At 44.8% G+C, this 430,562-nt stretch overlaps 2 protein-coding genes across 6 annotated transcripts; both read left to right on the top strand.

The window, feature by feature from the left end:
• The first annotated feature begins 26,258 nt into the window (after positions 1–26,258).
• Positions 26,259–309,517, top strand: EVA1A (eva-1 homolog A, regulator of programmed cell death). 4 transcript variants are annotated; one of them, XM_075923396.2, is made up of 8 exons: positions 26,259–26,511; positions 119,515–119,729; positions 135,048–135,171; positions 151,628–151,780; positions 177,390–177,533; positions 290,847–291,011; positions 295,911–296,081; positions 308,082–309,517. In XM_075923396.2, the coding sequence occupies exons 1-8, from the start codon at positions 26,412–26,414 to the stop codon at positions 308,450–308,452; spliced, it is 1,443 nt and encodes a 480-aa protein (XP_075779511.2). In that variant the 5' UTR covers positions 26,259–26,411; the 3' UTR covers positions 308,453–309,517. The 4 variants fall into 4 exon arrangements, with proteins under 4 accessions (XP_075779511.2, XP_089633153.1, XP_089633152.1 ...); XM_089777027.1 differs by lacking the exons at positions 26,259–26,511; positions 119,515–119,729; positions 135,048–135,171; positions 151,628–151,780; positions 177,390–177,533 and adding an exon at positions 231,140–231,383; XM_089777026.1 differs by lacking the exons at positions 26,259–26,511; positions 119,515–119,729; positions 135,048–135,171; positions 151,628–151,780; positions 177,390–177,533 and adding an exon at positions 253,217–254,033.
• Positions 309,518–361,050: 51,533 nt separating this feature from the next.
• Positions 361,051–383,725, top strand: SPATS1 (spermatogenesis associated serine rich 1). Of its 2 annotated transcripts, none has more exons than XM_006118543.5 (7): positions 361,051–361,246; positions 362,114–362,270; positions 362,367–362,482; positions 364,447–364,608; positions 371,736–371,856; positions 375,305–375,367; positions 383,290–383,725. In XM_006118543.5, exons 1-7 carry the CDS (start codon positions 361,162–361,164, stop codon positions 383,438–383,440), a joined length of 855 nt encoding a protein of 284 aa, XP_006118605.3. In that variant the 5' UTR covers positions 361,051–361,161; the 3' UTR covers positions 383,441–383,725. The 2 variants fall into 2 exon arrangements, with proteins under 2 accessions (XP_006118605.3, XP_025038139.1); XM_025182354.3 differs by having other exon boundaries at positions 361,053–361,243.
• The last annotated feature ends 46,837 nt before the right edge of the window (positions 383,726–430,562 follow it).

Below are 430,562 nucleotides of genomic sequence, written 5' to 3'. Positions count from 1 at the left end.
TTCGCAGGCACCAGGCCTCAGGCCCCCCACCCCGAAACGCTCCTGTGGTATAGGGCTGGGAACCCCGAGGCCTCGTCTCTGCCTCAACTGTCCCCACCCCACACTTCAGCGAAGGTTGCTTAGTCCAACTGGGGTGACTCTATTGTCCTCCTTAGGGAGGTCAGCTCCCCGAGAGCTGACGGGAAAAGGGGATCCAGAAAATTATAGTCCTGCTCATTTGACCTCAGTCATATGCAAGGTTTAGGAATAATTTTACAAGAGAAAGTAGTTAAGGACATCGAGGTGAACCATTCTCAGAATAAAATACCACATGGTTTTACAAAGGGTAAATGACACAGATCAACCTAATCTCCTTCTTTGAGCAGATTTTTTAGACAAAGCAAGTATAGTAGATCTAATATACCCGGGTGTCAGTAAGGCTCTGATACAGTTCCACATGGGAAATGATTAATTAAATTGGAGAAGATGGGAATTAATATGACAACTGAAAGGTGGATAAGGGAATTGGTTCAAGGGGAGACTGCAATAGGTTATAATGAAAGGTGAACTGTCAGGCTGGAGGGAGATTACTAGTGGCGTTCCTTAGGGGTCAGTCTTGGGACCAATCTTATTTAATATTTTTATTACTGCTCTTGGCACAAAAAGTGAGAGTGTGCTAATAAAAGTTACAGGTGACACAAAGAAGTGAGGGATATATCCAATATGGAACAATGCTGGCATATGATACAAGGAACTCTGTCTAGATGATCTTATAAATTGGAATAATAGAAATGGGATGAAATTTAATAGTGCAAAGTGCAAGCACATGCATGTAGGGACTAACAACACACATTTCAGCTTATCGAATTTCAGCTTGTGGACTTATTGTTCGGAATCAACAAAGGAGGAGAAAGACCTAGATGTAGTGTTTGATCAAAGGATGACTAGCTGCCAATGTGATGTGGTTGTGAAAAATTGTAATGCCCAGTCTTAGGATTCATAAGGAGGTATTTCCAGTAGAGAGAGGGGAGGGAGAGTGCTAGTACAGGAAGCCCTCACCATTTGCAGTGGATGTGTTCCTGGCACCACCACGAATGGCAAAATTCATGAATGCTGGCCAGGAGACACCTATGAACAAATGGAACCTCGAATAGTAATTCCTCAAATTGCGAGGGTCTACATTGTAAAAGGCACTGATGAGACCTTACTTTAGATACCATGTGCAGTTCTGATATCCCATGTTTTAGAAATATGAATGCAAACTGGAACAGGTGCAGACAAGGGCTACTAGGATGATCCAAGGAATGGAAAACCTACCATATGAGAGGACAGTCAAATAGCTTGGCTTGTTTAGCCTAACCAAAAGATGGCTGAGAGGAGTATGATTGCTTTCTAAGGGTACGTCTAGACTGCAAGCCTCTTTCGAAAAAGCCTCTTTTGAAAAAGAGCATCTAGACTACAACTAGTACTTTTGAAAAAGCAAGCCGCTTTTTTGAAAGAGAGCACGCAGGCAATCTGGATGCTCTTTTTCGAAAAATCACAGTTTGCATTACATAGCGTCTTTTTTCAAAATAAGACATTGTTCCTCATAAAACAAGGTTTTCCACGGTCGAAAAAACTGCTGCATTCTTTCAATTTACTTTTGAAGAATGCAGCAGCAGTCTAGATGCAGGGGAAGTGTGCAGGGCGCACTAGGATGCGGTAGTTTGAACCAAAGCCCTTGCAGTAACGTTAGTTCAAACCAAAGGAGTAACGTTAGTTCTAACCAAGGGCTTTGGTTTGAACTACCGCGTCCCGGCGCGCACTCCCTGGTTCGAATCAGCTGTGATTCGGACTAGCACGCAGGGCAAGATCTTGCTAATGAAGCGTGGGATATTTAAATCCCTGCTTCATTTGCAATTTCTGTTGCCTACATTTGCATCCCTTAGTGCGAACTAGGGAGCAAATGTAGACGTACCCTCAGTTACTACAGATAATTCTTTCTCGGGTATCTGATGGGAGGGTCTTGCCCACATGCTCAGGGCTTGACTGATTGCCATATTTGGGATTAGAAAGGAATTCTCCCCCTGGGCTAGATTTGCAGAGACCATGGAGTTTTTTGCCTTCTTCTGCAACATGGGGCACAGTTCACTAGTAGATTTCAAATAGTGTAAATGGTGAATTCTTTGTAGCTTGAAGTCTTTAAACTAGTGGTCCCCAAACTTTTGAGCATCCTGTCTCCTCAGGTCTGAGAGGGGGAAATGCAGACAAGAGTAAGGGGACCACAGCTGGGGCTGGAGGCAGGAGCGGAGCCGCAACTGGGTTTCAAATCGGTGGAGGCTGACAGCTGGGCTGAGGCTGGCAGTTGGGCTAGGTCGCAGGGAAGGGGAAGGTTGTAGCTGGAGGTGGGGCCAAAGCAACAGTTGAGCCTGCCTCATCCACCTATGTCCCCCTAGTTTGGGGACCTCTGCTTTAAACTATTATTTGAGGACTTCAGTAACTCATCCAGAGGTTAAAGATGTGGGTGGGTAAGGTTCTGTAGCCTGCTGTGTGCAGACGGTCAGATTAAATTATCATGATGGTCCTTATGACCTTAAAGTCTATGAGACTAGATATTTCCTGTGGACCTAGAACTGTCAATACCGGGGGTTAGGATTATTCACACCTCAGAGCAATGTAATTGTACAGGCCTAATTTCCAAGAGTAAACCAGGCCTTAGGCTCTGGCTCAGTGGTTTTCAATTTGTGGTTCACAGGCCGTTGGGGGTGCAAACAAGGGTTCCCTGTGATGTGCATGCCCATGAATTTCAGTCCCGCCCACCCCCTCAGCAGAGCCATACATCTGTGGCCATGTGGCAGGTAGCTGCCTCACCTCAGGAGCAGCTGGGGAGCCAACACATGGCCTGCAAGATGGTGCTGGAACTGGAGTATTAAAAATAGCACCGCGGCCCCAGCTCCAGTCCCAGCACAAGGGGCAGCTGCCCGCCATGCGGCCCAGCCCCTGGGAGCAGCTGGGTCCGTGGCTGCATGGCAGCTGCTGGGGCTGGGACCACAGTACTAAAAATAGCACTTCTACCCTGGCTCAAGTCCTGGTGCACAGGGTGTGCTGTCCCGAGCTCCCTGAGGAGTGGAGATGGGCTGCTTCCCCTTCAACTCTCAACCCCACGGGAAGTGAGGAGGAGGCAGCAGCGCACTGGTATCTGGGCTTGGCCTTCAGCTAGCAACTGAGCTGCGTTTTTTTTCCCTGGAAGGTGCAAGGGTCAGTCTGGTGCTATGCGCGAGGGCAACCTCTTGATGCGTGCTGGGGCCACCCTCCTCTCTGCCTTCCCTTGTCTCCCAGTCACTGCCCATCTCTTTGCCCCTCCCCGCAGTCCCACCTTCCTTTCTCCCGGTCCATTTTTCCCACCCTTCTGGTCTCCGCCCTGCCTCCCGCCCTCCCCTTCCAACCACCATTTCCTAACCCCTCACTAGAGTTGGCGGCTTGGTGGAAGCAGCCTTGGTCTTTCAGCCCTGTCTCCAGCACCCAGAGTCAGTTCCGAGGGGGGAATGGATCCCCAGGCCCCGTGAATCCACCAGCCCATTGGGGGAAGTGGGAGATGCCAACAAGCCCCAGTCTTCCAGTGCAGCCTTTTGTTTCCTTGGCCAGAAGTTTGTGTGCCAAGGCCCGTCCACCCTCTCAGCTGTTCAAGTATCTAAAAGGCTATCACAGGAAGGAGGGAGAAAAATTGTTCTCCTTGGCCTCTGAGGATAGGACAAGAAGCAATGGGCTTAAACTGCAGCAAGGGAGGTGTAGGTTGGACATTAGGAAAAACTTCCTAACTGTCAGGGTGGTTAAACACTGGAATAAATTGCCTAGGGAGGTTGTGGAATCTTTGTCAGTGGAGATATTGAAGAGCAGGTTAGACAGACATCTGTCAGGGATGATCTAGACAGTGTTTGGTCCTGCCATGAGGCAGGGGACTGGACTCAATGACTTCTTGAGGTCCCTTCCAGTTCTAGGATTCTGTGCTCCATGTGCTGGGACGGAGACAGGGCCACGGTGCTATTTTTAGTACCACAGTCCTGGTCCCAGCTGCCATATGGCCCAAGCTACTCCCAGGGCTGAGTCGCGTGGTGGGTGGCTGCCCTGTGCACTGGCACTGGAGCTGGGGCCAGGATACTACAATTAGTGGTGGCCCATCCCCAGAACCAGGGAGCTAGAGGGGGTTGAGAGATGCAGGTGTCAGGAAGACAGAAGGTGAGGGAAGGGGCAGGGGAAAGATGGGGGTGAGGAGAGGAAGGGGCTTGTGCTGAGGAGAGAGGAGGGGGAAGAAAGGGGAAGGCACCAAGGGGCAGGGTGGAGGAGAGACAAATGCCATGGGGTCAAGAAGAGACAATGAAGGGAAAGGGCAGGAGGAGGGCCATGGAAAGGTATCAGTGGGGTTGGAGAAGTGAGGGGACTGGGTGATTCTGGGAGAGGAAAGGAAGAGGAGATGGGCGATGGGGACAAGAGGAATGAAGAGGAGAGGGGAGGAGTGAGTGCCATGGAAAGAGGGATTGAAAGGAGGGGTGAGAATGAGGAAGGTAAGGGATGGAACAAGTCGTGTAAGGGCACAGAGGGGCAAGGGTAAGTGGGGTAGAAGGTGATGAGGGAATGGGTACCAGATAGGAAGAGGGCAAGGGGACAGGTGTTGGGAAGGCAGGGGTAGTGAGGAAAGGGGGAGGCACCTGGAGGGTGTATGGGGTCAGGGAAGGTGCAGGTGCCAGTGGGATTGTGGGGGTGAAGCAGAAGGGGAAACATGGGGAGTAGAGGGGAGGGATGGGCACCAGAGGGGAGAGGCAGGGCAGGTGGGTAGAGGAAAGTGTCAGGAGGGGGCATGGGGAGGGGAGCTAAAGGAGGGGTGGGCACAGTGGGGAAGGGAAGGGCAGTTGCAGGGGTCAGAGAGGATGGGGAGGGAAGCAGGTCCCAGGAGAACTGAGGGGAGTTAGCAGGGCAGGAATCAGGACAGCAGAAGAGGGTGAGGGGTGGGGGGCAGCAGCAGGCACCAGGGGAGCAGATGGGACTAGGGAAGGGAGGGAGATATGGCAGCAGAGGGGAAAAGGGAGAGGTTTATAACTTGGGTGCCACAGTGGCACGCATCCAAACAAGTGCACATGACCTCAATATTGGTACACAAGACTAAACTCACTCCACTCATGGATGGAAAACCTTAGAGGGAACACTGGTACAGACTATAATTAAGATTTCCAAAAGAGTCTGCACCTACACTCAACATTTTTAAGGGGCTGTCAAGGCTCTTTCCCCACTCTGGCATGATAAATGCAGACGTGGGGGCCTCCAAAAGTACCCCAAAACCTTCTCTTTCCAGGCTTTGGTAAAAAACTTCCCCACAAAATCTTAATAACCTAGTTTTTGGGGATAAAAACTCCACTGCCACCACCCAAGTAATGATAAGAAAATCAGGGGGGAGATCACTTAGGAAATCTCACCCCTAAATTACAACCCAGGACACAACCATTAACCAATACCAGGTTAATAAAAAGGAAAGAGAAAGAACTTTTATTATCACCACAATATTCCTGTTGCAAGCATAATGACTAGATGGAAAAGTCACAAAGTAACATACTCATGGAGGGGAACCCCACCATGGGCCAGGAGCTTAGTTACAAAGGAGAGCAAAACCCATTTTTAAATGCACAGACATCAGATCCCATTTCCCAAACCATAAACCAATAAAACCTAATGGATTTATCTAAACTTTACCCTACTTACTGATAGTGAATTCTTTTCTTAGGGGGAGACATTCTGTCTGTCCCCCTCAGTAGCTGGAGAGAAACTGCCCAGACCAAAGGAGGGAAAACCCCCCAAAATTCCTTTGTCCCAGTTTGAAATTCCTACCTGAATTCCTATTGGCCATCTCTACCTGGCTTAGGCATAGCTAACCCCTTACTCCCCAGGCTGCTGGCTAACCCTCATGATCATGGCAGGGGACCATAAATGAAAAAAGGTTGAATCCCACTGTGCTAGCTGATCTCCAGAGAGCACTGTTGAGTTAGATTACAGCCATGTCATGGGAGTGCTTGACCAGTTTATGATCACTGATATACCACAACAGACAACAGCAATGTGCTCTTAGTGTGGACAAAGCTACACTGGCAAAGTTGTACTGAGTAGCAGGTTAGTAACCTCCTCCGCTCAGAAAAAGAAACTGTACGGCTGCGTCTAGACTGGCAAGTTTTTCCGCAAAACTGGCCGCTTTTGCGGAAAAACTTGCCAGCTGTCTACACTGGCCGCCTGATTTTGCGCAAAAGCACTGATGTTCTAATGTCCAAAATCAGTGCTTCTTGCGCAAATGCTTTGATGTTCCCGTTCAGGCAAAAGCCCTTTTCCGGAAATGCTTTTCCACAAAGGGCCAGTGTAGACAGCTGAAAACTGTTTTGTGGAAAAAAGCCACGATGGCAAAAATGGCGATCAGGGCTTTCTTGCACAAAACCGCATCTAGATTGGCACAGACACTTTTCTGCAAAAAGTGCTTTTGCGCAAAAGCATCCGTGCCAATCTAGACGCTCTTTTCTGCAAATGCTTTAAACGGAAAAACTTTTCTGTTAAAAGCATTTGCGGAAAATCATGCTAGTCTAGACATAGCCTACCTGTAAAAGTAAGGTATAACTGTACATACTAAAGGGCTGTGTCTAGACTGGCAAGTTTTTCCGGAAAATCAGCCGCTTTTCCGGAAAAATTTGGCAGCTGTCTACACTGGCCGCTTGAATTTCCGGAAAAGCACTGACGATCTCATGTAAGATTGTCAGTGCTTTTGCGGAAATACTATGCTGCTCCTGTTTGGGCAAAAGTCTTTTTCCGAAAGACTTTTGCGCAAAAGGGCCAGTGTAGACAGCACAGTACTGTTTTCCGCAAAAAAGCCCCGATCGCGAAAATGGCAATCGGGGCTTTTTTGCAGAAAAGCACGTCTAGATTGGCCACGGACGCTTTTCCGCAAAAAGTGCTTTTTCAGAAAAGCGTCCTGCCAATCTAGATGCACTTTTCCGAAAATGCTTTTAACGGAAAACTTTTCTGTTAAAAGCATTTCCGGAAAATCATGACAGTCTAGACGTAGCCAAGATGTTAATGGTTAACCGGTAAGCCTCATCCTGACCAGATAAGGCTTACTGGTTACGGTTAACTGGTGGGGGTGAAGGAGCCCCTCACTCGCCTAGGGCAGGGGGCTGCTCCTGCCCTGCAGGGCACACCATGGGTGGGAAGGTGCTCCTCCATTCTTCCCCTGAGTAGCTCCTGTCTGTGGCCGGGAAGGCACTCCAGCCCCTCTGCAGCAGGTATGTGGGTCCACTCCAGCCCACCCTCTCCTGTTTAATTGGTTAAACATTAAGTTTAACCAATTAAGTAATTAAAAGTGATTTTATATCCCTAGCATATACACCAAGCATATTCACAGCTGTATCAGAGACAAATCGCACACCTGATCAACCTAGCTCTGTGGTATAGATATAGTAGTCTAACACTGCAAATTATACAGTCAGAAGATGATTCCAGGTTTTGCTAGGAGCTCACCTTCTGAAGCTTTTTCAGGGGTCTTTTTTAGGAGTGTTGGAGATCCTCCTATGCAGGCCTGATTGACACGTGTTGCAATTAGGGATGTGAAGGACTAGTCAACTACCCGATAAGCAAATGCTTGTCGGTGTCGGAAAGTCAACAGGCTAGTCAACTAGTCACTTCCCCCCACTTGCTGCCTCTACCAGAAAGAGGCACCAAGGTGTATGTGTGGGGGTGATGAATATGGGTGCTTCAAAATGGCAGCACTGCATGGAGCCTGGGGCCAGACTCTGAGCTCCACGTGGCGCTGCCACTTTGAAACTTCGCAGAGAGCTCAAGGCTACGAGGGGACTGCTTGAGTCCCCTGCTGGCTCCTTGCTCCCTGAAGTGCTTTTGCTTTTGAAGAGTAGCAATTGCCTTGGGGCTGTTGCTACACTTAAAAGTCAGAGGCACTCTTATCGACAATTGAATAGTCGATGCAAATTGCATCAACTATTCAATTAGCCAAATAATCAAAATTTTACATCTCTAGTTGCAATCAGATATTGTTTAAAAATTAATATTCTGGTTACTTTTAAACATACAAGGGAAAACTAATGCAATGGGTCTGGGCATGCCATTACATCCCCTAACTTAGTATTGCTGTTGTTTATTTCCTCCCTTTGGGATTAACTTTATTAGTATTGAATCTAACCCTGTATCTCACATCCCCTGCTGTTTTAAGCACTTCAAGAAACAGATTGTGTCACCTGCTCCGGCTCCTATATATAATTTCAGCAGTGCTGCAACAGAATACAGGAGAATTCACCTGGCACAAGCACAGCACAGGGCTGCTATTGTTTTCCTTTCAGTCCCTGTGTAGGGGCTTTGAGATGGGGCAGGTCCGTAGCACATGGCACTACAGGAATTCTGGGAAATACCACAGACATTATGAGCAGACTGCCATAAATTACAACTCTGCATATGAGTTAGAATGTCCAGGAGCTGCTCCATATTACTGTTCTGAATCCCTGGAAGAGTCCATAATTAGGAGAGCACAAAGGTAGTCAAAACCTCCCCTGTGGCTTAAGGAGAGGTTTTGACTCCTTGGCTACATCTAGTCTGGCATGATTTTCCGGAAATGCTTTTAATGGAAAAGTTTCCTGTTAAAAGCATTTTCGGAAAAGAGCGTCTAGATTGGCACGGATGCTTTTCCGCAAAAGCACTTTTTGCAGAAAAGCGTCCGTGGCCAATCTAGACGCACTTTTATGCAAAAAAGCCCTGATCGCCATTTTCACGATCGGGGCTTTTTTGCGCAAAACAAAAGGGACTTTGCCCGAACGGGAGCAGCATAGTATTTCCGCAAAAAGCACTGATTTCTTACAGTAGGAAGTCAGTGCTTTTGCGGAAATTCAAGCGGCCAGTGTAGACAGCTGTCAAGTTTTTCCGGAAAAGCGGCTGATTTTCCTGAAAAACTGGCCAGTCTAGACACAGCTCTTGTGGGGAGAAATTATTTGTAAAGAATGAGAGCCCATACCACCTGGCAGTTAGGCTCTGTCCTCCCATGTGTTTGCTAATCCCTCCAGTTTGGGTGTTGTCTGCAAATCTGACCACAGTTAGATGGAAGAAACACAATAAAGAAAGATGTGAACAGCTACACAAACTAAAGAGATTAATTTCTTTGATGGGCTTAGTTGTCAAAAAGCCTCTAAAAGTATCCTGGACTTGACTACAATTAGAAGACTGAAGGATCCTTTACCATTGTGATAGAAACCTCTTCATGCACCTGCCTGGAAAGGCTCTGCATCCTGCCAGTTATGCATGGGCCATAGTTTAAGAATAATTGCTTTTATTCCTCCTGCTGAAATAGAATTTAATCAACTATTCCATTCTTGTGAGGGAAAGTTAGAAAGCATCTCAGAGTAATTAAATGCTGAGGATTAATGTTGGCTACATTGATCTGTGCATCTGGTAGCAATATTTATTGACTTTTAACATGGCTGTTTTAGTTAAATTTCCTTAAGTGTCACTAAGAGTCTGCACACCACTAATATAAAGTGGCTACGCAGGCTCTGCAGCATATAAACCTGAGCTCTTAGGTGAATGAAGGCTTATAAATAATACACCTTACATTATATTTTGCAAGAAGTTTCTCCGGAACATATCTGAACTCATCAGCAAATCGGATCTACTATGGTGCCCATGATGCTTTAGTGATATTGTTTATTGATGGTAGCTGATGTTGTGGTCTGCTGGAGTCATCATATTAGCATGAGTTATTGCTGGTTTGTGAGATTGAGATATTTCAGCTGTTTGGATCCTGACTTGTTATTAGGGTAGGGTATGGGGGACAAAGTCAGACACTATTTGGCATTTTCTGATTGCATACAGCTGGATTAATCACATTCTGAATTATACTATTCTGAAGAGCTGGGTGCCAGCAGGGGGCACTCTAACCTTGAAAATAAAGTCCTATAAACAAGAACTAGTTATTTTACCAAAAAATCCAAAACCAACAATGACCAAACAAAAACAACAACAACAACAACAAAAACCATAAAAATAAGTGGTGGTGTAGCACTTTAGAGACTAAAAAAATACAGATAGTATCATGAGCTTTCATGGGCACAACCCACTTCTTCACAGTAAGAGATTATGCCACACACTCTCAAAGAATGTGAGGAGCCACCTAATCAGCATACTATACAGCAAACAGAAGAAAGTTCTGAACACTAGAGACGCTCATAAAAAAAATGAGCTTCCACACAAACTTCCTCATGACTGGGCTTTACAAAAAACCAACAAGCCACCTATAATGTTCTCATCATCTAAAGAAGTGGGCTGTGCCCACAAAAGCTCATGATACTATCTATATTTTTTGCTAGTCTCTAAGGTACTACAGGGCCATTTTTTTTTAAGTTTTTTTTTAAGTTACAGACTAACATGGCTATCCCTCTGATTAGTTATTTTACTTTCAGCAAAGATAATCCAAATAAACACACTAATCAAGGAGGCCAGAAAACAGGCAAAAATGGTTGCCTACGTTTTGTGGATGAATATTTTAGCCATTTAACATTGGCTCTTTCAACATAAAAACAATTTATTAAGTTCTTGTTCCACAATTGCTGAGCATATTCCTAACAGCATCATAGCTCCCTCACCCCATCATTAAATTCTATCACTTATTAATTATCATCCCATGCCAATGCATGACTAGTCCTTACAATATACATTCAAACACTCAGCCCTTTCCGCTTCCCTTTTCATGGCTGTTCAAGCTTTGAGAGGGAAGGGGAGTGCACCAGCTATATGACCACTCCCCATGTGACTCCTGCCCACAAGCCCACACGCTCTCTCCATTCCCTTCCTTTCCCATTCCATTATGTGGCTGGGAGGGCTCTGTCCCAGCAGTGTATCCTGTCCCAGGCAGGCATCATCGTGGCAGGTGCCTGGGACTTGGGTGAGTGCTGTAGCCCCCTCCTCTCTTCACCCCATCCCATCCCATCCCATCATCTGGTGAGTGTCTCCTCTCCCTGGCAGGCAACATGACTGAAGCAGCCACAGGCAGCATGGCTGGAAGAGAAAAGGCTCGACCCCACCGGTTCCTGGCCCATTGCCCCTCCCTCCTCTGCAGTGGGGTGGAGAAGGGCGGACACATGACCATTGTACCGTGTAATCTTTGCCATCCATGTGTGGATTTTTTTCATCTATGTGAGAAATGCATTTTTATATGCACCAAGGCATGTGCAAATGTGCACCACCAGTAGAAACAAAAAACAGAGCTCTGCTCTGCTAATCATCTGGGAGGCATTTGAATCTCTCCTGAGCGGCCACACAAGTACATAGCTTACAAGGGACCGCTGCACGTGACCCTTTGTGCTCCCTGATGTGTCACCCTTTTCAGACCTCCATCCCCCTGAAGTGTGAGGCTCCCTGAACTGTGTGGCCTGGGATGGTTGCCTCAGTCTGTCCTAAGGATGGGATAGTTCTTGAACCCGTTCTGGGCACCACCAAAAATTATACAATGCTGGCACCTCTGCCTCCAGTGTTTGTGTCATTTACAAACTTTATCAGTGACGATTTTGTGTTTTCTTCCAGGTCACTGATAGAAGGATGAAATAGAGCACTGAAAGAGCCCACTAGAAATATACCTGTTCAATGATACCCTGGAATTATGGTTGTGAGATGAGAAAAAATAACCCAGGGGTTAGGGCACTAGTCTGGGATTTAGGAATCTAGCTCTACCAGACTTCTTTTGGCGCCTCAGGAAAGTCACCTTGGCTCTCTGAGTTTCAGTTCCCCTTCTGTAATGTGGGGAGTATGTCATGAGGTGATTGGCTTGTTGCAGAGGGAATGGGTTCATTAGCAGTCTCTCATTCAGGCCTCCTAGGGAGCACTAGGTTGGTATAGAAAGCCAGGCAGGACTTAGGGGAGAGGAGAAGGAGAAAGCTGGTGAGAGGATCTCTGAGAGCAGGAGTTAGCTGTTTCTGGGGTGGGGAAAAACTGAAACTGGTTAGAGCTGGGAAGTATGTTCCTATGCTAGCTCACAGGTAAAGAGGAAGAAGTAGCTCAGACTGAACTCAAGTAGAAAGAGGCTGAGCCAGGAGGAGTGCAGCAGGGATAAGGCTTGCAGGTAGTGAGCTCTGGGGAATGGAGCACTGGGAGCTTGCTTGTGGGAATCTAGATGTGCCTTCAGGTGTGGGCTATGGTAGAATAACTCTAGAATGTATAGTGAGTTTAAGAATGATGAAACCACAATCTTCATTCTTGGGTAGCTGGCTGAGAACTGAGTACAATGGAATGGAAGATCTGCTCTTTAACTGGGTTTATATTGGTGGCATTTATGAATTAATTCACATGAGAATGTACTAACAATACCTAGAGGTGGGCCTTGAAGTAAACAGGTGACTGGTTCTGTCTGTAGAGAAAGGATGGGCAAATTCAATCATCCTTACGCATAACAAGGGAGAAACGGGGGCAGGATTTGCCTGTCTTGCTGTGATTAGCTGCTGAGCTTGTAATGTGGGAATACCACTCTTCTTTTGTGAGGCTAAATACATATGGCTACGTCTAGACTGGCATGATTTTCCGGAAATGCTTTTAACGGAAAAGTTTTCCGTTAAAAGCATTTGCGGAACAGAGCGTCTAGATTGGCAAGGATGCTTTTGCGCAAAAGCACTTTTTGCGGAAAAGCGTCCATGCCAATCTAGACGCGCTTTCCGCAAAAAAGCCCCAATCGCCATTTTCGCGATTGGGGCTTTTTTGCGCAAAACAAATCTGAGCTGTCTACACTGGCCCTTACAGTGTGGGGACTACATAGAAAAGGAGGGGCTATAGTGAAGGGATGTCAATGGTTAACCAGTAAGCCTCACCCATTAAGGGTGAGGCTTACTGGTTCTAGTTAACCAGCAGGGGCTGGAGTGGCTGCCTGACCCCCACGGGTAGGGGCTGCTCCAGCTCTGGAGGTCTCACTGCAGGCAAGGCTTGCTCTGGCTGCCCAGAGCAGCCTTTGTCTGTGGTAGGGAAGGCACTCGAGCTTGGCTGGAGCGGGTGAGGGGACTGCTTCAGCCCATTTGGGCTGGAGTGCTCTCTCCCCACCCCACACTTACCCACCCTTTAATAAATTAAATGTAAATGTTTAACCGGTTAACCAATTAAATGGGATTTTACATCCTACCGTAGCCCCCTTAGTACACCTGGAAGGATGATATACAGGAAAAATACTATGTTAGCAGCCTAAAATTTGAAGGACTCTGACTCCACCTAGCCACCCCAAGGCCAAAATGTGGCTTCCTCAACTCAGCTTCTCTAGGCATGGATGAGTGTGTGTGGCAAGTCCTCCTCTGGGTCTAGGGCTCCTGGAATTCTTTGGAACAGAATCACAGGAGAAAGCAGTAAGTAAAATACCTAATTGTTGTTGTTTTTGTTGTCTCCATTCAGAAAGAGACCCTTATACATTCTGGTTGTGTCTACATTGGTGCAATCTTGCGCCAAAGCATCCACTTTTGCGCAAAAGCATGCTGCCTGTCTACACTGGCGGGGAGTTCTTGCGCAAGAACCCTGACGTTCTAATGTGTGAAATCAGTGCTTCTTGCGCAAGAACTATGATGCTCCTGCTCAGGAATAAGCCCTCTTGAGCAACTGTTCTTGCGCAAGAGGCCAGTGTAGACAGGCAATGTGAATTTCTTGCGCAAGAAAGCCCTATGGTTAAAATAGCCATCAGAGCTTTCTTGTACAAGAGAGTGTCTACACTGGCACGGATGCTCTTGCGCAAAAGCACATCTCTTGCGCAAAGGCACATGCCAATGTAGATGCTCTCTTGCGCAAATACTTTAACGCAAGAACTCTTGCATTAAAGAGTATTTGTGCAAGATCATGCCAATGTAGACGTAGCCCCTGAGTATAGAAGAAGTGAGTTTTCCCAGAATATATGGCCAATGTCCATCACTTGATTGCTCTCTACTCCTGATTGTGAATCATCTGCTTATTATAATTTGAGACTGAATTCCAAACCAATGGAGTGGAGCCAGATCCTGGGAGTGCTTACTCAACTTCTACTCAGACCCTACTCAGAAAACACCCACTGGCTTTTCTTAAAGGGGGAATGAATATTGGCTACATTAGGATGTTGGGCTTTGGGCCATGGAAAATGTGTTCTTTCAATAACTTTTCCTCAAGCGAAGGTTAGTCTTAAAATTACTTGACAGCAGAAAGTGACAATGTTGTGTTTAATTAAAATTAAAAAAACCCCACATTGTGTTTACAACCAAATGTTAGAAATAAGCTAGATCAACAATGAGGTCACTTTCTGACATTAGTTACTTAACAAGAGCAGTCAGATAGAAACAGATCACGTCTCCCAAGGATGCTTCATTAGAATAATGACTGTAAAGCCCTAATCAGGCGCACATTCTGTTAATGCTCCCTTCTCAGAGTTGAAACACATGGGAGAGGGGAAGGTTTTTTCAAAAAATGGAACATTGGCACCTTGTAAATATTCCTCATGCCTTACAAACAGGATTCTGTGGACCATGATACCTTCCTTCTTAGCTTCTCAGAACATGTAGCAAACAGTTAAACCTTGTAGCCCTTTGCAGGGAAGAAAAGTACCCTGATAGATCAAGTGATGCAGTTGATCTACTAGCCATGCAGCAAGTTGGTGAGAGAACTGACATAGAATTCCTGCTCCCGAGTCTCCCCTGCCTTGCAGTTTCATTTTCCCCTATTCTGTATTAAGTTTGCATTGCCCTCAAGCCACCTTAGCCAGACACTAAAGGATTCATTCTCAAGTGGGGCAGAGTTCCTTTAGCTCCACCAATCGGTCACTGGTGCAGGAGTGTGGTTGAGGGAAATGAGGGCATGGCTGAGGTGCTCTGTTATCATCCTATGTGTCCCAAATATCTCCAGGTGCGGTAATAGCTCTTTGGGATAGTTGGCAACTACAGAATCCTAGAGCAGGCTCTTCCAAATGGAATCAGAATGTAGTGGATTTATTAAGCTCCCTAAAATGACCGGCCAGCAAAGCAGCTCTTTCTGAAAGATACAGTTCAATCAAATGCATGTAATTGGGCTCAAAGCAATGGGAAGTAGGTGAAATTTTATGGCCTTTGCAGTACCAGCAGTCAAATGATGATCTAATAGTTCCTTCTGTTCATAAGGCCTGTGAATCTATACATTAAATCAGGGGCAGGCAGGATGCAGTTTGCCAGGGTTGGCTCCTGGTGGGCCGCCAGATGCTTTATCTGCATGTCTGCAGATACAGTTGCTTGCAGCTCCTCTTGGCTGCGGTTTGTTGTTCCCACCCACTGTAAGTTGTGGGAAGTGGGTAGGGTTGCCAGATGATTTAACAGAAAATAATGAACATTTCCCCCCCCCCCCAAAAAAAACACCGGGAAAAAATTCTGTTAAGGAGAAAAAAAAGGGGGAGACCAAAGTTGTTGGGGGGAGGGGGGGAGGGAAGGACCCTGACAGCAATTAAGCAAAAAACCCACCAAAAACAGCATGGCCCCTTTAAGAAGAGGCTTTTTTTTTGCCGGCAGCCATCTTGTTTTTCTGTTCCAGCCACAAGACAGCTCCCCTGCAGAACCAGGTAAGCGGGAGTCCAGGGGGACCCGGTTGCTGAGTGTGTTGTAGGGTTGCCAGGTGTCTGGTATTTCCACTTCCTGGCAGGGAAAAAAATCAGAAAATACCAGACATTTTAGGTGTCCGGTATTTTCTGCATTTTTTTTTACCGGATAGGAAGAAAAAATACCTGGACTGCCCGGGTCAACACCGGACACCTGGCAACCCTAGAAGTGGCAAGGGCCAGGCCACCATTTCCCACAGCTCCCATTGCCAGGAATGGCAAACCGCAGTCAATGGGAGCTATGAGTGGCCATACCTGTGGACACTTAAGTAAGTAAAGTGTCTGGTGGCCCAGCATAGGCTAGCCCTGGTGAATCCTATCCGGTCCGTGGGCTGCTTATCGCCCACGCCTGCATTAAAGTGACAGCCCTCAAACAATAACTTTCCTACTTTATTGAGCGGCAAGGGGAAAATATTTTTCTCTAACAACATGGATTTTGCTTTTTCTGGAGATGGATTTTAAAAACAGCAGCTTGTTCAGTCTAGAAATCCCTGTGATTTCAGCAGGTGAGACATGTATGTTTTGTTGAGTTCACTTATGGTTAATCTTGCCATACCATTGATGCTGCTTTTTCTTCCTTTACTTGCAAAATACTGACTGACTGAAGCATTCATTAAATACCCTCACCTTTGCCTGAGGCTCCGGGATACCTGTTGCTGTGGGCACTGCTTTTGTGGCACAAAACCGACTTGTTGATACAAGCGCTCTTTAAAATGCCAGACTTGAAGAACAAGATACTGACACTTATATAACTTTAGGGGGGATTAAAAAAACAGGTGCCAATGACACATGTTGCAGGGAATGGGAGATGTATGAAAAGTAACTTTGACAGTGGTGCATTTTGAAAATACTGATCCTGTATTAAATAAATACAAAAAAATTCCCTCTTTAAAATCCCCTCAAGGAGACTTCAGATAATTAAGAATTTAAGATGCAATTTAGTATTGTGACTTCTCTTTAAGTTTGCATCTTGGCCTTGTTTCAAATAATGAACGTGGCACATAGCACAATTGCTGGTTACAGAAGGGATGATTAATCATAGAATCATAGAATCATAGGACTGGAAGGGACCTCAGGTCATCGAGTCCAGCCCCCCGCCCTCAAGGCAGGATCAAGCTCCGGCTACACCATCCCTGACAGATGTCTATCTAACCTGTTCTTAAATATCTCTAGAGAGGGAGATTCCACCACCTCCAATTTATTCCAATATTTGACCACCCTGACAGTTAGGAATTTTTTCCTAATGTCCAATCTAGACCTCCCCTGCTGCACTTTAAGCCCATTACTCCTTGTCCTGTCCTCAGAAACCAAGAGGAACAAATTTTCGCCTTCCTCCTTGTGACACCCTTTTAGATATTTGAAAACCGCTATCATGTCCCCCCTTAATCTTCTTTTTTCCAAACTAAACAAGCCCAATTCATGAAGCCTGGCTTCATAGGTCATGTTCTCTAGACCTTTAATCATTCTTGTCGCTCTTCTCTGTACCCTTTCCAATTTTTCCACATCTTTCTTGAAATGTGGCGCCCAGAACTGGACACAGTACTCCAGCTGAGGCCTAACTAGTGCAGAGTAGAGTGGCAGAATGACTTCACGAGTTTTGCTTACAACACACCTGTTGATACAACCTAGAATCATATTTGCTTTTTTTGCAACAGCATCACACTGTTGACTCATATTCAACTTGTGGTCCACTATGACCCCTAGATCCCTTTCCGCCATGCTCCTTCCTAGACAGTCCCTTCCCATCTTGTATGTATGGAACTGATTGTTCCTTCCTAAGTGGAGCACTTTGCATTTCTCTTTATTAAACCTCATCCTGTTTACCTCTGACCATTTCTCTAACTTGCTAAGGTCATTTTGAATTATGTCCCTATCCTCCAAAGAAGTCGCAACCCCACCCAGTTTGGTATCATCTGCAAACTTAATAAGCGTACTCTCTATCCCAATATCTACATCATTGATGAAGATATTGAACAGTACGGGTCCCAAAACAGACCCTTGAGGAACTCCACTTGTTATCCCTTTCCAGCAGGATTTAGAACCGTTAACAACAACTCTCTGACTACGGTTATCCAGCCAATTATGCAACCACCTTATCGTGGCCCTATCTAAGTTATATTTGCCTAGTTTATCAATAAGAATATCATGCGAGACCGTATCAAATGCCTTACTAAAGTCTAGGTATATGACATCCACCGCTTCTCCCTTATCCACAAGGCTCGTTATCTTATCAAAGAAAGCTATCAGATTAGTTTGACATGACTTGTTCTTCACAAACCCATGCTGGCTATTCCCTATCACTTTATTACTTTCCAAGTGTTTGCATACGATTTCCTTAATTACCTGCTCCATTATCTTCCCTGGGACAGACGTTAAACTGACCGGTCTATAATTTCCTGGGTTGTTCTTATTCCCCTTTTATAGATGGGCACAATATTTGCCCTTTTCCAGTCTTCTGGAATCTCCCCTGTCTGCCATGATTTTTCAAAGATCATAGCTAAAGGCTCAGATACCTCCTCTATCAGCTCCTTGAGTAGCTGTGTTACCTAGGGATTTATAAACCCTCATAGTCTCTTCAATTATAAAATGTGCAGTGTGCTAAAAATATGTTGATACAGGTTGCACCTCTATACACTGGGGCTCTCTGGTCCGGCAACATCCGTCCAGGATCAGACAGTTCAGATGAACTGTGGGGAAGGGGGCGGGCTGGGAGCCTGCTGTGCTATGGGGGCAAGGGATATCTGGCACACTATAGGGGGGGTAGGGCCGGGAGTCTGGTGCGTGGCCCGCTGGGCTGTGGGGTGGAGGAGGGAGCCAGGAGAAGACGGGGGACAGGAACTGGGAAGTTTGGTGCGCACACACAGCTGGGCTGCCTATAGGGTGGAAGGGTGGGGGCAGGAATGACCTCCCCTGGTCCAGCAAAATCCCTCCTCTGGAACCAGTCAGATTCCAAGGGTGCCAGATCAGGGAGGTTCAACCTGTAGAATTGTTCTACGCGTGTATAGAAGGTAATAAAGCATTAATCCACAAGACAAATGAGTGAAGGACTTCCAGGCGGATGAGAGTTGACTACAGTATCAAAACAAGATGGTTGAATGGAGCTAATGCTACAACTAATGGACTGTGAATCTTTCTTCAGCACAGTCCTCAGGAGATCAGCAGTAGTCAAAATTTGTAGGGAAGAATTCTGAGTTTCTTGGAATTTCTGTGCTTGTGGCTGCCTGTCAGGGTGAATAATAGAAATGAGCGCTTGGGATCATGCACTTCAGGGACCACTGTCAAACTAATTTTATGGACTTTCCCTTTGTTAATAACACTAGTAGAGGCCCAGGAGAAAGAACTCCTGGCTCACTCTGCTCCACACCTACCCTGTTGGGGTTGGTCCTGCTTTGGGCAGGGGGCTGGACTTGATGACCTCCTGAGATCTCTTCCAGCCCTATAACTCTATTCCCGCAATTGGGGGTCCTTCTCTAGCTCAGAGCTCAATACATTAGAAAGACTTATTAAAACCCAATCCAGACCAGTCTGAAAGCTTGAAGAGGGCACACAGTTGAAATGTCCACATGCAGCATCTGATTTCTTTAGATGCTTTTAAAATAGGGGAGATTACAAGAGAGAACTCATTCATTTCAAGAGGCAAGTGTAAACTGAAGACTGGTGGGTGAACTTACAGATACCTTTGCATTTCTTAGTCAATATTTGCTCTCTCTCAGTTTATTACCCTATTCCTCTCTAGGTAGGCAGGAGAGTTCAAAGGCAGAGCATTTCCCCCCATGATTAATGCATCATTAGAGCATGTGGGTTTGCCATGGTAAATTACACTTACCCTCATACCCTTGTCATGGTGTGTGTATGTCTGGGGGAAGGCACAGAAGTAATACATTTATGTTGAAATTGCTCAAAGTCACAGATCCATATTCACTGAAACTAAATTCTACTATTGGCTATGTTTCTTCAAGATCATACTGGCAATAGGGTAGAATTTGCCCCAATATCTTTTTTTTTATTTTGCAATAAATCCCATTTAAACTCAGTGCTAGTGGGTTCAAGGGTGTGCTGCAGGTGTGTAGGAAGTCAAGCTGGGTGGAGCTACTGGTGTTTCATTTTAAGACCTATCTTCCACTGAAGTCAATGGGAGGACTTCCATACACTTCAACAGAAATAGAATGGTGCTTTTCAAGTACAGCTTTCCTGCCGTACTCTTTGCAAAGGGTAGCAGGAAGTGTTTAAAGCAGCAGGATGTAGATGCTGCATTAAGCTATGTGACCTCCTGTCTCTTCCCTTTGCCGTCCCCCAACCCAGAGAAATTCTACCACCAGCTGTGGCTTCCTTTCTTTGACCTCATTACAAATCACTAGCCCTGTATCTGTATTCCATTCATATGGTGCCTCTTTTTAATGAATGTACTTTGGTTTTCTGTCTAAGCTTATGCAACAAGACACTTATTTTAAAAAAAGAAAAGGTTATTTAGAGACAGACAGGTGTGCAGTAGCTGAGTTAATTGAGGTGATAATAAGTGAATCAACCTGTCAGCACAGGCAAAAACACTGCAGTGCAGCTGGTACAGTGCCTCCAAAATGGGGTTTGTGGATGAAGTGAGGAATTTATTTATTATGCCATGCTGTGACACATTGTTTCAGCAAACTTCTGTCCCTTCAGGACTTTTGAATCTTGGACTTTTCACTGATTCTCTGTGAACTGGCAGCAAACTGCCGGAGTTACAGCTGTTTGATAGAAACCTTGTGAATAAAACAATACAGTAAATGGAGAGAGCCATAGGACCAGCAAATCCTGAGTCATGGTTTGGGGGTACATTGGGGGATGCCCCTGGTTCCCTGATCCATCACAAATAGGAATTCCAGCATAAACAAGGGAACTGAATTGGATTTCATGGACCTATTATTGTTTTCATATGAGAAAAACACAAGCAGCCCCTTTTTGGCCCCATTCTTAAGTACTCCTACAAAAGACTTCCATTTCCCAAGAACATACCTGTACATGGAAACAGAACCCTCTGTACAATGTACTGTAGGTGCCACATGTACCTGCCTATTATCAGTACATGTCACGGTGATTACTTGTGTGTGACAGTGCTGCTCCATATCTCTGAAAACTAGTGAGTTGACACTGGTTGACAACATGCACCATTGACTAATGGAGGCCATATTGATGAAGTACATTATCATACAGGCCTCAGGTGTAGAGGCTGTCTGCAAATATTCCTTGGCCAGTTTGAAACTTGTTCAACGGAGAGTCCAAAGGTGATATGGGAGGTCAAATCCTGGCAGTCAAATGGTTGGAACAATGACAAGCAAAATATTCCAAGTATCTTCAGTTAACACTCATCCTCTTACTTGCTGATTAGATCATTCCTGATCCTGACTTTGACAATAGTCTTTTGTAGATAGTTGTGGAAGTCAAAGAGCACTCCAGTGTGAAACCAAGGGAGACCAGGTTTTTCTTGTTTTAGAAAGACATCTAACATCCGTTTAGTGCTTGTATTGTGGAGATGTTCTCTAACTGAGTGAACAAGCATGAGTGGGGACTGCAGTAGATGTCATCTTCTCAAATAAATGTATGTGACTGAATCAGTGGCAAGCCATTTTGTGTACAGTTTGAAGAGGGTGGGTGCAATCATGGAGCTTTGGGATATACTGTTGAATTGTCTTCTCCATGCACTCGTTCTGTCTCACATATGTACTCCAGAACACCCATAATCGAGCATGAGAAGTAGAGCTGCTGGTGAATAGGCCATCTGAGAAAAGGACTGGGAAAAAGCCTGAGGGGAAAAAAAAAAGATTAGTCATCATTTGAGACTAAAATGACACCATTCTTTTAAGTACAAACAAATTGGCATGTACAAATAGGGTATTTATTAGCAGTCCTGGGGGAACACAGCTAGGACTCAAGTAGCAGTCTGATTCCAGCTCTGCCACAAATTTTCCATGTGTCCTTGGGCAAATCCCTTAAGGAAGTCACCACTGAGATTGGGAGCATGCCATCACAACCCACGTGGATATGCTTAATCTAGCCTTAATCTGGGTCATTTGGGCATTGATAGCAATGAACTCAGAGTGGTCAAAAAATTATAGAAGAGTGCTTTGACGCTCCCAGTATGGGTGGTGGAACACTGTGCTAGCTGACTTTTCTACAATCATAGTTATTTTCCCTTAGGGTATTTCTTAGCAGCCCTAAGAAATACTGTTCGTACACTCCAGTTTGTGCTTTGCATTCAGTCTAGTAGTTTACTATACCCCAGGGAATGAAGCAAGTTATCCCAGTCAAAATGTTGCTTTGACCAAGGTGGCTATGCCGGTGCAGATATCTAGCATAGATGCAGCTCTATCATTCTGGGATCTCAGCTCTTCACCCCTCTCCCCGACTGACCTAGTTATGTATGCAAAAGTCTGTGGCATAGGCTTGGCCTTAATAGCAAGAAGAATACAGGCTATGAAGAAAGAACTGTTACTAAACCTGTTTCTCAGGAGCAGAGGCGCTGAGGTCAAGGACCTGATCCATTGCCCACTGGAGTTAGTGGCAGGATTCCCACTGATTGCTGCAGGTGCTGAATCGGGGTCTAAGGCATGTGTGCATTACATGGTAAGGTTTGATTGCAGCACATGTAAGCAGCCTTGCTACTTGGGTACCAATAGCAATTAAATTGAAGCAGCCTGCACTTCAGCACAGACTAGTTCCCAGAGTATATACCTAGGCTTGTATAGTACATGCTGAAGCTCCTTTGGCTGCTGTAGACGCACTACTATTGATGCTCAAACTACCCAGATTAAGGCTAGCTCAGGCATGTCCACATGGGCTGCGATTGCACATGCCCAACTGATGTGGTGACTTCCCGAAGGGACTTACCCAAGGACACATGGCAAATGTGTGATATAGCTGGGAACAGAACCGCACTTGCGACCTAGCCCAGTGCCTTAAGCACAAGACTGCCCTTTGCACTTACCAATGCCCTCCCCCATGCCTGGCATAACGCCATCATATTCAGTGGATGAATGTGTCCCTGAAATTTCATCAGTTTGTTCAGACTCTTCCAGTCTACAATATTATGTGATTAAAGGAATTGTCATCTGAGAAAGGCTTAAACATTAGTTACTTAGTGCAAACAGATGAGGAGATATTTTATATTCTGAAAATATTTCTGAGCATTTTACAGCCTCCCAATTTTCTCCCATTTTGCAGAACTTTCAGAAAAGGGAGGGGCTTGTTCGGAGTGTCAAAACATGCACTTTCATAAGCAAATGTATCCTCAATGTGGCTTTTGCTCTAAGTAGGACCATGTCTAAACAACAATAAGATCATAAAACAGTCACTCAAAAACAACTGTAGTCTTGATTGAAAACTCCTGGGAGTTCACACTTGTTTTGCAAAACTGGGCCAATGTAGAGAAACAAAGTGAGAGAATTTCAAATGACAAACATTTGAAACATTTCAAATATTTTGCATAATTTTCTTTTAGTATAGGAAAATAATGATACTTGTAAAACCCTTTTATTTTTGTTTGTTGTATAAAACTGGATTATATTAAGGGTCTGATATTACAAACATGAGTAGATAGCCCTTATATGATGTAATCCCATCCATTTCAATGGGACTTTTGACAATTGTGAGAATCACTCATAAGATTTAGGGGTTTTGGGCATGAGGCAGTTTTTCTGCAACCCATCCTGCTAGTGTGGCTGTAGTTGTGCTAGTCCTGGTACCACATATTCCAAGTTTGGGAAGCAAAGTATCTTAAACTGGCCTGAGGCATCTTTAGATACATATAACTGTATCCATGCTAGTGCTTGATTTGGTTTAAAAAAAAAATCACCCTTAACAGACATACTGATAAGCCCAGGCCTGTTTTCTCCATTTCAAATCTTGATCTACCCACCTCCTTATTTATAAACATATTTATGTGAGGAAAAAAATCACCTCTCTCCCACAAGTCCTAGCAAGACACGTCTGCCTTTGTAAACCCATTGGCTGCATTTATAAACAAACATATAACATTAGATATTTTTAAAAGATGTCAATTTTCTATTCCATTGCTTGGCGTCTGGAGTTTGTTCTCCAGGATAAATTGGTCTGTTTCACAGTGTCATCCCTGCCCTGAAGTGATGTGTGGAACTGTTATCCCATTGCATAAAGCCATACTTCTGCTATGTCACATAGACGAAAACGGACACTAGGTTATGAAATTGGCCTGCAGGAAACTTTTGGAGCCAGATGTAGGTTGGGATGGTCTTTTTTTCAGTGTTTGTACAGTGCCTGGCACAACAGGGTCTGATTCTGACGGTGAGTGCAAAGGGCGGGATCCTGCTGGCCTCCTGCACCAGGCCTCTCCAAGTAATACCCCAGGCTGTCTTGAACCCCCCAGCTAACATCAATAAGGGGGGCCATCCTGTCCATAGGAAGGTTGAGTTATATGCCACAGGGCCCCCCCCAAAGCATGGAGCCTGGGGCAGCTGCCCCGAACTGTCCTATGGATGGGACAGCTTTGTCAACATAACAGTTTCAGTACATCATACTCCAAAGAAATCCTACAAAGTGGGCAAGCAGTCAGTCCTCTTGGCTGAGATCAAGAGTTGCATCAGTTTAATATATGATTATGCTCTCTCTTGGGTGATTGTATCCTGCCTCTCTGGAGCAAGGCCTCTATTAGGCTTTGTCACCTCCTAAATTTGTCTGATCACATGTATTTCCAGCTCACAAACAAGGCACATAATGTATTTTACTATATCCCCTGGGAAACATATTTGGAGGGATGGCTGGATTTCAAGGTCTCTTAAGGAGGAGTTACAGATTTCCACCAACTAATATCCTTGGGGACCATAAGCAATGAAAGAATAATGCTTTGTCTCTGCTATATTTGAGACAGGTGGCCATTTTCAGTTTGAAACTCTCAGCTGATGCTCCCATATGCCCTAAGGATAAAGGCATTTATGGAGATAAGTTTAAACTGAACTGTCCAGTTGTAAAAAGCTGAGGCCTAGCCTACACTAACATGGGCCATCAGTGTAAGCTACACAACATCAGCTATGTGAATAAAGCAGTTGAAGTTGACATACTAAGATCTACTTACTGCGGTGGTATCTTCACTGCAGTAAGTCAACAGCTAATGCTCTCTCATTGACTCCCTTTTCTGTTCTCCTTCTGCTGCAGTATCGGAATCAACGGGAGAGTGCTCGGTGGTCAATTTATCGTGCCTACTTTCTCTAAATTGATCCCTGCTGAATTGATTGATGCCCTTTGACCTGTAGTGAAGACATGCACTGATACATTGTTTCTTTGGTTTACATTGGCTATGGGAAGTCTTTCCAAACCTACACAGAACCAAAGCCGATATACTAGATGCTAAAAACTCACCCCTTTCCTGGGCTCAACATTATTAACAATAACATAAAAGTCTGCTCGAGACTGCTCTTTATATTAAGCTGCTCTTGAGGGTCTCAACTCAGGGCTTTTGGATCTTTTTGTCACCAGAATCTCTCTCCTTTTTGTTATACCAATGACTTTACAGAACCCACTTAACACCAGCTAATAAGATGAGCAGCTTCAGGCAAATGCTGCCAGAGAGTTTCACTTGCCCAAACATAGGAAACAGCTGGTAAGTTTCTAGAGGTCTTGATATTGCTTATCTATCCTGCCTAGTAAGCAGTATACAATATGGTGATTGGGATGAACTCCGTGTAGAAATAAGTGCTTATTACCTCAGACCTACAAGCTACAGTGATGCCTATCCATCTTAGCAAGAGCAATTGAGATAAATATCTAGAGCAGTGTCTTTCAAACTTTTTTTTCTTGTGAACCAGTTGAAGAAAATTGTCGAGGCTCACAACCCTACATAATTATATCTTTTGACTAGAGGGCAGGCTCTGGGGTGGGGCTGGGGATGAGAGGTTCAGCAGGGAGCTCTGGACTTGGGCACAGGCTTACCTCTGGTGGAACCCATGCAGCGGAGGTGCTAAGGCAGGTTTTCTGCCCATCCTGACACTGTGGTAGGAACTGTGCTCTGGACATGCTGCTGGCTGCTTCCACCTCCTAAGCTGGAGGTGTAAAAGAGGCTCTGTGTGCTGCTCTTGTCTGCAGGCCCTCCCCCGCCAGCTTTCATTGGCTCCTGTGCCCAGACTCTGCTGCTGGTCACTTCTAGGGTGTAACGTGGTCTGCAGGAAGGCTGCTGATGCTCTCCAGTCAGAAGCCTGCCTTAATATCCCCTCTGGTCCCCTGGTCATTTTAAAGCAAAGCGACCTAGTGCCTGGCATTCTGCAACCCAGTACTGGGTTACCATCCATAGTTTGAAAACCACTGATCTATAGCATAATAGGCTTGTAACCCTGTAAAACTGCAGCAAATTTACCAGCATCTGGGATTATCTGCATTAGCCATGGCCAGAGGTTCTGGAAGTGGGTGTTTTGCTGCACTCCCTGGATTGAAGTGGTTGCTATCATTTACAGGGTTTGCAGTTTTGTTCATTGGCATTCAGGACTCCCACTATAGAAAATTACAACAATGCCAATAGCAGTGGATTGGAACAAACTTTGTGCTCAGGGTATCCTGAGGAGTTTGAAGAAGTGGGCTTTAGGACCCTGGGAATTCCGCCAAGGCCCAGGTAGGTCAGTCTCATTAGTCAGTTTCATTCACCCCATTCACTCACTCCCAGGGATGTGTGTGCAGTGAGTGCTTTTGCTTCCTGCCTGGTTGCTGTGATTATTCACAAGCCAGGGGACTAGTAGTGGTCTCTCTGCAATGAGGAGTATCAGGCTGGGTGGAGAAAGAGATTTCTTTTCTCTGAAAGAAAACAAGCAGTTGAGGATATTTAAGGATGAACTGCCCAGATGTGTCTTCCACTTCTACCTTTCTCTTAGGAGTCATGTGCTTGACAGCTCTCAGCAACTTTGCTAAGACTTCCTCAGACTTTTCAGGTAGGAGTGAAACTCTAATCCTTTCCAGTGTATTGATTAGAAGTCAGAGTTAGTAATAAATATTCTTTAAGAACAGCCCAAAAAAAGTGGATCCAAGCCTGTCTGAGAGCAATTCTTTGAAAATATGATGAAACAGTTCTTAAATTAAGAGGATTTCAATTTCAAGTGTTTAAAAATCTTCTTAGCAACCCCAGTTAACATATTTCAGAGATTTTTCTGAATAACTTCAGGAAATGGGGGAAGAAAGGGATTATGTAAACTTTCCTAAGTCTGTGGCATTGGATAGAAATATGTATTTCTGAGAGGGTGGAAAAGGGAAAGGTTACAGAGCTGGAAAGTATCTGGACACAATTTAAAACTAATACATCAGGAGCAAGATATTTGATTATGGTCCAGATTCTGACATCTTTGATTTTATTAAATAGTACTTTTAATCACCTTTAATAGTTAATTGCAATCAATAGGAATACTGAGAGAGCAAGATGCTACTAGCAATGGGTAAATGAATTGGAATCTGACCTTATGTTTCCTTATACAATTCTAAAAAATTACAGGTACTCATTTGTAAAGAAATCTTTATCAGTTTCACATTTTTTTCACAGCATGTATCATGAAACTTTCACAATAGTCACATGTATTGCACTTTAACATGTGAAATACTATATGTTTTATGACTATTTTATGTAGCTGTAATAGTTGCTTTAAAATTAGATTTCTGCTGCTTTTCCCTGTGGCTATGTAGATGTGTCAAAGCAGCCCCAGCCTCTAAAACAATAATGCAGATCTAATTTTGCACGAGATTAGGAATAATCATTCAGCTCATCAGTGATGGGGGCTATATTGACTCCAGAATATCTAATCAAATTGTGAATGCATTTGTGTGTTTTCTTCAAACTAAGATCCATTCAGGATATTCTATTTATAGAGTGTTTTAAAACATTTTAGTGGATGAGGGCTGCCTATTATAGTTTGTTGGTGGAAAAATGTCAGTAATGAGAACTGTGCCATCAAAAGATTTAAACTGAAGTACAGGATAGCAGTTTCAATACATCACAACATTACAACTTGGCTATAGGGAGCCCAATGCATCTGCATGTTGCAGAGGGCTTTGTGTTATAAAGGAGGTGTTTATTGTAGAGTTGGGAACTAGAATATTGTGGGTTTTAAGTCTTTTACTTAAAGTGTATTGAAGGGGCTGACCTGCCTGCGATTCAGTCTTTTTTGGGGGCAGATCAATTCTGTGGCTGCCATTCAAAGCAGATCTGCCTGTGAATGGAAAGAGCTGAGGCACTTCCAATTTATAGTGGTTTGTTCCCTTTAAAGTTTCTATAAGCCCTGAGCTTTCTCTGTATCCATCGTTCAAAGCAAGCTGGTGCAGAGTGGATGTGTGCGGGGTGGGCTGCTTAGGAACAACTGTTGAAACTGCCTTTTATATTTTAGTTCCTGTGCTGATGCTACTGAAATCTAGACACTTTACATCCCAACCAGCCTTACTGGCAAAAGCATAATGATGTACATTGTGATCTTAAGGCACTAGCATAAAGGTCAGTTGGCCCCAGCGGTAAGGGGAAGCACAAAGTCAATGATAGCAGCTCAGTCAGAAAAAAAATCAATAGTATGTGGGGATGCCTGCTTAGAAAGATGCTTCTCCTTTAAAAGAGGGTGTAAGAAAGTCAGTGGTAGCAAAATCATGTCTTACCGGGTACTAACAATACCAAAGCTCTACTGTGATCAGTGAAAAAGGAGGGGATAGGTCAGTGGTCTAAGCATTAGCATGGCAATGTCTAACTTTCATTCAACTACAGATTCAAATCCCACCAATGAAACTCTGTGCTTTGGCATTTCCAAGAAGTCTAATGATTATGGAAGGGTTCAGTGCGGTCCATGGCACCTGTTGTTGTCTTTGTGCAAAGTCTCTCTTCTCTTACCCACTTGCTGTGCTGCAAGCGGTTGGATGCTGTTTTGAAATGTTGAGGGGGTGGGGAGGGCTTTTTGTCACTTGTTTTCTCACACGGAAGACTATGGAATGGGGAGCAAGTCTCACTCTAGGTATGGACAGAGCCTGTCACTTTGTGGGTGCTGCCATAACACTGCTTTGTGTGTGAAGTGCTTTGGCATCCTCTGGGTGAAAAGTACTAGATAAAGCTACAATATTCCTCCTAACAATAGCTAGCACTTCTCTGCCTCCCCACCTGCAATGATTTTACAAAGATAAACACTAATAACGGTTTCATCCTATTGCCACCATCCGTGATGGGCAGCCCTCTTGACACATCACCGAAGTTTGGGCCAAACGTGCTCTCTCTCTATGGAGGGATGCTGGCTCAGAAATGGTATACAATATTTATTCTTGAACATAAGGGGGAGTCCACCTGCTGCACATTTTCTTATCTTATATTGTATTATGAAGGCAAATCAGAGGTATAGATTGTTTGCTACCACCCAGAACAGGGAGTTAAGGATCTCCTGGCAAGAGACATTGGATTCTCCTGCAAAGGGAGCTGAATGTACATTTGGTCTCGCTATTTGAATACCATGGTCGCTGTGGCTGGGAGAGCAGAGCACGCAGACCTCTCTCACTGGTGGGTGGTAAAGAGCTATCCTGGGGGTTCAGAGGCAAAGGTCACCGGGAAAGCAGGGAAACCAGCTCCAGGTCATCCCCCCCTCCAGGTCCTTGTCTGAATTTTCATCAGTCGTAGAGACAAGGGACCTCACCAGAGTGACAGTCCAATATGGTCACAGTGTTTGCCCCCATAGGCTCAATGGCTTTTATTCTATTCCTCCCTCCATTATCTCCTGCTTGCAGCTCTCACCCACAGCAAGTACCAGCCATTGGGGGCCCTAAACACCACAGAAACATTCTCTCCCCTTCCCCATTCTTTATAATACAAAGCAAACAGGGCCCCTTGAGTTGCTCAGGGCCTTAAGCAATTTGCATAGTCCACTGATGCCTAGTGTGGGCTTTGCCCTCACCCCTTGAAAACCTGTGTTGTAGCCGCCTTTGTCCTGGCTGGGCTGGGCTGAATTGGACTCACATTTGAGCCTGTTCATGCTCTAGGATTTATCGCTGTTCTGCAGAGCACCAGGAAGCCTTGGCACACCCTGGTTTCCCACTCTGGGTTTCCATTGCAATTCCAACTGCTGGCCATTTGGGGAAGGAGAGCGCAGGGTGGAGGTTCAGGGTGAGACGCAGGTCTCCTGGGTTGTGGAGCAGCATCCCTGTTGGGAAAACAGGCACTCACACGGTAGTGCTCCCGTGAGGAAAATGGTTATTGAGAGTTCAAATCTGTAGTCCCTGCACAAGCGAAACACACTTTTTGGCAGAGCTTGGTCTGCATTAGCACTGCAAGAGAAGGCCCTGACATATTGTTCATACTGCCATAGGGACTAAAGGCTGCTGCCTTGAGGTGGTTTCCATCATATACAGCAGTGGGGAGCAACCCATGGGTCACGGATGTCTTCCCAGGGGGGTCACAGTGCTTAGAACCGGCCAGCTGCGGGCTGGGCCCAGCAGTTGGCGGCCCCCGCGGTGCAGCGTCTACATCTGGCCTGCCGGGGGCTGAGCCTGGCAGTTGGCAGCCCCCGCAGCGCAGAGGTAGCACATCGAAAAAGGTTGTGCACCACTGATATACAAGGTTTGCAGTTTGGTTCACTGGTTCTCTGCACCCGACTGAGAGCAACGGCCCCAGTGTGCAATGAGAGACAGGTCCTGCCTGAAGAGAAATATAAATGGATAGATGAAGGGAAGGGAAGCAGAGGCCCAAAGAGACTGCGTGACGTGCTCTAGGTCATGTGAGTGATGGTGGCAGAGTTGGGAATAGAATGATGGTCTCTGGACTCCCAGGGCATCATCCTACCCACTAGACCAGTGGTTCTAAACTACTGCTCCATGGACCGGTGGCAGGCCGCGAACCTGTGTCTGCTGGGCTGCAGCATTCTGCAAGGCCATGCCTCTAGCTGCTAATGAGCCCCGCCCACTGGGGAACACAGTTCCCAAGGTGTGTGCCTGGGTGTGCACTAAAAATTCTCCTTCCACCCTCCCACAGTGAGTGGTGCTGTGAGCTGCTGTGGCTAGAGCCAGGCCGACCCTACTGGGGCAACCTCACCACGGCCCTAGTTCCTGCTGCATAGCAGCCATGCAGCCCAGCTGGCAGGGCCCCGTGGCGCGCGGCTGCTCTGGGGGATGGGGCAACTCCGGGCGCAGCCAGCCCACATAGTGGAATGGGGCTGCTCTGGGGTGGCTGGGCCGCATGGCGGAGCAGGGCTTCTCCAGGGGGTGGGGCTCCTCTGGGAGCTGGAGCTACTCCAGGGCTGGTTGGCCCACATGGCACAGTGGGGCTACTCCGGGGGCAGCCGGCCCACATGGCGCAATGGGGCTGCTCTGGGGGCCATGACTACTAGCTCCAGGGGCGGCTGGGCAATGTGGCAGAGCAGGGCCACCTGGCCACATTGAGCCTGGGGGGGCTGGCTTAGGGACCCCTTGGTGGGGTGGCTGGGACTGAGACTTGGTGGGGTGCTTGGGATTGCCACTACCCAGGCGGCTGGGGTGGGGCAAGAGGAAAAGGCAGGAGAAGCCCTCCAAGCTGGAGTCAGCACCCCGCCGCTTTCAGCCCAGCCTCTCCCCGGCTTGGTCTCCCCTTTCTTTTCTTTCCCTCCCTTCTTCCTCTTGGCCACAGCCCCCCTTCTCCTGCCCTGTCTGCTGTACCCCTTTGGAGAGAGGCAAAAATGAGTGAAAACCAGAACTATTCTGTAAAGCATGCCATCTGTTTTGCAATGTATGATTTTGATCTTCCCATCCACACAATGAATGCATACATTACGTGCATACAGACACAATGTAAAATAACGTGACCGCTTACAATTAATTACCCACAATGAATACACGAATAAATTATCACAATGAATTTGGAAATATGCAAACACATTAATTACCATGATAAATATGCAAATGTTTCTGTGCCAGTCCACCAAAAGTTTTTGAATGAGTTTGCCAGTCTGCAGTATAAAAAAGGTTGGGAACCACTGCTCTAGAGTGAGCAATCTGCCTTAGGTTTTCCAAGGACCCTACTGCCAAAGCAACTTGAACGTCATAAAAAGGAGCAAATTAAGTGAGTGGCACATTAGGGGCTCTTGTAATCTGAGACGTCAAAATAAAAATGCCTTTTATGGGAAGTATTTGAACTATGTGAAGAGTTTTGAAGGTTTTTGTTATAGTTTAATCAGCTGCGTGTGTGCAGGGGGTGTCAACTTGGCATTCTGCCTCCGCTCCTGCAAAAAAAGCATGAGCTGCTGTGTTAGTTGATATTAGTGTTTGGCACTAACGTGTGTGATTAGTCACATTGTGTTTCTGTTCAGTGGATCTCAGGCTGAGAATCCTCTGGTCCTAGACAGTCACCAGGGAACCAAACTCTACGCTTTAGCATTTGTAGCCTTTAGTGACGGCCACACGTCGTCATCCCCTTCCAAAAGGAAAAGAGCAACAAACAAACTTCTAAATGGCAGCTTTTCTTACCTGCACATGCAGTATTCTCTCTAGTCTTTCTATGTAATCCGAATACTTTGCACTTCTGGAGCACATCCCAGCTGAGAACATCAAAGGCTTTACAAACATTATTAAACCCTGGGAAGCAGAGCCATATTATTCTCCTTTACCAATGGGCTATCTGAGGGTGGCACAAAGGTTTTGGGGTCTGAAGTTCCATCTGAAGTCTGCAGCAAAGCTAGAACTAAACTGCTGATCTCTTGGACCCCTAGGATTAATGACTAGCCCAGTGAAATCCCTGCTGCACATTTACTTGTTGATTCTGCTCATCTGAGGAAGAGGGTTTTTCCCATGAAAGCTCATGTTACACGTTGTATCTCCCTAAACCAGGACTCTGGTCTGGCAGGACCCTGGATGTTCCTGGACCAGAGAACCCTGGTGTCAAGGAGTCAGGCAACAGGAGGGCTGGCTGCTGGGAGCCCTTAGCAGCCACCCAGCAGGGAAGCCAGGGCTAGGGCTGCAAGGCAGCTTGTCAGGGGAGATGGGGCCATGTGGCAACCCAGCAGGGGGGCTGCACGAACTGGGGAGCCAGGGCCACACAGCAGCCTGGCAGCGGGCTGGAGCCATGCACGCCAGGGAGCTTGAGCTGGAGTTGATCCGGAGCCATGTGGCAAATCGGCAGAGGGGCTATGACAGAGAGGCAGGGGGACCAGGCTGTGGCAGCCTGGTAGGGGAAGGGAGCAGCAGCTTGGCAGAGGAGCTTGGCTGCAGTGGCACAGCAGCCCATTGAGCTGGAACCATCAGCAGGCAGCCCAGCTGAGGCTGTCAGCAGCGTGATCAGCTGGGGCTGGAAGCAGAGCCAGTGGAGGACTAGAAATCTGGCAGCACAGGACCTCCCCTGGTTCGGCAAATTCCCTCATTCAAGACTGGTCAGGTCCTGAGAATGCCAGGCCAGAGAGGTCCAACCAGTACGATATATATATATATATATATATATATTGTTAGTCTGTAAGGTGCCACAGGACTACTCATTGATTCTTGCTATTCTCATAGGCTGTGTCTAGACTGGCCAGTTTTTCCGGAAAATCACCCGCTTTTCCGGAAAAACTTGCCAGCTGTCTACACTGGCCGCTTGAATTTCCGCAAGAACACTGACGATCTCATATAAGATTGTCAGTGTTCTTGCGGAAATACTATGCTGCTCCCGTTCGGGCAAAAGTCCTTTTGTGCAAAACTTTTGCGCCAAAGGGCCAGTGTAGACAGCTCAGATTTGTTTTCCGCAAAAAAGCCCCGATCGCGAAAATGGCGATCAGGGCTTTTTTGTGGAAAAGGGCGTCTAGATTAGCACGGACGCTTTTCCGAAAAAATTGCTTTTGCGGAAAAGTATCCGCGTCAGTCTAGACACTCTGTTCCGAAAACGCTTTTAATGGAAAACTTTTCCATTAAAAACATTTCCGGAAAATCATGCCAATCTAGACGTAGCCATAGACTTTCCAGTCAGAAGAGACTACTGTGATCATCTAGTCCAACATCCTTACACTGCAGGCCCAGAGCCTCACCCAACTGTTCCTGTACTGGACCCCTGGCCTCTGGTTGAGTTACTTGAAATCCTCACATCATGGTTTTCAAGACTTCAAGTTGCTGAGAATCCACTGTTTATTTTAGTTAAAACCTACAAGTTACCATTGCTCCATGCTGTAGAGGAAGGCAAAACTCCCATAGGATCGCTAGGGAAAAATTCCTTCCCATCCCCAAGCGTGGCGATCAGTTGTACCCTGAGCCTGTCCATTAGACCCACTCGCCAGAACTGGGGAAGGAATTCTCTGTAATAACTCAGAGCCTTCCCCGCTTAGTGCCCTGTCACCAGCTGCTGGGGATATTGGCTACAGGCAGTCTAATCTTACCACCCTTTCCACAAACTTATCAAGCTCAGTCTTCCATGCTTGCAGTGACTATTGGTGTCGAAACAAAACACGCTCTGCCCTCCACACCTGTGTATAGGCAACTCACTGAACATTTATATGTGAGTTTGTAATATGTTTGTACTGAGGTTTTAGTGTCAGAATTCGCTAAGTGTTTTCTGTTATTTTAAACAGGGGTTACAGCAGGGGTTTAAGCTACTTTGCTCTGCCTGTTCTCACTTATAACCACTTAAATCCTACTGCTTGTGCTTTAATAAAATCACTTTTATTTACTATCGGGCCCAGTGTATATAATTGTGACCTGGGGGAGCAATCAGTGTATACATTCCCCCTTTCATCATTAAAGGGAGCTTACCTAAATAATTCCTTTGGGGTTCTGATCCCATTTGAGGAGCGGTATCCTGGGAAACTGAGCCCCAAACTTCATTTTCTTTGGACCTGAAGAGTTTCTGTGTCTATACTGCTTCATGGGGGGGCAGTGATCTGAGCTCTGTGCCTTGGCTGGTGGAGACCAGGGAGCTGGCCCAGCAGGACTAAGTGGTGAGAAGCCCCAGAAAGCAGGAAGGAGAGTGGTAGTGGTCAAGTCTAGGGCTCGTTCCAGGCCTGATCCTGTGCTGAGCACTGTGTGGTGACCCGAGGCACAGCCCCCATGGAAGTCAACGTAGATCTGCTCCAGAGCAGATATTGACCAAAGGGCTTCTCGCTGCAGGTGCAGGGTTTAAATCAGCTCTGAGGGTGAGTGGTGGGGTTGCCTTCCGGTCATCCTCCACTTTGGATTTCCTAGTCACCAGTGTATCCTGCCTTCTGTGTGAATTTGATTCTGCACCCATCGCTGTGCCTCACGCCTCCTCTGCACTGGGGGTTTGCCTGCATGTTAGCCATCATCACAGCTGCATCGACACAAGCCCCTGATGCAGATAGGGTTGCCAGATGGTTGAAACAAAAATACTGAACATCCCCCCCCCCCACAAAAAAACCACTGGGAAAAAATTCTGTTGAAGGAAAAAAAAAAGGGGGCGGGGGGAGAGGCCATAGTTGTTGAGCAAATAAATAAATAAATAAAACGGAAGAGTTTTCCGTTAAAAGCATTTGCGGAAAAGAGCATCTAGATTGGTACGGACGCTTTTCCGCAAAAGCACTTTTTGCGGAAAAGCGTCCGTGCCAATCTAGACGCGCTTTTGCACAAAAAAGCCCCGATTGCCATTTTTGCGATCGGGGCTTTTTTGTGCAAAACAAATCTGAGCTGTCTACACTGGCCCTTTTGCGCAAAAGTTTTGCGCAAAAGGGACTTTTGCCTGAACGGGAGCAGCATAGTATTCCCGCAAGAAGCACCGATTTCTTACAGTAGGAAGTCAGTGTTCTTGCGGAAATTCAAGCGGCCAGTGTTGACAGCTGGCAAGTTTTTCCGCAAAATCAGTTGCTTTTGCGGAAAAACTTGCCAGTCTAGACACAGCCATCTAGTTTAATCTTGAAGCCAGATAAATCTTTTGCCCCCACTACTTCCCTTGGAAGGCCGTTCCAGAACTTCACTCCTCTAATGGTTAGAAACCTTCGTCTAATCTCAAGTCTAAACTTCCTACTAGCCAGCTTATATCCATTTGTTCACTCATGGTGCTGGATGGATATGGATGGGATCAAATGTGGTCCTTAGTCGTGACTTAAAATGTAAAAGTTGCTAGCTTTGCCAAGAGCTGCTGTCCATGTACCCCATGGGTGGGTATCTTACAAGTGCTCCTCCAGGACAAAGCTCTTTAGCTCAAACTGTAGCAGTAGATGTTTTTAGCTCTGGAGGCCCCTGGTTCAACCCTGCTGTTGGCTATCACACGTACAGGGGTCAAAGCAATCCTGTGTTTTTGATGAACTTCTCTGGGGCTGGGATTTGTCATCGATTATGCCTCTACAACACCGGCATAATGGGCCCCAATCTGGTGCCCCCACAATAAAATGTTTGTGATAAACACCTCGTCTCGGTCCTGTGTGCTGGCTAACTGCTCTGCAGCTTTTGTGACTATCCTTTGAAGACCTTTCCCCATGTTTAAATGCTGCCAGAGTGTTTTTTAAGCAGGGCTGACTTAAATTGTCAGCTGCCTTTGTCACCTACCTGCTAATTGGCTGGTTGTGTTTGTGCAAGCTGATGGGGGAGGGAGTTTAGCAGTGGCAGGAGAAAAGCCCCAGCTCCCTGCTTGCCTTTAATCAGGCCATAATAAAGGCAATTTGTTTGACAAGTCCATTCACCAAATTATCACTGAAATTGATGGGCTAACAGCTTCTGAATGGCATTTAAGTAGGCTTAGATATTGGGTTTGGAGATGTGAATAGGTTCAATCGCATTGGGGGAGGTCCAACATCCAAGCATGTTGAAGGCCGTGGGCAGCTTCCGGAAGTAGTATGTTACACAAGGGGATGGTAGACAGTTTTGTTCTCACTGTGTCTAACAAAGTTATGTAATTTGGTAAGGAGGGTTTGTATTTCTCTAGCCTTTGCTAGAACGGGCAAAGGGCCATGTTTTAACAACCTCAGCAAAACGAGCTTAGCCCCTTGCCCTCCTTGCTCCACCCTCCCAGTTCTCTAATCTAGAGCTCTACAGTGCTGAAGAACTTCTCCCAGCACCAGTTCTTGGAATCAGGAGAAAAGCAAGGCGAGAAGTCAATTGGGTTGTCCTTAGTATGAAGACCAATGGGCAGAAACATAGTAAAAGGGGTGTCCCCCACCCAAGAAATGCAATTTTTCTGGGTGGAAGTTGGATAACCACCCTGGTGGCCAGTGTGACCAAGAAGACTCCAGTGCGTCCTCCTGAGAAAAGGTGTGTGTGGGGAAAGAGAAACTTGGCCATGGGATAAAGGAGAGAGAGGTGTGAGAGTCCAGGCAACTAGAACCCATTGGGAATCCCCACAGCTAATGGCTCCTCACCCCAGCATAAGGGAAGAAGCTATTGGACCGAGATTCCAAACAATTCTGGGGAACAGCTAATGAGAAAACAGGACAGCAGGGAGGGTCAGAGGGTCAAAATCAGGCACCCAGAAGGAGACACTGAGCAGAGAATGCCAGGCTCCTCCAAGGTGTCTAGGGAGCCAGCGGACATGGCCTTAATGTTTTCAAAGTCATCGGCTAACTGTAGTGAAAACAGTAAATTGAGCCTGTGTGGCTTACTGATCAGTGTGTTTCTTTAGTGTCCCCCTTTGTGCCTGATCCACAGACAACTGTGTCGGCAATGCTTCTAGACAATATTGACCTCTTGTGGTTTGGCAAAATCTCTGGTTCAGCACCAATCAGGTCCTAAGGGTGCTGGATTTAGAGAGATTCAACCTGTGCAGATTTTAATAAAGTAGACGATCCTAGAGGTGATTCTTCCAAGTCATGTTTCAAGCACAGGGAGAAACTTGAAACTTTTGTTGCCCTTCCTGAGCCTGTTTTGTGACAAAATAGAGAACTGTAGATTCCAGAGCTTTGATCATGTGCACTAGATTTGCACAAGCAAATTAAAGTGTGTGTGTGCGCACACGCGCGTGCAAGCGTTTTAGAGTATAATACGTGAAGTTGACCCGAAAGGCTCTTCATGCCAAGACCTGAGTTGGGGGTTGACATGTTTGTCTCCCCTGCCGCAGCTGATGACATTCCTAACACCAAAAGGAGTATAAGGAATGCAGCTCCCCACACTACATTAGGCATGGTGGATGTTGTCATCTGAAACATAAGAAACCCTGAGGGTCCGAATTCACATGCAGTGAGTGGTGGAGTTTAAATAGACTGTACACAGATATTTCAGTCTTGAATAGAATTGGGTTGCTGACATAACTGTGCTTTAGAAGAGAGAAATAGTTCCGTTTTTAAAAAAAAAGTTTGCCAAGATTGATGAAAATAGATAAGGTGTTAAGGAAGCCAATTTGCAGCTGCTCCCATTTCACACATAATCTGCTGCAAGAAAATGACACTGAAGTAGTTCCCTGCTTCTGTATTGTGAAAAGGGACAGATGCCCATGAAAATGAAAAAAATGTTTATGCAGTTATTCAGCTGACTCTACCAGGTGAGTGTTAGTCCCAGATTAAAGATTTGTGAAAGCAGGTATCATAAATCTGCATCCCACAGAACTTCAATGAATTAAAAAGAATCATATAGAAACAGTTTGAAACAACTAAAAATCCTTCTGAATTGGCATCCTCTTGCAGGGTTTGCAACCCAAACACTGCGGTGTTTCATTAAGGAATTTGACTAGAAAGTGACTGTAAACAAAAGCAAAACTGACTCTCTTTTTTTTGTTCATATACAATTCAAAACATAAGTATAAATAGTGGAAAAGTACATTTGGGTTTATAAATTTCCTTTTGAATAACGAAAAATACGGACCATAATTTTCAAACGTGTCTGTCTAAAGTTAGGAAGCTTAATGAAAAAGGAAGGCAATTTAATGAATGCATTCTGCATTATGCTAGGTGTTCTTGAAACAAAAGTTTGGGATTTAAGAAATCCTCTCCCCCACTGTTTAGCTGCTTCTCTCTCAGGAAGGACAGTGCTGGCTCTCTGCTCTGATTCAGAGGCTGGACTGATCTGAGCATGTCTGTCTCAGCTCATTGAGTGAGAATGAGCTCACGTTCATGGTAATTAAAGGATGTACTTCAGCTCCTTCAGCGGGTGCTTAACGCTTGGATGCCTTAGACCTAAGGCATGTTTCTTCATGCCAAGGAGATACAATGATGGTTTGGCAGCTCTGAGTCATTTACACAGGACAAGGCACCTCATATGCATCAAGTAACCACAAATGCAGTCAATGGGTGCCGTTGTCTTTGGCATGGGGTATGGTGGACCACATAGACTACAAGTGCTAGCTTTTAATGCTCCCTTTTGACTCTAGCTGGCTGCTCAGATCAAGACAGTGTTGTAGCCTGGCAGCTCTAATCTGCTGCATTCGCTGTAGGCTGCTAAACTCTGGGCAATCCTGATTTCGGAGTACCCCTAAAAGACTGCTGCTTAGTGAGGAGAGAGAAGCAGTAACAGGAAACTTGGAAATGGCAGAGATGCTCAATGACTTCTTTGTTTCGGTCTTCACCAAGAAGTCTGGAGGTGTGCCTAACGTAGTGAATACAAGCAGAGAGAGGGTAAGTTTAGAAGATAGGATACACAAAGAACAAGTTAAAAATCACTTAGGAAAGTTAGATGTCAGCAAGTCACCAGGTCCTGATGAAATGCATCCCAGGATACTCAAGGAGCTGATAGAGGAGGTATCTGAGCCTTTAGCTATGATTTTTGAAAAATCATGGCAGACAGGGGAGATTCCAGAAGACTGGAAAAGGGCAAATATTGTGCCCATCTATAAAAAGGGGAATAAGAACAATCCAGGAAACTACAGACCGGTCAGTTTAACGTCTGTCCCAGGGAAGATAATGGAGCAGGTAATTAAGGAAATCATATGCAAACCCTTGGAAGGTAATAAAGTGATAGGGAATAGCCAGCATGGGTTTGTGAAGAACAAGTCATGCCAAACTAATCTGATAGCTTTCTTTGATAGGATAACGAGCCTTGTGGATAAGGGAGAAGCAGTGGATGTCATATACCTAGACTTTAGTAAGGCATTTGATACGGTCTTGCATGATATTCTTATTGATAAACTAGGCAAATATAACTTAGATAGGGCCATGATAACGTAGGTGCATAATTGGCTGGATAACCGTAGTCAGAGAGTTGTTGTTAATGGTGCTAAATCCTGCTGGAAAGGGATAACAAGTGGAATTCCGCAAGGGTCTGTTTTGGGACCCGTACTGTTCAATATCTTCATCAATGATGTAGATATTGGGATAGAGAGTACGCTTATTAAGTTTGCAGATGATACCAAACTGGGTGGGGTTGCAACTTCTTTGGAGGATTGGGACATAATTCAAAATGACCTTAGCAAGTTAGAGAAATGGTCAGAGGTAAACAGGATGAGGTTTAATAAAAAGAAATGCAAAGTGCTCCACTTAGGAAGGAACAATCAGTTTCATACATACAAGATGGGAAGCGACTGTCTAGGAAGGAGCATGGCGGAAAGGGATCTAGGGGTCATAGTGGACCACAAGTTGAATATGAGTCAACAGTGTGATGCTGTTGCAAAAAAAGCAAATATGATTCTAGGTTTTATCAACAGGTGTGTTGTAAGCAAAACTCGTGAAGTCATTCTGCCGCTCTACTCTGCGCTAGTTAGGCCTCAGCTGGAGTACTGTGTCCAGTTCTGGGCGCCACATTTCAAGAAAGATGTGGAGAAATTGGAAAGGGTACAGAGAAGAGCGACAAGAATGATTAAAGGTTTAGAGAACATGACCTATGAAGCCAGGCTTCATGAACTGAGCTTGTTTAGTTTGGAAAAAAGAAGATTAAGGGGGGACATGATAGCAGTTTTCAAATATCTAAAAGGGTGTCACAAGGAGGAAGGAGAAAATTTGTTCCTCTTGGTTACTGAGGACAGGACAAGGAGTAATGGGCTTAAAGTGCAGCAAGGGAGGTTTAGATTGGACATTAGGAAAAAATTCCTAACTGTCAGGGTGGTCAAATATTGGAATAAATTGCCAAGGGAGGTGGTGGAATCTCCCTCTCTGGAGATATTTAAGAACAGGTTAGATAGACATCTGTCAGGGATGGTGTAGACGGAGCTTGGTCCTGCCTTGAGGGCGGGGGGCTGGACTCGATGACCTCTCGAGGTCCCTTCCAGTCCTATGATTCTATGACTGATGGGCATACATGTGCCATAGCAGAAATTGTAGGAGTAGCATTGGATTCATGTTAGCAGAATATGTGCCCTTCAAAACCTGCTGAGGGCTGGAAGAGACCTCTGGAGGTCATAGAGTCCAGCCCCCTGCCCAAAGCAGGACCTCTGCTACGAATGGTATAGTTGAGGAACGGGAGGTCAGACCAATCTCAAATGAACTCATATCATTAGGCTGTGCTGCATCTTGTGTTGAGAGAAGAAATAGAATCTGGTTAAAATTGCAATTGCATTTGATACCAGCAGAAGGCCTGGGCAGCTGCTTAGTACAGAATGGATTCTGGGAGTTAGTGAAGCAGGGACCTAGATCCTGAGTCTCCCACATCCTGAGTGTGCACTTTAAACATTAGGCCACAGAATTATTCTCCAGCTTGTGTGAGACTCCTCTGCCTCGAAGGCATTTTAATTTACCCACAGTGGAACAGTTTCAACAGGAGTGACACCCACACCAGAATAAAACTGCTCCGTGAGCTCCATTCAGGTGGTTCATGGATTGTTCCCTCTAAGGTGCGCACCTGGGCAGCTGCACATGAGAAAATGAAGGCCTATCACAGGTGTGGCTCCACCAGTTAGGTGCCGTGATCCTGGACCCTCATATGTAAGGTGGCCTTGGGTGAAATAGGAGGTGGATGGGAGGCAATCACGGAGTGAGGTGAGTGAAATAGGAGATAGGTGAGGGGTGTGGGAATTTAGGATGGGCAGGGCTGTGGCAGCTGAAGAAAGAGGTGACTTTCCTCAGCTCCAGGTCTGTGTCTGTGGGGAGAGATGGTCCTCCAGGCTCAGTGAGTCTGGAGAAGATTGGGAGTGGAAGGAGAAGCCTGAGAAATGGAGACTGTAACAGGATACACAAGGAGAATAGTGCTGGAAGGAATAGCCTGAAGTGGGAAAGAGGCAAGATGTTGATAGGTTGGAGGAGTTGGGGCCGGAGAGTGGTCAATACTAGGATGACTGGGCAAAGAACCTGTGCCCACAAGAATACACTCCTCCCCAGAGCCTGGACTGGAACTCAAGATTGCAAAGTCTCTTAAATTCCTCTGCTCTCAGCAAATATTTGTTAAACCCATTGGCAAAGTGTATGTCTCATCCCCCTCTAATGCTGGGCTGCTATGGCTATGTCTAGACTTCAAGCCTCTTTCGAAAAAGAGTGTCTAGACTACAACCAATACGTTTGAAAAAGCAAGCTGCTTTTTTGAAAGAGAACACCCAGGCAGTCTGGATGCTCTCCTTCAAAAAAGCACAGTTTGCATCACATAGCGCTTTTTTTCGAAAGAGCACTTAAAAATAAAAGGTGTTATTCCTCATAAAAACGAGGTTTTCCGCGGTCGAAAAAATGCCGCGTTGTTTCAATTTACTTTTGAAAGAATGCAGCAGCAGCAGTCTAGATGCAGGGGAGCCACTTTTTTTGGAAAAAAAACAACCCTTGTAGTCTAGAGGATAACAACCTACTGCTGCTATCAGTTACTGCATTAGCTAAATGCTAAAATATGAGAAGTCTGTGTGGTGGAGCGAATGCTGCCAAGCCTGCTGATGATCAGTTCATGTGTCAATATGTCATATAGTGGAATTACTGTTGTTCCAGCTTGTTTTATTTAAAGCCTAAGAAACTACAAAATAAAACAAAACAATCCAGCAGCAAACCTCACTGTTTTAAACGAACATTAGTAAGACTGCAAAGTCAAGCATGCAAAAGTTAGGAAGTGCCAGATTTAAGTTGTCCATGCAATCTTTATTTGCCCAGTTTGGGTGTATGCATTCAGTCTCTAATTATATGATCACATAGTATTTTTTTCCCACAAAACTCCTGCTGTGTTCAGAGCACAGGGTAGACCTCCTCTTGGGGTGAATCAGAGTTATGTAACAAAAGAGGTTGTTGTCTATGGGACCTTTGCTTCATTTGTAGCTGAAGTTGGAAGGTGCATAGTAAAGAAGGCAGGAGATTATATATAGAGAGAAAATGAATGAGAACGAACAGCCCTATGGCTAAGATGTGTGAAGCCTGTCTTGGGGAATTTTGATTCTGTCCCTGCCTCTGGCACCAAATTCCAATGTGATGCTGAATTCAACATCACTTAAAGCAAACTTTATAGATGTGGTCACTAATTGTATGTTCCTCATTTTTTGGGTGTCCAACTTGAGACCTGGGTTCTGATTTACAACAATGCTGAACACTTACAACTAGAAGGTGTATTTTGAATATCAAGATCTATGTAAAGGTAAGTATATAAATGCAAAGTATTCCATTTGAGAAGGAATAATCAGTTGCACATACAAAAAATGGGAAGTGACTGTATAAGAAGGAGTTCTGCAGAAAGGAATCAGGATCATAGTGGACCACAAGCTAAATATGAATCAACAGCATGACACTGCTGCAAAGAAAGCAAACATCATTATGTGGTGCATTAACAAGAGTGCTGTAATCAAGACACAGAGTAATTCTTCTGCTCTACTCTGTACTGATTAGGCCTCAACTAGATATTGTGTCCAGTTCTGGGTTCCACACTTCAGGAAAGATGTGGACAAATTGGAGAAAGTCCAGAGAAGAGCAACAAAAAGGATTAAAGGCCTAGAAAACATGAACTATGACGGAAGACTGAAATGGGTTTGTTTAGTTTGCAAAAGAGAAGACTGAGAGGGGGACACAACATCTTTCAAGTACCTAAAAAGGTTGTTACAAAGAGGAGGGTAAAACATTATTCTCTTTAATCTCTGATGGTAAAACAAGAAGCAATGAGCTTAAATTGTAGCAAGGGAGGTTGAGGTTGGACATTCCTGTCAGGGTGGTGAAGCACTGGAATAAAATTCCCTAGAGAGGTTGTGGAATCTCCATCACTGGACATTTTTAAGAGCAGGTCAGACAAACACCTGCCATTGATGGTCTAGATCGTGCCTGGTCCTTCCATGAGTGCAAGGGACTGCACTCGATGACTTCTCAAGGTTCCTTCCAGTTCTATGATTCTATGTCAAAAGCCTCACTAAAATCAAGATATATCACATCTACTGCCCTTCCCCCACTCACTAGGCAAGTAACCCTGTCAAAGAAAGGAGATTTAAGTTGGTTTGGCATGATTTGTTCTTGGCAAATCTATGCTGGCTGTTCCTTATAACCCTATTATCTTCTAGGTGCAATACATATTAACTTTATATTTGTAACTTTTTTCATTAGGTAAGACATGACTGAATGTAAAAAGAAAAATGTAGTAAGAAGATGCCGGTTTTACAGGCCCATGCTCATTCTTGGCAAGATAAGAGTGTACTTTCCTGAAGCTAGGGTTTAAAGGTCATGATACAAATTAGAAATGAATTTTCAGGAAGGTGTGAGTAATTTATATTCATAGAGCTCTTTCATAAGCGAATGATAGGATTTTTTAAGATGTTTCCCTTTTATATGCCTTCACATGTTTCCTGCTATGAATATACAGTTTTATAAATATTTCTTTTCAAAGTTATAAGGTTTCAAAGCCAACCCCTTTAGCTGTATGTGAATTCACTAAACTACATTTCTTCATATTTTAGAAGATTGTTAATTACTGAATTTTCTTTGTAGATTTTATTTTTCACATCATCCCTTAGAAACATGAGATATTGACTTGATTATTTCTGAAGCACATCTCTCTCCCCCTCTCCCCCATATCATCTTTTGTTTAAATGCTGCTTCTCTTGTGGAAGCTTGTTCACTTCCTGGTTTATATGTTCAAGCCAAATGAAAAATCAAAGCAGTGAAACCTTTATAAAAGTTAATGTAGAGCAGCAAAGTGAATCCCCAGTGAATGATAGTGCATATATGTCTAGGTCCCAAGCTGTGCTCACATTTAGCTTATTGTTAGACTAACAATAAGGAGCAGCACTAGTTCTTGTTCAGTGAAATAACTTTGATGGAATGAATAGTGTGGAGGAAAGTACAGTTGAAGACAAAACTGTATTTGCCAAACCGATCTAGTTTTAGCTATGCTATATCAGAATCCTGACAGCATAGGCCTTATGTTAGCCATAAATGCATAATAGTGGGCCTTTTAAAGAGACTTCTTAGATGCTGTCCGCTCTACAGTGGGAAGTGGCCAAAACCATTTCTGTGAAACGGTTCTGTCCTGCTGTTCTGTTTTGCTATTTTGTCTTCACCCCAGCTCTGGAGTTTCATTTTTTCTCAAGACGTGCTTTGAGATATCGCAATTGTGTGAGTAAAATAGGTCACGTTTCAAATACAGGAACAATATTTTCATCTCAGATTGGTACTATGTTAGCATGAGATTTACTTTTCTTTTTGTAATGACATGTGACCCTTGCTAAATGGTTAGCAGGGGTATAAAGATCTATTCTGATCCATGAGGAGATGATTGCTTAACATCTCCAACAATACATTTTCCTTGCTGAGGAAGTGGAAAACACTTTCTCCTCTTTATTTACATTCTGCTTTTTATAATTGGGGAGGGGTAGCTGGTAGTAGAAGGTTCAAGTTTAAACTGGCCAAAGCGATAAGATTGTTTTCCTTCTCTAGGCTGCATGATAATAATCCTCTTGGCAAATTAAGCCATGACCCTCCTTTTGCAGCAATGGGAACCAGTCTCATTAGAAACAGAGCCAGATTAGTAGAAAGTCCAATCTACCGGACAGATATGCATTCTGACCCCAGCAGGCTTGAGATGCCTTTTGTTCACATAACCTTCCTATGCATTTTCCCATCATCTGTATATTAAGAGCAATGGAGCTGATGGGAATTGTTTTTGCTCAACAGAAGCCTGTTTCTTGGAGGAAGGGAAGTTGCAGACAATGTGCAGAGATTTAAATGTCTCCCTTAATTTACAGTATGTTGAGGATGGGCTGTTTAAGGGGCCTTTTGGAATAAACTGAATTTCTGAGCTCCTTTTTGAATAGTGTAAGGGGACTGTTAGCCCCTTACTGAAACTCTGTGGGAGTTTTTTGGTTTGCCAGCTCCCAGTATCAAAAGGGGAAGGCTCCATGAGACTGACAGACCCCAGAGACAATGGAAAGCAGCCAACACTCCAGCTCAGCCTGATTGACAAGTTGGACAGGCCAGTGAGAAAAGCAAGAGGCCAGGACCTGTCCTCCCTGTGAGCTGGGATTGTTCTGGGTCTCTCTGAGCAAGGAGAGAGCTGAGAGACTGCTAAGAGGAGTGCAAGCTGTGCTGAGGGGCAGTTTTTGCAGCAGCAGAGCCAGACACACACAGCTCAAGGAGCGCAGACCCTGTGTTGAGCAGCAGACTGGCAGTGCTCAGAGAGCCAAAAGGAACAGAGAAGCACCGCAAGGAGATAGAGACTGGCCAAGCAGCACCCTGCAGCTGGATGTGGTGAGCTACTGGGAACTGCAAAGTGTGGGGAGAAGCTCTGGACTGAGAGAGGGGTCTGGCCACTTAGAGCTTGAGGCTGTGTGGTCACTGCCAGAGCAAGTGTGTCCAGCCTGCAGCCCCCTGCAGCACATCCAGGGCCTCTAAGGAAGAGACTGTGAACTGTCCTTACACTCTGCAGACTGCTGTGCTACAGAGCAGGGCTGTGTGCTCTCATTTAACCATTCTCATTTTTTTCTTATTCTTTTCTCTTTAATCAGTTGATGTTTAATAAATTGTATTTGCTTTGAACCTGATGAAATGATCACTGGGCCAAGAAGGCCTGCAGTGTAAAGAGAGCACCTCGGAGTGGGGACACCCTAACTCCTGCCCCTAGTGACTACAAGGTCGGGGATTAAGCCCCAGGAAACCTGGGCCCAGCCTTGTTGGGGTTTCGAGGACTCTGCTACTCAGGAGAGTGGAAGGGGAGCCCTCAGGATCAGGGGAGCCGTGGGGTAAAGGAAGTGGGAGCGGGGACTCAGATCCTTTTGCTGGTCCATTTCACCGGGGTGTATAGAAGCCAGGAAAGCTCCCCACAATAGCGGGACCATTCCCCTGCTTACAATAGGGTTGTGTTAGGGATCGACGGGGTTCCCTTTACAAGGAAATATGGCTCTCCTTGGCTTCCCATTGGAATCTTCTGCCACTTGTTTTTTAGGCAACTGCTTGAATCATAAAAACACCCAATGACACCTGTGTAAGCTCATTAATGTCCAGAATTACCTACTTCCGAGGGAAAAAGAGGGGGGACACACCCACTTTAGGAAGAAAGGGATCAAAGTTGTTCTTCCGCAACATCTAATGAGGAGTTAGGAACATTTCTTGGAGAAATGTTCCTAACACTGAGACCACATGGAGGGAGAATCCTGCTTCATTTCCTCTTGACTAAATTCCATTTCGGATTTTCAAGGAAGACCAGGGCCTACTTTATCACCACTGCCTCTGAGAGCACTCCTCTTCAGCTGTTCTCTGAAATGGCTCTCTGTCCCCACGTGCCAGTAAATCTAACCCTGGCCAGCGTGAAAATGCCACTATCAATTGCTGCCTCCCTTAAGCTGAGGAAAAGAACAGTATCTTGCATGGAGATAAGTTGTCGTCTGTGGCCCTGCAGATCTTTATTTCATCTGGGTTGCTCCAGTTATTGCAACGATTCATTGCTCTTGATTAGTAGCATGGAGGGACCCATGTGACACACCTTTCCCCATGAGAGTAGTCCTGACTGGTGTGGGTGATCCCACGGGAAGCTATGGGAATGCAGGGCTCAGATAGATCCATGAGTGGGATGCTGGGGAGTGGGACAACAATGGAGAGTGGCTCTTTAATTTCTGCTCTAGGTAACGGCATTTACTTACTGTAAATTAGCATATATAAACCCGCGGGTTATACATGTTTTTACAACACCCCCCCACAGTATACATTTCTGCAGGGTATACAAGTTTATTTTTACTCACAAGCAGTTCCCCTGCCTGGAGGCGGGTGGGTTGTGCCTGGCTGTGGTTGCGCGGGGCCTGGGCTTGAATGTGGTGAATGCCACGAGTAGATGAATGCAGAACTCACGGGCTATACACATCCGTGGGTAATCTAAGGGTTTTTTTTACAAAAAAAAGAAAAACCGTGGGTTATACACGGGTGCGGGTTATATTTGCTAAACTATGGTAATAAGGATAAATAATACTGACACTCTGAAGTAGCTTCCTCACCTGTTGCTACTCCTGATGTTGCTGGAACAGTAGATAACTGTTATGTGTTTTCAGATTTCTCCAGAAATTCAGAACAGTATCAGCCCAGAGGTTTCTTTCAATGACAGAAGGGACAGATACACTGTCGTCATTATTTACAGATTCTTTGCTGCAGAGTTCTGTGTTCCCATCCTCTGCGGTGCAGCAGGACTTGTGGCAAGGTCAGTTTAGGTCCCAAATGGGTGATTGTCTTTCTGTGACCTAATTTTTAGAGTTATTTTCCCCCCCCTGGATTTTATCAGAAAAAATTAACATTTTTTCCACAGAATTACTAATATCAATGGATAGTGCTTTATATAGCATGCTTCACACATGGATCACCAGGCACTTAACAAAGATTGGTAAATATCATCATCCTAGTTTTACAGATGGGGAAACTGAGGTACAGAGCAAGTGACGCAAGGTCACATGACTGGACAACAGTAAAGCTTGTGTCCTGACTTCCAGTCTAGTGCTCTCTCCTCTGCATCACATGCTGCCTATATCTTACTGGGATTAGAAGAGGATAAGGCATTCCTAGAGCATCTTTGATCTCAATAGCCCAAAGTACTTTATGAGCATTAATGAATTAAGTGTCCCAATGAGTGAGATGGGGGAGCTGAGAGTGGAGTCTTCATTATAATCTTTTCAAGTGCCTGTTAAGTACTGGTATATCCCCTTTCCTAGAGGGAAGACCGGGTAAAATTTCCTACGGACACAGATCAAAGGCAAAGGGACTTGGAGCTCTATGGTTTCTAAACTAGTTCTCCTCCCTTTACTCCTTCCTCTCCCCACAAAAAACATTAGTTCAGACTCCAAGACACAATTCAAGTCCATTTATTCCTGCTTCCTCCTTATGTTGTGTTTGGCTGGGAATTGCCATCTGGTCACCGCTGTCACTGGCCCATGTCTCCCCCCAGAAGACTGCTTGTTTTGTAGCCAATTTATGAAGCGGCCCCTCAGAATTTGTCTCCCTCTTTAGCTTCATCAGAGTCAATCTGGTTCCCTCAGACACTCTCAAGCTTAACAACATCACCTTAGGAAAGCACTGAGGCCCGACTCTATGGGATTGCTCTAAAGACCATTGAAGTCGGTGGGCAAACTCCCAATCAGTGTTTCCTGTAAGCTGCGGGCTTGTGCAGCTGCTCAGGAGAGATTCAAATGCCACCTGGCTGATTCGCAGAGCACCCAAAGCTAGGTTTTTGTTTCTACTGGTGGTTGCCTGAGTGCACAAAAAAATTTATTCCGCATATTGCTGGAAAAATCCACACAGATGGAAAAGACGAGAGGGAACATTGCTCCCAGTGGCTTTTGCCTTTGTGCTGCAAGGAAATTTCGAGTTATAATATTGGTTACCATGATTCCCATTTTTCTTGCTGTTCCCTGTTTGGAAGCAGACTGCTATTCATTCACACTGAAGAAGCCTACTGATTTGTCTTCCTGGATACTAAAGGAGCCAGCCAGATGTTGGGCTAAGAGGCTGTCATTGGGAAGCAAGGGGCTAATATCATTAGTTGATGGGAGGAAACTTGGAGCCAGTGGGGTGGATAATGGAATCTCCAAATATATTCTATGTGCCAGATGGTCTGGCGTGGCTCTCCCCCTAAAGTGGAAGGAATTGGGGGAGGGGAGATCAGTGACTCGGAAGGACAAAACCTGCTCACAGCTCCTCTGAGACAGAGGTTGCTAGTGCTATGTAGTGGTTCATTGCAGGCCAAGGGTGTTCATCCAAGGCTGCTGTCCCACACCATGCCATCCCCAAGCTAATCTGGGAAGAAGGCAGAGGGTGAGGGGCAGATCTGCAGCAAAGGCCAGTGATGCACTCACAGTATAGGACAGGTGACTCTATGGTACAGAGACTGATAACACTAAGGCCTCATGTACTTAGAGGAAAGGAGTTAGTCACTGAATGTGTATAATGCCATACAGGGAATTATCGTTGTTCGGATAACTCCTTTTCCAGAAAGGTGTAGGAATAAACAGCCCGAAATCTTGTTTTTATGATCAAAATGCATCTCCTTCTTCCATATCCCTTATAGGGTTTTTTTCCATCTTCAAAGCACTGTATGAACATAGACTAATTCACACCGCACCCTTACCTAAGTGACACTGTTAGGAGACAGAGAGGCAAAGGTCAACGTTTTCAAAAGCAACCTCTGATTTTTGGGAGGCTGTTTTTTGGTGGCCAATTTATGACCCACTTAAACGTGAGGAGTTGTCGCTACCGTTCAAACCAGGGGTGCTCAGCAATTTCTGGAAAATGTGGGCCAAAGGCATCTCGAATTAAGTGTCCCAAAATTAAGGCATTTGACATTTATAATGACCCTCAGATATTTTTGGCTTATATGAAGTGGCCAAAGCTACACAGGAGGAATTGGCACAGAGCTGGGACTCAGAGTCAGGAGATTCTAGCTCCTGTTCCTTTTCTTGGACCACGCCTAACTTCCATGCTTGACATAAGCACTGTGTTTGGACCCTCTTCCCCTTCCTGGACTTTCTTCACCATTTTATATGCTTGCTAGAAATGGAGAATAATGAGCAGCTGCCCTGGGCTTTGGCACGATGGCACAAAACCAAAAAGGAGGAAACCAGTAACACAGAGTGGCTAGCGCACCTGGTGGTAGCATGTTGTCATTTTGCTCTAGTGGACATAGATGAGGTTGAGGGCGCATTATGGGCTTTGGGACAAAGTGGTAACTGTATTGACTGGTGCCCAAGGCTAAAATTGTCTGACAAAAAGCCCCTGAAGCAGCTGCGCAGCTGTTGGCTGTGAAATGTTCAGCACACAGACATGATAAACATCCTTACTTAAAAAGGGCCAGTAACTGAGGTGTAGCCAGTAGAGCATTTTATATCCCCTATTGTAGCATAGAAAGTGAGGGGAGAAGGAACTTTTTCCTTGTAGTAGCTTAGTGGGAAAGTTCATGGGCCCAATCTTTAGCTGGTGTAAATCAGCTCAGATCCATTGATGTTTGTGGTGCTACATTGATTTACCCCAGCTGAGATCCTGGCCCCATGGTGTGGTATTAACAGAGATTTCTGTGCATGAGGCTGTAGCAGTGGTGCAAACTTCAGGTTTAATACAGGTAGCTCTGCTTCAGTGCCTTGTAGGGTTAGCTCCTCCCTTCTTGTCTGGCAAGATCATGTAGGCCCTGAGTCTGCAGTCATCATGCAGGCTGATATCAATGTTACCTGAGTAAAGAATGATGATTTTCACCGATTATGACTTCTGTGTGAAAGTGCTATAGAGCAGTCGGTAAACAGCACAAGCGAAATGCAGCATGTCTGGGGCAAAGGCTGGTCTCCATCTAGTGTACAATGAGCTGCAAAGGTAAGATGATGATGTCTTTATAATAAACTCTGAGTGTCAATGGAAAACTCTGGGCACCCTCCTACTAACTCATCCAGCCTGCAGTGGGGCTAGAGCTTGCTGCTGAAATGTAGCAGTGGGTTCACAGTAAGCAGAGGAAGGCGCATAGAGCCTCTTGCATTAGCATGGGGGACCAGAGTAGCAGAGGGTCTCCCCTGGCTGATTCCAATATAAATCAGAATGGCTCTGCCTGTCATGCTTGACAGAGCAATGATGGATGATGTGGGTGCGGGACTTGAGGCCTGGACATTTTAAGAAGGCGCCTGACCTGCTACGGAGTGGGGGTGGGGAAGGCCGAACCACAGTTGATAGATACCTGCTGTTTCTCTGAGAACAAAAGGTCAGGCTCTGCCCTGTTGGGCCCCCGCAGAAAATACAGGCAAAAATGTTTGCACAAATCCCCACCCAAGTACCTTGTGTGGCAGCTGCCAAGGTATCCTCAGTGGGGCTCATAAACATAAAAACTCCCCACACCTACTCCCACTCAGTATCATTCTTGACAAAGAATAGCAGAGATTGGGCTGTGTTGGGAACAAAATCTGTGCACAGGTAGGCAGGCTTCTCTGCAAAGCCATATACAAATATAAATTCTGACCAGTCCCCATAAAAGTTATCAGCGTTTTTCAGATGAGACTCTTCACCAGTGTAGGGAAACTGAGGCACAGGGGCATGTGATATGCCCAAAGCTACACGGTGAATCGTTGTTAGAAAGTGTTGGAAACTGGGGCTGGGAGCAAGGAGAACCTGGGCTCTAAATAGTAGCACCTTCCTCAGGCATGTGTTTATTGTGTCCTGGAAAATCTCATCTATGTACCTCTCTGGCAGAGGTGAAAGTAAGCCACTGCGTCGCCCCGGCAAGAGCACTTGGCTGCAGGAGGAGGCATGGGGAGCTCCCTGCCTAGCTGTAGCCCCAGGCCCCTCTCCGAGATTCATACTGTGACATTGTTTGCTGTTCCCCTTCCGGTTAGGGAGCGAGAGGAAAGCAGATAACATGTGTGCATCCCTCTCCCTCCTGGCTGGGGAAGAGAGGGTAAGGGAGGGGGCAGAAGAGTGAGTGACCCAGGCTGTGTATTTTACTCTTGCTTCCTGAGACAAAGTAGAACAGCAAGCAGCATCCTGGTATGAATCTTGGGGGGACGGGCTTCAGCTCCCCCTGCCCCACCTAAAGAGCATCCTTGCCCCCCACACTCCTCCTACAGACACATACTCCTGCCTGGAGCTCCTCATCATGCACCCCAACCCTTAATTCTGCTCCTCCATACCACATCTCCCTGCTCTGAGCCCCCACACTTCCAGGCTCCTGCCCTGACTCCTGCACCCTCCACATCTCCACTCCCTGCCCTGAGCCCACACCCACCACCACCCTGAGCCCCCCCACTTCACCCCATTCTTAATTTATTACAGGTACTGTTGTATTGCAACGTCCCCCACCCCAGTGCAATACAACAGTACCTGTAAAAAAGTAAGTTACTTTCACCTCTGCTCCGTCTCCCTTAGCTCCTCCAGTTCAGCCTGGTTTTCAAACACTGTACAGGGTCTCTGAGGGCTAGGAACTCCTTACACCAAATGCACTAATGTGCCACCAGCCCATAGGGCAATTACTCATACCATAACCATAAGTTAATAGGCAGTTTAACAAAGCACTTAAATTAAAAAGTGCAGCCCAAGTGCCAAGTTACTGTACTGTGGTAGCACCCAGTGCATGATAGGCACTTTCCAAACACTCACCTTCCTGGAGCCTGTGTAAGTCTAAAAGGACAAAAACACCCACAGTGTTGGGGGAACAGGATCACAAATGCAAAACTCTGTGAGGGAGGGGGGAATGACAGTGGAAATAGAACAGTGAAAACGTGGTTTGTGGACTCTAGAACTTGGAGATAGAAAAGAGCTATTAGATAACTTTACTCTACCACATGGCCCTGACAGTGTATGTGTACAATATATGTGTAGTTCCTGGTAGAATCAAATTTGCTAAGTTCATATGTGCATTCACTATATAGAAGGGCAAATTCTGCCTTTGTGAGGGAAAAAACATACTGAAGAAAGAGAATCACTTAGATACAGTCATGATATGGGGTTTACATTCTAAAATATGACTCAGTAATTGACTACTCAGAGAGGCTTTCTAGCATGAGGAACAAATTAATTCACTGACTCTGTGTAAGTGACTTAATATTATGTTGCAGTTTCCCCATCTGTAAAAGAGGGATAATAATATATCTCATGTATTCCCCTGCCTATAGGGATTCCGTCTGATATGTAAAATACTTCTATTTTGTGCCACAATGCTGCTTCACATAACATCACTTTACCTGTTGTGGGTGTGAATTCAGAGCCCACCTGATTCAGTGCCCATTACTGTGCAGTTTTCTATTCTCTTCAGTTGGCACAATATTGGATGATAAGGTGGCAAAATTGTCACAAACCCAATGTGCCAGTGGGCACAACTTGGGGTGGGCGGTTTCTTGCTCCCAACAGGCTGAGTGGAATTTCGGGAGTGTATCTGCTTGGGGCTGGTATGTGTTGGGAGAGCTATGAAAGGAATTCCATGCACTATCAGTCTGTACTATGTATAGCTGCAAAGCAACTACAGTAGAGTCAAAGCCCATGGGAGTCAATGGAAATATTCAATGGGAATCTTTCCTTTAATTTTAATGGACTTTGGATCAGGGCCTTGGTCCTTCCTCCATAAACAGCACATTCACATGCAATTATTCTTATCAGATTAAACCCTGTGCATATCATTTCTGATGCTAAAAGGGCTAGAAATACTGAATAAAGATAAAATACCACCTTAAGGCCTGATCTAGCAAATCTTTACTTACAGGGGTGGTTGCGGCACATGCTAGTAAGTGTTGGTTATATGAGGAAGAGTTTGCTGGATCAGCAGCTGAATGTTTCACCTTGCTTTGGAGGACTTCTCAAATTGTCTTAAGTGAATAGTATAAAGAAGACAGGGTGAATTGCATTTGTACTCATCCTCTGATGGGCTTTCTAATGACCCAAAAATGACCAGGAAGAAAGATGAGTGTTTATATTGACTTTAAGTGGCCACTGCAGGCTAAGAAGTACAGATTAGTACATACCTGGGAATTCTGGCGCATGGCCACAAGTACTGATTATTCACTGTATTTTGAAAAGGTGTTGGGTTTCTGGATCTGACCTTTTGGCTGGCTAAATAGAAAGATTAGCTGCTAAGGAAGCAATTAGCCGCTCTCTATAATTAATATCTCTTCCTTATTCTCTGGTGTTACTTGACCTGGAACCAGAATTTATTCACATTGCCAGCTTGTTTAATTACCGCCTTTAAAATGAGAGAGAGAGGAGGATCATGGGTCCTAAGAAACCAACATAGTGGAAATGGAAGGAAAATATAGGACGAGGAAAGTATAGGAAGGTAAGGAAATCCATATGGTAGGGAGGAAAAAAAAGAACTAAAGGTTTGAAGCTACCAAATCAAACTCCAGTGAGTAAAACAATGGAAAACGGAATGATAAAACTTTAGATCTGACCTTGGGATAACAAGTCTCTTTTTAAAGCCAGTTTGTCTCTTGGTATGGGGAATATGTTCACTATTCTTCCTAAGCAAATTCTGCCCCATGAATAAGACAACGTCTAGACGTCCCAGAAAATCAACACCATGTCCAAGGAATGCGTGCACTTTTTTGAAGAAAAAAAAAAATTCAAAAACGCAGATGCGCTATTTTGCCATCCCTGTAAACTTTGTTCTATGAGGAATCAGGGATGTGTCAAAAGAGCACTTTTTTCCCTGAAATTTGACACCGTGTAGACATGCCAAATTTCAGAAAAGCCTCTTTCGAAAGTAAATCAGAAAAAGATATGTAACATTGCAGTGTAGACCTCGCCAAACAGGCCTTCTGCACAGGTTGTTTTGAAAGGATGCTATTTCCAGCATTTGTTTTCTGCAGAATTGAAAATGCCATCTGGATCAGGTGCCTTGTGACGGGGTGTGCATACCCCGCACTAGAACAGGAGGGGTGAAAACCTTGTGGGTGGAGGAAGTCCCGCCTCTTCAACCAGGCTGGGCATGCTCCTAGGGCTGGGGCAGCATAAAAGGCAAGAGAGCAGCACAATCTGGGCTGGCCAGCGAAGGGGAAGGACCTCCAGCCAGAGCTCTGGAGCTGCAACAGCCAGTGATCCAGACAGTGGGAACCAAAGTTCCAGGAGACTGCCACTACTCAGCCCCATCAGAGCCCGAGGGAGTAACCACTGCTGGGGAGCCAGGAGACCCAGCTGCTATGTGGGAAGATGCCCCAACAGCACCAGTAAGAAGTGACCCAGGGAGGGTGCAGGAGTGGTTTCAGCCGGATTCCCCGCCAAGGGAGCAGTGGACCGATCTACTGCTCACTGGGCCGTGGATTGGGACCCGGTGGAGCAGATTGGTCCAGGGTCCCCCTACTGGAGCGCTAGCCCCCAATCCTACTGACTCTGGCTATTAGGCCATATTGCTCTGAGACAAGGGCTGCCTATAGACTCTGGCCAGCAGGCCATACTGCCCTGCAGTAAGGGCTACTAAACTGACTCTCTGTGGTGCCTCAAGACTGGGGCTATTTACTGACTTTGGTCAGTCGGCCATACTACTCTGTGACAAGGCCTGCTTACTGACTCTGGGCATTGGGTCATTCTGCCCTGTGAGCAGGGCTGCCGATGGACTCTGTGTTACCCAGACACAAGGGGATGTTTATGGACTAGAGAGATGGCCGACAACCCTGTGGCTGATTGGGCTGCGTCCTCACCCCAGAATAGTCTCACTCCTGTGTCAGGGTGTGCATGCCGCCATGTGCCTAGGCTGATAAGCCTTAGATTGGAACAGTCACACAGATGTACCCAGATGTTACTTTCACTGATAATCCCAGCAATCTTGGGAGAAGCAGGATGCATTTACCCTTCTTTTTTAAAAATCTGAATTGCTTTTCTATCCTCTTGTCTGTCATAGGGTGTCAGTAGCACCCAGCTATAACTGTAATACATCAGGGTGATGTTTGAGTCATTTTCAAAAATGACTCATGATTTTGGGTGCTTCAATTTTGGGATGCTAGCTTGAAGCACTTTGGCAAAAAGATCTGATTTGTAGAAAGAGTTGAAGCTCTGCCCTCTGAAAATCATGCCCTTTCTAAGATATCTTCATCTGAACATCCAAAACCCATGGATTGCTCTTGGAAAAGGTGGACAAGAAGCTTCGCGGGCAGGAGAGATATTCAAGTAATCTATAAAAATTCACGTAGTTATAAAATTCAGTATTATTAACCTTCTCTGCAAAGATTCTGCAAAAGAGCTTCAAAAAGTTATTGTAAATTAGAGGAGGCTACTTCTAGATTCTTGTCCTAGGATGCTGCTGACTTACGACTTTTCAGCAGCTCATTGGTTTGCATCACGTAAGTAATACAAAATGTATCTTGTGACCTCTGAATGCCCGAAGAATGTTGCATTTTCAATTAAGCGAATAGACTTCCGGGGATACTACCCTGCTTCAGAGAATGGACGGGCTTAGCTAATCATGGTTGAGCTGCAGACAGCCCAGAGGAAAACAAGTTGCATAATTGCACAGTTAGATCATCTACAGTAACTCAGTGCTGGGATTATCTCCTTTTCTACCACCCATTCATAAATGCAAACAAAAAGGACAAAATACTTACACTGTGAAATAACATTCCACTTGTGCTCACAGAAAAGATGCTCTACAAAGCTGTCCCCAGGTCCTATGTCCGGAGGGCTACACAAGGTTTACAGACTATCACATAGCCTTCCATGGTAGAAAGACCCTGTTAGAAATTTAATCTGCATACTAGGGTTCAATTATTGGAAGAGTAAAAAATAAATAGGAACATGTTACATCTTGTTGAAATGGGACTGTTCATTGATTGCATTACTAGTGCTACAGATAGACAGCTGCGGAGTCCAGGGAAACTGTCCTCTTTGTGGGTATTCTAGATATTAGAAAAAATGCTGGTTTTATTCAGTGGAAGCAAGGAAAGAGGGTTTCTCAGTTGCTGTTAATACCTCAATTTAGGTCTTTGAATGATTTTTTTTCCTTGTTTATCTGGGCTCAGTGGGAGACGAGTGGTTTTAAATTGACTTACGCCATGCCGTGGAAGAACCAGGTGGCTGCACTAATACTCCCTTAAAGCAAATTTGGCTTAAAGACCACCATTGACCAGTGCAGATTCAGAAGGAGGGAAAAACATGCAGAGAATGTGAAAGTGAACGTTCTATAGCCATGGTATCTGACTAGTTCTGAAGCAATAGCACTGTATTGGCTACTGTTATAGTGAACTAGCCACACTCAACTGGCCAAATAGCCACTAGTGGCTAGTGTGTTGGACACCACAGTATAAGATCATGGATTAGTGCATTGCTGCCTATTATGAAATCAGGCCTCTCTTGGAACTATAGTATTAGGGCTGTTTCCCACTCTGGCACTGAGAGTACAGAAATTGAGGGCCCGCAAAAGTCCTTAAATATCTTGTTTCTATAGGCTCTGCTTACAAAAAACAAAACAAAACAAAAAAACAACTCCCCAGAGTCATGGACGCACTGACTCTGGAAGATAGGCTGCCACCATCAAGTGATTTAAACCCTGAAAAAACAGGAAGAAACACTTAGGCTATGTCTACACTGGCAGCTTCTTGCGCAAGAACAGCCATTCTTATGCAAAATTTTGCCTGCTGTCTACACTGCACGTGCATTCTTCCGCAAGAGGGCAGTGTAGACAGGCAACATGAATTTCTTACGCAAGAAGCTCCTATGGTTAAAATGGCCATCAGAGCTTTCTTGCGCAAGACAGCGTCTGTACTGCTATGGATGCTCTTGCCCAAAAGCACATGCCAGTGTAGATGCGCTCTTGTGGAAGACTTTTTGCACAAGAACTCTTCCACAAAACAGTTCTTGTGCAACAAGCTGCCAGTGTAGACGTAGCCATATATTTCTTTCCTCGGGATAAGAAAGAAAGTCCTCTCATGCATCAGTAACTGGTTACATGACAGTAAACAAAGGTTAGGAATAAAGGGTCAGATTTTATAGAGAAGAGAGGTAAATACTGGGGTTCCCAAGGATCTGTACTAGGATCAGTGCTTTTCATCATATTTGTAAATGTTCTGGAAAAAAGGGGTGAACAGTAAGATGGCAAAACATGCAGATGATAAAAAAAATTACTCAGAATAGTTAAGTCCAAAGCTGAGTGCAAAGAGTTACAAAGGGATTTCACAAAAGTGGATGACTAGGTGACAACGGCAGATGAAATTTAATGTTGATAATTGTGAAGTAAAGCATATTGGAAAATATAATCCCAATTGTACATATAACATAATGAGGCCTAAATTAGCTGTTACCACTCAAGAAAGAGATCTTGAAGTAGTCATGATTAATTCTCTGAAAATATCCACTTGGGCAGTCTAAAAAGCTAACAGTGTTAGGAACCATTAGAAAATGGATAGATAATATGTCAAAAAATACCATAATGCCACTCTATAAATCCACGATACACTCGTACCTTAAATATTACATGCAGTTCTGGTCACCTCATCTCAAAAGTTATATTAGATTGGAATAAGTACCGAGAAGGGTAACAAAATGAGGAGAAATTATGAGAGACAAAAAAAATTGGGACTATTTTGGTTAGAAAAAGATGACTGAGGGAGGAATGTGACAGAGGTCTATAAAATCATGAAGAGGGTAAAGACATTAAATAGGGAAGTGTTATTTACCCCTTCACATAACAAACGAACCAGGAATCACAAATGAAATGAATTGGCAGCAGATTTACAACAGACATGAGGAAGTACTACTTCATAAAACACAGAGTCTGGAACTCATTGCCGGAGGATGTTTTGAAAGCCAAATGTATAACTGTGTTGAAAAGAATTAACCAGGTTCATAGAGGGTATGTCCCTCAACGTCTATTAGCTAAGATGATATGGACACAACCTTATGCTTTGGGTGTCCATGAGCCTCTGACTCCCATGAACTAGGACTGGTTGACAGAGGGTGGATCTTTTGATAATTGGTCTGTTCTGTTCATTCCCTCTGGCTATGTCTAGACTGCAGCACTTTTCTGGGATACTGTAGCCAGACACAAAAACCCCATCAACCCCATCTTGTTTTTCCACGAGCCCCATCTTGTTCCCCCCCCCCCCAGAGAGCAAGAGAAAGGCAGTCAGCCTTTGATGCCCTGGGAACACAGGTTTGCTGCCTGTCCCTGACTCTACCATAAACAGAAACCAGACAGTAAATGGGCTAGCTGACGACTGGGAGGCCTCCCGTCGCCGTGATGGCTAGTATCAGTAATTGACACGCCTGCACTGTCCCAGAGAGGAATCTTCGCCCATCACATACCAGAGGTGCCCATTGTCTGCATTTTCCCAGGTGTGAATTATGCTTTGCACCCTTCGTGGGAAACTTGGCATTCAAAGCCATTTTTCCTAATTGGCCACTTGAGCCCAGGAAGAAGCCTACATGACCCAAGGGGTATAAAAGAGGTTCAGCAGCCCACCCCATTTGAGCTCCAATCATCTATACCTGCTGGCAGGTATTGATTGTCTCCCGAGGTCTGTGGGACGCCCAACCTCGCCCTACTTCTTCCCGAGGGATTGAGAGAAAGACGCTGGCCACGCCAAGTCTGGAACGCAGGGGTGAGAATATATACCTGCTATGTGTATTTTGCATGCATTTAATAAGAGCTCAGAGAACCAAAAAGGTTTCATGGTACCTGTAAGTGACTTATTAGTGTAATTTCTGTCCTGTCCTTTGTAGTGGCTGTGTTATCTGTAACACAGCAGTAGCATTTAACAACCAAGTTTACCCTGTAACAATAAATAGTAACTGTTTAAGCTTTAACCTGACTCCTTCAGTTGCTGTAACAGAACCAAGCACAATTTAAAAAGAACTTCAGCCGGTCATAAGGGACTCACTGCCCTGACCGTCGGCTGACAGATACCGGAAAAGCAATGCCACGTCTAAACAACATGTCTGCTTTTTCGGAATTTTTTTTGAAAAAGTAGATGCACTCATTTGCCATCCCTCTAATGCTTGTTTTACGAGGAAGAAGGGATGTGTTAAAAGAGGACTTTTTCCCCAAAATTTGGCACCATGTAGATGCACCAAATTTCAGAAAAGCCTCTTTTGAAAAAACATTGGAAAAAGATACGCAATTTGCATAGCCTCTGAAGCGCTTAACAGTGGCTAGTGCCAGAAGACAGAATATTGGAATTGGATGGACCATTCTTAGGTTCACCTGGATCATGTTTTCAGGCTTCTTTCAGCAACTACAAACATTAGAAATGTTTTGGTTTTTAAGCAAAGATTGTCCTGTATTTATATAGCATCAGAAGATAAGTTATAAGAATTAGCATGTATCCTGAAGTAGGGAGGAATTTAACAGCTCAGTCATCACGCAGTGAACCTGGTTTTGCTTTATAGCAATATACCACAGAAATGGTTTTGTCTGGAGAGCTGTGATGTCTCTGCAAATGACGTGAGAGTCCTGACTAGTTAAGAGAGGTTTTTTCCAGAGTGCATAGGGCAATATCCAGCTCTTATTTGCAAGTACCCCCTGTTGGAATGGAGAGATCTATTTTAAAGTGAGGGGACTTGGTGCTTGGAATAATTTACCAAAGCATGTGGTAAATCATCTCTCATCTCGAATCTTTAAATCATGATTGGCTATCTTTCAAAAAAAATGATACAATCACAAGTTTTTGGGCTCAATGTAGAATTGCTAGTCAAAATTGTATAGCTGTGTTACGCTGGAGGTCAGACTAGATGATGATGATTTAGTTGGGGTTGTTCCTGCTTTGAACAGGGGGTTTGACTATGTCACCTCCTGATGTCTCTTCCAACTCTAATCTTCTACAAGTCTATGATGATTCTATAATGTCCCCATCTTGACCTTGAAATCTGGGAGTTCGATGGCAGTGATGCACGTGTTGGCTGAGGGCAGGATTTGGCCTTTATTGATGTAAGAACTTTTTAATGGGGGTGGGGCTTGTATGTGTTGAATCTGGGTAGAATTGACTCCAAGCCTTTATTTAACTCAGCCAGCTTAAAAAAGGAAGCTAAAAAGAGTTGAAAGAATTCACTCAGTAAGGAGATGTGGCCATCCATCAGCAGCCCAGCCCTCTGGCCCAGCTGTTTCTCACTGGCCTAGTTGCTTCTCTTCATCAATGGATTTGCTTTGATTGTGCTGCTTGTCAGCATTTGGGAAACCAGAGCTTTGTCTGGGAGTCAGTTTTTTTGCCTGCTGAATTACAGCTAGCTGCAGCTCCCAGCTCTGAGACAGATACAAGTGCTTGTCATATAATCTTCACTATAAATGGATGTTGGGCTGAAATCTGATGGACAAATTTCAGCCCTGGTGTTGTGTGTGTTATATGTGTGTGCGTGTGTATCTCTCTCTCTCTCTCTCTCTCTCTCTCTATTTTTTTTAAAAAAAATGGTTATATGATTGTGCTCTCAAGCTTCTCTGAGTGGAAGTAATCAAAATAGTAGCAAATGTTGAATGACAGTGGTCCCTCTGAAAGAGACATTTACAAGAGGTCATGTTTTTTTTTTTTTGAAAGCTTGCTATTAGCAGCATTCCTCATCTGTGTAGTAATAGTAATATTTATAGTTTGTATTTGTGTAGTTCCTAAAGGCCCTGGACATAGACCAGGAGGTCTCCATGACAATACCAAGAGATTTGGGGTTAATGAGACAAAAAGCCAGTTGTCTTTCATAAAATAATAATTAAAATATGTTGTATTTGGGGGAAAACAAAATAAAATCTGATTTTTTTTACAGAAACATTTTCAGTTCAAAACCTGTGAAAACTTGAACAAAAATTAGAATTTTACACTCAAATTTTTGGGGTCCAAAACCTGGATTTTAATCACAAAAATAGTCTCAGTGGAAAAATTAACAGCACTTCAACCAACTCTAATTAAGAGGTATGACTAGCTTAGTGCTTTGAACAGGAAAAAAAGCAATTCTAAATGCTCACCATTAAGCTTGTCTCTTTCACCAACAGACTCTGGCCCAGTCAAAGATATTACCTCACCTCCTTTGTCTAATATTCTGGGACCAACAAGGCTACAAAGCACTGCAAATACTATTTTTGTTATACAGATTTTCAGAGACGCATACAAGTGTGCTCACTTGTTAGAAAATCTGGGCCTGTGTATTTCTAATATATTGGTTATGTATGTGAGATGGTATCCTCCTGCAAAGGCTGGCTGTGGCAGGCTAAGAACTTTAATGATAACAGGGCACTGCCTTCAGTGGTAAGGGTTAGTGAGTTTGGTACTGAAAGTAAGAGGTTTGTTTGCATAGTGAATAGAGTGGTATTTGTATAGGTGTGTCCATGTAGGTTGGGTTTTTTTTTTTTGCGTATTTGCACAACTTTTGGTTAGCATTATGGGTCTGATTCCAGGGAGCACATTCCAATGTTCAAAATGAGAGGACTGCAAAGGAAAGAGCATACATGTATTTTAAATTTCTTTCACTTTTAATAGTCTTGCGACATAAAGACATTTGTTTGGCGCACAGTTTTTTAAAGCTGAAAGTGATTTTTTTTAATAAAAATCAATACATAAATCTACAAAAGCAAAAAAACAAAACAAAACAAAAGTTTAAGGCTGAAAATAAAACTCACCTTTGCTTGTATGTTCTTAAAATAAAAAATATAAAGCACCAGCTAGCTCAAATTGAGCTTGTGAGTTTAGTCTTCTACTATTCTCTTTTAGGATGAGATTAAATAAACACTCCCAACATTGTGCTATTGGAAAGTCCCATAACCATTACTTTTCCCTGAAATGAGTAATGGAGAAATCACAATGTGCTTTTCATCTTCACACAAACACATGGATCTGTTTTGTTAGTTCCAATATTTTTTTAAAAACATGCTACTTTCTGACATCTGGAAACATTTCAGATGTTCAGGTGAGACTTTGAAGAATTGGGTTCTGTCTTTATACATCATAAGTCACATGGGGTTTTATTAGTCAATATGGATTCCTGAGAATAATGTATTTCCACCATTCTTTAGCTTCCTCATGGTATACAATGAAGACCATATTATGTGCCTGAGAGATTCCTGTCATTCCATAGTGTTAGGTACTTGCTATGTCCTCTGCCTTCTCACTTTCTTTACAATATATAGGAATACTGCATGGCCCAATTTTCCTTACAATACATAGGAATACTGCACAGCCCAAGTATCCCATCAATGTATAGTAATAATGCATGGCCCATTTATGGAGGTATCCAGGCTAATGTCATGTAGGGTATGTCTACCCAGCAGGGAATAAACTTGAATTAAGCTATGCAACTTCAGCTATGTCAATTGCGTAGCTTAAGTTGAATTAGCTTAACTTGGCTTTTGGTGTTGTTTACACAGCAGGCAGTCGAAGGAAGAACACTCTTCCTTCGACTTCCCTTCTCGTGTAATGAGGGTTACAGGAGTCAGAGTAACAAGTCCTTCAGTTCCACATTATTTTGAAATTACAGCTTGTAGTGTAGACGCGCACGATGTTATTCTGAAATGAAGCTGCTGTCTAGACAAACTCATAGTTACCAGCTCCAGTCATTGTTCTTCTGCAATGGAAGAAAGTGGTCTGCAAATTCCTTCTGTAGGGAAATAGCTACTCGTGTTATGCTCACCTCATGGGCAGCTAAGTGCCGCAGGATGCAATGTGGTATGGTATCTTCCCTGCCACCATGATCTAGTTAGCAGATAGGTATTGTAGAAAAAATCCTATAGGAATCTAAGCAATGACCCAAAATATTATGGAGTCAGTGTCCAGTTGTCACCAGATACAATAACCAGCATATCCAGCTGCTGTCCCACAGTGCAACCAGCTACCAACTGCTGACTCTGGCATGTACTGCCCTTGGTCTCTCCAAATGGTGACAGGCTGAATGACTTTGCCTCTTTCCCCTAATCCTGATGGTACTTGGATGAGAGCTGCTGCATGTGTTCTGGAGGGAAACTATGCTCCAGTCCCCAATTCTGTGCCTTTTAAAGACTCGGCCGGTATGGAAAGTATTGCAGATCTGTGCTTTCTGTATGTGTCTTTGCACCTATGTTAGCTGTGATCTCTCTGTGTGCTGGGACAGTTGGGACTAAAGGAAATCGTGGAATTTCTTCTATGCAGCTTTTCCTGGGGTACATGAAAATGAATGTAATGAGTTTTGCACGAACTGCAAAACATTTTCATTCCCTTCCTTACCCCAATTCCTTTCCCTTCCCCCTAACAATGAAACCTTAATTGGCCTGGCAAGTGGAACAGCTTCTTTCTGAGTGAAATCCACACTTGCTGTTTCTGAAAGGAATTTGCTTTGAACTCTGCTCCCCACCCTGTATTGTCTGCACCTCCTACCCTGTGAGAGAAAGGGGGATTGAGAGAGATCAAACATTCATAGGCCCAGGAAACAAATGCTAAGTCCTGTCTGTCATTAGGAGACATTTAACTCACTTGACGTAAAGCTGTCAAGATGACTCTGCAGAGCCAGACTTGAAGAAGCTGAAGTTTGTTTTAACAAGGTAAGGGCCAAATGATTTCTAATGTAGACACCACTGAAGCCAGTGGAGTTGTACCAGATATGAATTAGGCTCTTTATTGCTAATTTCCTTACATGACAGGACTTCAGAAACTTTAAGCAGCAGAAGCCTTGGCAGAGTGACCATTGTGTGCTGGTTCCCTGTGCTATCGGTCACAGTGATGTTGCTACAAGGTAAAGGACCCATGTGTGTTTCTCATTGCCACTTGGGGAGTGTTCGGGCTCTGCTGCCCTCCATACGCTGCTGCTGCTCTCTCCCATGCGCCCCTCCCCAGCCTGCTGGGGAAGTAGCAGAGTTTAATCGGATGGGAACGGTCGGGGTTTCTACTCCGCACTCTGCTCTGCCAGTGGGAAGCCTGGCCTGGTGCTGCAGCTGCCCTGGGTTCCCCGCTGCATGGGTGGTGGGGGTGGGGGAACTAAGCTCTCTATCCCTGCTCCCCTGAGGAACAAGAACATGCTCCCTGGAGGCTTTCCCTGCTGCAGCAAGGGGGGTTGTGGCGCATCTCGACCCCCAGGTCTCCCAGGCCCGTTGATTGGTTTTCCTTGTAAAACAAAAATTGTTCAGTGTTCCTCAGTCTTAAAAAGTTTAAGAAACATTGCACTAAAGGAAGCTGAAATCACTGTCACTGGATGAGGTGGTAGAACCTCTGCACAGGACAGGGCAGCACTTCCCAAAAGATGATAGGCAGAGTTTCCGGAATTTGAATCTGGAACTGCCCTGCCTGCTGACCCCAGACCCTGAGTGGAGTTTTGTGAAGGGGTAAGCGAGACACCTAAGAGTTCACTTGCCTATTGGACACTCAGGATATGTCTAGACTACATGGCTCCATCAACGAAGACATGTAGATGAGTTTACTAGACATAGGAAAATGCTTCATTTACATCAAAATGGCCACCACACTGTGCCGATTAGCTGTTTGGCGGCGCAATGGGGCAATCTGGACGTGCCATGGTTGACAAGGGAAGGCTTTGTTGACCGCTCTGGTATGCCTTGTGAAATGAGGTTTACTGGAGCTGTCGACAAAGACTTCCCTTGTCGACTGCGGTGCGTCCAGACTGCTGATTGGCACAGCGCGGAGGCCATTTTGATGTAAATGAAGTGGTGATTATTTAAATGGCCGCTTCATTTTCCTATGTCTAGTAAACTCATGTACATGGCTCCGTCGACGGAGCCATGTAGTCTGGACATACCCTCACACTGGCAGGTGGGGGAACCAAGTTACTTGACCACTGCCAAAGTTACCATGGGAGAGGGTCTCCTGCAGCATTCCTACAGATGCGCTGCAGCTGTGTTTTCTCAGACTGATGCTGCATGCCCATGCTCCCTGATGCAGTTATCTTTGTTTCAGACACTGACTCAGCCAGTGTGTGTGCATGGGGAAGTATTACCTGTTTAGGTTGAGCAATCTCAGAAATTCCAGACTGAGGCGCAGTATGGTGGCATGTGCTAATTTTAATAGGAACCTCCAGCTGTGTGACCTCATCTCTACAGTGACAACAGCTCTCTCCTACCATACCAAGGTGTTATGAGGCTGAACTCATCAATGAATATGAAGTGCTCAGATACTGCGGTGATGGAGGCTAAGTAGGTAGATCCCCCTTCTTCATAGAAGTGCCTCATCTTATACTGTCTCGTGCTTCACTGGATACATTGCCATGGGACAGCCCCTTCCGGTCCAGCATTCCTTTCTGGCTCCTGAACCAGGGACTACAATAATGTGTTGTGAACCATATCTAACACTGTCTTTGCCCTTCTTTGTGCGCTGTTGTGTAATGCAGAGTGGGTGTAGATTTGCTGCTAGAGACGAATAGTATGGGGTTGTATTATGTTGTACTAGTATTAGGTTGGCAGGACCTGGCTTTTCATCTCAGCTTTCATCCACAAAGGTATTTTTTTCCTCGTGAAATAGAAAATGCATGCTGGCTGCTGGTGGGAAACATGGAGCCGTCCCGCTTTGCCCTCCTCAGGAGGTGGTGCCAGCTATACAGTCTCTTTCCGCTGAAGGATTGATTTGCATGGGGAGGGTCAGGAGGAGTTGGAATGCCAGGGAGAATGGCCGTGTAATCCAAACTTTCTTGTCTTCTGAATAACCCAGCCACAGAGCACAATTGGACTTTCAGTAACGTGGAGGGAATCTTATTAAGAGGTTGTAATGCAGGAAGAAGACTGGCTTTTGTGAGTAGTAAATAAAGGAGTTATTAAAAAGGAAGGCGGTCTGGGCAAAGCTACCAAAAGCCTCATTGATATGTTTCAGGTTTGGATATGGATTAGAGGAGAAATCCACAAGAATCTGCTTTTCAGCTTTTTCTATTGCCAGGGTTTGAATGGGACATTGGATATCCCCAGGGTCCTGAAAGACAGCACACATGAAAACAGAACAGCATTCCTTCAGGGACATGCATTATGGACATGACATCTGTTTTGCATCCAAACATTATTTGACAGCCTAGTTAAAACTGATGTTGTGACAGTAAAAATGCCAAGCATGCAAGTAGAAAGCTCTCTTATCCTTTCAGCTTGGAGTGCAGCCATGCAGTAGGAAAATTAATGTGCACTCTCTGATCTTTCCTCCGCTTACAAATAAATGCCTCCCTCTTCAGACAAGTAGGTTAGCCATCCAGGACTGAGTCTTCATTGGAACTTAAACAAAATGTTAGTGATGGACAAAGCCATTCATGTTTGGCAGCGGTGTCTCTATGGATGAAATAAGGAACATTTTTAGTGGGTAGAACTTTTGCATCTGCTGTTGTCAGGGTAGGTAAGTGCTGCCATTCTTTAAGTATGGGGAAATAGAGGCACAGAGAAATTAAGGCTGGGATTTCCAAGAGCAGCGTTATTTCGGAATAACGGAGGTCATTCCGAAATAACTTTGCAAGCATCTGCACAGCAAGTCCATTATTTTGAAATAATTTTGAAATAATGGGTGGCTTATTCTGGATTCTGTAACCCCCATTCTACGAGGAATAACGACTATTCCAAAATAGATATTTTGGAATAGTGCCTATGTAGACAGGGCAGCTGGAGTTATTTCAAAATAAGGGGCCTCCAGGCTTTCCCATGGGTGCCCTGCTGGTTGCTCTGTCCACACTCTTCAGAACTTTATAGCTCTTTCCCTTGCAGCCCTTAAAGCTTCAGGCAGACAGGAAAGGGCTTGTAGCATGAAGCAGGCCCTACTCGCATCATGTCACACAGCAGGACCCTGCACAGCCTTCTCTGCTGCCATGACCGAGCCCACCTCTCCAACTGAGCCCCCCACAGCTGCCAGGAATCTGTCCGGGGCCAAACAAGGTGTGCGCCTTCGTGGTCTAGTGCAGAGATACTGAACCTCATTGAAGTCTGGGGAGAGGAGGAAAAGCACCAGAATCTCCGCATCAGACTCAGGTATGCAGACATCTACGGCGAGCTTCCAAGTGGAGATGGTGACCTGCTTCTGGAGGAGGGTGGCAGGTCTCATTTGGGTGTCGTGTCACATGAGGGCAGAGGCAAGCCCACTCACACAGCTCCAGAAACATGTTCTTTCACTGCTGATTGCCCCACCAGTTGGAACTGGGGTCCAGATGCCAGAAGCAGCAGTGCACGGTGTGCAGGGGAGGGCAGGTGGGGTCGTGCAGCATAAGTAGTGCCAGCAGAGGGACGAGGAAGTTCCCTACAATGAGCTGGGGGTTGTGTTCCTGCAGGGCCAGGAAGGCATCTGGCAGAAAGCGCTGCAGGAGCTGTAGCACAACCTGTAAGAGCCTTCAACTGCTGTGAGGCAGCTTTGGCTCCATGGCTAGAGAGCTGAGGTGTCCGCAAGGGCAACCACAGCCAGCAGAGAAAAGTCTTTACTGTTCCTCGAGGAGGTAGGCAAAGGTGAAAGAACCTGACACACGGCTGTACAGGGGCGTGGGGAGGAGGGTCTCTTTAAGCTTGAGCCTCAGACAGCTGCAGGTAGCAGCTCTAGGAAGTGACTTCTGTTTTGATGCCCTGCCTTAAAGTGCTTCCTGGTGGCCTTAAATGCGATTCAGTATTCAACGAGTGTAGACGTGCAACGCTATTTCGATTGGTTTTTGCTGTGTTGACACGCTATTACAAAGTAAGCTATTTCGGCGTTTTTCTCCTGGAATATTTTATTCCGAAATAAGCATGCAGTGTAGATATTCTCTAAGGGTACATCTACACAGCAGGGCTAAACTCGAGATAAGCTATGCAACTTGAGCTACACTAATTGCATAGCTTACATCAAAATAGCTTATGTCGACTTTTGGTGCTCTCTATATAGCAGTTATTTTGAGATAGAGCTCTCTTCCCCTGACTTCCCTTACTCTTCATACAATGAGAGTTACAGAAGTTGGAATAAGAAGTCCTCCAGCTCGACATTATTTCGACATTATGCCAAAATAACTGCTTGTGTGTAGATGTTATTTCGGAATAACGTTACTGTGTAGAAATAGCCTAAGTGATTTGACCTATGTCGTTAAGACTTAGGCTGTGTCTACGCTGCCACTTTAGGTGCTAACACATCAGTCATTCGGGGAGTGAAAAAGCACCCACCTGAGCAATAAAAGTTTTAGTGCTAAAAAGTGCCAATTTAGACAGTGCTTGGGCTTCAGGCAATAAAGCTACCAGCCTTCATTCGTCTGTGTTTTTTTTAATTGCCAGGAGAGTGCTCCTCCGAAGAGCGTGACTACACTGCCCATGTTACAGTGCATGTTACTCTTATTGATCAGCTGAGCACATGCCAAAGTATGACTTGCCTTGACTAGTGTTTCTAGAATGTGTAGGACTGAGCTGTATAAGAGATTCTAAAGAGATGCTTCAATCCATGCCAGACAAAGGCATCATAAATCAGTGGCAGAGCTAGGAATACAACCTAGGATTCCTGAATTTCCAGGCCTATGGCCAAGTCACTGACCCACAGGGTGCCCAAATAATGTCTTGAACAGTGGATGTCCAGGGTTTGCCTATACAACAAAGGCTTTGCCAATACAGCTGCCAGCAGTGTCCCCTTCACCCCCTGGAAACAGCCTTGTTTAAACTCAGAAGTTGTACTGCTTTACCTAGTCTCACATACTGAAAGCAGTACAGTCTTCCTAGTGTAAATGCAGTTATTCCAAGATAGCATATTACTATAGAGCCAAAGGAGTAAATGATACCAGTACAGGGCACCTTACAGTTTTATAATTGCATTCACACTAGGGGTTGTACGGATACAAATTCTGTGTGTAGACCAGAACTGGTGCCCCCTGTAACTGAAATATCCAGGCTCAAACAGAAATCAAAGTTCTGTATTTTACTGTCCAACTCTTTGCTTTGTTACAATACAGAAGGATGCTGTCAGTGTGTTTAGGACAAGGATTTGAGCAGTCTTGAAATCATTTCTAGATGGTGAGTTAAGTTGTCCAGGTGACAATAATTGCACTTTTTAAAGTGTGGCCTTTCAACCAAAGGATCCCTAAATGCTTTAGATGTGTGTGCGCTGGCACAATTAAATACTCAAAAGTCAGAAAATACTAAAGATAAGGTTGTGTCTATGTAACCCATTCACTGTGGGTCATCAATGGGGAATCAATCTGGGACTTTCAGCATTGGCCTCTATGACTAGAGCTTTTAGAGTCACTTTGTTGGCTGGTAGAAAGTAGTAGGCTCTTATCTCTTGTGTGGATTGATCTATAGAGGGGAACATAGCACCCTTAGCCACATTGTTATCTATGTGCAACCTGACCTCTGAAACAAACCGTCTTTAACTACATCACGTGCTGTTTCTCAAACTATAATATTAATTGGAGGTAGGTGACTTTTTTCAGTGACTAGTACATTTGCCAAAAATGCATTTTTTTGGGCACCAAAATAATTTTGTTAATTTGGGATGAACATGCTAAACATTTCAGCTGAAAAATAACTGGAAAAATAGGGAATGTTGAAATATTTTGTCTTGAGACTTGACTAGATGTTCAGAATGATTCATTTATCTTTTGTTTTTACATTTATGGGGAAAAAAATTCAGTTGCACTTTTTAAACCTACTGATTTTTCCCCCCCAGATTTTTCAGTACAGTTCAAAAACTACTTGCTTAGCTCTAATAGTAATGCTCTAAACCTTCCTGGTGAGCTAGCTAAGATATACCCACACTTGCAAAAGGAAATGAAAAGTTAATCCACCTAATTCTATTGACACCCTGCTTCTGTATGGAGACACGCACCTCATCTTTTACATCTCTACCACAGCCTTTATTTTGCCCCACACTAGGGGTACCAGCAAACTCAACTCCTCCCTCTTAGGTGTTTAGTGGATATTTAATATCTATGGAGTGGGTCATTAGTTGGGGGGGGGGGGGGGGTCTGGCATCCCTGAAGGGGGCAGACTGTGGTTACACTCCAAGTAAGCACCAGAGTTAGAAACACACTTGAAGCAGTATGTCTGTGTTTATGACCTTCAGACACCCGTTTGTGTGCTTTAACCATGGGATAAGCACAACCTTCCTCCCCTACCTGGCGATTTAAACACGGACAGTGGTCTGGAACAGAAGAGTGCCCGTCTGACAGGGTGTGAGTGGTAGAGGACATTTCATAGCTACCAGGACTCCTAATGGGGGAGAGGGATCAAGGGGGCAACTGCCCCAGGCCCAGGGCTCCCAGTCACTGCCACCACCACCACTGTGGCAGCAGTGGTAGCTGGAGCAGTGGGCCTTTTAAATCACCACTGGAGTCCCACATGGCATGCTCTGGGCAGTGGTAAGGGGTGCTTGGGGCCTGGAGGAAGCTGGTCCTAGCCCTGCCCCTTCAGCTTGAAGCTCCACCCTTTCTTGGGGTGTGGAGCCAGCCCCCCACTCTCCACTGTGCCCAGTGACCTGGCGAGTCTGTCAGCCCCCCTGATGGCTACCTTTTGTTTAGAACTGATTGATGTTTTTTCAGTGGAACAGTTTTCTGGACGCAAATGCAGTTTTGTTGAAAACAAAACATTTTGTGGTAGCAGCTATATTCCAAACAAGACGTCTGAGAGGAAGGAACCTACATGGCTCCGTTTTGCTTTAACATTTTGTTTCAATAATATCTTAATGTCTTTTTTCAATAAGGTAAAATGTTTCATATAGATTTCTATTAAAATATCAATGTTTAGTATATTATAAATAGAGGTATTTTCTATTATAACATGATCACAATGGTTCTTCCTGGCTCAAGAATTTGCAAATGTGTTGATATTATTTAAATGTTCTTACTTTACCGAAACAAAAACGATTCAATAGTTCTGAATCGGAACTTTTGTTCCATGGGAAGTTATGAAATTTGGGCTTTTCATTCTGATTCAGACTGAAAAAATTTGAAATGTCAACATTTCCTATGGAATATAAATTGTGGTTTCCAGCCACTTCTAGTTTCGTTACTTGTATCCTGAGAATAGTTGAAATGTCTTGAAACACATGCTGGTCAAAATCAAGGTCAAAATCAAGGCAAAAGGCTTGACCCACTGAGCATTGGGCTTTCAAATCCAAAAGGTGCTACTGCAGATTCTTAAATCTGGGATAGTCCTTTGAGAATTGCATATAGAGAAGACTGTATATAAGTAAGCGAACCAGGAATAACTGCTGAATTACAAGCACCTGTAAACTGAATGGCAGCCTCCTCTATCCTTGGGTAGTAGCTGTTCTTCGAGCAGATCTTTCATCCTGCCTCCGAGGGAGGCTTGAGTCGGGATGGTTTTAACTGAGCTGCTCTGAAGTGCTCATGTAAATAAGGGTTAAAGCCAGTGTATTTCTCTATTTTTAAGAAAAAGGATCAGCCAGGCAAGCTTGGGCTAAAGATGGCTCTGGCCTCTGAGCCCATACCACCAGTCTCACCTACCTGCTAGAGAAAACACAGAGCCTGGAGATGGTAATTAAAACTGAGAGAGGTGAGTGTGTGAGGAGAAGCTGTTGAAATTTAGGGCAGAAGATTAAGTTCTATTGTGCCACATGACAGATCACTAAGCCAGCCTTAGTGTACTTTCTGTCTGTCTGTATAAATGAATCACAGGTCAGCCCATTTGCTAGCCTGTGGCTATGCTCCTTCATCTACACTGATAGGACTTAATCTGAACGCTCTTCTAATCAGCGCAAGTGTTAAAACCCAGTGTTACAGGAAATGATTGGGAATCACTGGAGTATGCACCCATGTGTCTGCTTGGGATTGTGTTTAGGAATTCATTTGATAAGATCTGCTTGGTTTCCTCAGTGATCCGAACAGCCACCTTTGTATCTTTATTTTACTAGCAAACTAGGAACACCTAGTAAAGGTAAAAGGGAGCACTGTGAGATAGTAGGGACATTGTGGTGTTTGTGAGGCAAGACATGACACGAGCCTTGTGGTGATGGCTTAAATAAGTGGTGGCACCCTCCTGGTATAGTGGGGAATGGAAATACCGATGACCTACATAGCGATTCTTATACTACCACTAAATGAATAATGTGTAAGGCCTGCTCTATACTAGAACAGGAAGGTCAGCTTCAGGTACGGAACTCCAGCTATGTAAAATACGTAGCTAGAGTTGACTTACCTTAAACCAAGCTTTGGCGGCATCCACACAGTGAGAGACCGATAGGAAGAAACACTCCTGTCGGCTTCTATAAATCCTCGCAACTGCAAGGGGGAGGTGGGAACTGCCCTCAGCATGCAATTTACAGGTCTATACTAGACCCACTAAATCGAATTCCAGAAGATCGACCTCCGGAGCGTTGATCTGCCGGTAAGTATAGACGTGCCCTAACACAGATAACATATGCTATAATCAGACTGGGGCCATCTTGGCAGTACCACCATTATAATTAGATGATATTCTACTAGTGAGGCAGCATTAATAATCTGCTATTCAGTAGCCCTGATCATACAGGGATAGTCAAGGATGAGGGACACATTTTACTTTTCCTTGAAAAAACCAGAAGAGAACATCCTTGATTTTAATGTTTTTTTCAGACTCACTGCAGCTTTCAGAAGAGTGATTTGGTTCATGGGCTCCTCTTTCTTGGATTTCTTTCCCCATAACGTGGATTGTTTGGATAAGTCTCATCTTAAGTTGCAAGAACTGTGGGGAAATTGACCTCATGAGCAAGCAGAGTTTAGTTTAAAATTCACTGTATTTCATATACCATCTTTCTGTTTACCTTTGGGTAGTTCCATAGCCCTCAGAATTGTAATATCTTGAGTTGGGATTGGTCCTGCTTTGGGCAGAGGGCTGGATTCAATGACCTCCTGAGGTCTCTTTCAGCCTTAGCATTCTATCCCACAAGATTTAACACCCATCTGAGGTAGGGTAGGACAAATATCCCTATTTTACAGATGGGGAGCTGAGGCAGAGAGAGAGTCTAGATGACTTTCCCAAGGTCATACAACCTATAGCAGAGATGAGAACTGACCCTCCATTTTCCCCCTGTCCTAGGCTGGTGCTCTTACCAGTGCACCAGCCTATCCTTTCACTTTTTAATTTAGTTCACTCTTGTGAAGCAGAAAAAAAAAATAGAGAACATAACGCGGGAGGGAACATTACAGGAGCTTAAAACTACTGCGGAATTTCTATGGCTGGAACAATTTCATCATATGTTTGATCATCTATTTCTGACTCTGGAGAGCAACACACATGCAAGCCAAAAGCAAAAGGCATCTCCTGGAGGACAGCCAAGGTGAGAGAGAAGAGCTGTGCCAGTCCTGTGCTGGGCTTAAACTCTCTAAAGTTTCCCCTGTTTGCTCCCCATAGGATCTTTTGATACTAGGTCTCCCTAGAAGCAAATGGCTAGGCAATAGGTGTGATCTGAGTGCTGCTATTCTATTAAACATGATTGTTTCACTGTTACCTTCCCCTATTTCTCCTGTTTGTTTGTTTGTCTCTCATCACACACTTTAGTTTGTAAAGTCTTTGTAGCTAAGACTCATTCTTTGTTGTATGTGTATGTAACCTTGTACAATGGGGTTGCAGGTTCTACTGTAGTAAGCAGGGCCGGCTCTAAGCACCAGCAGACCAAGCACGTGCATGGGGCGGCACATATGCAGGGGCGGCATTCTGGCCAGCCTTACCGCCCAAAGCGGGCCTGCCTGTGGCTGCCCAAGGCAGAGCGAGCAGTGGGGCATGTGGCAATTCGGATTAGCGGGGCTCCCGGGTGTTGCATGGCCAGCTTCGGGGGAGGGCAGCCCCATCCCGCTCCCCTCTGCAGCCCCCACACTGTCTGCCCTGGCGCACGGTGCGACAACCGCTCCGTAGGACGCAGGCTTCATGGAATGTGCAATGTCCGGTGTTTTCTGGTTTTTCTGGCTGCGCACCAGACGGAAGCCTGGTATGGGTGGGGGGAGTGGCTGGGAGCCCAGCTGGGAGGCGGGGCCACACCTGCCACCGGGAGCCCTCAGTCGGTTGAGTGTGAGGAGGAGGGGAAGCGTCCTTCTCGCTCGTGTGTCGCTGGGAGCCTGCGCGGGACAGGCAGCAAGTGCCTGGGTCAGTCCCACTTCCCGCCGGCCAATTTGCTCACAGCCCCCCCTTCCCAGCCGGCCGGTTCTCCCCCACTTCCCCTCCTGATCTTCCCCGGCCAGCCCCCCTGCACTCCCCCAGCTCTGCTTCCTGCCGGCCCGTTCCTCTTCCTGATGTCCCCCAGCCAGCACTGCTGCACCTCTCCCTGCCCCGCCAGCTCTGCTTCCTGCCCCCCCTTCCTCCCGGCCAGCACTGCTGCCCCCCCCGTCAGCTGTGCTTCCCACCGGCCCGTTACTCTTCCTGATCATAGAATCATAGAATCATAGAATAATAGGACTGGAAGGGACCTCGAGAGGTCATCGAGTCCAGCCCCCCGCCCTCAAGGCAGGATCAAGCTCCGTCTACACCATCCCTGACAGATGTCTATCTAACCTGTTCTTAAATATCTCCAGAGAGGGAGATTCCACCACCTCCCTTGGCAATTTATTCCAATATTTGACCACCCTGACAGTTAGGAATTTTTTCCTAATGTCCAATCTAAACCTCCCCTGCTGCACTTTAAGCCCATTACTCCTTGTCCTGTCCTCAGAAACCAAGAGGAACAAATTTTCTCCTTCCTCCTTGTGACACCCTTTTAGATATTTGAAAACCGCTATCATGTCCCCCCTTAATCTTCTTTTTTCCAAACTAAACAAGCCCAGTTCATGAAGCCTGGCTTCATAGGTCATGTTCTCTAGACCTTTAATCATTCTTGTCGCTCTTCTCTGTACCCTTTCCAATTTCTCCACATCTTTCTTGAAATGTGGCGCCCAGAACTGGACACAGTACTCCAGCTGAGGCCTAACTAGTGCAGAATAGAGCGGCAGAATGACTTCACGAGTTTTGCTTACAACACACCTGTTGATACAACCTAGAATCATATTTGCTTTTTTTGCAACAGCATCACACTGTTGACTCATATTCAACTTGTGGTCCACTATGACCCCTAGATCCCTTTCCGCCATGCTCCTTCCTAGACAGTCGCTTCCCATCTTGTATGTATGGAACTGATTGTTCCTTCCTAAGTGGAGCACTTTGCATTTCTCTTTATTAAACCTCATCCTGTTTACCTCTGACCATTTCTCTAACTTGCTAAGGTCATTTTGAATTATGTCCCTATCCTCCAAAGAAGTCGCAACCCCACCCAGTTTGGTATCATCTGCAAACTTAATAAGAGTACTCTCTATCCCAATATCTACATCATTGATGAAGATATTGAATAGTACGGGTCCCAAAACAGACCCTTGAGGAACTCCACTTGTTATCCCTTTCCAGCAGGATTTAGAACCGTTAACAACAACTCTCTGACTACGGTTATCCAGCCAATTATGCACCCACCTTATCGTGGCCCTATCTAAGTTATATTTGCCTAGTTTATCAATAAGAATATCATGCGAGACCGTATCAAATGCCTTACTAAAGTCTAGGTATATGACATCCACCGCTTCTCCCTTATCCACAAGGCTCGTTATCTTATCAAAGAAAGCTATCAGATTAGTTTGGCATGACTTGTTCTTCACAAACCCATGCTGGCTATTCCCTATCACTTTATTACTTTCCAAGTGTTTGCATACGATTTCCTTAATTACCTGCTCCATTATCTTCCCTGGGACAGACGTTAAACTGACCGGTCTATAATTTCCTGGGTTGTTCTTATTCCCCTTTTTATAGATGGGCACAATATTTGCCCTTTTCCAGTCTTCTGGAATCTCCCCTGTCTGCCATGATTTTTCAAAGATCTTCCCAGCCAGCACCGCTGCACCCTTCTTCCCCCTGACAGCTGTGCTTCCCGCATACCCTTCCTCCCAGCCACCTTCACGGACCCTGATCCCCCCCCCCAGCTGTGCTTCCCGCATCCCCCTTACTCCCGGCCAGCTCCGCCCCCTCCCGGCTGGTCCCTTCTCCCGCAGTATCCCACGGCCAGCCCTGTTCTGCCCGACCTCCCCTCTCCCAACCAGCCCTGCTTCCCGTTGGCCCCCCCATCTCTCCTGGCCAGCCGCATGGCCCCCTCCCCATTAGCTGTTTCCAGGTCCTCCCCCCCCCCTTGCTCCCTTCCTGGCCGGTGTTCTCCCCCCCTCCATGAAGTGTGTCCGGGTGGTTTTTTTGTTTTTGTTTAATGACTACCTGGAAAACCCTAGCAGGTCCTTGGTTTTTTTTTTTTTTGGGGGGGGGGGGGGTGTATTCAGTATTTTTGTTTCAGCCATCTGGCAACCTTGGTCTATGGATAGTTATGAGCCTGAAGGAAGGGGGAGGGGTAATTTGCATGCTGCCTGTGCTGCAGTGTCCCCCACGGGTTCTTGCAGTTATTGAAAGAAAAATGGCCCAGGAGCTGCTTTTCTGAGCAGCATGCGGGGCAGAGGGACGGGCAGGGCAGGCAGGGAGCCTGCTAGAGGCTCCTTGCTGCAACCATGGGCTGCATCCAGTGTCTTGGCAGGCCAGATCTGGCCCATGGGGCTGTATTTTGCCTAGCCCTGGTATAGGTAATGCCTTCACTGAAGTGCTACAAGCATAGACAAGCCCCTTGAGTAGTGCACACATGCCCATAGCAGAATTCATACTCCCTAAATATTCTGGACTGATGCAGGGTTAGGACCTTGTTTTGCAGCTACACTACATGGATGGTTTGGGGGTGAGTCCCAGTGTGGGCCAGGCCTAGGAGTTGCTAACGGAAGCAGCTGCCGTTGACAAGATTGGTGTTCTTTTCAGCTTTGTTTACACTGTATTCTACCAATTTATTACCATGTTATATCATAGAAGCTTTGACTTCTTACTCCAGTTTCTGTAGCATGTTCTGCATCTTGGTAAAGGAAGATTAGAGCAAGAGAAAGCCAAATAATTAGTTACCTCTGCACTAATCTCCAACAGAGCAGCTTATGTTTCAGTAACAGAAACGGACTTAATCCCCTCCTTCTGCAGATGCCCCTTCTAATGGCTCACTTATCTGAAGGAAGCTTCTGAAAAGGCCAGCGCACTCTTGCTATGTCCTGCACTGTGCTGTTACTGGGAGCAGGGGTGGATATGGGGCAGGGCGAGCGGGATGGCTGCCTCGGGCCCCGCGCTTCAAGAAGCCTCGCACATGTGCCACCGCGCATGCGCCGTGTCAAAGGGAGGACCCCGCGAAATTGTGCTGCCCTGGGCCCCACAAAATCATCATCTGCCCCTGACTGGGAGCCTGCCTTGCTCTTGTAACTCTCATGATACAAGTGGTCGTAGTAAGATGACGGCCTAAAACATAAGCCAGTGCAGCACAGGCCCAGCCTGAGGAGCTAAGGCCTAGCTAACAATGGACAAAACATGGCTAACATAAAGCAAAGCTAAGCTGTGGGCAAGAGGCAGACCCCAGCTCACAGAACTTGGCACAAATAGGGCTGAGTGTGCAAAACACTAGTTGGTAATAGGCCCAGGTGCAGAACAATAATTGGTACTGGTCATAAGTGGAAAGCACAGAATATCACTAGCTCATTAAAAAAGATCTTGGTACCCACTCCTCACCTATACAGAACTGGGTTCAAGAAAGGGTTTAAAATAACAGCATGATGGATAGAGATGATCTAATCAAACCACAAGGTACAGGGTGATGGGTGGCATCTAAGGGTGGTAACCTGACAACGTCAGTAGTGAGGTGTGATTTGTTTGTACCTGTATATAAGGTGGTGTCTTGGGGGGACAGCCTTTGTATGACTGGGGGGGCAGTGGAAATTTCCCACTGATTGAGTCATTCCATTGTGGCAAGTACATGTGTGTAGTGGTTCAGCAGAGTCTACTGACAACAGTTACTGTATTTCGCTTAACAATAAACCTGGCCTGACACCTCTGATCCTTATCTGGTTTGTGGTCTTTGGGGGCCCTCTCAGGGTCTGCTGTGGTCATTGGGTCCACATCATTGAGTACACATGCCAGCAACCTTCTGGTTACCATCATCAACGGAACCAGAGACCTGTGAGGACACCACGGCAGTAAATCCACCTAACTACAGTGGTCTCCATAGTGAATCCTGAAATCACAAATAGGGTTGCTCGATGGTTGAAACAAAAATACCAAACATCCCTCTCCCCCACCCCTCAAAAAAAACCACACCAGGAAAAAATTCTGTTGAAGGGGGAAAAAAAGAGGGGGGGAGACCAAAGTTGTTGAGCAAAAAAAAAAATTAAAATAAAACAGCATTAAAACAGCATGTCTCCTTTAAGAGTGAGTGCAGGGATAGAAACAGGGGAGCGGTTGAGCACTAAGACCCAGGGGAAGCATTGCTTCCCCTAGGTCTTTTGGCTGGGAGCCATTTTGTGCCAGCAGCCTTGGGGAACCAGGTAAGCATGGGGGCTGGTGATGTTAGGAGCCAGGGGGGAACTCGGGGTTGGGGGGGGAGGCTGGGTGCTGAGTGTTTGTAGGGTTGCCAGGTGCATGGCATTTTCGCCTCCTGGCCAGAGAAAAGTTCAGAAAATACCGGACAGCTTAGGTGTCCAGTATTTTCTGAATTTTTTACTGGACAAGAGGCGAAAATACTGGACTGTCCGGGTGAATACTGGACACCTGGTAACCCTAACAAACATCTTCATAAGTGAATCATAATATGCTAAGGAGTGGAAACGTGAGGGATGATTTAGATAGGAATCAACCCCAGATTCGGCAGGGGACAAAGGACTTGCCTTGGCTCCCACGTTCCCTTCTCTCCCGTGGCTTGGCTAACATTTTCTTGATCATATTTGTATATCCTCACAGGATCATCTGCTTGATGGTAATACAACGCTGGCGTAACACCAGCCTATTCTAAACACTGTAGAAGAAATTGAGAGTACAACTTAGCCACAGATGGTGGGAGCCTCCTTCTCTGAATCTTCCTCCTTTCGCCCTCTTCACCTTGTCAGCTACCAGGGATGGACATATGGTTGGCGAAGCCCAAGAATCCCAGAGATTATGGAGGTTGAGGAGTCCCAGCCATGGGCTATCCTCTGTATTCGAGAGAGGGTAAAAGGAAATTAGTTCTTGTATTGACCCTCCTATTACAATGCCTCAAGTGGGGAATCAAGTTGCTGATGCATCTTTAGGCTTCCAGCAATTCTTGTGCTTTAAAATACCACCCGTTGAATTTGTGCCCTCCCCCCACATCTCAGATCTTTGCTTCCTTGCCTTTGCTGTTAATTTCTGTCTCCCTCTGCAGCTGTGCATTTCACTCTGTAAAACGGTTTGAGAAAGTGATTTGTGTGAAAGATGTTGCACCACATTGTATGGCCCCGTGTATCTTTGGCACAGTCCATCCTGCTATTGCAGTTCCCAATGCACAGGAAAATCCAGTCCCAGTCTTGTTTAGTGATAAGCAGTTTGCGACTAAAGTGCAATTTTCTTCTTCTTACCCCCATATGCTCTGCTGCTGTGTCTTCCTCTTAGCGGAATGTTATAGAATGCAAGTTTCCCCACGAAAGGCATCCGATACGCTTATTACTAGATTGCAGCTGTATGCAACAACTATATTGAAGTTTGTCAGAGAACTCAGGATGGGATCGTTCTGGAGATTTTATGGTCCAGCAACCATTAAATGAAGCTGCCCTTATTATCCCAGCGGTCTAAGTAGCAGCCTTTTTTCCCAGCTATTTTTAGTTGCTTTTGGACTAATTAGCCCAGGTGACTTTTCCACTGCAAGTGGATTAGGAAAATAGAAGCAAACGATGAATAAGTCTTGAATGCCTGTTTTGACAGGCTTACTATTTTTCTCTTTTATCCCAAACCTAGCCCATTTCTTTTCTCTCTGGGTTTCAGAGCTTGTGACAAACGCCCGACGCATCCCTTGGAGGCTCTTCCTCGCTTTAAGATCCCTTTAGATTTTTTATTGTCTTGGTCATTGGTGTTATTTTTTTCTATAAACAGCATCTCCCTCTTCCCCTGGGCACACACACCAATTCTGCAGGAGAATCAGGAACTGAAATATTGGTTCCTTTTTAAAATCAATACAGATTTGTTAGAAAAAATAATTGGGGTGGGGGAAAAGACTTTCATATCTGTACACATGTAAGGCTGTGTTAAGACTACACCCCTCTTTTGACAGAGGGATGTAAATTAGACACTTCAAAATTGCAAATGAAGCTGGGATTTGAATTTCTCATGCTTTATTTGCAAAATCATTTCATGGCGCTTTTTCTAAAAAGTGCTATTTCCTAAGTAAAACCGTGGTCTAGACTCAGTTCTTTCGAAAAGGGCAAGCTTTTTTGGAAGATCCTGTAAACCTCATTTTTGAGGAGTACAGAATCTTTCAACAAAGGGTTTTATTTTCAAAAGATCCCCGTCTAAACTGCCGTTTTTCAATCGAAAAGCCCGTTTAGAAAAAAACTGCATCCACCATTATGCAAATGAAGCACAGGAAATTTAACTTTAAAAACAACAAGTAGTCTCGTGGCATCTTAGGGCATAGCTATACTGCCCGGCAAAATTCAAATTAAGCTACGCAACTTCAGCCACATCAATTGCATAGCTGAAGTTGAAATAACTTAGCTCGTGAAATAAGGGTTACAGGAGTCGGACTAAGATGTCCTCCAGCTTGACATTATTTTGAAATAATGGCTTGCTTGTAGCACACATTTTATTTTGAAATAACATCAGTTACTCTGAAATAATGCTGCTGTGTAGATGTACCCTTAGGGTGTGTCTAGACTACATGCCTCCTCGACGGAGGCATGTAGATTAGATGTACCCTTAGAGACTAACAAAAATATATATAGTATCATGAGCCCTTGTGAGCAAAACCCACTTCAGATGAGCTTGATATTATATAATCACTATAATATATATAAAATTAATATAATTATATATGTATATATAATGATATTAATAATATATACAGTGCTTTATAAGTTAATAGTGCTTTATAAACATTGAATTGTTAATTCTCACAGGTTGGTGGTCATATGCCTATTACCATGTTTCTCAAAGTGGTCCACTGACCCACTCCGAGAAAGCTGCTACCAGGCTGCTCCGGTTTTCTTACCTACTGGCTCCAAAGCCCTGAGCCTTGTGGCTCCCATTGGCTGTGGTTCACCATTGGCTGCGATTTGCCATTTGCAGCCAAGGGGAGCCACAGGAAGCAGCGTGATGGGAAAGTGAGAGTATGTATGCACAAGCAATTTATCACCAGAGCTGGCATGTGTCAACTGACTCCAGCTCACAGGGCTCAGACTGTGGGGCTATAAAACTGCAGTATGAACAGTCAGACTCAGGGACCCTGCAATTAAATGTTTGTGAGCAAATCTTCAATTTTAAGCCTTCCCCTGTATCAGTAAGCTAGGTCTTTAAATGGGTTTATTATGTTTATTGAAGACTATTCTAAATTTCAGGGTTTGGCACGATTTGGGTGGTGACTATGGGCAAATGTGTTGATTGTGGGTTATGATGGAGTGGGAGTAGCTCAGGGCTGGCTCACCACTCTGTCCACCTGCACAGGCCAAATTGGGAGAACATGGATTCGGACTCAGTGATTAATTAGTAAATATGAGGAATCAGCTTCTCAGTGGAGGACTGTTAATGGGAGACAAGGAGAAAGAGGAATGGGGGGCAGAGGGAAGAAATCCAGGATCTAACAGAGGTGAGCCCCCCGTGCCAAGGGGAGGGATATGATTCAGCTTTATTGGTGTTGGGACAGGAATCATAGAATCATAGAATACTAGGACTGGAAGGGACCTCAAGAGGTCATCGAGTCCAGTCCCTGCCCTCACGGCAGGACCAAATACTGTCTAGACCATCCCTGATAGACATTTATCTAACCTACTCTTAAATATCTCCAGAGATGGAAATTCCACAACCACCCTAGACAATTTATTCCAGTGTTTAACCACCGTGACCGCTAGGAACCTTTTCCTAATGTCCAACCTAAACCTCCTTTGCTGCAGTTTAAGCCCATTGCTTCTTGTTTTATCCTCAGAGGCCAGGAAGAACAAGTATTCTCCCTCCTCCTTGTGACACCCTTTTACATACCTGAAAACTGCTTTCATGTCCCCTCTCAATTGTCTCTTTTCCAAACTAAACAAGCCCAATTCGTTCAGTCTTCCTTCATAGGTCATGTTCTCTAGACCTTTAATCATTCTTGTTGCTCTTCTCTGGACCTTCTCCAATTTCTCCACATCTTTCTTGAAATGTGGTGTCCAGAACTGGACACAATACTCCAACAGAGGCCTAATCAGCTCAGAGTAGAGAGGAAGAATGACTTCTCGTGTCTTGCTCACAACACACCTATTAATGCATCCCAGAATCATGTTGGCTTTTTTTGCAACAGCACCACACTGTTGACTTATATTTAGCTTGTGGTCCACTATAACCCCTAGATCTCTTTCTGCCATAGTCCTTCCTAGACAGTCGCTTCCCATTCTGTATGTGTGAAACTGATTGTTCCTTCCTAAGTGGAGCACTTTGTATTTGACCTTATTAAACTTCATCCTGTTTACCTCAGACCATTTCTCCAATTTGTCCAGATCATTTTGAATAAGGTAACCAGAATTTGAAAATGTGCGAGGAAGACACTGAGTTGAGAAAAAAAAACATACTTGTATATGCTTTCTTATTTTTTTAATTTTTGTTTAAATTAATAATTACAACCAATGGAAGAAAGTTGGACTCAATACTCAAGACGTGATTGAAGTTGCTCCTTTAATTGTTTAATATGCAATCCCACTTCTGTAGAAGTTATATGCTCTTTTTCAATACTTTTTATAACTGACTGGAACAAAGTTGCTTGATTGTGAACAAAATACAGAGTTACTTCAGCAGATTCATTCTTAAAAATGTTTTTCAAGATCAGTGGACATTTTTCCAAACTTAGAAAATATTGTTTTAAAGACTTGAACAATTGCAGCACTCGTTCAATGGCTGGCTTTAAAGCTAACTATCTTGTTTTCGAATATCCTAACAGATCTTTATATTCAACTGAGGTTTCTTCGCAAAAAGTCTTTAATGATGTAACTCTTAGAGTGAATCGTTCAAAATGTAAATAAATTTGAGGTATCACAACTTCAACATCGATGGACATTAAGCTTGATGCTGTATTGATAGCATTAGATACCATATGAGCATTGCAACCGATTCTAATAATTGTTTTCCCAAGTAAATGCATAATTTTCTTATGAACATTTTTATCACCTTTGTGATTTTCACTGCCAAAATAATTATTTGTGTTATCGGCACACATCACAATAACTTTATCATTCAAATTATGATTATCCACTATTTTTTTGATATGATTGGATATTATTTCAGATGTCTCACCATCAATTGCTTCCAAATTCAAAACTTTAATTTCAATACCATTTTCAAAACTGAAGTAATGAACTAACACCGGATACAACTTTGTATCTTTGTGGTTTGAAAGCATCTGAAAGAAGTGTAACAAATTTAGCTTCATCTAAATCTTTCTTCAAATTCTCTTGTGTGTAAGTTTGAAAAACGTTGCGAATAATAGCCTCTCCTTTAGTTCTGGCACAATGGATTTTTTTATTATGAAGTTCTCTATTCAGTTTTGATGCACAGTCCATGCTCCGAAAACTTTGATTGTGCATCTAAGTACCTCTAAGTGTACTTTTACTGTATATTAAGACTTTTAACAGGGGTTTAATTGCAGTATAATGATATTTTAAAAAACAGCGGGATATATTTTTTTGTCAAAGATGGCAGAACAAGGAGCAATGGTCTCAAATTGTGGTGGGAGAGGTCCAGGTTGGATATTAGGAAAAACTATTTCACTAGGAGGGTGGTGAAGCACTGGAATAAGTTACCTAGGGAAGTAGTGGAGTCTCCATCCCTAGAGGTGTTTAAGTCTCAGCTTGACAAAGCCCTGGCTGGGTTGATTTAGTTGGAATTGGTCCTGCCTAGAGCAGGGGGCTGGACTTGATGACCTTCTGAGGTCTCTTCCAGTTCTATGTATCTAAGGACAATTTTTTTCAAAGGAGCACAAAAGGAGGACATAATTATTGGGGAGGACAAACCCCTCAAAAGGAGGACTGTCCTCCTCAAAGGAGGACATCTGGTCACCTTATTTTGAAGCAGAAGACACTGTGAACACAACACGCTGAAATGAAATGCATGAGGGCTGCTTACAAAGAGAGATCCAGGGTGAGGGAGTGTTTTACAAGAGTGATCAGAGGTCCCAGCACCATTCTGCTAGGTGCTGCACCAATGCGTAGAACCAATGCGTAGGCCCAATCCTGCAAAGCGATTTATTAGGGTGGAACTTGGTGCCAGTGTAGAGCCTAAGTGACTTCAGGATCCATGTAGGCATGGGAGTCTGTCCATATGGATCAGCTTAGAAGCTAGGATCCAAGGAGAGAAGTGAAATATAAAGGTTATACAGGAGAGGGGGACAAACATTTTAATGTATACCTGTGAAGGCTTTTTCTCTTTTCTGAGGTGTCTGTTCCAATGATATATAAGTGTTGTTCACAGTTGGAGGGAGTTTTGTTATTGATCCCTATGAGAATAAATCCAGCCCATTGGCTCCAATGGAATTACAAGTATGAGTAAGGCTTTGGAGTTTGTGCTTCACAGTCCTGAAGCCTCACTCATCCTAGAAACTCAAAGCAGGGCCCTGCTGGTGTGTCCTGTTAGACCCTCCCCCAGCCTCCCAGCTATTGGAAAGTATAACCGTTTTCCCTTTCCTTGTCTTGTGTCCACAGGCCATTTTTAAGTTTTCTGGATAATGAGCAGCATAGCTTGGTTCAAGGGGATTTCTGGAGAAAGACGATAGTTCAGATACAGAGATTTAATACTGACATAACAGGTAAAGTGTTTTGTATCAATTTGTTGTTCTGGCCCATTCCCAAGTGACATGCCAATCCCTTATACAAAACCTTCTATTGTTTACCAGCAAGGCCATGCACATGTAGCATGCTGCAGTCCTGCTTACCAGAAGCAGCATACAATTCAAAGAGAAATACAATTATAAGGATTAAAGATTAAAACTAATTCTCCGTTGTTCAATGGAGCAGACTGTAAAGGGTTATTAAAGTCTTATGAGCTACTTATAACGAGGAGGATATGATCATTATGCAGTGTGCAAGGGAGCAAGATTTTCAAAGCATTGCAACCTTTAATTTAGAGATTTAATCTACAAGCAATTAATAGAATGTTCTTTCTGTCTTGTGACTACTTTGGTTGAGGAGGGGGAAAGTAAGAGGTAAAAGCCCTGATTCAGGAAAGCATCTCAGTTCAGGAAAACACATGACCATGTGCTTAAGGTTTATAGCTCCGACTGAAGTCAATGGGACTTCAGCACATGCTTAACTATAAGCACATGCTTATTTGCTTTTCTGAATCTGGACCAAAGTTAGGGCCACAGTGATTTCAGGTTTAATTTAAATACATTTGAAATCAAAAGACAATGGTTGACTTGGTTGTTCTGTTGTGGGCAAAAGCTCGTGAGCTGGGTGGTCAAGCAAGGTCTTATTGGTCCAATTGAGCTATAGGACATACATATGAAATTGGAAGGGATAGGCAAGCTGACTCTGAAGCAGTTTTTTTCACTATTAAGGCAGAAATAAATAATAAGGTTGCCTGAGACCTGTCCTTTGCTTGGCACTATAAAAATACTGGACAGCTGGTTCCAGCCTTGAAATAGATAGTCCCAATACTTTGATTGCAAGTAGTTCTTACACAAATAGCCCCATTTGACTACTCAAGCAATCTTGTAGAGACTTGGGCCCTAAATCATATGTAAACTATAACTCAGACAATTCAAATATCCATCCTTCCAGGAGTGCAGTAATTTTGGTTTTGATGTATGTGAGGTCTGTGCTTGGTGGCTGGCAATGGAAGCTGTCACAGAAGTGAGTTTGGAGTAGAGATGAATCAGAGCAGATTTCAAACACCCCACATGTCAGGGGCATTCGGGCTAGGTTTCATTTCTAAGGTTAGAGGCCCGCTACAAAATAGTGAACTGGGTTTAGATTTTGAACCTCCCCAAGTTTCAGAGATGAACCTAGGATTTTGATTCAGCCCTAAATCTGGTTGTGAGAAATGCAAAAAATTAAAAATGAATCATACTTCCTAGATGAAAACAAGGATAGTATGTGACTGTGCCTGATCCTATATGGTAGCACATATGCCTTCAACTTACATACAACCCCCCCAAACAAACAGACACGGTCGGGGGGCTGACAGACTTGCCAGGCCCCTGGGCAAAGTGTGTGTGGGGGACCTGACTCCGTGCTCTCGGAAGGGGTGGGGCCTCAGGTGGAAGGGGTGAAGCCTCGTACAGAAGGGGTTGGGCTACGCACTCCCTGTGCCGCATGGGGGATGTGGAGCCCAAACAGTCGCTTGCACCACTTGCTCCCACGCGGCGGGCTGGCTGAGCGGCGCAGAAGTCAGCCGAGCATCACAGCGGGAGGCAAAGGGGGCGAGGCGGTGATGTTCACGGCCAGGGGGCGGGGCCTGGAGCCGCTGTCATGCTGCACATCACCGCTCTGCCCCCCTTTGCCTCCCGCCATGGCGCTCGGCTGACTTCTGCGCCACTCAGCCGGGCCGCCGTGGGGGAGCAAGCGGTGGTTTGGGCTCCCCCATGGCGGCCTGGCTGAGTGGTGCAGAAGTCAGCCGAGTGCCATGGCAGGAGGCGAAGGGGGGGCGAAGGTGACGTACACGAGTGCTGCATGGGGAGCGCGGGGCACAAATGGCCACTTGCACCACTTGCTCCCCCACGGCGGCCCGGCTGAGCGGTACAGAGGTCAGCCAAGCACCACAGTGGGAAGCGCCGCCCAGAGGGAGCAGCCAGCATTTCAGCAACAGCGCCGCCCAGAGGGAGCAGCCAGCATTTCAGCAACAGCGCCACCCAGAGGGAGCAGCCAGCATTTCAGCAACAGCGCCGCCCAGAGGGAACAGCCAGCATTTCAGCAACAGCGCCACCCAGAGGGAGCAGCCAGCATTTCAGCAACAGCGCCGCCCAGAGGGAACAGCCAACATTTTGGCGTTACAGACTCTCCGACACTGGGCTACTATATATATGATGAGCTTTTTGATATCACTGTTTATAATGGATATCTCTGGCCCTTGGAATGCTTTCCCAAAAAAACCAGCATCAGCTATAGCTAAGAATACCCAGGTAAATCAAGTCCTTCCAGCTCTTTTTAGGCAATGGATATGCTTGGGATACCTAGTCCAACAGCCTCCATCCTCTCCCCTTCCACATGGGAAAAAATGTCATAGCATCCTGATGTCATCAACACTCGGCTGCAAAATGTATATATTGGACATATTTTCATTTGTGGTGTTGTCTTTGGTTGTTAGCTAACCTTCATTTCACTCCTCTCCTAATGCTGTCACCCCATTGATGTTTTCACTCCATCTGAATCCTGTATTTCAACCGGAGGAGAATAAAGCTGGCTGGGAATTTTTCAACTAACTGTTTTCCCACCAAAAATGCTGATTTGTCACAGCTAACTTTGTGTCTGAAACCACATCAGTTTCAATAATCTCCTGACCTGAACATTTTTGGGGGAAAAGAAAAATGTTCCAAATTGCCAAAGCATCCCATTTCAACATTTTCAAACTAGAAAGTTTTAGAATTTGTGATTTTGTTTTCATTGTGGAAGTTTAGTAAATTTAGGTTTTTTTAAAAGCTCAAAATTAAAACAACACTATTTGAAGTGTTCAAGATGAAACTTTTTTCAAGTGTTTAAATTACAGAAGCTTTCAATATTATGACTATTGAGCTTAATTTTGAATGAATTTTTGTTTAATATATTGAAAATTTTCACTGGATGGGAAACTTTCTTTTTTTTTAACCCAACTCTGTCAGGTAATTCTGTTTGACCCCCATGCCTTAATGGATAATACATGGAAAAGTTTTAGCTGTGTTCTACTGCAGGAATTGTTTGATTCAGGCCAGAAACAGCTTTGTTGTTTCTTGGTGTGAGGAAGATATCCTGTGCTCTGAAACCATATCCAAAAAGTTTCCCCCTCCTTCTCTAGTCTGTGGAAGCCCAAGATTTATGTTCTTGATTTATCCTCTCGAAGGGACAGTTCTGCTTGGTAGAACTCAAGGCATCCTACTAATTTCTTGGCATTGTTTTTATCCCTCTGATCTTTCCCCCAGCCTAACCTCCAGGCCCAGGATGAGAGAAGGTGAAGGGAAGATGGAGTTACAATTTGTTTGACATTTGGCTGCTTCATCTTTTGCATATCACTGTGTGGATGACAGGATGTTTCTTGCAGAAAATACCTTGCATGCTAATCTCTGTGCATTAACTGATCACAACATAAATGCTTGTCCATTAATCCACTGCCTTCCTGTATGTCTTTCATCTCCTTGCTTTCCAACATTCTCCTGTTTCACTTTTCCCTCTCCTTTGTCTTTAACTCTTTTTAGTACAACCTACGTCAGGTTGATAGCTCCAGGCTGTGGAAGCAGGGGTAGATACTGTAAGCTGGTGGATAGACAGAGTTAATAAATGTACCACCCAAAGTTGAAAGCTATACTTACTGCAAAGGACTATCTAGATTTGATTTTTCTGACAGATTTCTTTCCATTTCCACTGATAACAATAGCCCTAATGGCTTTTGTGCAGTACATTATCTAAAAGAATACAGCCTACACCCATATGAGTCTAATACTATTGGTTTGCTTTTATCTACTCATTACACTGTCAGATTATATGGTAGTTTTGAAATTTACTAAGAACTAGGTGTTTTATTGTTGTTATAGTTATTTTGCTATTGAGATTTTTATTTAAATTCTCTAGCTGCCTTGACTGTATTTGAAACCTATGCTAGAAATATTATTTAAATTCAGAAAGTTAAAGCTGAAAACCAGAATTTAATCAGAGTACCCATAAATTATTACATTTTAAGAAGGACTTTATGGATGAGAAATCTTTCAGTTACATAACTTAATTACCAAAGCTGTTGCACATAAACTTTCTACCTTATAGTTGTTTTTCTGCAGGTATTTGATTCTGCAGTGAAGCTGAAGTTGTGATGTCACAGATTTCTTGGCAGCTGATTTCTCTTGTCATGAACTTAACTGCAAAAAGGGGGAATATGGGAGGAGAAAACAAAAATTCAAATTTTTCAATTAAATTTCAGATTTTGGTTTTTGGAAACTTTGAAACTGATCCACAAACAATTGAAGAATTTCTAATGAAAGTTTTAGTTCCGTTTTTTTGGGGGGTGGGAGGGGAGGGGCTGGAAAAGGAGTTACTTTCATCAGCCCTAGTAACATTTTTGGTCCAAGTCACCAGAAGTTGAACCCAGCAGTAATAGGTGCTATATTGCCTTACTGATCTGTTCAGCATTCAGTTACTCTAGACTCAAGAATATTTAGAGAGATATTCAACAGCCTCTCCCCGAGTTTTGAATGAGTTACGGACCAAACACTTGGCCGTAACTCGATCTGTTCGTAACTCGGACCCAATTGAGTTACATAGCGACCACGCTGTTCGTAAGTGCGGGTTGTGTTTGTAACTCAGGGACCGCCTTTACAAGTGCTCCATGGGAGCTTTGGTCGTAAGTGCCAACGGTCGTAACTCGACCGTTTGTAACTCAGGGAGCGGCTGTACTTGGTGTGAATAAAGATGACAGATTCAGGATACTCAGTGGCACTAAAAATGGAGCATAAGAACGTCCATACTGGGTCAGACAAAAGGTCCACCTAGCTCAGTATCCTGTCTTCCGACAGTGGCCAATGCCAGGTGCCCTAGAGGGAATGAACAGAACAGGTCACCCTCTCCTGTCACTCTAACAAACAGAGGCTAGGGACACCATGCCTACCCTTCCTGGCATTGATGGACCTATCCTCCATGAATTTATCTAGCTCTTTTTTTAATCCAAATTGTAGCTGCCCTCACCTTTAACATGGAGCAAGAGCCCATGAAATGCTAGAAGCTGGGGTGCAAGGGATGCTGCTGAAACTTCTGGTTTGAAGTGGTTGCCATCATATACAGGATGTAAAGTTGGGTTCAATGATTCTCAGTACCCCTGCTATAAAAATTGTTCCAGCATACCATTTCTCAGCCTTAAGCTGGACGTCCTTCTAAGAGTATGCCTGTGCTGGACTCAGAGGTTGCAGTATGTGTGGACATACTTGAGCTAGCTTTGACTTAGCTAGATCCATTATTGGTAGCAGTGAAGCCTTAGTTAGCTTCGGCATGGGCTAACTGCCTGAGTAAGTGTCCAGGGTCTTGGGCAGGCATGCACAGTCGGCACTGAAGCCTGAGTTGCCACAGCTTCTCTGCTATTGGTACCCAAACTAATTAGGTTATAGCTAGTTTAGGTAAGTCTCCACATGCTGAAATCACACCTTAAACTGCAGTGTAGACCTAGCCTAAGAACTAGGCTACTCTCATTAAGGAACTATCCATGATGGTAAAGGAGGGTACCGGGTAAGGGTGGTAGAACTGGACTCTAGGGCTATGTCTACACTGCAAAAAAACCCTGTGTAGATGGGGCCATTTGTTGAAAAAAAAAAACCCAACCTTTTTTTGCCAGATCCCGTATTCCTCAAAAATCAAAGTTTATAGGGTCTTGCAAAAAAGGGTTTTTCCCAACAAATGGCCGTGTTTACACAGGGCTTTTTAGCGGCAAAATCTCTTCCGCAAAAAGAATTGGAAGAAGATATGCAAATGAGCATTCAATTTGCATATCCTCTTCTGCAAAAAACAAATGCAGTGTAGACATAGCCTAGGAGAAGTGCTCAGACTACTGACCAGTTGCCAGTGAAACCCATGGGTTGGTAAAAGTGTGGGCACTAGTTTTCAATGGGAAATTCATAACAGAAGTTGTAGAAGTGTGGTTATTTTCTTTAATTATGATATTTATTACATTTTTATAGCCATCACTGCTATAGAATGTGTCAGTAAGTATATCACTGCACTTACAAATAAAGCCCCCCCCTCCCACCAAAAAAAAACAACTCAGCAAAGTTTAGTGATCATGTTGCAGTGCTTTATGCGGCTGCATTTCTTCCATGACAGGCTGGGTCTGAAGGTGAAACTTACATTATTTTCAGCTGCAGTTTATAAAATGAGTCTGTGGTCATTTTTATAAAGATAAATGATGTTGTTGGTCAAGGGGTCAGGTTCACAGGAAGGCCTGTTCTTACTTCCCTGGAGTCTGATGCAGGACAGTTTGTTTAGCTGAGAGGCATCTTTGACAGCAAAACTGAGAGGCACTGAAATGCTACCTGTTGCAATGATAAATTGCACTCCACCCTGCATATGCTGGTTTTAATGTAAAAGAAATGCCAGATCTGTCAGCTCATGCTGAAAAGTGACTTGCTAATGGTATAGAAGTACCTTCAGAGGAAGAATATATCACAGGGCTCTATAACCGAGCAGGGAAAAGCTAAACATTGAGTTAATATAGGGACATTGAGGTAAAATGTAATATCTTGTGATATATAGGAGCTCAGACTAGATGAGCCGAATAATCCCTTCTAGCTTTAAACTCTCGGAATCCATTTCCTTAGTTTGTAGCAACATTCTTTTGGCTTGGATACCTAGGTTTGTGAGGAAGTTACTCAATACTAGAACTGGGTTGAAAAAGTGAACAAGTTCAGAGAAAGGTTTCATTGTGAAATTGCAGGGAGTTCTCTTTAATCAGTTCTAGAAGGCAGGAACTGGGCAGATACTGCGTTGAGGGTCAGACTCTGTCAGACAGGGAGGGAGTGGTGTGTGACTGCATTATTTGGCTGAGATGTTAAACTCTGTGGCAAAGTGGTCAGGATAGGGGTAACTGCCTTTCCCAGAGTATTATGGTTGGATCCATGCTCTACCCCTCTCTTTATGTAAGGCCTATGGGCCCTGGTTGTCAGCAGGCAGGAATGAACCTGCAATCTTTGGTGCTAAAAGCTAACTGCCCATTGGCTAAGGCTGTAGAGCAAATTCTCCAATCTCTCTCTCTCTCTGAGCAGTCCCACTGCCTATGAGTTACACTTACTTCCTGTTTTAGACCCTGGGAATCTTACCACGCCCTGCCCCGCCCCCACTTTATTTGATGCATTTAAAGCAGCAAGTTCCCATTCAGTAGTCCTGCAAATTGATTTATTTTGCTGCTCTCAGCAGTCTGTTGACAAAAGAGATCTGAGTGAGAATGGAGCTGTCTGACTTGGTTCTCCCTGTTTTAAAACACAAACGTAAACTGACTTATGAAATTAATTCCCAACCTGAAAACATGCCTAATCCCCAGCGCAGGATATATTAGTTATGTTCAAAAGTGGGTAGCCGTGTTAGTCTGTAACTGGAAAAACTTAAAAAACAACGAATGGTCCTGTCGCACCTTGGAGACTAACAAAAGACATAGATGGTATCATGAGCTTTCATGGGCACAACCCACTTCCTCAGAAGTGATTATGTTTAGTGTTGGACTTGCAGTGTGATTGATTTTGTATTTTACAGTATCGTACTTGCTGTGCCTTTAGTGGGGACTTTGAAACCTAGTGCCTGTTAACTTCACTGGCAATTGAGTGTCTGCAGTTCACAGACAGTTTTACAGCTCTCAGCCTTTGACGATAAATTTGTTGAGGAGGAGACCTGCTAATTTCTTGGCACACTAGTGATGTACAGCACTCACTATACAGGTGACACACAATGCTGCCCGATAGGTAAAATGCGGGTTGGAAATTTGGCAGCAGGGACTTGTTCTCCTTCTCTAAACTTGGGCCAGCTTTTGAGCAGTGGCGTTTGTGAAACCCACACACCTAGTGGATGTGGTTCACTGTCCCATGTAGTGGCACTTGGAGCACTTACAGCGAGAGATAAGGATGAGTGAGCTCTACAGCCTAAGCTGAGCGCCAGCTGACTTTATAGCTCAAGCGGTAGAGGCCGTTACATTTTCATGAAAGCTCAAAGGGTTGGTTGTGCTGCTTGTGCTCATAACAGGCCCTAATATTGGTGCTTGGTTCCTGATTATTATGAATGGGGAATTCAATAGAAGCTTCCATAATTTCCTCATGGCATAAAACAGGGATGAGCAAAAGGGCCTCTGTGAGCTGGAACCGGCCCACCAAGTGGGTGGATCTGGCCCACGAAGGCCCTGTTGCACCTCCAGGCCAATTAAGGCCTGGAAGCGGGGGAGCGTGCAAAGCCTTCCCCCAAGAGCTCACAGGGCAGGGGCAGAGCAGAGAAGGTTTCATGCGCTCCCCTGGCCAATCAGGGCCTGGGGGAGCTGCATGAAGCTTTCTTCACCCTGCCCTGGCCCTATGAGATGCCCGTGGCACGTGCTCCTCACGGGGTGGGAGGAGGCTTCGCGTGCTCCCTCGCCCCCAGACCCTGATTGGCCTGGGGGTGGGGGAGCATGCCAAGCCTCTTCCAGGGCATGGGTGTCTAGTGGGAAGGGGGGGAAAAGGGCTCCACCACCCCCAGACCAATCATGATCTGGGGGTGAGGTAGTCCCTCCCCCTGGTTTAGGCCCAGCCCCTTCCTGTTTAGGTCCCGCCCCTTGTGGGGTGACCCGGGGCCACTTCAAAAATTATTGCCCACCCTGGCATAAAATGATGTATGGAGTAATCAACACAGAGGCTGTTTGCTTGGGTCTGGCCTCTGCTATGTTCATATGAGCTGCTTTTAATCCATATAATAATGTAGTCCATACACAAGCATAATTTCTGCTGACCTCAGTGGGAGTCTGTCCCGAATAAGGAGTTGGAGAGTGATGTGATGTAGTTTTGGTAGGTAACTGGCTAAGAAAGAAATGTGCTGTGAGGATGTAGTTGCTGTCACAGCTGCAAGGCTCCAAACCTTTCAAAGCACAATACTGCAACAGAAATCCCCTTCTTGTAACAACTGCTTTGTGTCAAACCAGCACAAATCGCTTTGGCCAAAACTTTCTAAAGTGTTGTTTCTGAAGGGCCATTCTGTTTGGCCTATTTGTGATCCCTGGACAAGGGGTTAGCATACTATGCGGCTTAATAAATTCCGATGTCAGATTTCCATTGTCTCTTTGTTCTTTGTTGCCAAGGAAGCCAAATATTATTTCTCTCCTTGAAAGAAGCTCCTAATACGATGGAACTGCAGTCATGGGGAGGGGGAGAAATCCCTCTGGAAAAACTAAAATTTCCCCCTCTGCTTTCTGCTTCACTTTGGCCACAGGGATGTAGCTAAGCATGGGCTGACCTCTTCCCTTCCAGACAGAGCCTCCTCTGGGGCAACTGGGTGTGGCACCATTGAAATCCATGGAATCTTTATGCCAGCTGGGGAGCTGACCTCCAAAGTTTAGGCCATGAAGCATCTTCAGGCAGCAGTTCTGTGCCTCTCTTTGCCCCTGTGCTCCTTTCCCCATTTTATTCATCTTTTCATGGCACCCTTCCCTTTGGCATAAAAGTGCCACATGTTTAAAAAAATAACATCTAGATGTACCTATCTTAGCTACTTCTATGGTGCCCATTACTGGAATGTGTGAGTGCCTTATATTCTTTAATGTATTTAGCCTCATAACCCCTTATATAGATACATAAATATTATATCTGTGGGGAACTGTGGCAAAGTTACCCCATAGTTAATCTGTGGGGGTGCATCTACACAGCAGGACTTAACTCGAAACGAGCTATGCAAATTGAGCTACGTCAATTGTGCAGCTTATTTCGAAATAGCTTATTTCAAAATTGGGAGCGTTGACCCAGCCGTTATTTCGAAACAGAGCACTCTTCCTCCCACTTCCCTTACTCCTCGTACAATGAGGGTTACAAGATCGGAGTAAGAAGTCTGTCAGCTTGACAGTATTTCAACATTATTTCAAAATAATTGCCTGCTGTGTAGGCGTGGACTAAGTTATTTTGAAAAAATGTTGCTGTGTAGATGTACCCCACTAGATCCGGCCTGTGAACCACCCTGCTGGCACGTAGCTAGGCGGTTTAAAGCTCAGTCCATGCGTCTCTGCTCTGCAAGCAGGGGGAAGCCCGCCCCCCAGCCCAATCCTCAGCTCCTAGTGGTCAGAAACAACCGACCGATAGGAACTGACCCCAGCCAATTTCTCAGCTCCTATTGGCTGGAAGCAACCAGCCAATAGGAGCTGAGAGATTGGCTTGGCAGATGGGACCAGCGCAAGTCTCTTCCCCCTCCTAGAGCTGAAAGCCACATGGGGTATGTCTACACTACCCCGCTAGTTCGAACTAGCGGGGTAATGTAGGCATACCGCACTTGCAAATGAAGCCCGGGATTTGAATTTCCCGGGCTTCATTTGCATAAGCGGGGAGCCGCCATTTTTAAAACCCCGCTGGTTCGAACCCCGTGCAGCGCGGCTACACGGGGCTCGAACTAGGTAGTTCGAACTAGGATTCCTAATCCGAACTACCGGTACACCTCGTGGAATGAGGTGTACCGGTAGTTCGGATTAGGAATCCTAGTTCGAACTACCTAGTTCGAGCCCCGTGTAGCCGCGCTGCACGGGGTTCGAACCAGCGGGGTTTTAAAAATGGCGACTCCCCGCTTATGCAAATGAAGCCCGGGAAATTCAAATCCCGGGCTTCATTTGCAAGTGCGGTATGCCTACATTACCCTCCTAGTTCGAACTAGGAGGGTAGTGTAAACATACCCATGGAGTTTGCAGATTGCAGTTTTAAGTGATTTGGGGCTGCAGCAGGCAGGGAGCCTACCCTGCCTTTGGGGGTGCTGTAAGGCTGCTGGGTTAGGTAAGCACCTCCCAGCCGGAGCCTGCCTCTGGCACCCCAGCCCTCCTATGCCCCGACTGCCTCCCCAGGTCACCATCCAAACCCTCTTCACCCCTTTGCCCTGGGTCACAACTCCCTCCCAGACCCTGTAGCCCCTCCTACACTCCTCCCCCAGGCCAGAATCCTCTCTTGTACCCATATCCCCTCCCTGATCCTACACCCTTATCCCCTGACCCAGGTCACAACCCCCTCCTTTGCCCAAACTTCCTCTCAGATCTCACACTGTCTCCTGCACCCCAGTTCCTTACCCATGCACCCTTCTGTGCCCAATGTCCATCCTAGACCCTGCACATCTTCCGCAGAAAAGTGTTGCCCTTGACCATTTTCCACAATCTTGGAGTGGCCTCCCCCTGCCAAAAATTATTTCCCACCCCTGACGTACCCTCATAGAGCAGGGCATTAATGAAGTCTCTTAAATCCTAAACTGGCTACTGGACCAATCTTCTATTCTAGTAATCTTCAGTGTTCCACCTAATTCTGTGTACAGAGTGGCTTGAGTGTTTGCCTGTTGTTAGTTTATTGTGTCAAACACCTGCTTCCTAGCATGATTTTATCTATGGATCACTCATTCCCCCATTCTGCTTCCTCTTCATATCATGTACCTCCGTAACATCAGGTATATTTGAAGAGTTTAATTACTGACTCCATTGGGTGTCGTCCTGTAGCCATCCCTCTGAAATGTACAGAGCTGCAGTCTAATAGGCCAAACGGTTGAATAAGAAATGAAATTGATTTGATCTACTGAATGATGGGCCTTCATCCAGACCTGGTTCTGGTGATTATAAGCCCCGTGCATTGGGATACCCATTTACTGTGCCTTGGTGTATACCTATGTTAAGATTCAGTATTTCACTAAGTAAAAAACTCCCTCCACAGAACTGGTCTGGCTCTTAGGAAATGGGGTTCACCCCTATTAAAATAAAAGAAATATTTCAGCCTGACAAACAGCCCCACATTAACTTCCCAGTGAGGAAAGGCTCTGAAGCGGAATGTATATTTAAGAAAAAAAATCGGTAAGTTGGTGTTATGATTCAGTAGGGACCAAAATGAAGTTGCTATTAGCAAAGTCTTTTCCTTGAAGAAGCCACGTGTCTGATGATAGAAAGCACAAGGAGGAGGTAATACACAGAGAGAAATGAAAACGCTCATGTTAGGGTTCAAACCAGGTGTGTTGCTGTCTGTGTGGAGCCCATCCTCCTTCCTCTGAGTCCCAGGCAAGCGTGAGAGGGTCCCCTTTCATGAGCATGCAAATGAGGGCTGTGGCCCAGTGTGCTGAGGCTAACTTCTTTTCTGCTGGAGGTTAGGTAGCACCCTGTCCAGTTGGGTTAGTTTTGCCTAAATTGAATTAAAAATATTAGTATTGGAAAATGGAATTGTATTTCCTGCCACCTGCTTTTTTAACACAACGATAAGCAACCCATCTCCCAGAGAGCAGTTTGCTGTGGACAGGATGCAAAGCCGGCTGACGCTATATGGATATTACGCATAGAAATGCTGGAAAAAACGGCTACAGTTGTGAAGTCAGTCACTATATTAGTAAATGCCAAAATTAAGGATGCCCCTGAAATCTTAATGTAGCCTCTTCCCAAAGACCCATCCTCTCCTCTCTTTGCTCTGCCAGTCTCAATCTCCCGCTCCTCCCTGCTGGCTCAGATTATAGGATGGCTCAGAAGAGGTTGCTGACATCACACAATGGGAACTTGAATTGGGAAGTATGATGTTCCGGCAAGCAGACACTTTAGTGTCTAATCAAGAAGGTTTAACACCTACATATGGGTTACCCTCAGTGCAAGTAAGTTGGCACGGTCAGGTATGCTGTACTATTAAGACATGTGTTGCTGGTATGCATTACTGGAAAGACACATTCAGTACCTGTTGAACGGCCAAGGCTTACCTGGGAACCGCAGCAGCAAAAGGAGCAGAAGATGGGGCTTCCATGCGACCTGTGACAGCAGCATCTGGGGCTAGTACAGCCAAGCTGGAGCCCCATGCAGGCCCTTCCATGCAGCTGTATCTCCTGTCTGGGGTGTATCCCATGTTGGGGTTTTTGTGGGACAGAGTCACTTGGGGTGTCATGTGGGGAGATTGTGTCCCCCTTTTTGCAGGTGCCCCCCTTTGTGTCCCTCCCGAGAGCTGCTGATGTGTACCAGTAAAAGTTAAAATCTACTTGCACTACCGCTTACCCCTTATTATTTTTGTTTTTTTCCTTCCCTTTTTCTTCTCTCTCTCTTATATTTCAAACCTCCTTTTCTGTAACTATTTCCCTACCTTTGCCTCAGTTACTTAGCATCCTCCACTCTCTTTCAGCCAATTCTTGCTGCCAAGGGTGGCTCTCCTGGGAACTATGTGGCCAAGTAGTGACCAAGGGAAGGTACACTTCCATCAGGTCGGATTTCCCTCAGTCTCCTACCTCCACCTCCTCTGTTTTCTCACTTTGTCATTTCTCTCCTTTTCCTCCCCTCTGCTTTTTCTCAGTTGTCTATCTCCTCCTCGTTGTGTGTCTCTCTTGTCATATTCTCTCTCTCCTCATTTTCTTTCCTTTCTTGGGTTCATAAAACTGCCAAGGCCTTGCTATTGCAAGAAGAAACACATTTTTTGCAGGTGAGGGTCATTGGCAGGGCATTACCATGGCTACCATTACGTGTCCAGTAGAGAAAGACAGTTTGTTCCAAAGCTACTTCTTTCGTTCGCTTTATAGTCAGGCCTAACAGGATTACAAATAAATAACCAATTCACCGCAGAAGGGAAAGAGTGAGATTTAAATACCTGTGCAGAGTGCAAAAGTTATAGCTGCTACTTGGATCTTCTCAGAGATATGGAGGGAGGTGATGTACTGGGAAGAATTCACACCAGTCTCCGTTTAGTCTCCGGTGCCTTTTGATTGCATCACAGACCCTTCCTGTGCTGACAGACACTGATCACAATTCAGCAGTTTCCAGCCTGTTCAGAAGAACTTTGCTATTGAGATATTTGGCAGATGTGGGCAGGAAGCTACTTATTCCCTACTTACTCTGCTCAGTATCAAATAACGACAACCTTGAGGTTCCAATAGTAGGGAAAACACTTCAATAAAATAAACGTGGTTGTTAAAATGATCATTAACAGTGATGGAAGAAGCCAACTTTTTAATTAGGGGAACTCTCATGTTGGAACCAGAATTCCTGCTTGTTAGATGAGATGGTGTGGTGACATGTTGCGTAGTCTAAACAATGTTTTATTCTTTCTTTATCTCTTACACAAAGATTAAGGTTTCTAATTTGCTGTCCAGGACAATTTCTGTCCAGGAGTTGTTTCACATGTCTCAGAAAACACACGGAATTCTCAGATTCTTCAAATGAAATCTAGGGAGTTCAAAGGAGTGGAAACATGCCACCCTTGGTCAAGACTCTGTAGCAGCCTTCTGGCATCTTGCTGAAGTCAGCACATTTCTGACAGCTGGAGCAGCAACTCCCATGGAGCTGTGCACTCCGTCAATTACTCTTGGCAATCACCCTAAGCTTTGTTACTCCAAGGGGCCAATTCTTTTTCTACTTGTAGCATCTTTACAATAAGTTCTCCCAGAGAGGAAAAATATCTGTTTGGTGAATAGGGGTTTTCAGCACTCAGCGCCTGATGTGCCAAATTGGCCTTTGTTAAACCTCTATGGGGTTGACTCTAATCTTGATTTGTTTGCAGGAAGTTGTCAGAAGGCAGAGAGTCCTATCTGCCAGTGGTGTGCTCAATTTACTGACACTTTTTAATGTGCCATGTAAAAACCCTCTTTCCATCTGAGTGATTGCATGGCATTTCCCTGTGACTCCCAGAAAGTCATAGGGCTAATGTCCCAGGCCACTTTTAGGCCTGGTGTATAGGCCATATGTTATACTTGTACTGGTATAACTTTGTCAATCCAGTTAAACCAGTGCAATCCTGTACATATGCACTGAAACCAGTTTAGCTTAATGTAGTAACTCACCACAATTATTTGAGGACCGCACTGATGTAACTGATTCAATTCTCAGCTCTCCCACTATGTCGCTCGGAGGCAGGAGTGGGACATTGACTGTCAGGAAGCAAAGCGACACAGCTGAGGGAGCAGAGTGAGCTGGGGCCGCATTGCTCCACTTCCTCTGTCGCTGCCAGTGAATGCATGGAGGCTAGACCTCTGCTGCCAGCACTGGCCTCCTGACCCCGCTAGTCCCATGGATAGGGTGGCCATCAAGATACAGAGAACAGTTTCATTTAGTGCATAGGGGGTCCAGAGCAGGGGGTTGTGTGCTGCCTGACTCCCCACCCTGTTGCCTCCCACAAAGGCAGCAACGTGAGAGGGCAGGCAGAAGCAGTGGGAAACAGGCTTTCAAGCTGGCTCCCTGTGTGTACCATCTCCCATGGAGCCACCTGCCTGCCACACTGCTACCTCTGGATCAGAAGGAGCAGCATGTGGGAGCTGGTACGCGTGAGCACCGGCTCCCGCCTGCCCCCCTGCATGTAAACATGTAACCGCTGAAAAATTCAGCAGTTACCTATTTGCAAAAATAAATGCTTGTTAACATCCCTAACTCACACATGTAATAGAAGAAATGTAATTTTGTTTTAATGTTATGGGTGATTGCAGTGTTTGTGAAAGGTCTTGGACTGCCAGTTCTAGAGTCTAAACCCTAACACAGTGATTTTCCAGATGGTGGTCTACGGAATATTGTTCCGTGGCTAGAGAGCTTTTTGATCACACGGTAACAGCTTTACTCTGCGAGTTCTCAGCAAAAGACTGCTAGTCACACATTACCTTCCTCATGCAATCACTGCAGTTCCCACAGTGTTTGCTGTGAGGAGACTGCAAATGAAAAGAGAAGGAAGGGCAACTGATTTGTGTGATTTCTGAATGGGGGAGGAAGTCTATTAGATGACATCTACGACTGCACCACACAATGTAAAAGTTGGAGGGGCAGATCTTCAACTGTGGTAAAGTGTCATAGCTGCATAGACCTCTAATGTGCGATGTAATTAAGAACCTAGCTGTATTTTAATGAGACATCTATTCAGGGCGTAAGCATGATTCAGGAATGCAGTTAAAACAGATCACATTTACATGACGGGAAGATATAATTCCCTGACACAGTTCAAACGATGTCATAGGCAGAGTCACCAACATGATTGAATTTGTGGTATAGACAGGATCTTGACTATATAAGGGTATGTCTACACTACAAAGTTAATTCAAACTAACAGCCGTTAGTTCGAATTAACTTTAATAGCGTCTATACATGCAAACCGCTAATTCGAATTTAAATCGAACTAGCAGAGCGCTTAATTCGAACTAGGTAAACCTCATTCCACGAGGACTAACGCCTAGTTCGAATTAAGTATTTCGAATTAAGGGCTGTGTAGCCAAAGAATTCGAACTAGTTGGAGGCTAGCCTTTCCCAGCTTGCCCTGCTGGCCACTCTGGGCTAAACCACGGAAACTTTTCTGCCCCCCTCCCAGTCCCGGAGCCCTTAAAGGGGCACGGTCTGTCTACAATACTCATGCCAGTTGCAAGCCTGCCAGCACCCAGCCAGCAGACCTGCACCTGGCACGGCATGAGCCAGCCACCCGCTGCCACCCAGCCCTCCGCCTCTTCCCGGGACCAGGCTGGTGGCTCCCAGGAGCCTGCCTGGGGCCACAAGAGGCGGGCGCCTGCCTGGTCTAGTGCGGAGATCGTGGACCTCATCGAGGTTTGGGGGGGAGGCCTCCAACGTCCACGATCTCCGCACTAGGCACAGGAATGCGGTCGTCTAGGGCAGGATAGCTGCCAGCCTGGCCACCAAAGGCCACATGCCAACCCAGGAGCAGGTTTTCATGAAAATAAAATTGGTCCAGTAAGACCCCTGACCCTGAGCTTAGAATATAAGAACATAAGAATGGCCGTACTGGGTCAGACCAAAGGTCCATCTAGCCCAGTAGCCTGTCTGCCGACAGCGGCCATCACTAAGGACCCCGGAGGTGATGGACCGAAGACAATGACCAAACAATTTGTCTCGTGCCATCCATCTCCAGCCTTCCACAAACAGAGGCCAGGGACACCATTCCTACCCCCTGGCTAATAGCACTCCATGGACCCAACCTCCATGAATTTATCTAACTTCTCTTTAAACTCTGTTATAGTTCTAGCCTTCACAGCCTCCTATGGCAAGGAGTTCCACAGGTTGACTATGTGCTGTATGAAGAATAACTTTCTGCCTCCAGCGCCCACCCTCCTATTGCTCCAGGGCTGTGCTGCATGGCACACCTTCCTGCAGTGCTGGAGAGGCTGGGGCTGTGCAGCATGCCCTCCACCCTCCTCCTGTGCCCTGGGGCTGGGGAGGCTGGGGCCACACTGCATGCTCTCCACCCGATGCTCCACGTCTGGAGAGGCTGGGCCGTGGGGGCCTGAGGTTGGGGAGGCTGTGGCAAGTATGTGCCTGCCCGCTCCCCTCCCTGTAGCAGGGGTGTGTGTGAGCATGGTGTGCTGCCCTGCTTCCCCCTGTGGGGGTAGAGAAGGGGGGCCTTAGCAGAAGGGGCAAGGCTGGAGATGGGGGGCTTGCCTCCCCAGCCCTACCTTCACCAGCTGCCCATAAGCTCGCAGTAAACATCCACTTGCCTCTTCTTTGTCATACTTTCAGTCCCCTTAAAACTCTTTTGTCATTATGTCTAGAAATATTTGGCATTGATTGGGCTGCAGATGTGTCAAGACCTCTGCCTAGCATGATGACCAGTAGTGTCTCATTGTTTCCCTGTTCTCCCTCATCAGTTTGTTGCATCCATTTCTTCTTTCTTGTGTTAAACTGAAGTTGAAAAGTTCCTTTTTCATGGTGCTGTGTTTGCAGAACACTTAGCACAATGGGGTCTATGTCTAGATCCTTAGGCGGTATAATCATTATTAAAAATGGTAGGCAAGCAATATAACAACCCTGAGGTATGCCAGTGTGTAAATATAATGCCTTTGATAAGGGGGCAATTGGGGAAGAAACCATGTACAAATAGCATCTTCTTGTGTCAGTCAGGATGAGTCATGAGAAGTAATTCTTGTGCTCTACTTTGCACTGATTAGGGGTCAGTTGGAGTGCTGTGTCCAGTTCCGGGCACCACATTTCAGGAAAGATGTGGAGAAATTGGAGAATGTCCAGAGAAGGGCAACAAAAATGATTAAAGGTCTAGAGAGCATGACCTATGAGGGAAGACTGACAGATTTGGGTTTGTTAGTCTGGAAAAGAGAAGACAGAGAGGGGACATAAGAACTTTCAAGTACCTAAAAGGTTGCTACAAGGAAGAGGGAGAAAAATTATTCTCCTTAATCTCTGAGGACAGGACAAGCGGCGAGGAGTCCTGTGGAACTTGATAGACTATCTGAAGTGTTGGCGCATAAGCTTTCATGGGCAAAGACCCACTTCATCAGAATGGCTAGCTAACTACAAAAGCAGCTTCTCCTCTCTTGCTATTCACACCTCCAGATCAGCAACTAGAAGTGGGCCTCATCCTCCCTGATTGGATCCACCTTGTCTTCTCTAGCCTGATTTTGGCCTGCATATTTATATCTGCCTCTGGATATTTCCACTAAATGCATCTGACGAAGTGGGTTTTTGCCCATGAAAGCTTATGCTCCAACACTTCATTTAGTCTATAAGGTGCCACAGGACTCCTCGCCGCTTGTCCTGTCCTCAGAGATTAAGGAGAATAATTTTTCTCCCTCTTCCTTGTAGCAACCTTTTAGGTACTTGAAAGTTCTTATTCTTTAGGTACTTGACACCATGTGAGGACAGGACAAGAAGCTTTGGGCTTAAACTGCAGCATGGAAGGTTTAGGTTGGACATTAGGAAAATCTTCCTGACTGTCAGGGTGGTTAAACACTGGAATAAATTGCCTAGGGAAGTAGTGAGATTTTTTAAGAGCAGATGAGACAAACATCTGTCAGGGATGGTCTAGGTGGTGCTTGGCCCTGCCATGAGTTCAAGGGACTGGACTTGATGACCTTTTGAGGTCCCTGCCAGTTCTTGTGTTCTTTGATCTCTATGATTCTGTATTATTCACTGTAAAATATTCTTGCTACATTTTAAACTTAATAAGATATTCTGTGAACTCATGGACATATGCAGAGGAAGATGAATGATTACAGACACCTGACTGCTTTCCCTAATGCATAATGCTACGTAGAATAATTGACTTGGTAACATATAGCTAAATTAGTTTCTGGCAGGCTCTTCAAAGGGTGTTACACCACCTTGCTTTTAGTTTAACATGATGTAAATACGCCAGAAAGGGCAGAAATGTTGTCAGTCTCTTGCCAAAAACACCCAAACATTCTTTTAAGAAAAGTTCAGTATCAATGTGTCTTGGCAGCAGGCTGCATGCAGAGATACATCCTGTCTGAGTTCTTAACTTCTGCTTCAATAGTTGCCGCCAACAGCTGGTGGAAGAATCAGAGCTGCAGGCTTGTTTTCATAATGACCTTAGTTTCCATCGTAAATTAGATCTGCAATGAGGATCTCTGGGGTTTAATTTTTTTGCTATTGAGTGTTGTCACTGATGGGGGTGGGGTAGGGAGTCAGGAGGAGTTTATTTGCATGTTAGAGTGTAAAGCAACATAAGCGTAAATTAAGGGCTTGTCCACACCGGGAAATGTATTGGTAAAATACATGATTATTGTGGTGTAACTCTCTTGTGGACACTCCTTCCATATAGATAAACCCTGATTAGGGGAAACCATTATGCTCCCAGGGCATGTCTATACTAGGAAATTATTTTGAAACAACTAAATTCGAAATAAGAACTCCCAAAATAACAAAATTGAAATAGTGTGTCCCCACTATGGGGGAACCTCAAAATTAGTCTGAGGCAGGCTCCGTTATTGTGGACGCACTATCTCAACTTAGAGCCCCAAGAAGCACTGGAGAGTAATTATTTCGCATTACTCTGGGGAGTAGTTATTTCAAAATAGCAGCAGCAGAGCATCCACACTAAAGCTATTTTGAAATAAGCTTTATTCCCTGAGGGCTCGTCTACACTGGCCCCTTTTCCGGAAGGGGCATGTTAATTTCAACTATCGTAGTAGGGAAATCCGCGGGGGATTTAAATATCCCCCGCGGCATTTAAATAAAAATGTCCGCCGCTTTTTTCCGGCTTTTAGAAAAGCCGGAAAAGAGCGTCTACACTGGCCCCGATCCTCCGGAAAAAGCGCCCTTTTCCGGAGGCTCTTATTCCTACTTCTAAAAGCCGGAAAAAAGCGGCGGACATTTTTATTTAAATGCCGCGGGGGATATTTAAATCCCCCGCGGATTTCCCTACTACGATAGTTGAAATTAACATGCCCCTTCCGGAAAAGGGGCCAGTGTAGACGTAGTCTGAGGCTACATCTACACTGCAGCGCTATTTCAGGATCAACACTGCACCCTTAGCTCGAAATAAGCTATGCAGCTTATTTCAAGTCAATTTCGAAATAGCTTATTTCGAAATTTGATGCTGTCTACACAGCATCAAATTTCAAAATAAAACGCTGTCCTGAAACGTCACTTAATCCTCATGGAACGAGGTTTTCAGGGATGTTGGAATAGCACACCTGTTATTTTGAAAGCTATTTCGAAATAATGGGCTTGCTGTCAAGATGCGGAATAGCTATTTCAGGAAACTGGAAATATTCCAAAATAGCGCTGTTGTCTAGATGTACTCTGAGGAAAGCAGGAGTACAGATTTCAAAATAACCAGCCTGTTATTTCAAAATAATGGGCTTAGTAGTGTGGATGCTCAGCTTATTATTTCGAAATAAGGGGGGTTATTTTGAAATAAGCCAAAGGTGTTACTGCTCCATTTAAAAGAATACTACTATTTCCGCTGTATGAACTGTCTTATTGACTACTTAGGATGCAGTATTGGAGGCTGTCGGGAAGCACTGCCATGATGTATTTGTAAATGATTGTTTTTAAGGAAAGGCACTCTAGAAGCAATCAAAGAGAGAGGGGGCTGCCGAGAACTGGATTAATGAGTACTGTCTGTGTGGGAAGAAAATGAGCATTGTGTAATGGAGAAACCAGTTGTCTCCATAGTTAAAGCTTGAGCTGAGTTTTGCACTAAACCAATGATTGAATTACTTTGCTTTTATGCAAATATAGTGCATCTGCCCCCAAATCACAGCACCCTCTTTTAGAGTACAGAACAATTTTTGAAATAATTTAGAAGTAAATCTGTTAATTAGTTTAGGACTTAAAATTAATTTTAAAACGAGTCCTTTTAAGAAACATAACACCTGGTGTCGCACCTAATTTTAGTTTGGAACTGTCACAGTAACAGAATAACATAGATACTTCAAATTTCCCGTATAGTTTAAACACAATCTTTCAGTGTGTTTCGGCTGAGTTGATTATATATGTGTTTTTTATGAATAATATTTTTCCCTGTTGTTTTTATTAGCTGAATTTTTTCCTTCAGCGGAGGATGAAGAATAATGTTCACAAAGATCTATCCTATTTCAAAGAGGCTGTCACCTACCATTCTTCTCAAGAGGACCAAGTATATAATAATAGTAAAAACAATATAATAGTTAGATCTTATAGAACAATATAATATCTAGACCTTATCTAGCATTTTTCATGAGTAGATCTCAAAGCAAACAAGTGCACCTCTGTCTTTACAGGATAACCTTTGTTCTGAGTTTGTACAGCCCCTTGACACAATGAAGTCCAGCCTCATGACTGGGGCTCCTTCGTATGATGATGATAATAATAATACAATTATTATTATTATTATTATTTTATTAATAATAATAATAATTAATAATAATACAGCTTGTCTTCATTCACCTTGATCTGGTCATAGTTTTTCAGTCCTGATATTTTCCCACTGAAAATCATAGAAATATTCATTTCTAGCAGAGCTCTCCATCTCTCAGATATAACCATTCTTAAATTCTATCTGCACCAGTGACTTTTTTTTTTTTAAAAAGGTAGATGTTGTGCTTGATCACATTCACTTTGGGCATTTAATTCCTCCCGGTGAAATATGTGGGTGGAATTAAATGGTAGAATCCAGAATGAGTGTGTGTGGAATGTTAAAAACCTCAGGAAATGTTTTCAGTCCCCATCAATCATCTTGGGGAAGAGAGGATATTGAGAGAGTGGTCAGTTGGCTGCCTTATGCTACAGTGAATTTAGTACTCTGGAAACATGCCAGACTGGCAGGCCTGAGAAATGACATGCATAGAACAGACACATTGTTGTTTTTTCCCCCTCACTGGCCTGCCAGAGTGTCTGTGTCTTGTTCTGGAAAGACCACCTTCAGCTTGGTCTTTGCCCCATTCAGTTTTTAGCCTCTCTGCTGAGACCACCCAGGTGCGTCAATTATGTGGTATGGTCACATACAGAAGCCATTAGCATCTGGGTTCTCCAGTTTATTTCACATAGGCCACTGAACAGGCATTGCTGATGGCCAGTTACCATCTTCTAGTTCAGGGATTCTCAACCTGGGGTTGTGCCCTATTGCCAGGGGATCCCACAATCCTGCCTTCCCCACATTACTAACTAGCAGAGGATTCAGGCTACAACTCTCCTAAATGGGAGCAGAGGTATGGAGATCCCTGGACTCCAAATATGCAAAAAGTTTATTGTAACCACAAATCTAATACAGAAAGACATAGTCTCAGCTCAACAAATAAACAAACACTCACAACCCTGACAACCTAATGGTCCTAATTTTGCAAAGAGATCATGCAAATGAACCCTTATGCCTGCATGGAATCCCACTGAAGTCAATAGGACTCTGCCAGTGCAAGAGAATCTGCCTGTGCCTTCCTGAGATCAGGCCCTGATGTTAAACAAGAGATGATTAATAGATATAACAAAAAGTAAAGGAGAAAGTAAAGAAACCATTATGAAAAAAGTACTAGATAGTGTACTAGGGATGAACTCAATAGGGCATGATGAGTGGAAGAGAAGAAAGAGGGTTTAGCAAGGACTTAGTTTGGTGTGGCATTGAGAGGCTCAGAAATATGGTCATAGACCAAGAAGTTCTGAGCGTCACCATATACTGGTAAGTAGATGGCTCAGCATTCTCAAAGCATTCTTTCCTATGACTCCGTGACTGTTTGTTGCATCACTAATTACCAATGATACAAGAGTTCTATATGAATGGCTCACATCCTATAGAATAAATGTTTTTAACTCTAGGAGTTCAAAAATAATGAATCTGGTTTAAAAATCCTGATTTTTTTTAAAAAAAATCCTTTTATTTGCCTTTTGGTTTCTGTTCTTTAAGAGTGCACTAAGAGCATATTTTCAAGTTTTTCCCTGCAACTATAAGAGGTGATTTTTTTTTTAAAGCTGATGTTTGTTTGAAAACCCACAATTCCAGAAGGTGACACTTTTTAGAAAGCTATTCAACATGAAATGCTTTGAGACCACCCTCTAGAATTTGGCAGGAGTATTTATTATAAAAAGTATCTATTAAATTCAATAGAATGGTTCAAACTACCTATAGAAAGGCCATCATTTTCTATTATATTATATAGGAGTTTTCAATAAGAAAGTCCAAAGATTACAACAAATACCTCACTCATGGGCAGTGGATAAAAGAGACAGGAGAAGGCATTGCTTTCCCAAACTGCCAGCCATGGCCCCATCTACACTCTGTCCCCTGCTTCAGCTTCGCTCCTGAGTTTCCCCAGATTTCAGCCATGATGAGACTGGGAATGATGGTGTAGTGCCCTTCTGGCTCTCCAGGGCAGTAGACTGCGGACGCCCGCCTGCCCCATGCTCCAGGGCCAGGGAGGCTGGGACTATGGGTAACCCACACACCTACTGGCTATGTCTAGACTGGCATGATTTTCCGCAAATGCTTTTAACGGAAAAGCTTTTCTGTTAAAAGCATTTGCGGAAAAGAGCATCTAGATTGGCACGGACGCTTTTCCGCAAAAGCACTTTTTGCGGAAAAGTGTCCGTGCCAATCTAGACGCGGTTTTGCACAAGAAAGCCCCAATCGCCATTTTCACTATCGGGGCTTTTTTGCGCAAAACAGTTTTTAGCTGTCTACACTGGCCCTTTTGCGCAAAAACATTTCCAGAAAAGGGCTTTTGCCCGAACGGGAACGTCAAAGTATTTGCGCAAGAAGCACTGATTTCGGACAGTAGAACGTCAGTGCTTTTGCGCAAAATCAAGCGGCCAGTGTAGACAGCTGGCAAGTTTTTGCGCAAAAGCAAGTGCTTTTGCTGAAAAACTTGCCAGTCTAGACTCAGGCACTATGTCTACACTGGCGGGTTCTTGCGCCAGAAATATGCAAATGAGGCTAAGCGTGGAACATCGCTGAGCCTCATTTGCATATCTAATGAGCCGCCATTTTGCGGAAGAGGCTCTTGTGCCAGAAGGAGCGTCTACACTGCCCCTTCTTGTGCAAGAAAAACCCTCTTGCACAATGCCCTTATTCCTGAAAATAATCAGCATAGCAGCATTGCACAAGAGGGTTTTTCTTGCCAAGAAGGGGCAGTGTAGACACTCCTTCTGGTGCAAGAGCCTCTTCTGCAAAAATGGCGGCTCATTAGATATGCAAATGAGGCTCAGCGATATTCCACACTTAGCCTCATTTGCATATTTCTGGCACAAGAACCCACCAGTGTAGACATAGCCCTAGTGTGGTTTACTGAGCAATGCAAGTGGTACCTAGACCGCAGCAACAGTTAAGATCAAGAGACCTCTACAGCATGGGCTGGGAGGCAGGTGGCTTTTTGGCTCAGAGGGTAGAGGCTCCTATACGCAGCTCCAGAGATCCCAGGTTCAAATCCACCTGGTGGCGGTTACATATGCACCAACTGTCCTCCCCATGCTCCAGGAATGGAGAGGCTCACAAGGGGGGCTGGGCACCTGCCCCTACTATGGAGGGGTGTGGCTTGAGGGAGGAAGGAGGATCTGAAGACATGCCCCTTCAGTGGGAGGGAGTTGGCTTCCACAGTGGGGCAAGCTTCAGGGGGAAGAGGTGGGGCTGGGGGGGGGTTGCCTCCCCCATCTCCTAGGTTCACCCACTGCCCAGGCCTCATTTTTGATCTGGGCTGGATTCAAGCCAGCAACAAGTGAACCAGTCCCTTCAAGCTTTCTAGCTCCCACCCTATCACAGTCACACTAATCAGCAGGACAGGACCTTACAATTACGGCAGAGCATTTAAAAATGTTGTTAAAGCCTTGACCCTGAAAAGGTTGGCACTGTCTTTACACAAAACACTAGAGTAGCTTTTTCCAAAGTCATTTTTTGTTGTTCTTGTTACATTGGATTCCAGTCAGAATCGATACCTGGCAATACAACAAATCAGACAATAGACAAGAGGAGGTTGATTTTTAGATCAAAGGTTTAATTGTTTCACAGGGTCACTTGCAAAATCTTCCTGTGTCTCTCCCCCCACCCGCTCTTGCATTGTATTTTTAAATAATTATAGGTGGAGGGGAGGTGGGAGAAGTATTTTCTCTTGCTGAATCTTTGCAATGGCAAGTTTTAGTCTGCAGTACCAGTAACAAAGCAAAAGATTATGTGTTGATATTAGGCTATGCTGCCATTTGAGACAGCTGATTTTAATATTTCAAACAAGATTATCAACAAGACTGCCTGGTATAAGGAATATTCACAGACCTCCTTACTCTGGCCTAAAGTCAGATTTTAAGTCCTGTTTGTCACTCTTACGCTACACTATTATGTTCTACCAGCTTAGCACAGTTTCAATGAGATATTTCTGGTACTTTTTATATGGAGATCAATGGTGTGTCAGAAAGTTATAACAGTCTACAAGTACCTACGTAAAAGAATTGTGACAGGAGATGGTTCTTTAATCAAGCAGAAAAAGTTACAACACAATCCAGTGGGGCAGCTCAAGCTAGAAAAAATTAGATCAGAAGACTGGAGACATTTTTAAAGTGAGGGTTTTTAATCATTGGAACAGTTTACCTAGCAATGTGGTGAAGTCTCCATCACTTGCTGTCTTTGTCAATACTGCATATCTTTCTAAATACATGATATAGTTCAAATAGACATTGAAAGTCTGATGCAGCAATTTATTGGGTGAGGTTCTGTGACGTGTTACAGAGGAGGTCATAGTAGATGATCACAGTGGTCCATTCTAGTCTTAAAATCCTGTGGCGTGCACATTAACTTTAGTAGAAGTATCTAAAGTGTATCTGAATGGCACCTTAGAGTTTGTTTTTATATGTAACACGCATTTTTAGAAATACACTATGATAGAGGATTTTTCTTAGCGAAGGGGATGGGTGCGTTCTGATGGTCGATCAGGTGCTGTAGGTTGACAGATGCTCTATAAAATCAGTTGCATCATTTGCTGCACACATGTTTACATCATCAGAATCAGGAACTGCTTTGAAAAACCGAATTGTCACCTCAAGAAGAAATTCCCATAAATCAGCAAACTCTAGTTTCCAATGATGTACACGTGTACTGTGTTCTTGTCCTATCTTTGATTGTGAGGTGGAAAAGGTATTCCATAATTATGTTCTTTTGTAAACCACTCCATCAGATACTCTGGTTTCACAAAAAGGAAGCACTATAGATCTTAAAAGAGAAAAGCATTCAACACTGACAGTGGAACCAAACCTGGGACTGCTGGGGTGTTGTGCATGAGCCTCTCTCTACAGCTTGAGCTAAAAGCCAACCGGCTCTCAGCTAAGGCTGTAGAGCATACTCGTTATTCTCTAGGTAAGTGGTCTAAGTGCCACTATATGGGACAGTGAACCACGCCCAGTAGGCATATGGGTTACATAGGCACGGAGGAAGGGGACCCACAGCAGGGTAATGTTAAGCTATGTCATATCAATTGGTATCTGTAAAATGATACATAACATGCTCTCTGAAATCTTTATTGTCCCTTAGCGAGCGTATGTCATAGGTAGTTAAAACTGGCTTTTACTTGCTAACCGAGCAGCAATTCTCTGAACAGGCAGGTGTGCTTGAGTGAAAATGGTTGGTGTAGAATTTCTTTCTCCGGCCTCTGTTACAACCAGCAGAGCAGTTTGTGTTTGGAGTGTGCTGGTGAGGGAACTTACTAATTTGCTGATTATTTTTTAAAAGTCAGACTCCTGCCCTGAGAAAAATCCCATTCCGTGCTATGATTGAAAGGGACCCCCACCCTCCCCCCCCTTTTTTTTTTTGGTAATTGACTCTTGTTTACGTCTTCATCCTTGGAATGTGAAACCAGCTCTAAAACCCAACAGGAGACCTTTGAACCAACAGAAACATAATACATCATGCCTACAGATTAGTTTATTTTAAGTAAGTTGCAGCCTACAAGGAATGATCCCTCTCCTCTCCCCTCCGCTCCCCTCAAAAATGCCAGAGAACTTCAAGTGAAAGGTGTGGAGGAATCCATTGCACTATTGCTACCCTGAACGGTTACAACAAATCAGGAAATTTAAAATCCAGTATTTTAAAAAATTGGTGTCCTTTTTATTTGCCTTCTGGGTTTTGAGCTTTTAGGGTGAATTCAGGTCTCATTTTTAAGCTTTTCTCTTCCATAACGAGGGCTAGAAATCTGCTTTATTTTTAAAATGAAAGCTGAGATTGTCCTCTAATTACTTGCCTCCAGGTTTAAGTAAAACCTGTGGTTTAGTCAGACATAATAGAATCATAAGAGCTGGCAACACTGTCATCACCATGACAAGCATCGACAAATTAGAAGCAAATTGAACAGAGCTGACAGTGCGCTCCACAGCAGGCCTGTTTTTCATAGAATTGTAGGACTGGAAGGGACCTGGAGAGATCATCTAGACCAGTGGTTTTCAAACTTTTTTCTCATGACCCAGTTGTAGAAAATGGTTGATGCTCACCACCCAACATAATTTGACTAGGGAGTGGGCTCAGAGGTGGGGCTGAGGGTGAGAGCTTTGACATGTAGGAGGGGGACCCAGCTTTGAGGGTGTCAGGGCTAGGGCAGGAGGTGCTTACCTTGAGCAGCTCCCAGGCGGGGGTACAGCAGAGGGGTGCTAAGACAGGCTTCCTGCCTCTCCTGGTACTGGAGACCATACTGTGTCGTAGACACAGCCAGCAGCAGGCAGGGCCGTCCTTAGGATTTATGGTGCCCTAGGCGGGATTATTAAACTGGTGCCCCTATGTCTGACTTGCTCTTAGCAGCACAAACATAAGCTTACAGTATTGGTGCCCCAGAAATACTGGTGCCCTAGGCAACTGCCTATTCTGCCTATGGCTAAGGACAGCCCTGGTTGTAAGGGGTAAATCACACTTCGTTATTCACTTTTTCCACAGGTTTGATGATTTTAAAGACCTTTATTGTGTCCCTCCTTATATATTTTCCAAGCTGAAAAGTTCCAGCCTTTTAAATCTCTCCTCATAGTGAAGCTGTTCCATACCTTTAACCCAGCAGTGGAGAACCTTTTTTGGGTTGGGAGCCACTAACCCACAGAGATATCAGTTGAAGACCACCCACAAGTGAGAAGAAAAAAACCGCCCCACACAGCTTCAACTGATGCTCCACCCACAGCAAAAGCCTCTGGGGCTTGCCCAGCTATGGCTGCTCCTTCTTCCCGTTTCTCAGCTCCCCACTTTGGGAAGGGGTTCTGGTGCTAGCCCAACTCTGGCCACTCCTTGCAACAAAGACAATGGGGTGATCTTCCCTTTCCCTCCCACTCCTGCAAGGGATTTCCCCTCCCCCGCTTCCCTTAGGTCCCACATGTCTTCTTAACTGTAAAGGAGGTGTTGCTGGCAGCCCGGGTCTGGGGCCTACAAGATGCTTCTTGCTGCAGCCACTCTAAGCACAGAAGGCTATGTCTGCACTCACGGCTTTTTGCACAAGAACAGCCATTCTTCCAAGGAGCATCCACACTGCCCGCCTGCTCTTGCGCAAGAAAATTTACAGTAAGGTGTGGTAAGAGAGAGCTTCTTGCGCAAGAGCTATGCTCTTTTCTAACAGGTGTAAGCTCTCTTGCACAAGAGCTCTTGCGCAAGAGGTCAGTGCGGATGCCCAGCAGGGATTTCTTGCGCAAGAAAGCCTGATGGCTAAAATGACCATCAGAGGTTTTTTGCGCAAGAGAGCGTTCACACTACCAAGGATGCTCTTGCACAAAAGCACATCTCCCACGTGGCAGTGTGGACATGTTCTTGCGCAAGAAGCCACCAGCGTAGACATAGCCTAAAAGTTTCCTCCCATGAGCAGAATGAATTTTGTGTTGTGCACCAGTACTGAGTTCATGTGGCTTGTTAGGATGTGCCACTCAAGTTATCAATAAATTTTTTATAAACCTTTACCTTTTCTCTCTGCTGCCACATCTCTTCCCCTTGCTCCATCAGCTCCCCTGGTGCCTGCTGCCCTCCAATTCCTCACCCTCCTCTGCTGTCCTGATTCCTGCCCTCAGCCCTCCTGCCCCCCTCGGCCAGCCCTTCTCTCCCCCTTGTGCCCACTCCTCCAGTAGCCCCACTCTGATCATGTCAGCTACCCCTCCTCATCCCCTCTTCTAACACCTCCTTCTACACACCTGCCCTGCCTCTCTCCTCTGGTGCTGGTCCCTCCCCTGCAGGTATCTGCCCTTCTGCTTCACACCCAGAATCCCCTGGCACCTGCACCTTCCCTTAGCCCTGAACCCTCCTGGTGCCTCCCCCTTTGCTCTCTTTTTCCCTGATGTCCACCCCCTCACCACTCTCTGCCCCCATTCACCTCATGCCCCTCTGTGCCCTCACACATGACTTGCTCCATCCCCACCTTTCTCATGCCCACCCCTTCTTTCAAGCCTTCTCCCAGCACCTCCTCCTCCAGCCCCCAATGCCCTTACCCTCCCCTCTCCCAGCATCACCCTGTCCCCCTCCCACTGACACCTCCCCTCCTGCCCTTTTCCTCATTGTCTGCACTTGGCCTCCTGGCATTTGTCTCCCCTCCATCCTGTGCCTTGGGGCCTTCCCCTTTCTACCCCTTCCCCCTCTGCACAAGCCCCTTCCTCTCCCACCCCTTCCCCCTAGTTTTCTCTTTCCCCTACCTTCTGCTTTCCACTTTGCGGGGCCGGAGTCTGGGCTCGAGCAGCAGCATGCGCCAGCGATGGGGAGCCTCACTGAAAGCTGAAAGCTGCACATGGCAGGGACAGCCCGGTGCCGGGGTGGGAGAACATGCGAGGGGGCCAGCAGGTGGAGACCGGGGACCGCTTCAGGCAGAGCCGGGGGAGAGACCCAACTCCAAATATTGCTGGAGCAGGGCCCCCACCAGCTCTTGTGCTTACCGTCTGTCCCAGCAGAGTGGTGCCCCAGAAATAGTGGTGTCCTACGCAGCTGCGTACTCTGCATATGCCTAAGGATGGCCCTGGCAGCAGGTTTCCAGACAATGGGAGTGTGGAGCTAAGTCTTGGGGAAAAAGCACTGTGTGGAGCCTTATGCACTTTTCCCTCCTCCTCTCCCTTCCCTCCCCCTGTCAGGAGTCAGGCCTGCTGCTGGCCACTTCTGGGGTGCAGCATAGATTGCAGTGCCAGGATGAGCAAGAAGCCCACTTTTGCATCCCCATGGATCACCCTGCATCAACGAGACCCAGTGCCTGACATTCCATGACTCCTAGTTTGAAAACCACTGATCTAGACCATCCCTGACAGGTGCTAGTTTAACGGGCTTTTAGAAATCCCCAGTGATGGAGATTGCACCATCTTCTTGGGCAATTTATTTCAGTGCTTAACCCATCTGACAGGAAATTTTTCCTAATGTCCAATCAATCTACTTTCCCCTTCTACAAGGCTTGTGGTCCCATGCAGATATCCAAAAGATTCCTCAGCATCGTGTGGTGAAAAAGGGGAGAAAGTCTCTTATTCATCTTGGGTACAGCTAGACTGTGAGGATTTATCAGAAAAAGATATGCAAACTGCGCTTCGCATTTTGTTTATCTTTTTCCAATACTTTTGTCGGAAGAGGCTTTTCTGAAATTTGGCCCATCTAGACTAGGAAATTTCGGAAAACCCCCCTCTTTCGAAAGTCCCCTTGTTCCTTGTGTAACGAGGAATACAGGGTCTTCCAAAAGAGTGCGTTTGCTCTTCCGCAAAAAAGCGGAAGAGCAAATGTGTTCCCTGGACCCGATGGAATCTAGTCATACCCATTGTATGCCCACTGTCTTGTTATCCAAGCAACACAAAAGTCCCATAATTCTTGACAAGGGCCATACTTTTATACATTTCAATGAACAATTCATCAGCAACCCCCTCACTATTTGAAGTCTCTTCATGTTGCAATACACAGTGATCAGGCAAAGAGATCATTTCAGTACAGTCCAGACCCTGATGCTAATGCTGAAATCAGTGCTGTTGCTCACATTCCTAATCCCTGAAAGCAGCAAGGTGAGCCACTGGATAAAGAAAAATGTGGATTTTCAAACGTGCTTTCACTAATCGGGGGTAGGTTAAGCAGATGAGGAAGGGGAAGAGAGAGAGCACAGTGACTAAATATGCACACAGCTAGTCCTTTCTGCACTGCTTGGACACACAGAAAGGCAGATGGCTATCTATTCCAGTATCCCGTCTTTGACAATGGCTAGTGACCATGTTTCAGAGAACATGCTTTATTTTTCATTAGCCAGTTACCATCAATGGTAACTGGCTAGTGATGGTTTTCAAACACCTGAGTTTGAATGAACTCATGTTATTCTATTTTGACAATGGAAAAAAGGAGTAATGAGTTATTGTAACAAGTGAGCTGCACTAATTGCGGGGATTGAAAGCCATCCTGATTCTGGATATATGGACATGGGAGACATGTTGAGGAACAGCTGCTTTGAGAGACAAATCAAATATTCATAGGATGAACTGAAGCAAGTGGAATCTTTACTGCATCCAGGTAACACTCCTCTTCTTTGCAAGTGCATGAGAAAGCAGGGTGAAAGCCTAACTCAGTGCTTTGGTTTTAGTATTAATGTGCCTTATCAGATAGACACGCTTTATGAATGCCTACTTCAGGGAGAGCTGCTATCCATCTGACTCCAGTATGCAACAGGACAAAACAGTCACCATGATGCAGGATACTTGTTCTCTGAAGTAGGAGACAGCTTTGAGCAGATCCAGTTCATTTTACACCAATAGAGATTCCATAGACAACGCGCTTTCCTCTCTTCCAATTTAGCTAGATAGCTTATCTCAGCTGTTGTGGACGCATCACAGAAGCCTCTTTATCAAATTTTGCTGCTGGTGCTTGAAAATGAATAGGCTGACTTGAGGAAAGGGGCTATTTGGAGTAAATCTGGAGGTGTTACAACAATATAGTTGTTTTAATAATAACAGTAAAAGGAGGGGGAAAGTATCCAATACTCTATAATCAAAACTAAATGGCAGGGCTGAGCTACATTGTTGTTTTAACCTCAGGGTCCCCGAGGAGGATTATATTTGTCCTGGGCATTTTGTGACCTCTGACCCATTTCAGCATGACTGCCCCTTCTCCACTTGTCTAGCCTGTTCTCTGGTTGAAAGGGGGGGCTTGTGGGAATATTGCACAAAAGAGATCACTATATTTATCCATGTCAGTATAACTGATATTTTTTCATGATTTTTTTAAAAAAATTTAGTTTTGAACATTTTCAAGACTTTTTTTTTCTTCCTCCCTCTGCAAAATTTTTGGTTTTGTTGCTGCCTTGCCCCACCTCCCTTTCCCCTTTAACCTTCATCCAATTACCACTGAAAAGGTTATTGTTTTTCCTTTCTCTGCCCTTTTCTTTAAAGAAAAAAAGGGATGGAGTTGTTTTGGTTTTCTGGACAGTCTGGCTACTGACCTCCTAGTAGGAGCATGGTTTGAATTCTGACCCCAGAAGTGTTAGCACTCAGTTTCTATTTTAGTCACACGGTTTTTCTTCTTGCTGCTACTTGGGATGGCAGAGAGGCAGATGATGGCTGCAGAAGAAAGTGGCTCTTGCTGTGCAAGTCAAGTAACAGATTGGGAATGGTTCCCAGCAGAAGCAGGCAGAAGAGGATAGAACTCACTCCAGTCAGGAATCCTGACAGCATCTCCTCTTTTAGTGGCTGTAAACCTTCATGACTCCTTCAGTTGATTAGAGCAGTGGTGCTCAATCTTTTTTAATTTGCAGCCCCCGGGGCCGGGAAAGCGCTGGTTCACTCCCTTGCCACTCCCCTTGCCCCACCACACACATGTCTAGCGCTGAACTGGGAAAACAAAATGGGTTTGCACATACTGCTGGATTAGAGTAAACCCAAAAAGTTTCAATTTTGACAAATTGGCAATTCCTGATGAAAAAAACGGTTTAGTTTGAAAATGCTCTGCCTAGCTTTCATACTGAGCAGTCACAACTCTTATCCATCTCAGTGGTGGCTGAGGGCAAGGTCACTTCTCTGGGTTGTACCAGAATGGAGCTTGTGTGTGGTAGAAGCAGAAGATGTTGCCCTGGTGTCTCCTCTGTGATAATCCTCTCAGTCACTTTCACTTACTTTAATGAGACTCTATCCCTGGTGCTTGATGGGTTAAATGACCTGTTGTTAGTGCTTTTACTGTGATATGTGATGTTGTCATGTCTCCCTGGGAAAGATTTGGGTGGCTAGAGCAGCTTCTTTCTAGAAAGCCTGAAAACTGCACCTAAGAAAGGAGAAAACAAACTCTTCATGCTAAAAGGGGAGAAACAACTGAAGAAATTAAAATACTGTTTTGAGTGACAGCCCAATTTAGTAATCTCAGGTCTGCCATGGGCACTCTTTGATCTTGGGCAAGTTACTTAATCTCTGTGTTCTTTCCCCAGCCGTGAAATGGGAGATGACAACAAATCTACTGCACTGCAGTGCAGTAAGTTAATTAGCTGGATTTTAGTTAATTAATGGCAGCACGGTGCAACTAAGTGTTATGAGCAGTGACAGGAAGTTAATGGCGCTCGTCATCTTTTCTTTGGCAGGTTATATGTCAAGAGTGCTAAAGAACTACAGTGACCATGCCTGTGATGGAGAATATGTCTCCCTGAGATGTCCTCATAGAACCACCATCAGCATCCAGTCTTCCTTTTATGGCCGCATTGTGCCAAGTCATCAGATGTGTCCCTCCCGATACCTACAGTCCTATGCAACTTTAATTAAGGAAGATGTTGCCTGTTCAGTTGGTACTTCCCTTCAGGTATTGCATGCTAATCTACATTTATTTAATTGTGGGTGTCCTCTTTCCCCAAGCCATGCAGAAGTTGTCCTGTGCTTGATGCCACTTAGAGTATAGATTTGAAAACCATCATGCTGGGTAATATTGGCCACCTAACGACTGGAGCAGGTTCCCAAGTACTGTGGTGGATTTTTCACTGAGGAAAATAAGGTCCAATGTTTTTCTAAAAGATATATGGTAGCTCTAAGTAGAATTGAGGGAAATCTTATGGTGTTATCTCAGAGGTCAGAGTAAATTATCACAGTTCTTCCTTCTGGCTCCATAATCTATGAAATTGTTAATAAATGATTTGTTCTTGCAGTGTACATGGGAACGAATTATTGATATGGATGATACCTCTCACCAGTATCTTCTCTTAAGCATGTGTGACTACCACAAAACCTTTCTGCATTAAATATGATTGGAAAATTCAGATGTTAATACCTCAGCATTGCTTGATGTTGTTGACTTTAATGTGGACTATTCCTGGGTATAACAGGCAAATCAGAGATTTGGATTGCAAGCTTTTGGGACAAAGATGTGCAATTTTATTTGTATTCAGAACCTTGCCTATTTATGTCTGAAAGTCAATTAGAATGATAATAAATCTGATAGCAGAAGCAAGAGGTTTAAAGGAATGATGCATCTATGGTGCAAGGAACCATTTTGTCATCATTTTGGCAAATGTGCAGTGCTCCCCATAGAGCTCCTAATTGAGGCACTCGGGCACTTTTAGATAAATTTAAGGTTTATTTTAAAAAGCTGATCTGAGTGCTTTAGCTCCTACATGTTAGTGGTAATGCTGAAGATAAGAGTCCTGGAGCAGCATGTGCCCTGTAAGAAAACCAAATGCTGACAGATTTGCCGTTGCTCTTGTAACACTAATACTGCATATCAAGTGGCTGGGAGTCTCCTTCCATCATGCCAGAATTTGTAAGAAAGGAAGGTTTTCCCAAGTATGATGGTGTAGTTTGCAACCAGGAGGACAACAGGCAGGCATGCTGTGTGGTCGGGGGGATGTGGTGATTAAAGACAAAGGATTTCGGTTGAGGCTAACCCTATCCTCTCTTTTATTTATTTATTTGTTGCCGAACAGTGCTTTTCAAAGTCTGTTCAACAAGTTATGTTTGCATGCATAATAGACACACATGTATTTAGTCCTTTCTCTTATCTCCGAGGGTATGTCTACACTACAACGTTAATTCGAACGTTGGTCTGCTGGCTGGGTCTGCTGGCTGGGTGCTGGCAGGCTTGCACCTGGAACGGGCACCGTAGCCAGCCCATGCCCCTTTAAGAGGTCCAGGGCCAGGAGGGGGGCAGACGAGTTTCCCTGGTGTTGGCCAGAGTGGCCACCAGGGAAACCTGGGGAGGGCTAGCCTCCCACTAGTTCGAATTAAGGGGCTACACACCCCTTAATTCGAACTAGCTAGTTCGAACTAGGCTTAATCCTCGTGGAATGAGGATTACCTAGTTCGAACTAAGCAGTCTGTTAGTTTGAATTAAATTTGAACTAATGGAGCGCTAGTGTAGCGCCTATGAAAGTTAGTTCGAACTAACGGACGTTAGTTCGAACTAACTTTGTAGTGTAGACATACCCCAAGTGGCATATTTAAGAAACCTCTTCAGCATCTGGAATAGTGGGAGAAGAGGAGCGATGCAATGCTGTTTTCCATGCCATGACTGATTTGCAGGTGTGACATAAAGACAGTCTCAGGTGCTTGACAGGGCTCTCCTGGAATCATAGAAATTCAGGGCTGGAAGGGACCTAGAGAAGTCAAGTCCAGCTCCTTGTACTGAGGTAGAATCAAATAAAACTAGAACATCCCTGACAAATGTTTGTCCAACCTGTTCTTAAAATCCTCCAGTGAAGGCCAAGATCATAACAGGGTTCAAAAAAGAACATTCGTGAAGGATAGGTCCAAATTGACAAATGGTCAGGAGGGGCAGGGATGGTGTCCCTAACCTCTATTTGCCAGAACCTGGGGGAAGAGGGCAACAGGGGATGGATTACTTGAAGATTACCTGTTCTTGGATTGACCACTGTTGGAGGACAGGGTACTGGGCTGAATGGGCCTTTGGTCTGACCCAGCATCGCTATTCTCATGACTCTCCAGGGTCAGCTGACCACTAGTTGAATACCACTGTTTTAGAGGATGAGTTTACAAAGTGACTGAGATTTCATTATTATTTATGATAAGAATGGCCATACTAGGTCAGACCAATGGTCCATCTAGCCCAGTAGCCTGTCTGCCGACAGTGGCCAATGCCAGATGCCCCATAGGGAATCATGCTTGTACACTTAAAAAGCTAGCCTGGGACTAAGGAGTCCTCATGTCAGTTCCCTGCTCTATGAATTACTTCCTGTGTAACCTTGGGCAAGTCATTTAGTGTCTCTGTACCTGTGTTCCCCATCTGAAGAATGTGGGTAAGAGGGATGTAAAAACGCATTTAAAAATGTAACTAAAAATCATAGCAGGTACACGGTTACACATACAGTGTAAAGCTTATTTAAGCTTTATACTGTAGAGTCGACAGTGAAGCCTCCCTGGGAGGCGGACCAGCAAGAGCTGCTGCCAGCCCAATTCCTGGAGAGGCTTCACTGCAGGCTCTGCAGCCAGCTCCCCGGTTGCCAATGTGTAACCTGCAGCAGGGAGTGTGTAGGGGAGCGGCTGGGCCCACCATGGACAGGGCCTGCGCCAGCTCCTCCTGGGTAACTGGAACCAATAAGTCTCGCTTGCTAAGGGTGAGGCTTACCAGTTAACCCTTTATATCCTTAGTGGGTAATAGAACTTTCTTACTTCACGCTAGTTTTGTGAGGAGAAATAAGTTAATGCTTGTGAGGTGTTCCAATGCTATGGTGATGGAGGCCGTAGAAGTACTTTATATCAGCAGCCTCTTCAGACTGTGTTCCTCCCCATCACACAGTGTCTCTCTTGAACCCTTCTCTCATCCTAGTACTCTTGCCATTTTCCATGCTGCTTCCTGTGCCAGGAAAACACAGTCTTCTTCATTTTGTGCTCCAGATAACTTCCATCCATTTCAGACACTAGATGTCTTAACAAACCCACAGGAAGTGCCAACTACCTACTTTTTTAAACTCAGTGGTACAGACAATATAGATGGGGCCATTGTGTTTGCATCCTGTTTGCTTGTAATTAAAAAAAAATCAACCAAACTAGGATCCTTCACAATTAAATCACTGGAGCTAATCAAGCCCTTGGTTGTAGAAATCAGTCATTCTGGAAGAGGTGTTTGGGATGTTATTAATGTCCTTCACAACAAGGGAATCCCTTGTTACCAATGAGTTACATTTAATTCCTGTTTAAAGGATCCCCACTGCCAAGAAAGACAGTTGGGAAGCCTTTTCTGTGACAAAAGTGAAAAGGCTGAGGTTGATTACACTGAGATTTATCACTGTTAATCCAGGCCCCTGGCCTAGTCCTTGGGGTCAAGTGCTAGAATCCTTCGCTATCAGCACTTGTTTTCATTTGAAACAAAGGTTACGCCACATGGAAATGCCTATCCAAAACATTATGTCAATGACCCAGAACTACAGATTTCTGTTGTTTTAACATAGTAAAGTAAGATTTGATGTGAGATTTCCAAATGCGTGAAGACTTTAGGGCAAGCAGAAAGGAGCCTTTCATACTAGGCTTTCCGTCATGAAGTGACTGGGTGCCTACTTGGCTGTTGGGCCAAATGAATGAATGGGGTAGGTGAAAGGATAGATGAAGGGTATGTAGAAAATCAGGCACTATTTCTCTGCCCTCACATTTGTGGTGCATTTTCAAACAGCCATCACGTGTGCTAGAGTTCCCAGTATTTTCATATCAATAGTTTGAAGCTGGCATTGCAGTGCCTGCTGGAGGACAATCAGAAAAGTGTCTGTCATTTTTCTTGAGGCAGCTGTTGCATTTTTTTTAGATATTGATGTGTGAAAAGTGATTATTTGGGCTAACTTTGGATGTACTTGACTCTGGCAGTGGCAGTATAGCAGTGCTATAAGCCAGCCACATCACTGACCTGGATTCTGTTGCTGCTGGAATTCCACACAGATTATTCCTCATAGGGTGATAAGGAATCAGTATACAGGTACCAGTCAGGAATATACTGAGAAACTATGGTGATGGGGGCAGAACAGGAACATACACAATGACTCCTCTTTGGCTGTGCAGGGGACCCATGCAGTTGCAACTATGCGGAGCGGGGGAGAAGTAGAAATAGAATACAACAGCTGTGTCCTACTTAAATACTAATGTCTAAATTGTGCCCAGAAAATGCCTCTGATCACCAATAGATCATTGTGTGCACCAAATAATAATATAATATATGGAGATATACCTATCTCATAGAACTGGAAAGGACCTTGAGAAGTCATCCAGTCCAGTCCCCTGCCTTCACAACAGGACCAGGTACCATCCCTGACAGAGTTGCCCTAGATTCCTAAATGGTCTCCTCAAAGATTGAGCTCACAACCCTGGGTTTAGCAGGCCAATGCTCAAACCACTGAGCTACCCTACCACGCATACTTGTGAATGGAATAGGTATTTTCATGTTTTGCATACATTGGTGCAGTTACCACTTCATAGTAGAGTTGGTTAAAAAAAACAATTCTGTTTGGTTTGGTGGCTGAACAGGAAAAACATTCATTTTGGGTCAACCTGCAATTTTTTTTTTTTTTTTTTTTTTTGCTAAAAGGAAAAAATAATTTCTGATTGATTACAACTGTTTCCCTTTTGCATTTTTTCCCATCAACATTCATGTTTCATGTTATTGTGACTCTCTATGAACTTGCACTCACGTCTCATAGTGGAGGTTACAGTTATAGTAAATTTGTAGGCTCAGTTAATACAAAATTCTCCACCCTATAATTGATGGAGTGACCACTGCTTCTCATAATGGAAGTTCCCCATCAGGGACCTGTGCTGTGATTTGTCACCCAGTGTCTGTTTCCTGATTCTGTTAATGATGGATCACTTCAGCCTCCTTCAGCAATCTCTGATGGGTGGACCAATGGCTCATTTTTGTTCGGAACCATTTTTAGATTAGTTTGGGAGATTTCAGATGAACATAAATGGTGATGGCATTTTGTAAGAGGGACTGTGATGTCCAGGAAAGTGTAGTACCCCTCCCATTCATCACATCATATACACAGATTATTCCTCATGGTAAGTTGTTTTCTGCAAAATCCTCCTATTAACAAGGTCACAGAGGGGGGAAAAAAACCTTTTTCACCAGGAAAATAAAAGGTACTGTAGAGGGGTTGTGTTTCTGCTGCTACACGTTTGTCAAGTAGAAGGCAGGTTAAATTGTGCCCTCAGACACGCATGTTCGGGTTCCACTGAAACCAAGGGTAACTGTACCCCTCCCCACAAACCATGTGCTGCTTGCAGAATACTCTAGGTGAATCATGCTTCTCTCACTTATATAGTAGAAGACAAGTTTTATTGGAGCAAATTCAGTCATGATGTAATTGGGAGTAACCCCACTGAAGTCACTGGAGTTATACATAGCTACACCAACACATTTACCAGTCATCTACCAAACTAGGCCACAAGATTTGCAATTAATAGTAACGAATGACACAACCTTTATTCTGTCTGCATTACCCATTGATACAAAGTGTGGAGGGTGTAGATTCCCTCTCTTGAATGGCCTGGAGTATCAGTTACCTCACTTGGGTTATTCTTACAATTAGGGTTTCAGACTATATTAAATATTGTTGATTTTTATCTTATTTTATACATTGTAAAATAATCATATCATAATATTTTAAAATTGTAATTCAAACAAGAGTTTGAGATTTAAAAGAAAAAATTTGCAAATAATCTGGAACAATGTACAGAAAGAAACCATGGCCACGGATAAAGAGCCCCCTGGACATTAATGCAAATTAGTGAAGGTCATGGAGTCAGAGGATTTTGACAGGAGTTGTGTGGGAAAGCAGAACAAATTACTGGTGGGGACAGAAAAAGGAGGTCTTTATCAAGGAAGTGCTATCATTGTAGGCTAGACATAGGGTACCTATCTGAAGCAATGTCAAGTAACTGCTATAATCAGACTTCTGTATCATGCACCAATTCAATGAACCACGTGATTGGTGGCTCATCATTATTATTACTTATTATTTGTATAGCAATCATGGCTATAGACTCCTATCAATAATCAGAGACCTACTGTAGACATAAAGACACTGTAGACATAAAGCAAAAAGGAAGTCACTGCTCCAAAGATCTTACAATCTAAGTAGATTTACAGATTGCACTTACCATCTAAGTAAATACCAATGTCATGCTGTGCTGGCGTAGAACAGGTATCTGCATGTATCTTTATGTCATATGCTGTCTAAACAAATCAGGATGCAATTAACATGGCCTGGGAGCTAGAGATTAAGTTTGAATGGATCCCTAGGTATTTATTCAGATGTAAAGCACTCAAGAAAGAATAAGTTTGGCAGGTTGAAGGGGGACTGGATTGATAAACATCTACTATAAACACTGACTTACAAATACTGACTTTTATTGTCTTGGCATTAATTAAGGGTGAGGGACTCAATAACAATCTGTATTAAAAGGTGTAATCTTCAAAGGAAGAAGACATATTACAGATGAAAACAGAAATGAGAGTATAACTAGGTGTCATGAGATTACAGGAAGGGAATGTTAAAAATGCACAGCAGCAGAATAATCACTGGCAAGACCCCATTTTGCTCTCAAACACTTTCCCATGGGAGTTAAGGACTCCCCGGAACTTGGAACTCTTACACCTAGACTGGACAAGGCACTAATGCATGTACTCTGAATAACAATCTCACACCAGCTGTAGCAGTTGGGGGGTTGGCTGAGATAGAAATTGGAGACAGAAACGATCCATCACCCGGTGGTATGCAATTGAGTTACTTTGAAGAAGGATTTTAGTCAAGCTAAAGATTTCATGGATAAGGCAATTTAGAGACTAAAAAGACAGATATTATCCCCTGCTTCTGCACAAAAGTAATATCGAACATTTTTGCCACTTACAAATATTAGCCTGTTGTTTACATTGTGGGGAAGCTATACTTACATTCCCAATACAGTGCAGCCTGGACACTGTACATGTGATAAATTGCAACATGTGCTTTTAAGTTGTGTGTGGAAATGTGTGGAAATGGCTGTAACTTCTACAGAGCATGTACTCACTGATGCTCACCTTTGTACAGCAGCTAGCACCATGAGCTGTAGGCACTGCCTTGAAACTTCTTTTAAAACCTTGGAGCATTATCACTCACTGGAGATTTCTGTACCTTCAGATGCTGAAACGGAAACTCTTCACTGAAACAGCACATACAACACTGTAATAGGTTAATGAAGATTATACCAAGAGACAGAATGGCCTGTTGAGCACATGACTGGGACTGATTAGTGCTGGGTTAAATACATATATGGAGATATACCTCTCTCATAGAACTGGAAGGGACCTTGAGAGATCATTGAGTCCAGTCCCTTGCCCTCACAGCAGGATCATCCCTGACAGATTATCCCCAGATCCCTAAACGCGTCTACACACAAAATGCATTTCGAAATAGTGTTTTGCTATTTCGAAATAGCGCATCCACACTGAGTGGACGCTGAACCACATTTAAGGTCGGCCGGAACCAGGTCTGGCAGGGCATCAGGTCAGGAGTTACTTTTTGTGGCTGCTGCCTGAGGCTATCTGAAGCCTGTGCTTAAAGAGCCCCCCCACCCCCAGAGAGCTGGTTCTCAGGTTTCCCTGCTTGCTTGCCTACCTCGATGAGGGACAGTAAAGCATGTTGTCTCCGCGTGCTCCTGTTGCCCTCACTCGGGTCACCACAGCACTCTGCAACATGGAGCCAGGGCTGCCCCTGGGCACTCTGGTGCTTCTCTTGGATGTGTTGCTGTGAGCCGGGCTGCACTTCCTGCAGGCTGCCATCCGAGAGCTCCATCGGGGGGCTGTCAGTATCCAGGCGGCCCTGCGGGAGAGCTTCCACCCTGAGGAGAACTAAGAGCCTCCCTGGTCTGCCTCACAGGGGGTTTGTGCCTCATTCCTCCCTCATGTCCTTCCACTTACCCCTCCCTAACCCCCCTTCCTGATGTCAAATAAAATACAAGTATTTTCATGAACACAAACTCTCTTTATTTAACAAAACTGGAGGGGGAGGAATGAAACTCTGGTAAGACTGGGGAAAGGAGGTGGGAGAGGCTAGGAGAGGGGAGGGGGAAACCTGGGAAGAGGGAGCTGGAAGGGAGAAGTGAGGGGAAGCTCAGGTCTCAGGGTTGGGGGGTCTCGCCAGATCACCTTGATTTTCATGCAGACCTACTCCTGGGTTCACATGTGGCCTTTGGTGGCCAGGCTGGCAGCTATCCTGCCATAGACGGCTGCGTTCCTCTGTCTAGTGCAGAGATCATGGACATTGGGGACATCCCCCCCAAACCTGAATAAGGTCCAGGATCTTCACCCTGGACCAGGAAGGCGCCTGCCTTCTCCAGGCCCTGGCAGGCTCCTGGGGGCTGGCAGACTGCTCCTGGGGAGCGGTGGAGGGCTGGCTGCCAGTGGCTTGCTGGCTCATGTTTTGGGGCCACTGGGTCAGGGGCAGTGACTGCTGGTTCTGGGCTGGCAGGCTTGGAGCTGGCACAGGCACTGTGGCCAGATTCAACCTGTTTAAGGGCTCAGGGGAGGGAGAGGAGTGTTCTTGGTTGAGGCTGGAGTGGCGAAATAGCGGTTTGGCTATGTAGATGCTAGTAAAATTATTTCAAAATAACGGCTGTTATTTCGAAATAACTTTGCTGTGTAGACATGCCCTAATTTAAGAATGCATCTAACTCTTTTGACTGCACTGTCTCAATGCCGTACTAGTTAAAACATCCTTTACCATGGGCTTTCCCTGTTGTTTCATACTTGGCAGGAGTGATGCATGTTCTAGAGTCACCCTTGTGCCTCTCTGATGATGAATGTTATAACTAGAACAGGCCTAGGGTGAAATCCTGGCTCTGTTGAAGTAAATGGGAATATTGCTATTGACTTCAATGGGGTCAGGATGTCATCCTGTGTGTGTGAACTCCCTTGACTGCAATGGAATTAAAACAGGAGTAGGTTTGCCCCCAGGCATTAAACTCAGTGCTGGTGTATGTCAAAAGAATGACGCAAAAGGCAAAGTCATTCTTGGTGAATATCACAAAAAGACTAAAAAATTAATATATACGTAGGGGGTCTGTTTTTAAAGCATTTTCCTTCAGTGACCAAACTGAGTTTTTTAAAAAACTTTTTAAATTTAATAAGGAATACTGCCCCCCACTAACACTCTCCCCCCTTAAAGAACACAATGAAGTTGATTATCAAGTGTGTGTTTTCTTAGCATTCCCTGGAAAGACCTGATTTCGATCTTGCAGCAGCTCTCACATTATGAGTTGGGTCATTGGAGTGAGATTAATCAAAGGCATAAATCACAGTGTTCAGATTAGTGTTTGTTTGCTTAAATTCACTTGGCTTTCCTTCCTTCTTATCTCCCCTAAATCTCATGGCTTCTCAACTCCATCACAGAGCAGAGAATGGAATGGATTTAAACTGCCATGACTTCCCTTGTGGGCTCTGGCTGTCAGCCCTGAGGCTTGATTTACCACTGGAATTCCGTTATAAAATGGCACAAGACAATTAGGGAGTCTTACCTCCCCTTCTGTGCCATAGAGGAATTCCTTTTCCTTCCGTTAGTTTGATTTTATAATACAATGTGACTTTATTTTGTACTAGCTAAAGGCTTGGCTTACTAGATGGTGGTTTATGTCAGAGTCGCGGTTAATTCTGCATGTGAAGTCCTATTTCTATACATGTCCACACTGTTCAAGGGTATTTTTCTCATTGAGCTAATGCACCTTTCCACCTCCTCAGCAGTATTATTTTCATCACAGAGTGTCTGGGAGAAAAAAATCAAGCAGGAAGTTTAATGAGAGAACAAACAAAAAACTTTCTTTGCTCAATGTAATGTGGAGCCATCTATAATTTTGCAAAGGAAATTCATGCCCAGTAGATCAGTAAACAATAAACAAATTGCCTCTCTGGTAAGAAAGTCCCATGACATGTTAGTTGTGTCAGCTGATCAGTCACTGACCTATTTGATAAACCAACACAGCTTTCGAATTCTAAATCACCTTTTTGTCTAGGGCAAATATGGATTTTCACTGGTATATGTGGAAAAGCAAAATTTTTAAGAGGGCATCCATCCTAAAAAATGCATATATCACAGAGTTCAATGATAAATTCCAGTTAAAGAAAATGTAACAAAAGAGCAGGCCTACATTGTTAATGCAAAAGTTTTTAAAATCAAGAATGGGGTTTTGTGGTATGATATTCATTTCTCCTTTTTTATTAAATGCTCTGTAATTTTATTGATGATTTTAGAAGATTGCAGTCATTATCAACATTTTTGTTTAGCAAAGTCCAGGTAGTAGACAGAAAAAGCGAATAATTATTTTGATAAAAAATTGATAATTTTTAACAAAAAATAGCCCATTTTAAACCATACAACATAAAATAACTTCCAAATTTTTAGTTTTTTCATTAAATAATTTATCCCTTTTTGACCAGCTCTACTTAATGTTAAAGTTGCACAGTTAGACATTCAAAGGTACACTCGACCATAACTTTGTGCCTAGCATTCCAGTGCAATCTTGTAACTGCTTGATGAATTTCTCCCATGACCTTTGATACAACAGTGTGTTGCATGCGCTAGTGCTGTATGCTACATTGTATGCCAGACAAAGAGTATCAGGAAGTCATTTAAGTAAAAGATATGCAGTAAGTGGAGATACTGGAGATTAGCGTGTAACAAGGCAAAGGAATACTGAAAATTTGTTGCTATGTAAAGACCATCTACATTCATAATTAGCTTAGCTTTGGTGGTTAATTGCTTCATTCTCTGCCTTGTGCCTAGGAAAAACTGTGTGGATACTGGTTGCACATAGAAGGTGGGGTTTTCAAAAGTGCTCCATGAAAACCTAACTTAGTCTCACTGAAATCAGGGGTAGTTTCCCATAAGTTTCAGTGGGAGTAGTTAGGTCAATGCTGAGTGCTTTTGAAAGTCCTTAGATTCCATAGAACATGACTACTGACTTATATGTGCATTTTAAACTTAGTGAAAAGATCATGCTGCATCAGCTAAACAGAGTTTTCATACCTTAGTTAAATGATAACTTACTGTCCCCAAAACTCTCCTGGGCGTGTTTTCTTGGAGCAGCCTATTTCCTTTCAGCTCCCAGATTTTTCATCATAGATCTCTATATTAAAAAGGTCACAGATAAATTCTTTGTTCACTTTGCCCTCAGAAATGGCTGAATTGTTTTTGTTTAAACTTTAAAATAAATAAAAAAACTTCAAGCAGAGACAAAGCCTGGCAAATGTCAGTCAGAAAGGTGAAAGCTTTCTGAATAACCAAAAATACTGGGGTTTAGCATGAAATCTACTATGTAATCTAAACTGGACCAGCTATTGCCACACCTGTTTATAAATATGGGAGATGGAGAGATGAAGGGGTGTAGAGAGAAAATATATTATTTTTAGCTGAGATTTGTCATAAATGTCATATAGTCATAAATGGAGAATTATTGAGATATAGAGAAAGTTGATCTGAACAGCAGAAGCTGCAGAAAAGAAAGAGTTGGCATGGATGGCCAAGTGGTGGGGTTGTGGATAGGGATAGGAAGCAGACAGTGTGAAAGGAGGGGGTAGGAAGAAGAATGGAGAGAGTTTTGGGAGAATGTTTGAGATACAAGGAGACTTCAGCAAACTGTAAGTGAAAATTAATCAGATTGGGATTGGAATTCATAGCTCTGTTAAACAGGGACTTAATGAGTCCAATGAATTACCTTAGGCTGTAGTCTCAGTCAAAATGCTCTGACAGGTTCATGTGTGTCAGACAAACATTGTAGTAATTTTAGAGCTTTAAGGGGCTCTACAGAAGTATATAAATACCACCTAAGTCATCTAGCTGAACATAAAACTTAATTACTACCCCACTTACTGCTCCCTTTTCTGTTTTAAAGGATCATAGGGATAAAAATAATTAATCTTTTTTAATGAAGCCATTTTCTATCAGGAGACAGAATGTCTTTCTCCTGTGGGCTTTAAGATGGAGTTTTATAAGGGGTGTTATGAATTCAGAAGTGTATGAAGGTAATTCCAAAACCATGAAAAGCAGCAGGACCCATCAGTCTCACAAGCCCTGCGTGAGTATAGCTAAAATGAAGCCAGTGGAAGCGGGGGGGTGAGGGGAGTGAGTCCCATTCAAAATGAAGTTGGCTGAGTAATACACCTACCACTGCTACTGCTAATGATTAGAATGACAATTGCCGTTGCCATACCTTTTCTGTAACTAACAACAACAAAAGGCATTTTAAAGTATGTAGTCAAAATCCTGACCCCCCCCATACCCAGTGAAATCAATGGTCAAATTGCCAATAGCTTTGGTGAGACTGGGATTAGGCCCTGTATATTTAATGGCCTGGTACTCACTGTGGCAACTCTTGTCCTCGCTCCTGAACTATCTTTCTCAGATCTTATCTACATGTAAAGTTGCACCCTTTTAATGAAAGGTGAGTTTTGAGATCTTTTCAGCTAAACCAGAGTAAAAACCTCATTTTTTTTTAACCTGGTTAAGCTAAATTGACATAATCCATTCTTAAAATTTACCCCGGGCTTAACTAAATGGGTGTAAAACCAAACCTGAATTTAACACAATGCAAGTTTGTGTGTAGATGAGGGGTGACATTTTAAAAAGCACTTACGTGACATAGGAGCTCCTCAAAAGTGGCGAGGAGTCCTGTGGCACCTTATAGACTAACCGAAGTGTTGGAGCATAAGCTTTCATGGGCAAAGACCCATTTCGTCAGATGCATGTAGTGGAAATTTCTATAGGCAGGTATAAATATGCAGGCCAGAATCCGGCTAGAGATGACAAGGTGGATCCAATCAGGGAGGATGAGGCCCACTTCTAGTAGCTGATCTGGAGGTGTGAATTCCAAGAGAGGAGAAGCTGCTTTTGTAGTTAGCCAGCCATTCACAGTCTTTGTTTAATCCTGAGTTGATTGTGTCAAACTTGAAGATGAACTGTAGCTCAGCAGTTTCTCTTTGAAGTCTGGTCCTGAAGTTTTTTTGCTGCAGGATGGCTACCTTTAGATCTGCAATAGTGTGTCCAGGGAGATTGAAGTATTCCCCTACAAGTTTTTGTATACAGGCAGTCCCCGGGTTACGTACAAGATAGGGACTGTAGGTTTGTTCTTAAGTTGAATCTGTATGTAAGTCGGAACTGGCGTCCAGATTCAGCCGCTGCTGAAACTGATCAGTTTCAACAGCGGTTGAATCTGGACGCCAGTTCTGACTTACATACAGATTCAACTTAAGAACCCCAGGCATCCCCAAGTCAGCTGCTGCTGAAACTGATCAGCGGCTGATTCCAGGAAGCCCGGGGCAGGGGCTTCCTGTAGTCAGCCACTGGTCAGTTTCAGCAGCGGCTGACTTGGGGACGCCTGGGGCAGAGCAGCTGGGGTGCTGCTGGGTTGGTCCAGTGGCGCCGCCGCTCCTCGGCGCTACTGGACCAACCCAGCAGCACCCAAGCTGCTCTGCCCCAGGCGTCCTGATTCAGCCGCTGCTGAATCTGACCAGCAGTGGCTGAATCAGGACGCCTGGGGCAGAACTGCTGGGGTGCTGCCCGGTCGGTCCAGTAGCGCCCAGAGCGGCGCTACGGGACCAACTGGCAGCGCCCCAGCTGCTGTACCACAGGTGTCCGGAGCAAAGCCACGGAGCACGGGGGCAGCGGGACAGCCCAGACGCGCCGTGGCTGTCCTGCTGCCCTCGGGCTCCATGGCTTTGCTCTGCTTTGCTCCCCGTCCCCCTGGTCTGCAGACCAGGGGAATGGGGGGGGGGGGCAAAGCAGAGCCAAGCCGCGGAGGACGCGGCCAGCTGACAGCCCAGACGCGTCTGGGCTGTCAGCTGACCGCGCGCTCCGCGGCTTGGCTCTGCTTGGCTCTGCTTTGCCCCCCTCCCGTCCCCCGTCCCCATCCCCTTGGTCTGCAGACCAGGGGGGGGGGGGGGCAAAGCAGAGCCAAGCCGCGGAGCGCGCTGCCAGCTGACAGCCCAGACGCGTCTTGGCTCTGCTTGGCTCCGCGGCTTGGCTCTGCTTGGCTCTGCTTTGCCCCCCTCCCGTCCCCCGTCCCCCTGGTCTGCAGACCAGGGGGACGGGGGGGGGGGGGCAAAGCAGAGCAAAGCCCTGTCCGCTGCCCACGTGTTCCGCCGCTTTGCTTCCTCTCCCTGGTCTGCTGGAGACCAGGGAGAGGAACGGCCCTGTTCGTAACTGCGGATCCGACATAAGTCGGATCCGCGTAACTCGGGGACTGCCTGTATTGCCATTCCTAATATCTGATTTGTGTCCATTTATTCTTTTACGTAGGCACTGGACAGTCTGCGTTATGATCTAACTTGGGCTGCCAGCTAGCATTTCAGCAGTGCCATCCATCAGAAACCTTCACTCCCCATGTGGAGCAATGTTGCTCTTCAGTCTGTTTTGTTTGCACTCTCTCAGTCAGGCCTTCAGCTGGTATATATCTGTCAGGCTACTGATGTAAATGAAGCTATGCAGCATTAAGCTAGCTGTGGATCTGGCCCATTGTGAGATTTCTAAGGTGCAAGCAGTACCACAATAAGATGTCTGAGTGGACAACTGATTGAAGGGGGATCATTTGCAAGGAGTTGCATGAATAGCACCTGGAAATATAATCTGAAATTCAAATTTCCAATAGGAGGCAGATATCTGGATTCCTTTTTCTTGGCTAACAAGCACCCTGGTCATTATCTGGTTGCCTTGTAGATGGAACACTGTCATGTGAGAACCTGGGTATGTAAAATGGTTGTGGTGAATTTGTATCTCTTTGTATTACAGTAGTGCCTAGAGCTCCTAACTGAAATCAGTGCTCCATTCAGCTGGGTACTGTACATACACACCTTGTGGGAGACCGTTCCAGCCACCAAGAGCTTGCAATCTATTGAACCCAAATTCATTTTTGGGATAGTGTTGTAGCCTTAGGCTGACCTGGACCATTGTTGTTGGGTTTCTCTATGTGCACTGAACATGGCTGGGAAGAGTCCCTGAAAATTCCAAGGCACTGAGCATTGGCAGTGCAAGCTCATCATGCTGTGTTGGTGAGGCAAACATCAGATGGCTGCTGGGAAGCCTTCTCCATTCAGGGCAGTCTGAGAGCTACTAACGTGCTTCTGTTTTTCTGTTTGTTTTCCGGATGTGCACCCTTGCCTGCGTAGAAAATGCTGGATGAGTGCCAGGACAGACGAAGCTGCCAGTTCCTTGTCAATAGCCGGCTGTTTGGTCTAGATCCATGCCCTGGAACCGGCAAATATCTCATCGTTTGGTACAAGTGCAGGCCAAGTAAGTATCTCTCCAGTGAATCTGGTTGCTTTTGTAAGACCAGAGTTATCCCTGGGTTAAGCCTTTGCAGTGAGGCTTCCTAGCATTCCCTTTTGTAAGGATTTTCGCTACCTTCTGCTTTTATTTTCAACATAACATAAACCATTTGGGTAGAGAGGAGCCCTTTCCCCTGCTGTCTCTGGCATTGCAGCTAGACTTTTTCCTTCTTATTGGCAGTCTGTGTTAAGGATTGTTTTTCCAGGTGCCAGAGAAAGCTTTTGGTGACATTAAGCTTATGTGCTGCCCCAGAAAAAGTTTCATCCTTGGGTGGGCTGCTCCAAATTTGTATCACAGAGGTTTCTACTCTGTGCTGCCTAGTTGGGTGACATGCTAGTAGGCCTACAGGCAAACATGATTCTGGGATGCATTAACAGGAGTGTTGTGAGTAGGACACAAGAACTCATTCTTCCGCTCTTCTCTGCACTGATTAGGCCTCAGTTGGAGTATTGTGTCCAATTCTGGGCACCGCATTTCAAGAAAGATGTGTAGAAATTGGAGAAGGTCCAGAGAAGAGCAACAAAAATGGTTAAAGGGGGACATGATAGCCATTTTCAAGTATCTAAAAGGATGTTAGAGGAGGAGGGAGAAAAATTGTTCTCTTTGGCTTCTGATGATAGAACAGGAAGCAATGGTCTTAAGTTGCAACAAGGGAGGTTTGGGTTGGACATTAGGAAAAACTTCCTGTCAGGGTGGTTAAGTACTAGAATAAATTGCCTAGGGAGGTTGTGGAATATCCATCAGGGGAGATATTTAAGAGCAGGTTGAATAGGCATCTATCAGGGACGATCTAGACAGTGCTTGGTCCTTCTGTGTGGGCAGGGGACTGGTCTTGATGACCTCTCGAGGTCCCTACCAGTTTTAGGATTCTATGATTCTACCTATTAGATGTGAGGCTGCACTTCATAAGCCAGCTGTAACATTAACAAAGCAAACTGACAGTGTGACAACAATCCTTGTGGCCCACACTTTTTCAGAAGTTGTGTGCCTAACGTTAAGCATCCAAATAAATGGCCAGATGGGAATTGTGTGTGCCCAGCATCTCTGAAATAGGGACCACCTTTTTAGGTGTCTAACTTAGGTATCCAAGTGTGAAAATGTTGGCTTATAATTTTATTTTGTGTAGCCCTTTTCATACAAACCAGATCCCAAGCCCGTATGGAGAATTAACTAATACAGACAACAATGATGTTATCACAGCCAATAAGAGAAGAGGGGGAGAGGAAATGTAAAAAGGTCTGGGCAGGATGAAGACAGGTCTGATTTCAGAAGAGATTTTAAATTAAATGGTGAGCCAGTGAGGCAGACAGACAGTAGGAGGCAGTTTCAATCAGCAACAACTGTAGAGAAGGCACTTACTGCAGACAGATCAAGCAAGATCTGTGAGGAATTAAATGAAAAGTGGGTAATAAAGTATCTTTGTGATAGCTGTGGTCTTTGAGCAAAGGAATGGAAGGTCCATCTTTGTATAAGAAATTTCTCTGTGTAAAATAGAAGCGACTAGCATATTGTTCTGACAAGTTTGTATTATGCAGCATGAGCTGTGTTGGTTTGCACTGTGTGTAGCATTCTGAAAAGGAATGTAATGGAAAGGACTTAGGATTTGTATACAGGTTCTGTTTCTAAAAGGGTGTTACAAGGAGGAGGGAGAAAAATTGTTCTCGATCTCTGAGGATAGGACAAGAAGCAATGGGCTTAAATTGCAGTAGGGGAAGTTTAGGTTGGACATGAGGAAAAACTTCCTAATTGTAAGGGTGGTTAAACAACAGAATAAATTGCATAGGGAAGTTGTGGAATCTCCATCACTGGAGATATTTAAGAGCAGTTTTGATAATCATCTGTTAGGGATGATCTAGTTGGTGCTTGGTCCTGCCATGAGGGTAGGGGACTAGACTTGACCTTTCAAGGTCACTTCCAGTTCTAGTGTTCTTTGATTCTGGTGAAGAAAAGAGATTGTGCTGAACTTTTGAGGGTATCATAGAAGTCTGTCTGTACATGAATATTTATAGCTTGGAATACTTCCCCACTCACAGGTAGGACAGGAAATGGCTTGTGTGTGAGAGTTGAATATCTGAAGTGAGGTGGCAAAGAGGAATTTTCCTGAAAGACAGCAGAGCTTTGCTAGACTGCTTGAGTTTATTTCCCCCAAGACATTTTCCAGGCAGCTATAATTTTATTGTTTCTCAGTCATGGAGCAAACTTACCTGGAATCTGGTTGGCTCATAATACCATTTATAACAACACACTGGGAGCTAGGCTTGAACACAGAATGGTAGCAGCATTTTGAGCTGTACATAGAGGCTTCAAGACTTTATCTGTAGAGTCATGGATTAGCCGGGTTGTCACAAGAGCTAGTGTTTTTTGATTGATAGTCATGTTTTTAATTTGCACTTCTTTAACGGCAAAATAAGGTAAGATATGATTTTCTCATAAGTTCAATTACTGAATGGCAGACGCACCGCGAGGAGAGCAGGTCTGTTGTTATTTTAGCCCCTCTGGTGATTGCTATGGCCCTTTAAAAATAAAAAGATGTCAATACAAATACCATAATATTCTAGAGGAACCCAAATGTGCAGCCTTAATAAGTAGGGAGATCCTATGGTTCAGTCCTGGCAGGTGAGGCCCTTTACGGTGGTGGGCATCTATAGGGAGGACTGAGCTCCCTCATCTCTTGTCATTGATGATCAGACTATTGTCCATGGGAAACATAAAGGCCCTAGAGAAGCCTGCCAACTTGTATGTGATCTGTTGTACATGTATCCAAAGCCATAAGCAGTGTGTCAGCCCCACAGCTATTGCCTGCAAATGCTTGGATCCAGTCTGTAGTGTTGGGAAGGCAGGTCTGAAGCATCAAGCGGAGAGGTGTGAGCTTTCCAATGCTAAATGCCATGCTGGAGACCTCCCAGGATTGCCTCAAACAGGCATTTGTACTGAATCTTAATATATATATATATATATATATAATATGTACACCTAGGTAGCCTGCAGGTGAATGCGTGTTACAAGTTCCCCTGTATGCTGCTCTACAGAGGATATAACTTGTTGCAGCCCGTCACTTCATTCTATAGCTCAGACTATAGTAGGTCCTGCTTCTAACTGTGTAAGTCTCTGATTTAGTCCCTGGTGTAATGGCTTTTATTTGTATCTGTATTAACAAATTAAAAGCTTGTCTGTATTCCCCCTCCCCACAAGATAGCTGCCATTGAGCATCTTTGCCAGAACTCTGCAGTGACTTGGGGATGGGCCTCATTGGTTACATGTTGTCTGGGCCCAGACTCAGCCCTTCTGAGGGTATGTCTACACTACCCTCCTAGTTCGAACTAGCGGGGTAATGTAGGCATACCGCACTTGAAAATGAAGCCCGGGATTTGAATTTCCCGGGCTTCATTTGCATAAACTGGGCGCCGCCATTTTTAAATCCCTGCTCGTTCGAACCCCGTGCCGCGCGGCTACACGCGGCACGAACTAGGTAGTTCGGACTAGGCTTCATAGTCCGAACTACCGTTATTCCTCGTGGAATGAGGAGTAACGGTAGTTCGGACTAGGAAGCCTAGTCCGAACTACCTAGTTCGTGCCGCGTGTAGCAGCACGGCACGGGGTTCGAACGAGCAGGGATTTAAAAATGGTGGCACCCAGTTTATGCAAATGAAGCCCGGGAAATTCAAATCCCGGGCTTCATTTGCAAGTGCGGTATGCCTACATTACCCCGCTAGTTCGAACTAGCGGGGTAGTGTAGACATACCCTGAGGGATTAACAAAAGGAGCCATAGACTCCTGCTCCCATACTCCTGGCATGTGAGTTTCAATCCTGCTTTGATTTTTGAACAAGATGGCTGCATGTCGGTTTTGTTTTCCTTCCCTGCAGAACCATTTAAAAAGATCCAGGGATGGGAAATGGAGCAACATGCCCGCCAGACTGCAGGGTTGGGGGAGACAGAGTCATCCAGCCAAAACAGGGGGAGATAAAAAACCTCTCTCAACCCCGAAGCATGAGTCTGCCTTGGATTTCAGCACTCCTCTAGGGAGGCAGGCAGGGGTGTCAGAGACTGACAAGTTATAGTACCTACCCTCTTGGAAAAGAAGGAACTAAAAAGAAATAGTTTAGCTTTGCTCTTCTTCAGCCAGTAGCTGTGAGGTGCAATGTAAGCATCATGGCATGACATTTTTTGACTTGTGTTATGCAGTAGGTCAGACTAGATGATCAGCGTGGTCCTTTCTGGCCTTAAATCCTGAATCTATGATGCAGGGGCCACGTGTCTAAATATACAAGTCCTGAACTCTTGAAGTCTTGGAGAGCTTTGGCTCTGACTTCAGTATGCTGAGGCTCATGTCTTTACAAGTTAAATTTTCTGAGCCCAGGTCCCTGCCCGTTAGACCCAGTTATAGTACACCCACACCCATTAAGACTTACACACTGTTGACATGATTTGCTGCCCACTATGCCCAAGAAGAGGGAAGAGCTTTGGAAAGAATAGTTTCTTTTGGAGCTATAGAATTCCTAGTCACCTTTAACACTGGTGATTGATTTTAGTGCTGGGATAGATTGGTAATTCAGTAGCTATCAACCCTGTCAGAAAAGCATTAGTCTCCCTCATGAGACAGTTTTATTGGTGGCAGGAGAAGTTCATTGTATTGTTCCTTGAATTGCTCTTTGGTGGGTCATGTCTTATAAGCAGCATGGTGCACTGGGGGCTGTTAGAATGGCACACCCCCCTAGCCTTGCTATTGAGGATGTAAAATAGGCCGTTTTCCTCCTGAATTCATCAGCTCATTCTTGCTTATCTGTACTATTTCAAAACTGTTTCGATTGGGCAGGGAGAGGAAATTTATAGGGGTAATAAAGCTCCCAGGCAGTGAGCGTTGTGGTGATGAAAAGGCGTAAATAAAAGAATGTTATAAATGTCAGAGAGCAGGCCTGCGAGCCTGGGACCAGACTGAGCCTTATAAATGAAACTTTAATACTTGCAGTTAGTTCTGATGTAAGTTGTTGATGTGCGGACGTTTTCAGATACTGTCAGATAGCGCCATCCCTGAAACACACTAATCACTCCATTGTCAGGAGCAGGATTAAGAGAGATGCATGAGTTCACTGCCAGTGAATGCAGAAATTGTCAGTTAATGCACACAGCGTGCGTGGGAGATGGTCACAGAAACCCCATATGACCTGAGAGAGAGTAAAAAATAATGGGCCTGATTCTCCTCTTGCCTTCACCTATTGAGTTCAAAGGCGTTTCTCCAGGCTGACACCGGTACAATGGAGAACAAGCCCCAAAATGGGGGCCTAAGCTAGTTCCCATTGATGTGACTAGAAGGACTCCCATTGTCTTGAAGAGCAGTTGGATGAGGTCCCTGGTATCCAGATAGAAACAGCTTTAAAGGCAAATTCTGCATCCTTTTGCAGTTCCCTTGCTCAGTTCTGGCTTGGGTTGTATAAATAATAAACCTGTGACTTCTTGAGACTCTTCCAGTTGTCCCTGGTGTTTGTGTTCTATGGGCTCCATTGGGAGGGGTGGGGGTACCGTGTCTTTTCCAACCATGGCTTTTTAAAGGACTTTGATGAATAACAGTACATGAAAACAACTCATTCTCTCCAAGCTGCTCCTTACAGAGGCAGATGGGTAAATGGATTTCCAGAAGCAGTTGGGAGGTCATAACCTTTGGCCTCTGGTACAATAGACCTAAAATAATTGGCAGATCCCTATGCATTGTGTACAACTGTCATAACTTTATGCACGAAAGATCGAGCTGCGTTGTGGCAGACATTTCAATTGTGACAAATGGCTTTGATTGTTGATGGGAGGTGAGGGGGAAAGTTTGTTTTTACAATTAGTCAAAGTGACATAGGAACTCCTGCTGACTCTGAGAGGAGTACGAATTTTTTCACCGTGATTAACCAGAGCAAACATGTGGAGAAACCAGTGTCAGGATATTTTAGAATGAAAAGCAACCCCTTGCTTTTGAAGCAGTATCAAACTGTGCTAGAGGAAGCCAAGTAGCAGCTGAAAATGGTGCTCCAAGGGCAAAGAGTTCAAGATACGCTGAAAACGTACATTAGAGAGAGTAACCAAAAGAGAAGGAACATTTCTCCTTAAGACCTCCTTGTTTTTTAGATCTCATTTCTGCAAGCCTTCACTTATGTGAGAGTGAGGCTGTGAAGAACTGGGCTGGAGCATGCATTTGGGCCTCACTGGGTAATGAGCAGGACAGAGAAGTGACAGAGGAGTAAGATAACTATTTAAGGAGAATTATGGAGAGAAAGAAAGCAATCTGAATCAATATATTTTGGAATGAATTAAGAGAATGTTAGAAAAGTGTTGGCACAGAACAGTTTGCAGTATTGCCAGGTCCAATGGTTAAAAATCATGAATTATGTCCCCAAAATTATGAGATTCGTTTAAAAATAATGAGATTTTTAGAAAGGTTTTGTTGTTGCTTTCTTTTAATTTGCCCTTTTTTTTTAACCTTGAGAGTGCATGAAGTTTGAGCTTTCAAGCTTTTTCTCTGCAAACATGAGGGCTAGAAACTTGCTTTCATATTTTAGATGAAAGCCAAGATTTTCCCCTAAATCACATTCCTCCAGGAGTTCGAGCATTATGAAACACCAAATGTTGTGAGACTCATGATGAAACTGCATGTGTGGGTAACATAATGTAGAGTTGGAACAAAGAAACCATTAAAGGAAATGATATGTAGAATTGTTCAGATAGCTGTTTAAAATGGATTTTATAAAATGTTGAAGAATGCATAAAAGATTGATTTATATATGGTAATAATTATAATACACATAGTATAAGTACTGGGTCCAATTTTCCCTGACTTATGCCCTAGGCAGCCCCAGTGACTACAGAGTAAATCAATAAAAAAATAAAAAACAACAAATACTCTAGTGGCACCTTAAACACTAACAAAATATGTAGATGGTATCATGAGCTTTCGTGGGCAAAACCCACTTCTTCAGATGACTGGAGTATTGAAAGTCCAGATCCAGAGATAAATATGGGAAGGTGGGGAGATGGGGAGAAGAAGAAGAAAAAAGACAGTGAACAGATTCTTCAGGGGGTAGCCAAGTTAGTCTGTACAGGATAAACTTAAAAAACAACAAATAGTCTACTAGCACTTTAAAGACTAACAAAACATGTAGATGGTATCATCAGCTTTCTTGGGCACAGCCCTGAAGAAGGGTCATCTGAAGAAGTGGGCTGTGCCCATGAAAACTCATTATATCATCTACATGTTTTTGTTAGTCTTTAAAGTGCTACCAGACTATCAGTGAATATATTGTTCAACTTACAAGAGGCTGATAAGAACAATTAGCACCTCCATTGTTTGTTTGGTTGGTTAAGTCATTAGGATGTGGAAGGTAGTGTGCGAGCTGGCCAATGTTTCTGTTCATCCCAATCTGATAACTTCATTTACAAGTTTAATTCTTAAGTTCCAACCCTTCCCCATGAATTTGGCTTTTGGAATTGGCCTGAAACAATACGGTGACTCGGAGATCCATTAATAAGTGTCCAAGCAGATTAAAGTGTCCACTGTTCTCCAGCAAGTTTCTGTGTGGTGCCTTTTCGGATATCTGATTTGTGTCCACTAATTCGTTCCCATAGAGACTGTCCAATTTGGCCAATATACGTGGCAGTGGGGCATTGTTGGCATTCGATGGCATAGATAACATTAATGGATGTGCAATCAAATGAGTCCCTGATGTGGCAGCTGATGATGTTGGGTCCAGTGATGAAATCACTAGTGTAGATGTGTGGGCAGAGTTGGCACTGGGGCTGATTGCCTGGATAGATACAATGGAGGTATGTTATGTGGTTACTGGAAAGAATTTGTTTGAGGTTAGGAGATTTTCTGTAGGTGAAGATTGGCCTTCCCCCCCAAGGCCTGTGAATGTGAGGGGTCATTTTCCAGGATATGTTGTAGGTTGTTGATAATGCGTTGGAGGGGTTTCAGTTGTGGGTTATAGGTGATGACAAATGGAATTCTGTTGTTTTCTCTTTTTGACCTGTCTTGAAGTAGTTCATGTCTGGGTACTTTTTTGGCTCTGTTGATCTGTTTTTTCACTTCTCTGGGTGGGTATTTCAGTTTTAAGAATGCTCTATATAGATCCTGTAGGTGTTTGTCTCTGTCTGTGGGACTGGAGCAAATCCGGTTGTATCTTAGGGCGTGGCTGTAAATAATAGATTGAGAAATGTGTCTGGGATGGAAGCTAGAGGCATGAAGGTAAGTGTATTGGTCTGTAGGCTTCTGGTATAGGGTGGTGGAAATTTGTCCATCTAATTGTATTGTAGTGTCAAGGAAGTGAATCTGTCATGTGGATTGATCCAGGCTGAAGTTAATGGTGGAGTGGAAGTTGTTGAAATCCCTGTGAAATTCTTCAAGGGTCTCTTTCCCATGGGTCCATATTATGAAGAATTCTATGAGATTATATGTAGCATAAGTAGAGTAAGGATAGTACGGGGTGAGAGCTGAGGAAACGTTGTTCAAGGTCAGCCATAAAGACGTTGGTGTATTGTGGGGCCATGTGGGTGCCGATGGCTGTGCTGCTGACTTGAAGATACAAATTGTCTCTGAATCGGAAGTAGTTGTGGGTGAGGACAAAGTCGCAGAGCTCTGTAACCAGGTGTGCAGTGGTGTCATCAGGGATGGTGTTCCTTATAGCCTGTAATCCGCTTTCATGTGGATTGTTGGTGTAAAGAGCTTCTACGTCCATGGTGGCCAGGATGGTGTTTTCAGGAAGATTACTGATGTTTTGTAGTTTCCTCAGGGAGTTGGTGGTGTCTTGAAGATAGTTAGGAGTGCTGGTGGCATAGGGTCTGAAGAGAGAGTCAATATAGCCAGATAATCCTGTTGTAAGTGTGCCAATGCTTGAAATGATGGGTTGTCCAGGATTTCCAGGTTTGTGTATCTTGGGTAGCAGATAGAAAACTCCTAGTTGGGGATTAGAGAGGGTGTTAGTGTAAATTTGGTCCTGAGCAGCATCAGGGAGCTTCATGAACAGTTGTTTTAGGTTTTTTTGGTATTCTTTAGTGGGATCAGAGGAGAGAAGCTTGTAGAATCTGGGGTTGGTGAGTTGTCTGGTTGCTTCCTGTTCATAATCTGTTCTGTTCATAATAACTATAGCACCCCCTTTGTCATCCTCTTTGATTATGATGTTAGAATTGTTTTTGAGGCTGTGTATAGCATTGGATTCTGCATGATTGAGATTATATGTTATATGATGTTGTTTGCTGCCTGTGCACGTTTGCGGAAGCAATCAATGTAGAAGTCAAGATTCTCATTGCGACCATTAATAGGGATCCACATAGAAGACTTCCTCTTGTGGGATTACTTGGGGGAGAGGGGAGACTGCAAGGTCAATGTGTTGTACATTGGTGTGTTGGAAATATTATTTTAGGTGGAGGCGGCAAAAATAGGCTTCCAGATCTCCACAGAACTGAATCATATTTGTGGGGGTGGTGGGGAAGAAGGAAAGTCCTTGATATAGGACAGATTCCTCTGCTAGGCTAAGAGTGTGGTTGGATAGGTTCAAGGATTGGATTAACTTCGATAATTACTCCTCCTAACATCTTTGTGAATAGGGTAAATATGGTCACCATGATTTTACATATATTTTGGATGTGGAAACTAAAGGGCAGAATTCAATTTAATTAAACAAGTTTTATACCAGTTTTTTTTCAACAAGAGTTAAATCAGTATATAATAGAAAAAAATTAGGGCTAGTGAGTCAATTGAAGAGTCAATTGAAGAGTTAGGATAGGAATTTAGTTATCCCTGTCAACCTCAACTGACAATATAGTGACTACATTTCAGTACCATTCTCTTTTTCACCCTTTAGATCACCATATAGCTTTGTTTGTCTGACAGTCCAGTCCAGCCCAGTGCATCTCAGCTGGGCTTTGAAAATTAAATGTAACAGTTAATTTGCAACACTGTCATCCTTTTTGAAGCAGAATGTAAAAAGACAATTGCTTTAGTCTAATGAAAGTGACGGGGGGAAGTCTCCTTTTAAAGGCTGCAAATTGGATGGGTGCATCCCAAGGATAATTTAAAAGGAATCTGACAGGGTCATCCATAAAGAACAATCTTTCTACTTGCCAAGATGAGTTTCAAACCGTCAGGACTTATCGGTGGTTGGGTGAGCAGAATGACTTTTGAAAATGGCAAATTTTTAGCCCAATGGGTAGCTTTATTGTCTCGTTAGATATAATGGTAAGACTTTCAGAGTAAGTCTACGTTGCAATTAAAAACAAACTGCTGACCCACATCAGATGACTTAAGTTTGTGGAGTTCAGGCTAAGGGTCTGTTTAATTATGATTCAGATGTTTGGGCTCAGACTGGAGCCTGGACTATAGGATCCTGACATGTGGGAGGATCCCAGGATTTGTGCTATAGTCTGTGCCCAAACATCTACATCACAGATTAAATAGTTCCTTAGCACAAGCCCTAGAAGCTCAAATCAGCTGGTTCAGGTGGCCGACGCGTGTCTAATTGCAGTGTAGAAATACAGTCAGATGACTTTCTGAACAGGCATCTGGTGAGCACACTTTAGTCTTTAAATCTTCAGTCAATGCAATTAAAAGAAAAGTAAAAACGGAGTCATTTAAAAAAAAATCTTTGTATATTTCAGTGTTTGTGAAATGTCTTAGTATTTAAAATCTAGGTACTTGGTGGAGTCCACAGAACAACAAAAAGCTCACCTCTTAGATGGAGGTGGGGTCCTTGAACTGTATATTTAACTGATTACAGAATGAAAAACAGGGAAGTGCAGGTCACAGGGTCAAAACAAGGGATCCAGTGGGGCACCTGGAGCAAACCCTGGACAAAGGCCACTGCTTCTAGAAAGCATCCACCAGGGAGACAGTGAATGCCTCCCAGAAGAACTCTTACTAGATGCATGCAGGCCTATTTCATCCTGAATTAATGGGCAAAGCCCACTAAGCAACTGAAGGTAAGGGAGGAGCTGCAGGACTGAGGATTTAGCCGAGTATGGAGGATAACAAATGAATACACTGCAATGGGGTGAGGATCCTAGTTAAAAAAATGAGGGAACCCGAAGCACTGAGTAGAATACTCTGGATAGTCTAAATGCTTTGTAACTTCTGATGCCATGTCTTCTCAGCTCCTTGAACTGCAAAATCAATTCAGCAAGTGTACTTCCCAATCAGTCTTCCCTGTAAGTGAGAGATTTCAATGATTCCCAGCTGATTAGCAAAGTGCCTCCAGCAAGTTTTGTTGTTTCTACTAGAGGGCGCCTTCACACATGCTTTGGTGCACATACAAAATTTGTTCCATGCGTGGATGGAAAAGATTAGAGGGATCATTGACCCCAAGGATTGCTCCCAGCACTTTCATAGATGGTCATTTGTTATTTTTTAAACAATGTTATGTAAGTTTTTCAAATGAGTCATTTTTAAAAATAGTTGCAGACCTAACACACCTCTGGAATCAAGAGCCGTCCATCACACTCTGTAAGTGTTAAATGTAGATGGGAGCTTTCAGCACTGAAATCTTTGAGGCTGAGACCATTAATGCTAACTTTTGATCTTCCCAGTCACAATCACTTATAAAATTGTCATTGGCCATATGTGGAAATGTTCATGTTCCATTGACCCCTTCTGAGTAGTTTGCCACAGTCCAATGAATTAACATCCGTGTACACGTTGTCTAAATAACTTGTTCGTTAATCTACAATTTCCAAGGGCCAGTTTTTCCATTAGAAACATTTATTGCTATTTTTCCTCAGTTGTTCAATTTGTGTTACAATCAACTTGCATAAAGATCTTTTGAATTGTGTCTAGAAAAGCCTGCAGCTGTTTCCTCCCCCTGCCAGTCTCTCTCTAGTTATATTTGATCCAGTGTCTCTGAAACACCAGCAATAAAAGGGTACATTATCCTTAGCAAATATCTTAATCATTACAAATCTCAGTTGCCCTACAAATGACTGCTCCGGGGATTAGAGTTGAGTAAGCCATTTGCTGAATGTCACTGCCACCTTTCCTCTGCCACTTAAGTCCATTTAATTTTTCAGGAGGAAACATGAAACCCGTCAGTACGAATGCAGCATTCAGACTGAGTTGTACACAGATTGTAACAGTTTGAGTAGTTTTAGGGCTGGATTAGGAATGGCCCCAGAGCAGGTGCATAAGAGAGAGAAAACATAAGGCACATTCATCCTCATCCACCTATGCAGCCTGTGCCAGTCTAGTCCTTTCCTATATTAATATGAAGCCACTGTGGCCACTTATTGATGGTGTGACCTTTGGCTTGTCACTTCGTCTCTCTGTGCCTCTTTTCTTCTCCGTCCCTCATATCTGTCATAGAATCATAGAATCAGAGAGATGGAAGAGACCTCAGGAGGTCATCAAGTCCAGCCCCCTGCTTAAGGCAGGACCAATCTCAACTAAATCAACCCAGCCAGGGCTTTGTCAAGCCAAGACTTAAAAACCTCTAGGGATGGAGATTCCACCACCTCCCTAGGTAACCCATTCCAGTGCTTCCCCACCCTCCTAGTGAAATAGTTTTTCCTAATATCCAACCTAGACCTTTCCCACTGTAATTTGAGACCATTGCTCCTTGTTCTGCCATCCATCGCTACTGTGAACAGCCTTTCTTCATCCTCTTTGGAACCTCCCTTCAGGAAGTTAAAGGCTGCTATCAAATCCCCCCTCGGTCTTCTCTTCTGCAGACTAAACAAACCCAAATCCCTCAGTCTTTCCTCATAGGTCATGCGCTCCAGCCCCCTAATAATTTTGGTCGCCCTCCGCTGGACCTTCTCCAATGTGTCCACATTCTTTCTATAGTGGGGAGCCTAGAACTGGACACAATATTCCAGATGTGACCTTACCAGAGCTGAATAAAGGGGAATAATCACTTCTCTGGATCTGCTGGCAATGTTCCTCCTAATGCACACTAATACGCCATTCACTTTCTTGACTACAAGGGCACACTGTTGACTCATATCCAGCTTCTCATCCACTGTAATCCCCAGGTCCTTTTCTGCTAAACTGCTACTTAGCCATTCAATCCCCAGCCTGTAACAATGCTTGGGATTCTTCTGTCCCAAGTGCAGGACTCTGCACTTGTCCTTGTTGAACCTCATCAGATTTCTTTTGGCCCAATCCTCTAATCTGTCCAGGTCACTCTGGACCCTATCCCTGCTCTCCAGTGTATTTACTTCTCCCCGTAGCTTAGTGTCATCTGTGAACTTGCTGAGGGTATGTCTACACTACAAAGTTAGTTCGAACTAACGGACGTTAGTTCGAACTAACTTTAATAGGTGCTACACTAGCGCTCCGCTAGTTCGAATTTGAATCGAACTAGCGGAGCGCTTAGTTCGAACTAGGTAAACCTCATTTTACGAGGACTAACGCCTAGTTCGAACTAGCTAGTTCGAACTAAGGGCTGTGTAGCCCTTTAGTTCGAACTAGTGGGAGGCTAGCCCTCCCCAGGTTTCCCTGGTGGCCACTCTGGCCAACACCAGGGAAACTCTATGCCCCCCTCCCGGCCCCGGACCCCTTAAAGGGTCACGGGCTGGCTACGGTGCCCGTGCCAGGTGCAAGCCTGCCAGCACCGAGCTAGCAGACCCTGCACCTGGCACGGCACAGAGCCACCCACCTGATGCCCCCCAGCCCACCCCCTCTTGCCGGGACCAGGCTGGCGGCTCCCGGGAGCTTGCCCTGGACCGCAAGAGGCGGGCACCTTCCTGGGCTAGTGCGGACATCGTGGACCTCGTCCACAATCTCCGCACTAGGCACAGGAAAGTGGCCGTCTAGGGCAGGAGAGCTGCCAGCCTGGCCACCCAGGACCAGGTGTGCATGAAAATCAAGGGGGTCCACTGAGACCCCCGACACTGAGCCCTGAGCTTACAATGGCCGTCCTGGGTCAGACCAAAGGTCCATCTAGCCCAGTAGCCTGTCTGCCGACAGCGGCCAACCCTAGGGACCCTGGAGGGGATGGACCGAAGACAGTGACCAAGCCATTTGTCTCGTGCCATCCCTCTCCAGCCTTCCACAAACTTTGGGCAGGGACACCACTCCTACCCTCTGGCTAATAGGACTCCATGGACCCAACCTCCATCACTTTATCTCAGTTCCCTTTAAACTCTGTTCTAGTTGTAACCTTCACAGCCTCCTGCAGCAAGGAGTTCCACAGGTTAACTATTTGCTTTGTGAAGAAGAACAACTTTCTCTTACTAGTTTGAAGCCTGCTACCCATTCCTTTCCTTTGGTGTCCTCTAGTCCTTCTTTATGGGAACTCAGGAAGAACTTTTCTGAATGCACCCTCTCCACCCAACCCCTGCTTTTAGAGACCTCTATCCTGTCCCCCCTCCGTCTCCTCTTTTCTAAGCTGAACAGTCCCAGTCTCTGTAGCCTTTCTTCATCTGGGACCTGTTCCCAACCCCTGATCATGTTAGTTGCCCTCCCCTCTCCCAGCCTTTCTCTTCCCCTCTCCCACCTCCTTTTCCCAGTCTCCCCCAGTTTTTTTCAATAAAGACAGAGTCAATGTTGGAATAAACGTTATCTTTATTTTGTACATCAATAAGAAGGGGGGCTAGGGAAGGGTAAGTGGAAGGAGGTGAGGGAGGAATGGGGTATGAGCCCCCGATGGGGAGGACTGGGCTGGCTCTGCGGGCTTCTGGGGGTGGAAGCTCTCCTGCAGCCCCCCAATTACTCCCTCTCCCCAGATGGCAGCCTGCGGCAAGTGCAGCCGGGCTGATGGCCGAGTGGTGTGATGTGCCCAGTGTGGGCACTCAGGGCACTCCAAGCCAGAACTTCTTTGCAAGCGGGGCACCCCTTAGAACTGTGTGTCCAGGGTGGTGGTCGGGACCCTTTAAGCGTAGCCCTCGGCTAGCCTGAGACAGCATCTCCATGCTCTAAGTCCTCCTTTTATGCCCTGCCGGCACTGCTTCCGGCCATCCTTAAGCCCTGTTCAGAGTCCACTCAATGTGGACTTACTAGTTCGAACTAGCAAAACGCTAGTTCGAACTAGTTTTTAGTTCTAGATGCGTTAGTTCGAAGTAGCTTAGTTCGAATTAACTAATTCGAACTAAGTTAGTTCGAACTAGCGCTGTAGTGTAGACGTACCCTGAGGGTGTAATCCATCCCCTCATCCAGATCATTAATAAAGATGTTGAACAAAACTGGTCCAAGAACTGATCTTTGGGACATTCCGCTAGAAACCGACCGCCAACTTGACATCGAGCCATTGATCACTACCCGTTGGGCCTGACAGTCTAGCCATCTTTCTATCCATCTTACAGTCCATTTATCCAATCCACGTTCCCTTAACTTGCTGGCAAAAATATTGTGGGAGACCGTATCGAAAGCTTTGCTAAAGTCAAGGTATATCACCTCCACTGACTTTCCCACATCCACAGAGCCAGTTACCTCGTCATAGAAGCTAATCAGATGCTTGAAGTGAAAATAAGGTAGGGATGCAGAGATGGTAGTGTAACATCAGTTTCTGCCATGTACATTGGACAACCTGGAGTGTCTCTACCTCCAGGTAGAGTGATAAGTGAACACAAATCAAAATCAAACCTGATAACGTACAAAAACCAGTGAGGGCACTTTATCCTCCCTAGGCACACAGTTACTGACTTGCAAGTTGCCATTCGGGGGGAAAAAAACCCCACACCTTCAAAAACAGACTGCAACGTGAAACTGCTGAGCTGGAATTCATATGCAATTTGACATGGTCAGAATGGGTCTGAATAGAGACATGGAATGGCTCACTCCTTACAATAAGTAATTTTCCCTCTCACCTTCTCATCACTGTTGGAAGTGAGCCACATCTACTCTGACTGAATTAGCACTGATGTTAACTCCCACCTCTATATCCTACCTTTCTGACACTAGGGAAAGACTCCTGTTCAACTCCAGAAGAGCTGCAGTTGACTGCTGACCACAGCGTGTCCCATTCAAATTCCAGCAAGGTTAATGTCTGGGATGTACAGTTGGGGGATGAGAGATGGCCTAGTGATTAAGGAACAGGAGACTTGGCTCCTTTCCTTGTCCTGCCACAGGCTTTCTGCCTGGTCACAGACAAGCCATTTAACTCCTGTGAGTCAATTTCCTTATCAGTCAGAAGGGAATACTGCTCAACTACAGTACCTCTCACAGGTGTGACGTGGCTATATTAATTAATGTTTGTAAAATGCTTTGATAATTTCAGATGGAAGGGGCTATATCAAATGCAAATGATCTTCATTATCTTAGCAAATATGGTTATTGGGTGGGGATCCTTCTGATCTCTAAGTCCATACCAATCACTGAGTACCAACCAACAGACTGCACTGTAGCCATAAACATATGCTGGAGGGGGAAGGAATCTCTTTGTGGTTGGCTTTTTTCCTGGCTCACTGTCTGCACACTGTTGTAGGCCAGCTGAATAATGAGCTATTCTGTTTCTTTCCAGATGAGTACAAGAGTAAAGTAGCCTGTGAAGATGACAAGCTGAGGCTGAGCTGTAAGAAGAACATGGTGATAGCCATTTACTCCGCCATTTTCGGAAGAACTAAAGGCAGTAGCCTAGAATGCCCGTACCAGAATTTAGGGATGCCTACGATAGGTAAGAAAAGCAATGGGATGTGTACTGTACAATGTTCCACGCTAGTGAATGATCATTTCATGAGTACCTGTGTGGCTTTGCTGGCCTTGCTCATTATTAGGAAAAGTGAGGGGGGTTGGCTCTAGGCTCATAAACTCAGCTCATCTCCTTCCCTGCTTAGAATTCTGCCCCCACTAACCACTTCTCCACCAGGTTTGCGTCACCCTCATCTTTCCACCATCTTGCCTGGTGCCCTTTGATTTGCACGGGCAATGGCACTAATTGCCCTGGCAGAAATAGGCCACAGCTGAGCACGGATTTCTATGCAAACAGAACAGGCTTCTTTTTTTTGTTTTTAAATGTGGCAGTGTTGTCTTCAAATCGTCATTGTCAAGTCCAAGTGGAGTCTCAAGTCACTACAGTTCAAGTCTCAAGTCGAGTCCCTAAAGTCACTTCCGAGTCAAGTCCCAAGTCGAGTCTCAAGTCTTAATTTAAAAAATGTCAAGTCACTTTTGTACAAGCCATCAGTATCGGCATTTGTGGACAATTTTTTCACCAAGTCGATTTAACAAAATTAGCAAGTCTCAAGTCGAGTCTCAAGTTGAGTCACCTAGGCGACTAAGTCAGACTCGAGTTCAAGTTGTGGGACTCGAGTCAACAACTCTGAAATGTAGCCCCATACATAGGGCTTGTTTGTGCCAACTTCATTCCTATTGGTAAGTGCTTAGTCATGTGACTCGACCTGCTGATTTCCTTTTGCTCCACAGTGGAGGTCATGTATATCCAGGAACATGTGGAGCCTGCAGGGGTAGGAAATAGAGCTAGTTGGAAAATTAGGAATTTTTTTTTACCCAGTGAAAAATTATTATTTTTGGAGGAGTGAAAGTATTTTGATTCAGAAATGCAGCTGCGGTGCCTCATAAGTAAGGGCTCTGTGTTTTTCTTTTAAAGAAAAGTTGTAACAGTGTTAATGTTAGTGTATTACATTTTATGGCATTTATATGAAATGCATTTTACATGTAAAGTTATTCAAAGTCAAGGGTGGAATACATTTTGATTAATGTTATTTGTAAAATTCATTTCTTTTAAACAGACTAGTTAAGGTCATTTTTTGTAGACATTTTCCTTTAAAAAGAGTTGAAAGATCATGATTTGGGGGCACTTTCTTGATTCCCATGCTGTCTGTGAAATTGTGATTTGCACAGGACTGTACTCACGAGACCTGTAGTTTGAATAACTCATCTCCCCACCTCCTTCTGTAGGCACGGCTTCCTGGTCAGACCATCTCTTCCATGAATGTACCACCATCTCCCCACTTGGTGAGAGGAGGCCATGCATCACAATAGTCACATGGCCACAGTGTATCATGCGTTATGCAATATGGCTGGAGAGCCTGACCAAGAGAGGAAAATGGAAGAATGAGGCACCTGAACTAGAACTCTATGGAGGCAGTGCAGTGGCACTTCAGAATGAAAACCCGTTTTAGTTTTGACCCCCAAAATACTTTGGCTTTTGGGCATGTGGGTTATCAATGAAAATCATTTTTTTGTGTGCAGAAAGCTGACACTTTTTTTTTTGCAAAAAAACCTTCAATATTTCCCCATCATTAGTTGAAAACCTAAGTTTCTGCAAAAACCAAAAACCAACCAGTTGTGAAATCTTGTTAGTGGATGATTGGTGTGTTGGAGGTCATAGAGGAGGGGAGATTTGAGCACCCTTCTTAATATGCTCTAACAACATTAGGCGGGAAGCTACCGGGGACTTTTCCTAGAGAGGGGTGGAATGGGAAGTGTTGGGGAGAATTGCCAAAAAAATAATTTGTGGGTGTCAAGGTCATCAGGGAGCAACCCATTTCCTCCACAATGGAGGTCAAAATCTTGGCGCCTCTTCTATGTTTGCCATGTTCTTTATCCTGCATATAAAAGGGAGCCAATGGAGGGATCTTGAGACCCCCATGTGCAGAGTGCTTGGCTTAAGGACATGAGTCACAAAGGGCTCAAGGAGGTTCCTTACATCCATAGTCTGACCATCTGAATCGTGTTAAAAATCAGTTGGTGTAAGCTGTGTTTAAAGAGAGTAGAGCTATACAGTAGTTCCATATTCAGTTTGACCAGTTGCAAATGCAAAGTGTGTGTGTGTGTTATCTGCTGTATATTTGAAAGAGTTTGTTTGCCTGTAGAGTGAGCACATAAGTCTGTCTGTCCATCTGTTCGTTCATTTATTCAAGAACTCTTCTTAAATGGTAAGATCTAGGACCATCAAATTTGGTAGGCAGCTTCCTCTTATTATAACTTAAAGTGAGGTAAGAATTTAGTTGTGCAGGGACATGGGCCTGAAACTCCCCCACCCCAATGCATACAAGGACACGTAAAAAGAACTCCTTCCAAACAGTAAGAGCTAGGACTGGCAAATATGCCATCCTCTTATCATAACTTAAAGCAAGGTAAGGGTTTGGTGATGCAGGGTGGGAAAGGGTGGAGGAGGCTGAAGCCAGGGGGAGAGGACAACTCTAGTATGGTAGCTGTCCAGGGGAGGGAGGACAACCCCAGCCCTCTGTCACTGCATTTGGCAATTCATAAAACTGTACAGAAGAGAGGCAGAATCTTCAGACAGGCGAAACTCCCCCCCACGCAGGCATTCTGTAAGGAGAGTGGGGGATGGCTGCAGCTCCCTTTCTGGTTCATATGGGAACATTGCTGGCTGTTCTCCTTCCTCTGGGAGTGAGGGAAGAGTGCACGGTTTGCTATGTTTCTCACTCTGGCTGGGGAGCACAGAGGGTAGATGAATCTGGATCTGCCACAGCCGGGGAACATGCACCCCTCTCCCAGCTGTGCCTGCTGGAGCTGCAGCAGCCATGGAGAGACGCTTCTTACCTGGCCCCAAGCTGCTGTGGTGAGAGAGGGATGGGGTAGTCCTCCCTTCCGGGGCAGCCTGCATACTGAACCCCTCCTCCCCAACCTCAACCCAGAGCAACGATTTAAATGAATAAAAACAAAAATTAATTGAGTTAAGGACGCAAGCAACACTGGATAAAACATCTGAAATTTTTAGCTTCAGTGAAGCTTCATTAACCTAGCTATCATGCTGCTGCAGTGCAGACTTTTGTCAAGTTTAGCAGACTAAATATTTGAGTCTACTTGTTGAGTGTCTTATTCAATATTCTCTTCCCTTCATCATGACCTGAACCACGTATACACTGCAGATGAGTATATTAGCAACAGATGTCACAAACTGCCTGTGGCTAAGTCTAGCTAGAGTTTGTATTTAAAGAGTTTTTTTTTAAATAAAGAAGAAAGTTAAAATGGGGAGAAAATCCTCAAAGAAAGCTGTTCAATTGCATCATGTTATGGTCCATTTATGGTACCTCCAAGTAGCTTCTTTTCTCCTGGGCAATTTACAGTTCATACACTACACATCCATACACTTTGAAAACACACAAAATCTATTCTGTTCTCTAGACCAGTGTTTCTCAACCTTTTTTTTGCTCATGGCCCCCTTCTGAGCCTCGTTTACCTTTGTGGCCCCCCTCATAGCCGCTGTTAGTTGGGGAAAAAAGGTACATAATTTACCTAATGTTCCGTTTTTTCCATGTGGCCCCCTAGAGGTAGGGCATGGCCCCTGGGGAGCCATATAGCCCACGGTTAAGAACCACTGCTCTAGACAATGTGAAATGAGTTTGATGCTCTATGTTTAGTTGTTAGTGGACAAATGTCCATATCACAAACTCTTGCTCTGCAACTTGCATTCATAGCCAACACTCTCAGCAGAGAGCCTCAAATACATATGTAGCGCCCCCTCTCCACCTGGTTACCTTCTTTTAAAGCCAATCTCCTTTCAGGTTCGGATGGATAGGTCTGGGTTCTTCTGGATCCCGCCACCTACTCAATTTTATTCTTTCTGATTGATGTACTTGGCGGTGCCTCCACCCCCCTCACTCCTTCCTAGCAGGGTCACCAGGCCAGCTTGGGAGGAAAATTCTAGCCCAGGATAATCCCCACGTATTTGCCAGATAGTTGGAGACTCCCAGAAAATAACACAAACACATATACTATAATAAACACAATTATATTAAACAGGAGACAAATATAACAGAATAGGGTAAAACACTATTTTTAGGGTCACCGGTGCCCAGCAACTGTGAGGTTAGTGTCCCGTTGGTACGCGTACTTTGTTGGGGCCCTTGATGACTGTTGACCACACAATCCTTCTCTGCAGTGGTTTAGCAGTGGAGCTGACTAGGTCCAGTACAGCCCAAAGGACTCACAAATGGGAGAAGGCAGTAAATCCCTCCACAGTTTAATATGCTGCAGGTAATAAAATCCCCAAACAAATTCCCTGCCTGACTAACTAAAAACTGGTGCACTCACACACTCCATGAATGAGCCTCAGGTTGAGAGATGACTCAGTCTCTGCAAAGGGCTGCTCTCTTCTCACAGGGGTCCTCTTTAAGCAGGAACCAGGCTGCTTCGGTCCCAGAATTTCCCCTCACCGCGAAGGGGTGCAGGGCTCAAGATGCAGACCACACAACTGCACCAAAATTCAAAACTACAGCCTCCCAGCCCAGCCTCCAGACCCACACAGCAGGCAGCAGCCCTGAACTTGCTGCTAGAGCCCAGCTGACCATGCAGTGACTCTCTCACCCAGGGAGCTGGAGAGCCAACTCCGCCTGGCTGGGGAAGCCTCCCAGCAAACTCCACAACTGGGAATCAACAGGGGAGACATAAACCCAGCTGAGGGATCCTGCCTTCAGGTCCCTAGAGGCCAGTTCTCAGGGGGAACCCTGCATGCAGGCCTGGGGCTTACTAGCTCCCACACACTCAGTCCTCCCCTTTTCCTGGCTGGCTCCAGACTCCCCTCAACAATGGTCTCTCCTTCCCCCTGGGAGGGGCATCTCACTCCCCATGGGTTGCCGGGCAGACTCTGGCCCTGGTAGGGAGGGGGAGCCAAGGCAAACTCAGAGTGCCTCTGCCTGAGCTGCCAGCAGACAAAGCCCCGGGAATCCAAGCAATCTCCTTGGGGGTTACACATACATACCCCAAGTGTGCTTGATTGATGTGTCTGGGAAGGGGTGAGGGGGAGATAAGGATAGCCACGTGCTCCTTCAGCCCCTCCCCCCCAACTCCTCACTTCAAAAGAATGTATCAGAACCCACCACGTGTGTTCTGCAATGGCTGGCTGACCGGGTCAGCAGGGATTAATGATACTGCTGGTGATACGCTTAGTCTCTCCCTGTCGTGACTGGGGAAGCCTGACCTGACTTCCTTACCTCTATTTTCTCTATGAAGACCCTATGGGAAATGGCTCTGATGTTGGTGGAAGTGGGGATTGGTCCTGCCTTTGTCAGGGAGCTGGACGTGATGCCCTTGTGAGGTCTCTTCCAGCTCTATGATTCTATGAGGTGAAATGTAACAGTGGTTACAACTCCTACGCTGGCTACAAATGCACAGCACAGTGACAGCCCATGTAAAGCACGTTCCCAGCCCGAATGAATGAAAGGCATGTGCGTCGCTGCCAAAGCCGGATACCCCCCAACTTGCTGCTAGGAATAATAGCCAGAGTGCGCAGATGCACTTTCAGCGCTGGGGAGGGGGTTGCGCTCCCAGTTCTCATCAACAATCACAGGAGCTATGCGGGTAGCTCCCCCAGCCTGCTTTGGAGAATGGACTCCCACCAGGAGTCTGCCTAGCACAGCCGGCAGTGATGTTCCTCCTGAAGTAGACTAAAATGTCATGGTTTGTAAATCAAAGCCCCTGCTAGGCTCTGTAGGGTTTCACAGTCATGCCTCCGTAGATATCATGTGAAAGTCTTTGATTCCTAATGTCAGGAATAAACTGACTTCACAATAAACTATATGCTTCAGATACAAGGGAGACTTCCTTTCTCTTTTAGCCACAGTCTAGTTGCACTCTAAGCAGGAGCGGCCCGAGGCTGGCTGTGGCAGCTGGAGCCCCAGGTGGAAGGCATGATCAGCGCCCCCGCCTGCATGGCTGCCAATGGCCGTGACATCATCATATGTAAATAAGGCGTGGCGATGAATATCGCCATGCCTCATTTGCATACTTAATGAGATGCCATTTTTGCGCAAGGGCCTGAAAATAAGCGGCGCAATGGCTCTTGCACAAAAACCTCCTCTTGTGCAAGAAGGAGCAGTGTAGACTGCTCCTTCTTGAGCAAAAGCCCCTTGCGCAAAAATGGTGGCTCATTAAGTATGCAAATGAGGTGGCGATATTCATCGCTGCACCTCATTTGCATATGTTCTTGCACAAGAGAATGCAATGTAGATGTTGCCCCTGTGTTTACACATCCAGTCATTCTGTTGCTGGCAGGTGTTCATGGAGTAAAACGTACCTTCGGGGCTACACTGTTTATTATACTCATCACCTCTGAAATGCAGATGTTCAAAAGGATGATATTAGTATACATACACTCACATCTTCAAAACATGTTATAATCATTAACCCTCCCAAGGGTCTGTTTTGTAAGTTTTATTATATCCATTTCAGAGATGGGGACATGGAGGCAGAGAGATTAATGCGCTGAACTAACAAAGCACTTAATCACATGCTTAACTTTAAGCAAGAAAGCAATTCTGCTGTCCTCAGTGGGACTTGTTATATATTGAAACTTTAAATACGCATCCATGCTCCCTTCACTTGGGTTAGGGTCTAACACTCGGATTGATTTCAGTGGATGCTAGATGTCTAAATTTCTTTGAAGATTTTGTCCTAAAGATTTATCTAGTATGCCCAAGAATTAGTGTCAGAACAAGGATTAGAACTCAGGAGATCCTAGGTTCCATGCCTGTGCTCAGACCATGGAAAGCCAGGGCAAACACAAAGAAAGAAAAAACTGCAATTCATTCCAGGATGATAGTTTGTCACTATCATTTTCTATGAAGTTGCAGTGGCTGAGAAATGAAATGATCCTTGTGACCAACTGTATAAATTCTTATGAGTGTCTGAATAGGAGAATTTGTAGAGAGAAAATGGGTGAAGTCATATAGCTAGAGGCAGTTCATACAGTGGATGACTCCATCTCTTATCAGCTCCAATGACTTGGGAATAGGGCATTGGATTCTGAAGAGGTATCTTTAAGTTCACTGCAAATTTCCTGGCTTTTGTCGTTTCAAGTCAGGAGTCAGAAGGTAATTTCAGTTTGTAGTTAATTTCCTTTTCTTGGTGTGGACATGTGTGTGAGTTGAACCAGAGCCACCATGGTACATTATGTAAATACCTCTTATATTATTTACCAACTATCTCTTGTGGTTCCTTTACCAATGTCGACTGTAGTGTACAAATATGTATTTAAAATATTTGTGGTGTAAAATTTTATCTCATAATATATGTAAGTTAGATTCAAAATATTTCTGAGCTACATTCTCATTTGCATTAAAGTGCCTTTATGCTTATCATGGAAACATAAATAGGAACATAAATTGAACATATCTTTTTCTCTCCCTTTCATACTGATTTATGCTTCTAGATAGACATAAAGAGGCCTCAGTATAAATGTGAATCTCACCCTATGTATTTAACTTACATTTAATGGAGCAACGATTACATATGAATATAGCTGACTATTACGAAAATGTTTTTGAGCTTGAATTGTTAATATCTAGTTAAAACACAAGTATGTATGTATGAAAGGAAAATATCAATTGGGGTTTAATTCTATTCAATACCTTATTAAAACTGAATGAAAATCTTATCTAAGATGCTAATTTAAATTGAGACAAATTGTTTTTAGAAAACTACTTTTAGACATTGCATAGTTTATCTGTTTTACTTTTTCTTTTAAAAGCTATGTAACTATTTTTTTTTTTTACTCCTCATTTTTTGAGGAGTAACATTAGTTCGGACTAAGGGCTTTAGTCCGAACTAACGCGTCACGGCGCGCACTTCCTGGTTCGAATCAGCTGTGATTCGAACTAGCGCGCCGGCGAGATCATGTTAATGGAGCGCGGGATATTTAAATCCCCGCTTCATTAACTACTTCGATTGTCTCCATTTGCATCCCTAGTTCGAACTAGGGATGCAGTGTAGATATACCCAGGGTGAGGGGAAGGGACAGGGAGGACAGAGGTTCGTGGTTTCCCATAGGCCAGATTTACTTTGCTGGGGTTCTGGAGCTAGTGAATTTTATGGACCACTTCAGGCTCTGGGGTAGGGACAAAAATCATAGATTCCTAGAACTGGAAGGGACCTTGATAGATCATCAACTCCAGTCCCCTGCCTTCACAGCAGGACCAAGCACTGTCTAGATCATCCCTGACAGATGTCTTTCTAACCTGCTCTTAAATATCTCCAGGGATAGAGATTCTACAACCCCCCTAGGCAATTTATTTCAGTGTTTAACCACCCTGACAAGCAGGAAGTTTTTCCTAATGTCCAACCTAAACCTTCCTTGCTGCAGTTTAAGCCCCTTGCTTCTTGTCTTATCCTCAGAGGCCAAGGAGAACATTTTTTCTCCCTCCTCCTTCTAACATCCTTTTAGATACTTGAAAACCATTATCATGGCTCCCCTCTCACTCTTCTCTTTTCCAAACTAAACAAGCTCCGTTCTTTCCATCTTCCCTCATGTTTTCTAGACCTTTAATCACTTTTGTTCTTCTCTGGACCGTCTCCAATTTCTCCACATCTTTCTTGAAATGCGGTGCCCAGAACTGGACACAATACTCCAACTGAGGCCTAATCAGCGCAGAGTAGAGCGGAAGAATGACTTCTCCTGTCTCGCTGACAACACACCTGTTCATGAGGGCTGTGTCTACACAGGGCCACTTATTCCGGAAAAGCAGCCACTTTTCCAGAATAAGCCATGAGCTGTCTACACTAGCCCCTTGAATTTCTGGAAAAGCAGTGACGATTTACTGTAAGAAATCAGCTGCTTTTCCGGAAAAACTATGCTGCTCCCGCTCGGGCAAAAGTCCTTTTTCCAGAAAACTGTTCCGGAAAAGGGCCAGTGTAGACAGCACAGTAGTCTTTTCCGGAAAAAAGCCCTGATCGTGAAAATGACGATCGGGGCTTTTTTCCGGAAAAGCGCGTCTACATTGGCCACGGACGCTTTTCTGGAAAAAGGGCTTTTCCGGAAAAGCATCCTGCCAATGTAGACGCTCTTTTTCTGGAAATACTTATAATGGAAAACTTTCTGCTTTAAGCATTTCCGGAAAAAGGTGCCAGTGTAGACACAGCCGAGAAGTTCAGTGTGTGAAACGGCTGCCAGTGAGTGGGATAGGGGTGGGGTGCAGAATCTGGGAGAGAGATGGGGTGCAGAAGGGGGAGAGGTTGTGAGGTCTGGGTGGGGAGGTAGAGTGCAGAAGCAGGCTGAGAGTAGGGTGTCTGGCCAGTTGGAGGGAACAGGAGCAAGGGAGTGTTCAGTGTCTGGCCAGTAGGGAGGGTGTCGGAGCAAGCTGGGGGTGCGGAGTCTTGGCAAGGGGGTGGAGAGTGAGTGACGGGGATTGGGGTGTGGAGGTGTGGGCATGAGGGGAGACGCTTACCTGACTTCATGCCCCCTTGCAGTGGGGAAAGCGTCACACATCACTTCGCTGCCATGCCCACGGAGGGGCAAGGAGCTCAGCCCCCCCACTCAGCGGGAAGTCCATGCAGTCACGAAGCTGCAGCACCAGCTCTGGCTTCCTGCTCAGAGGGAGGGTGTGTGTGTGTGTGTGTGTGTGTGTGTGTGATATGACCTTTCCCGACAGACCCAGCTTGTGGACGAGAGCAGCGTGAGCGGCTCCATGTCCTGCTCTTCCCCCAGTGGGATAGAGAGGGGTGGAGAGAGAAAGTGCACGGGGCAAACCTGCTAAGCCTGAATGTGCCCCGCCTTCCTGCACCCCAGCTGGGATCAATGCAACCCTCCTGGGGCTGAAGCAGTAGTTCCAAGGCCCTGAGGTCCAGGAGCAGCCCAGCCAGGTTTTGCCTCAGACCCGGCTGCTTCCCCTGCCAGGAGCAGCAGTGGCAGCCGCTGTAACAACAAGTGGCCAGCTGGAGATGGAGGAGGAGGTGGCATGGCTGGACTGGAGCACCCCATGGCAGAGGGAGTCCTGCAGAGAAGGGAGAGGGGTGCGTGGAGTGTGGTGATAGGGCAGCCTCAGGGAGTGGTGGGGCCTGCTGGGACTCAAAAAATGCTACAGACTCTGGAAAGTACATACCACCGGAAGCCCCACTGGCAAAGCACCCAGAGCACCTACATTCCGTGTGTGTGTTGGTGGGGGGGGGATAGGGAAGCCGTTGCTATTGCGCCACACTAGCATGAGCCTGTCCTGGCTGGGGGAAGGGAAATGGCACGGAGCCGGGTGTGGGGGGCCTAATGTTCCCCACACGCCAGATCAGGCAGGGAGGCTTGTGTGCCAGTAAAAATCTTCTTGCATGCCACTTATGGCACGTGTGCCGTAGGCTGCCGACCCCTGATCTCTTTCTAACATGTTCTTAAAAATCTCCAGTGATGGAGATTCCACAACCTCCTTAGGCAATTTATCCCAGTGTTTAACCACCCTGACAACTAGGAAGTTTTTCCTAATGGGTAACCTAAACCTCCCTTGCTGCAATTTAATCTTATTGCTTCTTGTCCTATCATCAGGGGTTAAGGAAAATAATTTTTCAACCTTTGAGATATCTGAAAGCCGCTATCATGTCTCCTCTTAGTCTTCTCTTTTCCAGACTAAACAATCCCAATTCTTTCAATCTTTCCTCATAGGTCATGTTTTCTAGACCTTTAATCACTTTTATTGCTCTTTGGACCTGCTCCAATTTATCCACATCTTTCCTGAAATATGGAGCTCAGAACTGGACACAATACCCCAGCTGGGGTCTAATCAGAGTAGAGTAGAGTAGAGAATTTTTGCAGCCAGGTGATAAGCCCCAGAATGAACAGTTTATAATGGAAATGCTTATATAACTTTAATTTTAGTGGCATTAGCAGGCTGTGCTATCATACACAATATACTATTTGAAGAAATAAAAGTTTTTTTTCAAAGCTTTCAGTAGGTTTGAGTTGTTATTTCATTCATTGATTTTGTAAAAGACAACAATCTCCTTGGTACTTGATATAAGTTAAAAACAAAGAAAACATAGTTTTAAAAATGAAAGGCCAGATTCTGGTCCGACTGATCTTGCATGAGTGTAAGTTGGTAAGAACTCAGTTGCCTTCCATGAACTTACTCAGGATTTACACTCTTGTAATCAGGCTCAGAATCAATATATTCTGATGCAAATATAATTCAGATGCCAATCAAGAACTTGACCAAACAGAAGCTATACAGGGAATTCTCATGATTTGCAGAAATCTAGGTACTGGGGCACTTTCAAGGAGGCGGGGAATGTGTGTCTTGGAGTGTTTGACACCAAATGCCCCCAGCAAGAAGTGACTTGCCAAGACTCTCTTGATTACAGTGGGTATGAGGGAGAGAGGTAATCTATCAGATAAATACATCCTAGACTATTTGGAGCCTTTGCCCTCAGCTCAGCAAAGATATAAACAAGTGCTTAAGAATATCTGTATTCAGTGAATCACTTAAGCGTGTGTTTATGTGATTTGCTGAATGGGGATGGACCAATGAATTTGGGAGCTTTATACAGTGATAGATATGTTAAGCAGCAAGATCATTGTCTTGTTTTAATGGTTAAGCAATTAGCTAATGATGTCACTGATTCTGCCTTTTAGTTTGAATGCCATGTAGCTCAAAACTAACCACCTGATCAGAATTTCTTGGTTCTGTAAGTCTCAGAGGGGTAGCCATGTTAGTCTGTTGCTGAAAAAAACTAAAAAACAAATTGTCTCTAAGGGTGCTGCAGAACTGTTTCTGCTTCTGTAAGACTTCCCAGAGCATGGGTGGGCAAAAGGGCTTCTGCAGGCCAGATGTGGCCTGTCACATGGGTGGATCCAGCCCGCGGAGGCCCTGCTGCTCCACCGCCCCCACGCCAATTAGGGCCTGGGGGCAGAGGAGCGCCCGAAGTCTTCTCTGCTCTGCCCCCGTCCTGGGAGCAGTGCACGGCGCTTCAAAGTGGGGGCAGAGCGGAGAAGGCTTTGCACGCTCCCCCACCCCCAAGCCTTAATTGGTCTGAGGGTGGGGGAGTGCGCAAAGCCTCCTCCTGCCCTGCCAGGAGCACATGGCAAGTTGAAGTACCACGCACTGCTCGCAGGTTGGAGTAGGGAGGAGGGAGAGTGGAGGAGGATTCGGGCACTCCCCCACCCCAGGCCAATGAGGGCCTTGGGAGCGGGGGAGTTGCGTGAAGCTTCCTTCACCCTGCCCTGGCCATGCAAGGAAGGAGCCTGCGGCACTTCAAAGTGCCATGTGCTCCAAACAGGGTGGGAGGAGGCTTCCCATGCTTCCCTGCCTCCAGGAACTGATTGGCCTGGGGGTGGGGGAGCGTGCCAAGCCTCTTCGAGGGCATGGGTGCCTAGTGGGAAGAGGGAGCCCCGCCCCTTCCTGGTTAGGCCCATCCCTTCCCAGTTAGGCCCCACCCCTTCCTGTTTAGGCCCGCCCCTTCCTGTTTAGGCCAACTTGTCCTAGAGCCAAGCACCAGGTTGTCTTCAGATTTTAAATATAGTCCCCAATCCTGCAAAATCTAAAACTCAAGTCTAACTTTACAGACACTAAGTCTTTGCAAGACTGGGGCCTTAGATCTCCAATGCACTTTTTTATATGAATTATGTCTCAAGACGTACAAGCAAAAAAGGGTGGGTTACATTTAATCAAGGATTGAATTTGACTTTAACTTCAAAAATGAAGCCTGAAATTGGTTCTTCACTGGCACATGTATATGTGAGCAAAGCTTCCTTTAAAGACTGCTTTCTCATTTGTGGCTGACCATGTCAAGTTTCCTAAATTTCATGGAGCGTATAATGAACAATTCTCTCCCTTTCAATCACATTTACTTTTCAGCAGCAGCTGGCTTTAGTATCACACCTTTTCAACTCTAAGTTGTAGATTTCTTACTGTAATTACCTCCCAACTGTGTTCAGTAACTGATATTAAATGTTAAGTGCAGTTGCACTTAACACAAAGTTGCCCTTGATTTCATGCACCTTGTATCAACATTTTCCTTTTGTTAATGCCAAGTTCCACACAACCAAATGCACTATCAAGGATGAGACCTCACTTTTTCCAGTCAGACATGGAAGTGCTTTTGTGAAATGGTTTTCATTAACAGTCTCTCTCAGCTATTGCCAGAATTAATCTCTTATTCAGTGCTTCAGGGTTTTTGTGTGGAAGGAGTGGAATTTTTTATTTATTTATTTTGCAGTCTTTACCAGGTCTCAGGAGGGGATTTCTATTGTTTTGGTTTCTGCAGAGACAACATCTTAATTGGTTTATGTCTCTGGAATCTTTTCACTGTCTCCTGATCTTCCCTTCTCTGCCTTCTGTATACCTTCTCAATAGGTATATTCTTTTTTTTTGTTAACTGTTGGTCTTCAGGAATCTCAGCAATTCGGAATTATTTGAGGGTTGGCTTTTTTTCACTCTCACTGTTGTAACTTTTTGGAAGACTTTGTAAACTGCAGCAAGGAAGAGATGCCTTATATGTTTTTCGATTGCACCCATACTGTGGCACCACTATATTCATAGAGCTATGGTAATATACAAATTAGCTTGCTATTATTATTGTTTGCATTACTGTAGTGTCTAAGATTCCTGGGCAGGGGCCTTGCTGTGCAAAGTGCTGTACAAACACAGAACAAAAAGACAGTCCTTGTCCCAAGGAGCTTACAGTCTAAGTGTGGAACAAGAGGCAGCAGGTAGATAGACAGATAGGGAAATATGAGGAGCCCATACTGGTCATCATGAGAGGCTGTAGTAGGCATCAGTCTGCTAGTGGAAAAATTCAAGTGATAGAAATTAAAATCTCTGTGTTAATGGTCTTTAAGTTACACCTACCGGCTACGTCTACACTGGCCCCTTCTTCGGAAGAGGCATGCTAATTTCTAACTTTGGACTAGGGAAATCCGCGGGGGATTTAAATATCCCCCGCGGGATTTAAATAAACATGGCCGCCGCTTTTTTTCCGGCTTGGGGAAAAGCCGGAAAACAGCGTCCAGACTGGCGCGATCCTCCGGAATAAAGCCCTTTTCCGGAGGATCTCTTATTCCTACTTTCAAAGTTAGAAATTAGCATGCCTCTTCCGAAGAAGGGGCCAGTGTAGACGTAGCCACCCTGTGCATCCCTTGCAGCTGTGTGTGGGGCATGTGTAGCTTTACTCACCATAGTGCAAATCAGGCTGTGCTGGCACTATGGTGTGTCAATACACATGTATCTCACGAGCTGTCCTAGCCTTTCCCTACTGCCTCCCACTAACCAGAGCAGTTTCCTGCTGCCAGAGTCTTTCACTGGGATGCAGAAAGACTCCAGCTGCAGGGAACAGCTGGACAATTTCCCCAATGCAAGGAGGGACTCTTGCAGCAGTAAGGTGGCAGGACACTGCATAGCTAAAGACAGCCATGTACACAGGGAGGCAGGGTTTGGGCAAGTAGAATTTAGGAGTGTCTTTATTCAGCTAAGCAGTGCCTCACCATCAACACTGCTGTGGGGGATGAGGTGAATGTACTCTACATGCTGCTGGGTAGATGTGCCCTGACATTGACTCTGAAAGATACACATTCACACTTTAGCAATGTCTTTCATAGCGGGACGTAGAAAATATCAGAGATTTGGTGCGTTTTCGGAACGAGATGTGTCCAGTACCACATGAAGTCATTTTTTACACATGATCACGCCAGATAAGTCTGCAGCCATCGAGGGACTATAAGTAATGTGCTAAGTTTTCTTGGTTTATTTTAATTATTTATTAAAACTGAGTTTCAGTCAAACATTACCATACAACACGGTACATCACTTACTCAGAATCAGGTTAATATTTAAACAGTTTTATGCAAGGGTTGAACATCTCATCAGTAACAACCAAAGCAGGATCTTGAAAAAAAATGTGAGAAACTAAGCGGGAGTGGGAGATGAACACCCCAGTCCTTTCAGAACATCTCACAGAGAAAGCCAGGTTTGAGTCACTTATGAGTAGAATGTGAAGGCAGTGAGACCAGCACCCCAGCAGCAAGATTTCAGTTACTTTCCCCTTCAGATATTTCTCTCTCTCTCTCTGAAGTTTGCTTCTCTCATTTTGGCAGATTTCAGAGCAGGTAACCACAGTGCGGATTCAATCTTCGTCCAACCTTCTTTGCAGGAACCAGATTTCTTTCCTTGTATTCAGCTGCCCCCTGACTACCCCGTCTTACATCCCCACCTCCTCCTTGTGGTCCTGCACATACACAGGTTGGACCTTCTTGGTCCAACACCCTCAGAACCTGACCAGACGCAGATCAGGGATTCTGCTGGACCAGAGGAGATGATTTCTGGCTCCCCTGACACCAGCCCCCTCCAGCCCTGGCCAGCTAGCTTCCACTGCCCTGTCAGCCCCCGCTGCAGCACCCAGCAGCCCTGCCGCCTCCACACACCGGGCTCCTGCTGCAGAGCCTGACTCCTGCTGCCATGCCAGGCAGCCCTGCTAGCTCTGTGTGCCGGACTCCCGCTGCCCTACTATTGCACTTGTTCCCACTGCCCTGCCAGGAAGCCCCACCGACATGCATCAATCTCCTGTTGCCCTGCGTACATATGCGGTCTCCTCATCTCAAAAAAGATATACTGGCATTAGAAAAGGTTCAGAGAAGGGCAACTAAAATGATTAGGGGTTTGGAATGGGTCCCATATGAGGAGAGATTAAAGAGACTGGGACTTTTCAGCTTGGAAAAGAGGCGACTAAGGGGGGGATATAAATCATCTATAAAATCCTGAGTGGTGTGGAGAAAGTGAATAAGGAAAAGTTAGTTACTTGTTTCCATAATATAAGAACTAGGGGCTACCAAATGAAACTAATGGGCAGCAGATTTAAAATAAATAAAAGGAAGTTCTTCACGCAGCGCATAGTCAATCTGTGGAACTCCTTGCCTGAGGAGGTTGTGAAGACTAGGACTATAACAGGGTTTAAAAGAGAACTAGATACATTCATGGAGGTTAAGTCCATAAATGGCTATTAGCCAAATGGGTAAGGAATAGTATCCCTAGGCTCTGTTTGTCAGAGGGTGGATATGGATGGTAGGAAAGAGATAACTTGATCATTACCTCTTTGATTCACTCCCTCTGGGACACCTGGCATTGGCCACTGTCAGTAGATAGGATACTGGGCTGAATGGACCTTTGGTCTGACCCAGTATGGCCATTCTTATGTTCTTATGTTCAGTCTGCAGGGCTCCCAGGCCCTAGCTCTCCACTGGGACTCTCTGGCCCTGGAACACCCATGGTCCAGAAGGATGTTGCCCGACCAGAGAATCCCAGTTAAGAGAGTTTCAACCTGTGTAAATAAAAGCACTCAGGGCACCAGTAAAATCTCAGACGTTATGTGTATTCTGTGCTGCTGAGAAATCCATTTCTCAGTCCTGTAGGATGCCTTCCAATAGAGATTTGTCACTTGTAAATTGGATGTTTCTGAAGGGAATATGCCTTTTGAATCTTTCTTTCCACATTCCCCTTAAGCAGAACAAAGAATTTACTGTCCGTTATGATTCTGGATGGAGACACATTCTTGATTCTCCTCGTGCACAGCAATGAATCAAAATTTTTCATAAAATCTTAGTATTTATTAGATGTCTCCACTCAGCCTCCAGTTTCCAATTCCTCACTCTGATATATGCCTTTGGGAGAAAGGAACTTATGCAGTGTTGCTACTTTCTGAAGTCTTTAATGATAGTTAATCAATGGATCCTCCTGAAAAAAGTTAAACTCTGGGGTTACTCTGGGTTTTGCGGGATACGGTGCAAATGCAATCTGCAGTTAAGCATGGACAAGAACAATAAATCTTTGTTCTTTTAAAAGAAAAATGAAACAAGTACTTTGCTCGCTGTACCAAACGCACAGGTTCAGAGAACATTCCTTTACAAATGGGTGGGAATTTTGTATTTACCTATGAACAATTCAGAGATTTTATATGATTCATGGGTCAAAGGCCTATTGGACGAATTTACAGCCAGGCCTATGAAGATCTATGATTCACACATGCAAGAACAATTATTGCATTGGATCATGAGTAGGGCCCTATCACATTCACAGTTCATTTTGGTCAATTTCATGGTCATAAACAGCATGATTTCAGCTATTTAAATCTGAACTGTCTTGGTATTGTAATTTGTAGGACTCATGACCTGAGAAAGAGTTGTGAGGGGATGGTCACAAGGTCCTAGGATCCTAATTATGAGCAGCAAAACATTTACTGCACACCCTCTTCAATGATCATGTGCTGCAGTGATTTTTTTAAAGCAAAATTTTCAAAACAAAATTATACAGAGAAAATAATCTCTCACCTAAATTATTAATGCTAGTAGAAATTAACCAAAACCCTCACTTTTCATCATTAATGCTGTATCTTTGCTTTTTTTGCATTTCACTACATTTAGATATTTAAATCAGAATGGTAAATATAATTCCTGCAGTATGAGAGAGATTCCAGAGATCTGGAAAAAGGTGCTATATTTGCCCTGCTATAAAAAGGAGAATAAGGACAAACCTAGGAATTATAGACTGGTCAACTTAACTTTGGTACCTAGAAAGATAAGTGTACATCTGCACAGTAGAGTTATTAACATAGTCTGTGTATACACTACAAGCAGTTATTTCAACATAATGCCAAAATAATGTCGAGCTGGCGGACTTCTTACTATGACTCCTGTAACCCTCATTTTACGAGGAGTAAGGGAAGTCGGAGGAAAAGTGCTCTTTCTTGGACTTCCTGCTGTATAGACAGTGCCAAAAGCTGAAATCAGCTATATTGACTTAAGCTACACAATTAGAATAATAGAATAATAGAATACTGTCAAGTATCAGAGGGGTGGACATGTTAGTCTGGATCTGCAATAGTGACCAGGATCTGACGAAGTGGGTCTTTGCCCACGAAAGCTTATGCTCCAATACATCTGTTAGTCTAATAGAATACTGGAACTGGAAGGGACCTTGAGAGATCATCAAGTCCAGTCCTATGCCCTCATGGCAGGACCAAGTATGGTCTGTATCATCCCTGATAAATGTCTGTCTAACCTGCTCTTAAATATCTCCAGTGATGGAGATCCCACAACCTCCCTAGGCAATTTATTCCAGTGTTTAACACCCAGACAGGAAGTTTTTCCTAATGTCCAACCTAAACCTCCCTTGCTGCAGTTTAAGTCCAATGATGTAGCTAAAGTTACGACGCTTATTTCGGCTTTAGCCCCACTGTATAGACGTGCCCTAATGGAGCAGAATCAAACAAAAATGTGTAAGCACCTAAAAGATAGTAAGGTGGTAAGTTAGGGTAAGTCTACACTAGCCCCCTAGATTGATCTAGGGAGGCTATTGAGAGCAACCGGAATTGCAAATCAAGCCCGGGATTTAAATATCCCACACTTGATTTGCATGTTCCCGTCCGGTCGCCATTTTAGAAATTGACTAGCCCGAAGTAAAAGTTTACCACCTAATTCAATTTAGGGGCTTTATTCCAGAATCCCATTTCACTGCCGCGTGTAGACTTGAGGAGTTACTTCAGGCTAGTCAATTTCTAAAATGGTGACCGGCCGGGAACATGCAAATCAAGCACGGGATATTAAAATCCCGGGCTTTATTTGCAATTCTGGTCGCCCTCATTAGCCTCCCTAGATTGATCTAGGGGGCTAGTGTAGACGTACCCTTACAGTCAGTATGAAGAAATCATGTCAAAGCATCCTAATATCCTTTTTTGACATGGTAACGGGACTTGTGCATGGGGGAAGGAAGTAGCAGATGTGACATATCTAGACTTTAATAAGTCTTTTGATGCTGTCTCACATGACCATCTTATAAACAAAAAGCAGAAATATAGCCTAGACCAGGGGTCGGCAACCTTTCAGAAGTGGCATGCGAAGATTTAACTTACTCACTTGTATTTATGGAGCTGTGTGCTGGTTGGAAGAGGGTACAGGGGCAGGCTGGGTAGAGGGGGAGGGAGGAGATCGTGCAGCATGTGGTGGTAGAGCAGCTGCAGTGTGGGGGCAGGGACTCGAAAAATGGTCTGGAAACCATGTGCCACCAGAAGACACCCTGGCTCTCTGCCGGCAAAGCATCCAGAGTGCCTACGTTCTCTGTGGCACGTCTACACTTCAGGCTTCTTGTGCAAGAATGGCTGTTCTTGCGCACAAACTTGTGGAGAGTCTACACTGCACGCGCATTCTTGCGCAAGTAAATTTACAGTAAAGAGTCAGAACAGAGGGCTTCTTGCGCAAGAGTTATTCCTCTCCCCACAAGGAATAAGCCCTCTTGCACAAGAGCTCTTGGGCAAGAAGGCAGTGTGGATGGGCAACGGGGATTTCTTGCGCAAGAGAGCGTCCACACTGCCATGGACGCTCTTGCGCAAAAGCACATTTCTTGTTAAAAATCCCATGGCAATGTGGATGTGCTCTTGCGCAAGAATTTTTGCACAAGAACTCTTGCGCAAAACAGTTCTTGTGCGCAAGAAGCCTGCAGCGTAGACGTAGCCTGTGTGCGTTGGGGTAAGAAGGTTGTTGCTGCTGCACCGTGCTAGCGTGAGCCAGTCCCAGCTGGGGGAAAGGAAAAGGCAATGTGTGGAGTCAGGGTTGGGGAGGTGGGGGCTAGTGTTTCCTGCATGCTGGGTCCAGCGGGGAGGCTCGCGTGCCAGTGAAAATTGGCTAGTGTGCCTTTTATAGCACACGTGCCATAGGTTGCCGATCCTAGGCCTAGACAAACCTACTATAGGGTGAGTGCACAATTGGTTGGAAAACTGTAGGGAGTAGGTATTAATTGTTCGAAAGGACATATCGAGTGAGGTCCTGTATGGAACTTTTCTAAGTTCAGCTCTATTCAATACCTTCATAAATGATGTGGGTAACGGCACTGAGAGTATACTTAGTTTGTACTTACCAAGTTGGGAGTACAGGATTAAAATTCAATATGATCTGGACAAACTGGAGAAGTGATCTCATATAAACAGAATGAAATTCAATAAGAATAAATACAAAATATTACCCTTAGGCAGGATAATCAGTTGCTCAAATACAAAATGGAAACGAGCACTGCAGAAAAGGATTTTGGGATTATAGCGGATCATAAACCAAATATGAGTAAAAAAAGCAAACATTCTGGGATATGTTAGCAGGAATGTTGCAAGCTAGACATAAGAAATAATTTGTCTACTCTACTCAGTACTGATAGGGTCTTAATTGGAGTATTGTGTCCAGTTCTGGGTACCACATTTGGGAAAGACGTGGACTAATCCAGAGAATCATAGAATACTAGAACTGGAAGGGACCTTAAGAGATCATCAAATCCAGTCCCCTGCCTTCATGGCAGGACCAAGCAGCGTCTAGATCATCCCTGTTAGATGTCTATCTAACCTGCTCTTAAATATCTCCAGAGATGGAGATTCCACAACCTCCCTAGGCAATTTATTTCAGTGTTTAACCACCCTACAGGATGTTTTTTCTAATGTCCAACCTAAACCTCCTTTGCTGAAGTTTAAGCCCATTGCTTCTTGTCCTATCATCAGAAACCAAGGAGAACATTTTTTCTCCCCTCTCCTTGTGACACCTTTTTAGATACCTGAAAACTACTATCATGTCCCATAAGAACATAAGAACGGCCATACTGGGTCAGACCAAGGTCCATCTAGCCCAGTAGCCTGTCTGCCGACAGTGGCCAGCACCAGGTGCCCCAGAGAGGGTGGACTGAAGACAATGATCAGCAAATTGTCTCCTGCCATCCTTCTCCAGCCTCTGACAAAGAGAGGCCAAGGACACCACTTCTATCCCCTGGCTAACAGCCTTCTATGGACCTAACCTCCATGAAATTATCTAGCTTCTCTTTAAACTCTGTTATAGTCCTAGCCCTCACAGCCTCCTCTGGCAAGGAGTTCCACAGGATGACTACACGCTGTGTGAAGAAGAACTTTCTTTTATTAGTTCTAAACCTGCTACCCATTAATTTCATTTGGTGCCCTCTAGTTCTTCTATTATGGGAACTAATAAATAACTTTTCTTTATCTGCCCTCTCCACACCACTCATGATTTTATAGACCTCTATCTACTATCTTTTCTATATACTAGAAAAAGTGCAAAGAAAAGCAATGTAAATGATCAGGGGCATGGAACAGCTTCCATATGAGATTGTTCAGATTAGAAAATGGATGAATGAGGAAGATATGATCGAGATCTATAAAATCATGAATTATAAGGAGAAAGTCTTATTTGCCCTCTTCACGTAACGCAATGAAGGGTCATCTTTTGAAATGAATAGGCAATTGTTAAAACAAGCAAAAGAAAGCTTTGTTCATCCAGCACACAGTCAATCTGTGGAACTCATTGCCATGGGATACTGTGAAGGCCAAAAGTATAAATGAGCCTAATTTTTTAAACTATGTCTACACTTGTAAGTTTAAAGCGTATAGCCCTGGCAGTGTGGGTCATGGCACCAGTGCTGGGAGAGAACTCTCCTAGCACTGCAGGTAATCCACCTCCACGAGGGGAGTAGCTAACAGCACTGGGAGTGTGACTTCCAGCACTGGGAGCCTGTTTACACTGGCACTTTACAGCAGGGCCGGCTTTAGGCTGATTCACCCGATTCCCCCGAATTGGGCCCCGCGCCTAAAAGGGCCCCGCGACCTAAAGCAAGAGGGCCCTGTGCCCGAAATCTAGAAGTGTGCTGGTGTGCCGGGCGTGCTGCGGGAGGGGGCATTGGCTCCGAAGGAGCGCGGCGGCTTCTGTGTGCCGCAGGAGGGGTGAGTCGAGTGCAGGGATTTCCCTGCGCCGCTGGAGGGGGAGTCGGCCTCTGGGTTTGGTGGGAAGGTGGGACTCTGCCCTCTAGCTGGTGATTTAAAGGGGCTGTGACATTTTTTGTGGGGGTTTTTTTTTTTTGGGTCAACAAAAAATCCTGGCTGCCAGGGCCCCGTTGAAACGGTTTGAATTGGGCCCTGCACTTCCTAAAGCCGGCCCTGCTTTAAGTGCTGTAACTTGCTGTGCTCTGTGGGGGAGGGGATGTCACAACCCTGAGCGAGAAAGTTACAGCACAGTCAAGTGGCAGTGTAGACAAGCCTTTAGATGAGTTTGTGGAGGATAGGTCCACAAATGGGTGTGAGCAAACCTAGGAGCTGATCCCATGCTCCAGGTGTTTCTATACCTCAAACTACCAGAAGCTGGGTATAGAGGAAGAATCACTCGATAATTGTCCTGCTCTGTTCATTCCCTCTGAAGAATCTGGCACTAGCCACTGTGAGAGGATAGGAGACTGAAGTAGGTGAACCATTGGTTTGACCCACTCTGTATGTGACAGTGTCCCTTGTTGAAACCCTGACTCTTGCTGGGTCTGGTTACATTTTTAGAAATGGATCCTGGTTCGCTAAGGGCAAATAAAAATGTGTAGCAATGAATAACCAAAGTATCTGCTTTAAGTAAATGAGGATGTGACTAATAGAGACTGGCATACATCTGTTATTGTTGCCAAGAGAGACAGTAAAGGAATAATTATGAGAACAAGGAGCTTTAAATAGAGTAAAATACATCAGCTGAAATGAATCTGGTAAGTCCACTGCATGATTGAGGCAGATTCCAGTGTTCACAGTTTTAAACCATTTCTAAGAGTGTGAGAGACTCACATGGGGTAAAACACTTCCCCTTTGCTTTGTGGCATCACTAGTCAAAGATGGCACCTGATTTGGGTTTTTCCAGGCCAGAGATTAGGCTGATAAAGAGAGAGCCAATCCTGAGGGGTATATTTACCTCACAACCCTTTAACACCACATGCAACCGAGAGGATGAATTATCTGGTGAGAGCTCAGATTAAGAGCTGTGAAATGAAATGCTGCAGCAGAGAAGTTTGAGGGGATCATAAAACAGGCACTAAAGCAAAAAATAATTCAGCAACAGTGGATCCCCCTTCCAATCCTGGAGCTATAAAATGATGACAGAAGCAGGCAAAAAACCAAACCAGTCACAACTGCTTGCTGGGTTAAATGACTAAGTCCAGAGCACAAAGGAATGGCTAACAAGCTCGTTTTATATGCAGAGCAATTTCACGTTCAGCAATTTCACTGGAACTAAAATAATAAGCTGCATATCCGCAGTACACAGAAACAATTCAGGACAGCCCTGAAAACCAAGGCTTACACAGTTTGCCTGGTGTAAGTGGGGTCTGTTTGAATTACTAGGCATTGTAGCCACTTAAAGTGCTTTAACACTGTGCTATAAGATTTGATTTGTGTTATCTATGGGTTGGATTACAATTTAACTAGCAAAGTTCCTTGGCAATTGACCTCAGTGGGAGCCGAGTTAGGCCTATGTCTAAACACGTCGAAAAGTCTATGTTGTATTTTTAGATTTTCAAATGTGCCCATTTACACACTACTGCACACATGCATGTGATTTAACAAAACAAATACTAAACAGAACAAGAGAAAAAAATAGAGATTCCCCCAAATGAACACAATACCTTACTCCATCCAAAAGACAAGACTATGCAGCACTTTAAAGACTAACAAGATGGTTCCTGAGGAAGTGGGTCTGGCCCACGAAAGCTCATCACCTAATAAACCATTTTCTTAGTCTTTAAAGTGCTGCATAGTCCTGTCTTTTGTTTCAGCAAGACTAGACTAACACGGCTACATCTCTATTACTCCATCCAAAGTAATGGAATCCACCTGTCCCTTCCGCCCATGTAGGTAAGCATGGGGTATAGATCACAGCTAGAGGATTCTCTGCATCTTGGGGTCTTCAAAGTATTTGAAGGCTTCAATATCTGAGATATAGGTGAGAGGATTATTCTAGGAGGGGTGGGTGAGATTTTGTGGCCTGCACTGTGCAGGGGGTCAGACTAGATGATCATAATGGTCCCTTCTGACCTTAAAGTCTATGAGCTGCTGTGAAAACATACCAACCTTTCATCTCCTATTACAGAAGTGAAGAAAGTAGATTTCCTAATTAGGATCTGAGTAGCTATTCAAGACCTGGGAGCCATGATGAAGTTTGGGCATGGGTTCCACCAGCATAGGTCTGTAATTTGGATTCTGAATATGTTACATGTGCAATGAACAGAATTGTACAGTAGACGTCATCTTGCCATGAAGCTCATTCTGTAAAGCCCACCCTCTAGGGAAAAGATTCACACATTTCCTGATCTTTGGGCTGAAAGACTGTGGAGTCTTCTGAAATGATAAAATCCCATCAGGAGTGTGCATACGTTACAGGTTCTCCCTCACTGCAAATTTGCAATCTGTGGGTACGTCTAGACTACCGCGTTTTGTCGACGGAAGTTTTGTCGACAGATACTGTTGACAAAACTTCCGTCGACAAAGAGCGTCCAGACACATTGAGTTCTGTCGACAAAGCAAGCTGCTTTGTCGACAGAACTCCGTAGTCTGGACGCAACGTTACAGGCAATAACACCTTCTGTCGACAGAGTTCTGTCGACAGAAGGTGTTATGCCTCGTAAAATGAGGTATACCAGCGTCGACAAAACTGCTGAGTTCTGTCGACGTTATGTCGACAGAACTCAGCAGTAGTGTAGACGCTGGTATAGTTTTGTCGACAAAAGTCCACTTTTGTCGACAAAACTAGGTAGTCTAGACACACCCTATGTGTCTGCTGTAGCCCTAAATAAATCAGTAAAAGCCAGCAATGCAGCTCATGATTTTTTAGTTCCATGGGTTCCTTGTACAGTCTCTGGTGTGTTTGTCACACTTCCAGTAAACAGCTAATCTCAGAACTGAGGATCAGTTTGGCTGGTTTGAACCTAGACACTTCTTGTCCTTTGCCTGATCTGGATCTCTTCAAGATCTGAATTTCTGGCTTTTACTGATTTAGAATTGTGCTAAGTGGGATAGCTTACATGAGCAACGCCTCTTCTTGCCAAGATCAGCCCTTGTACCTTTCTGAAAAGACATATTGGAAGTACATAAATGCCATTAGATTGATGAAAACTTCTCACCATGTGGTGTTCTCCAGATAAATCCCCAAAGAAGTCCTATTTAATAAATAGAGGATTTTTGTTATATATGGGTCTTCCACTTTAATAGGCTTTTTAATAAGGGTGAACTCCTGTGCAGATTTCACTGACTCAGGGCCAGAAATAACTTGCTTCATATTTCTGCTATCGAGTTTTTGTCATTTGGAAATCAAGCCTAAAGCATTTGAGGACCATTATGTTACTCTCTGCATGCACTACATCATGCAAATCAACTCGAGGCTTTTGAACATTTTGTACAGTGCGGCTCCTGGGACCACGTGCAAAAGAAAAGATCAGAGTTATCACTTCTAACGCTCTGAACATCCCGAAGGAGACTCTATGATTTATGAGTGCTATAGTCCCATCTATTGTCTACCTGTCTTTTAGATGTGTTATTGACTTCTTCACTGTCAGTTAACAAGGGGCTAATGATGCTAGATTACGACATTTTGACAGGCAGCTGAATGGCCTCCTTACCCACCAGCCCTTTGCAGGGTTTGAGGGAGCTGGCCCTGTTTGGAGGGTCAGATGACTCTTGGAAATTTTTTCATTCAATGTGTAATACAGGGGATTGGAACCTGGATGATTTCTCCTGTTGTGTGTGCATTCGGAATGGTTACCTATCAGTTTCCCTTTCAGAGTGTCAGTCAGCCACGGCGCTCCAGCTCATGACCAGGCGCTGCCATGGGAAAAGAAGCTGCAGCGTGTATGCCAGCACCTATGAATTTGGTGATCCTTGTTACCCAGGCATCCACAAGCACCTCAATGTTATCTACACCTGCGGTAAGCTTCTTCGATGTTCTTTTGGCAGAACATGCTGGTTCAGAGGTGACCTGGACCTGTTGATAGTGGGAGGAAGATACACCAGGGCAGAGTGAGGGCAGCAGTGTCAGCAAACGTGACTGAGTATGCCCAGTGCATGTGAACATGCTTAATTCAAGCCAAGGTGTTATATCTGCGGGGTGTGGGGGCACATGGCCCTTACATGCCCTTTCCATTCATTGCCTTTGTGCTGGTTCATGAACTAAGGGGTTGACCTATTATGCCAGTGCATGGAAGCCTGTCACTCTGGCTTCCAGTAAACAGCTAACATGTTTCCTCACTAAGCTGATTGTGCAGTGGATGGCAACTCTGACTGAGAATGTAGACGAGGAGCATGGCAGCCTCCGTGGACGGTTGAACGCTGTGTTTTCCTGTCAGCGGATTGATGTAAAATGCAGAATTTATGTGAGGATGCACCTGTTCTGAGTGGAGACAGTGACATATTGTTGTCTTTGCTTGAAAAAAGATTTTGGTCTCGGGTAGGGTCTCTGTCTGGTTCTCAGTTTCTATCATCCTAAAAAAAAATATTGCTCCATTAGCACCCATGTAATTAATGCAAAACCCCACCCAAACACCATTCAGAAAATCTAGGGGTATTTGCTATCCAAAGTAATGTGATTAGCTGTCACTGTTACATGTACTGTGTATGGCTGTGTGTGTCATGGCATTATGTATGCATTGTGGTTCTACTTAGCCAGGCATTGGTGTTTCATGGTAGAGCAACTGCTGTTCCTCTCATGTTTCTGTGTCTCAAAGCCACATCAGCTCCATGTTTGTTCAGTGATGGAATTTCACTGATTCATAACATTTGGGAATGATTTGTGTGCGTTTGTGTCTGTGTGGAGGTGGGAGGGCAATTTGCTGAGGGAGGTTATTTGTAAGGCTGTTGCTTCCTTTAGCACTAGTGGACGGGGACATGTTTTTGGAACAAGTTGGCAGAACCAGAGTGGATGCTGGCACTGCTCTGTGATTTTTTTCAGTTGGGGTGTGCCCTGTGACTATCTCAGCTGTCTTAGAGACCAGCTGGGGATAGGCTTGTTATGGTGATGGGCTAGTTTCTGACGTGATGTAACAAACAGAGGCCTGAAGTCCAAATACAAACCAAAATGAACCCAGGAGATTCACTTCCATCTGGAAATCTCTTCCTGATGCCCATGCCACATGGTCAGTGATCCTAACCATTCATTTAAAATACTCATCACCAACCACTTGATGTTTCCTTCCCTTCCTATTTTCATGTTTGTGGATTTATTTGCTTTCTGCATTACTTTATTACTTATTTTTACTGTTCTATGTTTGTGCATTATTAATTTAATTGAGTGGACATCCCACAGAAACTGTATAAGCTTGAGTGCAAGCCTTTTTCTCTTCTTTCCAGTATAAGTAAATATTGTATTAGTATTTGCAAGGAGAGCATGGCTGTTTCCAGTTGACTCATAGATTGTTTTAGCACCTTAAAGCTGAGCTATGTGTGAATAATATGCATTTTGGTGTGTTTACTAGCTTGAGTTGTTAGGAAGATAATATACATGTAGTCCCAGGGTAGTGTTAATTTTTTTATTTGATATTAACTAAATATCATAGGCATTGCTCCTTGTTAATTATCCCTTGTTTTACATTTTTTGTTTTCCATACCTACAAGCTTTTTGTTTGTACTGGTGGTGCATATAAGAAAATTCAATCCACCCAAGGATAGAAAATGTTAGAGGGGAAAATGCTTATTACTACAGTGTTTGCATTTCACAGTTGTGTTTCAGAAACCTTAGGCTACTACTACACACTGTTTCTGGTGGAAATGTATGGCCAGCATCAGCCAATGTACTGTTATTTTGTAAATGATGCTGAATGATTTTGAGACACAATGCTGCCAATTATCAGCTCTGTGGTGCAGTGCATTGCTTTGTGAATTATACAGTCATAGTGGCAGCAACATCACCTTACTTTTCTCCTTATCAGCTGATTAACTATCAGGTGAACCCGAAGTATAATTGTCGTATACAAGAAAATGGCTGTTATTTTAGACTGATGTACCATGAATTTCTCTCACAGTGCTTCACTTTCAAGACTGAAAATTAAAGTGGGTGATAGTAGGTGTACAGGTTATAGGGCATTTCTCCGTTACATATTTCTATGTAGTCTAATTTAAGGGCCTACGATTCTGAGAGTGCCTACGGCCTACAAAGAGTTTAATCCGGTCCTGTGTACGGCAGAAAAGAATCTGGGAGTTACAGTAGATCACAAACTAAATATGAGTCAACAATGCAATATTATTGCTACAAAAGAGTTAACAACATCCTGGGATGTTGTAAGCAATACATGAGAAGCAATTCTTCCACTTTTCTCAGCACTGAGAAGCCCTGTATATTATGACTTCCGAGGGAAGATTGAAAAAACTGACTTTGTTTAGTCTGGAGAAGAGAAGATGTAGGAGTCATATGATAACAGTCTTTCATTGTGTAAAAGGTTGTTATAAAGAGGAGGATGATAAACTGTTTCCTTTAATCACTGAGGACAGGACAAGAAGTAGTGGGCTTAAATTGCAGCAAGGGTGGTTTAGGTTGGACATTAGGAAAAAAAAATCCTAACTTTCAGAGTAATTAAGCACTAGAACAAATTACCTTGTGGAATCTCAATCACTGATTTTTTTTTAAGAACAGGCTAGACAAACACCCGTTGGGCATAGTCTAGATAATATTTAGTCCTGCCTTAGGGCAGGGGGCTGGACTAGATGAGCTATCAAGATCCTTTCCCTTCCTACAATTCTGTGATGCTAGGGCCCAAGAGTATACCTGGCATCTATTCTGAATTGCATGTATGACTCAGGAAAAACTTCAGTTTGACATCACAAGGAGTTTTGCCTGAGAAAATACTGGGTGGGGAAGGACTTCAGGATTTGATTTTTAATAATGATGCACATCATGCTGCTGAGCTGTGTCTGATCCTGCAGACTAACTCTGTCAGTCTTCCTGTGCATCCATTGAATGATTTGGGGGCAGATAGAATTCATGTGCCATACAGAATGGGAAGTGACTGTCTAGGAAGGAATATGGCAGAAAGGGATCTAGGGGTTATAATGGACCACAAGCTGAATATGAGTCAACAGTGTGACGCTGTTGCAAAAACAAGCAAACATGATTCTGAGGTGCATTAACAGGAGTGTTGTGAGCAAGACACGAAAAGTCATTCTTTTGGTCTGTTCTGCACTGATTAGGCCTCAGTTGGAGTACTGTGTCCAGTTCTGGTCACCGCATTTCAAGAAAGATGTGGAGAAATTGGAGAAGGTCCAGATAAAAGCAACGAAAAATGACGGAAGGTCTAGAAGACATGACCTATGAGGGAAAGACTAAAGGAACTGGGCTTGCTTAGTTTAGAAAAGAGAAGACAGAGAGGGGAAATGATAGCGGTTTTCAAGTATCTAAAAGGGTGTTAAAAGGAGGAGTAGAAAAATTATTCTCCTTGGCCTCTGATGATAGGACAAGAAGCAATGAGCTTAAATTGCAGAAAGGGAGGTTTAGGTTGGACATTAGAAAAAAATTCCTCACTGTCAGGGTGGTTAAACACTGGAATAAATTGCCTAGGGATGTTGTAGAATCTCCATCATTGGAGCTATTTAAGAGAAGTTTGGATAGACATCTATCAGGGGTGATCCGGGATGATTTAGATGGTGCTTGATCCTGCTGTGAGGGCAGGGGACTGGACTTAATAATCTCTTGAGGTCTTTTCCAGTTCTAGTATTCTATGATTATATGGAAGTTCAATCTAGCTACTATACTGACTTCAAACCATTCCCCACTTCCATATTTTATTCTTAAATTTCTCTTAGTCATCTAGAGTTATGTTAATTGAATCCAGTTTCAGATTGTAACTTAATAATTACAGGTTTCATCTAACTTGCTGTCTAGTTCCAGTTTTTATCCTTGCTTGAGTGGTTTATTGTAATTATTCCAGCAATCAGGAGGGTCCTGTGTTCTCAGGTCAGCATAATAGGATCATTTCTCAGTCCTTCGAGTATCATGTTATATCTTTTGCATTTTGTATGAAACTCTTATAGGCATAACTTAGCTGCATTGGAAAAGTTATCTTGCATGTAGAAGAAGACTGAAACAAGCAAGTAATTGGCAGTCAGATTAGATAGCGATCTCTCATGTACATTAGGATTCCATTAGCTGAGTCAGGGAACAGATGAAAATCCTCCAGCATAAAAACATTCCAAACCTGAAAGCCGGTAAGACTGAAATATTAAAGTTTGGTTCAGTGCCAGGTTCAGATAATGGTGCAGTGTGGAAGGTGGGTTTTCCAAGTGTGCCACTCCCCACTACTGGATTAAAAAAGAAGAAGAGAAAAGAAAGAAACAAAGGCAAATAAATTCAGGTTCAGGAGAAAATGCATGAGTTTGGGACAGCTTCTCAGCATAGCACCTTTTACCAGACCAAGTCACAAAAGATTTAGTGCAGCTCTTAGTTTAAAATATATCTGTGCTGTTAGTCCATGGCAATAATCAAGGAGATGTGCAAACAAAACTAAAAGTTGTATTTCTGCTTTAAAGGAAATTTAAACATTTCATTGATTATGCTTAGACATGTTGCTCTGTCTTATTCCAAGCAACGTGATGATAATTTATGCTTGAAAGGATTTTTATGCCCTTTCTCTGATGTGTTAGCTGTGGTAGGCTGAGGGGCTTGTGCATATACTCTATTCATGGGTGTGAGGGAAGCACTCTGCAAAGTCTTCTGTTCACTGATGTTCCACAGTATCTTGTTTGGTGTCTACAGGGTTTTTCTTATGGAGGAGGAGATGCTGCTGCTTGTGCTAAACTAGCATTTCACACATGGTAATGCTCTCTGGACCGGGGTTTTTCAGTTATAACATGCACGCACGCATGCACGCACTCACACACTAGTAGCACACAGGTGAGCCTGACTGATTTTCAGCTAGGCATCATTTGACAGTGTTCAGGAAGGCCCAGGGTCATTGGCCAGCATCACAAAACAGTTAAGAGATGTAAGAACAAAGCAGTTCAGCCTCACATGTTTTGTTTCAACATTCAGGCATTTTGACAAAAACACAGGACAATTCTCTATCTAATTTTTTAAAGGTCCCAAAGACAGGCCCGGACCCCTTCAAACACTGCAGAAATTTGGAGCTGTCCCTATCTCCTGGCCTGATCTAAGCAAACAGAATGGACTGGTAATTATATAACAAATGCCACACAGCACAAATCAATCAAGAAGTTAACAGAGAAACAGAAAATTACCAAAAGCATAGGTAAGCATGCTTCTACCAGTAGTCTAATTATGGGTGAACAAAAAAGCTCCACCTGCCTTTATTTTTTCCCTTAGTATGCCCATCTGGCTTTTCATTTATGGCAGTGATGATTGTGCATGGTGCCAGGTCTGAGCTGGCAGCATTGTGAACCTTGGCAAACTGCAAAGCATTCTTGCAAGACAACTCCCGAGCATTCTCTGAAAGATTCCAGGGAGTACTGGGCTAGGTTCAACTGCAGTGAGTCCCCATCCAACTCCTAAGCTGTTGTTAAGCAAAAGTCTTTACGGGGAAGTATATGGCAGGAAACATCAATGTACTGGCACTGAAAGGACTCCAGGGTCCAAAAGGTCTCCAGTGGCCTCCAGTGGTGGGGGAAGGAGGGATTGCTCTGGCTACGTATACACTACAAGTTTTCTCAGCATAAAATATGCTAATGAGGCAAAAATAAGCGGTGTGGATACAAAAACCTCTTTTTTCGCAAGATCGGTATTCCTTCTTTTTTGGGGCATAAGGATCTTGCAGAAAAAGGGGTTTTTGCGCAAAAAGAAAATGTCTACACTACTTGTTTTTGCACAAAAAACCCTAGCGCAAAAATGGATCAGCAGAAAATATGCAAATTAGATCATGACTCATGCAAATGAGTCCCTCATTAGCATATGTTTTGCCGAGAAAACTCGTAGTGTAGATGTAGTCACAGTAATTAGATATCTTCATACAAGACTCTTAATTATTTGTTTACAGTAATAAGGTTCACGTATTTTAGCTCAATAAGAGATGGGAGTGGAGGTCACCTGAGCAGAGATTAGTGGCAGAAAGCTAGGAAAAAGAAGGTTGGTTGGGGGCAGGATCTGAAGCAGGAAGGGACACTGTGGGAAAGCTTCTTCCAAGGATAGGGTGAGGCTTGAATGAAGCTGAAGCGATACTGTTTGGGCACAGCATAGGGCATGGAGGAAGAGAGTGTGTAAGTATGAAAGAGTCATGAAAGAGTTTGAATATAATATGGCAGGCGAGAGAAGAGCTCCAACTGGGGGATGAGGCCTCTGTTCCCTCTAATTTTTTCTATTCATATTTGGAATACATTTCGTTATGTGCACCCAGGCATGTGCAGACGTGCACTGTGAGTAGAAACACACAGTGCTGGCTGTGGATGCTCTGCTCATCAGTTGGGTGGCATTTGAATCTCTCCTGCTTGGCCACCCAAGCACTCAACTTACAGGGAACACTGGATGAGACCAAGTGCATACATCAGTCTGATTTTAACAGGCTTCCCCAAAATCGATTAACCGTGAATGAATCTGCAATACCGGAGGACTAAGTCTGTTGCCCTTCAGTACTTTTGTTGAATTCCAGGTATAATTTCTTAGCTCAGGAGTTGTGACTGTGATGAGTGCTTTAATGCACAAAGAATCTACCATTTAGAAAGCTTGTTCTTCACGAGATAACAAGAAGAAGAGGCGTAAACAAGTGGCTAACACAGGCCAGGGACACCATCCCTGCCCAGCCTGGCTAATGTTTAATCAGTCATTTCTTAGCAGACTGTACCCTCTCTAGTTTTGTTTGGCTGTTCTGATGCTTTTAATATTCCCATATACGTCTACATGACTAATAAACAGCAGTGAACCTAAGTAGTGGAAGGGAAGCTGGGAAAACAAGATGAAAAATGTGAGTGGAAACTGCAAAAAGTAACCAAATTACTGGTTCAAACAGTGGAGCTTCAAGAGAGGCATTTTTCATACATATTCTGCTTTGGAACATTGTAAAATGGACCCTTTGAACTCCCTCTCTCTTCCTTCAGCCACATCTCCTTTCTTTCTATCCCCCAAGGCAATGATTTTTATCTCTGGGTCTCTGTTTCTTTTCATTAAATATTAAAGGGTTTCAGGACCGCTTACTTTAGGTGACACCATTACCTGCTGCTCCACCTCCAAAGCAGAGCTCAGCTGCCTCAAAGCACTTACTTGTCCTAATCGATGTCAGACGCACACTCATTCTGCACCGGTAATAAAGAGTCACTGGGTGCGTCTAGACTGGCAAGATTTTGCGCAAAAGCAGCTGCTTTTGCGCAAAATCTTGCTGCCTGTCTACACTGGCCATGAGTATTTGCGCAAGAACACTGACTTTGTACTGTACAAAATCAGTGGTTCTTGCGCAAATACTCTGACACTCCCGCTCAGGGATAAGCCCTCTTGCACAAGTATTCTTGCGTAAGAGGGCCAGTGTAGACAGCCAAGTTGATTTCTTGTGCAAGAAAGCCCGATGGCTAAAATGGCCATCTTCACTGGCACGGATGCTTTTGCGCAAAAACAAATCTTTTGCGCAAAGGCACATGCCAGTATAGATGCTCTCTTGTGTAAATACTTTTAACGGAAAAACTTTTCTGTTAAAAGTATTTGCGCAAAATCATGCCAGTCTAGACGCAGCCACTGTGTTTAGGCCTCCTAGACTTGACCTTTCCAGAGGCTTCTGTGCATAACACTCAAATCAAGCTAAGAGTGAGTTGTTGCTTCAGCAGGGACAAGCAAGGATGGCAGGGACAAGCAAGGATGGGATAGCGTAGCGAAGTGTGCCTTTTCCTCAGGGGGACCTGCAAAAGAAAAAGTAACAGTACTGGGTGCCCCTTTGTTTACTTTACGGTGGGTGCGACTAGCAGCGTGCCTGTTATAACAAGAAATGATGGGCCACTTTAATAAGAGCTTGCATCTAATTGTGTCTAAACGAGGTTTACAGGATCTGTCAACAATGGATTTCCTTGTCGACTGATTCCCATCTTGACTGCCTCTTTGAGCTAACAAACAGCTGAGCTGGCACAATGCAGCGGCCATTTTTATTCTAATGAAGTGGAGGATATTTAAATCCCCGCTTCATTGACTATGTTGGTATGTCTCATTTACATACCTCTGTCGGCAGAGGCATGTAGTCTAGACATACCCAGAGTGTCAGAGCCTGCTTTTGAACTGGGCTGCGAGGACAAATCTGAGCTCAGCCCTACAGAAATTATTTTCTCTAGCAGTATTTTTTAAGGTCTGTTTTCAGTTTGTTTTGTTTTCCACACAGATAACTCACCAGGTGTTTTGGCCCTTTTATAATAAAAGAACCTGGGGATCTATACAAGCATTTTCCCCAAATTCATAGATTTTAAGGGCAGAAGGGACCATGATGCCTCGCCAGCCTGTCTTCCTGTCTAAAACAAGTCATAGAATTTAACCACGGGGTTCCTGCATCTTGCCCATTGTGTTTTGCGAGGTGCTTTCTATTTAAATGAAATATTGTGGGGATTTTTCAGGCTTTGGCTACACTGATGTCGTCATGTAGGGTACATGTAGCTGCATGCTGCAGTGAGAGGCCTACTGCATCCTTACGGTGCTGTGTAGCTACATTTGGCAGCGAAGGACTCTTGTGGGGGGGAAGCCCCTTCATACAGAGGGTTCAGATACCATCTACACTCACTATGTTTCTGCCTTCCCTTAAACATTGTTTTGCTGAGCTATTCATGCTCAGCTCCTTTAATCTTTCCCCGTAAATCAGCCTGTCCAGCTTCTTAATTGTCTCTTTGTGGCTCTTCTCTGAATCCGCTGCCATTTATCTTTGTCTTTTAACCAATACACTAAACAGGCAGGCAATTTTCTTTCCCTGAGGCTGGCATCGCTTTGCCATTCCTGGGCCTTATCTTAGCAACAGCAGGGATTCTCCCATTGTACAGTGCCACTTGCAGGTGTCTGGGTTGCATTGCACTATGCTTCCAATGGTGGTACAGTTGCAGGTTTTCTACTACATGAGATTTCAATGAACTTCTCTCAGGCAGAGGAATCGACGCAAACACCAGCCTTCTCAGCGAGGTCACAGAACAAAACATTTTTTGAAAACAATATCACGGAGAATGTGGCTCATTTTCCTTTTGCTGGTTTTCTGCTCCCCTCATGCATTACTCACGGATGAATACAGGGAATGCAACTGGCTCTGCATGGGGTGAGCTATGATGCAGGCTGTGTTAAATCCCTCTAGAGCCATAGTGTCCAACCAATTTTGAAGCTATAGCAAGCTAGTCATATTCAACTGTCCAAATAGCCACATGTGGCTAGTGGGTAATGTGTTGGTCATTATGGCTCTAGAACAGGGCTACTCAACATGTGGCCCATGGGCCACATGCAGCCCATGGCTCCTTTATTTGCGGCCCGCGGTGCAGTTTGGATTTACGCGGGCTCAACAGATGGCCTGCGGGGGGATTCTTTCAACATGGCCTCTGCTGGGAACATGCTCCACAGTGGCAAGGTGTCTCCCAGGCGGGGTGAGCATTGAAAGACACAAGTGGACAGGCTGGCTGGAACAGATGGGTACAGGGTGTCACGTTTCTAGCCACCAAGGAGGAAGTGCTGGGAGTGCAGGGGCATTGTGGGAAGTGCTGGCCGCTTAGCCTTGTGGGCAGATTCTGAGAGGTGCTGATTGGCTCACACTGGCCATGTTTGGGTCTGGTGCTGCTGTTTAAGGCTTAATCTTTGTATTCATGCAGGCCAGTGTGAAAGAAGCATATATAAATGTGCATGTATAGGCAACCACACTTAAGTTGCAGGCCTCCGCATGTACTTTGAGTATCATTGTGGCCCCCAGGGCTTCCAAAGTTGAGTAGCCCTGCTCCAGAGGTTCTTTCACTCCTCATTCCTAACTCAGCTCTGGTCTATACTAGGAAATTATTTCAAAACAACCCTCCTTACTTTGAAATAATAAGCAGAACGTCTACACTACCAAGTCCGTTATTTCAAAATAATGGGCTGGTTATTTCGAAATCTGTACTCCTGCTTTCCTTAGGGAATAATGCTTATTTAGAAATAGTTATTTTGAAATAGTGTTAGCGTGGATGCTCTGCTGCTGCTGTTTTGAAATAACTACTCCCTAGAGTAATTCAGAGTAATTACTCCACAGTGCTTCTTGGAGCTCAAAGTTGAGATAGTGTATTCACATTAACAGAGCCTGCCTCGAACTGATTTTGAGGCTCCACTCTAGTGCTATTTTGATTTTGTTATTTTGGGAGGGTATGTCTACACTACCCCGCTAGTTCGAACTAGCGGGGTAATGTATGCATACCGCACTTGCTAATGAAGCCCGGGATTTGAATTTCCCGGGCTTCATTAGCATAAGCGGGGAGCCGCCATTTTTAAATCCCCGCTGCTTCGAACCCCGTGTAGCGCGGCTACACGGGGCTCGAACTAGGTAGTTCGGACTAGGGTCCTATTCCGAACTACCGTTACTCCTCGTTTCGAGGAGTAACGGTAGTTCGGAATAGGACCCTAGTCCGAACTACCTAGTTCGAGCCCCGTGTAGCCGCGCTACACGGGGTTCGAAGCAGCGGGGATTTAAAAATGGCGGCTCCCCGCTTATGCTAATGAAGCCCGGGAAATTCAAATCCCGGGCTTCATTAGCAAGTGCGGTATGCATACATTACCCTCCTAGTTCGAACTAGGAGGGTAGTGTAGACATACCCGGAGTTATTATGTCAAATTTAGTTATTTTGAAATAATTTCCTAGTGTAGACATGCCCTCAGAAAGCCACAAGGGATCAGTTCTTTCTTTAAAACCCATCTGAACAATTGCTTTGCAGGGGAAAAGATCCTGGAAGCTAGTTAATACAAGAGAGTGGTCCCTGGGTATCAGTGCATTAGATGAATATGTGAGGGGATTGAAGTCATAATGAAATACTCAATTGGCAGATGATGACAGGTATACAGCTCCCCCCATTGGCAATGCTTCCTGGTTGGCAGAACCATAGCCATCTGAGAACAACACGAAAGACGCCTTCTTCCAGAGGCCAAGTGTCATGTGCTCAAAGCCCAAACCTGGCCAGGGAACAAGTGTGACAGACCATTTTGCAGATGTGACATGCACTACAGAGTACATAGAGGGACTTGAAATGTAATGTCCTGTATGTGGGCTTCCGTTGTGTAATCCTGAAAGTATTCCTCACATCTCTCAAAAATGTCTCACAAAAAGTGGGAAATGCACTTTCATAAATGCATATAGATACATCTTAAAAAAATTGGCCCAAATATCAGCTTCATAGTCTCATGAGAGGGCAAAAAATAGGCTGTTAAGCTGCCCACCCCCCCAATTCTTTTATTCTAGACAATTTCTGTTGGGGAAAGTATGGCCCAGTACCAGTGGATGGAACATAGACCTGGAGTCTGGAGACTGGAGACCTGGCATCTATTCCCAGCTCTGCCACAGTCCTGCTCCATGACCCTGGTCAAGTCACTTCACCACTTTCAGCCTCTTCCCACCCTTAATTTGCCTGTACTAGTTAGACTATAAGTAGATCAGGGTCAGGACTATCTCTAACAATATGTTTGTATAGTGCATTGTATAATGGAATCCCAGTCTCATCTCTTGGATGCTATTGTAATAATCATAGTAATTTTCCATAACTTATTTTTAAAACAGGCATCAAGAGGGCCTCCAGTTTCTATTTTAGATGCACAGACTAGTATTTAAAATTAGATCTTAGGCACATAGGATTAAATGTTCTGATGACCTAATTTAGGTGCTAATATTTGGAGTTGTGGATTGAGAAACCCACTTTTTTTTTCATATGGCTCTGGGAAACCCCAAGGACTGTGATATAAGACATTCACATACCTCTTATTTTTATTTTATTTTACTAAGCCATGAATCCTTGATTGTGCAACATATTTCATTTCCTGGATTGTATTTCATCTATGGAAAAAGATGTATTGTGGTGGTAGTCACGTTGATGGAAAAAATTAACATTAAATTCTTTCCTTCCTTGTATTAAAAAAAACAAACTCTCAAACTCTCAAGTATTTAGCACAAGATTACACAATAGCGCTCACAAATTTCTTAAAATGTCATACATTGATCAAAGGGCCCAGCTTCCGTTGCAGTAAGGCTCTGCCTGATTTCCCATACAGAAAAAAGGCAAACATTCTCCCTTGTGCCATTAAACATTATTAAAACCTTCTGTGCATGTCTCATGTGTCCGGGAAAAATGGGGGCAGAGAACCGCACAGATCTGTTGCTCCTTTCTGTCAAATGGAGTCAGCTACCCAGTGAAGTGGGGCAGGAATTTGTGTAACGTAAATTTCCAGTCAGTGCAAAATATTTTCCCATCTGTTCTGGTGCTAACAATAAATTGATTCCCCCTTCCTCCTCCTCCTCCTGCTTCATCCCTTAACCACACTTAATGAGAACTGAAAGTGCGTCTGATGGCAAAGCTGCGGAGATGGCAAAGGTACAGAGCTGTGTTTGTATTCTCAGCTTTTCCTTTGGTTCCCGTATAACACTGTCCTGGTGACGATTGTCTGCTGGCAGCATATACACATGTTCCTATTTAATTTGCAGATGCTGGCTTCTAATAACGTGAGAAGCAGGCACCTAAAAGAGCCCAGTGACTGACTGACCTCTCTAATGTTTCCAGCTGGCCAGGAAGCTGCCCCCCACTCTACTTGGTCATGGCTGAGCCATGTGACCACTAGTCTAGATTGCTACAAGTCATTGTACTTAAGAATGAGTCCAGCAACCTTAGTAAAGCTCCCACTGGCCCAGATTATTTCCCATTACTACTCGCTGAGACCACATCACCCTTGTGCTGAACTGGATTCCCATAGCACATAGCTTTGGGTCTGTGTCTTGGGTCTTGCCATTAAGAGCCTGCATTGCATTGGTTTAAATTACCAAACAGAATTTACCGTAAAATCGTGAGTATAATGCACACTTTTTTTTTCTGTTTTTTTAGGGTCATAGCCGGGGTGTGCATTATACATAGGGGGTTATCTTTTCAAGTTTTAAACTCACCCTCGGCAGGTGTGAGCTGGGGGGGGGGGGTGGCAGGTGCGAGCTTGGCGTGCGGGAAGCTGGGCGGGGGGCAGGTTTCCTTCCCGATCCTTCACTCCCGTTCTCCTGTATTATGGGTACGCATTATACATAGGAGTTTGGGCTTTTCATGATTTTAAGAGTCTAAAGTCAGGGTGCACACTATACATAGGTGCACATTATACTTGCGATTTTATGGTACCTGACTGCCCTATAAATAAAATAATAATAAAAAAATTACCCTGTCACCCATGATTGAACTCTTTTTCACAAAACAATCATTCTGTATCTGACCTCCCAAGGGAAACATGCACAATACCTTCCAAAGATGAGCCGGGAGGCTTAAATTCATAACTCTGCTATGCAGTATAAATCATGGGACTTCACAGAGACAGTGGTTTTCTGTCTCATTGCAACAGTCTGTAACCTCTAACCTTTCTTTGTCCTATGGTTGCAGAGGTGTTCATTGCCTACTTCATCTGAATAGTCTCCTGCAACTTGTTAACTCTTTCTGCTTAAAAATCTGTCCCAATTTGCATTTTATCTGTGACACGGTGATTACTGTTCCCAGACCTGAAGAAGAGATCTATGTAGCCTGAAAGCATGTCTTTTTCTCCACCAGAAGTTGGCCCAATACAAGATATTATGACACCCACCTTGTCTCTCATATACAACTAAATAATAATAATGCATATTTTTACTATTTTAGTGTTTTCTATTGTGACTGCCACTGTAATAGTGAAGCGTTTCCCAGATAAATTAAATCTAACTTGTAAGGTGCATAATGTATTTCATGTAGTCTTGAGTAAAGAGGCTTTGCTCATGTGGTATTTATTTACTCATCAATATGATCCTTTTAAATCTTCTATTTAAGAAGAAGGTCTTGCAAAAAGTTTTAAAGGTTGCCCAACTCTTGATGAGTCTGATCTCTTCCGAAGTTCATTCCACTGCTAGCCCACCTTGACTGAATGCTCTGTCTCCAGATGAATCTCAAAACCTTTGTCCTAGCTTTGTGAGCTACATTTTCCTGGAGACGTGCAGCTGTCTTGGTGGATCATGACTGTTAAGGTGGTCACTGATGTAGTTGGATCTGATTCATTGATGGTTTTGAACATCAGGACCAGGGCTTTGAACAGACATGGATGGGAGTGAATGGAGGGATGGAGCACTGGGTTGGCATACTACTAGTAATCTGTCCTGTTGAAGAGGAGTGCAGTTGTAAGTAGGTACATTATTAGATATCCTCCAATCCTCTGATCAAGTAGGAGATTTTAAAATGAGTCTATATATTTTTGTTAGCCATGCAACAGTTCACTTAGGTGCCTAAATACATTTAAAAATCTGGCGCTTCACCATCTGATCAGTTGGTTGCCCAACGAACTGATTGGTTTTCTTGCAAACTTCCTGGTTCTGATATACATGAAGAATTGTTGTTGTTGTTACCTGATTCTGTCCTGATTGTCTCACAAAGACAGATTTCCTTTTGGATGTTCCATTGCTACCTGCTTTCAGCTAGATAACAAAAATCCTGTGCTAACTACAGTAAAGCTATTATAGGTATGCCTACTGATGCTAACATCACACCTTCAATTGCAGCATAAACATAAGCCCCAAACAAAAACATACTCACAGATTTTGACCATCCAGGGTTTGTTGCACATTTTGGGTATGTCTACATTACATGGCTCCGTCGACGGAGCCATGTAGATTATCTTTGTAGACAGAGGAAAATGAAGCGGCGATTTAAATAATCGCTGCTTAATTTAAATTAAAATGGCTGCCGTGCTGTGCCGATCAGTTGTTTGGTGGCACAGCGCTGTAGTCTGGACGCTCCCCGGTCAACATCAAAGGCATTTGTCGTCCTCCCCGGTAAACCACATCCCATGAGGACATGAGGCACCAGAAAGGTCTTGCTTCTTCAAACAAAATCACCTTTTGCTAATATATGTTCCCTACCTGGACTCCTGTACAAGTGATAAAGTGTAAGAAAATATAAAACAGAGAGAGAGGGAGAGTGGTATGTAATCAATTTTTTTGCCTTGTATTTGCCTTCAGAAATAATGAGCAACAAAAATGAAAGTTGCTGTTTTAATTTTATTTGGGTACAGGAAAAGCCTGTTCTATATTTAGTAACTTGAAAGGACTTTGAGTCCTTTCAAATGGCATTTCCTTTTCCGCAGAGATGATAAGAACAAACCTTTGCATTCTTCTCTTTCTAAATGAGACTTTGCTGGCACAAAAGAGGGGATTTGGGGTTGACACGCGTCACTGCACTGAAAACATGATAGTGTTCAACCAACACTTTGAGCCACTCTGTGAATAGCAATTATTCATTGAGAAGGCGCAGAGCACTATTTACATATCATTCTGTGGCACACCCTTGCTGCAGTTGTCCATTATGCACAGCAGATCTGCGTGACACAGTAAGATCAAGAACCTTTTTAAAATTTAATGGGGGCAGAGACACTGCTATGGGCATCTTCCAGTGGGATATGGCAGTGTGGGAGGCTGTCAGAGCATTGCTCTAACTCTTGTCTTGCTTGGCACAAGGAATTGGGAATGTCTCTCTCCTTACAATAAATAATTTTCCACTTTAGGTATTTTCACCTTTTTATCCAAAGCCACCCTGATTGAATTAGCTCTCATGAAACACTCTCATCTCTGTATCCCTGCTGTTTCTTTTTCTTTCACTTCATGCATCTGAGGAAGTGAGTTGGAGCTTAGGAAAGCCTGTACCATAATAAAATTGTTAGTCTTTAAGGTGCTACCAGACTCCTTGTTGTTTTTGCTGAAACAGACTATGAAAGTTTATGCCCTAATAAATCTGTTAGTCCCTAAGACTTTGTCTACAATGAGAGTTTTTGTGGCAGAAAATATTCTAATGAGGGACTCATTAGCATAAATTGTGATCTCATTAGTATATTCAGACGTTTCTTTTTGCGCAAGGGGTTTTTGTGCAAAAAGAAGCAGCGTAGTCAATTCTGTTTTGCACAAAACCCCCAGAGAGGCATAAGGATCTTGCACAAAATGGTTTTTTTGCGCAAAGTGGAAGCAGCTACACTGCTTCTTTTTGCACAAAAACCCCTTGTGCAAAAAGAAACAGCTGAAAATATGCTAATGAGGTGATGAGGGACTCGTTAGCATATTTTCTGCTGCAAAAACTCACAGTGTAGACGTAGCCTAAGCTGCGACAGAACTCCTCATGACTATCTCTGAAAGCTGTATACATGGCACCCCCAAGAGAGTTAGGAATAGATTTTCTACTCCAGCCTACTCCATTTGTGCTGCCCAGGAGATACAAAAAAAGTGGAAACTTCTTGCCAGCCCACTGCTGAATAGGGCCTTGATGATTATCCGTGTCTGCATGGAGAGTTGGTTTATTCACAAGCAGATACCGCAGAGAGGAGAATCAACCCAGTGTTTGACTTTTGGGTTTTGTTTGTTTGTTTCAAAAGTGTCTGGTATTTCAGGACAAATGTCGTAAAAGAAAGGGCCCCAGTGTCCAGGGGACTAACATGTTTGGAAAGGTTTTTGCTCAGTACCAGGAAAACCTTTCTAACAGTGAGATCCACAATACTGTGGAACAGTCTCGCAAGGGAAAACTGGGATTGGGTCCAGACACTGACTGGAGAATGTGCTGTTGGAGGGTGGGGACACTCTGATGCTGGCAGGGGGATGGACCAGAAACCTAAACGTAGTAGATGCTTTCCATTTCCCACTCCTAAGAGATAGTGGAAGAATGAAAGAGAAATACAGTACAGAACCAGTACGCTGCTGTGGATTGGGATAGCTCTGAAATGGTTTGCAGTGCTTCCTACTGATTTCCTCTCTTGCTTTTCTTGCTATAAGGACACCCAGGGAAAACCTGCCAATGCCAGCTATTTGCTCATTGAATGAATTGCGATGACATGGCAGTTCAAAGTGTTCTTTAATACCCTTCTCCAGTGCTTCCTCCTCTGCACGGAGCTCCTCAGCTGCTCTGCTGAGCCAGCCCTTATCTCGTCCATTCAGATTCGGAGGAGTTGTTTCTGATACTAATTACTTGGCTGCTGATTTCTCGGCCTGTGTGGAGGCTCTGAGAGAGAAACAGCACAGTTCAAGACTGAATATTGTGCAGGGCTCTTGGGGGCCAGATTTTCAAAGGCATTTAGGTGCCTGTAGATGTGACTAGGTGGCCACTTGGATTTTCAAAAGCACCTAAGTAGTGAGGCACCATAGATTTTAGTGATGAGAGTTCAGTGTCTGTCCTGCCTGGGTACTTTTGAAAATCCATCTTAGCACCTTTCTGTATCCTTCGGCAGCTAAACCTTTGAAAATCAGGACTGGGGATTACATTCTGAATCCTGGAAAAATTGCTGTCTCATAGCTTCACAAAATGAGATGTAACCACCCACGGTTTAGTGATGTTCATCTTTTCTGACATGCTTCACCACACTGAATGGCAGTGAAAAGAGAGCAGGGCTGGGGTTCACAGCACTGAAAGCAGCTTTTTCGTATAGATGGGTCCTAATTTTGCTTCGGATACAACTCCCATTGACTTCAGTGGCAGCAAGGCTCACTAATAGAGGTATATTGAGTAGTTTGGTGAAATTCTAGGACAAGAAGCAGTCAGAGGAAAAGCAGGCCTATTAGTGGTCCATGGACCACATTTTGAGAGCCCCTAGTTTGGGTGATTGTGAAGTGAAGAAAGACTGGAATATTTTCTCTCCACGTAGAGCTTGGTACATGGGTTTATTTCCCTTTCTTTATCTGAAGTGCTAGGTATTAGTGTCCACTGCAGAGACAGCTATCAGATTAGACGTGTCTACTTCTGGTATCCACAATTTGAGAACCACGTTAATAAAATGGAAAGAGTTCAGCAAAGACACATAAGAATGACTAAAGAGTTAGAAAACATGGTGCATGGTGAACACAGTCGTTGAAAGCTGAAGCTAGATAAATTCAGACTGGAAATATGATGTAAACTTTTACTATTCTGGGTAATTAATGCTTGGAAGACTTTACCAAGGTTTTGTGATGATTCTTCATCACTGGCAAGTTTTTAACCAAGATTCAACAGTTCGTCAGACTAGATGATCACAGTGGCCCCTTTTGGCCTTGGAATTTATGACTTAATGAATCAGTGCAATAAACCTGTGGCCCAGGACAGCTGTATCTGTCTCTTCCTGTCATGCTTGTGTTTTGTCACCAGATGCTGATGTCATAGTAATGAGAACCTTGATTCTGCTTCTCGCAGAGAGGATTGGTTTGTGTGGGCAGAGTGCTGACTTAATCAGGGCCTCTTAAACACGCATTGTTCTTTTCTGTTTCTCTCCCACACTGTGACGGGGTCCCTGTGTAGATTCCAACTGGATATTAACAACAGCTGCTTTGGGAATGCCTCTGCTTTGTGCCTTTTAGGATCATTGATGCTTCTGGAAAACTGAAAGATGTTTTACTTCTGGCAAGAGCAGAGAGGAGAAACATAGTATTCAGATAGTATTGTAAGGTGGGTAGTAGAAATACCCATATATGGATGGATGGTAACATAAGTGGCATCCACCATCTTGGCTGAGATGCCAAGAATTGAATCGGAGACCTCCAAAGCCTAAAGCATCAGCTGCTATAGCTTGAGCTAAAGCGTTCTGCCTACTGCTGTAGAGAACTCACATGTAGAGCTGGTTGGAATTTTTCTGAATGAATGTTCTGCACGATGATCCTATGGAACATGTTGATTTTGTTGAAACATTCAGCAGAAGCCAGATAGAACCTGGGAGCTGCAGTTTGGGCTGCCTAGAAGCTGAGAATCCTGCCTGAACTGGCATTTCCCAGGAAGATTAGCTCCTGATTACTTGGAAGGGGGCCTGGAAGCAGGGCTGCTTGGTCAGCAGGAAGCTCAGAGAGCCTGGCCAGTTTTGTTTAGAAAAGGCAAAACACATGGCTGTTTTATTTCCTAAATGAAATATTGGAATCCCCCTTCGGCAGGACAGTTTGAAATGGCCAATGTGGCATGATTGCTTTTTGGACTTTCCCATGGAACAGGAATTCCAGGTTCTATTCATCGCTAGTTGTTCCTCCCTGGATGGGACACAGTGGGTGACCTGTGACACACATCTCACTAGGTTACACATGCAGCAGCTGGTTTATTAAATAGGGCAGACCAGCATGACCACCCCATAGTGAGGTGTTCAAAGTCTTTGCCCTCATCTGCACACCTTTAAATGAGCAGAGGAGCAGCGGTCTCGGAACCATCTCCCACAGTAATTGGAATGGCGGATGCAGTCCTCAGGGCTGGTGGAACCCAAGAGCACTTTATAAAGAGCAAGGCAAGGGCTTTCTTTGTTGAAAAGCCCACAGCTGTGCAACTGGCTTCTTAGCAGGTATTGCCCAACTTGTGTCCCCTTCAGGGTACAGTACAAAACTCACCTCTTTGCGGAAATATTTCCCTAACAGTTGGACTGGATGGCCCCAATTCCCTTTTCCAGCTGACCCTCCGAGAGAAAGGTTCTGAGGCAGAATGAGATGTCTGCTCCCTGTGTTTGAAAATGTCTAGCCCCTGGACACACTTTACGTACAATCTGCCATTTCAGCTGAGCGGAGCTGGTGCAGGGAGCTTATCTGTAGGCTGGACATGAGGTTGATGTATAGCCCTCAAGTGCACCATTCTGTAAAATCTTCACGAGGATGTGAGAGGACTCAGAGTGAAAACACACCTTCATCCTTCTTGTGCTATGTGTGACGTTGTACGACATCTTTCTTCTTCTGTAAGTCATGTCACTTTCAGTTAGATTGGCAGGCAGGGTGGGGCCAGACTTACAAATACAAGGTGCGTGTGTTTTGGTGGGGAAAGAGAAATGATTCCTTACTGTTCTGGAGAGCACAGTTTGACCCACTCTCTGCATTTCTGTAATTGTGATAGTGAAAAGCAGTCTCAGTAGAGGTGGATGATGGACAATCAAGTTAATTATTTGTTACTTAGATTATGGGAGCGCATTTCAGCCCTAATCAGGGTTCAGAGCCCTGTTGTGCTAGGCAGTGGACATGCAAGTGACAAAGATGACAGTCCCTTCCACAGAGAACTTTCATGGTATAAATGGAAAAATGGAGATCTGGAAGAAGCCCCCATAAACCAGCTCGCAAATCACTGTGGAGCCCAGTGGAAACTATGCCTCTAAGACAGATAATTGGTTTTAGTCTTATAATGTTTAAAGAAAAAAAAAAGGCTGTGGGTTGATATCTGTCATCATTAAGCCAAGCCACTGGAAACCAAGCTGTGCATTTTGCACATGCCCCTCACACCAATGTTTGTGTTGAACCCCTGTGTTTTTGTGACACTTAATATTTAAAAAACAATCCTTGCCTGTAATTAATTCCAGTTTGGTTTGATTCCTGTGGTTTGATTTACAGGTACCTAGGACCAGGGTGGTTTAGGGGCCTGAAAGCTCACGTTCTTTGCAAATATCAGAACAAGAGCGTGGAGCAAATAGGAAGTGTTGCAGTTCCAACAGACCGGCTCACAATAAGCCAGCAAAGAGTCTTTTTGAAGGAACAGGGGAAGAGGAACTGTTGGGGAGTGTCTAAACTACATGGCTTCATCGATGGAGCCATGTAGATTAGGCTGATCGGCAAAGGGAAATGAAAGCCCTTTATCGATCTCCCCGTTATGCCTCGTAGGATGAGGTTTACCGGGGAGGTCAATAAAGGGCTTTCATATCGGCAGGGGAGCGTCCAGACTGAGCCAACAAACAGCTGATCAGCTGTTTGTCAGCTCAGCGCGGCAGCCGTTTAAATTTAAATGAAGCCACGATTATTTAAATCGCGGCTTCATTTTCCTTTGCCAAACAAACAAATCTACATGACTCCGTCGATGGAGCCATGTAGTTTAGATGTACCCTTGTAGTACAACAATCTAGATGTCCGCATTGTCTAGTGTTCTGCCCTGGACAGCATCTACTGTAAGATGGAAGGCAAAAATTCCCACAGTGCACTGGTCTGTTTTATAATCCTAGAGTACACTCCTGGTTTCTTCAGAGGATGCCCTGAGACCTGATGCAATGCCCTTGGAAATCAATGGGAGTATTTTCCCTGAAGTCATCAGGATTTGGATCAGGCCCCAGATGACTCAGTGCTGCATTGAGGATATAGTACACATAATCTGTACAGGTTGGAGCTCCCTGGTCTGGCACCCTTGGGGCCTGATTGGTCCCGAAAGGGGGCGTTTGCTGGACCAGGGGAAGTCGGTCCCTTGGGCCACCGGGCTCCTGACACTGTGGCCAGCCCTGGGGCTGCCAGGACTCCATGGCCAGCTGCAGGGCTGCTAGTGCTCTGCTGCTCCAAGCCACCGGGGCTACACAGCCAGCTGCTCTCTGCCAGGGCTCTCTGGTCCAGGGGCTCTCTGATTCAGCAACATCCACAGTCCTGCCAGAGCAGAGAGTCCTGGACCAGAAAGGTCCAACCTGTATTAATAATCCTTGTATAGTAGCTATTTCTGGCATTTGAACATCTCTCGTATGGCTCCAGTGCAATTTATCTGCATCCACTAGCCCATAAGGTTTCCTCACCAAACACAGGTCAGCAGCGCTTTCAGAACAGACCTAAGAAACTGGTAAAAGGAATTGGAAATACTGTGTTTTTTCCCAGTCCACTTCAATATGTATAAATTCAAATGGAATTGGACTGGAACCAAGAGCTTAATCCCCTTTACATGTATTGATGTAGGATCTGATTCTGCATCTTGTTGGTGCAAGCAATTCTTATTCCTGGACCTGAACATTGGCTTTTGTGATTAGGGGCTCACTATGTGAGGAGGGCTGCAGGATCTGGTCCCTAGATGATATTTTCAGCTGTGTGCATTTGGTCTAAACACCACTGGATACTGGACAATTTAATACAGTGATTTATTTTTTGAACTTCCTGGAGTGGGTTACGAATCTTGAGGCTAGAGATAAATAGTTGTGGTAATATATTAGCAACTAATAATGCAGACCACAAGGAAATATGTAGAAGAGAGGAAAATCCATTCCCTGAGGCTGGGAAATTGAATGCATAGAGCCAGGGAGTAGAGAGTTTAGAGGGAGGGATTTCCTAAATTTCCCTCCCCTACACATAAATCACTGGTTTATTGATACACTGTGTAAATCATATGGGGCCCACTATTGATCCTCTGGAAACCACAGCTACCGCTGGCAATGTTTCAGAATAAACAGATTCACAAAGCCCTGGAGGCAAACATATCTGATGTTCTCCAGCCCCAGCTGGGTAATGATGGAGACTGTATTGAAAACAGCTGAAGTGGCTTGTGGCTATAGCTTAGACGGTTGTTTACAGTGCTTCTCAGCTACCTCTGTGCCATCTGCTCCTCCCCAACATTTCCTCTGTACAAGATATGCATTCTACATGGCTATTTCCTCTTCCTCCTTCCCTAACTGGTCCCTTACCAAAGACCTAAAATTCCTGCCTTTTTTCCTGCTTTCTGTCAATAAAGGCTCATCTCCAATAGAAAGACAGGCTGTGTTAGAATTCGCATCCCAGAAGAGTGATGTTAACTAACATAACGTTAAAACATGACCTTGCAATCAGCATCAGCAAGGCAAGTCATATTTAACATTGGGACAACTGGTTGGGGGTGACCTTTCCTGGAACCAGGAGTTCTGACAGGTACAGGTATGATACTAACCATGATTTGTACCTGCCTACACTCTCTGCAAAGTCATGTCAGTTAATATGACTCCTGGAGGTCATGTTCTGTCTAAGCTGACGTAATGTTCTTGTGAAGACAAGCCCAAAGACACACGTCTCTGCCTTGGTTATGATCTGCTTCCAGGCACTTTTTAAAGATGTCTTTGCCATCCATAAATGTTTTTCCTGATACAATTAAAGAGGGGAAAATTCCAGGATTTGTGATTTCTCATTCTTTTCACTTTCCCTTTTCACACCTTATACTTGGGCTCAGAAATATGGCTGAAAGAGCTAAAATAAATATTGGAAGTTTGAACTCCCATCCAAAAAATACTGCTGTATCATTCTCAGACACCTTTAATGCTGCTTTCATTTACATGGCTACCCATTGCCTCCATTTAGGAATGATAATTCCTGTTTTTAAGAAGAACAGGACAATTTTTAACATGCTGAGCTTTTTCAATGGGGACTAACAGTGCATCCCTCCATTTTCCTTTCAAGTGTCTCTCTTTAAATTTTGCAAATGTTGATCCCCAGGTCTTCTGGGTCTTGCTACCCTAATAATATACCTTCACTGTCCAAAAGGCGTGCTTTATGGTCAGACAGGAAATTTGATCTGTCTTGATGTAAATGACTAGTGGAGACAAGTCTTTATGGGTATGTCTACACTAGAGCACTAATTCGAACTAACTTAATTCGAATTAGTTAATTCGAACTAAGCTAATTCGAATTAGCGCATCTAGACTTAAAAACTAGTTCGAATTAGCGTTTTGCTAATTCGAACTAGCATGTCCACACTGAGTGGACCCTGAACCGAGGTTAAGGATGGCCGGAAGCAGTGCCGGCAAGGCATCAGATTAGGACTTAGAATGTGGAGCTGCTGCCTCAGGCTAGCCGAGGGCTGTGCTTAAAGGGACCCGACCCCCACCCCGGACAGACAGTTCTCAGGGGTTCCCCGCTTGCAAAGCAGTCCCAGCCATCAGCCCGGCTGCACTTGCCGCAGGCTGCCATCCGGAGGGGGGGGGGGGGGTCAATCAAGGGGCTTCAGGAGAGTTTCCACCCCAAGGAGCCCGCAGAGCCAGCCCAGTCCTCCCCATTGTGGGCTCGTACCCCATTCCTCCCTCACATCCTTCCACTTACCCCTCCCTAGCCCCCCTTCCTGATGTACAAAATAAAGGACACGTGTGTTCAAAAATAGAAACTCTCTTTATTGAACAGAACTCGGGGAGACTGGGAAAAGGAGGTGGGAGAGGGGAAGAGAGAGGGTGGGAGAGGGGAGGGCAACTAAAATGATCAGGGGTTTGGAACAGGTCCCATATGAAGAGAGGCTAAAGAGACTGGGACTTCTCAGCTTAGAAAAGAGGAGACTGAGGGGGGATATGATAGAGGTCTATAAAAGCATGAGTGGTGTGGAGAGGGTTTTTCATTAGTTTCCATAATAGAAGGACTAAAGGACACCAAATGAAACGAATGGGTAGCAGGCTTCAAACTAACAACAGAAAGTTCTTCTTCACAAAGCAAATAGTCAACCTGTGGAACTCCTTGCTGCAGGAGGCTGTGAAGGCTAGAACTAGAACAGAGTTTAAAGAGAAGTGAGATAAAGTCATGGAGGTTGGGTCCATGGAGTGCTATTAGCCAGGGGGTAGGAATGGTGTCCCTGGCCTCTGTTTGTGGAAGGCTGGAGATGGATGGCATGAGACAAATGGCTTGGTCATTGTCGTCGGTCCATCCCCTCCAGGGTACCTAGTGTTGGCCGCTGTCGGCAGACAGGCTACTGGGCTAGATGGACCTTTGGTCTGACCCAGTACGGCCATTCTAAGCTCAGGGCTCAGGGTCGGGGGTCTCAGTGGACCACCTTGATTTTCATGCCAACCTGCTCCTGGGTGGCCAGGCTGGCAGCTCTTCTGCCCTAGACGGCCACTTTCCTGTGCCTAGTGCGGAGGTCGTGGATGAGGGCCACGATGTCTGCACTAGAGCAGGTGGGCACCCGCCTCTTGCGGACCCGGGCAGGCTCCCGGGAGCCGCCAGCCTGGTCCCGGGAAGAGGCGGAGGGCTGGGTGGCCGCGGGTGGCCGGCTTAAGCCGTGCCAGGTGCAGGGTCTGCTGGCTGGGTGCTGGCAGGCTTGCACCTGGCACGGGCACCTTAGCCAGCCCGTGCCCCTTTAAGGGCTCCAGGGCCGGGAGGGGGGCAGAAGAGTTTCCCTGGTGTTGGCCAGAGTGGCCACCAGGGAAAGCTGGGGAGGGCTAGCCTCCCACTAGTTCGCATTAAGGGCTACACAGCCCTTAATTCAAACTAGTTAATTCGAACTAGGCGTTAGTCCTTGTAGAATGAGGTTTACCTAGTTCGAATTAAGCGCTCCGCTAGTTCGAATTAAGTTTGAACTAGAGGTTCGCATGTGTAGCGCCTATCAAAGTTAATTCGAACTAACGTTTGTTAGTTCGAATTAACTTTGTAGTGTAGACATACCCTATGTTAGTGTAGCCAGTTGAGATCAACCTCAGATAGGAGGGCTTAGTGTTGATCAGTATATATAGACTCTTATACCCAGGTGGCTACGTCTACACTGGCCTCATCTGCATACTTAATGAGCTGCCATTTTTGCACAAGGAGCCTTTACGCAAAAAGGAACCAGCTACATGGCTCCTTCTTGCACAAAAACCCCCTCTTGCACAAGAGCCGTTCTGCTGCTTATTTTCAGGCAGAACGGCTCTTGCACAAGAGGGGGGTTTTGTGCACAAAAGAATAGTGTAGACTGCTCTATGCGCAAAAATGGTGGCTCATTATGCAAATGAGGTGTGGTGATATTCATTGCTGCACCTTATTTGCATATGTTCTTGTGCAAGACTGGCCAGTGTAGGTGTAGCCATGTAGTTTATTCCCATAGGTTCGCAGAATGGGACGGTAATGAGATAGCTGCTTCAGTTTTAAAAAATCACATCCCCTAACTGACATAGTTATAGCCAGTGGTACAACAATTCTGTGTAGACTAGGCTTCACAGAGCAGCTTTTGGACATTGGAAACATTCATGATAAGTGTGGAAGGCTTTAGTGGAATACTTTACAATATATTAAAAATTATGGCCTATTATAAACCAAGGATCTATTTGTGAAATTTGGCTTTGGATGTATTCATATTCTGGAACTACTCCTTAGTTGAGACTGTATTGAATAGGGACTGTATTAAGCTGGCTGGAAAACAAAAATTCCATTTTGTGAAAAATGTTGAGGTTTCACAAACTGCTTTTTTTTTCTGATGTGGAATGATATTGAGACCTTTTGACATTTGTGGTGAAAGAGACAGGTGTGAGAGCTAGACCCCCAAAAAAACCAGTATCCTGATGGGTAGATGCTCTTTTGAGATGTTGGAAACCCAAATTCAAATCACTACTCCATCTGATTCAGTCTCAGGGCCTGAGCCTGGGCCCCCTACATTCTTTCCTAACAATCTTGTGGTGTTGCTGAGTACCACGAAAGAGATGGCAGTTTCACGCTAGAGGAGTCTGCATTTCAGGGATGAAATGGACATTGCTCACCACTGACATGTTGCATCCACTGCTAAAATTAAGAGAGCTTCAGGGTGGAATGTGGCAACTGCTTAATAGCACACAGAAATATTACACTCCTTAAAGATAAGAAGTGAAGAAAAATATGCAACTAATTGAACTTGCAGAGGGAGGGTTATAGAGTAATACAATCATGAGACTGGACAGCTCCTTGGGAGATCATCTAGTCCAGTGTCCTGCACTCCTAGCAGAGCTAAGTATTATTCCAGACCATCTCTGACAGGTGTTTGTCTGACCTCCTCTTAAAAATCTCCAATAATGGAGATTCTACAACCTCCATAGGGCAACTTATTCTAGTTCTTAACCACCATGACAGGAATTTTTTCCTTCTATCCAACCTAAACTTCCCTTGCTGCAATTTAAACCCATTTCTTTTTGTCTTATCCTTGGCGGTTAAGGAGAACAATTTTTCTCCCCACCTCCCTTGTAAAAGCCTTTTATGTACTTGAAAACTGTTACCATGTCCTCCCACAGTCTTTCTCTTTTCTAGACAAAACAAAACCCTTTTCTTATAGATCTTGTTTGCTAGAACTTTAATCCTTTTTGTTGCTCTTCTCTGGACTTTCTCCAGTTTACATCTTTCCTGAAATGGGGTGTCCAGAACTGGACATAATACTGCCAGTTGAGGCCTAATCAGTATGGAGTAGTGTAAATCCCAGAATGATGTTTGCTTTTTGTACAACACTGTCACACTGTTGATTCATATTAAGTTTGTGATTTAGATCCCTTCCTATAATCTCCAGATCCTCCTTCCTAAGCAGTCACTTCCCATTTTGTGTGCATACAACTGACTGCTCCTTTCTAAGCAGAGTACTTTGCATTTGTCCTTACTGAATTTCTTTAGATTTATTTCAGGCCATTTCTCTAGTTTGTTCAGATAATTTTGAATTTTAATCCTATTCTCCAAAGCCCTTGCGATCGCTCTAAGCTTGGTATGGTATGCAAACTTTATAAATGTGCTCTGTATGCTATTATCTAAATATTTGACCAAGATATTAAACAGGTCCAGAGCCAGTACTGATCCCTGTGGGACTACACTTGAGATACTCTTCCGGTGTGACTCTGAACCACTGATAGCTACTCTCTGAGAACAGTTTTCCAACCATTTAGGCAAGTAGTATGTTACCATTCATGTTAGAATTTGGTTGATATCATCCCATCTCATATAAAGAATGCCAAAGAAAAGTCTTGACTTTGATTCCATGTCTTACAGTATTTTCCATATCTTACCAGTGTAACATTCTGTTCCTCAGAATTGCTCCCTGGAATCCCCATATTCACCCCTCTGATCTCATTAGGATGTATTTTGTACAAAGCGGTATCATTTTAAAACTCTTGATGTAGTGAACTTTAATATCCAGGTGGGTTGCATGTGATATATTTGTCTGTGAAGTTATGAAGTATTGCTGTATGTTGCTGAAATATATTGTGAGGTTGGGATCACCCACAACCAGACTTTCAGGTACCGCAGTGGAGTAGCCAGAGAGCAGGTACAGACATTATTCCAAAAGAAGATAGTTTGTGTCTACAATAAAGGCAATTATTTTGACATAATGTTGAAATAATGTTGAGCTGGAGGACTTCTTACTCTGACTCCTGTAACCCTCATTTTACCAGGAGTAAGGGAAGTCAGCGGAAGAGTGCTTTAACTTGGCCTTCCTGTTGTGTAGATGGCGCCAAAAGCTGAAATAAGCTATTTCGACTTAAGCTACGCAGTTGACGAAGCTGAAGTTGCGTAGCTTATTTCGGCTTTAGCCCTGCTGTGTAGACGTATCCCAACACCCATCCAAGAAAGACTCCACTATCCCTGGGTATGTCTACACTAGAAAGTTAGTTCGAACTAACGGACGTTAGTTCGAACTAACTTTCCTATGCGCTACACTAGCGCTCCGCTAGTTCGAATTTGAATCGAACTAGCGGAGCGCTTAGTTCGAACTAGGTAAACCTCATTTTACGAGGACTAACGCCTAGTTCGAACTAGCTAGTTCGAACTAAGGGCTGTGTAGCCCTTTAGTTCGAACTAGTGGGAGGCTAGCCCTCCCCAGGTTTCCCTGGTGGCCACTCTGGCCAACACCAGGGAAACTCTATGCCCCCCTCCCGGCCCCGGACCCCTTAAAGGGGCACGGGCTGGCTACGGTGCCCGTGCCAGGTGCAAGCCTGCCAGCACCCAGCTAGCAGACCCTGCACCTGGCACGGCACAGAGCCACCCACCCGATGCCCCCCAGCCCACCCCCTCTTGCCGGGACCAGGCTGGCGGCTCCCGGGAGCTTGCCCTGGACCGCAAGAGGCGGGCACCTTCCTGGGCTAGTGCGGACATCGTGGACCTCGTCCACGATCTCCGCACTAGGCACAGGAAAGTGGCCGTCTAGGGCAGGAGAGCTGCCAGCCTGGCCACCCAGGACCAGGTGTGCATGAAAATCAAGGGGGTCCACTGAGACCCCCGACACTGAGCCCTGAGCTTACAATGGCCGTCCTGGGTCAGACCAAAGGTCCATCTAGCCCAGTAGCCTGTCTGCCCACAGCGGCCAACCCTAGGGACCCTGGAGGGGATGGACCGAAGACAATGACCAAGCCATTTGTCTCGTGCCATCCCTCTCCAGCCTTCCACAAACTTTGGGCAGGGACACCACTCCTACCCTCTGGCTAATAGGACTCCATGGCCCCAACCTCCATGACTTGATCTCACTTCCCTTTAAACTCTGTTCTAGTTGTAGCCTTCACAGCCTCCTGCAGCAAGGAGTTCCACAGGTTAACTATTTGCTTTGTCAAGAAGAACAACTTTCTGTTGTTAGTTTGAAGCCTGCTACCCATTCGTTTCATTTGGTGTCCTCTAGTCCTTCTTTATGGGAACTCATGAAGAACTTTTCTGAATGCACCCTCTCCACCCAACCCCTGCTTTTAGAGACCTCTATCCTGTCCCCCCTCCGTCTCCTCTTTTCTAAGCTGAACAGTCCCAGTCTCTGTAGCCTCTCTTCATCTGGGACCTGTTCCCAACCCCTGATCATGTTAGTTGCCCTCCCCTCTCCCAGCCTTTCTCTTCCCCTCTCCCACCTCCTTTTCCCAGTCTCCCCCAGTTTTTTTCAATAAAGACAGAGTCAATGTTGGAAGAAACGTTATCTTTATTTTGTACATCAAGAAGAAGGGGGGCTAGGGAAGGGCAAGTGGAAGGAGGTGAGGGAGGAATGGGGTACGAGCCCCCGATGGGGAGGACTGGGCTGGCTCTGCGGGCTTCTGGGGGTGGAAGCTCTCCTGCAGCCCCCCAATTACTCCCTCTCCCCAGATGGCAGCCTGCGGCAAGTGCAGCCGGGCTGATGGCCGAGTGGTGTGATGTGCCCAGTGTGGGCACTCAGGGCACTCCAAGCCAGAACTTCTTTGCAAGCGGGGCACCCCTTAGAACTGTGTGTCCGGGGTGGGGGTCGGGACCCTTTAAGCGCAGCCCTCGGCTAGCCTGAGACAGTATCTCCATGCTCTAAGTCCTCCTTTTATGCCCTGCCGGCACTGCTTCCGGCCATCCTTAAGCCCTGTTCAGAGTCCACTCAATGTGGACTTACTAGTTCGAACTAGCAAAACGCTAGTTCGAACTAGTTTTTAGTTCTAGATGCGTTAGTTCGAACTAGCTTAGTTCGAATTAACTAATTCGAACTAAGTTAGTTCGAACTAGCGCTGTAGTGTAGACGTACCCCCAGAGACTATATTCAATGGAGACTGCTCAGAGAGAATCCGTATGCAATGGAGTCTGCTTTACCTATAGGGACTGACCGACCCCAAAGTCATGGCATAGATCCTTCCAGCAAGCTGCAAGAAACTATAAAAGGTTACTGTGTGTCCACTCCACAACAAGCGAGTGGTGAACTGGGTAATGAACTTACACTGGCCAGGCTTCTGACAAGTGCAGGATGGTACAGTTCTGTGGGGCAAGACTGGGAAGCTGGGAGGAACTGTCTGGAGGCTCACTATTCATGGTTCATGTGTGGCTGCAAACGTATTCATGTGATGCAGTGGGTGTGTCTCTGCCGTGGATGTCTGTGCAAGGACAGAGATTGCAACGTGACAACAGCATCATAGGGTATGTCTAGACTACATGGCCCCGTCAGTGGAGCCATGTAAACTAGTTTACCTGGCATAGTCAAAGAAGCGGGGATTTAAATAATCCCTGCTTCATTAAAATAAACATGGCCGCCGTGCTCAGCTGATCTGGCACAGCGCAGCAGTCTAGATGTGGATCTGTCGGCTGGGGAAGCCTTTGCTGACCTATCCTGCAAACCTTGTTTCATGAGGCATAAGGGATCGGTCAGCAAAGGCTATCCCAGCCGACAGATCCGCGTCTAGACTGCCGCACTGTGCCGGATTAGCTGATCGTCGGCACAGCACAGCGGCCATGTTTATTTTAATGAAGCGGGGATTATTTAAATCCCCGCTTCTTTGACTATGCTGGGTAAACTAGTTTACATGGCTCCATCGACGGAGCCATGTAGTCTAGACATACCCATAGTGTGAGAGGGATACCCCAGGGTGCTGGGACAGAGGGCTCCGCAGTCCCACAGTTCAGGTTGTACCATAGGTACCCCAGCACAACCTGAAAGACAGACTTCAGAAGAAGGGTCTTTGGACATTTTTATGTATTTGCACTGGGATCCCATAAAGTGAGAATTAGGGGTTTCTCTTGCCAGCGATTATGTGAAATCTATAATACATACATGCATACCATTATACTGTAGGTCACACATTTCAAATGTTGGCAGCGGGGAGGAAGGAATAATGGAGTGCACAAAATATCAGCAGCAAAATCCAGGATCCACACGTGACTGCAAAAAATCAGAAGGCAGCATAAGCGTATGATTTACAGCACACATATTGCAGAGGCAGATTAGTAGCATGTGTCCAGAATTTATAGAGAACAGACTGCACAGTGTTTGATACCACACACATAGAGACTTTATTCTTTTGAGAACAGATTGTGAGACTAAGTTTATTTTTAAGGGGCACTAATGTGTTTTATTTATGTTATAAAAATCAGAACTTTCTGTCATAGCATTTGATCCTTTGCATATTATTGCTTGAAACCATACAGTTTATCTAACCAAATGCTTCTTGGGAGATATTTATTGGATACTGGTTTGAAGGTTGTCAGGTACTAACGAGGGAAGCCTTTTAAACGATAGTTATTGCTGTATGCCTTTGCAAAGATCTCCCCACTGTGCCACAGTTACTGCTGGTGAGAAACTTCAGACTCCATGGAAACATCCTTGCATTTCTTGATGTTGTCTAACTGGTTAGTTAACTGTACAGTCACTATAGTCAAAGTGAAATATTTATTTGGGATGAAATAAGATGCTGACTGGCAGCCAGAGTTGCAAATCACATCCTTAAGTTATGGAATTTAGGATGGGAATTCTTTATTAAAAAGTGGAGATATAAATGTATATTAGCAAGCCTTATAATGCTATGTTTGCAGTCAAGGATGAGAGGCACATCTGGTGAGGCCACATCTGGAGTATTGCGTCCAATTCTGGGCCTCCCATTAGAGAAAGGATGTGGACACATTGGAGAAAGTCCAGTAGAGGGCAATAAAATTATTAGGGGGCTGGAGCACAAGACTTATGAGGAGTGGCTGAGTGATTTGGGCTTATTTAGTCTACAGAAGAGAAGAGTGAGGGGGGATTTGAAAGCAGCCTTTAACTACCTGAATGGAGTCTCCAAAGAGGATCGAGAGAGGCTGTTCTCAGTAGTGACAGATGGCAGAACAAGAAGCAATGGTCTCAAGTTGTAGTGGGGAAAGTCTAGATTGGATATTTCACTAGGAGGGTGGTGAAGCACTGGAATGGGTTACCTAGGGAGGTGGTGCAATCTCCATCTCTAGAGATTTTTAAACCCCAGCTTGACAAAGCCCTGCCTGGGATGATTTAATTGGGACTGGTCCTGCTTTTAGCAGAGGCTTGGACTCGACTTCCTGGGGTCTCTTCCAAACCAGTGATTCTGGGTATATGATTATTTCCTACATTTTAAAAAGAGTGTCCTAGGATTTTTTACTGGAAAACACACACACATGAAGTCTGCCCACACCCAGCATGAGAACAGTAGTATGGTGGAAATTCTAGCTCCTCAGCCATTCTGCTCTCAGGCTCACACTAAATGCTGTTCCTGCACAGCAAAGCCCTCCTTCCCTGCTGGATGCTCTGTTCTTATGCACAGATGGGAATCTGCAGGATCCAGCTTTCCTGTGAAAAGGGGCTGAGGACATTGAACTACCTCCCCAGGCAGGTGAAGGCATTTTTAAGGTTCTGGTGGGTTGGGTGAGTTAGCACTGATGCATTATTGATAGCCGGGGAGGGACAGAAAAAGCTGCTCACCCCGCATCTGAAAATATACCATGCATCTTGCTTAAAACACTGTAGCTCTGCAGCGTGAGCATCAGAAACAAAGGCTGGTGCAATAGGTGTAAAACTGGGCTACAGCCCCTTGGGGCGTTCCCTAATTACTGAGTATGGGCTTTGTAATGGCTGCCTGGTATGTCCTGAGCATTCCTATTCAGGAGGCTGCCATTTAGCAATCGACTACACTCCAGGAGCACAAAGAGGAGTGGAAAAGGAGGGATGGGGGGAGAAGGTCTGTGACCAGTGAGCACGCTCAGGTGTGGCCTGGCCAAACCTTAGTCCCCTTGCCTCCCATGGACTAGTTGTTGATATGTCAACTAGGAGTGCAGCTATGCTGCTAAATAGTGCCATGCAAGCATGCTTCCTTTATGTGCATAATGCATGTGTCCAATGCACAGGTACAAGGGGAATGACTTTTCCTCATCTCACCTCTTTCTGCTCCCCTGATTCCTGAGCTATAGGATCAGGGGCAGATATAGGGCAGGGCGAACGGGGCGGCTGCCCTGGGCCCCGCGCTTCAAAAAGCCCCGCGCATGCGCCGTGGCGCCATCGCGTATATGCATGGCGTCACTGCGCATGCGCCGTGGCAAAGGAGGGCCCCGCGAAATTATGCTGCCCGGGGCCCCGCAAAACGGTCATCTGCCCTGTATAGGATAGTCTAGTGGTTTTCAACCTTTTTCATTTGCAGGCCCCTAAAAATTTTGAATGAAGGTGCAGACTCCAACGTGTCCACTATTTTTTTTCCATCCATGTGTGTATTACATTTTGTGAATGTAATTTTGTGAAACACAAACCTAGCTGTGGGGGCGCTGCTAATCAGTTGGGTGGCATTGGAATCCTCTCCTGAGTGGTCGCAAAAGCACATAGCTCACTTGGAACACTGGTCTGCACTACAAATTACTTTGGTAAAACTTATGTCACTCAGGGGGCTGAATAGTCCACATCCCTCAGCAACATAAGTTACATGGTGGTGGGAGAGCGTCTCCTGTCAACACAGCAACTGCATCACTGGGAGGCAGGATTTATTAAGCCGACGGGAGAACACTGTCCTCTCTGCTTAGAGTGTGGTGAGCAACCTGCGGCCAGTGGGCCACACACAGCCCACTAGGATGCCACCTGTGGCTTGCGAACCACCTGTCTTCTCCCCTCCCTCATGCGCTTCTTTTGAAGAGGCATCCCCAAGGGCCACAATCAGATCTGCTCCGTATCACAGCAACTTCCTTGAATTCAGATGGACAGTGGGATCAATCAGCATCATGCCCTTAACCTCAGTGAACTGCAAGGTCCATATTAGTAAAATGAGGTTAATAATATTCACCTACTTTTTACAAAGCTTGTTGAGATCTTCAGATGACAAGCGCAGTGTGACTAGAAAGTACGTGTCTGATGTGGTAAATGTTGTGCCTGTGGCTCATAGATCTTTATGTAGTTCTGCCATTGAGAAGTGTGCTTCTTCTCTTCTGCTTCAGTACATAAGAGCTCAGCATTTGCAGTGACTGCTGGGCACTATTATGGAGGTGCAGGATTTCAATAGCTTGGATGTCCTTGTGCAATTGCTTCCCCTACCCTTACACAGTTTCTGAACTGAGGCAATGTGGCTTTTTGTCACGCCAGTGTCCCAGAGCTGCTTTAGGATAGCTATCACATTGAACATGATCTAACTTTAGGGCAGGTGGCTCAAGGACACATCTATTCACTTCATAGTTCCTTGAGAGAAGGAAACCTCACAGATACCAGCTGGGAAAGTTGAATGAGGTCTGCATGATATGCTCCTCTGGGGATTCCCTAATGAACTTAATGGCCCATTGACAATTATTTCTGAAAAGCTGTGAAGAAACAGACAAGAGGCAGAGGACTAGGGAAAGTATGTTGTACCAGTCCTTTAAAAAAAAAAAGAAGCAATTATCTGATAAGTCTTACCTGGTATCAATACTCAGAAGAAACAACTGTAAGCTCATAATACAAAATGTACTGCAGGTACAAAGGGCCCCCAGGAGGCTGTCACAAATGGGGATGTAATCAGTGTGACATAAAGGTCAGAACAGGAGTGTGGCCTAGTGGTTGGAGAAGAATCAGAGATGTGGTCAGGTACAAGATCAGAGGTGGGAGGATCTTTATTTTCTCCCGGTTATATAATTGTTTTCCAGCTTTAATTTTTCCTCCATCTTTTAACTTTGTTAAAGATTGAGATTAAGGTTTAAACCTGCATAAAGGTTCATTACTAGTACCTTTAGAACTTCCCGTTAATATCTAATGGCTGAGCAAGGTCTGGTCAGGCTTCATCAACCAAAGACTAGAGATGCCAGCACTGGTGGGTTGACTGAATGACATGAGAAACATCAATCTTTTTCTCAGGGGCCCCTTTAATCATAACAGGCTGGTCACCAACAAACTGAGCTGTGATCCAGAAACCTTTTCTTAATGTTTGACCACTAGTGCTGTACATTACGGAAAGAACTATCTTCAAGAACAGTGGCTCTAGGCATTAACTTTATAATGTCCCAAGTTATCTTACCACCATTCCTGTGGGTTAGCTGACTTTTACCAAATTGGGCAATATCCACAAACCGACTGGTGAGTGAAAGTGACATTTTTATCTCGCCTTGTCTCCTTTCATTCCATTTTAGAGCTCAGCCTGTCTAATAGCATTAGGAGACATTGTAGGATGAGAACAGGAAGTTAGTACTGTTGAGTTTACTGGATCATTCTACCATATCATGACACTAACATTAACTGAACACGTTATGGCAGGAGAGGGGGGAAGCCGCAAAATTCTATCCCACCAAAGCAACTATGGAGACCTAGGACATAGGAAAATCTCACAGATACAACTCGGGAAAGTTGAATGAGGTCTGCATGATAGGCCCCTCTGAGAATTCCCTAATGAACTTAATGGCCCATTGACAATTCCTGAAAAGCTGGGAAACAGACAAGAAGCAGAGGGTTGGGGAAAGTATGTTGTACCAAAAGTTTCAGAGGGGTAGCTGTGTTGGTCTGTAACTGGAAAAACTTAAAAAACAACAAATAGTTCTGCAGCACCTTAAAGCCTAACAAAAAATGTAGATGGTATCATGAACGTTCATGGGCACAACTTCATCTGAAGAAGTGGGTTGCGCCCACGAAAGTTCATAATACCATCTACATTTTTTGTTAGTCTCAAAGGAGCTGCAAGACTATTTGTTGTTTTTTATGTTGCACCTGTCCTTTAAAAAAGCAATTTGGTGATACCAGATACCTGATAAATCTGACCTAGAATCAATACTCAGAAGAACACGTGTAAGACCATAATACAAAATTTACTGCAGTATAAAGAGCCCACAATGAGGTTCTCAGTAATGTTTCCCAGTAACACTCTGGTGATACTGTTGTTCCTGTGATGGAAACCAGTTCCATCTCTGATTTTAATAACCTCTCCAGCTATTAAAATTCAACAGATGCCATGCTAGAAAGGAGAGGCATTATTCATGATAAACACTGAGCTGGCACTTAGAGGTGACATTATTCTAGCCAGGCCTGCTGATACAGGCAAGAAGATATGTAGGCCTGGCTATCATTTTTTGTTTAATTTTATAGATTGTTGCCAAAGTCTCCTCCCTTCTTGTGTTGCAATCCCTCCTTTTTTTCCGGTGGAAAAGTGTGCAGTGGGAGTAATGATAGTTAATTATTGCAGTGAGGTAACTCTTAGCTGGTATGTGGAGCTTTGTTGTTTTGCCAGATGCTGAACAACCATGTGGTTTGGGGAGGCGTAAGCAGTCTTAGTTTAGGAGCTGATTTTAAAGCTGTTGACTTAATAGCAAGACGTCAGTGGCAAACTGAAGGAGTGCAGCTAATGCATCAGCAGACAAGATTTCAACAGCTTTGAATGAATTTGGAGCAGGAAGAAAGATCAGGAATTATTCTGGTATCTGACTAGAACATGCAGGCAAGGCTAGATTCTCCCTAGCTGATGTTCCCACAAGACCTACTGTTCTTTGGGTGCGATTGGAACAACCTTTGTGTCCATAGGAGGCTTCATTGAATTTCCCAGTCTTGCTTCCCCTGTTTTCTTCCCTAGTCGACTGTCCCTTTCGTGGGAGGCTTGGCCTCCTCCCGGACTTTCAGTACAGATTGCCTGAGGCACTACAGCCACACCCCTGTGGACTATCCACTATGAACCATTTTGTGTCCTCGTTTACATTGGCTTCTCCTCGAATAAACCAGGAGTGAAGCTTGCAAAGGAGCAGAATTTATGGCAGTGCTACATGTGCCAGTAGGAATTCTATAGCTAGGCAGTGCTCCTCCTTTATTCTGGGGACTGGTTGAGCTTTGATGAAGGCTAACAAGAGGGTAGCAAGCTGGCCATGCAAAGATACCACCTTTTCCTACTCATTTCAACTGCTCAACTTTATCTCCTCCAGTGTTGTCTCTCTTCGGGTTAAATGCTTCTGTGGCCATCCTGCAAACACAGCAGAATGCTTGGAAGGTACAAGGGTGCCACTTCTATTTTCTCTGATAACGTTGTGCCAGTTTGTGAGGTCTCCCAGATAAGCAGGCAATGGGAGTATGAAGGCCTCAGGAGTACAAGAGTTGCCTGGTTTTGAACAGATTAGAGTGAGGAATCCAAAAGTAGGATTTTTACATTTATATTCAGTCAAGGCACTTTTTTGTTTCTCGCTGAAGAAAGAGAAGCTTCCATTCCTAGACTGAGCTCTTTGGAGGAAGCCCTGCTTTATTAGCTGAAATACAAACCTTTGGTTTCCGGGACATACGATCTAACTGGAGAATAGGCACTTACAAACATGTTCCTGTCTTGAGCCTGGAGCTAGAGACTTGTGTCAACTTTTGACTCAGGAGCATTGGAAAGATGGCTCGAGATATCTTTCGGTGGCTTCTGCAGCCCACATGAGATGATACAATTTTTCCTTCAATGTACATCCTACTGCTCACCCCATGTTCTAAGTAGTATCATTCCAACCTGGCAGGCCTGCTCTTTGAAATGTCTTTGATAGAGCATCATTTTACTTTTTGAGGAGATTTTTGAGCATTGATTAATGCTACAATTGAAATATTTCGGAGCACATCACACTGCTTTATCACATTTAAACTTGCCTGATGTTCTTACTTCGGGCCCTGTTCCTTACCTTGCAAGGTGTAGACATTCACTATATCAAACTGGGAAGAAAATGATTTTGAATCTCTATTTCACTCCAAATATCTCCTTCCAATAGTGGAGGCTTTGATACATCAAAGCCTAATTTATGTTATCTCAGAACAAACATATGATGAAAGTTTTCACTGAGGGTACGTCTAGACTACATGGCTCTGTTCATGAAGCCATGTAAAATAGTTTACTCGTTATAGTCAATGAAGCAGGGATTTAAAAAATCCCCGCTTCATTAAAATAAAAATGTCCGCCGGGCTGTGCCGACATTCAGCTGATCTGGCACAGTGCGGCAGTCTGAAACATCAATTTTATGTTTCATTCTGAAACATCAATTTTACGGACAATACCAAGGGTGTATGTGGGTGGGTGGGGGTAGGTGGGAGGGAAGGGAAGGTTGCAAATGCTTTGGAGGATATGATTAAAATTCAGCATAATCTGGACAAATGGGAGAAATAGTCTGAAGTAAATGGGGGGAGGGGTGAAATTCACTAAGGACAAATGCTAAGTACTCCAATTAGGAAGGAACAATCAGTTGCACACAAACAAAATGGGAAATGACTGCCTAGAAAGGACTAAAAAGGGATCAGGGGGTCATAGTGGGCCACAAGCTAAATATGAGTCAATTGTGTAACACTTTTGCAAAAAAAAAGTGAATACCATTCTAGGATGTATCAGCGAGAACGTTGCAAACAAAACATGAGAAATAATTCTTCCACTTTACTCTGCACCAGTGAGGCCTCAGCTGGAGTGTTGTATCCAGTTCTGGGCGCCACATTTCAGGAAAGATGTGGACAAATTGGAGAAAGACTGGAGAAGGACAACAAAAAGGATTAAAGATAAAGAAAACATGATGTATGAGGAAAGATTCAAAAGATTTGTTTAGTCTGGAAAAGAGAAGATTGTGAGAGCACATGACAATAGTTTCCAGGCACATAAAAAATTGTGGATAGGATAGAAATCAATGGTCTTAAACTGTAGCAAGGGTTGTTTGTGTTGGATATGAGGAAAAACATCCTAACCAGCAAGGTGGTTAAGCACATGAATTGTCTAGGGAGTTTGTGTAATCTCACTGGAGAATTTAAGAGCAGATTAGAGAAACTCCAATCAGGGATGTTCTATTACTTAGTTCTGCCACGAATGAAGGTCTCTTCCAGTCCTATGATTCTGTGATTTCAGATGAGGTAAATCAGTGCAGCTCCACCAAAGTCAATGGAGTTACACAGATTTATACCAATTGAGGCTCTGGACATATAACTGTTACAAATAGTTTGGAAATTGACGTTTGCTGTGTGATGTAAAACAAAAAACCAGAGGTGAATCTCAGCCCATGTCAGTACAAAATAATAATAAAAATGCCTAGCTTCTGAACAGTGTTTTCATCCACTGGTCTCAAAGCACTTCACAAGGAGCCAAGTATGATTATCTGCATTTTACAGAATGGGAAACTGAAGCACAGAAGTGAAGTGAACACAGAAAGTCTGTGGCAAAGCTGGGGAGAGTAGAATTCTGGAATCCTGAATCCTATCCCAATGCTTAGTTCAAAACTGTGGGAGCTGAATGTTCATGTCAATATTTGGCACAATGTTTCTCGTGTGTGTGTGTGTGTGTGTGTGTGTGTGTGTGTGTGTGTGTGTGTGTGTGTGTGTGTGTGTGTGTGTGTTTGTTTGTTTGTTTGTTTTTTGGTTTGTTTGTTTTTTGGTTTGTTTCCTGGACAGAAACCAGGGGTGAAGATACTTTCTAGCTCCTGGAAAAGTTGAGGGGTGGGAAACTCCCTTCAAAAGCCCACAGAAAATTGGAAGAGTGGCATGGTTCCCCCCTGGCCAGAAGACTAATTTATGAATGTACTAATGCATGGGGACTGAGGTGTCCGTGTCTAAGAGTGCAGGTCAGCCTTGTCACAGGGACTCAGTGTGCTTAGAGATTTCTGCTAGCACTGAATAGAGCTGCTGTAGCACTAACTGGCTCTGACAAGACATGCAGGAAGAAAGAGGAGGGAATGTGAAATGAAATAGACAACCACGCCCTTCACAAGATCTGCAGGCTGAATGAGTGATTGAGATAAAAATTCATTGGAGAGACAGTAAAACCTATGTAGGGCACCACTACCTTTGTTATCCCACCTTGTGTCATAAGAGATCACTCTTAAAATCCCACACATAGCTGTGCATTTCTGCTCCTTCTCTATTAGGTGACTACTAAGTAGCTGGGTGTTTTGTAGCTCTCTGGAGGGATTGCTTAAGGCAAGTTTCATTGTATTAAAATGCTACTTTATCTCCCTATGTTCTACTAACCTTTAGCTTTGGACAGGGCAGATTTAAAAATGGAATTGTTTTTCCTTGTATAAACAAATTTCATTTTAACTAATAAAAATCCATGGTGAGGTGGGATAAAATCAAAGGAAACCAATGCATAAGTGATAGTACCTGAAAATGCATTTACACTATCATAGTGGCTTGGCAAATGTGTCCTTTAAAAACAAGAGAGAACTCAGATAGATACAAGATCTCAGATACATAGATGACAATGTTGAGTGGTTGCTTTGTTAGCTAAGCAGCATTTTAGTGAGGAATTCTACAAACCCATAAAGTTCAAAAGTTTTTGCGTAGATTTTTCTCTTCCTCTTCAAATGGGGACAAAAGAAAACAGATACGTTTAAGTTCTACCAGCTCACTTCATAAACTAAGCCATAATTGTTAGAAAAATAAAGCCTTTGATGCAATGTAAACTTATTGAAGTAACTAGAGAAGGTGCCATAGAAGCTTCCCAGCAGTTATAAAGTGACAAGAATTCTTGCTCTTCGAGACTGCATAGAGGAAGAATGACATATATTAGTGACAAGTCCCCGCAAGTTGAGGATGCAGTTTATGGAACTACATTTGGATTCCTTTTCTCCTTTACCCTAATTCTTGACTGCAGCTCATTTCACATTGAAACTCACTTCCTCTCTGGGTGTATTTCTGAGATTGACATCAGAAATTCCTGTTCAATAAGGCGCAAACATCCATCAGAAAAATTGAGTATGTGTCATTGATTCCTTTTGCACTTTCATTTACTGTGGTTTTCTTTTTGAAATTTTGTCTTAATCTTTTTATTTACAGATTGCAGTGGAAGATGTTAAAAATGATGGGCTTTATTGCAATTAACCCCTTTCTCCAAATCTCTTAGCAACTTCTTCCAAGTGGTCTATTTCTTGCTAGTGTCTTTAAGACCATTTTGCTAGTTAACAGAAAGACACAATAATCCAAATCCTCCAAATGCAACATTAATGTATGAACCTACCTATCAGAATTCACGTGTGGCCTAACTGATGACAGATCAGAAGAGAAAATGTAAAGTAAGACAGAAAGTGATAAGTGGGGGTAGAGGTCCAGCCAAAGTCAAGTGCTGGGGAGTTTCACATGTAGAGAGCTGACGCTTTGAATTTTAATCAAGTGATTAATGTTTCTAACATAAGAGGGTTTGGGAGTTGCAAGGAACTGCAGAAATGGATTGGATAAATATGGTGAAATCTGCTTTTAGATAAGTTTTATTTATAGCACAATCATTAGGATGGACAGAATGTGCTTGCTTATAAGGTTAATGATAAATTCATCTGAAGAATAAACGAGTCTGCTGATTTATGAGAAAAGTATTCCTAGGTTGGACTTTTCTTCAGAGGGAAAGAATGGGTGCATAGTGTCAGAGAGACAATTCAAACTTGTTTTCAGATGGGGCTTTGAAGTCAACTTTGCTACTGAACTAAAATGTTTATGATTGTGTCTTATGTTGCCTTGCTTCTTTTAAAAGATCATTCTCCCATCAAAATCCTTGCAGTAAGTTTTGGAAAATGGAAATTTCTCATAAATATAAAGAATAGCATGGGGAGGAGCAGCTTGGCTTAATTCTGAAAAGACAGGAAATAATATAACTGTAGTGTAAAAAGGACAGTGATCTCAGTGTGAACCTAGCAGAAATTTTCTGAAGATCTGATCTGTGGGAAATCATTTTTGCACTCAGAATGTCAACATGAAATGGAAAATGCAGAGAAAAAGAGGTGGGGAATCTGAAAAATTGACAGGAATTGACAAGATCTCAATACTGCCTTTATAAATGGTTTTAAATAAATAGCTTTGTACATTGCACCAGAAGGGATTTCTACTGAGTCATAAAACAAGATGGGAAAATGTCTAATAAAAATAATATGTGTACAGACTTAGGGTACGTCTACACTACAGTGTTATTTCGAAATATCTAATTTTGAAATAAGATATTTCAAAATAATGCGTCTACACACAACATGCTTTTCGAAATAGCATTTGGCTATTTTGAAATAATGCGTCCACACTGAGTGGACACAGAATCACATTTAAGGCCGGCCGGAACCAGGTCTGGCAGGGCATCAGGTCAGGAGTTACTCTGTGTGGCTGCTGCCTGAGGCTATCTGAGGCCTATGCTTAAAGGGACGCCCCCCGGAGAGCCGGTTCTCAGCTTTCCCTGCTTCCTTGCCTACATTGATGAGGGACAGCAAAGCATTTCGTCTCTGTGTGCTCTGGTTGCCCTCACTTGGGACACCACAGCACTCTGCAATATGGAGCCAGAGCTGCCCCATGGCACTCTGGTGCTTCTCGTGAACGTGTTGCTGTGAGCCGGGCTGCACTTTCTGCAGGCTGGCATCCAGGAGGTCCACCAGGGGGCTGTCAGTATCCAGGAGGCCCTGCGTGAGAGCTTCCACCCTGAGGAGCACTAAGAGCCTTCCTGGTCTGCCCCACTGGGGGCTTGTGCCTCATTCCTCCCTCATGTCCTTCCACTTACCCCTCCCTAACCCCCTTTCCTGATGTCAAATAAAATACACATATTTTCATGAACACAAACTCTCTTTATTTAACAAAACGGGGGGGGGGGGGAAGAAATGAAACTCTGGTGAGACTGGTGAAAGGAGGAGGTAGAGGAGAGTAGAGGAGAGGAGAGAGGGTGGGAGAGGTGAGGGGGAAATGTGGGAGGAGGGAGCTGGAAGGGGGAAGCAGTGGGAAGAAGGGGGAGGGGAAGCTCAGGGCTTAGGCTTGTGGGTCTAGCCGGACCAACTTGATTTTCATGCGAACCTGCTCCTGGGTTCGCTGTGGCCTTTGGTGGCCAGGCTGGAAGCTATCCTGCCATAGACAGCCATGTTCCCCCATCTAGTGCAGGGATCATGGACGTTGGGGGCATCCCCCCAAACCTGAATAATTTCCATGATCTCCACCCTGGACCAGGAAGGCTCCTGGGAGCTGGCAGACTGCTTCTGGGGAGCAGTGGAGGGCTGGCTGCCAGTGGCTTGCTGGCTCCTGTTTTGGGGCCACTGGGTCAGGGGCAGTGACTGCTGGCTCTGGGCTGGCAGGCTTGGAGCTGCCACCGGCACTATGGCCAGAGTCAACCCCTTTAAGGGCTACAGGGAGGGGGGGAGGGAGAGGAGTGTTCTTGGTTGAGCCCAGAGTGGCCACCAGGGCCCCTGGGAAGGGCTGGAGACCCCTTATTTCAAAATAAGTGTCTACACGGCACTTATTTCGAATAGCAATTTCAAAATTGGCGTTATTCCTCGTGGAATGAGATTTACCAATTTTGAAATAAGCCTTCCACTATTTCGATTTAATTTTGAAATAGCGGTTGGCTTGTGTAGATGTTAGGAAAGTTATTTTGAAATAACAGCTGTTATTTCAAAATAACTTTGATGTGTAGACATACCCTTACTTACACATCTTTTGTTTGGGGATCTCAAAGCACCTTACAAACATTAAATGTCATGCCTGCCTCACGCTTTCAAATGGAATGCCCCAGTTAAATCGGTGGGGTGTTCTTCCTCTAACCGCCTCTGACGCAACAGTGGTACAATTGGCCATAATTAATTAAGCCTTAGGAACCCACCAATTGAGGAAGTTGTTTCTATTTCTCTCTAGATCTTCACCAGCAGCTTTTCTGAGAGAACAATAAAGCTTGATGGGATTAAAAACAGGCATGTTAATTAGTCTTTTGGAAACAGATGATATGGTAGATTTTGTGAAAATGTATACTATGAAAGGTGTCCTACTGAGACATACCTGTTCTCTTCTCAGAGTCACATTTTCAGATAAAAATTAATATTTGTTTTCAAGTTAATGGAAGGAAAAAAATACTGAACTGACTCTATGAAAACCCCTGTGTTTTCCCTAACGTTTTCCATGAGAGACATAAAGATATCAATCCGATCATTTTATCAAAATGGAGATTGAGAGGGGAGAAAAGGGTTCTTTAGTCTATCAGGAAAGGCATAACAGGGACCGATGGGTAGGACAAATTGAAAGAAAAAAATAAAGTAGAACTGTTTAACTGTGAGTTTAATTAATCATTGCAATAAACTAGCATGAGAAAGGGTGGGTTCTCCATCTCTGGATGTCTTCAGTTGAAGACTGATGTCTTTCTAGAAAATGTGCTTGAAGCAAACAAAAGTTATGTGGCTCAATACAAAGGTAACTGGATAAAATGTAATGGCCTATGGTATAGACCAGGTCAGACTAGGTTATTTTAATGGTCTTTAATGACCCTAAAATGATTCTATTCTGAAAATATATTATTTTATGGTTATGAAGGATGAGAGCCACTGTACAAACACAGCTCTTGCTCTTGCAAATGGATCTGTAGAGCCAAGCCCCATTGACTTTCTTGGACAACTGTGTGGAGGCAAGGGTTCATACTAGTGCACTATCAAAGCCTTAAAGATAGACATAATCCCTGCTCCAGAATGTTTACCAATGGATCAAGCAACATGCAAAAGATGGGGGATAATGAAACTAAAACCTGGCAGTTATTTGAAAATATCAAGTCTAGTTTGTGCTTATGTAAAGTTTAAGTGAGAAATAAGCACCTATTTGGTGAGGCTTTATGTGAACTTTCCAATCCAGAAGTAGCTATTAACTCCCAAACTAGCAGTTACATGTAACTGTCACTGTTGGAGTGCCCCTGAGGGGGGCACCAGATTTTCAGCAAAACACTACAGATGGTTTCTTAGAGCTTTTATACCAACAGCTTCTATTATTTTAAATTAAATTCAGACCCAAACTATCATGAAATTCAGGAGTTTGGGGGTCCTTGCAGTTAGTTCAGGCTCATCCTTTACCAACATCATGACTAATCCCTCTTCTGTTGCATTTTGTTATTTATAAAATCGCTGAGAACCCAATTTAGGGTCAATTCTCCCCTAATGTGCATGCTGAGCAGTTCTCATTCATTGACTTTGATGGAGTTACATTAGTGTAGGTCCAGCCAGGCATTGGCCGTTAAAACTGGAAGTAATAGTAGATTTCTCAGCTAGTTGAACAAACATATCTGTTCTGCCTGTTCTTGACAGGCCAGAGATCTTGATGTGAAATTTGACACTCAGTTTTCGGCCACTGTCCCAGACGTCTCTTTTGAGGAGGTAACTGTTTATATTTTGTTGATGAATTGAAAATAACCTCCTGTTAAGGAAGTGACAGCTGATACCTGAAGATTCTGCTCAAATCATTCACAAGAGCCAAAGAAATACACTGAGGGTTATGGAGGTCGAGATCCTTGTTGAGATCAAAGCACGTGTTGGACATTGTATAAACGCCAACCCTTAAAGTGTTCTGTATTGAGGGCTGAAGGCTGGAGTAAAATGATACCATGCCAATAAATCCTTTTCAATACACTAGCAAATACATCAACACAGAGCAGGAAAAGAGATGCTTCTAGTAATTTATATTTTGATGCAACTGACTGAATGCAAATCTAAATGAAATTACAGTCTATATACGCTTCCACCTCATACACTTCAAAGCCAGAAGGGACCATAATCTAGTCTGATTTCCTGAGCAGACACCCCAGTCTATCCTCCCACACTCTTGTAACAGAACCATATCTTCTTGTTACAGAACTATATCCTCTGGCTGAGTTACTGAAGAGCTCAAATCATGATTGAAACACTTCAAGTTAAAGAGAATCCACCATTTACTCTAGTTCAGTGGTTCTTAACCTGGGGATAATTACTCCTCAGGGGTAATTTGGCATAATTCAAGGGGTAATGAGCTGGTCAGCTACATACACTTTTGATAAATAGAACAATATCAGGGAAGAAAAATATTAATTATATTATTAAATTGAACTAACACACAGTAGCGGCAACATCACTAAGTTATTTAATTTACCTAATTTAACAATCTTTATTTTTGTTCCTTCCGAGGTGATGTGGTATGAGTCATGCAGCTAACAGTGCGCATTGCAGCACCAATTTGGTCTGACATGTTCAAACCTGTTACTGTTCAGCTCCTATAAAACCACTGGCAAACCCAATGAAAGATCATTTTTAATTCAGCCTTGGTAGTGAACTATCTCTCTATAATTGTGTCTGTCATTCTGGAATCTTGGGTCCACTCCCCTTGGCCAGTTCCCCCTTGCTACCCGCAGTGGAGCAGTCCCTGGGGGCAGAGCTCCAGGTAGGGTTGACAGATACTTTCACAAAAAGTCCCAAACATGCCAGGAAAAAAAAAAGAGTTTGCTGAGACTTTAAATATCCCTATATCCCTGTGCTCCTCCCTCCCCCAGCTCTCACCAGACGTGGCAGGGGAAGAATGTCCCTGCCCGCCTTCTGAGAGAAACAGGGAGCTGACTGAGTGGAGGAGGGTGATTAAGCACCTGTGAAGCTTAGAGGGAACACTGCTCCCGGCCTGGGTTGTCTGCTTTAGGCATCGAGCCACTTCTCCTCCTCGCCCTCTCCCACCCCGGGACTCAAGCAGGATAGTTCCTGGCAGTCGGGAGTGGCATGTCCCGAGGCATAAGGCTGCCACTGCAGCCTGCTAGCAGCTCAGCTGCCTGGCCTCCTCCTTCACCCCTTCCCGGTGCTCCAGGGAGGTGGAAGTCACATGGCCTCCCTCCTAGTCAGTGCTCTGGGGAGGTGGAAGATGCATGGCCTGCCCCTTCCCTGTACCCCCCAGCCCTCTTATGCCCCCCTCCACCAAGATCCTGCACCCCCAGATCCCTCAGTCACTCCTTCCACTGAAACCCAATCTGGTGAGTAATCCTATTTGTTTTTCAAATGATAATCAGTAATACATTATTAAATTAATTTTAAAGAGTTCTAATTTTAGATTTTTAATTTTAGTCATGGCTCCAGCAAAGAAACGGTCATATGAAGAAGCATTTTTCCAATGGGGATTTATTAGCATTATTGACAATTCAGTTGAAAAGCCTTATTGCCTTCTTTGCAGTAAAATACTTACTGCAGAGGGTATGAAACCCAGCAAACTGAAGGTCCATTTTGAATGAATCCATAGTTTGTAGGAAAAGATATTGAATATGTTTTTTAAAAAAAGGAATGCGGGTTGAAATCCTCTCCTTTGGATTCAACTGGTTAGTTTGTGAAGACAAGTGAAGCTGTTCTTGAAGCATACTATTGTATTGCTCTCTGAATTGCTGAACGTAGAAAACCTCATACAATCGGAGATGATCTCATCAAACCATGTCTGGTTGAAACAGGCTTGTTCTTAGGGTGCAACATGCAAAAATGGTGGATTGGATCTCACTTTCAAACCGCAGCATGAAAGGGCACATTTCTGGGATGAACGAAGAAATTGTGGATCAAGTAGTTGCAGAGAAGAAAGCTAATTCCTATTTTGCCTGTCAGTTGGACAAATCAACAGATGTTGCCTCCTGTGAACAATTACTTGTGTATGCTCGGCACATAAAGGGTGACTCTGTGAAGGAGAAATTCCTACTTTCTGAATTGCTGACCATTACTTCACATGGAGAAGATGTGTTCAGAACATTGCAGAATTTCTTCATTGATAAAGAAAAAAACAGGACTATCAAATAGTAGTCTGAGGAAGTGGGTCTGGCCCACGAAAGCTCATCACCTAATAAACCATCTTGTCAGTCTTTAAAGTGCTACATAGTCCTGTTTTTTGTTTCAGCTACACCAGACTAACACGGCTACATTTCTATCACTATTCATTGAGAAAGGGTTACAATGGACAAAATTAGTTGGTGTGTGCACTGATGGAGCACTGTCGATGATGGGAATTCATTCTGGGTTTAAGGCTCAGTAAAGCAGGTTGCCCTTTATGTCACATTTACCCACTGCATGCATCATAGATACGCTTTCGCTATGAAGACACTTCCACCAAATCTTAGTGAAGTGTTCTGTGCAGTGGTTAAAACTGTGAATCATGTTCGAGGCAGTGCCACAAATTCCAGAATGTGTAAAGTATTATGTGACGAGGCTGGTGCTGAATTTAGTGCACTTCTGTTTCATACAGAAGTTCACTTGTTACCACGCAGAAAAGTCTTAAACCGAGTGTTGCAACTAAGAGAAGAAATATTGATGTTCTTAGAAACAGAGATCTGGGGGGGACTACGGCCTATAATGGCAAGGAGAAAGGAGGGTCAGGGCACAACAGGGAGGCAAGATCAAATCAGTATCTTAGATGCCTATATACAAATGCAAGAAGTATGGGTAATAAGCAGGAAGAACTGGAATTGCTAACCAATAAATACAACTATGATATCATTGGTATTACAGAAACCTGGTGGGATGGGACACATGATTGGAATGTTGGTATGGAAGGGTACGGCTTGCTCAGGAAGGACAGACAGGGAAAAAAGGGAGGAGGTGTTGCCTTGTATATTAAAAATGTACACACTTGGACTGAAGTGGAGATGAACGTAGGAGATAGCTGTGTAGAGAGTCTCTGGGTTAAGCTAAAAGGGGTAAAAAATGAGGGTGATATCATGCTAGGAGTCTACTACAGGCCACCTAGCCAGGTGGAAGAGGTGGATGAGGCCTTTTTTAAACAATTAACAAAACTATCCAAAGCCCAAGATTTGGTGGTGATGGGGGACTTCAACTATCCAGACATATGTTGGGAAACTAACACAGCGGGGCACAGGCTATCCAATAAGTTTCTGGACTGCATTGGAGACAACTTTCTGTTTCAGAAGGTTGAAAAAGCTACCAGAGGAGAAGCTGTTCTGGATTTGGTTTTAACAAATAGGGAGGAACTAGTTGAGAACTTGAAAGTGGAAGGCAGTATAGGGGACAGTGATCATGAAATAATAGAGTTCATGATCTTAAGGAAAGGTAGAAGGGAGACCAGCACAATTGAGGTAAGGCAGATTTTGATAAGCTCAGAGAACTTGTAGGTAAGGTCCCATGGGAAGCAAGACTGAAGGGAAAAACAACTGAGGAGAGTTGGAAGTATTTCAAAGGAACGTTGTTAAGGGCCCAAAAGCAAACAATTCCACTGTGTAGGAAAGATAGAAAATATGGCAAAAGACCAGCTTGGCTTAACAAGGAGATCTTGCATGATCTCAAAATAAAAAAGGAGTCATATAAAAAATGGAAACTAGGACAAATAACAAAGGATTAATATAGGCAAGCAACACGGGAATGCAGGGGCAAGATTAGAAAGGCAAAGGCACAAAATGAGATCAAACTAGCTACAGGCATAAAGGGAAACAAGAAGACCTTTTATAAATACATTAAAAGCAAGAGGAAGACCAAGGACAGGGTAGGCCCACTGCTTAGTGAGGAGGGAGAAGCAGTAACAGGGAACTTGGAAATGGCGGAGATGCTCAATGACTTATTTGTTTCGGTCTTCACCGAGAAGTCTGGAGGTGTGCCTAACGTAGTGAATACAAGCAGAGAGAGGGTAAGTTTAGAAGATAGGATACACAAAGAACAAGTTAAAAATCACTTAGGAAAGTTAGATGTCAGCAAGTCACCAGGTCCTGATGAAATGCATCCCAGGATACTCAAGGAGCTGATAGAGGAGGTATCTGAGCCTTTAGCTATGATCTTTGAAAAATCATGGCAGACAGGGGAGATTCCAGAAGACTGGAAAAGGGCAAATATTGTGCCCATCTATAAAAAGGGGAATAAGAACAACCCAGGAAACTACAGACCGGTCAGTTTAACGTCTGTCGCAGGGAAGATAATGGAGCAGGTAATTAAGGAAATCATATGCAAACACTTGGAAGGTAATAAAGTGATAGGGAGTAGCCAGCATGGGTTTGTGAAGAACAAGTCATGCCAAACTAATCTGATAGCTTTCTTTGATAGGATAACGAGCCTTGTGGATAAGGGAGAAGCGGTGGATGTCATATACCTAGACTTTAGTAAGGCATTTGATACGGTCTCGCATGATATTCTTATTGATAAACTAGGCAAATATAACTTAGATAGGGCCACGATAAGGTGGGTGCATAATTGGCTGAATAACCGTAGTCGGAGAGTTGTTGTTAACGGTGCTAAATCCTGCTGGAAAGGGATAACAAGTGGAGTTCCGCAAGGGTCTGTTTTGGGACCCGTACTGTTCAATATCTTCATCAATGATGTAGATATTGGGATAGAGAGTACGCTTATTAAGTTTGCAGATGATACCAAATTGGGTGGGGTTGCAACTTCTTTGGACGATAGGGACATAATTCAAAATGACCTTAGCAAGTTAGAGAAATGGTCAGAGCTAAACAGGATGAGGTTTAATAAAGAGAAATGCAAAGCGCTCCACTTAGGAAGGAACAATCAGTTCCATACATACAAGATGGGAAGCGACTGTCTAGGAAGGAGCATGGCGGAAAGGGATCTAGGGGTCATAGTGGACCACAAGTTGAATATGAGTCAACAGTGTGATGCTGTTGCAAAAAAAGCAAATATGATTCTAGGTTGTATCAACAGGTGTGTTGTAAGCAAAACTCGTGAAGTCATTCTGCCGCTCTACTCCGCACTAGTTAGACCTCAGCTGGAGTACTGTGTCCAGTTCTGGGCGCCACATTTCAAGAAAGATGTGGAGAAATTGGAAAGGGTACAGAGAAGAGCGACAAGAATGATTAAAGGTTTAGAGAACATGACCTATGAAGCCAGACTTCATGAACTGGGCTTGTTTAGTTTGGAAAAAAGAAGATTAAGGGGGGACATGATAGCGGTTTTCAAATATCTTAAAGGGTGTCACAAGGAGGAAGGAGAAAATTTGTTCCTCTTGGTTACTGAGGACAGGACAAGGAGTAATGGGCTTAAAGTGTAGCAGGGGAGGTTTAGATTGGACATTAGGAAAAAGTTCCTAACTGTCAGGGTGGTCAAATATTGGAATAAATTGCCAAGGGAGGTGGTGGAATCTCCCTCTCTGGAGATATTTAAGAACAGGTTAGATAGACATCTGTCAGGGATGGTGTAGACGGAGCTTGGTCCTCCCTTGAGGGCGGGGGCCTGGACTCGATGACCTCTCGAGGTCCCTTCCAGTCCCATTATTCTATGATTCTATGATAAAGAGGAAGAATTGTTTGGGAAAATAATGGACCAAGCATTTATTCTAGAATTGGCACACCTTGCAGATGTTTTAATTGAAATTAATCGGCTAAACCAAGGAAATATTGTGAGTATTCTCATAGCTCAAGACAAGCTTCCTCAGTAAGTTCTAGCTTTACTGATGTAGGGTTGAAGCTGGTGATGTATCTGTGTGGTTTGAACTGACAACTCTGTTTGAGGCGGATGATATCATAAGACACTTACTGTTGGTAACAGAATCCATCAGTGGATACTTTCCAGATATAGAGCAGTGTCACATAAATACATGGACTGTGAGACCATTTACAATGGAAGAAAAAGTACAGCCTCTCCCCGAGTTACGAATGAGTTATGGACCAAACTCTTGGTCGTAACTCGATCTGTTCATAACTCGGACCCCATTCAGTTACATAGTGACTGCGCTGTTCATAAGCGTGGGTCACATTTGTAACTCGGGGACCGCCTTTACGACCGCTCCATGGGAGCTTTGGTCGTAAATGCGAACAGTCTTAACTCGACCGTTCACAACTCGGGGACCGGCTGTAATCGAAGACAAGGATATCAAGGTGAAAGCAGAATTTCTTGATCTGCAAGAAGATAATACATTGAAAGCAGATTTTTCAGGATTCTGATCTGGCAACATTTTGGTGAAAAGCTGGTTTAGAATAGCCAATTCTCTCTGACAGAGCTTTCAACCTTTCAATCCCATTTGCCACGACGTATCACTGTGAAGTCAGATTTTCTACAATGGTCAACATTAAAACGAAGGCAAGGAATAGATTGGATCTTAGTCATGACTTGAGATGTGCATTAGCTGTGACAAAACCTTGTATCTCTAAGGGTATGTCTACACTACCCTCCTAGTTCGAACTAGGAGGGTAATGTAGGCATACCGCACTTGCAAATGAAGCCTGGGATTTGAATTTCCCGGGCTTCATTTGCATAAGCAGGGAGCCGCCATTTTTAAATCCCCACTGGTTCGAACCCCGTGTAGCACGGCTACACGGGGCTTGAACTAGGTAGTTCGGACTAGGTTCCTATTCCGAACTACCGGTGGAACGAGGTGTACCGGTAGTTCGGAATAGGAATCCTAGTCCGAACTACCTAGTTCGAGCCCCGTGTAGCCGCGCTACACGGGGTTCGAACCAGCGGGGATTTAAAAATGGCGGCTCCCCGCTTATGCAAATGAAGCCCGGGAAATTCAAATCCCGGGCTGCATTTGCAAGTGCGGTATGCCTACATTACCCCACTAGTTTGAACTAGCGGGGTAGTGTAGACATACCCTCAGTTAGTCAAGCAGAAGCAGTACCAACATTCATACTGAGAAATTCATCTGAGAAATGCTATTTGTGATGTGTTTTCATTTTCTGAATAACAAATCTAATATGTAAGTTTAAAATTCAACAGGTGTTCAATTTTGTTCAACTTAATGTATGAGAAAACAAAATACAATAAAACGATTAATCATAATTTTCTTTTTGTCTATTGCCATTTAAAAAAAGAGGAGAGGTAATTTTGGTTTATTGGTTAAGCTTAAGGGGGAACACTGTCAAAGAGGTTAAGAACCACCGATCTGGTTCAAACTAACAAGTGACCTGTGCCCCCAAACCTCCTAAGGTCTCTGCCAAGCTGACTTGGGGAAAAAATCCTTCCTGACTAGAAGTCTGGATGCTGGAGGGTTAGTGGTAAACTGGAGAAGGGGTAGTAGAGAGAGTGTCTAGAAAGATACTTAATACTGAACTAAAATCTACCCTCTGGATGACATACATCCCAGCCTTGCTAAGTTAAACAGTATATAGGATCCATTAGGCAATGATCTGAGCACAAGCCACAAATAATTTTTCATTTCCACAGGTTGTGTGATGTGAAAGCCATTTTGCCCAACTGGCCAGATATTTAGCTACACTCTGTGCTCATACCACCACTGTGCAGCATGTGATTGCAGAGTCTTTCTTGCTAGGTTGAGCAGAACAGCCCCCAAACAGCTCTGCCTGTAGTCTCTTCCCCTGCCCTCATGTGTTCTGAGCTGGAAGTGATGCTGCATCTTTCTGAATGACTGCATGCAACCCCGACAGAATCACCCCACCTCTCGCAGTGCAGGGGTGACATTCAAGGACAACTTGTAAACTTTCTTTGTTCTGTGCAGCCCTTAGGCACGAGCTGTGGCATCTAGGGCTTAGTTCTGCCCTGGCATAAAGCCGCTGGAGACAAGAGAGGGAATTTGTCTCCTAATATATAATATCATCCTATTGTTCCTGCTCCAAAAGATAAACTCTTGTAGGAGCTTCCTCCCCCTTCCCCATCCCGCTCACTCCTTTTTAAAATAAAACTTGTTACTGTGATGCTTTTTTCTCTCCCGTCAGCAGATTTTTCAGGCTGGTTAATGAAGGGAAAATAGCCCCCTCCTGCATGTCAGGGGCCAAGTTTAGATTGGAGCTCGGTTTAGTTTTGCGTGTCATTTCCTGTTGCTGTCCTCTGAATGTGAACACACACATTCTCTCTCTCTCTCTCTCTCTCTCTCTCTCTTTCTCTCTCTCTCACACACACTCACACACACACATACACACACACTGGACTCATTCCTCTTGGAAGGATGTGAGGGAGCAGACAGCACACCTCATGCTCTCCTGTCACGCTGCATTCCTGCCTTCTGCCACCCTACCCGGCTCAGCTTTCTGCCTGCTATCAGGAAAGGAGAAGACGTGGAAGGTAAAATCACTCTTCTTTACAACAGGGCTCAGTACTTTGTACTTTTCAGGCATGGGTGAAAGTTGGTTGTGAATTTTGGAGTCCAGAGCTAAAGACACTTTTAAAACTCTCACCTGGACAGTGGTAATTGCAAAGGGGTAGCAGCAGGGGTCTACTGAAAAGGCAAATTTAGAAGACTGCAATCATGATACCGAGTGGTTTGCTCAGGTAGGATTGTGAGGGACAAGGCACCAAAATGCAGCGGCAAACCCTAGCGCTGTGAGAGAAGTGCTTGAGAAAGATGCAGCTGCTGAATCCAAACCCTGTGTGTATTTCAGTCCCTTTCTGAAAAGCGTTTTCTGTGCTGTCTTCCAGGAGACCTGGAAAAATCTGTCGGTGAAATCCTAGAAATGAAGGAGCCATGTGTGGGACTCTGTTGAAGTTCACATTATAGCAGGGGGCAGTATTTAAAAGGACTGTTATTTATGTGGTTCTGCAAACACTGGTGGCGTGACATATTGGATGGTCTGAGAAGTGGTAAAATAAATAAATGCTGTGTGTACAGCATTCTTCTCCTAGGTCTTTGCAGCATAGGATTTACCCTGGCAGAAGATTTTCCATAATACTTGCTTACCATAGTGTTCAGAGCTGAGGGTGAGGGGAAGAGTTGTCATAAAAGGCAGTCCATTAAACTAGAAGAAACAGGACAATGTCCAGAACCTGCATCCTATTTGCTATAAAACTGTACACAAATCAATCAGTCGCTGTAAGTCCAGCCAGAAGCCTTTGATATTTTCCTTGTTTGCTCATTAAATTCACATTGATTTTGTTTGAACAAGAAAGGGGATATGAATGTTTTCTTTTAAAATCAGAGCAAAAGTAAACTTCACGTGCGACTTAAGCCAGTCCTGGCTCTCCCTTTAAACTGCTTCTTCGACAAATATCCCATTAAAAAACTAGCGTAGGGCTTCTGGAGTGAATGCTGGAACCAGTCCATGGGGATTTTAGAGTTAAAATGGTTTCTTAAGGTAACCAACACGGGATAGTAAATTTCAGCGTGCCACTAAGTCTGGGGAAGAGGGCGGGGAATAGCTTGCAAAGCAATTTATGTCAATAGATAAAGTAAATCCCGAGAAACTCCATGTTCTTCACTTAGAGGATTAATCATTACCACCTCTAGCTATTCAGCAGAATTTAATAGGGACAATTACGTATACACTATTTACCAGCCATTAATTAGACATAGGAATGAGAACAGAGATCTGGCCTCGGGAAAAATAACCCTAATTATTTGCGCATGAAGCATGGGTTTACACAGAAACATTGCTTAAGCCACGCACCTCCCTCACTTTACTTTCATGTTACAGTTTCCCCCTTCCTCCAAGAATGTGATTGCTGATGGATGGTGCAAAATAGGGGGCGTAAGAATTGTTATTGTGCCCCCACTGCCACAGACTGAGCACATCATACACTGCTGGTCCGACAGTCCTAATTTCTGACCTCGCCAAATGACCTCTTGCCTGGAGGGGCTATTTTAGTCTCCATTCCAAACCGCAGCTTCTCTCTCCAGGCTGCCATCCGTTTTGGGGAGGGTTGCAGCGAGGAACTGGATAGGGGCCTACCAAGTCCTTTCACATGGATTGCTGAACAGCCGTCAGCCATTCATGTCTTTCATTAATTAACAACCTCTGCTGGAGTCAAAGCTGCTGACTTCAAGGTGAAAGGTTCAGGCTCCTAATTTCAGTCCCTGTATTTCAGCTGGTTCTGTGTTTGGGACAGGTTTTGCAGGGAGGCTAATTTTTAAAAACACAATAGAACAGTGAAAACTCTTTTGATTCTTTCCTGTTACATCCCTTCCTCTCCCATTCTCCTTCACTCGGCATAGTGTATGGGTTACTCCCATCTGCTGACTGACTTTCACAGGGTCCTCTCCTGTCTTTCAAACAAGAGATGGAGCCATATAAGTAGGCCATATCAGATCTTGCATCTCTCCTTTTCTAGCTTAGGCTGTGACCTGGCTTCAGGGAGAAATGACAGAAAAGAAACCCGCTGAAGATGAGAGTATGATGGGAACAAGGTGGTTCCGAGCATCACCGGCAGATTTCTGCTGCTTCATTGGCCTTTTTGCTTGCCAGAATCTCAGTTCTCTGATAGTGGCACCTTCAGGAGAGCCAGCAACCTCTGTGGGCCCCTAGGCAAGGTGGGTGAGGTCTGGCTTCACGCTCCCAGAAGGGGCGGGGCCTCAGGCGGAAGAGGCGGGACCAAGGCAGCCAGCTCTCCATGCTGCCTGCAGTGCGGCCCTCCTCAGGCCTTAGAGCTGTTTGGAGTGTGCCATGTGGCACTCCGGTGGTGAGTTATTGCAAGAGCTATGGCCAGAGCCTGGGCCCTTTTGAATTGCCAGGTCCTGAGGCAATTGCACACTTTGCTCCCCCCCTCGGTGGTGGCCCTCGGCACCTTCTTCTACCCAACAGCACCATTTTTTTCAGCGTTCATGAGGGATGTAAACAGGTAACTGGTTAACCGACACCATGGGCCAGTTAACCGGTTGAATATATAGTTTAACATTTTAAATGGGGTTTTACATCCCTAGTGTTCATCTTGTCGACGCTGAAAGATTAAAGGGGTGAGGCTTCAAGTTCTGTCACTTACCACCTGATGACTGTCAAGAAATATCTCCTGTTATGCAACCTAAATGCTCCGGTTCAGTTTAATCACATTGCTCCAAATTACAACCCCTGAGCACCACCCTAAATAATTCCCCTCTCTAGGGCTGGTTCACAGTGGCTAGGAAACATGTCCTGTAGGAGGCCTCTGCTTGGGAAAGGCCTCCACAATTATGCAGAGTTATGCATATGTACCTTCTTGTGCTTCCTGCAGATGGGACGTGCGGTGAGTTAATAAGCTGTGCTTTGTCATAATGACACAACATGAGCCCTAACTGCTCCTGGGTCTTTGGAGATGGCCATAGGCCCTCTGGTGACCTGCTAATGAGACACGACAGCAGGGGCACTGGTGCTAGATGATGTGTGGTATGTGTGGGGAGAGATTGTCTTTTCCTCTTGAACTACATTCTGCTTAGCGGGTAGCGCTTAGTTGCTGTTGCAGTCCTTGACGGAGGCTGCTTCAAGAACTCTTAGCGACTGCCTGGATGCTGTTACCAGCATGTTGCCTGCATCCTGCTCCTGACTCTGCATTTTGTCTCATAACTGTAATGAGAGGCATGTTCTGGGGGCAGACTGAACAGCTCCCTGGGAGGGGGTTTCTTTTGTGGTACATTGTGTTGCACTGTGGATGACAATAAAATGTGAGTCTAAAGTATTGTCTTTGGCAAGATTTGCTGTGGCCCTGCTTGTTCGGGCAGGTTAAGTAATAATACCACTGCTCTGTTTATTCGAAGTAGTATTATGACAAGGCTCATTTCCCCGCCGTAAGAGGTACTAGTTGAATGCACACAGGTCTTGTATCTATATTAGCAAACTTAATATTATATGTGAATGATCAGGTGACAAACCTAACATTTTAATGAACTGCAAAAATTCTAGCTCTTGGCCAGGAAATGTCTTTTTTGATTTGTTGTTTTTTTTAACCTTTCTTCCATGCAAATTGAAGCCAAAGATAGGCCCAGTTTGTTCAAACAACACAACATTCAAACAACACAACATTGATTTCAAACTACTTATGGATGTTACCTGGCTGAGTACTAGCCCTCTCTTCTGAACAAACTGATCCCACTTTATTCACCTGCCTGGCTGTTGTATATCTAAGGATATGTCGACACTGCAGAGTTTTTTCAGAAAAACAGCCGTCTGTAACTTTCACTTACGTCCACACTGCAATCGTGTTCTTTTGAAAAAAATTGAAAGAACAGAGGGGGTTTTCCGACATTGGTAAACCTCTTCCTATCAGGAAGAAGCCTTTTTCCGAAAGAGCTCTTTTGGAAAAAGGCCTGTGTGGACGAGAAGAGAGAGTTATTTCGAAAGAAGAGAAAAGAGGAAAAAGCACAGAGACCCTGGTGGCCACTCCATCCATAGTAATCACAGTTTAAATGTGAGACAGCATCCATTCAGTGTGGATCTTTCGAAAAAGCAGATCATTTTTTGATGTTCTTTTGCTGTGTGGACGCTCTCTTTTGGAAGAAGTTTTTTCAAAAGATCTCTTCCTGAAAAGCTTCTTCTGAAAGAAGTCTGTAGTCTAGACATAGCCTAAGGCTCCTATTGCTACAGGTTCTAAAGGTATATCTTTACTGCATTTGGAGGTTTGCTTGCATCACGTGTAAATATAGCCGAGCTAGCTTTGGTCTCACTACTTGAATAACAATAGTAGGGAAGCTGTGGTAGCATGGACTGAACATAACATAAGTACATAAAAACAGCCATACTGGGTCAGACCAAAGGTCCATCCAGCCCAGTACCCTGTTTGCCGACAGTGGCCAATGCCAGGTGCCCCAGAGGGAATGAATCAAACAGGCAATGATCAAGTGATCTCCCTCCTGCCATCCATTTCCACCCTCTGACAAGCAAAGGCTGGGGACACCATTCCTTACCCATACTGTCTAATAGCCATTTATGGACATAACCTCCATGAATCTATCTAGTTCTCTTTTAAACCCTGTTATAGTCCTAGCCTTCAGAACCTCCTCAGGCAAGGAGTTCCACAGATTGACTATGAGCTGTGTGAAGAAGAACTTCCTTTTATTTGTTTTAAACCTGGCTGATTGAGTACATTCTCAGAGTATGGCCCATGCTGTTATGACTTCACTTTTGTTGTTATTACATCTTGCTAAAGCAAAGCTAATTGGGCTATCCACCATGCTGCCTTCACACCTCTGCAGTTAAAACAAGTCCTGAGTGCTGAACACACAAGTTAAGGTTGCATTTAAATTGTTAAGGGCTCTGAGCTCTCAGTCTGTTTTAATCTTTTTTTCATTCCCCCCACACAATATCATTATTTTATTGAAGATGGCGTATTCTCACTGGCTGAGGCAGCTTGAATTATTGCTCGGGTCATGATATAGCATAAAGTTCACTATATTACTCTGATCATGTGATAGCATAAGGTCCGAGAATCCGGGTCAACCTGGTGAGGTCCCCAGTGGTGGCTAGATATATCCAACAAGGTCCCCTGCTACTCCAAAAAACGGATTTTGTTTCAATGTTCTACATTTAAAAGCATGTAGAGCTGATGAGAGGTGTTGGATTGACGAGACTGGAGACTGGAGTCCTCTGTCAATTCAAGCTTCTCTACAATGTGCTGCATGCCTGTTTGAGATGGATGAGTCCCGGGATGGTCAGCTCTGGAGATGAAAAGGTATTTCAGCCTCTATGGTGAAGGCCCTGGATCGGGGCATCTAGGGAGGCTGTCACTTCTGATGGAGGTTTCCGTGATGTGGTCACATACTTGCTGGGTAGTGGACACAGACTAACAGCTAATTTGAAGCAGGCCACCAAGCAACTGTCTGTGGTAGACAATGGGATTTGCTATGGATGCTATCACATGACCATTACTGACCTGAGCTGGAGCTGAATTGGTGAATGTGAGGTGACATCCCTTACTTGTATTAGCCATCCCTTCAGTCTGGGTCTCTTATGTCCATCCTGGGGGAGGAAGTCTGGGGCTGGAACTGTGTAATAAAGGCCAGATTTCTCACTGCGATCAACAAAGCCAAACCGAGTGGAGTAGACCAGGCCTAATGCCTTTCCAGTGGCGCCCACCATCATTCTGATTAACTTCTGTGATGTGTTCTTTTCCAACAAAAACAGGCTTGATTTCACAACAAGATAAGAGGTCTAAGTATTAGATATGGGATACCTAGACCCCATGGATCTATAGGAGCAAATCCCATTGGGGCAACCCAGACCTTCATCCTAAACAGTGTTCTGATCAGTTTATTGTGTGTGGGTCTTTTGGCTGACTCCTTGAAGAGCAAGGCCTTCCCTCTTCTATGCTGGGCATTTCAGAGCTGTTGGACTTTTTTAAATAAAGAGGATTCCTCCATTACCCTTGGCCAAGTTTGTTCTTCTCCCCCCCCCCACCCCCGCAGTGTACTAACTGTCACATTCTATCCTTGAGACTGACAAAGTGCCTTAGGATCCTCTGAGGCATTTTATGATGGTATGAAAAAGAGCTGGAGATCTGTTCCTCTCATGTTCTCTGAGTGACCTTGGGTGAGATACTTAAACCCTCTGTGCTGAGCTCCCAAACTGTAAAATGGGAATAACCTCAGCTCCTCTCTTACACTGTTTGTACAGTGCCTCGCACAACAAAGGCTGATTTTAATCAGGACCTCTGGGTGCTACCATCATTCACATTAAAATTATGATGCTCTTATTAATTAAACCTGAAATGATGCTGCTTGACCATCATTTGTTACAGTCTCCAGGGCAATAGCTATGGTATTGAGACAAATCGTGATACCTGTTTCTTATAGTGAATTGTACTCACACTTGAACACTTATAGGGAGTTTGGTGTCAAATAGTACTCGCTCTAAGGTTGTCCCACTCTAGTTAAATGGAGCTGCCCTGTGAATTACCAGAGCATTCCTTATACTTTACTGCACACTCAATTTCTCACTTGACAAAACTCAATATTGGGTTTTTGCGGGTTTTTTTAACTTGCACTTCCACTTGATTTCATGGTTTCAAAGATTTTCTTTTTCACGTCAATGATATCAGAATACTTTTTCATAGCTGGTACATTGTATGAATGATACATTTCTATGCATGATCTCCAGATTGGTCCTCCTCCTCCCAGACGTATTACTTTAAACAACATTTGCCTACAGTAGACTTCAGCTTTGATTTTACTACATTAGTGACCATAGGTCTCAAGCTCCTCTGACTCTGGTTTTGTTGTTACTTTTTATGTATTCTAGACAATGCTCCAACTTTGGAAGTGTTGGCAGACTCTGAAAGTTGAAATTTCATATTTATTTTGCTTCCCGCTCCTTTATAAATAGAGTTTATAGCTGCAAGGGTTACACTCTGATTTAATATATTTAGCAGGTTTTGAGCTGAGAGCTTTACAAAGTGATATAAAGAATTGTAGCAGGTCCAGAGACGAGATTCTTATTTAATATTAATATTGCTGAGTGGCTGTGTATACACATAATAAAAGAGAGGCCCAGCCACAAAGAGCTTATAAGCTAAATAAACAAGACAGATGAGGAAAGGCAGAAAAGAAGTATTATTGTCTCTGTTTTATAGATGTGGGACTGGAGGCACAAAGAAATTGACTGGCTTGTCCAAAAGTTTGTACCTTCCTCCAACAGAAGTTGGTCTACTGAGAAGTATTATATCACCTGCTTTGTCTTAGGTCTCACAGGCTGCAGCTACACAGCAGGGTTTGACTCGAAATAAACTATGTAAATTGAGGTACTTCAATTGTGTAGCTTATTTTGAAATTGAAATTAGGAGCATCTACACAGCACTTATTTTGAAATAGAACACTCTTCTTCTGACTTCCCTCATATAATATGGAGATATACCTATCTCATAGAACTGGAAGGGACCTTGAGAGGTCATCGAGTCCAGTCCCCTGCCCTCATGGCAGGACCAAGTACCATCTCTGACAGATTTGCCCCAGATGGTCCCCTCAAAGACTGAGCTCACAACCCTTGGTTTATCAGGCAAATGCCTCCCCCCCTTACGCCTCCTACAATGAGCGTTACCGGAATCGGAGTAAGAAGTCCTCCAACTTGACAATATTTCAATATTATTTTGAAATAACTGCCTGCTGTGTAGACACGGACTAAGTTATTTCAAAGTAACACTAGTTATTTCAAAATAATATTGCTGTCTAGACGTACCCACAGGGACTTTGTAGTAGAGCCAGGGAATCAAGCCAAAAGCACCTGTGTATTAGGCAGGTATCTGAACCATAAGCCTGCGTGTTTGTCCTTCTTGCTTAAAAATGTATTTTCTGTTACTGAGTACATTTCAGAGGCAAGGAAGTTGTTCTTCAGAGGTGACATTATGAAGCCATGAATATAAAATGTAAATCATCACGGATGGGCTTGCCGTTTTGAGGATGCAGGGATGAATGTCATTAAGGCTATGGAAATCCTGCCATTCTCCCCTCAGTTAAAAGCTGATTTGTAGCCAACAAATTATTGTATCCTTTATCTTGATTCGCTATATTAATCCTGCCTCATTCCACTCCCAAATTCCCCTGTTGACTTGAATGGGAGCTCTAGGCATGAAACAGAATTGGCCTCTAAGTTTCATTCTAGAATCTTACCATTAAAACAAGCTTCCAGATATATAGAATTCACTGTTAGAGCCTTCTCTGACAGAGCAGTGGGATCTTTGAGACCCCCCAGCTGGGCAAAAACCTCCTTCCATGTTGCTCATCCCTGATAAACTACTGCAAAATTGCTTCTGCTTTTTGGAAAGCAACAACAGCAGACTATTGGTAATGCAGAAGCGCTCTCTTTGTAGTCAAGTTCATAACCACCTTCTGATTGGGCCCTGTGACTACTTGGGTCTGTATTTGATCTTCTCCATTTAGTTGGCTGGTATATTAGCTTGACAGGCACAGACTATCCCTTGTATTAGTTGATAGTTGATATTTAGGAAGGGAGGTTACCTGCAGTTTCAATCATTCTCAGGGGTGTGGGTACTGGATCCGGATTCCTAAATTACAATCCAGTTGATTTAGCAAATTGCTTCTTCAGTCTTGTGCCTTGTTCCTCTGAGCTATGAAATGAAGATAATAGTACAGCTTTATCTCACACAGAATGTTCTTAGAGTGAATAAATGTTTGCAAAGCTGTCTGTAAACACTATGCATTATTATTATTGTCATCACTGAAAGAAATAAGGAATGGTAGGAATGGAAGCAAGAGGCTATCAGTGTCAGATTTCTTCTTCTCCCTACCCCAGTCTTCATTCATTTTCACACAGCATAAAATACCCGGTGACCCAGCACCTGTGTAGCCTATTCTATAAAGTCATTTGTCCCTTTGAGGCAGGAAAAAAGCCAGTTCCAACCAGTTCCCCAGTTAGTCCACTGCAAAAATGTAATCGTGTTGCTGGCTGCCAAACATCACACTGCAAAGAAGGAAGGTCAGAGAATAGCATGTGAAGTGCCATGGAACGAACCAAGTGAATCCAGGTGTGTTTTGAGAATTTTAGGAGACCTTTTGCTCAAACACAAATTTGCTGGTTTTCTTGGTGTTACACGTGGGGTAAACTTGACTCATCCATCATCCCTAGTCCTATGGGAGCTTAGCTGTAAACATCTTACTAGCTTGAAGTGTGTTGTTATAAAAACAGTGTGAGGAAACCAAAGGCAGTGGGCCCAGTTCTCATTTACACTCCCCCCATTTATACTATTCTGGCTGTACAAAGTTGCAGTAAGGTGAATACAAGTGTAAATTATGCTCCTGCCAGAGTGGTGTAAAGGAATCTTAGTTTTATGAGAACCAGACCCAGTAAAGAGATCCCCTGCCATCAGGTGAATACATTTTGAAAATGTACGGTAGAGGTGATTGCCAATTCTAGCCCTCTTCTGTCAATCTGGTTATAAGGAGAACTGCAGATGTCCCATAGATGCTGGGCTTACAGGGCCAGTTTTACGTAGGTTGAGGCACACGGACTCTGCTTTGCTTCGGCAGTTCATTTGTGTAGTTGTGAATCAGAGCCTCATGCATAAACATTAGAGGGACTCTCCAAAAACTGGATTCCTAAAAGCTCTTTAGACAGTGCTTAATTTGTAATGAAAGAGATGCCAGGGTTTGGGTAATTAGGTGCTGAGACTCAACAAGTGCAGAGGTGCGGGGGCTATACCAAGCCAAGAGGTGCCGGGGCTCAGCCTTGGCACAAATTAGGCACTACCTTTAGGACAGTGAGCCCTTCCTAGTATCAGGGAAGCAAGCCAGTCTGAGTGAGTCAGTTCCAATTTAGGGCGAGTGGGTATGGAGGGTCAGGAAGAGGTAATCTCACAGCTGAAGAGAGAACTCTTGGCTTCCCCGAATCATAGCTTAGAAAGATCTAACAAAAGCCGCTGGAGTGGAACACCTTGGCTGTGTCTAGACTGGCAAGTTTTTCCACAAAGATATCCGATTTTGCGGAAAAACTTGCCAACTGTCTACACTGGCTGCTTGAATTTCCACAAGAACATGACGATCTCATGTAAGATCGTCCGTGTTCTTGCGGAAATACTATGCTGCTCCCATTCGGGCAAAAGTCATTTTCTGAAAGACTTTTGCGCAAAAGGGCCAGTGTAGACAGCACAGTAGTGTTTTCCGCAAAAAAGCCCCGATCGCGAAAATGGCGATTGGGGCTTTTTTGTGGAAAACCGTGTCTAGATTGGCCATGGACGCTTTTCCGCAAAAAGTGCTTTTGCGGAAAAGCATCCTGCCAATCTAGACGTGCTTTTCCGAAAATGCTTTTAACGGAAAACTTTTCCATTAAAAGCATTTTCGGAAAATCATGCCAGTGTAGACGTAGCCCTTTGGATTACCTTTAAGATGATACAAGGAACAGGTATACATTTTGAATATACTCCCTGGGGACAAATTCACCCCTCCTCTTGGGACACAAAACAGTAGGCTTCCCCCATCTCCACTTGGGAGATAAGGAACCATGGGGCCCCAGCACAGATTCAGGCAGTCACAAGAGTGTCTTAATTAATGTCCCTATAACTCTATTAGCTAAGAAATCCTGAGATCTAATCCTGGTCCACTATACCATTGGTGGGCCAGTTAACCAATCTGTAAATGGGAGCACTGAGCCAGAACTGCCTCCCAGAAGACTCAGTAGTTATAGCTTGGAATGTGTTTGGTACTTCACAAGTGCTCTCTCACTGCTAAGGAGTATTAGTAAGGGAGAATGGCATGATCGGCATGAATCTGCCTTGTGTAGCTTGAGAAAAGACGTGCTGTCCATGTAGAGGCCTCACAGCATGCAAATTTGGAAAGCACAGAAACAAAAGTGTAACTGAAGGTTTTGTTGATCCTGGACAAAAAAAAAAAAAAAAGACCCTTTAGCCGGGATTCAGAACAAACCTTCAGTTTCATAAATGTTTGTTCTTGTGTTAATAAATGTGCACTGGTGCTCCCTGCTAATATTGTGAAATCTGCCTTTGTTTTCTTCTGAATTTGCATCTGTTTTACTTCTGAGAAATTACAAGCATAGCAATTGCAAGAATCAGGTACAAAGCAGGCAGCTGCAGTACAAAATATTCCCCCTGTAATGGTCAATGGTCTCCTGATTTGTAAGTTTGGAGTCTTTGTGATATGGATTCTGCAGGCTACATTAAGACTTAATCAATGTCTTTCCATCTGTAACCTACGTTCTCCACTGGCTTACATGAAGCTGAACCCTAGTCAGGATTAGGAGATCAAACATCTAGACCCCCTTTAGCCACTTTGGGTCATAACATAACCACACGGAGGGAAAAAAACATATGGAAGAGAGGGACTTACTGAAAGACCTCCATGGCTTCTAAGGGAGACTAGTTTGGTCTCATCATTCCCATTGAAAGATGGGATTCAAAGATGAAATAGGGGAAGCTAATGCTACTTTGATCAAAATGCACGTGAGCGCTCTGGGTGTCCGGAGAGGAGTTTGGCCTTTGGTATGTTTGATGCCTAATTTCTATCTCTGGACCAAGTATTTACTTTTCATGGGCTGTATCAGAAATGCATGGCTGGACCATCAAGTTCGGGTCATTGTCTGATAGCCCATTTGCCTTCTGTAAAGCTTTTCTGGGCCCTTTTGGTCCCACTGTAGGTTCATTTCCTGAGCTCTGTAACGAGAGGGATTTTATAGGTCTTGGCAGCAGCTCATCCTCAAAAGTTCTAATGATTTATGTTTTTTTAGAAGTATGTTTTATTTTCATGGCACAAATGGTGGAGATGTTATCCCAAAAGATGTAAAAAGGCTTCCTGGGCGGAAAAACAGACCTGTTGCATGAGCTCCTATGTTGACTCTAGAGGGAGATCAAAGTTACTCAGTGAACTTATGTTTTCCTCCCCACTTGTTAAAGTACACAGCTTCTGCCTTTCCAGGCTTTCAGCACACAGATTTCCTACATTAACTTTGATTTGAAATGGTTTCCGGGGATTAGTGACTTGTGGTTTGAAACGCGCTGCAGATTCACGATAATTTGATTAGGTTAAAACCTGACCCAAATGAATGTTCCCTGCTTTATCTGTGGTCATTTCTCTCTGTCCACCCCCACTGACCCACTCCACATGGAGCATCTCATGGGAAGCCCATCCTGCCCATGAAACTTAAAGAAGCAAAAGACTAATGCTAGACAAACGTGACCTCAGAATCTTTGCAGCCAGACAGAACAGTCACAAAGGACAGCACAATCTGAGGAAATGGCACTTTTTCAAATTTTCACTGAGAAATTAACTTTGCAGCTGCCTCTGCTAAATCCATTTCTCCAGACAGTACCCCAGCTGCTTTCACACAGATTCCGTACGTAGGGCCAGACTGTGTCAGCATGGGAGAGCCCTGGGTAGTGGGGTGTTAGAGATGTATTCCTCAAGGGGAGGGGAAATGGCCAGGAGCAGTAGTGTCTTGGGAAGCTCACTACTTCCTAGAGCTCCCTGACATGATAGCAAAGGAGTGCAGCCACACTAGCGCCTTGTAGAATAGTGCCGCTACCTCTTAGGCTGGCCAGCCATATTGCAGAGAGAGACAGGGCAATTATCCCACCCTCAGGAGTCCTTTTGAGGTGTCTGGCAACCAGGGGATGCTGGCAGGAACCAGTCCTAGCTCTCCGGAGAGCACAGGGAGTGGAATTGTGGCTGGCTGACAAGGCGAGGCTGGGGGAGGCTTGCTTTGTACTTACCCAACAGCAATCTGGCCCTTAGCTAGTACAGTTGCTGGTGGTAATTTCCCATCTGTTCTTTCCTATTAATAAACAGCTGAAGGATCAACATTGCATTGTCCTTCTCGGAAGAGTTCCCCAAAGAACTTGTTCTTAAGAGCATACTGTTCCGATTGCCACCTTGGCAGGTAGACCAACTGGGCTAAGCCTTGAGTGACAGGATTTTCAGAGAGGAGATATCCAGGAAGTGTGCGTGTCACTAACCCCCTTTCCCCAGAGAAGGGCCCTTGTGCAGTGCTACAACTGCATTCTACATGAGCTGCAGTTTATGGGGGAGTGCACAAAGGCAGCTCGCACACTACCACCCCCTCGCCTGGAGAGCCCTTGTTGCTAAGCAGTGCTAATGATCTGTGGCCATTTTTTTCCTCACAGATGAGATAAAAATAAAACAGATCCAAGGGGAACACTAGTTTTGTAAAGAGTGGTGCAAACTGCCAATGTCAGCAACAGGACTAAGTCATATAAATCCTCTTTCCATCATCTCGGAGAGAAGAAGTGAGGTAAATTCCAGCAGCACATAGTCGGAGTCGGGTGGGTGGGTAGGGTGGTGGCAGAGCTATGTACACTGGCTTGATGTTTGCAGGATGGGGTAGTGGTGCAAAAGGGAGGGGAGGGCTTGATGGTGAGATTACATTGATTTGTGTTTCTTAGGGTCGCCCACGCAGACCCTAATGTCCCAGGAGGTGTTTTTTCTGGCCAATAAATATTCCTGTTTGAAATTAGATTTTTGCTGCATTAGTCCCATATTTCCTCCATTCACCCTCATGTGAACGGAGTCCCTCAAATGCCAAGTCATTTATACACATAAGGCTTGTGTGCAGTATGGAAATCTTGCAAAAATTTCCTACTACTGCTAACATCCGTTCAGCTTCACCAGTGTTATCAGTGATGCAAGCCGTCCTGTCAGTTGCCACAGTGGGACAGATCCTTTGTTAATGGAGCTATCACAGTTTATTACAGGTGGGAAGCTGCTTCCTTGCACTTGATTTTGCACCACTAAAGTCCATGGGGATTCACTCCTGTCTTCGGTGGTTGTCATCTAGTCCTGCTCTGTGCCAATCTAATTTGCACTATGTGTAACGTGCCAGCAGTAACACGGTCCCTCCACACTAGGGCTCCCAACATCACACACACAACTGGAGCTAAATCAGCATAAGCAATAGTTATGCACAATCCCTCTGGCATAGATAAGACTGCGAGCACCACAGTAAGCCTCTTGTTTTCAAAACAGCCCGCAGAATAGCATCCACAGGTCTATCTGAGTGCTGCTGTCTGGACATATGTTGTATAACCAGGGGGAACTGGGTGCCTTGAACTCTGCCAAGCCGATTTGCTGTGCTACTGAATTCCACTCCATGGGTGGACAGGACCATCTCCGGGTAAAGTACTCCACAGCATTTTATCTAATCATAGCTAATTTTGAGCAAGGCCCTGCAGATGAATAGGCCGTTGAGACTGTCTCGGGCATCTTTTGTCTTCCCAGGCCAAACAGGGACACTGTTGCCTTGCTTCCTGTTCCCTCCCGGGACAGAACATTATTTGATGTGGCCCACCAATTAAAAAGGAGGAGAGTCTTAGAAATGCCAAGAGATGAATTGCTCTCTGTGTAGAGCCCATCTTCTCTATTGCAGATTCCCTTGCATGGCGCTGGCTCTGAAGTGACTACACCTGCTCCTACTGGGTATAGTATGTATAAGCAGCGCCCCCTTGGGGACCTCCAGGCACCCTGACGCAGGTCAGGGTGAGAAGTCTCCAATGTTGGTTCCCACTTTAGCCCACCAGCCAATTATTCCTTTAGTCTCCTCTCCTGAGCAGTCTCCTACACTTGTGTCACTGTCAGTCACTCCTGAGGTCTAGCTGCTCCTCCCTAATAGCAGCTCCAGCTAGCAGGCCCATCTCTCCATAACTGCGAGCAAACTCCCTGCAGGTGAGAGGCAAAGCTCCACCCTGCTTCCTGGCCAGCCAGCCTTCTCCTATCCCCCTTCCAAGCTTGGCATTGACTGCAGGGATAACGCTGAGCCCAAAGGCTGTCCTTAACCCTGCCCCTGCTGGCATTGGGCCTCTCTGCCCCATTACAACCGGAGATAACTCTACCCGGCAATCTCCTAGCCCTAGAGGCCCTGAAGATGGTGGGACTAATTCTCTCTAGTCTTCCCACCAGTGCAAGTTGAATGCAAAAGACTTTTTAGATTTGGTCATGTTTCCCCACCCTTTGTAGTGACATAAATGTCTATATAAGGTACAGGCTCACTGAATAGAATTCTTCTCCACCTCAGCTGACATTTGTTGGTCCCTTGAGAGGTCATGTAAGGCGGGTTTTTCCTGAACTTCAAATAGAAGTGGTCTCCATGACATTAGTGGTTGGGATTGCATAGGGAACATGCTCTATAATAACGTTAGCCTCCTAAACTTAGCTACCATATTTGTTACATTAAAACAAATACCACCATTGGCCCAGAAAGCTGGTGGAAGAGGCCATAAGCAAAATCCTGCTGCTACTGAAGAGATGATGGATGAGAGAGAAAAAAGGAAGCATAGGGGAAAAAAAAAAAAGCTCTGTGAAAAAAGCTGACATTGGGTTTTACCTTAGTTTAAAAATTAAGACAGTTGCTCTTTCAGCTCAGTCTCCAGTTGGGGAGGGCGAAAGGATTTGCCATTTGACAGAGAGAATAAGTCCCGTTTGCAAAACTGTTTGAAAGGATTTGCCATTTGACAGAGAGAATAAGTCCCGTTTGCAAAACTGTTTGAAGACATGCTTAGAGATGTGTCCGAGTGGCAAAATTCACCTCACCCAAACTTGCATGGTGCTCAAGTCCAGTGGTTTGATTGAGCCTGTTTGAGAAATAGTGATCAGATCCACAGTTCTATATGGAGGACCCTGAGCAGCCAGCAAGAGTTCAGAGCTAGGGATATGCCCTGGCCCTCATCTCTGTATTGACTTGTGAGTCTACCTGGTCATCAGAAAGTGATGCCATTAATGCTAACACAGTGATCCCTCTGTCTCTCTGGCAAGCCATATAAGTCTTCCATCTGGGTAGGAGGCAATTTCCTTTAGGAGATTAAATGGGCTGCCCTCCTGCTCCCCATTCCTTGAAGACTATTTATTGCTTCTGGAATTAATATTTTTTAGTATTTGAAGGTTTCCTGCAGATGGATCAAGATAAAATTGAACATTGAAGTGATAGGGTCATTAAATCAAGTGCATGCATTAAAAAATGACCTACTTCTCCCCCTTCCAACTGCGTGTAGATTTGCTCTCAACTGCATACAGTGGTTATTATTTCAAAGTCAACTTTGGCCATTAGGGATCATATAGTTATTTTCTTTAGCAAATGTACTAAGAAAACTGCAACATCTCAGATACCATTGCATGGTAATTGTTGGCAAAATTCTTAGTGGTGATGCTAGCAGCTGGAGTTCCCATCCTGCTCCAAATAAGATTTAATGAGTTCAAACTTGCCCTCTTCTGAGGATTTGGCTTAATTGGAAACTTAAATGCTAGCTAAACAACACAAACCCCATCCTAAATTTTCTGCCCAAGTTTGGCTCTAACTGTTCCAGGCTCTTGTTCTTTTTGTCCAGTGTCCCTCCTAGCTCTCATATATCCTGATGGTGGAGCTAACATGGTCACAATGAAGCAGCAGAGTTTCCTCAGCAGCATCAGGTAGGATTCTAACTCACAGCAGGGTGTTTGCATCCTGCCCCACTGTAACAAGTGAGCACTGCATTCATGGTACATAGTTATACAAAGTGCAGATGTACCACACTGATTTAGTACTTGAGATTATGTCGCCCTCTAGTGGTTAGCCCCAGCAACAAGTGGTTGAATAGTTGTTAGGGGTTTGCACTTTTGATGCTGATGGGTACCTGATTCAATACTCACTGACATCCAGGGCTGCCTGTATGTGTGTGGTCATGGGTCTGCCATAGATATAACAGAGGCTACTTATTTATTATTTATTTTATTAGGAGTGTACAGTGAAGAGATGAAAAGTTTCAAAGTGATTCACATAAGAACATAAGAACGGCCGTACTGGGTCAGACCAAAGGTCCATCTAGCCCACTATCCTGTCTACCGACAGTGGCCAGCACCAGGTGCCCCAGAGAGGGTGGACCGAAAACAATGATCAAGCGATTTGTCTCCTGCCATCCCTCTCCAGCCTCTGACAAATAGAGGCCAAGGACACCATTTTATCCCCTGGCTAATAGCCTTTTATGGACCTAACCTCCATGAATTTATCCAGCTTCTTTTTAAACTCTATTATAGTCCTAGCCTTCACAGCCTCCTCTGGCAAGGAGTTCCACAGGTTGACTACATGCTGTGTGAAGAAGAACTTTCTTTTATTAGTTTTAAACCTGCTACCCATTAATTTCATTTGGTGTCCTCTAGTTCTTCTATTATGGGAACTAATAAATAACTTTTCTTTATCGGCCCTCTCCACACCACTCATGATTTTATAGACCTCTATCATATCCCCCCTCAGTCTCCTCTTTTCTAAACTGAAAAGTCCCAGTCACTTTAACCTCTCCTCATATGGGACCCGTTCTAAACCCCTAATCATTTTAGTTGCCCTTTTCTGAACCCTTTCCAAGGCCAAAATATCTTTTTTGAGGTGAGGAGACCACATCTGTACACAGTATTCAAGATGTGGGCGTACCATAGTTTTATACAGGGGCAGTAAGATATTCTGGGTCTTATTTTCTATCCCTTTCCTAATAATTCCTAGCATCCTATTTGCCTTTTTGACCGCCGCTGCACTCTGTGTGGAGGTTTTCAGAGAACTGTCCACGATAACTCCAAGATCCCTTTCCTGATTTGTCATAGCCAAATTAGCCCCCATCATACTGTACGTATAGTTGGGGTTATTTTTCCCGATGTGCATTACTTTACACTTATCCACATTAAATTTCATTTGCCATTTTGTTGCCCAATCACTCAGTTTGGTGAGATCTTCTTGGAGTCCCTCACAGTCTGCTTCTGTCTTGACTATCCTAAACAGTTTGGTATCATCTGCAAACTTTACTACCTCACTTCTTACCCCTTTCTCCAGATCATTTATGAATAAGTTGAAAAGGATTGGTCCCAGGACTGACCCTTGGGGTACACCACTAGTTACCCCTCTCCAATCTGAAAATTTACCATTTATTCCTACCCTTTGTTTCCTGTCTTTTAACCAGTTCTCAATCCAAGAAAGGACCTTCCCTGTTATCCCATGGCCATGTAATTTACACAAGAGCCTTTGGTGAGGGACCTTGTCAAAGGCTTTCTGAAAATCCAAGTATACTATATCTACTGGATCCCCCTTGTCCGCATGTTTGTTATCCCCTTCAAAGAACTGTAACAGATTGGTAAAACAGGATTTCCCTTTACAGAAACCATGTTGTCTTTTGTCCAACAAATTATGTTCTTCTACATGCTTCACAATTTTATTCTTTACTATTGTTTCGACTAATTTGCCCAGTACTGAAGTTAGACTTACCGGTCTGTAATTGCCAGGATCGCCTCTAGAGCCCTTTTTAAATATTGGTGTCACGTTGGCTACCTTCCAGTCATGAGGCTGCTCAGTGGCAGTTTTCTGTTGCTTTGCTATTTCCATTTGGAGCCTCATTCATTCCTTTCTTTGTCAAATTATAACTCATCCATTATCTTACCCCACCCCCCAAAAAAAGTCCTGCTCCTGTGTTTGAAACCCTTCTTTTGCAGGTCTCAGGGTGACAGCAACTTTTATTTTAATGAAATTTCAGACATATTTGTTATTAAGCAGAGCGAAACAAAGGTTTACAGGAGTTTCACACTCTTTAATTTGAGCTCCGCAGTGGTGTGAAACCAGTTTGGTATGCTGGTCCTGTACCAAATGTACAATGGTCCTGTACCAAATGTACAAGTGTCTTCTGGAGAGGAAGGATAGTTCACTGAATAGGGCACAAGCCTGCACTCTGGAAACTTTTGTGTGTGTGTGTCTCGCCTCCATATTCTGCCACTGATTTACTTCATGCCATTAGGCAAATCACTTAATGTCTGCAAAAGTGGCAAGGAGTCCTGTGGCACCTTATAGACTAACTGAAGTGTTGGAGCATAAGCTTTCGTGGGCATGCATCTGTGGGTCTTTGCCCACGAAAGCTTATGCTCCAACAGTTCAGTTAGTCTATAAGGTGCCACAAGACTCCTCGCTGCTTTTGCAGATTCAGAGAAACACGGCTACCCCTCTGATACTTGACACTTAATGTCTGTATGTCTCTGAATCCCACTTGTGAAATGGGGACAATAGCACCTCCCTTTTTCAAAGGGCTAATTCCATTAATGATTGTCAGGTACTTGGTTATTATGGTGATGAGTGGCCATCTGAGTACCTAAGATAGATACCTACCCACACAGTTAATACATAGTGGAATGTTACTAGTGTTCTCAACACAGAAGCCAAGGCCTGGAAGAGCAAGAAGCATTTTCTTACTCCTAGCAGTGGGCTCTTCAATCCATAATTACAATTTTCAATAGACTGCAATGTGATCTAATTGTTTTGCATAATGAAAAGTTTGAGGGAGGCTTTGAATAGACAGATTTAGTCATCCACTAGATACACACATTCCAGGCTCCTTAGTTAATAACATACCATGTCTGTGGCTATTTTCAGCTCTCCAGGGGTTGAGGATGTTTATGCCTCAAGCCCCATCTGAGATAATTGAATGATTACTGATTCTGGTGGTGAAAAATCCCAACCACTGATGTATTATTGCTCAGCCAATGGGCAACAATAACCAATGACCTGCTGCTAACAGTGAGAAAACAGTGCTTATCAGAAGCAGCTCAGTGTGTGATAGTTATCTCTTTCAGTCAGAGCTGGGGGGAGTTGTCACTTTCCTGGATCCTTGTTTAGCTTGAAGTTGTTTGAATTAAATATCTTTATCTGGCCTGCCTCATGCCTTCTCTTTGCTGGTAAGCCAGGCCCACTGGGCTGTCTGTACATATGGGTCTGTGTGGCTGGGAACTTGACTGCTGAGTAACCCAGAGGCTAGTTCACAGAGTAAGTGGGCAGAAAAGGGTAATGGGGGGTGGCTCTTTATCCCTCTGTGTTCCTGACTCAGGAATTCTGAGCCACTCCCTATTTTAATCCTTAAGTTTGGGGCATGGGCCCAAAAGTCCACATTCCCCTTAGTTGGGGTTTTCCAATAGTCCCCCCCCCCCTTTTTTCAGAGTGGTGGGGCAGAGACTTACTTTCTCCCATGGCTGCTGGGTGATTCATGGTGTCAGACTGCTGAACTAAGCTCCTACCTCCTTGTCAGTCAATGCCAAACTGAGTCAGGCTCCTCCCTTTTCTCCCCTTCCAGGCCTGGCATTGGTTGCAGGTAAAGTGTGTGTGTGGGGGGGGGGGGTTAGCTGGGCCCAGAGGCTTTCTTTAACCCCTGGGATGCCAGGCCTTCCTTTCTCTACTCCCTCACAGTCTGTAAAGCTGTTTGCTTTAAAAGGATCCATATTTGGGCTAGGGATGTAAGCGACTAGTAGACATTCCAATAAGCATAAGCTTACGGAATAGTTGAAATAAAAGCTGGTTCCCCCAACACTGTCTCCGTGGGGGGCAGGAGAGGTAGAGGCACAGCAGAAAATGGTGTGAGCAGGGACTGAAGCAGTCTCCGCTCATGCCGATTCTGCTGCGATTCTGATTTTGAAACGTATAAGAGCCCGGCTGGGGCTCTTGTACATTTCAAAGGCTCAGGTACTGCCAGGAGCACGGGGCCAGTTCCCTGCTGGCCCCATGCTCCTTTCAGGACTTCTGCTTCTGAACTGTAGCAAGAGCCTGGCAGTTCAAAGGTGGAGGTGCCCTTATCGACTAATCAAATAGTCGATGGAAAAACCATCGACTATTCAATTAGTTAATTAATCTAAATTTAACATCCCTAATTTGGGCAACTAATGAATCATATTAATATATTTGTAGTGCTCATTTGATCCTGTGGCTAATAAGTGTATATCTGGCACTTTTCATCAGCAGTTGCTTTACAAAAGGGAGGTATAATTTCCCCTCATTTTAAAGATGGAGAAACTGAGGCATAGAGTGCATGGGTGTCTGAGTCTGAAGATTTGGTAAGTGCAAAGGCCTTCTTCAGGAGAAATTCACTTAACTAATCTAACCCTCACATTCTCTAGTCACCTACCCTTTATGAAGCATCTAATGGACAGTGTGGCATAAATGCCCTTTCAATGATTGATGTGGGCTAGTTTTAAACTGTGCACATTGTGCTGGGGGCAGTGTCGTATCTCCTGACCTCTTGTGGAGACTTTGGGGATTTGTGTCATATTTCACAAGGGCGTGAGTGTCCATGCTGCCCAAATTCCAGCTTAAATCCTTTCAGAATATAGCCCCCTTGCTAGGGAACAGAGGTCTCTTTCTGACTTCCTGTTCTAAAGTGCTGTGCCAAGGATCAGCGCTGTGTTAAACAGTAGCTGTATAACCCAGAGGTGCTTGCAACTCAGAGGTTGGGACAGTGATTGTTTTTATAGAGGACAAGCCCTTACTCACTCCTTGCACCACTGCTTTCAAGAGTAAAAACATACTCCTGAGGTTAAAGGTTTGGAAGACTGACCTCATCATTTGTAAAGCAATTTGTGATGAAATGCGAAAGACAAAAACAACTGCATGTCCCCAGCTGTGAAAGTAAATAGGGAACAAGCATAGAAATGCCACCTTATACAAACACTGGCCTGTGTTGATGGAAAACTATCTAGCAACTTACCTCTTTTAAATCCCAGTCATTGTAAATAAAACGTATGATTATTCTCAGGCCATTCCTGGGGGCTAAATCCAGTAGGTTTCATTTGGCTTTATTGCCGGAGTGGAGCAAAGAGCTGTATTTCATATGGGTATCAGGCATTATTTGTTCATTATTGTTATTTACTCCTGGCACATTGAAATATTATAATCTCTGCAAATGTTTGAACGTGAAGTCAAAGAAGCTAACAAAAAAAGAAAAACAAAAGTAAAACCCTGTCCGGTTGTGGGGGAAGGAGAACTGAGCTCTGGTTTCAAATCTGTGGCCCTTTCAAAAGCACTCTCAAGCAGGGAGTTTAATAAAAGCAGAGGTGCTGTATTTTTGCAGAGCTGGTTAGCAGGAATGTGTTGTCTGTCAGACTGAAGCTGTGCTGTTTTGGGCCAAGAAGGGGAGTGTTTTAGTGTTCTGTCTCTTTAAAAAAATCTGTTTGCCACTGAGTGCTACTAGACTGGACTGCTGTGCTTGTTCCTTTTCCCATTTTGGCCCCACCTGGGTGTTTATTTTGGAGGTGCGGGAGGAGGCTTGCACTAAGATGAAATGCAGGGGGCGGGGGAGCAAAGGAAATGAGACAACCTTTTCCTCTCACTGACTCAACATACACACCGACTGTTTCCAGTTATTCAGCAAGCAAGCCTGGCTCTGTGTGTATGTGAGTGAAGCGTGTGGAGTCGGTGACGGATACGAGCTCAGCAGAGCGTCTGCTCTCGGTGGCCTGTCTTGTATTGATGGGCATTCCTGCTGTGATGGTTTTTTAATTCATTCAGGAGGCTGCCATCAGGGTAACGCTAAGAGCCAGATTTGGTTTACTTGCACTGGAGAGCACCTGTAGCATTCAGCCTGGATTTGTGGCTGGGTAGAGTCCTGGGCTTTGTCCTGTGTATGCCCTTGCTGCAGCTCTGTGGCTGCTGTCACTGCTGGTGCTGGAAGAGGCAAACTGAACGATTTGTGGCCACAGTCAGTAAGATCTGTAGCCTAAAGAAAAGCAACCACCATCCACTGCCCCAACCATCTACTTGGGAGCACCCAGGGCACTTCACTTCTCATTGCCTGGAGGCTGCAAAGGTAAGACTGAAACCTTCCAAATTCTGCAGCTGTTTTGTCTTAATCTCGGATCCAGGTGAAACTGGATTGGCCTCTTCTTGCTCCTAGTATTTTTAGCTTATTAGAGCTAGCTTGAGCGTCTGTACTATAACCTGACTAGTGAAAAGAAAAAGTAAAATATTGATGTCCTGAGAGAGCAAAACACATAATCAAAGGTTTGTGCAGATAAAAGATCTGCCCAGGTGTAGCTGGTGCTGGATGGTTTGTATATAGTTCAGTGAAGCAATTTCTATACATGCGGTTTCCTCTTGCTCATAACATTCCTTTACTGTTACTTCTTTTCTTTTTCTTCTTGCTTCACTGGCTCTGGTCTCTGCTTTAAATTAAGCTCCCTACAATGTGTGCTTTCTGATTATTGCAATCTGCCTGTCTGAAGAGTGGGTCATTTCCTCCCTCACTCTCCAAACCACTACACCTCTGCTTATGGGAAAGGAAGGTGGTTAGTTTTTTTATTTTGCTTTTGCCTGTAATTACTGCCTTTGACTCTCAGGCCCATGGGATAAGATCTTTCCCAAATCCAGATTGTCATGCTGAAGTGATTTACTTGTCTCATCTTCCAGAACCCCCTCCCCCAATTACCTCTAGCTGATTCTGTAAGAAAAAAACATTCATTCCTGCCATTAGAAGGACTTTCTCAGTCTGTTTGAACTCGCAGGTTCACATGTGTCTTTCATAAGAGGGATTTTTGAGACAAGGGAGGGATTGAGCCTTTTGTTTGTGATGGAGCTTGTGACTGGAGCATAGGACAGCCGATAAATGTTGTGCATGAAACAGATGATGACTGTAACAACTCTGTATGCTCTACCTATAGCCTGCTTTAGTCTCCTGTGATGTGTTAGCAATGTTGTAAAAGCCAGGCAAGAGCTCAGATGTAGAACAGTGACTGAACAATGCCAGTCTTGGTCACTGAGTGGGAGTTGGTGGAGGTAGAATAAATAGAGCAGGGAACACTAACGTTTCATCTGTGCCCATGGAACCACATTGCTAGACTGGTTTTAAGCACATGCCCCAGGGATTTGCCATCTCTATTCTACACATGCATGCGTGTCCTGGCTAACATGGGCGACGTTCTATCCATCACAATAACTTTTCTTACATTTCTTAAGGATTTTAAAGGGCATTTAGGGATTAGGGAGACTGAATTCCTCTACTTATCCACAGAGCAGGTACCACCTTATCCAGTGTCACTGAAATACCTCTGCCCTCGCTAGCCTCAGTGCCTCTATGGCATCCTGGGGTACCACAGTATCCAAGCACTTGACAGTCCTCTGGGAGGTAGGGTGCTGCTCACATCCCCTTTTACAGATGGGGAACTGAGATGCACAATGACTTGAGCTAGGTCACACCCGAAGCCTTTGGTGGAGAAACCCAGATGTTTTGAATCATAGCCTAGTACCCTAACCATGGGTCATCCTGCCTTGCTAACCAACCCGCCTGGGTAGTCCTGTCTCCCTGGCCAGTGTAAGAGAAGCATAATGGTCAGGACCCCGAACTGGGAACCTGAGCCTCCATTGTAGTTATGACTCTAACAATGACTGTCTGTGGCCTGGGTCAATTCACTTCCCTTCCTCATTTGTAAAATGGACATGTCTGGTTTTCTACCACTGAGGGATAATGAGTTAGTATTTGTAGCTCGCGTTGAAGTTGAATGCGGAAATATTATTCATTCAGTTCTTGGTCTTCTGCTGAGGCTGCTAAGCAGGGTTTCTGTTTATGAACTGGTTTCAGTTAGATAAGGGCAGAGACAGAGAGCTATGGGGTAATTAACTAGGGACCCTCCAAAAAATATTGATTTCCCTAGCGAGATACTCAGTTACTGTTAGCCTGAGCTAGGGCTGCTGCTGTTTGTGGCCTGAGTTCAGAAAATCACTCCAGTGCATGCTTAACTTTGTGTTCACTTAAGCCCCCTTCCTGAATAGGGATTCATTCCCAAAATGAGGCCTCTATTGTGATAATGATCCTGTGGTTGAACTAAGTTGCATCAAGTGACTTTTCTGCACAGCTGCACCATTCCAGGTGGAGCACTGGGAGGCCTTGTGGTTCTAAGAGGCAGAATGCTGTCGGGAGCTCACCAGATGCATGATAGAGTTGTTTGTGGCACAATCGCACCCCCCATTCACCCTACACTCCCACCAGTTAGCTTTTTAACATCTGCCACCTACTCCCTGCCCCCTTTCTAGTGAGCTGCTTCCTGAGGGGGAGAGGGCATATTGACAGCATCCTCTGTGTTCCCCTATGTTCTAGGGCGATTCGTACACAGTCAAGGAAGGCTCTTTATTTCCTCCCCATTTGCTGTAGGGCCACGTAAGGAATCAAGCTCATGAGAAACACTAATGATACCGGGTACAATGGTGCTAGCAGGATTTTCATCAGAATGGCAAAGTCTCTCCCACATGAAATGGGTGCAGTCGCACGTAGGATCTGGTTATCTTGGTGGGTTTGTTGTCCCTCAGCCCTTGTAAATGAGGTTATATCAAGGAAAGACAGTCCTACAGGCACTGGAAAGGGCTAAAAATACATGAACATCCATGGGCCTCAGGGAACCAGGGGAAGCACAAGAAGTAGACCAGCAGAGATGCAAGTTTGTGCTCCCTATCACAAGAGATTAGAGGCTGCTAATCCCACCATGCAAGCTCTAATTGCTCATCAGACTCCAGTACCAGATGGGTGGCTTTGTTTAGCTAAAGCTTTACCATAAGGCTATGTCTACACTGCAGGCTTTTTGCGCAAAAACTTACCGGATGTCTACACTGCACGTGCATTCTTGCACAAGTTAATTTATAGTACAGCATCGGAAAACAGGGCTTCTTCCGGAAGAGTTATTCCTCTCCCCACGAGTAATAAGCCCTCTTGCGCAAGAGCTCTTCTACAAGAAGGCAGTGTAGACAGGCAACATAATTTTCTTGCGCAAGAAACCCCTATGGCTAAAATGGCCATCAGAGCTTTCTTGCGCAAGAGCGCGTCCACACTGCCACGGATGCTCTTGCGCAAAAGCACATGGCAGTGTGGATGTGCTCTTGTGGAAGACCTTTTGCACAAGAACTCCTGCGCAAAACAGTTCTTGCGCAAGAAGCCTGCAGTGTAGACATAGCCTAAAGGTGTCCCTGGGGTATTTAGATTGTGGGCCCAGCAACTAGAGCATTGGTAATTAGACAAAGGTATTTAGGTGCTTAACTCCTATTGCAGTTAGCTGCCTAAATAAATTTGAGGATCTGTCTTAATCCCTCAAACGCTGCAGAGTGGTAATCTACAGCAAACTGATCTCTTTGATTATATGTTTTAACCTGCCTCTGTTTTATTTCTGAAGGACTGGTCTGTTTGCTTTATAGAAGCAATGAAAGAGCTGCTGCTCTGTACATAGGTTTAAAGCATCTTGAATTATTATTGTTGTGTTGAAACTTGGAGCAAAGTGAATGGTTCTTTTACTAACTACAGCCAGGTAAAGCCCTATTAATATGCTTACTTTGCTCCTTTTTAAAAACAAAAATTCAATGGCCTTCTCCTTTGATGCTGTGAAGAGAAGCTGTAAAGTTTTAAAGCTGAGTCTTTTTAGGATGTTTGAAAGTGCAACTCCATCCTAGTTGGATTTATCAAGCAGTTGGAAGTTATACATTCTGTTTGCCTTTGGAGAACTTGTTTCCAAATGAACCAAAAAGTGTAGTTTCCAACCCAAGCTCCAGATTTGGAACCAATGTAAATACTGTTCAGTTAAAACCAACGGAGCAATGCCAATTTACATTTAACTGAAAGTGTCTGTATACAAGCTTTAATGGACGAGTAAAAGGATTCACTCTAGGGCTGTGTCTAGACTGGCAAGTTTTTCTGCAAAAGCAGCTGCTCCTGGCCGCTTGAATTTCTGCAAGAACACTGACTTCCTACTGTCTGAAATCAGTGCTTCTTGCGGAAATACTATGCTGCTCCCGTTTGGGCAAAAGTCCTTTTGCGCAAAACTTTTGCGCAAAAGGGCCAGTATAGACAGCTCAGATTTGTTTTGCGCAAAAAAGCCCCGATCGCTAAAATGGCCATCAGGGCTTTTTTGCAGAAAAGCGCATCTAGATTGGCCACGGATGCTTTTGCGCAAAAGTGCTTTTGCGGAAAAGCATCCGTGCCAATATAGACGCTTTTTTCTGCAAATGCTTTTAACGGAAAACTTTTCCGTTAAAAGGCATTTGCGGAAAATCATGCCAGTCTAGACGTAGCCTAGTAGTACAAGTTGAACCTGTCTAGTCCAGTACTCTCTGGTCTGGCAACATCCGTGGTCTGGCATGATTTTAGTTAGCCAGATGTCCACTTATCACCGGTGTGGCTAAGTGCCCCACAGTCCCATAAAGTTTTATAGTTGTTAATGTTCTGTGCTGTTATTTAGCTGTAGTTTGCCCCTAAATGTCTTCTAAGACCCCAGTAAGCAGTGGAAGCGTGGGTAATGCTGTTAGACAATATTGATTTCCCATGGTTGGCAAATTCTCGGGTTTGGCATCAGTCATGTCGTGAGGGTGCTAGACTAGAGGGCTACGTCTACACTGGCCCCTTCTTCGGAAGGGGCATTCTAATTTTGAAAGTGGGAATAGGGAAATCCGCGGGGGATTTAAATATCCCCCGCGGGATTTAAATAAACATGGCCGCCGCTTTTTTTCCGGCTTTGGGAAAAGCCGGAAAAAAGCATCTAGACTGGCCCGATCCTCCGGAATAAAGCCCTATTCAAAGTAGGAATAAGAGATCCTCCGGAATAGGGCTTTATTCCGGAGGATCGGGCCAGTCTAGACGCTTTTTTCCGGCTTTTCCCAAAGCCGGAAAAAAAGCGGCGGCCATGTTTATTTAAATCCCGCGGGGGATATTTAAATCCCCCGCGGATTTCCCTATTCCCACTTTCAAAATTAGCATGCCCCTTCCGAAGAAGGGGCCAGTGTAGACGTAGCCGAAAGGTTCAACACATATTCGTTGTTTAGTAAGATTAGTGTCACACCTTCTCCCATGCAACTGTATCCATTGGTCCAGTGTATTTTTATGCATTCATGAACTTATTACAGACACTTCATAAATCATGTTCTGAATGCTCATACTTTTTTGCGGAGTGTGTTAGGGGAACGTGTCAATATCACAAGTGAACTAAGGACTGTCACAAACAGGGATCGATTCAACTACCACTAGGGGAAAGCTTTCCAGGGACCATCATTTTTGTAAGTAATCAGTAGCTTGAGTGGCTGGATTGAATGCATCTTTTGGCAGGGCCAAAGTTGCATGCTTAGCAATAAAGATTATTTGTTTCATCAGTCTGAGGCTGCTCTTTCTGTGCAGTTGTGCCCTGAGGCTGGGAAGGGAAGCACAGCCAGACAGCTTAGGTTTTATTGGAAAGTGCTGCTTTCATTGTGAGAACAGCATTTTACAGCTCCTCTGCTCCAGCAGCCCGTTTTGCTCTTAGGAATGTGAGGAGCTGGAGGACAGAGGAGTTGGGCAATGTGGTTTTGATTGGAGCTCTGTGGGTGCATGAAAGAGTAGAAAGCAGAATAAGAAAATAATAAAATACACCTGTGTGTGCAGTAAGGGTGAGGGGAGGAGAATGTTGAAAAGAACCTAGGAATGGGAATTTAATAGGAGTTTAGCTCTTCTTTTCTCTCATTGCCTCCAGTTCTTATCAGGCTTTCTTGTGTTTTGTAGCCCTAAATAAAGCATTTGGAATGAGATCTGACTCCTTTCCAAGTCCAGGGTGACACAGAGCTTTGGTTTCATACAGACCCCTTTCTACTTGCATTGTCTTTCATGGAACATGCTGTCCAGAGAGGACCAGCCTTGAAGATCTTTGTTAATTGTGGCTAATATTCTAGCAGAAGCAAAAATCTTCATATCAGTGGTGCCAACTTTTATATACTCTGTTATCTTCTGTGCTGATTATTGAGAGAGAGTATGACATCTGCCTCTTTTCTTTTTCCCTTTGCCGAGCCAGGATGATGCATTGAATGGATATAATATAAATGATTTGTGTTAAGCTCTACACAGCATCCACTGCTTAAGCAACTATGCTGACTGCTAGAGTCAGATTGCACATCTCACATTGCAGGATGTTTGGCTGCTTCAAGGCATGACCCTACAGAATTTGGAAGATTTATAAATGTTACACTATAAAAGCTCTAGTCCAAAATCTGCCTTCACTTACGACCCACGCAATCCTAATGACAACAGGAGACTGTAGTGGTTTTGAAACATGGTAGAATATGACCCTCAATGGTCCCATGGGTGGATTCACTTCTAAATGAAGTAGCAGGAAAGAGAGAAAAATGGTCCAGAGCTGCAAATTTCACCTGTGGATCTTAACGAGGATTGTTTGCGGTAGGATTTAGGGGTTTGCTATGGGCCCAAAGAAGGTAAGAAAAAAAGCGGTGAAAAAAGAACATTCCATTATTGCTGGGTAACAAAACAAAAGGTCAAAGTCTTCACTGGAACAAAACTTCACTGGATCCACTTCGTTGTCAAGGGTAGGTGGTTCTCCACAAGCAGCATGGAGCAGTCACAGCCGTTTTCAGAATGACAGTGTGAGAGCTTGTGGCCTTTTTGCTTCTACACAGTTGGAGGATGGTAATGAAATCCTCAGCTTTCTCATCAGTTATGTGATAAATTATGCAAATATGTAAAGGCAATCCACCCCCATCTAGACACACAGGCTACGTCTACACTGGCACCCTTTTCCGGAAATGCTTAAAATGGAACAGTTTTCCGTTATAAGTATTTCCGGAAAAAGCGCATCTACATTGCCAGGATGCTTTTCCGGAAAAGCACTTTTTCCGGAAAAGCGTCCGTGGCCAATGTAGACGTGCTTTTCCGGAAAAAAGCCCCGATCGTCATTTTCGCGATCGGGGCTTTTTTGTGGAAAAGACTACTGGGCTGTCTACAGTGGCCCTTTTCTGGAATAGTTTTTCCGGAAAAGGACTTTTGCCCGAACGGGAGCAGCATAGTTTTTCCGGAAAAACACAGACAATTTTACAGTAGATCATCATTGCTTTTTTCGGAAAAGCAACCAGCCAGTATAGACAGCTTTCAAGTTATTCCGGAAAAGCGGCTGCTTTTCCGGAATAAGTGGCCCAGTGTAGACACAGCCACACTGTTGTCTTACACAGTTGATTCCAAAACTGGCCCATAGGTTATCATAGCCCAGCTTTCTTGTCTGTGTCCCAAAGTCATGTCCTTTGATAGCATCAGCTCCAAAGTTTACCAGAGCCCTGTCCACAACATGACATAGTGGCTTGCAAACAAGCCTCTTTCTCTCTGCTGTACTGGAGAACAGAGATGAGTGAAGCTGGAAGTAGTGTGGGGCTGAGGACACAAGCCTCACCGTGTGAAGATGAGTGACTTCTGCTCAGGTTCAGACACTGTTTAGCCAGCAGATTGGACACGGGCTGGCATGTCACGGTGATCTACGGCAAAGGGTAGGAGGACCAACGATAATCAATGGCTGTGTGGGCTCTTTTGACAGTGTTTTATTTGCTGTGTGCCATGACTGAGCCTTTTGTGTACACACGGGGGGGACATGCTAACAGGAGCAATCAAGATCATAGAATCATAGAATCATAGGACTGGAAGGGACCTCGAGAGGTCATCGAGTCCAGCCCCCCGCCCTCAAGGCAGGACCAAGCTCCGTCTACACCATCCCTGACAGATGTCTATCTAACCTGTTCTTAAATATCTCCAGAGAGGGAGATTCCACCACCTCCCTTGGCAATTTATTCCAATATTTGACCACCCTGACAATTAGGAATTTTTTCCTAATGTCCAATCTAAACCTCCCTTGCTGCACTTTAAGCCCATTACTCCTTGTCCTGTCCTCAGAAACCAAGAGGAACAAATTTTCTCCTTCCTCCTTGTGACACCCTTTAAGATATTTGAAAACCGCTATCATGTCCCCGCTTAATCTTCTTTTTTCCAAACTAAACAAGCCCAGTTCATGAAGCCTGGCTTCATAGGTCATGTTCTCTAGACCTTTAATCATTCTTGTAGCTTTTCTCTGTACCGTTTCCAATTTCTCCACATCTTTCTTGAAATGTGGCACCCAGAACTGGACACAGTACTCCAGCTGAGGCCTAACTAGTGCAGAGTAGAGCGGCAGAATGACTTCACAAGTTTTGCTTACAACACACCTGTTGATACAACCTAGAATCATATTTGCTTTTTTTGCAACAGCATCACTCTGTTGACTCAAATTCAACTTGTGGTCCACTATGACCCCTAGATCCCTTTCCGCCATGCTCCTTCCTAGACAGTCGCTTCCCATCTTGTATGTATGGAACTGATTGTTCCTTCCTAAGTGGAGCACTTTGCATTTCTCTTTATTAAACCTCATCCTGTTTACCTCTGACCATTTCTCTAACTTGCTAAGGTCATTTTGAATTATGTCCCTATCCTCCAAAGAAGTCGCAACCCCACCCAGTTTGGTATCATCTGCAAACTTAATAAGCGTACTCTCTATCCCAATATCTACATCATTGATGAAGATATTGAACAGTACGGGTCCCAAAACAGACCCTTGAGGAACTCCACTTGTTATCCCTTTTCAGCAGGATTTAGCACCGTTAACAACAACTCTCTGACTACGGTTATTCAGCCAATTATGCACCCACCTTATCGTGGCCCTATCTAAGTTATATTTGCCTAGTTTATCAATAAGAATATCATGCGAGACCGTATCAAATGCCTTACTAAAGTCTAGGTATATGACATCCACCGCTTCTCCCTTATCCACAAGGCTCGTTATCCTATCAAAGAAAGCTATCAGATTAGTTTGGCATGACTTGTTCTTCACAAACCCATGCTGGCTATTCCCTATCACTTTATTACTTTCCAAGTGTTTGCATATGATTTCCTTAATTACCTGCTCCATTATCTTCCCTGGGACAGACGTTAAACTGACCGGTCTGTAGTTTCCTGGGTTGTTCTTATTCCCCTTTTTATAGATGGGCACAATATTTGCCCTTTTCCAGTCTTCTGGAATCTCCCCTGTCTGCCATGATTTTTCAAAGATCATAGCTAAAGGCTCAGATACCTCCTCTACCAGCTCCTTGAGTATCCTGGGATGCATTTCATCAGGACCTGGTGACTTGCTGACATCTAACTTTCCTAAGTGATTTTTAACTTGTTCTTTGTGTATCCTATCTTCTAAACTTACCCTCTCTCTGCTTGTATTCACTACGTTAGGCACACCTCCAGACTTCTCGGTGAAGACCGAAACAAAGAAGTCATTGAGCATCTCTGCCATTTCCAAGTTTCCTGTTACTGCTTCTCCATCCTCACTGAGCAGTGGGCCTACCCTGTCCTTGGTCTTCCTCTTGCATCTAATGTATTTATAAAAGGTCTTCTTGTTTCCCTTTATGCCTGTAGCTAGTTCGATCTCATTTCTATCAATAGCAAGTTAATGCTCTTGTGAAGACAAACCCTCAGTGAAATTCTCAAGCAGTTGTAAAGCACTGGGCATCTGAGGACACTACTAATTTTGCTTTCTGAAGTACTGGAAAGTAATCTGGTTCAGCTTTCTATCAATGCCTGGCATTCAGTTCAAACCCAGCAAGGCAGACAGTGAGTCTTTCAAGAAAATGTCTTTTTGGGTTTCATGCTGGAACCAGATGAAATCTCCTTTCTCCAAGACTCATTGGCCAGCATAGAAGTGTATTATGTGTAATGAATGTTAATGTTCCCACACTTGTCCAAAAGGCTACTCTGTCATAAACCAGGTTTCTCTGGAAGACATAATTCTATCTGCACGCTGTGCTGCATGGGTTGTGATGATGGATATAATTACTTTTTTTAACAATTAGGTGATTACAGCAATGACAGTCCTATGGAAGAATATGCGGCATTACATATAGGAAGAGTTCTATATGTCGACAATGATTTCTCTATCATAATTATATTAGAAATGAGATCAAGGCACAAAATTCCTCAATTTGAGGGTGCCTGGATCCAGTATTTTGGTTTGGGCTCATTTCTGATCTAAATACATGTGTATCCAAATAAATATTCATGCACCCATAAGCAAACACACAGATATACACACAAGGCCAGCTTTTTCTCTGAGCCTTTACCTGCGGAGAATGTGTAAACTTGTAAGCATGCACCAAGATGTAGGTGCCAATGTCTGTGTGCGCCCGAGTAATTTTAACACTTGACCATATACTAGTGCTAAAATTTGCACCTACAAATGCCAGGTGCCATTTTATGTATATATGTAAGTATGTATGTTGGTATGTTGCATGGCCCAGGACTCAACTGTGTTAGAATCTGTACAAAAACAAAAGTATGGTACTTGTCACAATATCTTACAATTGAGTATATAGTTGCCTGTTTTTCAAGGCTCTTTGGGACTTTTTTGAGTAGTCAGGGATATTGTAGTGTATCTGATTCTTTATAGATGTAGATAATCCCTTAGGATAGAAAATGAGGTTGTCACTTCCTAGATGAGAAGACATTACTTTCAGGTGAAAACCTTTTCCTGAGGGTTGATTTCAGATACATTTGTTTTGGACTTTTCAGATTAGAGCTGGGTGGATTAGACAAATAAGAAACCAGAGTGTCTTGTGGTTTTTCTCCGTTGACTTCAGTTATTTGCATTTCATATATACACTGAGAAGTATTTATTGCTCCTGATGTTTTGAAGTGCCAAAGCCTCTGGATCTGTTGATATTAGCGCGGTGGATTACATGTGGTGGATAGCTAATCCATCATGTCAGTCATTTGAGTTGCTGTGCTACTGATTTTCCCCCCTCCATGATATAGCATTAGTGACTGAAGATTGCTCCATAGTTTTGGGATGTCAAAACTGGTTTGGCTGGGAATGATGCCACTTTCTCTCCCCCTGCCCCTCTTCACAGGGCCGACTTATCTATTAGGCACAGTAGGCACAGTGCCTAGGGCCCACAATACTTTTAGGGGCCCACGAAAATGTTTTAATTTCTTTTAAAATCAGAAGAAAAAAATGAACATTTAGGGTCAAAGAAAATGTTTTAATTTTTTTCTCACATCAGAAAAAAATGAAACTTTTAGGGCCCATGAAAATCTATTAAATTTTGCCTAAAACAGAAAAAAAATAAAATGTTGAAGTATTTAAAGTTATATTAAAAATAATTTTTAATATTGATATTTCAGGGCTCGCTGAACCGTGGCGAGCCCCGCTCGCCAGCCGCGCTGTCTGGCCATCTGTGCATGTGCAGATCGTCTGAACCCGGCTCTTCCGGGTTGCAATCTATTTGCCACGGGCGAGTTGATTGCATTATTTGTCGAGCCCTGCATATTATTATGGTGGGAGGAGCCCACGAAAGCAAAAGTGCCTAGGGCCCACGAAAGTCATAATGCGGCCCTGCCTCCTCACCTGACTGGAGGAGTGACAGGCCATGGAGCTGCTCACTCTGCTGCTCTCTGCAGCGAGCCGGGTTTCGCAGGGAAAGTCGGGGCTTTCTTCACAGCCCTCTCCTCTGCATGACCTCTAAGTGGGAAGGCAGAGCTGGTGCTGCAGTCTCTCAACTGTGCGGGTTCCCTGCTGCATGTGGGGGTGGGGAAGAGGAGGAGGGAGCTTCCTCTCTCTCCCCACCTGGCTAGAGGAATGGCAGTGCAGTGATGCTTGAGGTTTTCCCCCTGCAAGGGGACATGAAGCCAGATAAGCATGCCCCCTCATGCCCAGATCCCCACACCCTCCCCCCTGCACCTCCAGCTTGCTCCCACATGCTTCTTTGCTCTGACACTCTCCCTCCTAGCCAGACACTGTACCCCGATCCTGCTCCTGCATCCTCCACCTGGCCAGACACAGAGGGCCCCAGAAAGCTACTTTGCTCAGATTTTGGCATCAGCTCTGGGTGGCAGGGCTCAGGATCCAGGCTTCAGCCCCACACAGTCATGGTGTGTGAAACACAGAGCATTTGTGATTCCCATTAAAAACAGAGTTACTGAAGGCAAGTGAGAGTAAATGAAAATAACAGACAACTAATAGGTAGTCACATTCAGCAGTGATGCAGGCTGCTGGCTGCTGTTAAAAGATCACTAGCAGGAATAAAGTAGCCTACATGAAATGAACATGCACAAAATGGCTTTGACCAGGGTAAGGGGAGCAGCTTGTGCACCTCTATGGCTGACCCCAGCACCAGGTTTGTGCTCTGATCCCTACTTCCATTTCCTAATTAACATCACCTGTCTTGTAGCGGGGTTTTGCCTTTCCTCCCATTTACATTCTTTTTCCATTGGTGCAAACAGCAGCCATAACAGATATAGTGCCTCGCACAATGGAACCCTGACTGAGGCCTCCGGGCACTACCATGATACAACTAACACATAAGAATAAAGAAAGGACAGTGGGGAAAGACAGATGACAAACACTGGGAATGTTGTGTGTAACCTCCGCCCCTTCTGCACCCCCTGAAATTACGAAGGGGAATATAAGGAGAGGAAGGAAAACCAAACCTTCATGCACTGGATTTTCCCTGGGACAGGCTGCTTTTCAACTTGTTTTAACAAGGGAATGTAGTGAAAATGCACGGTGAATGACAGATTCAAAGAATCTTGGATAGTGGAGACAGAATAGGCTTGCTAGGTTATGCACTTCATCATGTTGTCTATGTGGGACTGGTCCACACAGTAAAATTTCTAACGCAGCGCTTTTCAAAGCTAGATTTAGACACTTGCTTGCCATTAGCTTTACTGGCAACTGTGTGTTCCCTAGTTGCTTTGAAAGTATCTAAGTATGGCTTTGTATGGTGCGGTTTTAAGTGAGGCTTCCACTGCTTTCCTTGGGAGTTAGTTGTGACAATGCTCAACAATGCTCATTTCCCCCCTGAAATTCAATCTGACTTTCTCTGCTTGTTCCCATTGCTCCCTTTTAAAGGCCTGATGCAATAAAGCACTTAAGGATGTGCGTAACTAAGCGTGTGACTAGTCCCTCTGACTTTAATGTCCTTTGACTGCCTGAAGCCATGTTAAATGCAATTTGTGCAAATCACAGCTTTCCTTGTGTACATTTATGGTTTGCGTTGGCGCAGTCCCACTAGCTGTTGGCCACCGGTGACGGAATCCTAAGCATAGAATTCCGGGGAAACACATCCCCTGAATGACTTTGAAATGTCAAATCCCACACGGTCTTTAAAGACCATAGATTCATAGATCCATTGATAGATTCATAGAGCCTGAAGGACAGAAGAAACCATTAGGTCATCTAGCCTGGGCTGCTGTGAATGAAGAGACCTTTAGTACCCAATATTTTCTCCCTGAAAGCAGTTACACCAGGGATGGGCAAAAGGGCCACCGCGGGCTGCTCCCCCATCCCCAGCCAATTAGGGGACAAGGGGGCTGTGTGGAGTTTCCTCCGCCCTCCCCCCCATCCAGTGAGGAGTGCATGGCACTTCAAAGTGCTGCGCGCTTGTGCAGAATGGGGGCAGGGTGAAGGACGCTTCATGCAGCTCCCCCACCCCCAGACCCTGATTGGCCTGGGGGTGGGGGAGCATGCAAAGCCTCTTCCCGCCCTGCCAGGGGCATGGGTGCCTAGTGGGAAGGGGGACAAAGGGGCTTCCCCACCCCCAGAAGCATCCTGGCGCTGCCCCTTCCAGGGTGGCCCCCGGTCAAAAATTACTGCCCACCCCTGAGTTATATCCTGTAATCAAGTCACCTCTCAGTGTTCTTTTTGATAAACCACATGAGCACGATACGTACAGCATTTTCTCCAGCCCTTGAATTAATTTGTGACTATTTTTCTGCACCGTCACCAATGTTTTTAACATCCTTTTAAAAATGTGGTCATCCAAATTGTACACAGTCTCACCAATACCCTGTATAGAGGTAAAATCGCTTCTCTGTGCCTATTCACTACTTCCCTTCTGAATACATGCGTGGCACCAGAAACGTATGTTGAGTTTCTTGTCCATTATGGCCTCATAGGTCCTTTCCAAAGTCATTGCTTTCCAGGAAATTGTCTGTTATTCAGTAGACATGACCATCATTCCTTGTACCCAGGTGTGTAGTGCATTTGGCTGTATAAAACCACATTTTGTTTGCCGCTTGCCAAGAGGCCCTGCATGCTCTGTATGACAGCTCTGTCTTCATTATTGTGTTCTAGTTCCATCCATAACAAAGTCTGTCAGACTTCCTGGCCTTTTTCCTATTGTGGTGACTGTTTGCTGACTCTGGATTATATATGCATGGTCCCACTGCTAGATGTGACCAGATAATGACATCAAACACACCAAAACAAGGAGTGCAAAAGCTATTCTCTGTTTAGAGGATTGTTATATCAGAACAATTAAAGGTAAATTGTCTTTACCCAGATTATTTCATGCAGAGTTTTTAATCAGATTGTTTGTCCTGTCCCCTCTGACCCTGCATTCATGCCCTAAAAATAATGGTTTAATTATATTAAAAATATCTTGGTTTCCATTATTTTCTCTAATTAGCACTGATTTTGATTTTATTACAAGGAATACCAGGTGTGCTAATTTTATACTTGCTCAGTCCTTTGGGGGCCAATTTCACTGCTGAAGTAAGCAGGCTGCCACTTCATTGATGTAATGACACTGTGCCTGCTTCCACCAGGGTGGATTTTCTCATTTCTTTGGCATTTGAAACCAAGTCAGTACAGTGCATGAAAAATGCCAGTAAAGCATAAACTTGCAACAAGCAGAAGTTTTCTTTGTTTATGTCATGAACAATGAGCTCAGATTGTGAGTGATTATTCAATGAAACTGGGGGGTGATCTGATATGTAAAGACACAGTCAAGACTTACCCAAGAAATTCCTGGATTTAACCATTTTAAGTAACTACTAACAATGATGTCCTTAGCTTGTAGGGTGTGTCTACACTGCACCCTTATCTAAAAATAAGCTACGCAATTTGAGCTACGCAAATTGTGCAGCTTATTTCGAGTTAATTTCAAAATAGCTTATTTCAAAATTTAGTGCCAAATTTCGAAATAAACTGCTATTCCAAAACATCTTTTAATCCTTGTGGAATGAGGTTTGCAGGGACATCGGAATAGTGAGCCCATTATATTTTGAAATAACGAGCTTGCGCAAAAGATGTGGAATAGCTATTTCGGGATATCGGAAGTATCCTGAAATAGCGTTGCTGTCTAGACACACCTTTATAGAACAGTTTTGCTGTGCAAAATGCTTTACAGATATGACTCCCTCATGAAGGATGGTGTTGAGATTATGGCTCCGGCCTGGCCTTTGTGGAAGCTGGGTCTTGGTCCCTCTTCCATTACATACTTTCTTTGCAACCTTAGGACAGATTTTCAGAAGAGCTCAGCTACCGTTTAGGCACTAGAATAGTGGTCAGATTTTCAGGAGTGCACTCAGCATATGAGGCTCTGAGCTCCTTGGAGAATATAGTCCCAGTTGTCACTCTTTGCTTCATATCACTCACATCTCTATCGTTAGAATGGGCATAATAATCATTCCTTTTCTTCACCACACTTCTGGCTAGTCTATGTAGCATATTAATTTTTAGGGCTCTCTTACTCTGTGTTTGGACATCAGTTAACAGAGAGGGCCCTCCATCTTGGCTGCAGCTTGAAGGTGCTACCTCTTTAATTCACAGAGTCACCTTGGTTAAGAGACTTGCCCACAATCACCGGGTGAGTCAGTGTCAGCTAGAAATGGGATTGAGGACTATTGTGTTTCTTTTCCAGTGTTCATATGAGCAGATCATTTCCTTCTATAGAGCTGCCATTCTTCTCTCACTTTGGGAGTATTTATGGGACACATGAGACTTTGCAATGAAATACGATTTTTCCAGTGGTGAAGGCTTCCATGTGTTTTCACACACATCCTGAGAGAAGACTGGAAAAGGTGTTTTGCTTTTTGGCAGAACTACCCTGATCTGATATTTGGCTGGTTGGGTGGAATTTAAGACCTTTCCTCTCGCTTAGCTTCACCCTTCAGCAAAAAGCTTTGAGCCCGATTTCTTAGGCCAAGCTCAGAATGTAGCTTGATTTCTCTTGTGTAAGTGGAGATATTCTGCCACATGGCCGGGGAGTATTCTTCTCCAGAACGTCAGAGAGAAACCTTTAATTTTGGTAAAAGAGAAGCATGGCACTGGAAAGAAAGATGTTTGGGTATACAGGCGAGTCACCTGTATTTAGGTACCTTGCTCAAACTACCTTTCTAGATCTGGGCCAAAGTAGGGATCTTAAAAAGTGGGTAATTAGGTAACTGTGTAACTGTTAAAAATCTTAGTGGCTACGTGGTTACATGCTGCAGGCTCTGGAGTATAAAGGGTATACTGCAGAGCCTGCAGCACAGCCAGCTCTCTGGGAGTGTGGCTGGCAGCTAGTGCATGCTAGGACCCGGCTCTCGGCTGTGGCCCCACTCCCCACCAGTGGACTCATCTCCATTGATGTTCATCTCATCTGAAGAAGCGGGTTTTGCTCACAAGCTCATGATAGTGTGTATATATATATTTGTTAGTCTCTAAGGTGCCACAGGACTACTCATTGTTTTTAAAGTTACAGACCAACATGGCTACCCCTCTGAGGCTTTTAAACAGCCATAAAAGAAAAAGAAATTCTATTACACTTTCAATCCGTGACCATATTATTTGAGGAAGATAAAAATCCTTGATAATCAAAATCTTTGGGTGGTGTGCTTGCTTTGGTAGTGTACAGTTAGTATTTTATTTTAGATCTAAGTGATTTATATAATTTAATTAAGATATTAAAGGTTAATAGTAAAAATATCCCCTGGGTGTAAGTGGGAGTAACTGTAAGGGCTGAATCTGGCCGTAAGACATTATTTTATCTCATCATCTCACTCTTTAACCTGACTGGTCTCTTTGATAGATGAGGTGTCCAGGATAATATCCTTTATCAATTACTTGGGCTTGCTGTTTCCTCCCCAGACTCTCAAACATCCTTTTTCTTCTGTCTTTAAAGGAAAGGAGTAGCAATGAGAAAAGATGTGTTGATAATATTTCCTTCCTGTTCCCGAGCAGTGGTAGCACTATTTTACTCTATGAAAATAGTTTCATTAAATATGTTTAATTCATGATTCCATTCCCTCTGTAACTGCAGAGAAGTCAATGGGGTTTCTCACAGAGGGCAGAATGTGCTCTGCTGCCTATAGGTACCTCAAAGTAAATCAGGTTCAGTGTGCGATCAGCACAGATTGAACACAGGTGACATGAGTTAAAAGAGGGTGGTGCAAATTGTTTCCACCCATTTCTTTTTGGAACATCAGCCCTTTCTGGCTGTGTCTAGACTACAAAGATCTATTGGAAAAAGATACGCAAATTGCAAACCGCAATTTGTGTATCTTTTTCCGATTTTCTTCTGAAAGAGGCTTTTCTGACAAATTAGCCCATCTACATGGGGCCAATTGTCTGAAGAAAGCTTCTTTCAGTACATTCCTTCTTCCTCATAAAATGAGGTTTACAGAATTTTTTTTCGGAAGAGCAGACATGTTCCTTGGATGCGGCAGAGGTTTTCCAGGATGTATCCCGGAAAAGCTCTGTAGTCTAAACATACCCTCAGTGAACTATGGTCTGAATAGTTCTAAAGGACCATAACAAGTATGTCTACGGGATTCCTTCTGTTTACTGTTAGCTGACAAGCACCTAATTCTCCCCTGACCTCTAGGCATGTCCCCTCCTACTAGAGTCTCGGGGAACATAAATGGTCAGACCAAAGGTCCATCTAGCCTAGTATCCTCTCTTCTGACAGTGGCCAATGCTTGGTGCCCCAGACGGATTGAACAGAACAGATAACCATTAAGTGATCCCTCCCCTACCACCAATTCCCAGCTTCTGACAGAGGCTAGGGACACCATCTCTGTCTGTTACCTCATAGCTATTGATTGACCTATCTTCTGTGAATTTAACCAAGTTCTTTTTTGAACCCTCTTAAAACCCTGGCCTTCACAACATCCTCTGGCAGGGAGTTCCACAAGTTGATTGGGCACGTGAAGAAATTCTTCATTTTATTTGTTTTAAACCTATTGCCTGTCAATTTCATCCAGTGATCCCTAGTTCTTGTGTTATGGGAAAGAATAAATAGCTTTTCCTTATTTACTTTGTTCACACCATGATTTTATAGACTTCTGTCATATCTTCCCCCTTAGTTGTCTCTTTCCCAAGCTGAAGTTACTGTTTTATTAATCTCTCCTCATATGGCAGTTGTTCCATACCCCTAATAATTCTTGTTGCCCTTTTCTGAACCTTTTCTAGTTCCAATATCACTTTTTTTGAGATGAGTTTACCACATCTGCACACATTATTCAAGATGTGGGTGTACTGTGGGTTTATTTAGAGGCCATGTGATATTTTCTGTCTTATTATGTATCCCTTTCCTAATGATTCTCAACATACTAGTCACTTTTTTGACTGCCATTGCCAGGCTTCCCACTAGGGGCAAGGGGGGGGGGCTAAAGGGGGAAGTTGCCCTGCGGCCCAGAGATTCAGAGGGTCCTGGACTAGTAGTTATTGCTGCTACTGCAGCAGCAGTGGTCTTTGGAGCCCCAGGCCCCTTTGAATTGGCACTGTAGTGCCACTCTGTGCAGCCCTGAGGGCTGGGGTGGTGGCATGGTCTGGGTGGTATAAGGCTGCCTGCCCTCTGCCACCCCCCTTGAACCCAAAGCCCCACCCCTTCCAGAGGCACAGAGCCATGTCTCCCCCACACTTTGCCCTGGAGACTGCAATGGCTTTCGGCCCCACTGGCCATTGCACCCTGAGCGGATGTTTTCAGAAAACTATCCACAATGACTCCAGGATCTCTCTTGAGTGGTAACAGCTAATTTAAATCCCATTGTTTTCTATGTATAGTTGGGATTATGTTTTCCAATGTGCATTACTTTGCATTTATCAACATTGAATTTTGATATGATAGAGGTCTATAAAATCATGAGTGGTGTGGAGAGGGCCGATAAAGAAAAGTTATTTATTAGTTCCCTAAATAGAAGAACTAGAGGACACCAAATGAAATTAATGGGTAGCAGGTTTAAAACGAATAAAAGAAAGTTCTTCACACAGCGTGTAGTCAACCTGTGGAACTCCTTGCCAGAGGGGGCTGTGAAGGCTAGGACTATAATAGAGTTTAAAGAGAATCTAGATAATTTCATGGAGGTTAGGTCCATAAAAGGCTATTAGCCAGGGGATAAAATGGTGTCCTTGGCCTCTGTTTTTCAGAGGCTGGAGAGGGATGGCAGGAGACAAATCGCTTGATCATTGTCTTCGGTCCACCCTCTCCGGGGCACCTGGTGCTGGCCATTGTCGGCAGACAGGATACTGGGCTAGATGGACCTTTGGTCTGACCCAGTATGGCCGTTCTTATGTTCTTATGTTATGTTCTTATGTCATCAGCTTTTTTGTTGCCCCAGTTGTCATCCAGTTTTGTGAGATTCCTTGTGATTCTGCTTTGGACTTTACTATCTTGACCAATTTTGTATCAGAGAGGTGACAGATGTGCTGTATGAGGCAGGGCAATACTCAGGAAGGCTGAACCGATCAGCTTTTTATCTGCTTTGTGATCTTTGTGTTTCTTAGTCCAAGGACCTCGTGAGGCCTGCCTTAGTAAGTGGAGTTATTGGATTTTATGGACTCCCTTAGGCTCTGGGGTGGGGACAAAAATGAGGAGTTCAGTGTGTGGGACAGGGCTGCCAGCGAGTGGGTTGGGGGTGCAGGATCTGGGAGGGAGGTGCAGTGCTGAAGGGGGTAAGGGTGTAAGCTCTGGGTGGAAGGTGGGATGCAGAAGCAGGGTGGGGATAGGGCGTCTGGCCAGGAGTGAGGGTGCAGAAGCAGACTGGGGGTAGGGTGTCTGGTCAGGGGCAGAGAGCTAGGGGCAGGAAGTGCCTGGGTCTAAAGCTGGGGGTAGAGTGGCTGAGGGGGTTCAAGGATATGGGGTACAGGGTGCTCCTGGGAATAGGGGTGAGGACAAGGTGGCTCAGGGGCAGTTCAGGGAAATGGAGGGGCAGGGAGGCTAGACATGGCACAGCAAGGCGGGTGTGTGTGTATGTGACTCAGAGTTGCCCACCCTTGCAGGCAGGGCTGGACTAAGGGATGGGCGAGCCGGGCAACTTGTCCAGGGTGCCAACTGATGGGGGGCCTCTGATGGCAGCTGTAAGGGGCGCACGGCACCCCTTATAGCTGCCATCAGGCACCACACGCCTGGCTCCCGGTGGGCTGCAGTGGCCGCCTGGGGCGGGGGTCACGTTAACCCCCGCAGTGCCCTTCCTCCTGCAGCCACGAGGGCCTGCACGGCCCGCCTGGGCGGCCCCAGGCTGCATGCCAGCGGCAGTGGCAGGGTAGTGCATGCGCCGTGCTCCCTCCCGCATGCCCCGAGGGGCAGGCCCACGTGGGCCCACGCATGCTCGGGCCGGCCCTGCTTGCAGGGAATGAGGTCCTGCAGGGATCCACTCCAGGGCACCCTCCTCGCAGACCGAGTCCCATGTGCAGGGTCCTCCGCCCCACTGTCACCTCCTCTCACTGCTGCCAGGCCCCATGCAGCCCAACCTGCTACCTGCCCTGCGGGGCCAACCGAGGGACGTGCTGCTCTTATCTTGGCGGTGGCGCTCCTCCCCGTGTAGCTCTGCGGCCCATGCGCGGGGATGACTTTGCTTTCTTCATCTCCCCGCCTGCTGGCTGAAGCTGGTACTGCAACCTTGCAGCTGCGCACAGGCCGTGAGGCTCTCCCCTGCATGGGGGGAGTGTGTTCCCACCACGGGCCACCTGGGAGGCGGCTGCAGACTGACTGGACTTTGAGAACCACTGCTCCAGGTGCAGATAGATGGGTTGGCCTCTTGAGTCCCCATTAACCCTGTCAGAGCCAGAATAGGCGATATATTACATCACAGCTTCCTCGGAGGAAAATATCTATATAAAAAGTACCTTTTAAACAATTAGTTTGCATATGTCATTTCTTCTTTCAGAAATGGTCAAAGAGGACCAGCTTCTGCTCTGTCTTGTGGATGGCTCTAGTGGCCTTAGTCCAGACCAATTTACAGGTAAATGAGGTCAATTTTTAGCTTTGCAGTCCCTGTCTTGAGTAATTTGCATTCCACAGGCCCAATCCTGCAAAGCCTCACCTGCATGAGGATTATTAAAGAGAGTAAGGCCCTTGGTTAGCACGATAGTGAGACAGCAGCCTTAAGGAAGTTGAAACTTTGTGCTAAAAAAAACGTACTAGAGTGACAAGTAGGAAAGGAGAGGCGCGTGTATGAACAACGCTGCTTCTTGTGCTTTCTTACAACCAATGTCAGTGCACAGGATTTAATAGGCTAAGCTTCAGAAACAAATATTTATGCTCCCAAACTTCATGTGTTATATGTTTAAATTATTATTATTAAGAACTGGAAAGCTGCCAAGACCATCCAGCTTTCTATTTTCCCACAGCTTTTTCTAAACTCACAGATTATGCTTGGCATGAAAATAACTGTGGGGTTAGTTTCATAAGAATATTCAGTAGGTGCTCAGTTTTGTCTTTCCTTTTTGTTGTGTCCAGGATAAACAAAAGCTCTGGCATTGTTGGATGTACTATGCTTTTTGGTGTATGCTGCAACAGGAAAGTAACTGTAATTTGCTGTTCCAGAAAAATGCCATGCCAATTGCTATTACACACAGTTACTGCTCCCCAGGTTCCCAAAGCAAGTATTATAGTGTGTTGTGGGTTTTCCTGTAAAACACATAAGCCATGTGTGGTACTTTTCACAGGCTACATCCCAAAACATTTAAAAGTAAATATTTACTAAAAAGGCAAACATTTCTGCCATTGAAAGACACCCTTTAAAACAGGTTTTTTTTTTAAAAAAAAATCTCTCATAACTTAAAATATCTAAAGGGATTTATCTCATACTTTCCAGGATGATTCACTTGTGAACTGAGACCAAATTTAGGACGTATCAGCCTCAAAGGAGAATATCTCAAAAGTATTCATGTAAATATTGGGATTTCTATTAAAAACATTTTGCCACTTCAGTCATAGCTCCTTGGACTTCGGGACCAGCAGAGGCCAAGTTCCTGTATAACACAGGCCATTGACTTTGACCCAGTAATTTCCTCATTAAACTTAATAACTCGAGCCACAAGTATAATGCATCTTGTTCTATAGTAATTATTTGCACATAGGCACTTGTTTACAACAGTACTGGGATTTCCAATTCAATAGCTAGCTCCCCTTTCTAGTGCGGTAAAGGATTGACTGTGTGGCTGCATTTCTAGCCAGCGGTGTAACTTTCAGCTCAAGGTGATATGCCAGCACTAGCTGTGATTGAGTAAGTAGCATATGTAAGCATGGCAATATGAGCAGCAGGAAGGGCTAGCTGCCCTCCAGTCAGGGCTGGTCCTACCATGAGGAGGACTGAGGTGGCTGCCTCAGGTGCCAGACTGAGGGAGGGGGGTCACCACAAGGACCCAGAGTGTAGAAAACTGTGCCTGCTGCTCATGCATCTGTTGCTATCTGGGTAGGGATAGCTCAGTAGTTCGAGCCTGCTAAACCCAGGGTTGTGACCCCCCCCATTAGTGAATAGTTATTTCCAGGATTACCCCAGGAAAGCCAATTTTCACTGGAAAATTCCTATTTAAAAAAAGCATCTATAAATGGCAGAACTTCTACAGTAAGATGCCTGATCTCAAATTGAATAGGATGCGCTACTTGATGCAAAGTTCTTTGTATGGCTTATGTGATTTGCAGGAAAATATGTGGCATATGATCTCTAGCTTCTGTTGGTGTTCTGAAGGAACAGTGAGAATTGTGCATTTGAGTGCAGCTGAAACTGAAAGCAGTAGCATTACTCATGGGAGAAACTGCTCTCCAGTGGGACTAACGGAGTTCACTGTCTGGACCTATGGAAAGGTCTCCAGTTGGCAAAGCTGTAATGATAGTTTTTCTGAATACTAATGTGGTGTCCCAGCAATAAGGGAAATCTATTAATATATTAGTATATCCACTAATAATAAATGAGGAACTGAATGGAATCAGAAACTGGGAGCAAAAGAGGCCTTGGGTTCAGCCCCATCTCTCTTATCCATCTCTTGTTTCTCCCTTTCCATTGCATCCTGGTTCCCACATTCCATCAGACTGCAGCTATTCTCCCCATCCACCACTGCTGTGCATGAGTTGGGATGCATCTTTGTTAATAGGGGGACAGTAACCTGAGCTGGCTGGTATAATGGCACAGCTCTTTTGCTGCTGAAGTGATGGAGGGACAGTCAGGCCAAATTTGAGTGTGTTGTGACTGGGCAACTGGGCTTCTGCTCTCAGTCCTGAGCTCCCCTTCACATGGCAGGGCCTACGCCCATGGATAGAACCACTACTGCGGGGTCATCAGAGCAATGAAACATATGCTTTATAATTGACTCTTATGAAATGTGTATATATACCGGTAATCTGTTTTCCAATTCCGTCATCAGGGTTAACTGGTTGATTAAACAGACAAAATGTGAAGAGAAAAACAGAACTTACAGCAGAGTTAGCGGCTTTTCCTGACAGCATGTTGAGTGAAAGTAGAGCAATGCTTACATAAAAGCACACACTTTAATAACATTTTAACTTGAAGTAATCAGCAAGTATTTGCTGCTCCAGAAAACTGGCAGCTACTTGCAGTAGCGTGAAGTTAAATGAAGGCACAGTACTCTGTGTGTGTGTGTGTGTGTGTGTGTGTGTGTGTGATTTTATAGAATACCTGAATAATGATAATGTGTGTGTATGAGTACATAGATACACATGAATGTATGCACACACACGTATACTACATGGCTACGTCTACACTGGCATGATTTTCTGAAAATGCTTTTAACGGAAAACTTTTCTGATAAAAGCATTTTCGGAAAAGCGCGTCTAGATTGGCAGGATGCTTTTCCGCAAAAGCACTTTTTGCAGAAAAGCGTCCGTGGCCAATCTAGACGCGCTTTTCCACAAAAAAGCCCTGATCGCCATTTTTGCGATCGGGGCTTTTTTTCGGAAAACAGTACTGTGCTTTCTACACTGGCCCTTTTGCACAAAAGTCTTTCGGAAAAAGACTTTTGCCCGAACGGGAGCAGCATAGTATTTCCGGAAAAGCACTGACGATCTTACATGAGATCGTCAGTGCTTTTGCGGAAATTCAAGTGTCCAGTGTAGACAGCTGGCAAGTTTTTCCAGAAAAGCGGCTGATTTTTTGGAAAAACTTGCCAGTCTAGACACAGCTCATGAGCACAGAATTGGAACAATGGGGGTACAGGGACATCCAACTCTTCAGGTCTGCAGCCTGATTGAGATAATAGTAAAAGGCACATAAAGGCTATGTCTAGACTGCAGGCTTCTTTCAGAAGAAGCTTTTCTGGAAGAGATCTTCCGAAAAAACTTCTTCCAAAAGAGAGCATCTACACAGCAAAAGTGCTTGAAAAAGTGATCTGCTTTTTTTTGAAAGAAAGAGTCCATTCAGTGTGGATGCTATCTCGCATTTAAGCTGTGATTACTATGGATGGAGTGGCCACCAGGGCACCTGTGCTTTTTCCTCTTTCCTCTTCTTTTGAAAGAACTCCCTCTTCCCTGTCCACACACCCCTTTTTCCAAAAGAGCTCTTTTGGAAAAAGGCTTCTTCCTCGTAGAAAGAGGATTACCAACACTGGAAAAAACCCTCTGTTCTTTTGATTTTTTTTTTTTTAAAGAAAACAATTGCAGTGTGGACGTAAATGAAGTTTTTTCAGAAAAATGGCATTTTTTCGGAAAAAGCTCTGCAGTTTAGACATTCCCAAAAGGGGTTGTTCCATGCAACAAAGTTCACAACATTACCAGAGCACCCTGAGCCATCATTTTAGAAGGCAACCGTCTCATCACTCTTACTCTGACCCCCACCTTGCACTGCTGTGGTGTGACTCAGCATTTTTATCTATTTTCCTGATCTCATATCTTCCTGATACATAGCCTGAAATTGCCACAAGAAACTACAAGGATGGGCACATTACAAACGGGAGAAAGAAAATCTACTTTTCCTTAATTGCATTTCATTATATGCACATTAAAGATGGGCCAAACCCCCAGAGCTGAACATTTTAAGAACATTTAGATTCAAACTTGTATTTTGTGGCTGTCATTTTATAACCTTCATATACTGGGAGACCATTGTACTGTTCCCCAGATTGTCAGTCCATCTTGATCATTATTTTTATATTCTAAATTCCCTCCATTAAACCTCCCTATTTCTGTTATTAAAGCACTAAGAACTGAATATGATGAGCCAAATTCAGCTTTTATCTTTACACTTTAAATCTGAGGCAGCTTTCTTTAACTCAGAGACACGGCTGGCCCGAGCCCTTTTGGTGCCCTGGGCCCGGGCGTGCGGTGCCGCCCCCGGGTGTAGGGTGCTTACGTGGGTCCACTCCCCCCCGGGAGTGTGGGCTCACCCCCCTGGGGAGCACAGCGCATGTGCACGCCGGCCACAGCTACTGGCGCGCAGCCCGGGGCCCGTTCCCTGGGCGCACGGCGCATGCGCAGCCCAGCCCGGCCTGGCCAGCGCTTCTGGCGCGCGTGCCGGGACGTGCAGGGCCCCGCAGCCGTGGGGGGAAGGGTGCTGCTGTCCAGTGCCCCTTACAGCTGCCATGAGGCGTCCCTCATCAGTTGGCGCCCTGGGCAGCTGCCCGGCTTGCCCATGCCTCCGTCCGGCCCTGCTCAGTGGAGTTACTCCAAAGCATTGGGATCAGTCTGTGAGATTAACAATGACTTCACGGATAGCTAGGACACTGGAAGATAATAGCATTTGGAAATGACAATGGAGACATTATAGGCTCAGTCCTAAATGCCCTTCTGGCTTCTTTGTGTCACTCCTGGAAAAGGATAGAAAACTCACACAGCTCCTTAGCTGGGGATTCCCTAGCATGTGGAATCTCTGGGCCATGTAGAGCTGGTGGCAATGCTCTCCTACAGTTATCTCCTCCTGGCCTAGGGAGTGGGAAGTGGATGTTTCAGGTGGAGATAGGGCACAGTCAGTGCCAGTGTGAGCTCTGGAAATTCCTGGCTGGTCCCTCTGGGGGGAAAATGACTGGTGAATGGTGTTTGTAACATGCCTAGGAATTGAGTACTATGTGACTGCATGTGCATTACCTTCTGATAATAGAGCGCTTAAATCACATTTGGGAACATACACATTCCCGCTCTGCTAGATTGTAATAAGCAGATGGACGGAGAGTGTTTTTGTATCGCGGGTTCTTTCTTTCTAGACATAACATGTACCTACCACCTTAGAGTACTAGACACTTTTCCACTGTGCTCTTTCAAAAGCAAAAGCCACAGCAAACAGAAGGCTTATGAATCACTGGCAATAGATGTTGTATATCTTGTTATGAAATTCAAGGAGATGTAAAAAGAACTAAAGGGAAAACCATTAATATGAAACAAGAAGAGGAAAATAGCCCTGTTGATAGCAGAAAAAGCTGTTTGTAACTTTAAATGCCAAATTTTAAAAGCTAAAAATGGAAGAAACACGAGAGTCAAAGATGTGAAGCACCATATGAAATCATAGCGGGGGGCTAGCCAGAAAAATGAATCTAAAAATGGCATGGTAGGCTTACACATTCATTCTTTTAATGACTCCATGGCAAATTTACTCAGTATACAAGCCAAGAAGATAATCTTTGTTTTTCCTTTTAGCTTCCGGTCCTATAAAACTGAAAGTAGAACCGTGTCCTTTGTGCCTCTCACCTCATCACCAGAATAAATCAAAATCAGTCAAAGTTTGGCTGATCATGTACAATCACAGTAGAATCCAAGGGACTCCGATACCATGATGCTGGCTCTGGTAAAAGAAATTAGATAGGCAGGAAGATACTGGAAGCTCTTCCATGGCAGTATTTATTCTGAGCTGATACCAGGATGGAAAAAACATAGTTTATCAACTGGTTTATCGACTTAGCAATTCAATAGTCTAAACACACACAGAACTTAATTGAGAGCCCATTGATATCAATGAAAAGTCTCCCATTAACTTCAGTGGGCTTTGGCTCAGGGCCCTGTATCAGACCTCTGGGGAAAGAGAAGAGCTACTGCAGGGGCAGTCTTGGCATGGTTATTTGAAAAGCTTGCACACGGGCTGCCCTGTACAGGCAGTCCCGGGGTTACGTACAAGATAGGGACTGTAGGTTTGTTCTTAAGTTGAATTTGTATGTAAGTCGGAACTGGTACATATTGTAGGGGAAACTCTAGCCAAACATTTCTCCAGAGCTCAGTTTTATTCTCCAACACCTCACCTCCCTCAGTCCTTTATTCTCAAGATGAGGTGTCTGCTGAGAAAAGCCGCTCCGCGTCTCCCTGGTCTGCTGGGGAGGGGCGCTAGCTTTGCATCTCCCTGGTCTGCTGGGGGGAAGCAGCTAGTGCGGGGTTGCCTCACCCCGTTTGTAAGTAGGGATCCGATGTAAGTCGGATCCATGTAACCCGGGGACTGCCTGTATCACAGTTTTTAATATTTCCCAAAAGCATGAAATCTGAAATTTACTCCGTTTTCATCCAAGATGCTGAATATCTGCCTCTGTTTAAAGCACTCACAGAGCACACTTTGGAAGGTGCAGCATGGACTCTTTTGAGTCGTGGAACTGTGTAGGTGGATTGCAGGGAGGGACCTACAGTGTGACAGAGATGTTTTCCCAGAAAGTCCCATTTGATTCCCACAAGGCTCTTGGAGGTTCAGGAAAATGGACTTACTATAAGCTGTGTGAGTCATTTCCTTTTGTCAGTGGTTTGGAAAAGTTCCATACCAAACACTTTTGTATGAGGTCAAGTGATTATTTGGGGGGCGGGGGGAATTAGTTTCAGGATTACCCACCATTGTATTTTGGTTCCCAAAGCCTATCTTTTACAATAAATGCATGTGATGAAAAAGTGGAGGTCTTGAGGTCATTAATGATTTGTTACTATTTTCACAAGAGTTGAAGTTTTTAGATTCTAGCATCCTGGCCAAATTCCAACTCTGGGTCTACCTAAAATCTCCTGAAGCTTCAGCTTGATAAGGTATTCTTCACTTCCTGTCTTGAACAGTTGTGTGATTTTTTTTTTTGCTGTGTGCTATTGAAAGCCAGCATTTTACATTAGAGGCTGCTGCAGTCTTAAGTTGAATTTGTATTAGTGGAACCTCTGGAGCAATTGCTGTTTATAATGTATCCATTGTAAAGGTCTGATGCTGCTTGTTTTAATCATATAAGTGGTTCCATTTACTTCAGCAGGGCTGCTGGTGTAAATATGGTGAGCAGAATTTGGTTCTAAATTGGTAAAGTGCATATGAATATGAAAGGCCCTATAAATTGCAAATGTAAACTAGTGAATGTAAAATCCCATTTAATCAGTTAACATTTAACCAGTTATGTTTAATTGGTTAACTGCTTACACAGGGATGGGCAGAAGAGGGCTGGAGCACCCCTGCCCTTAGCACTGCTCCAGCTGGGCTGAGCCCACTGTGGGCGGGGGCTGCTGTGTTCAGGCTGGAACGCCTCCCACCCATGTCAGGTGAGTGGTGCTCCAGCCCGCACTGGTTAACTGTTAACATCCCTAAAGTAAACTGATGTCACTACAGTAGAGTCTCGATTATCTGACCTTCCTTTATCCAACATTCCGTGTTATCCGACCTGCCTGTGGCCGCCCAAGGCAATTGTGCAGGCGGCGGAGCGCAGAAGGGAAGGCACTGGGCAGTGTGGAGACAAAGGCGGTGAGAGAAGAGGGAGGAGAGAGCAGGGCCATGCGGCAGGATTCCGGAGCCCATCCACCCCTGCCCCCTGAAGGTCGCGGGGCGCCCCGATCTCCCCCATGCCCTCCGGCCAGCTGTGCTGCCCCTGACCTTCCCTATCTCCCCCAGCCAGTCACGCTGCCCCCGACCTCCCTTATCTCTCCCGGCCAGTTGCGTTGCCTATGGAGACATAGGAGAGGTCGGGGGGCAGTGTGGCTGGCCGCGGGAGATCAAGGAAGTTGGGGCGGCGTGACTGGCCGGGAGAGATAGAGGAGGCTGGGGGTAGCGCGGCTGGCTGGGGGAGATCAAGGAAGTCGGGGGCTGTGCGGCTTCCCATGAAGCAGCCGAGCGTCTGCAGAGCGGCAACTGATGGGGAAAATACCTTGGACCCCGAAAGGTATTTTCCGTATTATCCGACATTTTGATTATCCGACCATCCTTTGGTCCCATTTAGGTCGGATAATCAAGACTCTACTGTATTATGAATAGTAATAAAAGTACCAAGCAGCTAAATGCATTATCGGGGCATCATATTCTAACATACACAGTCTTTTTTTTTTAATCTCTGCATTGTCATTTTATTGTGCAGTAAGTGGTGTGCATGTCCCATTCTTTTAACAGATTCAATTGATCAGCAAGTTACTGGATTTTATTTTTGCAGTGTGTAAAACACTAGTGGCCTTGAAAATCTACACAGCTCACATATATACAAGACATAGACAAAAGAATAATTTTCTTTGATCTTTTTTTAATTCACACATGGTTCTTTTGAGATAGAGGTGGAATTTGCAGCATATTTTTATAATTCTAACCTCATCCCTCTCAGGAATTTACCCCACCCTCCAAAAAACTGGGGTAATTTATGTTGGGCATTTAGCCATACTAAGTCTGGCCCCAGCCTGCCCAGATAAAGAGTCTGGATGTAGTTTTCCTCTCTGAAGTCACAGTTTATTCAGCTCACAAGGTACTTAAAGCATTATCTGCAGGATTTGTTTAATGTTCTGCAGGATCTATTTTAATTATATGGAACTTTCAGAGCAAACATCAATGGCTGAAATACACAAATGAACACATTGCAGAGAACTGAAAACTGACAAATCTTTGCCAGCCTGTTTTAGGGTTGAACTTTCAATGTTCTTCTCTTTATTTACTCTTCCCTCATCCCCTGGTATATGTAGCCTTTTATATCTATATAAAACAGAGTGCGTGTACACACGCAAATGGCATTTGCTAAGTAGTTGGGTAAGGGGGCAGTATTCAGGGACTGTGGGGTGGCATTCTTTGGGGTAGCACAGAAGCTGAGAGCTAACAGTAAGGATGAAATTAACAATCAGAGAGTGGCCAGGGCACTAGCTTGGGATTCAGGAGACAGGGGCACAATTTCTTGCTCTACCAGAGACTTTGTCTGACTTTGCACAATTAACCTAGTTTCTGTGTGCCTCACGTTCCTGTCTCTAAGAATGTCATGAGGGTAAATGCATTAAAGATTGTGATGTGTTCTGATAGTATGGCAGTGGGGATGCAGACCTGATTACAGATCTCTACGACTTTGTCCTTACCCACAACTACTTCCAATTCGGAGACAATTTGTATCTTCAAGTCAGTGGCATAGCCATGGGCACCTGCATAGCACCATAATATGCCAACATCTTTATGGCTGACCTTGAACAATGTTTCCTCAGCTTTCACCCCCTAACATTTCTTACGCTACATCGATGACATCTTCATCATATGGACCCATGGGAAAGAGACCCTTTCCGGACTTAATGCATCTGAAGGTACTGAGAGAGTTGACAAATGTCATTGAGGAGCCTTTAGCCATTATCTTTTAAAAGTCGTGGAGGTTGGGAGAAATCCCGGATGCTTGGAAAAAGGCAAATGTAGTTCCCATCTTCAAAAAAGGGAAGAAGGACAATCCAGGGAACTATAAGCCGGTCAGTCTTACCTCGGTTCCTGGAAAAATCATGGAAGGGATCCTTAAGGAATCCATTTTGAGGCACTTGGAAGAGAGGAAAGTGATTAGGAATAGTCAGCATGGATTCACAAAGGGCAAGTTGTGCCTGATCAATCTGATTAGCTTCTATGATGAAGTGACTGGCTCTGTGGATGTGGGAAAGTCAGTGGATGTGATATACCTTGACTTTAGCAAGGCTTTTGATACGGTCTCCCACAATATTCTTGCCATCAAGTTAAGGGAATGTGGATTGGATAAATGGACGTTAAGATGGATAGAAAGATGGCTAGAAGACCGGGCCCAGTGGGTAGTGATCAATGGCTCAATGTCAGGATGGCGGTCGGTTTCTAGCGGAGTGCCCCAAGGTTCGGTTCTAGGACCAGTTTTGTTCAATATCTTTATTAATGACCTGGACGAGGTGATGGATTGCACCCTCAGCAAGTTTGCGGATGACACTAAGCTAGCGGGAGAGGTAGATACGCTTGAGGGCAAAGATAGGGTCCAGAGTGACAGACAAATTGGAAGATTGGGCCACAAGAAATCTGATGAGGTTCAACAAGGACAAGTGCAGAGTCCTGCACTTGGGATGGAAGAATCCCAAGCATAGTTACAAGCTGGGGACCAACCAGTTAAGTAGTAGTTCTGGAGTATTGTGTCCAGTTCTGGGCCCCCCACTACAAAAAGGATGTGGATGCATTGGAGAGGGTCCAGCGGAGGGCAACCAAAATGATTAGGGGGCTGGAGCATATGACTTATGAGGAGAGGCTGAGGGAGTTGGGTCTGTTTAGTCTGCAGAAGCGAAGAGTGTGGGGGGATTTGATAGCAGCCTTCAACTTCCTGAAGGGAGGTTCCAAAGAGGATGGAGAGAGGCTGTTCTCAGTAGTGACAGATGGCAGAACAAGGAGCAATGGTCTCAAGTTGTGGTGGGAGAGGTCCAGGTTGGATATTAGGAAAAACTATTTCACTAGGAGGGCGGTGAAGCACTGGAATGGGTTACCTAGGGAAGTAGTGGAGTCTCCATCCCTAGAGGTGTTTAAGTCTTGGCTTGACAAAGCCCTGGCTGGGTTGATTTAGTTGGGATTGGTCCTGCCTAGAGCAGGGGGCTAGACTTGATGACCGTCTGAGGTTTCTTCTAGCTCTATGGTTCTATGATTCTATGATAAGAATTTCACAAGAATTTCAACGACTTCCACCTCTCCATCAACCTCAGCCTGGATCAGTCCACATGAGAAATCCATTTCCTGGACACTACAGTACAATTAAATGATGGAGAAATTTTCACCACCCTGTACTGGAAATCTATGGACTGCTATGCTTACCTTCATGCCTCTAGCTTCCATCCCAGATACATTTCTCAAGTTTTTGTATATAGCCATGCCCTAAGATACAACCGGATTTGCTCCAATCCCACAGACAGAGACAAACACCTACAGGATCTGTAAAGAGCATTCCTAAAACTGAAATACCCACCTGGTAAAGTGAAAAAACAAATTGACAGCCAAAAACCATGAACTACTTCAAGACAGACTCAAAAGAAAAAACAACAGAAATCTACTTGTGGACCTATAGTCCACAATTTAAACCCTTCCAAAGCATTATCCATAATTTACAACCTGTCTTGGAAAATGACCCCTTACTCTGAGGCCTTGGGGGAAAAGCCTACTCTTGCTTTCAGACAACCCCTTAACTTGAAACAAATCCTTTCTGGTAACCACACTACACAGCTACATCATAAGCATCCAGGAACCAACCCCTGCAATCAACCCCGGTGATAACTCTGCCCACACATCTATACAAGTGATTTCATCACTGGACCCAACCACATCAGCCACTAAATCAAAGGCTCATTTAACTGCACATCCAGTAATGTGATCTATGCCATAAAATGCCAACAATGCCCCACTGCGATATATATTGCACAAACCGGACAGTCCCTATAGGAAGGAATTAATGGACACAAATCAGATATCTGAAAAGGCAACACACAAAAACCTGTTGGGGAACACTTTAACCTCCCTGGATACTCATTAAGGGATCTACAAGTTGCTGTTTTGTTTCAGACCAATTCCATAAGCTAAATACACAGAGAAGGATTGGAACCCCACTTCATTCTCAAGTTTATCTCTCATGCAAATGGTCTAAATCGCGATATCAGATGGCTTGCACATTATCAACCAACCAAACAATGAAGGTGCCAATGGTTCTTGATGTCTGTGTAGAATCTGGTGTTAGTACTCTTCCTTTCCTAGTGCAAACTAATGGCTCTTATCAGCCACTTTTAATTAATTAATCTTTAAGGTGCTAATAGACTATTTGTTGTTTTTTAAGTTTTTCCTGTTGCAGCTTGGCTTGGCTATCCCTCTGAAATGTATCTACCCAATGTCCTCTTCCTCCCGCCTCTGTTTTTTCCTCCCCCTCCCTTCCCTTATTTATTCTTGGTTCTGGACTTCCAACACTTTGGTCATCTGAATAAGTGGGCTGTGCCCACAAAAGCTCATGATACCATCTACTTGTTTTGTTAGTCTTTAAAGTGCTACAAGACTATTTGTTGTTTTTTAATTTTTTCTTGTTATAGACTAACTCGGCTACCCCTCTAAATCAGTTTTTAATGTTCATTTTATGTGTAGATCCCAGGATACTAAGGTGTGTATGCATTTCAGCTGAAGACTTTCTGTTGAACATTTCCTTTCCCAGTCTTCTCCCTACATGCCACTTGTTTTGCTTTGTTTTTGGTTGGATTGCTCTCGCTACCGGTTGACTGAACTGTACAGACTAAATGCGTGCCGTGTCTTCTCAGGATGCTTGTTCTTAGTGTTGAGACAAGTATAACATTCAAGTCACATTTTTTATGTAATGTAAATTATTTTTCTTGACAGTTGGCTAGAGCTGGACACCAAACATTATGTCAAATTAGTTGCTCTTCCTCTTGCGATAACTTGAGGGATGTATTTCAAGGGAGCCAGATGTTTTAATCTTTCTTGGCTAGCAGCTGCCAGACTTCTGGAACACAGAAGTTGCATGGAGGCTGACCTTTAGAGGGGCTTTTACTTGCTGACTTTTTTCTAACTCCAGATATCTGCCCTGCATGTTGTTATAGCATTTTGGAAACTAGACAAAGAAAAGACTTCCTATATGGTGTCACTTAGACCACCCTTTCAATGCAAGAGACTTCCATTCAGCATACTCCAAAGAGCTTTAGCCCCTCTAGCTAGGGAATATTGTCTGGTGAGTAGGGTGTTGACATCAGGCTTCCCATGTCCCCAGTCAAGTGCCAGCTGTACCATGATGCCTGGGGTATGTTACTTAATCTCTCTCTTCTACTGGTTTCAGTGGAAGTTCGGAACCTAAATACTTGTGAGGATTTGGGCCTTAGTTCTCCATCTGTCACATGCAGATTATAGCACTTCCCTACCTCAATGGCATGCCCCAAGGATAAATACCTCACACTAGGAGGTGCTCAGATACAATGGCAATCAGTTTTAAAAGATAGGACTTTCCCTACTTGTCCAGGGAGGCTATTGATCAATGACTAACTACTTCTATTAGGTGGCTGTCTTTTTGTTACAAAACCAATTCTACAAGCCAAATACACTGAGAGGTGTTGGAATTACAATTCATCTGCAAATTCAATTCTCACACTGATGACCTCCTCAATCGAGGTAACGGATGGCTGGGACATTATCAACCTAACATTCAATGAAAGTGCCAACAGCTCTTTGTCTGTGTAGATTCTTGTGTTAGTACCCTTCCTATCTAATTGCTATCCTATTATCCTTATCTGCTTCTTTTAACTATCCATTTTTTAGGTGTTTATAGGTTGCCAGTTCTGCCTACTTGTTTTTCCCTTTGATATTTTCATACCCTCTGCGCCTTGTTTCACACCCCTTTCCTTTTTTTCCTTCCCTATTTATTTTGGGTCTGCACATCCTAAACTCAAAACTCGGGTCATCTGAAGAAGTGGGCTATGCCCATGAAAGCTCATGGTACCATCTACATGTTTTGTTAGTCTATAAAGTGCTACTAGACCATCTGTTGTTTTTTAAGTGTATTCTGTACAGACTAACTCGGCTACCGCCTGAAGCTTACGTCTGTAAGATTCTTCTTCCTCTCAGGATCACTCTTACTTTTGCAGACAGGGTTTACTGTCTGGGATAGGTTGCATGGAGACCTGGGGATATGTGCACTCTAATATTCGTGCTTGTGTGCAGGAAAAAGGGAGGGAGTCAGTGTCTCCCCCCACTTCATTTAGATTGTTTACATAGAACCATGGATCTAGGGAAGGCAACTGCCTGCCATGTTCTGTGTTCTTTCCCAGAGATGGCTGCACTTCCCTGGTGTGGGAAGAGATTCCTTCTTGGAGGTCATGATGAGCTGGTCAAAAACAGAAAACAATTTTTTATACAAATGTCTGTGAAATTTTACCTCTTTTCCTTTATATTTTTAAAATCTAAATTTACGAATAGTCTCTCATGATCTAAAATGCGATCTGTGGCCCTTGGGGAAGAAAGGCACTATATCAAGACAGAACAAGATTTTCAGAAATAACTAGTGATTTTTGATGCCTCTATTTTTGGGTGCTCACCTTATATTTGTTAAGGGATCTGATATTCAGAGGGTGCTGAGCCCCTTTTCTCTGAAAATCAATTTCACTTATGGCATCTCAACCATGACACCCTCCTTAGCGAGTGACTTTGACACTCTTGGGTACAAGAAGTTTTATTTAATCCACCCTCCATGCTTCCTGGTCTTCCTACCTCTTTTAGACTTCGATATTGCCCAGGCTTCTGTTTAGCTACTCCCAGAAAATTTTCCCTACTTACTGCCTATGCTGAAGACGATTCTTGCCTCTTCAGTTCTCTTCTGCAACATCTGTGTCCGCTCATTCCTTTTCACAAGCTAGGGCCTTGCACTGTTCCATTTAGTATCTTTTTCCTGACCTGATGAGATTCTGCTAATAATGCTAGGAGCTTAAGGGCTGATATCTTAGCTGCCAACCATGAAAGGGTGGCCAGTAAACGGAGTTACAGTTCTCAGCCTCAACAAAGACAGCAAGTCTAATACAGTGTAAATGTAAAGCAAGGTGATTGGGTACTTCCTGATCCTTTGTGGCTATGCAGGCTAAGTAATGATATGGGCAATCTATGCTTCAAGGTGTTAGCTGATTATTTACAGAGTTCAGGAAGGAGTTTACCTCCACGTGCAGGATTGCACACTTGGCCAGGTGCTTTTCACACTTGTCTTTGATGTGTTTTTTAGCTGTATAATAAAGCTATGCTCTAATTTTTGATATCCGAATGAAATTTTGTGTTGTTTTTAGCATCAAGAGTCACAGAAGGAACACACATATGATACTCTCCCATGGAGACTTGTGCTTTCTTGTTTTCTTAACCCTGAGATGTATGGAAGACCCTTATGCTCTGTAGTTATATCAGGTATTGGCCACTGCTAGAAGCACAACTAGATGAAGGGAACTGATGTTCTGACTATGTGGCAGATTCTCAGTAAATCTGGGTAGCTCCATTGATTTCACTCATTTACAGGTGAGGCTCATGCCTTACAAAGGTAAGGGAGAAAAATACTCTCCTCTTACTAAGACTTAGGTGGTCCAAAGCAAGAATTATAATGTTCTGCAGTATTACTCTGGTTTGTAATTGTATAAGGAATGGTTCATTGTTTGCCTTAATTTCTCTTCAAAAGCATTTGAAAGAAAAGTTAGTATGCTAAGGTAAAAGATGAGAAGAGAGAAGAGTGTTTATGTTAGGGGTTAATGACCTATTTTGAGAAGAACAATGCTATAATACTGCATGAAGTAGAAAATACAAATCAATCCACTTAGTGCTTTTTCATTTTTGGATGTTAAATCAGTGTCTTACAGAGACTTGTGCCACCTCCTAGATCCTTTTTTCCCACCTCATCTAAATATTTAGTCCAACCTAAAGACTTAGCAGTATTCATTACAAATAAAATGATGCCTTACTAAGTTTACAGTGTCTTGTGTTCTGATATTGAATCTGTCTTTTTAGGCATATAGAGCACACTCCTGATGGTGGTAAATGAGCATGTCTTTGGTCTGCTGACAGTATAATTAAATATGAGCTGAGCCTTGTAGCATAATGCAATAATTCAGTTTATTACCAGCTAAAATAATTTGTCCTAACCATTGTGTTTTTCTTGTTGTGCTTTTCTTGCAGTTCCCAGGAAGCTTCTGCATGAAACCCAGCCAAACCCAACCAACTACCAAGGAATTCAGCAACCACATTTTCCACACCAGCCAAGAGTGTACGATCCTAATGTTATAGGAGACGGCGTGTTCTTTTCCGATGTCTCGCCTTCCATTATAGAGCGCATTCTGCCAGGTAACTATGGCTGTAACAATATTTACAGAAACCTAATAGTGGTGCTAACAATTATGAGTTCACATTAACGGACACTTAATACCAGAATCCTTACTCAGGCATTTGTGCTGTTTATAAGCCCCACCCATTTTGTAGCCGTGGGAGAAATACAATTGTGCCGTTGCACAACTAGCTCATGATTTTGTGGCTTATGCGTTCTCTGTAGAGTCCTGCAATAAAGTACAGTAAGTGTTTGTCTGCACAGTTTAATGTCTACCCAACAGCTTCACAGCATGATCCTCCATGGTAAAGCTCACATTGACTTAAATGAGCTGAGGGTCATGCTATTATTTGATGTAGCATCTTTCCTAGAAACTCTATCCCCAAATGCTTTACATCCTTAACTGATTTAATTGCAAACCTGCCAGAGAAAGTCAGAGGCACGGGTGAAGAAGAACAGGTTTGAAATGGGATGCATAAGGTACAAAGATAAAGGGATGCTGTTCCAAAGCCTGGGATCAGCAAAGGAGAAAGCTCTTTACCCCATCAGTGATGCCATAGAAAAGGCCAGTGGTACTCAAAGCACAGAGGAAGACAGTGTCTCGGAGGTAGGCATGGGAGAAAGTGAGTGACTTTGAGCCATATTCTGGAGTGAATGGTGACACAGTGGAGATGGATGCGGACAGTCTACAGTGGTGGATGGCCTTTTCATGATACACTTTTGTTGCAATAGAATAAATCTCCTTTCGTCCTGCATAACTGCAGTGTTTTTTTTCTGTCCCTACAGTCTGATCATACAGATTAGAAAACCAGTTCTTTGGCTTTATGCTGTTTGTTGCTGGAGTACGGAATGCCCAGACAATCATTCATTTAGGAGCTTGTTTGATTGCACTCAGACCAGGTCTACACTGGACCCAGAAGATTGGCTTAAGGTACACAACTCTAGCTATGTAAAATACGTAGCTGGAGTTGGCTTAAGCTGAGGTTGGCACTGTCTTCACAGTGGGATTTCAATAGGAGCAAACACTCCCATCAGCTCTCCTTATTCTTTGTGACTGCAAGGAGTACCGGTGCCAACCAGAGCCTCCCTCAGCGTTCGATTTAGTGAGTCTTAACTAGACCCGCTAAATCAAACACCAGAAGATTGATTGCCAGTTTGGCAAGTGGAGAGTCATCATTGGAGACTAGTATCTGAGCCTCTACAGCACTGCAGATTGGATATTCATGAGGGAAGACAGATGAGCACAGGGGGCACATCCATGCACCACAGCGTTAAGACTCAGTAACAGATAACAGTGTTTTGCTTTTGCCATACACCTGCCAGAAATGTCCTGATAACATTGGGACATATGGGAGACTTTGGTATAGACTGGCACGTGCTGCTGCTGTGTGTTGAAAGATCTGACGTATTGCTGAACAGAGCACACAAGGGAGTAAATTGTCAAAGGGTTGCTCATTGTTTGTGAGAATCCTCCTTGTCTTTCAAATCCCTCTCTAAAACCTACCTCTGCAGCGATCCCTGCCGCTCGCTGGCACTGGTTAGGCAAATGCTAAGCTGAGACTTCAATTTTTCTGCTCAACTCGCTTCATTTTGTTACCTCATCCTCCCATCCACCTTATTGGTTAGTTTTCTCTGCCTGTTGACACCTAGATGGTACATGCTTTGGGGAAAGGATTGTCCTCTTTGCTTGTTGATTGCACAGCACTCAGAATGATGGGGCCCTGATCCTTGACTGGGGTCCCTTGAGGCTACCGTAATAGAAATAATATGAATAAATAATGACAGTTATTCATGGAACTCCAACTTTTCCTATATCGTCTCCATTTGGTGCCCTGAGGGTAGCTAGTTTGGTAAGTCACAATCCCTTTAGAAACACCCTGTTTGAAATAGGAGGCTATTGGCCTGCAAAACACTGTCAATTAACAGAGCTGCAACTTGGGCTCCTTTTCTTCCCTGACTTATTCAGCATCCTGTTCAGCTCCCTCTTATTCCCCAAACACGTGGCACTTCCAGTTGCTACCTTTACTGCCATATCAATCATTTGGGGTTGTGAATGGCATTTTGAAGGCTCTACATTACTGGGCTGAGGATATCTGACATGGCAATAATAATAATTACACTCCCGTAGAGTTTGTTATCTGAGATTGTCAAAGTGCCTGATACATGTTCTCACATTATTTCATTGAGAGAGGTGTCATTGCCATTTTACAGATAGGGAAACTGAGGCACCGAGTAATTAATGCTGCACCCAAAAGTGGGTGCCCAGTGTTAGGCATCTAATAAATAGCTTGGAGTTTAGTGGTGCTGAATGCCTGTAACTTCCTTTGGCTTCACATTAGGAGTGGAGTGGGGCATTTATTAGGGTGCTGAAATATGGATTTAAGGGGAGATTTTCAAAGGCACCTTTAGTGCCATTGACTTTTGTATCGAAAATGTTGGCTCCTCTCTGCCCTAGCTTTTTCATCTGTAAAACTGATTTTCAGTGGGGCTAGCACACCTAAATCTGAGGTGATTTAGAAAATGTCCCCTTTCGTGCTGATCTTTAGGCATCCATGTTTGAAAAGTTTAGCTTCAACGACTTGCCCAAGGTCACAGAATACGGCATCCAGTTCTAGGGCCCACATTTCAAGAAGAATGTTGACATATTGGAGAGGGTTCAGCAAACAGCTATGAGAATCAGGCTTGCTGACTGGGGGAGACGAGAGAGAAAGGGGGCACTTACCTCAGGGCCCAGCAATGGAATGGCAGCGTCAGCAGCTAGAGCGCTGAGCCCTTTAAATCACCACTGGAGCCCTGGGCAGCCTCCAGATCAGAGGTGGGGAACCTTTTCTTGGGGCGGGTGGGAGGGGCGCTGCCCCACAGAAAAATCAGTCAGGGGCTACAAACAAGTGAAAAGCGAAACAAACAAACACAAACAAACAAACAAAAAAACCCCACCCTCCCAAAAAGCCCACCCCATACAAAACCAAACTCTTGAGAGAAAAGGAAAGACACTCCCCACAATCCCCTCGCACACCAGAGCCCGGGGGGCCCAGGCTAGTAGATTTTGTATGCTCCAGGCCTGTGGTGTGTTAGTGGGAGGGAGGAGGCTGGAACACCAGCGCGGGTTCCTCAATGTTGGGGGGAGTCCTGCGCCTCGGGGGCCAGATCCAGGTAGGCCTGAGGTTCTCCACGCCTGCTCCAGATGGTGTTGAAAAGCTGAAGGGGGGAGACTAGCCCCCAGGGCTGTCTTCCACCAGAGGCCTCGTTGTTTCATTTCCAGAAGGGCAGAGCTTGGCCCTCCCAACACTTGCTTAAGGGTCCAGCAATTCTGTCGGCCCCGATAAGAATGATTAAAGGATTGGCAAGCCTGCCTCAGGGGCATAGAGTCAAGGAGCTCAATCTACTTAGCATGACAAAAAAACCCAAAACTAAGGTGTGACTTGATGACACTCTGTCAGTGGTGACACGGGGCTTTTCCGTCTAGCTGAGGGCTAATAGGATCCAATGGCAGGACACTGAAGCTGGACAAATTCAGGCAGGAAACAAGGTGTATCCATGAGCATCATTCACCGTTTCAACAATTAACGGAGGGTTGTGGTGCATTCTTAATTTTTACATCAAGATTGGATGTTCTTTTAAAAGGTCTGTGCTAGGAGTTATTTTTGGGAAGTTCTGAGACCTGTTATATGGGAGGTCAGACTAGATCAGCACAGTGGTCCCTTCCGGCTTTGTACTCTATGAATCTATGCAGTCACACTAATAGGATGCAGCACCACGCAAACATTCATCCACCTGAGCCGTCGCCCCGCCGACATTTTGAATTAACTTTGTTTCCCCTTCACCACCAAAGTTGTCACTTGACCTCAGGGGTCGATCACACCCAGGTGTTCACCTTGAGTGTGAGCTGTGCAGATACAAACACAAAGAGGCAGCGACCAAATGCAGATGTGAATGCTCTGTGTGCTGGAGTTGAAAGTGACTTTGCTCCTGCAGCACTAATTGTGCACCAGATCTGTCAGTTTCCTGAACTTCATACCTGTAGTCGGTAAGTAGAAGTCAGATGCAATTGCTGGCGACTATGCAGTGTTTGTTTGCAGCCTGTATCAGATACGAGGGGACAGGAATATTAAAAGGTTTAACAGCCCGAAGCTTTTGCTCATTCTTAGGTGGCTCTCCATGGGCTGGCTTTTTAATGTGTTTGAAACAATTAGTATTTCGCCATTGGTTGCGGTGTCTACAGACGGATCAAGGTACAGCCTGTTCTTAGTGGTGATCAGATAAGGTCTGAAAGGGTCTCTTTCAGACTCCTGAAATTAGCTGCCTTCCCAGCTCCAGTCTTCAAATAAAATCAAATCATTAACTCATGTTCCCTCACCTCTCTGAAGGGAAAATGATGTCTCCCGGAAACACCACAAGAGTGTGCTTCTGAAGGAAGTTGTAAACGCAGGCAAAGATCCGCCCTTCCCTTCATAAGGCTGGAGGGAACGCTGTGCTGCTTGCCAGGTGTGGATCATTGCAGTATTGCTATGAGATGCAAGTGTAGTCTTACCAACTCTGTCTGTGTCTTCTCAGCCTGTGTGCTGAGTTATTACGTGTTTAACAGAGCTCAGCATTGATAACCACTCTTCCATTATCCAAAAAAGAAAAGCAAGCTGATTATGTATTTGCTCTTCTGCATCAGGGTGTGTCTTAAGAAGGGGTGTGTGAAAGAGAACGATATGGGGAGAGGAGAAGCTGCTGGGTAGCCAGCATGGAAACTGCCTTGAATCCATCGTAGCCGCGCAGCTGGAGCTAACCGAGAAAGTCCAGCTGCCCAACTGGGATCGATTTGGGTGGTGTTTCCAGTGATTGGCTCCAGATTTTTGAATGTAGAGAATTCACTTGCTTTAGGGCAAGGCGCTGCTGGAACTGATGTGCTTGTTTCCTCACTCAAACAGAGAAGAAGAAAGAGAGGGCTGCTACCTTTTACCCACTAGGCAACACCGCCTTGCTGCTTCCTGTGGATGAGACTCAGTGGCTAGTGGCTAACAGCAGCATGGAGCCTGTAAGTGTTAGCACAGAGATGGCCTTGCTCAGCAACATCCTAGCAGCATATTCCTTCATCACAGGTAAATCACTCACCTGCTTCTTCTCTGGACTTCTCTGATGTCTTTTAAGATGTTCTGCGGGGCTGCACCAGCGTAACTGAGGGCAGAATCTGTCTCTTTGTATTTCTCCCAGAGCTTCATTTTCCCATTTGTCTCTCAGCAGCTTTTCCCTTGAAAGACTTGAGCGGCATAGCTCTAGAGAAGGGCTGACTGTATATAACAGGCTGTATTGTGCTCTGCCGTCACTTGGACTTGCTCTCATCCGAAGTTAAATACAATGTAATCTTAGATGTGGTATTATTTTTAATGTGCCTTTTTTCTTGAGATCAAAGGCTGGCTCATTAAAAGGCAAGCTTGTGGTCCTGTAATTTGGAAAATAAGTGGCACTTAGATCATTACCCTGCTTAAGAGAATTTGGCTTCTCTTCAGTGGAAGTGTGAAGATGGAGTTATGGCTTAGTGTAATTATATATTTAAATCTAATTTAGGGAAAGCTTTCCTCTGATCACAGCTTAGCTTTCATCCACATTTTTTTTGTTATGTATCTTTCATGTAACACAGGAGCTTTCCTCCATTTATATTTATTTTACAGTCACTCTCCCCATGAAGATCATCAGCCCAAATGAGTGCTTGAGGGCAGCCAGGATGGGGGCCCCCAGTATAGAATCAGAGGCACAGTTGCACACGCTTCCATTTGTATTAGTGAGAGCAGCGCTGGTTGGTGCTACTCACAAAGTGGGTGGATCTAGCCAAACAAAGTGTGGGGTCAGGCTAGCTAGGAGTTGTGTTGATTTACCACATTCCTCAGTCTGACTTCTGATGACGGGGTCGGTGTTTGCCTCTGTAATTACCATTGGCATTGCAAAACTACTGTCCGCGGACTTGAGCCCCCTTTCCCTTGTGTAACAGAGACAGTGTTTGCATTTGCTGGCCTAGCGTTGCACATGGTGAATAAACCCACTGACCGTACTGAGGCTAAGCCAAGGAAAGCGCAATGTTCAGTCTGGCAGAACCAGCACCTACATGATTAAAATGCAAACAGTGTTGAACTTTCTTTTTTCACTTCACTCAGCTTCAGTCACTTTTATTTCCCCTCGGCAACACACTCTGGTTCTCATGCCCTTGCACAAGGCTGTTGTGTTTTGGTCCCCAACACAAAGTCTGGCATTCTAGTTGTGGCAAATATACATATATTCAGGAGAATGTTTCTGTGTTGAGTTCCTTTTGTAGCACTTTTTAAAAAAGCAACCCTGCTGTTAAGTGCAAGGTTCTGCCATCCTACCCATCTGATGGCAGTAGCAGGGCCTGACATTCCAGGATCCCTTTGAAAGCAGAGATTCTTAATGTAGAAATAAATGTCCTTCATAATTTAAGATTGAATATTATATGGTTCATAGATATGGACTCCTGTACCAGAAGATTTCAAAGAGCTGTAAATGCATCGTCTGTCTAATCTGTCTCTCTAGCTGTTCATCCAATCTATCCCCACTGGAGTGCTACACAGATTAGCAAACTGTTTTAATCTTTCTGCTAATATGGATTAAATCATAGAATCATAGGGTTTGAAGAGACCTCAGGAGGTCATCAAGTCCAACTCCCCTGTTAAAAGCCAATCCCAACTAAATCATCTCAGCCAGGGCTTTGTCAAGCCGGGACTTAAAAACCTCTAGGAATGGAAATTCCACTACTGCCCTTGGTAAACTATTCCAGTGCTTCACCACCCTCTTAGTGAAATAGTTTTCCCTAATACTCAACCTAAACCTCCCTCACTTCAACTTGAGACCACTGCGCCTCATTCTGTCATCTGTCACTACTGAGAACAGCCTCTCTCCATCCTCTATGGAACATCCCTCTAGGCAGTTGAAGGCTGCTATCAATACAGTTTATCAGGGCAAATAGAAATATAATGGAAACATAATAAAGATTGCAGAGGATAACTGTGTTAGCCTGTTTCAGCAAAAACAATGAGGAATCTGGTGACACCTTAAAGATTAACAGATTTAAGCTTTCATGGGCTGAAGTCCACTTTGTGAGCTGCATGAAGTCTAATAATAATAATAATAATTAATAATAATAAATAATGGTTTATATTTCTATAGCACCTTCCTTTAAAAGGCCTGAAAGCATTTTACACGCATTTATGAATTGTCAATAGAAATGCACTTAAACCATAAACTTTAACCCTGAATTGGAATCCTTCTTCCACCAGCCACCCTCTCCTCCCCTCCCATTTCTGGCATTTTTGGATTTGGAGTATAGTTGATTATGAGAGAAGTCAGACATAAAATTGGGTCTGAGCTCTAAAGTGTGCTAAACTTTACAGCTCAAATCTGGGAATTTGGCCTGGTGACACCTCTAATCCTCACAACTTCCCTGTAAAGCAGGTTATTATCAATATTGTCATTTTATAGTTGGAGAAAAGTTAAAGTGACTCATGCAAGTGTAACCCACACACTGGCTGGGTGGCAATCTAGTGGCAATTAGACCACTAACAGAGAGAATGAGTGTGTTCTATAGCCTTAGCTAATAGTCAGCTAGCTTTTAGCTCAGGCACTAAGCTCTGGAGGTCCCAGGTTTAGTTCCACTTATTGGTGTTACACAAGGACACGAGGCAGGGAAAACTGGGATTAGCATCCAGGTTTTTTGACCAAAAGTACCATGGATTATGTTTCCTTTTTCCACACTGGAACTCTGGCCTATGTTTTTCTTGTAGGACAAAATTTCTTTTGAGCTGGGATTCTGCTAGATTTAGGGCTGTTCTGTGCTGGTGAACTCATTAAGATAGCAGCGAAGCTACAAGCCCTATAGGCTTAATTATTTTAAAAATCATTCTCTTTTGGGGACCTGTTCACAAAGTGACGTGCACCCTCAGTTCCCACTTAAGTCTGTGGGAGTTATGGGCCCTTCATGTTTCATAGCACCAGGGAATTGTCCATGCTGCTACATCCCTGTAACTTGTGCCTCCAAGCAGCAGACAAAAACAGGGGTAACGCATCATTTCCTGACTGCAGCTGCCTCCGTCTTGTCTTAAGGAAAGCCATTTGGAACCTGGCTATACTGACCAGCAGAAGCATTTCCAGAACAAATCTGTAGGATACAGGTGGGCAGCTGCAGACCAAAACAGCAAACACTTGCCTTTAGCCCCTGCTAGCACTGAGTTGTGCAGCAGTTGGGGAAGTTACAGGCAAATACAGAGATATGTCCTGGCCACCTTCGGTACCTCTTTAGTTGAAGTCGATCTATAAAGAGGCAATGTTCTGATTAATGGCAAAGGAGTGCAAAAAGCCAGGATACCACGTCACACACTCACTTGTGGGAGTGTTTGCTTTCTTTTATCAGTCTTCTCATGGCACACTGAGCGATAAGTCAGGGTCCTTTGGCATTCCAGCTACAAAAGCATTCGTGTTTGTTTCAAGCAGCCCCACGGAGCTTTTACAGTAATATTTCTATAGAAATTTGCAAAGCAAATAGAAACAAGATCAGTAGCTGGTGATTCTACTATTTAGCTGGTAAACTTGTCAGATTTAGGCCTCAGTGCTCAACTTTAAAAATGAGTATGCATGCAATTTTACAGCACGTGTGTCTGCATTCTTAGTTACATGATGTCTGTAGCTGCAGACTACAGAATTGATATTTATTATAGGTCTGATCCAGAGCCCATTGCTGGCTACAGTAGGCTTTGGATCTTTAATTGTGACCAAGAGGATAGCAACAAACCTGAAATCATCCCTCTCTGTATAGTACTTACCCGATTCTTGTCACGTTAGTACCTGAGTGCGTCCGTTCTGGCCTAGAGGTGGGACTTGCCTGTAAATCAGGGTAGCAGTACTTTAGCAGCAGGGATGGTGCCTCTATTTAACCTGTGATAGTTCTGTGGGAAAGGTACTTTGATTTCCAGTATTTTTGCAGAAAATCTCTTTAATAATGTGTGTGGGGGTGGGGGGACCATAACTCCCCCATAAACAGTGACATGCTGCCAATGTAGTTACAAGTAGCATCCCAAAACCAATCCTGGGGAGTCAGACCAACTTCCCTGTGAAATTGCTGGTTTTAGATGTTTGACAAGGGGCTCTCTTGGCATCCCCTCCATTACATCGCTGCCCTAACATGGCGAGTACAGCTGGCTGCTGGGCCTTAGAAGAGACGGCTAGGCACAGCGCAGCGAGCACCGTTAATGAGGAACTGCTTCCTGCTGAGCTCTCCGAGGGCCTGATGCCATCACGGGAAATCAGATGCAGTACTGCACAAATTAGTGTTTATGTATTAAAACAGCAAGGAGAAAATAGCCATAACAAGCTTGGCCTAGGCCATTTCCTGGGGAATTAATGACCGTCTGGGCTGATGCTCCCAGCTGATCATTAGTCCACAGGAAATAGCCTCAATAATTATGGTTGCTTGGTTTCTTTTTGTAAAAAATGTGTTTCTAATTTTGGCTGGTGAGGAGCCTCTCGAAAACGGTGTGCGTTCCATGCACAGGTTGGGGCTGGGAGAGGGGAGCTACATGCCTTTGGGCTGCATACATTAAAAAAACTGTTTTAGCAGCCTTCAATTAACCACCTTTTCAGCTGTATGCCCAGCCCAGAAAGAAAGGCACCATAAGGAGGGAGAGCTAATCACTGCTAAGGAGATTGCATGGCATGTCAGGAGGGGCCTTGAGGGGAAGAAGGTAACTCTCAGAAGTCATCCGAAACTGAAGGAGGAATCCCGTACACTAGATAATACTGTAAACTTGGCCTTCTTCACGTGAAGGGGGCATCTGGAGCAATCTGCCAAATGAATACGTGCTCTGACTCAGCAAAGTGTCTAAGCATGTGCACAAGGCTCAGTGAAGATAAAAGGGTTTAAACGTGCAAAAAACAAAGAACATGTATAAGCTGTTTGCTGAATCAGGACCTGGGGAGGGCAGCTAGCATGAAGTCTAGGTTGGATACTTGTTTAGAGAAGCCTTGAATAAAGACTATTGATACTCACCCCCTACACACATTCCAGAGGGGAAGGATACTAGCCTGGGAGTCAAGAGATCTGAATTCAGTTCCTGATCTGCTAGTGACTTCCTCCGTGACCTTGGGCAAGTCACCTAGGCCCGAATGCATAAAAGGAATGAGCTGCCTACATGCCATTTTTGGCATTTCTGCAATGCACAATACTCCTGCTGAACCCTGCTTAAGTTGTTAGGATAGACATTCCCTGGACATTTATGTTTTTTGCCTTTGGGCATGTGTCTTGTAGCCTCTTGCCAGGCATCTGGGCACCTCTTTGCTGTCTAAGTTGCAGATGAATTCACAAACTGGGGAAGGCAGGCATTCGTCCAAACTGGTAGGGGTGCTAGTGGCTGCCTAGTGGATCCGGTCCCATGCAAAATCTGGGTTGGGTGTTGCCAACCTTTTTTATATATTTTCGTCCCATGGTTAGAGCACTTGATTGGGAAGTGGGAGACCCTGCTTCAATTCCTCTCCCCCTCCGGTTGCCAAAAGGGGAGAAGGGATCCTAACAGACGGTTCCACCACTCACCGGCGTGCATGTCCAAATGCAGATCAGCAGGACAGTCTGTGTTAATTCTCCATTAGTCTCTCCTGCTGAAGCTGGTTCACTGTGGGTCCATAATGAAATCTGTTGGCCTAAGAGGATTAGGTCCTAGGTGGGTGCCTCATTTTTGTGTACGTGCTCAATGGCCCTTAAGTATTAATCCACAGTGGAATAGGAATAAGGATTTAGGTGCCTAAATCCTTTTAAAGTGACGAGGAGTCCTGTGGCACCTTATAGACTAACTGAAGTGTAAGAGCATAAGCTTTCGTGGGCAAAGACCCACTTTGTCAGATGCATGTAGTGGAAATTTCCAGAGGCAGGTATAAATATGCAGGCCAGGATCAGGCTGGAGATGACGAGGTGGATCCAATCAAGGAGGATGAGGCCCACTTCTAGCAGCTGATCTGGAGGTGTGAAATCCTTTTGTGCATTCAGGACCCACTGTCTCAGTTCCTCAGCTGTCCAATAGGATAATAGCACTTTCCTACCTCATAGGGGTATTGTGAGGCTAAATATATTAAAGATTTTGAAGTGCTCAATTACATCAGTAACGGGGCCTGAGAGCCAGAAATAGATTGCAATGAGAACCGTTGAGTCCATTTCATTTAATTTTTCACTGGGTTTTAGCGTATATGCTGGACCATCCAGGAGACAGAAATCTGCTATTTAGCCACATAGTGGTTACAGCACTATCAAGAACTGTGCAAATTTCCCCAGACTGTCTTGTCAGCAAGCCTCAGCTCTGCCCCCGAAGTACTGGGGTGGGGAGCTTATGGGTGGTATCAGTATGCAAATCCCCATCTCTGAAGTCACGACTACACTTGCAGGGCAAAAGTCGAATTAAGATACACAACTTCAGCTGCGTCAGTTGCATAGTTGAAGTTGAAATAACGTAATTTGGCTTTTGGCGCTGTCTACACAACAGGAAGTCAAAGGAAGAGCACTCTTCCTTTGACTTCCCTTACTCCTCGTGAAACGAGGGTTACAGAAGTCGAAGTAAGAAGTCCTCCAGCTTGACATTATTTCGAAATAAAGGCTTGCTATGGAGAGGCGCATTTTCTGTTTTGAAATCACATCAGTTATTCCAAAATAACGCGGCTGTGTAGACATACCTTGAGTGGCCTCGTTATACTGCGCTAATACCCAGCATAGACAACGCTGTGTTGAGGGGTGGGCTTCTCTCATCAGCATAACTGCCACCTCTTGGGAAGGTGGGGTAGCTGTGCTGATGGAGAAGCAATTCTATCAGCGTAGGTAGCATCTTCATGAAGCGCGACAGTGGCTCAGCTGCGTCACTGCAGCGCTGCCAGTGTAGACAAGCTCAGGGTCCTTTGAGGCCTGGCACCTCACAGGTCGTCAGAAGCCTAACTGCCACTGAAACCTGTTGGAGCTCAGCGGCTGAATACCAAGTGAGGTGCTGGGTCTCAGGCGCTTTAGAACCGTTTCCTGAGCTAACGCAATCCGTGTAGCCTGGCGACAGACATACCAGTGAGTGCCCAGTCTGAGATTGTGCCGTGTGATCTGCCCACTTGGAATCTGGACTGACAATCCCAAGTCCTATCACTACAGAGCCGCCCGATGCCCATCGCACTCAGGCATTCTGAACCTGAACTGTGCAGTGACCTTCTCCTGGCCCCATCTGCTTCCTGCCCTTCCTGTCTGCCTCTTCAGACATTCCCCTTTCTTTTGCCTATTGTAACGGGTGCCCTTAAAGAGACAATTCCCCCTTTCTTCCAGCCAGCCAATCAGAAGACCTCTCCCCAACACTGATAGTTATGGTGAGAACATTTATTTGTAAAGGCACAGAGTTTTAAGTCCATCCCCCTCACCACACCACAGTGCTCTGAGAAAAGCCTCTTTACATCTAACAGATTGCAAGTGCACAGTGCAGGCAAGGCCGTTCTCAGAGCAACAGCCGGGATTTTGTATTCAATCAGAGGAATGCAGCTTGATGACAGACCACAACATATGGCCCTCAGTTAAGATGGTCCATCAGGACTGAGCCATATAGTTTGGTTTGTAAAGCAAGATACGCACTTGTAATGCTCTGGATAGTGCAGTTTCCTATTAATTATGATTTATTAGAAGTTACAAGTTCACTTTTCTTACATTTTAAGAATTAGCCCATGGACTGTATCTGGCTCGTTTAAGTTTCATGTGTCATAAGGCAAGGATAATTGGCCAAACTCACTTGTGTGGGTGAGTGGGCGTGTAGATGGTGTGTAGATATGTGCATGTGAGTATACACATGTAAACTTTTTGTCAGAAGGGCAGGCTTTTTGTTCTATGTTTGTGCAGTACCTAACACAGTGGATCCTGGTTCATGACTGGTATGCCTCCTAAGAGTTACCACCATGCTAATAATAATATTTTCAAAAATGACTAGTAATTTGGCATGCTTTCATGTTTGATTGTGAAACTTGAAATGCCCTAAAAGTGGTTTGCTTTTCAGAAATGCTGAAAGTTCATACTTGGAAAGTTAGGCTCCCTCTTAAGCTATCTTAGGTTCACCACCAAAAAAATGCCCCCCCCCCCTCAAATTATTAGTCACAGTTCAAAATTCAAAATCTTGTCCATCAGTGAATTAGCTGTTCTAGAACAGAAAATGCCCCTTTGCTGTGCTTTGGGAGCATGGTTGCTATGTGACTGGACTGTCTATATAAACTGATAAATGCCAGATCTGGAGTTGAATGCAGGGTTACAGTTCAATCAAAGAGGCCAGCTTGTGTCTTAAATGCTGATGGCATAACTATGCCAGAAGAGCCCAATGATTCAATTACTACCCTGGTACTGAATGAAGGACTGTCTGTTTATAGTTGTGTGTAGTGTATGAAAAAAAAAATACACTGGGTGGGCTGGAGCTGTTCACATGGGGATGTTCAAGTCAATGGGAGTTAAGCACTCAACTCCCTTAGGCCCCTTTGAAAATCCCTGCCCTAAGGAATCACCAATGCAATCTTATGTTCAATACAGGCTTGTACTTGTTATTTATTTGTGCAGTGCCATGAGCAGGGTCAGGTGTTTTTTAGGTAAGGATGAAAATAAAGTTTACAGTCCTGGCTGCATTCAAGTCAATGGCAATTTTACTAGGATTTCGCCCAAGATCTCTGCTCCAAAGAGCAATCTAATTAGAGACCTTACAAACAAAGCAGGAGGCTAGAGCAGCACCAGATAGCAGTGCAATTGAATGGTGAGGCTTGGCACCCATTTTGTCAGTCCGGTGGATTTGATATGCAGCGCTGAAAGAGCTTTTGTTTCATGTACCCGTTTCAGCAGGTTAGAATCCCAGAGGGCAGTGGGGTTCATCAGCCTCCTTAGAGAAATGTGGTGTTAAGAAAGGGCTTGAACAAGGAGAGAGTGGAAACAGGATGGACTAGACCAAGTACGGGCACCCAGATGTATGGTGCAGCATGAAAGTAGACCCAGAGATAGGGAAGGACGAGGCACAAAGTGGGCACTTAATCTGGTAGCTGGTGCAGAGTGAAGGGGGAAATGGGGTGAATAGATGCAGAGGAGTGGTCACTCAGTGCATAGGGCCCTGTAGAGAAAGATGAGGAGTTCAAACGGGATCCAAACTGGGGGTGTGAAGGGTTAACTGCTAAGCATCACTCTCAACAGCTTAGGGTTAGGGTTAGGGTTGGGTGATGCTTACTAGTTGATAGGTGATGCTTACCGGTTCTGGTTAACCATTAACCAGTGGGGGCTGGAGCAGCTCCCCACTTGCCACAGAAAGGGGGCTGTTCCATCCTCGCGGGGGACCCACTGTGAAGAGGGGCTGCTCTGGTCGTCTGGAGCAGCCCCTGCCTGCAGTGTGCCCAGGTCTACTCTGGATGACTGGAGCAGCCCCTGCCTGTGATGCACCCGGACCTGCCGCGGACAGGGCCAGGGTAGAGTAGCCCGTGCCTGCACCCGGGGGATGGCTCTGCTGGGCTGAAGCAGCCCTCCTGCCCATGCCCCCTGTAATCGGTTAACTGGTTAAACAGCATGGGTACATCCACACAGCAACATTATTTAATAACTTAGTCCGTGTCTATACAGGAGGCAGTCTTATCGAGATAATGTCCAAATACTGTCAAGCTGGAGGACTTCTTACTCTGACTCTTGTAACTCTCATTGTACGAGGAGTAAGGGAAGTGGGAAGAAGAGTGCTCTATTTCGAAATAAGTACTGAGTAGAAGCTCCCAATTTCGAAATAAGCTATTTTGAAATAAACAATGCAGTTGACATAGCTCAATTTGTGTAGCTTTTTTTGAGTTAAGCCCTGCTGTGTAGACACACTCCGGCTGTGTCTACACTGGGCCACTTATTCCGGAAAATCAGCCGCTTTTCCGGAATAAGCTGCGAGCTGTCTACACTGGCCCTTGAATTTCCGGAAAAGCAACGACGCTCACTGTACAAAATCAGCCGCTATTCAGGAAAAACTATTCTGCTCCCGCTCGGGCATAAGTCCTTATTCCGGAACACTGTTCCGGAAAAGGGCCAGTGTAGACAGCCCAGTAGTCTTTTCTGGAAAAAAGCCCCGATCGCGAAAATGGCGATCGGGGCTCTTTTCCGGAAAAGCACGTCTACATTGGCTACAGATGCTTTTCCGGAAAAAGGGCTTTTCCGGAAAAGCAGCCTGCCAATGTAGACGCTCCTTTTCCGGAAAAACTGAAAACGGAATAGTATTCCGTTTTAAGCAGTTCCGGAAATTCATGCCAGTGTAGACACAGCCTCCATGTTTAACATATTGACCAATTAAATGGGATGTTACATCCCTAATCCAAACAACAAGAGGCACATCCTTCCTGTCCAGAATTCTTCCCCCTCATGCTTGCTGTAGCTGTGCCGTGAGCATTGTCAGGTATCGACCTTTGCAGTGACCTTTTCCCTCATTCAAACCCCGAGTCAGGGTCCGCTGCTGGGGAGCAGTTAAAATATACTCTTTTGTTTACTTTGTGATCCCATGTTCCAAGGGAGTGTTAGAGGCAATGGGTTTGAGATTATTATGTTGAGATCAAGTCTGACATCTGGTGTATTATTTGAATTTACACGTGGGTCATTCCCTTTCCCAATACGTTTTGGGATGAACTCAGACAAATATTCAGCCCTAATTCAAGTCAAAGCCATTAACATGGGGTGGGGGGTGGGGGAGACTCCAAGACACTCCAAGATTTTGGTAAGTGGTCAAGAGCCGCACACTTCCATGATATTAATGGAGGAGGTGCAGGGTCTGGGAGGGGGTTGTGACCTGGAAGAGGTGTGTAGCAGAGGGTGCAAGGTCTGGGAGGAGGCATAGGTGCAGGAGTCGGAGTGCAGAGTGTTTGGGTTTGGGTTATGTGGCATAGAGGAGAAGGAAGAGGCAGAGGATTGAAGGAAGGGAGGGACTGGGGTGCCAGAGGCAGGCTCTGGCTAGAAGGTGCTTATCTGGGTGACTCCCAGCCAGCAGCCCAACTGATTTCTCAGCCAAGCTCACTGTCTTCCATGGCTATGCAGGCCACTCAGAGCAATGGCTGCAGCGGCCATGTGTGCTAAGTGCTGGGAGCTGGGGGGAAGGGTACTTCATGCAAAACCTTTCCCCCCCACTTCCCTGGGCTTGTAACATTCAGAGATGCACACGTGGCCCAGCAGACAACTTTTCTGAGCAATCTGTGGAGGCAGAGCAGGCAGGGAGCCTGGCTGAGACTTCCATTGGGCAGCAGGCTGGACACAATAGCTTGGTGGATTGGATCTGGCCTCCGTGGTTTGTATTTTGCCTGCCCCTGCCTGAACAGGATTGAATTTGGCTCCAGGTATTTTGCCTAGTTCATCGTCATCCTTTGTTGGATCAACTGCTTTATTGCAAATGGGCCAAAGTGGTTCATAGAAATCGTGTGTAATTACGATGAATCGAATGCATAAGCAAACACAAAAATTAGATGACATTTTAAAATACAGCCCGGTTCCTTCAAAGTTTCATTATGACATCTCAGAAACATTTTTATGCAGATGCTGACAAGTGAATGTTCTGGCTTCATCTAGTTTGGGGTATCCTCAACAGTGCATTTTGGTGGGGTAGGCAGAAAACTAGCTCGTTTACCTTCAGTAAACAAATGAATAGCTAATATGTCACTTTCTCGGTACAGGGCTTATCATTTCAGCAGTGCAAAAGTGCACTATAAAGCTTTATAAAGTGCACTTAGTCACTGCTGACTGTGATGCTTGCTAACGTCACAATCCCACTCCCATGGGCAGTGGAGTTAGCATTGAATCTGGTGGGCTGCTCCTTTAAAATATTGGATGGCTTTAGGACATAATGAGCTCTTGTTAGGTATGCAGAAAATGCCTCAGGAAAATGCCTCAGTGACATGCCTTGTTTGGGATGATACAGGGGAAGCTTCAGGAGTATCATCATGAAACCAGGCGAAGATCTGAATCTCTGAAGAAACTTGGGGCTGTTGGAACTTGTGCCGTGGCTCCGTGGGACTCGCTTGTTCCATATCTTGTCCTCTGAGACTTGTTTCTCTTCTCCCTGCAGAAAATCCGGAGCGAGCTGCGCTGTACTTCGTCTCTGGCGTGTGCATTGGACTCGTCTTGACCCTGTTGGCCTTGGTGCTGAAGGTGTCCTGCCGAACTGACTGCAAACATTCCCCAGGGAAAAAGCCTCCTCGGGAGCCAGAGAGCGACAGCGACAGCAGCGACAGCGACGACGATTCGGACACCACCTCGGACCTGTCGGCCCGCAGGCATCGCAGGTTCGAAAGAACTTTGAACATGAACGTCTTCACCTCCGCTGAGGAGCTGGAGAGGGCGCAGAGGCTAGAAGAGCGGGAGCGCATCATCCGGGAGATATGGATGAATGGGCAGCCGGACATCCCAGGGACCAGAAGCCTGAATCGCTACTACTAAAAGTGTTGGGAAATCCCACTGTTCGGTACTGCAGCCTAGGTCTTCCTGGGCCTGCTAAAGAAGAGGGGGAGGAAAGGAGTGTTACATTGGAGTCTCCCCTTTTCCTTTCAGAAGGGCTAATTGGAGCACTGTGTATGGACAGCAATAAAGCTTTCCCCTTCCCTTTTCCCCTGACATATTGCTACCGACACCAGGAAAAACACCCCCCAGTATTTTCTCTTTGGAATCAGTCTGGTTATAGCAGAGGTGGATGCCAGCTTCTCTTCTTGGCGTACAGTGGGTGGGAGGCACACAGTTCAGGCCCTCCCTCTCATTCTGGAAGTTGAACGTGCTACGGTACAAATGCTGCTCTCATGCATGGCTGGGAAACTATCAGTGTTCTGCTTTCCCCAAAGATTTCAGGAGCATCGTATGCAAACGGAGGCTCTGTGTCCATTAGAGGCTAATGTGGGGTGGGAGGGGTGAGAGGCACAAGCTCATGATGCGTGACTGTCTTGTGACTTTGGAAGCCACGAGATTAACCTAGTTAAAAATAATTTTATAAGATGTGGGGATTCTTATACCAAGAAATCATCTTGGTGCTTGGACAGTCAACAGTGTGTCTTGTTATTTAAGATGGTGTTTTAATCGTGCTTTTTTGTGGCAGCATTTTTTTTTACTGACACCTCAGGGATAAAATCCTATTTTTTAGTACGTTTCCCCATCTCCTTCCCCACAAACAAACCTGCTACCAACAATGAAATTATGGTATTATAGGAGATGTGTCAGTGATCAGTGAAATGTTAAAGAGCCTCAAAGAGGTTGAAAAGGGGTTTGTTTGTTTTGAGTTTATATATATATATATATATATTTGAAGAGGCTGCACAGCAATGTGCCTTATTCTTTTTTGTTGTTAAACTACAGTTTTCCATGGATAGTGATGCACAATGTTTTATATATTTTATTAAAAAAAGAAAAAGTTTGTATTTAGCAGAGAAAAATGAGGATGAAATGGAGCAAATTCACCAGCAGGATGGGAAATAAATGCAAAATAAATTCCGCTTCGTTTATATCTATTTTACTTTACATCTTTGCTCTTGGCTGGTGATTCATTGCAGTCAAATACTTAGGAAGTGAAGCAAGCTTTTGTGGCTACTCTGAGCTGAAACAAGTGTCTAAGGGCACGCCTACGTTGCAAAAAAGCGCACATTCTTAACTCAGGTTAGCTAACCCAGGCAAAAATAGTAACTTGGCTTTTAACTTGGGGTTACAATCTGGCCTTCAACTTTACGCTGCTAACCCAAGTGAAAAGCCAACTTGCCGAGTCTTTGCTGCTATTTTCTCCCAAAGTAACCAGCCTGCGTTAGGATCATGCCTCTTGGTATTGCAGAGTAGCGGCCACCTCCAGGAGTCTGCAAAAGCTTCTCACACATATACACCCCTGTTATCCCAGTGTGTTCTGGATTTCTTTTACCTCTTCTTCTGAAGCACCAGGATGGCCAGAAATGAAGGTAGGATATCAGACAGGGAGGGCCTGTTCTCTGAGGTGGCACTGAGCATGATGTTTGGTTGACTAGGTCTTGCTCATATGCTGAGGGTCTAACTGGTTGTCATAGGTGGGGTCAGGAAGAAATTTCCCCCCTGATGGGCAGTGATGTTGGGGGAGGGAAGGGTGCCATCCTCTTTAGCATGTGGGTGACAATCGCTTGCCAGACTTATCTGGCTGTGTCTAGACTGCATCCCTTTTCTGTAAAAGGGATGCAAATTAGACACATTGCAATTGCAAATGAAGCAGGGATTTAAATCCCCCCTGCTTCGTTTGCATAAAAATGGCTGCCACTTTTTTCTGGCTCGGAGCTTTGCCGGAAAAAAGCGCCAGTCTAGACGTGGATCTTTCGGAAAATAAAGCCTTTTCCGAAAGATACCTTATCACTTATTTTAAGGAATAAGGGGTCTTTCGGAAAAGGGTTTATTTAAATCCCCACTTCATTTGCAATTGCGATGTGTCTAATTTGCATCCCTTTTACGGAAAAGGGATGCAGTCTAGACACAGCCACCTGGGTATATCCGACTTTAGCATTTCCCTGCCATTGCAGGGCTACACTTCAGTTACTCCTACTCTCCGCCTGTGACACTTCATAGTCTAAAGTCCACTGTTTGTCAACCAGGGGTACGAGTATCCCTAGGGGTGCTCGAGAGAAGTCTGGGGGGTACATCAACACCACTGAAATTTGGAGAAAACTGCATTTTTGTTTTAAGTTTTACAGCACTTTATTATTTTTGTACTTTTTACACCCAAAAATGTCATCACCTGCCCAGCTACGATTAAGTTGTTGAAACAAATGTGTTGCAACGGTAGAAAAAATGTGTGTATCTGAAAACTGTAGGTACTGGGGGTACTTAAAAATTTTTTTAAAGGGGTACTTTTTTATAAAAAAGGTTGAGAAATACTGATCAAGTCTTCTGTGAGCCCAATATTTGATTTTGGTTGGTGGCTTCATTGCGTGGACACTGGATGGTGATGGTGGCATGTGACCCAGGAAATCAGACTTCGTGATCAGGTGGGTCTTCATGCTCTAAGATACACCCTAAATAGTAGTTAAATCCTGCCCAGGCCTCGGGCTTCCCTCACGGCCTCACAACCCTCTTTTCCATTGTTCTCTTTCGGGGGCACCAGCTTCCATGAACAGCAGATCGCTAGAGAAATTCTGTGACTCCTTATTCCAAAGCCCCTTTAAATCAGTGGAGCCACTTCCATTGATTTCAAGGGGCCTTGAATGTAGCCCAGTGTGTCAAACCTTGCTGTGTGCTTGACACTGATAGACGCAAGTGTTAAGTTAATCAAAGCAATCGAGAAACTTCAGCCCCCCTCTATTATTCATTAATACAGTTTAGTGCATCATTAATGGTATGTGCTAGATTTTATTAGCTGGGTCATAACCCTGCAGCGAAAACACATTAGCTTAGCCTCTTACTTTGATGTTGCTCCCCCCTCCTGTCCACATACAATATCCTCTCACAGCAGTTTGGTGGGACTTTGAACCTGCAGCTGGACCAATGTGGGGTACGTACACCCCATCCCTGAGCATGACATCAGTTCATCCCTAAGTTGGGACAAAATGACAGTGTATCCCCTGCCCAGGCCTCGGGCTTCCCTCACGGCCTCACAACCCCCTTTTCCATTGTTCTCTTTCGGGGGCACCAGCTTCCATGAACAGCAGATCGCTAGAGAAATTCTGTGACTCCTTATTCCAAAGCCCCTTTAAATCAGTGGAGCCACTTCCATTGATTTCAAGGGGCCTTGAATGTAGCCCAGTGTGTCAAACCTTGCTGTGTGCTTGACACTGATAGACGCAAGTGTTAAGTTAATCAAAGCAATCGAGTGTGTGTTTGAGCCCCAGAGGCTATGGGTCTGTTCCAGACCCTGCTAGTGTGCTTTAGCAGCTTATGCTAAAGATCCCTGGTCCCAGCCCAATGTGTAGCTCCCAATGAGCCTTAACATTGTGGGTACGTCTAGACTACAGGCTTTTGTCGACAGATACTGTCGACAAAGCTTCTGTCGACAAAGAGCGTCTAGACTACATTCAGTTCTGTCGACAAAGCAAGCTGCTTTGTCGACATGGCAGTGTAGACGCAAAGGACAGTTTAGATGCAATAACGCTTTCTGTCAACAGAACTCTGTCGACAGAAGGTGTTATTCCTCGTAAAATGAGGTTTACCAGCATCGACAAAACTGCTGAGTTCTGTTGACGTTATGTCGACAGAACTCAGTGGTAGTGTAGACGCAGGTTTAGTTTTGTCGACAAAAGTTCACTTTTGTCGACAAAACCCTGTAGTCTAGACACACCCTGTGTTTGAACATTGGGTCAGTCAGGTACTCAGTCCAAAACCAAGCTACACTAAGTAGCTCCAGTCAGCTTCATGTCCCTGGCTCCAGCGGCTGCCACCTCACTGGCCCCTCCACACTCCAGAAAGAAATCTGGTTGGGGGGCTGTATTCTCTTTCCCCCTCTTTGTAAATTAACTTTGATATTCAGTCTGCAGAGTGCATCGGGACACTTCATCATCAGAAGGGATTGTGCTGCATGTAGAGATCAGCTAAGGTTTTCACAGCTGATTAGGGATTTTTGCATGCTCACATTAAGATAAAGGAAGGAGGCCTGATTTTTTTTTTAAGCTCGTGCTGCAGCCTTGCCCTCTGAAAATCCAGGTCCTTTCAAGTGGCTCAAGGTAGGCACCTAAAACACTCCCTACTCCTTGCAGAATCTCAAGCCAATTTTATTAGCAATCCTTGTGAAATGTTTTTTGTTTTGTCAGCCGCAGAAGGCAAACGGGTTACCTGCGCAGGATGATCATTCCTGAGTTGGCTGGTTGCTGCGTAGGCTCCTGTGCTTGGAGATTCATTGGGCCCCTTTTCCTCATCTGCTCTTTTAAAATAAATAATGACACAATTGTCACCCTGATACCTATGACAGGAATGGTCCCAAGCACAGCAGCAAGCAGAGTCAGTACTGTGGAATACTGCAGTTTGGATTCAGCAAGGGAAAGCACTGCATGCAAAGAACAGCACAGAAAGGGTGTCAGATGCCTTCTCAGCCCACAGCCACCTGGGTGGTCCAGTGGATGCCAAAACCGAAGGCACTGCATGGAAGAAACCTAATTCTGTCCCTTTTAAACAATTCATTTATTTCAACAAAAGTCCCTTTACCCTGCGAATATGGCTAGGATGGTTCCACATCACAGGGGATTTTAAAGAACTTTGCAAGAAGTGGACAAGTCACCAGCTTTCTAAAAACCAAAGGATGCTTTTTTTCCCCTTTTTTCCAGAATGCCACCCAGCCACAAAAAGTGCTGCAGGGAGTTCACATTGCATTCATGATGCAGAAAAACATTACTTAGAACATAACAAGGAAAAAGCCAGTCAAGACAGTGCCCCTGTGGGAGCTGTAAAGAAAGACTGCTTTTTATTTGGAGAGCTCACATATTTTTAAAAATGCCATTTCCCTTTCCCTGTCATTATGTTTTATATTCCTGTGTGAAGTTGTAATAGAAATAAGCACTTTCTCAGAGCACCACAGAAGGAATTTGCCATCTCTCTCCTTATTTCCTTTACCTGTTTCAGCTATTTGTTCTTAGAAAATGTTTACCTTATAAAACCCCCCCGATTACCCAGCAGAAATGTTTGAAACTCCAAGGAAGTAACAAAGAGGTAATGTTTACATTTGGCAAATGGCCCTTCCAAAAATGGCCCCTTCATAATAAGTATTTGCCTGGCTCTGTTTTTTGCCAGACCATTTGAGCTCACTCTTGTTCAGCAATCATCCCATCTTGTTTTGAACAAATGATATTGAACTTTTCATATAAACACGGTTGCTTTTTACCCTCTAGACTTGTATTTATTTTTCTGGAAGAAAATAGGAAATGACAAGTGAACTCATGGAAAACTAAGGCCAAATCATTTGCTGTGAGAATGTGCCATCTCCTTAGCAGTAGGAAAGAGAAAACATAACCGGTACTGCTTAGCTGGACTAGAGAGAGACAGAGAGAAAGGAAACAACAGCCTCTGGCAACATGGGCCTTTGTGGACTGCAGCTGCTCGATCTGCCAAATTTAAAGGACCAAGTCCAGAAAGACAGGCTGGGGAGGGGATCCTATAAGAAGCTAATTCTGCCATGAGAAGATCTAGTAGGGCCCAGGCATTCTCAAAGGACAATGTTCCTAGCCAGAGGTGGGACACCTATATGTTGTATATTACCATGGCACTGTAGCCCCACCACCTTCTTAGGTAGATAGGTGGCAGCCATGAAAACTCAATAGACACCTTCAGATACAGCACTTACCCCTCGAACTGAGCAACATTCTTTTCATTTTGAAACATTTTTACCTTTTTTTTCAAAAATGCATTTTTATGGAGAACGTTTAGTGTTTTTTTTTAATTATCCAGTTTGATGGAAAGTGAAAACTTCTTGGCTTTCAAAACTGAAAGGAGTTCAGTTTCCAGTTTGGTCTCCCTTTTTTTTTTCCCCCCATTATGTCCCAGACAATGGCAGAGGAAAAATAAACCCTGGGAGAAGGGCAGGGAGAAGACCATAGTAATAGCACTGCCCTGCCTCTCGGGCTATGTCTAGACTGCAGGCTTCTTTCGGAAGAAGCTTTTCTGGAAGAGATCTTCCAAAAAAAAAAAAAAAACTTCTTCCGAAAGAGAGCATCCACACTGCAAAAGCACATCAAAAAAGCGATCTGCTTTTTTGAAAGATAGCGTCCACACTGAAGGGATGCTATCTCGCATTTCAGCTGTGATTACTATGGATGGAGTGGCCTCCAGGGCACTTGTGCTTTTTTCCCTTCCTCTTCTTTCAAAAGTACTCCCTCTTCCCTGTCCACACACCTTTTTCCAGAAGACCTCTTTTGGAAAAAGGCGGCTTCATCATAGAATGAGGATTACCCATGTTGGAAAAAAAAAACAACCCTGTTCTTTTGATTTGCTTGCGGAAGAACGCGATTACAGTGTGGACGTAATTGAAGTTTTTTCAGAAAAATGGCTGCTTTTCAAAAAACCCTCTGTAGTGTAGACGTACTCTGGGATGTTGAGAGGATCAATACATTGAAGATTGTAAGGCACTCAGACATTGTGGTCGTGGGGAATATAAAAATGTCTAAGGGACATAAAGCAGGGCCTAGCCAGCTGCTATGAATAATAATTTGGTGCCCTGTGTGAAGTGAATGATATTGGTTCAACCCAGTTCCTAAAAGATAGGTTTCCATGTTAGCACATGTGGCACCTACTTGTTCCATGAAGAGATAGCAGGGTCCAGCTTGAGGTTTCCCAGTATGTAGCTCACACAGCACAATGCAGGAAGTGAAGCCTAGAACTGGACTATCTTGGTAGGGCCGGCTCACAACATTTTGGCACCTGAGGTAGGAGCTCAAATGATGCCCACTTGTCCCCTTGCTTGGGCCAAAACTTTGAAAGGTTTCAATTCTGCCTTCTTCCTGTTCTACTCCTCTCATGGTAGTGCTCTGCTACCTACATATGCACCAGCAGCAGACACAATTTTCTACACTCTGGATCCTAGTGGTGCCTCCCCCACAGTCTGGCACCTGAGGCAGCCGCTTCAGTTTGCCTCACGGTAGAGCCAGCCCAGTATCTTGGACATTCGCTAACCCCCTTCACCTCATCAGAGTACTCTTCCATGGCAGTGATGATACTTATTTGAGGTGAAACTTATGCTACTGCTACCTGGGGAACTGCTTTCTAGAAGGGTGAGTTCAAACTGCATTGTTGCTAGCCTGGCATTTTTCACTCAAAGAGCTGTCGGTAGGCAGTGGTGTTTCCAATGGTACATTCTTGAATTCTGATATAAAGAAGCCACCAAAGCCAGCAGGGAATGGCTGTTCCATGGGTATCCTTCCCCAGGACAGTTGGAGCCAAAGACCTTGGCTGTATTTAAAATTAAATAAATAACTAAATAAACAAAGGGAAGGGAAGAGAATGGTGAGGAGGAAAACCTGGTAATTATAGAGAGCAGAAAGAAGCCAATGCTGGTAGATTTTGGTTTTTCAGGTGGCTAATGACACTAGTGGCTCAGAGCAGGTTGTTAAACATTCATTGTGAAGGAGGCCAGGGGAACCGCGAAGCGTGCAGGAGGCTTTGTAGGAAAACAGAACACGATTAACAGCTCGAAAGGCCTGGGGAACTGCAGAGTGTCCATGCTGCGAAAGGAGAAACACCCATCCCCACAGCATGCTAAGCATCTGCTTTACATTCTACTGAGCCACTGGCTAAGTGAGCTTGCTTTCTTTGTGTTGCCCCTGGGGTGCTGAGAACCATGGCAGTCAAGGGGTTAAGTAGAGCTAGGGAGGATTCAGGAAGGAAAAGTCAGGCCTCATTAACTCCCCGGAATTCTCTGAGGATATTAGCACCAGCATGGACATGGGAAAGGCAGCAAACCTCCTATTACCCAGCGTTTCAGGGTACATTGAGCAAAGGTCCACATCAGAGGTCAGCGCCTAGTAACTGGGATGACTGTGTAAGGTGGGAATGAACAAGAAAAAATAATGGGTCTATCATTGGAAACCGCTTAGTGTTTGAATTGAGTGGGGCTGGCACACTTTTGGGAGTGGGGGTGCTGAAAGCCAACTAACAAAACTGGAAAGCTGCAGTCCCCAAACTTTGTACCGCATGCCCCCCTTTATCTCAATCAGAGCCCCCGGCCCTCTATCCCTCAAACTGTGGTGAGGAGCAGGCCATGACTTGAGAGGGGGGGAACATGGACAGGGTAAGAAGGCCGAGGCTGGGGTCACAGATTGGGAAGGAGCAGAGCCCCACGTCTCAGGCCTTTGTTCTCATTCCTGTATTTGTATTCTTGCCATATATATGAATGATGTCATGGTCTGCAGGCAAACAGTCTGGACTTCCGTGTGACACCTGGTGTGACCAGCCATTTGCAAGGTCTAACACATAGGTTTAGTGTCAGAAAAGTTACTTGAGGCACTTAAATCCCTTCTTGGGAGTCACAAAACTCCTGCACAGCTCTTTCCTTAGATCATGCTTTCCCTGTGAAGCCATGAAGCCACCCTCAACTGTACTATTTCTTATTCTGTAGCCAATGCTCGTATTTCAGAATCATGCCTCTGATCTCAGTTCACCGTGGTAAAGCCATTACCTTTAAGAGCATTACTCAATAGACACAGGTAAGTGAAATCAGAATCAGGCCTTCAGTGACAGTCTACTCTACATTTTTTGGCCACATGTTCAACAGTCCTGGCTTCCCAACTTCAACACCCCAGTCATGACTCATTTAATTTCCTTTAGTACTTGCTGACAGATTTCATGTGTCTCCTTGGGCTTCCAACGTGCATACTGGTCTGTACAAAGTACTGTGACACCTAAAAAAAACTTACGTGAAAATAAACACGTCTTTTAAGGCTTCTTCCCAACATGCATGTGCATGGAATAGAAGGGCGCTTTGCCAACCCCCAGTCAAAAAGGATAAAGAGAAGGCAGAAGATGAAGGATTCTTTTCTCACACTACTTCACGCACCAGACTAGCTCCATTGTCTTAGGCAGAGTTCCATGTGCTTAGTGACAGCATAAATGAGAACAGACTCAGGCCTATGGAATCAATCCATTAACAAAAAACAGATTACAGGGCCAAATTCTCATCAGGAGCAAATAGGTGTGGCCATGTCCATTTACATCAGCCGACAATCTGCCTGTACACACACACATGAATAGAGCCCTGAAAATCTGCATATATCCAGGGGTATCTGCATTTGTGGATGTCACTGCAGATATCTGTGGCTCATTTTTGTGGTACATATATGGATGCAGATACAAATTGGGTATCCATGCAGGTGATGAAATCTGGTGAGACTTCATTGTGGTCACTGAAGCTGCACCAATGGGAAATATTCATCCCTGGCTTCATCTTTGACTGCATGGAATCTCTGGGTTATAGATCCATAGATTCACTGAGTCTCAAGCCAGAAGGAAGCACTGTGATCAGCTACTCTGACCTATACAGGACAGAACAGAGAACTCCCCAAAAATAATCCTTGGAGCAGTTCTTTTTGGGAAAACATCCAATCTTGATTTCAAAATTGTCAGTGATGAACAATTTGGTTAAAAAGCTCCAATGGTTAATTTCTCTCACCAGTAAATATTTATGCTTTATTACCAATCTAGATTTGTCTGGCATTAACTAACTTCCAGCCCTAGGATTACATTATACCTTGCTCTGCTAGACTCAAGGGCTCTTTATTAACTATTTGGTCCCCATGCATGTAGTTACAACTGAAATCATGTTGACCCTTAACCATCTCTTTGTCAGGCTAACTAGGGTTAGCTTCTTCAATCTATTCCTGCAGGACATGTTTTCTAACCCTTCTTACTCTTGTGGCGCTTGTCTGCACCCTCTCCAGTTTATCAACATCCTTCTTGAATTGTGGGCATCAGACTGGGCCACAGGCTCCCATCAGCTGTTGCTCCCATGCCAAATTCCGAGGTGAAATAACCTCTCCATGCCTACTCAAGATTCCCCTGTTATAAGTAACTGTTTGTGCCTTTTGTGCCACAGTCAGACTTAGCTCCATATGTGCAACTCCCAATGATGTCACAAATAGACTATTAATATTTACCTTCCCCGTCTTTAATACCAGCAGCCAGACTCTCTTGCCATCACCAAAACCTCTGTCAAAATATGTATTCTCTTTTAGATCACCAATGATCTTCCAACATAAGAACTGAGGCCTTTTCAGCTTCGAGATTAAGGGTTATAGCAAGGGCAATCTCACAAACCTTTTGCTGTATCTGCTTTTCCTATTTTACACATTATCAAGATAGCTTTCCCAATTATCACCTCTAATACCATTAACTCACAAACATCCCACTCTCCCCACCTCTAATATCGTCTATTCACAGACACTTACCTTCCTTCCTTCCCCCCCCCCCCCCCCGCATCTCCCTCCTGTTCTGAAATGTGATTTGTCCTTTTCATATGTGTTCATTTTTTTTAATGGTATCCTTTGGTATATATGGTTGTGACTATTTTCTTCCACTATTTGATCTGAGGAAGTGGGTCTGGCCCAAGAAAGCTCATCATCTAATAAACCATCTTGTTAGTCTTTAAAGTGCTACATTGTCCTGCATTTTGCTTTTCCTATATCTCTTTGCAGCTTCGCTCCCCAGTGTTGTCAGTGTGAAACACTCCTCTGGTAGTAAAATTTTAATCCAGATCCTGCCACTGACCTGCTGTATGTCTTTTGTCAAGTCATCTGCCTTCTTTATCTCTTTCCCATCCCACGCTTTGGTTTTTCTCCTCAAGACTGTAAGCTTTCCAGGACATGAGCATGTTCGTACAGGGCCAAGAATCTGGGTAGCTGAACGGCAATTTCAGTTAAGGAAGGTGAGCTGACCATTCCTTCACTACTTAAATGATACTTAGCCTAGACTTCCATTGAGTCATAAAGCCCTGACAACAAAAGGAATGTAGAACTTGGCCATGGGATAAGAGGGAAGGTCCTTTCTTGGATTGCTAACTGGTTAAAAGACAGGAAACAAAGGGTTGGAATAAATGGTAAATTTTCAGATTGGAGAGGGGTAACTAGTGGTGTACCCCAAGGGTCAGTCCTGGGACCAATCCTTTTCAACTTATTCATAAATGATCTGGAGAAAGGGGTAAGCAGTGAGGTAGTAAAGTTTGCGGATGATACCAAACTGTTTAGGATAGTCAAGACAGAAGCAGACTGTGAGGGACTCCAAGAAGATCTCACCAAACTCAGTGATTGGGCAGCAAAATGGCAAATGAAATTTAATGTGGATAAGTGTAAAGTAATGCACATTGGGAAAAATAACCCCAACTATATGAACAGTATGATGGGGGCTAATTTGGCTACTACAAATCAGGAAAGGGATCTTGGAGTTATCATGGATAGTACTCTGAAAACTTCCACGCAGTGTGCAGCAGCGGTCAAAAAGGCAAATAGGTTGCTAGGAATTATTAGGAAAGGGATAGAAAATAAGACACAGAATATCTTACTGCCCCTGTATAAAACTATGGTACGCCCACATCTTGAATACTGTGTACAGATGTGGTCTCCTCACCTCAAAAAAGATATTTTGGCCTTGGAAAGGGTTCAGAAAAGGGCAACTAAAATGATTAGGGGTTTAGAGCGGGTCCCATATGAGGAGAGGTTAAAGCGACTGGGACTTTTCAGTTTAGAAAAGAGGAGACTGAGGGGGGATATGATAGAGGTCTATAAAATCATGAGTGGTGTGGAGAGGGCCAATAAAGAAAAGTTATTTATTAGTTCCCTAAATAGAAGAACTAGAGGACACCAAATGAAATTAATGGGTAGCAGGTTTAAAACGAATAAAAGAAAGTTCTTCTTCACACAGCGTGTAGTCAACATGTGGAACTCCTTGCCAGAGGAGGCTGTGAAGGCTAGGACTATAATAGAGTTTAAAGAGAAGCTAGATAATTTCATGGAGGTTAGGTCCATAAAAGGCTATTAGCCAGGGGATAAAATGGTGTCCTTGGCCTCTGTTTGTCAGAGGCTGGAGAGGGATGGCAGGAGACAAATCGCTTGATCATTGTCTTCGGTCCACCCTCTCTGGGGCACCTGGTGCTGGCCACTGTCGGTAGACAGGATACTGGGCTAGATGGACCTTTGGTCTGACCCAGTACGGCCATTCTTATGTTCTTATGTTATGTTCTTATGTAACTACCACACAGGAGACTCACAGTAGCCAGCTGGATTGGGTATCTAGGGCCTAAAATAACAGCTGCAATATATATTCTCATGCCTTCCCTCCTATTAGGCCTACAACCTGAAGAAAATTATTATCTAAGGCCCAATTGTTAAAACTCTGGGGCCAAATTATCTGAGGAAATATGCAGAAACAGCAACCAAATTGATTGCTCCTGCTCAAGAAGCACCCTGTTGAAATGTGTCCACCACATACGGCTCTTGAACAACAAGCTGATCTCCAGATGTCATCGCTAGGCTATGGCATCTACCCCCCACATCTGTGGTATGTCTGCCCATGGCTGCTGTCAACTCAGACTTGCTGGCTGCTCACAATGAAGACCGAAGCCAGGCTGGCTGCATTCCAGTAAAGGGCTGCTGAAAAACTAATCCACCCTGACAAATTAACAAAAAGGAGTTTTGGATCTGGCCCAAGTGTGCTCTGAAAACACTGTTCATGCGGAGAAGCTGCTGCTTTTCCAATGTTAATCAGAACCAGAATAACAGGCATGGCTATTATTCAATATGTTTATTTCCCAGGAGTTTTCTAATAATAATAAAAAAAGCCAAGCCCTACATAAAACTTCACGTAAGGTTCAATTCCATATGCACAGCAAGCAATTTATGCATCTTCTCCTTAGGTCTTGAAAGATTTTTTTTTTAATTTCTAAAAGAGAGGAATAAAAACAGGGCTATGATGAGGAAAATAGTCTCAGGGAAAGTAGAGAATCAGTTACATGTTTTTGTTTAGGTTGCAAAATTAAATACTTTGCATAATAAGCACTAATCATGGTCTTACCCTGGCTTTAATCTATTTAACTCTATGGAAATCAAATAAACAAAGTCCGTATTGAGGTATGTTCATAGGGCAGTAGGTGGGAAAGTTTGCATTGACGCTTCCTATTGTGAGTAGAGGTAAAATTTTCAAAATGGCGCAGGGATTTCATAGCTTAAGGCTCCATCTCCTAGTGATAAAACATGTTCCAGGTTAGATGACTCGGGCTCACAGGACTCAGGCTATGGGGCTATAAAAATGCAGTATAAATGTTTGGCTTGGAGACTGGGCTCTGGGTCCAGTCCCCCCCCCCCCCAGCTGTTCCCTCCTCTCTCCTTTCGCTCTCTCTGCTCCCCATGGGGTCTCAAGAGCCTGATCATGGATGCTGCAATTTTATAGCCCAGCAGTCTGAGCCCTGCAAACCCAACTCAGCTGAACTGGGCCAGCTATGGCTCTTTCACTTACTCAAGAACTAAAAGCAAATAATCTGGAAATGAAAATCAAACCAGACGTGATATGTATCCAGGAAAGATGGTTGGCCAAAAAGCTTCTTTTTAAAATCCCAGGATATATTGTCTTTAAGAAAGAGTAAAAACTAGGAAGAGGAGGAGGTATTTGCATTTTCCGTTATGCAGTTGGAGTAAACATAAAGGTAATATATAAGGAGCAATGGTCTCAAGTTACAGCAGGAGAGGTCTAGGTTGGATATTAGGAAAATCTATTTCACTAGGAAGATTGTGAAGCACTGGAATGAGTTACCTAGGGCGGTGGTGGAATCTCCATCCCTAGAGGATTTTAAGTCTTAGCTTGACAAAGCCCTGGCTGAGTTGATTTAGTTGGGATTGGTCTGGACTTGATGACCCCCTGAGGTCTCTTCCAGCTCTATGATTCTGTGATTCTATAAAGGTTTATATGGAATGAATGATTTTGTATGGAGGAACTTGAAAAAGCGATGTCCCCAAGTAAAATATGACATCTCTCTGAAAGCAGTGGGAGTGTTCTTTTAGAATGAAATAACACTATGAAAAAAGTAGTGATTCTAGTAGGACAGAACTATGCAGTAGTAATTCCAATATGAAAAACAGGCAAACTATCCACAAAAGTGGATGCCAATCAACCACCTTTTCTTATATCATGCCTGGGTAAAATTTTGATGAGAATGATGAATGAAAGGTGGGTTGCCTCTTTGCAGTGGCATTATAGGTAAGGTGCAGAATAACTGTAGGAGAGGAAGATGTACTACTGATCTCATTGTTAAATTAGAAACTGAAATACAAAAAAACTTTGTGGCCCAAAGTTTTCATGATAGCAGCCTTTCTGGAAAAGAAGCAAGACATCCTATTGAAGGATGTATACACAAGGGATAAGAATGTAAGGGTGGAGCAGAGAAGTTTTGAGTAAAAGGACCATTCAGGTCAGAGTTGGGAAAGTTACATCGATTATATATTACATTATAAACGGTGCACCACACGGAACAGTTACCAGTCCAATCCTTATTTAGTATTATGATAATGATCTTCCAAAACAAATAAGGGCTAATGTAGGTGCCACTCTATTCAGAGATGATTGTGCTGTGGGTTAGGAGCAGGGATACCGAGGTGGCAGAAAAAAGATCAAAAAAGCAATACGAGAGACCTCTGACTTAGGGAAATACACAGGGTTTCATATTCTCCAAAGAATTGTTCGTCACAAAATAGGAAAGCTACAAAGGAATGTATCTTTGCAGAGAACCAATACCTATAGTTAAAAGGTTTACATTTCCGGGGCTAATATTTCATACTTAGTTACTTTGTAAAGATCATATAAATCATGTTAAAGATAAATGTACAGGAAAGATTAACCTGCTTAAAAGTCTTGCTGGAACTAATTGCTTGGTGACTAAGAAAACACAGCAGAAAATATTTGGCATCTTAATCAGACCAGTTATTGACTGACGACCAAGCTCTTGGGTCAAGCATCAAAATCGGAACTTAAAAAAGTTGATTTAGTACAAGGCCAGGCACTGAGAGTTACATACAGTGCATTTATTTCACAACATATATGGCTGCTATAGATAACTTCTAGTGAAATGCCTATTGCGCTGCATATGAAAGCACTGGGCCTAATGTTTTGTGCCAAAGTTAATTGGAACTGCAGGAAAGCAAGTACCAGACAAATATATAAGTGCAGTTGGAAATTCAATAGGTGAAGTCTAGCACAACGTTAGAACACCACATGCCGTTCAAATTAAAATGTGGTTGCAGGAACTGAAAGACAAGGAAAAGCTGAATGAAGTCCAAACTTTTAGCCATGGGAAAATTAGTTATGTATGGGAAATTGCATGTCCAAATGCATATTCGGATTTATTTTATAAACTTAAGGTTAAAAAAGAGATGGGAAGGAATTTTCCTCCAGGGTAGATTGGCAGAGGCCCTGGAGGTTTTTCGCCTTCCTCTGTAGCATGGGGTACAGATCACAGCTAGAGGATTCTCTGCATCTTGGGGTCTTCAAAATATTTGAAGGCTTCAATATCTGAGATATAAGTGAGAGGATTATTCTGGGAGGGGTGGGTGAGATTCTGTGGCCTGCACTGTGCAGGGGGTCAGACTAGATGATCATAATGGTCCCTTCTGACCTTGAAGTCTATGAGTCTATGAGTCTAAAAAGAAGCATCCCAGTATATAGAGGAAAAGCATAGCATGTGCTCAAGTGTGGACAAGGGAACCCTGTAATACCCTTCTGAGAAGATGCATCGAGAGCTACTAGCCATACCTTCATTGTGCCTCTAGAAAGGCAAGGACACAGAAGGAAGTAACCCAGGGAGTTCGCTGAGTGATACGCTAGTCTAGGGTGCATGGCTGATTTGACTGCTCATGGCCCTGTGTTGGAAACAGGATGATCAGGAAGGTCCAGATTCTCTTACCTCAGCTCCTGGACTCAAGCAGTATGGCTAGCCAGTGCTCTGAGCACTACAGGGCATGGTCTAGGGTGATGTCTCCAAGCATACACCGTAAGATGTCCCTGCTACCATCTTTCCTCTGACAACACCACCATCCACCCTGTCACTCATACCTGTAACTTGGGTGTTATCTTTGACTTGGAACTCTCTTTTGGTTATCACATTCAGGCTATGCCTAATTCTTGCAGATTTTTTCTGCACAAGATCTAAGATATTGCCTTCCCTACTTATTAGGTAAACAATGCATTCATTTTATCATTTAATTGTGTTGCCTATTGTCATGGTTAATTCATATATTGTTTCATGTGCAATCAAGCTCTGATGATTTCATTGAAGTTGTAGGTGTAGGCATAGGAATCGGTAGGTTAGGATCATAAGAGTATGAGATTTACAAGTCTTTATGCATGATGAACGGGTATGAGGTATACAAGCAGAATAAGGCTGTCGTGCATGGGTGGGGGACCTAAAGCCCAGGGGCCAGATGCAATACCCAGCTTGCCTCTGAGTCAACACTGGTGAGCCTGCACTGGCACTCCAGCCCCCGCTGCCTCCCACCCGACTGATTTTTCTGTGGATCAGCGGTCCACAATCCAAAAAAGTTCCCCATCCCTGCTGTAATGAAAAGCCTACAAGTTGAAGTCTATAAGATGTCAGCTTAGGACAGGTCTACACTGTGGGGAGAAGGTCGGATGAAGGTACACAACTTCAGCTATGGTACATATCTGAAGTCAACCTACCTTAAGTCAAGCTTGGTGCCATCTCCACAGTAGGAGTTTGGAGAAATACCTATCTCATAGAGCTGGAAGAGAAATTGAAAGGTCATTGAGTTCGGTCCCCTGCCTTCATAGCAGGACCAAGTACCATCCCTGACAGATTTTGCCCCAGATCCCTAAATGCCCCCTCAAGCATTGAACTCACAACCCTGGGTTTATGGGAGAAATACTCTCATTGACTTCCCTTTCTCCTCATGGGTATGTCTACAATACAAAGTTAGTTCGAACTAACGGATGTTAGTTCGAACTAACTTTCATAGGCGCTACACTAGCGCTCCGTTAGTTCGAATTTAATTCGAAATAACGGAGCGCTTAGTTCGAACTAGGTAATCCTCATTCCACGAGGATTAAGCCTAGTTCGAACTAGCTAGTTCGAATTAAGGGCTGTGTAGACCCTTAATTCGAACTAGTGGGAGGCTAGCCCTCCCCAGCTTGCCCTGGTGGCCACTCTGGCCAACACCAGGCAAACTCAATTGCCCCCCTCCCGGCCCCGGAGCCCTTAAAGGGCCACGGGCTGGCTACACAGTTTGTGCCAGTTGCAAGGCTGCCAGCACCCGTGCCAGCACACCCAGCAGCTGACACCCATGAGCCAGCCACCCGATGACACCCAGCCCTCCCCCTCTTCCCGGGACCAGCCTGGCGGCTCCCAGGACCCTGCCCGGGGCTGCAAGAGGCGGGCGCCCGCGTGGTCTAGTGCGGAGATCGTGGACCTCATCAAGGTTTGGGGGGAAGCCTCCAATGTCAACGATCTCCGCACTAGCCACAGGAACGCGGCTGTCTACGGCTGCATGGCTGCCAGCCTGGCCGCCAGGGGCCACCAGCGCAGCCGGGAGCAGGTGCGCTGCAAGATCAAGGACCTGCGGCAGTCCTACTCCCGGGCTTGCCTGCCAGGGGCCGACTCGGAGGTGTGCCCCCACTTTTTGGCTCTGGACCGCCTCCTGGGGGCTCATGCCATCCCTGCCCCCCGGGACGTGATAGACCCCGGGGCAGAGGGACCGCTCCCAGACACGGAGGAGGAGGAGGGCTTCGAGAGCCAGGAGCCTGCCGGCAGCCTGCCCAAGACCCGGCACCCCCGAGGCACCCCACAGAGCCGCTCGCCTGTGTCGTCTGAGGCTGGGGAGGCATCCACTTGTGAGTACCATCGTGCTCCCCTTATGTGTACGGGGGGCTGGGGCGAGAGGGAGCCCAGGGACCGTGCGCCTGGGCCTTGCCCACCACGGAGCAGCAGCTGGGGATCCTGCAGGGGCCCTGGCCTTGCAGAGGGGGGCTGGGTTTCACACACCTGGGCCCCTGGGGTAATTGACCGCTGGTCTTCTTGCACCACAGCTGCAGCACCTGGGCCTGCAGGGCGCACCACCCCGCCTGCAGCAGCCGCCCGCGCCCGGGCAAGCAGGACAGCCAGGAACCAGGAGGACTACCAGAGGCGGCATCTCCGGTTCCTGGACCTACAGCTCCGTCTCCAGGACCACTGGGTCCAGGAGGACCTGAGGCTGCGCCGGAGGAGCTTGGAGGCACTGGAGGAGCAGGGCCGTGCCCTGCGAGGCCACCTCCAGAGCCTGCTCGACTGCTTCCCAATTCCTCCTGCTCCCCCTGCTCCCCCTCCTGCTCCCGCTCCTGCTTCCTCCACACCCCCGTCCCTCCTGCCCCACCCTCCACAACCATTCCCCACCAATGCCCCTGGACTCGCAGTGTTGCGAGACAGGAGAGGCAGCCGGACCCCCATCCCTGAGCTTTCCTTTCCCTTCCTCCCTTCCCTCCCCTTCCAGCTCCCTCGTCCCAGGTTTCCCCCTTTCCTCTCCCACCCTCCTTCCTCCCTCCCCCCACCCCAGTTAGGTGAAATAAAAAGACCTTTTGTTTGAAAAACAGGTGTCTTTATTTGACAGTAAGTAGGGAGGGGAAAGGGGAAGAAGGGGGGGAGGGTGGAAGAAGGCCCCAGTGGGGCATGCAGGGAGAGGTCAGTCCTCCTCCTCCACATGGAAGCTCTCCTGCAGGGCTTCCCAGATCCGGACGGCCCCCCGCTGGGCTTCCTGGACGGCGGCGGTGCGGGGCTGACCGTAGTGTCCAGCCATGCGGTCAGCCTCAGCCATCCAGGCTGGCAGGAAAGCCTCCCCCTTTCTTTCACATAAATTGTGGAGCACACAACATGCTGTAACCACGGGAGGGATGTTGTGCTCGGCCAGGTCCAGACAGGTGAGGAGGCATCGAAAGCGGGCTTTCAGTCGCCTGAAGGCCCCCTCCACCACGATGCGGGCCCTGGTCAGCCTGGCATTGAAGGCCTGGCGGGAGGGATTGAGGTGCCCCGTGTAGGGCTTCATTAGCCACGGCTGCAGTGGGTAGGCGGCATACCCCACCAGGCACATGGGCATGTCCACGTCCCCGACCCTGATGTGGCAGTCGGGGAAGAAGGTCCCGGCCTGCAGCCGCTGGCACACGGAGGAGTTGCGGTACACCCGTGCGTCGTGTGCTTTGCCGGACCAGCCCACATTAATGTCCGTGAACTGTCCCCGGTGGTCACACACGGCCTGCAGGAGGATGGAGAAGTACCCCTTGTGGTTCACGTAACGGGACGGCTGGTGTTCCGGGGCACGGATGGGGATGTGCGTCCCGTCGATGGCCCCCCCGCAGTTGGGGAAGCCGAGGGCGCCGAATCCCCAGATGACGACGTCCGGGTCGGCGAGGCGGACCACCCTGCGGAGCAGCACCCGGTTGATGGCCTTGACCACCTGCGGAGAGAGACACAGCAAAGCGCCAATCAGTGGGGCACCCGGGTGGCTGGGAGCATTCGTGCCCTGGCAGTGCCCCGCGCCCCACTCCTGGAAGCAACCCCCCTGGCGGCGTGTAGTACGGCTGGGACAGATCGACCCCTCCAGTGCGGGGCGCTTTTGCCTCCTCCCAACCCCCCTTTGTCCCTGGGGTGGCCCATCCCCTCCTTGCAGCCCCCCTCCTCCTCCGGCGCAGTGGCCAGTGAGTGCCGTACCTGCATGAGCACTGCTCCGATGGTGGATCTCCCCACGCCGAACTGGTTCCCGACGGATCGGTAGCTGTCCGGCGTGGAGAGCTTCCATAGGGCGATGGCCACCCGCTTCTGGAGGGGGATGGCGGGCCTCATGCGAGTGTCCCTTCTGTGCAGAGCAGGAGCGAGCCACTCGCAGAGGTCCAGGAAGGTGTCCCTCCTCATCCTGAAGTTCTGGGTCCACTGTCGGTCTTCCCAGCGCTCCAGGATGATGTGGTCCCACCAGTCGCTGCTGGTGTCCAGATGCCAGATGCGGCGGGGCACGCCGTTGCGGGGGCGCCGCCGCGGCTCCTCCACGGCCCCCAAGGTGACCAGGCAGCCTCGAGCCATTGCTGGCAGGCTTGCAGCAGCAAGTCCAGAAAGTGTACCAGAAGGTGCAGGGCGAGCTCTGGCTCCATGTTGCCAGCTGCGGCGGCATCCCCAAAGGGAAGCACCGACACAGACGGGCACAGAGACCAACGCTTTGCTGTCCCTCGGCGAGGTTGGCAAGCAAGCAGGAAAAGCTGAGAACCGGCTGTCCAGGGGGGGTCCCTTTAAGCACGAGCCTCAGATAGCCTCAGACAGCGCCACACAACGCAATTACTGACCCGATGCCCTGCCAGAACCAGTTTCAGTGTGGACGCGCTAGTTCGAATTAGCAAAACGCTAATTCGAACTAGTTTTTAGTTCTAGATGCGTTAGTTTGAATTAGCTTAGTTCGAATTAACTAATTCGAACTAAGTTAGTTTGAATTAGCGCTGTAGTGTAGACGTACCCCATGAAAGTAAGAAGTAGAGGTGCAGATGGGGGCACCCTCAGCATTTGATTGAGCGGGGCTTTACTAGACCCTATAAATCAGACCCCAGAAGACTGATCACCAAACGTGGCCTTAGTCATTCTAGGCCTTAGGCCTAAGAAGGGTTGACATAAGTAGGTAGCCCATGGATAGCCATATACCAGTAAATCTACATAAACATGTGCCCAGGGTAAGCTGTAGTGAGAGCAAAATTTTCCTTGATGCTATAATCTGGTGTCTTGCAATACAGAAGAGTACATTGAGGCATATTTTCCCAAGCATCACCTATGGGAACATTCCTCACAGTAATATTGTAACTTTACTGATTAGACTGTAAGCTCTTTGGGGCAAGGAATATGTTTCTGTTCTGTTTGATCTGAGGAAGTGGGTCTGGCCCACGAAAGCTCATCATCTAATAAACCATCTTGTTAGTCTTTACAGTGCTACATTGTCCTGCATTTTGCTTCAACTACCCCAGACTAACACGGCTACATTTCTATCACTTTTCTGTTCTGTGGTTGTACAGTGGCTAGTACAATGGGCTCCTGGTCCAAAGCTGGAGCTACCAGACATGATGATGATACAAATAATAAACAATAACAACTCCTGATCAGAGCAGGGCCAGCTGAGGTACAAATGAGGAAAGGAACTTAAGGGATGCCACATGTGTGGGGCTGTAGACCAGTGACATCATTATCCTGCTCCCAGTACAGCACGTGCCCTCTGTGGTCTAAATTTATCCTGTTCTTGGGGTTTTCTTTTCTTTGTTAATAAGTGGCTTGCAGCAGACACCTTGACCTATGCTCTCTTTTGAGCTGGTTGTTCCTCAGTGCTTCTCTCTACACACATCCTGCTTCACCCTCTAGTTCTCTTTTGCTTCAAGCAGACTCCCAACCTTGCTTCTTAAATTCTTGAGTTGGAGCAAATGAGATGCATCTGGTCTCACTGCCAGGGTGAGTCAGAAGAACTACTTTACACCTGCATGCAAGATTCTGTTACTAAGACCAATTACTAAGTGCTATGCAGAGAAGTAGATTGCTATGCAATCCTTTCTTTCCCTGAAGAATGTACGTGTCAGTCTAAAGAAGCACCCCAAAGCCTGGCACGCAAGTAACAGGGCTTGTTCAGTGACTTGGCAAATTGTGTGAGGGTTTGATTTGTCCCTCTGCCTGCAGGAGAAGAGGGGGAGAAAGTTATAGCAGACAGGAATGAATGAGAAGGAACTTATAGCTAGAAATTTCCCAGCCCCTTCTGACAGAGAAAACAGAGAGGGAATGAACCTCTGAGCAGCTGGCTACGCAGGAGTAAATATGGAGCAGAAGAGTTCCAAAGAGAACTTGCTGTTGGGATTCAGTTTACTCCACTGATGGTAAAATTCCTGCAGCTCAGAGCATCGGAAGTGCCGTTAGCTGTGGAAGTGTTTAACTGATTTGATTGAGGCTAAGCTACTCATTTAGGGATTCTGATTCATTTAGCTAAAAAGCAGATCCAGTTAATCCAAATCCATTTCTCAAATCCATTTTTATTCTGATTAACAAACCTTAAGCCATATGAACCAGTCTCCAGCACATACACACAGGCTGGAGGGCAGGTTTGCTCCTTTAAATCAGATGGATGAATAAACCAACATATAGATTAGCCAGGCTTGAAAGCCTTCCTCTCTCTCTCTCCTCTTGGCTGTGCTGGAGTTGAATGGGAGCATTGATTCGGAGGAAGTCCATGGAGCAGCCAACTGCAGAGCTGTTTCTTGCAGAGAAGGGATATGTCTGTTCTACTCATCAACCCAAACAACCAAAACCTAAGTCCAGCTTCTTTTGCTAGATCAAGGGAACCTCCACAAAGTGCATCATACCACTGAGTGGAAAATGAGAACCTATGACCTCCAAGAGGAAAAATTAATGTTCTTTGTGCTCCATGTGCTACCCCATTAGATATTATTGTAAATTTGGTGGCATAGAACACTCCTTTCAAGATATTTCAGTCCATTCAAGATATTAACTGGTTAACACGCCACAAAGCCAATTTCCCCTGTCTTTAACATCCACATTTCTCTATCAAAAGCTATGAATGGGACCCATCCTGTCCACTTAATTAGCTTCCTTAGCACAAGCCCTACAATTGACTGGTACTTTTTTTGCGTTATATATATCTTGGATTCTGGTATTTCCACTCCAGTGCATCTGATGAAGTAGGTCTTACCCACGAAAGCTCATGATCCTATATATTTTTGTTAGTCTCTAAGGCTGTGTCTAGACTACATGCCTCTGTCGTCAGAGGCATGTAGATTAGACACATAGACAAAGGTAAATGAAGCCGCAATTTAAATGATCGCGGCTTCATTTAAATTTACATGGCTGCCGCGCTGAGCCGACAAACAGCTGATCAGCTGTTTGTTGGCTCAGCGCGGCAGCCATGTAAATTTAAATGAAGCCGCGATCATTTAAATCGCGGTTCCATTTACCTTTGCTAAACAAACAAATCTACATGGCTCTGTCGATGGAGCCATGTAGTTTAGACATACCCTAAGGTGTCACAGGACTACTCATTGTTTTTAAAGTTACAGACTAACCCGGCTACCCCTCTGAATCATTTTATTGATTAATTGTAGATGAATTTACTGTTAGTTACCAGGCCTGATTTGACAGCACATCGGAGAAGTGTTGTTTGCCCCTTCACATACGATAAAACCAGGGGTCAACAACTGTTTAAATTAATAGGCATCAAGTTTAAAATGTACATAAGGAAGTACTGCACTGCCAATATGTGGGACTCATTGCCAAGGGACATTGTGAAGGCCATAAATGTAACTATATCCAAAAATGAATTAGGTATGTTAATGGGAGTATAAGTCCATCAATGGCTATTAGTTAAGATGGTCAAGGTCACAAGCCCCTGATTGCCAGAAGCTGGAACTGTTCTGTTTATTTCTTCTGCAACACCTTCCAACAACACTGTTGGAAGATAGAATTCTGGGTCAGATGGACATTGGTCTGAAGCAGAGGTGAAAGTAAGGTGGTGTGTCCCCCTGTGTAGCTCTGGTAAGAGCCGGCAGGGGTACTGCGCTGTAGGAGGAGGTTGGGCACATACCCAGCAAGGGCTCTCCTGCAGGCTGCTGTGCTAAGCAGCATGTGAAAGGGGCTGGCTGGGGGCATGCCTCCCACTGGTCTAGGACAGCTCCAGCCCTGAGTCCTCCCCAGGGCACCCTTTAAGGAGGGCAGGGGGCTGAAGCCCCCCTATTCCTAGCAATGCTACTTGTGGCTCGCTGCTCCCCTTCCATCACTGTCAGGGAGAAAAAGGAAAGCTCGGAGCCTGCCTGCCTTCCTTTCTCTCCTGACTGTGTTGGAAGAAACTGAGGGAGAGCTTCAGTCCCCCTGACCTCCCTAAAGGGCACCTTTGCCCCTCTGCTCTCACCCCACACCCTAACCCCCTGCCCTGAGCCCCCACACCCCTGCCCCAATTCCTGCACCCCTCTTCACACTCCCAACCCTGTTTCCTGCACACACACCTCACATCCAGCCTCCTGCTCTGATTAGGATTCATAGCTCAATTTTTATTTGAATTACTTGATTGGCAAGAAACTAGCATCATTGTAAATACTCGTCAAAGCTGGAGCCGCTTGGAAATTGTGTGTCAAAATAGAGATTCCTGGACAGGGGGAGAGTATTTACTTTTTGAAACACCATGAGTCAGTATTTCTGCAAAGATCTTTTTATGGATCTCTAGTTTGTGAGACATTTCAAAACAACTGGTTTCATTCCAATCTGGAATCAGACCAAATTTTTGAATGCCAACATTTCTTAGTAACTGGAAATCCCAAATTTCAGCCACCGCTAGTCTAGGCTTTCTACACACCTATGTTACCATGACATAGCATGAGGTGTAAACCACAAACATTTATGTCCTGGAATAATAATTTGTAGAATGTGTAGACTAGCATTCCCAATTGTGTTATTCATGCTTTTAGTGGTGTTTGAGTCTGTGTGTGTGTGTGTGTGTGTGTGTGTGCGCGCGCGTCCCTCTTTTCAAGTTGTCTTAGCAGATTTTATGTCCCCTTGGGGTCTCATATCTAAATTTTATATATATATATATATATATATATATATACACACACACACACACATACACACACACAGGGCTTGACAAACAGTGGTGAAATCCGCTCACCAGCTCCACAGTGTGCATGCGCAAGACTTGCATTGCGCATGCATGCGCCACCGGTGAACGGGGCAACCGGCTGAAATCTACTCGCCAAGGGTGAGTAGATTCAATGATTTGTTGAGCCCTGTGTGTGTGTGTGTATGTGTGTATATATAGTATTTTAAAAAATTTGTAAGCTGCCTCGAATATTTTAAATAGAGAGATGGGGTAAAAATAGTTCAAATAAATAAATTCATTGATTTTAAGACTGTTGTGCTCATCTTGGCTGACTTCCTTTATAACACAGGCCACATAATTTCGCCCGTTGATTCCTTCATCAAGACTATAACTTATAGTTGAGTTACAGCTGAGAAAAATAGGAGAATAATTTTAGAAACTGGACAAGAACAGATGATGGGGAAAGGTTGAGCAATGGGACAGGCATAAGGATCTTGTGGAAAAAAGGGGTTTTGCACAAAAACCCCTAGCGCAAAAACAGAATGAAAGAGTATGCAAATGAAGTGTGAGAAAATGCTAATCCACGCTTCATTTGCATTACGTTTTGCAGTAAACGTAGTCTTAGTAGCGGTAGCCTCTAAGACTAATAAAAAATGTAGATAGAATTACAAGCTTTCGCGGGCACAGCCCACCTCTTCAGAGGAACTTCTTGCATCTGAAGAAGTGGGTTGTGCCCATGAAAGCTAATATACCATCTACAATAAATTCAGAAACTGCTAGTACATGCCTGGGGTTGGCAAATGGCTTGTTAAATGGCTTCATTACCCCTTCAGTGTGTCTCTCACAAGTTCAATGTCTGCTAATGGGTCTGGCAGGCTTTTTCACTTTTAAGTTAACTAGATCCTCTCCCTAGGAAGCAGAGCGAGAGAACAGGGATAGGAAGAAGCGGGTGGACACTGAGACCCAGTGGTGCCCCAAATTTTCAGATGTGCGACACAGCTGCATATTCTGCTTATGGGTAAGGATGACTCTAGTTATTAATGTTGGGTAATGGCTGAAAGGACGAGACAAGAGATACAAGTGGTGGAAATAAAGTTTTTCTGTATAGTGGCTGGGGTTACTCCCAGAGAGAGGATGAGGAGCGTGGCTATTCAGGGGTGCCTCAGAGTAGAGTGGCTATGTCTCTGTTCTGAGAGGAGACTGTTGGAGGGTTTGAGCACCTGATAAGGATGCTGTGACATAACTGAATTTTTGAGATGAACATACAAAACATTGTTGCAATCCCTGTTATATGTTTGCACCAACTCTTATACAAATGGGCGATGTGGGATGTCCACAAACAGCTTATGATTTGCTGATTGTGTTTATACTGATGACATGCATGTATCAGTTTTGTATGTAAAGTTGTGTGTGGTGGCTATGGACTTGTATTTCAGATGTTTGCTTCTGGGAGACCTTAACAAGGCTTTGCCCACCTATTGCGAAACGGTTTGTAGACAATCGTATAGCAGTACTTGACTGACAATGGACCTCAAGTGGTGCCAGTTCACATCTGAGGAACCAACATGTAAGCTATGGCTGCTTGCCTAAAAAAGGATCAAGCCATGCATAGACAGGTGGCTTAATCATGTGACAAACTCCGTTTTGGGAGGTTTCACACAAGGAGAACAATGAAATTCCTTCCACATGGACAAGGTTATAAAAAGGGCCATAGAGATGCCTCCGTCTTTGTTTTCATTCCAGCTCATCACTTTAGGAACATCTTTGCTATGAACGGCGCCTAGAAAGACTGATGAGATGTCCTAACAGAGGTTGTATTCCAGAAACTTTTAAAATAGCAGTTTATTCCAGCTCTGCTACAAGCCTGCACCAGGAACTTTGTAATTGGTTTATATAATTTGATTCTTTTAACAATTTTACTCTTACCCTTTCTTTCATTTATTAACAAACCTTCAGGTTTTAGATTCTAAAGGATTGGTGCAGTGTGCTTTTTTGGGGGGGGGCGGGGAGGCCTGATCTCAGATATAAATTGACCAGGGAGTTGGTGAAATTGTTTTACTCTCATCTGAGTAAGATGCAGTACGGGTGGTGGCACAGGAGAAGTGGTAGCGTCTAAGGGGGTTGCTCGTATGTTTTCCTGCTGGCCACTGTGGTGAATGGAAGTGCGCTTTGTGACTGGTTTGGCGTGCCTTATAGTGGAGGATCCCCAGTCTTGGGCTGACCTGTCTTTAAGCAATTTGCCCTGATTTAACCCTCTTAGTGGTGCCCTAAAAACCCTGTTATGTTACAGATGTCTTCTGTGAGGCTTCTGCTGGAACGCTGGCAAGCACATCCCATAGAGCAGGGGCTCCAATGCTGACCCAGGTCATTCTTGAAGGATTGTATCTCTTGGGTGACCTGGGAATGCTGGAGGGGCTGGAACCTGTTGTGGAGGAAAAGGTCTGGTCCTCCCTACTCTTCCTGCTGTCACTGTGACCCTCACTAGAAAAAGCAGCATAAAGTGTGTGTGTGTGGGGGGGGGGGGGGGGGGGAGGGGCCGAAAGGAGGGATGGATTGGAAGAAGGCAAAGAAGCAATGAGGGAACTATTTCTGTCCACGTCAAATGGAGGGGACAATTGCCTCTTGCATCTTACCTACAACGCTTCTATTACACCACAGAATCATGTTAGACTATATTCAGCCACGGACAGCATAAGCCCCAAGTACTTTTCAGTGTTCCTCCCAGCTAGACAATTATTCGCCATTTTGTGGTCTTGCACTTGATTTTTCCTTCCCAACTGAAGTCCTTGGCCCATGTCTTTAATGAATTAAAACTTGTTAAATGAAACAACAGTTGCATTTTCTGCACATCTAAAGGAAAAGATATGGTTCACATTGCACTGGATATCTGGTTGAAATCTAGAGGCGTAACTTTAGGCTAGAAAATTGAGATTTTAATTCAATGGACCTCCCTCCACGAAGACGGGAGTAATTTTCTTAGCACTCATGTTCCAGCAACCCCCAAAAGACTCAAATGAGCTCTGGGTCCCATTGCAGTAGCTGTACTTTTATAGAGAGACATAAGAGACAGTCCCAGCCCCTGGGAATGTACAATCTAGGTAAACAAGACAGACAAAGGGTAGGAGAGTGTATGGATTATTACCCCCATTTTATAAATGGGGCCTTGAGACTGAGAGGACAAATATTCAAAGTCCAAAGTGACTTAGGAGCTTTTGAATATTTTACCCGGAGAGACGAAGGCTGAATTCACAAAAGAAGTTAGGCATTGCAATATTTGGCGTCAGATTGCCTAACTGTTAGGAGCCTAGGAAACCCCTACAATTCACAGAGCCTGAGTTAGATTGCTAAGCTCCTCTCCAGTGAAAGGGAAGAGCTAGGTGCCCTAGACCAGTGTTTCTCAACTTTTTTTTTATAAAGTACCCCTTTGAAAAAAAAATAAGTACCCCCAGTACCTACAGTTTTCACACACACACTTTTTTTTCTACCATTGCAACACATTTGTTTAAACACCTTAATCATAGCCAGGCAGGCGATGACATTTTTGGGTGTAAAAAATTTAATAAAAAATAATAAAGCTCTGTAAAACTGAAAAGAAAAATTCAGTTTTCTCCAAATTTCAGTTGTGTTGATGTGCCCCCCAGACTTCTCTTGAGTACCCCATAAGGGTACTCATACCACTGGCTGAGAAACACTGCGCTAGACTGCAAGTCACCAAAGCCAGCATGCCAAATGGCACAGGCCAACAAGAAGCTTTGTGCTAAGTCCTGCTTCTCTCTGAGACAGGTGCCTACATCTGGACTTCAGGGAGGAGTCTCACTCTGCTTGTGATTCTCAGCTTCAAACCCTTTCTTGGTAGTAGGTACCTATGCTGTTGGCAAGAAGGCAAGAGACGAGAGTGGGATGACTTCCTTCCTCTTTTTTAGCCTAGTCAGTGGTTAGAACACAGTCACCTGGGATGTGGGCTGCCCCTGGTTTAAGACACCCTTCCCCTCGAGAGGGAGAAGGGAGCAGAATAGGAATTTGCCCCCTCAGTACTCTATCCACTGAGCCACTATGATGTGGGGCTGCCTCAATCTCTCCTTCCATTGTGTATAGATAATGAAAGAGCCACTGGAGCAGGGAGATTGGATACCGGGTCCCCTACATCCTGGGCGAGTGCAATAATCACCAGCCATGAAGTCAGTCCTGTGCTTGCGTATGCTCTCACTCTCTGGTCCAAATGACTCTAAGAAATGTGGGCATCGCTTTGAAGCTTGGGGAGATAGACCCCTGGGTGTCTAGAGGGAGGCAGCAGAAACAGGACGTGAGGGGGCTTTCACTGAAAACAAATAGAAACAAAGGCCTGGTCTACACTACATGGGAAGGTCAAATTAAGATATGCAGCTCCAGCTATGTACATTACGTAGCTGCAGCTGATGTATTTTAAATCCCCTTCGACACAGCGGGAGGTTGACAGGAGCAAACTCTTCCATCGGCTTCCCTTACTCCTTGTGGGGAGTGGGAGTACCGGCACCCTTTGAGCGCAGTCTAGTGGGTCTATGCTACACCTGTTAAATCGAACTCTGGAGGACTGACTGTGGCAGTGTCAATCTTCCATGTAGTATAGACCTGCCTAGAGTGAGGTTAGGCACCTACAGGGTTGGCGCAAGAGTGCAAGGCAGTGCTCCTGACAACTTGAGAATGTTGCCGGTGCTCACAGAGAAATTTTGTGGCAGTGCTAGGAACTGTTCCCAGATCTCCTATGTTGCAGTACAGAGCCTTAATCACAAGTTCATTATCCTCTCATTTCATTTCGATTCCCTGCCAGAGTGATACACTGCACTAGACATTTCCCAACCTAAATATTTTCCCCAAGTGCCTTTTGCCTGTTACACTCAACCCACTCCACTGCCCCTTCTCACAATCCCATCCTTATTGGCGTGAGAAACTTCTCTGTAGCTCCTGCCCTCTGGAAGTGCCTTCTAGTGTCTCTCTGCCTCATTTACTCTTGTGTCCTTTCCAATCTCAGCAGAGAAAAGAAGCATTGATTAGAACTGGTGGGGAATTTTCTGATGAGACAGGGTTTTTTTGTTTGCTTAGAGAATGATGGCTCATCCAATCCAAAATGGAAATGTCTCTTGTTTCACGAGACCTCTGTTGATATGCAAGGAGGGTGCCGTTAGAATGCTGGGTTATTTCCTACCAGCCTGGCATGCTCCTGGGGAGCTCATGCTTCCAGGGTCTGTGGATTTTTGGTAGCTTCACCATACAGACTGCCTCAGTGGAAGGGACCATAGGGCCACCACTCCAAGAGAGCCTCACCAGGCACAGTCATGGCCATTCAAAGAATCTCCTGGAGTTGAAGCAATGTGAGGAGTTTCTTGGAGTGAGGGGCAGCTGGATTCTCCATTTCATTCTTCCCTTATCAAATGGAAACATTTCTATTTTTCCAAAAGAATTGGGGTCCATGCTAAGTAACTCGACAGGATGGATGTACAGAAGACATAATCTATTATTTGAGATAATATGGCTCTCTGCGTATTTGTTCAAGAACTCCTCCTCACTGGTAAGAGATAGCACTACCAAATTTGGTACACAGCTTCCTCTTATCATGACTTAAAGCAAGGTCAGGATTTGGTTGTGTCAGGAAAATGGGATGTGCCTGGGATGGGGTTGCTTCCCAGAAAACCATTCAGAAAAGAGACAGAATAATCAGGCAGGTGAAAGGGGCTGACTGGGGAGGCACACCTCCCCCATCTGGAACTGCTCTAGCCTTGAACCTTCCACCCCCAGGTGCCCTTTAAGGGGGACAGGGGAAGGGGTGAAGTGCCCTTCCGATGTGTATGGGAAGAGTGCTGGCTTTTCCCCTTCATCAAGCAGTGAGGGGAAAGTGCACCAGGAGCTCCATCCAGGGGACATGTACCCCTCCCCCAGCTGTGCCTGCTGGAGCTCCAGTAGCCACAGAGAGGTGCTTCTAACCTGCCCCCTACCTGCTATGATGACAGAGGTCCGGGGTAGTGTTCTTTCCCTGGGGCAGCCTGCATAATGAACCCCTCATCCCCAGCCCCACCCCAGAGCGATGATTTAAAGGAGGCATGGACATTTTCATTGTATTTTCCAAAGACCAAAAATTAATTGAGTTAAAGACCCAAGCAACACCAGCTAAATCCTCTACTACAATACCTTAATTCATCTACAAATGAGATTTAAATGTTCTCCATCCACCACTTGATGGCTTAGCCTGTTTTTCTAGATCGGTGTTTCCCAAAGTGGTCTGTGAAACCTATTAACAGGCTGCATTGGTTAGTTTATTTACCAGCACTGCGGCCACGGAGCCTCGTGGCTCCCAGTGGCTCCATTTTGTTGTTTGCAGCCAAGGGGAACCACAGGAAGTAGCAGCCTGGCCCAAGTCACTTCCCATGGCTCCTCTTGGCTACAAATGGTGAAATGAAGCCAATGGGAACCATGAGGCTCCGTGGTCATGGTGTCGGTAAATAAACAAACAAATGTGGCCAGTTAACAGGTTTCTCAAAGTGGTTTCATGAACACCATTCTGGATTATATTCCTTGCGTTTAAGTTAGCATATAGGTTCTTTGGGGAGGGAGCTGTATTTAGGTTTGCACAACACTGAGCGCAAGAGCTGTGCTCTTTCAGTAATAATGCTCCCATGGCACATCACACCTGAGACTGACAAGCAATTAATGGTGCTCTGCAGTTGCAGCTCTGGCAGGACTTTGTGAGCCTTGTGATACAGAGATGCCCGGATCCAGGGCCACGTGGCAAACTGAGCTGAGGCATGCGTAATTCTAAACATGTGCTCTGTTTCTTGGAGAACATGAATGTGGTGCTGCCTGTGTGCGATGACTGGAAAGACCCCGAGGCTGAACTGGAAAACAGAACAAGGCAACCTAATGGAGTCCAGAAACAGACCTTCCGTGAATCAAAGGCAGGCCTGTTTGTGTACTGTACAGTGAGCAGTGGGGGAGCACCCCCAAACTAGCCAATAAACATATTTACAGGGATTTCACAGCAAGGTCGGTAAGAAACAATAAAGCAATCACTCAGCACCTCCATTCAGCAACGCTTTATAGCACAGAGTCCCACTCACAGCTGCCTGAGTCCGGGTGAGTCACTCTTTAAAAGTCCCTAGAGTCTGCCCCCTTCAGCAGGGTTTACTGCATTTCTCCCCCTGCAGCTTTCCTTGTCCTCCCAGTCCTGTAAGCACGTCTGGTCTACATTTTAATTTAGCAGTGCTTAGTCCAACCCGTCCAAACTTCCTTTTTGACAAGGGAGAGAAATACCCACAGGCTGTACAAATGAATTTTGCTCCTGCACTGAAATAGGTCCTTTCACTTCCTGTCTAGGCCCAGCGCTCCTGTATCCAGCTGCTTCCCAAGTACCAGCACCTAGGCTGCAAGATGGAGAAACCAGCAGCTTTCCTTTAGAAGCCAATTAGCAAACTACAGGCAGTTTGGGACTTTTGTCCCTTTCCCTGTAGTGTTTGCCTGGACAAAAAGCATTATCCAACAGGTTCTATTTATTTATCTAACATTTCCCATAAAATAGTCAGGGGATAAAGGAGCCAGTCTTGACTTTTCTAGTCCAGTGATTCACAGCCTATGGGGTGTATCCACATAATGAGTACAGACTCCAGTATCATAGGGCTATCTGCCAGTAGCACACTGAGGCCACATTTTCACTTGCCATGCTGGAGATTGATCTTCTTGCATTCTATTTAGTGGGTCTAGTTAAGACCTGCTAAATCAAATGCTGAGGGTGGCTCTGGTTGGCACTGGCACTCCTTGCAGTTGTGAGGATTAAGGGAAGCTGATGGGAATGTTTGCTCCCATTGGCCTCCTTCTGTGAAGACGGCGATAAACTCAGCTTGAGGAAAACTGACTCCAGCTATGTATTTTATGTTGCTGGAGTTGCGTACTTTAACCCAACCTTCAGTGTGGGTCTGGGAACCAGAACATCTGAGTTCTGATGTTTGTGACACCACTAGAACTAGATGGCGGCTTTAAAGTACGTTACATCACTCTCTAGATCTGTGTTTTCCCTTCTATACAATGGACTGTTAATAGTCATTTTCCAGAACTACCAAAAACATAGGGTGCTAGGAGGGAAGTATTAACGAGTGCTGAAGAATGTCCCATCTCTCTGTGAAAATGCAGGGAATCACTAAGCCAGGAGAACAGACAGAATGGAGCCTGGCTCCTTTCACAGCAGCCAGAATATGTACAGAGCACAGTATATGTGTGGGGAAACAGCAGAGTTTCTGCCAGGTGAAGAAACAAGCTTTATAGTGTCATCCCTGTAAGAGATATTTAGTGAAAGGAACTAGCACATCCTTTGAAGTACTGGAGAAACTAGTGCAAAGGATTCTGGGGTTTGGAGCCATTGTGGAGTCAAAATGGGGGTGGGTGGATGGACAAGAAGAGGCAACAGTGTGGACCAAGAGAAGAACAAAAACAACTGAGAACTACTGCTCTAATTTACCTCTCTCAAAACTGTGAGCAATCAGCAAACGTTCAGCATGTGTCATCTTAGCTATTGGCCTCTTTACTCAACCTCCCGGCAGCACACTAATAGAGATGGCAGGCAGTAGCAATGGTTCTCTTTGGTCAGATAAGACACACAAGCTGAAAAGGCCCATGGTATTTTTAGCGAGGAGAGCAAATGTACACGGGAAGGTCATGAATCAAATGCCCAGTGTTTTGCCTGTTCCTTGTTTGACAGAAGACATAAATTTCTCAAGACGTGAGGAATATCATGCACAGCATCTGACTGGCTGGAAGATGAATGCCTGACTCTTGCTCATGTGTTAAAGGCAAGAAAACTCCTCCAGAGATGGGGTTTTCTTTCTCTTTAATTACCATCCAGGAATCAGTGTTTAGAAAAGGTAGCACCAAAGCAGCAAGTTAAAAGATATTGGATCTTACAGCCTGGGTGCCATCTCATTTATTTCAATGATTTATTGAATCATTTTGTTTAATTAACATTCTAAACCCCCAACATTTAAGTCAAAGTAATCATCTATACCTTTAAGAGTCTGTTCGAGTTCTTGCATCAACAACTCCTGCTTCCTTGTTCAAGAAGAGTTTCAAGGACCAATGAACTGAAGTAGAAACTACATCAGACCTAGAGGGGAAAAAGATCAAGAAAATAAATCACTGAGGATGGAACAGATCTTCCAGCAGCAAGCGATCTGAGTAGACGTTTTGCTTCCCTGAATCTACTGTTATAACACTGGCTCCACAATGAAGTTTCTTTCTTAACTTTCCACGTCGTCGCAATTCTCCCTCAATAGCCATACAGGTGCCCCCTCCTCCTACAACCCTGCCCACCTTCCCCAACCACACCAGGTCCCTTCTGAATAATGAAGAGAGAACACATTCTATGCAGCACACAAAGGTCTAGAATGCAGACTCCGTCCAGGTCTACACTAGGGGAAAAAGTCAACCTAAGATGTGCAACTCCAGCTATAAGTATAGCGAAGCTGAAGTTGACATACTTAGGTTGAATTTTCATGATGCCCTCACTGCAGGAGAAACTCTCCCATTGACTTTCCGTATTCCTCGCAACCTAGTGGAGTACTGAAGTCAATGGGTGTGCAATCAGCGGTCGATTTATTGGGTCTTTACTATACCCACTAAATTGAACCCCTGGAGATCGATCTCTGCAGCTTTGATCTTCCAGTAAATAGAGACAAGATCTCAATGTATTACCTGGGAGGTCCAATGGGACCCTCCAGCAAGTGTGCGCATAGGAAATGAAATGTGATTTTTAGAAGCTGTTCTCCTGAATTGCTAGGGGTTAGAAGTTAATGCCTTGCGTCATTTGAACATGGGCTCCATGTTGCTTTCAGGTGGACACTGCTTTCTAGATGTAGACCCAGATGGATCCCAGGCTGTCACATGGACCTTAAAGTACCTGTCAAACTAAATAAACCTGGGTTTATGCAGACCCTTCTCTTGTGTGGCTCTCTTGCAGAGGAAAGAAATAATTGCCTACATTCACTCTAATCTGTGCTCCATCCAGAGGTGAAAGTAAACAGGGACGCCCCAGTGCGCTGCTCCAGTAAGAGTGGGCTGTGATCCAGCAAGAGCCAGCTGGGGTGCACTGCTCTGCAGGAAGCAGGCAGGCAATTTAAAGAGGCTGGCTAGGGGTGCACTTTAGGGGAGGTGTGCATGCTCTAAGCCAGACTACTGAGAAGGGCTGGCAGCAACTCCCATCTGACCATGGCACCCAGCCCCAGCCCTGCTCCTGCTGGAGTGGAGGAGGAGGGCACAGAATCAGCCTCTGTCCAGCTGGGCTGTAGCAGCATGGTCTTTGCCCTGGCCCCAGTCCCGATCTCCCACAGAAGAGGCTGATACAGTGGCAGCCCGGACCCAGCCTCGCTCCTCTGTGGGTGTGGGTGTGGGTGTGGGTGTAATCAATTCCTGTCTGGTTGTGGCTGTGGCAGCCTGGCATTGGTCCCGATCCTGGGGCAGGCCCCCACTCCTGTCACAGCGGCCCAGCCCCAGCCTCACTCCTGCTGGGGAGTGGGGTGCAGAATCAGCCCCTGTACAGCCACAGCTGCACCGGCCTGGCTCTGGCCCTGGGTTAGGCCCTGCAGTGTGCTCCCCATCTGGCAGTGCTCTCATTTGGCTGTGGTGACCTGGCCACTGCAGAAGTGGTGGCAGGGCTGGGTGCCGTGGTCAGTAGCCTGGCTGGGAGCATGCACACCTCCCTCACAGCATGCCCCCAGTCAGCCCCTGCACAGTAGGAGTAGGAAGGAAGGTGGAATTTGCTGTAATGGCCTGGTCCCAGCCAGGTAAGTTAACCTGCCCCTCCCTCACACTCTCCCCCCCCACACCAACTCCCCACCTCCTGCACCCCTTACCCCAACCCCCAGTCCTGAGTCCCTTGTACACCCCACCCTGACTCTTGCACCTCCTCCCACACCCCAACTCCCAGCCTTCGGTCCCTCATACACCCCAATTCTGACTTTTACACCCCTATGTCCCTAGCCCCCTTCCCTAACTCCTGCACACACCCCCAGTCCTCTGCCCTGAACCCCCTACATTCCAACCCACACGTAAATTTCTTATAGATACTGTTTTATCACAGCTCGCCCCACTCTGAGGGCCCCCCCCCCAAGGGGCAGGTTGTGATAGTATAGTTCCTGTATGAAATTTAGATTACTTTCACTCCTGGCTTCCACATCCCAGATTCCACTCGCTGCTGTGTATCAATTGACCACAAAAACCCTCGAAAACCCAAGCAACAGAACACTGGTTATAATTAGCTTTGTCACACTGTTCAGTATATAACATTTTATAGCTGCTGCTGCAATAGCAAAGAGAATGGGATCCAAATGCTAGATTATTGCTAGTATATGGCATTGCTGCAATACATGGTGTTAACACAGTGTGACAGTTGGGGTATGAGTGCACCGCACTGTGCCGCTATTTTGGGATACTTGGGCTGTCAGAGCCCTAAATGATTCTGGATTGAAAAGAAACACCCAGTACAATCAAAATGGAGAAAACGGTCCCAGAAATCTATGTAGCCTTACTGAAGGCTCAGGAACACACCATCCGGGTGTGCAATAAGAAAAGCAAATATTGTGTCTTCATGCCACTTGTATCAGACAGAATTTATACCACCATCAATAACTCTGTAGTTTCTTGCTGGTTGCTGCCTCCTCCTTAATTTCTTGCAACAGCAAAAATGAAACTTAGCCTTGAGTAGATGATACATCAATGCAAAATTTTTCTTCCTGGGAGCACTGCCAATATCGGGCATATCAGCATCATGAGCCAAATTAAAAAATAAATAAATCATGAGACTGGCTTAAAATAATGAGTTTAAAGATAAATAAACAAACAAATATTTCATGTTCGGTCTTTTTATGTGGCTTTGCTTTCTGAGCCTTGAGAGCACATGTAGGTCATGTTTTCAGCCTTTGCTCTGCAAACTTGAGGAACTGAAACATTCTTTAAATGAAAGCTGAGAGTATGTCTACACTGCAGACCCTGGGTGTGGCTAGACTACATGGCTCCATCGACGGAGCCATGTAGATGAGTGTACTCGGCAAAAGGAAATGAAGCGGCATTTTAAATAATCGCCGCTTCATTTACATCAAAATGGCCACCGCATTGTGCTGATCAGCTGATTGTTGGCACAGCATACTAGTGTAGACGGCGATCAGCCGACTGGCACAATGCGGTGACCATTTTGATGTAAATGAAGTGGCAATTATTTACATTGCCGCTTCATTTCCCTTTGCCGAGTACGCTCATCTACATGGCTCCGTTGACGGAGCCATGTGGTCCAGACACGCACCCTATGTTGACATAGCTATGCCAGCAGAGCCCGTTAGCTTAGATATAGCTGCCCTGCACCTAAGGAGTTTATCTGTTGACATAACAACACTACCTCCTCAAAAAAGCCCCCTAGAACACGACTACATGGAAGGGCTAAAGCCGAGATAGCTACACAACTTGAGCTATGTCCACTGTGGTAGTTTAAGTCGAAATAGTTATCTCGGCTTTTGGCGTTGTCTATACAGCAGGAAGTCTGAGGTAGAGCCCTCTTCCCCCAACTTCCCTTACTCCTCGTGAAATGAGGGTTACAGGAGTAGGAGTAAGAAGTCCTCCAGTTCGACATTATTTCAACATTATGTTGAAACCACTGCTTGCTGTGTAGACACAGACTATGTTATTTCAGACATAGCCTTAGACTCCTAGCTGGGGCAATCATTCCTAGTAGTGAGAGCAGTGGCAGTCAGAGACCAGGATTCAGAGCCTTGGGTGAGAGCTGGGTCAGGAGTCCAAGAGCAAACCAAAAGGCAGGTCTACTAGACTCAGCTTTTAAGAGCAGAAGGGACCATCATGTGGTCTGGCATTCTGCACGTTGCAGGCCACAGGACCTCATCCATCCACTCCTGTAATAGACCCACATCACTGGCTGAGTTACTGAAGTCCTCAAATCATGATTCATAGATATCAAATTATGGGGCATCCACCATTTACCCTAATTTAAACCAGCAAGTGATCCATGCCCTGTGCTTCAGAGAAAGGCAACCTTCCCCCAAACCCTTCTTGCAAAGTCCCTACAAATCTGACCCATGGTTCTTTCCCTAAACTTGGGGACAATTGGACCATAAGTATTTTGGCAAGACCCACCAACCAAACACCTGGGCTGTGTCTACATTGGCACCCTTTTCCGGAAAAGGGATGCTAATGAGCCACTTCGGAATTGCAAATCCGTGGGGGATTTAAATATCCCCCGCGGCATTTGCATGAACATGACTGCCGCTTTTTCCGGCTTGGGGTTTTGCCGGAGAAAAGCGCCAGTCTAGACGCGATCTTGCAGAAAATAAACCATTTCCAGAAGATCCCTTATTCCTACTTTCAAGGGATCTTCTGGAAAAAGGTTTATTTTCCACAAGATCACATCTAGACTGGCGCTTTTCTCCGGCAAAACCCTGAGCCGGAAAAAAGCGGCAGTCATGTTCATGCAAATGCCGCGGGGGATATTTAAATCCCCCGCGGATTTGCAATTCCGAAGTGTCTCATTAGCATCCCTTTTCCGGAAAAGGGTGCCAATGTAGACACAGCCCTGGGAAGGAACTCTCCCTTGTAACTCAGAGCTCTTCCCACAAAAAATCCTCTTACCAGCCACTGGGAATATTTGTCATTAGCGGTTGCAGATCGGCTACACGTCATCATAGGCAGCCTTTAAAGTGCCAGGGGACTCCTCAGTGTGTTATGTCGTCACCTTTCCAAGCAGAACTGCAGTTCAACTGAGGTAGCAGGCATCAGAAAAGATGAGAAGCTCCCCTTCTGGCCAACTCTAGTAATGGTGCTGGGAAACATAAAGGCCAGTGTGTTCCCACACAGAAGATAAAGCCGTGTGCTAACTCCATGCAGCTTTGAGGTTTCTTTCAGAAGAAGCTTTTCCAGAACAGATCTTCCAAAAAAACTTCTTCTGAAAGAGAGCATCTACACAGCAAAAGCGCATTGAAAAAGCAATTTGTTTTTTCAAAAGATAGCGTCCACACTAAATGGACACTATTTCACATTTCAGCTGTGATTACTATGGACGGAGTACTCACCAGGACACCTGTGCTTTTTCCTCTTCCCTTTTGTTTCGAAAGAACTCCCTCTTCCCCATCCACACATGCCTTTTTCCGAAAGAGCTCTTTCAGAAAAAGTCTTCTTCCTCATAGAAAGAGGTTTACCAATGTCAGAAAAAACCTTCTTCTCTTTTGATTTTTTTTGAAAGAACGCAGTTGCAGCGTGGATGTAATTGAAGATTTTTCTGAAAAACGGCCATTTTTCCGAAAAAACTCTGCAGTATAGACATACTCCCAGATTCTAAAATCTGAAGTTTTATTAATAAGAAAGAAAGAAAACGAAAAGATTGACAGTAAAGTTGTTAAAGAAATCACATTACAGTCACCAATTGCAATTTCTTGGTGCAGGCTTGTAGCAGAGATGAAATAATCTGCTGTTTTATAAGTCTCTAGACTACATCCTTCATTAGGCTGGGTCATTGGTCCTTTTGGGCTGAGTTCATAGCAAAGATGCCCCAGAAGTGATGAGCTGGAATGAAGACAAAAAATGGAAGAACTCCCCACGAAGAACTAAATGAGGTGGATCAGCTGATTTCCTCTTCTCCTAGTGCTGGATTTATTCTGTAGAGGCAGGGGACAAACAATAAAATGTAAAGCATCAACAGCCTGGTCCTGCTGTGTCACCATATCCACACATGGGCTGCTTAACCACCGAATCTGCAATTGGGCACCGTATGAGAATGCTACAAGAATCCAGCCCTGCCTGATCTAGAGCAGAAACTCCAGCAAATGGTGTCAGATAGTGTAGTCCCAAAACCAGCTGGCAGAGGATGAAGGAGGCTATGAAGACTGATCAGAGATTTCCCCTAGTGGGAGGAGCCTGGCAGCCCATGCTCCTTTGTTTATCTCACCTGAAGGCAGGAAGCATCAAATGCAGATGAGGGAATGAGGTTGGCTGAACAGAACTAGCAGAACCAGCTCAAATTTGCCCAGGAGTGAAAGGCATCATGGGATGTGCAGTAAAACAAGTGATACAGGGTTCAATCACTCATCAGCACGCATGGCGATATAAGCACAATACTCACTACACACATCTGCCTGGCAACCCTAATTGATTGTGAGCCACCCCTTGGCATGCGGAAACAGACTCTGCAGAGCAGGATTACCAAGGGCATGGCATAAGACTTATTGTCTCTTCCCCATGGTGTAACAATGGGACTCACCCACTAACATGGCCTGCCTTCAGGAGAGAACTTGATGGTCAGGGGTACCGACAGACATGCGGGGCCCTTGGCCAAGCTGTGTGTGTGTGTCGGAGGGAATTCCACGCTCCAGGAAGGAGTTGGGCCTCAAGCAGAAGGGACGGGGAGGGGGATAACAAGGCCTCAGCATTTCCTGGACTGTACTGTGTGGTGCTCTGGTGTCAATTCAACAGCCCTGGAGCTCTGGCAGCTGCTGGTGCCATAGTAACAGCAGTGATGGCCACTGGATGCCTTCGGCCCTTTTGAAGTGCTAGGTCCATGGGCAACTGCCCCTTTTGCCCCTCCCCGTCAGCGGACCTGCTGATGGTTTCAGCCCTATAATCTTAATCTGTCTCTGAGGGTATGTCTACACTACCCTCCTAGTTCGAACTAGGAGGGTAATGTATGCATACCGTACTTGCTAATGAAGCCCGGGATTTGAATTTCCCGGGCTTCATTAGCATAAGCGGGGAGCCGCCATTTTTAAATCCCCGCTGCTTCGAACCCCGTGTAGCGCGGCTACACGGGGCTCGAACTAGGTAGTTCGGACTAGGGTGCCTATTCTGAACTACCGCTACACCTCGTTTCACGAGGAGTACCGGTAGTTCGGAATAGGACCCTAGTCCGAACTACCTAGTTCGAGCCCCGTGTAGCCACGCTACACGGGGTTCGAAGCAGCGGGGATTTAAAAATGGCGGCTCCCCGCTTATGCTAATGAAGCCCGGGAAATTCAAATCCCGGGCTTCATTAGCAAGTGCGGTATGCATACATTACCCCGCTAGTTCGAACTAGCGGGGTAGTGTAGACATACCCTAACTGAGCTCCTACAATGCCTTGAAAGCCATGACATAAAAGTGATATAAATGAGAAATGAATCAGACCCTATCTACAGAAGACTGGTTTTTTCAAAGATGTTTTAAGGATGTGTAGTAAATTTCCAGGACAGTGGATGCTTGCCCATCTGTTTGACACACCATTCATCCTACGCAATAAACTGCCCTGCTCTCCTGAACTCTCAATTACTAGCAGCAGCTGCAGGAAGTTGCCATATTACTAAGACTATTATTTTGACAAAATGTGTTATAGTACATTTGCTAGTGTATGTTAAAGCAATTAAAGCCTATCACTGCCACAATTAATGTTAAATGTGTTTACTTCATTTAGTTACTCGCTTATTTGAATGATTCTCTTATTCAGCTAAATTAACAATTAACTTTATTTCCAAAATAATGCATATAAAAAAATATGTTTCAGAGCAGTTGATAAAGATGCAGCATTTTTAATTGCACATCAGGCTAGCTTTTTGGTTTGCATTTTGCTGGAAAATAGGTTTTACTGCTTCCTCTCCTGTTTGAGCAGCAAATACATTTGTTTTAAATTACAAAACAATGCTTTAAAAGTCAGACTTTTCTCTCATTTACATCAGTATAAAGCAGGAGTAACTCTGTTAGTGTTGCTTGCATAAAATTGGTGAAAATGAAATAAGAATAAATCTGGATAAAATTAAATTTACTTTTTGTATTGTAGTTTCCCCAAGTTGCGATCTAGAGCAGCATTTCTCAACCAGTGGTACGAGTATCCTTAAGAGTCCTCGAGAGGAATCTGGGGCGTACGTCAACACAACTGAAATTTGGAGAAAACTCAATTTTTGTTTTAAATTTTACAGCGCTTTATTACTTTTGTACTTTTTACACCCAAAAATGTCATCCCCAGCCTGGCTACGATTATGTTGTTTAAACAAATGTGTTGCAATAGTAGAAAAAAATGTGTGTGTCTGAAAACTGTAGGTACTGGGGGTACTTACAATTTTTTTTTTTGAAAAAGGGGTACTTTATAATAAAAGGTTGAGAAATACTGATCTAGAGTAAAACATTCACTATCAAGAGGAAATTGACACAACATACTGTAGGTCTAGGAGTGGAAAATTACATATCCTTTCTGCTATCAAAGCCTCATTAGAGAGCAATTAAAAATGGGCAATGCGCTGAACAGATTCACACTAAGAAGCCAAAACAATCAGATGCACACTGAATATTGACTGCAACGCAAAACATCTGGTTTAAGTCATCATAACTTAAAGTGAAGCCCTGAAATTTCAGGGTTAATGTATGTTGATATAAGTACCACAAACTATCATTTAAGGTTTGTTTAATCAATATTAGCAACAGGCCACACATACAATAGGGCTCTTTCTAGAGATGACATAATGTCCTGTTTAAAAAAATACGGGGTGAAAGTTTTCCTTTCATCCTGCCTATGGGAAATGTGTCTGTGCGCTGCAGCAAATTACTGCCTTGAGGCTGAAAATGATCTTTGTAGTGCCTGGGTTCTAAAACAGGTACATAGTCATCTATTCAGCAAAGTTTGACATAACTGTTCTCGTGAGGGATTTGGAGTCTTTGAACTTGATTTCTCAGCAGAATTGCTCTGATGAGGCATGATTTCAGAAAGCATTCCTCTCTAAAGCTTACAGCTGCACTACACCCCCTTTGGGACTGCTAGAAATAAATGTTCCCTCAGAAATACAGTAGCAGCATTTGGGTATACGAGGGTATGTATTCTTGAGACACCTAACAGCCACAGAAAAATGATAGTCTTTTACTTACAATGCAGTAAGTTTAAGTGCATCGTCTCCCTCATGAAAATGCTAGAAAATTTGCCTGGCATTGCTCGAGTCCTTATCTCAATTAATTTTTGTTTTTTGGAAGATAGAATGAAAATGTGCATACTTCATTTAAATTGTTGCTCTTGAATGGGACTGGGGTTGAGGGGTTCAGTACGCAGGCTGCCCTGAGGAAAGATGACTCCCCCAACCCTCTCTCACCACAGCTGCTTGGGGCCAGGTGAGAAGTACCTCTCCATGGCCATTGCAGCTCCAGTTGGCAGAGCTGGGGAGGGAGTTCATCTGCCCCCTGCACTCCCCATCCAGAGTGAGGAATGCAGCAAAGAGTGCACTTTCCTACCAGTCCCTTATGAAGGTTGGGGAGGAAGGAGCTTCAGGACCCCTTATTCTCTCTAAAGGATGCTTGAGGGGGTTGGAGGTTAGGGGCTGGAGCTGTCCCAGACAGGAAGGCATGCCCCCAGCCAGACTCTTTCACTTGCCTCATCAGGCTGTCTCTTTTCTGTATGGTTTTATGAGTGGCAATCCCATTCCAGGCATATCCCATTTTCCTGGCACAACCAAACTCTTATCTTGCTTGAAGTTATTAGAAGAGGAAGTTGTATACCACATTTTGTGGTCCTAGAGCCAAAGCTGGTACCTCTGGAGCATAATGCATGAGCTTCTACTGAATGAGCTAAAAGCCAGCTGGCTCTCAGCTAAGGTTGTAGAGCAAACTCATGCTTTTTCTCTGTAAGTAGTCTAAGTGCCACTACATGGAACAGTGAACTATACCCATTGCTACGTCTAGACTGGCATGATTTTCCACAGATGCTTTTAACGGAAAAGTTTTCTGTTAAAAGCATTTGCAGAAAAGAGCGTCTAGAGTGTCATAGAAGCTTTTCCGCAAAAGTACTTTTTGTGGAAAAGCGTCTGTGCCAATGTAGATGCGCTTTTGCGCAAAAAAGCCCCGATCGCCATTTTAGCCATCGGGGCTTTTTTGCGCAAAACAGTACTGTGCTGTTTACACTGGCCCTCTTGCGCAAATGATTTGCGCAAAAGGGCTTTTGCCCGAATGGGAGCAGCATAGTATTTCTGCAAGAAGGACTGATTTCTTACAGTAGGAAGGCAGTGTTCTTGCAGAAATTCAAGCGGCCAGTGTAGACAGCTAACAAGTTTTTCTGCAAAAGCAGCTGATTTTGCGGAAAAACTTGCCAGTCTAGACACAGCCATTAGGTATGTGGGTTACATTAGTCCTTACCATTTAGAAGGTGTTCTGGAACAAACAGACAAAGTCTCTCAAATACATAGTAAATTATTATTTACTAATGAACAAATATGAGAGACTAGCAAGTGAGGCCTGTTGGTGACTGGGCAAAGTAATTTTGAGTAGATTACACTTACTGGAAAGTTCAAAAAATTAAATATATGTAATAGGTTTTTTTTATTAATGTGCTTGCAAAAGGGAAGTAGAAAAACAGTTTTAAATTTGTAGGATTTCAATTGCAAACATTCTTCATTTTATTGAATAATTACCACACATAGTAAATTTCAATCAGAAATTCATAAAATTGGTGACAGGGGAGGGATCACGTGATGTTTACTTTTTATGTTCCCTCCCTCTGGGGCATCTGGTAATGGCCACTGTCAGCAGACAGGATACTGGCCTAGATGGATCGTTGATCTGGCTGTTCTTATGTTCTTACATTAAAATTTCCATTACTCTTTCTATAACTAATGTGAATTATTTTGTGATTTGTAACCATAAGAATTTTCTTTGCACTAAAATGACAGTTTAATAGGTGACTCAATTTTAATTTTGTTAGCAAATATATTTTATGAACTCTAATCATAATAGTCATGACTTTTTTCCGATGAAAACCAAAAATAAGTATTTAAACCTTTCATCCAACATATTCCAGTATAAAAAGTAGTGCAGTCATCTTATTTAAGTTGCAGGATTGTTTATGCAAAATTTGGTATTTGCAGGTAATCATGAAGTATGACTTTATTTTGCACAAACAAATCCACAAAAAACCTCTTCAAATTATATAATAGATTGTAAAGTCTTCGAGGCCTTTTTGTGCTGTGTCTATTCAGTGTTTAACACAGTGCGGTCCTGTATCCTAACTAGGGCTCCTAGACATAATGCAACTAATAAATAATAATGAGATTACATCACAGTGAAGTATTTGTATGGTTCTTCGCTATCAAGTTGCTTTATAAATACTGAATTTTGAAAAAGATCTAGATTCCAAATATTAAAGAAAAAGGCCCTTAAATATAAATATTTAACATTGTTAGCAAATTACTCCTCCTTTCCCTGGCATCAGAGCATGATGGGTAGGGGAAAGCTCCTTTATCTAGCTTCGTGTGAATGTGGTTTCCTGAAGTTCCATTGCGTTGCTGAGGCAACCAATCATTCAATCAAGTTTTAAAATTTCCACCAGACTTCTGTGTATACCAGCCTGGTTAAATTCAAATTGAATCACCACTGGGAATATTTACAGGGTAACCTGACCTGACCAAGTTCCAGCATGTCATAATGCAGGACATATTGTATTATGAAGGAGAGCTGAGCACCTGATAAATAATCTAGATTGGTATTTTAAGGCCAGAAGGGGCCATTAGATCATCTAGTCTCACCTCCTGTGTTGACCTTTGTAATTTGTGTCTGGGAAAAGCAAATCTTCCAGAAAGGCACCAGTCTTGCTCTGCAGTCATCAAGAGATGGAGATCACTTTTCTTGGTAATGTGTTCCAACAGGGAACCACCCCTAATGTTAAACATTTATGCCTAATTTCTAATGTGAATGTGTCTGGCTTCAGATTCCAGCCCATGTTTCCTCTCATGCCTTTCTCCACTGGGTTAAAGAGACTTTTAATAGTGTCTTTTCTCCTATGAAGACACTTGTCGTCAAGTCATCTCAATCGGTTTTGATAAAATGAATACACTGAGCCTTAACTCTCCCATTGCAGAGTACTTTGATTCATTTTTGTGATGCATTTCTGTACCCTCTCCAGTTTTTCAACATTCCTTTTCAAAATGTGGCTCTAGAACTATTCTCAGCATTCCAGTATTGATCTCATAAAGACCCCATACTCGTTTCCACTCACTGGTCAATTTTTACCAATCTAAGGCCTGGTCTACACTAGAAAATTAGGTCAGCATAACTACCTAGCTTAAGGGTGTAAAAAATACACACCCTAAGTGGCATTGTTAAGCTGACCCAAGTTTCTGATTAGACAGCACTAGGTCAATGGACAAATTCTTCTGTTCACCTAGCTACTGCCTCCGGGGGGAGGTGAATGGGAGAAACCAGTCTACACTAGTGGAAGACAACCTGTAGCCCCCGGGCCACATATGGTCCATGAGGGTTCTATGTGTGGCCCAAGAAATATTTTGTTTACCATTGCCCAAGCACAGGGTTGTCAGATTTCACTGTTTTCCGTCTTTTTTTCCTACCAAAGTTACCATCTTAGTCTTGAGGCCCACTGAGATGAAGGAAGGCCACTCAAGTAGTTCACTCACCAGCCTAGGTTGCCCATCGCAGGTCTATACTGATGTACTGCCATGGTGCAGCTATGCTGCTAGCCTTTCAAGTGTAGACAAGCCCTAAAGTACCAGTCTATCATTTAGGGATCTCACAGCATGTTGCAACATAAAAACCAATTAAGCTTCACCATATCTCTGTGAAATAAATTAGAATTGCTGTCTTCACTTTATAGATGGGCAAGATGAGGCATGGAAGTTTAGATGACTTGCTCCAGGTCAAAGAGCTAGTGAGCAGCAGAGTCTAAAAAGAAGCTCTGGCTCTCACTCTCCTTACTCTGACCTCAAGACACACTGTCTCTCACTCGACCGTTTGCCTTTTATTCTTAATCCTGGGCTTGTGCAACTGTCCCCTTTCCTCAGAGACAAGCACTTTTTTGGTTTTGTGATGTAAATAAAAACTGCATGTTGCTATTGGTGACAAACATTTCCTCCTTTTCCCCTTTCATAACACTAGTGAAAAGTTATATTATATTGCGTCAGAATTCCATGAGGAATAGCTCACACATCTCCCTACAAAAGACAGGAGTTTTGGACTTGGCCTATTGATTCAATGTTTCATTTACAGTATGTTAATACAGTTCTACAATTACAAATCCTACCTTTTTGAAACATGCATTCATTTTAATAGCCTGCAAACACCCAGGGTATGTCTACACTACCCCGCTAGTTCGAACTAGCGGGGTAATGTATGCATACCGCACTTGCTAATGAAGCCCCGGATTTGAATTTCCCGGGCTTCATTAGCATAAGCGGGGAGCCGCCATTTTTAAATCCCCGCTGCTTCGAACCCCGTGTAGCGCGGCTACACGGGGCTCGAACTAGGTAGTTCGGACTAGGGTCCTATTCCGAACTACCGGTACTCCTCGTGAAACGAGGTGTACCGGTAGTTCGGAATAGGCACCCTAGTCCGAACTACCTAGTTCGAGCCCCGTGTAGCCGCGCTACACGGGGTTCGAAGCAGCGGGGATTTAAAAATGGCGGCTCCCCGCTTATGCTAATGAAGCCCGGGAAATTCAAATCCCGGGCTTCATTAGCAAGTGCGGTATGCATACATTACCCCGCTAGTTCGAACTAGCGGGGTAGTGTAGACATACCCCAAGAAAGAAAAGAAGAAAATATTGTGCCAGTTGCACACCCTAGTGGAATTACTTTCAATTGATGTTAAGTGCCAGGCTTTTGAAAGAACTCAGAGCCTTCTAGCCACAAATGGTGTCAGATTTTCAAAAGATCTCAGCATCAAGTTGCATTCATTGTAGTGTTCTGTACTAAACATGAAATTAAAGCATTGGGTCTAATTCTCCTTTACATTTACATCTGTGCCCTGTGAGTTGCGCAATGATTCGGCCTGACTTTTGTCTCACACTGGTGAGTCTCGGGAACATTCTTATAGGAGTAACCCTAGTGAAGTCAATAGAGTTACCCCAGCTCTGTAGTTTACTTATTGTAAAAGGATAATACAATTAAAAGAAACTTTTAACTGGCCCCTTTTGCCTTTCAAACATTGCTGTATTGCGGGCACGTCTAAAGTACAAGTTCTTTACCAGTATAAGAATATTGATATGCTGCTAGCGTGGATGCAGCTAGCCCACCAAAGCTGTGTTTTCCACAGTGAAACCACCTTATGAGAAGGGCTGGCCTTACCATGAGGTGAACTGAGGTGGCCGCCTCTGATGCCATACTGTGGGGAGGTGGGGGAAGGCACTACTAGGACCCAGAGTGTAGAAAATTGTGTCTGCTGCTGGTGCATATGTAGGTAGCAGAGCAGTACCATGAGAGGAGTAGAACAGGAAGAAGGCAGAATTGAAACCTTTCAAAGTTTTGGCCCAAGCGAGGGGACAAGGGGGCATCATTTGAGCTCCCCGCCTCTGGTGCCAAAATGTTGTGGGCTGGCCCTGCTTATGAGAGAAACAAATAAGTTTATACTGATATAAGTAAAAGCGCAGTGGTGCCAGCAGAGATGACTAGCACCTGGGTTGAGGGAGGGCCACCCAAAGAGACATTGCGGGAAGTTTGAGGGAGCACCCCAGTTAGCAACTGAAATTTTGGAAGAGGCACGGGGGGGCAGCGTAACCCCTGCATGCTACCATGAATCACCTATGGTTAGTCAGCATAGTTGCATCCACATTACTACTGACTTCTGCTGGCACAGGGGCTGCTTGTCTTCACATCCCTGACTAAGATGGCTATGCCGGCAGAAGTCTCATGTGAGACATTTATTTATGTCCTCACTATGCCTGAGTATCATATAATGCTGAAAGCTGGACACATGTGCTTGCTTACTTTGAAACTTGTATGAACGTCCCAGGTCGTAGGATTCAACTCAAACTCTAACGCTGTTGCTTCATGTCCAAGTGAACAAAGAAGGCAGCGAAGAAAACAAATTTTGTGATAATAGAAACCGAAAGAGAAAGGCAGCTGGAAATGAAAACACAGTATATATGTAACATACTGAGTACACATTGGCCCCAGCCTGGACTTCCTGTAAGAGTAAAAATTCCCAACTCTTTTATAATGCGTCCTATCTTTCACATTGCTTTACAAACAGTAACTAATTCTGTCCTAGGCACTCTGCCATATTCCAACTTGGGTAGCTTTCCCTTTGGTACTAGGCTTGCCAGTCTGGCCTTTGCTTTGTAGGAGTCATACCATGCAGACATGCAAATAATTTATCTTCCTCACTGCTGACTCTTAAGTGCTTCGCCTTAACAAGCTCCACGGTAACCTGGAACCTAACAACGTGATCCCTCTAGAGGAGAAGGAAGCACTGCTGATCCTTAGTTCACTGTAGTTTTCAATCTGTGGTCCATGGACCCCTTGGGGTCCACAGATTAACTCTACGATTCCCAAAGGGATATGCACTTCCATTCAAAATTTTAGGGCCTGTAAATGGGAGGTGGGCAAAGGTTGAAAATGACTGCACTACAGTGCTTCCTCTTTTACAGGACATGTCATTGTCAGCTGAAAGTGTCAGCAGAGCTAGGGCTGTTTGGTGGAAGTCAGGGGTGACAAGTGAAAAAGGGGAAAAAGCGACCGGGTGGGGAATCAACCAATTCCAGCTTATTTTCTCAAAGCCCAGGCTCTGGCATCTAGAGCACTGGTAATTGCACATGAGCTATACAAGTCCATGTAGCCTCACCCACTTTAAAATGCTGGTGATAGAAGTGTTTCAGGCATGAATGCTTGCCAGAGGATTTGCAAGGGTCACCTAGAAAACATGTGTAAGCTGCTAAGTTCCTAAACTTGGACAGTCTCTCTATTTTGTCCTTCAAGTGTTCTCTCTCAGGCCCTGCCTTCAGATTCCACTCTAAAACTGACTTATTTTTTCAGGAATCCTTCCATCTTGCTTTCATCTCCAGTAATCCCCCATGTCCTATAATATCATCCCATGCCTTATCTTTTGTAGTTTGAGGCATGAGACATGTCAAATAAAAGTCATGATAAAAGTGAATAACAACAACGATACTTATTGACCATTGAATGAAATATTGTAGATTCTTCTGGGTTCCAGATCAATAACCGTATCCCAAACGTTGCTGCCTTGCAGAGTTTATTTAGCCCAGAATATGGTTGTTACTGAGTTATTGTTGTATGGTTCTTTTAACAGTAAACTGAAATGTGCTTGCCATCCTTTCAGACCTCTGCTGTGTTTGGCTACTATAAACCCCCATGCTCTGATTGGCTATTGCCCTCAGAACTTCCCAGATCATAAGACCAAACATAGGCACTTTAATTTCTTACCCTTCTTCCTGAAACCCTTGCCCCTATTTTCTCAGTATCATCCCCTGTCCTTCCTTGTCCTTTGGGGAAGACTCAAGAAGGGACATCATTGAGCCAGAGGAGGGGTAGCTCCCACAACTGGGTTAAGTTGTTCAGTCAGAAACCCATGACACTACAAGACAAAAGAGGAGAGGAAATACTTGATTTAGTCCTATGTGGAACACTGGATCTGGTCCAAAAGGTAAATATAACGGGACTGCTTGGAAATAGCTAATTTAATAAAATGTAACATTACTATGGTGGGAAAAACACCTCAGCAGCACAACATGGTGGCATGTAATTTCAGAAAGGGGAACTCCACAAAAATGAAGAAGTTAGTTAAACAGAAATTAGAAGGCACAGTGACAAAAGTAAAATCCCTGTAAGCCCCTAGAAACTTTTCAAAGACACCATAATAGTGTCCCAACTTAAATAACACTGTAAGAGAACCAAAAATATCCTGCTGTGAGTTGAGAAACAAGTAAAAGAAGCAGTGAGAGATAAAAAGGCATCGTTTAAAACATTGAAGTTAAATCCTAGTGAGAAAAATAGAAAGGAGCATAAACTCTGTCAAATTAAGTATAAGAATAGAATAAGGAAAACCAAAAAGGAGTCCAAACAACAGCTAGCCAAAAACTCCAAAAGTAATAGCAAAATGTTTTTTAAGTACAGCAGAAGCAGGAAGCCTGCTAAACAACCATTGGTGCCACTGCATAATTGAGATGCTAAAGGAGCACTCAAAGACAATAAGCTCATTGCAGAGAAATTAAATACATTCTTTGCTTCAGTCTTCATGGTTGATGATGTTAGGGAGATTCCCAAACCTGTGACATTCTTTTTAGGTGACAAATTTGAGGAATTGTCCCAGACTGAGGTGTTATTAGAGGAGGTTTTGGAACAAATTAGTAAACTTAACAGTAACAAGTCACTGGGACCAGATGGCATTCACCCAAGAGTTCTGAAAGAACTCAAATGTGAAATTGAGGAACTATTAACGGTGGTTTGTAACCTATCTTTTAAATCATCTTCTGTACCTAAAGACTGGAAGATAGCTTATGTGACAACAATATTTAAAAAGGGCTCTAGAGGTGATGCTGGCAATTGCAGACTGGGAAGTCTAACATGAGTACTGGGCAAATTAGTTGAAGCTATAGTAAATAATAGAATTGTCAGACACATAGATTAACATAATTTGTTGGGGGAAAAGTCAACATGGTTTCTGTAAAGGGAAATCATGCCTTACTAATCTACTGGTGAGGAGGTGAACAAGCATGTGGACAAGGGGGATTCAGTGGATATAGTGTACTTAGATTTCCAGAAAGCGTTTGACAAGGTCCCTCACCAAAGGCTCTTCTTAAGTAAAGTAAATTGTCATGGGATAATAAGGAAAGTCCTGTCATGGATTGATAACTGGTTAAAAGACAGGAAACATAAGGTAGGAATAAATTATCAGTTTTCACAATGGAGAGTGGTAACTAGTGGTGTCACCCAATGGTCTGTACTGGGACCAATCTGATTCAAAGTTGTTATAAATTATCTGGAGAAAGGGTTAAATAGTGAGGTGGCAAAATTTGCAGATGATACTAAACTGCTCAAGATAGTTAAGACCTTAAAGAGCTTCAAAAGGATCTTACAAAACTAGGTGATTGGACAACAAAATGGCAAATGAAATGTAATGTTGATAAATGCAAAGTAATGCACATTGGAAAAAACAATCCCAGCTATACAATACAAAATGATGGGGACTAATTTATCTATAACCACTCAGGAGAGAGATCTTGGAGTCATTGTGGATAGATAGTTATCTCAAAATATCCACTCATTGTGCAGCAGCAGTCAAAAAAAGCAAACAACGTTAGGAATCATTAAAAAACAGATAGAGAATAAGATAGAGAATATATTATTGCCCCTGTATAAATCCATGGTAGGCTCACATCTTGAATACTGTGTACAGATGTGGTTGCCTCATCTGAAAAAAGATACCTTGGCATTGGAAAAGGTTCAGAAAAGGGCAACCAAAATCATCAGGGGTTTGGAACAGGTGCCATATGAAGAGAGACTAAAAAGACTGAGACTTTTCAGCATAGACAAGAGGAGACTAAGGGGGCATATGGTAGAGGTCTATAAAATCATGACAGGTATAGAGAAAGTGGATAAGGAAAACTTATTTATTTGTTCCCATAATATAAGAACTAGGGGTCCCCAAATGAAATGAATAGGCAGCAGGTTTAAAACAAAAGGACGCTTTTCTTCATGCACTGCACAGTAAACCTTCACACATGCCAGAGGATATTGTGAAGACTAGAACTTCAACAGGGCTCCAAAAAGAGCTAGATAGCCATTGATGGACCTAACCTCCATGAATCTATTTGCCAGGATGGGTAGGAATGGTGTCCCTCACTAGTCTTTGTTTGTCAGAGGCTGAAAATGGATGACAGGAGAGGGATCACTTGATGATTACCTGTTCAGTTCACTCCCTCTGGGGCATCTGGCCACTGTCGGAAGGCAGGATACTGGGCTGGATGGACCTTTGGTCTAATCCAATATGGCCATTCTTATGTTATTTTATGTTACAAGCCACCTAGCTCATCATGTGGACCCCAGCCTCTTTCTGGGACCAGGATTTAGGCAATGTGAACAGGCTTTGTCTCTGAGCCTGCAAATCCACCAGCCCCATGAGATTCCACAAGAAACTGGGTGTGGAGTAGACATGAGGGAGCAGACTCATGCGATCACCCCCTTATTCAGTGAGTTTGGTATCTCCCGTTTCCTTGACACCCAAGAGACAACACAATAAGCTGTTCCAGCTGGCATAATTATCCCTGAATCATGACCCCTCACTCCTCCTGCACATTGGTCTCTGGAGAGCTGAAGACCCCAGAGCGAGCTGGGTGTCACAGAGATGTGATGAAACACCATGCCCTCCAAGAATAAAGCAGAACTTATCGCAAGCGAGGGAAGTAGCATGGAAAAACCAGAGGGCAATTCTGCATCACAAGGTGGTGAGGATGATAAGGTTTGGGGGAGTAAGGCAAAAGTAGTGTTTGTATTCAACCTGTGGGGCATAATCACATTGCGGTAGTGTAGCTTCAGGATTATTATTGTATTTATTTCTATTGGTGGTAACATCCAAAGCTCTTAAACCCCATTGGGCCGGATGCTGTACAAAGCACACATGGTCCTTCCTCTGAGCAGCTCATAATTAAGAGTGAAAGAACTGATGGAATCTGAACCTGTGGTTTTTAACCCGTGGTCCACAGACTATGTCTAAGAGGTCTGCAAAAGAGGACTGTGAAAATAAAAATGTCAGATACCAGAAAAGGCATCTTTCTATGTGGGGGTGTCACTAAGTTGTTGGCAGGATGTTTCAATGTTTGAAAAGGGATTTGGTTCCCTTGTCCTGGGTAAACTCATGATTTTTTCCAATCCAGGCAATTACACAGGATAAACTTTTTAGAAACCAGACCCATCAGCTGACAGTCTAGAAGCTATAAATCCAGTTGTACTTACAGGTTCTGTTCAGAAAGACTTTAGAGGATGAAAGAGCCTGCCAATCTTGAGGAAAGAAAGTACTCCAGGCTGCAGATATATACTTGAGGTGATAGAAGGTATTTTGGTGCATGTGAACAGCAAAAGCTTCCAGGGTCTGCTAGAAATCAATAGATAAAAATGTTAGGAAAAACTTAAAGACTGTAGGTCTGATTCTCCTCTCATTTACTGTAGTTTTACTCTGCTGTAGCCCCATTGACAAAGACAGAGGAACATCAGGCCATTTTACTATGCACACTCTACTACCAAGCAGGAAATGAGTTTCGGAACTGTAGCAGTCTCTCTAAAAGTCGTTGTTAGAGATCAGATATGTATTACAGGGTCCCAAGTCAGTGAGCCTGTCTACCTTCCTGAGGTCAGGAGCCATACAATGAAATGCAACAGACTTAATGAGCATCAGCACACATCCCTTGACAGCACAAGTCAAGACCGTCTCAGCCGACCTTCTACCCATTCTACAGAGACTTCTTGTTCTAAGTATGTGAAGTATTGGCAGATGCTTAATCATAATTTCTGCAGCTCAGTGATTACCAGGAAATAACTGTTCTCTCGTCTCTTTTATTTTTTTATTAGCCATGAGCATGAACTGAAGTCCAGGCTTTCCCTTTCACCTTCCTCTCAGCACACTGATGGTCCACTACCTGCAATCAAACCATCACCTGAAACCCAACAATTTATTATGCCTCCTGGTAAGATCAGATTTCAGCAGCCTCCCACACTTGAGTAAAGGATAACAAGAAGAGCTAATTTATTTGCAACATAGTTCAGATGTTGTTTCACACACAGATAGAACCTACTACTGATCTCACACCGTTTTTTTTCCCATTTAAACTCTGTTTCTTTGTCCCTAGCAATACCATCATCTTTCCAGGCACTCAGGCCTGGAACCTGGGTGTCATTTGTGACATTGCTTTCTCTAGATTTCAGGCTATATGCAAATCATGTCACATTTTCCTTAAACAATTCAGTTTTTTTCTTCTGTCTAAACTTCCAAAGCACTGTCCACATGTTCATCATGCCATGTCTTGACTGCTGCAACCTCCTTTTTTGGATATAAGTACTGCAACCTTGTACAACTTAGTCAACATCATCTTCCTAATTCATTGCTTCAGTCATACCACTCTGTCCTTTGACTGCCTCCGCACCACTCTTATTAGGCCTCAACTGGAGTATTGTGTCCATGGAACCCACACAACTGCTGAGTGTGACTCACTGCCCCATCTAGTAACCCTTAGGCCGCTGACCTTTAGGGTTGTATTCACCCTAATAGAGCGGGCAACGGGTCCTTAAGAGGGGGGCGCATCCCACGCCAGGGGCGTACCCCGTGACACCAATGTTAGGACAAAATGCGATGGGTTTAAATTGAAGCAAGGGAGATTTAGGTTGGACAATAAGACTTCATCTACACTCCCTTATTCCTCAAAAAAATGAGGTTTACAGGATCTTGCAAAACAGGTTTTGTTTTTCCCGACAAATGGCCCTGTCTACACGGGGCTTTCTATCACAAAAATCTCTTGTGCAAAAAGGATCAGCAGAAGATATGCAAATGAGAGCACGATTTGTATATCTTCTGCTGCAAAAAAATGGCAGTGTAGACATAGAGTAAGAAAAACTACCTAACTGTCAGGGTGTTTAAGTACTGTGGCATCTCCTTCATTGGAGATTTTAAAGAGCAATTTAGACAAATGCCTTCTGGGATGATATATGGTGGTTGGTCAGAATAGACACAGAACCATAGAACACTAGAACTGGAAGGGAACTCAAGAGGTCATCAAGTCCAGTCCCCTGCCCTCACAGCAGGACCAAACACCATCCAGATCATCCCTGATAGCTGTCTATCCAACCTGCTCTTAAATATCTCCAGTGATGGAGATTCCAAAATCTCCATAGGCAGTTTATTCCAGTGTTTAACCACCCTGACAGGAAGTTATTCCTAAAGTCCAACCTAAATCTCCTTTGCTGCAATTTAAGCCCCTTGCTTCTTGTCCTATCATCAGAGATCAAGGAGAACAATTTTCTCTCTCCTCCTTGTAACACCCTTCGGCTATGTCTACACTACAAGTTTTTTGTGCAAAAAATGGTGAAGCATCCACACTTCTAGCATGTTTGTGTGCAAGTAAATCGGCAGAACAGAGGGCTTTTGCTGATAGAGTTATTTGTCTCCCCATGAGGAATAACTCATTTTTGCGCTACAGCTCTTGCGCAAAAAGGCAGGTGTGGACGCTCCAGAAGGAGTTTAGTGCAGGAATCCCCTGTCAGAAAAAGCACAGGTGGTCTGATGGCCATTCTGTGAATGGCCATCAGAGCTTTCTTGCGCAGGAGTGTCCATGCAGTGTGGATGCTCTCTTGCACAAAAACACATTGCTTTTGCAATGCGCTTTGAGGTGTGGACGCTCTTTTGCATAAGAAGTTTTTGCACAAGAACTCTTCTGCAAAAGGCTTCTTGCACAAAAACCCTGCAGTGTAAACTAAGCCTTTGTGTGTAGACAAAGATATACAGAGAGATCAGTGTGAGCTAACTACTGCAACTGTGGATGTTCATATTATTAAAGGGAATCTCTAAAAATATTACTCAAGAAATAAGCAATGTTTAAGGTGGACTTTTAAAGTGTGAATTCACCGCTGTTCCCTGTGTGTTTCACATTTCTTCCAGAAAAGAAGAGGGACCCAGACTCAGAATGGACTTTTTATCCACGGTTTGGTCTTCACACATATCATATTGGCAAACGATGCTTCTTTGATGGTATCTTTCTCCGAAACAAAACCTGTGCATCAGAAAGGATGTTAGAAATGTGTTTGGGAAGAAAAAGACATGGTACAGTTTCTAAAACAATTGCTAACTCTAGAATATTCTAAAAGACTTTGGGGACAGCATTTATTCATTGCATTAGAAGCTTCAAAATCTCAGGTGCAATTCACAACCTAAGTTGGTTTTTTGGGATGTGATAAGTGTATGGCTGGGAACATACATGAGCATCATTACCAAGGTTGGACCGATGAGAGAAATTATGAGTAACCAGTGCTATATAAAACTGCAGGCTTCAGATAGACCAGCCAATATCTGTTTCACAGAACATTAAAGGTGTGTCTAGACTACAGGGTTTTGTTAATGACAAAACTATACCTGCGTCTACACTACCGCCAAGTTCTGTCGACTTACTGTCACGGCAGTTTTGTCGATGGCAGTAAACCTCATTCTACAAGGAATAACGCCTTTTGTCGACAGAGTTCTGTCGACAAAAGGTGCTATTGCATCCACACTGTGCTTTTTCAAAAGAGAGTGTCTAGACTCTCTGTTGAAAAAGCGGCTTGCTTTTTTTGACAGAACTGGTTGTAGTCTAGACACTCTTTTTTGACAGAGGCTTTGTCGACAGTATCTATCGACAAAGCCTCTGTTGACAAAAGCCTGTAGTCTAGACGTACCCAAAATGTGATGTTCACACAGACCAGCATTTAGAAATCTTTCAGAGGTGCTTAGCAGCTATGATTGTGAGTACAGTTTGGACCTGCCTAGTCCGGCACTCTCAGGACCTGACTGGTCCTGGATGAGGAATTTTGCCAGACCAGGAAATTTGCCCTCTGCTGTTGGCCCCACCTCTTGCCCTACCTCACCCCCTACAGGATTCCTGGCTTCTCTCAGCAGCCTAGCTAACCCACGTGCTAGACTTCCTGGCTCCTGCCCACTTCCCTCCCCATCCACCGCCAGCTCAAATGAGCCACTTGTTAGCTCCTGGATTCCCCACAGCCCAGCTGAGCTGTGTGCTGGTCTTCTCAGCCCCTCTCCCTGCATCACAGCTGAGCTGCATGTTGACCCCCTGCATAGCACCAGGCTCCTGCCCCCCACCACTCCCCACAGCACACTGGGACTCTGATCATGGAACATCAGTGTTCCTGCTGGACCATGGATATTGCCAGTTTATAGATGATATGCAACCTGTATTTGGAGTCTTTGCAGCCCTGGCCAATGCCTATCTAAACATGAGTAGGGGTGCAATTTACAGGGCTGAAAGTAACTTAAATGTCTTATAGGTACTGTCCTATCGCAGCCCCGGTCTCTGCCAGATCTTTAGATAGCTCTCTGCTGGTTTTTGCGGTAGCTTAGTCAGCTCTTGGTGGATCTGCGCACTGGGGTGCACCCGTTTACTTTTACCTATGGAAAGCCACAGATATCCAAGTTAAAATTTTCAAAAGTGAATACTTATTTGCAAAGGGCAGATGAAGAGAATGTTCTGAACTAAAAACAGTCTCAAGATGATTCAGGTTGGGCACTCACAAATGTGGGTACCTAAAATTATGTGTCATTTTTGAAAATCTTGTGTCATACAGGCAGTCCCCGGGTTACATCAATGCGACTTATGTCGGATCCCTAGTTACAAACGTGGGGGGGGGGGGGAGGGCGCAGCTAGTGCGGGGTGCCTCCCCCACTGTTGTCGCCTCTGGCGGCACGGGGGGCGCTTCCTCCCAGCAGACCAGGGAGACGCGGAGCTAGCGCCTCTCCCCGCCCAGCAGACCAGGGAGACGCGGAGCGGCTTTTCTCGCCGCGGAGGACGCGGCTCTGCTGGGGGGAACAAGACACCAGCCAAAAGGGGGCATTCCAGAGCGGAAAAATTAATTTCCTAGGGAACAGCAGGAGCAGCAGGCAGTGAGACCCATTGTGTTATAGTCCCCACCTTGGGAGCAACAGCTCTTTCCCTTTTCAGCACTAGAGCTGCAAGTATCTTGTTAGCGTCACGTGAAATTAACAAGTCCCTTCCAGCCTGGCAGAGGTGAAGCTGAAAAATTACCCAGTGGTGTGGGTGGGCAAGAATGGGGAGGAGCAGGACAGAAGGGAAGAGGAGATAAGCCCCAACCCCACCCCCTAGCTGGAGCGGAGCAGGGTAAGCCCCGAGGGGATGGGTCTGGTTGCAAAGTGGGTGAGTGGACAATGAGGACCCACCTGTGGCTAAACTCCTGTTCCCAACACAGAATTTTTCTTTAAAATTAATCCTGTGGATAAATTCACACACACACTTCACAGGAAGGGATTTCCATTTTCTGCTCAGCAGAATACAACAACAGCTTTGATTGTATCAATATTTCACTGTGCTCTCCAATGACTATTGATTACACTTAATACCCATTTCACTGAACCATCTGTAGCAAATTCTATTTGGAACAGTAATATGCATTGAATAAACTTTTTTTAGTTGTAGAAAACAAAGATTCTGACTATTAAATGAATAACTGGGATCTTTCAGGTACCCCAAAAGGAAGATTTGGATATAGCATGAAACACTGAAACTTATGATCAATTTTTAATTAAAGTATAAACCAAAAAAACCTTCATATCAAAACAGTATGGCTACGTCTACATTGGCCCCTTTTCCGAAAGGGGCATGCTAATTTTACAGGTCGTAATAGGGAAATCCACGGGTGATTTAAATATCCCCCGCGGCATTTAAATAAAAATGCCCGCCGCTTTTTTCCGGCTTTTAGAAAAGCCGGAAAAGAGCGTCTACACTGGCCCCGATCCTCCGGAAAAAAGCCCTTTTCCGGAGGATCTCTTATTCCTACTTTGAAGTAGGAATGCCCCCTTTGAAGTAGGAATAAGAGATTAGCATGCCCCCTTTGAAGTAGGAATAAGAGATCCTCCGGAAAAGGGCTTTTTTCCGGAGGATCGGGGCCAGTGTAGACGCTCTTTTCCGGCTTTTCTAAAAGCCGGAGAAAAGCGGCGGACATTTTTATTTAAATGCCGCGGGGGATATTTAAATCACCCGTGGATTTCCCTATTACAACCTGTAAAATTAGCATGCCCCTTTTGGAAAAGGGGCTAATGTAGACGTAGCCTTATGTGTTTTTCTTAGAATAAGGAAGTTGTATGAGAATCAGGGTCTTTTCCACCTAACTCCAGCTCCCCGTCCCCCCCCAAAATATGTACCAGTTCCGACTTACAAACAAATTCAACTTAAGAACAAACCTACAGTCCCTATCTTGTACGTAACCCGGGGACTGCCTGTATTTTACAAATCAAGGTAATATCCTCTGCCTTCCCTTTTCTCATATTCAATTCCCTCACACATACACACACAGAGTGAGAGAACAAGAACACCAATGTATTGTCTGGACTGATATGTACTGCACCGTTTTTGAGAATTAACTCCCTTCTCCCAGTTCAGAGCAATTTATGCAGTATATAGGAATTTTACCTTCTTCATCTATTTCATTAAAATCAGCAGTAGCTAAAGATTTAGAAATGCATTGCTATTTGTTAAAAGTGAGTGATATACACATTTACAGAAAGATATTTTGACTTCAGCCCATCTGGAAGTTTCATAGTCAGCCCTGAGAAGTGTTAAATATCCAAGTGACTTAATTCTTCAAATCATGACTTACTGATGCTGTATATTGTATATAATTAGACATGACAATATCATTTAACATGGACAATTAAGCTTATATATGTAGTAGTAGTATACTTGACAATATAGATGTACCATTATGAATTCTGTTATCAGTAAGGGTACTAATGCAACAAGATAGAACAAACATGCAGTTGAAACTGTATGTTTAATTTAGTTCCAGCCTTTGCAATGAATCTGTTTAATCATAGAATACTAGGACAGAAAGGGACCTTGAGAGGTCATCAAGTCCAGTCCCCTGCCCTCATGGCAGGACCAAATACTGTCTAGACCATCCCTGATAGACATTAATCTAACTACTCTTAAATACCTCCAGAGATGGGGATTCCTCAAGCTCCCTGGGCAATTTATTCCAGTGTTTGACTACCCTGACAGCTAGGAAGTCTTTCCTAATGTCCATCCTAAACCTCCCTTGCTGCAGTTTAAGCCCATTGCTTCTTGTTCTATCCTCAGAGGCCAAGATGAACAAGTTTTCTCCCTTCTCCTTATGGCACTCTTTTAGATACCTGAAAACTGCTAGCATGTCCCCCCTCAATCTTCTCTTTTCCAAACTAAACAAACCCAATTCTTTCAGCCTTCCTTCATAGGTCATGCTCTCTAGACCTTTAATCATTTTTGTTGCTCTTCTCTGGACCCTCTCCTGTTTCTCCACATCTTTCTTGAAATGTGGTGCCCAGAACTGGACACAATACTCCAACTGAGGCCTAACCAGCACATAGTACAGTGGAAGAATGACTTCTCATGCTTTGCTCACAACACACCTGTTAAGACATGGGCAGATTAGAAACAGGATGCTCAGACATAATTGCTGGTTGTCACATCAACAGGTGGGTTGGCTAGAGAACGTGCTCCAGGATTTTATGCTGTCTTCATCTCTGGAAATACCCTTTAGAGTCACAGATAGGCTTTGTTTGGAAGACACTGAGGAGCTATGGGACATTTCCAGAGCTCTTTATTCATTATGGGTATGTCTACACTACCCTCCTAGTTCGAACTAGGAGGGTAATGTAGGCATACTGCACTTGAAAATGAAGCCCAGGATTTTAATTTCCCGGGCTTCATTTGCATAAGCCGGGCGCCGCCATTTTTAAATCCCGGCTGGTTCGAACCCCGGGCCGCGTGGCTACACGCGGCACGAACTAGGTAGTTCGAACTAGTCTTCCTAGTTCAAACTACCATGACTCCTCGTGGAATGAGGAGTAAAGGTAGTTCGAACTAGGAAGCCTAGTTCGAACTACCTAGTTTGTGCCGCGTGTAGCCGTGCGGCATGGGGTTCGAACCAGCCGGGATTTAAAAATGGTGGTGCCTGGCTTATGCTAATGAAGCCCGGGAAATTCAAATCCCGGGCTTCATTTGCAAGTGCGGTATGCCTACATTACCCCGCTAGTTCGAACTAGCGGGGTAGTGTAGACATACCCTATGGAAGTAAAGCTCCCATTGAGGTCAGTGATTGTTTGACTACGGACACCAAGATTGGTCCTCAGAAGAACAAAGAAAGATCTAAGTTGCCACTAATCTGATTTTTGTTCTGCCATCATAACAGGGAGGTCTCTCCGGCTACAACTCTGAGCAATTTGCTGTAAGAATAGTAATACTTAGTAAAACACCATTGGTCTGTGAATCTCAGAACACTTTATAGACATGAATTAACTGCCACAATATACCTATGACATAGACAAACATTATTAGATGGCCAATGGAAGCACGGTAAGCTTATGGGCCAGTTCCTTGGCCAGGGTAAAGCAGCATAAATGCACTGAAGTCACTAGCGCTATGATGATTTTCCACGGCCGAGGATCTCGATACATCAGCTGGTCAGTGGCACAGTCAGGAATAGAATAAAATGGCTCAATTCACCACAGCATGGCTCCAGTTTAATACTGGTGCAACTCCACACACAGTGGTGCCTATTGACAGGCCCGAAGACAGGGGCAGGGTAAAGGGGGGGATTGATCGGAGGCCGGGTGATTCAAAGGACCCGGGATCTCCTGGATTGCTACTGTGGCAGCAGTGGCGTCCACAGCCCTGGGCCCTTTAAATCACCACCGGAGCACTGTTTGGAGTGCTCCGGGCAGCTCTTAGGACCACCTGGGCAGACGGGGGTGCCATGCTACATGTTCCTGGTTGCTCTGAGGGCTGATGTGGGGGAGAGCGCGCAGTAGTCCGGGTGTCACTGAGGGCTGGCAGCTGGCTGCCTTGCTCCTCTCTTTCTGCCCAGAGCTCCACCCCTTCCTGGGTGCAGACCTGGGCCTCCCACACCTTGCCTGGAGGGGCCACAGAGGCTTTCGGCTCCCCTGCTTATTGAAATCAATGGAGCGATGCTGGCATAAAATTGGAGGAACCCAGTGGTTAATCAGATCACCAATCTGCTGCTCTAGTCACTGCATGTCCTGCCTTCCTTCATGAAACAATTTGTGGAGCATTACCATGATTAAGAGACAGGCCGTGGTCTCTGGTGAAGGAAGTCCATAGAGTAGAAGATATTGTGTAGCCATGATGGTGCAACTTCCATAATCATTATGTAAAAAAGATACAGAGCACCTCTTTCCAAAATTCAATGGTGAAGGAAACTGAAGTATACTCACACTTGTGGAAGGGGTTCCTCTACAGTAGGACTGAGAAACACCAAAGCACCAAACAAGGTGACATTTCCACTGTTTATGGTTTGGGCTTCAGTCCAGCATCTTTCACAGCTCTGGTCTACATTAGGAAGCTATTTCAAAATACCCCCTCCTCAATTTCGAAATAATAAGCGAAGTGCCCACACTACCAAGCCCATTATTTCAAAATCGGTTCTCCTGCTTTCCTCGGGGAATAATGCTTATTTCAAAATTGTTATGTTGGGAGTTATTATTTTGATTTTACTTATTTCATAAGTATTTCCTCGTGTAGACATACCCTGTTCCTGCCTCATCCAGCATCCTTGGCCATGGTGCTGAGACATACACAGACTAATCTGGGCAGCCTCAAGAAACATTTGCTGCTCCCTTTGACTATAGAGGAGATAGTGTTGCCTAGTGACAGAGCATTAGATGTAGACTCAGGAGAGCTTGGTTCTGTTTCTGATTCTACCCCTGCTCTGGTGGGTGATCTTAGACAAGTCGCTTCAGTTACCCCATCTGTAAAATGGGGTTGATGATACTTACCTCTGCTGTAAAGTGCATTTAGACTTGGGGATAAACACTGCTTTACATAAGCCAGGTATTAATTTATAATTACTATTACTATTATATACTTCATAATAAATCAGAATTATGATCTAAATTAGAGATGGGCCTTTTGTATCTTTGGGAAGAGAACAGCAGAAGAGTGGTAGAAAATTATGTTGCAAAACTATTAAGGACCATCACTCTCTTCAGGTTAATTTAGAGGAAAAAAATCAATTATGGATCCCAGCAAATTAAGTCAGTGGGAGATTTTTTTTGTATAAATAAAAAATAAAAGACACAAGCTATTAAGTCAATGTAATTTAGTTCCCATACCTTTTCTATTAGAGAAGGAATTCCTTATTCTGTTATCATTCTGTTTGTTGTAATGGAGATAGAAATTGATCAGAGAAATGGAATTGCTCTGGTGACCCCGGGTGACAACAGCTACAGCTGTCCAGAACAAAGCAGAAACTTCCACAAATTTGGATCAACGAGGCCTGTGGTGAACTTTGGGTGGTAAGTTAGTAAGCTGCATGTTACCTCTTATTTGATAACATTTATTTATCATGCACCATTCCTGAGTCTAGAACTGCCATCTGGGATTATTTAATTAAACTCATAGGCATCAATGAGTATATATAGTGGTGGAAAATGAAGAACAAGGGCCAAGGGACACCCTAAAGGGGCCTGATTTTCAGGAGATGGATGCTCTACCGTTTCTGAACATCATGATTCTTTCAGGTGTCTCAACTAGGGCATCCAAAATCACCTGCCATGTCTGGGTATTTAAATTCTCTCAAATCAGGGAAAACCAGGAGGAGCTTCACTGGAATAGATGGAGTGACATGAGAGCCAGGCCCAATACTTCTAGCACAAAAGCAGCATGCCCCTTTTTTTTTGTTCATGCAGTTCCTTACATCATTCGGTTCCTGTGAGTATGCAAACAGATGCACTGTCCAGCAGGACAACTCTGTGGTCCATGTATGTGCAAATGTGGCTGATGAAATGGAATAACACATATCAGATGGCAGCTTTCCAAAATGAAATGCAAACTAGTCTGAATGAAGTTGCAATGCAGACTGATGACTCATTCTTTCCAAAATGCTGTGGTGACAGGTGGATTAACAGTGCATCTTTTAGAGATACAGGTACACTTTTGAAAAGCCATTCACAGAAAGCACAGCTCGCTCTTTTGCGTTCCTTCTAATAAGCACCTTTTCTGAGAAAAAAATACTTCATCTTGTTGTATGCTGTTGCTATTGTGAAATTTCCAGGCCAGTCTATCAGCTACAAACTGGACACAAAAGTACAGACAGATGGGACCAAAGAAGTGGAAAAAATATGTAAGGGAGATATATTCATGTAAGGGAGTCATACTAAAAGAGAAGCATGTCACTCACAGGTGGCATGGTAAGGTATTGACACCTCTGTTCTGTGCTGATGCAATCAGGGTGCTGCCTTCAGCCCCCACTCTGTAGCCCCCCAGTTCTGAAGGCAGTGCAGACATAAGGGTGGCATATTACAACCTCCCTCCCCTAAAATAACCCTGTGACCCCCTTGCAACTCCTTCTTGGGTCAGGATCCCCAATTTGAGAAACATGGTCTCCCCCCACGAAAACTGTACAGTATAGGGCAGTGTTTCTCAACCTTTTTTTTAAATAAAGTACCCCTTTAAAATAATTATCAGTACCCCCAGTACCTACAGTTTTCAGACACACACATTTTTTTCTACTGTGGCAGCACATTTGTTTAAACAACTTAATTGTAGCCGGATGGGTGGTGAAATTTTTGGGTGTAAAAAGTGAAAAAATAATAAAACGCTGTAAAACTTAAAACACAAATTCAGTTTTCTCCAAATTTCAGTTGTGTTGATGTACCCCGCAGATTTCTCTCGAGTACCCCAAGGGTACTCGTACCACTGGTTGAGAAACACCGGTAGAGGGTAAAGCACACAAAAGACCACCAAATTTCATGGGCTCTGAAGTACTTTTCATGGACATGAATTTGGTAGGGCCCTATCCATAAGGAAGTTAAGATACATCTGCAGTTACTCATACAGAACTGTATCCATTTCAATAGTGGCAAGGTTTTACAGATGGCTACCGTTGGCAAGACGAGGGTTAGAGATACAGAGAGAAAACTGTTGGCACTTTGAGACTGAGTAGGGTCATAGATTCTCATATACTATTTCCTGGAGCTCTAAACATTCCCCCCTCAGCTGCGGGGTGGTGGTCACAGGGCTTTAGCCCCACAGAATGTGTTGAGCTTAGGGCTTCATCCCCATAGATGTGTGCTGGTCTTTGGGGCTTCTGCCTCACAGGCTGTTTTGGGGATTGGAGCTTCTGCCTGAAGGGATGTGCCAGGAGTTAATAGGACAATATCGACTGAGGCTTTGTTCTGGGCCATTCTGGATGAATTTTGAGCCCTGGTCCCAAGCAAGAAGAGGAGAACTAGCCATCTGGAGGGAAACAGATTTATACCTGTGAAAGCCAAACTGAGCACTATCCAGGAGGATGTGCTGGAAAAAAGTCAGAGAAGATGTCCTGTGTTAAAATTTTGCTGAGCAAAGGGAGTTGGGAATTTTGCTGAGGAAAGGGTGTTGGCTGTAGATAATGATAAGGAAAGTTCATATTAGGTTGTGTTTTATACAGAAGTGGGGCTATTTTGAAAGTGACAGGGGAAGGCACTTCTGAAGAGAAGGAGTGTGGTTGTTTGCTGATAAAAGAAGGGTAAGGATGATTGTAATGGAGACTTAGAACCCACGTCCACAAGGTAATTAAGCACCTGCATGAGATCAAGTACCTGAATAAGCCCAGTGACATCAATAGGACTTCTCAGGTGTTTAAAATAATGTCCATACTTAAGCAGTTTTCCGAATTTGAGTGAAATACTAGAATAGAGCTTCCAGTAGGTAGATCAACAGTGAATTGTATAGTGAAAAGTACTTAGGTAAAATGTCTGGGTAGTACTATGGAGTATGCCATCTAAAAAAGAAATGGCAATAGATTTCTCTATTGACATGTGATCTGAAGCTGCTCACAAAATTCTATAAAAGAGAATACATCTGGAATGCATTGTATTTAGAGCTCTGCATGGATACAAAATTTTGCCTCTGCATCCACATCGGTATGTGCAAAAATGAGTTGTGGATCTCCACATCCACATTTGTGGCTATAAAGCAGATATCTACAAATTTGCAGGACTCTTGGGCCGTGTCCAGACTCAGGGGTTTTTTCGGGAAAAGTAGTCTTTTCCCGAAAAAACTTCCCCTGCGTCCAGACTCAAGCCGCGTTCTTTCGAAATTATTTCGAAAGAACGCGGCTTTTCTTTCGATGGCGGTAAACCTCGTTTCACGAGGAAGAACGCCTTCTTTCGAAAGTTCCTCTTTCGAAAGAAGGCGTTCTTCAATGTAAAGAGGCCATCTTCGAAAGAGAGCATCCAGACTCGCTGGGTGCTCTCTTTCGAAAAAGCGGATTTCTCTTTCGAAAGATCCGCCTGCAGTCTAGACGCGATCTTTTGAAAGAGGCTCTTTCAAAAGATGCTTTCGAAAGAGCCTCTTTCGAAAGAAGCCTGCAGTCTAGACATAGCCTTGTTGTATTTCTTGAAATACCAATAAATACATTTTATTGAAAGCAAGTCAGCTAGACCACATCCACACTATGCAGAAGATCAATGCTTCTGCAGTCAATCTTCTGGGGCTCAAATTAGCAGGTTACTGTTGGTGCTGGTAGTCCTTCTCCTTACAAGGAGTAATGGAAGCTGATAGGAGTGTTTGCTCCCATTGGCCTCCCACTGTGTGGATGGCGAGAAAACATGATTTAAGATATGTCGACTCCAGCTACATAATTAATGTAGCTGGAGTTGTGTATCTTAAGTCGATTTTCCCCTTTAGTGTAGACCTGGTCCTACTGACTTGCCTCAACAAGAAGCCATGGCAGTTTTACATTTCTATTTTCTTTTGCAGTGCTACATACAAAAGGAAAGCAGATACATTTATTCCTCTCCGGCACTTGTCAGAGACTCCTTGGTAAGTGTTTTCAGAACAGGGAAAAGCTGAACTATGTGCGACTAATTCAGAGTATACTTACATTAGTAGAAATCACGGGAAAGGAAACTCAAATCAGAATCAGTGGATTTAATTGGTGTAAAGTAAGGAGAATGAGGTCCTTCATCTCCTATCTGGAAAAGTCCAGTTTGATCTTAATAAGCATACAAACAACATGGTTCTATAAAAATTAATGGTGTTCTTGAAGTATGCACTCCAAACCCCAGAGAACGTAGCCAATAATGTGACTCTTTATACAGAACTGTTTAACAAAGAGATAGAATTCTTCACCTACTGAATTTTTCATGTTAGTTCAACAAATCTATATGAGGATCTCATGTTGCTGGGCCCTGATTCTATACCTACTTGAGTCAATAGAATTCTTTCTACTGATATCACGGGCAGGCCCTTATACTCTAAAATTGTTCCATAAGAGAAGGTTCAGCTATTTACAAGCCTCTCAATATTGACATCCTTTCTGATATATAGCTACTGGACTTTTGCTGCCAACTATAATAAAATAAATTAGGATAATATTGCTACAGTGTCTCTTTTTAATGAAACACATTTGGAATGGAAGATAAGTTTTGTAACTCAACTGGATTTATTTTTTTCACTGACCAAGAATACAGCGGAATTGCCCTTACTGCTATGTCTCTCATTTTGGGTCCTTGATATATTGTACCCCTTAGCAGACTGAGTAATAGGCCATGGATAATAGCAGCCTTGTCCAGTTTATGCCTGGTTATAATTTAAAACTGTTATTGCGCTCTGACTGTCACAATAACATATCAAAGGCATGGCTGCATTGGAACACTTAGGAAAATGAATTGGAATTAAACTTTAAAGTGGAACAAAAGGAAGTATTTCTTCATACACCGCACAGCCAATCTGTGGAACTCCCTGCCAGAGGACGTTATGAAGGTCAGTTCTTAACAGGGTTAAAAAAAGAATTAGATAAATTTATGGAGAAAAGTCCATCAATAGCTATTAGCCAACATGGGCAGGGATGGTGTCCCTAGTCTCTGTTCATCAGAGCTTGAAGTGGGTGAGAGGGGATGGATCATTTGATGATTGCCTGTTGTGTTCATTCCCTCTGGAGCACCTGGCATTGACCACTGTCAGAAGACAGGATACTGGAGTAGGTCTGACCCAGTATAGTCATTCGTATGTTCTATGTTCTTATTAGTTAAACTGCATTAAACTCTTGTGTGGATGCACTCATTCAGAAGTAATGTGGCCTTTCTTTGATTTAGCTAAAGCCACTTTAATTTTGAATAAGAGCATCCATACAGGGAATTTAACTAAACTATTTTAAATTCACATCTGAAGTACATTTGGATCAATTTTCCTGAGTGCTCCTATGTATATAAGCCCTTAGATTTATACACAATATACCACATTTCGTTAATTCATAGTAATAATTCGAGAATAGTAATAGAAATGTAGCCGTGTTAGTCTGGTGTAGCTGAAGCAAAATACAGGACTATGTAGCACTTTAAAGACTAACAAGATGGTTTATTAGATGATGAGCTTTCGTGGGCCAGACTGGCCCACGAAAGCTCATCATCTAATAAACCATCTTGTTAGTCTTTAAAGTGCTACATAGTCCTGTATTTTGCTAATAATTCTAGTTTGGGTTCTGGAACTCTTTCCAAGATCCAGAGCTGTGCTAGATCTTTCCAAGTCCAGAATTTTCTATTGGACTTAGTAGATGTTTGCACAGCACCTACCGTGATTGTGCTTTGATCTCAGCTAGGGCTGTGTGCATAAAACACATCTCTTTACTCAAGCATTTGACAGAAGGAGTTTTAATAGGGGGTTATCATGATGCCTGTCACACTGACAATCTGCTTCTCAGTCAGGGTTTTGTATTTATTTTAGTGTAGCACCTTCAGACCTAGCCAAGACCAGGGTGACATTGTTCTGTACAAACTCATAGTAAGAGGTAATCCCGGAAGGGTTTACAATCTACGATCTTATCTATACAGAATATTGTATCACTTTAACTATACCAAAGTGAACGCAATATAACCTCCATGTAATGTAGACACAGTTATGCCAGTATAAATGTGCTTATGAATTATAGCTATTCCCATGGGAAGAGGAATAAGATATGCTGATAAGGCACTTTTAGAGAGGCAAAAGTGTCCACTCTAGGGTTTGTGGCTAGTCACTTTTTAGTTAAAAACCTTTAACTGAAGCAGTTACACCAGTACAAAAATTCTTTGGAGACCAGGGCAAAATAGACAAGGAAATACTGCTACCCTCATGTGCCAGAGGCAGTAGTTTGAGTGACTTTCCCAAGGTCTCACAGGAAGTCTGTGGCAGAGCCAGGGACTAAACCTGGAACTGCCAAGGCCCAGGCTGATGCTTTAATTACAAGTCAACCCCTTCCTCCCACATGAGGGTATGAAGTAATGTGCAATGAATGTTTATCTCTTTGTTTAATTTGCTGGATTCTGTTTGCTTAGATGCTTCCATTGGCCAGTTTAAAATATATTAACTTCTGTGACCTTAGACAACTCTGTATTAACACCCGACACACTACTGCATGTATAAAATATGACCTGTGAAGTATTGTATGAAAGCTAACAGCATGCAGATTATTCATGTCATTGTGAAAGGCACATTTTAACCTTACGTGATGTTACTAGAACATGTTTAAGGTAGGACAGACTAGCCTAGGTTGCAATGATATGGTCTGTCCTAAGCAAAGGAGTGTGCATTTACCTCAGTTTACATATCAGCAGTAAGCAAAGCTGTTGAACTAAACCATTGATCTCAGGAAACAGAGAATTAACATGGCTCCCGCACCTTGGAGCAAACAGGAGACTTCAATGCCCAGGAGGCCTTCCTGATGTATAAAAAAAAAAAAAATCCATTTGGGGACAAAAGGAACACTGACCCCTGGTCTATGCAATGGGATAAGTTCAAATTAAAATAAGCAACTTCAGCTATTTTAATTGCGTAACTTAAGTCAAAGTATCTTAAGTCAAATTTTGGCACCGTCCACACTGCGGGAAGACAAAGGGACCACAGTCTCCCTTCAACTTCCCTTATTCCTCTGAGAAGCAGGACTACGGGCATCAACGGGAGCGCCCCCTCTCAGTTTGTATTAGCGTGTCATCACTAAACCAATCTAGGGCTCTGTTGAAGGGAGGGGTGTATCTACCCCTGTTAAATTAAGAAGCGGTGATGTACTGACTCATTAAGAGAGCAGCAAACTTAGTATCTTCTGTAGTAAGAATGGAGCTGTACATTGCAGAGAAACATCTCTGAGAAGCTGAGAGGCTGGAGTTCTCTGTTTGTTACCTGCCTTCCTGCTAGGTGAGCTTTGGGCCAGGAGAGCCTTGAGGAGTTTACCAGTCAGGAAGACAAGCTGATGTGGCAAAGTCTAATTGCCATCAAAACTCACACTTGCTGAGGAAGAGAGGTAACATGGTGGCTACCAGCTCTGCGTATCTCCAATAGTGTGTTACAGCACTATCTACATTCACCAAAGGGCTTGCCAATGTGAACAATTAGTTTATTACAAAATGGAGTTTGAATTTACTAGCTACAAGCACTAGCTTGACACAAGTTAACTGTCCCTGTGGGCCCTGCTGTTGTACATTAACAGTTTGTGAATGGTCTTTGATCTATCCCCAGTTCAAAGAGAACTAGATCAAAGTGCAAGAACTAGTCTACCAATCCAGGTCAGGTTTGTATGAGGCTCAGTTGCCCCCAAATCTTCCTGTAGACATGTCATTAGGGCATGTCTACGCTACAGAGAAGATCGATCCTTTGGAGGTCAATCTTCATGTGTTCAATTTAGCAGGTCTAGTGTAGACCCCCCAAATGGAATACCGAGGGCAGCCCCACTGGTGTTCTGTACTCCTCATGTGAAGAGTAAGGGAAGCCAACAGGCGCGTGTGCTCCCATCGGCCTCCTGCAGTGTAGATGCCTCGGCATCTTGGCTGCAGGTAAGCCCTATCCAGCTACACATTTTGCATAGCTGGATGGCGTACCTCAAGGTGACCTGCCTGGTCTAGTGTAGACCAGGCCTTAGAGAGTGCAGAGTGGAATAGCAGCAGAAAGAGGGTAGAAAGAATTACACAGAAACTACTTTTTGTATCTCTTCCATTGACGGCTGTGGCAGGAAAGCAGGGACATGAATGAATAGTGTAGCTTTATCTCCCTCCTGTGGTGACTAGAGCCCCTAGCAGTGAAACTGACTCCATAGAACAGTTTATGTGTATGAAGGACTGACCTGAAACTTACATTAAAACATAGGTTTGTGTTTTTCAGGTAACACTTTACATAAAAAAATTCAGAATTACAGCTTCATTCACACAAGTAAATGAGATGCTGCAGAGACTAAAGGAAAGAGGCCACTATTTAAGATGGAAAGGACTAAACTCTGCACTCAGTTATACCAGTGCAGTGAAAATAAAAAATAACGACATTCATTTCTGTTAAGGTGCTTTGGATACAGGCTGCAGTACCTGAGCGGATAATTTGTTCCACATGCCCCGAGTCACTTCTTACTTATACCACTTTAATCTGGTGTAAAGGAGAAGAGTCAGGCCCATAGGTTGCCAACTTTCCAATTTCTTATAACCCGTCACACAGTCTCGACTCTCATTGCTTGATCCCTTTGACTGGCCACTCGCTTCCCACTCCCTGGTAGAGCTGGGCTGAGAGTGGATGCAGAGCCTGCCTGCCCATCAGAGGCAGATAGGAGCTGGGCTTTCCTGAGAAGGGGTTGGCAAGAGTTGATGACGTTAGTGTTCCCTGAACTCTGCTCTCACCCCTGAGTCTTCCTGGTCTCCACATCCCAGAGGTCATGCTTGCAAGCCACAGGGGCAGGCTGGCAGTGGTGTTTGCAGGCAGCAACACCCCTATTCCAGTACCCCTGCAAGTGGCAGCCAGACCTTTGGTGTCTGGGCAGTACTTCTGACAGGACTCCTTCCAGACCTGATTGTTGAAAACTGGACACCTGCCAGCATTGCCATAGGACCTTAGGCCCGGCTCCAGCATCCATGGACATTCGAATGGGAATGCTTACGAGAGCAGAGCGGGACTATATTACTTAGCTACACTGGGAGTGGATGGAGGTTCAGTGTGGTTACATAGCTCAGTATCTAGGTAGAGGGGTGGCTGGTGCCAATCAATACCCTCCTCCTTCTCCTGTCTGTTCAGTTGGTCTTCAAAGCTGCTATATGGTAACAAGCCTTAGGCCATGATCCTGCAAACACTTGGACTCCCATAACTCTCCATGGGTATGTCTACACTACCCCGCTAGTTCGAACTAGCTGGGTAATATAGGCATACCGCACTTGCAAATGAAGTCCGGGATTTGCATAAGCGGGGCATAATCCCCGCTTCATTAAAATAAAAATGGCCACCGCGCTGTGCCGACAATCAGCTGATCCAGCACAGCGCGGCAGTCTAGACGCAGCATGGTCGACAAGGGAAGCCTTTGTCGACTGCTCCGGTATGCCATGTGAAACGAGGTTTACCAGAGCGGTCGACAAAGGCTTCCGTTGTCGACTGTGCCGCGTCTAGACTGCCACGCTGTGCCAGATTAGCTGACTGTTGGCACGGCGTGGTGGCCATTTTTATTTTAATGAAGCGGGGATTATTTAAATCCCTGCTTCATTGACTATGCCTAGTAAACTACTTTACATGGCTCCGTCGGTGGAGCCATGTAGTCTAGACGTACTCAATCTGATTATGAGGAAATAGAGATCCTTACTCTCCAAGCTTGTCATGCCAGAATCTTTTCTAAATGCTAAATGTATTTAAAATAAATCAGATTACATATTAAAATATGTAGATAAAAAAGTAGTTTAAAGAACAAATCACAGTTAAATCTAATGTTTATTTGAAGCGTTTGCTCTTGGGAACTCATTGCTAATTATATCTATCACTAGTGCATCGACAGTGTTTAATGCTGCATATCTCGAAGGATCTTTCAAAGCCACAATGACATAATTTTAGAAATGTCTAGTCTTTGCAGGCCAAATGCTCATCTGATGAAAAACAATACAGATTCCCGGTTGATCTATGTTAATTCACAACAGCTGGTCATCTGGCCCTGAATATCATGGATGCTGTCAAGTAAACAGCATCTCTAAGAAATTCCCCTTCATCACTTACTAGAAATTGTTTTAGCCGATGTTCTTCCAGATATCCAGCACTAATATTTCAGGATCTGATATTAGGTGGTCTACTGTTAAGACATTTTGCTATTATGAGAACCTATTCTCAGTTACTTATAGCTTTGCCAAACTTTACACTTTTGAATGAACATTTTTATGCTGGGTTTCTGCTGCAAGCTAAATTTTGCTCTGGAAAATGAATCAGTAGAATTATCAGATGAAATCAATGGAACTTTGCCATTTTACTCTAGCTGCAGATTGGGCCCATGGCTTTTGTCAGTGTCTGACCTGATTTAGGATATTTAGGGATGAAAAGTCTTATCCAATAAATAATAATTGAACACTTACAAAGCTGGATTTTTCTATTCAATATCTAACATAGTATGTAGTTTTCAGCAGATAATCGCTCACTTGGTTGTAGAAACCAAACATAGGACCTATGTCCTAGGGCGTCCTGTCAGATCATCACGTTAATGAATTTATCCAACTCCATAATCAAACTAATTAGGATGTTTGCTACCTGCTACTCCAGTTGAAAGCCTCTTTCAGAACTTAATTCTTGTTGTTAGAAAATGTCTCATTTCCATACTAATTTTTTCATAGCTTGTTTACCTCCCCGCCCCTGCCCCCGCCCTCCATTTGTTCATGGGCTTAAATTGCTCTTCTCTCGAATTGTTGTTTATACCTTTGCTGTATTGATAGAGCCATCAAAACGTCTCTCAATCTTCATTTGCCTCGGCTAAACAAATCAAACTCTTTCAGTCTCCTTTTACAAGGATGGGTCTACTTCATTTGTGGCTATGACAATCACATCATGGACCATGAAATCTGGTCTCCCCTGTGAAATATGAAGGCAGCATGGACAGTGATGGCTGCTGGCTGGGTGCCCTGCTCTGAAGGCCGAGCACAGAGCAGTGGCTGCTGGGTGGGCACCCATCTGAAGGAAGTGACACCAGGAGCGTCAGTGTAGAAGGGTGGCAATGCTGTACTATGCCATCTTTTCTTCTCTGCTGCTACTGGTAGTGACACTGAGTTGGGCACCTAACCAGCAGCCACTGCTCTCCTACTGCCCAGCATCAAGCATTGCTACTGCCAGCAGCAGCACAGAAGTAAGGGTGGCATGGCATGTTATTGCCACCCTTATTTTGCACCACCGATGGAAGTGGCACTGTCTTCTGAGCTGGCTGCCTGGCCAACAACCACCACTCTCTCGCCAATCAGCTCTGATGGAAGCACAGAAGAAAGAGTGACAATACTGCAACCCCCTATAATAGGTCTGCCACCCCCTTTTGGGTCATGACAAATGCTGTGGAGAAACTTGCAATTGTCCTGAGTTATTCACAACGCGAACAGCAAATCTCACAGATGGGTCACATAGCCACAAAATTTGGTATTTATGTTGTGACCAACCCATAACAAATGTAGGGTTTTGCCATGATTTACATAACCCCCTACTCACAAAATAGCCTATTTCCCTGATCATACTAGTACCCCTTCTCTGCATCTGGTCTAGTTTGTCTTTCATAATATCATTAACACTGCTCTTTCTATACACTAACCACCCTGTAAGATGGCAAAAGGAACCCTTCCCCTGAATGTTTCCCACAAAAGTTGCTTTAATATTTAAATATATGCTGATGCTGTAATGTTCCACTCAGTCCAATTTGGTTTGGCCGAAGACCAAATCAGGAAAGCCGCTCTGCTGTAACGAGTGCACTTTGCAGTTCATTAACTCATTTGCATTTCTCCTGTCCTCAGCATACCTTTCAACATGAAGGAGAAACAGGAAGAATTGGAGACAGAGATGAACAATGTGAAAAGTCTAGAAAGATGGACACCTGCTCCAACATTGATTCAGGCCTTTGGTGCCACTGGCCTGGCACACAGAATCAAACAGCGTGAACCATAATGGAAAGTTCTTCCATTTTGTAAGCCACTCATATCTCTTGACGACATAACATACATATGCAAATACTTCTGGATGTGATTTCTTACTTGGACGGTCCTTGTAATGTGTTGTAGCAACCACTGTAGATAGTCTGTTTTCAGACTTTGTATTGACTTTAGTTCATGATCCCACCTGAACAGAACAAAAATGTGTAGTTAATGCGAAAGGACAGAGTAGCTTTTTGCCCCACGTCATGTTACTTTCTTCACAGTGGTTGTTTCCATGGAATAAAGTTCTTGTGCTGGAGTGATGGGTTTTATTTGTTTGTCCCAATGTCTAGAATTCACAGGGGGGTTTTTCTTGGATTTTAGAGACACAGTGTCAGGTATGAACACTATTTGTACCTTGCAAATCTATGGAGTCTTCCATTCAAGCATCTCAGAGAGCTTTAACTTAGTCAGACATTAAACTCAGAACACTTGTTTCCTAGTCTTGTACCTTCAGTGATAGGCTATGTCTCCTCATCTTGCTGTTCTGAAAATATACTTCACTTTGCTCTCCTGGGGTGTGTCTAGACTACAGGGTTTTGTCGACAAAAATGGACTTTTGTTGACAAAACTGTACCTGCATCTACACTGCTGCTGAGTTCTGTCAACATAACGTCGAAAGAACTCGGCAGTTTTGTCGACGCTGGTAAACCTCATTCTACAAGGAATAATGCCTTTGTTGACAGAGTTCTGTCAACAGAAGGTAAGTGTGGACTCAGGGGAGAATTTATGTCAACAGTAAAGGCCTCCAGGAAGAAGCCCTGGTGGACACTCCTGCCACAGCTTTCAACTCTATTGCTCCTGCATGTAGCCATCTTTAAAAGGCACAGGCACCCTGGATCAGCATTCTGGCAGCAAGCCAGCTCCAGACAGAACCCTGACTGCGCAGCTCTTTGCGGTAAGGCAAGTCAGAGCCATGTCGCAAGGACAAGCCCCCCAAACCTCCCTGACCCTTCCCGGGTATGTCTACACTACCCCGCTAGTTTGAACTAGCGGGGTAATGTAGGCATACCGCACTTGCAAATGAAGCTCGGGATTTGAATTTCCCGGGCTTCATTTGCATAAACTGGGCGCCGCCATTTTTAAATCCCTGCTCGTTCGAACCCTGTGCCGCGCGGCTACACGCGGCACGAACTAGGTAGTTCGCACTAGACTTCCTAGTCTGAACTACCGTTACTCCTCATTCCACGAGGAGTAACGGTAGTTCGGACTAGGAAGCCTAGTCCGAACTATCTAGTTTGTGCCGCGTGTAGCCGCGCGGCATGGGGTTCGAACGAGCAGGGATTTAAAAATGGCAGCGCCCAGTTTATGCAAATGAAGCCCGGGAAATTCAAATCCCGGGCTTCATTTGCAAGTGCGGTATGCCTACATTACCCTCCTAGTTCGAACTAGCGGGGTAGTGTAGACATACCCCCCGGGACACATCCCCTCAGGAAGCCAGGGGCACAAAATGCCGGGCATCCTCCTGGTCAGGGCTCGAGATCAAAGCCCTCCTGGAGCTGTGGGCCGAGGAGGAGGCTCTTCAGCTACCACAGTCCAGGCACAGGAACATGGACATATATTCCAGAATGGCTGACGGCATGGCCAGGAAAGGCCACCACCCCCGCATGGCACCGCAGGTCAGGGCCAAGGTGAAGGACCTGAGGCAGGCCTGTGAGCACAGCTCCTGCTCCGGGTAAAGGGCACACTCCTGTGCCTACTAGGAGGACTTGGACAGGATCCTGGGGACAGTTTGCCTCCTGAGCATCTTGTGGAGTCTGGTTTGGAGATCCCTGTGTAGCAGCGGCTGCAACTCCAGCCAGATGACCCAGAGCTCCAAGAGGAAGAGGAGGAGGAGGAGGAGGACGGCACCCAGAGCACCCAGGAGCCAGATGCCCAGACTTAGGAGTCCTCCCAGGCAACTTCGGATGCCAGGGAGGGAACATCAGGTGAGTGCTGTGAGGGTCCAACACACACAGGGCAGGGCAGGTGGGAGCAGAGTAAATGGTGCAGTGCTGTGACATGTCATGCTGATCACAGCCTGGGGGGAAGGTGGGCACACCTATGGCTGCCCTCAGGGAGGGCCATCCTACCCTTGCACCCGCACAGCTGCTGGGCACCACCTGCTCCTGGCAGGCAGTGATGCCAGGTGCAGGCATGGATTGGAGATGCTGGGATTGCCTCACAGCTAGAGGTCTTTCAGCACTCTGCGGGAACTCCAACCTTTGCCTGACACTTGTCTGTGCTGCTCGGCCATGCGGTGTGTGTGAGGGGGGGCAGGATGGTGGCCTGCACACCTTCTGGGCTCCAGGGAGGCCGTGGCTGCTGGCCAGGCCACACCATGCCTTGCTGAGACCCACATGAGCATCCCCTGACCCTAGAACAAGCACTGCCTGCTGAGAAGAAGGAGGGCATGCCCGCTCAGGGATAGTGTGAGCATGCATGACTGGTGACTTTTCCCTCTTGTCCACCACAGCCAGATCAGCTGACCAAGAAGTGGGCGTCATACCTGCCCCACCACCCAGATGGCCGCAGGGAACCCGTTGGCACTGGCACACCTATTTAGACCTGGTGCACCAGCACATCTCAGTCCTGCAACAGATGCAGGATTCAATGGACAGGAGGATGGAGGCAGAGGCCGAGTGGCATAGCGCTTGCTGCAGGAATTTGCCCAGCAGAGCACTGATATTTGCGCTGCGATTCGGGAGGCCATGGCCTTCCCTGGTCCTGTGCCTGGTCCTGCTCCTCCTGCTCAGCCTGCCCCCCCCTCAGTCCCTGCCCCCCCTCAACCTCTGCCCCCTCCAGCCCCTGCTCCCCCAGCCTCTGCCCCCCTCAACCTCGGTCCACCCCTCAGCCCCTGCTATCCCAGACCCAGATACAGCCCCACCTCCTGCCCAGCCCCCTACTGTCCCACCCCACATGCGCAGCCGTGTGCAAGAAGGCCTCCGCAGCTAAAGTGCCAGGGGCTCTTCATCCAGGCAGCCCCCTTAGCCCTGAGCCTCCCTCCCCCCTTCCATGTTGAAATTCCCCCTTCCCACCTGCGAGAGTCACTGAGGGAAGCACTTTATTTTTTTTTACAAAGAGTTTATTTTGTCTGAACAAAAGACTATTTTATTTTATTTTTTCAAAAAAACAACAGTGAAATAAACTGTACACATTTTTTAACCAGCACCTGTCTGTGTTGTTAGTGTGTGATGAATGAGTCTAATGTGTGAATATGGGACCGGGAGGGGTTTTGGGGAGGAAGGCATTGGGGGAATGGGGAAATCCCACATTTGGAAGGACCTGGGGAAAATCATTGGCCTCCATGGGAGAATTGCTCCCTCAGGGCTTCTCGAATGCGCAAGCCCGGCTGGTGGGCTTGCCAGATGGCAGCTATCCGGGGCTGCTCAAAGTGCCTCCCCTCCATGTCAGCCTGTGTCCTTCAGCCAGCCAAAGGCACACTACACCTGGAAGCGAGCCCAATTCAGCTGGGAGTGAAAGAGTTCCCTGCTCACATCCAGGTGGCCAGTGTAGGGCTTCATGAGCCAGGCATAAGGGAGTATGCTGCGTTGGCCACGATGCACGTAGGCATCTGCATATCCCGGACTACATAGTTCCACTCTGGGAAAAATGCCCCAGCCTGCAGCCTGCTGTACAGGTAGGAGTTCCGGAATATGCGGGCATCGTGTGCCCGGCTTGACCACCCGACACAAATGTCTGTGAATTGTCCCTGGTGGTCAACCAGGGCCTGCAGTACCATGGAAAAGTAGCCCTTTCTATTAATATACTGTGCTGCTCTATGAGGTGGTGCACGGATCGGGATGTGAGTCCCATCGAGTGCTCCACCACAGTTTGGAAAATGCAGCCCCGCAAATCCAGCCAAGATGGTATGCAGGTCTCTGAGGCGGACAGTCCTGTGAAGCAGCTCCAAATTGATGGCCGTCACCCCCTTCAGAAAGGGACAAATACAAACACAAATAAGAGGACATTAGAGGAGTTGCATGAGCTGATGAGAGGTGCTCCCCCACCTCTCCCCTCCCAGACCCCAAGAGCCTCCCCTCAGGCAACTACCCTGCCCCCCTGCTCACCGCAAGGTGAGGCCAGGCCGGCTTCTACCACTCCCACCTCATCCCCCATTCCCTGTGCCCAGTTCAGACTGTCCCCCTTATCTGCCTGCCCCCCTGGACTGTCCTCCGAGAGTGACTTACATCCATCAAGACAGCCCCGACAGTAGACCTCCCCATGCCAAACTGATGCACCACGGAGCGGTAGCTGTTGGGGGTGGCCAGCTTCCAGACAGCAATAGCAATGCACTTCTCCAGAGGCATGGCTGGCCACACGCGGGTGTTGTAGGGCAGGTGTGAGCCAGGTCCCCTGGTGTTGTAGGGCAGGTGCGAGCCAGGTCCCCTGAAGTTGCAGGGCTGGGGTGAGCCAGGCACAGAGCTCCAGGAAGGTGGTCTTCTGCATCCGGAAGTTTCGTAGCCACTGGTCATCGTCCCACTGCTGCATAACGAGCCGGTCCCACCAGTCAGAACTGGTGTCCAGCCTCCAAACTCACCTTTCCATGAATAAGTTTGTGGGCAAGGGCAATTCAGCTCTGCCGCAAACGTCATGATGCTCTCATGAGCATGCAGCAGAACTTCCAGCAGCATGGTGTGGGGCCATCACCTGCCCTGGGGCAGCTTAGGCTCCATAGCCAAAAAAACAAAAAAATAAACACAAAAGCAAAAAAACAAACCTGAAAATAAACTGCTGTGGTATCTGAGGAAGCAGGGCAACCAGAGCAAAAACCGCAGCAGCTTTGCTTTCCCTCTAGGAGATAGGCAAGCCAGAAGCAGGAGCAGAGGAACGGCTGTCCAGGAGGATTCCTTTAAGCACGTGTCTCTGCAAAGAGCATGCAGCGGTGCCTGGGCTTTAAGGCTGCCCCTGTGACCTTCCAGAAGCACTTCCGGGTGCCTTCTTTTGTCGACAGAGCATCTGGCAGTCTGGATGTTCTTTGTCAACAAAAACGGATTGCTTTGTCGATCTGCATTATGTGGTCTAGATGCTCTTTGTCGACAGAAGTTTTGTCGACAGTATCTGTCAACAAAGCTTCTGTCAACAAAAGCCTGTAGTCTAGATGAACCCTTGGGGTTCATCTGGAGAAATCCTGTTTCAAATCCAAACTGAGATATCCACCTGTCCCAAAGAGTTTGCACTTTACATAAGGCAAGACACAGCACACAAGCGTAACAGGCTACAGGAGAAGAAAAACGAGGGAAGACCAAGGAAACAGTGATAAGATGTTAACTTTTACCAACTGAGTGACAACTAACAAGTTTAAACTCAGCTTTGGTTTTTTTTTAATTCAATGGTCTGGAGAAAGTAACAATACCAATTATTCTCCTCATTTTTGTGAACTTCAACTAATACCCTTCCTGCTGCTATAATTTGACTTTGGAGGTTATTTGTGTAGCAGCACTGAAGCTATAGAAGAGATTTTGTGCTTGGCTGTTAACTTTGCCTTTGTTTTGTTCAAAGAGCTTTAGCTGCTCTTTAGTACACCACAGAGTTGCACTGCAGAGAAGAATGCTTGTTAAATTATCTGTTGATGCATAAAGGAAACAAACAATTTCTAAAGGAACCATTGTGTTGTGCTAAATACATGATGGCCAATGACTCCTTCTTTGTTTGCTTTAGTTTTCTCTTTTGCCTGGCCTCCCATACGCTAGGGCCAGAGTTAAAAAAAAATTCCAACAGACTGGAGGCTGGATGCGACCCCCAGCTTGCTTGGATTCGACCCCGAGGCTCATGTCCCACACCCGCCTTGAGGAGCCTGTGTTGGTGTTCCAGCCTCCCTCCCCCGCCGGGCTGGCGCACACAGAAGCTACTAGGCTGGGCTCCCCTAATCTCTAGTGTATGAGGGGAATGTGGGGGGTGTCTTTCTCCTCAGTCGGGGACCACCTCAGTGACGGTTTGGTTTTTGGTTTTGCCTGTCACTTGTGTGCAGACTCTGACTGATTTCTCTATGGGTCAGCAGCCCCTGACTCAAAAATGGTTCCCCACCCTTACTCTAGTGTAAATGGACTTGTTAGCTTTGGGTCACCTAAAACTGCTCAGAACAATCTTATTGTTACAAGCCAATTAGCCCGTCATAAGACGGGATTTTCAGGTCTCTCCTCCACATCAGTCTTCTCCCCTGAGCCTCCGGTCTCTCTCTCCATCTCTTGCTCCATCTCTCTCTCTCTCTCTTTCCCCTCCTCCTACTGCCTGCCCCCCCCACCTCTCCTCCGCCTTCTGCCTCTCTCTCTTTCTCTTTCTTTCTCTCCTCCTCCTCCTCCTCCTGCCTCTCACTCTCTTTCCGCTCCGTCTCTCTGTTTCTCTTCTCCCCGTCCTGCCTCTCACTCTCTCTCCTCTCTCCTCTGTCTCTGTCAGGGATGCACATGCCCGGGGGTATGTCTACACTACCCCGCTAGTTCGAACTAGCGGGGTAATGTATGCATACCGCACTTGCTAATGAAGCCCGGGATTTGAATTTCCCGGGCTTCATTAGCATAAGCGGGGAGCCGCCATTTTTAAATCCCCGCTGCTTCGAACCCCGTGTAGCGCGGCTACACGGGGCTCGAACTAGGTAGTTCGGACTAGGGTCCTATTCCGAACTACCGTTACTCCTCGTGAAACGAGGTGTACCGGTAGTTCGGAATAGGCACCCTAGTCCGAACTACCTAGTTCAAGCCCCGTGTAGCCGCGCTACACGGGGTTCGAAGCAGCGGGGATTTAAAAATGGCGGCTCCCCACTTATGCTAATGAAGCCCGGGAAATTCAAATCCCGGGCTTCATTAGCAAGTGCGGTATGCATACATTACCCTCCTAGTTCGAACTAGGAGGGTAGTGTAGACATACCCCGGGTGAGTCCAGCTCCCTGCCAACTGATTCCCTCTCCCTGCCGCCCACCAGCCAGTTCCTCCTTCCAATTTCCCACGGCCAGCCTCGCTGCCCCCGACTCCTACCCCCGACCAGCTTTGCTTCCCACCGGCCAGCTCCGCGGCCTCCAACCTCCCCCACCCCTGACCAGCTTTGCTTCCCACTGGCCGCCCCTCCCCCAATCTCCCCTGGCCAGCTACACTGCCTCTGAACCTCCCCAGCTCTGCTTCCTGACCCCTCCTCCCAGCCAGCCCCGCTCCTCTCCTGGCCGGTCCCTCCCCACTCTGGCCCCCGATCAAGGGTGTCTGTTTTTTTTTCCCTACTCTTGTGACGTACATGGCCAGGGGGCGGGGCCATGTACGTCACCGCCCCATCCCCTTTCGCCTCCCACCATGGCACGCGACTGAGTTCTGCACCGCTCAGCTGGGCCACCATGCGGGGGCAAGCAGAGCAAGTGGCTGCTTGGGCTCCCCCGCAGTGGCCCGGCTGAGCGGTGCACAACTCAGCCGAGCGCCATGGTGGGAGGCAAAGGGGGACGGGGCAATGATGTACATGGGTGGGCCCCACCCCCTGGCCATGTATATCACTGCCCCCCACCCCCTGGCCATGTATATCACTGCCCCACGCTGAATGGGGAGTGCGGACCCCAAACGGCCGCTTGCCTCCTCTGGCTCCCCCGCCATGGCCAGTTGAGCAGCACAGCACTCAGCCGAGCTGCCGCAGCGGGAGCGGAAGGGTGGTGGGGCAGGGTGGTGACATACACGGCCGGGGGCGGGGCCCTGTACATCAGTGTTACAGACTCACAGACATTGGGCTACTATATATATGATGAGACAAAGCTTTCTTAAATGGCCATCGATTTTTAGGTGCTCCAACGTTAGTTCGAGATCATTCTCGCTAAGCTGCATGGTAGCGCGGCCCTGCAGTTGCTTAATGAGCCCCATCCAGCTCAGCCCTCACGTCCCCTCTTTACTGGCTGGGAGAGATTCGCTGCTCTGTCCTCATCAGAGAGCTGCTGCTCTCACCAAGGGAGAAGTGTCCCCTACCCCAGCCAGCTGAGCCCCTGGCTGGGCAGAGCACATTAAGCATCTGTGGGGCCATGCTATCCTGCATCTTAGAGGGAACCTTGTTTGCAATACCAAAAAGTTAAGGTACCCCAAATTAGTGCCCTTCTGAAAATCTGGGTCAATGCTGATATTAGCTGACACACCAGTTACATTTTGACCCTAATTCCAGTGGAGCAGACTTGGTGTTAGCAACAATGGCATAAATATAATTACCCCTCAAGTGCACATGAGGCTTATAAAATCAAGAATGTTACACAGTTTAGCTTTCTTTTTTAAAATCTGTTTTATGCATAGTTTTGCTGGTACCATAAAGACTTTCAGATGTCCCCTTCAGGGTTTCAAGCAATATTGACAAGCCTACAATTTACAGGCAAGTGGCATAAGCAATTGTGCAAAGTCAGCTGAAGAAGTTGTGTTATTTTGTTTGACCTTTGGCGAATTCCAAATATTGGTTTTGTGATCCATTCATTCAAAGCACCTTGTAGCTCTGGTTTATATCAGTAATATAAAAGAAAAGTGGTGAAACAGCTCAGCATGGAAGCTATTGTACACATAAATATAAAGTCTCTGGATTGGCTGCTAAATAAACACTGATATTAAATCTATATGAACACTTCTCTGTTGCACAATCAATTTATAATATTAATCTTTGTCTGAAATGTAGTTGAATTCCTCAAAGCCATCACTCGTGGTCTTCTAATGGAGTAAGGTGCTACTTGGGCACTACATCTACCCTGCAGACTTCTTGCGCAAGAACTTTTTGCAGAAGAGATCTTCCGCAAAAAGTTCTTGTGCAAGAACATGTCCACACATGTGCTTTTGCGCAAGAGATGTGCTTTTGTGCAAGAGAGCGTCCACACTGCCATGGATGGTCTTGAGCAATAAAGCTCTGATGGCCATTAACAGAATGGCCATCAGAGCACCTGTGCTTTTTCCGATAGAGCTCTTGTACAAAAAGGCTTATTCCTCATAGGAAGAGGAATAACTCTTGTGCAAAAAGTCCTGTCTTCTGACGATCTACTGTACTTTTTCTTGTGCAAAAACACGCTTGTAGTGTGGAAGCACTGAGAGTTTTTGCGCAAAAACTCTGCAGTGTTGATGTAGTCTAAATGTGAAATCTTGGCTCCAGAAGTCAATGGCAAAACTAAGGGAATGGTAAAAAATGAAGGGGATAGACCAATCTGCATTATTTGGTGTGGTGGGCTTGCATGGACATGTGTTTTAATACAGCGAAATGCAAGGTCATACATTTAGAGACACAGAATGAAGGTCATAATTACAAAATAAGAGTGTTGGGTGATGTGGTGACATTGAAAAGGACTCAGAAGTACAATGAGATGCTGTACAGAAGAGGGCAAATACAATCCTTAGATATGTAGGCAGGGGAATATCAAGTCAGAATAGGGAGGTGGTATTGTCTTTACACATAGCATTAGTGAGACCACTACTGACATACCGGGCCCAGTTCCAGTGTTCACACTCCATGAAAAATTGGAGAGGGTTCTGAGAAGAGCTAGAAGAATGATTTGAGGACTGAAAGACATGCTTGATAGCAAGAGTTGAACAGCTCAATCTGTTTTTATTTATCCAAAACTAGGTTAAGAGGTGACGATCACAATCCACAGATATTGACACAGGGAAAAGTTATCTGATGTAGATGGCTCTTTTAATTCGGTGGAAAAAAAGGCAAAATGGGAGCTGGTGGTTGGAAGCTGAAGCTAGATATATTTGAATCCAAAATAAGATCCAATTTTTAAACAGCGAGGGTAATTAATGATTGGAACAACTCACCAATACATGTGGTAGATTCTTTATCCCTGGAAATCTTTAAATCAGGGGTGGACAATAATTTTAGATGGGGGCCATTTCACTAATTTTTGAAGTGGCCCCTGGTTACCCTGGAAGGGGTGGGGTCTTGGGCAGAAGAGGTGGGGCCAGGACACTTTCGTGCTCACTGGCCCACAGACCCTGATTAGCCTTTGTGTGGGGGAGTATGTGAAGTCTTTGCCCCCACCCTTTTACTGTCTAGAGAGAATGGCCAGCTGTTCTGAATAGCTGGCGGTTCCCTCTAGGCACCCGCGCCCCTGGCGGCAGTAGGAGACTTTGCGCTCTTCCCCCACCCCCAGGTCAATCAGGGCCTAGGGGGTGGAGGGAGCAAGGAAAGTCTCTTGCTCCCTGCCCCCACCCTGCAAGGGGCACACTGTATATTCACTCTAAGTGCCACATGCCCCTTCCAGGGCAGGAGGAGACACCACCTGGGGGCAGGGCATCTATGGGTCATATCCACCCACTTGGTGGGCTGTATGTGGGCTGTGGAGTCCCCTTTGTCCACCACAGCTTTAAATGAAGACTAAATATCTTTTCAAATATATGATTGTGATGAATTGGGAGGGGAGGGGGAAACACCATTTTGTGGAGATTCCAGTCACTCAATTAGCTAAAGTATTTTCTCAGGATAGGTTCTACCTCCCTAAACCAGGACCCTCTGGTCTGGCAACATTAGTGGTCCAGCATCTGTGGTACATTGCCCATTTTATAGGATGCTTTCCCAGCATGCTTCCTGGCAGCTGGCCCTTTAAATCCAAGAGAAAACCAGCTACAGCCCTAAGCTGATCATTTTGCTTCTGAGTACTACTGCAGGTTATACTTCTCTTCTTCCCAGACAGCAAGTACATGAGGCTATTCTAGGAAATCAAACAGCTTTTCCTTTCATTTCTGCAGCAGACTAAATGGGAATGCCACATTCAGAATAGAGTTCTAAAATCCTTGCCAAGTCTATTTGCATTATGATTGATAAATAGGGACATTATTCAATCTGCCATCTTTGAAACAGGGCAGTACCTTTATTCACATATCTGCAAATTATATCTAGTGCACCCAACTTAATACAGCCCTGCATCCATGACAACTCGACCATGCTTGTGGGGAAAAGCACTGTTTACTAGTAATGTATATAATCTGAAATGTACTTTTTTTCTTGTCTAATTTAGAAGAGAATGATGTCCTGTTGGCTTGACAGTGTGAAGATAGCTGTCCTCTATCCAGCCAAGGAGCATTCCCACAAAGGGCAGTAACAAGGCAAATTTTCCTATCCTCCCCTGCCAAGGTACTTTACAGCCTGCTATAGAGGCTCTACTTCTGTTGGCGAGAGAGTAGTTCATTCTTCATAGCCCATTCCCCTCCTATGCTGAGAATGAAAAGGAAGCCTATCAGTGCCAGTTACGGTGATAATTTCAGTGATGTAGACATTTCTCATGTTGTTTAATACCAATTTGAGGCAGCCAACTCTTTCTAGAACCCTGCTCAGAATGTGGGAAAGACACGTAAGCAATGAGTTGTGTACCTTTGTTTACAAGCAGTGGAGATTAGGGACGACGTTGGCAGTGAGCTTTTTCCCTATGAAGTGGTCTAGAAAATGTGAGACTCTAAGCACCCCTGCATTAGAAGGCAATGACTTTCAATTTGTGCCGACGGGAGCTGTATTCACACCAGTAATTTAGCAGTTTAAGGTTTTGCGTTTTAGTATCCATTTGTCTGATTCACCTCTTCTTCCCCAAAGGGAAATTTTCCAGGGTGGCCTTTTCATTTCTTGCTCAATACAGTTAATCACTCTGGTAAGCAGGAGACAAAGAAAGAAAAGGCATGAGGCTAAAATCTGTATTCGTTTGCCTGTCGTCTGATCCATGTTTAACTGCAATAACCTGTCATATAACAGAGGCTTTAACTCAAGCTTGCAGGTAGCGTTTTTATCTTTGTCATTATAATCTATATCCAAGCCTACCCACCCAAAGAGATCACACATTCTTGCCTGTCTGTACAGTGTGCAGCCATCCCTTTCTAATGTAAGCACTTCAGGATAGAGGCATTAGGTATCCGAACTGGTATAAAACAAGGCCGTGTACTGGCACCCTCCTTTTTCTCCATTTTCTTAGAAGCTATGAAAACCTTAACTCAAGACAGTCTACTACAGGGCACTGGCATCCAATATCAGACTCACAGCAACCTCTTCCACCTTTCTTGTCTCTGTGCCAGAACTAAAACTATATCAACAGTAATTGAACTCCAGTATAAACTCCACAATGCAGATGACTGTGCAGTAGTTGCACACTCAGGGTACGTCTAGATTACTTGCCTCTGCCAACAGAGGCATGTAAAATAGGCTACCCAACATAGTCAATGAAGCGGGGATTTAAATATCCCCGGCTTCATTAAACTAAAAATGGCCGCTGCGTTGTACTGGCTCAGCTGATCATCGGCACAGCACGCGAGTCAAGACGCGGATCGGTCGACAAGGAAAGCCTTTGTCGACCGCTCCCTTCTGCCTCATTAAATGAGGTTTAGAGGAGCGGTCGACAAGGGAAGCCTTATCGACTGATCCGAGTCTTGACTCGCGCGCAGTGCCAATGATCAGCTGAGCCGGCACAGTGCGGTGGCCATTTTTATTTTAATGAAGCCGGGGATATTTAAATCCCCGCTTCATTAACTGCATCAGGTAGCCTATTTTACATGCCTCTCTTGGCAGAGGCATGTAATCTAGACGTACCCTCAAAGGAGAATCTACAAATAGTCGTTCATTGATTCTCTGAAGCTTACAAAAGCCTAGCGCTAGCTCTGAACCAGGGCAGAACACAAGTGCTGCACTAGCCAGTCCCCAGACAGTCATTAGATCCTGCAAGGAGAATTTACTTTGCCTACCGTGGCAGCCATCTTTCACAGAGGGCAAGCACAGATGCTAAGATTCAGCCTTCGCCTTTGACAGACCATCTCACCAGGTATTCAACAATCACAACATCAGAACACGCACTAGACTTTGAGTTTATAAAGCGCTGGTAATCCCAATTCTGCTCTACAGCCGTGAGACTCTGATGACCTACAGAAAACATCTAAAAAGCTGGAACTCCTGCACCAGCACTTTTCTTAGAAGATCCTCAACATAAAATGGGAGGATCGTCGCCCTAATATCAGTGTCCTCACAGAAGCCAACACACTCAATATTGAGGCCCTGATTGTCCAGCAATAGCTGATTTTGAGAGGGCACGGTGTGCACGTGCCTGATACATGCGTATCAAAACTGCTGTATGCCAACTTATCAAAGGAGAAGGGTAATGGGTAGGCCAAAAGAAACACTTTAAAGATACCCTCAAAATAAAGCATTGGCACCACACACTGAGAAACAGACACCCAGGATAGGATAACTATTGTAGTCTTGTCAGAAAGGGAATGTCCACTTTTGAGGAAAACCGCTTTGCCATGGCCACAGAAAAACAACAGAAAAGAAAGGAAAACAACAGTCATGAAGCACTCTCTAACAGCCACAATGGGCCTGGGGGCAAGGTGTGTATGGGAGACCTGGCTCCGTGTGCCTAGAAGGGCCATGGCTTCAGGTGGAAAGGAAGTCAACTCTATGTGCTGCTCAGACCACGGCACCCCCTCTAGCCCTCAAAGCTGGGAGGAGTGATGTTCTTGCTGCAATTCAAAGGGTTCTGGTCACTGCTGTTGCCACAGTAGTAGCAGTGGCAGCTGGGATCTTAGGGCCCCTTTGAATGTCCAGGCAATTGCTGATTAATTTGTTAAGCAACTCAACTAATGACTGGTATCCAAATGGAATAGAATCCTGCTCACTTTCTTATTGCTATTTTGGTGTTTCACTTCTACCCAGAGTAAAACCCATAAAAATGTATCATTGCCACTAAAGTCGGCAGATATGATAATGGTTACACAGAAGGAGCTAAGCTCCTGAGCTAGAAAGTGCCATTTTTACACAGACTTTTTATAAGGCACACTTAACATTTTTTTTAATAGCAACCTGTCTCCCATTGTATTTAGCTTGTTGGGCCAAGAAAGACAGTTCTGCCCAAAGGGACACCACCCTTATATGTCTACACTTGCACCCTCTTTCGAGAGAGGGATGCAAATGCAGCTGAGTGAAATTACAAATGAAGTTCAGATTTGAATTTCCTGTGCTTCATTTGCATAATTGCGGACTGCCGCTATTTTGAAATACCCTATTTCGAAATAACAAACGCTGTGAAGACGCAGTTATTTTGGGAGAACACCCTTATTCCGAAATAACTATTAAACCTCATTTTATGATGAATAAGGGTTATTTAGAGGGAAGGGTGTTCTCCTGAAGTAACCCCATCTACACCGTGTTTTGTATTTCAAAATAGCAGCAATTAGAAATATTTAGAAATTAACATTGCCTGTCTACACTGGCCTCTTGCGCAAGAACAGTTGTGCAAGAGGGCTTATCCCTGAGTGGGAGCGTCAAAAAACATTCACGCAAGAAGCACTGATTTTATGCATTAGAACGTCAGTGTTCTTGCGCAAATACTCGCGGCCACTTTTGCGCAAAATCGTGCCAATGTAGACACAGCCGGTGGGTGTGCCTATGCAAATAAGATCAGCCCCTGAAGTCTTTTTGCACCACTCACCACAATTCACCACGAGATGTCAGGGTAGAGCTTATCCTGACCCTGCTTACATAGTCATGCCCTTAGTGACTGAGAACTCTGAAATCCACCAGCTTTAATTCTGCCAAACACTAGTTAGGACATGTCCTAATCTCCTTTCACCTTATATATAATTCTCGTGCAGTCAAAGATAGATTCATTGGGTCTGATTTTGCCCAACTGGAGTGTGTGAGACTGATTGGAATCTGTCCCATTTTGCTTTACCTTCAGAGATTTTTCTACCTTATGCTCTGTTTTTCTATTTAGCTTTTGACTGTTGGCAGCTCTGCTGAAAAGAATCGGCAAGATGTTGATATTTTCTGAAGGAACAAAAGAGAGATGAAATTAAGTATAACTCATAAACGTTTTCACTGTGATTCCATTTAATGTGTTCTTTTAAAAAAGTTGTTTCTATTTCTTCTCTAAAAATCTTTTGTGGCTGGGAAAAAATGACTGCTACAGAATTAAGGATTAGAACAGTACATTTTTATGACTGAATATCAATAACTTACTTTGTCTATCACTTAACATTTTATGAGATGAGCTATGACTTGATCAAATAAATCAAGAGACTATGCTACAATGCAGAAACAAGTATCTGGTGTACAATAAATTTTAAGTGCCTAATTCTAATTGCACCTTGAAGTATATTGACATCAATGGAGTTTTCAGGATGTACATTCTATTGCTATTATTTGTATTACAGAAATTCCTACAGGCCATAATCAGAGATCAGGGACCCATTGTGCTAAGTGCTATACAAACACAGAGTATAAGACAGTCTCTACCCCAAAGAGTTTACAAGTCAATGGCTACGTCTACATTGGCGAGATTTTGCACAAATACTTTTAACGCAAGAGTTTTTGCGTTAAAGTATTTGCACAAGAGAGCGTCTACACTGGCATGTGCTTTTGCGCAAGAGACGTGCTTTTGCACAAAAGAATCTGTGCCAGTGTAGATGCTCTCTTGTGCAAGAAAGCTCAGATGGCCATTTTAGTCATCGGGCTTTCTTGTGAAAGAAATTCATGTTGCCTGTCTACACTGGCCTCTTGCGCAAGAACAGTTGCGCAAGAAAGTTTATTCCTAAGCGGGAGCGTCAGAGTTCTTGCGCAAGAAGCACTGATTTCACACATTAGAATGTCAGTGTTCTTGCACAAGAACTCCCCGCCAGTGTAGACAGGCAGCATGTTTTTGCACAAAAGCGGACGCTTTTGCGCAAAATCATGCCAATGTAGACACAGCATATATGAAATAAGACACACAAATGGAAACAAGTACTATAAACAACCTATATGCCACAGAACACTGGTGATCCCTTGACCAGAAAGTAAAACCTACTGATCTAATGATTGTATGAGGAATTGCAGTTAGAAATGAATTGGTTGTCTGAGGCCTGGTCTACACTAAAAAGTTGGGTCAATCCAGCTGCATTGCTCAGGTTGTGTGAAAAATCAGCACCTTTGAATGACATAGTTAAGCTGACCTCACTGCCAGAGTAGACAGTGCTAGGTCAGTGAAGAATCCCTCCTTTTGGCATATGTAGTGTCTACACTGAAGTGCTGACACATTTTAGGTATAGCCAAGCCCTTAGTCCTTTTCCTTCTGGATATGCTGTAAATCTTTATGAGACAGTGATCACAATTGGCAGTCTCATCTCTCAGGTCAATTAGTGACTTGGGCATATATTGACCTATCATCTCATTCCTCCATAGTCGGCGTAGTTTCCACATTAATGTTGCTCAACTGTGGAGATAAATGGGATGGTGGGTGTTTATGAGTAAGGCTAAGATATTGTCAAGGGTATTTTTAGTCAGCGTCACAGGCAGGATGCAGGCAATGAATACACGATGAATCATGGAAGCCTAAGCCCTACTGGGACTGAAGTCATGGGGGCAGGGTCACGTAAAAGCATAGAATCTATGACTGATTCAGTGTTATCTCTGAGATGATCTCCTTATTAAAGCATGCCACTTAAGTGACAGCACACCATCTCTACAGGGACGATGTTATTCACACTGACTTTCCACGTGTGGATGTAATCCAAGTACAGTACAAACACCAGAAATATAAATTGATAGATAAACCACACAGTCCTTTGGAACCAGAAGTACCCAATCAGGCAGCAGTCAAGACCAAAAAAAAAATCCCCTCCTCCCCAAAAAACCCAACCAATTCCCCCACCCCCCAAACCTCAAACAAGGAAATACAGAATAATACCATGTCAAATATCAGCTACTAAATTTTTTTTGACAAGGTGAGGAAATTGTTTCTATGCTTGTTTCATTTAAATGAAAATGGTTAAAAGCAGCATTTTCTTCTGCATAGTAAAGTTTCAGAGCTGTATTAAGTCAATATCCAGTTGTAAACTTTTGAAAGAACAGCCCTATGATTTTGTTCAGTTATGAACATTTCACTGTTACAAACTGTGAGGTTCTACTGCATACACAGGGGGAAGGGACTAAGGGGCAGCATGTACCAGTGCTGCCATGCTCTGTCAACATGCAACATATTTAATAGAATATTGGTGCAACTTAACATATGCTTAGAGCTATTGTTGGTCACTCCCAGCAGAGGTTTACCTGGACAATTTATGGAAAAGTTGTGGCCCAATTGACTGTACGTTACCTATCATTTTAGGTATTTATATGGCCCTTAATGCCATGTTATCTGAGCACCACATTTATGTATTTATCCTCATAAAATCCCTGGCAGGTGCTATTATCCTCACAGAGAAACTAACCCCAGAGCCATAAAAGTATCTAAGCATCTAACTCCTGGTGAAATCAATAGGACTCAGGTGCCTAAATAACTCTGAGGATCTGGACTTAAGTGACTTTCCCAAGGTCACACAGGAGATATGTGGCACAGCAGGGAATTGAATCCATATCTGCAGCTAAGAAACAGGAACTCCACCTGTGGTCACAATACACTTTCCACAGGACAACCCCATCTCCAGACACTTGAGGGCCTGTTCCTGCAGTCTTTAGTGGCATGGAACTACCAATTGCAGTGAGGGGAGCAGGACTGGGGCCTTTAACTTTGTTTCCTTATTTTCCAGTAAAATAAAAGGCTGCACAGATTACAGCAGGCATTCTGGAAAACAGAATGCACGAGAACTCTTTCAGGCAGGGGTGGGGAATCTAAGGCCTGGGGTCCAGACGCAGCCCTTGGCTTGCCTAGATGTAGGCCCTGAGGCTCGGGGCTCCCCCAGCATTTGGGAGCCCATGCTGCTTACTGAATGGGGAAAGATTTGAAGGATGGTACGATGCAACTGAGGGAACAATATCAAAACTAAGGGGCCGCAAAGCAATTTAGGAAATAACCCAGCCCTCACACTGTAGCAGTTTTTTTGCTTTGTTGGTTAGGTTTTCCTCAAACTAAAGGCTTCCTTTTAAACCTTGAGGAAGTGTATCTTAAGGTCAATATTGGTTAGCATTTGATGCTCTGCTGTCTTTTTGGCAGAAGCAAGAAAATGATTCCTGCTGGCCACTGGGGGTGAGAATGAAGCATTATGGTGAAATAGCAACAATGTTTCCATTCTCTTGACTGTCTTGCATTAGTAAGGCAGCTGTTAGGCCTGGAATGGAGAGACACGATTCATTTGTCTCGGCTCACGGAACAGCAGCATGTACCGTTTGTTGTTTATGTAGCACTCGGGATGGAATGCCAGGGTTATATTTAGGTGCGGACTGTCCATTTCAGGCTCTGCCCTGTGCCTTCCAGGGTTTGGAGCTGTGCTGAAGAGGTCCAAGGGAACCCAGCTTGGAAGCCAGGGCTGTTGCCATGCTCCAGTGAGGCTGAGCAGGTGTGAGGCGTGTGCAAGCTGTGAATGTTTTATATTACGTTTATAAAACCCCAGTGTTCAAACCATCCCAGGACGAGAAAAACATTTGGTCAGAATGAAGTTGCAAGGGGAAGAGAGGTAAGCCGACTGCAGACACACTGCCAGCCTGCTTCAGGCAAGGCATCTATGGGAACGTATACATTTACCTGAGCACAGGGAGGCAGGGACACTAGGGCCAGAGCCCCCAGAGAAAGAGTCTCTGTCATTTTCTCTGACCATGTGTGAACAAATGTTATATCTCGTCCAAAAGAGAGCATTGTCCTGAGAACACTGCCTCCTAAGGAACTGCTTCTTGGCAGTTCCGAAGAGAGAGCACCACCTTCTAAACCAGCAGTAGCACCGCTTGCATTTTCCTTTGACTTCATCTCCCATTTATATTTATCATGCTTCATTTGTGAGTTAGGACATGCACAGGAATTCTTGCCATTATTCTGTGGCTTAGCAGTCTGGGTTCTTAGTTTCTTGCAAACGACATCTAATATATTAAAAGGAGTAATAATTATTATTAGTTAAGCACATAAAAATGGTCGTTTTGGATCAGACCAATGGTCCACCTAGGCTGGTGTTCAGATTTCACATAGTAGCCAATGCCCGGTGCCCCAGAGGGAATGAACGGAACAGGAAATCATCAAGTGATCCATCCCCTGTTCCCTATTTCCAGCATCTGGCAAACAGTGATGAAGGATATTTAGGGCATGATTTTGCATCTCTGCCCATTCCGGCTAATAGCCATAGATGGTACTGTCCTCCAGCGTTTACCTAATTCTTTTTTATCCTATTATAGGCTTGGCCTTCCTGAAATCCTATGCCAAAGAGTTTTACAGGTTGACTGCGTGTTGTGTGAGGAAAGACTTCCTTTTCTTTGTCTTAAACCTGCTCTCTATTCATTTCATTTGGTGAGCCCCCACTTAGAATCATAGAGCTGGAAGAGACCTCATGAGGCAGGACCAATCCCAACTAAATCAACCCAGCCAGGGCTTTGTCAAGCCGAGACTTAAACACCTCTAGGGATGCAGATTCCACCACCTCCCTAGGTAACCCATTCAAGTACTTCACCTTCTTAGTGAAATAGTTTTTCCTAATATCCAGCCTAGACCTTCCCCACTATAACTTGAGACCATTGCTCCTTGTTCTGTCATCTGTCACTATTGTGAACAGCCTTTCTCCATCCTCTTTGGAACCTCCCTTCAGGAAGTTGAAGGCTGCTATCAAATCCCCCCTCAGTCTTCTCTTCTGCAGACTAAACAAACCCAAATCCCTCAGCTTCTCCTCATAGGTCATGCGCTCCAGCCCCCTAATCATTTTGGTCACCCTCTGCTGGACCCTCTCCAATGTGTCCACATCCTTTCTATAGTGGGGGCCCCAAAACTGGACACAATACTTCAGAGGTGGCCTCACCTTCTTGTTTTATGAGGAATAAATAACACTTCCTTATTTACTTTCTCCACAGCAATCATGATTTTAAAGATTGTCACGTTACTAGATTTTAGGGAAGCAGCCAGATCACTGCTGCACTGGGGGAGGGGGCGGTGTTGGCCCCAAAAGTGGTACAAAGGGGGCCACGTGAGGTGTCAAATAGAAGCTTACTTTCTTCTGATTCTATGTATGCAATTCATGTAATTGTATAATGTCTGTGAGTGAAGTTATAAGCATGTACTTTGTATGGGTACTGAATGTTTCTCTGTATGTGGTTGAGTAATGGGCAGAGCTCGGCCTATAGACATGCTAATTGTCACCCCAAAAATATTCTCACTGGAGACCATCCAGGGTTACACTAGTATGGGTTTATTTCCACTAAGTAGAACTAAAGAGGAGAAAGCAGCCACCAAAGGTTTAAGCTAAAGAAGGTAGAACTCTCTCTCTCTCTCTCTCTCTCTCTCTCTCTCACACACACACACACACACACACAGACAAGCAAGCAACCCTCCATTCATTCACTCATTCACACCCATTCATTCCTGCCCTCAGGCAATCACACACTTACACAGCCATATGGGTTGCAGAAGGAGCCAAGGCATGTGGACCCTGGAGGGTCTGTCTGCTCATCATGGCTGGGGAAGATGGTCAGGAGAGAGAGACACTAGAGAGGAGCTTCTTAGGAGCAGGGGAAGGAAAAAGAGAGAGTCTCACATGTGCTCCTTCTCCTTATATTGTGTCTGAATGGCTCCTGTGACTCATTCACCTTGTCATCAGGGAGCATGCCCAGACTTCCCTTTATCCAGCAAGGAGCATGCTCAGACTGCGATGACTCATTGCCATGTGGTCCATTGTTCCAAGCCTTCTTCAAACACACTCACACTCACACTCTCTCTCCATTCACTCAGGGGAGAATGCAGCTTAGGGAAAGTTACAAGTAAGGTGGCTGCATATTACAAAGTTGCAGTTTACAGTAAGTTTGAGAGTTACACAGATTGCAAAGATTGACAAGGATCACAATAAGTTGCAGTTTAAAACCTTAGACCTTACAGTTTGGTGTATGTTAGGCCTTAGAAAATTGGGTCTAGTCGGGCTTAGTGCGGTTATGCTAAGACAAATCAAAAGGAAATTGACAAAGGTTTCTGGGTAATCTCTGGGCAGAACTAAAGACATGATTCAAGGGCGCACTCTATTTTCCTGCATACTTGTGTAAGTAAGATAGTAGGGAGAACCACATTTTTGTATCTACTGTGATGAGGAACAGCTTGTTTAAGAAGATAAGGTAACTCCCTGTCTCTGTCCCTGATCTTAACAAGCTGTCTCCTCAAGATCTTAACTCCTTGTTCTTCCGTTTGTTCCGAACTTCCTGTCTCCTTGTTGTCTGGTACTGGTCTTCTGGGCTGATAAGGAAGTTGCTGATGCATTATGAATTGCTCAAGGCTATGATGCATAGTTACCTAGGTATGTATAAACACTAGAAGCTTCCAACTAGTTCAAGAGGGGGAGAAGTTGGGTTGCTTTGCTTGGGTGAATATTCTATGACGCGATGGAACTGTCTATATAAACCTACTTGTCACTAAAATCGCTGCAGATTCTCTTTGGAGATGGGCTGCTCTCTATTGTTGTGTGCACTCTTCAATAAAGAGCTTGTGATTGGACCTTGCTGGTGTTGCCTGTCTCTTTGCGGTCAGACAACGTACTGAAGCCGTTTGGGTTTGAGTCCCTGACAGTGTAGCTTTAGAAAATCCATGTATATAAATCCAGTGAGCTCAGGCGGAGGCTTTTTTATGCAACACTAATGAGCATTCTCTATGGAACAATAGCCCTCCACAGGCCAAGGACACACCTCAAGAATGGGGACTGATACCTAAGGGCTACCCGCAGGGAACACAGGGATAGGCCGCCAGGTGACCTGCTGGTCAGGTGACCTTCTGCGGCCAAAAAGAGATAGGGAAGAAGGTATAAATATGCCATATGGCTGACTCCATCTTGGTGCTCAGCTCAGCCATTCATCCCAGAGACAGCAGTGCAAGGATCGAAGAGCTGGAAAGAGCTGTGGACCCATCCTGACATAGGATGTTCAGCAAAGACTTTTAAGCCAGCAGTTATAACATCTCTGCTGTGAGCCTGCATTGAGAACTGGGAGATTTGATGTATGTAATGTATGATACTTTAGCAACCTTAGTCTCATGCTTTTCTTTTTTGTAGTAATAAACCTTTAGATGTTAGATTCTAAAGGATTGGCTCAGCGTGATTTGTGGGTAAGATCCAGAGAGTAAATTGACCTGGGATCTGTGGCTGGTTTCTTGAAACCGGACAGAACTTGTTCAGGGAAGGTGAGATTGGGCTCTAGAACCCCTCACCTATGTATGAGGTCTAGGGCCATCTGGGGCATGGATAGTGATGGAGTGTTGGAGGGGTTTTGCTCGTGAGGCTTCAGGCAGGCAGTGGAAGTGCTCTGTGGGACTGACTTGTGGCCTGTTTGAAAAGATCTCCAGTCTGGGGGCTATAAGGAGCCCCGAAATTGAGCAATTCACCCTGAGTGGACACCTTCAGCTGTGCCAGACCTGGCCCGGTCCGTCTCAAAGACCTCTATTATATCTCCCTTTATTCGTCCTTTTTCCAAGCTGAAAAGCCCCAGACTAATTAATCTCTGCTCATTTGGAAGCTCTTCCATATCCCTCATCATTATTGTTGCCTTTTTCTGTACCTTTTCCAAATCCAAGATATCCTTTTTGAGATGGCATGACCAGATCTGCACACAGTATTCAAGATCGACGAGGAGTCCTGTGGCATCTTATAGACTAACTGAAGTGTAGGAGCATAAGCTTTCGTGGGCAAAGACCCACTTTGTCAGATGCATGTATTCAAGATGTGGGTATACCACAGATTTATATACAGAAAATACAATATTTTCTGTCTGATTATCTCTCCTTTTCCTAATGAATTCCAACATTCTGTTAGCTTTTTTGAATGCCACTGAACACTGAGTGGATGCTTATATTGAACTATCCACAATGCCGCCAAGATCTTTTTCATAGAATCATAGAATACTAGAACTGGAAGGGACCTCGTGAGGTCATCGAGTCCAGTCCCTTGCCCTCATGGCAGGACCCAGTAATGTCTAGACCAGGAGGTGCCAAACTTTTTGACATGGGGAGCAGTAAATCCATTCACGAGCTTTTGGAGGACCAGTAACATTCATTTGCATATTTGCATATTCATTAAAAATGATGAATATTCAAAAAGTTGTTTCTGGTTCTCCCAAAGCCCCCAGTGCCAGCATTAGCAAAGCTTTTGATACGGTCACCCACAATATTCTTGCCAGCAAGTTAAGGGAATATGGATTGGATAAATGGACTGTACAATGGATAGAAAGCTGGCTAGATCAGGGTTTCCCAAACGTTTTACTTTAATTGGAACCTGGTTTTTTAAATACTTTTTTTGCAGCCCAAAAATATAAATACATATAAAAAAAAAGAATGAAAAATTAATAAATTTTCAGTTTTCACCCGGCTGCATCCTGGGCCATGACTTGGGGGACCTGGTGCTGCATGGGTAACCCAGGAGGTGGGAGCAGGAGCAGACTGGGGGTAGGGTAGCTGTCTAGGAGGGAGGGTTCAAGGAAGGGTAGGGTTGCCAGGTGTCCGGTTTTGTACCGGACAATCTGGTATTTGAGGGTTTTGTCTGAGAAACAAATTGAGAAATTACCAGACATATAAAATATCTGGCATTTTCGAATTAGGTAAGTTTTATTATAATCAGGTGTATCAGTCCTTAGCTGCGAATTGCCTGGCTAGTGTCTGTGCTCATGCTGCCTGAGTGTGTCTACCTGCCAGGCAGTTCGCAACTATTCAAGGAAGGGTATGTGGAGGCTGGGAGGGGGGGGACAAAATGGAACCCCCAGGCAGACTCACTCCTCTGCCAGGGTCTGTAGGGTCTGTATGTGCCCATGTCAGTCCCGCTCCGCCCTGGTTCTCTTCCCGATCTCCCAGTCAAGCCCTGCTGCCCCCGCCCAGCCCGGCTTCCGATGGCCAGTTCCCCCCACCTCCCATCAATCTCCCCCATCAGCCCTGTCCCCCCAACGACCCCCCGACCAGCCCCGCTGCTCCCGTCCAGCCCCGCTTCCCGCAACTGGTTCTCCCGTCCTCTTCCTCTTGTTCTCCCCTGGCCAGCCCCTCCGCCCCCGTCCAGCCCTGCTTCCACCGCCTGCCCTCCCCGATTTCTGCTGGACAGTCCCACTGCTTTCAACCCTGCTTCCGCCACCTGCCCGCCTGCCCCCCCATCTCCGCGGGACAGCCCTGCTACCCTCAACATTGCTTCCATCCCCCGCCAGCCCCCCCATCTCTGCAGGACAGTTCCACTGCCCCCAACACTTCCGCTTCTGCTTCCTGCTTGCCCCCTCTCCTTCCTTCTCCGCGGGACAGCCCCGTTGCCTCCAACCCTGCTTCCGCCGGCCATCCGCCCGGATCTCCACGGGACAGCGCCGCTGCCTCCAACCCTGCTTCTACCGCCCGCTGCCCACCCACCTGGATCTCCAAGGGACAGCCCTGCTACCCCTAATCCTGCTTCCACCGGCCGCCCACCTGCCTGCCCTGATCTTCGCGGGACAGCTCCGCTACCCCCAACCCTTCTTCCCAGCGGCCGGTTCTCCCTTCCCCCTGCTGCCACCTCCTCTCAACCCGCTCCGCTCTGCTCCCCTACCAGCAGCTATGCTGAGGCCCAGTAGTTTGGGAAGCGCTGGTCTAGACCATCCCAGATAGACATTTATCTAACCTACTCTTAAATATCTCCAGAGATGGAGATTCCACAACCTCCCTAGGCAATTTATTCCAGTGTTTGACCACCCTGACAGTTAGGAACTTTTTCCTAATGTCCAACCTAAACCTCCCTTGCTGCAGTTTAAGCCCATTGCTTCTTGTTCTATCTGCAAAGGCCAGGAAGAACATTTTTTCTTCCTCCTCCTTGTGACACCCTTTTAGATACCTGAAAACTGCTATCATGTCCCCTCTCGATCTTCTCTTTTCCAAACTAAACAAGCCCAATTCGTTCAGTCTTTTTTCAAAGGTCATGTTCTCTAGACCTTTAATCATTCTTGCTGCTCTTCTCTGGACCCTCTCCAATTTCTCCACATCTTTCTTGAATAACAGCTTCATTATTTTGCATGTAGAGTTGGGATTATATTTTCTAATGTGCATGACTTCGCATTTGTCAGTATTGAATCTCATCTTCCATTTTGCTGCCCAATCACCCAGTATTGTGAGATCCCTTTGGAACTCTCCAGTCTGCTTTGGACTTCACTATCATGAGTAGTTCTGTATTATGTGCAAATTTTGCCACCTCACTGTTAACCACCTTTTCCAGATAATTTATAAGTATATTGAATATTATATACTGGCCCAAGATCTCTGGGGGCACCATATTTTTTGTTTAGTTGTATTGTGGCAGTGCCAAGGAATCCCATTTAGCTAGGCATTCTACAAACAAAATAATACAGGGTGGGTTTTTTTTTTGGGGGGGGGGAGCCAGAACAATCAAAGGGATTGTCTCCAATAACGACTCTGCAGCAGCACTGCTGCACTGCTTCAGTGAAGATGCTACCTATACTCACAGGAGGTCCTTTGGTGTAGGTACTCCATCTCCTTGAAAAGTAGTAGCTAGGTTGGCCGAACATCATTAATGCAGGCCTTAAAATAAGTTAGATGAATAATAACCAAAGATGAACCCTGGAAAGCAAATGTCAAAAAATCTCTGTGCCAAAATGTTTTATTTAATTTAAAGTTCATCAAGATATAACTTCAAAAAGCTACTAGTAATAAAACTGAGTGGATTCAAGTTAATACACATTAATGGCTTATATGAAGCAATGCATAGGGGACTAAAAGGGAAAGGATATTTTTTAAATGGTGATGTATAGCTGTAATATTTTGACATATAGTTCAAAGGTTCCTTATGGATGAGTGAGATCATATAAAAAATGCATGCATAGTTCTTATGTTAGATGCAGTTTCTGACTGACATCTACATTACAGATACTTAAAATTAATGCCTTCTCTGCCTCTGCAACCTGCTGGCAATTATTTTCCTTTTTCTAAAATTGCACAGTGACACTGAGAATCAGATCTCTCCCTTAATATTAAATCCATTTCTGGTTCATAGTACCATTAAAACTACTGTTATTGCTGTCAATATTTTTACAAATACTTAATGGAATTGTGCTTGTAATATGTACACATTTCATATACCACAATTAACATGGAAACATCTACCACTGAAACATCTACTGAGCAATTTTAACATGACAGAGAGCCTGTGAAGGCTCCTTCTGAAATGCTGTTGCCCGTCAGGGATCTCAAGAGCATCCTTTCTTTCCATGAACCCACATTCATTCACCAGTCCAGACACATGTATTCATGGGACCAATTGAGGAATGATTCTCTTTATATAATGCTGTGTATACAGCATGCCACAATCAGCTCCTCATGACTCGTGTGGTGAAAATAAATAAGGAAAAGTTATTTATTTGGTCCCATAACACAAGACTTAGGGGTCACCAAATGAAATTCATGGGTAGCAAGTTTAAAACAAGCAAAAATAGGTACTTCTTCACACAGTCAACCAGTGGAACTCCTTGCCAGAGGATGCTGTGAAGAACAAGACTTCAACAGGGTTAATTTATGGAGGATAGGTCCTTTAATGACTGTTAGCCAGGATGGGCAGGAACAGTGTCCCTCTGTTTGTCAGAAGCTGGGAATGGGTAACACATGATAGATCACTTGATGATTACTTGTTCTGTTCACTGCTTCTGGGGCACTTGGCATTGGCCAATGTCAGAAGACAGAGTACTGGGCTAGATGGACCATTGGGCTGACCCAGTATAGCTGTTCTTATGTGGCACCCTGGCTCCTTCTGTCAACTTCCATTCCTGGATATTTAAAAAAAACTGAAAAACTGATGTGGCAGAATGCAAGTCCATCACTATGTACTCCTCTGAAACCACAGGAACTGGAATGTGTGGGATCATCTTGACTAACTCAGCTGTGCACTTAGTGTTGTAAACAACAGTCAGAAGTGGTGGCTTAATCGCATAGGTGCTGCACGGAGGCTCTGGAACTTGAGTTTTTTTCACAGTTCTAACACTGACACACTGTGTGACCTTGGGAAATTCACTTCCCCATTCTATTTCCCTTTACCTATTTAAAGGGCAAGGACTATGTATTAGTCGTAGGCCTGGAAGATATTCTAGTCCAGTCCCTGGCATTCAATGCAGGACTAAATATTATTGAGACCATCTGTGACAGGTAATTGTCTAATGTGTTATAAAGGAGTCCAGTAGCACCTTAAAGACTAACAATTTTATTGTGGCACAAGGTTTCATGAACTGCAACTCACTTCCACAAATGCGTCAAGTGAAAGAGAAAGGAAATAGATAGTAGGGAAAGAGAAAGAGAGAGAGAGAGAGAGAGGTGTTACATCAGAGCTAATTCCATCAGGGTGGAGGTAGATAAGAAGGTGAGAATACCTAGAGTGAAAAATTACTTATGTGTAATAAGTGAGCATTCGCAGTTCCTATTCAGACCCAGTCTGATGGTACAAATTTGCATATAAATTCCAGCTCAGCAAGTTTCATATTGGAAAAGGTTTTTGAAGGTTTTTTTGTTTGTTTGTTTAAAGACAGAAACTTTCAAGTCTGTAATTGTGTATCCAAGGAGGTTAAAATGTTCTGCCACTGGTTTTGTATGTTACCATTCTCGATGTCTGATTTGTGTCCATTTATTCTGTTGCGTAGAGGCAGTCTGGTTTGTCCGATGTACAGGGAGGAGGAGCATTGTTGACACACGATGGCATATGTCAAATTAATAGATGTGCAGGTGAACGAGCCATTGATGATATGGTTCATGTGGCAGGGTCTTATGATGGTGTCACTTGGGGTATGTCTAGACAGCGCCCCTCTGCCGGCAGAGGGATGCAGATTAGTCTGGGAGAAATTGCTAATGAAGTGTGGCTTTAAATATCCCATGCTTCATTAGCATAAAAATGGCTGCCGCTTTTTTTTGCCATGGAGCTTTGGTGGCAAAAAGCAGCAGTCTAAACTCAGATCTATCGCTAAATAAAGCCTTTGCTGATAGATCACTTATGCCTCGTAAAATGAGGTATACATTTGTTTCAGGTGGGGAGGCCTACTATCTGTTTCCTTTGTCTTTCACTTCATGCATCTGTTGTGAGTTGCACCTTACGGGTATGTCTATACTATCACCCTAGTTCAAACTAGGGTGGTTAATGTAGGCATCCGAAGTTGCAAATGAAGCCCAGGATTTAAATATCCCGGGCTTCATTTGCATCTTGCCGGGCGCCGCCATTTTTAAATGCCAGTTAGTGCGGACTCCGTGCCCGCGGCTACACGCGGCACGGAGTAGGTAGTTCGGATTAGGCTCTCTATTCCAAACTACCGGTAGTACGGAATAGAGAGCCTAATCCGAACTACCTACTCCGTGCCATGTGTAGCCGCGGGCACGGAGTCCGCACTAACGGGCATTTAAAAATGGCGGTGCCCGGCAAGATGCAAATGAAGCCCGGGATACCTAAATCCCGGGCTTCATTTGCAACTTCGGATGCCTACATTAACCACCCTAGTTTGAACTAGGGTAGTTGTGTAGACATACCCTATGAAACCTTGTGCCACAATAAAATTGGAATTGCTGAAACAGATTAACACAGCAACCTCTGAAATCTTCTGTAATATGTGTCTGTTCAGTGACTGGGGCTATCCGTATGGTTGGAGTATGTAGACACTAAAATGCTCAATCTTAGGACTTACCAGTTGGAGCAATAAAGGCTGTTGCTGTTGCCATCTGAACCAATTCACATTTATGTTATTTTGAGTTGTCAGAATGAAAATATTCATTGATATTCTTGGGTCACATTTTATTGACTATTGAGTGACAAAGTCAGTGAATTGATGGATATGATTTTTCTATTGGGGAGTCATATATGGTCAAAAATACTTTACAAACAATGGCACATACCTGAGTATGTTGCTATTCTTCTTAAAGATTGCTGCACAAAGAAAAACATTCCTTAGGATGGTTTCATTGAGGAGGTGGTCAGCCCAATATTTTCTTTTAGAAATTCAATATCATTATACAATAAAATTGTTTATTTATTTCTGAACCCATTATAGAGAGTTTTCATGAGTTTAGGATTTTTATATGGTGCACTATTCATAAAATTTTTAAAGACTGAAGATTTTTTTAAAAGAAAGGGTGTTTGCATTAGTTTTTTTTTCAAGAGTCTATCATTTATCATGTTTTTACACTTGTTCAGGTAGATGCAGCCTGATTTCTGGCTCATCTGGTTGTTGCTGGAATCAAATGAAAAGAAGAGAACGAACTAATATTGAGTTTTGTTGCGCTGTTTCCTCTGCAATACAACTGGGATTGTATATGGCTGTATCTAGACTGGCAAGTTTTTCTGCAAAATCATATGATTTTGTGGAAAAACTTGCCAGCTGTCTACACTGGCCGCTTGAATTTCCGCAAGAACACTGACGATCTCATGTAAGATCATCAGTGTTCTTGCGGAAATACTATGCTGCTCCCCTTCTTGCAAAAGTCTTTTTCTGAAAGACTTTTGTGCAAAAGGGACAGTGTAGACAGCACAGTACTGTTTTCCGCAAAAAAGCCCTAATCGCGAAAATGGCGATTGGGGCTTTTTTGTGGAAAACCGCGTCTAGATTGGCCACGGATGCTTTTCTGAAAAAAGTGCTTTTGCGGAAAAGCATCCTGCCAATCTAGACGTGCTTTTCCGAAAATGCTTTTAATGGAAAACTTTTCCGTTAAAAGCATTTTCGGAAAATCATGCCAGTGTAGACGTAGCCTATAAGTTTATTTTATTTCTTACTGTTGTAGATTTATTATGATTTGTCCTGTCAAAGCATTGACAGATGCCAGCTGAAATCAGGGTCCCTTTGTGTTAGGTGCTCTACAAAATCTGAATAGCCAAAACATACCAAAGGTGAGAGAAAGGAAGCATTATTCCTATTTTTTTGTATGGGTAGGATGATAAGGAACAGAGAGATGAAATGGCTCTTCCTGTGGCAAAGCCAGGAATAAGTTTTTATCTTCTGATTCCTAGCACAGTAACAAAATTACAAGAACCTCCTTCCTTTCTTGAAATTGACTATGCTCATTCCTTTCCGGGATGCTTGACCACATTTTTCAAGGGAAGTCATGAGAGTGTGTCAGATTTTTGTGTAAGTTACGAGAATGTGTCATTTCTCATTTTCTTGTTAAAAGCAAATGTCAACATGTGACTGATTCCATATTTTACACCGTGCAATTTCATCCTACTACAGTTGTGTTATTGTAGCCATTGGAATACACAAACTCATCCTCAGGTTCATTTGTGTACATATAGGGTATGTCTAGACTGCATCCCTCTGTCAGCAGAAGGGTGCAGATTAGGCAGGTCGACATTGCAAATGAGGCAGGGATTTAAATATCCGGTGCCTAATTTGCATAAAAATGGCCACCGTGTTTTGCCGACTCAGCACTTTGTCAGCAAAAAGCAGCAGTCTAGAATGGGATCTGTTGAGAAAGAAAGCCTTTTTTGACAGATCCCTTATGCCTCCTCCAACGAGGTTTATAGGATCTGTCGAAAAAGGCTTTCTTTCTCGACAGATCTCCCTCTAGACTGCCGCTTTTTGCTGACAAAGTTCTGAGTTGGCAAAATGTGGCAGCCATTTTTATGAAAATTAGGCACGGGATATTTAAATCCCTACCTCATTTGCAATGTCGACTTGCCTAACCTGCATCCCTCTGCCGACAGAGGGATGCAGTCTAGACATACCCATAAAGTCTCTATGGTGTGTTAGAATGCCCGCTGTTGTGACCACTGGCTTATTCCTTGTAACAAGAAAGTTGTTCAGGAAACAGAAATGTAGACATTTGATTAAAGAAACTTGCATAGTGAACTAGTGCAGAATAATGATTCCTGTCACAATACATTATGTGAGCATAGTTCCACGAGGAGCAAAGTTCCTCATTCCACGAGGAGTAACGGTAGTTCGGACTAGGAAGCCTAGTCCGAACTACTTAGTCCGTGCCGCGTGTAGCCGCGCTGCACGGGGTTCGAATGAGCCGGGATTTAAAAATGGCGGCGCCCGGCTTATGCAAATGAAGCCCGGGAAATTCAAATCCCGGGCTTCATTTGCAAGTGCGGTATGCCTACATTACCCTCCTAGTTTGAACTAGGAGGGTAGTGTAGACATACCCCCAGTGAAATAGTTTTTCCTAATATCCAACCTGGACCTCTCCCTCCGCAACTTGAGACCATTGCTCCTTGTTCTGCCATCTATCACCACTGAGAACAGCTTTTCTCCATCCTCTTTTGAAGCTCCCTTCAGGAAGTTGAAGGCTGCTATCAAATCCCCCCTCACTCTTCGCTTCTGCAGACTAAACAGACCCAACTCCCTCAGCCTCTCCTCATAAGTCATATGCTCCAGCCCCCTCATCATTTTGCTTGCCCTCCTCTGGACCCTTTCCAATGTGTCCACCTCCTTTTTGTAGTTGGTGGCCCAGAACTGGACACAATACTCCAGATGTGGCCTCACCAGAGCCGAATAAAGGGGAATAACAACATCTCTGAATCTGCTGGCAATGCTCCTCTTAATGCAACCTAATATGCCATTAGCCTTCTTGGGTACAAGGTCACACTGTTGACTCATATCCAGCTTCTCATCCACTGTAACACCCAGGTCCTTTTTTGCAGAACTACTACTTAGCTGGTTGATCCCCAGCCTGTAACAATGCTTGAGATTCTTCCGTCCCAAGTGCAGGACTCTGCACTTGTCCTTGTTGAACCTCATCAGATTTCTTATGGCCCAATCCTCTAATTTATCTGAGTCACTCTGGACCCTATCTCTGCCCTCAAGTGTATCTACCTCTCCCTCTAGCTTAGTGTCATCTGCAAACTTGCTGAGGGTGCAATCCATCCCCTCATCCAGGTCATTAATAACGATATTGAACAAAACTGGTCCTAGAACCGAACCCCGTAAGCCAATCCAGTCTCCTACCATGTTTGCCTCTCTTGCTACGCATCGGGATGGCTTCTTTCTGTGCCTTCAATAAGGCTTCTTTAAAATACTGCCAGCTGTCCTGGACTCCTTTCCCCTTCATGTTAGCATCCCAGGGGATTCTACCCATCAGGTCTCTGAGGGAGTCAAAATTTGCTTTTCTGAAGTCCAAAGTGTGTATTTTGCTACTCTCTTTTCTTCCTTTGGTCAGGATCCTGACATCTACCATCTCATGATCACTGCTTCCCAGGTTGTCACCCACCTCTTCTTCCCCTATTAGTTCCTCCCTGTTTGTGAGCAGAAGGTCAAGCTGCACATGGCCCCTGGTCGGATCCTTCAGCACTTGAACCAAGAAGTTATCCCCAACATTCTCCAAAAACTTCCTGGATTGCCTGTGTACTGCCGTATTGGTTTCCCAACAGATGGCAGGGCGATTAAAGTCCCTCACGAGAACCAGGGCCTGCAATCTGGAAGATTCTCTCAGTTGTCCGAAGAAAGCCTCATCTACCTCATCCACCTGATTTGGTGGCCTGTAGTAGACACCAACCACAACATCACTGCTGTATATAATGTATATAATTACCTAATAGGTAATAATAGTTTGGTCCACTCTCAGCCAACCATCTTTATTTCTGTTAGTGAGCCCATATCTTTGTACGTGATCTGCAAGATGGACAACCTGCCAACTTGAGGGCCATTTGGTGGTGCCTGTGGGCACAAGCAATTGGTGAGCATTTTGATTCCCCTCACATGGGCAGAGTGTCTATGGCAGGATTTGAGACGGCTTAAGAGACAATTCACAAGCGGTTGAGGGTTCACAGAACAGCTTCCTCCAGGATTTCAGACTCATTTGCAGAGCTGTCGCTTAATGGAGCAATCCAAACCAACAAAGTCTCTGGCCACATTTCCATCATGCCATTTAACAGTCTATGAACTCCAAAGCAAAGCAATGAGACATAAACACCATGGAGAGAGCTGTTTTGCTTCTTGTTTTGGCTTCTAATCTCCAACATGGCAACATTCCAGATCTATTTATTTTATTTCATTTAATCTTATTTTAGTAGGCTCAGTTGGAAATGCTTGCCCCAGCTCAAGACTGTCATTGTGGCTGGACCTCTGCAAAGCCCTGCTTGCGTTTACCTTCACCAAAATAATATGCCTCAGCTGGGCACTACTGAGAGAAGGGCCGGGAGAGAGAACATATAGGAGACACTCATGACCTGCAGACATTGTCCTTCTCTCACAGGGGCTTTGTGGGGCTGAATTAATGTTTTCAAAGTGCGCTGAGATCCTCAGATGACAGGTACTAGATGGAGGCAAAGAATTATTGTTTGTCCTAGCATTACCAGGTGTCACAATGCACTGCACACTCGTTGACCTTTAACCTCTATATATTCCGTGCTCAGCAGAGCCCATTTATCATTTCTTGAACTTGACATTCTTGTTTAATTACCTGCCTGTGCTGTTACTTACTGGTAACTAACTTCAGAATTCCACAAGCCAATATAAATAAATTAAAAAGCTAATTAGCTGGAACTACCGTGCTTTCCAAAAGCTTAGGTTGCCATATGCACATTGCATCAAATATTCACTTTGGTTCCTATTATGATGATGCTTTTAAATTAGCTGTAGAAACAGGTTGGCAAAAGGAGAGAGCATGAGAAAGAGGTTTGCAAAAGCAGCTTTCATTGAGGAATTCGTTTACCTGAAAATTTGGATTATATCCTGGTGCAATTTTCTGTTCCGTGTCACAAAAGTTGCCAGCTCTTGAAGTACATTTTGTAGATTTTCTGCAGTGCATAATTTAACCTTGATCTCTAAGCATCTGCTCGGTAGGCATCTGCTCACACAAAAAAAATGGAGAAACCCTGAATCGTAGAGGGAAGAAAAAAAACCCTGCTTCTACATTTGACTAAATGGCTATCTGAATTATAATGGGTCCCTTTCAGTGATACAACCACTGCCTCTATAGGTCTCGATTCACCTCTCTGCTATATAGTTGTACACTGGTTTAACTCCACTGAATAGATTCAGGAGGCCACATCCTCTGCTAGGCTAAGTCAATGTAGCTCAGGTGACGATGCAGATTTATGCCATCTGACTCATAGTTTTGCAAGGCTAGAAGTGCTTATTATAGTAATCAAGTCTGCCACCACAGGCCATAGAGTTTTACTTAGGAATTCCTGCACCTAATCCAATAACTTGCAGATGAACAAGAGCATACATTCAAGTATGACATACAAGGCCAGATGCTCATGTAGGCTATGTCTACACTGCAGGCTTCTTGTGCAAAAGGTCTTTTGCAAGAGTGCGTCCACACTGCCATGTGTTTTTACGCAAGAGATGTGCTTTTGCGCAATAGTGTCCATGGCAGTGTGTCAAGTATCAGAGGGGTAGCCGTGTTAGTCTGAATCTGCAAAAGCGACGAGGAGTCCTGTGGTACCTTATAGACTAATTGAAGTGTAGGAGCATAAGCTTTCGTGGGCAAAGACGTGCATCTGACGAAGTGGGTCTTTGCCCACGAAAGCTTATGCTCCTACACTTCAGTTAGTCTATAAGGTGCCACAGGACTCCTCGTCGCTATGGCAGTGTGGACACTCCTGCGCTAGAAAGCTCTGATGGCCATTTTAGCCATAGGGGTTTCTTGTGCAAAAAACCCATGTTGCCCATCTACACTGCCTTCTTGCGCAAAAAGCCTGCAGTGTAGCCGTAGCTGTAGTGTAAATCAGCATAACTCCTGTGACTTCAGCAGAGCTATGCTGATTAACACCAGCTCAGAATCTAGCCCCTAATCTCACTTTACAGATTCCAAGTGATAGAGACTTTACCATGTCCCTCAGTAATCTGTTACCATAACTAATAACCCTGACTTTATTTTCTAACTTCTCTAACTTTAACTTCCAGATATTGAATCTGGTTATACCTTTACCTGCTTTAGTAAAGACATGTCTGGTATCAGATATTTTCTCCCTGCATAGAGCCTTATAGTTTTTGGTAAAATCACTCTTCAACCTTCTCTTCAATAAACTAATTGGATTGAGCTCCTGAGGTTAATAATAGCTGTGATGTGCTTAGAACTTTTGAAAATCAGGCCAGTGATAGACACAGAAACCTAACTTTTGAAAAACTCTTGACCTTTATCAAAAGAACAAGCAGCACACCCTAGCAGTGCTGTTCGCTTCTGATGCTTATTGTCCTAGCAGTGTTGTCTGAGATTTGTATAATACAGTACATTCTTTGTGACAGTGACAGTCATTTGTTCTTAGTTTGTACAGCGCCTAGCATAATTGTCCATGACTAAGATTCATAGGCACGACTGCAATACAATTAATAATGTAGGGGCAGACCATTCAGCCGCCTGGATGCTGTACAATGACATCTATTATTTGGAACATTTTGCTTGCCTGGCAGGGACAGGGATTCCATTATCTAACTGGTTCCCTGAACACAGGCCTTGCATGGAACAAGGTGACAATGGAGGATCCCTGAATCACACCGGATACCAGCTTCTGTAGACCAGGGGGCATTTGGGTGGTTTGGGAACTTGTAAGGAATAGAAATTTCCAGCAGTTGGCGCGAGAGTGTGACAACAGTATTAGTAAGCAGATGTACAGGGATCTTCCGCAGCTACTGCTTGGACAGCTGTGGTGTATAACTCAGGGCAATGTAGTTGTATCTGGACTCATCAGTAACATTTTTTGCATTCTGTCTGCCACTGAGAGAAGTGTTCTGACTGTCATGTCCAGAACTACCCGTGGGTGTACTTCTGAATTCAAGAGGAGAAAAGAAGAGAGGGAAAAGAAGGGACCAAAAGCACAGAGAGAATAGGCCCTCAACAGTTCGCTCCACCATCAGAACAGCTCCCACTTGCTATAATGCCTACACTGCTCTGTCTAGCACTTTGTCCATGAGATCCACTCTTCTTAGCTGTGTGGTGTACACAAGAACCCAGAGCAGGCTCTGCAGTCACTCATGAGACCACCTGCATTGGTGTTCACTTTCAGGGTTCCAAAACAGAACACCAGGGCTACATCTACACTGCAAGCTTTTTGTGCAAGAACTGTTTTGCGCAAGAGTTCTTGCACAAAAGGTCTTGCGCAAGAGTGCGTCCACACTGCCATGTGCTTTTACGCAAGTGTCCATGGCAGTGTGGACGCTCTCTTATGCAAGAAAGCTCTGATGGCCATTTTAGCCATGGGGTTTCTTGTGCAAGAAAGCCCTGTTCCTGTCTACAATGGCCTTTTTGCGCAAGAGCTCTTGCGCAAGAGGGCTTATTCCTTATGGAGAGATGAATAATTCTTGCGCAAGAAGCCCTCTTTTCCGATGCCTTACTGTAAATTTACTTGCGCAAGGGCACACATACAGTGTAGACATTCTGCAAGTTTTTGCGCAAGAACAGCTGTTCTTGTGCAAAAAGCCTGCAGTGTAGGTGTAGTCCAGCTGTATGGTAGGAGAGAGAAGGGCGAATAGAATGCCCTTCCATTCTGGTTAGAAGGGATCCCTCCTGATACTCTTCCAGCTGCCAATTTGTGGCACTGTAGCCCTCTCTCGTGCGCCACGGCAAAGGACGCATGTCTCAGAACTCATTGCTGTGCACATCTGTTCCTTGCTCCCATTAATCATACTCGGGTCATAGGATGCATTGGCCCTAGGGATGGACAAGTTTGGTGAGTGGTCTGTGGAATAACCTGTATGTTAGTGCAATCATGAAATCATTCAGAGCCTTAGCTGGTGTTAAACTGCATCAATTCAGCTTGTTGGTACTGCATGTTAACGTCAAAAGACCTAGTCCAGTTTGCACTAGCTGGGGATCTGGCAATCTGTGGACAAGTCTCTGTTGCCTCTCATTCCCTTGTGCCATCATTTAAACCGGTGTAAAGTGGGTAATTTGGTACCATTTTAAATCTGCCTTAGAACAGAACCAAACCACACTTCAGCTTAGGAAAACATGGTAACTTTCATCTTGACCTTCCAATTGCAAGGCAGCCCAGAATGCAGCAGGAAATGTCAAACTCTATGCAGTGCAAGGCAATGGAAAGCTGGCCACAGAGTATATATTGTCAGAGTCAAGTAAAAATATACCAGTTGAGCAAATAAGTGCATGAATAAAATAAAAACCACACAATGTGCAAAGTCAACAAACTAAGCTCGACAATAAATCAACCCCCAGCCTCACCAGCAGCATAGCGGAAAGAGTTTGCCTGAATAGAGATTAACTTAATTGGCTGGACTGCTCAGGCACTTCCCAGAGCCATCAGCACTATTTATGAGTAGCTCTACCATCTGGTGTATGTGAATCATCATCTGCAATGGCTTCTGTGCAACAAACCAGCCATATTCCGAAGTTCTAATTCCTTCAAATGAAATGTTTGACGTTTCCTGCTGCATTCTGGGCTGCCTTGAAATTGGACAACATGACTCGGGTGTTTCACAATAGGTCAGGAGGAAAGCTGACATGTCTTCCTAAGTGGAATCATGGTTGGGTTTTATTGTATATGTACACACACACGCACGCACACACACATATGGACTGATCCTCTGTTGTACCTTGTGTAGTCATTCACCCCACTGCCAAATACTGCCATTCTGATTTCATGATGCTTTACACTCACTGCGCATTGGGTATAAATGACTACACAAGATGAGGGCAGCAGACAACCAAGATTATACATTTTAGAGACAGCAAATATTTTATCGTAGCTACCAGGATCATCTGACAACTGTCATCTATGCTGGCTGCCAGGGAAACAAACCCTATCATTCTTGAGACAAAATTCAAACAGAATGAAGAATCTCCTGCAGGGCTAGACTTCAGCACAGGCTAGACAATTCTGGGTCTCTTGCATCATCCTTTTCCCATACCCCTAGTGAATGACCGGCTGGTCCAGCCGTTCAGGTACTAGCCTGGAACATAGGATACCAGGGTCAAACTCCTCTGTGCTTTTTGCTTGTAGGGGCTTTTGGGCAAGTTCTGGCTGAGCAGTTCCTGAGGTACTGTCCCTGCCGTCTGACCAGTGAACCCTTTTCCCAAAATGGCTGCATTGCTTTGTAATGTTAAGCAACACTTAGTCCTACATATCCCAAAGCGGTTAGAGCAGCCGTTCTCAACTCACGACCTGTTTTAAAGGGATCACCGGGGTTGGTGTTTTACTGACTGCAGCTGGGAGCTGAAACCTGGGCCCCACTGCCCAGCCGGGAGCGGAAGCCCCAGCCTCTTGTCAGAGGGCCAGAGTGTGGTAGGGCCAGTCCCGCTGCCTGGGACTCGGGCTTGGACTTGGCAGGGCTCAAATTACAGGCTTCTGGCTTGGGGATGAAGCCTTTGGGCTTTGGCCCCTCTGCCCAGAGTGGTGGGCTTGGGCGCTGGTTCTGGAGGTGGGGCTTGGGTGGGCTCAGGCTTCAGTTCCCACACCAGAGGCTGTATAGTAATTTTTGCTGTCAGAAGGGGATCGTGGTGCAATGAAGTTTGAGACTCCTTGTGTAAGAGCTTGCTGCATGGTTCCCAGGGAGGATGCACATTCTGGCCATGTTCCACTTTGCCACAAGAAACTCCTTTTGCAAGCACAGAGTCTGATTCCAAGTCTCTGGAAGGCTTGATTCATTTCAAGGGCATTCACATCTATCAGGGATGGTCTAGACGGTGTGGACTGGACTCGATAACCTCTCAAGCTCCCTTCCAGTTCCAGTGTTCTATGATTCTATGAGTCTCCACTGCAGCGGGGAGGTGAGAGTATCAGCAGGGGCAGACACCTGGGGTTACCCTTGCTTGAGCTAGTGGGCGTTGAAGTACTGGCAGAGGCTTGGGCTAACTCCTATGTCCAAGCCCAGCAGATGCCCTGGGTTTGAGCTTAGGTGGTTAGCCAGGCTGTCAGCCATGCCACAAAGGCCACACTGTCATTTTTAGTGCACTAGCTTTAGTGTTGCTAACACGAGGCTGGCTACCCAGGCTGAGAATCACACATCCCGGGGTGCATCTAGACTACGTGGCTCCGTTGACGGAGCCATGTAGATGAGTGTACTCAGCAAAGGGAAATGAAGCGGCAATTATTTAAATCACCGCTTCATTTCCCTTTGCCCAGTACACTCATCTACATGGCTCCATCGATGGAGCCATGTAGTCTAGACACACCCCCAGGTTCAGTGATGTGATTTCCAAACAGGCTTTGTCTCAGGTCTCAGTTTGGCAAATATTTGCATTGCAAATTCATTCAGACCTAAACCTCCAGTTGAGAAAAGGGGCTACTTCTCCTGGGCCTTTCCTTTGATCATTCTTGCACCACTGCCAGCAAGAACCCGTGATCCGATGACCTCCCCCTTGTGTATCTAGAAACCCCTTTACACTTCAGGTGATGAGTAGGGGAGGATTTACTTTGAATTCCCACATCATCCAGTGTGGCAGGAAGGGAGTTCATGGATAAATAACTGTCATGACTGGGGTAGACAGTCTGACCTAGTGGTTGGAGTTTGAGTTAGGAATCAGGAGGTGAGCCAGGACAGATGCCAGAAGACTACCTTGTGAGCTAGGCCAGAGAGCAGACTGAGAGTCAGGTATCAGGAAGCAGGCAGGCTCATGTTTCTCAGAGACCTGAGTCAGGCAGTAGGATTAGGTAGCACAAGGGAGACAGTGGCACCAGCAACTTCCTGAGCCTCTGCTTTGCTTAAGTAGTATCAGGAAACCAGCTTGAGACCTCCACCAAACAGATTCCAGGGCCGGAGCTCTCAGTCAGTCATAGAATCATAGAATAATAGGACTGGAAGGGACCTCGAGAGGTCATCGAGTCCAGCCCCCCGCCCTCAAGGCAGGACCAAGCTCCACCTACACCATCCCTGACAGATGTCTGTCTAACCTGTTCTTAAATATCTCCAGAGAGGGAGATTCCACCACCTCCCTTGGCAATTTATTCCAATATTTGACCACCCTGACAAGTGTTGAGCTTGTAGTTCTAGTGACTATTTGCAGGTCAGTAGGGGGCAGGTTGCAACTTAGTGGCAACCCAAAAGTCCTGCAGACTGAGATTCAAGACTCCGGATCTCTGACAATAGCAGATGTGTAGGAATGAAGCTGGTTTGAGGAAGGAGCTGGATGGAGCCCCATCCAGGACTTGATGCAGTAGGTGCCAAAAATAAATCATGTCTTACATTTAAGGGCATGTTACTTCTTCCCTGGCATGTCAAGGAATTGCCAAGATTAGGGTTGAACATACTCAAGAGCTGAATGCAAATCAGATATTATCCAGGCTGGCTCCCGCCCATCCGGTTTCTCTTGTAAGAGCAGTACAGACCCTTCAGGGTTTGACTGTGTAGACTCAGTGCTTTTGGCTGCCTCCATTGAGGAAGGTCACTCTCAGGTTGCGCGGTGCAAACCCATGTTACGGTATGACTCCAGGGGGCTGCAGGGACTCTCTCTAGATCAGTGTTTCTTAAACTGTGTTCCGTGGTGCACCGGTGTGCCGTGGAGAATAACAGACTTCAAAATGGCCACCCTTAAAGGAGCAGGTGACCTTTTTTTTTGCTCAGTAACTTTCCCCCTAAACCTTTTTTTCCCTCAATAACTTCCCCCCAGCTCTCCCCCCCCCCCCCCAACATTTTTTTTCTGGTGTTCCTCATGAAAAAAATATTGTTTGGTGTTCTTCAGTCTTAAAAAGTTTAAGAAACACTGTTCTAGATCCAGCAGTAGGGCTTTACATTGAGAACAGACAAACAAAGACAATTACTAAAGCCAAACCACTGACCTGAAAGGACTTGAACTCAGAAGATCATTAGCAAAGGGGGGTTTAGGGTTATATAAAGCAATTTGTTGCAAATACATTTATTTTACAATGACGAAGAGACTAATAATTGGTTTTGGAAGGACGGCTTAGTAAGGGCGCGTCTATACTGCACTGTAGATCGAAATAAGATACTCCCTTTGAGCTACACAAATGTCATATCTTATTTAAATGTTATTTCAGAATAGCTTCTTTTGAAATTTGGCCCTCTCTACACAGCACTGATTTAGAAATAAATCATTATTCCAAAATGTCCCTTACTCCTCGTGGAATGAGGCTTACAGGGACATCGGAATAATGAGCCCGTTATATTTCAAAATAATGGGAGTGCCCAGAAGACGTGGATTAGCTGTTTTAGGATACCTCCAGTAGCCCAAAACAGCGCTGCAGAGTAGATGTGGCCTAAGCAATTATGGTGTGTGTGCAGTAGGCTTTCTTTGAAAGGGACAGTGCTCCACCTTGCCTATTCTCTGTGGTTTCAGTTTACCTAGGGCTATTGTAAAACTCATTGCAGTCAGTGATTGGATGGGTTACAAGCAGAGATATCTTCTTGGGCAGGTAGGAGAGCACATTCTTGCTTTTAGTGGTTTGCATGAACTGGCATCCTAGAGAGCAAATAAAAATGACTGGAAGAGGAAGAGTGAAGGCCAGTCCCAGGAAAAACCCATAATTGCTGGAGCCTGCGTGGCCCTAGCGATGACCGAGAAGGCAGCATTGAGCAAACAGCTGGTAGGTGGCATGCCCCAGAGTTCTGTTTTGCACCCTACCTGTTCAGTGTAATGTTGCTGGGAGCGGGACAGGTTCTCTGTGTGAACTGCAGGGTTGCCATCTCCGAGGTACAAATAATGAGGACATCTGAGACACTACGGGGCTCATAAACCTGTACAGCTGGCAATGTGTACTGAGCACCCTAACGGGATCCCCAGGACAACTACCACAACAATGGAGCAATCCATGGAAAGTCTTGACAGGCGGCAACCCTAGTAGTTATGCTGATGAGAGTCAGCTGTGCATGAGATGGACAGGCCTTCTTTTCTCCCTGTGCCTCAGCTAAAACCCAGATGCTGCTGAGCAGCTGAGGGAACCTCCAGAGACAGAGGCAGAATTGAAAAAACCCTCCTTAATAAGTCGTGCAATGCGGTGGGTGCTGCTGTATCCCCAAGACCCTTGGGAACATCAGATAAGTTTGAGGTTGGGTCTTTGCTCCTACTTTTCCAGACCCAAGGTTTGGGTGGCCCATGAAGGGCTGAGAGGGGTGGTCTTGCTCCCCCTTCCTCACTCACATGGGAACACTCCACTCTAGCCCTTTGCAAGTGGTTTGTTAAATGCATCTCCACAAAGCAATGTATCTTTTTAGAGAGCAAACAGGCTTCTTTTCTCCTAATGGTGTATTTATGGTTACAGAAATAGTCCTCTTCCTTGGGACTAACAAATCTAATTTAGGGGAAGGAAATTAGTTTTAAGCCAATTTGCTACTGCACCCTCCAGTTTCAGCAATCTGCCAGCAATCAGATGTACTGTGAGACAAATTTCCCACTCTGGTGTCATCGTCATCTGAATCTTCTGGGTTTGCACTGTCAGATGGATTGATGTGCAATTTATACAACAGGGAAAATGCGGCTTTTTAAAATTCGTACGATATTGCAGAAAAGTTTTACGGAGGAGGGTTGGCAGAGCTAGATGGGGAGTTTGCCATCTTGGGGTAGCTTTCCTTAAACTACATTTCCCAATTTAACAACTTTATTCAGCAAGGGCTAACTCGTCAGAGCAGGATTTTTCAAGGCAAGTCTGACAAAGAAGTTGATTCCGAGGGACTGTTGTGATTGTCTAATCTAATCTATACACCACAGGCCATAGAACTTTCCCCAAATAATTCCCAGACCAGATCTGTTAGAAAATTAACGTAATGGGGTCACTTCACTGCTATGGTGCCTCCTGCTGTACACACTAGGAACCAGCTCAGTTTGTTGCAGTGCAGCCTCATCTAGGCCAGTGTCTTGCCCATCGACACTCTGCTACATCATCTCTCTGTAGACCCGCGTCACTCCCTGGAATGCAGTGCCCTCTTGAGGACACTGTCCTCCAGCAGTGCCCTCTGCTCCATTCTCATACCAGTCTGGGGGTATCAGCAGTCCTCCTCAATAAACCTGCCACCATGGCCAACTGCAGCCCCAACATCTAGCCCCCTTGCCTAAGGGGCAAGCTGTAGTCTGTATGGACCATGCTTCATTGTGGGTAGGTGTGGTGCAAGGGGGTAGGGAAGAACCCAATCCTGACCACTATCATAGAATACTAGGACTGGAAGGGACCTTGAGAGGTCATCAAGTCCAGTCCCCTACCCCCATGGCAGGACCAAATACTGTCTAGACCATCCCTGATAGACAGTTATCTAACCTACTCTTAAATATCTCCAGAGATGGGGATTCCACAACCTCCCTGGGCAATTTATTCCAGTGTTTGACTACCCTGACAGTTAGGAAATTTTTCCTAATGTCCAACCTAAACCTCCCTTGCTGCAGTTTTATTTTTTCAACCTTCTGAAATAAAAAGTTGTCTCCAATGCAGTCCAAGAACTTATTGGATAGTCTGTGTTATTTTCCCAACATATATCTGGATAGTTGAAGTCCCCCATCACCACCACATCTTGGGCTTTGGATGATTTGTTAGTCATTTAAAAAAAGCCTCATCCACTTCTACCATCTGGGTAGGTGGCCTGTAGTAGACTCCTAGCATGACATCACCTTTGTTTTTGATCCTTTTTAGCCTAACCCAGAGACTCTCAACACTTCTGTCTCCTATGTCCATCTCCACCTCACTCCAAGGGTACGTCTAAACTACATGCCTCTGTTGGCAGAGGCATGTAGATTTGTTTTTTTGGCAAAGGCAAATGAAGCCACGATTTAAATGATCGCGGCTTCATTTACATTTACATCCCACGAGGAATAACGGGGCTGCCGACAAAGGGCTTTGATGTCGGCAGGGGAGCGTCCAGACTAGCACGCTGAGCGGACAAACAGCTGATCATCTGTTTGTCGGCTCAGCGCGGCAGCCATGTAAATGTAAATGAAGCCGCGATCATTTAAATCGCGGCTTCATTTGACTTTGCCTATGTGTCTAATCTACATGCCTCTGACGACAGAGGCATGTAATTTAGGCACAGCCCAAGTGTGTTCATTTTTGATGTGTGAGGCAACACCTCCTCCCTTTTTCCCTGTCTATCCTTCCCTTCTATATAAACATTCCAATCATGTGTATTATCCCACCAAGTTTCTGTGATGCCAACAATGTCATAATTGTACTTATTTATTAGCACTTCCAGTTCTTCCTGCTTATTTCCCATACTCCTCTCATTTGTATATAGGCATCTAAGATCCTGATTTGACCTTGCCTCCCAGTTTTGCCCTAACCCTCCTTGCTCTCTGCCATTGTAGCACATGCTCCCTCCCATTTCTGACCCATCTCCCAGGTCTCCATGTTCTCCACTTACCTGTGGGCTTTGCTCACCTGTCCCCGTCGAACCTAGTTTAAAGCCCTCCTCACTAGGTTAGCCATTATGTGTCCAAATAGGGTCTTCCCCCTCCTTGAAAGGTGAACACCATCCCTGCTTAGCAGTCCTTCCTGGAATAGCATCCCAGCATCACTAGGCTGGTTCTTGACTCAAGGACCTTTTGGAAGCAGCCTTGGCCTGCCCTCTACTCCCCTTGTCTGCTCCCATTCCCTGGGGCACTTTCCCGTGATCTTTGCACCCTTTTTGGCTCTTGTATCAAAGCCTACAGCCCAGGAGGTATCAGGCAAGAGATTCTGTCCAGGTCGCCTGAGCCTGCCCTACACTGCTCCATCTAAGGTGCTTCTTCCAGGAAAACAGTTCTTCCCCTTCACTGGTCAGGACTTAGCTGCCCTTTGCTCTGTTGAGCAGCCTCCTTATAACAGGGCTGCCCCAGCAAGCTACCTTCTGATTGGCTCTCTATAAGCCTCGCCCTGATTGGAAGGGCTTGCCCAGGCTCCCTCTGGCCTATTTTAACCTCTCCTTTTTCAGAGTGAGGCAGTTGCCTCACTACAAACATCTTATCTTGATATAAAAATTGTCAGTGATAGGGAATCTTCTACAACTCTTGAATAATTGTTTCAGTGGTTAATTACCCTTACTGTCCAAAATTTACATCTTATTTACTGTCTGAATGTGTCTAGCTTTAACTTCCAGCCATTGGATAATTTTGGACATGTCTCTGCTAGATTGCAGAGCTCATTATTAAATATTTTCCATGTGTAGATACTTATAAACTGTAATAAAGTAACCACTTATCTTTCTCCCTCTTGAGCTAAAATTCTTGGATAAAAGATACAAATCACTCTTCTTTTCCCAGTCACAGCAGAAGACACTTCTCTCTATTACTGTAATGGGAGAGACGGACAGAGTTAACACCATCAAATCAAGCTTTATTGTGAAGTTCAGTTCCGTTGCCTAGCAAAGAAAAAGAGCTCTGTATGTACTTCTAGCTCTGCAGAGCTGGAAGATCTCTGGAACAGTGAGTTGGATTCCATTCTGCCTTGTGCATCATAAACAGCACGGTTCACTATGTCCCAATTGTCGGACCAATTTTTCTCTTCATTTCCTCTGGTGCCTTTCCATTGAAGACACTGGGAGATGCACCAGGACAATTGAAAGCAGAACTGAAAAAAAAGTGGTTGCACAGGTATCAGTATGCACAGAAATTACCTTGCTGGAGGGACTGGTGGAATCCGCATGATCTGGTAAATTATTCATTTTGTGATGTGCAAGGCTGCACATGTCTAAATGGTGAACCTCCAGTTCAGACTTGTTACTTTTTCCTGGATCCATTTGTCATTTTTGCTGCTCTTTTCCACTTTCAAATATACCTCTTCTTTTGGAATGTGATGCTTCATCCCCAACACAGAGTTCAGGTATTTTGGACATTTCTACAGTAGTAATCACAGGTACTCCTGAAGCTTGTTGAATTCAACCTGTATTCTTGAAGTACAATGTTGTGAATTTTTGACCCTTTGTCATTCAGTTATGGTCTTATCTGTTTACAGTGTAAGCTCAGTGGAGTGAAGATAATTTCCCAGTATGTTTTCATGAATACCTAGCATAATGGAGTCTTCATCTCACTTGGAGCTTCTGGGCAGAGTTCTAAAACAATTGAATAATGCTCATAACAACTAATTTATTATTAAATGTGGTTAATCTGGTAGGGCCCCAGGGCCAATCGAGACTGGGGCCCCATTGTATTAGCTATTGTACAAACAGCAAACACTGAGGCTACATCTAGACTACAAGCTTCTTTCAGAAGAAGCTTTTTTCAGAAGAGATCCTTTGGAAAAACTTCCAAAAGAGAGCGTTCGCACAAAAGTGCATCGAAAAAGCGATGCGCTTTTTTGAAATAGAGCGTCCAGGCTGATTGGACACTCTCTTGTATAAAAGGCCATCTGGAACCACTTCAGGTAGGGCTTTAGGTCACTAGTAGCTTCCAAGTGGTGGTACTAGAGTCTTGCAGAGACATGCGCTTAAAGGGACCCCTCTGGACAGCCGTTTCTCTGCTTCTGCTGCATGCTTGCTACCTCTTCGAGGGACAGCAAAGCTCTCGCAGTGCCTGCTGTGGTTGCCCTGCTTTTTTGGATGCCACAGCTATTCTCCTGGTGCCATGCAACCGGAGCTTCCCTTGGCCCCACACAGCCATGATTCAGTTTTTGCAGCACTTTTTTCCAGCTGCCTTCCTGGTCCTGACTGAGCTTGACCTCGAAACTCATTCTGGGGACACTCTCCCTTGGTGCCAGAGCTGCACTCTGGCAACCGGAACCCACTGTGGAGAGGCATTTCTAGAGGCTGGACAGCAGTTCGGACTGGTGGGACTGGCTGGTCATGGCGTGGTGGGACGACCAGCAGTGGCTCCAAAACTTCCACATGCGGAAGGCCACCTTTTTGGAGCTGTGTACCTGGCTCGCCCCTGCCCTCCAGAGATGCGCTCCTCCTGGAGACGTGAGTCACAATTGCCCTCTGGAAGCTGGCCACCCCTGACAGCTACCAGTCAGTGGGTAACCAGTTTGGAGCGGGGAAGTCCACTGTTGGGGCCCTCCTCATAGAGGTAAGGCACTCTTGGGCTGCAGTCCCAGCACAGGAGGGGAGGGGAGTCCTGTTAAAGGGGGACCCTTGGGAAAGTGATTTGGAAGTTGTGGGGGGTGTTGTGGGGGTGGGGGAAGCCCTGTCCCCGGGGGCTTGTGCCTTCCCACCCTCACACAACTCTGCTGATGGTGGGCTGGCCTCATATGGATGTTGGGGGGGGGGGGGAAGGAAAGGAAAGGGAGCAGCCACCTCCCAAGGGTTCAGGCACTCCCTCTCTCATTCTCTGTTTTTTGTGTTTGTTTGTCTCCTGCACTTGGTGAGGGCCATCAACTCGATCCTGCTGTGGAGAGTCATCGGCCTGGGAGACGTGGACTGGATTTGCTGCCCTGGGGTTCCTGAACTGTGCTGGAGCCATAGATGTGACCCACATACTGATCCAAGCACCAGAATATCGAGCAGCCCAGTATATAAGGAAGGGTTACTTTTCTATGGTGCTGCAGGCCCTGGTCGACCACCAAGGACAGTTCACAGAC

This window comes from Pelodiscus sinensis, chromosome 3 (assembly GCF_052426305.1).
Source record: "Pelodiscus sinensis isolate ZL-2025 chromosome 3, ASM5242630v1, whole genome shotgun sequence".
Classification (NCBI taxonomy): Eukaryota; Metazoa; Chordata; order Testudines; family Trionychidae; genus Pelodiscus; species Pelodiscus sinensis.
The sequence above is the reverse complement of the archived record's forward strand: the minus strand, read 5'-3'. Positions and strand labels throughout refer to the sequence as shown.

Excerpts from the sequence above, each read along its gene's own strand:
- EVA1A (XM_075923396.2), top strand. The coding sequence starts at position 26,412 with ATGAACTGCCCAGATGTGTCTTCCACTTCTACCTTTCTCTTAGGAGTC. Across the intron at positions 177,534-290,846 it reads CAATGTTATCTACACCTGCG|TTCCCAGGAAGCTTCTGCAT; the intron begins GTAAGCTTCTTC and ends CTTTTCTTGCAG. Across the intron at positions 296,082-308,081 it reads AGCATATTCCTTCATCACAG|AAAATCCGGAGCGAGCTGCG; the intron begins GTAAATCACTCA and ends TTCTCCCTGCAG.
- SPATS1 (XM_006118543.5), top strand. The coding sequence starts at position 361,162 with ATGCCCTCCAAGAATAAAGCAGAACTTATCGCAAGCGAGGGAAGTAGC. Across the intron at positions 361,247-362,113 it reads CAATTCTGCATCACAAGGTG|GGTCCCAAGTCAGTGAGCCT; the intron begins GTGAGGATGATA and ends TATGTATTACAG. Across the intron at positions 375,368-383,289 it reads CACTTGTCAGAGACTCCTTG|CATACCTTTCAACATGAAGG; the intron begins GTAAGTGTTTTC and ends TCCTGTCCTCAG.